A 576716-nucleotide genomic window follows, 5' to 3' on the forward strand; every position below is an offset into this window, starting at 1 on the left:
TGTCATGTACTGTGTGAAAAGACCACTGTGATGTTGGTGGTAATCACCTACGTCCAAAAGGAGTAGGAGTGAGAAAGAAGCGTAGCTCACAATGCACAAATAGCCGGACTATACTCACTGACATCTCTCACAAAATGATGAAAGGAAAGAAGTTATTCCTTGTTGCAATTTCACTCTTCATGCACTAAAACTGCTGCAGCAGGCATGACCTTTTAATTTATTACTTCTTTACTACTTACCCTATTAGTATAATATTTTGCAGACAGTATTCACAATTGTCACTGAGTGAAATGTAGTTCACGAGATATGACTTCACAACTGAGCTGCATGAAAAACTGCCACATCATGCATGTTTTAATTTATTACTGCTTTACTACTAACTTTACTTGCAAAACATTTTGCATACAGTATTCACATGTACCTGTATGTACCTGCAAAAGTATATATCAATGTATGACACATAGTTGAGGAGGTATGACGTCATAAACATTTAGCTTCAGGCTGAATTTTCCTTAGATAAAGGTAAAACAGGTGTACAGATGTGTGTGAAATATATGTGATGGACATACCTGGGCAAAGCTGCAGGTAAAAAGCTCCTCTTATACCCCTGCATTGATTTCGGCCAAAGTTGGTACAGACAGGTGATTCACGAAGATATACAAATATTTTAATATGTTATTCTGCAAGTAAAACTAAGGAAAACAGTTCATACAAACAAAGGTCCACAAATGTTTAGTTACGGAGTTATGGCTAATAAAAGATTTTGCCTGAAATTTTGTAATTTCGCTAATATGAAGCCATTGCAAAATTGTACGAGGTTAAAGTAAAGTAAGATTTCCATTTATTTTGTTGTTATTGGTCTGGTGAAACTAATAAAACATGTCCCAGACATGTAACTTCCTTAACACTGAGCTTTGTTTTTTCCGGTTTAACATGAATTCACATGTACTACGGTATTACTAAAAGCAGATTATCTGACACATTCTTATAGTTTCAGTTAACGTTATTACCATCATTTTTCCAACATTAAATTCTCTACAACTTCTGTTGAAAACTTTGTGCAATTGTCTGGAATGTAAAAAACAAATTGGGCCAAGTAAGTTAATAAATTAAAAATTTTACAAAATTTAGATTCACTAGATCAATAACATCAAAATAAATGGAAATCGTGCTTTGCTTTAACCTCATACAGTTTTGCGATGGTTTCATGTTAGCGAAGTTTCTAACTTTCAGGCAAAATCTTTTATTAGCCGTAACTCTGTAACTAAACATTTGCAAACCTATGCTTATGTGAACTTTTTTCTTTAGTTTTACTTTTAGAATAACATATTGAAATATTTGAATATCTTCATGAATCACCCTATATATTACTTGCTATCTGGAAAGAAATACTGTGGGGGTAAGAACCATAAGAACCAGCAGTGTCGTATTAGTTTGGGGATAATAATGTGGAGAGGAAAGGGGGAGGATGAGATGGACAGATAGACGGGAGGGGGGGGGGGGGGGGGGGGGGAGAAGATGGCCTAATAGAAGTGGAAAATAAATTCATACCTGGTCAATGCTGGATACTCAGCTCATGAAGAAAATAGTAAAAATCTACAATGAGATATCAGCTATATACGGAATCTGCTGTTGCAAAGTTAGCCTGAAAGTTTTATTTGATGTATTTCTGTAGTCTGGATAGCAGAGTGTGGTACATCATAGCACATAGTCCCTAATAACCCTAATAACAGAATTGCCTAAGTGTTCTGTATTACACCAGAATGACTGCATCCTGTCTTAATGAAATAATTATATGTCAATATGCTTAGTGATTTTTTCAGCAGACGTGATCATAAAATTTAGTAGTCTTCTAGCTCCTTTTGACCAGAATGGGTTTTGAGCTGGCATCATATTCCCTCTCTCTTCATTCTGTTCATTTCCATATTCATGCAGAAATCAATATGACACTGCAGTTGACATGCACAATGTAGAGTCAGTTATATCCTATGTCTAGAGAGTCAAATGTAACATCCAAACTGTGACCTGACTCAGACATGGGTTATATTAGGAGGAATAGGTAAAGTCATTCAAAACTAACTCACGCCAATCAGACCACACCTTGTGCGTATCTGTATGCTCTGAAGGAGACCAGTTCATAAGCTGGGCTGCCATGTTCCAGGTTTTATTTGTGTGTGTATCTATGATACAATGCCTTCTCTGTGTTACAGTTAACCATTATCTTGACTCGTTACACTATTTGTATCCCAATCAGAATTTGACAATGTTGTGTTTTTGCTTAAAAATTTATCTGTCTGTAAACCAGTTCAAAAGGTACAAGATACAGCCCAGGAACTTCCTTATTTAAAAAAATCATAAATAAGAAAGTATTAGAGACATCAATTTTTTTTCTTTACAAAGAGTAACATCTAAAATTTTGTTTCATTAAGTTTTGAAAATTATATCTTCAAGGTGGCCTCCGTTCTGCTCAATGCATTAGGAGAGTCAAAATCGGAAGTTTCAGTCCACTTTTTCCTACATGTCTCTGTCGATGTTGGCAACAGTAACACTAATATTGTTCCGTAGCTCACCCAGGGTCTGCGGACAATTGGTATACCCCAAGGATTTGAGATAGCCCCCTAAGAAAAAGTTGCAAGGCGCTAAACCTGGCAAGCATGCTGGCCACTGGAGTTCGCCCCTTAAAGAGATGGAATGATTGGAAGTGTTCACGCAACATGGTCATCGATGTTCCTGTCGAGTTAGCTGTGGCACCATCTTGTTGGAACCAGACATTACCCACATCTATTTCTTCAGGTTCTGGAAGAAAATACTGTTCAATCATCTGAACATAATGCTCAGAAGTGAATTTCACTGCCTTATTGTTCTCTTCAAAAAACCGTGGGCCAATAATGCCAACTTTTGATAGTGCACACCAAACAGTCACACGTTCAGTGTGCAGGGGCTGTTCATGAAGTTCTCAGGTGCTTGTGCCACTTGAATACCGCATTTTTTTTTTTTTTTTTTTTTTTTTTTTTAAATTAGGCCATAACGGTGAACGCGCGCTCCTCTCCTGCCCACTGCATGATTGCTACTAAACCAACATTTATAAAAATGTTAAATCTCACACTTTTGATTGCACTGAAACCCAAGCAACAATGAGTAATAGCCCCTGTGTGCCACGCATTTCACATAAGGAAGTTCCCGCACCGGACACTGTATAATATCACTGATGACAACATTTTCAGGAATTGCATCAAAATGGCAAATCACATCTGGAAGACTGCTTAGCTCAACATTATGGGATTGCTACCATGTTACACAATGCATGCAAACAGAATTTCAGGCTAAATCCTCACTACAACCAAACACCAAAGAAGGAACCCTCAAGACTAGTTAAGAACTGAATAAATTTTCAGCACATTAAGAAGGTAAAAATGACAATACACTGTGTGGAAAAATACTGTTGTATAGCAATAATTCTGCTCAGGTTTTTATTGTGCTTATTTAGTAGCAGGTCCAAGTAACCTTGTGGTCCATCTCTAGTTAGACAATGACCTACACCTTTACTTCATTCCAGTCCAATATGCATATACCTTTCGTTGAGTTATGTGAAAATCTTTACCATTCATACCTTGTGCTTGCACTGCGGCTTGGCTGAGGTGATGAGTTGTATTGGCTGGCTGCACCCATCCACTTCTCATGATGGCTTTAGTAAAAGCATTCTGTTATAGTAGTCAATAAACATTTTGCACGCCTGCCTTTTTAACAACCAACCAACCAATTGTGTACCATTACATCCTTTCCTTAACAGTTCAAGGACTGGACAGCTAGGGTATAGTCCAGTTGCTTGAGACTGTGTTTTTTCATAGCTTTTCTGAACTTTATATTCCTAGCACCTTTTACTGCCTGGAAATTAAGTCAATTTATTGCATTTGAAAGAAGGCTATTTTTTCCGTGAAGTGCTGCAAAGAAACAAAGCCTTACATTGATGACCATTTTTTTATATTGAAATGGAAATGTGTTGTTTTAACATCAATAAAGATTTTTTTGTCTTTCTTTTTCTAAATGGAAATAGACTTGGAAGCTGCTGGTTACTTATTGTATATACCTGTTACTATATTGCTCCATGCCCTAGGCAGATATTGTGGGATGCTACCTCTCCAGTACAACATAAGTAAACAGCTCATGTCAGCATAACTTACTAAGCTGTTTATAAGCCTACCCTCACACTGCTCAGGTGTCACACCTTGCCAGATGTCATCACCAGCATTGCCATCATTGAGCTGCACCTCCACATGCACCGACACCCAACATCCTGGAAGCATCATTGTCCCACCAGCAGTTATTGTCATCGAGCTACACCTCTGTCACCTATCAATGACGGATGTCCTGGAAGCAATGTCGTCTCACTGGCCACTATTATTAGTGAGCCGTCGCTTCCAACATCTGCAGATACTCAGTGTCCCTGAAGACCATTCTCCTTGAGGGCACACTCTGAGTGCGATGTTGGATACCACTGATTATCCTCAGCCCCTTCTCCTCTGCTGCATACTACAACTTGTGGACTTCATCATGTAGGCACATTTCAGGCAATGTCTAGGAGTGACTTTTATGTTTGTATTTACAGTGTGTGGACATTCTGTCCATGGACACTGTATTTTAGTTCTGTTTCTTGTATTCATAATAAACAGGTGTTGTGGCACTCAGCATTTTATTGCTAGTCCATAGCACTCTTCGGCCACAGAGACAAAAGTAGTAAAAATAAAACTGTTTGAAAATGAATTTTTTTTACTGAAAAATTTTTAGTTACATTTGCTTTAGTATATAAATTTTGAAGCATTCAGGAATAATAAATGATGCATCACATTCTTCACAATAGTGTATAAAAGTATATAATATTATTTCTTGCCACTTTCCCAAATCTTGCTTTGCTTCATTCTGGACACACCTTAGATCTCCTCTGATTTCTGTAGGTAGAATGAATTTAGAAAACTGTATTCCACTTAGACAGTTTACGGGTGGACTACTTTTGGTAGGAGGTGATTCACTCAGGCCTTCTTTGTTCTTTAAAGCCACTTCACATTCAGTGATGAATTCCACAATATGTTTGCTAGTAGGCCTCAACTTTTTATATAAAAATATACAAATTTACAATAATAATCGAAATATGTGAGAAAAAGCTTTCTTCCTCCACTTTGTTTTGCTTGTTCTCAAAAGGGTAGTAGCCCATTAGTTGATCACTACGGCCCATACAAGCCTTGTTTTTATCATAATCCAAAATAAAAGGCAGATTTCATCTTCTTGATCTTTACTAATTTTTTCTGACATTGACATTATTCTGAAAATTCATATATTTATGTATTAATTTTATGTACATAATGTGCCTTCAGGAGCCTTCATACAAATAGTATTTTGTCTATAAAGTAAAGCAAGAAAAGCTTTTCTTAAAAAAGTATAACATTGTAACACAAATTATACCCAAATGCATAATTAAATGTCTTTATTCAGCAATATGATAACTTCACTCTATGGCAAAACAAATTAAAAGTTGAATATAATGTAATGGCCTCTTTGCTAACAAAATACAACTCAGTCTTCTAATATAAGTATCACTATTGCAGAGCAGAAGAATCTTAACATTGGATTAAATGAATAATAAAATTAAATGCTTTCAAATCTCTTTTGACAATAGCTGTTTTTCTCATACTACAATCTTCTTCTTAAATTTACAACTTATCTGAAACCATATCAGAATTTCTTCAGCACATCAAAAGCATCTCAAGTTCCCCTATTCAGACTCAAATTTTATTCTCTACTTTTCATTTCATTAAAATGCTTCACTTTGCTTGACTGATCAAGAATTTCTTTTAAATTATTATTTCAACAGTCAAATTGAAACTTCAGCAACCAAGATTATTTACAATATAAAACAGAATGCACAGATACCACGAGCTACAGGTCTGGGATCTTTGACTCACATGCTAATTTCAGCTAGATTCTAATGTATGCGTTGCCATAAATCAGTTTGTATTCATCCATGATAATGTGGTTATACTGTCTTCCTGTACGATGTACATCATACACTCGCATAAAAAGTACTGCAAATTCCACATTATTTCCTCGAAGGAACTGTCTGACATCTTCAGGTGGTTGAACCTTGCTGGTGGCTAGGTACAACTGATGGTATCTGCAGGTTGACGGTCCTGTATATACGAGGGCTATCCACAAAGTACATTACGTTTTGGAACTAAAAATAAATAAAGTATTGGAAATTTTTTTTATTATATACAGATGAAAGCCGCACTTAAATACTACTTTTCTACATAGTTGCCATTGAAATTAAGGCACTTATCGTAGCGATGGACGAGCTTGGAAATTCCTTCGTCGTAAAATTCGGCCACCTGCGCCTTCAACCACGTGGTTCCCTCTTCTTCAAGCTGTGCGTCGTCATCTAAACGCTGCATAGCCAACCACTTCTTCATTGCTGGGAATAAGTGGAAGTCGCTCGGTGCCAGGTTGGGACTGTACGGCGGATGAGGAAACAACTCCCACTTAAAAGATTCGAGAACTTCACGAGTGGCATTTGCCGTGTGGGCCCGGGCATTGTCGTGAATCAGCAAGATCTTTGAGCCCAACTTTCCCCTGCGCTTGTTTTGTATTGCTCGTCTGAGGTTGTGCAGAGTTTGGCAATACCTTTGAGAGTTTATTGTAGTGCCTTTTTCCAGGAAATCCACAAAAATCACACCTTTTCTGTCCCAAAAGAAGAGGTAACCATGTGGTTGAAGGCGCAGGCGGCCGAATTTTACGACTAAGGAATTTCCAAGCTCGTCCATCGCTACGATAAGTGCCTTAATTTAAATGGCAACTATGTTGAACAGTAGTATTTAAGTGTGGCTTTCATCTGTATATAATAAAATATTTTCCAGTACTTTATTTATTTTTAATCCCAAAACATAATGTACTTTGTGGATAGCCCTCGTAGAACACGCACGTGAAGAATGCACGGGCGCAGGAATTGTGCATGTGCAATGATATGCAGATAGATGCTGCCACACTCAAATGCCCTCTGCTGAAAATCACAGACTGGCCCTCGTGTGTGTGTGTGTGTGTGTGTGTGTGTGTGTGTGTGTGTGTGTGTGTGTGTGCTGTACGCTCTGTTACCAACAAAGTGGCCGAATTCACTAACTAAAAAACAACACTAGATCAATGTTGTGACGGATGTGTTATTGAAATTTCTTTTCATCATGATTAAATAGCAGCCAATGTAGGATTCCAGGCGGTGTACACTTGAAGTCCTGCATCCCTGTTGATGAAATTATCAGCTTTATGGGTATGCATTGCTTCCTTAATGACGCAACCCCAGAAAGATGGTGCCGGCAGTACAACTTCTGTCTTTTCATAAATCATGTGATGTCCTGTATTCAGACAGTGTTCCGCAACTGCCCACTTTTCTGGTTGGCATAGGTGGATATGATGCTGATGTTCATTGCAGCATTCTTGTACTGTGCAACATGTCAGGCCTGTATATGCTGCCCCTCATTAACAAGGAATTTTATACACACCATATTTCCTCAGGCCAAGATCATCCTTAACCAAACTCAACAGGTTCCTCAGTTTGCAGATGGTCAGAAAACACACTTAATGTCTTATCTTCTGGGGACTTTTCCAATTCTTGATGACATGGCACCAAAATATGGCAAAAAGGCCAAAGTAGTGGCTGTCTTTGTATCTTCATTCTGCCCCATAGATTGAACTTGCTTGGCACTGAATACATTACGTTCCTGTCTCTCAGAATAACTGTTTTGTTGGAACTCTGTCTTCAAATGCTGTATTTCACTTGACAGGCTTTTGTGATCAGACACCACATGCACTCTGTGAACTAACATACTTAAAACCACTGCATTGTGCAGGGTGATGGCAGCTTGTGGCCTACAAATATAGATCTGTATGTGTGGGCTTGCAGTAGACGCTGCATCCCAAGGTTCCAGTTTGCTTTCCTTCATATCAAAACATCAAGAAAAGATAAAGTATCTTCTTTTTCCACTTCCATTGTGAAGTTTATATTTGGATTGAGTGAATTTAAATGCTGAAGAAACATAGGTAGAGTATTAAACGCATGTGGCCACACCACAAATGTATCATCTACATACCACAGAAAACAAGAGGGTTTGAGAGTGGCTGACTGTAGTTCTTTTTCTTCAGAGTCCTCCATAAAATAATTGGCTACCACAGGAGACAGAGGGCTTCCCCTGGTGACACCATCCAATCAAAATATTGTTCATAAATAAGAAGTATGTTGAAGTAAGCACGTGTTTAAATAATGCTACTATGTCCTCCTCAAACTTGTTTATAATGAGCTCCAAAGAGTCCTGGAAGGGCACCTTTGTAAATACACAACATCAAAACTTACTAAAAGATCTGACAATTTCAGTCTAAGAGTTTTCAGGCAACCTATGAAATCATCAGAGTTTTGAATATGATGGTCACACTTGCCTATGAGAGGTCCCAATAGTGATGTTAGATATTTGTCAGCAAAATAAGTAGGTGCTCCTATGTTATGTGCAATGTGACATAGAGGCATCCACCCTTATGGATTGTGGATAGGCCATAGAGTCTAGGAGGAACTGCAGCCTGTTGACGCAAATCCTTGGTGACTTGTGCTGGAATCGAATGCTTCCTAATGAGTTCCAAAGTCTTTCTCTGGACCCTACCTGCCGGATGATTTTTAATTTACTGTATGCAGGATCATTGAGCAGTTTGAATATCTTGCTATTGTATTCTGTGCATGAGAGAAGCACAGTAGAATTTCCTTTGTCAGCAGGTAAGATAACAGTGTCTTGGTCTCCTCTCGTTTCTCATAGAGCGTTTCTTTCAGCTGAGGTGATGTTAAAGTTGGACTTCTTAGGTGTAGCTTGAGTCAAGATACTGCATGTCTCATGCCTAATCTCTTCGGCAGCATCCTTAGGAAGTTCTGTTTCACTAGTCACATCTTGAATGGGATTGGTCCCCACTGTAGGTGCAAAATTCAGACCCTTCTCTAGCATGGAAACTACAGTGTAGTCCAAAGTCTTCTCTGTGAGATTAAACATGGTACTTCTTCTTGGCATGTCTTCCTGCATTTGGTTCAAGTCAATTGTATTTTGCCATTTTAGGAACCTTAGCTTGTCCATCAGTCCAATCAGCCAGCACCCAAGTGGCACCATCTACACAGTTCCAGGATACCACTGAAATCTTCAGATGGAGTTATAGTAATTGTATACTAAATGTATAACACACCCTTTCTCCCACAAGTGCTGCACTCACCTGTCACTTAATTCTAATGGCAGCCACACAGTTTATATAATGTTTGATAAATTTAAACTTAGGAATGGTCTGCTTGTCATGGCATCTCAGGAAGAACGCAAGGATGCTTAACAATCTAGCTCACTTGAGACATAACTTGTCAAACTCGCATACGTTCTTGGCCACGTTCTCCCAGTAAAGGTACCAGATGTGATTCTTCAAGCTTTCCCAATGGATATGTCCTAAATAGTCTTCTCAAGTTTGCTGCCAGATTAGGCTGTGCAAATTCCACAACATTTCCTCGAAGCAACTGCCTGACATCTTCAAGTGGTTGAACCCTGCTGGTGGCTAGGAATGACTGACTGTATTCACACATCGATGTCCATGTATATAGACCACGCAAGCAAAGAATGCACAGGTGCAGTAATCATGCGTGCACAATGATTTGCAGATAGATGATGCCATACTCAAACACCATGTGCCAAAAATCACAGAGTGGGCCTCCTGCACACGTGTGCTGATGCTGTATTTACTAACTGTGCGGCCAGACATCAATCAGTGAAAAACCATGCTAGAACAATGTCATAACGGGCGTATTATCGGAAAAAATCTCAATTTACTCGTTGTGTTTTAATGGAAGCCAATGCTGGGTTCCAGTCTGTGCACAGTCGAAATCCCACATCCCTGTTGAAGAGATTATCAGCTGTACGGGTGTGTATTGCTTTCTTAATGACACAACAACAGAAAGATGACACCAGTGATAAAACTTCTGTCTCTTCATAAATCTATGACATATATTCAGATAGTGTTCTGCAATTTTCTGATTGGTATAGACATGTATGATGTCGATGTTCATTTTATCGTTCTTGTACTGTGCAACGTGTCTGGCCTATACATACCACTCCATATTGACCAGGATCTTGTACACACACCATGTTTCCTCAGGCCAAGATCATCTTTAACCAAAGCCAACGGGTTCCTTGGTTTTCAGATAGTCAAAAAACACATTTAATGTCATATCTTCCAGGGACTCCTCTGATACTTGATGACATGACACCAAAATACAGCAAAAAAGGCCAAAGTTGTGGGTGTCTTTGTGTATTCATTCTGCTCCATAGATTGAACTCACTTAGGCCTCAATGCATTACATATCTGTCTCTCAGAATAACTGTTTTTGTCAGAACACTGCCTTCAAATGTTGTGTTTCACTCAGCAGGCTTTCAGGATCAGTTACCACACACAAACACACTCTATGAACTGATGTGTGTAATGCACTACCGCATTCTGCAGGATGAGTGTAGTGCATTGTGCAGGATGATGGCAGCTTGTGGTCTGCAAATACGGATCTGTATGCATGGGCTTGCGGTATACGCTGTGTCGCATGGTTCCATCTCCTTTCCTTCATACCAAAACATCAAGAAAAGTAAAATGCCATCTTTTTCCACTTCCACTGTGAATTCCATATTCAGAGGAGTGAATTTAAATACTGAAGAAACGTAGGTAGAGTATCAGGTACATGTTGCAACACCACAAATGTATCATCTACATACAGCAGAAAACAAGAGGGTTTGAGAGTGGCTGACTGTAGTGTTTTTTTCTTCAAAGTCCTCCATAAAATAATTGGTCACTACTGGAGACAGAGAGCTTCCCATGGTGACACATCCACTTTTTCAAAATATTGGTCATGAAATAAGAAGTATGTTGAAGTACATGTTTAAATAATGCCACCATGCCCTCCTCGAACCTGTTGCTAATGAGCTCTAAAGATTCCTGGAACGGCACCTTCGTAAATAACAACATCAAACCTCGCTAAAAGATCCAATTATTGCAATCTAAGAGTTTTCAGGTGACCTCTGAAATCTTCATAGTTTCGAATATGATTGTCACACTTGCCTGTGAGAGGTCCCAATAGTGAAGTCAGATATTTGGCAGCAAAATAAGTAGGTGCTCCTATGTTACTTACAATGGGATGGAGAGGTACCCCTTTCTTATGGAACTTTTCGTGTTATTTTGGTATGAAGGAAAGCAAAATGTAACCTTGGAACACAATGGCTACAGCAAGCTCACACATACAGATCTATATTTGCAGGCCACAAACTGCCATCATCTAGCACAATGTAGTAGTGCATTACATACGAGGGACATTTGAAAAGTCCGTGCAAAAATAAAAACTACTTACGTGTTTGGGGTAAACCTTTTTTATTTTTCGACATAGTCTCCTTTTAGACTTACATAATTTGTCCAATGATGTTCTAATTTTTTGATCCCTTCTGAATAATACGAATTGTCTGAGTCTGCAAAATGGCTATTATTTGCTGCAATCACCTCCTTGTTTGGGGAAAAAAAAAAAAAAAAAAATAGTAATCCGAGGGAGCCAAGTCTGGAGAATAGGGGGGGATGTGAAACGAGTTGGAATCCTATTTCCAATAATTTTGCGACCACAACTGCTGAGGTGTGTGCTGGTGCACTGGGGTAATGGAAAAGGACATTTTTGTGGTCCAGTTGCCGGTGTTTTTCTTGCAGCTCGGTTTTCAAACGGCCCAATAATGATGAATAATATGCACCTGTAACCCTTTTACAGATAGTCGATGAGGATTATCCCTTGCGAATCCCAACAGACAGTCATCATAACCTTTCCGGCCAAAGGAATGGTCTTCGCCTTTTTTGGTGCAGATTCTCCCTTGGTAACCCACTGTTTAGATTGTTGTTTGGTCTCAGGAGTATAGTAATGTATCCATGTTTCATCCACAGTGACGAAACAATGCTTAAAGTCCTGCGGATTCTTCCTGGACAGCTGCAAACCATCCCTGAAACACTTCACACAATTCCGTTTTTGGTCAAGCGTGAGCAATCGCAGAACCCATCTTGCGGATAGCTTTCTCATGTCCAAATGTTTATGCAAAATATTATGTACCCATTCATTCAAGATGCCCACAGCACTAGAAATCTCACACATTTCAACTCTTCTGTCATCCATCACCATATCATGGATTTTATCAATGATTTCTGGAGTCGTAACCTCCACAGGGCGTCCAGAACGTTCAGCATCACTTGTGCCCATATGGCCACACTGAAAATTTTGAAACCACTTATAAACTGTTCTAATAGAAGGTGCAGAGTCACCGTAATATTTATCAAGCTTCTCTTTAGTCTCCTGAGGCGTTTTGCCCTTCATAAAATAATGCTTAATCACCACACGAAATTATTTTTCCTCCATTTTTTGACAATCACTCGACTTCCTTGATTCACACAAATGTCAAACATGAAATAGACCAATATGCTGAAACTTGGTGTGCATTTTTTACAAGGATGCTACTAACTAAACATGACATCGATATGCGTTGGTGGTCCCATCTCTCGGACTAGCACGGACTTTTCAAACGCCCCTCGTACGTTAGTTCATACAGCACATGTGGTTTCTGATCCCGAAAGCCTGTCGAGTGAAATACAATATTTGAAGACAGTGTTCCAACAAAAACAGTTATTCTGAGAGACAGATATGTAATGCATTCAGGCCCAAGTAAGTTTAATCTATAGAGCAGAACGAAGACACGAAGACTTCCACCACTTTGGCCTCTTTGCCATTATTTGGTGTCATGTAGTCAAGAACCAGAAGAATCCCTGGAAGATATGACATTAAGTGTGTCTTACGACCATCTGCAAAACTGAGGAGCCTGTTGGTTTCGGTTAAGGATGATCTTGGCCTGAGGAAACGTGGTGTGTGCAAGATTCCTTGTTAATCAGGGGCAGCATATATAGGCCCGATATGTCGCACAGTACAAGAATGCTGTGATGAACATCAGTGTCACGCATGCCTATGCCAAGCAGAAAAGTCTGCAATTGCAGAATGCTGTTGAATACAGGACACTGCATGATTTATGAAAATACGGCAATTTTATCCCCGGCATTGTCCTTCTGGGATTGCATCATTAAGAAAGCAATACATATTCGTACAGCTGGTAATCTCAACAGGGACGCAGGATTTCAACTGAGCACAGCCTGGAACCCTGCATTGGCTGCTATTAAATCACGATGAGAAAAATCAAGATTTTTTTCAATAACAGGCCCATCACAACATTGGTGTAGTGTGGTTTTTTAGTGAGTGACATCTGACCGCACTGTTAGTAAACATAGCATACAGCACACTTGTAGGATAACCACTCTGCTATTTTCGGCACAGGGTGTTTGAGTATGGCACCATCCATCTGCAAATCATTGCGCAAGCGTGATTCCCGCGCCTGTGCATTCTTTGTGCGCGTTCTATATACAGGGACTGAGATGTGCAGACAACGTCAGTCATACCTAGTCACCAGCAAGATTCAACTACCTGAAGATGTCGGACAGTTGCTCTGAGGAAATATTCTGGAATTTGCACATCATCATCCAGCGGCAAACATGTGAAGACTATTTGCAACATATCCACTGGGAAAGCTCAAAGAGTCACAACATAGCTTGTTGTTTATATGATGCTTTTTTACAAATAGGCCTATGTTAGAGCTCTGATGGTTGAAGTCACTGTTCCAAGGATGTCATGAGTAAGGCATTTCACAGTAAAACATCATTCTTGTAGTAAAACTGAAGACATGATGATACATCGTCATTCCACAAGAGATGTTTGGCTCACCTTATGCAGCTGTTTTCATTTAAGCAGAGGGTCTACATCTTTAAGGAACTGGAATCTGTCTGGATAGCAAGGAATCCGGAAGGAATTGACTATGGTTTATTGTAAGGGACCAACCCCCGAAAAAGCAGAGGGTCTACATCTTTAAGGAACTGGAATCTGTCAGGATAACAAGGAATTTGGAAGGAATTGACTGTGGTTTATAGTAAGGGACCAACCCCCGAAAATGGGACCATAGAGAACCATTTACAAGGTTGCCGGCAGATGCATTCGAACCACTTTGCCTCCTGAATCCATGGATTGATAGCTCAGCATCTCAAGGCGCAGAGCTGCCCTAGTCAGTGGAGAATTTGGACAAACTGGTTGTTGTATGTCATTTTCAAATAAAATGGTTCACCACAAAAGATAGAATCCTGATATTGCATGTTTTTTCTTTATTGTGCTTTTTTCATCATTTGACAGTGCATGCATTAATAGGGCAAGGAATTCATGGCTTCTGTTATTATAGTATTACAAGAGCATGGATAGATTTTTGACGAAAAGGGGGGGGGGGGGGCAGCCCGTTGAAAAAATATTTGTGAAATGAACGGGCTATAGAATGAGCTATCATTACATGCCCCCCCCCCCCTCTCTCTCTCTCTCCACAAACTCTTTTGCATCATTCTGTAGCAGAAACAGTTTTCATAATTTGAGTGCCACATTGGTGATCAGACTGGGCAATATTTTAACACTTGGACTAATAATAATAGAATATTGAGCAAATTTTTTAAAGAAAGGTAAGAGTCACCATTTTTACAATATTTTGTTGATCAGTAAGGATTCTGGCAACACTGTCAAATCTAAGTGTGTTTTTACTGATTTTAATGATGTTTGTAATGTTGTTTACCGCACCAGTGCCTTGTAAAATATTTTAATACTGCACCACAAAAATCTATCAGTCTTCAAATAATGACTCCAGTGATAACATTAAACTGTTATAGATAGGCAATTAAGCTATTGTATAGTACAGCAAACAAACTTCTAACTTACCATAATGGGTGTGGACGAATCAATATCAGTTGGCCTCTTCTTTCTTGTTACAAACTTACCCAAAGTGAGAAACTATCAGAACAGCACATAACACAAAAACAGTAAACAGCAATAGTTAAATTAAATTCAACTACAAGTAAGAATTGATTAATAAAACAACAACCAAACTCAAGTAAGGCTAACAATGTACAATATTTGGTCTTGGCTTAAGGTGGGATAGGCGACAGTCGATAGTGCTCTTCATGTATCAATTGTTTAAATGTATCGATGGCCTTGTTGACTATTAATAGTGGGTATCCCTTTTTCATTGTATGATCAAAAACAAATTATCAGGAGCGATAAAAAGTTTCCATTCAAAGGGCGTACAGTCCAGAAAAGGTGTGCTACTCAGGCAAAATCATGTTGGCAATGAAGCAATGATCCCATCGACACACCACATTGACTTTACCTGTTTGATAAAACACTGTGTCCTGCTGCGTGAAGAGGTCTGTAACTGCCTGCAACATATCATCATCTGACAGGAATCATGAACCCATCAAGGCCTTTTTTAAGGGACCAAAGGCATATTGCAACAGCACCCTCAAACAGAAACTTTCTGATCGCACCTTACATCTTTCAATTTCAATATGTGCCAATTAGTTTTTTTTTTTTTTTTTTTTTTTTTTTTTTTTTTTTTTTTTTTTTTTTTTTTTTTTTTGAGGGGGGGGGGAGGAGGGGGAGGATGTCTGGACCTTACTCTGTGGTTTCACTGATATAGTGCTCATTCTCTCGCTGTTAATGTTCTTCAGACTTCAGATCTATTAATATTTTACCATTATGACATTTCTGGTCACCTCATGTGCTTAGTGTAAGCGAGGAAGTTTTTTCATGTGAGCTAGGAGGCACAACAATGTTGTCGCAGGGAACCTCCTATGAAACAGGCCATTTGCCACCTAATGCATCAGAGTGACTCACATAAAAGGGGCTTCCAAGGCACAGTATGAGGATCCATTATACCAGAGATTGATATAATTGCCTAATATGTTAATAACTAGTTAACAAAATGATTCTAATAAACTAAAAGTACCGAGGAGAAAGATTAGCTAAAGCTTGTTAAACTTGTACACTTCTGAAATGACTGACCTTCAAATTGGTATCTGAAAGTATTTGAAGATTTCCAAACTTTTACAACCAGACATTTGCCTTCCTGAAGGTCCCTAGAGCAATTCCAGTTGAGTAGGTACTTCAGATAGAACTGTTCGTGTTGGTGGCACTTGAAATGTTACTGTCAAGTCAGGTTGAGTTCACATTTACATGTTGTGGGGTGACAAGAACTTGCAATTACGTTTCTTGAACAGTGTTCCTGAAACCTAACTTCACTGATCAATGAGACCCACTGCATAACAATTATTCACCTATTGCTTCTCACTTTTTTCACTGCACTTCCAGTTGTAGCGGAAGGGGGAAGACGTTAAGTATGGAGACACCTATAACTTGTCCAGTGCCAGGTTGTGGGTAACGCATATGGTGTGTGTTAGCCAACTAGCGACACCTGTGGTATGAATCTGCATGTGGGTGCTTATGCTATAAGCAATGTAAGCACTGCCAACTGGTATTTACAATTGTTCTGTATAGGACCAAACACATGGAGGTAGATAACACCATCACCTATCTGGAAACTATTGGGTGCAAGATTTCCAGATACAATATTTGTTTACAAAGTTTGACAGTGTACATGTGATGTGTTACGACATCAAAAGGAACCTGTGACCACTGGAGACAGTGCCACAAGTTCCTCCAAAAAATCGTAACACAAAACACACACAAATGTCATACTAACAAATGTAAATCCACATGATGATGGAGGTTCAAACCTTCAAAACGCGTCGTGGAGATAAATAAACAGTGACTGGTAACAGTAAACTTGTTATTTCATTTAATGTCAATAACAGTCACGGCTCCTAAAGCCTAACCTAAAATGTTCGCATTTAAAGGCATTTTTCATTGCAACAGGATCTTCTCATGAAATTTCAATCAACCGTTTTCTCCTGCGATTGCCAAAACATTCTGTTGGCACCCACCTACATAGGGAGAAATGATCATCACGATAAAATAAGAGAAGTCAAGGCATGCACAGAAAAATTTAAGCACTTGTTTTTCCTGCATGCTGTTTGAGAGTGGAACGGTAGAGAGAGAGAGAGCGTGAAGGTAGTTCATTGAACCCTCTGCCACGCACTTTATTGTGAATAGCAGAGTAATCCCATACATGTAGATGTAGAGATGTTTTCCAAGGAGAGGCCCAAAATTATTCTGTAAGCACTTCGGAAGCGATGCCGAAGGGTCTTAGGGAACTGAAACGCTGTTGTCAGTTCTCCTCGCGCCAACCAGCCAAAAGCAATCTGCCTCAGATCCGCGCTGCAGCGGCATGAACTCAAAGCAGCTAGCAGCCGACACAGGCACGCTATTCTTCACAGTATCGAAAAGTGTGATTAGAGTACGTAGTACTGTTCAAATTTCATTGACCAGGTGCTTCCACGAAGGCATGATAACGATAGAATACTGATTGTGTTCTCGAAACTGTCATAAGTGTCACATTATGTCATTTTATTCTCACCCGAAATATGAGTTAGGAATGGAGTGTAGTACCATATTGTATAAATACACCTACAGAAACGCGCACGCGCGTGCTGTAATTTTATCATCATGATCTTCTCATATGACAGTGATACCTGAAAGTTTTCTACTTGGGTGTCAAGAGCTATTATGTGTCATCTTATGAGAATATAACAACAAAAATAAACAGTGGAAAATCCGGGATGGAATGTAACAGTATTATGCGAAGGAAAGTCACTACTCATCATATAGCGGAGATGCTGGGTCGCAGATAAGCACAACAAAAAAGAGTTTCACACTTAAAGCTTTCGGCCAATGGCCTTTGTCAACACTGTTCTGCACACTTATGTCACACATTCTCCGACAGCCAATGAAAGTTTAGTAGTATTCTGAGCACTCTAGTGTGAAGTCCATAGACAGTGCAAGCTTTAAACATGATCATTGCAAACTATTTAGTGAATTTTTATCTATATGTTGTGAGTTGTCATCATTGATAATGGCGATGACAATTTGCTGGATACATGCTGTCTTCAAGTAAAAAGCACATGTCAACTGGAATGAACAACACTGCAACCCCACCTGTGACAACCTGCACGAACTGCCTAATAATACTGAGGTGGTATACCTTTGTTTTTCTGTACTGATTGCATTACTTGTTCTTCCTCTGCTGCTTGCGACATTTTTCCATCAAATTTCTACTATCTTACCTTCAGCCATTGATAAAAAGGCAAAAATATCTTAAATCTTTAACTTTGTTGCGCTGTGACATAACACTCCACGCATTTCTGTCTTCTAAGATATTTCTGTGCACTAATCTCACACATGTGTGCATGGCACACCATTATTTGATCTCACTGGTCTTCCAATTCTCTATTGCGATATTTGCAACAGCAGTAACATTTGAGGTTAACTCTCCATATTCCCAAAGAAGAATTTGGAATTATCTAAAAGTTGAGTCACTACAGATTTTCATGTTATATTTTCATGACTTCATGGAACCCGTTTCACATAATAAGAATCAATTACTTGTAAATTGGCACTTTCTACTACAAGTAACATGATTGCTTAAAACCTGTATATACCACCATTACATGAAACGTCCACACCTCACGCTACACGTCACATTCTCTACTCTTCATATATAATACAACTGTCTTCAAATCTCATTTGGAAGGAATTTGTTGCATTAATGTGTACCTTCTTTGTTACAGTTATTAATTACATGTATCATATGTTTGGATTCAAATTAATGTACAAGTTTTTCATCATTAAGAAATAACTGCAATTTCAATGAAAAAAAGCATATATTTTATTGATAAAATCCAACATAAGCTATTGTAGAGTATAAAATGTAAGAAATACATCATTAACGTATCAAAAATATATAGTTAAAAAGTTAATACTCAACGATTTAGAACAACAACATATCAAAATATTAGTACATACTCTGTATCACAAAATGCACCTGGGATGTTTTTGAAAGGCTTGTCTTTGGTGTACTCATACCCAACACCAACTTATGTTTTACCTTAAGTAGAAAAGGAGTGTGAGGGACTTTCTTTATTTCTATCAAGACACTACCACAAAGAATTTTTATAATTACAAGATCTTGAAAAATAACTATCGAAACACTCAAACTCTCCCTTGCACATGCTGCTTAAATTTCCAGAAAACATCACATGCATTGAAACAGCCATGAGTATTTCAGTTCATGGGAATCTCTGCAGCAAATGCTGATTCCTACAAGAAGACATATTATTTTTGGAGACATAAAAAAATGCACAGAACATCCCACTGTTAATTTGAAATTGTAGCTGGCATTTTGATGAGGAAGGATGAGGCATTGAAAACCTCATGTTTTGGACAAACAGAAGGTTCCAGGAAACTACAGAAAACATAATGGTATGGCTGTTATTTCTTCCTTTATATAATTTACTTTGAATTGGAATTCTCAATGACCTACCCTTTTTCCTCCCTCTGTTTCATTTCACATCCCCTCTTCCCTGCCTTTTGTGCTACAAAGGCAAGAATTTCTGGTTTTTAGTAGAGGAATATTTTGGGTTATATGCCGCACTGTTTTTGATGCTATCAACAGTTTTGTGTTTACTATACTGCACAGATTTAATTTCTTATTTACGAAGGATGAAAGTAAGAGAACATTTTAAAAATTATTTTAGGAGCTATCTTGAGCAGGATACTAAGCACTACAGTGAAGGGAGAGTTTAACAATGTTTCTGCTGTGACAATGTTTTACTTTCTTTTGTTGTTCCAACAGTAAACCACAGATGCAAGGTCTGAGCAAAATCAGAATATATAGCAATACAACTAACACATCTTTAATAAAATGGGAGCTATAAATTTGTATACTACACAATATAAGGAAACTTAACAAATGAAACTGAAGAGCCTGTGGCAGTGCACAATATCATGTAATTAATGAAATGCCAACAGACATGACTGCTTGAGATCACTTATTGAGGCTAATGTTTTTGAGATCACACTGTACCTTTAAATATGAGATCTCTGTCATATAATGAAGCAAGACTAAACTATAAAAGCATTATCTTTTCTTCTTATTACGTGTCTCATGCAAAACTATTCCTGTAGGACAGTTCTCTCGGGTGATTCTTGAAAAACATGTTCAGAAAGAAGTTAGATTACAAGAAGCAAATGGCAGACTTCATGGCATGTAACAGACTGTCATCATGAGCATCATCTACAGGAATATTTGCAAACATGGATAGGCATACTAAATAAATTGCTATTAATATACAAAATGTAACTAGTATACAACATAAAAGAAAAGAGTATTATATTTCTGTACAAGAATATTAAAAAAAGATCTAAAACATATTGTTTAAAGGATAAAATGCAAAAGCAGCAAGTACAAACAAATGTTTAAAAGATTGCTTACACACTAGCTGCACTGTATTCATCTGAGAATGCATTACACTAACATCATTGGTGCTCAATATTAAAACATAACAAATACGTGCCTTCTATGTGCTCATCTGTTTCAATGTTTTGCATATTGTTTCTGCTGAAAACTGTAGCTATTACAATATTGCGTACTTTATAAAATCCAGGTATCAACTGGTTTAATATATGAGTAACATTATGGTAGCTGGGAATCTGGAAGACAGTTATCATAAATAAAATTACAACAGTAGCACTGGCATTACAAAATATCTATTACATCTGAAATGAAATTATCTATTAATGTGCAGGATAAATTTTTATAATGTCACAAGAAGAAGCACTTCTCCATTTAGAAGAACACACTCGTGCTGATACTGAAGAAGGAGTACATATTTCCTCCATTAGCAATATCTTTCAATACATTATTCTCTTTTCTTGTCCCTACTGAAGTGGGTAGGATAGACTGTTGTACAACTCTTTGTTCTTCTCAACCAAATACCAGCAAACTGAGTGGTAGAAAAGACTTCCCAACTGTAAATATTTGGCTGGAGACTGCCTTTTGCCTGATAAGCAAGGGAAACTCCAACCACTTTGGGGAATGGAACCCAGATAAACTAGCCTGCCACTTCAGTTGATTTGAGTGAATAACTTCACTCATGCTCTGCCCTAACATTCTAACTAGATTATCTGCCCAGAGTCTGTTCAGTTTCTCATAACAGGAAACATTGGATTTGCTCATAGCATGCACAGGGAACTTACCAGGTAACATGTCAACAAATTTAGGCATTCTCCATTATTTCACGAAGCAGGTTTGCAAAATTACATACTCAGATCATCACAAAGTTCTCCAATTGGAATGGTATCATAAAATGTTTACATGATTTAATAAAGGGAATGTTCCCTGATAGTGTGATAATTTGTCTGAAGATGAAATGCAGACTATTAGAATAACGTATAGAATTTCAGTTATTAGTTTCAGTCTTTTGTGATGACAATTAACCTCTTAAAATGTAGAGGGGGAAGAAAGTTTTAATGGTACTTGGCTGAATAATCACAGAAACTTAACAATGTAGGAAAACACAGATTGCTACTTACCATAAACAAGACAAGAACACCACATGCACACACGACCGCCAACTCCAGCATCTCAGTCCGGAACACCAGCCCAAGATGCTGAAGTTGGTGGTCGTGTGTGTGTGTGTGTGTGTGTGTGTGTGTGTGTGTGTGTGTGTGTGTTTCATTTACTGACTAAGGCTGTGCCAAAAGCTATGTGCATGTCTTAATTGTGCCTGTGTGTGTATCTTCTTTACAGTAAGTAGCAACCTGTCTTTTCCTTCATAGCTGATATTCCTACCTGGAGCTTCCATTGTTTCATTTAATCACAGAAACTTTTTTTCTTACCATTATGGCAACACCTCAGTACAAACAGCATATGATCACTCTGAACTTCACACAGTAAATTCTTGTATAGATGCTCCCCCACTTTACCACTCAGACCTGACCTCCATTTTCTCTGTGTAGAAAGAGTTACTTTTCACTGCTGAATATTGTTGTAGCAAATGATGAAAAACTTAAAATTTTAATAAAAAGCTGTCCAGATTGCAATAAATTATTTGTAATTCTGGTTATTGTCTTTCAGACCATCATCGTGAAATATATAAAATTTACAAGTGGTCATGTATGACATATGCTTAATAACCTTGAAAACTAATGTTAAAAGCAACATCAGTTATGATGTAAAATCATTGGTGTTGCCCAGATGACATGAGGAGCCAGTGCACAGAGTCAGTATATGGAACTGATTGGTACCTGTCACTAACTGCTAACTAACTAGCAAAGCCTAGGGTAACTCCACTCATCATTCCTCACAAGACCCCTAGTAAAAATGATCAAAATTCACAAAACAGCACGTATTTAACAAGAAAAGGCTAGTATTGTACAAAAAATGTAATAGAATATTGCTTATAATCTACTAATACATTTTGAAGGTAGATAGCAACAGCTAGAGTATTAAAAACTGCCCACTGTCACGCATTTGACTGAGCTGTTTGATTGTCTATCCCATGCCATGGTAGTTAGCACAGATCTTTTCAGCTAAACAAACGTGGTGATGTGCAAGATGCAGATGGTTACCACAGACACACCACTCAGCTTGTACTGCCACCCAAAGTTTAGCTCTGTGTACTCGTGGGTCAGTGTAGTGATGTGTTCCACCCAATACTCAAGTGTTATGCAGTGTCTATTCAAAACCTGTTCACCTGCTTACATACACAGTTTGCTTATTAAACCAACTGAATACACATTTCAATAAAATATAATAACGGCACCAACAAAACACTGCAATCTGTCACATAGTTAACTGAACTATTAGGCTGTGTTTAGGCTCTCATGGTAACTGACACAGAAAGCCCTTTCTGTTGAGCAATGAATATGTTAAGCAGTCTTCTAACAGATGCCATGGAGATGCAGATAAACTAGTGTTATTGTCATAAGTGTAGCTTCTCTGACTGATAGGCCTATGCAGTGTTGTCCAATGTCCAGTACTCTGTGTTCGGAGACGTCTTGCCACTGTAATGTTTAACCACAACCTTTCTACTCGTTTTCAAGGACAGTTAGCTACATTAATATTATCTAAACTCATTTAAAACATACTACGATAAAATATAATATCTTACTAATCAAATCATTCAAATACAGTGTGTTGATCACAAACAATTACAAGTGTTATATTATTTGCTTATATCTATTTCCTACAAATCTAATAAAACAGAAACTCATTATAAATCCTGACTATTGTGCGTACCCATCTGTCATTTAGAATCTATTTAAAAACTGTGTTGCTTTTAAGTATGCCATATTATTTGCATTACAAAAGATGTTAAAAATGTAAAAACAGAAGAGCAGTTTGGCGAATTACAACAGTTCATTTAGTAAGCCATAGAAATGTTTTTCCTTGAGGTGAACTCTTGTGGTGGCTGTAAATTTATATTTCTTCTAGTGCATCTAATAATTAACTTTTCAGAGCATTATGAAACATTTTTACACTGTCATGTAGGTACTCGCTACTTAAAAGTGCTGTCCAAATACAAATTTACTGCTTGCTACTCCTGTGGTACATTATTTAAATCAGCCTGTTTGTCCTCCATATTGTTTTTCACAGACATTACATTTAATTCTGTAAACACTGGACTGGTAAAATCTGTTACAGTGGTTATCTACAGTGTGTTTCGGTTTCATCTTTAAAAATATTCCTGGTGGTATGTCTATTTTGAAATAAATGACCTATCTTGTCTGAAATACTGCCCATATATGTCATACTGACAAAACTGGGTATTTCTATAGTTGACATTTTTAAAGTCTCTGTTTTAGCTCACGTAGAATGGCATCCACTTCAGTACTGCAGTTATTTTATCTCATTATTTTCTTCAAAATTAGGATCTCCCTTTCGATTTCTACAGGATCCACAGGTAACTTAAAAATTTTATGAACAATAAATGTAAGAATGCTTTATGTATTTAAAGGGTAACATGATTTTGCATTGATAACCACATCTATAGGTGTAGATTTTCTAAAAATGCTGAACTGATGGTAACATTTATCATCTATAATTGACAAGTCCAGGAAATTAGCTAATTACTACTTATTTGTGCTCGACCATGAACTGCATCTTAGGATGCATACGGTCTAGTGTAATGTTATTGATTTCCTCTTTAGTGCCTTTATAAAGTACTCTAGTATCATTAATGTATCTTTTATAGCAAATAGTTTTGGCTCTAATTTACAGGGTTTCTTCAAAAAATTTACATTCAATACAGTTAACAAATAGATCCGCTACACTAGCTTATTTGCATCTTCGTTGTATCCGTAGCTAAAAGGCAAATGCTATAAACAATACTGAAAGTAAAGACAAAACTTTGGTGATGCCAAAGAATGCTCCGAAGGCCAGACACGTTTGGCCAGAGGGATGCAACGTGAAGCCCTCTGACATATTATCATGTCAGGGACATGTGAGGTCAAGGGAGAATGCAAAATAAAACTCATGGACCTGGCATACAGAGGAGAAATATCAGTGGGCAAAATTCAGCAGAAGTCAAAAGTTACAGGCTGCAAGGCTCTGTTGAGCTAAGATTGACACGAGACTTTCAGTTAGCAGATGGAACAGCAAGTCTCCCTCCCACTCAGGTCAACTGACCAAATTCCCTTGAACATAAACTGCTGTTTCTCAATCTCTAGCAAAACCCATTCTTGGGATGCAGCATTGTGGCAATCTTTTGTGTTCTTCTTAATGTATTTGTTGCTCAATAGAAAGGACTTTCTGTGCCAGTCACCTAGGCAACATAATAGTTCAGTTAACTATGTGACAGATAGCAATGTTTCACCCAAGCTCTTATTATATTTTATTGCAGTATGTTTTCAATTGTTTTTGGTAATTTTAACAAGCAGGTTGCCTATGTATGTAAATGGACAGATTGTGACTGGATACTATATAAAGCTACATTTGCGCACCAGTGGGAGAAGCTACAACTAGGCTGGCAGCACAAGCTACTGACATCTCCATGGCAAATGATGGTGTTCTACACAATATAGCCTTTGCTTAGTACAGAAAATCATTGCGTAGTAAAGAAGATATGTGCTGGTCACCATGGCAACATTAACACTATCTAATAGCCACAGTCTAAAGTCATGACACTCCCACTCATTTTTGTTATAAATTGCAACTTCAGCACTCCTAGTGGACAGAAAGCTACACTTTTGAAAACGTTACTGGATGAGTCAGAAATAATATTGTTTATAATGATTTGGAACACTGTTTTTATAACATCAGTTCTAACTAACAAATGACACCACATTTGTCATTCTTTAGTTTCTTAAGGACCCTGGGATGTATGAAACAGTACATTACATGACAGTTTCACTGCCCCATATTCCCCCACCCCACCCGCTCATATTGGGCTAAATTTTTCTGCCTGACTGATGTAGTACTGTCACCGGCAGTGTCCCTGCCCTGTGGACAAATTTACTGCCTCACCAACCTTACAGATGGCTTTTTTCCACTTGTGGCACTAGTGTCATTACAACTGACATACAGTAACAATTTTCTAACAATTTTCAAGGCAGTGAGTATGCTAATAGCTCAGTCAAGTACATGACAGAGTGCAGTTATTGAATATTATGGCTGTTGCTGTCAGCCTTTTAAACATTTTTCAAATGTGTTAGTAGATTCTAAGCAATATTCTGTTACATTTTCATGTACTGTATGAGAGTTTCCTCTTTACACACATGCAATTTGTGGATTTTAATTTTTTTTTTTTTTAGGGATCACTTGAGGAATGGTGGCTGTGGCTACATTATCATGACCCCTAGCCTCTGCTTCATAATTAGCAGTTAGCGAAGGTTCTGGTAGTTCTACACTGCAGCTACATGTACTGGCTCCTCTCATCATCATCATCTTGCATCATAACTAATGTTGCTAAGCGTATGTCATACACGACCCATTGTAAATTTTATATATTTCACAGAGTTTCGTCTGAGGACGATTTTAAAGACCAAAAGTGGTAACCAGAATGACAGATAAAAACTTATTGTGCTTTGGACTGCTTTTAATTAAATTTTTAAGAATGATCAGTGTGTTCCATAATGATGTCAAAAATTATTAGAAAAATTTAAAGCTGTAGGCAAAAATATATGACAGCAGTGCGCCTACAAAATTTTACTCCTATAGATGGAAATATGCACTGCTGTGAAGAGTGTTGTACAAATATGAAAAGGTAGGTGTTTCATTATATTTAATATATACCCAGTGAGTAAACATGTTCTGAGTAACTCATATTAAGAAAATGCACAGTTCTGAAACTGCTCTCAAATTATCATTTTGTACTAATAAGTTTCCTGAAATAAAGATGAATCTTGGGTACAATATTTGTGAAAATTTTTCAGGAACAGAACTTTGGACCAATTATGAACTGCAATGGTTGTGCGGGTAATGGCACAAAATACAGTGGTCTGTGGTTGACACTGCTTATTCACAGTTTTTTCTTTTTTTTTTTTTTTCCAAACAGTTGACATGACTTTCGGGGCTCTTAATTAATAATGTACGTGAGAAAATCCAGCAACAACACGGTGTGAATTCTGAGTCAACTGTAGGTACTGCTATAAATACCTACAATTTACAAAGGGAACATGCCTTGTAAAGCAGTAACAAGGTCAAACCAACCTCCAGATTGATGACATATTTATTACAGTAAATTCTTAAGTGCTTTACCTCCCTGTTTTTCCAGCTATCATAAAGCTACTACACAGAAAGCTTTACATGAATAATTTTTCAGATATTGCATTGCAACAAAACAGATAATGCAGACAAAGACTGCAAAAATAACAAAATGCTAGTTTGACACGCACAATTTGCACAGAGAGCACAATAACAGCCAAGGAGAAGTCTTCTCTCTCAAGAGTATTATTTCTTTAGTTATGACAACTTCATTTTCCACATTGTTAGTATTTACAATACTACACTACGTATTAGTGAAGACAATTTTTTGTATGAAAGACACGGCTTACATTAGTTTACGAGATCAGTCCTTGCCCCGGACAAGTGAGATCTTGTGTTCTGACCAAACAGGTCAGCGCCAAGTATTCTTTTATTTGTACATCTTAGACTCCATCCTTTCGCCACATTATAAAAGAAAATTATTTTGCTTAGTGGGTTTCAGCTACATAAACGGTTACAGGGAAACCACAAAAACAGTAAACTGGTAGGGTAGCAGCTACGCAATATATAAGCTTCTAACTAAACCAGCAAGTTAAATAACCACTGATTATCATACTTCGTAAGTTTTTTTAAAATCCTTAAAGTATTATGAAAACAATAAAATTCAAACCCTTGTCAACAATTTGGCAGATATAAAAAATCCTATGATCTGATAATCAACAAGGACAAACAGAATCACAAAAACTTAAGTGCAGTTATGCACCCTTCCTTTTTTACCACATGCATAGTTACATTTACACATTCACAATTCATGTACCTTTGGCTAATTATTCACAGAAATTTCCAAGTCTATTATTACAAAATCATTAATAAATGTCCAGTACTTAAAACCCCTCAACTAGGAATGACATTTTTATTAAATGACATAAAAAACTAAGTAAAAAAAAAAGAAAAATGCAACACTGTTACAGACACAATAACAATGCCTAAAACTAATGATCTGTGAAAATTATAAAATTAAGGTCTCCTGAATTTGATCAGTTACAATGACAATAAATTCATTTTTGAGGTCTGATTTCCAAAAGTACATTCTTGTACCTTCAAAAATATGAAGGAAAAATGAGACATCAATGTAAAGTCAGTTTCATTTGGAGGTATTGTAACATCTTTGTCACATAAATTAAAAATGTTGTAAATAAAAAGGCATAGTATCCAGTTTCCAACTCAGTTTTGAAGGATGATAACTAAGTTGATAAATTTGAATTTTTTTTCCTAAAAGCACATTCTGAAAAGCATTGCTTGAGAATAATCGGGCCTTAAGCAGACATAATACCAGAATCTATAAGTTAACTAGCATTCACACAGTGTTTCATTTACTTCATATTTAATTCCACAAGGTAAGTAAGATCTTAGGCATATAACAGTATGATTGTTGATAATTTAAAATAACTTTCAATGAATTGATTTTTTTAATATTTAAAAGTAAAAAAATTGACAGGTGTGTTAAATTACCATATACTCTCAATCTGAATACTAGTTGCAACAGGAAGACATTACAGTATGTTCCGAGAACATTTGCAGCAGCAAATAGTTGCTATCAGCTTACACATTTCTAATGCTGGAGGTACTTCAGCAAAACCTTTGTCATGGAATAATATACTCAAACTAATTCATTCCTTCAAAATGGAATGGCTACATCAGTTTAGCTGTTTCCACTGAGAAGCTATACAGAATTTAAAAATGGGGGAAAGTATTTTAAAATCCTCAACATAAACCCTTTCAAGCACTGTTCGAAAAAATGAAATCACAATGAGAGTTGAGACATTCTGATAGCCAACACAGCTAACAATATAATGTAAATGGATAGATAAAAAATCTACTCACTAAACGGCAGCAGGGGAGCCCTGCTGCCATTTGGTGAGTAGATTTTTTTATCTATCCATTTACATTATATAGTCAATAATTGATTATTTTCATTTTTATAACAGCTCGCTAACAGTGTCAAGTATTTACCTAACAAGTATATAACATTGCAATGTCTGCTGAACAGCTGTGAATGATTACTCAGGGAACTGAAGGAAGAGATAGGAAACAGGAAAGAAATGTGTAGTTCCCTCGGAGAAAAAAGCAACAAAGACATGTATCTCACAAAACTTTGAGACAATTGCATAAATTTACTCTGGCAGCTTCAGCACATGTAAAATTTTTAAATAATAGTCTTCTTTCTTGGTATGCTATCATTGTGAGTAATGCCAAGTTATCTCAAGGGCATACTATATGTCTTCTCATCAGCTCACATGTTCGGTGCTTCTATTTCGACTGGAATTAAGTTATTCATTTTAGTGCAATACAAGTTCCTCATAGCACTGGAGCACACCTCATCGCAAGTTCTCAGTTAATCTATACATGCTGTGAAAATAAATTGAGCTGAGTCAATTCCCTTCTTCAAAAATTTTAACAGTAAAAGCCACGTGCAGTCCTCGTATTATTAAGATAGTTATTGGCCACAGGTCAGCACAGTATTCCAAGAAGTGCCCAATGAAATATGACTTCCATAATTTTTTTCTTTCACTATAAGAATGGCACTGTGAATGCAATTTATTCTCTTGGTTATTACCTCTAACCTGTCTACCAATACTTCTAGAACTAAAGATCATGCTTATCATGCAATCAAGTGCCATTTCAAAGAACCTGTACGCTTTCTTAGATTATATCTCATTTACAAAATGATATTAAATTTGTTTTAGATGATAATGTTTGTTCCAGTAAGTTGAGTTTTATTGACTAGAAAGAACTGAATCACCAAAATGAAAGCAAAGGTAGAAAACAATGGCTTTCCTTAACATTCTTACTGGTTTCCTTATATAATCCTTAAATGGTACCACTGCTAGACTTTACTCCTTTTTTCCAAGATGGGAGTTTTGCACAGTCTTTGTAGTCACCTAATTTGGTTTCAATGTCCAGTGGGCCGACTGATATATTTTTTCCATCACCACCACCTCACCAATGCAGTTCATTATTTTTAGCATTTGACAACTGAATGTTTCACAGTGTCTACATGTACTTCCCACTAGCTGCAATATTTGTCCTTAGTTCCCTTTAATCTTTCCCAACAATTACGGCTACTGTTTATTACAACATAAATACAATGGTGATAGCTCAAAACCTAGTATCATTTTCTGATCTGTCAATGTGGTTATATGGCAATCATTATACATATGCAAGTGAGGGTTTTCCTTTTCTTCATATATTGATTGTTATATCATAAGAGTGATTCCTGATGACTGTAACATTCACACAAGAAATATACCTATAATCCAATGGTGAATAAATAATAATGTTTCTGGGATGATTATTTTATATATACCATGTTATCATTTCTGGTGGAATATATATATGAGCCTTTTACTAGTATCCTTAGACAAGTTCCTAGTTTAGAGATTTATGGTCCAGTGTTCAACTGATATTAACAGTGGCGGTAATCTTACCTAAAAATAAATGTAGAATGTAGTAGGAACTCCATCATGCGTATATTCGTTTGCTGTCCAGCACACTGGATTTTGTCGTACTTGAATGTCTCACTGAGCAATACATTACGTTAACCACTTTTACAGGAAGAATAAAAAATTAGTGCAGTTTGCGAAATGTATTTCAAGTAGGGTCTGTTACAAAATTTACTGACAGCTTTACATCTTGTCAATTACAAGTTTCTTAATTTATAGTTAACTTTTATTTGTCTGCAAATGAGAATATTATTAATTTTTGTAATTTTTACACCAGGAATAAAATAATTTTGGGTCAGATAAATAAGCATATGTGTCTACAGTACAGTGCCACATGGACTAATATGTCAAAAGATATAATAACATATTAAGATATTGATTCCTTGTAACTTGAGTTTTGTTTTGTGTGCCAGGACATCCCATTTCCCAACCATATTTTTCCTCCTCCCTGAAGAAAAATGCGATACTTTGAAATCAAGGAGTGCTGTGATTAATTTTTTATTGTTCTCTTGTAACACTGGAAACTGCACCTCCTGGAGGCAAATTCTGGTGAAACTCCATTTGACTTATTAGTATGTGCACTGTGTTTTTGTGACAACACAGGTAACAGTCTGAAGAAGACAGTCTGTAGTTTGTATCTTGATGACTTAATTATGAAACTGATGAGTATTTGCTAAAAGGTGCCACAGTTTTAAAATAGTTACCATCATTTTCATGTCTCTTTAAATTTGTTTCATCTTTCCATCAGCTTCACCTTACCTCTTCCGTGTGCAGTTGTCTTACCTACTAATGTCTTCTTTCATTCCTTAAAACATTACCGTGTTCTCATTTCCTATTCAGTTTTCTTTCTTTACGCCTCCTTCCACCAATGTTATGAATGAATTCATTCTTTCTGGATCTGTTCATCATTATTTGATCTTCTTAAAAAGAATATTACTTTGTAGACTATCACTGATTTAAATTTTTAACTTTCAGGTGTCTTTCTGTCCTCCTCCCCATGTAGATGAACTTATGCAAATAAATTTACAATATTTGCTGAACAGGACTATAAAGTGCAAAAAATGCCTAAGTGCTTACCAATAATAATCTTGTAATGATTTGCACACATTTGGGAAAAAATGTCATCGACATTTAATATGTAGGATACAGAGTCATCAGGTCTGATGAAGTAGCTGAGGATATTCCATTCAGTTTCCTTGTTTTCAAGAATCTATTGTTCTATGTAAGTCATTCAGAATATTTATGTTACCTGCAAAGATTCTGACGTCATTTCATTTTTTTGATAATTTGTTTAACTGCTGACAAAGATGAAAAGTTTGTTTTTAACTATAACAGCATTCCAGCAGACACTTCTTTTCTTAAAAATATTATTGCTTTATTAAAATTTGAGAGGCTGCATCAAGGGTAACTTGCATCACACCACACTCACTGTCTCGTATGTTATGTCATGACAGAAAATATCGAACAGCATAATGCCCACAGAAAACTGATATAGCCAACCATTCCTTCAACCATTCCTTCATGGGGTGCTTCAAGTTTTTAAATGCACAAGTAAATAAATGCAAATGTACATACTTTATTGAACATCGCTAACTGGTGGAATGAGACCGCTTACGCTTCCAACAATCAGGGTGGCGCCTCTTCTGCTCCTGGGCCAGGAGTCGTGCTTCCTCCACAAACTTCTGACGCTCCTCAGCAGGCATGCTACGCCATGCCTCTCCCAAAAGTACACTGATTGCCCTGCAAAGAGAGGGTAAAGACACTTGTACAGAGTCATGTTAAGGTGGCGACCACACATAACTGCAAGCTCGGCTACAGTCTGTTAGACGAGTGATTGGTATTAACAGTTGAGGCAGTGTTGCCGAACTTGTCTTATGGCACTCCACGCCTGGTTGCTGCTACACACATTTTTTTAGCAGAAGAATCAAAAGTGTTGAAAGCATGCAGGTCATATTTGTACGTGTGAATTTATTTACAGCTGCTACTTGTAATATATAATTCAAAACAATTGAAAAGAACTATTTAGTACCTAATATCCTGAAATATCATAAAGTCAATTGTCAAACTTCACAACAGAAATCAAGACTGTTTTTACAAACTGTTGGAACATTCACCATTTTTGTTTCCATTGTTAAATATTTACAATATTAATTAGTTCTACAATAAGTGACAGAATAATTTATCAGTATATTAACAGTTATAGTCTGAAGGTGCTACTCACAATATGATGATAGGTTAATGGTATGCTTGCTCCTTACATTCCTGAGTGTGTTGTAGTTATGCCAAACAGAAAACATAACCTACATTACTGTCAGATTTAGGACAGTCTTCTTCAGTACTGCTCGAACTATCACTGCTCCCTCTAAGATATATAATTAAATTTATGATGCATGCCTTTGTGTTTGGCTGCCTCTCTGATGACACCTGTGCTGCTAATCACAATTTTTGTCCATGTCTCACTTGTCACTAGATTGACAGCTGCTACAGCGAGATCTTCAGATTCAGAGATTGTGAACTTTTTATTTTTTTCCAGCAATGTAATTTTTTATTTGTAATAATACCCCTCCAAAGGCATTGAGGTGACAGTGGTATGAAGGAAGCCAAAAACTTTTATGACCATGCTGTTTACCAACCTTCTCAATTACGTATATCAGAAATTGTAATGTGTTTCATGCTAGAAATTCGAAAAATTCCACCTTCTTCAAATCTTCTCTGAAATCCATTTTTCATCATTTCTGCCACTGAATTATATTACCTTCATTATAGCCAAAGTTGGTGTCTTATCATGAACAAAGGAATGATAAGGCACATTGTCCATAATGATCACTGATAGATTTGTTAGATTTATCGTAGTTGATGTTCCGAAAATCCACACAGTTCATCTGTGATAATCATGTGTCTTTTTTGAATGAAACATTAACAAGTAGCTTGGCACAAAACTGTCTGCTGTAGCTGCATGTAAAACAGTAATATTTCCTCCTTTTCCAACAGGCGCTGCCATGGTTCTCTGGGGCGTTATCTCACTCAGGCCTCTATATAATGAATGGCTGGTATTAACCCAAGTTTTGTCTATCCTCACTATATTTTCAAATCTCACACCCGTGATCCTGTCCAGAAATCTGCACCACCATGCAACTACATCTGTCCTTTGCATTAATATTTTGCATATGTTAAACACTGAATACCTGAAGCTTATGTCTTTCCGCACTGTAGGTAATGAAAAATTTTCTTCCATTATGACTCATCACCACCCAGCCCAAACCACTATGGACAGAAACTTGAAATTTGCAGAGGGTGTTGATCTTACACCGAACAGTTGTCATTTAAGAAGGGATTTTGAAAATTCCACTACTAAAGGGGTGAAAAATGTTACTGTTAAGGCAGTTTTGAAGTTAAACCTACGAAAATTGGTATCTGGTCTCTCGGTCAGAAATAAAGAAATACATGTTCCAGCATTTTTATTTTATTTTTAAATTTAACCCCTATGGAGGTGAAACAATGAGTGAAATCGTTTTTGATAATAAATCATCATTAAAGAACTACCAAAGTAGTTTTAAAGCTACATCTATGAACACTGGTATTTTGCTTCTTGGTTACAAATAAAAGAATATGTATTTCAGTGTTTTTGAAAATTCAAACCTGAAGGAGGGAACTAAGGAATGAAATGTTTCATGAAAAAATTTCATTATGAAAGCATTTTTAAAGCTAAATCTTTGAAAACTGGTATTTGGCTTCTCAATCAGATATGGAAAAATACGTGTTTCACTGTATTTGGAAATCAAACCCTTAAGGGAGTGAAATAAGGCCACACTGAGTCACTGACTCATCATCACTCAGCTCAAACTACTAAGGATAGAAACTTGAAATTTCCTGAGGATGTTGATCTTATACTATAGGCATGTCTAAAAAGAAATTCTTCGAGATTCCACTCCTAAGGGGCTGAAATAGTGGATGAAAGCCTTTTTGAAAATATGTTGCTATTAAGACAATTTTCAAGCTAGAACTATGAAAACTGGTATTTGGTTTCTCAGTCAGAAATAAAAAAGTATGCATTCCAGCATTTTTGGAAATATGACAAAGAAGTGGTTAAAATAGTGGGGGAAAGATTTTTTGAAAATACATCATTATTAAAGAACTAAAGCGCATCTGTAAAATTTGGTATCTGACTTCTCGGTTGGAAACTAAAAAAATATGTTTCCGTGTTTTTGGTAATTCAGCCCCATGGAGTAAAACAGGGGATGACAAGTTTTATGAAATTATTTCATTATGAAAGCACTTTCAAAGCTAAATATACAGAAATTTGTCTTTGGCTTCTCTGTTACAAACAAGAAAATATGTGCTTCACAGTTTTTGGAAATTCAACACCTATGGGGGTGAAATAGGAGATGAAAATTTTTACAGCTAAGTCTATGAAAGCTTGTATTTCACTTCTCAGTTAGATATAAAAAATATTTGTTAGGGGATGAAAGTTCCCATGGAAATACCTCCACAGGAACACAAAAGGCATGATTAACAAAAACCTTGGACACTAGCTACTAGAATAGCTTTTCGGTCAGAAGTGCATCTGGAAAAAGCCATTCTTCTATTTTAGAGGGTGTTGCAATTTATAAACATAAAACTTCAATTAAAAAAATAAAATAAAATAAAATAAAATAAAATAAACAAAAAAATCTGTACGAGCACAAAGTATACACAAGCGAAACAGCAGGCGCTAAGCTAGAAGCTTTATGTATAACGACGAATAGTGTCTTTCTCAAAATTGTCCAAAGCAGTCACCTGCTTCTTTTTCAGCCGCTTCTTTCCTGGTATGTGCAGCCTTGTTGTGCTGCTCTCACCATGGTGCAGTCTATACTGTACTGCTCTTTTCCTATCGTTAAAACAGTGTTCTTGCTTATTTTCAATGCTGTTGCAGCTCTCTTGAAAACCTGATCAACAGGAAATAAGGGCTCAGCTTTTCTCTTTTCTTTCTCCAAAGTAGTCCCTCACCGAACAAATGAATTTGTGGGCATGGCTGTGTAGAACACTTTTCTTTCTCAATTTCACTTCACATATTGAGCTGGCACTATTTGCCATACTGGACACTGTTGAAAATGAAACAGAAGCAAATGCACTCTGGAAACAACAAACACAAAATAATCTACAAACTGGAATATTAACAGAAACAATGAAACAATAGCACCAGTTGCACATGAGACACTGGCTGGTTCATTTCAGATGAGAGCATCAGGTTTGCAGATCAGCAGTGTGGCCTGCTTGAATCTGCTGTTGGCTGGCTACCTACAGCCGCTTGGCAACACAATGACACTAATGAGCTGTCAGTACTAAAGATTCATCTCTCAGCCAACTGTAGTATGCATGTGCAAGTTTCCTTCACTATCAGTGGGAAAAATTTGCACAAGTATTGAGGCTCGAACGATTTTTCATAATTCAAGCGTTTATGCTCGTGCAAGCAAAGATCAGTTCCTAATTGTTTCTTAGCCGCAGCATGTTAAGCAGTCTCAAACACATTAATAGTGATCTGCTTGACTACTTTATTTGAGCATTTCCTTTGGTGAATAAATTGGAAGTAGTATCATCAAAAGAGTAATCATGACACAGCCGATAATAGCTTGCTTTCTAAACATAATGCAATCAATCTGACTGCCAACAAAAAAGGTTACTCAGGGAGAAATGTCGATTTTATTTGAACCCTCTCCCTTTTTAACACTTTGCAGCAATGCCTATGATAATATGGGCACATCTGGCCTGCCTGAATATCTACCACACGTAAGCCTACAGTCAAGCTTACTCAATGTTTCTCTTTGTTCTTTGGTTTCCTATGCGACTAAGATTCTCAGTACAAACAGTAGTTGGATAAATTTGTTTACTTCTTTTCTTGTGTGTCTCTGGACTGGAGTGTTTCAGTCCTTGTGCACATAGGTGCATCAACATGACAACACACGGTTAGGCCAATGATGAAATTGTTCGTGAGTTATTTTATGACTCCGAGGACAGTGAAGTCGTCGTTTTCGGAAGATGACATTGCGAATGAGTACAAGAATGATGCAGATTATGTCCAAGCAGAAATTTCACAATTTTTGTGATGAAATTCTCAGTATTTTCATTCAACTCTCAGCTGTAAGTATTTCCGTATGAAATTCCATAGTGGTTTTATTTTCAAATATGACTTTCTGTGATAGACTCATAAGAGAAGAGCAGTCATCAAGTCACTTCAAGAACAAGCATTAATGTTATTCTGCTGAATATCATATTTGAAGAGTGTGGAAGACCAAGTGCAAGGACGAGAATTTTGCACTGTATGGACTCTGAGTAAAGCTGGATGACTGCCGGTTGTGTGACTGATACGGCTGTATTTTCAAGACTATCATCTACTGAAAATTCAATGTCAGTATCCTCATAATAGCAAGATAAATTAAGCAATTACACTAACGGTCAAACTATTACAGGCTATCCATTTGTGACTGAGATGGGGAGGTGTGAGATGTGTGTAGAAGCAAGAAGTTGACTAAAAATGTGGTGCAAAGGTAAAAATTAACAGTGTAGTAAGCGCAAAGTCACACAGAAATTTAACATGCTTCAAAGTGTACAAAACAGAAAATTATATAATGAAAACTTGCCACCTATGATTACTGTATATACAAGAAGCTTCGTTATTAAATATTTTTATGCAAAATAATCAAGCTGCTTTCTGAAAAATTTTCATTTACCCTTGACAATTTTTTTCTGTTTTCAAAAACAATGGTTTTTAAAAATTCACAACATATCAATCCACGAAAAATGTAGTGCACAAGTTTTTAAATTTGAAATGTACATTTTCCATTAATGTAAAGGGCACTATTATACTAAAATCTTTCAAGAAGTTACGACTGCTTAGAATATGGCAAACATGGTCTTGTTTTTCAGCATGGGCTTTTGTGTTATACCTCAGAATTCGAAGTGTTGATGATACTTTGGGAAGAAATAGGAAGCAAACAATGGATATAAAATTTCATAAAGTATATGAAAGACCAAACTAATTAAAATCGGTGATCACTAAGGGACAGTTAACAATTCATTGTGATGTTGTTAAAATCCAATTACAGAGCTGAAACACTCAACTGATGATAACAGTACTACTCCCAAAGATGGGGATGACATTCATAATTACAGCTTCCACAATTGTACAACCCTGTGCTTATGAATGGTTTTCACATTGAAAGACAATGTACTCCTGCTGTAAGTCAAAATTCTTATCATATGTTGACAGTACTCTTTTCTAACCGGACACACTGAAAGCTTAGGTTTGTAAACCCTATTTAGTCAACCAAATGCACGTTTATTGTTTTCAGTTGTTTGTCTTATGAAATTTTCATCGCATCTTCACAAATATTACTGACATGATTTCCAAATAGTTTTATTTAATTCAGGACATTATATCATGCTCTGATAATTCAACATACTTAGCTTACCCACTACAGAATTGTTCTTCAGCTTTTTCAGTAAAATCACCATCATCATCTTATTGTAGGATTTGCTGTCATTTAACAGCTTCTGTAACTCTACCTTCTCATTAAAGAGTGCAGTCTATTGTGACTAAATAAAAGGTAATAGAATCATTAGGGTTTTAGGCCCTAAAATAAATATTGTAGAAGCAATCATGTTTCTAAGTTCCTTGTTCTTATTTATTTATCAAACTTTGTGCAAAAAGGTGCATAGAAAAAGAAGCTATGTATGTCTCATTATTGGAGTTCCTTCAATTCAGTTCTCCCCAAATATTCTCCGGGATCAGAATACCAAAGTCCCAGAGGAACTTGCACATGTTGGTAGGTCCTCCAACAACCCTCGCCACAGTATACCAGCTATCCAGGCCTGAAGAGTTTGGGAAGGCTAAACTTTAGCAGAGCTATGTCAAAACCATTTTCACCTGAAACCTGAGTTCTTCTGAAAGTCAAATCCTGGGAAAAATATGAGCAGTTCACAGCTGAAAACATGCCACCAGGTACCTCAAGTCTGTAGTCAATGTCATAATTTGGCAATCAGCAAGTATTTGTATCATCAGTAACATATTTAATCTCTAGTTTGTAGTATACCGTCTTTACATCAGTCACAAAGAAGTGGGTGTAATGAGATAATTTTCAAGGGATACAAAGGTTAGTAAGTTATTTAGAAATATAAAGGGTAGCAAGTAAAAAAAGTGGATGTAATGAGATAAATTTCAAGAGATACAAAGATTAATAAGTTATTTAGAAATATAAAAGATAGCAAGTAACAAACAAGTAATACAGACAAAATTAAGATGGAGAGACACAATCAAACGGTAGATACATAAGATGACAAAGCATTTATCTGGTTGTATTGCGTAACAATTTAAAGCTTTGATAGTCAAAAGAGAGAGTAGAGAACCTGATAGATCTCATGCATGGCAAATACAATGAGCATGTTTCACTAAAATTACATTATTGTAGGAGGAATATCTGTCGAGCCCAACTATTGATGTATGATATACACTGGAAAAAAATCACTGTTACATTTGTGGTTGGTTAAAGGCACAATTTAAGGTAAATCTACTCTGTCACCACTGAATGGAACAAAGTAGTTACACTGCAGAGCTAGAAATAATTTCATTGCGAAACTGATTTAAAGGTGAAATTATGTAAAACATGGTATATCATAAAAAGAGCAATGGAACCCAGTAAAACAGATTATTCCTCAACTTACTGAACTTAATAAGTCTTTACAAAATTGGGGGGGGGGGGGGGAAGGAGGGGGGGGGTCATGCCTTTAAGTACACCGATTTCTTATTGAATTAGATTTTTCTGTAAAGATGTTATGTTCAGAAAAGAAAAAGAAAAACAGTATGGTTATAATTTAATGCCCAATTTCTTGATATGGAAAATATCTAAATAATTTACAGCAAAAGTTGAAAAATGGTGATGACATAATACCTATTGTAGCAAAGCAAAATTCAACTGAGAAAACTGAAAACTAACAAATTATGAGACAGAATTGTTGGCCAGTATTTACTATTAGCAGGCGAAGTGTGTAGTACTGCCAATACATACACTTAAAAGTAAGTGTAGTGGCACCAATGTGGAAGTCGACTAGATGGTGCAACATTACCACTGACCACTGTGGCCCACTACTCTGATTGTGCTTATCACAAGAGACCACTCTCCAATGGATCTTTCATATATGCTGCCCCAAGGCTGGCCACTGCCAGTAGAAATTCAACAGCTGGTGGTCTAGACACTGGGTTGATGATCAACAGCCAGACACTGGGTTGATGATCAACAGCCGCATTCAAATAAGAACAAACTCACAAATTGTGATTGAGGTTTGCATCAGCTGTAGAATATTTCAGAAGAAATGAAAACTTGTGACAGACTGGGACTTGAACCCAGATTTCTCATTTGTCACCAGCAGCCGCCTTAGCCATTTTGGTTATCTGAGCATATGTCCAGGAGCGGTCCAAATCTCCATTTGTCCTGCAGTGCCTTATACAGAGCACTGCAGTATTTCATGTCATTACAAGGCAATTATGAGAGAAAACAATTTCTCACCTTGCCCGGAAATCATGATGATACAGAGCGTGCAGGAGGGAAAGTAAACACCAGGGCACATGCAGATTTGGGGCAATTGTTCATGACAAGCGGAAAATTTGGGCTTGAGTCCCAGTCTGGCACAAATTTTCATTTGTTTTGAAATATTCTACAGCTGATGCGAAACCATAACCGCAATATGCGAGGCAATTTCTATATAGCAGAAATGCATGACTGTGGACTCTGTTAATAACTGGCTTTACTTTACGCTGTATGGATTGCTCACTTATAACAGTTTGCACTGCTCTGAGGAGCGTGGTGTAACATACCTGACAAACAAAATGAAGTGAGTCTCCTTTAGTTTTGTGTGTAGATTGCCTTTACAAAAATGAGACACTCCCTAGCTTTCAGAATTAATAATTTCTTCCTCAAGAAGGAGATAGGAATTAGCTGGGGAAAGTCATACTCCAGTTAAAATAACTTTTTGATAGTGATTTCAGTGGTCAAATGCTGGCGGCCAGCCCCCAGCCAATGGTAGTTTTTTCTCAAGTGCCACATGTTCACTGTGCTGCCTTTTCTGTAGGTACATACAGAGCCTTGTGAAGCATGGCTGGCTGTACACTGGTCACACTGCTCCACAACACTGCAATCCGTCATTCACAAAGTTATTTTATTCCAGCTATAAAAGGTAGGGCAGGTCACTCAGACACCAGGGTGAATGGGATCCACTTGAACCTTTGCTGATCTATCCTTCTAACCACTCTGAGGAAGGAACTATTATGTCTGAAACCAGGGAAGTGTCCCACTTTCACTTTTATGTGTTTCTTATCAGCAGTACTACACATTTCTCATTCTGAAGACAAGTCCTGGCCAGCCGTTCTGTCTCCTAATTATTAATATAATTCCTACACTCTCATCACTACTGGCACAAATGGTTCAAATGGCTCTAAGCACTATGGGACTTAACATCTGAGGTCATCAGTCCCCACTAATGGCACAAAGAAGTACTTAACACATTCTTGCATCAGCATTTGTAAGGACAGTCTTTAACTGCAGTAAGAATTATGTCCCACGTGTAAATGCTACACCATCACTAAAATTTCTAAGTCACTCCAATGTCAAATTAATCAAACTATGGAAACTCCAGGTAGGAATATGAACAATGTAAGAAATGATAGATTGCTACTTACTGTAAAGAAAACACGTTTAGTTGTATACAGCCACAATTAAAAGACACTCACATACAGCTTTTGGGCACAGCCTTCCCCAGCAAACACACACACACACACACACACACACACACACACACACACACACACATGCCACCACCACCACCACCACCACCACCACCAACTCCAGCATCTCAGGTGGAAATGTGACATTACTTGGGATACAATCAGCAATCTGGAGTGGGTGGGGAAGGGATAGTAGTGCACCGGTGGGAAGAGAGATGAACACTGTCTGGTGGCGTGTGCAGGGGCTATACTGCCAACATGCGCAGCGTCAGGAGATTGTGGGGCGGGGAGGTGGGAAAGAAAGGAACAAGAAAAGGAGGAAAGATGGGCATCGGCAGAGGGCTGCAAGTAAACAGGGTGGGGGATGAGAATGGGGAGGAGATGATATGACAATGGGGGTGGAAACTGTTGGATGGAGGGTATGGGGACAGTATGTTACTGTAGGTTGAGGCCAGGATAATTACAGGAGCAGATAATGGGTTGTAAGGATAACTCCCATCGGCTCAGTTCAGAAAAGCTGGTGGTGGAGGGAAGTATCCAGATGGCTCGCGTAGTGAAGCAGCCATTGAAATCAAGTGTGTTATGTTCAGCTACATGTTGTGCCACACGATGGTCTACTTTGCTCTTGGCCACAGTTTGGCAGTGGCCGTCCATCCTGGTGGGCAGCTGGTTGGTAGTCATACCCATATAAAAAGCTGTGCAATGATTGCAGCAGAGCTTGTAAATGACATGGCTGCTTACACAGTTTTATCCTACCCCATCAGGGGCGAGGCCATCTGTGAAAGCAGCCATGGCATTTACCAGCGCTGCTGCAATCATTGCACAGCTTTTTATATTGGTGTGACTACCAACTAGCTGTCCACCATGATGAATGGCCACAGCTAAACTGTGACCAAGAGCGAAGTAGACCATCCTGTTGCACAACATGCAGTTGAACATAACACATTTGATTTCAATGGGAGCTTCACTACCCGAGCCATCTAGACTCTTCCCTCCACCACCAGCTTTTCTGAACTGCGCAGACAGAAGTTGTTATCCTTACAACACATTCCTGCTCCTGTTATTATCCTGGCCCCACACCCTCCCACCCAACAGTTTCCAACCCCCCTGTCATATTATCTCCTCCCCATTCTCGTCTACCGCCCTGTTTACTTGCAGCCTTCTGTCAACGCATCCACCCATCTTGCACTGCTCCTCTCCTTTTCTTGATCCTTTTTTTCCCAACTCCCTGCCCCATAATCTACTGACGCTATGCCTATTGGCAGTATAGACCTGCACACTGCACCAGACAGCATTCATCCCTCTGTTGGGCGGCTCTGCAAGCTTAGTGATCTTATTCTGTTTACAATTCCACGGAATGAACAATCTGGCTGGTACTGACAGGTTCATTTGTATCTGTAATGGAAGGAGTACAGGCAACTACTTACCATATAGTTGAGGCATGGAACAGTCTATGCACACATACACATGTTTGAAAACATTGCTAAGTCAATGAGTAATATTGTTCTTCAGATCAAATACAGAAAAAACACACAAGTGCGCATACGTGCACACATGCACGTGTGTGTGCTGAACGCGTGCATGCCCCAACACACACGCACGCATGCACACACGCAAACACACACACACACACACACACACACACACACACACACACACACACACACACACACTCGCTCGCTCACTCACTCACTCACTCTGTCCTGGCTACTAGTTATGTGTAGTCTGTATCTGTTATCTCTGGAAAAGGACACTGTCCGAAAACTTAGCAATGTTTTCAGTATTGCCTACGGATCACTCTCACCTATACAGTGAGAAGTTACCTTTACAGCTTCTACTATTTGTATTCCACCTAGGGATTCCTATTTACTCATTTTTACATATCTAAAACAAGTGTGACCTGTTAATAGAACCATAAATAAATTGTTATTAAATACTGTAATTGTGTCACACTTATCACCAATGGCAAGAATAATCACATTTTCATTGCATTCAATTACAGGTGGAACTTCAGTCCTCCTCCATCTGTTAGGTGATACACAAAGTTCCAGTCACATTACTCACCTATTGTCCTTGCCTGGGTGTGACTGTATAAGTTCAAGTCTGTAACGCTTGGCAAACAGCATAAATGCATTCATAGGACGTTTTGCCCGCTCTGTTTCTGGCCCAGCTGCAGGGGAGGGCACTGGAGATGAAATTTCCACTGCTATGGAAGGTACTGGCACTGGCTTTGGAGACACTAGTTTGTGCCTACTTGTTGGTAACTCCTCAGGAGGAAAACTAAACCTGTAGAATTTAAATGCAGTTGTGTCCTGGAGCTGACTTTAAACTATTTTTAATCTAAATGTCTCAAACACAAAGCATTATTTTGTAAGAGAAACACAGATCTGTGATAACACCATACAATCAAAACTTACCAAGACTGCAGAGGATTGCGATCAATAATATAGTGATTAATTACATTAATGAAACAATGAATTTTGGAATTTTTAGTTCATTATTCATAGAATATGGCTGAAAAATCAAGATATGTATGTACTGTTATGTTGAACACCTTCCTTTGCATTGCACATCTAGCTCATGGGACAAAGGTGAGAGGGAGTTGCCATCACTAGTTAATAAGAAATGGGAAAAGGCACCGAGTCACTTCTGACTTCAAGAATGGTCATTAAACAGATGCATATATAATTAAAGGCCAATATTACTAATACTGATCTGTTGTTGAATAACAGAAGGCATTTTATGTAATGTATTACGACTGTTTCTGAGAATAAAAATTTCTTTCAGGATAAAACTGAATTTTGAAAGCAGATATAATCCGAAACTCTGTTTACTCAATTTAGTCATGATATTCAGAAAACAGAAGATGTGGTTCACTGATTTATGTCATATCCCTTGCTATCTGGAAGATATTTAACACAATTCCACAGTGTTGTCTACTGTACAAAGTAGGACATTACGAATTGGACCAGCTTTGTAATTGTATTAGACTTCTTAGAATATATAACACAGTACTTTGTTTTTAATGGGAGGAAACTGTGATGTGTGAAAGTAACTTTCAACCTATCTTAAGGTAGTGTTATAGGACTGTTACTGTTCATCATAAATGACCTGTTGGATAATGTCAGAAGTTCCATGAGGCCATCTGCAGATGATGGTGTTGTTGACATGGATTGACATGGTACAGAAACTGGCAGCTGAATCTTGTCATGAACAAATCTAGCACACTATGCATAACTAGCCTCACAGATCTATTACGTAAATGGTGATCAACCACTGGAACTATGGAATACATCTTACAAAAATGAAATGTATTTACAAAGGAGGTAGTAACACATTTCTATTTACATCAATAAACACTTCTGTTGACTGCATTTTGAATGTTGTAGTTTCCCTGTGTAAATTTACTATTCATTCAGCTACCATTTTTCTGGCTTTAAAATTGGGAAATGTGGAGGCTAAACTCGGCATAAGCGTGTGTTTGTAAATGATGGACTCTGTAACTCAATACTATTTTGTAGAGCTTCAATATAATTATGAATGTTATCATACCTGCGAAAACTGTCACATATATCTGGAGATTTCACTGTTACCGCTGGCCAGCTACTGCCAACAGATGCGGAGCTGTTTCTTGGAGGTGGTAAACATATATCTCCTGGTTCTAATAGGTGACACGATACACTGTATGCATGCAATACTTCATCTGGGCATACAGCACACCAACCTAGTCAGAAATGTTTTTTATGTTTACAAGCACAATAATATCAGTTAAAATTATAATCCTTATTGCATACTGAATGAGGTTTCCTGTTAAAGAAAAACAACACCTTTTTTCCTTAATTGATGTGGCTGTGTTTTGGTTACCACCACCATTTAGTCAAATATTTATGTACCTTTATTACTAACCAACTCAAAGAACAACAATATGGTACTTAGATTTTAGTGTGTGAATCAACCAGCAAATGTAAGTTTAATACTCAGAAAAACGTGTTTTAAGTGAATGCTGGTAAATGTGAAACCAGCCCTCAATATGTAGGTATTCACAATCCATATGATATTTTAAGTAACCTCCAAGGACTGTAGTGAGCTGCTTGCCTTTAATGACTGACACTGTACATACACCACCCATCCAAAAAGTTCCGAGTCTGATTTTATTCCCAGTGTGTAAACAACATCAGCACAGTAACTACCATGGTAGCTTAACTAACCATTGTAAACAAGAGATACGTATTCGACAAATCAGTTGTGAGTAGGCCATGTTAAGTAGTGGATGGGCAACCGTAGTGTGTCGATGTTGGGTCACAAATCACAATGGAGCAACATCTCTGAATCACACATTCAAGGGATTCTCCAGAATGTTTTGAAAAAGAGAAAGGTGGGTGCAAAATCTGTCCCACAAATCTCGACTGTTGAACAAAACAATGGCAAGTGGAAAAAACGGTCACATTACAGGATTTGACATCAATAAGAAAATACCACAAGATGACACAGGACATAAATTCACATGAAGTGTCAATACTTTGACAACAAAACTCACATTCAAGCCAATGTGACATGCTAGTTGAACAACATCCAAAAGAAATACTTTTCTGACAGCTTCACAAGGTAGTACGAATGTTCTGTTTGTTGTACTCAAGTGAGGAAAGACTACGTAGAACACATGAAACATTAAAATCTCCATCTTAACATTTATCTATTTTTTTATTAATCCTGCCTTGAAACATTTTGGACTGGGTAAAGTATAAAAGTGTATTTTTTTCACTAACAGCTTCATAGTGCCAAAAAGCTGTACATTTCTCTTGCAAAGTATTATTAGAAATAGTATTGTAAGAATGATAAATATAATATTAATTTATACTAAGCAAATATCTTATTATGAAAGAGAAATAGGAGAGAAACAGTAAACCTCTACATTAAATTATGTGGTGTTCATCACAAGAATAAACCTGATGTAAACATTACACAATGTATTCTACCATGTTCACTGGTATCTCATGGAATTTTTGTTTCACATGGAGCAGAAGCCAAGCTGCCTCGACTACAGTCAAGTGTGATAATAAGGATGCGTTTTATGCTGTGCACAGGACAACAGCTTTAATGGCACATTTAACTTGGACAGCACTAACCTGCAGCATTCCAATTCCTTAACATCATAGTTACTCTTTACTACATTCCAATTCCTTTACATCATAGTTACTCTTTACTACATTCCAATTCCTTTACATCATAGTTACTCTCACTCTCTACTACATTCTAATTCCTTTACATCATAGGTACACTTATCAGCTAACAATTTGTGCAGCTGCTTCTTGAAGGCATCACCTTGTAGGTCTTTCAGTGATTGTGGTAACTTGTTATATAATTTTAATCCTGTTTGCTTAAAGCTACTTTGGACCTTAGATAGCCTAGTAAAGTCTACATCAAGATTGTTTTTATATCTGGTATCCTGTGAATGAACAACTGTTATGGAAGGTAAGGTATGCATTTGTTTTTTTATGGAAAGAAGACACGTTTTTATATACAGAGAAGGTAATGTTAGGATGTTAAGTTCCTTAAAGTGCTTTCAACATGATTCTTGGCTTTTAATACCTGTAATTGCCCTAATTGCTTTCTTCTGCCACATGAACACTGTCCGAGCACCAGTTGAGTTGCCCCATAATTTTATTCCGTACTGTAAGTGAGATTCAAAGAAGGCATAATAAGAAGATAAAAGTTGTTTTCTGCTAACTAATGTTTTTAGTTTCCTTAACAAAAAGACTACTCTAGATAGTCTGGTACATAACAGTTCCGTGTGGGTGTTCCATGTTAATTTCAGGTCCAGGTGGATTCCTAGAAGTCTTACAGAGTCAGACTCATTTAATTTTTCCTGTCGATTGTGCAAGAAGAAATACATAGTTTCAGTCTTGCTACTGTTGAGTATCAGCTTGTTACTGTGGAGCCATATGGCAGACTTTTCAAGCATTACTTTTGTTTGTTTCTTCACTTCCTCCAATTTGTTATCTGAGGTAATCAGGGTTGTGTCGTCAGTATATATTATTGACTTGTGAAGCATGAAAGTAGGCAAGTCATTCATGTATACAAGGAAGAGAAAAGGTCCAAGCACTGAGCCTTGTGGCACGCCTCTTACAACTGGTAGGGCATTTGATTGCTGGCTATTTACTATAGCTACCTGAGTTCTGTTTGTCAGGTATGATCTGATTAATGCCAGTTAGTTATTTTTGACACCATAGCGCTCTAGTTTATTTATTAGTATTTCATGGGATACAGTATCAAATGCTTTACTCAGATCTAGTAGTACAGCACAAGTGATGGAATTGTTCTCGAAGCCATCAAGTATGTCTGTCACAAGAGTTTCTACTGCATTTATTGTAGACAATCCTGGCCTAAAACCAAAGAGCGAGGAAAAAAGATTTTGTTCAGCAAAGTAGTTGCAAAGTTGTGTTTTAATGCAGCATTCTATTATCTTGGATAATATAGGTATGAGGGATATTGGACGGTAACTTTCAGGTTTGTTTTTTTCTCCTTTTTTATAGATTGGGATAACAATAGTAGCCTTCAGGACCTCAGGAAATTTTCCAGCTGTAAAAGTACTATTGATGAGAAAGGTAAGAAGGGCAACAATAATGTCAATTATTTGTTTCAAGATGGTGTTAGAGATGCCATAGAGATCTTCACTGTATGAGCCACGTAGGTTTGTGACGACTTTGTATACAGTTTAGCAGGTCACCTGTTTCCATTTAAAGGGTAAGTTATTTAGGTCAGGAATGTTGTAGGTAAAACTTTTAGAAGTTGCATCATCTGGTGCAGAGGTAGCAGTAGCTTCGAACTGTTAACAAACTGTTAACAAAAAATTAATTTAATTTTTCTAGCACTATTGGAATTTCTTGTCTGTTTTTATGCTTCCCTGCTATTTTGTTTATTACCTGCCAGGCTGCTTTGCATTTGTTGCTGGAGTTTTCAATGAAAGCATCATTGGCTCTCTGCATTGCTGTCTATATTTCAGTTCTATAACTCTTCCTGGCTTCTTTATACCTCTGCTTCGATTCTAGGTTACCAGTTTTACCATTTTATGTAGGGCAATAAGTGTGTTTCTCAGGTCATGCAGTTCAGGAGTGAACCAGTTGTACTTCTTTTTTCTATTTGGTGCACCATCTATTTTCATCTTTTTTATTATTTGTGGGCAGCAGTTTTGAACTAAGCTTGTTAGTATGTTCATGAATAAGTTAAAAGCATTATCATTGTTATTACAATTATATACTCTGTCCCACTCAACTTCTGATAATTTTTGCCTTAACTTTGTAATGTTGTCAGGATATAATAATCTGATTTTCTTAATGTGTTCAGGTTGCTGAGTAGGATAGTTTTCACAGTTGACCATTAGCCATAGGCTGTCATGGTCAGATAGAACTGGATTTATCACTCCGTACTGACACTCGTCTTTTGTCAAATTGGAGATTATGTTATCTAGGCAGGCATCTAATCTGGTTGGCTTGTTATTCATACAGTACAAGTTGTTAGACCTTAACATGTTTTGAAAGTGGGTGACAGTTGGTGTTTTTAGTCGTATGTCTATATTAATGTCACCAATGTATGCTATCTTGTGGTGTCTGTATTTTACCAGCAGGTACTTATTTAAAGTCTCCATTTGGTCAATAAACTGATGAATATCAGAGCTACGAGTGCGATAAATAGAGATGATCACTAATTTAAGTTTGGGAAGCAATAATGCAGCAATTTCAAGAAGTTGCTCTTTGCAAAAATGATCGACTTTTTGTGCTACTTATTCAATGTTAGAGTTTCTCTTTATAAAAATAGCGACTCCTCCATGACTAGTTTTGGTTCTACAATATGAGCTTGCTAATTCAAATCCTTATAGGGTATACAGGGCAATTTCAGCTGGTGTGAGCCAGTGTTCATTTACACAGAAAACATGACATGGGTTTGAACTTAGGAACACATCAATTTCATCTATTTTGTTTTTAATTGATTGTACATTTAGGTGCATAATTAAAGTTCTGTTTTTGAGAAGGATAGGCAAGGAATTAGGAGCTTCTATATTTACAGTTTTTGTGGCACTGGCTGGAGGATGACAGTCCATAAAAAATCTTCACTGCAGCTACTCACATTCTTACTGCTGGTAGATAAGCAAGTGGCAGCTCTATCGTTCCTCGTGGCTGTTGATGTGGCTGTATCCGCAGTTCTAGCTGGTGCACTGCTGTTGTCCTCTGTTGAAGTGGCTGCTGTTGTTGATCTCACACAAGGTTCATACCACCCTGGTTCTCTGACTGTCTTTTGGGACTTACTTTTAATTAGTTCACTTATCAGTTTTCCTAATTTGCACTTCCCTTTACGATTCAAGTGAAGTCCATGTCTGGTGAAGTATGTTCTGTCAAGTGAGCTGATATCTATTAGTTCCACATTACTGAACATCTTACACGTGCTCTTGAGTTTATCATTTATTCTACGAATTTCTTTGTTTATGGGTGAGTATTCAGGCAGGTCATATCTGTGGCTGAAGTTCACGAGTATATATTCGTGTTTGTTAGGAGTAATAGAAGTCTCACAAGCTGTTTAAACATGTACATAGCTCTGTTTTTGTATATGTCATTAGCTCCAGCACAGATAATTACACTGTCTTGTCCAGTATAGTTGTTTTTCACGATGTTTTTTGTCGCTTCCTTGAAATCGGCGCCTGGCTTGATCATAGCTGTTACTGCCAATGACTTACTGATGCTTTTAAGGTCTTGAGAGAGTCCCTTGGCGTGGCTGTCCCCATATAAATCTATTTTTGATTCGCACTTTTTCACAGAGCGTACTTCATTTTTGTTTACACTTTTTAAGGGTCTTTTTGGGTCATTTTTCGTATATAGATTTATACTAACGGCATTGTTTGTACTTATTATTGGTCTTTTTGGCTGATTTTTCGTCACGAGAACTGTAGTAATGGTATCGTGAGTTTGTTGTGTGTTCACATCTAGGGGTGGGAAAGCATTTTTGTCATTGTTCATTGCCCTGCGTTTTTCCTGACACTCGAGAGCATCGAATTTGTTTGTAACACTTAATATGTTCGCACTTTTAATTTTGTTTCGCACAACATTCCATGGCGCACTGTTTGTAGGTTGGCACCATGTGTCTTTGTTTACATCCGAAATGCTCACAAGGCTGCTGGTTTTCGGACACATTTGCGTCTCTAGATTCGCACATTTTTCACTCAGCGCGTTATATTTCGCTTTTAAAGTGTCTAGTTCACTTTGGAGTGCTTTTATTAATGCGTCTTTGTCCCGTAAAAATATCTCGTTGGCATGTTTCCGTAATGCACTCCTGATGTGTCCACACGAAATCATTTGTTACAAATTTTGCAGATACCTTTGAGCACTTCTCATGGAACCAAAAGTTACACATTGAGCACCAAATGCCTTTCACTACTCTTTTTATGCACAGTTGACACTTGTTACCAGTATTAAATTCATTTTTCTCACGATCTTTCTCAGTTACAACTTCAACGTGCGCGATCTTGACCACCATCCCGGCATTTGCCTGGAGCGATTTTAGGTAAATCACAGAAAACCTAAATCAGGATGGCTAGACGCGGGATTGAAGCAGGTAGCAGTGTCAGCCGTTTTGGCAATGTGTATTAACAGTTCGATAATCAGAGCACAATAGTACAGAGACTGGGACTGTACACGATTTTTAAAACAAAAACCTCATAACTAAAACATGATTACGGAAAACATTGATAGCTATTAATACATTAGAATATAATTTACCATTAAAGTTTCATTTATTGTAACTTAGTAATGAGATATCTAATACACCAGTAAGGCCTACATCCACGAGTATAACAACATTAGCATATCTATGGTACGGATTCTTGTCTTTGTTTACATCAGGTTTATTCATATGATGATGAAAGTATAGCCAAAGTCATTAAAACTAAAAATTTCTCTGCATCTTTAATTTAAGATACAAAATTTAGTGATTTAATTCCTTATATCAATATTAGAATGTAAGGTAACTGCTTAGAGGAGAAGGCAGAGGGAGTACATAGGTACATCTTTGTTATGCAAAAAGAGTAAAGTCTGTAAGCACTTTTATATGTACAATATGAGAAATGTCAGATCAACAAAAAAGTTATATTATATAGGATACTTTTAACTTTTTATTCCTACAATAGCAGCCTATACTTTAAAAGGATAATGAACTAATGGAAAATAAATAGTGGGATGCAAAAAATGGAATAAGTGAATTATAGCTCAGGGTTCCTAATCGCATGCTTCTTTAGTGTACACAGATTTGTTCACTTGTGTGTGTTAGAAAACTGCTGTGGAAGCTAAGGGAACTTCACAGCAAACATAAACATAGCCAAAGCCTTGCAGACAAACAAAAATTACGCGAAGCGAAATGTAGTGCGAGGAGGGCTATGCGAGAGGCGTTCAATGAATTCGAAAGTAAAGTTCTATGTACTGACTTGGCAGAAAATCCTAAGAAATTTTGGTCTTATGTCAAAGCGTTGGTGGATCAAAACAAAATGTCCAGACACTCTGTGATCAAAATGGTACTGAAACAGAGGATGACAGACTAAAGGCCGAAATACTAAATGTCTTTTTCCAAAGCTGTTTCACAGAGGAAGACTGCACTGTAGTTCCTTCTCTAGATTGTCGCACAGATGACAAAATGGTAGATATCGAAATAGATGACAGAGGGATAGAGAAACAACTAAAATCGCACAAAAGAGGAAAGGCTGCTGGACCTGATGGGATACCAGTTCGATTTTACACAGAGTATGCGAAGGAACTTGCCCCCCTTCTTGCAGCGGTGTACCGTAGGTCTCTAGAAGAGTGTAGCGTTCCAAAGGATTGGAAAAGGGCACAGGTCATCCCCGTTTTCAAGAAGGGACGTTGAACAGATGTGCAGAACTATAGACCAATATCTCTAACATCGATCAGTTGTAGAATTTTGGAACACGTATTATGTTCGAGTATAATGCCTTTTCTGGAGACTAGAAATCTACTCTGTAGGAATCAGCATGGGTCTTGAAAAAGACGGTCGTGTGAAACCCAGCTCGCGCTATTCGTCCACGAGACTCAGAGGGCCATAGACACGGGTTCACAGGTAGATGCCGTGTTTCTTGACTTCCACAAGGCGTTCGATACAGTTCCCCACAGTCGTTTAATGAACAAAGTAAGAGCATATGGACTATCAGACCAATTGTGTGATTGGATTGAGGAGTTCCTAGATAACAGAACGCAGCATGTCATTCTCAATGGAGAGAAGTCTTCCGAAGTAAGAGTGATTTCAGGTGTGCCGCAGGGGAGTGTCATAGGACCGTTGCTATTCACAATATACATAAATGACCTGGTGGATGACATCAGAAGTTCACTGTGGCTTCTTGCAGCTGATGCTGTGGTGTATCGCGATACGAGACTGGAATAGAAGGGAGAACCGATAGAGGTACTCAGGGTACCCTCCGCCACACACCGTCAGGTGGCTTGCGGAGTATGGATGTAGATGTAGGTGTGTGTGTGTGTGTGTGTGTGTGTCTGTGTGTGTGTGTGTGAGAGAGAGAGAGAGAGAGAGAGAGAGAGAGAGAGAGAGAGAGAGAGAGAGAGCACATGCACATAAAACATACAGAGAAAAAATGGAGATGGACAGAAAACAACATCACTGTTGTAATAGTCTACTTCTTACAATATCCTTAAATAGATCAACATTTTAGACAATACAATTCAACCAACCTTTATGATGTGTGTAAAATGTCTGTAAACGAGAACATCGAGCAGTCAGATCACCTCGTTCCCAGCGGAATGCAAGTACAGTAGACACACCATCTTGTGTCCGTTCTTGTTCAGCTGCCATTTCTAGGCGTAGCCACTCACAGCGATAGCCCGAAATTTCCTCAGCCCGTCGCCATGTTGTATCACCACTAAAACGCACTAGTGTTCCTAGGACAACAAACTAGTATCATGTACAATCTATATAATGTGTCAAAATTTAGCACTGTTCAGTGCAAACATCTGCAACAGCTAGATGCAGATTTTTGAAACTCCATTCCATACGTTATGCTTGAGTGCTCCTTGTTTACTTATATACACTGCACTAAACAAAAAATCTTTGATCACAAAAATAGTAATACAGGAGAAAAAGAATACAATTCAAACTATTATCTGCAGCAGGCCAACCCCCCCCCCCCCTTCCACCCACCCCCAAACCCCTCCAAAGAAGAAAATATAAAACAAAAGGGTCATGTGAAAGTTGTGACTGCTATCCTACAAAGTGCAGTTCACTGGAGTCAGAGTTATTCCTAGCTGATTGTTGCCTACAAAAATATCAAAGCCGACATGAAGAAACATTCAAGGAGTTCTGCTTTTCCCTTCCAGTCACCCACACCAAAGTACAATGATTTGACAGTCAGAACTAAGAACTCAGTTCAGTAAATGGACAATCTTATGGTTCACTCAATAAAACACTGTACCTGAGGAATGTTGTTACTAACACATTCCATGTAACTCTTTACAACATATACACTGACTAAATTACTGTTAAAATGTCAACACCGTAAAATGTTGTTGTTAACATGTGTTATGAACACAAAAGTACTAAGAAACACTCTGAAAATTTTATTAAAAGCTACCAAATTAATAATATAAAACTCCTTTGATTATTATTGTTAATTTTTATATGCTTTTATTTTCTAACAGATTAAGTTGCAGACAGGCACAATTAAAAAAACACTTACACATTAGCTTACGCATACAGCCTTCGTCAGAAAAAGAAACACGCCATTCATTTACACAAGTAGGCACACCTAGTGGACACATGAGCGCCATCTCTAGCAGCTTGGAGCAGAATACCAGAGGTGGTGGTCATGCGTGTGTAAGATGAGCTTACTTGTGCGAATGAATGTTGTGTGTTTCCCTATCTTTTTCTGATGAAGGTTGAGGCCAAAAGCTAATGGGTAGTTGCCTTAATTCTGCCATTCTGCTACTTGTATTATCTTTACAGTAAGCATTAATCTATCTTTTTCTTACATACTTGACATTGCAATGAGGAGTTATGATAGGTTTTATTTTTTATTTTTTAACGAGTGTATGTGTGTACGTATGATCTATCTCCTCATCAACCACTACACCAAAGTTAACCAAACTTTGTACATGTAACACTTCTTGTCTGTAAAAAGGCACTATGAGGGTAAGAACCACTTAGCTCCCGTTTAGGTGGAAGTGACAGAGAGAGGGGCTATGAGGAGATGGACTGAGAGAGGGGAAATAGAGAGACAGAGGTGGAGGACATAAGAGATGATGGGGAGAGAGGGGAGGAGGAGATGGACAGAGAGCTGTGGGTAGGAGGAGATGGACAGAGTGAGTCATGGGAAGATGGAAACAGACAGAGAGAGGAGAGAGGAGGAAATGGACAGAGATATGTGGGGAGGAGACTGACAGAGAGACACGGGGAGGAGGAGACTGACAGAGAGAGGAGGGAGGAGGATATGGACAGATAGTAGTTAGTAGGAGGAGATGGACAGAGAGATGTTAGGAGGAGGAGATGGACAGAGAGATGTTAGGAGGAGGAGATGGACAGATAGTAGTTAGGAGGAGGAGATGGACAGAGAGATGTTAGGAGGAGGAGGAGATGGACAGAGAGATGTTAGGAGGAGGAGGAGATGGACAGAGAGATGTTAGGAGGAGGAGGAGATGGACAGAGAGATGTTAGGAGGAGGAGGAGATGGACAGAGAGATGTTAGGAGGAGGAGATGGACAGAGAGATGTTAGGAGGAGGAGGAGATGGACAGAGAGATGTTAGGAGGAGGAGGAGATGAACATAGGGAGGAGGGAGTCGGATACAGACAGAGAGGGCAGAGAAGGAGATGGACAGAGAGAGGAGAAGGTGGACAGAGAGATGTGGGGAGGAGATTGACACAGAGACACGGGGAGGAGGAGATGGACAGAGTGACGTTAGGAGAAGGAGATGGACAGAGATAGGAGGGGGGCAGATACAGACAATACAGACAGAGAGGACCAAGGAGGAGACAGACAGAAAGGGCAGAGGAGGAGATGGTCAGAGGGGTCGGGCGAGGAGGATACGGTCAGAGCAGGGGAGGAGGAGACGGTCAATGCAGAGAGAGGAGGATATGGGAAGAGAGAGTGGAGAAGGAGACGGACAGAGAGGGGGTGGAGGAGGAGACGGACAGAGAGGGGGTGGAGGAGGAGACAGACAGAGAGGGGGTGGAGGAGGAGACAGACAGAGAGGGGGTGGAGGAGGAGACACACAGAGAGGGGGTGGAGGAGGAGACACACAGAGAGGGGGTGGAGGAGGAGACACACAGAGAGGGGGTGGAGGAGGAGACACACAGAGGGGGGTGGAGGAGGAGACACACAGAGGGGGGGTGGAGGAGGAGACACACAGAGGGGGGGTGGAGGAGGAGACACACAGAGAGGGGGTGGAGGAGGAGACACACAGAGAGGGGGTGGAGGAGGAGACAGACAGAGAGGGGGTGGAGGAGGAGACACACAGAGAGGGGGTGGAGGAGGAGACAGACAGAGAGGGGGTGGAGGAGGAGACAGACAGAGAGGGGGTGGAGGAGGAGACAGACAGAGAGGGGGTGGAGGAGGAGACAGACAGAGAGGGGGTGGAGGAGGAGACAGACAGAGAGGGGGTGGAGGAGGAGACAGACAGAGAGGGGGTGGAGGAGGAGACAGACAGAGAGGGGGTGGAGGAGGAGACAGACAGAGAGGGGGTGGAGGAGGAGACAGACAGAGAGGGGGTGGAGGAGGAGACAGACAGAGAGGGGGTGGAGGAGGAGACAGACAGAGAGGGGGTGGAGGAGGAGACAGACAGAGAGGGGGTGGAGGAGGAGACAGACAGAGAGGGGGTGGAGGAGGAGACAGACAGAGAGGGGGTGGAGGAGGAGACAGACAGAGAGGGGGTGGAGGAGGAGACAGACAGAGAGGGGGTGGAGGAGGAGACAGACAGAGAGGGGGTGGAGGAGGAGACAGACAGAGAGGGGGTGGAGGAGGAGACAGACAGAGAGGGGGTGGAGGAGGAGACAGACAGAGAGGGGGTGGAGGAGGAGACAGACAGAGAGGGGGTGGAGGAGGAGACAGACAGAGAGGGGGTGGAGGAGGAGACAGACAGAGAGGGGGTGGAGGAGACAGACAGAGAGGGGGTGGAGGAGACAGACAGAGAGGGGGTGGAGGAGGAGACATATCACATTCTCTGCCAGAGTTTCGGCTACCTCTCGTCGTGCTCTGAAATGAGGAATGTCCTATCCATTATCCTCTCCACCCCTCCCACAGTGGTATTCTGCCACCTACCAAACCTACACAATATCCTCGTCCATCCCTACTTGTACCACACAGCCAAATAAACTCAAAGTCTACCTGAACAGGTCCAATGGTACCAACTGACTACTTTGTCAACCTCAGACAATAGGTGTCACTGGATGTGAATATGTAAGGGCATGTGGTCAGCAAATCGCCTCTTGGCTACTGTCAGTTTTTGTGACCAGAGCCACTACTTTTCAATCAAGTCTCTCCTCTACTGGCCTCACAAGGGCTCAGTGCACCCCTACTGCCAACAGTGCCTGGCAGATCTGAGACCTGGACAGCCACACACCCAACTGCTAGCCAAGCCCGGCAGTGCTTAGCTTCGGTGACCTCGTGGGAACTGATGTTATCATTGTGGAAAGGCCACTGGCCCGCACGGTTGAATACCACAGATAACTATAATGTCCTTTCTGGAGTTCTATGGAACAACAAAACCGGGAAACAGACATACATGTGTGCAATAAGAGTGACATACGAGCATGGGGGTCCGCAGAAATTTATCTAAGAGGGGACAAGAATCAAAAAGTGCCTTTACTTATACAGCTTTGTTGACTTGCAGAACCTGTTGTGACCCAAGAAATAAATTTGACAGGAAGTCACAAAATTACTGTATCTTAAATGGTTGAAGGCTACCTAGTCAATATTTTTTTGAAGATAGATTACAAAAGTCTGATTCATTAGTATATGCAAAGTATACATTTTTATATCATTATAATAAATGTGAATGGCGGAACTCTTTCAAAACGAGCATCAAATTAGTCAGTAGAAATAACTCTTCACAACTCAGGACTGAACCGTAATCTTACAACACATTATTGTGTAGCCACTGCAACTGGACTGCATAACTCGTACCTCTAAGGCTGCATGTCATGATGGATTGTGCACCATTAGTTTAAGTAGATTCCAACACTTTTTCAACAATGATATACAATTTTTTCATCTTCTCGCAAAGAAAATGGTAGTTATTCTCCATCTGGGATCATAGATGAAGTATAGGAGAATGCTCCTACAGCCTTCTCTCTACTCTACTACAGTCGCACTGCTTTCTATAACTGAATGCAGTCACTTCGTGCAAGACAAACACTAGCCTGGAGTCGAGATTAAATTGAGCAGCAAGCAAATAGGTTATCTTGTGGGAATTGAGGACCGATGCCCAGCAGGTATACTGCAGCTGTGTTTGTAATGTGCTGAGTGTTAGAACAGCCTCTTTCCGTACTTTGCCAAGTTCTATACAAGGAAATGACAGAGAAAAGTTCTGTAAAAGTTCATATCTGCCAAGATTGTGAAACAGTGCCAAGACAGTCGCCACAGCAGCCTGCCACCCAATGCCAGGGTATTTTTCCTTGGACTTTTAAAGTTAACTCTGTTGTTTAGTAGAAACACAGTGCCTCTCTTGCCCCCCTTGTGGATGCCTAAGCATATGGTTTTAGGTGGGTGAAGCCACAGGTAAAAAGCTAGTTCTAAATAAAATTCACATTTAATCTCAAATCACACAGGTCAAGAGTGAATGGTTACAAAACTATTTCAGAGGTTGCTACAAAAAATAGATGTTGAAGTTTCACATGATACCTCTCCAAAACTACAATATTTTGATTTTCTGATGATTCATTAAAATGCTACAGACCTCTCTAAATGAGAGTAATTGTGAAAATGTCATAACAAAAGGGAAAATGTAAAAACTGTAATAAAGAAACAAAATGTGATAGAGATCTGACTTTATTTTCAATTAATACTTTGTTCCTAATATTAAGAGACATGATTAATATATAAACACTGCTCTCCCCTTCTTTTTTCCTTTTTTTTGGAAAAATAAACTGTAAAAACTTGTAAGTTTTTCAAATTTATGTTTTGAAAATATGAATAGTCACAGGGTGTTAACTGTCTTGAGAAATGATAAAGTGGAATGACTGCTAACTGTCAGCTATGACATTACTGGATGAAATTCTTAAATTGTCAAAACTATTTATACATAAAATAGAAAGGATCTGAAATTTTTTGTTTATTTAGAAATTATTTTCTCCAAAACCCCCTATCCTAAATGTTCCCAAGACTTCATGGTATGTTAGTTGGTCATTTTGCTAGTAAGAGAGGGCAATACTTGAATCTACAGAATGTGGGAAATTTTTAGGTACACTAGCTCTACTCTGAAGGTCAAAACACCATGGAAACTTAAATATTTAAATTGATCACTGATTTTAAGTAAATGTAATGCAAAACTGGTATTTCTTAATCAAAATAATTACATTACTACATTATAAGTAAGTGGGAAAACAATTCATAATTTTGTTCGGAAGCATTTTATAACAAAAATGAGATACAGAATATTTATACTCTTTCTTTTTATGATATTATTCACAAATTGTTATTGTCTTTTGTCATGATTTTACTTCTTCACAACTTTCCATGAATTAAAATTGCCTACAATGTAACAATCAACACTGCACAAAACAGTTCATTTGTTTGTTTCATCTGCTTCTCATTGAACTTGTATAGCCCAGCTGAATTTGCATACAGACAAGAATGATCCAACAAGAGCAGTACTTGGGAAAAGGGAGCTGCACATTGATCTTTTGATGATGGCCATTTGAAAGCATTAGCAGGACCATGATGCATCATTAAGAAGATGGTTATTTCCGGCAGCTCATGAGATACACTTATTATGTGTCCTGCCCACCACTGATTGTCATACACAAGGAATGAAGTGACTCATTATAAAGTCTTCTAATGTATACTGTGGTCTCTGCATTTAACACACAGTAACAGGCTGCATTTTGTGGAGAATTGTTTTTGCAATGTACATGCCAGTTCGGGATGCAACCCAGTAGTGACTTGATTGAATTCTTACCACAGCCTTCATAGCAGATCACTCTTCTCTCTTTTTTTAAATGGAATTCCCTTAAAGTACTTTCATTTCTCTTATAGCAACAAAGGCTTCATGCTAAAGATTAAATCTTGTTGTAAGATGTTTACAGAGAGACCTCCTACACCATCACATGCACTTTTTCCATGATTTGTTGCTGAAAATATCCATTTTTTTGTCTTAATTCCTGTACTACAGCATTGAATAAGCTCTTAAAGCTGAAATCAGTTTTTAAAAAGAGATGCTGCACCATCTGTCACATGTTTAGGAAATGCATGGCCTCTGGATGCTATGTCATCAATTATCATGCTGATTGCTTAGAATGCAAGTGCACTGCCATGAATTTGATCATCACTGACAATAGGTAAACAGTGTGATGGTCCAAGGAAGTGAGCAACACATGTGAATATTGGTACCTGTGATGTGTGCCAGTGGTAACTTAGAATTTTGTTCTTCAAAGCAACAGATCAGTTCTCAGCAAACTCTAAATGAAGAACTAATGTATCAGTGTTCTGGGATGTGGCTGATTTTACTTCTACTATGGCCTGTCTCTGAATCCTCCAGATATGATGGTGAGCTATTCCTTTCATGACTCAATGCCTAACCTCTGTAACAAACTTCTCTGGCTCTACTGTCTTCTTCATCAACTCTCCTCTCTCCCACAATGCATAGGTTACGTCTTTGTCAGTATCCTGTAGGTGTAACGCTTCAACAGTCACCACTTCAGCACCAGGACACATCGCACACTCCTGCAACCACCATTTATCTTGTGGCTCTTGACATACACACAAAAGCACCAGGTCCATCTGTTACTTCTTTCCTGTGATACTTCTTATGGCAAAACAAACAAGTTTCAAATTAGTGCTGTAAATACATGTGCATACTTCATGCACTGGTTGGTATTTTAACCATTTTGGTCATAAGAAGTAGAATTTTGTGAGACCAATTTTTAAATTTGTGTTCTCCTCTTTCATGAGGAGATATGCTTCTCTTATTGATGTACTCATATATCTTTTTACCTTTTTCACAATTCTCACTAACAGAGATAACATCACCCTGGTTAGGACTTTGCCTGCTGCAATCTTTGTCACCACATAGGTAATATTCCAGAGCAACAGTAAGCGTATCATCTTGCAATAGATGCCCACAATAAGAAGCTGGGCATGCCCAAACACCATTTAGTGTCAGTAGCTGTACCTTCTCAGTATAGGTGGCTGCTGACGTAGTAGTATTTAGGTTTTGAAACCACCCATCAAATATCATGCACATATCACTATATTCAGGTTCTGCACCAAGTGCATCTACATTATACACTTCAGAGAGTTTTGAAGATGTTGCTTGTGTAAAACTTGTTTCAATTTCTTTCAGTTTTCTATTTACATACTTCTTACCTTTCCTGGACATTTAAGGGGGGATATAGTAGGGGCTACAGCAGAAATGCTAACATGCAATGCATCAATAACTTCACATCCAGGAATACAAACATCTGCAATGTCTTCTTCAGTTTCACATTCGGGTGATGGTGATTGTTCAGCTGTGTTGTCACTACATTTCGTCTTGTAGTGAGAGACCCACACTTCTGGGTGACTTTCCTGAAATCCACCCCTTTTCCTAGACTTCTTCGATCCTTTTCCTTCAACCTTCTTCCTTCCCCTTCAACTCTTCTCCCTGCTGAAAAAGGAGCCACTGGCTCTGAAAGCTTGCCTAATTATAACTCTCTTTTGTGTGTGTGTTCTGCCACCACTTGGTGAGTAGATCCTCAAGATGATTTGAATCATCCTTTTTCTTGTATTGCTATTCCAGAGGACAGAGTTGGGCTGTCTTATTGCTCACTTCCCTTAACGTATTTTATTATTTAAGTCAACTATGCTTCTGCTACTGAATGACAGCAATCTGCCCAAGTATCTGAAAGGATTACATCATTTGAATTTTCTCAGTTCAGTGTCTACATCTTCTACATTTCTTTTTCCTAACACTATGCATTCAGTTTTCTGCATTTTTTCTTGGAATTCCTTGAATTCTTCAGTTTTTGCAGCATGTAGCTTGCACCACCAATATCTTCAGCAACAATAACCTGACTGTCAACAAGAGAAGGATGTACAAAGTTTTATCTTCTGGGCATATTCCCATTTAGCAGCAATCTTTTCTCCATCTCTCAGGAGCTTCCTGTAAGTAGTTTGTAAATAATGTTGACAGAACAGAAACTATGATTGGCGGGGAAATTATGTTTAATCCTACAAATACAGCCTGTGTAGAATTTCTATATAGCTTTAACTTGTTTGTGCAAAATGCTTCCATTTATCATACTAGTACAAAACTTATTTTTTTTGGAAACAAACATCAGCAACACACCCTAACAAAGGAGTATCACAGGGCTTAGCTGTAGCTGAACTCAGCTACATATAGTGGCACAGGAGCAACAATAGCACACAGTCTGGGTGGAGTCCAGGCAGCAAGTACACACAACATCCCAACTCACATGGAAACAACACACAAATGAACACCCAGAAGGACGCCATTAACATATGAAGTCATTGAATGCGTGTAAAATTTTCCTCTTTATTGCTAGTTACTGTGCATCGCCGTGCCTTCACTGGTGGAATGTGCAGTCTACCAGATGAAAATTGGTTTTATTTTTCTTCACACTTTTATTGTTTCAATTGTTCCTCTTGTACATTGATATATTCTCTTGGAGACATGTCTAGACAGTTTTCTTTAGTTCATCATATTTCATAATGTGATTATTTTCATTTATTCAAGATATCATCTTCTCTTTAATCGGCAAACCAGACAAAAAATTTGTCAGGCCAAGAAGACATCAACCAATACAATTTATAACAGTCTCTAGTCTTCATAATTGGCTCAGTTCAACAAGGAAGAGGGCCCACAAATTTCTTTAGGTATGCCATACCCATCTGAAGCCACTCAGTCATAATTAGATCCCAAATAGCTACGAATTGCCACAGGACTTTCTTCGTGTTGTCTCTGTATTTATAAACTGATCAATATTATGAGAACAATTAGTACAACACAAACCATGTCATGACAATTAATTAAAATATAGGCTACCTGTTACATGAATGATGGTATGGTGCAATCTAGGAACAAAATTTAAGAGTAAATTGAGTTCTACCTGGCTGGAAGCAGTGCCACACTGGAGCAGGCCATGGACAAGAATGGAGATCCTCACGACTACTGGTGAGAGATGCTGGGCTCATGAGAACTGAGCTCTGTGCCTGCTGTGTACTTGGACTTGCAGGCGGCTCCACTTTTACTGTGGTGGCAGTAATAATGGCTTGTGCCGGCTGCTGTGGTGGAGTAGGTGGTGGGGTGACATCTGAATTCCATGAAAAGCTGTATGCCCTACAAAATAATTGTAAAAAATCTTCACAATAAAATCTGTAAATAAAAAAATCTCTAAAATTTGTATCATTTCAGTGGCTTGCGTTATCAATCACAATACAAGATTAATGTTTTGAGGTTATACTACACTGATGGAAAAAAATTTTAACACCAAGAAATAATTAATGTTATTTTGAGAATACTTTCATCTAGGTAACATATTTAAGTGATTAACAATGCAAGATGATAGGCCAATGTAAGCATGACATAAATCAGTGAAAATGTGAAATGCTAGTACATTAATAACTGGTGTAACTGCCAGAATACTGAATGCAAGGAAACAAACGTGGATGCATTGTGTTGTACAGGTGCCAGATATCATTTTGTCGGGTGAAGTTCCATGCCTGTTGCACTTGTTTGGTCAATACAGGGATAGTTAATGTTGTTTGTGGATGACGCTGGAGCTGTTGCCTGATATGCTTGATTGGAGACAGATCTGGTAATTGAGCAGGCCAAGCCAACATGTCGACACACTGTCAGTCACATTGGGTTAAAACAGCGGTATGTGGATGAGCCTTATCCTGTTGGAAAACACCCCCCAGAATGTTGTTCATAAATGACAGCACAACAGGTTGAATCACTAGATGGATGTACAAATTTGCTGTCATACAAAATCGCACTACAGACAATAACTCCAAGTGTAGGTCCAGTGTGTGTAGTATGCAGACTGGTTGGTTGCAGGCCTTCAACTGGCCTCCTCCTATCCAACACACGGCCATCAATGGCACTGAGGCATAACCAGTTTTCATGAGAAAACACAACAGAGCGCCACCCTGTCCTCCAAAGAGCTCTCGTTTGACACCACTGAAGCTACAAATGGCAGTGGTTTGGTATACATGCTACAAGCTTTAATTTGTGATTAAGTAACCAATTTGTAACAGTTGTGTCACTGTGGTACCAACTGCTGCTGCAGATGCAGTACGATGTGCCAGGACCTCACACTGAACATTATGGTTGTTCCTCTCGGTAGTGCCATGTAGCCAACCAGAGCCTGGCCTTCTTATGATCGTCCATTCTTGTGACCACTGCTGCCAGCAATCATATACAGTGGCTACGTTCCTGCAAAATCTGTCTGCAATATTACAGAAAGAACATCCAGCTTCTCGTAGCCTTATTACATGACCTTGTTCAAACTCAGATGGCTACTGATAATGGCATTTTTATCACCTTAAAGGCATTCTTGACTAATATCAACTCACTACATCCAGTCTCAAAGATAACTAGTGCTCATGATTGTTACAGCATGTATTTAATGCAAACTCAATTTGCACCCTCATAGGGGTACTACTAGTGCTATAAATGGGTCAAAAAGTAGGTTGCATTACCAATTAAATGTTGTAAAAAATATTTAAGTGGTTTACTAGAGGACGAATCAGAGGCGGGAAGTGTAATTTTTCATAATAGTTCGTTAGAAGTTAGATATAACCTTAACAGAAATTCATTTATGAAGGGAAAAAATACGTCCTGCAGTACATCAGCAACACATTATGCTACAATTCAAGTAAAAACAGAGATTATATGATAAAATTGTAATATATCTTTCATTCTGCATTTTAGTAAGCACACCTTGCCAGCCGCATTAAAAATAAATCTCCGTGGTGATGAGAGGAAAGTTAGAGTGTGAAACAAGGTGACAACACATAATCTCTTCCTCTCAAATATCACCAAGGAGGTCACCAAGAATTATGTCCCCTTTGACAAACAAACCACCATCAACAGTTTCACATGCTCCCATTCTGTGAGACATTGTGAAGGGGTTTGTAATTTAATCCATAATAATAGCACAGATAATCATAAAGATTACATCTCTCCACCCTTTTGCCAGCCAAATACTGGAACTGCATTTTTTTTTTTGTCTCCAGAACATACACTGATGAGCCAAAGAAACAGGTACACCTGCCTAATATTGTGTAGGGCCCCCGCAAGCATGCCGAATTGCTGCAACACGACATGGCATGGACTCATCTAATGGCTGAAGTAGTGCTGGAGGGAAATGACACCATGAATCCTACAAGTCTGTCCACATATCTGTAAGAACATGAGGATGTGAAGATCTCTTCTGAACAGCATGTTGCAAGGCATCCCAGACATGCTCAATAATGTTTATGTCTGGGGAGTTTGGTGGCCAGCGGAAGTGTTAAAACTTAAAAGATTTTCCTGTAGCCACTCTGAAGCAATTCTGGATGTGTGGGGTATTGCATTGTCCAGCTGGAATTGCTCAAGTCCTTTGGAATGCACAATGGATGTGAATGGTTGCAGGTGATGAGGCAGGGTGCTTACGTACATGTCACCGGACAGAGTCATATCTAGACATATCGGAGATGCCATATCACTCCAACTGCACACGCCCCACACCATCACAAAGCCTGCACCAGCTTGAACATGACCCTGCTGACACACAGGGTCCATGGATTGATGAGGTTTTCTCCATACCTGTACACGTCCATCCGCTCGATGCAATTTGAAAGCAGAATCATCTGACCAGGCAACATGTTTCCAGCCATCAACAGTCCAATGTTGGTTTTAGTGGGCCCAGGCGAGGCGCAAAAGCTCCGTGTCATGCAGTCATCGTGGGTACACACGTGGGCCTTCGGCTCTGAAAGCCCATATCGATGATGTTTCATTGAATGGTTTGCATGCTGACACTTGTTGGTGGACCAGCACTGAAATTTGCAGCAATTTGCGGAAAGGTTGCACTTCTGTCGTAACACTGAATGGTTCTCTTCAGTCATTGTTGGTCCTGTTCTTGCAGGATCTTATTCCAGCCACACGATGTTGGAGATTTGATGTTTTACTGGATTCCTGATGTTCACAGTGCACTCATGAAATAGTTGTATGGGTAAATCCACTCTTCATCGCTACCTCGGAGATGCTGTATCCCATCACTATAATCCCACATTCAAACTCGCTTAAATCTTCATAACCTGCCATTGTGGCAGCAGTAACCAATCTAACAACTGCATCAGACACTTGTTGTCTTGTACAAGCGTTGACTATCGTAGTGCCATATTCTGCCTGCCTTTTAATATGCCCGCCTATACTAGTTTCTTTGGCACTTCAGTTTATAATGATTGCCCCAAAATTGAATGTCTTTGTAGAAGCAGGTGGTAACAGCATTGGTTATGAATGTTAACAGAAAATGAAGTTATTACCAAGTACAGAACAAAGAATCTTGGAACTAGCAATCAACACAAATACAGAGATTTTCATAGCCTTCTATCATCCAACAATAGAAAGGAAAACATGAAATAAATTAGAAGTATTCAAGAATCAGGCATTAAAGTCATTGAGATGCTCAATCAATGAAAATACAGCAGAATAGGATGAAAAAGTAATCAATACATTTGTCTACTGTCATCTAGTATGAGATCAGTCTTTCTATCATGACTGACAGGAATAGTTACATATGAGAACATAAGCCTTTGTGGCAACATTCTTGGATAAACTATCACAGATTTCATGTCACATCAGATTTACATGTGATCTCAAGCTTTTGATGACTTCCTCTGTTGTCATTGTTGGGTCTTACCTGTTACAACATGCAGTACTTTATTTAGTTCACTAAATTATGACATGGAGACTTCACAAAGTCGCAAAACTTCTATATGCTACGAGAAATAATGTTTTTCTTTTATGACTGAGGAATGTTAAGAGTGATGCCAATTTCTTTGGATAGTCGATAACTCAGTTTATTTATCTGCAGACTTTCAGCATTAACCACGTGTCTTCATGCTGCCGCATTCATAAGGGATTTTAATTCCAGAAAAATGAGACTACGACTGTCATTTACTGGATGCAACATTTTTTCAATTTTCTTTGTTGGTCATAAAATATAGTGAATGTTGTCTGACCAGGCCTCTACCTATTTTGTTTGTTGTAGTTCTGAAGAAAGGAAATAGTGTTATAGACTGATCTTCCAGTGATGATTGAGTACATCTGTGTTTTTGTTTCGTAGAGATGGTTGACTTAATATCTCTTTCTCTGTAGCCAGATCTCTGAGTTCAGTTGGTTTTTGAGCGAAACAGTTTTTTAGCTTTATCAGCATTTTTAAAACTGCTCTCTTTTAGGTTGGATGATGAAAGCTTTGCGCACTAAGATATAGGTCAGTGAGTGTTGCCTTCTAGTACACAGAGTTGCTAAGCTACCCACCTGATTTTCCTTCAAGGAAAACACCTAAAAATTGCAATTATTCTCTCCCTCCACCTCTGCAGAGAACTTGAATGTAGTGTGCATATTCTTTACGTGAACAGGTGAAAGCTTCAATACAATGTGTCCAGATCACAAAGGTGGTGTTAATATAAAGAAAGATGCAAGATGGATGAAGAAGACCTCAAAGTCATGAAACGTTTATCCAGGAAAATTACATGTAAATACAGAACCAAAATCTGACACAAGCATACTTCACTTCATTAGACAGAGAAGGGGAAAAAAATACTGAAAACAAGTAATTTAATATTCTGGGGAAGTGACTCAGTTCACTGGCCTTAATAAGCTGACTGAAGTCAGATGAGAAACTGAATAAAAAGAACCAGCAGCAGAGACACAAAAATCGAAAGCCACATAGCCTTAAAAAAGTAGTCATTACAAAAGAACTAGTGTGCTATGAAAGTAATAAGAAATTTTGTCTGACAGAAGGTAGTGTGATTCAAATCAGGCACTGAACCTGTGGAGGTGCTGCTGGTCAAGCCCAAACAAATAGTTATCAAACTATAGAAAAATATGTACCTGACACAAAATTAATGACAGTGATATCCCTCTTGGTATAGTCACAATACCACAAAATGTCTTAAGTAACAGAGCCTACAATACAATATGTACAATAAATAAATAAGTAAGTAAATAAATTCACAGACAGACAAATGTTAAGTGAAAAAAATCTCATCATTGAAAATCCGGGGTGGAATAATGACAATATTACAAAAAAGAAAAACTGCTACTCATCATACAGTGAAGATGATGGGTCGCAGACAGGCACTACAAAAGGACTGCTAAAAAAGTAAACTTTCGGCCAAAAGTCCTTCAACAGACACACACATTCATGCAAGCAGAATTCACGCACACATGACCATTGTCTCTAGCTACTGAGGCCAGACTCTGAGCAACAGGGTATGATGAGAGAAGCAAATGGTGGTGTGGGTAAGGACGGGGCTGGTGCAGGGAGGGGGAGGGAGAGAGGTAGGGGACAGTAAAATGCTGCTACAGGTATGTAGGATATACTGCAGGGAGAGTTCCCACCTTCGCAATTTGGAAAAGTTCACTGAAGCAGTCACTGAAATGAGGAATGTTGTATTGGGCTGTGTGCTCAGCAACAGGGTGGTCCAGCTGTTTCCTGTCAATGGCCATTCATGCAGATAGACAGTTTGTGAAACTTCCTGGTAGATTAAAACTGTGTGCCGAACCGAGACTTGAACTCGGGACCTTTGTCTTTCGTGGGCAAGTGCTCTACCAACTGAGCTACCCAAGCACGAGTCACGCCCCGTCCTCACAGCTTTACTTCTGCCAGTACCTCGTCTCCTACCTTCCAAACTTAACAGAAGCTCTCCTGCGAACCTGCACTCCTGAAAGAAAGGATACTGCGGAGACATGGCTTAGCCACAGCCTGGGGGATGTTTCCAGAATGAGATTTTCACTCTGCAGCGGAGTGTGCGCTGATATGAAAATTCCTGGCAGATTAAAACTGTGTGCCGGACTGAGACTCGAACTCTGGACCTATGCCTTTCGCGGGCACGTGCTCTACCAACTGAGCTACCCAAGCACAACTCACGCCCCGTCCTCACAGCTTTACTTCTGCCAGTACCTCATCTCCTACCTTCCAAACTTAACAGAAGCTCAGTTGGTAGAGCACTTGCCCACGAAAGGCAAAGGTCCTGAGTTTGAGTCTCGGTCCGGCACACAGTTTTAATCTGCCAGGAAGTTTCATATCAGCGCACACTCCGCTGCAGAGTGAAAATCTCGTTCTGGAGACAGTTTGTGAGTTGTCATGCTCAAGCAGAATGCAGCACAGTGGCTGCAGCTTAGCTTGTAAATCACGTGACTGCTTTCATCTACATCTACATGATTACTCCGCAATTCACATTTAAGTGCTTGGCAGAGGGTTCATCGAACCACAATCATACTACCTCTCTACCATTCCACTCCCGAACAGCGCGCGGGAAAAACGAACACCTAAACCTTTCTGTTCGAGTTCTGATTTCTCTTATTTTATTTTGATGATCATTCCTACCTATGTAGGTTGGGCTCAACAAAATATTTTTGCATTCGGAAGAGAAAGTTGGTGACTGAAATTTCGTAAATAGATCTCGCCGCGACGAAAAACGTCTTTGCTTTAATGACTTCCATCCCAACTCGCGTATCATATCTGCCACACTCTCTCCCCTATTACGTGATAATACAAAACGAGCTGCCCTTTTTTTGCACCCTTTCGATGTCCTCCGTCAATCCCCCCTGGTAAGGATCCCACACCGCGCAGCAATATTCCAACAGAGGACGAATAAGTGTAGTGTAAGGTGTCTCTTTAGTGGACTTGTTGCATCTTCTAAGTGTCCTGCCAATGAAATGCAACCTTTGGCTCGCCTTCCCCACAATATTATCTATATGGTCTTTCCAACTGAAGTTGTTCGTAATTTTAACACCTAGGTACTTAGTTGAATTGACAGCCTTGAGAATTTTACTGTTTATCGAGTAATCAAATTCCAATGAATTTCTTTTGGAACTCAAGTGGATCACCTCACACTCTTCGTTATTTAGCGTCAACGGCCACCTGCCACACCATACAGCAATCTTTTCTAAATCGCTTTGCAACTGATACTGGTCTTTGGATGACCTTACTAAACGGTAAATTACAGCATCATCTACGAACAACCTAAGAGAACTGCTCACATTGTCACCCAGGTCATTTATATAGATCAGGAACAGCAGAGGTCCCAGGACGCTTCCCTGGGGAACACCTGATATCACCTAAGTTTTACTCGATGATTTGCCATCTATTACTACTAACTGCGACCTTCCTGACAGGAAATCACAAATCCAGTCGCACAACTGAGACGATACCCCATAGGCCCGCAGCCTGATTAGAAGTCGCTTGTGAGGAACGGTGTCAAAAGCTTTCCGGAAATCTAGAAATACGGAATCAACTTGAGATCCCCTGTCGGTAGCGGCCATAAAGAGCTAGCTGCGTTGCACAAGAACGATGTTTTCTGAAACCATGCTGATTACGTATCAATAGATCGTTCCCTTCGAGGTGATTCATAATGTTTGAACACAGTATATGCTCCAAAACCCTACTGCAAACCGACGACAATGATATAGGTCTGTAGTTCGATGGATTACTCCTACTACCCTTCTTAAACACTGGTGCGATCTGCGCAATTTTCCAATCTGTAGGTACAGATCTATCGGTGAGCGTGCGGTTGTATATGATTGCTAAGTAGGGAGCTATTGTATCAGCATAATCTGAAAGGAACCTAATCGGTATACAATTTGGACCTGAAAACTTGCCCGTGTCAAGCGATTTGAGTTGCTTCGCAACCCCTAAGGCATCTACATCTAAGAAACTCATGCTAGCAGCTTTTCGTGTTTCAAATTCTGGAATATTCCATTTGTCTTCCCTGGTGAAGGAATTTCGGAAAACTGCATTTAATAACTCCGCTTTAGCGGCACAGTAGTCGGTAACAGTACCATCAACATTGCACAGCGAAGGTATTGACTGCGTCTTGCCGCTTGTGTACTTTACATACGACCAGAATTTCTTCGGATTTTCTACCAAATTTCGAGATAATGTTTCATTGTGGAACCTATTAAAGGCATCTCGCATTGAAGTCTGTGTCAAATTTCGCGCATCTGTAAACTTTAGCCAATCTTCTGGATTTCGCGTTCTTCTGAACTTCAAATGCTTTTTCCGTTGCCTCTGCAACAGCGTTCGGACCTGTTGTGTGTACCATGAGGGATCAGTTCCATCTCTTACCAATTTATGAGGTATGAATCTCTCAATTGCTGTTGCTACTATATCTCTGAATTTGAGCCACATCTCGTCTACATTTGCATAGTCAGTTTGGAAGGAATGGAGATTGTTTCTTAGGAAGGCTTCTAGTGACACTTTATCCGCTTTTTTAAATAAAATTATTTTGCGTATGTTTCTGGTGGATTTGGAAGAAACGGTATTGAGCCTAGCTACAACGACCTTATCATCACTAATCCCTGTATCAGTCATGATGCTCTCTATTAGCTCTGGATTGTTTGTGGCTAAGAGGTCAAGTGTGTTTTCGCAACCATTTACAATTCGCATGGGTTCGTAGACTAACTGCTCGAAATAATTATCGGAGAAAGCATTTAGGACAATCTTGTAAGATGTTTTCGCATACCACCGGTTTTGAACAAGTATTTTTGCCAACATATTGAGGGAAGGTTGAAGTCCCCACCAACTATAACCATATGAGTGGGGTATTTATTTGTTACGAGACTCAAATTTTCTCTGAACTGTTCAGCAACTATATCATCGGAGTCTGGGGGCTCGTAGAAGGAGCCAATTATTAACTTAGTTCGGCTGTTAAGTATAGCCTCCACCCATACCAATTCACACGGAGTATCTACTTCGACTTCACTACAAGATAAACCACTACTGACAGACACAAACACTCCACCACCAATTCTACCTAATCTATCTTTCCTGAACACCATCTGAGACTTCGTAAAAATTTCTGCAGAACTTATTTCAGGCTTTAACCAGCTTTCTGTACCTATAACGATTTCTGCTTCTGTGCTTTCTATTAGCGCTTGAAGCTCAGGGACTTTCCCAGCACAACTACAACAATTTACAACTACAATTCTGACTGTTCCTTGATCCAAGCACGTCCTGTATCTGCCATGCACCCTTTGAGAGTGCAGCCCACCCCGTACTTTCCCCAGGGCCTTCTAACCTAAAAAACCGCCCAGTCCACGCCACACAGCCTCCGCTACCCGTGTAGCGGCCAGCTGAGTGTAGTGACCTCCTGACCTATTCAGCGGAACCCGAAACCCCACCACCCTATGGCGCAAGTCAAAGAATCTGCAGCCAACACGGTCGCAAAACCGTCTGAGCCTCTGATTCAGACCCTCCACCCGGCTCTGCACCAAAGGTCCGCAGTTGGTTCTGTCAACGATGCTGAAGACGGTGAGCTCTGCCTTCATCTCGTAAGCAAGACCCGCAGCCTTCACCAAAGCAGATAGCCGCTGGAATCCAGAGAGAATTTCCTTACATCCAAAGCGACACACATCATTAGTGGCGACATGTGCCACCACCTGCAGCTGGCTGCACCCTGTGCTCTTCATGGCATCCGGAAGGACCCTTTCCACATCAGGAATGACTCCACCCGGAATGCACACGGAGTGCACACTGGATTTCTTTCCCTCCTTAGCCGTCATATCCCTAAGGGGCCCCATTACGCGCCTAACACTGGAGCTCCTAACTACCAATAAGCCCACCCTCTGCGATTGCCCGGACCTTGAAGGCTGAGAATCATCCTCTGAAACAGGGCAGGCAGCTGCATCTGGCTCAGCCAGAGACAGTACCTGAAACCTGTTTGTCAGACGCACCGGGGAGGCTTTCTGATCAGCCTCCAGGGACGTCTTTCGCTGCCTGCCACGCCTTGGAACGACCTCCCAATCAACGACAGGTGAGGGCTCAGCCCCACTGCGGGCAGCAACCAGGGCAACCACAGCGGCAGATCGATCTGGAGACAGATGGGACGAGGTTTACATCCCCATGATACCTAAGTCCGGCTCCCCACAGTGGTGCCCATTGGCAACAGCCTCAAGCTGCGTGACTGAAGTCAGTGCTGCCTGCAGCTGTGAGCGAAGGGATGCCAATTCAGCCCTCATCCAAACACAGCAATCACAGTCCCTGTCCATTCTAATCAATGTTGAACAACAGTTACTGAAACATGAGTCCGTGCCTAGATAACGCAAGGGAAACACGCAAAGAATGTATGAACTAACCTGTACAAATGCCTAACGACTGCGCTACAATCTGCCTGAATTTATGATTACAGTAACTAAAACTCGAAATTAAACCTCCTATACGAAACTCACACGCAATTTAAGTAAGGATCTACAAAGTAAACACAGAAAAGAAGCTATATACGTATCTTTCTGCGCTGTTGATGTGCACCAACTGGGAGCTCAGTCCACACCGGTCTCAGAGAGCCTACTAGACAGACAAGTGCTACTGATGTTCCAAAACAAAACAAATGCCTAACGACTGCGCTATAATCTGCCTGAATTTACGATTACAGTAACTAAAACTCGAAATTACACCTCCTATACGAAACTCACACGCAATGTAAGTAAGAATCAAAGGAGTAAACACAGAAAAGAAGCTATATACGTATCTTTCTGCGCTGACGATGTGCACCAACTGGGAGCTCAGACCACACTGGTCTCTGGGAGCCTTTCACAGGTAGTCCTGCTTTTGATGAGGTAAGTGATGTTCATGACCGGACTGGAGTAGGTGGTGGTGGGAGGATGTATGGCCAGGTTTTGCATCTAGGTATGTCACAGGGATGTGAGCCTTGAGGCAAGGGGTTGGGAGATGGGGTTGAGTAGGGATGGACGAGGATATTGTGTAGGTTTGGAAGGTGGCAGAAAACCACAGTGGGAGGGATGGGGAGGATAGTGGATAGAACATTCCTCATTTCAGAGCACAACGAGAGGTAGTCGAAACCCTTGCAGAGAATGTGACTCAGTTGCTACAATCCTTGCTGGTACTGAGACACAAGGGAAATGCTCCTCTGTGGCTAGACAGAAGAATTTCGTGAGGTGGTGGGAGACTGGAAAGGTATGGCATGGGAGACCTGTTTCTGTACAAGGTTGTGGATGGACAGGGGGAAGGGAGGGGGGGTAATTACTGTCTCTGAAGGCCTCAGTGAGAGCCATAGGGTATTATGAGAGGGACTGGTCGTCACTACAGATGTGATGCCCACAGGTGGCTAGGCTGTATGGAAGGGACTTCTTGGTTTGGCAGCTTTCAAAGTGAAGGTATTGCTGATGGTTGGTAGGTTTGATATGTACAGAGGTACTGATGTAGCCATCTTGAGGTGGAGGTCAACATTGAGGAAAGTGGGTTGTTGGGTTGAGGAGGATGAGGTGAAGCAAAAGGGGGAGAAGATGTTCAGGTTCTGGAGGAATGTGAATAGTGTGTCATCACCCTTGATTCAGACTACGAAGACGTCATCAATGAGCCCGAATCAGGTAAGAGGCTTCAGATTCTGTGCGGTTAAGGATTCCTCTAGATGGCTCATGGGTAGGTTGGCACTTGATGGTGCCAAGTGGGTGTCTATAGCCGTACCATGTGTTTGTTTGCATGTGATGCCTTCAAAGGAAAAGTAACTGTGGGTGAAAATACAGTTGGTCATGGTGACCAGGAAGGAGGTTGTAGGTTTGCAATCCTTTGGGACTTGGTAAAGATAATGTAGCAATGCCATTGACATTATGGAAGTTAGATTAAACTGAGGTGACATCAACAATAATGAGCACGGCACCATGTGGAGAGTTGGGGGAGGAAATGGTTGGTATCTTTTATACTGGAGGGTAGGTTGCGGGTAACAGACTGAAGGTGTTGGTCTACGAGAGGAGAGATTTCTCAGTGGGGGCACAGTAAGCTACCACAATGGAGTCCTGGGTGGTTGGGTCTATGAACTTTAGGAAGTATGTAGACGGCAGCAGTGTAGGGAATGCTAGGGTGAGGAGAGAGATGGACTCTGGGAAGAGGTTCTGGGGTGAGCCTAAGGACTTAAGGAGCGATTGGAGATCCTGTTGGATTTCTGGAATGGGGTCACTGTGGTAGGTTCATAGGTGTGCGCATCTGACAACTGGTGAAGTCCTTCCACCAGGTAATCCTTGCAGCCCAAAACAACAATGGTGGAGCCTTTGTCAGCAAATAAGATTACAAGGTTGGGACCAGTTTTTAGGTATGGACTGCAGTTCTTTCTGTGAATGTGTACGGTTAGTTTGTGTATTGAGGGATTTGGCGAATGACGGGGAGGCAAGAACAGAGCTAAATAAATTATGGAAAGTTAACGGGGGGTGATTTGGGAGCAGTGTGGATGGGTAATAGTTGGAAGGAGGATCGAACTGATTCAGGTGGGGCTCAATGCTGGTCTTGAGTCTGATTGGTAGGGTTAAAGACGAAAAAGTGTTTCCACTGTTGGGACCAGGAGAAAGAGAGAAGGTCTTTAACAAATCCGAAAACGAGCTGAAATCAACGTGAAAAAACAATGGGATCAAAGATAAAAATAAATAAAAAGATTATAATGTGGATTGCAGATAGGTGGGCGGATATGTATGAAGAAGGGGGACACAGCATATTTGATTAGATTAGGTGAGGCTAGTAAGTGTGAACTGGGATAAGAGGAGAATCTCCTGTCATGTGCTGCTGCTTGCACTCTGGCATCAGCAGTGAGAGACCGTGGTCATGTGTATATGAGTTGTAAATGTGTGTGTGTGTGTGTGTGTGTGTGTGTGTGTGTGTGTGTGTGTGTGTTTTAAGAAGGCCTTTTGACCAAAAGCTTCCTTACAGGTTGTGAAACCTTCAATAGCTACCATAGCAAAATTTTATCGCAAGACCTGTCCAAAACTCCACAAAACACATGTACAGGTCTGCGCAGATGAGAGAAATGAGACCTGTAGCCTCACTGCACCCACAAGTCCCCTATATGTAAGTCTTTTATATGCATTAATGGATATTAAAGGTTTGTAAACCATTTTAAGGATTTGGTATGCTGCAGCTCTGATGGCAGGATTGCTCTGGCCTAAATTTTAGTCTGCCAACGTAGGATCTCATAATTTATATTGCACTGACTAAGAACTTAGATGTCGATTAAGTTCACATTTTAATACAGCATAACTCATCATATTCGTTACACATTCTGTAAGTTACTACTTTCTGTCATATTAATGAAAGGGATTTTGTAAAATATTTTGTGGAGCATTTCCACAACATAGGGAAGCCAAATGAAGTGATGTTACAAGTTGTCATCACATATTTCATACTGTTTAACATGTCACATAGTTCATCTATCAAATGTAGGTTATTTCAACATAAAGCAAACAATGGAAAGTATCGGATGGTATAACAATAATATGTAAAAGGACAGACTGATACTCATCGCCTAGAGAAGGCATTAGGTTGGAGACAGGCGCAATGTAAAAGACTGTTAAAATATTAAGGTTACAGGCAAAGTATCTCTTTTGTAATATAAAATACACACACATTCACAGAAGGAAAACTCACACGCACTTGGCTAGGGCTTGGAGACACAGGCCATTTGTGTGTGATTTGCACTTATGTGAGTGGATGTGTGTTTTCTATTTTCCAAGAAGGAGTTCATCTGAAAGATTAATATTTTAGCAGTCTTTTTCATTGTGCCTGTTTGCGACTCAATGTTTCCTCTATGTGGTGAGCAGCACTTAATTCAACCTACTGTTGAATCATATTAATGTGCTATGTTTCTCAGCATAATAAACATTGCATTGTGTAGTTGTAAATACACTCAGGTAATTCAAAAAGTAGCAGCAAACTATCAGTATTAAATGCAATTAACACGTCAGGCATCTGAAACTTCCGGAAAGTGAAGATGAGTGCTTTGAGAAAGTTCCAGAATATGTCAACAGAGGACGTCACAAGCTAAATAGAAAAGGCATTTTAAACAAAATGGCAGTGCCCTACCTTTGTGCACCGTAGAAGAACAGTGTGCAGTAATACAATTTTTGTGGTTAGAAGGTGTAAAACCTCAACAAAGCCACTGAAGGATGTTGGACAGGTATGGAGATAGCTGCATTAATGAGAGAAGAGTGTAAGAGTGGGCAGATGCATTTAGACATGAATGTACGTCAGTCACAGATGATCAAGGCTCTGGTCGTCCCAGCATAGCCATTATTGACGAGAATGTGGGATTTGCTGATGACATTATTTATGAGAACCGCTGTATTTCTGTAGAAGCTTTAGCCAGGAAACAGAGTATCAGTGGTAGATCCACTCATACCAATATTAGTGAGGCTATCAAGTACCATTTTGTGTGTGCATGATGGGTGCTTAGGATGCTCACTGATGAACACAAGATAGGCTGCCACATCATACCTGGCATGATATAATGCTGAAGGACAACACTTTGTAACACGTATTGTCACAGGAGATGAAACCTGTGTGCATCACTATGAATCAGAAAGCAAAAGACAATCTTTGGAATGGTGAAACATATCTTGTTCAGATAAGAAGAAATTCAAGTTTACACCCTCTGTTGGAAAAGTCCTTTTCATCCTATTCTGGGATATGAATGAGCTGATTTTAGAGCACTATTAGCAAAGGGGTGAAACAGTGAACAGTGTCCAGCACAGCGCCATACTGGGGAATAAGCTAAAGCCAGCAATACAAAGCTGTCACAGAGAACTTCTGTCTAGAGGTGGTGTTCTCTGTCTCCCACACCGCCACTGTAACTCTTACTGCTATTCAAAGATTGAGATTTTAGGTTGTACTGCATCCCCCTTGCAGCTCTGATCTCGCTCCTTTAGATTATAAGTGTTTGGACCACTGATGGATGCTCTCAGAGGATGACGATTTGAAAGTGTTGATGAGGTTAAAGAAGTGGTGCACTCTTGGTTGTGGGCACTACCGAAAGCCTTTAATTCGAATGGAATAGAAAAGTTGGTGCAATGGTATGAGAAGCGTATTGAAAAGAAAAGTGGTTATGTTGAAAAATGACATCTTGTCATATCTGTAAAAAACAGTTTGCTATTACTTTTTGGATCATCCTTGTATTAGAGAAGAACACTGGTAGAGCCACTTATTACTTGCGTCATATGTGATACACAAACAGGAATTAGATCGCGAAGTGAAGATTCCAATGGAAGGAGTACCCTAGAAGGACCTTGTGGCATCTTTCGGTCATTGCACAAGTGACCTCTGTTACTCCAAACAAAACAGGAATGAGTAATTATGCAGAAAACTAACAAGAAGAGCTTATAGCCATCTTGAACCCCTTTGGATATTAACAATCCATCTACTCTTTCCAAGATATTTCACATCCAAGCCAATGTCGCGGCATTCAGTGCCAAATGGAAAACAACAGTGACTTATTATTATTATCATTATTATTATTTCTTTCTTTCCTCAGACATTATGTCTGGTCAAAAATGGAAAGTGACGCGGACCTTGATCAAGCGCGACTTCCTTTTAATTGTACAGTATATGTTATATTGCATTTAGGAACTTTCGGGTAATTGAACATGTATCAATAATTACGGATTTCTGTAGTTGTATATATAAGTTTGGATGTAGCTGTATTGCATTGATGTACTGGTGGATATTGTGTGGTATGACTCCTGTAGTTGATAGTATAATTGGTATAATGTCAACTTTATCCTGATGCCCCATGTCCTTGAGTTCCTCAGCCAGTTGGATGTATTTTTCAATTTTTTCTCCTGTTTTCTTTTGTATATTTGTTGTACTGGGAATGGCTATTTCGATTAGTTGTGTTAATTTCTTCTTTTTATTGGTGAGTATGATGTCAGGTTTGTTATGTGGTGTTGTTTTATCTGTTATAATGGTTCTGTTCCAGTATAATTTGTATTCATCATTCTCCAGTACATTTTGTGGTGCATACTTGTATGTGGGAACGTGTTGTTTTATAAGTTTATGTTGTAAGGCAAGCTGTTGATGTATTATTTTTACTACATTGTCATGTCTTCTGGGGTATTCTGTATTTGCTAGTATTGTACAGCCGCTTGTGATGTGATCTACTGTTTCTATTTGTTGTTTGCAAAGTCTGCATTTATCTGTTGTGGTATTGGGATCTTTAATAATATGCTTGCTGTAATATCTGGTGTTTATTGTTTGATCCTGTATTGCAGTCATGAATCCTTCTGTCTCACTGTATATATTGCCTTTTCTTAGCCATGTGTTGGATGCATCTTGGTCGATGTGTGGCTGTGTTAGATGATACGGGTGCTTGCCATGTAGTATTTTTTTTTTCCAATTTACTTTCTTCGTATCTGTTGATGTTATGTGATCTAAAGGGTTGTAGAAGTGGTTATGAAATTGCAGTGGTGTAGTCGATGTATTTATATGAGTGATTGCTCTGTGTATTTTGCTAGTTTCTGCTCGTTCTAGAAAGAATTTTCTTAAATTGTCTACCTGTACATAACGTAGGTTTTTTATGTCGATAAATCCCCTTCCTCCTTCCTTTCTGCTTAATGTGAACCTTTCTGTTGCTGAATGTATGTGATGTACTCTATATTTGTGGCATTGTGATCGTGTAAGTGTATTGAGTCCTTCTAGGTCTGTGTTACTCCATTTCACTACTTCAAATGAGTAGGTCAATATTGGTATAGCATAAGTATTTATAGCTTTTGTCTTGTTTCTTGCTGTCAATTCTGTTTTCAGTATTTTTGTTAGTCTTTGTCTACATTTTTCTTTTAGTTCTTCTTTATTATTATTATAATCCCCTCATGAACCATGGGCCCCCCATGAACCATGGACCTTGCTGTTGGTGGGGAGGCTTGCGCGCCTCAGCGATACAGATGGCCGTACTGTACGTGCAACCACAACGGAGGGGTATCTGCTGAGAGGCCAGACAAACGTGTGGCTCCTGAAGAGAGGCAGCAGCCTTTTCAGTAGTTGCAGGGGCAACAGTCTGCATGATTGACTGATCTGGCCTTTTAACACTAACCAAAACGGCCTTGCTGTGCTGGTACTGTGAACGGCTGAAAGCAATGGGAAACTATAGCTGTAATTTTTCCCGAGGGCATGCAGCTTTACTGTATGATTAAATGATCATGGCGTCCTCTTGGGTAAAATATTCCGGAGGTAAAATAGTCCCCCATTCGGATCTCTGGGAGGGGACTACTCAAGAGGACGTCGTTATTAGGAGAAAGAAAGCTGGAGTTCTACGGATCGGAGCATGGAATGTCAGATCCCTTAATCGGGCAGGTAGGTTAGAAAATGTAAAAAGGAAAATGGACAGGTTAAAGTTAGATATAGTGGGAATTAGTAAAGTTCGGTGGCAGGAGGAACAAGACTTTTGGTCAGGTGAATACAAAGTTATAAATACAAAATCAAATAGGGGTAATGCAGAAGTAGGTTTAATAATGAATAAAAAAAATAGGAGTGTGGGTAAGCTCCTACAAACAGCATAGTGAACGCATTATTGTGGCCAAGATAGACATGAAGACCATGCCTACTACAGTAGTACAAGTTTATATGCCAACTAGCTCTGCAGATGAAGAAATTGATGAAATGTATGATGAAATAAAAGAAATTATTCAGTTAGTGAAGGGAGACGAAAATTTAATAGTCATGGGTGATTGGAATTCAAGAGTAGGAAAAGGGAGAGAAGGAAACATAGTAGGTGAATATGGATTGGGGCTAAGAAATGAAAGAGGAAGCCATCTGGTAGAATTTTGCACAGAGCATAACTTAATCATAGCTAACACTTGGTTCAAGAATCATAAAAGAAGGTTGTATACATGGAAGAATCCTGGAGATACTAGAAGCTATCAGATAGATTATATAATGGTAAGACAGAGATTTAGGAACCAGGTTTTAAATTGTAAGACATTTCCAGGGGCAGATGTGGACTCTGACCACTATCTATTGGTTACAAACTGTAGATTAAAACTGAAGAAACTGCAAAAGGGTGGGAATTTGAGGAGATGGGACCTGGATAAACTGACTAAACCAGAGGTCGAACAGAGTTTCAGGGAGGGCATAAGGGAATGATTGACAGGAATGGGGGAAAGAAATACAGTAGAAGAAGAATGGGTGGCTATGAGGAATGAAGTAGTGAAGGCAGCAGAGGATCAAGTCAGTAAAAAGACGGGGGCTAGTAGAAATCCTTGGGTAACAGAAGAGATATTGAATTTAATTGATGAAAGGAGAAAATATAAAAATGCAGCAGGCAAAAAGGAATACAAACATCTCAAAAATGAGATTGGCAGGAAGTCCAAAATGGCTAAGCAGGGATGGCTAGAGGGCAAATGTAAGGATGTAGAGGCTTATCTCTCTAGGGGAAAGATAGATACTGCCTACAGGAAAATTAAAGATACGTTTGGAGAAAAAGAGAGCCACTTGTATGAATATCAAGAGCTCAGATGGAAACCCAGTTCTAAGCATAGAAGGGAAAGCAGGAAAGGTGGAAGGAGTATACAGAGGGTCTATACAAGGGCGATGTACTTGAGGACAATATTATGGAAATGGAAGAGGATGTAGATGAAGATGAAATGGGAGATATGATACTGCGTGAAGAGTTTGACAGAGCACTGAAAGACCTGAGTTGAAACAAGGCCCCGGGGTAGACAACATTCCATTAGAACTACTGACAGCCTTGGGAGAGCCTAACAAAACTACCATCTGGTGAGAAAGATTTATGAGACAGGTGAAATACCCTCAGACTTCAAGAAGAATATAATAATTCCAATCCCAAAGAAAGCAGGTGTTGAAAGATGTGAAAATTACCGAACTATCAGTTTAATAAGCCATGGCTGCAAAATACTAACACGAATTCTTTACAGACGAATGGAAAAACTGGTAGAAGCCGATCTTGGGGAAGATCAGTTTGGATTCTGTAGAAATGTTGGAACACGTGAGGCAATACTGACCTTATGACTTATCTTAGAAGCAAGATTAAGGAAAGGCAAACCTACGTTTCTAGCGTTTGTAGACTTAGAGAAAGCTTTTGACAATGTTGACTTGAATACTCTCTTTCAAATTCTAAAGGTGGCAGGGGTAAAATGGCTATTTACAATTCATACAGAAACCAGATGGCAGTTATAAGAGTCGAGGGGCATGAAAGGGAAGCAGTGGTTGGGAAGGGAGTGACACAGGGTTGTAGCCTCTCCCCGATGTTATTCAATCTTTATATTGAGCAAGCAGTAAAGGAAACAAATGAAAAATTTGGAGTAGGTATTAAAATCCATGGAGAATTCTGTCAGAGACAGCAAAGGACTTGGAAGAGCAGTTGAACAGAATGGACAGTGTCTTGAAAGGAGGATGTAAGATGAACATCAACAAAAGCAAAACGAGGATAATGGAATGTAGTCAAATGAAGTCGGGTGATGCTGAGGGAATTAGATTAGGAAATGAGACACTTCAAGTAGTAAAGGAGTTTTGCTATTTCGGGAGCAAAATAACTGATGATGGTCGAAGTAGAGAGGATATCGAATGTAGACTGGCAATGGCAAGGAAAGCGTTTCTGAAGAAGAGAAATTTGTTATCATAGAGTATAGATGTGTCAGGAAGTCGTTTCTGAAAGTATTTGTATGGAGTGTAGCCATGTATGGAAGTGAAACATGGTGACTATAAGAAGGGATCGGTTGGTAGGACATGTTCTGAGGCATCAAGGGATCACAAATTTAGCATTGGAGGGCAGCGTGGAGGGTAAAAATCGTAGAGGGAGACCAAGAGATGAATACACTAAACAGATTCAGAAGGATGTAGGTTGCAGTAAGTACTGGGAGATGAAGAAGCTTGCACAGGATAGAGTAGCATGGAGAGCTGCATTAAACCAGTCTCAGGACTGAAGACCATAACAACCACAACAACAACATTATTATTATTTCTGATATGCCTTACATGACTTGCTAGATATTTCAGAGCTTTCTACTCAGGCTTTCAGCCAGCTCTCAGTCCCAAAAATAATTTGAGTGCAACAAATTTCCTGGAGGGCAGCAAATTTGGAAACTTTGTTACGAATACACTGGTGGGATAGACTAACAGCAGGTGGGCCTATTGGACCAGATTCATGCCCTCTTATGTTACACATACAAACATTCGCTGATTCTCGGTTGAGGCATACGGTCGCATAGGCTGCGACCCCGCTCCCTCACTGCCTACAACTGAGCTGTTTACCCACCCCCATACATCTCCGCCTGGCTGCATGTAGAGTGGAAATCAAGCTGGCAGAATCTGAGATGGATATTGAAAAAATAACAGCCTGGTGTGAAGACTGGGAACTGAAACTTAGAAAGATGTAGAGAAATATGAAGCAGCGCACTGTAAAGTACGGTGCCCTTTGACAACAGGACTAACAAGCTACAGTTAGAGTGAATGCTGTCACTCAAATATGTGAGAGTAACGGTGATTAGAGATATCAAGTGCAATGAGCATACAGGCTCAGTTGCAGGTTTCAATACACTGATAGGCTATCAGCAAACTGCAGTTTGTCTACACATAAACTGCCTACAAGATACTTGCATAACCCATATTGTAATACCGGTAAAGTGTGTGGGCAGTACCAGATTGTGGGATGCCATGGATATACAAAGAAGGCTTATGTGAATTGTAACAGGTTTGTTTTCCTGGTGAGAGAATGGAAAAGAAATGAAACATCTTAAATAGCAGGTACTAGAAGAAAGATAATAAATTCTCATGAGAAACTAAGGAGATAACTTAAAGAATTAGCTTTGACTGGCCGAACTTAAGCTATGACTATTCTTCAGCCCCCTTTGTATCGATTCTGTAGAGATGCTGCAGCCAAATTTAGGCTAAAAACTTCTGGAGTTGAGTACTAGAAAGTCATTCTGTGTGTGGTTGTGTGTTTTACCATAACTCATCAAACTATGATTCCAAAAGTCAGCAAGTTTTCTTTCTTTTTTGTGTGCCTAGTGACAACTCAATGCACACGCTTTTCAGTGAGTGGTTTCCTTTCATCCAAAAGCATTCTCAATGTTATTATTTCTTATTCCATTTCATGTTCCACAAGACCATCTACATGACTGATTTAAACTTTCTTTCTTAGGTGCTAGCCCTAAAGCTAAGATGAGCTCCTTGGTGGAGCCTGAAAGGTATGGGGTGACCCAAGTGATAAGTTAACACTTTGAGTCGATCCATGTGAACTGCAATGTGTAACACACTGTTCATGAAAGGTGGAGATCTACATTAGATTCCTTGTATGGCATACATCAGAGAAGGATTTTCCAACACATATATTTGTAGTTCACATGGGGCAAGGTGGATGGGGTTTAACCTTAGATAACCCCTACATGTGTTTCTCGCCAGCCTCATATTAGTGACGCTCTAGAACTGACTAATATCTTATAGAAGGTATTTCTTTATTGAAGCTACTAACACTGCTGCCTCACTGTGGCTCATCCATATTTCTTATATTCTTCATTGTACTATAGTTCTGTGCACATATTTTATGACCCAATTTATTCTTTTTTAACAAAAACTTGTCTGAAGATGACTGTGTGATTAAAACCAGTTATCAATACAAATAAACAATGATTTGGACTACTTTAAGATTAGCTTTAATAATAATCAATTGCTACTGCTACTTGGACACTACATAAAACAATGGAAAGTTATGTGACTCAAGGGAGCAGGCACCTTGGCTTACCAAGTGGATCACATGGATGAGGCAAACCTCTTCAAAATTAATAAAACAGTAAATAAATAAAAACTTTATGCATCAAGGTGTTATGTGCACCAACAAAGTCACTGGCTGTCACGGACAAACAGTTATATAAGGCTTAAGCAAGCAAATGGGGCTTTGTATGGTTTTCTTTATCACCTACTGGTGCCAAAGTAACATCTATTAATATTAAAATAAATACACATTCTAGGTGGTCTTTCAATTCATCTTGACAAAGGCAGAAGTGATTTTAATTGAGAAGTGTGAAAAAGACATGGTTGAGAAGGTAGTACAATTTAAAATAAAGAAAATTATTATATTTGATTACAGGAACACACAAAATGATTATCAGTTAGAGAAAAGACACTCCTTATAAAAACAGCTAATTACTGTCATATCACAAAATGATTACAGGCCAAATGTCTTAGCGAATGTTCAGCTGTGAGAGGTATGCGTAACACACTAGATTTATCAAAGGATTGTAAAGTGAAAGATTATAGTATTGATGGAAACAACCAATCAAAATAAAACGTCTTTAGTATCACTAATGTTCTGTAGAAAGTGGCACCATTTTTGGTAACGTTCAACACTCCAGTTGTTTAGTAAATCAGCACTGCTGGCTTTTTACATTTCCTAAGGTAATGCCCTACAGAGCAAATCTTGTACCCTACTTCAAATGTCAGCATTTTAGCTATACCATGCTGGCACAAAGGTCTATGCAATGGATAGTTAAAGTAGTCAGGCTGTCCATGAGGTGCCAATACCATGCTTGTCTTTTAAAATTTGTGTCAGATGTAGTGGACCCTCAATGGAACAGACAGTGGTCTGTTATTTAGAACAATAAAAAAATTAGGATTAAAAAGTGTCGATGTTTATGTTATAGTCATAAGTGTGATGGGAGTACAAATTATTACCACATTTATGATTGTCTTTGAAACAGCAATTTAAAAAATAAAAAATAAATAAAAATAAAATGGACAGAGAACAATAGCACAGCAACAACTACAAATAAGTGATGCAAGCAATACCATTAGCTGCAAATGTCACTGCAAAGCCAAACCATTCTCAAAGCCGATGATCCCTGTCAAATACTCTTCTGCAGTGTTACTGTACAATGTGTTTCATATCAATGTCTCTTCTTGTAAGATCAACAAAGGTAAGGATAGCAGTACATTCTACAATACAATTAAAGCAGTGAATACAATCAATTAAGAGACAAAAAATTTTAATTTGATAGATAAAAAAATCTACTCACCAAGTGGCGAGAGAACACACACACAAAAGACGGATGTAATTGGCAAGCTTTTGGAGCCAATGGTTCCTTCTCCAAGCAGAAGGGTTGATGGGGAAGGAAGATGGGCGAAGGAAAAGGACTGGAGAGGTCTAGGAAAAGGTGTAGATTTCGTGAAAGTCACCCAGAACTGTGGATCAGAGGAGACTTACCGTACAGAGTATCCCCTGATCCGTGGTTCTGGGTGACTTTCACGAAATCTAGGATGGTGAAAAAGTCCCTTTACCTGCACCCAAAGAAGAGTTAGACAATATGGTATTCTGCCAGTTAGTCATACAGCAAGCCCCTTGTGTGGAGAATACAAGGTATTCTTTTATGTGGTATCAAACCAAGGAACTACCAGTCAGTACTCACGTGAAGTAAAAGAAGCAGTAAAGAAAAAGAAGAATATAATAAAATACCTTTCAGTTAACTGAAGACATGTACAATAAGAGATCTACTCTCACACAAAAATTACAGCTCTATGTTATAGTAATAAAACTGGCACATGTATGAGAAGCTAAACACCTGAATTTAACGAAGACTGCAGAAACAGAAAATGTTGAAAAGAAAGAGAGGACCATCCTAAGAAAAATATTGAGGCAATAAAACACAACGGTAGACACACGAAGAAAGTAATGAGGATATGTACAAGAAAACCAAACAACTAAAAGTAATGATAATAAAACATGGACAGATGTTCTACAGCCACCAGGTTTCGATCAATCAAAACAGAATATGGATGACAAATTTTGAACATGTAACTGGAAAAAATCTCCCTGGTGCAAGTGGCTCCAAAAAATCGGAAGGTGTTATGAAGATTGAAGAACATGAAATTCTGGATGGATGTCCATTTCAAAAGAATATTTCTTATTTCCAGAGAAAAATCAGGACAGAAAACTGAAGCAAAGTTGTCAGAATTTCAGAAATAACAGCAACCAACTCCGCCATTGCTGGTCCCAAGTCCGGGGCCCCATCTCGCAAGTCATAGGGAAGGAGGAGGGGGAGGAGCAACAACCTCATAAAAAAACCTGGGTCCATCTGGCTCCGGATGGTAGCACCCAGTTAGGGCCCCTACCTACATCTACATCTACATTTATATTCCACAAGCCACCCAACGGTGTGTGGCGGAGGGCACTTTACGTGCCACTGTCATTACCTCCCTTTTCTGTTCCAGTCGCGTATGGTTTGCTCTTTTCTAATCATTTGGAACCTTCCGTTCCTCTAGAGACTTGCGGTACACAGCTGTTAGAAGGGGGGTAACCTAAGGTTACAGGCGGAGCCCGGCCAACGGTCTCGAAGGCGGAAGAGGAACGTCACTTCCCAACGGCAAAGAGAGCGGAAGAGCCACTGAAACATATCAGGTAGCGGCGGTATTCCATGTTAGGGGTGGCTACTAAAGGCGTCTGTGTCCCCATGTCAGGGGCGGCCTGAACACATCTTCTAGGGCTAACAACTTCAGTCGTATAACTGGACGGACATGAGCCGTCCCATCAAAAAATTTTTTAGCTCATGGAATGGATCGCACTATGGAATCGAGATTACCCCAGGGGGACAATCCCTCGTTGACCAAGGTCGACGCAAGCAGGCATTCGGATTCTGGGGGACCTGCCAAAAAGTGCATAAGGGAAGAGTTGGAGCTCCCAAGAACCTCAAAGAAGATTAAAACTAAAAATACTTTCAAAATTGGAACCATAAATGTACAGACAATGATTAAGACTGGTAAACTTAAACAGGTAGTAGATGAGATGAAAGAGAGAAGCATTGGAATATTAGCGATGCAAGAAACAAGATACACTGACGAAGACACAGTGGAGTCAAAAGGCTTCATAATACTGAAGGGGAAACCAGGAGTTAAAGTGGGAAAGGAAAGACATGTACCTAGATGCTTTGGTACAGGGTTCATAGTAGACAAGAGATACGAGGATGGCATAACTGAAATGAAGAGTAGGTCAGAAAGGATATCTACACTGACTTTTCAAGCAGGGAACAAAAAGTATACAATAATAAATGGACATGCACCTACAAATGACAAGAACAGGAAAGACAAGAAAGTTGCTGATAGTTTCTGGGAAGAGCTAGATGATACCCTGAAAAACATACCATATAGACATGTAAAGATACTAGTAGGAGGTTATAATGCACAGATTGGAAGAGAAAAGCAACATAAAGGAGTAGTGGGTGAGTACCCTGCACACCAGTGGACAAACAAAAATGGAGAAAGGCTAACTGAACTGTGTCGAGAATACAAAATGAGATTGATGACAACACACTTCGGGGCCAAACCGTGTAAGAGAAAGACATGGGCAAACCCATGCACCCGCTTTGGGGAATTCCAAATTGACCACATAGCAATCAGCTGGACAAATGCTAAAGAGATCATGAACACAAAGGTCAGGAAGAACACAAGAATAGAATCGGATCACTATCTTACAGAAGTTAAGTGCCTATGGATTCCAAACAGGGACAGACTGCCACAGACGAACAGAGACAAATTAAGACACAATTGATCCAGATATGAGGAAGGAATTGAATCATTCAATGAATGGGATGACATGAGGCGAAATATGGCGATACAGGCTGAACTATGGGGAAAGGAAGAAAAGAAACGGAAGCACTGGTGGTGGAACAAGGAATGTGAGGAACTGGTAGAGACTCGCAAGAAAGCCTGGAGCAGCAAGAAGGACCCGGAAAAATGAGAAGATTTCTTAAGAGCCAGAAAGGAAGCAGCCCGAACAATAAGATGGACCAGAAGACAGAAGATGAAGCAGGAACTGGACAAGATTGAGACCAACTTCAGGAAAAACAACAGCAGACACTTTTTCGGGAAATTCAAAAAGAGTCTGATTGGATACAAGGATAGAGAACTGTTTATAAGAGATAAGAAAGGGGAGCTGGCTGTCAGTGCGAAGGAGGACTGTTGGATTTTTGCAGAGCTCTTTCACCCGAACAATAAGATGGACCAGAAGACAGAAGATGAAGCAGGAACTGGACAAGATTGAGACCAACTTCAGGAAAAACAACAGCAGACACTTTTTCGGGAAATTCAAAAAGAGTCTGATTGGATACAAGGATAGAGAACTGTTTATAAGAGATAAGAAAGGGGAGCTGGCTGTCAGTGCGAAGGAGGACTGTCGGATTTTTGCAGAGCTCTTTCACGACCTGCTGAACTGTGAACCACCTGAAGAAGAGCTGGAACTGGGGACTGACACAGAAGAGAGAGAGCCACGCCCTCCAACCAGGGCTGAAGTCGCACATGCCATAAGCGATCTGAAGAATAATAAGAAGACTGGAGAAGATGGTATAGCAGCCGAGATGATAAAGTGGGGAGGCAACAAAGCAATAGACAACATGACCAACATAATTCACCAGATCTGGAGAACAAAGAAGTTGCCAGAAGGATGGAAGAATGCAATTGTAGTAACAATACACAAGAAGGGGGACAAGAGAGATGCAAACAACTACGAGGAATATCGCTACTAGAGGTCGGATACAAGGTGCTGTCAAAACTATTGCTCAAGAGTAGAAGAACAGGTAGAAAGTACAGTTGGCGACTACCAAGCGGGATTCAGGAAGGGAAAAGGTTGTGTAGAACAGATATTTATCCTAAAGCAACTGATAGAACATAGGGCCTTATAAAACAAAGAGACAGTAATAACCTTCGTGGACTTCACAAAGGCATATGACTCCATCGACAGACAGACTCTCGTTAGGATCCTGAAGAATAGAGGACTTGATGGAACTACACAAGAACTCATAAAAGAAATTCTGACAGACACAAAAGCAAGGGTGAGATTCAGAGCAGCACTGTCAGAAGAATTTGAGATCAAGACTGGTGTTAAACAAGGAGATGGATTGTCACCATTGTTGTTCAATATAGCACTGGACGAAGTGATCAGCAGTGGAGAGCAATAAACGAGGAAATGGGAATACCAAAGACCCATGTGAGGGACAAAAAGGACAACAGGACTCAAGTGGACTGCCTAGCCTTTGCAGATGACATAGTAATACTAAGTGAGAGGGAAGAAGACGCAAAGACACAACTCGACAACTTAAGTAAGGTAGACAGAAAGGTGGGACTGAGGATAGCCTATAACAAGACAGACACTAAACACCACTGCAAACTGGGAAACATCGGAAGGCATTGTGCAAATGGTGCACAAATTTAAATACCTGGGAGAATTTATAATAGGAAGGAACAGGAGCAAGGAGGGAATAACATAGAGAATAAAGAAGACGAGGTCAGCCTTCTGCATGACGAGAGATATATACAGTAAAAAGAATATATCCACAGAGGCATTATATGCTGCTGAGACGATGACACTAGGAAGAAATGGGGCAGAACAACTAGAGAAAGAAGAGAGAAAAATACTGAGAAAAACACTAGGTCCCAAAAGAGGTGGAGAGAGGAGGATGCGAAGTCCTAGGGAAGAATTGTACCAGAACATGAGAACAATATCCGGAGAAATCAGACTCAAAAGGGCAAGGTTTGCTGGGTATGTAGTTAGAATGAGTATGGACAGAATGACGAAGAGAGTGTGGGAAACAACAGGGAGGACAAGGGGAAAGACAGGAACCAAGTAGATTGTTGAACTTTGGAAGGACTGGTTGGAATTTTGGGATCAACGTCGAAGGAAAGGAAAATTAGAGGAACAAATATACACCAAGAAATATGTCAGAGATCAATGACAGAGAAGAATACAGGAGAAGAGAAGATTAGTGTTTAACGTCCCGTCGACAACGAGGTCATTAGAGATGGAGCGCAAGCTCGGGTGAGGGAAGGAAATCGGCCGTGCCCTTTCAGTGGAACCATCCCGGCATTTGCCTGAAGTGATTTAGGGAAATCACGGAAAACCTAAATCAGGATGGCCGGAGACGGGATTGAACCGTCGTCCTCCCGAATGCGAGTCCAGTGTGCTAACCACTACGCCACCTCGCTCGGTAATAATACAGGAGAAGATTAGAATGTCACCAGTGGAGCCGCCAGGAGAAATGGAAACTGAAGATCTCGGAAGAAGAGTGGGAGAGGAGAAGAGAAAGAATGAAGAGGTTCTGGGAGGAGAAGAGGAAAATGCAGTCCACGAAGGGGCTACCCGTGGTCCTACAGAGGCCATAACGCAAAAAGAAGAAGAAGAAATAACAGCAACCGTCCCTATATGCTCCCACAAGCAACACTATACTGTCTGCCACCCCTAGCCTGCTATCTCTCCCCCTCCCTTCCCCAGCCTCCTCCTTACCCCCACCATCCAGATTGCTTCTCTCATCATGCACAGCTGCCCACAGTCTGGCCTAGGCAGCCAGAGACAGTGGTCATATATGTGTGAGTTGCATTTGTGTGTGTGTTTTGTCTAATTCAGAAAAAAACTTTTCAGCTGAAAGCTTACTTGTTTGACAGTTATTTACTGTGCATAGCTGCACCTCAACATCTCCACTATACAGTGAGTATCCTTTTTAAGATATTGTCACTATTCCATACTGGATTTGCTATGTGCAGTGTAATTACTTTTGCCAGTAGAGCTACCATGGTGAATTTGGTTGTATTTTGTGTTTGGACTTGCTATTCTGTTATTGCATGCAGACTAGTTTGTAAAACACTGATTGTGGCTGTGGTTGCACTTTGTTCAGTACAGATGTTCAGCGTTAATGTATAAAAATTACCGCAAACTTCAACATCAGAAGTAATTTCCTAGTTTCATCACCAACTTCAACTGGATTACATCAAATAAAATATATCAGTGGGAAAATTCACAGAAGAGCAGGTCACTCAGATACGGATGAATGAAGTCCAGCTGTTTTGAGTGTATGGGGAGACAAAGCTGAAAAAGGGGGGGGGGGGGGGGTCATATAGAGAATAGGTCAAATATGGCACAATGGCAAGCCCTGAAACAGCTTTGGCCCACCAGTGATGAAGGCAGAATGAAAAGTTAATGGATTAAGAGGCAGAGAAATAAAAAGGCAATTAAGAATAAGGGGAAAATGAGGTGTATGAGGAGAATGAAGACGAAAAAGTAAAAATAAAAGAAACAGCAAGAAGCAATAAAAATAATATACGTAAAATATAATATAATGAAAAGATGATGATAATGAAAAATGAGGGGGTTGGGGATATGTTACCCAAATTTAGGTCCAGGAGCGTGTTGGGATGTAAGGATGTATTGGAGGGCCTCCGCAAGTCCAGAGCCAGTACCACCCTGACCTGGAATGCCAGACTGTATATCAATTACATTCCTTTCAGAGTATGCTGATGCAATAGCTCCATAACATGCAGCCGCTTACTCGATGAAAGATCCATATGCAAAGACTGGAAACTTGCACAGGTCACATCAATATTCAAGAAAGGCAATAGTAGTAATCCACTAAATTACAGGATTATATCATTAATGCCAATATGCAGCAGGAGGTGGAACATATATTGTGTTCGGCCATTATAAATTACCTTGAAGAGAACAGTCTATTGACACGCAATCAACATAGATTTAGACAACATCATTCTTATGCGACACAACTCTTTACTCACATGAAGTGTTGAGTGCTATTGACAAAAGATTTCAAACTGATTCCATATTTCTAGATTTCCAAAAGGCTCTTTACAAAGTATCACACAAGTGGCTTGTAATCAAATTGCTTGATTATGGAATATTGTCTCAGTTATGTGACTGGATTCATGATTTCCTGTCAGAGGGGTCACAGCTCATAGAAACTGATCGAAAGACATTGAGTAAAACAGAAATTATTTCTGGCGTTCCCCAAGGTATTGCTCTGCAGTGTGGGATCCTTACCAGATAGGGTTAAAGGTGTGTTGTGTCCTTGCCAGTGGACGCAACCAGAGCTGGCACAATAAGACAAGTTTTGGATTGATACCATAGGTGGTGCTTTGAAGTTTGCCATCAACCACAAGTGCGGTCCAACCAGCAATCTCCGCACTGCCGCCAATGAGATGGACTTGTGTGATGTGATAAGCGGCAGTCACAGGCAGCAATGGACAGTCTGCATTTAGCATTTGTGTGTGACAGTTCTAGTACTGAGTACCAGGATTGCTGTTCGTAGCTACAGTTTGTAGTGGAGATCAGTCTGCGAGTCTTAGTCTACAAGCGGAGTCAGCTGTAGCCTTCGCATAGGGTCAAGTGTTTTCTACAGTGAATGACAATGTAGCGCCCTGAATGGAAATAGTCTTGTTGACATTTTATTCCACTTAGTTGTATTTGTCCGCAAGCACATCCAACTAACTGTTGTACAATTTAAGTTAAGTATTGCAGAGTAATAAAGTGTACAATTATGTGTCACTAATTTATTTGCACTGTCACAGTTCCTCCATACACCTCAAGATGACATGTACGAGCTATTCTACCCAGACAACCAGTACACATCATGGAGTACATTGAGAAAATCCAAAGAAGGGCATCACGTTTTTTATTATTGAGAAATAGAGAAGAGAGTCTCGTGGGCATGATACAGGACCCACGGTGGACATCATTAAAACAAAGGCATTTCTCATTGCAGCGGGATCTTCTCACAAAATTTCAGCCACCAACTTTCTCCTCTGAAGGCAAAAATATTTTTTGATGCCAACCTAAGTAGGGGGAAATGATCATCTTAATAAATTAAGGGAAGTCAAAGGTCCCATGGAAAGATTTAGGTGTTCATTTTTTCCCGGTGCCATTTGAGTGTGAATAACGGAGCATTATTGAGAAGACTGTTTGATGAACCATCTGCCAGCCATGAAAGTTTGATTTGCAAAGCAGCGATGTAGATGTAGAAGAAACATAGGACTATAACACGGCTTTGACTTTCTCAAGCCCAGCCCTGACATTAGATCATCTCCTTCTGACATCCCCCTCACACCAACCACTGTGATGCACTTACTGGGGAAGACAGCCTGGTCTGCTGGCCATGGATTTCTAGGGCAATTTACATCTCTTCTGCTACTTGAATTATACTGCACGATGGAGTTTGGTATTCTGCAGCTCTCTTGTATTTATCAACAATTAATTATTGGCTGTTTAAAAAAAAAAAAAAAAAGAGAGCTTTGTGTTCTGGCCCTGATGGACCAATCAGGAATTATCAATTGCCATGTCATCATTGGATGCTGTATGAAGGAGTATGAGTAGCAGCACAGCACTCTCCCAGCCATTGTAATCTGTTTTGAGGTTGGAGGTGTTACTTCTTACTCAAGTAGTTCCTTAGCTGGCATCACAAGGCCGAGTGCACCCTGTTTCAGTCCTCCCACCAAGGAAAAAAAATCCTTGGCAGTATCTGAAATCGAACCTGCATCCCCCGTATGGCAGCCATGGCCTCATTTCCAATGTGATCTTGTCGTCAGCAGCAGGTCTTAACTGATCTCAGGATTACAATTTGGGTTATCAGAATGCTGCTTCATCTGTTCTTCAAATTATACAAGTATATCAGGACAGAAATTATCTCTTTACTCTGCTTCAGTATAGTCTTAACAAATTTTGTTTTTAATTTTTATAGATATGGACAGTTAATTTTGTCACGTGCATCATTATTCCAATTATATATAACAACAGAGTATACAACATTACACCTCCTCAACTACAAATATGTCAATCATTACCGTAGTTTTTACTGGGTGTTTTCTTGCAAATGTCAAGTGTCTATATCCACATCCATATCCAAGTTTTGTCGGGTGATATTTTAAAGGCGTGTTCAGTACACTGAATATGTAGGTGATAAGACAGCTCTCTAGGGGTCATTTTCTGTTTCTTGTAATATAACAGGATGGACGCAAATAGTAATGCTGAAGGGGTGAAACTTTACGAGGAGCCATCCACATTCTCCCTTCATCTACTTTGAGTGGTCAGGGAAGTTATGATGGTGGAACTGGTGATTAGTATAGACAATGATGTAACAATGTTTTCGTTTCACTCACAGGAGAAAGTAGTATAGTTATAGTTATAGTAGTAATTATTGGTTGGTTTTTCCATCTCTGCATAGCTACTGCAACATATATACTTATAAACTTGTTTACTGTAGCAAAATCACACTCTACAAGATAGTTTGTAGAACGAATCTTTCACTCTGCAGTGCACATTAATACTCTGGCTACGTACACAGGACAGCTTTTGTAAGCCTGAAAAATAGAATAGAGGCCCTGGAAGAAGTAAGGCTGTGAGGGTGGTTTGAGAGTTGTATGTGGATAGTTCTCTCAGTAAGAGTATCGCACACAAATGGCAAGTTTCTTGGTTCAAGTCCTGCTCCAGCTTTTAATTTTAAAAGGAAAGGTAGGTCACTTGAAAGCCAGAATGACAGACACACACCTGTAGAGGAGATGATGAGTATAGACAAACAAAAGGGGAGATAAGTCAGAGATTGTACACTGGTAAGCATTGTGCCAGCTTAACAGAGATTAAGTCCAGGAGGGTGTCAGAACATGAATATGTGTGGAGGTGCCAAGTTCATATCTCTGGAGTTCAGGGTAACTAGTATCACGTGATAGTCTAAACAGCCTTTCGGTAGGGTTAATGGTTTTGGAATGGCATAAGTTTTGAGCAGATGTTACGGAGGTTTGGAGATCAGGCAGAGAGACTCTCGTACAAGTCATTTTGTAAAGCACATTCAGCAACTAGCAATGGATATCCCTGAGACGGACAATACTTCTGTGCCCATTCCTGTGCTCAGTCAGTTTAGTGCTGGTCATATGTAAAAAAAGGCCATGCAGTGTGAACAAGTTGGTTATAAACAACCTGTACTGTTTCGCAAGTTGTTCAGCCTTTCATAGTGTAGAATTTACTGCATGGTACAGGTTTTACAGTGGGAACATTGTGTGGGTAGGAACCTTGAGCAGGGATAATGGGTTATGAATGTGAAATGGTTTAACTAGGGTACTGTGGAGGGCAATAGTAACTGGTTTGGGGAGGAGATCATGGAGAAAAGATCTCATTTCAAGGCTCAATTTGAGAAGGTCATAGCCTTGACAGGGTAAAGAGTTGAGGCATTCATGCCCTGGATGGCACTGAGTCAAAAGGAGGAAGGGCAAGGGAGGGATCTGGAGGGGGTGGGGAGGGGAGGGGGGGGGGAATTCGGAGTTTTCTTGGAAGTGAAAATTGGATTAATCAATGGGCGAGAGGAAGATACTGACTGCGAAGTTTCTTTTTTGAATAAGATCTGTGGGTAATTTTTGACAGGAAAGCTTGCGAGATGTTGTTGGTGTACAGTGTAAGGTCAGACCTGCACAGCGTGGCTCTGTGGTGTCAGCACACAGCAGGTGCAGCAAGAATTCTTCGTAGCCAAACATATGAGATTATGTGCAATATGACTTAAACTTGTTTCACAAGAGTGTTTGTGTATATACTTCAGTTGTTGAGCAGCATTTTTCCTATCATATGGTAGACATCCACAATGGAACTGCTGCTGCTTTATGCAGATAATGGACAAGTCATATCAGGTGCACTTTGCGTGACTTTAAACTGAACTTTGCACACCAGACAAAGAAATAGATCACTGGTCTAGCCTACAATAAAGTTTTTGTATAGAAATCCAGAACCAGCTAAAATGAGGAAATAGAATTTTATTGATGGTGATGACACACAACTTTAGAACATACCACAGCTAGATGAAACATTTAAGGATGCACTTTGTTAGCAAGCACTGACACAGGGTATTATTCCAGTTGGAAGTTCTATGATGCCTTCGTAAAAGAAATGGTTTAACATTCCATGAACAAAGTCATTTTGGCTTATAACCATTGCGCCCCCCCCCCCCCCCGGTCCCCGAACCGTCCAAATACTGCATAGATACATAATTGCAAGAAGTACAAAACTGGTCTGCCGAAAGTAAATTTTATGAAACTTTTAGACAGGTATATGACTGCAACAAGTGAAACATGTAATGTAAACTCTACCTAAGCATTAAATAATCAGAATATTGTGAATGTTGCAAGAACTATTTGTGCTTGTACTAATCACCATAGAGCAAGTTTTCCTAAACATGACATCAAATTTACAGGGTCTCTAACGTTGTATGATTTCCTTTTTCTCCGCTAAGTCATACTGAAAACTTGTAATAGCAGTTGACACCGCCTGATTACAGAAGACAAAAATTACTTTAATGTGGGTAATGAATACTGTCCTGCATTTGTTAATGGCGAAGTTTCTTAAAACATTTCTCTAAAGATAATCATGCTGTTTATTTACTGAGCAACGTCTACTGTTAACAATATGTACATTTCGTTACTTAAAATAGAGTTAATTTAAAAAATTTGGCGTAAATTGACAAAAAGTACCTTTTACGAAATGGTAAACTCTTCTGCATCAGTGGGCTTTTTGGACTCGTTGCAATTATAGCAAACTCCTTCAGCGCATTGGGTGGATGACCAGCCAGATCGAGAGGCGGTGGTATGGGCCGCAGTTTCTTGGACGGACACTTCAGACTCAGATCTGTAGGCTGCACAGGGGAGGTACAGCGCACGCATTTTCCTACCTCCCCGCTATTCCCACAAGTGCAGTTGTCACTCATCATCTAAATGGAATTACAGAACATCAGCAACACTGCTGCCTGCTACAGGAGGATACATTATGAGTCACGTAAATTGCAACTTAAATTTAGTCACTGACACAAACAAAAGGAAGCTTTTGTTACGACGTATTTACCGTTTTGTACAGGTATTTAAAGTTTACCCTTATTTTTTCTAGCCCATTGGTGCTCGACTTATCGTAAGCGTTGTCTTCACAACATTTTTGGTGGCTTCGTTTCCATGAATCTGTTTTTATTTTGTTTACGTTACTAACAAAACACTGAAAACCCCTTTGCTTACAGCGATCACGTTTCTGCAAAATCTTTCTCCTGTCATCTTGAGTGAGCTGGTGGAATATCTGTGACAATTAGCTTTGGAAAGTGCGGTGATATTTCCATACAACAGTGGACTTTGCCGAGAAGTGGGAACAAGACTGAAGTAATTAGGTTATGTATCATACAGAATGACTACAACAATGGATATTCATGATGAATATATCTTGTATGTTTTTTAGCGACAAGTTTTATTTTCAGCGTTTCCTGTACCCCAGTTTTTTATCTTTTCAGTGAAAACTACACATTTCTTTTCACAGGTATATAACACCAGAAAAGTTTTACATCGAAGCAACTAACAGCAATGAACTGCTTGTCATCGACAGGGTCAGCCAAGATATGCTTCTGCAAGGTGAGACAATCGTCTTCGGAAAACGATGTCCGCTGGTGACCATCTGTGCTCTAAACGTGTTTTGCAATGACTTGCAAAGACTGATCAATTCTACGTGTCTTTGAGGCTGCTTAGGGGGAACGCTTAGTACAACTCAAGTTAAAATAGCAGAAATACTGTTGTTGTCCGAAAATTGCACGAAAACGTACGCACTGTCAAGCAGTCGCAGATCCTCTGATAAAGCTTTCATTTCTCGTTTCCAAGCATTACCCACTAGCTGCTATTCTCGGTTTTGTGTCGATACTGACAGTATTGTTCCAGTGTCGGTGTAAGTTAATGATTTTGCTGTAAAATCAGAATGTGATTGCTTAATACGACAAAGGTAAAGCTATCAACAACCTGATGGTTGGCTGGGAGACCACAGTGCTTTACAAGTCATGAACCTGTTGAAGGTGGTATGCCTTTGCATTCCTCCTACTTTAGTTATAATATGTGACTGGATAAATAAATATTTGCAGAAAGTGCTTTAGCCTAGCATTGTTGGCTGTCTGCTGTCATGATTCTGATGTTTTATCCGAGTTCTCATCAGCAAACCACCATGTTGTGGTTTAATACTGCCAGAACTACATCACTAGATATAAAGAACAATGTTTACTTTGATGAGGGCAGGTGATGCATCATACAGTTAATCAAATGTATTTGTTAGAGTCGACACAGGTGAATAAGTAATTGAGTAAAACACATTTAGTGCCAGTAACTATATTTGCACTTCCAGGTAAAATACATTGAACACAACAACCAAGGAACATTTCATTACATACATAAAACTCAGAGCATACACTAGCACTAGATAGGTCTATTATATTCCACTATTAACTTGGGTTCTATTTCACATATTAATGTTCTTAGCCACAATGCTTCCTGTGTGGTGTAAGACAGCGCCATATACTCGTCCTCTACAGTACTCAATGCAACAGTTTTTCGCCTTTGACAGGACCATGAAATGAGGCCTCTCTTTAATTTAAAGCAGCAGCCAGCAGTGGAGTGCCTATCTCCCAATTCACTGCCCCAATCTGCATCACTGTAGCCTTCTAGTTTTGCATTACCTTCCCTATGGTACCTTAATTTGTAGTATGAAGTTCCTCTTAGGTATTGGAATATCCTTTTCACGCCTTTCCAGTGCTTTTCCTTTGGATCTCTGCAATACCTGCTCACTGCATTAGCGGCAAAAGCAATGTCGGGTCATGACGTCTGAGACAAATATAACAGACTCCCTAATGCTTCTAAATATGAAACATTCTTATCACATTCCACATCTGTCTCATTTATATTTAACTTCACTCCTACTTCCATTGGATTAGTTATGGGTTTACAGTCAATCATGCCAAATTTTTTTAAGATTTTTTTCTGTATATGATGATTGATTTATTCTCAATTCTTGTCTCTCTTCATCCTTAGTAATCTGCATACCTAAATAATGTTTAACTTCTCCCAAATCGTGTGCCTTAAACTTTGTTTGCAGCTGTTTCTTAAAAATTGACTTTCATTTTCATCCAGGATAAAGAAGTCGTCCACACGTATTGCCATTATTATTATCCCTTCTCTTTCACTTTTATAGTATATACTGGGATCTGCCTTAGATTGCTTCATATTCAGATATGTTAGAGTTTTATGTAGACATCGATTCCAGCAATGTCCACTCCGTTTAAGTCCATAAATACTTTTTTGCCAATGCCAAATCTTTTCCCTTTCCAATCTGGTTTTCATAGCTTCTCTTGTTGGAATGGCATATATCTTCTCCTCCAATTTCCCATTTAAATAAGCTGTTGTTACATCCATGTGATGAATTGCTAAATTTCATTCTGATGCCAAGGCTAAAAGATATCGCAATGACGCATACTTGACTACGGGTGAAAAAGTTTCTTTGTAACCTATCCCCTGTTTTTGTGAATATCCTTTTATTATAAGTCGTGGTTTATATCTTGGTGATGAATTTTCGGAGCTGTTCATAGTGAATACCCCTCTTTCCTGTAATGACTTCTTATCTGCTGGCATATTTACCCATTCAAAGGTTTTGTTCTGAGATAAAGATTCCAATTCTCTCTCCATCACTTCTTTCCATTCTGTAGAGTTCGGTCCGCTCATTGCTTCTTCACCTCTTGCTGGCTCATCATTAAAAGACTGGGCTGCATACATTTGAAAATCCGGATATTCTTTCAGTTTTGGTACACGAGAAGAATGCCTTACATTGTTCTCTTCATATTGTTTGTCCTCAAACTCATTGTCCTCATAAATAGTCTCCATTTGCCTTTGACTGTCCTCTTCCTGTTCTTCACTTTCTCTTTCTTCACATAAAGTTTCATTCTTGGAACCAGGCACAGTTAACTTAGTAGTCTTACCCTCTTCAGAGTCGCTTCCATTTTCAAAGAATACTACATTTCTGCTTATAACAATCCTTTTATTCAATGTACTCATTAATTGGTAGCCCTTTGAATTCTCACAATAGCCTACAAAAATATACATTTTAGCTTTCAGGCCCCATTTTTCTCTTAGGTGTTTTGGAATGTGCACCATTGCATCACACCCAAAAACCCATATATTCTTCGGTCAGGTTTCCTTCCTACCTGTATCTCACAGGGGGTTTTATTCCTTAATGCTTTTGTAGGTGATTTATTGTTCGAATATACAGCCGTAGATACCGCCTCTGCCCAAAAATCTTTTGATAATCCAGGATCAGTTATGCTCCTTGCTTTTTCGACAATGGTCCTGTTAGCCCTCTCAGCAACCCCATTTTGAAATGGGCTGTACCTTATGGTAGTTTGATGCCAATCCCCATTTTTGCCGGAAATGTCTTCAATTTCTGGTTAATATTGCCATGTAGAACGAAGGTTTATTCAGCATGTGCACATACAAGAGCACGGTGTGAACTGTCTCCTGCCAGAACACATACAGTATAAATAAAGCTACAGAACATTCCAGTACAATGATACTTGACATTTGTGGATACTTCTAGAATGTACTCGAACGGAATATAGAAATTAAAATTGTACAGTCCAGGCAAGTTTTGAACTCACAACCCTTCATGCAACAGTTTAGTATCATAACCACTATACCATGGTGCTACTCAGCTTCTTCTGTGACATTGCTCCCTCCTTAAGAGAACAGCATCTCGGTGTTACGTCGTCCTAGTCTGGGAATGCGTCATCGGTCCTGCATACTCTGACTCCCGATGATCGATTCTCGCCCTGGCAGTGATCTTCTTAGAACTTCTTTTGCTGCTACGCTCGTCGTCACCTTTCCACTTGTTGCCTGTCGCTGCTGCTTCGAATTTACCCTGGGTGGCAAGATCCTTATAGGGCTTCATTCGAAGGACGTGGACCGTATCTCTGATCTTTCATCGTCTTGTGTCGGGGTCAAAATCTTCAACTTCAGAAGTAACATCAAACAACCGTCTTACAGCCTTATAAGGCCCAAGTAACAACTGAGGAGCTTTTCAGATAGACCAACCTTCTGAACAGGAGTGAAGATCCAGACGAGGTCACCAGGCTGGTAGACAACAGGGCGGTGGCTTGCATCATATCTTCGGCGATCATTTTCTTGAGCCTGCAGCGTGCGGAGTCGAGCTAACTGCCAAGCTTCCTCAGCTCTGGTTAACACTTGGCTGAAGTAGTCGTCGTCCACGTCATCAGCATGTAACAGAAACACAGTGTCCATCATCGTAGTCTGCTCACGCCCATGCATCAGGAAAAATGGCGAAAATCCTGTGGTGTCTTGTTTGGCACTGTCGTAGGCAAACATCATGAAAGGTAGCACCTCATCTCAGTTGCTCTGCTCAACACTGACGAACATAGATAGCATGTCAGCCAAGGTCTTCTTAAGGTGTTTTCAGTCAGCCCGTTAGTTTGCGGATGGTAGGCAGTCGTCGTGTGATGAGTAATGTTGCACCAATGGTTTATCTCTGTCACAAGATGCGATTGAAAAACTTTCCCTCAAGCCATAATTAATGACCTTGGGGCACCGTGTTTTAATACAATGTCTTCCACGATGAATTTGGCTGCCTCGCATGCTTTGGCTGTTTTCACAGCTTTTGTAATGGCATAGCGTGCCGGATAATGAGTGCAAACAATAATCCATCTATTGTCACTAGCAGACGTTGGAAATTGTCCGAGGAGGTCAATCCCAACATGCTGGAATGGCGTTTCGGCTAGTGGAATTGGTACGAGTCAGCCAGGTGGTTCCTCCGGATCTGCCTGCTCCGTGACATTTGTCAGTTTCCCAAGGATGGTACCCCTTCACTTGTTTATCATCGGGCATTTTCTGCTCTATGTGCACAAATGACAGAAGCCACATTTATTTACACTGATGGCTCAAAAACATCGTTTGGTGTAGGGAGTGCCTATATTGTTGGCGACACCCCAAATCAATTTCGGCTTCCTTCCCGACCTGTGTTCGGTGTATACTGCAGAGCTTTACGCTGTTCTTCAGGCTGTCCACTACATCCACTGCCATCAGCGGATACAGTATGTTATCTGCTCAGATTCTCTCAGCTCTCTCCTCAGTCTCCAAGCTCTTTACCCTGTCCACCCTCTGGTCCACCGGATTCAGGACTGTCTGCGCTTGCTCCACCTGGGGGGCATCTCGGTGGCGTTCCTCTGGCTCCCGGGACACGTTGGTATATGTGGAAATGAGGCGGCCGATATGGCGGCCAAGGCTGCAGTCTCTCTTCTTCGGCCAGCTATTCAATCGATTCCCTTCGCCGATCTACGGAGCGTTTTATGTCGTCGTGTTGTTCTTTTATGGCACGCACATTGGTCGACACTTCCCCATAATAAATTGTGGGACATGAAGCTCTTCCTTGTGCTTGGACCTCTTCCTCCCGAACGAGTTGTAATTTTAACTCGACTCCAGATAGGGCACTGTCTTTTTAGCCATCGACATCTTTTAAGTGGCGATCCTCCCCCACTGCTCTCAGCTGTGGACGGTAAGACACCTTTTAATTGAGTGCCCCTATTTTACTCCGTTACGTGCCCGTCTACAGCTGTCGCCTGATATATCATCAATTTTAGCAGATGACACGCGCTCGGCCGATCGCGTTCTCGAGTTTATTAGTGCCAGTGAAATCAGTCATTTGAAGCTTTTTTTGGGACAACCAACACCTTTCTGTTGTGGATTTTTAAGCCTTCCTTCTGCTTTTAGTTTCTCCAATTTTTTGAGTTTCATTCCCATTGCTGCTGGTTTCCATTTTCGGTTTTTTACTGTTTCCTAAGTCACGGACCGGGCACTAATGACCATAGCAGTTTTGCGCCCAAAAAAAAAAAAAAAAGGGGGGGGGGGCAGGTGGTTTCTGAGGAACTGCCTTTCTCCTCTGGCATTCTCGACAGTGCGACACACTGACGGACACTCCTAAATAAACCTGGCCAGAAAAATTTCTTGTGGATTCTATCGTATGTCTTAATAAATCCTAAATGCCCGGCCTCAGGTGCGTCATAGAATTTCTGTAGAACATGTAAGTGCATGTGTTAAGGAATCACTGGTAGCCACCTCTCCAAACAGATCAAAATTTTTCTTGCAAAGTAATACATTAACTACCTTAAATTGTCCTTTCACATCCTCTGACCAATTTAAGCCAAGCATAATTTGAGATATCTTGGCATCCTCCTCCTGCTCAGCAGAGAGATCCTGGAGTGCAGCGAGACAATCACTATCTTCATCAAAGTCTTGATGGTCTTGCAGAGGATTTCTTGAGAGACAGTCGGCATCTTGGTCTTTCTTCCACTTTTGTACACTATGGTAATGTCATACTCATGAAGACAGTGCCCACCTGGCACACCGTCCTGTTGGATCCTTAAGACCTGTCAACCAACAAAGTGAATGATGGTCTGTAACAACTGTGAATGGCCTTCCATAGAGATACTGTCGAAATTTGCACTTGGCCTAGATCACAGCAAGACATTCTCTTTCTGTAATTGAGTAGTTTCTCTTGGCTCTTGTAAGTATTCCTAGAAGCATAGGCTATAACCTTCTCTTTTCCACCCGAAATTTGTACCAGAACAGCACCGATCCCATACCCGCTGGCATCTGTGTGTAGTTCTGTAGGTGCTCTCTTATCATACAGACCAAGTACAGGGTCAGTTGTCAGAGCTTTTCACAGCACATCGAAAGAATCTTGTTGAGCACCACTCCAGATAAATGTACATCAGCTTTTAACAACTCTTAGAGTGGCCTGGCTTTGATACAAAAGTCTTTGACAAAACGACGGTAATAAGAACATAATCCGAGGAAGCTTCTCACATCTCTAATACTTTTAGGAATAGGAAATTCCGTTATAGATCTCACCTTTTTAGTGTTTGGCCACACACCTCTGTTTGACACAAGGTGTCCAAGTATTTTGATTTCGTTTGCTCCAAAGAGACACTTTCTTGGATTAAGTTTCAGTCCGCCTTGTTGGAGACGCTTAAGAACGGCCCTCCGTCTTTTTATATGTTCATCAAATGTCTCTGAGAACACTATAATGTCCTCTAAATAACAAAGGCACATCGTCCACTTAAGGTGACTTAGAAGATTATCCATCATCTGTTCAAAAGTTGCTGGTGCATTCCACAAAGCAAACGGCATTACCTTAAACTCATATAGGCCCTCAGGGGTGATGAATGCAGTTTTCTCACGATCAGCCTCCTCTACTTCAATTTGCCAGAATCTCGAGTACATGTCCATGGCTGAGAAAAACTTAGCCCCCTTCAGACAATCTAGTATATCGTCAATTCGTGGAAGAGGGTAAACATCCTTTTTAGTTATCTTATTAAGCTTCCTGTAATCAACACAAAAGCGCCAACTGCCATCCTCCTTCCTGAAGAGGACCCCTTGTGATGACCATGGGCTCTGCAAAGACTGGTTGGTGTCATTCTTCATCATTTTCTCTACCTTGTCGCGAATCATTCGACATTCCATTGCTCTCTGGTTTATTGGTTGATGGTCTCCAGTGCTAATCCGGTGCTTCACCGTCGATTTGTCTAATTTGCTCTTCACCTGTGGATTGAAGCATTCAGAGAACTCTTGAAGAATGGCAAGTAGCTTCTTCTGTTGTTCCTTAATGAGATCTGGTGATAGTCGAGCTAGAAGATCTTGTTTCGTAGTGGTAGTGCTAATTTCACCCACAGCCCCGGCATTGGATGTTTCTCTGACGCTCAGCTGTTCTTCAATTAACGGCTCAGCATTTGCTACGCACATGCATCAGTTAACTGTCCACAATTCACCGAATCTGTTCTTAAATGAGACGAAAGAGAGTGGGATGACCAAGTTATTCTTCAGTGGTATGCTTCTCTTACCTTCCACTACAAGATCCACGGGTTGATACCCTGTCCACAGTATCTCATCTCATCTAGCATAATCTTCGAGCGACCACAATCTACAATTCCCTGAGAAGCTTTCAAAAAGTCCCATCCAAAAATGACGTCAGGACTACACTCTTGTTAAGACAATGAATTGCAATGGCTGTGTATGGCCACTTCTACCCACACAATGGTACATCTTCCTGTAGGTTTTACATATTTCCCGTCAGCCACTTTCGGCAGAGATGTTTTGTTGTCGACAAATATGGTTTTCTGCAACTGGCGACGGTACTTCTCCGAAATGACTGAATATGATGCTCCAGAGTCCACAAGAGCTTGGGCTGGTTGGCCATCCATGAGGATATCAACGTAGTTTCCTATCATTTTTGTAGTGATTGACGGCGGAGGATTTTTCTCTTCGGCGGCATCATCTCCAGGGAAGGTTGCACCCTTTAGTCTTCCAGGTTGCTAAGTGATCAGCTGGAGCTTCTAAATGGTGATGGAGACCTTGATCAGCATGTGGGGGAGCATCCTCTCCAGCAGCTAGCTTGCGGCGATGGTGACCTACGTCGTGTTGCACCCACATCATCTTGTTCATCTTCGTCGTCCCGGAGTTGGCGTCGGCTAAGATCGGTCTGCTGTCTTCTGGCATGGGCGTCATTAAATATCCGCCGCCTTTCTTGACAATAGCGTACCACATGTCCCAGTCGTCCACATTGGAAACATACTGGTTGATTATCCTGGGTCCTTCAGATGTCAGTCTTCCTTGGTGCCCAAATAGGTTCCTCTTTGCTGTATTGTAGGAATGTAACTCCGCCTGGGTCTCGACTTTTTCACCATTTTAAAGGGAAATTAAGGACGAGAGATTGGCCATTCCCTCCCTTATGACCTCTTGAAGCATCTCGGTTTTTTGCTCGCTGTGCAATCAAAGTGCCTTCTGAACTTCCTCTCTCACTATCTGATGAAGAACACTTGTGAAATCAGTTGCTTCCTCCATCACAGACATCAAAACAACGTTTGGAAGCCGTTCAAACTTCTTGCGTGTAATTCTTTTTTGATTCATTGTCTCAATATACTGGCACCATTTTATGAAGTCGTCTGCTGTCGAAACCTCCTTCGGGAGTAGGGCTTGATACATGTCCTCAGCAACACCCTTCATGAGATGTGCAATCTTATCTTCCTCCTTCATTCTAGGATCCACTATTTTACACAGCTCCAAGACGTCTTGAATGTAGGATGCTGTTGTTTCTCCTGGACGCTGTGCCCTGCGCTTTAATTTATCTTTACTCTTGCACTTCTGTCATTGTGTGTCACCAAAATACTTGTGCAGTTCCGCCTGGAATACTTCCCAGCTTGTGAACTTCTCCTCATTGTTCTCGTACCATCGCTTGGCAGTGCCCTGCAAGTAGAAAAATACGTTAGCCAAACACATGGTGTCATCCCATTTGTTAAATTTGGCTATACGCTCATATACCTTCAGCCACTTGTGTGGATCTCGGCCATCATCACCAGAGAACCTGGAAGGATATCTCATGTGGTGACACACAGTTGCTGTCATCATAACGTCCTCTTCTTCTTCTTCTTCTTCTTCTTCTGTCTCCAACAGATTGTGATCTGTTGAATATGGCTCGAACTCGGGTTTCTTGCCACGTACATGGCGGCTCTATCGTGGCCTGATGGGAGCAACTGTGTCATCGATAATGTGCGCTATCACAAGTTCCAATACCCAGCGCCTCCACCAGAATAATGTAACCTAGAAGAAGGTGTAGTTAGATGAGTAACGAACACTAACTTCACTTAACGAAGGTTTATTCAGCACTTCCACATACAAGAATTCGGAGCCAACTGCCTCCGGCCAGAACACATACAGTATATATACAGCTACAGAACATTCCAGTACAATGATTCTTGAGATTTGTGGATACTTCTAGGATGTACTCAAACGGAATATAGAAATTAAAATTTTTCAGTCCAGGAGAGTTTTGAACTCACGACCCACCATGCAGCAGTTTAATATCATAACCACTACACCACGGTGCTACTCAGCTTCTTTTGCGACAATGTATTCTCTCCTGTTATCAGACCTGATGACCTTAATCTTCTTTCCTGTCCACCTTTCGACCATATTACAATATTCCTGAAAAATGTTGCTCACTTGGTCTTTGGAACTAAGAAAATAAACATGAGTATATCGTGAATAATCATCAATAAACGTAAGAAAATAATTTCTCCCACCTATGGATTCGCACTCCATCGGGCCACATACATCTATATGGATTAACTGTAAGACATCTGTAGATTTACTTTTACTAGTCTTAAAAGGTAGTCTCGCTTGTTTTCCTTTTATGCAAATTTCACAAGGGTCCTTGGTTACATTATAATTCTGTATTACCTCTACCGTATCCCTCTTTAGACATACTCTTTCTATTTAGGTGTCCAAATCTGTGGCGCCATAAAAAACCTTCCACTGGGTATACTGAATGACTAACATTTCTGCGTTTACTTGTCAATGGTATCCAATTTTAAAATACCCCTTTCGTTTTTTGCTGTAGTTATAATTCACCATTTTCATTGATCACTCTTGCTCCATGCATGTCAAAAATGACTGTATTTCCCTTCTTGACAATTTTCCCTACAGATGGTAGGTTAGTCTTAACATTTTTTACATAATGTACATCATGGGCTGTAACCATATCGGGTTCACCATTTACACTTACATGTAGGTCTAGTTTCCCAGCCAAATGACACTGAAGCTTGCTGCCATCAACAGTAGATTTCCCATATGAGTTTTATCTTTAACATCATAAAGAAGGGATTTGTCATTAACAATATGCACAGATGCACCTAGTCTAAAATCCTTTCCAGTTGACAATTACCCACCTCTCCAAATGAGAGTGCCTTACCTTTATTATTGATCCCTTTCTCTGGATTATCAGCAACATACCTCTTTTGCTGCGTGTCTGACCTCGTGTTTACTTTTTCTCTGCACTGAGATGCAATATGCACCTTCTTCTGCCATCTATAGCACCTCACTGATTTCTTCTTTTTGTTTTTTGAATAAAGAGCAGATGCAGTTTCTTTCTCCAATACATGATAGCTTAAAGTACTCTTTAGATCTTGTAGGATTTTCACTTTAACACAGTCACCCATAATTGGTATAGCTGAGCTTTCCAGCCCCATAATCATAGGCACATACCTTTTGGGCAGTCCCAGCAACAATAGTGCCCCTATCCATTCGTCAGTGATCTCAAACCCAATGTTTCTCAGTTGGTTCAATGTGGCTATTATTTTGTTGATGTATTCGTCTACACTCTTGCATTTGTCCAGATGAGTGGTAATTAACTCACGTAATAATCCTACTTTCCTTGTAAGACCTCCATCCTCAAATGCGCTTCGTAATTTGTCCCATCGCAGCTTTTTCAACATGAACATAATTCACTGGGTCAACTAGTAATATCAGCTTTGATTTTGCTTTCCTATCCGTACTTGAATAATTCTGATCGATGGATTTCATTGTCCCATCCACCACATTCCATAGGTCGTCTAAACACAAATACATTTCTACTGCAAATTTCCATGTTGCATAGTTTTCGTGACCCATAAGTCTTTCAGTCTGCGGAATTTGTACCGCACTCATTTTAATGGTAACTTTGATCTTTCTTGATGAAAAGAATAACACTGAAGAATAATACAAAAGAGTTGCGTTCGTCTTGTAAGTATAACTTGTATTGCATGCAGTTGCACTACTTGGAACTTTTCCAATACTTTCTCACTATTATATTATATATATACTTATTCCAAATGCATCACTGGGCCCATAACCTGTTAGTTGACACAGATGAATAAGTAATAGTGATTAAAACACATTTAGTGACAGTAACTATATTTGCACTTCCATGTAAAATACATTGAACACAACAACCAAGAAGCAATTAATTACATACGTAAAACTCAGAGTGTACAGTAGCACCAGATAGGTCTGTTATATTCTATATGATGCACTTTGCCGCCGTTTCACATGAAATATATTTTTCACACAATTCCAACAGTATTAACAGTTGCTTTAAGAGATTTGAGGAATGCATTAATGCGGGATCAATTTACAGTGGAAAAAAACATTAGTTCAGACTGCGGTCATTAGGTGCTGTACACTGTTTGTATGATGTATGACTTCCACAATGCCATTTGACAAACCATAACATGAGTGTACAGTAAGGGTATCGAGAGAAGAGACCATGCTCTTTATGTGAACAGCAGAAATTACAGTGATGCATTGAGAGAGTATCACTGACTGACAGGTCTGAGGAGAAGCCCGTTGCCATTAACTGGGTTAAAGAATATGATGATGATATTTGAAAACATAGGTGAGCTTGGTGTGGCACCTGGAAGAGGAAGGCGTCCTACCTCAGTGGAAGCTATTGACAAGGCTTTGGTTGCTGTAACTGACCATGCAGCAAGTCCCTGGGTAGTGCTGCTTTTGTTGTCTTATTTCTCACAGGTAGCCATACAAGATCCAGATGGTGCAGCACATGAAACTTCATGATCCACATCAACTTTCTGAATTTGCTCTTTGGTTTTTGGCATGATTCAAAGTTGATAACATGTGGCAGGGCAATATTCTTTGGAGTGACGAGGCACATTTCACACTCCAGGGTGCACTGAATACACAAAACTGCCAAATTTGGGGTACTGTTAAATTGCATGTTGTGCTCGAGGAGCGATTATACTCACTGTGTGTGACTGCGCGATATGAATTCACAAGCACCTTCATTTTTTGTCTGTTCGTCTTTGGCATCTGCACATTATCAGGACCCACCTTGTAGAGCATGTAATTCCTATGTTTTACAGCATGTGATTCTATGTTGGACCAGGTTAGCTGTGTGGAAACTGCTGTTTTCATGCGGGGGAGGGGGGGGGGGGGGCGGCAACACCTTTTGTTGCCCTTTCATGGGCTTAATGTAATCTTCCACGAGTGTTTTATCTCCAGAATTTTTCTAGTTACATGGTCTGCATGATTACCTGATCCAAATGCATGCGACTTTTGGCTCTGAGAATATCTGAAAGGACCCGTTTACCAGGAACATGTTCAGTCTCTTAACTGATCTGAAGGCCAGTATACATGAACACATTGCTCAGATTCCACCACAGTTGCTCAGGAAACTGTTGATTATGTCATTTTATGGATGCAGCGTCTTGTCGACGTCTCTGGCACTCATGCTGAACAAATTGTGAATGTGGTGGTTAAGAATAAATTCAAAATTATGCCTTTCTCACTTGTTTGAGCTTTTCTGCCCACGTCGCATTCCTAATCTATTACATGTGGAAACATTTCTGCAAGCCTTCCTTGCATTCACACTGCCAGATTTGCACCTGGTGGCTAAAACTATAACTAATTTTTATTCCTGCGTAAATCATTTCCTCATTATTGCATTAGAAAATCTGCCCAGTTTCCTGCCATACAATAATTACAGCCCACATTGTACCTCTGTGAGTAGCTGCGCTTTAATTGTAACCACCCGGTATTATTAGTTCTATTTTTGCTACTTGCATTTCAGTTCTGTAGCTTTTTGCTCTAAATCTGTGTTTCATAATGAGATAACCAAGTTTAGTAATGGCGTCTCTTAGTACATTCAAATAAGTCTGCCATTTAATTTAGAATTTATGATTATGCCAAAGAGGAGATTAAAATTTTACCTTTAATGTGAAAATTGAGTACAAGTTCTGAGGTATAGATACAGAAGTGAGCTGATCCATAAGTAGTGACAAAGTTAATCTAAGAGGCCAATTATAGACTAGAAATCTTGGTCATCTTCAAGGATGAGGCCTTTCCATCTGCTGTAAAATTCAGACTGCATGTTGTGCTGATCCTTCCATTTGGTCTTCAGACAACAACCTCCGCAAAAGCCTCTAGGCTGTTATTTATATCCTGTCTCTTCATTCGTGTGTACTATCTGTTGGAAGACACTATTGATTTGCTGTACTGGAAACATGACTAAACCTTTTATTCTTATTTTTATCATCATCATCATCATCATCATCACACTAGAAGCTTGTGTGTGTGTGTGTGTGAGAGAGAGAGAGAGAGAGAGAGAGAGAGAGAGAGAGAGAGAGAGAGAGAGAGAGAGAGAGATTGATTTTTAATCTTAAGGTTCTTATGTGTGACTTGTAGTTCATGTAATACCACCACCACCACCACCACCACCAATAACAACACCACACACACACACACACACACACACACACACACACACACACTGAAGGGCCAAAGAGACTGGTACACCTACCTAATATCATGTAGGACCCCCACGAGTGCGCAGAAGTGCCACAATACAATGTGGCATGGACTCAGCTAATGTCTGAAGTAGTGCTGGAGGGAATTGGCATTATGAAACTTGCAGGGCTGTCCATAAATCTGTAAGCGTATGAGGGGGTGGAGATCTCTTCTGAACATCACCTTGCAAGGCATCCCAATTATGTTGAATAATGTTCATGTCTGGGCACTTTGGTGGCCAACAGAAGTGTTTAAAGTCAGAAGACTGTTCCTGGAGACACTCTGTATCAATTCTAGATATGTGGGGTGTTGCACTGTCTTGCTGGAATTGCTCAAGTCCGTCAAAATGCTCAATGGACATGAATGGATCCAGGCGATCAGACAGGATGCTTATGTATGTGTCACTGACAGTCATATCTAGACTTATCAGGGGGTCCCATGTCACTCCAACTGCACATGCCCCACACCATCACAGAGCCTTCACCAGCTGGAATAGTCCTCTGCTGACACGCAGGGTCCATGGATTCATGAGGTTGACTCCATACCTGCACATGTCCATCCGCTCAATACAATTTGATAGGAGAATCATCTGACCAGGCAACATGTTTCCAGCCATCAACAGTCCAATGCTGGTGTTTATGGGCTCAGGTGAAGTGTAAAGCTTCATGTAGTGCAGTCATGAAGTGGGCCTTTGGCTCCGAAAGCCTATATCGATGATGTTTCATTGAGTGGTTCGCACACTGACACTTGTTGATGGCCTAACATTGAAATCTGCAGCAATTTGCAGAAGGTTGCACTTGTCATGTTGAACAATTCACTTTAGCTTTGTCCCATTCTTGCATGATCTTTTTCTGGCCGTATTGACGTTGGAAATTTGATGTTTTACCGGATTCCTGATATTCACGATACACTCGTGAAAGGGTTGTTTGGGAAAATCCCCACCTCATCACTACCTCGAAGATGCTGTGTCCCATCACTCATGCATGGACTATAACACCACATTCAAGCTCATTTAAATCTTGCTAACCTGCCATTGTACCAGCAGTAACCAATCTAACAACTGCACCAGACACTTGTCATCTTATATAGACGTTGCTGATCACAGTGCTGTATTCTGCCCATGTACTTATCTCTGTATTTGAATATGCATTCCTATACCAGTTTCTTTTGGTGCTTCGGTATATATATAGTAGGTGTAATTTTATGATGAATTATTATTATTTAAGATTATTTCCTTTGCAATAGGACAATCCAAAACAAACAAATCTGTATTTTTTTCCAGGAAAACATGTTCAGATCCCGCAATCATCTAGTAGCAAACCAATTTGTGGTATCGTTGGTATAATCCGTCTAATAGCAGGTCCTTACCTGATTGTAGTGACACGGAAATGGAAAGTTGGTACTATCAATAACCAAGACATATGGCGTATTGATGAATGTGAAGTCATTCCATTTTCACGCACTCTTCTGCATTTGACTGAAAAACAGGTAAACAGACAAAATTCGCAGTTATTATAAAACTCTTTAAATAGAGTTGAATATTTTTTCTTTAATAACACTAGAAAAAATGATTATTAAGTCACAGTATTTGGTTGCTTTTTTCCAGATTTCACCATGTTTAGTCTTTTATTTGGCTTGTATGTTGGTGTTTTCTACTGGAGTGTTTAGTGATGTGGCAAATTGTTTCAGACAGCAGAGAATCAGCAATATGTCTCGATGGTGGATCATGTTCTCAAAACACCACATCTGTACTTCTCATACTCATACGACCTTACACACACACTCCAAAGGTTACACAACACAACACCAGAATTTCTTCAGGTAAGTTTTAATAATATGCGTACATATCTTTAAAAATGGCAAAATGAACTGAAACATCAGGTTTCACTGTCTACTTCAGTACTACATTTATTTAATTCATAAATTAAAAATAATAATGTGAAACTTTTTTTTCTAGTTAAGATAGGTGTTACTTCCTACAACATACATTTTATGTAATCAACATATTGTAGTATTGACAGTCTTCCTTCCATGGTTGGGGGCAGGGAAGAGTAATGACAGGCTACACTGTATACCCTCCACCACACACTGTACAGTTTCATGCAGATTGAACTAGTACAGTATACTCATTCGGACTACTTTATCCCCTGTAAATTCTGCTATCACTGAGGTCCTGACTTTGCTGTCAACTGAGCGTAGTTCTCAGTAAATTTGAAAAATTATCCAGTATGTATTCTGTAATTATTATATTATGTATTTTATTGCATATTTTTGTGTCCTTTCCTTCAGATTTGTAAATAAGAGAAACGTCTGTCACTTCCCTTAAAAGTATCAAGAAAAGTTGTGTTAATAAAAGTGAAACTGCTGCAAATATACTGAGTTTCCATATATAATTTTGGGTACTTTTTCCTAGACTTTCATTTCAACATTAATTTGAGCGTGATATGATTCATTTTACAAAATTATGTATATCTTAGTTGCTCCTATTTGTTATTGTGCCAACTGTGAGTTTGTTGTTTGTTTAGCTTTAGACCTAGGTGGATATGTGAGAACTGGTTTAAATTTCTGCAGGATTGTGCTTTGTATACTTGGGGATCTTAATAGTGTTTCTCTCATTGTCTATCCATATGATATTTCTTCTCATCCCATCTAGTAGTCTCCCTTGACCTGGGATTCTGGGTGACATTTCCGAAGTCTCTCTATTTCCTAAGCCTCACCAGCCATTTTGCTTCACCCCTCCTTCTTCTCTTTCAACCCTTTTGCCAGGAGGAGGAGCCACTGGCTCTGAAAGCTTGCAGATTTAAATATCCCTGTCTGTGTGTTCTACTGCCACTGCTTGGTAAGTAGATTTTTTATCTGTCCAATTACACTGCATGATGTTATGTCTTATTTACAATGTGCCACTACTTGGTGAGTAGATTTTTTTATGTGTGTAATTACATCACATGGTATGTTGTCTTATTTAGAGGTTGTGTGGGAATTAACCTCCTATATACATTTGTTTATAACTTTTATTAATAAGAAACCAATTTTCTTGAAACAAAATCATTTTGTTCCATACAAGTTGTTATGCATTGCTAAAATTCCACTCAAACATGACCATTACCAATCAGTTTCTGCAAGTGATTGGGGATGTCTGCAATGGACTTTTGCAGATAATACAGATGAATGTCTCCCAGAACTTAATGAATTCACGCCTCCAGTTCATTAAGAGCATTTGGTGTTACGCGATAAACTTCTTCATCCACCTCCAGAAGCAGAAGACGACACAGTATTTTAGGTCAGGACTCCTTGCTGGCTCTTCAAGGCAGCCCCTATATCCTAACCAGCATCCAGGAAACTGAGTGTGGAGCCACATGTGTATAGGCTTTGCAAAGTGAGATGGTGTCCCATCTTGCATAAAGATTAGGTAATTTTAATTGGGCTATTGGATACAATACTATGAACATGGACTTCAAGCAGGTACCATGCAATGTTTATTGTCCAGATTGAAATATCAATCCATAACTTCTGTGGATATCATGCCATGCCACACTGTGATGTTTGGGCGATTTTGCCTTATTCTAACAACCACTTCTGGATCCTCTTTTGCCCAGTACTAACAGTTGTGCTGTTTGACAAACCCCCAACAGCTTTACCTGACGACAGGATGTTATCTAATATATTGGACAAGTCTTCATACGAAGCAAGCACCATCTTCCCTATATTCCAGCCGATGAAACACAGTCTTCTCGCAATAATTTCTGGAAGTGGTATGATTTCCATGGACAAAAATTGAACTCATTCTTCAGAACAGTTGAAACTGAATGTCAGGTTAAACTGTGGTTATGTAATGCCTGTATTTGTGACTTCTGAGGAGTTGAGTGTACATTTCCTGAAGCATTTGTAAGTTTTCCTCCATCCTGGGTGTTATGGGGTGACTGCACCTCCTCAAATCTGATACAGAGGCTGTATCCATTAGCTTCAATTGTCAATTCTTTACAGGCTTTGCATCTAACAAGGCCTGAGGTCCTTTAACACTTCACTGCCATTTGTATATTTGTACTATGGACTGCCTTAGTTGATACTGAAGTGCCAACTGAGCCCATTCCCACAGTGTTAGATGTTGTCATGCTTTCTGCCACTGATAGCTGCAGTGACATAAATGGGCAATTATGTAATAAATTCTGTCATTTTAAGCAACAAAAATTTTTGTTCCATGAAAACTGCTGAGGTATTAATAAAACTATAAACAGTTTTCAGTGTGGAGTTAATTCCCACCCATTTTGTCATTTTAAACACACAACATTGCAATATATTCTTTCTCAATTTTCACTCTGTGTTGCCATTGTGTTTGTATTGTAGTGTGGTATTTTGAAGTGGGGGTCACATTTTGAATATATATGAGCATCAGTTAATGTGATTTTCTGCTGGTAAGTATCCGTACTCTGAAAAACCACATAACTGCATGCCCATGAAAGTCCTTATTATCAGCAAAGTGAAGACATAATGTTCAGAAATGTACCTGAATCATAGTATTATTGTTAGTGTGATGTGGTTTCAGTAACCAGTTGAGTTGCACGCATGGATAATTCCTTAAACAATGCCATGAGTGATTTCCTTTTCCAGTAATCTCCATTACAAGATTGTATACCATTTCCAACTTTGGCAACATAGACAAGACATTAAACTGTGTTCTGCGCAGCTCCTATCCTCTGCTACACACAGCTTTTTCAGTTTTCCTCATCATTCATAATCTTATTGTTACATCAACCCTTTACTTCACCAAGCCAGCTCTCTGCATCTCGTGGTCTAGTGCCTAGCATTGCTACCTCTAGATCACGGGGTTCTGGGTTCGATTCCTGACCGGGTTTGGGATTTTCTCCACCTGCGGACTAGGTGTTTGTGTTGTCCTCATCATTTCATCATCATTCATGGAAGTAGTGAGATTGGACTGAGTCAATATTGGGAATTTGTATGGGCGCTGATAACCGCATAGTTGAACACCCCACAAACCAATCATCATCATCACAATCATCCATGTTTTTCTCTCATTAATAGTCGCTATGTCTCACATAAATCTCCTACTTCCCACTTCATCTGCTACTCACACTTTTTCACCTACTTTGTAGAAGAGAATGTATGTGTGTGGGGGGGAGGGTAGGGGGGGGGGGGGGAAGAGAGAATGGGAGGTATAGTCTCAGCACTTCAAACAACACTTGGGCTGATGTTAAAAAAATGCTCACTTTGTTAATCAAGTTCATGCGCTCACTTCCTCAGCATCCATAATAGAAATAGTAATTTAACAAGACTGTAATTCAGTTAGTTTGTAACATAACTTTGTTAATTATGTTGCAGATGCCACTTCATGAGCGTGCTGATCCTAGGTTTGTCTGGAACAGCAACCTTTTACGAGAAATGGCAACACGTCAAGAACTACATCGCTTTTGCTTGCCAATAGTTCATGGCTGTATCCTTTGACAGAAGTTATTTGATCCACAGTACCTTGCGTTATTATACCTATGCATTTCAAAACCTGCAATTTTAGTGCAGATGCATTTAGTCTCAGGAAATGAGGAAATTCCTACCTACAATTCTTCACATGCCTCCCAAAGAGGTACTGCATTACACACCCAGACTACAAAATATTCTGATCCATCCTTATGCCATACCAAATCTCAATCGTTACCATGTAGGTGAGATCCCTACGAAGTTCCCAGATGCAAGTCATGTCCTTTGCCCTGACATAGTACATCAGATTTCAGTCCTGTCACAGGCCTATCCTACCTCATCAGAGGCAGCTTTCATAACAACTCTGCTGTAATTTCTGCACATCCTTTCATGAGCATGACCAACAAACAGTTGTCCACCTGAAAGAAAGATCTGGCCAAGAGTGTAGTTGGCCAGCCAGTGGCAAAACATATTTCTGTGGCTGCTTCACAACCTGTGCCATTTGACTTTATCCCCCCGACCATACCAGCTTCTCTGAATGGCATTGATGAGAATCATCCTTACAACACTTGTTTCCATCTCACAAGCCTGCTGGCCTAATCTCTGCTAGCCCCTGTCCTACACCCACCTCTACCCCTGTCCCCATCTCTCACTCATCCCCCTCCCTCTCCCCCCCCCCCCAATATATCTCTCTCTCTCTCACACACACACACACACACACACACACTCTCTCTCTCTCTCTCACACACACACACACACACACACACACACACACACACACACACATTCTTTATTCTAACTCCCTCTCTGTACTACCCTCCCCCCCCCCCCTCATCTCTCTCTCTCTCTCTCTCTCTCTCTCTCTCTCTCTCTCTTCCTGCCCAGAGCAAACCTTCTAGTGCCATATTCTTACCCCATATTCTTGCTGCTTTTCTCTGCCAGCCATCAGCCATCTTCCTTCAACCTTCCCCCCTCATTTCGATCCTTGTGCATTCCACTGGATAGAACCACCATCCCAAGTCTGGCTGTAGTGTCAGTATAACACAGTTGGATGGTGTGCATCATAGTCAGTCTTATTTAGGTGCTGTCAACCATATAATGATCCAGCTATACGGTGAGCTGTTACCTTTGACCTCTTCCATTATTTAAATCTCAAATAAATTTAAGTGTCTTGGTTTATAATATAATACATGTTACTACTTGCATAACTTGTATGTCTTTTGATGATTCAGTGTCACGTGTTGGAGACTTCTTTTGATAGTTTCTATAGTATATGATTCATGTAGTGTAATGAAAACATAAAAGGCTCATCATCAATGACTTTATCATTTATCTTTCAGAGGAAAATGATGAATACTTTGGTATTCATTGACAAAATTACCATAGTTGAAAAACAGGAATCGGAAAAAAATGTTGTCTGTGGAGTAACAATGGCAAAGACATCTGAAGCCTCTATTAAAAAGAAATAAAATCTGATTGGTCACTCCTGGTGCTACATTTTTGCTGTTGGAGATATTCATCCATTTAATGAACCATTAGTTGTCCAATTTTGTCATCTTAATTGATTATTCTGCCACTGATAGGTAGAACAACTTTGTAATCCTAAATGAAGAGCACGCAAATAGTGGTTCTGCTGTAAAACAGTCACACATCTGTGCCTTCCATTTATTAATAGTATGTACTGGACATAAGTATTAACACTGTCATTTTCACTTATTTTCCTATAGAAAGAAGAATGTATGTGGGGGCAGGAGTGGGGGGCCAGCCAGTGATCTTGGTTGACCTCTCTAGAAGCCAAACTTTTATCTTCATAAGAATGAATGTTTAGCCATCTGGCTACCTGTTTCTCACTATTTGTCTGCCTCCAACTTACCATTGGCTCTACACTGACAGCATTCACCAAGTTTTTCTCACCCAGCTAGCTTCTCTCATACACATGACACGTATCACTGTTTTGTTTTTTGATACTGAGTTCTCTGTTATGCATTGATTGAATAAGCATATTCCTGTGGCACTTATTTGCATATGGTTGTTTTTGTGGATCTCTACTGTAGTAACAATGTACTCAATTTGTCAACTGCTTTATATTTTCCAAAGTACTCACTGGTTTGTGATTTTTCTGTAACTTATGTAACCAGGGTACTATTTTTAATGTGTCAAAAGATGACTCAGTGGCAAGTTAGGAGGCATTTTCATGTTTGTTGGGTTGTATCCTGTTTTATTATAGTGGATCAGGATCATCTTAAAAAGTGGTGTCGGCACTTCCTCATTAGCATTCTGAACTGTATTTAACACAAATTGAAACAGCTGATCTAAGAAAAATAACTATAAAGTAAAATTGTAGCCTTCAAAGTTGTACTTCCTTTACCTTTTGTCAGTCATTTCCGTCAACCATTGTTCTCTGAATGGCAAACCATTTCTGTGGACCTTAGTGTCTCGCCGCAGTTGCTATCGTGCGGGGACACGGCTCTTCACACGTGGAGTTGATTTCCAGGGCAGTGTTGCAAATTTTGTTGAGACAGAGCAGATAATTGAATATGGAGGTGACCGTAGTTCCTTTGTACAGGTATGTGAAAGTATTTATCTTTTATAGTGTATGAATGTACTGACTGTGATATGTGGTCTCGAGTTATTTAGATGCTAATGTATGTACGAATATTATCGAAAGATGAACATGGGTGAGTATTTTGCATTTACACGTAAGTTTGTTTATATTTATTTATTTATTTCATGTTCCACAGACCAAGGCACCAAGTAAATTGCAAGGATATGAAATTTGTCAAATGTACATATTTCAGGTATAACTTACATAAATACAAGGCGTGTTTTTTAAGTAAGGTCCATTTTGAACCGAAGTACACAACGAAAAGTTACTTCAAAAAAGTAATTTTATTTTCAGAAAGTACATACTTCACTCTATTTTTTGACATAGCTGCCAAGTTTGTAGAAACACATATCATACCTCTGAACCAATTTTAAAATATCCTCTTCATAAAAGCTCGCCACCTGCTCTGACCACCAAGAGTTCACTGTTGTTTTCACGTCGTCATTGTAACGGTTGCCACTGAGGTGTTGTTTCAGGTGGAGGAACAGATGGTAATCACTCGGCCAAGGTCTGGACTGCAGGGTGGGTGGTCTCAAACTTCCCAGCCAAAACTGTCCAATAAATTGCAGGTCTGACCTGCAGTGTGAGGTCTTGCATTGTCATGGAGAAGGACAATTCTCTTTGTCAGCACTCCGCGTCTTTTGTTTTGAATCGCTCTGCGTAGGTTTCTCAGTGTTTGACAGTATGCTTCTGCATTGATAGTGGTTCTTTGTTGCGTGAAGTCAACCAACAAAACACCATGCCTATCCCAAAACACCAACGCCATGATTTTGTGCTGGGACATAGTCTGTTTGGACTTCACCTTTACAGGCTAGTGTGTGTGTGTGTGGGTGGGTGAGTGCGTGGGTGCGTGCGCGTGCGCGTGCGTGTCTCCATTTGATGCTCTGTTGCTTCAGTTCGGGTGTGATATGCAAAATCCATGTTTCGTCTCCAGTTATGATCTGACTCAAGAAGCTGTCACCTTCTTCGTGATAACAAGTCAAGAACTTCATCACACACTCAAATCTTTGGTTTTTGTGGTCCTCTGTTAGGAGTTTTGGGACCCAACAGGAGCACTTTTCCTAAACTTTAGGTGTTCAGAAACAATGTTGTAAAGCACTGATCTTGACACATCAGGAAATTCCTTTGAGTGACCTGTTATTGTGAAGCGCCTGTTCTCAAGAACTCTCACTCCAACTGAAGCCACCAAATCGTCTGTAATCAAAGAAGGGCTACCGGAGTGGTCCTCATCATGGACGTTGCCATAGCCATCTTTGAATTCTCATACCCATTTACGCACTTTGCTTTCACTCATAACAGTATCACCATACACTTTGCAAATCTGTCGATGAATTTCTGCAGTAGACAGGTTACTTGCTGACAAAAACTGTGTCACTGAGCGAATCTCACATGTGGCAGGCGAGTTGATAGTCTTAAACATTTTGAAAGCACAGAACAGAACTGTACAGGTTAGCTACAGAGCTGAAACTGAGCACAGTTGTTCCCGAGGCATGCCGGTACATGACGCATGTGCTCGTTGCAATATGCACGCGAACTACTAGTGTTTACAACAAAACAGACCTTACTTAAAAAACACGCTTCGTACTGTAAAGGTTACAATGTAAATAAGGTGTCAAATGAGGATCATATATCCAGTTAATAAAATATTGTGGTGCACTGATGCAGGATCAGATACAGGCTAATTTACATAAATACAGTAAAAGATACAATGTAGATAAAATATCAACTAAAGAACCTATATCCAATTAACAGAATATTGAGTTACACTTAAAAAGATCTGTAATATACAGAGGAAGCAGAAGTAAGCTAAATAGTATAATGAATACATACTTGAATACAGAAAACCAAATTATTATGAATCTATGATAGCGAGATTAAAAGTATTTTTAAAACAATTGTGAATTTACTGGTGGTTATTAATTTTCTCTCATCAATTCACTGGCCATATAACAAGATTTCTCTCTCTTTCAGGAGTTGGTTGAATTTTGTTAACTGTTTATGCAGACATTTGATATACGGTGGGAGTGCATTAATCAGGTTAATGCTGGAGTAATACGCTCCTTTTTGCTCCAGATTTAGACTTTTCAATTCAGTGTGTAGACTATTTTATTTAGAGAGAAGTTTTTACAAAGTTCAACAAGGAAAAAATATACTGTGGGTGGGTGGGGGGTAAGGATCCCCATCTTTCGAAACAATTTCCTAAGTCTACAATGGACACCACTCATTATTCTGATGACTTTTTTTGAGCAGTGAAAATATTTTGCAGAGGCTGGTTCCCCCAGAATATAATAGTATAAGACATTGTTGAATGAAAGTAAGCAAAGTAGGAAGCCTTAACAGTATCCAGTTCAGTCAAAGAAGCAATAATTCATAGCGTATATATCGCTGAGCTAAGTCTTTTATAAAGATGAATGAAAGTAAGCAAAGTAGGAAGCCTTAACAGTATCCACTCCAGTCAAAGAAGCAATAATTCGTAGCATATGTATTTCTGAGCTAAGTCTTTTATAAAGATGAAGGATGTGGGTACATCAGTTACATTTGCTGTCTATGTATGCACCCAGAAATTTTGTATCCTCAACTTCTTGTGTTGATCTCTACACTGTGTGTTAATTTCTAAAAGATATTTTTGTGGCGTGTGGAACATCATATAATGGATTTGATCTGCGTTGAGTGAGAGATTATTTGCAGAAGACCAATTTAAAACTTCAGAGAAAACTTTGTTTGTAGTTTGTTCAAGACTGTTGTCAGACAGTTCATCAACGAGAATTGATATATCATATGCAAAAAGAGTAAAATTACTCATTGTATTGGAGCAAATAGGGAGAACATAAATGGAAAAAAAGAAACAAGAGCGAACCTAAAATCAGGCCTTCTGGCTCACCACAACCTAAGATACCCCACCCCGATGAGGAAGGTTCTCTGGAAGTGCCATTCAGCATTACCATCTGATTTTGGTCCATTAGGTAGGACTGAATCCACAAACCACACAAAATAACGCTATCACGTTGACCATAATATTCTGCCTTTTTAAAAAGAATTTTGTGATTTACACAATTGAAGGCTTTCGAGAGATTACAGAGGATACGTACTAGAGACATTTATTTGTTAATGGCTTCCAAAACTTTATTGTTAAAGGAAAATATAGTTTGTACATTTCAAAAACCAGCACAAAACCCATATTGACTATTGTTGAGGATATTGTGGAAGTTGAGATGGTTGATGATCAATCTGTGCACAAGTTTTTCGAGAATTTTTGAAAAGATAGTTAAAAGGGAAATTGGATGATAGTGACACTGTTTTTGTCACCTTTTTTAAAGAGAGGTATCACTACAGCCAGTTTTAGTCTCCCAGGGACAATTCCTTCTTGCAATGATGCATTATCCATTGAATGTGTTGCATAAGATTGAACTTCTATATTTTTAACAATATTTCAATATTTTATTAGAAATATTGTCCACACCAGCAGACATTTTATTTTATAATGACTTGATTATACTTTCAGTATCATTTAATGTAAGCAGAAGTAAGGATATCTGTGAGGTTCTGTTGCAGATAGCTTTCTGTAGAAGAGCCATTGCTCCATCCATAGATCCTTTGCAGCCTACCTTGTCTGCTATTGACAGAAAATGTTTTTTTCAATATTTCTGCAACTATTTCAGGTTTCTTTATAATATTGTCACCTTGTTTAATGTCTGTCTGTATCCTGTTCCCTGTTTTTCTGCCAGTTTATCTCTGTCACATTTCAAATTGTTTTTATTTTGTTTTCTGATGTCACAATTTCAGTTTTTATGCGTGTACTCTTAGATTTATTTATAAACCTCTTTAGACTGCTGCAGTAGTCTGTAGTGTTGCTGTTTCTTTTGGGTCATTACTAGTTTTGAGAGAACTATAAAGCATCCTTTTTGTTCTGCAGATTGTTTTTATTCCTGCAGTGAGCCACATGTTCATGTCAGTGGCTACATGGTTATTTCTAATTATTTTTTTCTAGGAAAGCTAGCTTCAAAGTGAGACATAAATTCATTTAAAAATGTATTATACTTTTTATTCTCATCTGTTTTACTGAAAACTGGACTCCAATCTACCTCCTGGAGGCTACATTTGAAATTTGTAAGGGATCGTAAAAGATTTCCAAGAATGGTCAGACATGTTGCACAGATTGATGTTGGTGACTGTAAGCAGTTGACAATCATGGTCAGAAAGGTCATTACAAATGCCGGGATGGTTCCTTTCAAAGGGCACGGCCGCCTTCCTTCCCCGTCCTTCCCTAATCCGATGAGACCGATGGCCTTGCTGTTTGGTCTCCTTCCTCAAAAAACCAACCAGCCAGAAAGGTCATTAACAATAGGACATGTATTGGTATTGTTGCGCCCTGACTCATCTACAAATATATTGTCAATCAGAGTTTGACGGTTATTGGAAATCCTAGTTGGAAAATCTCCTACTGTCATCAGGTTAAAAGACTCTACTAGGTGTTATAAATCTTCTTTACTGTTGCTCTCATTTAGAAAATTGTTATTAAAATTGCCTTCAGTTATTGAAGTCTTGAACTTTGAACACAGCTGGTTTAAGAGAGACTCTAGCTGCTACAGGAACACATTCATGTTCCCCGTAGAGGCTCTGTAAAGCGCTAACGCAACTGGCAGGTCATGTGTAGTAGGTCCCATTTCTACTCCAAATATTTCAATATCTTATTCTGTACAGTGACACGTTAAATCCAATGATCTGTAAGATATGTTTTTTTTTACCTTAATTACACCACCACCTTTTTCCAGTGTAGATCTGGATTAACATGTTGCTATACAGTAAACACTCAACTGCAACATTTCAACATCTCTTGTATGATATTCACTAAAACATAATATATTAGCATATTTTTCCTTGCACATCCTCTAGGAGAAAAGAAATGTCATTTGCTTTACTTGGTGAAAAACTGTTATTGTTTTTTATTGAAACTGCATACTTTCACCCAAAGAAGTATCTGAGGGAATTAAAATAACTGTTTCTTCTGCCTTGCTCATGTTACTTTTGTCGCTGTTGTCAGCAGGACATATAGGAAGCTGTTTTATTTCTTGAAAGTTGATCTTTAATTATTTCATTGATGTGATCACACTCAAATAGTTTCCCTTCATAGTTCAAGTGCCTTCCATGTTTGGCGTGTTTCAATGCACTTTACTTATGTCTAGTACTTCGCATTGATCATATTCTGAACACAGTTCCTTTATTGTAATGTTTGTTTTCTGGACTCCATTGTTTACACATGAGCTGTAAAGCAAATCATACTTTTAGCTGCATAGTTCGAACTATCAGTTTAATAAGTCACAGCTGTAAAATACTAACGCGAATTCTTTACAGACGATTGGAAAAACTGGTAGAAGCGGACCTCGGGGAAGATCAGTTTGGATTCCGTAGAAATGTTGGAACACGTGAGGCAATACTAACCTTACGACTTATCTTAGAAGAAAGATTAAGAAAAGGCAAACTTACGTTTCTAGTATTTGTAGACTTAGAGAAAGCTTTTGACAACGTTAACTGGAATACTCTCTTTCAAATTCTGAAGGTGGCAGGGGTGAAATACAGGGAGCGAAAGGCTATTTACAATTTTTACAGAAACCAGATGGCAGTTATAAGAGTCGAGGGGCATGAAAGGGAAGCAGTGGTTAGGAAAGGAGTGAGACAGGGTTGTAGCCTCTCCCCGATGTTATTCAATCTTGTATATTGAGCAAGCAGTAAAGGAAACAAAAGAAAAATTCGGAGTAGGTATTAAAATTCATGGAGAAGAAGTAAAAACTTTGAGGTTCGCCGATGACATTGTAATTCTGTCAGAGACAGCAAAGGACTTGGAAGAGCAGTTGAACGGAATGGACAGTGTCTTGAAAGGAGGATATAAGATGAACATCAACAAAAGCAAAACGAGGATAATGGAATGTAGTCAAATTAAATCGGGTGATGCTGAGGGGATTAGATTAGGAAATGAGACACTTAAAGTAGTAAAGGAGTTTTACTATTTGGGGAGCAAACTAACTGATGATGGTCGAAGTAGAGAGGATATAAAATGTAGACTGGCAATGGCAAGGAAATCGTTTCTGAAGAAGAGAAATTTGTTAACATCGAGTATAGATTTAAGTGTCAGGAAGTCGTTTCTGAAAGTATTTGTATGGAGTGTAGCCATGTATGGAAGTGAAACATGGACGATAACCAGTTTGGACAAGAAGAGAATAGAAGCTTTCGAAATGTGGTGCTACAGAAGAATGCTGAAGATAAGGTGGGTAGATCATGTAACTAATGAGGAGGTATTGAATAGGATTGGGGAGAAGAGAAGTTTGTGGCACAACTTGACTAGAAGAAGGGATCGGTTGGTAGGACATGTTTTGAGGCATCAAGGGATCACAAATTTAGCATTGGAGGGCAGCGTGGAGGGTAAAAATCGTAGAGGGAGACCAAGAGATGAATACACTAAGCAGATTCAGAAGGATGTAGGTTGCAGTAGGTACTGGGAGATGAAGCAGCTTGCACAGGATAGAGTAGCATGGAGAGCTGCATCAAACCAGTCTCAGGACTGAAGACCACAACAACAACAGTTCGATCCCATTATGCAAACGATAAATTGATGCAGGTGTGAAAGGTAGTTTCTTCTGATTTGCTTTCTAGAAACATACAGTTGAGAAAATTGTACAGCAGTTATAAGCACATTTGCTGACTGGTATTCTAAAACCTACAAACTAACCAAATAGATGTGATGGTGGATTGAGCAACTGACTGCAGCATGTCCTTTCGTCAGTATTTCCATATGACGTCCAATGTTTTCAAGAGTTTGTATCCCCTCGCTACTCCCAGTACGGTCAGAATAATGCATTTCCTCAGTGTGATAACTCAACAATTTTTTTTGTTCTTGAGAATGGGGCTGTAATTGTGTAACACAAGGGACACCATGCAGAAAACAAACATTTAAGTGACTCAATGTGTTGTTTTGCCTTTGGCTGTGTTCTTTCCCATGATAAATATCAGATCTATCTTTAACTGTAGAAATTTGAAAGAACTGTGCCGACTCTACCCTAAACATTTTTTTAATTGGATGTAATGGGTTTATGCTAAATATAGCACAGTGTGTCACAAGCATTATTTTTTGCTTTAGGAAATACTTTTGGATTAAAAGTAGTGTAAATACTTTTCAATTAAAGGAAATAACTCATTGCAGAAATGTTGATTTGTTGCTAGACACATACAAACGTGCGTGCCTATCGACAACTCGATGTTTCTCCTTTTCAGTGAGTGGTCTCCTTTAATACACAAGTATTTAAACACTATTATTACTATTATTATTATTATTATTATTATTATTATTATTATTATTAATGCTGAACTAATCTGGAGTGTTACGTGGTGATATACCATCAGTTTTCCAAAAATCTGTACTGAGAGACAATGTTGTTACGTTTTTGCAGATAAGGGGGAGCATTCCCCTCTTCTGGACTCAGTTACCAAACTTAAAATATAAACCAAGGCCTCGACTTGTGCCCACTGAGAACCATGCAGAAGCCTTTGCGCGCCATATCGAGACTCAGGTGTTCAATTATGGCCGTATTGTCCTTGTCAATCTGGTTAGTATTCTTGTGCTTCACTCAGTTAAGAGTAATTTATCACTGAGTGCTGTAGTTTGTCAAGGGTATTCAACCACTATAACTTTTGTGTATGATATGAAGTAATTTAACGTACAGCATGTGTAGGTTACTATTTTAACCACATATTTTTTCAGCACACCAAAAAAATCATTTGTGTTATACTTGCAGTTCTCTGTGCATATTTTAATTTGTAATATGTGAAAAGTCTTCAGAGAATAATAACACAAGAATCAGAAACTGCAGAGATGTTGATACTTTAATGCTAATTAGAACCTTTGTGTCTGTAATAGTCTGGGGGATTAAAATTGTTTCTTAGGCTACAGTCACAACATTGCTCTCCGAAAGTTTTATGTGATCCTATCAATAGATAAAGCAGTCATCCTGCAAACTCTAATTGCATATTCCACCTGAGTCTTCCAGCATTGAATATTATAAAATCCGATCATCTTAAAAATAGTAATTTCATTCTATTAACAATATAACTGGAGATCCCCTTTCATTACTGAGTTTTCTTAAAGCATTGAATACTGTTCTTAATGTGTTTAGTCAATAAATAAAGTGGTATTATTCCACTCTAGTGTAACCCTCCCTGTATTACTAGTACAAGCCACAAGAATAAAATAACAAGCTTAATGTAGAATTACATTTCTAATTACAGTGCACTCAGAATCTGTTTTTTTTTTTTTTTTTACATACGTAAGTCCATTTTGATCCACCTAATCCTTACTACCGCACCAACTCCCACCATCCATTTATAATTGCTACTCACTCCCAAAAAGGACATAAAACAGAACACACACAAAATTAATGCATGATATTACAAAATTGCTGTGAAATGCCATTACTGGTTGAAACGAAAGTATTTCATTCATCAAATTCATCATTTTACAAACAAAAGTGTTCATCCACAAGCATTCTAACAAAACATTTTAATCACATTGTAGCATTCTGTTTCCTCTGCTCCTCAAAATGATTTTAAAAAGACTGTAGCAGCTGCTGGTGGCACTGACCAGTATGTTGAAATACATTCAATCCAAAGACCTTATTTAATATCCTCAAATCAGTTTATCGTTAAAAATTGTAGTTAGTGAAGCATACAGGAACAGTTTGCTGTAGTTGCTTCTCACTCCCAGATATTGTCATCATCTTGAGACTGTGGAGAAGAGAGTGAGTATACTATGTGTGATGTGGGAACCATGGGGACAGGGGTGGATGTTAGTGTGGGGTAGAGACTAGAGAAAACTGAGGCCAGAAAGATTGTGGGAACGAAAAGTGTGCAAAAGTTACAGCAGAGGTGGTATGTGATGTGACTGCTTTCACAGGTGACCTTGCCTCCAGTAGGACGGTGGGACAAGATATGCAAGTAACAGGACTGGAATGGTGTGTATGGGTGAATGCATAGGGTAGGGCTTGCACTTGAGTCTTCCACGGGAGTGTGACACATATCACAGAGTGTGTGGGGTCATACCCTTGTGGAAAAGACGGGTTCAAGTCCTGTTCTATCCACTCATGTTGCACACGCTATATCTGTTCTGTCACTAACATATCCTACCCTACCAGATGCAGAACCACCTGTGAAAGCAGTCAGTGTGATTCTACATAGAGTATGTGAAAGAAGTTGCCCTCTTCTAGCAACAATGTACCATAGGTCTTTGGACAAGCGAACTGTTCCTGATAATTGGAGAAAAGCACAGATCATTTCCATTTTCTAGAATGGTTGTAGAACAGATACATAAAACTGTAGGCCTGTATCTCAGGTCGGACAGTTGCAGACTTTTGGAAAATGTTTTATGCTTGCATATTTTGACATTTCTGGAGACCAAATATCTCCTCAGTAGGAATCAACATGGGTTCAGGAAATGATCATCGTATGAAACCCAGCTCGCTCTGTATATGAGACACAGGAGGCCAGACACATGCAGTGTTCCTTGACTTATAAAAGCATTTGATACAATTCCACATTGCCGCCTAACAAACAAAATACGAGTGTACAGAATGTCACACTAACTGTGAAATTGGATTAGAGAGTTTGTCCCATACAGGATACAGCATGTCATTCTTGTTGTGTCCTGCGGTCAGCAGCAAAGAACTAATGATCAAGTTTGAACACACTTCATTCAACTAAAATGCCATCTTGGCATGCACTAATTGCCAAACTCAAGAACAATGAGAAACACAATAATTCTTGTGGTGGCCAAAGCCAAGATAAATGTAACAAGACAATGAAAAGAAATAATAGCAACCAAAATAGTATGCTACATAATTCCAAAGTGGCATTACGCCCAGCAAGATACAAATTTCTACAGAGAGACTACTTTGAGTGTCCACTGGGCCAGAGCCAGCATAGGTATCAGCCGGAGCTGTCCTAGCTGTAGGTACACACTGCTGGTCTGACTCAGCAGGCATGCTTATAACACCAGTTCTGTGGAGTCCTACACTTAATCACATTATTTCCAATTGGTGGATCTCTATCACATGGCTTTCACAAAGTAATGCTGTGTTTATGCAGAAAGTTTGTTGATGTTTACATTCACTGGCAATGTTTTGACATGAGCTCTTGAAGGGAGGTCAGCAGCCCACCATGCTTGTCTGTAGTGCGGGCCGCCTAACTAGTAAGGAGCCGCTACGACATTTCTCCTCCTGGAAAAAGAGGGCACAGCACCACAAATGTCCATAGAAGAGGGGGCGTTGTGGTCGATGTCCATTGGTTCGTGGACGTCTTGGTCTATGTCCATAGGTTCATGACCATCAGGGACTGTAGGCGGTGACACAGCAGGGGCAGCTGGTGACAGAGGCAGTGGCTGAGATAGAGGCGGAATCAGAGTTTCCATCACAGGGCGGCCATTGACAGGCACTGGCAGCTCCCCAGGGGTGTCTTGCTTCACCATACGGGGGCAGAGCTGGTTGAGGTGCTGGCGAGTGGTGGAGCCATTGACCTACTGGAGAGATGCCATCACCTGGCTGCAGAGATTGGTGATGATGGCAAGTGCCCAGCGCATCTGTGGATGTGAAAAGATATGCAGGAGGAGGGCACCAGAGTGCTGGCGGGAGGGTAATAAGTCTCAGGAACAAGGATAGATAAGGGAGAGCAGAATGCTCCACTGTGAAGTATCTCCACTGGACTCTTACCAGCATGTTATGTAACCAAAAAAAGCAGCATGACGGCTCAGTAGTTTATCAAGTTGGGTCTTGAATATCTGCACAAAATGGTCTGCCTGGCCGTTTGACGCAGGGTGAAACTGGGACTGTGTGGATGAGGGAAATCCCATTGGCAGCACAAAGTTGCTTAAACGTGGTCACAATAAACTGGGGACCATAATCTGTAATGATTGTTTTGGGGGGTCCCTCGACAGCAAAGAGATACCAGAGAATTTTGATAGTTTCAGCAGAAGTGGTGTTCATCATGCAGAAGACGTAAGGGTATCCCGACCCGGACTCAATCAGGATGAACCATTGGGATCCATGAAGTGGAGACGTTCCCATGGAGCAGCTGCATCTGGCTATGAAAAATACTGGCACGGGGATGCTGCCTGATGTGTCTGACACGTGGTGCAGGCTGACACGAGGGAGGCAATGTCTTTATCCAATCCACACCAATAAAGGTGTCAGTGGGCCAGCTGTTTGGTGAAGATGGTTTCCCAATGGCCAGCGTGGAGGAGATCGAGGACGTGCCAACACAATGCGTGCAGTATCACCACCCGGGGAACATCCGAATCACTATGCAAAAGGATGACCCGCACTGCAGAAAAAGAGACTGTGCTGATGATCCCAAAAAATGCTGGACTTCTGCATCGTGGACGCTATGACGTCTGTTCAGCCAACCTGCAGTGATTTGGCGGTGGATGTCTGATCGTGAGTGGTGACTCGCCGGACTGCATTGCCATCTAATGGAAGTGCATCTAGAGCTGCATCCACATTCGGTTTCACATAAAAAAAACCAAGGAGGAAGTGTCAAACTCATGGTCCACTTTGCAGGCAGTCTGGAAAGGAAACCAGTGTTTGCATGCCTTCCAGAGGTGCGATAGACAATATCAAAGTCGAACGGCGCCAGGAAGAGTGCCCAACATTGGCGTTGGCGCACTGTCTGGGTGGACACTGCGGCACCCTTGTGAAACAAAGAAACCAAAGGTTTGTGGTCAGTCTGCAGAGTGAAATGATGACGATAATTGAAATCGTAGAATTTTGTTAGGGCAGAAACCAACGACAAAGCTTCCTTTTCAATTTGACTGTATTTGGTTTGAGCATCAGTCAGTTTTTAGAATTCGAAGGCCACTGGCCTCTCGACGCCGTTTACCACTTGTGAGACGACTGCACCCAGACCCTAGTCCAATGCAGTGATGAGGGGCAGGAAAAGGTCGGAAGCGGCCAGACACGGAGGTCAGGAGAGAGCCGACTTGAGACTTGTGAAAGCCTGCTCATGTGCCGCGTCCCAAACCCAATGCACACCTTTGTGCAACAAACTGGTCAAGAGTGCCAAAATCTCGGTGGCTTGGGGTATAAAACGCTGATAATAGTTAATTTGACCTAGGACGGATTGCAGTTGCTTCATGTAGGTGGGAGGAGGCAAGTTTTGAACACCTCAACATACTCCTTAGAGGCGTGTAGACCGCGGGCATCAATCTTGAACCCAAGATAACTGACCTCGCGTGCAGAAAAGTCATTCTTTTCTTTCTGGCAGCACAGGTTAGCCTCGGAATAAACTGAAACAGCCTGTCCAGCTTGTCCGCGAAGTCCACCGTGGACGAGCCACTGACAATGACATTGTCCAGATAATTTGCCACACCTGGCACCTGTGTTGTGAGATGTTTGAATTTACATTGGAAAATGGCGAGGGCACTGGCTGTGCCAAATTGTAGGCGGTTGTACCGGAAAAGGCCACACGGGGATTTGATGACTAGGATCTGCTGCGATTCCACATCTAACAGCAGCTGCAAATATCATCGCGCAAATCAATTTTGGCGAAAATGGTTGATCCCACAAGATGTGAGAGTATGTCATCCACCAATGGGACAGGATAGGCATCAATGATGGACTGAGAAGTTACTGTGACCTTAAAATTGCCACAGATGCATAAAGCACCATTTGACTTGTAAGTGTTGAAGCTCCACTTGGAGCCTGTCTTGGAGAGCAAAGGGGACTGGGCGAGCCTTAAAAAATGTAGTGAAACCCTTCACCCTTGGGGTGGAGGATGAGAACAACATTTTGTATTTGCTCAGCAACGGGGCGAGGAGGGTATCCGAGGAGGGGATCGAAACCGCCTGTACCTCATCCTGCACTGACAAACTGAGACAACCAAAAATGTCCAAACCCAGATGGTTAGTGCCACCAGGGGAGCCGACCACCAAAAACTGAGTGGTGAAGGAACGACCGTTGCAGGAGATTTGTGTTAAAAACGCCATCGACTGATATATGGTGATTGCTGAAAATACGCAATTCGCAAGTGTACGGAGACAAAGCTGGCGAGAACAAGCATCGGTATGTGGCACCATCCACAATAGAAATGGAAGATGCCATGCCAATTTGGAAAGCCACAGGAATATGCACGACTTCCAAGGTAAGGAGGAAACGGACTCTCGACTGGTGAATGATGGAGAATACTTCTCTGTCAATGGAATGTCTTCCAGGTCCTACAGTGACAATTTGTGACAAGCCTGTGCGTCTGCAGGAAGTGTGACATCTAAGCGATGTTTCTGCGAAGTCTGACACTCAAAGGAAATATGGCCCGTTCGGCTGCAAACCATGCACCTCGCTTGCTGGTGAGGCACTCCAACTGTCATTGAGTCCATAAACAGTCCGGACATGATGGAAAATGAGCAAAAGACTTTCTGTCACAAAATGTATCGACGGACTGATGAGACTCACGCTCGGTGCCAGGCAGCTGGTGAGCTACGAAAACAGCAGCATCAAGATGCGGCGGTTGTAGCCGGTGAGACTGTTCAAATGCAAGAATGATTGGCTGACAGGTCTCGAGGGACAAGTCCTGTAACTTCAAAATATCAGCCAGAAGACCTCCGTCCGGTGCGTGAAACACCACCATATCGTGAATCAATGAAGAGGTATAAGACTGCTTGCAGACATCGTCAGTGCACCAGAATTTGCAATCGCAGGAAAGACCCTGGAGCATCGTAATCCATTCCCAATATGTCTGACCTGGGGACTTTCGACAAGAAAGGACAGTCTGACGGGTGGAGGTAACGTGTATTTGTGCGTCAAAGTACTGAAAAAAGCAGTCCTTAATATGGGTAAACGAGAGATCTTGAGGTGACTGCTCAGGGTTCAGTTGTTGAATTTGTGGACCAACTGTTGCTAGAAAAAAAGCCCAACCTCGATTTTTGCTGTGGATCCCATGTGCTAGTAAATGTTGTTCTAACCTTTTGACATAATTTGACCATGGTTTGATAGACCTATCGAAAGCCAGAAACATCGGTGGGGCCACATGCAAAGTGTGCAATTTACCCGTGATGGAATAAACTCTGTGAACTACAGCTTGCAATGCCGGGGAGTGAGAGCAATGTTCTGACTTTTTGAGTGCTGCCTGAATCTGTCAAGGACTGAAGAAATTCCTCTAAGGTAGCCATTTTGACCGAAAATGAAAATCCCTCCCTTGTCGCTGATAACTGTTGTGTCCTGCGGTCAGCAGGAAAAACTAACGATGAAGTTTGAACACACTTTATTTAACTAAAATGCCTATTTGGCATGCACTAATTGCCGAACTCGAGAACAACAAGAAACGCAATAATTCTTGTGGTCGAAAAAGCCAGACAACAGTTACAAGACAATAAAAAGAAATAACAGCAACCAAAATGCTACGCTACACAATGCCAAAGTAACATTATGCCCAATGAGATACAAATTTCTACTGAAAGACTACAGCAAGTGTCTACTAGGCTAGAGCCAGCGTATTTATTGGCCGGAGCTGTCCTAGCTGTAGGTACACACTGCCAGTCTCTCTCTGCTGGCATGCTTATAACACCGATTCTGCGGAGCGCTACACTTAGTCAAATTAGTTCAAATTGGTGGATCTCTGTCTCATGGCTTTCCACAAAGTAGTGCCGTGTTTATGCAGAAAGTTTCTTGATGTTTACATTCACTGGCGACATTTTGATATGAGCTCTTGAAGGGAGGTCGGCAGCCCACCTTGCTTGTCTGTTGTGTGTGCCCTCTTACTGATAAGGGGCCACTCCGACAATTCTCAATGGCGAGACTATCACTAGAAGTAGTTGCTTCCATAAAATATCTAGGCGTATGCATACAGAATTAGTTGAAGTGGAACAACAACATAAAACTGAATGCTGGAAAGGCATATGCCAGACTGAGATTCATTGGAAGAATCCTCAGAAATGTGGACCATCAGCAAAGGATATAGGTTAAAAAACTCTTATTCAACTAATACTTGAATATTGCTCATCAGTGTGGGATCCATACCAGATAAAATTGTTAGAGGAAATAGAGAAGGTACAAAGAAGAGAGATAGTCAATCAACTACAGTGGCAGATGCTACAAGGGAAGTGTTCTGCAGTGCGATGTGGTTTCCTGTTAAAAGTTCTGAGAAGTGTATTCTTAGAAGAGTCTACAATATATTACTTCCTCATACTTGTACCTCAAGAAAAGACCATGGAGATAAACTTGGAGAGATTGGAGCCCACACAAAGGATTGTCAGGAGCCGTTATTCTTGCAACTATTCACGAATGGAACAGGAAAAGTGGGAAGTGACTGTGGTTCACAAAGTGCCCTCTGCCACAGATCATACAGAGTATAGATTTAGCTGTAGATGGAGATTGTATGTCAGCTCTGCTGTTACTTTCTCAGTGTTTTATATGGGCATGTCCACCAGCTGGCTGTCCATCTGAATGGTTAGCCACTGACAAGAGTAGAGTTAACCTCCCAGTGGCAGAACATGCTGCTTGCAGTACAGTGGCTACTTCCTGCTTCACAACTCATGCCATATGAATATACCCATCCCAAACCCATTTCCACCCAAGTCCCCATGCACGTACTTCAGTCATTCTACATTCACATCCTTCTCCATGCAGTGAGCTCTTCATCTATTCCATCTCCCCCTCCCAGTCCACACCCACACGTCATTGTGGATGATAAACAACTTTCACTGCCTGCCCAGAGTTAGCTCACTGGCACCACATTCCTATCTGTATGCTTGCTGTCTCTCCTTCCCAGCCATCTGTTACTCCTCCCTCCAAAAGTCTCTCCCTGTCCCTGCATCCTTTCTCCAGTCTCAGTTGACTCAGTACAATCCCCAACTGAGTTGTCATGCAGTGTGAGGACAATGTATCCGGCTAGGACAGTGTGGCTGCAGGAAGCTTGTCAAAATGTTGCGACAAGATGACACCATGACTCTGCTGATAACCCAAGACTTTTTCAATTTTTCTATGTGCCTATTGATAATTCAACAGCTCAACTATATGGTGAATTCTTCTCTTTACTGCTTCCACTAGGAATTAAATCTTTGATATAGCAATGCTACATGATGGACTTGAACCCAAAACATAGGTGATGTAAAATAAAAAGTATGAGATTATATTCGACAAATTATCATGCCCACCAACTTCCATTACTTTCAGTGTGTCGGTTGCAGCTACTGAAAATCGTATGTAACCAGTCAAACTATAACCCAACATCCACGTTGCTTCAGAGTAGAAAAACACACACTTGATAATACAGGGTGTACATAAAGTCTGGGAACACTTTCAATTATTTATTGCACAGGTACCAAACATTGTACAGATATCATACATTAGTCATTTTGAAGAGAAACCCTGAAAGTTTTTCCAAGTATACCGCCACAGCGTAGTTTGGTAATTTGCTGACAGTCAGCGCTAGTCGCAAACACACCGAAGGATCAACTGTGCTACAGAAGCGGACAGCTGTTTCTTGAAATGGCCTCCCTGATTACCAGATCTCACTTTGTGTGACTTTTTTCTGTGGGGACACATTAAAGATCTGGTGTATGTACCGCCTCTACCATGTGATGTAGCAGAACTCCAGGAAAGAATACTGAAAGCGACTGCCACAGTCGACGATGCCATGCTGCCACAGTCGACGATGCCATGCTGGGACAGGTATGGTAAGAATTCAATTATCGTATTGACATCTGCAGGGTCACTCATGATCCGCATATCGGGGGGGGGGAGGGGGGGGGGGCTTTCAGAGTTTCTCTTCAAAATGCAGTATGTATGACACATGTACAATGTTTAGGTCTTGTGCAATAAATAATTGAAAGTGTCCCCGGACTTTATGTACACCCTGTACATTTACCCTGGTGTCCTCCATGCTTAAATGCATTCTGTGTTGGGATAGTGTGTGAAAATAGATCCATTAAACAGTATTACATTTTTCCATTGGGCATAAATCCAGGTCTTATGCTTATACCAGTTCTTGCAGCTCACCTAGGCTACGAAATGTTTGGCAGTGGCTGCTATTCCATGAATGTTTTGTTCTCGATTTTCCTCTAACATCTTTTACTTATTGGGATTGTCTTGTCTAAATTAAGATCAGCTATTGCATTTGTGGCCATGGTGATTTTAGTAGAGGTGTAACATATCTTTTCCAAATTATTCAGGCTGGGTTATCAGAGGAATAACCATTTAATGACAATTTCAGTCCATAGAGCAATTTTACATGCAGTGTGGCAGACTGTCATAGACACTGAGAAGACCATAAACTTTCCTGAGATTCCTGCTTCTGGCCTGCACTGCACTTTTTCAGCATCCTTAAAGAAAAGAGAAACTTCCTTCCAAATTCAAATGTTATGGTAATTTTTCTGGTTGTTGGTTTGCCAAATTCAGTTTAGAATTATCTCTGTGACACAGCAGCACTAAATAAAAGGCTGTTATTAGCTGTAGAGATGACTGCACAAATGAGAGCCGATAGCTGAGGAACAAGCCAATCAATCCGCTTCACACTGGCTATTAGTCCAAATGTTAAACATGTTTCAGAAATTGCTCAGAACTCACAAAATCAGGGAACTGACAATGGAATGTCAGGGTTGGTGGAAGGTCGTCTACTGAGGTCAGGTTGCAGTTTATCAGCAGTTCAGAGTTTTGATAAGTTTATTAAATAAAAAATGTTTTTACAGTGATCCTTTTAATCCCTAGATCACAATTTTCCTATCACAATTAAGAGATGGTAACTAGTCTCAGTTGCTGTCTGCAACAATCTTCATATCTGTAACACATGGAGGAAACAGCATAAGAAAATTATGTATAATCAAGTAGAATACAAAAACACTATACAAAAGCTGAACAAAGAAGCCAATTCTAAAAGTAAAAGTTAACATTTGACAGACCCATTAACAGTGTAGTACAAAATATGTTAACTCTTATAAGATAGCATACCGTTCGAAATGCGTAAAAGTGGTGAACATGCATTGGAAATCATCATTGGCTGTAGTCATGCAATAAGATGCATTCATACGTACAAAGACAATAACAGTATATGTTCTAAAAACATCACCATCAGCAAGCCAATTTGTAGACATGCCGAAAGAATTTTATACCAGAATCTTCCAAAAACTTCTCTCTACATCCAAATGAATTTTAAAATTATAAAGATAACAGTGGCATAAAGTAAAAGTTACGAGGCAGAGATCTGTAGTACATCATTAACTGGCAACATGCCATTTTTAGGAGGGAAATCGCATCAGTTCAGGAATAAAATCCAAGAAAGTTGTACCCAAGTCCAGCTTTTTTAAAAACTATAAAATAACTGGGGAATGAAGTTAAAAACTACAAGACAGGAAAGCTCCCTTATATAGCTAACTAGCAATGTGCCATATTTAAAAGGCAGATCAAGCATGAGAATCAAATGACAAAAACATCAAAGTACAGTGTAGTGCTAGAAATGTGAATAACATACTGTAAACTCACAGGATGATGGTAATATAGGTAACTGTTGAGTTGCATGGGTGAAAGGTGCATCAGAAAGTCATTATTTGCAATAGTACAGCAGGTATTATCATGAGAACAGTATATGATGCGGTTCCAAAAATTCTCAGTGTTCTGTAGCTGTAAACATACAAGCAAAACAGTCCATAATAATTTTATAATAAAGCTATGCGATCAACAGTCATAAAATAAGAAGGAAATACCATACCCTGGCATGATCCTGCATGACATATGTAGTAGTCATCTTTAGAAAATGTGCATACGTTGAAGAATGAAAAATGCTGCAAGCCCACCAGCCTGACAAGATACATCAAAAGCAACAATATTATGAAAAGGAAAGTTGCTACTCACCATATAGCAGAGATGCTGAGTTGCAGATAGGCACAACAAAAAGACTGTCACAAATAAAGCTTTCGGCCATTAAGGCCTTTGTCAGTAATAAATCACACACACACACACACACACACACACACACACACACACACACACACACAATTGCAGGCTCAGGCAACTGAAATCACACTGCGAGCAACTGTACCAGTGCATGATGAGATTAGCGATTTGGTGGGGGTAAGGAGCAGCCTGGGGCAGAGAGGGGGAGGCAGGAAGTGAAATGCTGCAGGCTAGACGGTGGGCAGGGGAGCGGTGCAGGTGGGGGGGTTGCAGGATAGGAGAGAAATAAAAAGACTGGGTGTGATGGTGGACTGACAGCTGTGTAGTGCTGGAGCGGGAACAGGGAAAGGGCTGGATGGGTGAGGACAGTCACTCTTGGAGGTTGAGGCCAGGAGGGTTACAGGAATGTAGGATATATTGCAGGGAAAGTTCCCACCTGCGCAATTCAGAAAAGCTGGTGTTGGCGGGTAGGATCCATATGGCATAGGCTGTGTAGCAGTCATTGAAATGAAGGGTGTGCCATATGGAGCCTGTGCCATACGAATCCTTCCCACTAACACCAGATTTTCTGAATTGCACAGGTGGGAACTTTCCCTGCAATACATCCTATGTTCCCATAACCCTCCTGGCCTCAACCTCACCCATCCAGCCCCACTTCAGCACTACACAGTTGTCAGTCCACCATCACATCCAGTCTTTTTATTTCTCTCCTTTCTCATTACTTCCCTCTCCCCACCTCTCCTCATCCTTCTGGCCAATCTGCAGCACTTCACTGTCTACCACCCCTACCATACTGTCCCCCTCCCTGCCCCAGCCTCCTCCTTACCCCCACACAGTTGCCTCTCCCGTCGTCCACTGGTGCTGCCACTCGCAGTGTGTATCCCATTCCATCCTGGATTTTACATCAAAACAAACTGTTTTAGGCAAGGGCTTGTACTGGTAAGTTATTGTGGCCATTTGGCAAGGATTTTTACCCAGTGATAGCTGACTGACAGTTGGAAGTTTTGAAGTTGTGTGTATGGTGATATAGCCAAAGAGGGTGGTGTTGTTTTGTGGTAGTTTTGTATTAGATCAGGAAGCTGATACTCAGGTCGAGGGAATGTTGGATGAAGAAAGAGACTTAACCAGATGTATTAAAATCTGAATAAACCACATTGTTTCCATGGAACAATTTCATTTTGTTGTGACAGTATCTTTGAACCATTTTATTGAATTCATTTTTTGTTGGTGCTTCTGGGCTAGAACTGTCTGCAGATTCACCATTCCTAGGGAACATTCAAGTGTCATAATTTTAACTCCTTTTGGGGAGGCTCTTTCCAATGTTCTGCAAAGGTTTCCAAAACTCTGATCAATGGGGCTGGTGCTTCAAGAACCACATAGTATGGAATGCAATCTGTGTGAATACAAACCTAAAACTATGTAGTATCCATCACACAGAAATAAACAACATTGAGATCATTTCCCTAAAGCCCAGCAACAATATAGTCATAACTCCTTATTTCTAACTTTGTCTAACAGTTCAAGTTGCAGTAAAGTTGAGAATCATTGAAGTTACAGAAACACATCTAGTGGAGCATAGGAAGGAGAAATGAAATATTCATCACAATATTACAAAGAAGACAGAATATAAACTTTGAAAGTAAGGTATTTTTGTCTAATTGTTCATATTATTTTGTCCATCTCATATTCCCTAGATTGTCCCACATTTCTGAAGCTTCCTGTTTGTACTGAGATCTGTGAGATACTATGTGAGCATGGGTGGTGATATGAATGAGTGGCTGAATAAATTTATATTTGAAGGGAATATAATTTTGCTGTAAGACAGGGAAGTAAAAGCACAGCATAACAATGGCAGACAATTCTCTCTAGAACACTCATGAAAATATGGGAAGGAAATGCTGTGCTCAAATTGTAAAAGATAGTTCTGGATCCATATTAATGTAATGCATACGTATAAAATGAGAGGTGTTGCTGGCGATAATCAGGAAAACCCTAGTATTACATTTTTGTCTTCAAAACAGTTAATTATGATGAGCAAATAGTACAGTTAGTACGTCTCAATGTTTTAGATCGACCATAGAGGAGCAGAGGATGTTTTGGAGAAAGCATTTCGTGAACATGTCACAAGACTTGGAAATTCAAATGTTAGGTAAGCATTTATCCAATTTGTTTCTCTTAGACTATGTTAATATCTGTTAATAATGTTTATGCATTATAATCACAAAAATTTCATTTCATTAGGCACACTTATTTTTCTGATGATTTCATATTTTCCTTGAGAGTATATGAAGAAGTGGTATATGAATGAATAGTATTCAGCAGAAAAACATGAATAGGTAGCCAGTAAGTGTGTCAGCAAAAGAAAATACTAATTTTCAACTTGTGGTTTCATCTTCATTAACCCTGCTGTTCTTTTCAGATCTATATAACCTGAAATGGTTATAAATTTTGTTTCTTATTATTTAAATGTCAAAATAACTTGATGAAATTTGGTGACTTTGTCTGGAAATCCAAGGGCAGCATGTGGTAAAAAAAATTTAAAATATTTTAAGTCATCTGGTCTTAAACCTTAAGGGTTACGTACATGATCTTCAGGTCAATGTGACCCAACATTTATAGCATTAGAGTCTAAGGTCACATACTTTCTGGTCGTCTCATATTTTATAGTAGTAATGACTTTTATTGTTCGTACTTACTCTCAGTATTCAACAGGTCAACAAAGTCGCTGCATTTACAACAATGAACTTATCATTATGACTTGTCAAGCTGAGTTGAAATAATTAGTAAATAGCTCAATAGATGAAGGATCACTTTCTGAGTTTGAAGATCATGTCAGTAATGCACCTGAAAGTGAGTGTTCAGATAACATTGACAACAGTCCACAGACTGTTCAAAGTAGTGTACAAACTTTGTTTCTAAGAACAGGGACATAGAATGGTAGTTGCAACCACCATCACAACACACCCGCCTAATTGCTTCGAAAGTCATCAGGAGTACCCCAGGAGTTACCAGGTATGCAAGCAGTAGAATAAGTGATGTAAAAAGTTCATTTGAAGTATTACTTTCTACAGCACTCCATAATGAAATAATAGGGATGTCAAATATTGAGGGGCAATGAGTTTATGGTACACAATGGACAAACATTAGAGTCTCATTTTCACACATACTTAGGACTTCTATTCCTGGTGAGTGTATATCGTTCACATCTCTACAAAAAGTTCGTGGGATGAGGATGCTGGGCGGAACATATTTCGAACAACTATGTACAATATCGCATCTTGCAATGTGATAAATCCACAAGAGAGAAAAGACAATATACCAATAAACTCACCGCAGTTCACAGTATCTTGGAGACGTGGTTAGAAGTTAGTCCTAAACTGTGTAACCCAGGGGAAAATGTGACCATCGACAAGCAGCTAGTAGCATTTAGAGGCCACTGTCCATTCAAAAAGTACCGGCAAAATATGGGTTCAAGATATGGACTCTGTGTGACAGCAAATCTTCATATGTACTGAACATATGACAACTTTTTTATGTCGTACAATTTAGGACAGCTGCTCCTGAAAAGGAACCGTGCGTAAAAATAAGCCAGAGTTTCCACAAAGTATGACCAACAAGGAAGTACATAGCCTTCATTTTACTTCACAAATGACACGACACTGGCCAATTATATTGCTAAGAGAAATAAGAATGTTTTCTAATTAGCCCTAGTGACAGGGCTGATAAGAAACCAAAAATGATTTTATATCATAATTCAACCAAAGGGGCTGTAGACACACTTGATCAGCTAACAGGTATATATACATGCAAACCAAAAACCAACAGATGGCTCATGATAATTTTCTACAAAATTCTTGATGTTGCTGCTTATAATGCATATATCGTGTGGACTTTGGTTCACCATAACTGGAATACAACGAAATTGACTAGAAGGCTTATATTTTTGGAGGAATTTGGAAAGTCAGTGGGTGCAGGGCACATTGCATCAAGGAAGCATTTTCCAAGAACAGAAGATTTTTTGAGAATTGAATTGGCAGGAGCATCGAAAGCATCCACGACCCTGAAGGAGCGGCAGTTGTGGCTAAATCAGTAACAACAAGTGTGGCTAAATCAGTAACAACAAGAAACTGTACTACATGTCCATGCTGTAAGTTCTGTCCTTCAAGCAATGACAATAAAACAAACATGTTGTGTGGAAAGTGTAATAAACGTGTATGCAGAACACAGGTAACCACCTTGTGTCCAAACTGCAGTGAGTAAGAAGAAAAGAAAATTATATGGGCAGACGGACAGATGATTGTTGAGAAAGACTTTTTTGTGGAAATATCTGTTGTTCCTAATATACCGTGCTTCAATATTAAAACAATATATTTTCTTTGGCGCAGTTCAGTGTATTATTATTATTATTATTATTATTATTATTATTATTGTCACTGTGATCATTAACAACATACTGTAATGTAGTAACAACAGTGTCGATGGCCTACAAATGTACAAAAAATATGTGTGAGTGGAAGTGTTCCTCCCCCCCCCCCCCTAGTATTTTATTATGTTGGGTAATATTGACCCAAACAGTACATTTGTATAGTTAAAGTGAACAGAGCAGCAGGGTTAAGGAATGAAGACAGAGAAGTGTAACAGAAGGGAAAAGTTACTCATTGTTAAGTAAAAAATTTTAGTCCGACGAGAAGAGAAAACAAACAGTGCAGGCAACAGATATGGCATCAAGTCTTTCATAAGAGAAGACACTTGACATGTCATAGCAGACCAATAAAAGAAAGTACTGGGAAATTAACAGACTGCAAAAGACTATTAAGGAAGGTACCAATGAGTAAGAGAGGAAAAAAGTAAGAAAAGTGTTTGCATAGTAAAGTTATGGATGGTTATGGACTCGAATCATATACCCTAGATCAGTTTTGCATTTGTGAAGTTCTGACATCTGTGTTGGAGAGTATGTCAAGTTGGTAATAATCTTGCTGTTACATCTTTTAATATGTTGCAGTTGTATACTGGTTCATGTGTCCACACAGTGTTACAAAAAGATTGATGAGGTTTGTCCCACTGTTTATCTATCTGTATTGAGATGCTACACATTGAAACAGACAACCAGTACAGTTGGTAATTGTTTAAAAGGAAATTCACTTGTCACTAAAATCACAAGCAGGCAGAACGGCTAGCCAGTACTTAAAGAGTCAAAATTCCAGTACTTACCACAAAATCTATTTTCAGAACACTATAATGGTCTAATGACAGCTTGGTTCATCACTTGAGTCACTTAATAGTCCATTACCACCTGAGTACCTCAGAACTTCTTTGGTGGAAACTTTCCATATGTGATCATCTTAACTCTCATTAGATTCATGGACTTAATTTTTACTTTTCTCATGTCTTATACTTCCGTTCCTTCTATTCTCAGTATCCAATTCTTTCTTTTACTTTTCTCTTTTTTCCCTACATCCCCCCCCCCCCCCCCCCATCCTCCTTGTTCTCTTATTTATACCCATTCTTACTGCTTTTCTGAGTTTGTGATTCTCGCCCCATTAATTCTCGTACTTATTGATTGCATTCTTTTCAGCATATATCTTCGCAATACCTCAGGTAGTGTCTGCTGCCTACATTGTAGGATTTTCATTTATGTAGTCTGAAATCTCTCTCTTAATTCTAGATGTGCTCTTTTCTCAAACTATTTGTGTGTTACTATTCCTTTCATTTTTGTCCCATCATCTGTTGATCTATGAAACTGAAAACTTAACTCTAATTTTCGCACTTTTTCTCATTTTTAATTCTTATGTTCCTTACCCTTTCAAATATTGATTGATTGGTTGATTAATGAGAAGGAGTAGATTCCAGAGTCATACTCCTATTTTAAATTAGCAACACTATTAATTGTGTTTTTAATGGATGATATTAAGATAGACTATATGGGTTACATTGTCAGTTCTTTGTTCACTTCCTCTTATGGTTAGGTACGAAGCATTCGACTTCCATGCAGAGTGCCGTGCACTTCGCTGGGACCGTCTCAGCATTCTGCTGGATCGACTGTCTCATGAACAAGATGAATTTGGAGTTTTTCTCCTGACTCGTGATGGAACCTTGGTGTCACAACAGGATGGTGTTTTTCGCACTAACTGTGTTGACTGCCTGGACAGAACAAATGTAGTGCAGAGCATGCTTGCACGTCGCTCACTTACACAAGTATTGCAGGTCAGTATTACAACACTCAGAAAATTAATTTTCACAAGCTACGTATAAATAGCATTCTGTAATTTTTTTGGATATCACATGTTGTGTGTAGGCTGTGTTGGATTGTAATTACTGCATGGATCAATCGTGTACACTTCTCTGTACAAACAACTGTCATGAAGAACCTTGTTATGATAGCCATATTTTTTATTTCTGGCAATGTGTGCTTCTCAGTGAACTGCTAGGGCAAAATTGGCCAAATGCAAGTGTAATTATGTTTAAATAATGCCTATGCAAGAAACAATTCTCTTGTTTACTCTGGCTATGCAGTCAAATCCGGCATGGCTTTCCATACTTCAGCCCCTATATTTTATAGTGGGCCAAGAGTCTTGTCATCTCTGTATTCATTATTCATTTATTGGGTTTCATAAAGCCCATGTAGATGTAGAACATTCAGAGATGTAGGCTGAGTCTGGGCATACATCAGTGAAATAGAAGCAACTAAATCTGTGTCAAAAGAAGAATTCATTTGAGGAAACTATAAAACTGAGGCGGAATGAGCGATCAATACTTAGCACCTTCAAGAGGAAAATTCTTATTATTGCCAGTGGACACACACAAAAGTACAATAAACTTTTCCTCCTAGTTCTAAATTGATGTATACATTTTATCTCTCTCCCTCTTAAACCATCTGTCATATCGTCTCTGGACTCAGGCTGGCACAGTGCTTGCCACCGATCTTTGGCCTGCACTCTCACAACAGGTGGATTCGTGTCTTCCTGGGGTCAGTGATCTGTGTCTCCTCTCAAATTTTCTCTAACCTATCCCTCTTGCCTCGTCAAGAAAGGAAGTAATATTTCCAGAACCTAGAATAGTCTCCGTATTTTTGTGTGTCTACTAGCAGTACTAAGAGTTTCACCTCCTGCATGTAAGTACCTCCCAGTCATTCTGTCATGTAATCACAAATTAAATATTTGCACTGTATTAACAATACACCATCAGATTATTGCTTTATACAATTTGTCCTTATGGTAATAAAATGCTGCTGCATCCTTATTTGCATTAAATTAAACAGCTGTTATTTATCTCCTATAGGTAACTTAATATTTACAAGATTGATTTGACTTGAACAAGGAGATACAAAAAACATTGCCCCCTCCCACTGCAGCCCACATAAAAACAGGGTTTATTGTGCAGATTCACTACCTGAGTCTAAAGCCAACCAGTACTCTTGAAGAATAGTAGGAGGTCCTTTACTAGTCCCTTATTAGACACAATTTCTTCAGGATTTAATGACCCAAATGTTCTGTCTTTTGATCTCCTTTCACATTGGAAGACGAGGTGTGTGCGATTTCATCATCATCATCATCATCATCATCATCATCACACAGACTACACCTAGGATCTTCTTTCTCTTTACCTGCCAAGTGTAGGTGTGTCTTAAAGTTTCAACAGCCTGTCAGTGCCCTACCAAGAGGTCAGTCTGTCTCCTATTTAAGCCAAAGATTACAGAACTTCTCTTAAAACATGGCTTTGTCATCGTTAGTGTGCCATGTTTTAGTTGTTGGATCATAGTCCAATATTCTACATGCTGCCTTCCAATCCAGTTTCATAGTTTTAAGTTTACCACTGACTTAGTGATGGTGAGGATGGGTTCCAGTCCAGTAAATGGAATTGTCAAACCTGTCCTGGACAGTCTATCAGCTTGTTCAACTTCACTGATTCCTGAGTGACCAGGCACCCACAGCAGGTTTATTCTGTTGCTTTCACCTATTTTCACAAGGGCTTTGCGGCATTCTGCGACAATCTTTGATCTCACTGCTGGGGCTGATGGAGGTTTCAGAGCTGCTTGGCTGTCATAAAGTGTAGGTGCTACAATCCTCGTAGTACCTATGCAAATTCTCCTCCATTGGCACTCTGATAGCGGATATTTCTGCTTTGAATACTGTCACCAGCTTCCCTAGAGAGATTGCACTCTCTAGTCTAGGGTGAATCCCATACACTGTGGCTCCAGTCTTTGTCTGTTTTTGACCACACTGACTTCTGCATGATGTCATGGTTCATTCTTCCACTGCCCTCTACTTCCAACTGTTATGTTGGAAGGTTTATTGAAGCAGCTGGTAGTTATTGTATGTCAGTGAGCATTACTCTGATCATTCCTGTACTTCTCTCATGCCCTATTTTGCTGTGGAATTTGGGATATTCTAAAGATGTCCAATTAATTTCAGTTTTTAGCATTTACGCTCCTGACGCTGCCTCCATTTTGACCCACTGGATGTAATGGGAGCATGGCCAGCAGTAGGGGTTCTGCTTATTTCATCTGTAATTGCATTACATGAATATATTGGTATTTTTCAAACAAATAGTTACCTTCATACATAACAACCTAATTCTGTTCTCAATACACTACTAACTGTCATGCCGCTTTACAATAAACAGTGTACTTGCCATGTAGCTAATAGGAATTTCCTGATCTTGAAGCTAAATGATTAATTAATTTGTAGAAATAGTGGATAATGAGGTATATTTTTAAATATCATTTTGAATATAATAGAGGGAAACATTCCACGTCGGAAAAATATATCTAAAAACAAAGATGATGTGACTTATCAAACGAAAGCGCCGGCAGGTTGATAGACACACAAACAAACACACAAAATTCAAGCTTTCGCAACCAACAGTTTTTTCATCAGGAAAGAGGGAAGGAGAGGAAAAAACGAAAGGATGTGGGTTTTAAGGGAGAGGGTAAGGAGTCATTCCAATCCCGGGAGCGGAAAGACTTACCTCAGGGAGAAAAAAGGACAGGTATACACTCACGCACACACACACATATCCATCCGCACATACACAGACACAAGCAGACATTAGTAAAGGCAAAGAGTTTGGGCAGAGATGTCAGTCGAGGTGGAAGTAGTGGCAAAGATGTTGTTGAAAGACAGGTGAGGTATGAGCGGCGGCAACTTGAAATTAGCGGAGGTTGAGGCCTGGCAGATAACGAGAAGAGAGGATATACTGAAGAGCAAGTTACCATCTCCGGAGTTCTGACAGGTTGGTGTTAGTGGGAAGTATCCAGATAACCCAGACGGTGTAACACTGTGCCAAGATGTGCTGGCCGTGCACCAAGGCATGTTTAGCCACAGGGTGATCTTCATTACCAACAAATACTGTCTGCCTGTGTCCATTCATGCGAATGGACAGTTTGTTGCTGGTCATTCCCACATAGAAAGCTTCACAGTGTAGGCAGGTCAGTTGGTAAATCACATGGGCGCTTCACACTTGGCTCTGCCTTTGATCGTGTACACCTTCTGGGTTACAGGACTTGAGTAGGTGGTGGTGGGAGGGTGCATGGGACAAGTTTTACACCGGGGGCACTTACAAGGGTAGGAGCCAGAGGGTAGGGAAGGTGGTTTGGAGATTTCATAGGGATGAACTAAGAGGTTACGGAGGTTAGGTGGACGGCGGAAAGACACTCTTGGTGGAGTGGGGAGGATTTCATGAAGGATGGATCTCATTTCAGGGCAGGATTTGAGGAAGTCGTATCCCTGCTGGAGAGCCACATTCAGAGTCTGATCCAGTCCCGGAAAGTATCCAGTCACAAGTGGGGCACTTTTGGGGTTCTTCTGTGGGAGGTTCTGGGTTTGAGGGGATGAGGAAGTGGCTCTGGTTATTTGCTTCTGTACCAGGTCGGGAGGGTAGTTGCGGGATGCGAAAGCTGTTTTCAGGTTGTTGGTGTAATCGTTCATGGATTCCGGACTGGAGCAGATTCGTTTGCCACGAAGACCTAGGCTGTAAGAAAGGGACCGTTTGATGTGAAATGGATGGCAGCTGTCATAATGGAGGTACTGTTGCTTGTTGGTGGGTTTGATGTGGACGGACGTGTGAAGCTGGCCATTGGACAGATGGAGGTCAACGTCAAGGTAAGTGGCATGGGATTTGGAGTAGGACCAGGTGAATCTGATGGAACCAAAGGAGTTGAGGTTGGGGAGGAAATTCTGGAGTTCTTCTTCACTGTGAGTCCAGATAATGAAGATGTCATCAATAAATCTGTACCAAACTTTGGGTTGGCAGGCCTGGGTAACCAAGAAGGCTTCCTCTAAGCGACCCATGAATAGGTTGGCATACGAGGGGACCATCCAGGTACCCATGACTGTTCCCTTTAATTGTTGGTATGTCTGGCCTTCGAAAGTGAAGAAGTTGTGGGTCAGGATGAAGCTGGCTAAGGTAATCAGGAAAGAGGTTTTAGGTAGGGTGGCAGGTGATCGGCGCGAAAGGAAGTGCTCCATCGCTGCGAGGCCCTGGACGTGCGGAATATTTGTGTATAAGGAAGTGGCATCAATGGTTACAAGGATGGTTTCCGGGGGTAACAGATTGGGTAAGGATTCCAGGCATTCGAGAAAGTGGTTGGTGTCTTTGATGAAGGATGGGAGACTGCATGTAATGGGTTGAAGGTGTTGATCTACGTAGGCAGAGATAGGTTCTGTGGGGGCTTGGTAACCAGCTACAATGGGGCAGCCGGGATGATTGGGTTTGTGAATTTTAGGAAGAAGGTAGAAGGTAGGGGTGCGGGGTGTCGGTGGGGTCAGGAGGTTGATGGAGTCAGGTGAAAGGTTTTGTAGGGGGCCTAAGGTTCTGAGGATTCCTTGAAGCTCTGCTTGGACATCAGGAATGGGATTAACTTGGCAAACTTTGTATGTAGTGTTGTCTGAAAGCTGACGCAGTCCTTCAGCCACATACTCCCGACAATCAAGTACCACGGTCGTGGAACCCTTGTCCGCCGGAAGAATGACGATGGATCGGTCAGCCTTCAGATCACAGATAGCCTGGGCTTCAGCAGTGGTAATGTTGGGAGTAGGATTAAGGTTTTTTAAGAAGGATTGAGAGGCAAGGCTGGAAGTCAGAAATTCCTGGAAGGTTTGAGAGGGTGATTTTGAGGAAGAGGAGGTGGGTCCCGCTGTGACGGAGGACGGAACTGTTCCAGGTAGGGTTCAATTTGGATAGAGTCTTGGGGAGTTGGATCATTAGGAGTAGGATTAGGATCATTTTTCTTCATGGCAAAGTGATATTTCCAGCAGAGATTACGAGTGTAGGACAGTAAATCTTTGACGAGGGCTGTTTGGTTGAATCTGGGAGTGGGGCTGAAGGTGAGGCCTTTGGATAGGACAGAGGTTTTGGATTGGGAGACATGTTTGGAGGAAAGGTTAACTACTGAATTAGGGTGTTGTGGTTCCAGATTGTGTTGATTGGAATTTTGAGGTTTTGGGAGGAGTGGAGCTGGAAGTGGGAGATTGAGTAGATGGGAGAGACCGGGTCTGTGTGCAATGAGAGGAGGTTGAGGTTTGCTGGAAAGGTTGTGAAGGGTGAGTGAGTTGCCTTTCCGGGGGCGGAAACCAGGAGATTGGATAGTTTCTTGAGGTGGAGGGTGGCATGCTGTTCTAATTTGCAGTTGGCATGTAGGAGGATGCTCTGAACAGCCGGTGTGGATGTGGGAGAGGAAAGATTGAGGACTTTTATTAAGGATAGGAGTTGACGGTGGTGTTCATTGGCTGAGTTGATGTGGAGGTGAAGGATTAGGTGGGTGAAAGCAATGGATTGTTCAGTTTGGAGCAGGTATAGGGACTGATGGAAAGAAGGGTTGCAGCCAGAGTGTGAGGCCTTTGGGGGTAATGCCAAATGTCAGACAAACCTGAGAAAATAAAATATGGGAGCGTAATCTGGCTAGCATGAAGGCACGTTTGCGGAGGGAATGTAAATAAAACTTAATGGGGTCGTTGTGTGGGTGTGGTGAAGGTGACATGGTATTAGAAGATGGAAAGTGCTGGCCGTGCACCAAGGCATGTTTAGCCACAGGGTGATCCTCAACCACCTAACCTTGGTGCACATCGTTGTCTACCAACCTAAGTTCACCACAGGATCAACATAGCCCAGCTTTAACCAACACTTTTTCGCCTTTTTTCACACCAGATCTCCAGTTGCTTTCTAGTTCACCTTTATCTCTCCCCATATATTTTCATTTTCATTTCAGCCTCATGTTACACTTTCCACTTTCTAATACCATGTCACCCTCACAACACCCCCCACAATGACACCATTAAGTTTTATTTACGTTCCCTCTGCAAACATGCCTTCGCGCTAACCAGATTACGCTCCCATATTTTATTTTCTCAGGCTTGTCTGACATTTGGCATTACCCCCCAAAGGCCTCACACTTGAAGTTCCCATCTCTGGCTGCAACCCTTCTTTCCATCAGTCCCTATACCAGTTCCAAACTGAACAATCCATTGCTCTCACCCACCTAATCCTTCTCCTCCACATCAACTCAGCCAATGAACACCCCCGTCAACTCCTATCCTTAATAAAAGTCCTCAATCTTTCCTCTCCCATATCCACACCAGCTGTTCAGAGCATCCTCCTACAGGCCAACCGCAAATTAGAACAGCATGCCACCCTTCACCTCAAAAAACTATCCAATCTCCTGGTTTCCCACCTCCGGAAAGGCAACTCACTCACCCTTCACAACCTTTCCAGGAAACCTCAACCTCCTCTCATTGCACACAAACCCGGTCTCTCCCATCTACTCAATCTCCCACTTCCAGCTCCACTCCTCCCAAAGCCTCAAAATTCCAATCAACACAATCTGGAACCACAACACCCTAATTCAGTAGTTAACCTTTCCTCCAAACATCTCTCCCAATCTGAAACCTCTGTCCTATCCAAAGGCCTCACCTTCAGCCCCACTCCCAGATTCAACCAAACAGCCCTTGTCAAAGATTTACTGTCCTACACTCGTACTCTCTGCTGGAAATATCACTTTGCCACGAAGAAAAATGATCCTAATCCTACTCCTAATGATCCAACTCCCCAATACACTATCCAAATTGAACCCTGCCTGGAACAGTTCCATCCTCTGTCACAGCGGGACCCACCTCCTCTTCCTCAAAATCACCCTCTCCAAACCTTCCAGGAATTTCTGACTTCCAGCCTTGCCTCTCAATCCTTCTTACAAAACCTTAATCCTACTCCCAACATCACCACTGCTGAAACCCAGGCTATCTGTGATCTGAAGGCTGACCGATCCATCGTCATTCTTCCGGCGGACAAGGGTTCCACGACCGTGGTACTTGATCGTCAGGAGTATGTGGCTGAGGGACTGCGTCAGCTTTCAGACAACACTACATACAAAGTTTGCCAAGGTAATCCCATTCCTGATGTCCAAGCAGAGCTTCAAGGAATCCTCAGAACCTTAGGTCCCCTACAAAACCCTTCACCTTACTCCATCAACCTCCTGACCCCACCGACACCCCGCACCCCTACCTTCTACCTTCTTCCTAAAATTCACAAACCCAATCATCCCGGCCACCCCATTGTAGCTGGTTACCAAGCCCCCACAGAACCTATCTCTGCCTACGTAGATCAACTCCTTCAACCCATTACATGCAGTCTCCCATCCTTCATCAAAGACACCAACCACTTTCTCGAACGCCTGGAATCCTTACCCAATCTGTTACCCCCGGAAACCATCCTTGTAACCGCTGATGCCACTTCCTTATACACAAATATTCCGCACGTCCAGGGCCTCGCTGTGATGGAGCACTTCCTTTCACGCCGATCACCTGCCACCGTACCTAAAACCTCTTTCCTCATTACCTTAGCCAGCTTCATCCTGACCCACAACTTCTTCACTTTCGAAGGCCAGACATACCAACACTTAAAGGGAACAGCCATGGGTACCAGGATGGCCCCCTCGTACGCCAACCTATTCATGGGTCGCTTAGAGGAAGCCTTCTTGGTTACCTAGGTCTGCCAACCCAAAGTTTGGTACAGATTTATTGATGACATCTTCATGATCTGGACTCATAGTGAAGAAGAACTCCAGAATTTCCTCTCCAACCTCAACTCCTTTGGTTCCATCATATTCACCTGGTCCTACTCCAAATCCCATGCCGCTTTCCTTGATGTTGACCTCCATCTGTCCAATGGCCAGCTTCACACGTCCGTCCACATCAAACCCACCAACAAGCAACAGTACCTCCATTATGACAGCTGCCATCCATTCCACATCAAACGGTCCCTTTATTACAGCCTAGGTCTTCGTGGCAAACGAATCTGCTCCTGTCCGGAATCCATGAACCATTACACCAACAACCTGAAAACAGCTTTCGCATCCCGCAACTACACTCCCGACCTGGTACAGAAGCAAATAACCAGAGCAACTTCCTCATCCCCTCAAACCCAGAAACTCCCACAGAAGAACCCCAAAAGTGTCCCACTTGTGACTGGATACTTTCTGGGACCGGATCAGACTCTGAATGTGGCTCCCCAGCAGGGATACGACTTCCTCAAATCCTGCCCTGAAATGGGATCCATCCTTCATGAAATCCCCCCCACTCCATCAAGAGTGTCTTTCCGCCGTCCACCTAACCTTCGTAACCTCTTAGTTCATCCCTATGAAATCCCCAAATCACCTTCCCTACCCTCTGGCTCCTACCCTTATAAGCGCCCCCTGTGTAGAACCTGTTCCATCCACCCTCCTACCACCACCTACTCCAATCCTGTAACCCGGAAGGTGTACACGATCAAAGGCAGAGCCACGTGTGAAAGCACCCACGTGATTTACCAACTGACCTGCCTACACTGTGAAGCTTTCTATGTGGGAATAACCAGAAACAAACTGTCCATTCACATGAATGGACACAGGCAGACAGTGTTTGTTGGTAATGAGGATCACCCTGTGGCTAAACATGCCTTGGTGCACGGCCAGCACATCTTTGCACAGTGTTACACCGTCCGCGTTATCTGGATACTTCCCACTAACACCAACCTGTCAGAACTCCAGAGATGGGAACTTGCCCTGCAGTATATCCTCTCTTCTCGTTATCCGCCAGGCCTCAACCTCCGCTAATTTCAAGTTGCCGCCGCTCATACCTCACCTGTCTTTCAACAACATCTTTGCCTCTCTACTTCCGACTCGACTGACATCTCTGCCCAAACTCTTTGCCTTTACAAATGTCTGCTTGTGTCTGTGTATGTGCAGATGGATATGTGTGTGTGTGTGCTAGTGTATACCTGTCCTTTTTTCCCCCTAAGGTAAGTCTTTCCGCTCCCGGAATTGGAATGACTCCTTACCCTCTCCCTTAAAACCCACATCCTTTCGTCTTTCCCTCTCCTTCCCTCTTTCCTGATGAAGCAACCATTGGTTGTGGAAGCTTGAATTTTGTGTGTATGTTTGTGTTTGTTTGTGTGTCTATCGACCTGCTGGCGCTTTCGTATGGTAGGTCACATCATCTTTGTTTTTAGATATAAATATTATTTTGAGTTGATATAGATTATTTATAAGAATAAAAATACCGATCAGAGCTTCCTAATTAATTTTCGACATGTTGGTTCTATTTTATCTTGATACCTAGGAGGAAGTGTAGGTATTTTACATACAGTGTTGCATTTAGTGTCTGACTATTAATGTCTAGCAAGTCATGGTTGCTTATTTCAAATTGCATAATATGAGTATCTGTGAGATTAAGACAAACTGTTTGCTGTGAACTAGTTGTAGGCCTTTTCAGCTGTCACTTAGGCTGTGTTAAATGACATTCAGTTTGTGCTCTTGTCGCTATCAAATATAAGTCATTGGAGAAAATTCTGGCCATTTGTTCAGGCAGCAAAGTAAGTGTCCAGGCACTCAGAAACCGAAATTAAGGGTAACAGAGAAAAACCAGAAATGTTGAACTCCATTTTCAAATGTTCCTTTACTAAAGAAGGTTCAAGAATACAGCCCCATTCTATTCTCACACCACAGCAGAGATGACTAATATACATATTAAACAATGGAAAATCAAGGATGGAATAATGTAATATCATGAAACAGATGGATTGTTACTCACCATATAGTGGAAATGCTGACTTGCGACAGGCGCAACATGTGTGCAAAAAGGTAAGATTTCAACCAAAAGGTCATCTTTTATGTATGTCTGCAATCTAATTCAGAAGGAGGTCTTTTGAATGGAAGCTAATTTTTTGAGTAGTCTTTTTGTTGTGCCTGTTTGAGACTCAGCAACACCACTATACGGTAATACAGATATTAGTGTCAGCTGGACTGAAAAACAGCTGAAATCATTAAAATTGAAAAAGCCTGTAGAATCTGATGGAATCCCTCAATTTTGTAAGGTCCATTGGAATATCTTGGGACCAGTGGCTAACTGGGCCTTGTTTCTTTCTTCCACAAAACGTATGAGGCTACTATCAATTCAGGCAGTTGGCAGTGCTGAAAGATGATGGAATCACTCTTCAACAAGCAGTCTAATGATTATAATTGTTGTGATTTACTTGAAACAATTATGTAGTGCAAAATTTTCATAGAAATATGATGACATATTGAGCTCATGAACTAATTACAGGTTCACTGCAAATATTAAGAAAATTACTGTTACCATAGCATAAATTAGAAACATAATGGAACCTGGAAATGTTACTGCCAGCATGTGTCTCTTTTTTAGGCTATAAGCTTTGATGGGTGGCCCAGTTACCCTATAAAGCTTTCAAAAATGGGGTAAATGGGCCATGTGCTTGGGTTATCTGAGCCCAGCTTGCATATCAAGAACCAAATATCATTGTGTGGAAGTGATGGGAATAATGATTTAATGAGACATTCTGAAGGCTGAAATTCATAAAAAGGTGAAGAAGTAATTATCGAAGTATTGCAGTTTGTAAGAGCATCATGCCTGTCAAATTGTGATGATGGGTTGTTTCTCAAAAGTGGTATTGTTGACATATTTACAGTGAATGGACATTAAATAATGTTTTTTATGTTTTAAATCAAAAAAATTGCTATGATGGTGACCTGTGTTTCTTAGATATATTTTGCAATTTTTCATTAATTTATTATTTTTCGTCATTTGCTGTACAGAAGCTCGGCCTCCTACAACAAAGTCAGGCTGTTCAACAGCAACCACTCCTCGAGTACCTCTTCAAGCAGGTGTGGGCCGACAATGCAGATGTCCTCAGTATACAGTACTCGGGGACTGGTGCTCTGAAGACTGATTTCACACGTACTGGAAAAAGGACTCGCATTGGTCTTCTGCGAGATCTTGTCAATTCTCTAACCCGCTACTGCAAGAACAATTTTGCTGATGGTTTCAGGCAGGTTAGGAATCCCATTATGCTCATCTCTCTCTCTCTCTCTCTCTCTCTCTCTCTCTCTCTCTCTCTCTGTGTCTGTTGCTGTGTGTGTGTGTGTGTGTGTGTGTGTGTGTGTGTGTGTGTGTGTGTGTGTGCGTGCGTGTGCGCGTGCGCGCGCGCACCGGCCGGAGTGGCCGAGCAGTTCTAGGCGCTACAGTCTAGAACCGCGCGACCGCTGCGGTCGCAGGTTCGAATCCTGCCTCAGACATGGATGTGTGTGATGTCCTCAGGTTAGTTAGGTTTAAGTAGTTATAAGTTCTAGGGGACTGAAGTCCCATAGTACTCAGAGCCATTTGAACCATTTGTGTGTGTGTGTGTGTGTGTGTGTGTGTGTGTGTGTGTGAGAAATGTAATTCGTAGAAGAGAAACATTTTATTCATTCTTCTTCTACTGGCTGACCTTCCTGCCTCTATTTAATTTTTTGTCATGAAAGCCCCTAGCCCACCAAGCCTCTTCATTCCTCTCCCCCACCCCCCACCCCCACCCCACCCTTCTAGAACACCTCCTTTCACTATCCCTAGTGATCGGTCCCCTATCCCCACTGCTTGAACCCACCTCCTCCACAATCACTTCACAGACCCCTCCCCCTCTTAACAGAATGGAACTTTAACTTATGTAGATAACAATGCGGTAGGTTAGTGTAGGAGTTTGTAAATGTAAGATTCTGAGTGGATAGGGATACTGTGATTACATGTGACGATAAAATGCATGACATAGGAGAAAGAAAGTGGCAACTGGCTGGACAAATCAGTTGTAACATGAAGCAGCTACTTTTATGTAGAATACTCTATTTTGCGCATGGGAGATAAAGTGAAATTAGCAAAATGATGTAATTCCAAACTTAAAAGAGGCAGTGGTTTCTGTTTCACTGTGTGAGAAAAGTCTTATAAAACTGAGCTGGGAGATGTCTGAAAATATTGTGCGATGATATCAGTTGTATTGCTGCTGGTTACCTTTATCCCATCCATTATCAGTATTTAGTTAATTAGTTTATATGCTGATTTGTAAGTTGGAGCTGGGTACCTAACATACTGAGACACGCTCATAGTGGATTCCTTACTTTACAGGATGCCATTGACTTGTTTTTGGGTCGCTATCAAGTACAGGATGGTGAGGGTGCTGCTCAGCCATGTCCTCTGGAGACTGAAAAGGGATGGAAATACATCACTGTGAGTACTGTTCATTTACTCTGTGTAATTGTTGATAATTTCTTGTTGTAATTAATGGTTTTCTCCTTTGTGACTGTTGCTTTGCAGTCTGAAAGGACTAGGATGGGTCTTTCCAATTGTGTATTCCCTAGACCATCTCCTATATTTGTTTATTGCTTGAGATAAGTGAATACAAGAGTAGTATGTAGAACAAAATTATGGATTACAAGCAGATGACAAGAGAGCTAAATACAAGCTCCACAAATATGTTTTCTTAGTACGTAGAAAGATAATGCTGCTACAGTTAACAATAATAGGCTATTACATTTTCTGCATCTTTTTCATTGTAGTTAATTGAGCATTTCACACTGACTAATGCTTGAACTTTTTAACACTTTCCTCTTTCCATGAAAGTTCTATTAAAGGCAAGTGCACACACTATACACATTTAAATAAAAAAGAAATAAACTGATACACGTGCCTGCCAGTTCCTTCTGTTTGTTTACACAACTTGTATTGCACTCAGTTGCAATCATCAACATTTGTCTTTCCCTTTTTGTTATTATTTATTTTCATTATATATTACAGTAGCTTATGCAAATGGAAGATCCTAAATGACCTTGTAGTGCCTCAAGAATTTTGGTGAAAATTCTAGAAACACTCGGCCTTCAACCATCTCGAACAACCGATATTTTAGGTACGAGTGCGGGAGAGTGAGAACGTTTCTAACGATCCACCTGTTTCTATGTGCAGGTCGGAAGTTTGTTATTAGAAGACTGTAAGAGGGGTGAGTCACTGACGATGACAAGTGTTTGCCGCCAGCGCCACAGAAGACATGAGGAGAACTCAACAAATAATTATGTCGCATTCTTTGACGTGTTAGTGTCTGTGGTGATTGCAAAACAGACTATTGAACAGTTGAAGATAGATTGCTATGCACATTCATGTATTGGACTCACTTAAGACTATGAACAAAACGAGACACATGTATGCTATTTGAATGTGTTAAATGAGCCTAATGTGTAAGGAGTAAGTTAGCTTGCAGAAGTTATTATCTGTGAAAGTTGAAAATATAAAATGATGGAACTGAAAAGTATTATATGAGTACCAAAATTATTTCAAGGATAGAGAAGTATTTTAATAAATTTCCTTAACCAGCTATAGCCTTCAGAGAAGAAGCTTGTAGGAAATCGACATAGCTGATTACCCAGAGAAGAGGATCGGCTACACCCAACGTACAAGTTAACTGAATTGAGAGATGTGTGTGCCTTGCAACCCAATACCACACTGTCTCTTGTTGTCCGAAAATGTTAGAACCTATAGACACACATTATGCTATTTTATGCATACATGCAATGCTAACTTTGTCTCCATTTTATTTGTTCATTTGGACAACTCGCACCCCATTGTGCAGTGATTTTCTCTGTTAACTGATTAAAAAATGTGTGCCATATTTTGTTGACTTAACAGTATTTTCAAATGGGCTACTAAGTGTGCTACTGAAGTAGTTGAGTATCCGAACTGATGTTTTCTGTGGTGTGTCATTTATCTGTTATACAATGTCAAAGAAGGAAGGGCCAAAATACTCCATATGAGATTAACGTACTCTGGTTGAATTATGAGATCAGAACACTCACTAGAAAAAGCTGGACTGCTTGGAAGAACAGAAGTTAAAGATATAGAAGAAAATCGAGGAGAAAGTGAATAGAGGGTGCCAAAGAAAGCATTGGAATGTCTCTGGAAAAACTGATGGCCAAAACAACATCCAGGCGTGCCTGGAGGGAGATCTTTCATCATATCACCAGGATTCGAAGATGATGGAACGTAACAGCAGCAGCGGCTAACTCTTGGACTGTAGTTTTAGTAGAGCACCAACACAGCCTGGCGATGACAGTAGGGCAAAAGAGTGGCTGAGAGAGACATTGAAGGGATTGAGATTGTTTGTATAGCCAGGACCGACATTATTTGCGGCATAGTCCAGTTATTTTCAAGTGACAGGTAGCAGCAAGAGGGTCATCTTTCAATATTGGGAGTAACTATGTGATATGGCTCATACTGTTCATTTGCAGGGACAGGAAAATTTCACAAAAATGACAGGAAGTTGGCAGTTTTGGTGAAATAATGCAGAATCAGTGGTTTTTACAAAATACCATAATATTGTTGCTTTTTAAGAAATATTGCAGAGTTTGCTGTTTCCCATACAAAGAAATGTGTTTGCAACTTATTGATTTTAAAAAAAAACAAATTTGATGAAAAATACACTGAATTTGAAGACAAACACTAACTTCAAATTTGGCATGAAAGTAACTTCAAATTTGGCATGAAAGTAACTTCAAATTTGGAATGAAAGTAACTTCAAATTTGGAATGAAAGTAACTTCAAATTTGGCATGAAAGTAACTTCAAATTTGGCATGAAAGTAACTTCAAATTTCAGATTTATCAGGGAAATAACCCAGAATTTGGCAAAAACAGTTATTCCAGTTTCAGATAAATGAGTAACTCCAAATTCAGCTAGAAGAGTAGCCCTGAATTTCAAGAAAATAACACCAAATTTGGCAATAAATGTTGTTGAGCTCTCCAATGAATATTGGTGAGCTTGGCAAAAAATATTGCCAAGCTTCACAAAAATACTGGTGAGCTTGGCAAAAAATAGCACTGAAATTGACCTCAAAATAAAACAATTTTCCCAATCCTTATTTGTAGGTCACTTAGCTATATATGTCGTGTAATGCTATCTTCATTACCCTGTGGATGTGAAGCACCCCTGCAGTGACTAACCAGATGTCTTCATTTTCCCCCTCACTCTGGGCAGCATGCCACTATTGTAGTGGGCTTATCAACCTGAATAGTATAGGAGTGCTAATGTTCATTTGTTCCGAACACAGTTTTCTTAACTCATCTGAAGTCTCTACTGGTCTTCAGTGCATCATTTCTGCAGAAAATTTATGATTCATAAGGAGAGTGTTAATTTTGCTTTTGTTCTCAGCATCAGTAATTCTAAGTTCGACTACTTCAAGATCTTGCAGAATTTCTTTGACTCGCCGTCCTCCTGTATTATTTCCGAGACTTCTCATAACTAGCTGTTTTAAAATCCTGCTGTCGGCCAATTGTAAGATGTGATAGAAATATGAGATTCTTTTCTTCTTCATTGTGCTGGTGATTGGGTCAACTCACAGTTCACAGTAGATAGTTTCATTAGGGAGGATTCTCCAGACTCCATCAACCTGGTATTTTTTATTGATGCATGTTCTGATAATTCTTCATACAGTCTTGAGGAGTTGATCGGTTCTTCTTTCATTTTCAATTTGAAACAAAGTTTCACAGACATAAGTTGCTTCTGGGAGAGTTACAGTTTTGTAATGTTGGATTTTAGTGTCTGTTGACAGGCATGTATTATTATATGTTGACCAGGTTAGAAATTGTGCTTTTTTTTCATTTTGTTGATTCTATTTATCCCTGTTGCTTTTTCACCCAAGTTGTGCAAAATAATTTCTCCAAGATATTCAAATTGTAGAACTATGTTAATTGCTTGAGCATTTATGAAGATTTTATCTGTGCAAAGAGGCTTCATAAGCATGATTTCATTTTTCTCAAAGGATATTTGTAATTGTATTTTTGAAGCAATTTTTTGAAGACTTGTAATCTGAGCATGAACTACTTCCATGTCAAGGTCCAAGAGAGCTAAATCGTCAGCAAACCCAAGGCAGTTTACTCTTATTGCTGGTTTTCCTCAAATTTTGATTGATTTTACATAGATTTTCTTTTTGCCAGATTGTCATGATGTAATCGAGGACCACATTGACAAGCAAAAGGGACAATCCTCGCCTTGTCTGAGACCTGTTTTTATTGTGAAAGCTTTTGACATTTCTTCTCTAAACTTGACCTTTGAATTTGTGTTAGTTAAAGTTAGCTGAATGAGTCTTACCAATTTGGGATGGAAGCCATATGCTCTAAGGATTTTTAGAAGTGTGGTTCTATGAACATTATCTCCTTTTTTGAATGAGATGAATAACTGTTGTTTCTATACTTGTAATACTCCATTATTAGTTTCAGGCTAAGAATTTGGCCTGAGCAGCTTCTGTATCGTCGAAATCCTCCTTGATACTCTCCAAGTTGTGGTTCCATAATGTTTTGATCCTATTGTAAATTATGCAGGAGAAAATTTTGTATATGCAGTCCAGAAGGGCTATTCCTCTGTAATTATCTCAGTTGGTTTTACCTCCTTTTTTAAATAATGGGTGTATTATTCCTGATATCCAGTGCTCTGGAATTTTCTCTGTGATACACATTTCAATTATATGTTGGTGGAGATTTATGACTGCAGGTTTTCCAGCATTCTTCCAGATTTCTGCAAATTCATGGTCTTCACCTCATGACTTACAATTTTTTAGTTCCTGAATTGCGACCTCTACCTCATTGATAGTTGGAGGATATATAAGGTCTGGGGTGGTTAAAATAGATGCTTCAGTGTCTACTTGAAATGTTTCCAGTGGGTCATCACAATTTAAAAGTTTGTTGAAAGTCTCTGCAAGGATCCCTGCATTTTCTTGATTACTATGCGCCAACTTTCCTGACTTCTCTCTCAGCATTAATGTTGGGGACTCATACTTTTTAAGATATCTCCCAAAGGTTGTGTAATAATGTCTTGACTGTTTCTTCTGGAAGTTCTCTTCTATCTTTTCTAGGGTATTTTTAAGATGTTTGCATTTCGTGTGTCTGATGGATTGACTTTCTTTGCTTAATTAGTTCTAGATGTGATTCTTCAGACTTTTGGGCTTGATGCTTTATCCAAGGTTGGTGTCTCCTTTCTAATGCCTGGTCACATTCTTCATTCCACCACTCATGTTTCTTCCTGGGATTTATTGGAGCCAATTCTTCTGCTATGGATTTTTATTTGGTGGTTAATTCTTCTGGCGTATTATATTTGATAGACCCTTCACCTGATTTTCCTAGTGTATTCATCATTTTTTGATAAGATGGTTGGGTCAAATTTTCTTCTAGTTTTTTCTGAGATCTTTTCTTTACCATTGGTGTTAATTTTTCTTTGATCTTCACAACATAGTGGTCTGACCCTGAGTCTTCACCCCTCAAAACTTTGACGTTGTAGATTTCACGATGGAGAAATTTATCCATGCATACATGTTTCAGTTGCCATTCATCCTTTCGTAAATCAGGGTGTTTCCAGGTTTTTAATTTGTGAGGTTTCCTTGTAAAACATGTTGATTTTGTGACCAGGTTATGGTTTCTACACGTTCCAATTAACCTTGTTGGTCCATTTGTGTGCTGGCCATTTTCCAATGATATCTCTATATCTTTTTTCTTGCCCCAGTTGAGCATTGAAGTCAGCAAGGAGAATTTTTATGTTTGTTGGAGGAATGTTGATTAAGACTTGATCCAGGAGATCGCAAAATTTCTGTGTTTCTTCTTTGCCCTTCAGAGTATTATTTTTTATGATTGGTGGGAGCTGTGCATTGATAATTGTGTATGTCTTATTTGCAGATTTCAAAGATAGACTTGCAAGTCTGGGGGACTGAGATTTGGGTTCTATGATAGAGTCGATAATTTTGTAGGGTCTTGATCACTGTTTCTGATTTCTTGAAGAGCTATGATTACTATTTTGTGTTTCTTCATGATATCAGTGACGATTTTTAATTTTCCAGAATTCCCATCTCGCCATCCAAATTTATGGTTTTCATGGTTGACTGAAAATCAGTTCCACTGAATACCAGATTGTTTCCTTTTTTCCTTTCGTACCCATGTCTGGTCCAGAATTAAGCTCTATACAATGAATTCAACATTGATTGGAAGCAAAACTCTGACTTTTCCTATTAATGCTATTGTAGTCATCATTTTTCTCTATTGTGTTAATTTTTGCTTTCCTTCGTCAGTTTTATTTTTTAAACTTATTGAGCTCTCCTCTTCCTGGTTCATGTTTTTTTTCCCCCAAATACTGATGAAAGTAAGGGTAGCTGTAACTTAATTTTTCTTAGTACTTTGTTCTTGAAGAAAGTGACTGATTACAATGGTGTCAGCATTAAGATGCTGAACTTGCTTTTGGGAGGAGTGGGTCTAAAATCTACAACTGTCTCCTAGATTTACATTTTTCATGGTTTCTCACGTGTGATATAGGTGAATGGAAAAGTGGTTCCTTTGAAAAGGGCATGATCGATTTCTAGAATGTTTTTAAACTTGTCATCAACAGTGTTAAACTCTAAGCAACCTTTTGTGTTCCTTTGAAATATAATTCTCTCTATATCATTCTTAAAAACTGTAATGGAAAATATTTTATAAATAATGGAAGGAGCAAAGATAACAACTCACCCTTTAGCTGAGGCATCAAGTGGTAAATAAACAAAAGGAATACCGGAAACGTTACTAAGCTTGCTGATGATGCCGTCCTTCAGGGCTGACTAGTATAAAATATAAATACACTTGATCAGCTACATTGCTCAGGTCAACAATATTGTATCAGCACTGCACCTCAACCCAATGTAGTTGACCAGGACAGTGTAGCCATGCAGGTGTGTGTGTGTGTGTGTGTGTGTGTGTGTGTGTGTGTGTGTGTGTGTGTGTGTGTGTGTGTCTTTCTTGGTGTTTGTTTGTGTGTTTTCCACACTACTTAGCTCTGTGGATGGACATCAGTGAAAAGCTTAGCACTGTTTAAAGACTTATTTATGTGCCTCCTGACCATTCAATGTCTCAACTGTACGCTGAGTTTTGCCTTCTCTTCTTCCTTTATTTGTATTATAAGAGCATGTACGCATAAAGTTTGTCATTGAAATCAAAATAATTGCAGCTTATAAAAGTTTTACTTTTATTACCACCACTGTCGTGTATTCTGGTAAGAAATGGTTGTTCATTCTTACATTACATTCTATGTTGTTGTGTATGGGAAGCTATTGCTACATATATTACTCATGTAAGGTTGTAATAGTGCTACTATGTTTGGAACATTTACTGGTTGTATTGATTCACCAGCTGTATTGTGTTTTAAATATGTCATGTTTCATTTTTTACTGCAATGTGAGCACTTTCTGTTCTTACTATGAAGTATGTACAGAAAACTCATGCTTTTATAATTTGTGATCTACTGTGCCCCTAACTTGTACTTTGAAATGAAGAGGAGAGAAATAAATGAAGAAATGTTATACAATGGATATGTTTATTTGAATAACTCAGAATAGAGAAAGTGGGAAGTAGCACTATTAAAATTTTCCCTTCCTTTCCCATCCCTCTTCTTACCAACTCCCTCCTCTCCCCTCCCCCCCCCCCCCTCCCTCCCCCTTTCCACCTCGTCTTCCCTCTTCCTCATCCTCCCCATTGCTAGTCAACTTTTCTTTCTACAGACTGCATTCTGATAGATAATTCTTGTAAGAAGTATGTTGTTAAAAACTGTGCTACCTATTTCTTTCAACAAGTATATGTTCTAGTTCTTGTTGTGTAACTGAACTGCATGTATCTTCTGTTACAGTTCCCAGTAGTACTGATGGTGGCAATAGCAATGTTCTTTGCGAACATTATAACGCCAACGGGTGAGTAACCTACACTGCCTGGACTGTCATTGTACATTATTAAGTGATTAACTTTTTTCCTTCAATAATTGCATCATCTATCGTCAAAAAGAAGGCAAATCTGAGACAGGAGTTCATATATTCAATATTAGTTCACACATTGCAGAAGGGGAACAATAGAGGGATGTAAAAGCCTTGACTCAGTATTTGATGTGTGCCAGGTGTTAAAATATTAACTTTGATTTTGCAAGTCCTTTTAACAGATTATATCTTGAATTAATGTTTCGTCTTTTTTTTAAATGCACAAAAAGATATTTTTTCTCTCTCTCTCTTTCTTTTTTTTCTTTCTCTCATAAGCTATCAGGCCTACTAACAGCATCTTTCAAAACTCCACTAACTTGCAACTCATACCATAAATTGCACAACATGCCTGCTATCTCACATGTGGAAAAATCAGTTGTTCACATTTACTTTCCACAATGAATTTTCGTTCTACAGCAGAAAGTGGAATGATTTGAGGCTTCCTGGGATATTAAAACTATATCTATAAAAACATTCAAAATTACTGCTTTTCATCTCATTCTCCATTTGAATCTTAGTTATAAGCTTCCTCTGCGGGAAACTGACTATTTACAAATCTGAGTTTGCCTTCAGGTGCTCATATGAGAGTAGACTCCATCTTAGTACACTGAGGCTGTGATTAGGTCAAACTCTTCACTATATCCATTCTCCAAAAGTGTGGTAGTCCTACAGCATTTTGGGAGAATATTCGTGAAGTTTAGAAGGTATTGAGAGGAACTAGAGACAAGTTAAAGCTTTTGGTCTGAGAGGCTTGTTCAGACAGGCTAGTAGATACCACTACGCAAACAAAAGACTGAGATCTACATTTTGTGTCCCAGTGTGATAAACAATTTTGTCTTGGATCAAATGTTCAGTATAGTATGCACTCTGCCAAAGAGAAAATATAAGTTACCTAATAGAAAATAAACGAAGAAACTCATTAAATAGAAATTAGCATGTTATTACTTGGTGAAACGAACTGCAGACCACTGTTGTGGGAACTAAATTGATCAGGTTTGGTTTTCAAAGTTACCAGTCACCATATACATGAACAAGATAGCATCATTTAAAAAAAAAAGGCATACTATGTTAAATTTTTTATGAAAAAGTGAATTATCAGGACTAATTTGACAAGTTGTTTACTCATATGAAACATGGATTCATACACATGACGCCGTGAATATAAGATGTCAAGAGTATATGAAGAGTACTGTTGAACAAAAGTGCCACTGAATGTTTAATTGTTGTTGTATTCTAGTCATTGGCTTATAGATGTGTGGCATTGACATGTTGTATAAATCTCCCCATCCCCACTTGTTCATATATCTTGAGTGTAAATTTGAGTTTGCTGGCACCCTGGCTTCAGTGAGTAATACAATTTATTTTCAGTGTAGCTATCATGTATCACATATAGTGCACTCAGTCAGTGTAAGGCATTTTTGGCTATTTACACACTTTAAAGTACATTTGCTTTTTTGAGGCTCAGCTGTCAGTTTTTGTACAAGGCACTGATAGTTCAGAAGCAGCTCAGTGTCTTGCAATATTATTACACTGGCACCAACTTTTTGGATATAATTTTCTCTTCCATGAAAACTCTTATAGAGTTATGGAAATCATTTGTGTGTGTGTGTGTGTGTGTGTGTGTGTGTGTGTGTGTGTGTGTCATGTATACTACAGTTCCTGTTGCACCTCATGAAGATATGCCTGATGCTGCTTTTCACCTCCAAGAATGAAGAGTAGTATTGTAGACTCCGTGGTCTTTCATTTCCAACAATGTCTTCTTGAAGGTGACATATTGGGATCTCTCTTTCAGTGAGTCCTCAAGCCAGCTGTATATTTGTTCCAACAACTAGCAACATATTTAGTTTACTAACATGGTACTGTGTCAAAAGTTTTTCAGAATTTTATAAATTTGATACCAACCTAAGAATCACTGTCTTCAGCTTTCTAAATATTGTGAACAGCAGCACAAAGATGCTCCTGTGGGAGAACAAAAAAAGCAAATATACTCCTGTTTAAAAGAAAAGTGGGTACCAGGCTGCCTCATTTACCTTCCTCAGCTTGTTTAAAATTTTCCCAGAAGTTTTTGTTTGTGAAGATATTCATGCTCTTTTTACATGCAGCTCACCTCTCACCCCCACAAGCTCCCCCAACTGTAACACATGCACACTCACTAGTCCATCACTGTAAGTCACTCATATCCATCCTCTCCTACTTGTCTATCCTCTCTCTAGCTCATTGAGCCAAGCTCATTGTCATTATCTCATTGTCTTTGTCACACACTCCTGCCTTATAGCAATTTTCCATTGTTTGTCCTACTATTATTGTCACTGACTGCCTCTTGTTCGCTGATACTGCTACTGTCATTCATTCCTTCCCACTGCTGGCATCTCTTCTGTCATTATCTCTCTTTTCCTTGTTATCATTGTCATAGAGTCTATCTCTTATCATCACTGGCTCTTACCCACTTTCACATTTTCCTTCTCTTTATTCCTCTCCCATTGGCACTATCTCCTTCACTCTTTACCTTGCATTGTTCTGTTACTTACAACTATATTTTACTGCCACTATGTACCTCTCTTTCTCTCACACTGCAACTGTCTTCTTCACTCTTTCTCCGTGACAACCACTATCTGCTATCTTCTGGTATTTATTACTTTTCATCTATTTTCTACTGCCACTGCCTCCTTCTCCATCAACATAAAGAATCATCAATATATTCACATGCCAAAAATTTTGAAAAGGTGCTGATGAAGGTAGACAGGCAGCTGGTACCCCACTTTCCAGTCAGTCTTTTTAACAGTACCATAATCACCTTTTTTGTGCTGCAATAGGAGCATGTTTTCATTGGTTCCTTTCTTTCCATGATACAGCAGGGCATGACACTCAATTAAAAGAACATTATGGGTCAGTAAAATTTTGGTAGTCTACTTATGTGAAACTGAAATAATGCAAAACTAACTTTACACCTCAGACTAAATTTTACATGCACAATAATTTTGCATGTGCTTCAATACAACTACTTTGGGTTCCCAAAATTCTTCTGACGATAATGGAGACACTTTACAGCATATTTCTACGTCACTTTGTTTTTACCTCACACCAGTTTTTACGTGTGTATGTTGTGTGTACAAGTGGGGTAACTTTGAAGCTCTGTCTCAGAATGGATAAAGGTGTCAAATAAATTGTGTAGGTTATTTGAGATCAGGATCTTACGAATACATCATAAAAATTTCAGCCATTTGCTGTACATAGCCGTCTTGAAATCCATGGCTCGGTTTTTGTGCACAAAAACCATGTTTCTGAGGTGTTTCTTGACAACAGATTAAGATTTCTGAAAAGGGGAAGATGATACTTCTAGATAAATTCCTAAAGAATATACCACTAAAATTTACGCAATTTGCGGCTATTGGTTATTTCGATGTCCACTGCTGTCAAGGAAAAAGGTGAAAAACACTTTTTTTTTTTCACTTTTTCTCAGGAACCGCCCATGAACTAAGTGGCACCTCCATAAGCCCATTAAGGTGGAATGAAGACTACACCTAAGGAAGGAAAAAAAAGACTAACCAATTTTCTCCATATGCCTAAAGCTGGGGAGGATGTGTGTGATATTCCAACTTTGACCCTGTACTATAGGATAGTTCTGTTGGGTATACAAATGGTTCCTAGCCCAAGGGCTATCCAAAACATTTGACCCTATCTTTCTGTCATGAATAGAACCCAAGGTATGAGCCCCGAAAAATCCCATTTTTGTGCCTACTGTTTTGGAACACATTGATAGCACATGCTGCTGCATGCATACCGATATAGGATCAGTTGAGTTTTTACTATTATAGCTTTGAAAATTCCACAAAGCAATTGTTCAGTTAAAAAAACTAATGTGACCATACAAAATATGTCCGTGATTGAAAAGAAGATTGATGTCAGCAATGTGTGTATACAATTATTCTTATTCATCTAGTGGTGTTCCGTATAAATTGGAGCAGCCGTTCTCTCTCACATAATGGTCCATTTTTCCATCAATTTACAATAAACAGTTGCTAGAAGAATAGATTAATAATGTGCTTCTGGGTGTTCTGCTGAATTGTTGTTTCCATTTTATGCAGACAGCACAGATGTTCCTGTTCTGTAATCGAGATAGAATAGCTATTTTTTACTTAGATATAGTGGTTTTGAATTTGAATTATCAGTGAGTTTATTTGCTGTTAAGTCACACAGTCACATCTCTATGGGTCACAATTCTTATTTGAAATATTTTAGGAAGATGATCTAAAATTAATACTTTCATTTTACAGTGTGTTTCTCTAGTTCCAAAAATGCTAGGCTAGGACTATATTAGATCAATTCCAATTATAATTACTTCTATTGTTTACATTTCCTCCCTCATCCTTACATATTTTTGTGTTTTATTTTCCACACCTACCCATGCCACACAGACTTGTGCCTGGCAGTCTTCTTATGCCTCCATCTAGTCCTTGCATGCCCCACCTGACAGCGCTCTTCGGTCACCCCACCCATACCTCCTGCTATCCCTCCTCCTTCCCTGCCCCACTCCAGACTGCCACTTAATGTGATTGTTGCTTTCTGGCCAGAGCTGCCAGACATGGCTGTCATGAGTGAGTGAGGTGCTTGTGTGAATGTGAAGGAGGCTTGGCTGAAAGGTAATTATGTAACACTGGGCCTGTTTGTAATCAACATGTCATCTTTAGTGGGTAACAACCTATCCTTTTCCTAATATTGATATCTCTGTTAATTTATATGGACAGAAACTTTAGTTTATTAAAACATGGTAATTCAGTGCTCAGTTTGCTTAAAAGTCATCTCAAATTGTGTAAGTCTGATTCATAATGGAACACTGTTGCCAACAAAGAGAAAACAGTTGTTGCCATAAAAGATGGTGTGTGGCTTGTTCAGTTCAAGTTTGCTCACTGCCTGGACTCCAACCAACCAAGATCTTCACTTGATCCATCTGTTGAAATATCAAGGAAGCTGATAACATAAACTCAGTTACAATCACAAAAATTTGGAGATTACAAAGAAATTACCATGCTCACATAAGTCTTGTGAAATTTGGACTACTTATATACTGGCAAATGTTTTCACGATATTCAGAACATAACAGAAATGAGAAAGCATTACATTAATCATTGAAATAATTGCAGGAATATCTTGAGCGTGTCATCCAGCATGCCAGGACAGTAGAAATAAAGAAGACACACAATGTAGATTGACAATACCAAGAAACGTTCTGGCAAAATAAATGTATGTGCTGGACTAGTACTCGAACCTGAGATCTTTACCTTTCATGGGCAAGTGCTCTACCAGCTGAGCTACCCAAACATGACTTGTGACACATTCTTACAGCTCCATGCCAGTACCCCTCTCCTGCCTTGTAGAGTTCTTTTTTCCAGGAGTGCTAGTCCCACAAGGTAAGCAAGAGAGTCCAAGAAGTTTGGAAAGTAGGTGATGAGTTACTGGTGCAAATGAAGCTGTGAAGGTGGGCCCGGAGTTGGCTTGGATAGCGCAGCTGGTAGAGCTCTTCCTAATAAAAGACAGTATTTCCAGTTCTGGTCCAATGCACAATTTTAATCTGCCAGGAATTCTCATATCAGTGCTCACTCTGCTGTGGAGTAAAAATTCATTCTGCAAATAGCAAGAAAATTTTTGCTGAAAAAGAAAAATATTTTGACAATGGATATAAGCTTAAGTGCTAAGAAGTCTTTCTCTGGAAATATTTTCTCACGCCTTATATGGAAGTGAAACATAGACAATAAGTGGTAGAGCTAAGAAGAAAAAGGAAACGTTTGATATATTGCACCACAATAGAAAGTTGGAGGTTAAATGGCTAGATTGAGTAACTGTTGAGAAAAGAAAAGTGCTTTATAGCACAATTTGAGTAAAGTAAATGATTGGTTGATAGGCCGCAGTCTGGGATATGTATATTGTGGAGTAGTAAATTTGGTTATGGAGCCGTGAAATATTTGGGTTTAAAGAGAGATTGTACAGGGAGAGAGGTTGGAAGACAAAAAGCAGGTTGAAATAGAGATAGTTATGCATGCAGAGAGGGAGGGGGAGGGGGGGGGGGGGGAGGAGAGAGAGAGAGAGAGAGAGAGAGAGAGAGAGAGAGAGAAGCTGTGCATCTGTAACAAACCCAAGCAGTAGCCCTCTTACGTTTTAATGGTGCCCCATAAGCATAAAATGCCCTCTAGATACACTCATCAGTAATTTTTGCTATCCACAATATTTTAAGCATTCACTGGTATCAACTACCTCAAAAGCATCCTTTCTCTCACCATTGCAATTGTCTGTTTCACACCTATAAAGGAAAACTCTCCAGACAAAGATCTATATTTCAAATTTTTTGTTGATGTTTGTGGTTCTTTTTGTTTAAAGTTTTCCTTACCAGATTTACTCTGCACATTAGGCATTTCAGATTGCACCTATCTGCTGATATGTTAGTTCTGAAAAAGGCAGAATTGTCCACATTGTGTAGCTGTTATCTGTCCGACCACATCTACTTAAAATCCTCTGGCAGTACATTGGTTTCATAACTTTTTACACAAGTCAGTGTAGTGCCTCCAATAACATTGACCCCAGAAAAGTGCCTTAAGTGTTTCTTTTGGGAATCTTCAACGCCAAGTGATTTTTTATTCTCCATGGTCCTAGCAGTCTCCAAACTTATGTTCTCAGAATATCATCTCTGAGATCTGGACCCACCAACAATTAATCTTTTAACACTTGTGCCATGTAGCCACATTCTTGTGCTTGTATTGCCTTCAGTTATCAAGTAAGAAATGTGGTGCAGAGGTAACACACTGGACTTACATACCATGTATTAATGCTCTGTGTGGCCATCCAGATTTAGGTTTCCTGTTATTCTCTAATTCACTTAAGGCAATGGTTGGGTGGTTCCTCTGAAAAGGGTGCTGGTGATTTCTGCTGCTCTGTCACTATCCAGTCAGAGCTATTGTTCCATTTTTAATGACCTCATCATCAACTGGATGTTGAACCCTTTCCGTCCTTCAGTTATCGGTTCATTGCAAACATTCTTTCATGCCTGAAAAACTATTATACTTAACTGCAAGGTGTTTCTAGATTATGTGATGTAATTAGTTCAATTATTTTTCATTTTCTGTGTATAAATTTTTCATTTGCTGTTTTTTATTTCTTGTTAATTAAGTATCTTTTGTGGGATCTTTCTGAACTACCCCTCTCATTAAGTTCTTTAGCCCTGGTCTGTGCTTACTTAAGAGAATTAGTCCATGTTTAAGTTTCGTTTATTTTCCACATCTGTTATTTGCTTTGTTATATTTGTCATTTATTTTTTCTCCACATTTTTTTCCAGTCCATTTAACTTCATCTAAAGCTTTCACTTGCTTATTATTGTAGTATTTTCCGTATCAATACTATGATTTCAATATCACTATTTCAGTATTTAAAGGTGATTTCTAAATATGTTCCTATTAAAATATAGTCTCTCTCATGGATTATTTACATGGATAACCCAAAAAGAATATACATATTCTTGATATCACTGTGTCATGACTTAACAAGCCAAAGCCTTTTTATTTTTATTTGTTATCATCATTTGTTGTTGCAAAAATTTGATCCCATGAATTCTGTTTTTCTTAGACAAAGAAAATCAACTGAGCTAGAATGTATGAAAGTATTTGTATTTAACAAAAATACTTTTCATAAAAACAAAGGTTATTCAGTTCTGATCTCATTTTGTACACATTCTCAGAGATTTTTAGAACTATAAACAGCATTCTAAAAAGTTACTTGTATCAAAGGGATAGATGGCTATTCACCGTATAGGAGATGTTAAGTCACGAACAGACACAACAAAAGACAGCTATACATTTATTCTTTCGGCCAAAAAGCCTTCTTCTAAAGTCAAGTCCACACACACACACACACACACACACACACACACACACACACACAAAAGATTCACTCGGGCACAATTCACATATACTTGATATACTTGACTACTGTCTCTGGCCCCTGAGACCAGACTGTGAGCAACTGTGCCTGATGGTAGAGGCAGTGTGTAGATACTGGGGATAAGGAGGAGGCAGGAGCAGGGAGGGGGAGGATGCAGTCCGTTTTTGGGAGCATGCAGGGATGTGGCGGGGCTGCTGGGTATAATTGGGAAATTTTAGGAGGGGGTGGGCAGAAAAGGTGAGAAGTAGAGGCAGCGGCAAGAGATTAGTGGGTGTGCTGGTAGAATAGAAGACTGTTTAATGCTGGAATGGAAGCAGGGAAGGGGCCAGGTGGGTGGAAGACGACGACTACTGAAAGTTGAGACCAGAAGGGTTACAGGAACATAGGATATATGGCCAGAAAAGTTCACACCTGTGCAGTTCAGAAAACAGGTGTTGGTAGGTAGTGTATAGATGGTGCAAGCTGTTAAGCAGTCACTGAAGTGAAGCAATGGTGTTGGGCACCATGTTCAGCAACTGGGTGATCCAGCTCTCTTTTGGTCACAGTTTGTCGGTGGCCTTTGACGTGGACAGACAACTTATTGGTTGTCATGCCCACAGAAAGCAGTGTAGTGGTTGTAACTTAGTTAGTAAATCATACTACTGCTTTCACAGATAGCCCTGCCTTTGATAGGATTGATGATACCTGTGACTGAACTGGAGTAGGGGGATGGTGGTGGTGGTGGTGGTGGTGGTGGTGGTGGTGGTGGTGGTAGGATGTGTGGGACAGGTCATGCATCTAGATCTACTGTGAGGATATGAGCAATGAAGCAAGAAGAAGGGAGCAGAAGTGGAGGAGGAGGAGATTAGTGTTTTAACGTTCCCTTGACAGTAAGGTCATTAGAGATGGAGCACAAACTTGGATTAGGGAAGGATGGGGAAGGAAATCAGCCATGCCCATTCAAGGGAACCATCCCAGCAGTTACCTGAAGTGGTTCAGGGAAATCATGGAAAACCTAAATCAGGACGTCCGGAAGCAGGTTCAAATCATCGTCCTCCCGAATGCGAGTCCAGTGTGCTAACCACAGACATGGGTAATACATAGGTTCTGTGAGCAGCGGAACACCACTATGGGAGGAGTGGGAAGGATACTGTGTAGGACATTCCTCATTCCATGGAACGATGAGAGGTATTAAAAATCCTGGCGTAGAAAGTGATTCACTTGATCCAGACATGGGTAGTACTGAGTCGTGAGGGGACTGCTTCTTTGTGGCCAGATGGTGAGAATGTGAAATGTAGTGGGTGGTAAGTGATTGGTAGAGACAAGCATAGTAGATCTGTATTCTTACAAGACTGAGATTCACTTAATATATTTGAAGAGAGACTGCTCATCAGTACAAATGTGACGACTATGGGTAACTAGACTGTCTTGGTATGGAATAGGTAGCAGCTGTTGAAGTGGAGGTACTGCTGGTGGTTGGTAGGTTTGATATGGACGGAGGTACTGATGTCGCCATCTTAGAGGGGGACATCAACATGCAGCTCGTTGGGTTGAGGAAGACCAGGTGAAGTGAATGGAGGAGAAGGTGTAGAGGTTCTTCTGCAGGAATGTGGATAAGGTTGCCCTCAGCCTCAGTCATGAAGATGTCATCAGTGAATCTGAACAATTATTCCAGCCTGGATTTTCCATTGTTTGATGATTTTACTTTTATCAAAGGCAGAACAATAACATTTTGGAAAAAAATCATGTTACACTGGCTTTTTTTTTCATGTACAGTTTCTGACTTCAGTATTTAAGAATAAACAATATTAAAGTTGTACTTTGATTTATCTACCTTACTGTTGCCAGTATTAATAAAAAAATGTTCTTTTTTCTTGTTTCAGAATATAACACAGAGAGTCTTCTGTACTTACTGTTCTGGGCTTCAATGGTATCTGTGACCTCAATGATAATTATGATATATGGCACTGAGTTTGTGGATTATCCAAAGCTGTGTGAACTCAGAGGATCCTCAGCGCTTTCTTTAGAATAGCAGTAGATAATTCTATTGCTAATTCCAGTTATTCTTGTCACTCCTAAGTACCATTTCCATAACAGTGATAGATTCTAGTAAACATATTTTTTGTTGTACATGGAGCAGCATAATTTTACCTTGCCACTTCAAGCACTACTACATGAATGTATCTACATTCAGTCTAACATATCTTCTGAAAAGCATGGTAGTAAACAAAAGAACAGAACTACATGTTTCTGTTTAAGCAGATTATAGATAGACTGTGAAGAGGCAGTCCACATAACCTTTTAGTCTTTTAACTAAATAGAAAGATTTACTTTTAAGAAATGAGGTTAGCATTCATTTCAGGAAATATAGTCTGTGGTTTCCTGTAGTCTTTCGTTTAGGTGATATGAATAAGAGATCTGCAGAAATATTTTTCTGCAGTCTCATTTTGTTCAAAAAATGAATAATATTCCATATTCTTGTACTAAGTAAAATTTTAATGCATAACCTCTTTAATTATACATTAGGTACTATTTCCTGTTAAAACCAAACCAAAATTTTTATGACTTAACTTTTGGTACTGAGCAAATTAGAAAGTAGAATTTGTTTCATTTTGCAGTTAGAATCTTGGTCACTCACATTTTTTAGTTATTTTGCCAGATTTGATTCTGGCAGTTCACAGATAGTCTGTGTGCATTTGTTATACAATATATTGCTTTTTGTCATACAATATATTGCTTGTTGCATCAATTGTTAGGGTTGTATCCAACTGCCAGTTTTCTGTTCACCTCTTTCTGTGTTTATCACAGGTAATCATGAAGCTCCTTCTGTATATACATGTACATATGTCCAGAGGTTAAGATAGTGTAGTAGTAGAGGATATACCAACCAGCCCCCCCCCCCCTCTCTCTCTCTCTCTCTCTCTCTCTCTCTCTCTCTCTCTCTCTCTGTCACACACACACACACACACACACACACACACACACACACACACACACACACAGAGAGAGAGAGAGAGAGAGAGAGAGAGAGAGAGAGAGAGAGAGAGATTCAGTTCATTTTGAAGCTAAATAGGAAAGGAGAATAATGAATATGTATTGTAAGATCCCAAAGTGAAGAGAAGAAAAGTTTCTCTAAATGACTTGTTATTCAAGAATGGGAAAATAAAGGCCAGTTGTTCCACACATTATCATGTCACTGCCTGCACTTGCATTTACTTTTATGTTGCTATCTGTTGCTCCTTGGTTCTGCATAACTTTTCATCCTGTCATTTTTTACAGATCCTTGAGGAAAAAACTTTGATTTTGAAAGTTTCTTCTTTTGGAAGCATCCATTAACCATGCCATGAATTTCATTTCTTTAATACAGATTCCATCCTTGTTTGCAGCTTTAATATTTATGTTCTCTAATTCCTCTCCATCCCTGCCCCTTTAGTTCAAGAAATATCCAACTCGAAGTAGCTGCCTGTGGTTATAGCTCTGCCATCCTTCACAAAGGGACTGTTACACTACAGGAGATGAGGAGTAGAAGCAGGTTAAAAAAAATACTGTTGCAGTACTGTTGTGGTCAGCAAGTGAATCACAATTGACAACTGCCCAAATATATTATATCAGACACATTAGCAACTGTGAAAAGATTTGATCATTGTAGATGAAAATATTTTATGAATGGCGAGCTTTCGGATGTGGTTCTTGTCAGAGAAAAGGTTGCACCAGAATATCAAATAACTGTGGTAATTGAAAAGATAGAATGTAAAAAGCTAAAGAAGCAGAGTAAGGAGAGTTGTCATCCATCAACTTACTGGCCAGCAAGCTAGATTCACAGGGTGATTTTAAATTTTGTTATTGCCCTGTGAAATTATTAAGAGTGCCAATTTATGCAGCTGTTGACAACATGGATGTGCATGGCAGTGTGATAAACGGTTGCATATCATTTGTTGTATGCTTTCTAATGGAAAGTTATCTCTGCACATGAGACCAAGCCACGAATTTCATTTCTGCCTAATCATTCTTCCATCAAGTTCACTTAATATATGTTTCTTAATCCATCCACTAATCAGGCCTGTCCCAAAAGCTATGGCCAGAAATGCTTTGTTTAACATTTAGTGACTTTCTTTTATTGGTAATAGCCTTTTACTTTTCATTTACTAACAGTTTTGGCTTTCATTCTTTCAAACATATTTTTTTCCTTCTCTCTACAGCTTTTAAATTGTGATAGTGCCACCACTCCCTGCTTTTTGTTTTGTGTGTTGAAAGCTTCACACATCTTAATTCTGTTCATACATCCACTGAGAATATTTTCTTCCATATCCATTTCAGTGATTCCTATATGAAGTGAATGAGGTGCATACCTTTGTTTATAATAGTGTACTTTTTTGTATATATGTACATACTGAGAATTGTAAATCTTCCATAATATTGTACAAACAATGCTCAGGAGGCACAAATAAAGTGTCATGCTAAGCAAAAATATAATGTAATTTAACAAGATATATCATGGTGATATATTTATATTCTTCCAATTCGTGTGTTGGAAGAATTCGAATTTTGTTCTGTGAAACAAAAAAGGGAAGATGCAAATATTTTGCATCTCTGATATCATATTTTTAAGTTTCAACTATTAAAGTAATTTAATTGGATGGATAATTTAGAGGTTCCATTGTTTAATCCTTGTATTATAACCGTATTAATTCTAAGTCCTACCTGGCAAAGCAGGAAGAAATTAGCCTATCATTTTATAGGGCGAGCCATTATTATCTGCACTTTTTTGTGATACTAGTTATTGGCTTTTTTTTTTTATTGCTGTGTCATAATCTCAAATTTCTCTGCAAAATTATACAATTCTTATACAGGTTCTTTATTATCATAGTGTATTTTTAAATATTAGACTCTGTAAATAATCTTGCTGTACCTGATAGTTAGTATGATTTTCTGGCAAATGTGGCATTTTCAAATAAACATTATTATTCATTCACGTGGGCTTATGTATTATATTATGACAAGTGTTAAACAATTGTCATGTAAATAATAGTGAATGAATTAACTGTAGTTTGTATTTCTATGGGTGCTGCAGAAGAGGGAAAATAGTGCGTTATCAGAAGGCATGTATTTAGTAAGCAGTCATTTAATTCAGCAGTAGTAAGAAATCAGAAATTGATTACATTTTTGTAATGTGCGATTACAGTAGGTACACATACTTCCGACATTGAGGTGCAGATGTTGATGACTTCAAGCAGTTTTCATACTCGCACTTTAATGTGTGTGAATACTGTTTTACACATTTTGAAGGCCCTTTAAAAACATTACAGACAGAGAGTGAATAGCTAAAAGGCAAAATTCACTCATTCAGTTTTAGAGCTGCACTTGCATTGCACTTTCCCAGGTGATGATCCACACAAACAATAAACTTTAATGACTTTCTATTAAGTTAAAATGTGATAAAAACTGAGATATGGCAGCAGCCGAGTTTTATAGTAGCGTTAGGCAATAAAAATGTTATTCTTTTTGCATGTAAGTGAAACTTACTTGAAAAATGATGTTTGATATCTTTGTGATAGAACATCATGTACCAGTGATTCTGTCCATGACTAAACATTCCATTAACTTAATTATATAGTACAGATTTATTTCACTCATTTGTAAGCAGCAGTTCCTTCTGTGGTGCTGCTGCTTCTCACATGCATATACTCATTTTGCAGGCATAATTTAATGTGCAATGGTAAGTTTAAATTTTTTTTCTGCTCAAATGTAGAATTAAAATGTGGTTTATCCACTTCATTTCTGCACAAATTAGTGGATAGAATTGTAATCCATACAACTTAAAAAATACATCGAAATATGATCTTCGGATTAAAACAACAATTATCAGAGATCACAGTGAAATGTAATGCATGTATCTGCAAATACCTACAGCATCTGATTAACCATCAGTGGTGTTGCCCTTGAGACTATTGACAACACACCTGTCACCAAGTTTCTTCATAATTGCTGAACTGAAACTGCCCCAAGAGGTAAATATTTCAGACAAAGGCAGCCTTGTTAATTTCCAGGTCACTGCATTCAATTAATTTACACATTTATAATTTTGTACAGGTAACATATTGTTGCACATTACATCACTTGCTTGGAAATTTCCAGTATCTTAATTGTTCAGTAATTTGGCTTTTCTTTCACATTGCATCACTTTCTTTCTCTCACCTGTTTAGAGAAGAATACAACAGTATTTGCTAAGACTATGATCTTCCATTTGTAGCAGGAGTGTAGGTAAACTAGTCCAAGTTCTTGATTCTTAGTAGTTTGTGTCATTTTGTTCTATCACAAATGACTGTTAAAGTTTTTTAAAATGTATATGTTGTAAGTTATTTAGAAACAGTATATTTTTGTATTTGCGAGTGTACAGTTTTGGTGCTTTTTTAATGAAGCTGGTGTAAATCTTTCCTCAGATGACATTATTCAAAGTAACAGTATATATTAGCTATTGTATACCAAAAATAATGTAGTAACTTTGAAACAGAATAAAATATTTTCAAGAAAGTATAATTTGCAGTGTGTTTTTGTACTAGAGCTTTGGTTCTATCACACATGCTTTGCCCAAGACATTTTCTTTTCATTTTTAGGTGAGTAATGCTTGCTATGCCCATGGCATTCAATAAGCCACAAGATTTAGGTCCTTGGGGGAACTCTGTCTTTACAGGGTATGGGTCTGTGAAACCTGAATTACCTGAGACAGCTCAGCACTGCCAATCCTCTATAACCGTAAGCTCTTTGCTTGCTTCAGCAACCACCATACGATGTCGCTGTGGAACATTGTGTGTCACACGGTGCAAGAACCTTAGCTTAACCTTAGGTATCAAAGAAGATAGTAAAACCCATCAACCTCTCTGTTAACTATGTGTGTGTGTGTATGAGGTGAATGGTGAGCAATCTCTGATGCAACTCGTGAATCCTAGTTAAATAGTGTTTATCCTTGCAAATAGGATCTATCTGAGGGGATCCTTATTTACTTAGCTGTTTGTGAGATGCCAATGGATCCTATATCATTTACGAATGCTCTCTCTGGTTTGGGTGGCCACTGAATGTTGTTAACACCCAGACAGAAGAGAGACCTCACATGGCTAGTATGTCTACGAAGCCTGTTAACAGTTGAGAAAAGTACTGCAAGTAATGGACCATTGTGACTTAACTATTGGTAAATAATAATATATTGTTGTAATGATGTTAGCTCGGCGAATCACGTCTAAAATAATGAGAGCAAAGTTTGTAATATTTCTGGCTCTGTTTAGAGGCCAGTGGAAGCTAGTCATTGTATTCATATTTTCTTTATACCTTTACAATATATTTCTAAAAACAATGTCAGTGGATATGATAGTATTTCCCAATTGACAAACATTAGTTACTCCTGAACTTGGTCATTCATTGCTTGTTCTACCTTATCCAATGTTTTGCATATGCAAAAAAGTCAAGTTAGTTCATGATTTGGATTCCAAAACTTTGGGGCCTTTTATAATTGGCTGGATAAGTCTGTTTGTAAGCCTGGGGAATGTAAGTATGTACTACCTATTATATGATGATTTGTGGTAAAGTACTGTGATGTTCCACCTAACTTTGGGTTAAGGAAAGCTCCACTGAAGCTGGCTTCCTTTTCCCTTCTCTCTTCTGTCCACATCACCTCCAATCAGATCATGCACTGTTTTCTCTCACCGCTCTTCTTCCCTCACTGCCCCCATGATGTGACCATTCTCTCCTGTCCCCCTCCATTTCTTCCTCTACATTTCTCTCTCTCCATCTCCCCTCCCCCCCCCCCAAACTCTTTTTGCTATTTCCTCTGTACTCTGTCCCACTGCCCCTCTCGCAGTGTCCTTCCCTGCCCCCAACCCACCTCCATCAGGTCAGGCAACTGCTTTTAATAATCAAGCATCAATAATCACTCTTGCTGTGACTGCAGGGGTGTCCGTTTGGAGGTCTGTGTGATTGTGTTTGTGAAAGTGTGTGCTTTTACTAGAAAAAGAGCTATTGCTCAAAAGCTATTGGGAATGCTGTTTTCTGTTACACGTTTCTGAGCCCCACGCATCAATCCACTATAGGTGAGTGGTTGTGTTTCATTACTTTACGGACACTACTGGCCATTAAAATTGCTACACCAAGAAGAAATGCAGATGATAAACGGGTATTCATTGGACAAATATACTAGAACTGACATGTGCTTACATTTTCACGCAATTTGTGTGCATACATCCTGAGAAATCAGTACCCAGAACAACCACCTCTTGCTGTAATAATGGCCTCGATATACCTGGGCATTGAGTCAAACAGAGCTTGGATGGCGTGTACAGGTACAGTTAGCTGCCCATGCAGCTTCAACACGATACCACAGTTCATCAAGAGTAGTGACTGGCGTATTGTGACGAGCCGGTTGCTAGGCCACCATTGACCAGACGTTTTCAATTGGTGAGAGATCTGGAGAATGTGCTGGCCATGGCAGCAGTCGAACATTTTCTGTATCCAGAAAGGCCCGTACAGTACCTGCAACATGCTGTTGTGCATTATCCTGCTGAAATGAAGGGTTTCGCAGGGATTGAACGAAGGGTAGAGCCACGGGTCGTAACACATCTGAAATGTAACGTCCACTGTTCAAAGTGCCATCAATTCGAACAAGAGGTGACCGAGACGTGTAACCAATGGCACCCCACACCATGACGCCAGATGATATACCAGTATGGCGATGATGAATACACGCTTCCAATGTGCGTTCACCGCATTGTCGCCAAACATGGATGCGACCATCATGATGCTGTAAACAGAACCTGGATTCATCCGAAAAAATGACGTTTTGCCATTCATGCACCCAGGTTCATCGTTGAGTACACCATCGCAGGCGCTCCTGTCTGTGATGCAGCGTCAAGGGTAACCGGAGCCATGATCTCCGAGCTGATAGTCCATGCTGCTGCAAACGTCGTCGAACTGTTCGTGCAGATGGTTGTCGTCTTGCAAACGTCCCCATCCTCTGACTCAGGGATCGAGATGTGGCTGCACGATCCGTTACAGCCATTCGGATAAGATGCCTGTCTTCTCGACTGCTAGTGATACGAGGCTGTTGGTATCCAGCACGGCGTTCCATATTACCCTCCTGAACCCACCAATTCTATATTGTGCTAACAGTCATTGGATCTCGACCAACGCGAGCAGCAATGTCGTGATATGATAAACCGCAATCGCGATAGGCTACAATCCGACCTTTATCAAAGTCGGAAACGTGATGGTAGGCATTTTCCTCCTTACACAAGGTATCACAACAACGTTTCGCCAGGCAACGCTGGTGAACTGCTGTTCGTGTATGAGAAATCGGTTGGAAACTTTCCTCATGTCAGCACGTTGTAGGTGTCGCCACCGGCACCAACCTTGTGTGAATGCTCTGAAAAGCTAATCAGCTGCATATCACAGCATCTTCTTCCTGTCGGTTAAATTTCTTGTCTGTAGCATGTCATCTTCGTGGTGTAGCAATTTTAATGGCCAGTAGTGTATTTATACAGTCAGGAACTTTTATGGAGCCACTGGAGATGTGAAAGTCAATGTCCCAGAAAACAGCATGCCGATATGATGAGGAGAAATGGACAGAAAACAAGGTGTTAAAGGTATGGTGGCATGACTTAGCCCTGGGTCCAGATCCTGAACCAATTAAACAATTTATCGTCATTTCTGTGTGCTTGTTTGTTATTATGTCCCTCTTCTGTTTAGTGAGTATGAGCTATCCTCACATACGTAAATAAATAAATTTGATTTTTGCAGTCATATACAAAAAATGCTCATATTTAAAGAAATGAATTAGGTAAACAGTGTGTCATAAATCATACATGTCACATTGAGGGCAGTGATGTAGCCAAGATTTTTTTACCTTTCTGCAGTAAATAAAAGATTTTTTCCTGAGGAGGTTTATTTGACTTTGTAAAATTTTACAGAAAATAGGAATTGATGCCATCAGCAAAATTTGAAACACCACAGTACAGTCTTATATAAAACCACATTAAAAATATCTTTTACACGACTGTGGCATCCTTATGGTAATGTATAATCAGTCTCTTTCCCAACAAATTACAGTACTTAATTCCACTATAAGAAAATCCAAATAACAAATATTTTATGTTGTATTTATACAGAAAATACCAAACGAGATCATAGATGTCATGTTATTTTCCATTATTTCAATATGTCATGTCATAAAAACACTCATTTGATACTTAACACCTGTGTAATTGGAGACTTTAGTCTTATAAATGTAAACTTGTTATTCTTAAAGTATAAAAGCAAGGAATCAATCATTTTTCAGACCAAGCAAATAGTGCGGTGTAGTACTATTGTTCTTAATGAGAACGATCAGCAAGCAAAGCATAAAAAATGCAATATACACAGACACATAGTGCCAACATAGCTCCAACCATGATGCTCACCTCCTGAAACACATTAATTATCAGCAAGTTATTACAAGAAACAAAGAAATATGAGTAGCATTAAATGAACGTGAACTCTTTTTGTTTCATAAATGTTAAGGCAATATGATTACAAAACGTTCTATCAAACACAATAAATATACCAAGAAAAACAAGATACTGGGTACACAAGAGCAATAACTGCTTTATTTTCTGAATAGAATTTTACAAATTTACACCAACATTTGTGAAAATTACAACACCCAGGAAGAATCACCCAAATTAATCTTAATTTTGTGGCTGTGTAAAAGAGTGCACCAGAAATCGAGCGATTCGGGTTGCATCTTCTCTTGTGTGACTAGAAAGGTGCTACACAAAGCTCATTACATGAAAAACTTTCTACTTGGGTGCAAACATGAATCAGTGTGTACACACGGCAGACAAGGGAAAAAAAAATTTATCGAAGTCAAGTGACTATACTTTCCGTCAGAACCATAAAACTTACCAATCCTTTGAATGGTTATGGTTTTATAGACCAGTGTAGAACTTCCCCGGAACTTTAGGAAACAAAAATCAGAAAGATTTTTGATGTACCTTGCATGCTTTCGAATTAAGAAAGTATAAATTCGAATTCCACTCAAAACAGCATGTCAGTTTCCTAAGCATTGAAATCGAGATTGTGACACGCTTTTGTAAGCCAATCATGGCTCATGTCACCTGATCTCGCCAGGCATGACAGCAAAAATTCCAAGGATACGACATGTGATGTGTCGCTGTTAAGTAGTGCGAATGCACAAATAGGAAAAGTTAATGAAACTTTCTGGTAGATTAAAACTGTGTACCGGACCGAGACTCGAACTCGGGACCTTTGCCATTTGTCGGCAAATGCTCAACCACCTGAGCTACCCAAGCAAAAGTCCCGAGTCCGAGTCTCGGTCCAGCATACAGTTTTAAGCAGTCAAGAAATTTCAGATCAGCGCACACTCCATTGCAGAGTGAAAATTTCATTCAGGAAAAGTTAATGGTTTAAATTAATATACATGGCATAGATACAAGAGAACCTAAGCTTTCACATATATTATTGCTCTTTTTGGCGCGTGTTACACTTTAAGATACATCACACAAAGGTGCCAGTAAAATTTTTACTAATGACATACGTGTCTATAATTTGTTCATCATAAGAATAAACCAGATGTAAACCTTGCACTATGTATTATTTCATGTTTGCTGGAACCTTATCGGATTTCCATTTCAGATAGGACTGCAGCCAAGCTGTATCAAGTGCAATAATAAGGGTACGTTTTATGTTGTGGGTTACACGCACATCGACTTAGCGATAATGCGGGACAACAGCTTTACCGGCACATTTAACTTGGACAGCACTGGCCGGTCAGCTGGTACAGCTAGCTTGCAGTGACGTGGCCAGCTGCAGTTCACATGTAAAAAGAGTCAATAAAACGATGGACATAGTCCACAAAATGAGGATTTGGTTTTTCATTTTTGTCTTATAACATTAAATTGTTATGTTTTCTTAATTTAAGCAACTCATATGAACAGTCTTTTATAAAACATCGATAATTAAGAATTTGTATTTGGAATGGAAACAGGAATTTCGCATCCAATATGTAATTAGAAACACGAAGATGTAAACGTGTGTTATTCATAAAAAATGATGAGTTTTATAATTACAAGACATAGATATTTCAAACTGAACGAGATAACAAAATACTATTTCACTACTGACTGCACTACACATTCGATGTTAGCTTTTATATCTATTACGTTACACACAGCGCTGAAAAGACTTTAATGCTGACTATCTCTGTAAATGTATGAAAAACATCAATAACAGCCTATGTCTTGCCAGTTTTTAACAGTGGTCCACGCACGTGTTTCACTACGGAGCAGAAAGCAGCAACAGCCATTTTCATACTGTGCTTTAACAGTGCGACAGTCAGAGCACAACGCTGCAGAGGCCGTGACTGTAACCGATTTTTGAAATAAAAACTAGGTAGCTAAAGCATGATTAAGAAAAATGTTGATGGCTGTTAATACCTTTGAATATCTTATAGTTTCGTTTAAGTAACCTAGTAATATGATATCTAATACATAAGGAGGACCTACTTCCAAGTGTGTAACAACACCAGTGTACTGTAGTGGCAACTTCTGCCACTGAATGTATCAGGATGACCAAATGTAGCGGGAAAAGGTTGAAGGAACATTATTAAAACTCGGTGAGAACTTTCCAAGTGTCCTCGTTCCTCTTGATCTGCATCACAGGGCCCCGCAATGCTGAGGAAGCACCCCAGCGGCCCGTGCAACACAATGCTGTGTCGTGCTGGCCTTGGACAGCCGCGGAATTGTGACGGCGTCAGGATGCGCCGACAGCTGGCTCAGTGGTCTGCATTCCTGCAGACTCAGCGCTGCTCAGTGTGAGCCGCAGGCGGCCAGCTGCTGCTTCTGCTCGCCTGCGTGGCTGAGGTCACAGCGCCGACAAGCGCCCATGATCTGGCATCCGAATCTGCGACCCTCACCTCGGGATGCCTCCAGCGTGTGTTGGAAGCCTGGACGACTGCCTGCGGTAGTGAGCCGTGGAGTGGCCCCCCTGGCTGGCTGGATACGGACCCCTTCGTATTTGCCTTTTGTACTTGTTTCCAAACATCCTGAATTGTTCTCGCGAATTGACGTACCGATTCACTGGTCCTTCCTTTCTGTAGCTTCACCAAATCAAATGGTGATGGCATTTTTTGCCCATACACTACCTCATACGGAGACAAACCAGTATCTGATGGACTTTTGCATTGTACGCACATACAATAAGCTTAAAATACTTGTCCCACTGATGGTGACGAGAATCCATATAAAAACTCAGCATCTTCCCGATTGTTCTGTGTACCCGTTCTGCCACCGTTGGCCTGTGGATGCAATGTGGTCATCCTCAACTTCTTTACGTTCAACAATTTACACAGCTCCTTCATTAAATCCAACGTGAACTTCATTCCTTGGTCAGTAATTATTGTCTCTGGTACACCAAACTTCAAAATCCAGTTGTGCAACCATTGCTGCCTGTTGATTTGGCATAGCCACCATCTTCACATACCTCGAAAAATGGTCTATTATTGTCAGGACGAATCTATTCCCCGATGGTGTTAACCTGAAAGGTCCTCAGACATCGATCCCCAGCAAAGAGAATGGACATGTTGCTTCCAGTAATCGTTGTAGCTGTATCTGTTTCTGACTCAAATCTGCTCTCTGTGCACGTGGTATACAATTCTTAATATACTGATCCACATCTACTTTCCTACCTCTCCACCAACACCTCTCCGCCACTCTCCTATTCGTCGCTCTACACCCTCCATGACCAGATAATACGTGATCATGTGCTTCCTATAAAACCTCATCCCTCAACTTCACTGGCACTACTACCCTTGGCCCTAACTTTGTTTCCCTGCACAGAAGACCATCGTACATATTAAATTTTGGCTGTGTCCGATACAATTTACAATTGTTATCAGCATCCTGTAATTCTTGCCATACCGCTACCGCTATGACGTCTACTTTTGCCACCTTCCTTTGCATCTGCATTACTGTGCTTCTTCCCAGGCTTGTGCACCACCTCGTAGTTGAATTCACTAAGCCTCACAGCACATCTAGCGAGTCTAGTGGACAGATCCTTCAACCCTGTCACTACCCAAAATCTTCTCCCATATAAATAACATTTGAAATATGTGATTCCATAGATTATGCTAAGCATCTCCCTCTCTATTGTTGATTAATTTTCTCTGCTACTGCCTAGACGCATAGGCTACAGGATGTTCTTTCCCATCAATTTCTTGACTGAGAACACATCCTAATGTTTGAGTCGATGCCACGCATGCTAGTATAAACTCTGGAAACATAAGAACCGGACTTGATGTTAACACTTATTTCAGTCTGTCAAACGCTTTCTCACACTCTGTCCCCTCAAATTTCACATCCTTCCGTAACAATTGCGTCAACAGCTGTGCTAAATCTGCAAAACCCTTCACGAACTTTCGATAGAAATCGCAAATTCTGATGAATGACTGCACTTCCTTAACTGTTTTTGGTTCCCAAAAATCCCTTACAGCTTGTACCAACCTCGGATCTGTTCGCATCCGTCCTTAACTGATAATATGACCCAATTATTTTACTTCTTCTAATGCAAAATGACACTTCTCCAGGCTCAACGTCAAACGAGCTGCTCTTAACCCCATGAAGACTTCCCTTAACTGCTGTCTATGTTGCTCCATACTACTTGAAAACACTATAATGTCATCCAAATAACCCAGACACTGCCGTCGTTTGAACCCCCTCAAGACACTGTCTAGCAACCTCTGAAACGTTGCCGGAGTGTTTTTCAAATCGAATGGCATTCTAATGTACTGTTAATGGCCTCCAGGTGTAGAGAAAGCAGCTTTTGGACGATCCTCTGGGGCCACCTCTAACTGATGATAACCACTTGTCAAATCTATTGTAGAAAAGTACTGGTACTGTCCTAAGTGATCCAAAGTCTCCGATATGTTTGGAATGGGGTATGCTTCCATTACTGTCTTATTACTGAGGTATCAGTAATTTGCAACAAACCTGTATTTCTTAGTTCCATCCGTAGATTTTTTAGGCACAACGACAATGTCTGCTCCCCAGTAACTATTACTATGCTCTATAATACCATCTGCAAGCTGCTGATCAATGAAATCCTCCACAATCGGCTGCAAATGCCTCAGTATTCTGTATGGTTTATGGTAAACAGGTGCTTCATTCCCTGTCGGTATCCTATGTTGAACTAATGGAGTTGCTGGTAACGGCCCTTGTGGAAAAAACAAATCCTTAAATTCCCACAATAGTTCTGCCATCTGCTCTCTTTCTCCTCCTTTAAATGATTAATTTTGTCACGCAATGCAGTTCTATCGGCAGTTAGTGGTTAATTGCTTCACCTCCCTCTCAAACACCAGCCTTTGTCATCTGACACATTCAAATTTGCTACTAAAACACCTTTCCTCAAATCTGCATCTACAACGCTAAAATTATCCACGTTCACGGGAACTACTTGCCTGTCGTTCCCCTCCTGTACGCGTACAACACTATGTTTCACAAAACAACCCAGTGAACCCAAAACTTCATTATCCTCCAATGGTTCAATAACACATACTGTACCCACAGGCAGATTTGACTCCACACTTACCCAAAGCAACTTCCCGGTGCCACTAGACACACACTCATGTGAATTAAGCCTTAATGCTAATGTACGCGGTTCCATTGGTTTGTTCATTACATTGAACGCCCCTCGCGACAGCTCTGCATTGACAACAGTTTCCCCTAGTGGAAATAATATTCCACCAAGTTCCACAGTTCGTTGTCCAAGGTCAATTTTGGCATGATGTTGATGCAAGAAATCTACTCCTAGGATCATGACGTAGCCCTCACTTACCCATGGTACTACCCCCATGCATGCATGCATTAAACTGGACTTTCCCTATGCGAAAGTCAACTGTCATCGACCCCAAAGGTGCGGCGATCTTATCCCCCACTCCATGCAACCTATAACGTGGTGGGTCTAACTTCCTTCGTCCCATTATATTCTTAGTAGCCACTGACACTTGTGCCCCAGTGTCTAACAAAATCTTAAACTTCTTAGTTCCTATGGATCCTACCACTGAACATTCCACCTCTGCATATGTATTTATAGCATTGAAGTTAACGGGAGCTCCCTTACGTGGGTCTTTGGCCCCTCTCCCATTTAACGTTTGTCCACCTCTCCTATCTCCACTTCTCCATCCTCAATGCTGCTGATTTCTACCCCTTTCTCTATTCCTTGGTGACTGAGTACATTGCCTCTGCACATGTCCCATACGACCACACTTATAACATTTCATACCCACGGTAAACACTGTTTGCCTCTCGCGTACCCCTGTTGGCACGTCTATTTCCTCATATTTAATTGCCAGCTGAATGGCTGAATACAAATCTTTCGGAGTCTCTTTACGCACTTTCCGTGACATATGCGCCTCTAACCCTCTCAAAAAAGCATCAAGTGTCCTTTGCTTGGCCTCCTGCAACAGAACACTATTTGCTTCATTGTTCTGACCCAACTCATAGGTATAGTCATTAATTTCCCTCATCCTGTCTGCAAATTTCTCCATCGTCTCCCTGTCTCTTTTTCATCATACTTAACCTCTCTCTAAAGTACCGAGCGCTATTCTAATATTTTGTACCTTTGTAAAAGCCCTTCCTTTAACTGCTTAAACTGTCCTGCCTTCCTTGAGGCCACCTTACATATGTTTTCGCATCACCCGTTACCCTAATCTTGGCTATATGTAACAACTGCTCATCAGACCAACCATTCATCCCCGCTGAAGTCTCCAAGACATCCACAAACGAACGCACATCCTCAGATGCCTTGGCAGAAAATGGAATAGCTAATCAAACTCGCAGCAGCTGGATCAATCTCCTGTTGCGGCTTCCTAGTCAACAACTGATCCAATGCGGTTTCCTGCTCACTACTAGATGTTAATTCACTTCTCAACTGTGTGTTGTCTGCTGTCAATTGTGCTACTTTTTCCAACAAAATCTGAACCACTTCTGGTTCCGATACACCTCGCATCACTGACTTTGCCATTGTGTTGCTTTCATTCCCAGTTAGTCCCGAAACAAAACATTTAAGTTCAAGAATAACCTGACTCCCAACACCTCAAAATCATCATACTCAGTAACATCAAATACATACCAATACAAAAGTAATTAAATGCCACGAAAAAAAAATCTTACTGCCCCAAATACACTAACACTTTCTCTGACAACAAAAAATATTATGTCCACGCAAAATACCTAAAATGTGGCTTGCTAGGAGCCATAATAGAAAAAACAAACAAACGAAAAAAGGGCAAGAAAACGGCCAATACGCAAAAGAAAACTGGTCAAAACTCACCACATCTTGTGACCGTAATGCAGGCAGTGGACTCGAACGTTGTACTGTACAGACGACATCTGCTATTCTGACACCAAATGTAGTGGGATGAGGTAGAAGGCACCATATTAAAACTAGGCGAGAACTTTCCAAGTGATTTATTATTTCCAAGTACAGTGCCCTCGTTCCTCTTGGTCTGCATCACAGGGGCCCGCAATGCTGAGGAAGCATCCCAGCGGCCCGTGCAACACAATGCTGTGTCATGCCGGCCTTGGACAGCCACGGAATTGTGACGGCATCAGGATGGGCCGACAGTTGGCTTAGTGGTCTGCGTCCCTGCCAAATCAGCGCCGCTCAGAGTGAACTGCACGGGGCCAGCTGCTGCTTCTTCTCGCCGGCGTGGCAGAGATCAAGGCAACGACAAACGCCCGTGATCCGGCATCCGAATCTGCGGCCTTCGCCTCGGGATGCCTCCGGTTTGTGTTGAAAGCCAGGACTGCCCGCGGCAGCGAGCCGTGGAGTGGCCTGCCGCTGGCTGGCTACGGACCCCACGTTGGTCTCGGGGTCGAACTAACAACCCACCGTGGACTGGAGCACTGGTGCCCCATCTGCTGCTGTGTGTAGCCGGTGGTGTGACACGCCCCGCGTCCAGGAGAGCTGCCACACTTGAATTAATCTCGTTAAATTACGGCACCTATTTATACTCGGCAGTGCGCCTCTGTTTTGTCATGCGCGCCGCTTCGCGTCACGTACTCATAACACACTAGGTTGCCCAGTGGGACTCTTCTGCCTGTGACTTGCAATATGCAAAACAGCTAGGTATACTTTTTCAGCAATTTGACGGCCATGTGGCCTCTACTCTACTTCGCAACTGTTGGTATGTGTAACTCATTGCAACCTGGCCCGCACCTGGCTGTAACTTGTGCTCAGAATATTGCACAAAACTAACTTTCCCTATCCTAAATGGTGGTGCCGCTGCAGTAAGTATGCTACAGCTTCTGACCAATCATCGAGTTTGTGTTTGTTTACATCAGGTTTACTCTTATAATAAACCGATTATAGTCATCTGGGCTCGAAATGCTTCTAAGTGCCTGGTCATCACGCTATTAAGTTTTAAATGAAAGTCGAACGCTCTGCGATTTAAGAAATTAATCGCACATGCTCACACGTAAGATAACTCATCTTGCGTAAAAAGAAATTCACTTTGAAAGAAACGACTTTAAAACTACCACCCGCAATATTTTCTCGTGACCTGTTAGAAATAGTATCGTTTCAGCGGTCGTCAGTGAGCGCCAGAAAACAAGCGTTACTGCATGTGCGCAGCTACGATAACGAAGCAAGCACGTATGTTCGAACATATGAAGCATTAAAACCTTACAATACGTCATAAATGAAACTAGACATCAGAGGATACTCCAAGAGAATTGGAATTTTGTAAACAAATGCCTAGTTCGGTTTAAATTGCACATTCGTGTGTCTATAATCCGTTCATCATATGAGTAAACCTAATGAAAACAATCACGAACACGATGATCGGTCAGAAGCCGCAGCACACGTACACTAGTGTTATTACGCTATTGGAAGTAGATCCCACTCATGTATTAGATATCTTATTACTAAGCTATGTTAAATGAAACTATAAGATATTCAAATGTATTAACAGACATCGAAGTTTAACTTACTCACGCTTTAGCTACGTAGTTTTTATTTCAAAAATCGTGTACAGTCACAGTCTCTGTAACGTTGTGGTCTGATTGTCGCGCTGTTAATGCGCAGTACGAAATGGCTGAGGCTGAGCGTGGAACACGGTTAAAAATTGCCGAGAAATGGGCTGTTCTTAATGTTTTTTTTCATAAATTTACGGAGGTAGTCGGCTCTGAAGTTTTCCCAGTGGTGTATAAACAGCACGTGGTTGATTTTCTCATTGAACGTGTAGCGCAGTCGGTAGCGTAAATGAATGTGAAAACAATGTGGTTATACGAGCGTAGGTTTAAATCTCCCTAATATCGTTTTTCTTTTTCTCGTTCAATTTTGAAATACCTACATCTCGTAATTATAAAACTCATCATCATTTTTTACGACTAATGCACGTCTTTTTGTTTCTAATTACATATTGGACGCGAAATTCTTGTTTCCATTTCAAATACAAATTCTTAGTTATCGATGTTTTATGAAAGACTGCTCGTAAAAGTTTTTTAAATTAAGAAAACATAAGTTTAATTTTTAAGGCAAAAATGAAAAACCAAATCCTCTTTATTTGGGCTATGTCTATCGTTTGTATCACAGAGGTAGATAAGTATCGTAGAAACGTGAAAAACAATCATTTTCACAGCATCGAGCACATCATACAAATGCTGCGTTTTTACATTTGCTACTGTAACATTACAATATGATGTGGAACAAAGCTGCGGGATGTGGCCCGAAAAGTAACAAGGATTAAGCTGCCAGACGTACTGGAACTAACGCACTCAGCTTTTACACACGCCACTGCCGAACGCTAGCGGGATATAAAACGGCTCGTCATGAAAGAAGAAAAAATGCTACGCCTGTTGGCTTCGTGGATTCTGTTGTTGACAGGATCGTCATCAACGTAGCAGGTGGCACTTCCAGAACTGAAATGTATTTCTCGCATTCAGATAAGGAAGGTGCTATGAGATTACCGGATTGATTGTAATATTTCAGTGGCTTCAATATCATATACGGTGAAATCCTTCAATAATTTCTTACGTTAAACAAAGCTTATGAAAAAATATTACCCTGCAGTTAAGTCATGAATTTTCATCATTCTTGTTTTTAATTACAATAGTAAGTTAGCTAAAAACGATAAAGTGTTGCGGTTTTCGTCTAGTACTGTATTATGTCATTCTGCTTAAAAATTAAATGACATTCGAAGCTGTGTTGCTCCTCTGCTCGTCCTTTTTACATGTGAACTGCAGCTGTCCACGTCACAATGAAGTAGGCACCAACCTGATATTGAGCTTTTCGGGACGTAAATTTTCTTTGAGTGCCAGTACTGTATTATCTCATGTTTGCTTCTTTATCATGGCATAATGACATACGTGCCACAAGATGAAAACTTGCATTTGAAATTCAGGGAACAGTTGAAACTGGCCCATAGTGTGGAACAAACACTTCTTTTCAAATAAATTGCGTGCCTCTGCGAAAAAGTTTATAAAAGCCAAATTTCTTTAGCACACAGACAAAAATAACTTCATTGTTCTGAAAGGCGACTCATATCTAACTCCCAAAAACGCGGAAATAAAATAAAATCAGAAAACTGAAATTAATAACATACTTTCGCCTTCTGTAATTATGTGAATAAATTTTAAGTCACTTGGTAATTCCCGGCCACAGAAATCCGTTTTGTTTTCATTTGACATGAGACCTGTAATCTTAGAGGACAACAAAATCACTGGACTTAAACACGTACCGTATCACGTGGCGCGCCAGTAAAAAGATTTCCGGGTAGCATCTAACTGCCTGTTGCTAATGCCCATACGTCTAACAATAGCCAGAAGCGCGAAAAGGTACTGTTCAAACGCGACTCAACTGCTAAAACGAACCTCATGTAAAGTTATAACGCCACGCTCATTGGAAGCAGTCTGTACTTATCAAGTATTGCATAGTCTTCGTCCTAAAGCCTTTCACACATTTTGCAGTTGGCAGACGTTTGTGTGTGCACTGCGTTTTATTGTAAATGGCGAATTTCCTTTGCAACTTAACTTTTATTTTTTTCTCTCGTGTGTTTTATTGCTGCGATATTATTCTGCAGTAGCAGGATACAATTACTGGTATATTCTTTGTTATATTATAAGTTCTTACCAGAGAAAATTACAAAAATTTAACTAATAACTACAACACTAAAAAATTCCTGTGTTTTTTTCCGATTTTCTCCTGGATGAAAAAAATCCCGGGCCTTTACCAGTTGGCCGGCCGGGGTGGCCGAGCGGTTCTAGGCGCTACAGTCTGGAACGTGACCGCTGGTTCGAATCCTGCCTCGGGCATGGGTGTGTGTGACGTCCTTAGGTTAGTTAGGTTTAAGTAGTTCTAAGTTCTAGGGGACTGATGACCTTCAGAAGTTAAGTCCCATAGTGCTCAGAGCCATTTGAACCTTCACCGGTTGTCCCGGGACAATAACACCCAGGATTAATGCAAGTGTCACTATTCAATGTCAGTATCAAACAGTGCAATATCAACATACGAATGAATTTGAATGGGGTCAGAATGAAGATTCTTCAAGCTGTGTCAGATCCTAATATTTGAGCTTAAAAAAGTAGGTTGCTACAATATGTACAACTTTGCTTCTGCCATTTTTTACCCAACATCTGAGGCTTTCAAAATGGTTCAAATGGCTCTGAGCACTATGCGACTTAACTTCTGAGGTCATTAGTCGCCTAGAACTCAGAACTAATTAAGCCTAACTAACCTAAGGACATCACACACATCCATGCCGAGGCAGGATTCAAACCTGCGACCGTAGCGGTCGCTCGGCTCCAGACTGTAGCGCCTAGAACCGCACTGCCACTCCGGCTGGCTGAGGCTTTAATGAAACAAATTGGTTACACGTGTATCATTCAAAGTATTTTCCATCGCTGGTCACAACTTTCTCCCATCTTTCGGGCAGCGTACGAATCACATGTCGAAAAAATTGTTCATCTTTTGAAGCGATCCACGAATCGATCCAATTTGTGACTTCTTCATGAGATTGGAAGTGTTGGCCAACCAGGCCATGCACCTTTGATCTACACAGGTGATAATCAGGGTGAACAACGTCTGGAGAATACGGTGGGTGGGGTAAGACTACCCATTTTAACATTTCCAAGAACATTTTGACCTCTTTTGCAACATGGGTTTGAGTGCTGTCGTGCTGCAAAATCACTTTATCGTGCCTCTCGCTGTATTGTGACCGTTTGTCTTTTAATGTTCTGCTCAGACGCATTAATTGCATTCAATAACGAGCACCTGCGATTGTTTCACTTGGTTTTAACACCTCATAGTACACGACGCTGAGCTGGTCCCACCAAATGCAGAGCATGATCTTGGAGCCGTTTATATTCGGCTTGGCTGTCGATGTGGAAGCATGGCCCTATAATATTTTGCATTTAGGGTTATGGTAATGAACCCATTTTTCATCCCCAGTCACAATGCGGTGCACAAAGCCCTTCCATTTTTGCCCCTGAAGCAACTGTTCACAAACACACAAACACCATTCAATGTCTCTTGGTTTCAGCCTTCTTTCTTAATCATGCTCATAGCCTTGAGACGTTTTGAAATGGCTTGCTGTGTCACTCCCACTAATTGTACCAATTCTTCTTAACTTTGACGTGAGTCTTCACACAGCAAAGTTTCCAATTCTGCATCTTCGAAAACATTCTCTCTTCCACCACCATGCCGGTCTACGACGTTAAAATCGCCGTTCTTGAAGCGTTGAAACCACTCATGACACATTCTTTCACTAATTGCGTCCTTACCATACGTATTTGAGAGCATTTGATGAGACTCAGACACTGTTTTCTTCATACTGAAACATAACAGTAACACCTCCCGCAAATGACGAGAATTAGGCTCATAAATTGACATTTTCAATAAAGAACAACTTTATGATGCAGTCACAAATCGACTAATGTTTGAATGAGGTTATGTTGACCGATGTCAAAGCTAATTGCCTAACGTCTGCAATCTGTTTCTTTCGACCGCTACTTACCGTTGTTACCACTTATCGGCAAACGGCGGAAGCAAAGTTGTACACCTTGTACAACAGAAAGTCCACGAGGAATCAGCAGCAATGTAGAAAGGATAGGCTGCTACTCACCATATAGGTACAGCATTGAGCCACACACAGGCACAATGAAATGGACTGCTGAAATATTAAAACCTTTTGGACAAAGTTCTTCTGCAGCAGAAAACACGCATTCACACAAGCACAGCTCGCACACACTTGGCCACAATCTCATAACCTAGAGCCTGCTGTGTATGCTCTGCTGTGTGAAACTCTGCTGCAGAGTGAAACTTTCTTTGTGAAACATCCCCCAGGCAATGGCTAAGCTATGTCTCTGAAAATCCTTTCTTTCATGAGTGCTAGTCCTGCAAATTTTGCAAAAGAGCTTCTGAAACTTTTGGAAGGCAGGAGGTGAAGTACCTCCAGAAGTGAAGCTGTGAGGATGTATCATGAGTTACGCTTGGGTAGCTCAGTTGATAGGGGGCACTTGCCCACGAAAGGCAAAGGTCTTGAGTTCGAATCTCATTGTGGTACACAGTTTTAATCTGCCACGAAGTTTCATATCAGTGCACATTCCACCGCAGAGTGAAAATTTCATTCTGGAAACATCTTACCTATAAGCTGAATAAATGTGTCCAGTGCATGTTGAACTTATTGGTAACAATCACAAATATTTTTCAAATGAAAAAAAAAGATTGTGTACAAACTTAATAATATGGGTGTCTGTCAGGGACCTGTCTGAAGAATCTGCAGACAAACCATTAGTTGCGATTGTTTAATGAGCAAAATCAAAAGAGTATTCAGATGATGAGAAATGCATAATGGTCGTTTTGAAGTCCAAACGACTTAGGAAGTGACATCGCAAGCCACAGTAGGTTTGCTGTGGATAAACTGCCAGCATAACCATACAGTGCCAACGAGCAGCAGTAACAGTCCACACCGCATCGCGAGAAACCCTGCAAATGGTAGCATCGACTGCGTGGTGGTGACAGCAGCTCACCGGCTCCACCATAAATCTTTTGGGAAGCAGCAGGACTTCAACAGATGAGTGTAAATGATGCACAATGAACTGCCTTAGATAGAAGTGTGTTTCGTGTCTTGTGTTGTGTTTAGTGAGAATTTAAAAACAAATAAACAGGGGAAGATTGTGTTAATGAAGTTGTCATTGTCTGTAAATTTTCAGATACTGAAATCCCTGAAGGTGCACTAAATAGTTCTGAAACGAATATGGATCCTGTAAATCTAATTCTGCAAGCTTTGGTGAAAATGAATGGTCAATTAAATGAAATTAAACTGAATATAAAAGATCAAGAAACTGAAGTTCAGAAGAACATCCAATCAATGGGAAGTACTTTGTGTGTGGTAGGAAGTGACGAAAACAAGCTGAAGTCAGAGAGAGAAAGTAACTCAAGCAAATGCATAAGATTGAATGGCAAGATAGGGTTAAGATAAAAGAGGACAGCTAGCAAGTTAAGTTCCATGTTAGAGTAAGGTAAAGATGCATATTTGCAGCAGCCAAGTAATTTGAATGTATGCTTGAGAGTGAAAGTATCAGGGATTAATGCACATACTTAATGGTAAAGTTGACAGCGATTCATGTGAAGATGTAGCAGATTTTTTTTTTCTTTAATAATGTAGAAAATGATGAAATCTTTCCTAGTGAAATCAGATGCAACAATTGGGAACAGTGAGGATGGTGTGAAACCAGGAGATTTAGATCAACTGCCGTCTAACTACATCTAATGAAAGACAGTCAACAAGTAAAAATAACAATACACTGTAATATTACATGCAACTGAGGAAGAAAGGACTACAAAAGCTGAAGATGTTACTACTTATAATATCACTTTATTTCTTGTTTCAACATTACTTATATTATGGGCAGCACCCATCTGTTAAAATACTGCTATTCATTTTATTCACATCAAAATTTCAGGATGGGGGGGATTAACAGTGACAGAAAAAGTCAGAGCCATCATTAAAACACAGTTCAGTATATGGTCAGAAATACATTGAGGTGACAAAAGTCACGGAATAGCGATATGCACATATACAGATGACAGTTGTATCAAACAATGTAAAATCCAAGATGAAATGTAACAATATAATGAAAAGGATAGTTGCTACTCACCACGTAGCATAGCAGAGATGCTGAGTCACAGAAAGGCACAACAACAGGATTGCCAGAAAGTTAGATTTCGGCCAACAAGGTCTTCGCCAAAAGTAGACAACCCCCCCCCCCCCCCCCGCACCCCCACACACACACATACACACAGACAGACTTCAGTCGTGTGTGTGTGTGTGTGTGTGTGTGTGTGTGTGTGTGTGTGTGTGTGTGCGTGTGTGTCCGTTGTCTACTTTTGACAAAGGCCTTGTGGGCCGAAAGCTAAATTTCTGATAGTCTTATTGTTGTGCCTTTCTGCGACTCAGCATCTCCACTATATGATGGCAGTAGTATCACGCACACAAGGTACAAAAGGGCAGTGCATAGGCAGGCAGTTATTTGTACTCAGGTGATTCAGGTGAAAACACTTCTGATGTGATTATGGCCGCACGACGGGAGTTAACAGACTCTGAATGTGAAATGGCAGTTGGCGCTAGACACATTTCCATTTCGGAAATCGTTAGTGAATTCTATATTCTGAGATCCACAGTGTCAAGAGTGTGCCAAGAATACCAAATTTTCAAGCATTACCTCTTACCACAGGCAATGCAGTGACTGACAGCCTTCAGTTAGCGATCGAGAGCAGCGGTGTTTGTGTACATGTGTCAGTGGTAACAGACAAGCAACACTGCATGAAATACCCACTGAAATCAACTTGTGATGTACAAGGAATGTATGTGTTGGGACAGTGCAACAAAATTTGGCATCAGTGGGCTATGGCATCAGACAACTCATACAAGTGCCTTTCCTAACAGTACAAGACCACCTGCAGCACCTCCCCTGAACTCATATCAGTTGGACCCTTGTTGTTGTTGTTGTGGTCTTCAGTCCTGAGACTGGTTTGATGCAGCTCTCCATGCTACTCTATCCTGTGCAAGCTTTTTCATCTCCCAGTACCTACTGCAACCTACATCCTTCTGAATCTGCTTAGTGTATTCATCTCTTGGTCTCCCTCTACGATTTTTACCCTCCACGCTGCCCTCCAATACTAAATTTGTGATCCCTTGATGCCTCAGAACATGTCCTACCAACCGATCCCTTCTTCTGGTCAAGTTGTGCCACAAACTTCTCTTCTCCCCAATCCTATTCAATACTTCCTCATTAGTTATGTGATCTACCCATCTAATCTTCAGCATTCTTCTGTAGCACCACATTTCGAAAGCTTCTATTCTCTTCTTGTCTAAACTATTTATCGTCCATGTTTCACTTCCATACATGGCTACACTCCATACGAATACTTTCAGAAATGACTTCCTGACACTTAAATCAATACTGGATGTTAACAAATTTCTCTTCTTCAGAAACGCTTTCCTTGCCATTGCCAGCCTACATTTTATATCCTCTCTACTTCGACCATCATCAGTTATTTTGCTCCCCAAATAGCAAAACTCCTTTACTACTTTAAGTGCCTCATTTCCTAATCTAATTCCCTCAGCATCACCCGACTTAACCCTAAACACCTGCAAAACTGTGGCCTGTTCAAACAACTCCCGATTTCAGTTGGTAAGTGCTGGTGATAGGGTTTGAGTGTGGCACAGGCCCCATGAAGCCACAGACCCAAGTTGTCAACAAAGAACTGAAAGCTGGCAGTGGCTCCATAATGGTGCAGGCTGTGTTTCCATGGAAAGGACTGGGTTCTGGTTATGTTCAGCTACTTGGAGACAATTTGCAGCCATTCATGGACTTCATGTTCCCACAAAGATGGACTTTTCATGGATGACAATATGCCACGTCACCAGGCACAATTACTCGCAGTTGGTTTGAAGAACATTCTGGACAATTCAAGCGAATGATTTGATTTGGTTTCCCATGTCACCCAATATGAATCCCATCAAACATAATCGAGATCAGTTCATGCATAAAATCCTGCATGGGCAACACTTTTATTATTATGGACAGCTATAGAGGCAGCATCACTCAATATTTCCCTGCAGGGGCTTCCAGTGACTTGTTGAGTCCATGCCGAGTCAAGTTACTGCACCACACCAAGCAAAAAGAGGTCCGACACACTATTACAAAGTATCCCATTACTTTTGTCACCTCAATGTATATTTTATTGTATATGGTGTAGAGAACACACCCCCAGGTACCTGGTAGATGTGAACTAAGGCAGGGAGTTAGGAAGGGGCTTCAAGAGCAAGTAGTGTTCACTTTGTGTTTGGCTGCCATAAGGGCAACATCTGTTCTACAAGATCATACCTATGAGTTACATAGATGAGTACAAGTTAAATGCATATGGAACATTTATTTCATCCAATCAATGTACAACAGCTGTGATGCAATGGAGTGCATCGTTGGCTGTAGTGTTCTTAGAGCTCGTTTAGTTATTATACTGCTGCCGTGGACATACCAACTGTTGTGGTGCAGTTGTTTACTCTGCCTGCCGATTCCATCTGTTGTTTATCTCATGTCCCTGACTGCCGGCATTTCTTGTTCAACTTGCAATCTGTCGCACCTAATCCAGATCACATTAGTCATCTGGTAGGTGACTAGTTTTGTGCATTTTGATGCAGCTGGACTGAAATGCTTGTAGTATCAGAAAATATTATTAATGTTGTCCCCATATCATCAGTAATCTTGGTGGTATAGGACTGCATTGTGTTGAGATCATAGCTGTTCGCTATGTTCTCCCCATGCTGCTGCGCTCGAAGATATCTGGCCAGCATCTCAACTGCAGTGCATGAATTCCGGATCTCTTTGGAAAAGCTTGGTGGGTGGTGGGGCATGATGGCTGCACAGTCCAGTGTCGTCTCTTCGGGTGAGTTCAGCTTCACCTAGTGGGGTCAGCTGGCACATCATCTGCCAAAAATGTCATAGCAACTTTTACTAGCAACTCTAATTTTGTGTATATTCTATTGGCCAGTCTTAGAAATGTGTCTGTTGATGAATCACCAGGCACTACCAATGCTATTTTCAATTGTTACGGCAGCTACTATGCTACAGCAAATTGTCCAAAACTGTAATTGTGTCTATCGTACCTTGTAGCTGCCATCAAAATCCAGAATGGTTTTTGTCACTGGTTTTTTTTTTTTTTTTTAATAAACCACTTCTCTGAACCTTTGGTCTGACAGTTTGGTGCAGCAAGAAATTAATTCAATTTCTAACCATGGTAAACTTGATGATATGGTGAGTGCACAATAGTGTTTGACACCAATGCTGTTGCCTGCTGATTTAAATTGCTGGTCACTAGCATAAATTGTTCATGACTGGTTTTTGAAAATATTTCCCGTGATCACAAACCAGATTCATGGATGGTCAAGCATAACCAGTGGGGTCATAACTGCAAATGTGGTACAGAAGAACTGACTGACAGGCAGATTATTGATCATGAGGGCAGTCACAACCCGGAAGAAAACACAGGAATAATCAATATTTTCAGATCTGGCTTAACATCACTTCTTGGCATAGTGAAAAGATCAAACACATGGTGGTGCACATTGGCACTGTTCCCTGCATTCACAGAATTGATGTGGGGTCAAGATCTGTTTTAGGATTCAGCTCTTTGCACCGGAGTGCATTCACTTTTTTCCCACTGCAGGAACGAAGAGCTCAAAAACCTGGATTTTGTTGCAAATATCTCCAGTCTCATCATTAATGATGCACAACTTCTTGTGAGTATCTGTTATTGTTGCAGTGATCTATTTAACTACCCACAAAATAAACTGTTCACACTTATACTTGTTTCTCTATTGTCAGGGTCACATACTGTATGCATAATGCATACATTCCACATAAAACAATGTTCACAAAACTAAAGTGTACAGAATTACTTTTTATTTTTAGTAATGGAACTACACATTCATAAACAAACACAGATAACTCATGACTGAGAGTAATCCAAAGATAAACCTAGTACCCGAGGTAACATGACCACAGTCAGTTGCTGTACTGACAGATATATAATCACCATATTCCTAGGGTTTTAGCCCTTACATCTAGAGTGCTGAGTGAATGTGATCTGCAGTTGTATTAATATCCATTAAAAAAAAATACAGAATTAAACTGGATTTAAGCAGTTTTCTACTGTTTGATAATGATGATGATGAAACTTCCTGGCAGATTAAAACTGTGTGCTCGACCGAGACTCGAACTCGGGACCTTTGCCTTTCGCGGGCAAGTGCTCTACCATCTGAGCTACCGAAGCACGACTCACGCCCGGTCCTCACAGCTTTACTTCTGCCAGTATCTCGTCTCCTACCTTCCAAACTTTACAGAAGTTCTCCTGCGAACCTTGCAGAACTAGCACTCCTGAAAGAAAGGATATTGCAGAGACATGGCTTAGCCACAGCCTGGGGGATGTTTCCAGAATGAGATTTTCACTCTGCAGTGGAGTGTGCGCTGATATGAAACTTCCTGGCAGATTAAAACTGCCAGGAAGTTTCATATCAGCGCACACTCCGCTGCAGAGTGAAAATCTCATTCTGGAAACATCCCCCAGGCTGTGGCTAAGCCATGTCTCTGCAATATCCTTTCTTTCAGGAGTGCTAGTTCTGCAAGGTTCGCAGGAGAACTTCTGTAAAGTTTGGAAGGTAGGAGACGAGATACTGGCAGAAGTAAAGCTGTGAGGACCGGGCGTGAGTCGTGCTTCGGTAGCTCAGATGGTAGAGCACTTGCCCGCGAAAGGCAAAGGTCCCGAGTTCGAGTCTCGGTCGGGCACACAGTTTTAATCTGCCAGGAAGTTTCATATCAGCGCACACTCCGCTGCAGAGTGAAAATCTCATTCTGGAAATGATGATGATGACTATTACAATGATGGAGGAGGATAGATAGACCAGCAACTTAGAATATTTCTTTTTGAATTGAGAATAAAGGCTGAGATTTGTACAACTCTGACTTTAGGAAACATCCTGCTCCTATGTATAAACACTGATGGCTCTCTTACCTTATACTGTGCAGGAGCATTTTCCTTCTTTTCCGCCCTGTGCTTTGTCTCTCTCATTATCTCCTTGCTCTTTTTGGAGTCTTGTCTTGCTGAAAAGCAAAGTATTGTACTATAGTTGTGCATCTGCTGTATTAATGGCGATTGTAGCCCAAAGTTATCTATTCTCACAAGTAAAGCTCCGTAACTAATAGACACATTCTGGTGTAACCACACCACTACTATCTAAAATGCTGTATTTTATTGTCTCAACCCCAATGAAATCTTTAAATGTTAGATCTCTACATGATATCACTTCTGCACTCATTTGTAACAGTAAGCTTGTCTAATTATAATGGATTTTCTGTTATCTGACCCTAATATAAATCCAAGAAACTAATATACTGCTAATGACATCACACTTTACTCAGCTAATAACATGGAGTGAGGCAACACAGGGGTACGACACTGGACCTGTACTCAGGAGGATGATTATTCACACCCCTGAGTGACCACACATATTTAGATTTTCTGTGGTTTCCTTAAATTGCTTAAGGAAATCACAGAATAGTTCCTTTGAAAAAAAAACACAGCCAGTATATTTCCCCAATCCAAACTTGTGCTCCATCTCTAATGATCTTATCATTGGGACAAAAATCCTAATTGTCCTACCTTCTTTAACTAATAATACTCTATCATGTTTCTACTTTGCTTATGGGATGAAAGTGTAAAACTGTAGCCATAAAAACTTGTTAACAAGTATGCGTCATTGGAGAATGTAGGGTCCCGCATACCCCACATGAGAACCCTGGTACTAGTGTTTGGAAATCATAGGTGGAAACATCAATGACAACAAAACTTTGAGTTAGAACTGGCAGCATTTTAGGTAGTCTCAGGTGACTACTTATGAGAAGCAGGAAATCTAGGCTCCATTTCTGGTTTAGCATAAATTTTCAATTATCATTACATATTTATATTCTCGACACTGCAGGTTCAGCGTATCTGTGTGTTTTGTACCGATATTATTTCATGTTATTGGATTTTCATTGATTTCATCCCAATTTATTCTTTCATTTGATTTCAGAGCATTTTATTGGTATCATATAACTGACATGATTGTTTACAAATTCTGCAAAAAGTTAGCACAGTAGTAGAATCATTCAAGACCAGCAGGTGTACAAGACAATGTACAGAAAAACATAGGAAAAGAGGAAGGGATAAAGTGACAGGGAGTAAGATTTCTTAGCAGTAATATCAAACTCACACCTCATAAAATCCAACACTAGTGCCCAAAATATACCCCAGCCACAAATGAAATGATCATATACCATCATTGGTCGGGAGACCCCATATGGGAATGTTCAGCTGCCTTGTGTACGGTAAGTCTTTCTATTTGACTCCACTTTGATGACTTGCTCACCTTTATGGAGAGAATGCAATGAAATCATTAGGACAACACAATACCCAGACCCTGAATGAAGAAAATCTTCAACCCGGCCAGGAATCAAATCTGGAAACCCGTTATCTTCAGCCAGCAATGCTAACCTGTTAACTATGAGCTGTGGACGCCCAATCACAAGTCAAATAGTGATATTTTATGACTACTAATCAAACACTCCTGGGAACTATTCATCTGCAACCACAGTGAAAGACTTCTGGTATTCCTCATTCTGCCAACAGAGATTCGGGGCATGCTCAAGCTTTGGATTGGGAAACTGCCACTAAGGATGGAAGAATCAGTTATGATCAGCAGCAACAGCATAAATAAGGCAATGGAAACTACTATTTAAAAACACACAATATGTAGCCACATGAATTATGGTCTTTAAGTGAAACAGTGTCATACTCTTTAAATTCGCAAAAGATTCCAGGATATATTCCCCCTTTTCAATCTACGGGAGGGGCTGAAAAGGGGTATGGCATGGGGAGGGGGCTGCTTGAAGCCAGGAGTCTGAATGTGGTACAGCAGTTAGAACATCTGAAAAGGGAAATGCAAATGCTCAATCTAAACAGTAGGAGTCTGTGAAGTAGGTGTAATAAAAGCCAGAAATTTTTTATTATTTACTTTATTTGTTTTATTTCTTTCCTGTCTCTTACCTGACTGCAGTAGTTCCATTTCTATTTCTATTACGAGGTAAGGGAAATGAATTTGGGCATGTACGCTGATACTAAAAGGTATCAGATTAGATTATATAATGGTAAGACAGTGATTTAGGAACCAGGTTTTAAACTGTAGGACATTTCCAGGGGCAGATGTGGACTCTGACCACAATCTGTTGGTTATGAACTGTAGATTAAAACCGAAGAAATTGCAAAAAGGTGGGAATTTAAGGAGATGGGACCTGGATAAACTGAAAGAACCAGAGGTTGTACAGAGTTTCAGGGAGAGCATATGGGAACAATTGACAGGAATCGGGGAAAGAAATACAGTAGAAGACGAATGGGTAGCTCTGAGGGATGAAGTAGTGAAGGCAGCAGAGGATCAAGTAGGTAAAAAGACGAGGGCTAGTAGAAATCCTTGGGTAACAGAAGAAATATTGAATTTAATTGATGAAAGGAGAAAATATAAAAATGCAGTAAATGAAGCAGGCAAAAAGGAATACAAACGTCTCAAAAATGAGATCGACAGGAAGTGCAAAATGGCTAAGCAGGCATGGCTACAGGACAAATGTAAGGATGTGGAGGCTTATCTCACTAGGGGTACGATAGATACAGCCTACAGGAAAATTAAAGAGACCTTTGGAGAAAAGAGAGCCACTTGTATGAATATCAAGAGCTCAGATGGAAACCCACTTCTGAGCAAAGAGGGGAAAGCAGAAAGGTGGAAGGAGTATATAGAGGGTCTATACAAGGGCGATGTACTTGAGGACAATATTATGGAAATGGAAGAGGATGTAGATGAAGCGATAGCAAACCGACACTATAGTTCAGGTATGCAAATTGACATCGCGAGTAGAACACAAAGAGATAGAGAAAGTATATTAAGATACTGAACATGTAATTTAGTATGCGAAAGGAGATGATAATCTAATTATGATCTGGAATGCAGTTGTAGGGGAAGGAGTAGAAGAAGCAGTTACAGGAGAATATGGGCTTGTTAACAGAAATGAGTGAGGAGAAACACTGAGTTGTGCTATAGATTTCAGCTAGTCATAACGAATTATCTGTTCAAGAATCACAAGAGGAGAGGTGTACTTGGAAAAGCCCCGAAAATACTGCAACATTCGAGCTGTATTACATCATGGTCGGACAAAGATATCGGTATCAGATATTGGACTGAAAAGCGTACCCAGGAGACGATACATCCTCATATCAGATATGATACTGCATGAAGAGTTTGACAGAGCACTGAAAGACCTGAGTTGAAACAAGGCCCCTGGAGTATACAACATTCCATTAGAACTACTGACGGCCTTGGGAGAGCCAGTCCTGATAAAACTCTACCATCTGGTGAGCAAGATGTACGAGACAGGCGAAATACCCTCAGACTTCAAGAAGAATATAATAATTCCAATCCCAAAGAAAGCAGGTGTTGACAGATGTGAAAATTACCGAACTATCAGTTTAATAAGTCACAGCTGCAAAATACTAACACAAATTATTTACAGACGAATGCAAAAACTGGTAGAAGCCGACCTCAGGAAAGATCCGTTTGGATTCCGTAGAAATGTTGGAACACGTGAGGCACTACTGACCTTACGACTTATCTTAGAAGAAAGATTAAGGAAAGGGAAACCTACGTTTCTAGCATTTGTAGACTTAGAGAAAGCTTTTGAAAATGTTGACTGGAATACTCTCTTTCAAATTCTAAAGGTGGCAGGGGTAAAATACAGGGAGCGAAAAGCTATTTACAATTTGTACAGAAACCAGATGGCAGTTATAAGAGTCAAAGGGGCAAGAAAGGGAAGCAGTGGTTGGGAAGGGAGTGAGACAGGCTTGTAGCCTCTCCCAGACGTTATTGAATCTGTATATTGAGCAAGCAGTAAAGGAAATAAAAGAAAAATTTGGAGTAGGTATTAAAATGCAGGGAGAAGAAATAAAAACTTTGAGGTTCGCCGATGACACTGTAATTCTGTCAGAGACAGCAAAGGACTTGGAAGTGCAGTTGAATGGAATGTACAGTGTCTTGAAAGGAGGATGTAAGATGAACATCAACAAAAGCAAAACAAGGATAATGGAATGTAGTCGAATTAAGTCGGGTGATGCTGAAGGAATTAGATTAGGAAATGAGACACTTAAAGTAGTAAAGGAGTTTTGCTATCTGGGGAGCAAAATAACGTGATGGTCGAAGTAGAGAGGATATAAAATGTAGACTGGCAATGGCAAGGAAAGCGTTTCTGAAGAAGAGAAATTTGTTAACATCGAGTATAGATTTAAGTGTCAGGAAGTCGTTTCTGAAAGTATTTGTATGGAGTGTAGCCATGTATGGAAGTGAAACATGGACAATAAATAGTTCGGACAAGAACAGAATAGAAGCTTTGAAAATGTGGTGCTACAGAAGAATGCAGAAGATTAGATGGGTAGATCACGTAACTAATGAGGAGGTACTGAATAGGATTGGGGAGAAGAGAAGTTTGTGGCACAACTTGACTAGAAGAAGGGATCGGTTGGTAGGACATGTCCTGAGGCATCAAGGGATCACAAATTTAGCATTGGAGGGCAGTGTGGAGGGTAAAAATCGTAGAGGGAGACCAAGAGATGAATACACTAAGCATATTCAGAAGGGTGTAGGTTGCAGTAGGTACTAGGAGATGAAGGAGCTTGCACAGGATAGATTAGCATGGAGAGCTGCATCAAACCAGTCTCAGGACTGAAGACCACAACAACAACACGCTGATTCAGTATGTACAAATCAGTTGCATAAGATCTTAAATCCCCAGTTCTGTTTTATATATCTCTACCTTTGTAATTGTGATTCTTTTATCCAGAAGTTCTCTCCTAACTGCTGTGTTTCAGAACCATGCAGGAACATGAATATCGATGTAACCTGCACTTATTATTATGTATACTGAAGAGCCAAAGACACTGGTACACCTGCCTAATATCGTGTAGGACACCCACGAGCATGCAGAAGTGCCGCAACATGACATGGCATGGACTCGACTAATGTCTGAAGTAGTGCTGGAGGGAATTGACACCATGAATCCTGTGCAGGGCTGTCCATAAATCCATAAGAGTACGAGGGGAGTGGAGATTTCTTCTGAACAGCACATTGTACGGCATCCCAGATATGCTCAGTAATGTTCATGTCTGGGGGTTTGGTGCCAGCAGAAGTGTTTAAACTAAGAAGACTGTTCCTGGAGCCACTATGCAGCAATTCAGGATATCTGGGCTTCCACATTGCCCTGCTGGAATTGGCCAAGTCAGTCAGAATGCACAATGGACATGAATGGATGCAGGTGATCAGAGAGGATGCTTACGTACAGTTCACCTGTCAGAGTCATATCTAGACGTATCAGAGGTCCGATATCACTTCAACTTCACATGCCCCACAACATTGCAGAGCTTCCACCAGCTTGAACAGTCCCTGCTGACATGCAGGGTCCATGGACTCATGAGGTTTTTTTCATCCCCATACACATCCACTCGATACAATCTGAAGCAAGAATCGTCTCGCCAGGCAATATGTTTCCAGTAATCAACAGTCCAATGTCAGGGTTGACGGGCCCAGACAAGGCATAAAGCTTTGTGTCATGCAGTCATCAGGGTACGTGAGTGGGCCTTCGGCTCCGAAAGCCCGTATTGAAGATGTTCCATTGAATGGTTCGCACGCTGACACTTGTTGATGGCCCAGCATTGAAATCTGCAGCAATTTATGAAATGGCTGTATGGGAAAATTCCCACTTCTCCACCACCTCAGAGATGCTGTGTCATTCATGTGCTGACAATAACACACATTCAAACTCACTTAAATCTTGATAACCTACCACTGTAGCAACAGTAACCAATCTAACAACTGCACTAGACACTTGTTGTCTTATATAGGTGTTGCCAACCGCAGCACTGTATTCTGCCTGTTTACTTATCTCTGTATTTGAATACACAGCCTATACCAGTGTCTCTGGCACTTCAGTGTACAATGTCAAACTCAAATGTCATGAAAACAATGTCATGTGTAGATAAGTTTTCTATCATTTTATGCTAATGTCATTTTATGTTGATGTTCCTAATGTCTCTGTTTTATGAAGGAAGTTGGCAATCTTTACAGTGTCTTATTTCATTTTATTGTTGCAAACTGCACGTAATAATTATCACAAAAATGATATTACTGGAACAACTTATATCTCAATAGTATCAGTTTTAATCCTTGTACACAAAATAAGATAAAATTCATATTAATATCTTAAATTTTTACATCAGCTCCCGATACAAATGTGTATCTGTAAACAATGCCAAGTTCATTATAAATGGTACTCGGAAGGAACACCAATAATGATATCTACAAACTCAACAGTCCACAACGGGTTAGGTATACATAAAGTAGCTATGTGTGAAAGATAGTTTACTAATAAAAAGTACTATTTATGATTGAGTCATTGCTGCTTTCTCATCCCATTGCTGTGAGCAGCTGAGCCCATGCAACACAACTCTTGCAGTGGAGATATTAAATAGATAACATGGACCACACATAGAATGTACCTGGTAACACATGTTTATCTTTGACTTGTTTGCAACAATGTGCCACTGTCCACAGTTCGGTGCTTCCTCCCACTAGTAAATGGCTTGGCTGTGTGCCACTGTTTGTACTGAACTAAATATCATGGCTACTGCTCTCAAGCCTGGTAATGTGGTAAACCATTTTATTACACAACATTTTCATCTACTGCCTACTTACAATTTTTAACTGTACTTCATAGTGTTTAATTTTTATCGTATATCAAACCAGCTATGGACTGTCCATGGAATTATAGGATGTCAACCAGAACATACGTAGTTAGTGGGTTAAACACTGCAAGTTCTCTTTTATTCTTTGGCCTGATTTTGTTCTGGTGACTAATCCAATAGTTGTCATATACTTTGTATTCTAATTATGTTATTTTTTTCTGATAGGCACACTGTTGCTTGGGAATAGCTACACAACTAAAATGTCACAGTAAACAAAATAAAAATAAAATGGGAATGGTGAACAGCTGACACAGGAAATTTATTTCTTTCAAGAAATTCATTATGCCTGTGGAACATGTGTGAACCAAATTATCGCACTGCATATAGACAGACTACATAAACACGTGGTTTCTGAAATCACAGAACAAAACTACATCCCTGAACTCATCGGCTACTAGTTCTTTATTAGATAAAACGCCAAAACTGTTTCTGTAAAGCATCAACTGGCAATTTTCCACATGTTTATTAGAAGCCATGTATGGAAGTGAAAAATGGACGATAACTAGTTTAGACAAGAAGAGAATACAAGCTTTCAAGATGTGGTGCTACAGAAGAATGCTGAAGATTAGATGGGTAGATCATGTAACTAATGAGGAGGTACTGAATAGAACAGGGGAGAAGAGGAATTTGTGGTGCAAATTGACTAGAAGAAAGGATCAGTTGGTAGGACATATTCTGAGGCATCAAGGGATCACCAGTTTAGTACAGGAGGGCAGCATGGAAGATAAAAACCATAGAGGGAGACCAAGCGATGAATACACTAAGCAGACTCAGAAGGATGTAGGTTGCAGTAGTTACTTGGAGATAAAGAAGCTTGCACAGGATAGAGTAGTATGGAGAGCTGCATCAAACTAATCTCTGGACTGAAGACCACAACAACAACATATTACAATTCCGTGTAACAGGCTAAATGAACCCACAATCAATGTGCACAACTGTGGGAGCATCTTTTCTGCTCTGGAATGGAAAGACTTTTAATACCAGATTACAATCTGACATCATCATACTGCAGAAAACAAGGGGAATGAGATGGTTTTGCAATTTTTCATAAGAACTGTGCCAAGTGTAAGGCAACTGATGTACACGATTTTTGTCTAGAGCAACATTTTGAAGCATGTGCCACTGAACTTACTGTAAATAATTCTACCTTTTTAACTGTAGATATATATAGAGAGCCTTTGGAAAATCTGCCTCTTTTTGAAGCAGCTTGCATCAGTTCTACTGCACCTATTTAAATGCAAAACAGGTGTCAAAGTACTTGGGGATTTCAATGTAAATTTCCTAACACAGTGGTGGGGAGATAGATCTGGAATAACTGATGTACAACTACAATTTTGCTTCACTAGTCAATTTTCCCATTAGAGTAACTCCACACTCAAGCAGCCTAATCCACAACATTTTCAGAAAACAGAGGGAAGGTGGGCAATAACATTATTAGTAAAATATTGAATTGTCTCTCTGACCATGGTGGTCAGATTTACTATTCATAATTCGAATATTTGCCAGAATAAAACTGAGCACCAATGGAAAGTAGTCAGACCAATAAATGAAGAAACAATGAGGGCCTTTAAAACATGCCTGAGCACAGATCACAAAGGGACTAAAAATATCTTGTAAATGAAAATGAAAACTGTCAGTGGTAATGGAGTGGTGACAGGAAGGGAACCATGCCACACCCATTCCTAACCACACTGGTCCTGTGCTGATGTGGGACAGAGGCACAAGCAAAAGAAGAAGATTATGACATATTAAGCAAAGTAATCACACAACAACAAAAAATTACATTTTAGCTCCAATATCAACCAATCCTGTAATAAAACCAAAAGCAATCCGGCATATATTAAGGAGTGAGACATGTGCAAACTCTGCCACTAAAACCAAAGACATTATTGTAAATACTGATAATAAACATATAAGCAACTGAGAACTAATTGCAAAAATCTCCAGTGCCTATTTTTTAAGTACTGCTCAGCAAATAGGCTGCAGTCGCCTCTTACAAAGTGCACTGAAAATACTTATGTGAGATAAGCCTATTCCTCAAATTAGAAATGAAGTAAAGAAAACCACTGTCACTTCTACAAGCTTGCTCAGATCAATTATGGAAAGTTGTGGCCCCACATTTATAATGCTTCTATGAATCAGAGTGTCTTCTTGCTCATACTGATGCTTGCTGTAATGAAGCCTCTCCACAAAAGGGAGAGAGAAGTCACAAACTATTGCCCCATCTCTCAATTGACCATGCTCATGAAAATTCTCAAGAAAGAACTGTATTCTAGAATTATGAGGTACCTTGAAAACTTTGACAACATTTTGGATGAGAGCTGCAGAGCAGTGAGGTGGTGGAGTCCGACTGCAGCACTGTACCCCACGGAGTCCATCAGGTATCTGTCTTTGGTCTGCTGGTGTTTATCATGTCTAACAATGACTTAGCTTTGTTACACAAAACAAACAAGCTTATGATTTTTGCTCACTTTACTAGTGTTGTGATAAATAACAGATCTCCCAATCTGGTTCAAAGTAAATTCACTGTCAATAAACCTGAGCAAAACTTATACTACCAATTTCAGCTCCGATTACAATTTCTTGCAAGAGACAGCTACCGTACACAACAGTCAGGAAATACAAAGGGTATACTATGCAAAATTCTTAGGCCTTAGGGTTCACTGTGAACATCATGTCCTCTACACCATAAAGAAGTTGTTCTTCATTAGGACAGCCTCACATAATGGAGACATCAGTTTTAAAAGTCTACTTACTTTAGGTACATCCACTCTATCACGTGCTCTGGAATTGTCTTCTGGAGCAATTCACAAATAAAAGAAAATTCTTTACACAGAAAACTGTTGTCTGAATTATGTGCAGAATTCCTCCAGTAACCTTAACTGTAATTTTTTCTAAAAAACTTGGGATACTTACTATAACTTACCAATACATTTATTTTATTATGAGTTTCATTGTTAACAATCCTATGCAATGCACTATGAAACCAATGAAATATACTATGATCACAATATAAAAAGGAAGGCTGACTCCCATTGTGATTTCAAAAATTTAACTTGGATGTAGAAAGGTGTATAGTATTCTAAAATTGAAACATTTAATTCACTGCCAAATAACATCAAATGTCTACATAGTAACAACAAATTGTTTAAGAATAAAATAAAGACCTTTTATGCATACATTTTCATTGTTTTTTGTTATGTATTGCTGTACAACATGTGATAAGTCGTGTACAGGATGCACAAAACAGAACTGACCCAGAAAATGTTTATAAGACAGAAATGGAATTGACCCTTGTTAATGAACAGGAGAACTGCCTGTCACAGAAAATGCTGGAAACCCTGATTATGATGCACATCTCCCATATGCTCTGTTCTGAATACTTCACCCCGTCATTACATTTTAGTTAGTGAGAGGAGCAGAAGTGTTTAGTGACTAGTTGATTGTGACACAAAATGGTTTTCATGATAAAACACCATTCATTCACTGTCGAGTGCTATGGGAAGTACAATTCATGGAAAACATGTAGAGAGCTTTTTGCACAAGAATTCAAGACTAAATCTCCAGTAAACTCTGCAACGCAAAAGTTAGTGACGAAGTGGCATGAAAGACGCTCTGCAGAGAATGAAAACAATAATTATCCAAAAAAAGTTTGAACACCAGAAAAGGTTGCGCCAATGAAGGAAAGGCTGGAACAAAGTGCAATGACATTGTAGTGGCATTTGTCTGTGCAAGAGGGAATTAAAGAGATCATGGTGTCAAGACATTATCAATCTCTTTCCTTGCAAATTTACTGTTGCGCATGAGCTACAGTGTCCAGACAAAATTTTAGTTGTTGAATTCTGCTGGCGGTGTCTGAGTGAAGTGGAATCATGACTTTCAGATCCTGTTCTTCATTTCTTCAGATGAGATCTGATTCAGAATCAGATCACAGAACATGTGCCATTATGCGCCACCAGAGGCAGTGCAAACTCCTAGCCATCTCAATCATTTGATCTCTCTCCCTCTGATTTTTACCTGTGTGACAAACTGAAGAATCAGATGTACACAAATAATCTTTTCACAATGGAACAGCTACAGTAGAGCATCGAAAAAGATATTGCTGCTATCCCGCAGGCAGTTTGATAAATTGGCCTCGGCACTACAATCAGTGTCAATGGTGGAAATTTCCAGCATCTTCTGTGACATGCCTTAACAAAGGTGAATCCTGCAGCAGTCACATTGTAAATATTTTCTGGGCTAGTTTTATTTTGTCTTTTTAAATCTGATATAGCTTTTTTTTTAGTTTCGTGTTTTTACTTTCCCTGCAACCGTTTTGGTAAATTAACTGTACTTTCCATTGTCAAATGTTCTTGTACTTTACATTTACATATTCTGTGTCTTGTTCCACATCCTGATGTCTCACATGCATTAAAGGATCAGTGAAGCATGTGTATAAATAAATAAAATAAAAACTGCTAACAGTTCCAAGATATGATTAGTCACATTATAATCAACAGTACATCATGCCCAACAACAACTGTTCACACATACATGCCTATTTTAGACGCAGAAGATCAAGAGAAAGAGAGAAAACGCAAAAGTTGCCTTTTCAGTTTTTACAAATGACCTCTAGCTGGTGCTGTGGTGAGATGTGACATTACTACTGTTTTAAAAGTTATCATCTGTGACTGTTAAAATAATACAAGCTCAAAAATTGGCTGTTTAGTTTGCATTTAAGCATTCACAGAAACAGTGTCACAAAAAATGAAAAGCTTTTGTTGCATGACTTTTTATAGTTCTTGTGATGGCCTAACACAACTCGAAAGTCTCAAACTGTTTTTTCAATTACAGTATCTATTGCCTTCAGAAAAAAGACTATGTACAATTTGGTTCCAGAATTACACCACGGTCGGGCTCCCCTTAGTGATGAATTTTGTGAATGTCGACCAAAATCAGTTGTTAGTAAAAAAGAGTGGGGTGGGTGTGGGAGGGGAGGGGAGGGGAGGGGAGGGGAGGGGAGGGAAGGGGAGGAGAGAGAGAGAGAGAGAGAGAGAGAGAGAGAGAGAGAGAGAGAGAGAGAGAGAGAGATTGATGTCGTGCATAAGACAATTGAAAAGAACTGGCAAGTGACAAGTGACATAATTTGAGACAGAACTGCTCTCGACATAGGGAAGACTGCAGTGCATTTGCTTTTGCATGAATACTAAGCTGTGTAATAATGAGTTCCCTATGGATTCTGCATAACTTTACTTAATCTCAAAAACAGATGTGCATTAACTGGTTTGTGACAAAGCAAATGGATTATTTTTCATCTGTTTTTTTTTCTCCCCCTCTCCTCCCCTTTTTGTCATTGTCTTCTATATTGCCCTTTATATAGCTTGTCGACAGTACCTAAAGACCTCAAATATGAACCTAGGACTCCTTTTGGTTATTCTAAATTGATTGGTATAATTAGTTTAACTAATAACCGTACCAATTATGAAATATCAGTAATTTAAAGTTATGTTGTCATTGTTCATATGTAAACATGGACAAGATTAATGACTTCTTGATAAAATAGATGAAAAGACTATACATATGTCTAAAGTGTTGAAACAATCAGTGACAAAATATGTTAGCAATGCATACCCTCATTTAATTTTGAAGTAATTAAGATATTTAGTTAAAACATTGCTACTGAAATAGAATCACATATTTAGGCAAACTAACTAGCATAATTCAACACAAATTATTACTCTGAAAATTCATGTTCCAACAACTGTTCATCTGCTATTCAGTTATTCAGAAATGTTAATCTTTAACTGTAAGTGGTGAACATCTAGTAAACAATAATAGATAAATTCAGTTTTAAATATTATAAACTTATATAAGGAGCAGGATGGAAGCCTTATTAGTTCAGCTGAAAGTCATGCTGCAGTGATTTTGACTAGAGCAACATCTTTGTCTACCAGTATGAGGAAATGTACTATGGTCGATTGTAGTACAGATTACAAGTGGGAAAATTACCATGTTTTATCTACATTTTGCATTCTGGCGCTGGTTCAACAATTTAGCGACTGTTTTAAGAGATTAATTGGACCATGAATGTGTAATTATTCTAATAGGCTGCATTAAACTTTAATAATGGTTATAACTGACTGTGACAGACCAGGAACAGTGTTATTTTCAAAATTGATACCTACTGTGTGCATTTTATTCATTCTGAAATGATTATCTGTTTGAAAGGACTGTAATGAGTGACTTGTGCACTGACTGTGTTAATTATTTACTTGCCATATGTGAATAATTGTGCTTAATTACAATATTATTAGGTTACATCTACATCAGCATTTATACTCCGCAAGCCACCCAACAGTGTGTGGCGGAGGGCACTTTACATGCCACTGTCGTCACCTCCCTTTCCTGTTCCAGTCGCGTATGGTTCGCGGGAAGAATGACTGCTGGAAAGCCTCCGTGTGCGCTTGAATCTCTCTAATCTTACATTCATCACCTCCTCGGGAGGTATAAGTAGGGGGAAGCAATATATTCGATACCTTATCCAGAAACACACCCTCTCGAAACCTGGACAGCAAGCTGCACCATGATGCAGAATGCCTCTCTTGCAGAGTCTGACACTTGAAATTGCTAAACATCTCCGTAATGCTAATCACGCTTACCAAATAAACCTGTGATGAAACGTGCCGCTCTTGTTTGAATCTTCTCTATCTCCTCTGTCAACCCGACTGCATTTGAACAATATTGCTGGACATCAACTGCGTGTAGTATATAGTTACATGTTTATCTGTACATAATTAAAATAGACAAGCTTTGAACTGGTCATAAACAGTAGTTAATTCATCATCCAATTGTAATTAAAGCATATGAACTCCAATTTTTGATGTGGAATACATTATTGGCAGAAAACTGTTCTCATCATCAATATTTCAGCCAGTTTCAATAGAGGCACTGCTACCAACATTAACTGTGCAGATAAAAAAGCATAATATATAGTGTTAGGAAATGCTGAATGTAAAAAGATATGTTATATCTGTGTAGAATATTCTAAAAGGATGAGGAGCAAGATGAATTAAAAGCAACAACACTGTGTTTGTTCAAGAAGCACTTCCAAGAAAACAATTGCCTGTTTCTTTGGTTACCTTGGACATGTCATAAGTTGTTTAAGAGGATCAAAGAACAGTTAATGCTGATTGTGTTGTATCATACTTTTTGCCACAAATGATCAACAACACAAGAAAACATGACCGAAAACAACAATGCCAGCTGTGACACAGCATGCCAGAGACTTGATTATTTGATGGAGAAAAACATCAAATGAGCATTGCTGTATTTACCTGATTTATTACCTAATAACTTCATATTATGTCAATCAGAAAATGTGTGGATGGTAATTTTCATCATCTTGGGAAGATGTAGACTCCTTGTAAAACCATGTTTTTGAGATACCAACATAACACTGAAGACAGTGATTTCAGAACTGGTTTGAAGGCATGCAAAAATGTATAAATTTTCAAAATGAATGTTTCCCGTCTATGAACCACAGACATAACTGTGGTGAGGTGTCTTGTGTGCCTCATAGATACAGACAGCCATACAGTAGCTGCAACTCAATCAGGGGGATACTGCGGAGAGGCAAACTAATGCATGGTTTCTGAAAAGGGGCAGCAGCTTCTTCAGTGGTTGCAGGGCCTACAGTCTGTATGACTGACTGATGTGGCCTTGTATCATTAGCCAATCCAGCATTACTATGTTGGTACAGGAGAAGTCTCAAAGCAAGATGAAACCGAAGCTCTTATATTTCCCAAATACATGCAGCTCTGCTGCATGACTAAACAATGATGATATCATTTTGGATAAAATATTTCGGAGATAAAATAGTCCTCATTTGGATCTCCAGGAGGCAACACTGCACAAAGATTTTGTTGTCAGGAAAAACAAAACAGACTTCCTAGAGGTCAGAGCATGGAATGCTACAGCCCTTAATTAGGTGGGTAGGTTAGATAATTAAAATACAGAAAGTGTAATGTTGAAGTTAGATATAGTAGGAATTACTTAAGTGTAGTGATAGGAAGAACTGGTCTTCAGGTCAGGTGAGAGCAGGGTTCAAATACACAATATAATATGGGTGCAGATGTAAGTCTAACAATGAATAACAAAATTAGAATGCAAGTAAGCTACCATGAACTGCATAGTGAACATGTCATCATAGCCAAGACGGACACGAATCCAACACCCATCACAATAGTACAGGTTTATATGCTTACTAGCTCCATACACGATGGAGAGATCACAACAATATGTGATGAGATACACAATCTTGAATATGGCTGTCAATAGCAACTTTGAATACCTTCAGTTGATAAAATAAATAGCCAACTGGCTGCCAGAAGTTTGTGTATTTAAACTTGACCTAGATTTTGATACTACTAAGAGTATCTTCTTCACAGGTATACGCTGTTATATTGTTTACATTAAAACACATTACACGAATCGTGCGCTAAGTATGCATAACTAGAATTAAAATGTCCATTGAAAATGGAAAGCTGAGACAGGTATGGCTGTTGAATAGAGCCAAACATTCATGTTATTTGGGTCTTACACTAATACTTCCAGGTCCCCTACAGCTATCATTATCTGGACTGGATGGAGAGGCCAGTTAAAGAAAGAATCTTAGGTGCATCTCACACAAAGTAAGCTACCTGGGTAGCAGACTTTGATACATAGTGCATCTCTGACCCATTTAGGAGGACTGTGCAGTTCTCAACCCTATGGCACAACTCTAGGAAGTCACAACCTCCTTTGTCACAGAACATTTGAAGTCACTGGTTCAGGACTTATTCTCAGCTCAGAACTAGGTAGCCTGCAGACTATGCTGCAGAAAGTGAGCTTTTCTGATACATCATTGATCCAAATATGACCTCGGAACAGAAATCTTTGAGCCCCCCCCCCACCATCAAGTTGTGTAACAATTTACAACTGGTTGCATCCTATTCCCTCAATATCTGCTGCAACAGCCTCTCACATCCTCTGATTTTGACAAAGCTTTGGAACGCTTATGATGAAACAAGGCAGAAGGAACAGGAAACATTCATTTAGAAATTACACAATCACTGAGGAAAGTGGCAGCCATTCAATTCTTTATGTTAATGTGTAGAATATATGTGTTTGGTGACATACCACTGAACTTTTGGAAATAATCATCTATGCAATCCTATAGATAGCCAAAGCAAATTAATGCGAGAACTATCACACTATAAATTTTTAACAACTCATGCAACAAGTCTCTGACAAAAAGAATATACAAAGAAGTGAATAAGAAAATAGAGAAATAAGAGAAATAATTTGTCTTTAGGAAGAGTAAAGATACCAGAGAGGCATTTATGACATTGTGCTTGACAATGTAGGCAAAATTTAAGAAAAAAACAAGATACTTCATGCCATTTATTGGCCTAAAAAAAGCCACTCAGCAATGTAAAATGCCATATGTTTTAAATTCGCAGAAAATTAGTTATAAGCTATAGGGAAAGATGAATAATACACAATATTTACAAGAGAGGACAATAAGGATGAACGACCAGGAGAAATGGAAATGAGCGTTTGGTGTCATTGGCCGGGAGGCCCCTTGCGGGGCAGGTCCAGCCATCTTGGTGCACATCTTATTACATTTGACGCCACACTGGGCAACCTGCATGCCGGATGGGGACAAAATGACGATGGAGACAACACAACATCCAGTCCCTGAGCGGAGACAATCTCTGACCCAGCCGGGAATCGAACCCAAGCCTGGAGGACAGATGTCGGGGGGTGGCAGACAACGACCAGGAGGAAAGAAGTGCTCAGATTAAAATGCAGCCAAAGGGAGCATGCAGTCTTTCTCCTCTGCTGTTCAACCTGAAAGTGAGGAGGAACTACATTACCTGTAGAATGGGATGAATGGCCTAATGAACACAGAATATGCATTGAGAGTGAACCAAAGAAACACAAAAGCAATAAGTAGCAAATATGAGATTACAATAAACTTACGATGAAAATTGTGACTAACCAGTAGACAAAGCCAAGGAATTCTGGTGCCTTGGAAGCAAAATAATGTACATTGGAGAAAGCAAGGAGGACACAACAATCAGTCTACAACATCGATATAAAGCATTCATCGCTACGAGAAGTTTACTAACATCAAATATAGGACTTACCTGGAGGAAGATTTTTCTGAGAATGTACACTTGTGTCCAAAATTAAAGCAACAAACCTCTATTTCCCTGTATTGTGTCTAATTCATGATATAATCATAAAAAATGTCAACAGATGGCTGTGCCACTCTGTTCTGCACAGAAGATGGCATTCCAGTTAATGGACAACAATGTCAACGATGACGTCAGAGCACCTATCAAACGGGGTAATGTTTGTCGGGTAGTCCCACATCCACAATTGCTGTGTATGCATCCACGGACAGTGCAGTATGGCACAAAGAAGTTTCCTACCAGACTCTCTGCCTCTAGAGGGCCATAAGAAGAGTGTAAGCAGGGAAGTCACAAACTGATGTAGTCCAAAGGCTTAATGAGAATCGTTCTGTTGTTTCTCGGGCGTGGCAAGAATTTATGGAGACCAAAACAGTATCTCAAAGACCAGAACAGGGCCAACTGCATGTGACATCAAAAAGAGAGGACCGTTACTTGATTCTAAGGGCACGACAGTACCATCTTAGTACTGCACAGCAACTAGCATCTGCCCTCACAGACTTCACTTGACATGTTGTATCGAGACAAATGGTGTACAGAAGCTTCAGCAGAGTAGCCTTTATTGCCAGAGACCTAATTAACAGTATAATCATACAAAATGTCAACAGATGATTGTACGGTCATGTTCTGCACAGAAGATAGCATTCCAGTTAATGTGTCTTCACAGGACGAAACATCTAGATTGGAGTTATCAAAATGCCACCTGGATAGTCAAACAGCGGGCCAATGTTCTATTCACAGCTGAGTCCCGATTTAGTCTGGAGAGTAATTCTCAACACATTCACAGCTGGAGCGAATGTGGAACACGATTTCAGATTCCAAATATTGTGGAAAGAGACAAATATCGAGCAGGATCCTAAATAGCATGGTCAGGGGTTATGTTGAGTACTCGAACATCTCTCCATGCAATTGTACGGGTGAATGGAAAAGGTTTAACTATTGTCATGTATCACGGCGAGATCTTGGGACCTCATGAGCAGCTGTCACAAGGTGGTGTGAGCCCAGAATTTGTAGCGATGGACAATAACGCTCGACCTCATACAGTACGGGGTGGTTGATGTTTTCTTGGAATGGAAGATACTGCATGCATTGCATGACCTGCTGGCTCTCCCAATTTTAATCCCCTTGAGCATGTCTGAAATACACTAGGGATACAGTTTGCATCACTTCAGCATCCACCAGCATCCACCAACCATTCTCCAAGACTTGCGAGCAGCTCTGCTGGAAGAATGGGCATTATTGTCTCAACATGAGATTGATGACATCACTCACGGCATGCCCTCTCATTGTCAGACCTGTATTGCTGCCAGAGGTGATCACGCCCCATGCTGAGCACATCAACCAGTTGCCGCAATGTGTGTGTGTAAATCTGTTAAACTGGAAAAAAAGAAGAACATTATGCAAGTTGCAGTTGTTTAAGTTCTGTGTTATTTACATTGTTTCTACTTTACTATCACATGTTTATGCTGTTTTGTGGCAACCTTACACAATTTCTGCTTGTTGCTTTAATTTTGGGCACCAGTGTATGTTTGGGGCACAGCAGCATATGGGAGTGGATCATGGGCTTTGGGATTAATGGCAAAGATGCAAGTTCAAGCAACGAGATGTGGTGGAGGAGAAAGATGCTGAAAAGTAAGTGGTCCGATAAGACAAAAAAATTGGGAGTTTCTCCACAGAATTAATGAGGAATGAAAAATGTGGAAAAGACCTGACTTATAGAAGGGACAGAACAAAACTATAGAGGGGGAAAAAGCTGTGGGGGAAGGCTGAGATTGGAATATATTCAATAAATATGGAACTGACCCTAAATTATGAAAAGTGTGATGTCATCCACATGAATTCATTAAATTTCAGTCATGTCAATTCAACTAAATACCTAGGAATGACAATTACAAATTACTTAAATTGTAACAGTCACACAGATATTGTTGTGAGCAAGGCAACCAAAGACTGCATTTTATTGGCAGAACACTTAGAAAATGCAATAAATCCACTGAAGAGACCGACTACAATACAAAATAGCAGAAATCAGAGCTCACACGAAGAGATTTAAGTGTTTGTTTCTCCTGCATGCTGTTCAAGAGTGGAGTGGTAGAGAAACAGTCCGTCCTCTGCTAGAGTATTGCTGTGCAGCATGGGATTCTTACAATATAAGATTGATAGAGGACATCAAAAAAATACAAAGAAAGGCAGCTTGTTTTGTCCTATCGTGAAATAGGGGACAGAGTGTTATGAGTATGATACACGAGCTGGGGTGGCAATCATTAAAACAAAGGTATTTTTCAATGTGGCAAGATCTTTCCACAAAATTTAGATCACCAACTTATAAATGTGAAAATATTTTGTTGATGCCAACCTACATATGAGAAATAATCGCTGTAATAAAATAGGAGCAATCAGAGCTCTCAGGGGAGATTTAAGTATTTGTTTCTCCAGCATGCTGTTTGAGAGTGGATAGCGGAGAAATAGTGAGAAAGTGGTTTGATGAACCCTCTGCCAGGCTCTTAAGTGTGAATTGCATACCAGTCATGTGGGTGAAGATTAACTGAGGATGTCATGTGAAACTAGTCATCTGTGTTGAAGAGACTGGTACAGGAGAGGAAGTCATAGTAGGCTCCAACAAACTAGTCAGAAAAAAAAGTATCGCACCCTTGGCTCACATGCAAAGTACATTGAAATGTTTCAAGGAATCAGCTTCGATTTCATCTTTACACGTAAAAATTCAGCCTGTGTATGTTTGTGCTCGCAAAACTCAAAGAATAGTTGGTTGATGGCTTTGAAATTTTGGCCTAACATTGCATGTGAATAAACACATATTTTATGGGCTTATTTTGGAAATATATGTGCTTTATAAATAGAGAAGGAGTTTATGATGTATACTCAAGTCACACACATTTTAGAAATGTTTGCTTTCTCTTTTCTTCCTTTTCCATTTAACCACACTAAGCCGCAGCAATGCGTGGCTGGGTACAGCTACTGGATGCATAAAAAACTAGGGTTTTAGAAAATGTACAATACCATTTATAAAATTTAAGACTAAACTAATACTCTGACTGAAGATCAGATGAATATGGCAGTGAGAACTTCATAGGTGTTCAGTAATTTATAAGTGATAGACAAATATTCAACAACAAAACTGATGTGTGCAACAATATAAGGACCAGATAGATTGATACTTACCATAAAGATAACATAATATGTTGCAGACAGGCATAATGAGAAGACTCTTAAACATTAGCTTTTGGCCAAAGTTCTCATCAGGAAACACACACACACACACACACACACACACACACACACACACACACACACACACACACACACACACACACATTCATTCACACACGCAAACACATCTCACACACATGATTGCCATCTGCAGGAGCTCGGACGACAATATAACTGTCACACTGAATGGCAGCAACAGTCTGGAGGGGGCAGAGAAGGGGAAGGGATAGCAGGGTATGGGGGCGGGAGGGGGAGGAGAGAAGAGCATAGCATTCTAGTCCGAGCTGCCAGAGATGGCAGTCATGTGTGTGTGTGTGTGTGTGTGTGTGTGTGTGTGTGTGTGTGTGTGTGTGCACGCGCGCGTGTGTGTTTTTTCATTTATGATGAATGCTTTGGTCGAAAGCTAATGCGCACGTCTTTTTGTTGTGCCTGTCTGCAAGTTAACAGGTCATCTTTACAGAAAATAGCAATCTATCTTTTCCTTATATTGTTTGTTGATATTCAGACCTGGAGATTCCATTGTTTGAAAACTGGTGTGTTCTATTGATGACCTGTAGTCCTCAAATTGGTCAGTTATGCAGCATGAATTCTGAATATATTGTGCATGTCCTTGACAACTATATGACTTACCTATCTGCTTACGGTACTGTTCCACAGGTGTGGACCCAGTACTATCATGTCTCGAGCGTGCCATGGATATGGTACCTGCAACACTACAAAAAATATTATTGTGTAGTGTAGAATATGAGTGTAGAAGTTATGCAGTGAAATTTAACAAGAACAAGCCTTCCTTCTCCCAACCTCTCCCTCTCTCTTTCATTCATTCTTTCACTTATTAATCACTTTACATAGACCTTATCAGGAAAAAAAACCTTCAAGGATGTGGAAAAAATCAGATTAGATATTAGCAATTGGAAAGTACATAGTTAACTACCCACATGCATTTACTCAGGCAAAATTTAATACAATTAAATTGGAAGGTACACCACTACCCGGTAGTTCCAAAAATTATTATAACATCAACTTTGACATCTCCTCCTACTCCTAACATTATATATGTATGTGCATGAATGTCTGTGTGTGTGTGTGTGTGTGTGTGTGTGTGTGTGTGTGTGTGTGTGTTTTAGAGAGAGAGAGAGAGAGAGAGAGAGAGAGAGAGAGAGGGGGGGGGGGGGGGTGAGGGGACATGTGACCATATGTAATTAAATTAAGTATAAATCATTATGTGTAAGAAAGATTAATGAGAAAACAATCATGTACATGGTCAGCATGATGCCATTGGTTTCCTGATATGTTGTATTATAACTGACAAGTAACTAATTCATATATAAATTACACATACTGCCTGCGGAGAACACAGTAACTGTCACATAAACAAAATTCTTTTATGGTTTTTCCAGGATTGAGTCACACAAATGGTAACATGACCAGTTTTGAGATCTTAGAAAGTCATCATCAAATGATATGAATACTGATTCACTCCACATTATAGTGAGAGAGCACAATTATAATCCATGGAATATGCAAATAAATCAACAGTATGTTTTCCAGCCTCTCAGTAATTTCCAGTGTGCATCTGTCCACGGTTCACTGTGCAACCCTGAGGGTTTGAAAGGCTTTCTTATTAAAAGTTTATGTCTCACTGCCGTAAGTTAAAATTGGCAATGCACACTGATAATAATCTTCCTCTTTCAGATACATTGGAAGTTTTGTTTTGAAAACCTTACACAGTTTACAAAAACATTCCAGACCATTTTTACTCTTCTGTTTATTTATTTTGCTGGCCATAAGGTCACTGTTTTCAATTGTTTTAAGTGCAGAAACACGCCAACTAACAAAATATGAACTATTTTCTATTTGATATACTAGTCAAGCATTATTTGACTCTTACTACAATTGATTTCCAGGCCCCTTTCTACCTTTAGTTGTAATTCATTTTTGAAGGACATGTACACTAAAAGCAAACATATATCATAATTCGGGTGAGCCAGATATGTTCAGGTGCCACAAAACTTCATCATTTTCCCAGTTTAAGGAACTGAAAATTTCTTCTGCACAGTTTTGGTGATGATATATCTCCTTTCCTGGCTCCTCTTTCAAGTTTGACTTTTGCACTACCATTGTGGAATCTAATACAAGTTGTATATGTTCTTCAGTGTAGGTATGCACATGTCCGCAGCTCGTGGTCTTGCGGTAGCGTTCTCGCTTCCCGCGCATGGGATCCCGGGTTTGATTCCCGGCAGGGTCAGGGATTTTCCCTGCCTCGAGATGACTGGGTGTTGTATCGTCTTCATCATCATCATCATTCATCCTCATTATGGTTGGAGGAAGGCAATAGCAAAACACCTCCACTAGGACCTTGCCTAGTAGGGCAGTGCGGTTCTCCCACATCGTCCCCTACGCACCTCGGAGTATGGGACCTCATCATAGGTATGCACATATGCTGAATAAGTGACTTATTTCTAAAACATAGTTGGGACATACGAGGTGGAATCCAAAATTTTAGGGACTGGTGCTGCCATCTGGAAAGTAGGAGTAGTAGATCTTTGCAACGCTAGGTGGTGAAAGCTGCATATCTGATGAGTCAAGGTGCGGAGTGGCATTCAGCTGGGAGGACGTGTTGTGTGTCCACAGTGATTTCTGTAATACTCTGTGTTTGGTGTGTGGTGATTTTACGATGGATCCACGAACAGAACAGCGCGTGTGTATCAAATTCTGTGCAAATCTCAGGAAAAGTGCTATGGAGACCCTGGCAATGATTCAACAAGTGTTTGAGAGACACAGCATGAGCCACACACGTATGTTTGAGTGGCATGCTCGGTTCAGGGCCAGCCATACAGACGTCGAAGATGATGCTCACACTGGAAGACCCATTAGCCGCACAACGCCATACATTGTTTCCAAAGTTCAATAATTGGTTTGTGTGGATCAACGTCGAACCATTCAAGACCTAGCGGATGAAGTGGGTATTGGTTATGGGAAATGTCAATGAATGTTGATTGATGAATTGGGTATGCATCGTGTCGCCACAAAATTTGTGCCAAGGACCTTGATTGCTGATCAGAAGGCACAGCATGTTGAAGTGTGCACGGACATTCGTTAACCGCATCTGATGATCCAACCTTCTTGTCAGGGGTTATCACCAGCAACGAGAGCTAGATTTATGATTATGACCCAGAGACAAAGCAACAATCGTCCCAGTGGAAGAGCCCGGGCTCTCCAAGACCCAAAAAAGAGTGACAGGTGAAGAGCAAAGTGACGAGCATGATCATCGTTTTCTTTGATACCAAGGGAATTGTGCACAAAGAATTTGTCCCACCCAACCAAACAATGAATTCCACGTACTACTGTGACATTTCGCGATGGCTCTGTGAAAACCTGCGGTGACAATGGCCCGCATCAAGGGAACTGGCTGCTGCATCAGGACAACGTGCCCCGTCACACGTCCTTGGCCACCAGGATCTTTTTGGCAAAAAACAACATGGCATTTGTACCCCACCCACTGTACTCGCCAGATTTGGCACCTTGTGACTTCGCGCTATTCCCAAAACTGAAACTCAAATTGAAAGGCCGTCAGTTTGACTCTCTAGAGAGGATTCAAGAAGCATCGCTGGTAGTGCTAAACACCCTCAAAGAACAGGACTTCCAAAAAACGTTCGACCAGTGGCAGAAGCATTGGGACCGGTATGCGCATGTGGATGGGAACTACTTCGAGGGTGATGGTGACCATTAGTCCAAAGGCAAGGTTTTCAACAGGTGGCAGCACCAGTCCTGAAAATTTTGGATAGCACCTTGTATTTTGTTGAAACTATGTTGAAAGCTATGAATTCCAGGAAATACGTACTGTTCTGTTCCATAAATTTGTTCCTGACTTGAAAATGGTTCATTATGTTACATCTACTACTAAAGCCAGCCTGTTCTTTTGCTCTGCTAAAGTCTAATGTTTTTTTATACAGGGTGAGTGAATATCCTATGTTTCACAAAGAGGAGGGTGAAAAGTCTATAGTTTTGTTTGTCTAGTCTGTCACCATTCTTGTGAAGCAGAATAGTTACAGCATTACTTTAATTATGAGGAACATTCTTTCACAAGCATTCTGAGAATAATTTTGCACATTTCAAATTATTTCTACTGAAATACCATCACATCCTGGCACCTTCACTTTCTTCCTACCTCAAAGGGCTTCATATAACTTATCTGCCACTACTATGTCGTTGTTTCATTGTTTTGACTGTTAACTATCATGCGTTTCCGATCCATTTCTTGAACTACACAAACCTTTAAAGAAATGTTGGTATCATAATACAACTTTCTGTTGTTTGTTACTGCAGCATCTGTCATCTTAACTTACAGAATTTGGTATTACCCAATGCATGTTATTGTTCTGTTTTCTTTGTACTCTTCTTTCAATTGATGCACCTGTAAATTTTTGTTGCAATCTTCTCACATTCTCTTGAAAATATTTCCAAATAGTATTTAATTCAACTTTTGCTATCATGTTTCTATTATTATTTGCCTGAAACTCTCTTTTTTCTTTTTCTTATAGTTGCATCATTCCATTTGAGATTTTCCTTTCTTTTACTTTCTTCAGCATAAGTAACTTTGTTAAGTATTTCATCCTTTTGTCCATGTTTTGGTTATTCACCCAGGTTCACTTTCATGTTCTCTAGTAGGCTTCCAAAGTCATCAGGGCAGGTTACCAGATCCCGTCCACCTGAGATGGGTGAATATGACCAGAAACGACCTGGAAAATGTTTTAGAAAGTGGGCAGCTGGCACAGATGGTGGGCAGGCACTTCAGCCCACTGGTTGGTGTGAGGAACTATGGACGTCCAGCAGTATGCTGAGATATGGCAATGTGGGCATTGTTTGTTAGTTGTGGCAGCGGAGGCTGTGTTCAGAGACCTATCTTCATGTCTGTGTGCAATGAAACTATCACTGGTTTTTGTGGGCAAAGTTATATTGGTGAGGATGTGGGTTTTTTAGTTCTGGTCATATGATAGTACAACTGATGGTGGTGCAGTTGGTAGGCATGGGCAGAGTTGGTTTGTATGATATCACTCCAACCTCTTCAGAGAGTCAATTGCAGTAATACACTGCCCACACATGGTAACCGCTGTTGCTGGAGTCCATGTGGCTTTCACTCTGTATGAATATGTGCACACTGCTGTGACTCGTTGGCATCATTCTGAATGCTGGATCCAGGATTCCCAGAGATCGCAGAGTGCCCACAGTTATCTTACATGGAGGAGCTCTGCTAAGCTTCTGCCTTGAACAGAAGTGATCCAGTATGTGTTCAGGAATACTGCAAGCACTGCTGTTGTGGTGGACATTCCCACTGCTTTCAACATTTTCCACTTACACATCTACACTATAAGCTTCACTTTGTCATTGGAAAATGGGTCAAATGGTGGAGTAAAAAGATGTTTTATGCCATCTGATGGTAGAACTGTTAGAAAACCATGCCCATGAATTGGGGCCCACTGTCAAGTCTGATAATTCAGGGAAGCCCTTCGATGTCCAGAGTCTGAGCTAGCACATTTGTGTGACTTCTGTTGCTGTGTGCACCATACTTCTCACATACAGGTATTCTGAGCAGGCATCCATAACTACTAGCCACATAGAGCCCAGAAATGGGCCTGCAAAGTCCAAATGAATGCTGTGGTCAGTGTGTGTGTGTGGGGGGGGGGGGGGGGGCAGCAAAGGATTTGGGTGGTGCTGCCTGGTGCCGGAGATTAGCTGAACTGCTGCACAACATGGCTTCCACGTATTTGTGTAAGCCTGACCAGAAAGTGTGTCACCTCACTAGAGCTTGCATCCACAATATTCTCCAGTACTCACGATAGTGGCTTGGTAAAACCTGAGGCTGTAGGGTGGCCAGGATGACAAAACGACGTGTGTCTGCCTCAGTATCTATGAGAAGGATGTCATCCATGACTGACATTGTGCCCTTACTTTGCTTGCATTGATCGTGAAACTCTTGCCCAGCACATAGTCCCAAGCGATTGGAAAAAAGTGCAGGTATCTCCTGTACATAAGAAGGGTAAAAGAACAGACCAATATCCTTAACACCGGTTTGCTGCAGAATTCTTGAATATATTCTCAGTTCAAATATAATAAATTTCCTTGAGACTGAGAAGCTTATTTCCACGAATCAGCATGGTTTTGGAAAGAACTGCTTGTGTGGAACTCAGTTTTCTCTTATCTCACATGGTATACTGTAAGGCAACAGGCAGATTCCATATTTCTAGATTTCCAAAAAGCATTTGACATGGTGCCCCAATGCAGACTGTTAATGAAGGTTCAAGCATATGGAACAGGTTCCTAGATATGAGAATAGCTCAAGGGCTTCCTAAGTAATAGAACCCAGTATGTTTTCCTCGATGGCGAGTGCTCTTCAGAGACAAGTGTATCATAAGGAGTTCCCCAGTAAGTGTGATAGAACTGCTATTGTTTTCTATATACATAAATGATATGGTGGGCAGCAATCTGTGTCTGTTTGCTGATGATGCTGTGGTGTACAGGAGGAGTGTCAAAGTTTAGTGACTGTAGGAAGATACAAGTTGACTTAGGAAAAATTTCAGCTACTGTGATAAATGGCAGCTACCTCTAAATGTATGTTAATGTTGGCACTTTATCCCTGCATCAAACAATGACATAATTAGAGTACAAAAGTTTCAGAGATTCTTGTTGTGTAGCACCTGCGACGATTAAGTCATCAAAGAAGGTTAATGTAAGCAGGTATGGACATGAATAACTGTTCATGGTATCTTTGAAAGATTATAGGAGCAGAAGAGATCCCCAAAACCTAAGTGCCTGTATTTATATGAGTGGAAGACAAATGTTGATAAGCACAATGTTTTGTGACTCCTCATACAAGAATATTTCCAAATATGCATCGGCAAGGTCAATCTTAGGAAAATATTCGATTTCAAACCGCATGCAATACAGGATGTTTCCTCTTTTGCCTGGGCATTGATTTAAAATTGCCACATGTTTGGAGGGAGCCATTTACCAACATACAGGTGGGTGAGCTAATTCTGGTGAATCTAGATGAGCCTACGTTTAGAGGTTTACAAAGGATGGTTGCTTTTGTGTCCACCTAGAGACAAACGTCTGTGGTTGGAGCTGTGAGGTTTATAAATAACTTAATAGCAAAGAGAAAACCCTGGCCAGCTATTACTTCATGCACTGTTCTTTGATGCACGCAGGGAACTGGATACAACTGTGCAGATAGTTTATGGCAAACTGTTCAGAGATGTCCAACTTTACCACACTGGGTGCAATGTGTCCAGCAATCCAGATATACCCTACAAAACATGTGCCGTGAAGCAGTCCGGACATGACAGAAGGCCCTGTAGCACATGCCACTAGGGTTTGACAGGCTGTTCAGAGGCCATTGACACATCTATCAGATACCTAAAGAGGAATCATGATACCACTATCTTGGACATGATTTGTAGGTATCTTCCTAATGATTGGATCATTGCTACTTGCGGCTGGGTCATGAGGTGCTCATTTGTTGCCTGCACAATTTCCAAAGAGTGCACAATTGTCAAAATATCTCCCACTAGTGGACTGACTGGTTTAAGGGGCAACATGTGGACTTCCGGATTGGGAACCAATTGGACCAGTATGTCCTTAATTAAAGAGGCTGCTTATGAGATTTTTCATGATGGATTCGCACAAGTAAATGTAAATGTCACGTGACTAGGGCCTCCCATCAGGTAGATCGTTCGCCAGGTGCAAGTCTTTTGATTTGATGCCACTTCGGCAACTTGCACATCTATGAAACTGCATCACTGACTTAATCCTTGAAAATCAGTCATCCAGGAGCGATCTGACCGGCCACAATTTTTATAGTATTGATGAAATTTGAGTAATGATGTGACTCACGGAATCAGTATGAATAATAATTTCAAAGTAACATGCACATCTCCTCAAAAGCAAGGGTGATTGAGAGAGAGGAGCCATTTTCTTAAACAATAAAAAAGTTCCCAGGCACCTTTGGTGACTGTCTTCAGTGATCTGAAAGGAAGTGAAGCACTCTTTCAGATGCTATAAATGTGTGTCCCAATCCACTTTGGCATCATTAAATGGCAGAAATGCAGGTTGGCAGCTCTCCACTCAGGAAGTGACTGCTGCTGTAGTGGATGAATACCCTGTACCAGCAGCTGATCCTTCAGAGGATGGAATTTCTTGATGGAGCAACACATTTTGCTGCTGCTGTTGTAGTTGGTGCTGTTGAAACTGGGAACTATTGTTGCAATTGCTACTGCAATAGCAGCAGTTGTTGTTGTTGTGGGCTGACTGGCCGGTGGCAACCAACAGCAGACCACTGAGTGTGAGAAGAAAGGGAAACAATGAGGAAGATGAACAAATAAACAAAGTTCAACAAGTAACCTGGAGGGAGAAAACCTGAAATGTAGCAAACAACAGAGACCAAGAACAAACAGTGTGTTATGAAAAGGAGACTATAGTGAAGCGAGTATATCAGCGAGTTCAGTGTCACTGCGCAGTGGAACTAATGAGCAGCTGCAAGCTCTGACTGACTGACAGAATGATGTGTGGTGCTGTGTCAGCTATGTGAGTGCTCACAGGTAGAACAGCTCCTGCCAATGGCCGAGGTGTAGTTCCAGACACTCTAGCCAGCTTTCAAAGTCACCAGGCCAGGATACCAGAGTTTCCTTTACTGCTTGCTCAATGTACAGACTAAATAAGATAAGGGCAGCCTATAAGAGTGTCTCTCATCCTTCTCAGCTACTGCCTTCCTTTATGTCCTTCTACTTTTATAACTGCAGTTCGGCTTCTCTGCTCTTTTACTACTAGCTTAATGTGCAGACTGGATAACACTGAAAAGATGCTATAAGTGTGTCTCACATCCTTCTCAGCTACTGTCTCCTTTCATGTCCTTCTGCTCATACAACTGCAGTTTGGTTTCTCTACAAGTTACAGATAACTTTTTGCTCTCTGTATTTTACCCATGCAATCTAAAAAATTTCAGAGTGTATTCATGTCAACATTATCAAAAACTTTCACTAAATCTACAAGTGCTGTAAATGTAGGTATGCCTTTCAGAATTCTGTCTCCTAGAATATGTAGGGTCAGTACTGTATCACGTGTTCCAAACTTTCTCTGGAGCCCAAATCAATTTCCCTGAGGTTGGTTTCTACCAGTCTTTCTATTGTTCTGTAAAAAAATTGTGCCAATATTTCACAACTACAATTTATTAAACAGATGGTTCTGCAATATTCACACCTGTCATTACCTGCCTTCTTTGGACCTGTATGTAGACATGAGCACATACCAAATGACCACCCAAATGAATGTTCATCAGTGTATGGTGGCAATGAGCAGAGTTGACCACCCAGTGGTAGAACACACTGCTGAACACAATGTACTCAGTTTCAGTGGCAGCTTCAGAATCCATGCCATCTGGGTTGTTTCCCCCAGCACCAGCTTTTCTAAACTACATAGATGGGTGTTCAGACCACATCCTTAATTTCCTTAATCCTCCTGGCCTAAATCTCCCCTAACTTCCCCCACCAAACTCCACACTGCCACAGGACCTTAACTTCACTAATCCTGCATCCATACCTTGTTCGCCACAGTCTCTCCTTCTTCTGTTGTGTCAGTCTCTCCCAGTCCCTTATTTCATTAATTTATAGATCAACATACTACACATTGATCTTATCAAAAGCCGAGAAGCGATTCTTCTTGGTGTTTTAGCTCTCTGGGGCACTCTGGGATGCTCTCTGGGGTACTCTAGGATGCTCTCTGTGGCACTCTGGGATGCTCTGTTGTTTTCCTTTGAAGATCCCATTCTTATATACACTTGTTTATTCTTAATTGTTTATAGTTTTAGATTACCATCTATTTTATTCTTAGACTTACATTTGCGAAGCATTCTTATCTATCTCGTGTCTGCCCCCGGTAGCTGAGTGGTCAGTGCGACAGACTGTCAATCCAAAGGGCCCGGGTTCGATTCCCGGCTGGGTCGGAGATTTTCTCCGCTCAGGGACTGGGTGTTGTGTTGTCCTAATCATCATCATTTCATCCCCATCGACGCGCAAGTCGCCGAAGTGGCGTCAAATCGAAAGACTTGCACCAGGCGAACGGTCTACCCGACAGGAGGCCCTCGTCACACGACATTTCATTTCATCTATCTCGTGAGATTTTTTTTTTTTTTTAACTAAAATATTGATTATTTATAAATTAATTTATTATGAATTCACCGGCACCAGTCTTTTGCATTCCTATCCCATGCAGATTCTGCCTCTCCCTTCACTATTCTTATTCTATGAACTTGCTGTCTCCCTCTGAGCTATTAGGCACCCTCCACCAACCCTCCCTCTCCTCATCTCCTTTCTCCCCTCACCAACTTCACCTGACACAATCCCTTATCCCAGTCTACAAGCAGAACACTGTGTGTGCATGCAGGGGGGGAGGGGGGAGGGGGGGCACACACGCACTTGCATGCGTGTTACAATCTCAGATTCAAAACTGCAGAATGCTGCAACAATTGCAGAGATCTTGGAGAGGTCTTTTATGGCAACACTGGCTGTGAACTAACTGATCAAGTACAAGATATGGAAGAAGATGAAGAAAGAGAAGATAAGCAAAGAAGGAAGAAATAGGTGATCAGGGATACATAGGAAATGAATAAAGAAACAAGGGAAATGAATAAAGGAACAGGAGAGAACAAATCAAAGGGAAAGAAGAATTAATGTGCAGATGAGAGGAAGGATGAAACAGATGAGAAGAAAAGAGAAAGAAAACAGGGAGTTACAGAAGAAGTGAATAAGTGGGCAGAATATAAAACCAAATGAAGAGACAACATCACACACATCTGCAGCATATGATTTTTCAAATTATGCACAATGTAGTATTGAGAATAACAGAAATTACAGAGAAATATGTCTTTAGCATGTAAATCCTGTAACAAATCCATAAAGAGGCCACTTTAAATTCCACTGACAGGCTTTGTTGTCAATCCAAAATAATATCCATACCAACCTCTGACTGGATTATCTTACCAATGTAACAAAGCGATGAAAAACACTTTCAGATGCACTGGGTCAATGAAACTATTTTAACAGTGATTTTCTCAAAATCTTCAGCAACAATGGTGCTCAGATTTCTATCTGAGCTGTTGTTCTAGGCTATCTGTTCTAAAATTTTTTGATTCTAAGAAAGCCACACTTTTTTCTGAACATTTTTCCTCCAAAGTTGTGCTGTTTCCCAGTTTATTGATCTTTCTTATCGCTTGTTATACTGAATATGTCATCTTATGATTAGCATGCTAATTTGCAATATGAATTGGACATGATTTAATAATGGGCACATATTATGATCTGGTAAATAGCCGAATTTATGAGTACAGCATAATGATACATAGAGTTACAACCGACAAAAATAATCAAGTGATTGTACGGGACAGTGTCTTCCCAAAAAGCAGTTTAAACAGCGCTACACGTCGTTTCTTGGTAATAGGGGAGTGGGAAAAAAAAGACAAGACAAAACCTCGAACTGTGCTGTGCAGTTCCTGAGCGTTGTTATGACACATTTTACTGTCGTAAAGAGTTCGTAATCGCAAAATAAATGTTATACGAATTACATAAATAAAGAGCTACGTGGTGCTTTTTAGCAACTTGATCACATAACAACATACAAAAATAACCAAAGGCTCAAACACACAACTAAAGAAATTAAAATGTGTTTAATACACGATTACCGTAACTTCGTCCTCGAGTATACCTTGAATTCAAAACAGTTTGTTATTCCAGCGCTCCTTTGAAAATAGTGGTTAAAGCCTGAAGAAAGGAATAACTTTTTTTTATTCAACTTTCATTCAGGACTGCGCCCCAATACTAACAACGTATAATCAAACTCGATGTATGTTTCACGAAAAAATAATTACTTTATGTAACAAACACCAAATTCAGTGACCGTATACGGCACTACACATTTCTCTCGCTGTAGACGTCAGATTCCGCTTTTTGCACTTTCTGGTATCAAACTATCATTGCTGTCATAGCACTGTTTACAAAACAGCCATGCTGTGAAAGCTTGCAAAAACAACAGGCTGTTATCTTCTGAAGATGTGATGTAATAATTTGTGTACTGACTACTTGAATCGTGAAGTTTTCGGTTTCCATTAGCCCTTCTGTGATAGCAGCATGCATCGGCTTTCAATAGTTAGCCCTGATATCACGGCCACACAGCTGTCCCAGCTTAAAAAAAGCATTTTATTGGTTGGCAGTTGTGGCAACGCCTACTCAAATAACAACAGCACTGATTGTTAGAACGGCAGTTTTCGTGTGTCGATGCGTTACTTCGAGTGGATACATTCCCGGCAGGGTAATGTTAATCGCATTACGATTTCGATAACGAACAGCAGCACTTAAGTGCTAACGTAACTCGCGATAAGTAGACCACTTTTGGTAGCCCATCACGAATTCTATAGGTACCGGTAGATTCCTTCACCTCAAGGTTAGCAGCTATTTTCGTTTTCTTTGCATTTCTGTAATCGAATTTAGTTATTAAGAAAATATTGCTCTTGCAAAAGACGCAATGCACCTTAGAATTTACAAAGTATTGTAATTTCAAAACAAAGCTAGCAAAAGTCGAGTTAAAAATTCCTTGTATTTAGCTGTAGAGCATGTGATGCCACGCATAAAATGAGCGTACATGATTTTAGCATTAAAAATGTGCACACACTCTTGTATACGTTTAGTAAAATGCAGAAAACTGGTATAGTCAACGTAGCAAGTTATTTGAAACTTCATGTACAGTTACGTACACTGGCCTTCAATGATTATACGAACTAGTTCACCTTGTTAACAATGTAAAGTGTAAACAATTGTTGTTCGTAAATACTGCACTTTCGCTATTTCGTTGTGTTGTGGTTCATACACATCTAAAACTACGCGTATCATATGCTAGTAAAAGAATACTGCATGAACTAGATCCCAAGCCGTTTTATGTAACCTGTCGAGGTTTGGTAGTATGTATTTGTTCAGTACACGTTTGTATGTGGTTCTAATTTATGTGGGCTGAATGTCAGTTACACTGTAAGCGATTATTTAATTGAATTTTAAATCTTGAACACCGTGCATATCGATGTGTAATGCAGTGAAATATACCGTTGTTAAATCCCCAACACCACTCCTATAAGAAAGGTGATAAAAGAGATGGCAATAACTATTGACCTCTTTCAATGCTGACATTATTTTCCAAAATGTAGTAATGAAGTAATATTTCATCAGAAGAGTTGCTCTACTGAGAATGCCATTTACACTTTCACTCACCAAATCTTACATCCATTAAATAACAAAATAGATCTAATTGGTAGTTTCTGTGACCTATTGAAGGCATTTGACTATGTGAATCACAATATGCTTCTAGATAAACTGCGGTTTTCATGGTATTGATGGTGTAGCCAACCAAGGAATAATGTCATACCCACCAGAAGGATGCAGAAAGTTTTACTATATCATTCAGCCTGACAGGTTGTTCCCCAAGGCTCACTCTTAATCCTTTGGGTAACAGTTGTTTCTGCCTGAAACCACCACTTTAATTTTTCTGCAGTTAAAGCCTCACTAAGTAAAAATAGCGAGTTAATGTTGGTATCTGTGGCATTGCAAAAGAACTACGAGAAATTTGAGAGTTAATATAATACCCTGCCCAGGTGTGCTACACTTTATTGCTGAGAACATATGTTAGAACTATGACTTAGTATCTTCTAGACAATCCATTGCATGGCATGATTCAGCGAAAGTAAGAAAACTGGAGAAGTATTGAATGCATTGGCTGAATAACTTCCGTATGGAGTCACACATTGGTTGCCAGTCAGCTAGCTTTTTCAAGGCCCATGTGCAACAATATTTTTGCCGAGGAAACACTGTACCAATTTTTAACATTAGTTCTATATGAGTGTCTAAAAATTTGATGAAGTGGCTGGGAAGTTAGCTGATGCAAAGAAAAGTGAAGACAGTGCTGATACTGGGATAGTCGGGTGAAGGGGGAAATGCCGATTCAGAGTGTCTTCACAATAAAGTAAAGCAGAGATGTACTGGACCTGCTTAGTTGTATGCGACTTATCTGAGGTGATCATACAGTTACATATAAGCAAAAGAAAATGGAAGACTACACGTTGTCAACATGATCAAAAAGATGGATCTGCCAGAAGAAACTGAAATACATATGCACAGAATAAGTAATCCAATAACTGTTTACTGGATGGAAAAGAAAATTATCAAAAGTGTCATTTAGAACTTTAAGATGTTTCACTTTCAAAGAATAAATAATGTACATAGATCCAGTCCCCATCTTCTACCAAAATCAAAAGTTATTTGACTATTACAGTTACAGATGGAAGGGGGCAAGAAAAGGACATTGAAACAAGCAAATAGTCTTAGTAAACATAGATCACCAAGCCAATAATTTCCCTGACACAACTTGCTGGTTGTATGATTTATTTATTTACATGTCAAGTTCCTTAGGACCAAATTGAGGAGCAAATCTCCAAGGGCATGGAACATGTCAGTACATGAAGTTATATCATAAAAGTAATATCAGATAAAAATAAAATGTTTATGGACCCAAATATGTAAAGCCATATGTTTAAGTAAATGCAATCAACAATATAACATAAGAATCAACTTAAGTTTTCAAGGAACTCCTCAACAGAATAGGAGGAGTGACCCATGAGGGAACTCTTCAGCTTTGATTTGAAAGTGCAAGGATTACTGCTAAGATTTTTGAATTCTTGTGGTAGCTATTGAAAATGGTTGCAGCAGTATACTGCACACCTTTCTGCACAAGAGTTAAGGAAGTCCGATCCAAATGCAGGTTGGATTTCTGCTGAGTATTAACTAAGTGAAAGGTGCATATCTTGGGAATAAGCTGATATTTTTAACAAGGAACGACAGTAAAGAATCTATATATATTGAGAGGCCAGTGTCAAAACACCCATACTAGTGAACAGAGGTAGACACGAGGTTCGCGAACTTATTGCCACTTATTGCTCGAACTGCCTGTTTCTGAGCCAAAAATATCTTTTTAGAATGGAAATAGTTACCCCAAAATATAATACCATGTAACATCAGCGAATGAAAACAAGCAAAGTAGACTAATTTTTGTGTAAAACGATCACTTACTTCAGATACTATTTGAATAGTAAAAATGCTAGCCTTAAGTCTCTGAACAAGAACCTGAACGTGGGCTTTCCACGACAGTTTACTATCTATCAGAACACCTAGAAATTTGAACTGATCAGTTTCACTAATCATATTCCCATTCTGTGAAATTAAAACATCAGGTTTTGTTGAATTGTATGTTATAAACTGTAAAAACTGAGTCTTACTGTGGTTTAGCATTAGTTTATTTTCTACAAGCTATGAACTTATGTCATGAACTGCAGTATTTGAAATCGAGCCAGCGTTGCCTCCTTTACCTTTGTGTGTACCTTCATTTCCTGTGAAATAAGGTAATCGACTTGTTGGATGATATTTATTATGGTGAAGGAACATGCATGTGGTATGATGGTGCATTGGCATGTGGCAGTTCGGAAATACGTAGCACGAATCTTCAACAAGAAGTCAATTGGTTGTGGCTTGTCAACACCATGGATGACCTCCCAGGTTCTCTGATTTGAACAGTTGGTTTTTTTTTAACTATTTGAAAGCTTTGATGGTGTCAATGAACTCTGTGAACACATTGCGGATAGTTATTAATGCATTCAGACCACACCACGAATTTGCTTGTTTTGTTGTCCTTTACACGTCCCTGTTGTTTGAACCGCTAAGTGTCAGAGACCCTGCAGAGACTTACCGTAACACCTGCTTTCAGTATCTTGTTATGAAATAATTTGACACCATTGTATTAAAAAAATAAACAAAATACAACATGACTCCTACACTTAATAGATGAATACAAATTAAAACCTGTAAATAGTTTTGTAATAGCTGTTATATAAGATGTGTGCCTGTATGTAAAATTAGTCCAAACAGTACTTCTGTCAGTCATATTATAATAGCTGTTTAAGATTAGTATTTGCTATAGTATATTTAAATGAATATGCAAATGGGTGTTGACTGTAATATTAGAGAAATCAGTAACATTAATCAGTATCACTAACATAGTACTGCACGAAAAAAACAAATGGAATATATGGATAAAATTTACACAAGCTGGTAAATTAAAACAAGATAGATTCTAGCATCCAGATCCAGTCAGACTATGTGATTGTGTGTAACATTTGCAGTCTGTATGTGTGACGTGTGTTTTGGTAATGACACATATGAAAAGGGGAAGATAGTGTAAGTATTAACAAAGTTTAAAAATACTAAATTCTACAAAGAAGGGTGGGCAGCGTTCTGCGGTTGTTCGCTGGTGATGCTGTGTTGTACAGGAAGGTGTTAAAGATAAGTGAATGTGGGTTAATATAGGATCATGGAGACAAAATTCCTAGTTGGTGTGATGAATGGCAGCTGGCTCTTAATATAGAAAAATCTAAGTTTAATGCGGATAGAGTAGGAAAAACAGAACCATAATATTTGGATACAGCATTGGTAGTGTCCTGCTTGAATGGTCACATTGTTTAAATTTCTGGGAGTAATGTTGCGAAGCAATATGAAATGGAATGAGCATGTGAGGATTGTTGGAGGGGAGGCAAATGGTAGACTTCAGTTTATTGGGAGCATTTTAGGAGAAAGTGTGGTTCATCTGTAAAGAGACTGCATATAGAATGTTAGTGTGACCTGTTATTGAGTATTGCTCAAGTGTTTGGGATCAGCACCAGGTCAGATTGACCGAAGACATGGGAATCCCTGGAGGGACAAAGACATTCATTTTTAAGAATGGTACTGAGAAACTTTAGAGAACTGGCATTTGAAGCTAACTGTAGAATGATGCTACTGCTGCCAACGTACATTTCGTGTAGGGACCACAAAGATAAGATACCAGAAACTAGGACTTATACAGAGGCACATGGACAGTCATTTTTCCCTAACTCTACCTTTGAGTGGAACAGGAAAGGAAATGACTAGTTGTGGTAGAGGGTACACTCTGCCACACACCGTACGGTGGCTTGCAGAGTATCTGTGTAGGTGTAGAACAAAAACTGTGCACATTTACGGGAAAGGATAGTAAAATACACACATCAACAAAAATTTTGCTTCACCCCAATGTGTCATACAAGCATATTGCTATTTTAAGTGTTCCTGTACAGATCGGAAGGTCAAGTCTTGACGATGCTCGAAACATATGCATAGTTATCATGAGCGCTGCTGCACGTGGGTTGGATTGCAGCATTTCAGTTGAAGGTAAAGCACCACTAGGGCGCATTAGACACACCTGTGGAACAGTGAACATCCATTATGTCACAAAGGACAGTCATGACCAGTGATTGAGTCTGTATCATCACGTTACACGCAGAAGGCTTATCAACAAAGGAAGTTGCTTGATGTGTGCACTGGAGCCAAAACGACATACTGCGAACATGTACGCCTTTCCAAATGGCAGGTGGTGTTTAGGACTTGCACCACGTAGCCCATCTAAATTTGACAGGTGCAAAGAATGATCAATATCTATGACTTTTGAGCCAAAGGATCTATTGTGTGCTTCAGAACTGGATTTGGCATTCAAAGAGACTGGAGGACATCATGTACCACATCAAACTGTTGAGACAGTTGCATGATGTGAGTCTCTATTCCTGATAATCATGGGGAGAACCATGTCGTACACAACAACAACACAGGCTCAGTTACAGACGGGCAAGAAATCGTGCAGAATGGGCTCTCAGGATGGGCGTCAGGTGTTGTTTACGGATGAAACTTGTATCTGTTTGTACCCCAATAATTGCAGACAATGTGTTTGAAGACAAACTCATCCCACCTTCTGTCCACATGTGCAACAACATAATGTGTTCTGGAATGGCATTGCATTGGACCACCATACATCTCTAATAGTTGTTGAAGGCACTCTCAATGCTCTATGGTACAGGGTGACAAAAATAATGGGAATGGAACTTTCTAATAACGGGAATGTTTGAAGTGATAAGATGATTAGTGGCAGCCATGGGCTGGTGGCAGCACTGCAGATTCATGACAGCGGATAAACAGTCCGCCATTTCAGTAATCATGGATCAGGGGAATAGACAACAGTGGCGTAGCCATAAAAATGTTTTATAAAAACGATGGTTGTTTGGTAGAGGCGCAGAGGGAGTTTTGACATTTTTATAATTTAGGACCTCATGATGCTGTTCCGTCGAAACACGTGATAACTTTGAAGAGACTGGATCTGCCCTCAAGAAGAAACCAACAGAATGACCAAGAAGTGTGCATTCTCTAGCGAACATTGATGTTGTATGCGAGTCTGTCTTACAGAGTCCACAGCGTTCAATTCGTAAGCAAGCAGCAGTCGTTGGAATGTCCCAGAAGAGAGTTTGCAGAATTCTTCATCTTGATTTAAAATTTCATCTGTACAAACTACAAATAGTGCAACAATTGAAGGACAACGATTACCACTTACGATTAGGATTTTGTCAACAAATGATTTCAAAAATAAACAACGACGATGAATTTCTAAACAAGTTGTGGATGTCAGATGAGGCGCATTTTCATCTTGCAGGTTATGTGAATAAACAGAACTACCATTACTGGGCAAACACAAAACCTAATGACGTTCGTGAGCACCCTTTACACGATAGTAAAGTGACAATATGGTGTGGTGTTTCATCACGTGGAAGTATCTAACCGTATTTTTTCGCAAATGAACAGGGAAACATATGGAGATGTTACGAACTTTCGTTACACCTGCATTGAACAATTTTCCAAATGTTCAAGAAGCCTGGTTTCAACAAGATGGAGCAACATCAAGCTCTGCATGATAATCAATGGCATATATGTGAGAATTGTTTGGCAACTGTATGATCTCAGGATTTGGTAACATTCCCTGGCCCCCTATATCGCCAGATTTATCCGTTTGTAATTTTTTCTTTTGGGGCAAGTCTACATGACTTGACCAAGAACCCTGGACGAGTTAAAACAGAGAATTCGGGATGCAATTCACAGTATCCCAGCCAAGATGCTGCAACAGTCAATGAGGAATCTCAACAGCAGATTTCATGAATGTTTTTGTACAGGAGGATGCCATCTAAAGGACGTAATTTTTTTAAAAAAATGATAAATGCCATCAATGTTTCATAAATGGCAAAGTTGTAAGGTTTCAATTACTATGAATGCAATTTCTTTCCTTCACCACTTCTAGTTTTATCGGGTTGCGGAAATGTTCCCGTTTTTCTGTGTCACTCTGTACAGAGACATGATTCTACAACCAATAGTGGAACAGTATCTCCAATATTTTGGCGACAATTTTATCTTAACGGATGATAACTCACACTCATCATAATGTTCTCATAAACGGGTTCCTTTTGCATGCTTGGATCACCAGAATGGAGTGGCCTACCTGTTCGCGGACCTGAACCCTATCAAACATGAGTGCTACTGATAGAAACGAGCTGGCTTTAGACATCAATAATGACCATGTACTCCGCTTGACTTACGCAGAATTGCCCAAACAACCACAAACGTACACACAAAATTCAAGCTTTCGCAACAAACTGTTGCCTCATCAGGAAAGAGGGAAAGACGAGAGGAAGTGGGTTTTAAGGGAGAGGGTAAGGAGTCATTCCAATCCCGGGAGCGGAAAGACTTACCTTAGGGGGAAAAAAAGGACGGGTATACACTCGCACACACACACATATATCCATCCACACATACAGACACAAGCAGACATATTTAAAGACAAAGAGTTTGGGCAGAGATGTCATTCGAGGCAGAAGTGCAGAGGCAAAGATGATGTTGAATGACAGGTGAGGTATGAGTGGCGGCAACTTGAAATTAGCGGAGATTGAGGCCTGGCGGATGACGAGAAGAGAGGATATACTGAAGGGCAAGTTCCCATCTCCGGAGTTCGGATAGGTTGGTGTTGGTGGGAAGTATCCAGATAACCCGGACGGTGTAACACTGTGCCAAGATGTGCTGGCTGTGCACCAAGGCATGTTTAGCCACAGGGTGATCCTCATTACCAACAAACACTGTCTGCCTGTGTCCATTCATGCGAATGGACAGTTTGTTGCTGGTCATTCCCACATAGAATGCATCACAGTGTAGGCAGGTCAGTTGGTAAATCACGTGGGTGCTTTCACACGTGGCTCTACCTTTGATCGTGTACACCTTCCGGGTTACAGGACTGGAGTAGGTGGTGGTGGGAGGGTGCATGGGACAGGTTTTGCATCGGGGGCGGTTACAAGGATAGGAGCCAGAGGGTAGGGAAGGTGGTTTGGGGATTTCATAGGGATGAACTAACAGGTTACGAAGGTTAGGTGGACGGCGTAAAGACACTCTTGGCGGAGTGGGGAGGATTTCATGAAGGATGGATCTCATTTCAGGGCAGGATTTGAGGAAGTCGTATCCCTGCTGGAGAGCCACATTCAGAGTCTGGTCCAGTCCCGGAAAGTATCCTGTCACAAGTGGGGCACTTTTGTGGTTCTTCTGTGGGGATTCTGGGTTTGAGGGGACGAGGAAGTGGCTCTGGTTATTTGCTTCTGTACCAGGTCGGGAGGGTAGTTGCGGGATGCGAAAGCTGTTTTCAGGTTGTTGGTGTAATGATTCAGGGATTCCGGACTGGAGCAGATTCGTTTGCCACAAAGACCTAGGCTGTAGGGAAGGGACCGTTTGATGTGGAATGGGTGGCAGCTGTCATAATGGAGGTACTGTTGCTTGTTGGTGGGTTTGATGTGGACGGACGTGTGAAGTTGGCCATTGGACAAGTGGAGGTCAACGTCAAGGAAAGTGGCATGGGATTTGGAGTAGGACCAGGTGAATCTGATGGAACCAAAGGAGTTGAGGTTGGAGAGGAAATTCTGGAGTTCTTCTTCACTGTGAGTCCAGATCATGAAGATGTCATCAATAAATATGTACCAAACTTTGGCTTGGCAGACTTGGGTAACCAAGAAGGCTTCCTCTAAGCGACCCATGAATAGGTTGGTGTATGAGGGGGCCATCCTGGTACCCATGGCTGTTCCCTTTAATTGTTGGTATATATATATACACACACACACACACACACACACACACACACACACACACACACACACACACACACACACACACTTGTCTCAGAGTCAATTGTTGTTTTCTGTGCCATAAATTTTGAAATGGTTGGGTGATGCAAAACTTTGTTGATGTGTGTGCATTTGATAACAAAGGCATTGGTTGCTGCAATTCTGTCCCCATGAAGTTATGACACAGACATTTTTCATTAACACTTTATGGAAAAAAATAACCCTTTTGGTGAAAGTGATACCGTGGCAGGAAAGCTGTGTTGATGCAGATGCTGGTGCATTTGGAATATATCTGACCTGCAGTGGAGTGCTGCATCTCTGCATCATTGTGATGCTTAACAAATTGCTTGGTTATAGAAGTGTGCTGTTTGTGCTTATCTCATAATGGCCCGTGTGTCTGAAAATCACAAGTGCTGAGTAGCTATTAAGTCAGCTGTATTAAAAACCAGACTATGTCAAGGCAGCTGAGTTGCAATTTCTGTCGACCAACTTAACATTGTTTAAACTTTCATCTTTATCTCATGTGTTACTTTCGTCTATGGAACTTTATGACCTTTCGTCAAATTTCTATTGTGTTATCATTCATTTTTTGTGCAAAACCATCATCTCGTGGTATTTGATTTATGACAAATTATAGTTCTTAAGGTTATGATTTATTTATTGTGGCCCCTGTTCTTAAATAAGTCCTCACCAAATTTAGATTTACTGCTCTCCGGAAAATATTTTTCATTCTGTTTAATCGATCTACACCTTTCTGGAGTGTTCACTAACTTCACTGTTGGTTTTGAATAGGGTGTATAATGTTATTTCCATGGTTACAATATTGAGTCAAATTTATAAAGAACTCGGCAATAAGAGCCAACTTACCAGTAAGACGTTGCAACCATTCTGGCCTGGATATTGCACCAGACTGGTTTGGGAATGTATCATACAGCAGTTGTATCCTCTTCTGAGGCAAGCTGTACTATGACCATTATAACTGATTCTCAGCATCTTGGACACTGGCACTGTGATGGAGTTAACATAAGAGCGGGTCCCACACATGCTCTGTAGGGGACAAGTCTTGGGATCTTGCTGGCCACGCAAAAGGTTCAGAGATATGCTTGCCGTGTGTGAACAAGCAGTGTCCTGTTGCAAATTAGCACCAAAATACTGTCACATTAGAAGCAACACATGAGGATGTAATATGTGTGTGACATACCACTGTGTCATCACAGTTCCCTTAGTTACTTAACAGGAATGAACTGAATTTGTACTCGATGGCTCCCCATACTATGACCCAGGAGTAACACTGCTGTGGCTCTCCAAAACACTGGAAGAATGAGACGTCTCCCCATGTCACCACTGTACCCTCCAATTAATGTCATCCGGCATAGTACTAAACCTCTGTTCATCGCTGAACACAATGCAGTGTCATTCGTCAGCAGTCCATGCTTCACAATCACAGCACCAGTTCAGACACAGCTGTTTGTATTGTTGTGTTAATGACAGCATATGCATGGGATGGTAATTCCCTGGTTCAGCTGCTGCTAGTATCCAGCCAATGGTGCTGGATGACACAGAACGTTGTGAGAAGTCCATTACTTGTTCTTGAATGCAGGGCCAGATGTGAAAGAGCTACAATGTTAATTAAATGAAACAACAAGTTTACTGTTACCAGTCACCGTGACTGGTAACAGTAAACTTGTTGTTTCATTTAATGTCAGTAACAGTCACGGTAAAGCCTAACCTAAAAAATGTTCGCATTTAGAGCTACAATGTTCTTGATGCATGGTATGGTGATCTTCCCTTGTGATTGTCAGACATGTTTTACTGAAACCATGACTATGAGCACACCTGCTGTCACATTGTCAAGTGGTCTAACATCAGATCTGAATGCCGCACAAATTGGGATATTGCCTGACTGGCCAGCTAGCAAAATTGAAACCCACAATGAGGCCCCTTTCAAACATTGTCAGTTGCTGATAACATTGTCTCACATGATTTGGAATGTCTTTGTGTAACTCATGTTGCTCACTCAACATTTGACATTGCTCATGCCCCTTATATACCCTTGTCTGAGGAAAGAGAAACAGCTATATGAATATCGAGCTTAGATGGAAAACCAGTTCCAAGCAAAAAAGGGAAAGCTGAAAGGTGGAAGCAGTATATAGAGGATGTATACAAGGGAAATGAACTTGAAAGCAATATTACAGAAATGGAAGAGGACATTCATGAAGATGAGATTGGGGATATTGTATTGTGGGAAGAATTGGACAGAACGCTAGAAGACATAAGTCAAAATAAGGCCCAGGGGGTAGACGACATTCTGTCAGAAATGCTGATAGCCTTGGGAAAGCCAGCCATGACAGAATTCTGCCATCTGGTATGCAACATTATGAGACTGGCAAAATACCCTCAGACTTCAGGTGAATGTAATAATTTCAATTGCAAAGAAAACAGTTGCTGATAGGTTTGAGAATTAGTGAACTTTCAATTTAATAAGTCATGGTTTCAAAATGCTAACATGAATTCCTTACAGAAGAGTGGAAAAACTGCTATAAGCTGCCCTTAGGGAATATCAGTTTGGATTCCGGAAAAGTGTAGGAACACTTGAGGCACTGCTGACCCTATGACTTCTCTTAGAAGGTAGGTTAAGGAAAGTCAAACCTACATTTATAGCATTTACAGAATTGAGAAAACTTTTGACAATTTTAACAGAAACACTCTGTTTCAAATTGTGAAGGTAGCAGGAGTAAAATACAGGGAACAAAAGGATGTTTACAACTTGCACAGAAACCAGATGGCAGTATTGTGAGTCGAAGGGTATGAAAGGTAGGTTGTTGAGAAGGAAGTGAGACAAGGCTATAGCCTATCCCTGATGTTATTCAATCTGTACATTGAGCAAGCAGTGAAGGAAACCAAAGAAAAATTTGGAGTAGGAGTTAAAGTTCAGGTAGAAAAAATAACTTTGAAGTTTGCTGATTACATTCTGTTAGGCAGCAAAGGACTTACAAGAGCAGTTGAACTGAGTGGACAGTGTCTTGAAAGCAGGAAATAAAATGAATAACAACTAAAACAAAACAAGGATAATGGAAAGTAGTCAAATTAAATCACATGATGCTGAGGGAATTAGATTAGGAAAAGAGATACATAAAAGTAGTAGATGAGTTTTGTTATTTGGGCAGTAAAATAACTGATGACGGTTGATATAGAGTGAATATAACACGTAGGCTGGCAGGGCCAAGAAAAGTGTTTCTGAAGAAGAGAAATTTGTTAACATCAAATATAGACTTAACTGCTGGGAGTCTTTTCTGAAGGTATTTGTCTGGAGAGTAGCCACATATGGAAATGAAACATGGACAATAAGCAGTTTAGACAAGAAGAGAATAGAAACTTTTGCAATGTAATGCTACAGAAGAATGCTGAAGGTTGTATGAGTAGGTGCGCAACTAATGAGTAGGTCCTGAGTAAAATTGGAGAGACTAGAAATTTATGGCACAACTTGATTAAAAGAAAGGATTGGTTGATAGGTCATATTCCGAGACATAAAGGAGATCAATTTATTGTTGGAGGGATGAGAGAGAGAGAGAGAGAGAGAGAGAGAGAGAGAGAGAGAGAGAGAGAGAGAGAGGGAGAGGAGGAGGGGGGGGGGGATTAAAAATCATAGATAGAGACCAAGAGATGAATAAAGTAAGCGGATTCATAAGGATGTAGGTTGCAGTGGTTATTCGAAGATGAAGTGGCTCGCACAGGATAGAGTAGTATGAAGAGCTGCATCAAACCAGTCTTCGAACTGAAGACCACAACAACAACAACAACATGTATCCTATCAGGCCTGATAACAACACTAAACACAAAGAACACTAATACACCCTGGTGGGGCATTCTACCTGTCACAAAGAATTTAAGCTCTGAATGATTCCGATATCTGCCAATGGTGTGTACTTTTACAAAGTTACATTGACTGACATTCAATCGTAGTGCTCCACACTTTTTTGTCAGGCATAGAGAGAGAGAGAGAGGGAGGGAGTACAGTATCTTAGAGTGTTTGAATGAATTTGTTTTATACTTTTTGGAGAGCATCCATGTAGCGAGATGCCCCAATAATTGTCATTGTGTGGTTGCACGTTGTTTCCACACAATCTGCCAAATGACTACTGGAAGTTAGATGACACTGCAGCATACCCTGGATAACTGTCACCATTGCAAATATCAACATCTACTATTGTAGTTGCAGTAGTAATTAAAAAGACAGGTGAGTTAGGAAGGAGATTTGACTTGATGCCAAAGAAGCCTTTTTAGCCTTTATATCTGGATAGACTATAAAAGTTTCTCTTGTGTAAAAAAAATAATAAAAGAGAATGAATAGATTTAAATTTGTTTTGAACACAGTATGTATATATAGTTATGAGGAAGCAAGACATTGTAATTAAAACATTTGAAATTACAAAGAGACAGAATGTCTGTCCAGTACTTACCTTCAAGAGACAAATTTCCAAGTACTGTGAATAAACACTTAAATAAGTTAAAAAAACTGTACCTAACTTTCAGAACTATTTGTCACTTATTCAGGGAGGGAAACGGATATGTTGGACAAGGTTAAGGAGAGTTTTGGTTACGTAGACCTCAAGCTGTGGGAGTCCCACATGTTTGAGGATGAGGGAAGAACTGCAAGTAAATTAGTTCAGTAGATAACTTTTGCCACAGTAGTGAATGACATTTGGAATGGATGTGTGTATAGTTCAGATATTATGTGCATCACTTTATAGACCATAGATCAGAAAAGCTCAGATTCTTATACATTGACTTAAACAAACCATTTTGTTTTATTTCAAAAGTTTTGTGGCCATTTCTTCACCTGAACTATACAAAATTGATTATCATGCCCAACTTTTTGTAGTGCTTGTGAACAGTCATTTGTGGCATGAACAGTTTCAAAAATTGTATCAATGACAGTAGCCCCTTAATAGTCTCAAATGAAAATATTGAACATGTGTGTGTTCATGCACTGCTGCTTTAGAGAATTCTTGTCACTGTAAAGGTAAATATTGAAAGTTTATCAGTGTGCTTTATGTTGCAGGATGTCTGTTTTACTGCGACAGTCATTGTCCCGCTTAACTCCATTGTCAGCTGTGAGCTGTACGCACCTTCAGCAGCTGCACTCTCAGCAGCCAAGTGTGGACCTGTGCACACTAACTAAAACCTCTGCAGAACAGCAAGGTCGTCTTCCAGTGGTACCTGTTTTCAGGCAAGCACTGTCTTTCCCTGCTGAATCAATCGCTCTGAGGGATGCCTACGGAGAGTACACATACCGTGGATTATTCCTCAGTAGCCGACAGTTAGCTGACCAGCTTACAGACTCATTTGCCGGAAGACGTGGTGAACGAGTTGCATTCCTGGCTGGCAATGAAGCAACTTATCTGATTATTCAGTGGGCATGTTGGATGAGTGGTCAAACAGGTGTGTACAGTACATATTTTCACAGAGCTAGTGGTACTCAATACTGGAAACAGCTCATGTTTAATTTACGATTTTCCATGGTTTGTTGTTTTGCATCTGTTTGTTTTCTGTGTTAATCAAGTTTACTTAATCTTATTATGGTGCTCAAAAGATTCACTCCTACCCATTTAATAAGCAATACACTGACAGTGATGTTACTCATGATACTGGGCTTCATATATTTTGCGTAAAATTTGTATATGATAATCCTGTATTTAATGATTGTGTAGATTTTGTAGCATATTTTGCGTAAAATTTGTATATGATAATCCTGTATTTAATGATTGTTTCGATTTTGTAGCATCATCACCATCTCATGCTTCTCCTCCTCCACATCCCAACAGTTGGTGGTCTCTTTCTTACTCTCTCTCTTTCGAAACTGTTCCCTTGATGCTCTTGTATTTTCTGCCAGCTTTAATCCCATCCATGCATTCCTGTCATCATCCTCATCCTTCCCCTGTTCCCTCAGTCAACTGCAAATCAGTATGGGGGAGGAGTTACCCAGATTTTCAAATCTGGATTGAAGGGCTTCTGTGTGGCACATTCCTTTTACTCTGTGCAGCAGTTTCTCACAGTAACTTAGTGTGTTTTGTCTCAATGTTACTTATTTGCATGGGTTACCTCAAACTTTGTTTTGTATTCGTAGGTTTTATTTTTTGTTGGAGTCACTGCCCCTCCCCCTACCCCCAGTAAGAATAATTCTGGCTCACCTGTCCTCCCAGAAATATTAGGGGAAGGTTTTTGTTTTGCCTAGCAGTGGATGTTCAGGTTAGGTTTCTTGTTTCTCCTGCTCTACACAGCTCCTCAATCCTGCCTTTTTTATTGGGGGGGGGGGGGGGGGTCATGTCTTCTGACTGTCCATGACAGCTTTAATATTTGTATCCAGTGTCTCATTTCAAAAGCATACTAACTTTTCTTTTTCACCTTTCTGACTCAAGTTTATAGTCAATACATGCACATATTTAATATACAAATCTTTAAGAACTGTTTCTTACAACTTACTGGGAGTAATATTTGATGTCAGTGGTGGTATATTTCTGGAATTTATTCTTGTGCCCTGACTAATGTTGCTTTCACGTCCATTGTATTTCTGCTATCCAGTTTTGTGTGCTTCTAAATTATCTGAAGGCGTTCCTACTTCTCCCCACCAGCTTGCACACCTAAATGAATTTTCTTTTATGTGTTTTGATTTCTGTCCCTCACTTTTTGATTAGAATTTTATTCACGTGATGGATTGTGTTCCCAGTGGCTGATCTTATTTTATGTTAAGCCAGCTCTGAAGAGCTTCATTTTGAAGTGTTTGCCACAAATGGTTATACCATACCTGCTGATTTAAGCAGTCCATACTTTTAATATGTGTAACATAAATTGTTGACTTGATGTAAACGTTACACATACCTTTTCATAGCTTGATATGTGGATAAGTTGAAGTAGTTTGTAAGAGGCAGGTTAGCATCTGTGATGCATGAATGATCGTAAATTATTGCTATACCTCGCAGACCGCTGCAGGACCTTTTCGATAGACCTTCATCACCACTTGCATGTCAGTGTCATTGCTTGTATGTTTTAACAGCTTTCCAGTTGGCACTGTGAGGCCCAATATTCCTGGTTACAAACTTTTACACATGAGAAAAATTTGAGGGTATCACTGGAAACAATCATATCACTAGTAAGGGAGTCTAACCACAAAACTACACAGGCAGTCATGCAAAAGAATTATTATTATTATTATTATTATTATTGACAGCTACTACTACTTTCCAGAAATCATCTGTGTCTCCGTTGTTCCACAGATAATGTGGAGTGAGTTCTAGAAATAGCAAAATAATACTTTCATGTAATTAGTCAGTTAATAAATAACATTAACCAGCCACACACAAAAAATATTTTGATTAAGTGAGTGGGTGGCCTGATGACCAAATGCCACAAACATGCTTCGCTAAGTCCACTCAGTATGTATATAAACAATGGTTTGGAATGAGACAGTGGTGAGCACAAGATTTCATATTAGTTTCAGATCAGTTGCTAAATAAAAGTTATAATGCCAATAGATCAGGCTCATCTGAAAAGAAAACAATATTAGCCTTTGGCAATACTACAATTTACACAGCCTCAAATCAATCCGCTTAGGTTATCTTCACTTCCTTGCTCTACCATATCATTTAGATGAATAAGGACGTAAATTCTCCAGTAACATCAATAAAATGTTAACCTTATTATACAAGGTACTCTTTACAGAGGTGCATATCCCTAATAAAAAGTTCAGTTTAGAACCCAGCGCTCCATTTAAAATCTCTTAACTGAAACATGTAGAACAATCACTTGTATTAATTCAGTAAATACTGTTCTCAAGAAATAACTCAGCTGCATCCAGGGAAACCAGTAAATATTAAAAACATTAACAGGACAAAAACTTACAAATTTAGAATTGTACTTCCACTTGTTGCATAAAGGCAATGTATAACAGCTTACAGTACTGTCACTGACCCCAAGAACGGGCCGGATATTCAAACAGCAAACGTAATGGACAGTAACGTTACTAACATAATTGTGCAAATTATACGTACCCACGGAATCGCCATATTACCAAGTGCTGCCACAGTGACGCTCAGATACTACAGAGTTCATTCAGTTTCTATTTAGTAAACTTAGCACTAGAATCATTAATTGAAGTCAGTGTCTCAGAGTTAAACAATATTATTCTAGTGAAGTGAGCTGCACCAGTTCAAACATAACAACAAGAATTAATATGGAACATCGATCTTAAAAAGTGCTACTCTCCACGCCCAGTCTAGTTTTATCCACATCGCTTTTAGTTAGCAGAAATGACATACCATCAATTCTATCTTGGATAGAGTATCTTTTAAGTATGCCTAATTATTGGTCCTCCTGGCAGATCAGCATTCAGACTTGATTTCCTTGCATTGCCCACAAATGTCATTGATTCAGACTGGGCTTTAATGCAAATTCTGGTGCCACCATGAAACAGAACACCGAGCAAAGTTGATCTCGAGCTACTGCATAAATCAGTTGGACAGTAAAATCAGCACCAGGTAAGAGTAATCATTCCCTCGTGTAGTACTTGTTCACATGCCCACAACCAACTGACTGCCTTACCTGCTCAGGGCCCAGAATTACGAAACTACTCGGGTGGCCATTCAAATGCACATTATGTATCCCTCGAACTATTCTTCTTCTGAAAGATGAGCAACAAGGAAATGAGAAGCTTATCCTCTTGTCATTTACCTGTTACTCTAGTATCAGAGTTCACTATATTTGTGAGATTATATGAGTTTAATATATGTGTTATTTTCAAATAGGTTATACTACAGTAGTTTGCATCAATACTTAAATCTCCAACTATGCTGAGGTCAGTTGGGCCTGTTTTACTAATTGTCCTGTTAAGTATATCAAGGTTGTACACCACATTTATTTATTTGAGATACATATTCCATGGATCCAGTATGGCGTGATTATGCATGGATGTGGAACGAGTCAAAGCAGACACAATATAGATATCATACAATACAATACATACCGGTACTGGTATATTACACATGGTAGATGAATGATTCAAAACTGGTACAATACAATAATATAATCAAGATAATAAACAATACAATACCAAAATACAATAGTGATAAAAAATAATACAAATAACAATGACAAAGGAAATAATCTGAATTACTACTCAAATTATTTATCTCTGTTGAAGAATTCATCTAAAGAGTAAAAACATTTTTCCAGTAGGAATTCCTATAGCCTTTTTTTTAATAGCATTTTATTTTCTTTTAGACACTTTATATTACTTGGGAGTGCATTAAAGATTTTTGTGCTTGTGTTCTTTACCCCTTTTTGTACCAGAGAGAGATTTTTCCATTCACAGTGCATATCACTTTTCCGTCTTGTGTTATAATGATGGTATGCCTCATTTGTTTCATATTCAGAGGAATTGAGAAGAGTGAAAGCCGTGAGTAAGAGGAGATATTGTAAGGTAGTGGTTAATATACCTAACTGTTTAAAAAGATTTCGACATGAGGTTCTTGGAGGGACACTCACTACATATAACTCGGACTACTTTTTTCTGGCTTACAAAAATTTTTTTTGAAAGTGGTGAGTTGCCCCAAAAGACTATTCCATAGCACATCACTGAATGAAAGTAGCCAAAATATGCAGACTTTGATACGTTTGCAGAATTGTTCAACAAATGAGATTTTCTTAAAGGTTCTGTAATTACTAACAGGTGTGGTGAATTCTCATCCACAAATACTTGCAGCAAATTGAGTTTATTCCTATGATACTCCACATTTAGATGCATTATTCTAAAGGGTACTGATATTTTACAACACTTTGTTACATGGTATTTGAATCAGTTGAATTATTACACAGGTCTTTAACAATGCTCTGTAATGACAGTGGATGGTGGCCTCATACATAGATTAATCCTTGTTCCATAGATCATGAATATGACATTTCGTAATGATGTGGAACATGTCACATTAACATAAGTTTTCTTTACACAAAATAATTAATCAAATAATTAATTTTTTATTTTTATTTATTTATTTATTACAGTTACTACTTCATATCTAAGAATTCATCTATTGAGAAGAAGGAGTTGTCGTTCAGAAATTCTTTTAATTTGCTTTTAAATGTTGGTTGGCTATCTATCAGACTTATAATACTATTTGGCAAATGACCAAAGATTTTTGTAGCAGCATAATTCACCCCTTTCTGTGCCAAAGTGAGATTTAATCCAGAGTAGTGAATAGCATCCTCATAAAAATTAACAGATAATTTTAGCAGCACTCCCGATTTCTTAGCAGTAATATTCACTAAAATTGTGATTATTTACAGCACAGTATCATTGAACTAATTAAATCTCATCAGTATTGAAAGTCTGAAAATCTATGCAAGTCCTCTTGTTAACCATACCTCTAAGTTCACAAAATTGAAGTCCAAAATTTGTTGAATTTGCGGGACACACGTGGGTCAAACGACAACCTACCAAGACAAGGACCAAAGACCACGTGCTCTGCTGAGCATGCTTACTTATAAAGTTGGTCACATGACCATCATTGGAGTAAATGTAGCTGCTTTACTTCTGACCATCATCCAAGTTTTATACTGCAATTTTCATACAAATTTATAATCATTTCTGAGTTCGTCTAATTACTTTACAATAAAATATAATTTAAAGAAACTTTTTCAGTATTTCACATTTTAGGAAGTACTTGTAGCATCACAATACAAATACAGGACTATTTAGACACATCACATAACCTATATGTTGATTTACAACCTATTGATTACAATTACATTTTACTGTCATGCTGCGAAACATGCAATAATGATAAGTATTATTTGCACAAAACATATTGACATCAATCATTGGTCTGTGTATGTCAAGTTGAATGGTGACTTCCTTCTTGTCTCCCAGTCTCCCCCACAATTTTTTTTTAATATAAATAAGAGATAGAAGTGAAACATATTGGCTACAAAAGGTAGCAGGGAGTATGCTGTCATCCTGACCAAAGTGTTATTACAACAAAATGTCTGATCCATAGCTTCCATGAGACTCCGAACAGTATCTTTCAGAATAATAAGATTGTGTCGCTAGGCCCATTATTCTATGTTGTAGATCTAATTTATAAGTCATTTAAAGCACAATAATCAACAAGGAAGTGAATGTTACAAATATCAGTTTTTTTTTAATTGGTTTACTTCTATCTTTTCAGACCCCAGCAGATAGTGGCTTGCACCATGATCATAAATTTTGTTCTAAAAAGCACATCTAGGAATTTTTAAGTGATTTTTAATGAGAAATTAGTGGTTTTTAGTCTGCCACTTGAAATTTTCCAGTATTTTATCTAACATTCTCATGAGAGTACGAGGGTGTGCTGAAAAGTAATGTCTCCAAATTTTTAAGTGAAAAATCTTAAATCCTTTTAAATAGAACAAATTTTATTAACATTGTACTTCTTAATGCATCACGTCCACATATTTGCAGCCCTCTGCTTCTAAAGAGCTCCAAATTGTAGCATTTAACATGGCAGTTTGTAAAATAACTATATTGGTGGATGGGAAACAGCTTGCTTTAGTCAAGTTTTGTATTCGAAGAGTTTGTTCATGCATGGAGCATCCTCTCCTTCATCATGACAATGCCAGACCACACATGAGCACTGTGACATCTACAACAGTCTGATGCCTTAGGCTAAATGTCATCAGTTATCGTCCATACAATCCTGACTTGGCTGCAGCCAACTTTCATCTATTTCCAAAACTTAAACAACACCTTCAAAGATTTCATTTTAATAGTGATGAAACAGTGCAAGCAAATGTGAGTTGCATAACTGTTAGCGAAAGTCAGACACTCAACAGTGATGGTATCAGTAAACTGGTCTCTCGTTGGGAGGAATGTGTTTGGCATCAGGGTGACTATGTTGAGGAATAAATAAAATCAATCAATGGAAAATCCAGGATAAAAAGTGACGGTATTATAAAGGACAGATTGCAACTCACCATATAGTGGAGATATTGGTCACAGACAGGCACAACAAAAAGACTGCTAAACAAGTAAGCTTTCAGCCAAAAAGCCTTCTTCTGAATTAGACAAAACACACACACACACACACACACACACACACACACACATGACCACTGTCTGTGGCTGCCAAGAAATAAATATGTAGACATGAAGAATAAAGGTATAGACTGTTAATAACACTTATTTTATTTTAAAAGTGTTAAGAGTTTTCACATAAAATTGGAGGCATTACTTTTCAGCACACCCTCTTAAACTCTTGATGTCTCCCGTTAATTTCATAGTATTTTAACCCCGCACATGGAAGTCTTATTTTAATATGGTGTGCAAGCAGTCTTTTTGCGGATAAAAAAATAAAAAATATTAAAAATAAATTTTTCTGTATCCTTCCAATGAATTAAAGCTTGCCGTTTGTATTACCTGCGAGTGAGCTTGCTCTGTTTCTCCATGAGAGAATGATGCACGCTCTACCAGTTGACCCTGAACGTAAATATGTGTAATGTATTATGCATACATGGGAAAACAAATGTACTACTGTAGAAGTACACTATTGATGATAAACTGTGGGAACAGTATGTACTGTAAAATATGTACAGTAGGTGTAACTATCGAGAGCAACCTTAGGCGGAATGGTCACATAAAACAAACAGTAAGAAAAGCAGACACGAGACAGATTCATAGGAAAATCTTAAGAAATGTAACACATCCACATAGAAAGTAGCTTATGTGATGCTGCTGCTTGTTTGACTGATTCTTGAATATTGTTCAGCAGTAAGGGATCCTTACCAAGTAGAACTGAGCTAAAAGATCCAATGAGGAGTGGCGTGTTTCATCTCAAAATTGCTTGGTTGGTATGAGAGTGTTACCAAGATGCTCAATAACTACATTGGAAGTTGTTAAAAGATAGACATTATGTATCACAGAGAGGTTTACTTTTGAAACTTCGACAGAGCACTCTGCAAGAGTCAGAAAACATATTGCTTCCTGCCACGACAGTGAGAAAATTTGATAAATTATAACCAATAGAGAGGTTTGCTGACAATCATCCTTCACACAGCCCTTTCGCGAATGGAACAGGGAAGGGTAAATCAGTTAGTAGTACCGGAAGTGCCCTCTACCACACACCATTAGGTGACTGCGGAGTATGATGTAGATGTAGGTAGATGAGTTGATGTGATGATTACAATTAATGTCACCTCTTGTTTTCACAACTAGATATTTATATGACATAATTCATTGTATTAACATCTGTTACATTTTTAAGTTTAATGAACTGGAAAATTTCTCATTGTAAAGATCTGGTTGCCTGTATTTGCTCTTGATTCATTTTAAGTCAGTATCACTAGTTAATGCTAAACTTTTCTATCATTAATACTTTCTCTTAGATAATAGTCTCACCTTCAAAGAGTATGAAATAATATCCAATACCATCAGTTGTCATTAATGTACTGTATAACCCGAACAGCTAGCTCTGTTGCATTTTCCTTGGGTATGCCAGAAATTACGTCTCTGTCCGTCGAGGACATTCAGTCCAGTGTACTGTGCTGTGTTCTGCACATTAGCAAGCTATCAGCACAGTTGCGACATTCCCTTTACCTGTATTGCAACTGGATATCAAGTGCCTTTAAGTCTCATATCTTGATTTTATGAAGTAATAAGCTGAGTATAGCACTGACTTTAGAAAGGTTAGTGCCTAGTAATGTGCTTTAGACAGCAATTAAATTTGAGTAGTCTTTCCCACTTTATTTGCACTTTACAGTTTTTGATGGCCCGTTCCAGTCTTACAGTACACAGTTCCTATAGTTAAAAGAATCAAACCTCTCCTTCCATGAACTTGTCCACAATATAGTAACTTGGCTACAGTGCACTGACACACTACTTGTTGAACACCACAGGGGCATAATATGCAGAGTTAGAAATATGAAATTAATAGTACACATTATAGTTTTCAATAAATTTACCAAAATAGATCACTGCATCCAGTGTGTAACATTTCTGTAACATTATCATTTAATGCCAGCATGTATGTTAACCGGGTGTGATATTTTACTGGCAAAGTTGTACAGTTATTAGCTTGTACGAGACTTTGTCATACCAACAGACATAGTTGTTTCGTGTTTAATTTCCAGCTGCAGATTTTCACAGTTAAGTTAAACACAGATGTTATGCGATTTACATCCGGAGCCAGATTGACACTAAATACCATAAAGATGTTAGCATCATGCTAGCTAGGTACATACTTTGACACGAGGTATTAACGTTACAAGTGGACCCTGCAGATTTGCGATTCCTGGGTGGGGTGGGCTATTTAACAAATATCTGTACGCTAGTCTTTAATCTCGGAAACTACGGAATATTTTGAAAATCGGCTGGATTAGATTTCACTGTTCTAAATGGACTATAAGACTTAACTGCTTCCTGGTTTACGAAAAACATTGAAGGTTAATAAGTTATAATTGTATGTAGAACCATCTTATGCTTCCTCGTTGGAAATACCTACTTAAGAGTTGGGCAACCATCTTGAAATTATTTTACCTTATGCAAGATTGTCATTAGTGGCTTAATCAATTAAATGAGAGGTATCGTCTGATTTAGAAAAAGTATGTTCTCAGAAAGAGAGGGATGACTGTTTTTGAATGAACACTAACAGTACTTCAGATTCCGCCGATTAGTGTGGAAGGTTTTCCCCATTATGTGTTGTAAAACTTTCAGTTAGTCATAACATTCAATTAATCAAACAGCTAGTAAAACTAATTGCATCACTGAAATGAGAATGTTCAATATAACCAACTGGATAATAAATTTAAATGGAACTTTGCCTAAATAACACTTTGAAATATTTATGAACATATTACATATTTTATGTGCAACTGTGTTAAAAATTGAATGAAAAATCAGGAAAAAATTTGGTTATCGATGACCATAGAAGGCATACCAGATGGAGGGTTTCCAACATGCTACATCTCATAGTCTATAACATTTACAAGTCTACCCAGAACTGTGTGTCCAACCTAGCATCTGAACGTGTGATGGCACTACTTGTGTAGTAAATGTTATGGTTCACTGGCAGTTTTATTATTGATCGGTCTTTACGCAACCCTAATACACTACTACCAGTGTTCACAGGCATCTTGCCTTCTTCTAATATCACTGTCCCTTTTGCATAGAGTCCATTGCAGCTTCTTCACTACTTAGAATGCAGAGTGCTTGGGATGAAGCTATGGTGTGGCGTAGTCGAAGTTACAAATATTAGTAAACAATGTGCTTTTTATTGTTCTACATTGAGGAAAAAAGAACAAAAATGTAATATTGTGAAGGTAATTAATTTTGTCATATAGGTACTTAAAGTTTGAATAAGTGCCATAGAAAACTGGATTACAACACTCTGCACTAGATTGAGAGCTACATATGTGTTACCTCACTGTCAGTTTGCATAAAGTCTAAAATTAAATATCTAACTTTATTTGAAGAGCAGTGATTGTTCCCAGCTGTTCCTCTGAGCAGTGTGCACCCTCCACAACTGTTGGAATACTTCATCTCTGACAGTGATGCAGGAGTAGTTGTTGCAACAACTGAACATGCTGATACTCTACGGAAAGCCGCTGGAGACAAGCGCAAATTTATTGTCCTTGACTCGACACTACGCACTCTTTCATCCAGGAAAGCAGATCAGGTACGTGCACCATGAACTCGTAGTAGGATTATATGGTACAACTTTTTGTTAAGAATATTTATCAGGACAGATTATAATTTTCAAATATGAATTAAATTAAAATTAGATTTATATTATTTTCTCTCGCTGCATTATACATGAAGCAAGTTTCACACTACTTCGTAGGCGATCAGTTCATTGCACTCATTGCAACATTACATAAACTGTCAGGAAATCTTGTTTTACTGTTAGGGAAAAGAAAAATAATTCCAATCCAATTGTACTATACCCACTGAGTTTATGCCATTCTTTGAGACTTCACAGAGCTGTTTCAAAACTTATCATTGACATCAAACTCTGGAGTAATTAGTTCTGAAAACCATACTTATGATCATAACATTCCAAGTTTGGATTGAAAATGTGGTTTGTTCTAAGTTTTGCAACTATTAGCAATGATTTTTCAATAGGTTTGTGGTTTGGCATTCTGACAACAGTTCAGCTGCAAAGTTGGCCAACTCCTGTAGTAAGAAAGCTACATAACAATAATACTTTCCTTCTCTTTACTGGTTCACTTACATGCCTACTTCACTGATTACTACTTAGCTTCTTGTGCTATGTATAAAACTATATTCATACCCTGCAAATCACTGTGAAGTGCATGGCAGAGGGTACTTCCCATTGTACCCATAATTAGGTTCCCTTCATGTATGGAATGCTGGAAGAACAATTGTCTGAACACCTCTGTGCAGACCGTAACAAGTCTAATCTTGTTTTCATGCGAGATTGCTCAGTTTGCTATAGTTTGGCGGTGGCCATTCACATGTGTAGTCAGCTGGTTCAATGTCATACCCGTATAGAATTCCACACAGTAATTGGAGCATGTATGATATATAACATGGTTGCTTTCACATGTAGCCCTGCCCTTTATAGGGTAGGAAGTTCCTGTGACTGGATTTCGGTATGAAGTGGTGGGTAGGTATATTGGGCAGGTCTTCCACCTCAGTTGGCCACAAGGAAATGATCCACGGGGTGCCGAATTGGAGTAGGGATGAGCAAGGATATTCTGTATGTTGTGTGAGTGGCTGAATACTACTTTGGGTGACATGAGTAGGATTTTTTGTAGGATATTCCTCATCATCAAGAGGTAGTCAGAGCCCTGGTGAAGGAAGTTGTTGAGCTTTTCAAGGCCAGGGTGATATGGATGATCAGAGGACTGCTCGTCAGTGGATGGTTAACAGGTTTACTGGTGCAAATGGAGGAGATCACATGGGATACCGAGCGAGGTGGCGCAGTGGTTAGCACACTGGACTCGCATTTGGGAGGACGACGGTTCAATCCCGTATCCAGCCGTCCTGATTTAGGTTTTCCGTGATTTCCCTAAATCGTTTCAGGCAAATGCCGGGATGGTTCCTTTGAAAGGGCACGGCTGGTTTCCTTCCCAATCCTTCCCTAACACGAGCTTGCGCTTCATCTCTAATGACCTTGTTGTCGACGGGACGTTAAACACTAACCACCACCACATGGGATATTTGTAGGTGAGTTGGTTAGCATACTGCTGTGAATAAAGGCTCTGGAAAGGTTATTGGTATATTTCAACAGTGCCGGCTTACCACTGCAGATGTGATTTATGGGTAGTGAGGCTTTAAGGAAGGGACTTTTTGGCATAGAACGGGTGACAGCTGTCAAAATGGAGGTACAGTTGGTGACTGATACACTTGATAAGAACAGTTGTATTTATGTAGCCATTTGAGAGGTGGAATTCAAAATCTAGAAAGGTGACTCATTGAGTTGAGAAGGTGAAGAAGATTTGGAATTAAGTGTTGAAGTTATGGAGGAAACAGCAAAGGTTGTCCCTACAATGAGTCCAGATCATGAAAACATTGTCAGTGAATCTAAACCAGACAAGGGGTTTTAATATATGACTGTATAGGAAGGATTACATCAGATGCACCATAAATAATTTTACATGGGATGATGCTATGTGAGTACTGAGATGCTGTACCCTTGTACTAGAAACTTTAAAAACAGACTACAGCTGAGGGCGTGGAGAGGACTAACCAAGCAGAGCTCTGCAGCTACTCAGGTCTCATGGTGTCATAGTAGATGGCAGCACACTTTGAGCCTGTGCAATCGGCGGATGCCCTGAATGTGAGAATTACCAAAACCACAGGTCAGGTAAACGCATACTCTAGCCACGAGGTTGGGGAAACCCACGTCCGTCCATTTACGTGAAACATGGAGGGGTAGCTGCCATGGCTGAATTGAGTGTCCAGAACAAATAGCAAATAAGACTAAATCTAATAAAAGCCTAAACCCAAATAGTTACAGAGAAACAAGTAACATGGTTTCAAAGACAAAATTAAGATAAATGAGTGGGTGGAAATGCGCCCACAATTCGAAGTGTAACTTTTAAGCTATTCCATGTTAAATATTTTATGTGTTAAATGAACTTTAAAAATTAATATCTTGACAATGCCTTAAACGATTTTTCATTAACGAAGTGTCTATGGACAGGTCTCATTGAGCACTATCAGACCACCACAGCAGATTTTTTTGTAAACATTACCTATTTTGAATTACATGCCAGAATGTACATTCTGCATGTAAAAACACTAGATTTACATAAATAATGAATGAAACATTAAAAGTAGTGGCAGCATTATGAAGTAGACATAGATAAAGAAGTATGAATTATTTAGTGTTAATTGTTTATATTTATTAGCAACAGAACAATGCATAGTAGTGTATACCCAAACAAAATCATTATTTATGTACAATCTACTTTAAGTTAGAGAAAAACTGATAACAGCACTAGAAAGATGATGAAATGTATATCTAATTGGTGTATGATACTTATGTATAGTTTTTAAATATGTTGTGGAAATCAAAAATGTGTTTGCTTGACCCTCATCATGGTGAGGGCTTAAATAAGCAGCAGCCATCTTTCAAAGGCGTAATGTGTCAAAATTATTTTGAGTGTTGAGTCGTAGGCTTGTGAGATTCGTGTTTGTTGCTAATGAATACTGTGAAACACATTCAAGTTGGAGACTTTAAAATATGTTTTGTTAGGCAATCTAATCTGAACTCTAAAGCTTTACTGCGGTAATGTTTTGGACTTTAGTTAGTTTGTAAGTGTGGAGCTTTAAACTCTGGCTAAAGTGACTTTGATTATTTTCCAGAAATTTATGTGAACATGAGATACTCTTTCATTTCATTTAATCCCTCACTCAGATATTAATTAATTCAGTGTGAAACTAATATTAACACAGCAACATTGGAAAATATAGATTGTTTCTTACTATGAATATGATATGTTAAGTTGCAGACAGGGTTAAAAGATGCTTACACATAATCTTTCAGCCACAGCCTTCATCAGAAAAAGAAAGAGATACACATACCATTCATTCACACAAGCAAGCACACCTCATCCACACATTACTGCCAAGTCCGGCGGTTCAGACCAGAATGCAACTATCACGAGGAATGGAAGCAGCAGTCTGGAGGGGGTGGGTAAGCGATAACAGTGTATAGATGGAGAGAGAGGAGTGCTGTCTGATGGGATGTGCAGGCACTAGACTACCGACAGGTGCAGTATCCGGAGCTTCTGGGGCAGGAAGATGGGGAAAACAGAGTGAAAAAGGAGAGGGCAGCAAAGAGGGTGGGAGACAGTGGGGAAGAGGTGATATGACGGAAGGGGTGGAAACTGTTGGGTGGAGGGTGTGGGGGCAGCGTGTTACCCTAGGTTGAGGCAGGGATAATTGTGGGAGCAGAGAATGTGTTGTAATGATAACTGTGATCTGCACATTTCAGAAAATCTGGTGGTGGGTGGGAGGATCCAGATGACTCGGGAAGGGAAGCAGCCATTGAAATCAAGTGTGTTATGTTCAGCTGCATGTTGCGCCACAAGGTGCTCTACTTTGCTATTGGCCACAGTCTTGTAGTGGCCATTCATCCTTGGTGGACAGCTACCTGGTGGTCATGCCAACGTAAAAAGCTGTGCAGTGATGGCAGTAGAGCTGGTATATGACATGGCTGCTTTGACAGGTTGCCCAGCTCCTGATGTTGGGGCTGGTTAAACCTGTGATCCTATGTTCCTGTAACCCACCTGGCCTCACTCTTAGTGACTGTCTTTCATCCACCCATCCTCTTGCCTGTTCCCATTCCAGCACTACGCAGAGCCTTCTATTCCGCCAACGCACCCACAGTCTTTTTACTTTCCCCTTTTCTGCTCTCGCTGCCCTCCGTCTATCCCTCCCCCTCCCTGACCCAGCCTTCTCATTACCCCACCACCAGACTGCTTCCCCCATTGTATGCTGTTGCATGCAGTCTGGCCTCAGCAGCCTGAAGCAGTGGTCAGGTGGTGGGTGAGTTGCAATTGTGTGGATGTGTGTGTTTGTTAGTTCAGAAGAAGGCCTTTCGGCTAGAAGCTTACTTGTCTTGCAGTCCTTTTGGTGTACTTGTCTGCGACTCACTATCTCCACTATATGATAAGTAGAAATCTATTCTTTACATAATACCATATTGGCATTATTCCATCCTGGATTTTCCATTGTTTAAACTAATATTAACTTGTAGTAAATGTGACAGTGAAGGAATAAACTGAGTTTCGTTAAAATTTAAAATGCTGTGAGTAGTGGGTGTTATTATTCGCCACAAATGCGTACTTCCTTTTATTTGAATTTTGTGACTGGATTTTTTTATTTTATTATATTTTTTTAAGGGTTAATGTTACGGGTGGGTTGGTTGGCTCCTAGACTGTTTTGTAGCCAACACTTAAAAATCCAGTCATACATTCAGAGGCACTATAAACAGTGACTTTCTAATTTACAATTTATTTTTTGTGCAGATGCACTTGGGGACTCATGAGCTAGAAGTTTATTGAATAGTATTTTGTGGAATTGACAAGAAGGCCACTGCTTTAGCATCACTCATTTATTGTCTGTTACGTTGCAGTACTCATGGCAGTACAATGGATTTGTTTATAGTTTTGATCTTTGAAAGTGAAATATTTGTGGGTGAGGATGTGATTGGCTAGGAAAGGTATCAGGACGATATTGAGAAAAGTAGGGTTCTGTGGCTGCAAGATCATGGGCAATGGGGGATGTTGGTGTGTAATGATGTCATATCAACAGTGACCAAAAAGGAGTCTGGAGTTAACAGGACAGGGACTGCGGAAAGACGATGAAGGAAATGAGCGTGTCTTGTGAATGTTGGTGGAAGGTTACGGACAATAAAAGTTTGTTTGGTAGCATGTGTCCTACAACAGAAAATAATTGACGTACTTAATGAACATTTCAATTATCATCTTCATATTCTAATAGCAAAGTTTCAAAGATGCAAGGACCATGTGGGCATATTCCTCTCTCCCTCCCTCCCCCCCCCCCCCCCTCCCCTTCCTGGCTCAGTCCCCAAGGAATAATTTAGTAAGTTAGGTGGTTGACAAAGCACTCACATTAAGAAACAGGGAACATTATTAAGTATTGATGTAAGATAAAGGACACTTAAAATAACGAAAGAAATTGGACTAGGTTGCACCTTCACCATACTCCCTCAAAACGTAAACCAGTTTTGCTATGGATGGGACATCACTTCAGAAGACAAAAAAAAAAATGCACTTGACAAATTAAAAAACAGGTAATCCTTGCTAAATGTGCATTCTGTTCCTAGACAAATCTTTGATAAGTAAGTCCAAGAACAGGAAGATGTGGAATGTGTGTTTTGAAGCTTTTGTCTGGTGTGTGACGCTTAATGGATGTGAATGCTGAACAGTGGAAGGAGTCTCAGCAAGATTGACCCAGAGAAGAACAAATTTGAAAGTCATGAACGAAATCAATGAATTAAAAAACTCAAGAATAGAAAGAGCAAATATAAATTTGAGAGCTGTATACCGGGGCATAACATGCCATGAAAGTGTTTTTAAGGTATAAGCCAGGATGAAAGTGACAGAGGTGAACGCAAGAAACATTTCACCAAAGACCCAAACAGAACACTAGAATAACAAAACTGCCAAGGTATGAACAATGAGAAAGTGGTTGCATCTTTGAAACTTTGCTATTAGAATATGAAGATGATCATTGAAATGTTCATTAGGTATGTCAATTATTTTCTGTTGTAGGGCACATGCTACCAAACAAACTTTTATCCTCTATATTTTTATAATAATAATGATGATGATGATGATGATGATGATGATCATGATCATGATCAATCATTCTTTCCCAGTTGCTACTTCAGTTATGTTTATCAGTCAGGCAACCACATGATAAACATAATTTTATCCACTACTTTCACCATTCTCTGTTATTGTCATGCCTTCACTAAAAGTAAAGCCTTGTTTATATATGTATGATGGAGCAGTCTACAAGTTTCTACCATTTGAAAACATTCTGTGATCCTGTGCATTACTATAATTTCCTTCAAAAAACCTCAACTGCATTTTGAAGTTTCTAGTTCTGTGATAAATGGCTCATTGGTTTGCACATAAAAGGAGCTGCTGTTTTTAAATCCGTTCAAGGAAAACAGCATTCACATTAGATAGCGATCCCTAGCTCTTTTTCTAAATGTAGTACACAGACTCTCACACACAACCACACATACACTGAAACAGACATTCCCCTGGCCATGGCAGATTAATTATTGATACTTGATTATTGAAAGCTGATGAAGGTGGGTAGGGGGTAGGGAAGAACACAAGGACCGGGTAGAGGGAAAGAGGCAAGTCTTTGGACAGATGACTTTGCAACTGCACAATAAGATGAATAGAGTACGGAGGTTACAACAAAAATAGATGTAAGAAGAGGGAGAGGGGGGAGCTGAGAGGGAAAATGAACAGGGTGAATGAGAAGAAAAAGGTGAACGTGAAGATGAAGTGGGTGAAAGTGAGGGGTGGAAGAAGGGTGAGGGGTTGAAAAAGGGGGAGAGGAAAGAAGAGAGAGGGCAGAGGGTGAGGGAGAGTGCCCACATTGGGTGGCAGGGGGGGGGGAAGAGTGGTGGAAGAAGGCAGTGCATAATCTGGACAGAGGAGGGGTGGTGTGGATGGCCACAAAGTCATCAGTCCAAAGACCTGCTTAGTTTCCACTACCCCATCCTTGCATCCTTTGCTGTCTCCTCCCCACTTCCATCAGCACAGGCAGCTGCTTTCAGTTATCAAGTATCAAATAATTAGTCTTGCTGTGGTCTCAGGAGTATGTGTTTCAGTGTTTGTCTAGTTTTGTGTGTAATATTGCTAGGAAAGATCTGGTGCTTGAAAGTTAGCGTGAATGCTGTTTTTTTTTTTTTTTTTTTCTTGTGTGTTTCTGTGCGCCACACATTGATCCACTATAGGTGAGTGGTTGCCTCTCCCTTATTTAGCATATTGCTCCATTCAGGAATTTCCATTATTGTTAAAGATACTAATTATATTTTTTAATTTCTGAGCATATGAAAATGAAATAAGTGGTACAATATAGTGTACAAAAGGTGTCATAATTTATCTACATTTAAGCTTACAATATAACTAAACAGTCTTCTTGGAGAATCTTTGTGTGCCAAACACAACACCGGAGGAGAAATCACGTTTAAATGACCTTGTTCATTTAGTGGTACAGGAATTGTTCCAATACAAGATCATCTCAGAATATAACTAAACAGTCTTTCACACTCAGTTGAAAAGGATGTTGGAGGAAATGTATAATAAAGGAATTTATCATTTCTCAAACTGTAGTCATGAACAAAAAATGAAAAATCATCCTCACTTATTCTTCTGACATGGATATGAAAACCATGTCTGTGGCTCTGACAGTTGCTAGATGAGGCATAATGAACTTGTGGCACAATTACAGTTGATACAATAATGCTTAATGAAAATGTATGCTTGTCTGTCATTCATGTTATGAAAACAAAAGTTGCTTTGTATGTGTGGTATTGAAATGAATTTGGTTTTTCTTTTGTAGTTGGGAAGTGAGAATGTAACCCTACCTGAGGAAGCCCATGAACTTAAAGGAGGTGGACAAGAACCAGAGTTTTATGATGACAATGATGCACTTTTCATCTACACGTCTGGAACAACAGGACCTCCAAAAGGTAATTGGGAAAAACATACTTCAGAACAAAATAATATAAAACTGCTAACATTGAATGGCATAAACATAGGTAGTGTACATAACAAAATAAATGTAGCTTGTTTGTACTAGGGTTTGGCAAAGTAATATGAACACCTGCATAATTTGATATACCCAAATAAGTCTAAATGGATTGATGATCTTCAAACTCAGTAGTTATAGAACACCAAAGACATTTTATTTCATCCTCTTGCACGTCAACCCAGTGTTGGAATATTTTCAGATGAGTGGGTGGGGTCAGGCACTACCTCCTCAGAAGAGATGATCTTGTATTGGGAACAATTCCTGTACGACTAAATGAACAAGGCCATTTAAACATGATTTCTCCTCCGGTGTTGTGTTTGGCACACAAAGATTCTCCAAGAATTCTATAGGTTGTCTTGACACGAGGTATAGTGTAGCTGTGGATACTTCTAATAAGCTGATGACTGTTATCATGTATTACAGTGTTTGTGTCTTTGATAGGTACACAAACAAAAGATACAGAGATTTGCAAGCTTCTGGAAATGCACCTTCTTTTTGGGGGGCAGGAAGTTACCTTTGGTTTAGGCCAGGAAGGTTGCGGGAGAGAAGGACGTACTGTAAGGATAGCTCCCATCTCTCCAGCTCAGAAAAGCTGGTGGCGGTGGGGAGGATCCAGATGACATGGTTTGTGAAGCAGCTATTGAAAACTCACATGTTGTGCTCTGCTGCATGTTATGCCATTGGTTGGTCCACCTTGTTTTTGACAACTGTTTGGCTGTGGCCATTCATTCTTCGTTGACAGCAAGTTGTTTGTCATACCAATGTAAAATACTGTGCAGAAGTTGCAGCAGAGCTAGTATATAACAATGATCCAGCCTCTGATGGGGTAGAATAAACCTGTGACAGGACCGAAGTAGCTGTTGCTTAATGGGTGGATTGGGCAGTTCTTACATCTGATTCTTGCACAGGGATATTATCCCTGTGGCAGAGGATTGGGGATGAGAATGGCATAGGGATGGACTATGATGTTGTGGAGGTTGTGTGGGTGGCGGAACACCACCCTGGGAGGTGTTGGAAGTATCTTGGGTAGATTGTCCCTCATTTCAGAGCATGATGATAAATAATCAAAGCCCTTAAATGAAACAACAAGTTCACTGTTACCAGTCACCATTTTATTTATTTCCACGACGCATTTCAAAGGTTTAAACCTCAATCATCGGGTGTATTTACATTAGTAAGTATTACATTTGTGTGTGTGTTGTGTTACGATTTTTGGAGGAACTTGTGGCACTGCCTAGTGGAGAAACAAGACACTATTTCAGAATACGGTTTAGGATTACTTTTGACAAAAAATTAAACTGATATCTAATGGTAAACAGTAAGTAAGTAAACGAGAGTACCTTCAGTGCTCACAGGTTCCTTCTACTGTCGTAACACATCACACTTTTACTGCCACATTTGTAAACAAATATGGCGTCTGGAACCAGCTGGGTGCCAGGTTCGTATAGCAGAAGAGAAGACATGATCGCAAAGTGCAAAGAATATACATTGTAACAACAGAAGTGAACATTATTGCAGAATAATTGTTTTAAGCATTTGGTGGTGTTTGTTTTGAGGTGTCAAATATATGTGTGTGTACTTCAGGTGGTATATAAATCCAATTCTGACAAGTTAAAACAGCTAAACATTCGTACTCGTTTATACAATCAGGTGAAATGTTAAAATTGCTTAAACTTCATACTTGTTGATAACAATTAGGTGAAATGTTACAGACTTTAATTACAAGGATCATATTGGCTACAACAGTAAAATCATACATACATTACACTCTTTGATTGGGATTAATAAACAGATGTGAAGTGAGGGGCTGGAGGCAGAAGGAGAGGTAGAGAGAGGGAAAAAAAGGGTGTGTGTGTGTGTGTGTGTGTGTGTGTGTGTGTGTGTGTGTGTGTAAGAGAGAGAGAGAGAGAGGGAAGAGTGATTATATGAGAGCAAACATTTACATGGCAAGGGGTCTTTAAGATTGCATGTTGCATATATTAGCTGCCTAAAGGTTGGGGTAATACATTGGTCAGTGCTATAAAATATGCAGATAGATATACATTTGTGCCAGTAGTTGATGTACATACAGTTTCAAGCTGACAAGGGGTACAAGGTGTTGGTGTGATGAATTATCTGTGAATGAGGTCAATCTCTTGTACTCTTTGCAGCTGTCAATATTTATGATAAATGTTAGGTTTGTGTGTGTGTGTGTGTGTGTGTGTGTGTGTGTGTGTGTGCATTTTTAAGAGTGTAGGCAGTTGTTGAAAGCGGAGATGATACTATTGTAAATATTGTCATTTTTGTCATTTAAGATGGACTCTGGTTGTTTCATTTGATGTTTGTATATTTGGAGTGTTTCAAGGATGTCTAGTTTTCTGCCTTTTGCTTGGATGTGTAGGATGCTAATACTTGTGTTGTTAACATGGTGTTTTGTTTCATGCAGGTGGGTAGCTATTGCTGATGTGTGATATTTTTTTGTTTTTTAGTGCTGCCATGTGTTCCTTGAACCCGATCTCAAATGATCTGCCTGTCTGGCCTATGTAGAAGCAGCCACAGTCCAAACATTCAATTTTGTACACACCTGTGTGACGAAGTGGGTTTCGTGTGCCGATGTTGTGGGGTAACTTCTGTCCAATCCTGTTGTCAGTTGTAAAGGATATGCTTATGCCTTTTCGTTTGAAGACATTGGCAATCTGGTATGAAATGTTACCCAGAAAGGGGATTGTATGGAAGATGTTATTTTCTTTTTGTTTTTTGTGTTGTGATTCCTTTGCCATTATTGAGTGTTTTAGGGTGTCCACTGTTTGTTTTATTCTAATGGTAAAGTCTAGGAAATTTATACTGTCATCTTTTTGGTGTTCAACTGTGAATTTTATGTTTTCATGGGAGTTGTTGAAAAACTGATTCAACTCACTGATGTCATCTTTAGTGCCTTTGATTAAAATGATGGTATCATCTACATATCTGTAGTAGTAGATGATATTTTTGAGGAGGTGGTGATTGGAATTCAGGATTTTGTCTTCTAGGTTACTTATAAATATTTCTGCTAGCAATACCACAATTCACAACTCCTCTTGCCACCCCGCAGCACACAAAATGGCAGCATTCCGGTACATGATTAATAGAGCTATCCAACTTTGAAGATAAATGTGACCAAGAAATTGAAATAATAAAACAAACAGCTATTGAAAATGGTTATAACAGCTCCATAGTGGACACCCTAAAACACTCAATAATGGCAAAGGAATCACAACACAAAAAACAAAAAGAAAATAACATCTTCCATACAATCCCCTTTCTGGGTAACATTTCATACCAGATTGCCAATGTCTTCAAACGAAAAGGCATAAGCATATCCTTTACAACTGACAACAGGATTGGACAGAAGTTACCCCACAACATCGGCACACGAAACCCACTTCATCACACAGGTGTGTACAAAATTGAATGTTTGGACTGTGACTGCTTCTACATAGGCCAGACAGGCAGATCATTTGAGATCAGGTTCAAGGAACACATGGCAGCACTAAAAAACAAAAAAATATCACACATCAGCAATAGCTACCCACCGGCATGAAACAAAACACCATGTTAACAACACAAGTATTAGCATCCTACACATCCAAGCAAAAGGCAGAAAACTAGACATCCTTGAAACACTCCAAATATACAAACATCAAATGAAACAACCAGAGTCCATCTTAAATGACAAAAATGACAATATTTACAATAGTATCATCTCCGTTTTCAACAACTGCCTACACTCTTAAAAATGCGCGCGCGCACACACACACACACACACACACACACACACACACACACACAAACCTAACATTTATCATAAATATTGGCAGCTGCAAAGAGTACAAGAGATTGACCTCATTCACAGATAATTCCTCACACCAACACCTTGTACCCCTTGTCAGCTTGAAACTGTATGTACATCAACTACTGGCACAAATGTATATCTATCTGCATATTTTATAGCACTGACCAATGTATTACTCCAACCTTTAGGCAGCTAATATATGCAACATGCAATCTTAAAGACCCCTTGCTGTGTAAATGTTTGCTCTCATATAATCACTTCCCCCCCCCCCCCCCCCTTCTCTCTCTCTCTCTCTCTCTCTTACACACACACACACACACACACACACACACACACACACACACACACACCACACCCTTTTTTTCCCTCTCTCTACCTCTCCTTCTGCCTCCAGCCCCTCACTTCACATCTGTTTATTAATCCCAATCAAAGAGTGTAATGTATGTATGATTTTACTGTTGTAGCCAATATGATCCTTGTAATTAAAGTCTGTAACATTTCACCTAATTGTTATCAACAAGTATGAAGTTTAAGCCATTTTATCATTTCACCTGATCGTATAAACGAGTACGAATGTTTAGCTGTTTTAACTTGTCAGAATTGGATTTATTATACCACCTGAAGTACACACACATATACTTGACACCTCAAAACAAACACCACCAAATGCTTAAAACAATTATTCTGCAATAATGTTGTTACAACGTTCACATCTGTTGTTACAATGTATATTCTTTGCACTTTGCGGTCATGTCTTCTCTTCTGCTATATGAACCTTGCACCCAGCTGGTTCCAGACGCCATATTTGTTTACAAATGTGGCAGTAAAAGTGTGATGTGTTACGACAGCAGAAAGAACCTGTGACCACTGAAGGTACTCTCGTTTACTTACTTACTGTTTACCATTAGATATCAGTTTAATTTTTTGTCAAAAGTAATCCTAAACCATATTCTGAATTAGTGTCTTGTTTCTCCTCTAGGCAGTGCCACAAGTTCCTCCAAAAATCGTAACACAATACACACACAAATGTAATACTTACTAATGTAAATACACTCGATGATGGAGGTTTAAACCTTCGAAACGCGTCGTGGAAATAAATAAAACCGTGACTGGTAACAGTGAACTTGTTGTTTCATTTAATGTCAGTAACAGTCACGGTAAAGCCTAACCTAAAAATGTTCGCATTTAAAGTAAAATCAAAGCCCTGATGGATGACGTGGTTCAGTCATTTCAGTCTGGACTGGTATTGGGTGACAAGAGGGCACTTCCTTGTGATTGGTTCTTGGGATGCCCTGCAGCTTCCAAACCCACCACTTCATTCCCTGTACACCTAACCAACTACATCCTAGCACACAACTACTTCACCTTAGAAGGAAAGATATACCAACAAATTTGCAGCACAGCTATGAGCACTTTCATGGCACCTTCCTGTGCCTACCTCTTCGTGGGCCACCTAGAGGAAACATTACTAGCTACCCCAATCCTCAAACCCCTGGTCTGGTTCAGGTTTACTGATCACATATCTATAATCTGGACCCAAGACCAGGACACCTTGTCCTCATTCCTCCACAACCTCAATACCTCCCCACCCAACCACTTCACCTGGTCCTTTCCACCCATCTTGACAACTTCCTAGATGTTGATCTTCTCCTCTCAGATGGCTCCATCCATGGTCCACATCAAACCTACCAATCACAAACTGTACCTGCACTTTGACAGCTGCCACCCTTTCCTCACCAAAATATCCCTCCCATACAGCCTGGTCACCCACATTAGATGCGTTTGCAGTGATGAGAATTCCCTCGCCCAGTATGCTGAAGGCCTCAGAAAGGCCTTCACAGACACGTAATACCCTCCAGACCCAATTCACAAACAGATCTTCCATACCATATCCTCACAGACGTGTGATCCTCACATCCATTCCAAGAACCAACCACAAAGAAGCATACCGCCCCCCTCCCCCCCCCCCCCCCTCCCTTGCTACCCAATACCACCCTGGGCTGAAATGACTGAACCATGTCCTTCATCAGGGCTTTGATTATCTATCATCATGCCCTGAAATGATGGTCATCCTACCAAAGTCACTTCCAATCCCTCGCAGAGTGGTGTTCTGCCGCCCATCCAACCTCCACAACACCCTAGTCCATCCCTATGCCACTCCCATCCCCAATCCCCTGCCACACAGATCATGCATCTACATCTTCATAAATAATCAGCAAGCCACCGTATGGTGCATTGCAGAGGGTGTATTGTATCCTCAACTTGTCATTTCCTTTCCTGTTCCACTAACAGATAGAGCGAGGGAAAAAACGACTGTCTGCGAGCCTCCATATGAGCCCTAATTTCTCGTATCTTATCTTCATGGTCCTTACGTGCAGTATATGTTGGCAGCTGTAGGATCATTCAGTAGTCAGCTTCAAATACCTTCTCAAAATTTTCTCAATAGTGTTTCTCGAAAAGAATGTCACCCTCAAGGATTCCCATTAGAGTTCCTGAAGCATCTATGTAACACTTATGTGTTGTTCGAACTAATCGGTAACAAATCTAGCAGCCTGTCTCCGAATTGTTTCAATGTATTCCTTCAATCCTACCTGGTACAGATCCCAAACCCTAGAGCAGTACTCAAGAATGGGTCTCACCAGCATCCTACATGCAGACTCCTTTACAGATGAACTATTCTTTTTTTTAATTCTCCCAATAAACCAAAGTCGACCATTCACCTTCCCTACTGCATTTGTCACATGCTTGATCCACCTCATATCACTTTGCAACGTTATGCCCAGATATTTAAATGACTTAACTGTGTCAAGCAGGACACTGGCAATACTATATCCGATCATTACAGGTTTGATCTTTCTACTCATCTGAAGTAACTTTCCACATTTAGGGCTACCTGCCATTCATTACACCAACTGGGAATCTTGTCTAAGTCATCTTGTATCTTCCTACAGTCACTCAACTTAGACACCTTACAATACACCATAGCATCATCAGCAAACAAATGCAGATTGCAGCCCATCCTGCATGCCATATCATGTATTTATACAGAGAGCAACAGCAGTCTTATTACACTTCCCTGAGGACTTCTGGCGATACACTTGACTCTGATGAACATTCTTCATTGAGGGCAACATACTGAATTCCATTACCTAAGAAGTCTTCAGGCCACTCACATATCTGTGAATTCACTCCATACTGTCGTACTTTTGTTAACAGCCTACAGTAGGGCACTGTGTCAAATGCTTTCTGGAAATCTAGAAATACAGCACCTGCCTGTTGCCCTTCATCCATAGTTCTCAGTATATCATGTGAGAAAAGGGCAAGCTGAGTTTCGCACGATCGATACTTTCTGAAACCATACTGATTCGTGCACATAAGCTTCTCAGTCTCATCGAAGTTTATTATATTCAAACTCAAGGACTCTGAAGCAAACTGAAGTTAGGGATATTGGTCTGTAATTTTGCGGGTTCATTCTTTTACCTTTCTTATACATGGGAGTCACCCCCACTTTTTTTCCTGGTACTTGGGATTTTGTGTTGGGCGAAAGATTCGTGATAAATGCAAGCTAGGTAAGGGGCTAAAGCCATAGAGTACTCTTTGTAAAATTGAACTGGGATTCCATCCGGACCTGGTGACTTATTTGCTTTCAAATATTTCAGTTGTTTCTCTACAGCAGGTATGCTTATTACTATGTCGTCCATACGGGAGTCTGTCCAACAGTCAAATGATGGTATGTTTGTACAATTCTCCTGTGTGAACGGTTTCTTGAACATGAAATTCAAAACTCCAGCTTTCATTTTGCTGTCTTCAACTTTCACACCAGACTGGCCAACAAGGGACTGAATGGAAGCCTTAGACGCGCTAAATGATTTCACATATGACCACAATTTTCTCGTTCTCTCTGCCAGTTCTTTTGCTAAGGTGTGACACTAGTAGTTGTTGTAAGCTTCATGCATAGATTTTTTCACAGAAGCACAAGTTTCTATCTAACTTTCGCTTGTAATCATTTTTATTTTCCCATTTGAAACGAGAGTGCAATAGCCTCTGCTTCTTCAGCATCCACCGAATTTTGTTACTGCCCAGACCACGATTTACCATCTTGCTGGAGCTAAGTGATGTGTGTTCACTGTCTGAGTGAGATGCTAATAACTGCTTATCAACTCTCTCTAGCAGAAACGCTCTCCTAGCCTTCTTGACTGATTCATTAACATCACCCCTCCCCCATGAACCGTGGACCTTGCAGTTGGAGAGGAGGCTTGCGTGCCTCAGCATTACAGGTAATTGTATCGTAGGTGCAACCACAACAGATGGGTATCTGTTGAGAGGCTAGATAAACACGTGATTCCTGAAGAGGGGCAGCAGCCTTATCAGTAGTTGCAAGGGCAACAGTCTGGATGATTGACTGATCTGGCCTTGTAAAATTAACCAAAATGGCCTTGCTGTGCTGGTACTATGAACGGTTGAAAGCAAGGGGAAACTACAGCCATAATTTTTCCTGAGGGCATGCAGCTTTACTGTATGGTTAAATAATGATGGCGTCCTCTTTGGTAAAATATTCTGGAGGTAAAATAGTCTCCCATTCGGATCTCCAGGCAGGGACTACTCAGGAGAATGTCGTTATCAGGAGAAAGAAAACTGACGTTCTACGGATCGGAGTGTGGAATGTCAAATCCCTTAATCGGGCAGGTAGGTTAGAAAATTTAAAAAGGGAAAAGGATAGGTTAAAGCTAGATATAGTGGGAATTAGTGAAGTTTGGTGGCAGGAGGAACAAGACTTCTGGCCAGGTGAATACTGGGTTATAAATACAAAATCAAATAGGGGTAATGCAGTAGTAGGTTTAATAATGAGTTTAAAAAATAGGAATGCGGGTAAGCTACTACGAACAGCATAGTGAATGCATAATTGTAGCCAAGATAGACACGAAGCCCACACCTACTATAGTAGTGCAAGTTTATATGCCAACTAGCCCCACAGATGATGAAGAGATTGATGAAGTGTATGATGGGATAAAAGAGATTATTCAGATAGTGAAGGGAGATGAAAATTTAATAGTCATGGGGGACTGGAATTCGATAGTAGGAAAAGGAAGAGAATGAAAAGTGGTAGGTGAATATGAAATGGGGGTAAGGGATGAAAGAGGAAGCCACCTGGTAGAATTTTGCACAGAGCATAACTTAATCATAGCTAACAATTGGTTCAAGAACCATGAAAGAAGGCGGTATATGTGGAAGAGGCCTGGAGACACTGGAAGGTTTCAGGTAGATTATATGATGGTAAGACAGAGATTTAGGTACCACATTTATATTGTAAGACATTTCTAGGGACAGATTTGGACTCTGACCACACTCTATTGGTTATGAACTGTAGATTAAAACTGAAGAAATTGCAAAAAGTTGGGAATTTAAGGAGATGGTAAAACTGAAGAACCCGCAAAAAGGTGGGAATTTAAGGAGATGGGACATGGATAAACTGGAAGAACCAGACATAGTAGAGTTTCAGAGAGAGCATTAGGGAATGATTGACAAAAATGGGGGAAAGAAATACCGTAGAAGAAGAATGGGTAGCTTTGATAGATCAAATAGTGAAGGCAGCAGAGGATCATGTAGGTAAAAAGGAGAGGGCTAGTAGAAATCCTTGGGTAACATAAGAAATACTGAATTTAATTGATGAAAGGAGAAAATATAAAAATGCAGTAAATGAAACAGGCAAAAAGGAATACAAACGTCTCAAAAATGACATATATAGGAAGTGCAATATGGCTAAGCAGGGATGGGTAGAGGACAAATGTAAGAATGTAGAGGCATATATCACTAGAGTAAGATAGATACGCCTATAGGAAAATTAAAGAGACCTTTGGAGAAAAGAGAACCACTTGTGTGAATATCAAGAGCTCAGATGGAAAACCAGTTCTGAGCAAAGAAGGTAAAGGAGAAAGGTGGAAGGGGTATACAGAGGGTCTATACAAGGGCGATGTACTTGAGAACAATATTATGGAAATGGAAGAGGATGTAGATGAAGATGAAATGGGAGATATGATACTGCAGAAGAGTTTGACAGAGCACTGAAAGACCTGAGTCGAAACAAGGCCCCGGGGTAGACAACATTCCATTAGAACTACTGACAGCCTTGGGAGAGCCTAACAAAACTCTACCATCTGGTGAGAAAGATGTACGAGACAGGCGAAATACCCTCAGACTTCAAGAAGAATATAATAATTCCAATCCCAAATAAAGCAGATGTTGACATGTTTAAAAATCACCGAACTATCAATTTTATAAGTCACAGCTGCAAAATACTAACACGAATTCTTTACAGATGACTGGAAAAACTAGTAGAAGCCGACCTCAAGTAAGATCAGTTTGGATTCCTTAGAAATGTTGGAACACATGAGGCAATACTGACAGTACGACTTACCTTAGAAGATAGATTAAGGAAAGGCAAATCTAATTTTCTAGAATTTGTAGACTTGGAGAAAGCTTTTGTCAGTGTTGACTGGAATACTCTCTTTCAAATTCTGAAGGTGTCAGGGGTAAGATACAGGGGGTGAAAGGCTATTTACAATTTGTACAAAAAGCAGATGGCAGTTATAAGAGTCGAGGGGCATGAAAGGGAAGCAGTGGTTGGGAAGGGAGTGAGACAGGGTTGTAGCCTATCCCCGATGTTATTCAATCTGTATATTGAGCAACCGGTATAGGAAACAAAAGAAAAATTCTGAGTAGGAATTAAAATCCATGGAAAAAAAATAAAAACTTTGAGGTTTGCTGATGACATTGTAATTCTGTCAGAGACAGCAAAGGATCTGGAAGAGCAGTTGAATGGAATGGACAGTATCTTGAAAGGAGGATATAAGATGGACATCAGCAAAAGCAAAATGAGGATAATGGAATGTAGTCAGCTAAATGAGGTGATGCTGAGGGAATTAGATTAGGAAATTATACGCTTAAAGTAGTAGATGAGCTTTGATATTTGGGGAGCAAAATAACTGATGATGGTCGAAGTAGAGAGGATATAAAATGCAGACTGGCAATGGCAAGGAAAGCATTTCTGAAGAAGAGAAATTTGTTAACATTGAGTATAGATTTAAGTTCAGGAAGTCGTTTCTGAAAGTATTTGCATGGAGTGTAGCCATGTATTGAAGTGAAACATGGTGACTATAAGAAGGGATCAGTTGGTAGGACATGTTCTGAGGCATCAAGGGGTCACCAATTTAGTATTGGAGGGTAAAAATCATAGAGCGAGACCAAGTGATGAATACACTAAGCAGATTCAGAAGGATGTAAACTGCAGTAGGTACTTGGAGATGAAGAAGCTTGCAGAGAATAGAGCAGCATGTAGAGCTGCATCAAACCAGTCTCTGGGCTGAATACCACAACAGCAATCGTCATAGTTGCTATAATGACATCATGATTGCTAATCCCTGTTTGTATACTGAAATCGTCGATAAGATCCGACCTATTTGTAGCTACAAGGTCTAATGTGTTTCTGTGGCACGTGGGCTGCTGTGCTAGATGCTCAAGACAATTTTCAGAAAACGTGTTCAGAAGTATTTCGCATCACTGTCTGTCCGTACCCCCCTTTCCCCCACAGTTAATCCATAGACATCCCAGTCTGTACTCAGCAAGTTAAAGTCGCCTCCAACAAGTATTGCATGATCTGGGTGTTTACGCGTTATTCTGCATAGACTTCCTTTGAAAGACTCTAGAACTGTCACAGCAGAATTGGATGGCTGGTTAAAACATCCAGCAATTAACTTGGTTTCACCTACACCTGTTACAAGTGACCAGATGACTTTACTGTCACACTTACTTAACTTCGACCCCATTAGAGGCAATATTTCGTCAACTGCAATGAACACTTCTCCTCCTATGGCCTCTAATCTGTCTTTCCGATATATGTTCCATGACTCACTAAATATTTCAGAGCTTTTCCACTTTAGGTTTCAGCCAGCTCTCAGCCCCAAGAATAATTTGAGCATGAGAACTTTCCTGTAGGGCAGTTAATTTGGGAACTTTATTATGAATACTTCGACAGTTTACTGATAAAATTGCGAACGTCAAAGTGTCTTTATTCTGAGTGCCGTTTGACTTCCCTTGCTGCGTATTAATTGGCGAGGGTGCATTAGAGCATCTAAAACTCCAGCCTAGCTGGAACAATCCTCATGTGCATTCCACAAGAACTCTACTACCAGAGTAGCTGCTTCCTTTGTGTAGGGCACCGCTAACCTATCAAGGGCAGTCCTACAAATCTCCACATGGTAACATAGGACTAGAAATCTGCAGCCGAGACTGGGACAGAATTGACGAAGGCTTTGGTTGAGACACTCCACTAGGCTCCAAACCAAAGGATCCTGGTCAACTGGGAACAGTACTGCAAATTGCGAGCTGTACTTGTACCCCGCACTTGAGGCCAGCTGTCTTCAACAGCTCCACCAGTCACCTGTACAAGCTGAGGATTGCCGCAGAACCCACGCCCCGCAGGCATCGTTGGTGCTAACATGAGACACGTCATCCAGATGAATGCACTCCGCATGCTCGATAGTCACAGGCAAGGCCACCTCCACATGTCAGATGAGGACCTCAGGTAGACATACTGAGTCCACGTTGACTTTCTTTCCAGCCTTGAACGCTATCTGCCTAAGGGGATCCATAACACGCCTAACATTGGAGCTCTCAATAACTAGTAAACCCCTCCCCTCTTGTGCCTGCTCGAACCTTGCTGAAGGAGTGGCCACCTATCTACTCTTAGGGTGAATGGGCGAGGCCAGGTGACCACTCCACATTGGCCCTCCACCTTGAGCAACGCGAGTGCGTTACCGCCCAGCACCCACCCTGCTGTGAGGGCAGATCCACCGCATTAGGTGCACTAGAAGGTGCCTCAAAGGCAGAGCCTGTAGGCAAACCAGTGACACATGAGGTGTCCCATGCGATGTGCCAGTCTCGTCCACTGTTACACTCCGAGGCAGCAGGCTGAAGGTGACTGACTGTAGCCAAAAACACATCCAGCTGTTCGCCAACTGTGGCAAGCTCCTCCTGCATGCGCACACGGTATGCACACATCATAGCCGTCCTAACAAGACCAACTGAAGAATTGAACTATAAAAGCAGACAATCTTAGATATGCAACTTGCTAACCTCCTGATGTGTCATGTGTTAATGAGCTACGTAGCTGGCTGTTCAGTGAGCAACTATTACACTACAGAATGAGTGAATTTACACTTACAAAAACACAAGATTAAAGCTCTTAAACAAAGAAACACATATATACAAAATTTAATAAATATATTACGTGGAAAACACAGAAAAAGATAAACACTTAACATGCTGCTCTGTAGATGTATGTCAGCTGAGAGCTGGAGTCTTTGGAAGACCCATATGCAAGACCTGTCCAATCCATCCACCCAGCACCACCTACTCCAGTCCCATCACAGGCTTATCATACCCCATCAGAGGCAGCCATGTTATATACTAGGTCTGCTGCAATCACTGCACATCATTTTACACTGGTATGACAACCAGCCAGCTGTCAACTAGAATGAATGGCCATCACCAAACAGTTTGCCAAAAACAAGGTGGATCACCCTGTGGCACAACATGCAGCAGAGCACAACATGCAAGATTTCAATGGTTGCATCACAACCCATGTCATCTGGATCCTCCCCACCGCCACCAGCTTTTCTGAGCTACACAGATGGGAGCTATCTTACAGCACATCCTTCTCTCCCGCAACCTTTCTGGTCTAAACCTAAGGTACCTGTATCCCCGTTGAATCTGTGTCCCCACATCAGCAAGTCGTGTGTTGTTATGTCATTTCCTAGTCTATGAAATTGCTTGCCCAGCCATCTGCCACCTGCCCCCTCTACCTGCAGGCCTAGTATAGCATCGCTTCTTGAAAAAAGTAATGTAAATCACTTTATCGATATGTGACTTCAATGGAGCTGCTAAACATGCTCAGAGAATTTTAATTACTATTATCTCTGTATTGTAGTATATAAGAAAAGATTTCTTCTTTGTCTTCTGTGCCTGGTTGGTTCTGATGTCACATTTAGATTATGATCTGTAAAGAATTATTTCTACTGTATGTAGTGTATTTAGAATTTCTGCTAAATATATATGTCAGTATTTAATGCAGTATGTGTTTTTGTTAGTAGCAAGAAAGTACCTTTTCTGTCCCCTTTATTTAATTAATTATGTAACAGTTAAATGTTACACTGGCCATTTGTAATTGCATTGTTGAAGCGATGCCATTGCTGCTAAAATTTGTAAAAATTTCTTCATAGCTATTTAATTCTGAAAGTATTGAAAGGATTTAATCCCAGTAAATGTAAAACGGCGTCTCATAATTTCCATTTAATTTTAGGCCAGAGGTACAGTTATATTGAAAGGAATTATTTTTATTGCCTACACTGCCATTGCAATTAGGCATCTATACTGGAGCCTCGAGCCTCACAGAGAAAAATAATTGTTTGAATGTTATATTAAATTTGCTTATCGCGTAAGTAGTGAAAGATAATTTTTTTATCCATTGTGGGTAAGACTGGTGTCTTCTCATTGGAGTATGCATGATATTTCTGGCCATAGCGCCCTGAGAAAATTTAGCTGTGGGTTTAATGAACGTAAAAGAGATTTTCTTTAATCAAACATTTTCATTCCAAATTAATGGAACATTTTTTTTCTCTTATCAAAAAAGCAAGTTACGCGATACTAGCTAGCCCACAGACGGCACCTCACTCTTGTACGAAGTGCTAGATGCTCCCCCTCCCCTAACCCCCTCCCTCCCTCCTGCCTCTCCATCCCTCACCTCACCTCACCTCATCCTGCCCCACTCTCACTCCTCACCCCAGTACTCTCACTGTGGGGCAGGAGTGAGGTGGCAGTCGACTGAGCACAATGTAGGGAAACAGGTGTGTGTGTGTGTGTGTGTGTGTGTGTGTGTGTGTGTGTGTGTGGTGTTTTGCCTACAAACTTAAAAAAGGAATTGCATTCCAAAAGCTATCAAAGCTCTGTACCTTTTGTTTGTGCATCAGTCGACAACGCGATGCTTCTGCCTATTGGTGAGTCGTCTCCTTATTCCTAAATAATTCATAAGTCTCAATCAGAACTTTCCAGGGCTTTCCGTACATTGTTAAAATCTTTGTCTTAGAGAAAGCTCAAAAAGCAGTCACAGAATTAAGTTCATTGTGTTTATTTTGTCCAACTCTTGCGTCTGTTTCAACCATTCTGTTAAGATTTCCGTGCTTGTGCAATTTTACATGGTATGCCTTTTAATTTATGACAAACTGAAACTTTATCTTTAAAAACAAATATGTTTTACCAAACCAGAATTATATGTAATTTCACAAGATAGGCAGTATATTCATACTACACATACATGACGAGCTGCTATAACAGAATTGCATAAAATGTTTTTTTAACATGTGTGAGAAATTTTACTGTCAGTCTTGCCTCCACACTTTCCACTCTTGCATTTATAACTGCAGAGTGTGAGTGACTAAAAACCATGAGTTCAGATGCTTTACATCAAGCTATGGTGTGCATACAACTGGAAGAAACCAGAAGAATCTTTCTTTTGTGTCACATAAGATCATCATCATCTATCATTATTTCATTGTTTGTGATTAAAGTTGGATTTTTCATTCTGTTTTCAGGAGTTGTGTTGACTTACCGCAACCTGGATGCACAGGCACAGTCACTAATAAAGGCATGGGAGTGGTCATCTAAAGACAGCATTCTGCATACACTACCTTTACATCACATTCATGGTGTTGTCAATGCCCTGCTTTGCCCACTCCTCGTTGGTGCCAGGTATCTTAACCTCAGACAATCTCAATGCAAATCTATAACTTAGTTCGAAGAAAAAAGTTGAAGCATAGTTACTTATTTATCCAGATTTTGCTGAAATCATACACAAATATGTTATCAATATTGTCAGTGTTGCTATTGGCATCACTGTAATTTTTTCCCCATCTTCATTTCTCATCCTGTCTCCTTCCTCTTTCCACCCTTTTGCTTTTAATATTTTTAAGAAACATAATATATATAAAAACTGGTGACAGGTATTTGCATATTAATTTCAGAGTTGTTATGCTACCAAAATTTGATGCTCCAACTGTATGGGCGAAGCTTCTGGCATTAAATACAGTGGCTGCAGAAAGAGTCAACATTTTCATGGGTGTGCCAACTATGTATGTCAAGCTAATTCAGGAGTATGACCATGCATTTGGCAATAATGAACGCATGAAAGAGTACATTCATTCTGTTTGCTCCCAAAAGATAAGGTAATTATTTTTCTGTGTATTAAATTTCAGCAAAAAGTATTATTTATGGATTAATATTTCATAATAAATTAGCTTCATTGCTTGCTTTAGGTTACTGAAACTTACGATGTGAATTATAGATCTTCCAATTAGGGTACTCCCAATACTTGCAACATTACAGTTAACTCTCAAAATTCAACAAATTGCATTTCAATATATTTGCTGCAATATATTAAATTTTGTTTTTTTCCAAACTCTGAAGAAATTTCATTGTGTCCATGCTTAATCTCTTGATGGCTGAAAATTATGCAGTGCTGCAGTTGTGAGAAAGTTCATAGGTCTCTCAGGAAGTATAAAGCTTTTTATCATAACAGTGGTACATCATGAGGTCTTAATTACATACAGAAGTTCATGTTTCCGAGGAACAAGTTGGCCTATTACGTGGACAGAGTAATGTGTTTCAGATGCACATGGTAAGTTTTCCTGACTTGCCAAGTTTCTTGGGGCATATTCTAAACTGGAACATAACAATCCTTGACAAAAATAAGCTTGTTTCAAAGAACAGAAAATTCAGAAAACAGTGCGTGCTCTTTTAAAGCATGATAGGTCGACTTTGGTATGGGAACTAGTGTGAAAGTGCAAGCTATATTTAGTAGCTCAGTACAGTGATAAAACATTTAAAAAAATGAGCATTGCTCCATGATTGTTGCTGCGTGGGGTAGCCGCTACCCCCCTCCCCGTCGGAGGTTCGAGTCCTCCCATGGGCATGGGTCTGTATGTTGTCCTTAGTCTAAGTTAGATTTAGTAGTGCGTAAGCATAGGGACCGATGACCTCAGCAGTTTGGTTGGTCTCATATGAACTTACCACAAATTTCCAAAATTTTCCATGGATGTTTCAGAATAACATTTTCACAGTCACATTTGGCTTATACTGCCAGTGTAGTACTACTTGTGTTTATTGTTGTCTAACACTGTAAGAACAAGTGCCATTCCCTTGCTGATACATTGTTTGGTAGTTTAGTGATGCATGGTTGTACTATACCATGTCATTATATGCTGTGAGTAGAGAACAGTTTTAGGGTTTTGTGGTGACTGCCGTACTCACTGCCAAAATTATTATTTTACTAAGCAATAAAAAGTTACATTCAGCACTAACATTGTTCACTCACAGGTAGCACAATTATCACTGCTGTGACATTTGCTTGTTAAACACAGAAGAATGGTCCTCATTCTTTTTAAAGCATTGGCAGAGTAACAGAATCAGCTTGTAGGCCTCTACAAACCCAGTATTTGATTATGTACTTGCACGCTCACTTGCTTTTGTATCACGGTATTCTTGCAAATGATATGATTCCGTACCTTACTTGCATTATGTTACTAAAACTTTGTGTCATAAAGTCATTTGTGCTGCAGCTGTTTTGTTGATATTTGTGCTACAGCTGTACAACTAGACTTCAGTTGAGTGTAGTTAATTGTTACATATAATAAAGAATTATTTCTCTCACCTTCCTGTTCTTGCATTGTAAATATTGTTATAATGAAACCATCATACAGTGAGAGTGATATTCTTTCTTAGGTTAATGGTGAGTGGTTCAGCACCATTGCCAGCACCTATAATGGAACGTTGGGAAGAAATAACTGGCCATCGTCTTCTGGAACGATATGGAATGAGTGAGACAGGCATGATCCTATCAAACCCCCTTCATGGAGAAAGAAAGCCTGGTTTGTGTGTATAGAAATATTTATCTTATGTTGCCTGTAGAGTAGTTCTGGTGACATTTCTTCTCTTTCTGTGTGTTGTTGATGTAAGCACACGTGAAACTGCATTTCTAACTCTGACATAGGGAATAGTATCAAAAGACGTTAGAAACCTGACAACTTAAAATATGATGTATGGATTAAGTCCTGTATATTTTGTAAGAAGTTTTGGAGATAACTCTATAATATGTGTGTAAATTAATGGCACGAATGGAAGGATGAAGCAGAGGTAACATTACTCATATTTTGATCTTACATTGACCTTTCAGTTAGAAGCCATACAAATGCTTTCCTGCTGGTAGATAGAAGGGCATAGTTTTTTCACAGTTGTATCTTAACTTTTTATTCCATTTATATAAAAAGTAAAATTCACTTGAGAAAACCATAATATTAAAAAGCCATTACTTACCTTGAAGAGGGTCTTACCTTCAAGAGGGGAAATTGCAGTGCTACTAATAAAAACTTAAAAAAATTTACAAAAATTGTGTAGCTTTCAGAAGTATTAGTTCCGTCTTCACGGAGGAAAGAGTGATGGACTGGGGACAGTGAGAAGGGTGGATCAGGTTACTCGGACCTCGGGATGTGAGGGACCCATCACAGTGGAACAGTGAAATTGTCCCTAGCAATTGTCAAGTCATGATGTTCATTGAACACAACTGGTAGTAATTTTAATGTACATTAAAAATGCAGAGTATGCATGAAATTATTTAATAGTGAGATGCTTAAAGACAGTAACATAACTGGTAATCTGATTCCCAAATCCCAATACAGGCAGGAATTGGCAGAGGGGTTGCACTTGGACTTCAGTACCAGTAACACTTAGAGTATATCTTTTCCCTTTGGATGGGGGCGTTAAAGTATATACCATCTGTCCAGAAAGTTCCAAAACTGATTTTATTCCTTGCATATAAGCAACATCAGCACAGTAACTATGGTAGCTGCTTGAACTAACAGTTGTAAACTACAGATGTTCATTCAACTAGGCAGTTGTCAGGGGGAGGGGGGGTGTGTGTTAGTATTGGACATGTGGCTGTGGTGTGTCAGATAGTTGTAGCACAAATCACAATTCAACATCTCAAAAATATGTTCCAAACATTCTGGAGAATGTTTTGAAGAGAAGGAAGGTACATGCAAAGTTTGTTGTGCGCACCTTGTCTCTTGAACAAAAACAATGGTATGTGGATATTGTCTTTGACTTGACTGAAATGCAAAATGTGGACAATTCCGGTCTGGAAAAATTCGTCACGGATGATGAGACTTGGTGTTACCAGTCTGAACAATAACAAAGTGCAGAAATTAGTGTCCAGGGCCAGTGCTTCAGTGGCATCAAGCATGACAGTCGAGTGGAACAATATCCCAAAGGAGGACTTTCTGACAGTTTCACGTGGTTGTGTGAAAGTTCTGTACATTGTACTCAAATGGGGAGGAAGTCCGCCCCATTAACTGAGTGGTCAGTGTCTCTGAGTGCCATGCAGTGGGCCTGGCCAAGTCAGAGATTTTCTCCGCCCAGGGACTGGCTGTTGTACTCTCTTCCTCATCATTTCATCATCATTAGCTCACCCAATGTGGCGTCAACTGAAAAGACTTGTAACTTGGCGGCCAAACTTCCCCCGGCAGAGACTCCCACAGCCAGCAGTACCATACGATCGTATTGTTGGGGGGAGGGGGGGGGGCGCTCAGTTGTTTTATATTAATCCAGTCTCAAAACTTTTTGGGTTATTGTGAGTACTTTATATGTGCCTCTCAGCAGTACAAAATTAGAGGCAGAAAGTACACCACAATATGTTGCACAATCTAACTGTGATCTGAGGGAAAATATTCTGATTCCTCGAGACAAGCAATACTGATCCCCTTCCTCAAAATAGGAAAGATTGAACAGACCAAAGTAATTATTGCAGTAGAACAAATAATCAATAAATAACATGTAATTATGAAGACCAAAATAAAGAAAACTTGTCTGTAACATTTATTGTGATTTCATAAGTTATCACTATACACTACATTACTTGATTCTCATTCATATAATAGTATATAGGATTTTTTGTGCAGGCAACACTTAGCAGGATTATTTGATACCTAATAGGCCTATGACACCACATTTCAATCTTGTCCAACTATGTGAAATCTCTCTTAAAGGGTTTGTCTTCCACTATACAAAATTTTTTCTGTTTGAATAACGGTAACAGGTGGACTGCTGCCCCTCCTAATGAACTCCACACTATCAAGCAATTACTGCTGTAACGTGTGCCTCCTCCTGTTCCTTCCAGAAGGAATCCACCATCCTGTGTCACTACTTGCATCATAACCCTCACACCAACAAGAGATATCTGGGGATGTGGAGGAATAACATCCAGATAACTATTGCAGTAAACCGATGGTGAATAAAAACGAGTCACTGAAATGTACGTTTTGAGCCATGAATGATTTGATATGGACACTTGGAACTGATAATAATACCTTGATTGCAATTAGCTTCATCACAATGCATACTCTGAGTGTTTATTAATGGGAACAGTTACGTGTAATAGTAGGAACTGTTATATTATTCAGTTGCACATCATACATGCATTAACAGGAAGTTGGTTTCAGATGTATTTGATCAAAGGTAGTTACCTGACTAATATTGCTTGTCACTTTATAACTAGATTAGCATGTAGAACTGTGAAATGTAAACTGATTTTAGGATAAGGAATAGACATAGGAGCAGAATTGATTCACTGGTTTAAGAATATGTCATGGCAGTTGCACTTTTTACGTAAATGATTATTGATTAGTATCACACATGCATGCTTTCCAACTCAAAACTACCTAACTATAAATAGTAACATCTGTTGATAACTTTCACCGTTCAACACTACACTTGTTCTAAAAATCCTCAAGTCAGATTATCTAGTTATCTTGTAGTCTCACGACTCTACAACCTCCCAGCCACTGCTGTAACTTCAACATGTAGTACCGTCCAGTAGTTGTGATTCCAGACGAGTCCTTGCTTGTTTTGTGCTGTCAACTGTTACCCATAACAAGCCAACCTGTAGTGTCCGTTTCAGCATTGTAGGGCAACTTAGCCATTGTTATACATAGTGATGGCTTAATTCTGCAGCATTTTAGGCAGTACCAAAGAAGCATTTTCACTTGACAGTGTATCAGAGGCTGCCTCCACGAATTATCTCCATGAATGTTTGCCACAAACTAAAAAAGAATTAAGGCAAGCCATCAACATGCTTCGTATCTTTGGGGATTCCCCTAACTGTTATACATATTTGGTCTCCCTACCCAACTATCAGCACTGCTCCCTGTCTAAAATACATGTAGTAATCTTTACAATAACATTTGATTCCACTATACATACTACTAAATACTAAATAATCTCACAGCTAATAAATATGGTTTTAAGCACAACGGTCAGTGTGAAATGACATTAAATTCACCATTTACACGTAGAAATGAGATCGGGATTTAATAAACTACAGCAATCATCTATGATTGACACCAGTTCACAAGAGCTCATGCCTTGTGTGCTTCCCAGCTGAATTAGTTAATGTGACTGTTCATAGATTGTGTGAGCTTCCTTAATTCTGACGTTCACACACAGCATCTGGCTTGTGACATAGTAACTTGCTGATTCAGCATGTTAAAAACAAAAAGTAAATTTGAGTTGTTGTTAAGGTGGTAATAAGTGTCTTGTTATAGTGTGTCTCACTGCATGCTGGGTCTGGGGGACCCTCATCCATCACGTCTTTGCCAGGCGCCTTGGTCGTCCCTCTGTTACTATGTACCAACTATTTTTATGTGTGGCTAGCCCTATTTTCTGTTTTAGGGGTAGCACTCTGACGAACAGTGAGAGCTGTTCCCTTCTCTATTCGTGGACTATAATGGATTGGAGGTGGGACAGCTGTGGGAGGGTCGCCCCTGTTGCATGCAGAGTCCCAGGAACCACTTTTCTGGTCCCACCCACATGCTGATCTGATTATCTCTCTCTCTCTCTCTCTCTCTCTCTCTCTCTCCTTATTTTATTGTTGTCAGTCCAGCTAATATCCACTACATTTTTAGCCTTCTCACTTTCACTCTTACAAATCTCCCGGCTAGAAAGCATTCTTCAGTCTGTTACTGTTTTTGCTCTCAATCTGGTTGGCAGATCAGATGCAGGCGAGGTTTCTCTCACCACAGATAAGTCCTGGCAGACCCCTCGTCTGCTATGACCCAAGTACTGGCCCAAGAAATCACAGAGTATAGGTGTAAATTTAATCTCATGTGAAATAAAAGTTAGACAGTGAATATAAAACCCAAGTTTTTCAGAGTTTGCATTGCTAATCAATGCAGTGAGATTTATTTTCTGTAACAAGTTTCGTTAAAAACTTCACTGCTACCTGTGCCACTCAAGGCACTCACTGTTCAAGTAATATTAGGAAAAGAACATGTTCTACTGCAAGATAATAGTGTATCTGATTGTTAAGTTTTGTGTTCATGTAACCAGTTTCTTAACAACTTCAACATCTCTTGTGAATTACATTGTCTTGGAGATTTGAATGGTAATTTCCACTCCTAATTAATCACGTAGTGAGAGTTGACCTGTTAGACCATGTTGCAGCTTTTATGTATATGCACTCCACAGTAATTTTTATGAAACTACCACAGCTGCTTTGTTTTAAATTTATTAATCTTGTTAGTTCATATGTTAGTAAACTATCTATGTTTTCAAATATGTGTTTCAGGATCTGTTGGACACCCACTTCCTGGTGTCACTGTACGGCTAAGTGATAGTGGTGAAGTGCAGGTGAAAGGGGACAATGTTTTTTCCAGATACTGGAACAGACCACAAGCCACAGCAAAAGAATTCACAGAGGATGGATGGTTCAAGACAGGTCTGTAGACTTTCTGTGAGGAATGATTTTAACTTCAAGATATCTCCTCTTATCTTCTCTTTCCCAAAACTTTCTTAGCATAAGTTCATACGTAACACACACCTTTACAATGAACACCATTACTCCGAGACCTGATTCCCTCTTGGCCTATACAATGTTAAAATAACTCATGGGACTGCAGCCAGGTTGTGTCGACAACTGCTGATATTTTGACTGGAGCACACCCTGCCATTTTCAAGGCACAGCAATTCAGTCCAGTGTAAGGGAATTTAAAACCTCGGTTTTCAGAGAAATTCCAAAAAGATAAAACACAAGCACCATCATCAACTAAAGAAGACCGATGTCAAGGGTTATCGATAGTGAAAGTAAACTAAAAGTGGGCAAAAGAGCATTAACTCTGATCCTCTGTTTTTTGACAAAGGGGAAAGCAGGATTCCATGCAGATTTTAAACAAAAACTGCCATCTCTATTTATAAGGTTACTTGCTAACTTGAATTCAAGAGCTTCCTTAATAACACCATCCCAGTAGCTGGAAGTGCATGCCATAACCTCTGTGTTGCTATATTCCAAAGGATGACCAGTGCCAAGGCAGTGCTCTGCAATGGCGGATTAGTTTGGCTGTTGTAAGCCTGTGTGATACTTATGCTCAGTACACTGCTCCTTCACAGTCCCTCAGCTGCATCGGGCTTTGCAAACCGAAATCATCCTTTATGGAACCTAAAAGGTTGGTGGTTGAAAAACACGCTTCATATCACATATCCACAAAATACGATCAATCCTCTTTGAAATATTCTCTCCGTAAGGCAAAAAGGCTGTAGACTTTGGTGCCATAATGATAGTATCACCACTTAAGTGGTGCATAGCTAGTCAATAGTGCAATGCACAGCTAATTTGCCTTTCACTATAACCATTCCAACAGAAGGTGAGTTGGAGATTGGTTGGTTGGTTGGCTGTTTGGTGTGTGGGGATTGAAGGGACCAGAGGAGGTGGGTGAACTTGACTGACAAACTCTCAGGGTTCAAGATGACATTGACCCTGTGAACCAGGACACAAAGTTCCCTTTCACAATAGGCCAGATGGTGACAACTATTAGCCTGCAGATGCAATTAAGTCTGATCAGGCTTCCTATAAACAGCTTTTACCAATTTACCATCAACCTTCGCTTATGTCATCTTGATTTCAAATTCCCTTGCACTGTGCTGACCTGCTGCAGTTATGCCTTGAAAATGGCAGGATGTGCTGCTGTCAAAATATTGGCGGTTGTCAATGAAGTGACCTGGCTGCATTCCCGTAAGTTATATGATCAACAATGTTGCTAACCATGCAGCTAACAGAACTTTTCACACCTTGAATCTGCATATTCAGAGAATTTGTAGAAATAATAGGAAATGAAAAATGTTTTTTAATTTTCTTTTTAATTGGTTGGCATTCCTAAATTTTATATTGTGTTGATGAGAGGTGTCAAATACATTTACATCCCAGTACATACCACACCTATGAACCCTCAACAGAAGATAAAGTCAACATTAAACTTATTTCTTTGTCTAGTGTTACAGTATACAGCTCAGATGAAACTAATTTTTATTGTCAGAAACAGATAACATTAACAAGGAACTGCAGAATCAGTCAAATTGGCTGTTTTGAAAATTTGCCTATCTGTTATGACAATATTTTTGTTTGTGGAACTTTGATATTTTGTTGCTTAATTCTTATCAACAACAACTGCACTTTAGGAATTGTAGACATGTAGCTGTACTCATTGCTTTTAATTCTCACTATATACCTAGAACAACACCAGCAGCCATATTGTTTGCTTTACATATTTTTATCCACCTAGATTGCCCAAGAGTACTACAAATGTTCCCTTGACCTTTTTTGCCTATGGTTGACATGATGCTACAAGGCGAACTGAAGCTACTGACCTGACTATTCCATCTCATTACACCTAAAGAGCTTGTTCGTGTGTAAATCATAATATGGTTATTGAAACTAGCTCATAAGTTGTTGGACAAGGGTGTTATGGAACTCTGAGAAAAGAGGAAGAGGTAAGCATCAGTTACCTTTAGCACTTTTTATGGTGTGTTCAAACATTGGAAAAAGAAGTAGCAGAATGGAACATTTTAGATCATACCTTGAAAGCATCTGGAAGACTACCACAGCAAAATGTTGTACACCAGATTGCAACACAAATGCCGCTTGTAGTGAGAAATAAAAAGTCACAGTGCCACTTCTTAGATGATGATCTTAACTCACACTATGCACAGAGGCAGAAGCTCACAGGCAACTTGGAAATAACAGTTGCTGCATTCCTCTTTCTGAGTTGTGTCCACTGGTTATTTTCTTTTTGTCATTGGAGATGGAGCACGAGCACAAATTGCGAAATGATGGGTAAGGCAAATGGCCATACCTTGTGAGCTTCAGACTGAGGGGCAATTGTGTAAAGCGGCTGATCTTAAGATGAGCGCAAAAAATGAACTTTGATCAAGCTTCGCTTAAATATTAAGCTACAGCTAAGAGATAACCAGCAGCTGTGCATCAGATGCTGTGCTCATAACCATATAACTTCCCAGATGTATGATTACAATGATTTCTTTAAATGTTTTTACATGAATTCCAGGATGTTGACTTATTACTTTAAAAAAGTAATATACAATTTTCCACCCCACCTTTATCCAACTGAGTTGATGATCCATCTCAAGTAACCTTGATATATACAGGACATTGAAATGTGATCTTCCCTCCTCCCTTTTCCGTGCTCGCAATATGTACAAGGCCCATAAACATTAATATTTAATGTGAGTCAGTGTACCCACTGCAGCTTTTGTCCCCTGATCAATAATGTAAAGAAATCTTTGCAATTACGTACTTAACATGTCTCAAATGATAGGGAACTTCATGCATTTTCAGGTGACACAGCTGTTATAGAGGATGGTTACTACAGACTGCTCGGTAGGACATCAGTTGATGTCATTAAGACTGGTGGATATAAGGTGGGTGCGGTTGACATAGAAGCCAAGCTGTTGGCGCATCCAGCATTGGCAGATGTTGCTGTACTTGGTGTTGAGGACCCCACCTGGGGACAAAGGGTAAGTGTTATTATCTAGTGGGTTCCTGTGAGTCACTACAGCCTAAATTCCTTAATGAGTTCATGGAATTTGTGGTCAGAAGTTGTAAGATATTATCTAATGATAACCCAAATGAACACATCCACAGCCTCATTGACACTGATTGCTCATCAGTGGCTGCTGAAGCCAAACCAGTGTTGTTGCTTCACCGCTTCAGCCATTGAGCACTGTTATTGAAATACATGATACTATTTTCTAGATTAAAACAGAAATAAACTGAAATTTATGCATATCACAACTATATTAAGTCCGTATTAGTGAGCCATGTGCTGAACAGTGACCTTTTTGTGGCCTTTATAGGCGTATGAAAAAGGGATGGACCAAAAACTTGTGCATAACACTATGTTGTCCCATATTATTGTGCATATGAAGCTGACAGTTGCATGCAGTATCACTTATAAGGTTTGAGACGGTGCAGTATTTATCCTGGCTGCAGCAACAAATCTTAGTTGGCATATTGTTACTTCACCCTTTCAGAAATTGAGCGCTGTTATTTAAATACGCTGTATTGCTTTCTAGATTAAAACAAAGGTAAACTAAAATATATGCATATTATAACTATATTGAGTGCCTATTTCTACCACGGATCATTCTCCCTCACGTAATGAAACCGTAGTTGTTTTTACGTGTGCCAAATAGTATTGTTATGCAGAATTTTTTCTGAAATCCTTATGACCTGTGTAGAGATAGACATTTCTTGCTGCAGGCATGTCTCACCCTTAAGCATGTGGTGTGTTCTGGACAATTGGCAGGCATCATGATGCAAACCCCAAATATCTGAGACATTGACTAAACAAATGAGGATGATCACAGGATTGATCTGCCAATCTTGTCAGAGAGATTTATAAAATCTTTTATTTTATCTGTCCTATTTTTTACCACTGTTAAGGAGATGATGTTACTTTTGCTTCGGTCCTTTTTAGAATAGAGATCTGCACTACTTCAGTGACTCAGAGAGATTAAAATTAATGACAGAAGTGAAATGCTGACTACTTAAACAGAAAACAGACATCATCTGGTTTATTCCATCATGTCACAAAGTATAAAATAATAATAATAATAATAGTAAATAATGATTGTAGCATCTTATCAGTATAAATTAAAGAAATCAGTCATGCCCCCATCCACACATTCCTTCTGCTCATACAAGTGAATAAATTTTCGTCTCTCCTTTCACATTTTTGTGTTGTGGTAACATCTGAATGTTATGCCAACAGCCAAATGAATACTTCAAATGAGATCATGTTGTTGTTTTTTTTGTTGTTGTTGTTGATGATGATTGGGGTGGTGGGCTTTCATCTGAAGACTGATGTGATACAGCATTCCATGTTTGTCTGTCCTGTGAAAATCTCTTCAGCTCTGTTTTCAGTGCTGCCACCTCTAGCCATCTGAACCTGCTTGTTGTAGTCAAGCCTTCAATTTTTACATCCCACACTTTGTTGCATTTCCAAACTGGCAATTCCTTAATGCCTCAGGATGTTTCCTATAAACATACCCATCTTCTTATCAAGTTGTGCCATATATTTCCTGTCTATCCAGTTCTATCATTACCTCCTTGTTAGTATTCCACCCATCTGATCTTCAGCATTCTTCTGTTGTACCCTATTTTGAAAGTTTCTATTCTCTTCTTGTCTGAACTGTTTGTTGTCCACATTTCACTTCCATTTAACGCTATATTCCGAACAAATACCTTGAGAAATAATGCTGTGAGAATGGTTGTGAGTCATACTTGGGTAGCTCAGTTGGTAGACCATTTCCCCACAAAAGACTAAGGTCCCAAGTTTGAGTCTCGGTCCGGCACAGAGTTTCAATCTGGCAGGAAGTTTCATATCAGTGCACACTCTGCTGCAGAGAGAAAAATTTGTTCTGGACCTTGAGAAAATAATTCCTAACATTCTACCTGACAGGAGGCCCCAGTCACACGCCATTATTATTAACTTATATTTGTTCCCAAAAAATTTCTCTTTTACAGATGTTTTCCTTGCTGTTGCCAATCTGCAATTTACATCCTCTCAACTTTAGACTTCATCATTATTTTGTTTTTCAAATAGCAAAACTTATCAGCTACTTTAGTGTCTTATTTCCTAATCTAAGAGTGCGCACACAAAGAAAGCAGGTTACGTGCATATCAGGGGCCAGCTTGAGGCTGCTTGAAGTAGTGTTAAGAAAATCACAATTTTATCTAATGGTACAGGTGGGTGGCAGCACTGACTGCTGCGAACGCGCACTGACTGCTGCGAACTCGCATTGTCTGCCTAGTCTGGATGAATGAAACAGTCATTGCCTAAGTTGTAGACAGGCACAATTAAGACACTTCTACATAAAATTTCTGTCATAGCCCTTGTCAGATGAAAGCTGTGGCTGAAAGCTTATGTTAAGTCTTTTAATTGTGCCTGTCTCTAACTTAACATGAGCAAACTATATTTTCCTGCTCTGTTAACATACTGAAATTTTCTTTAGACTTGGGAGGAGACCTGTATCTGCCTGCAGACCCATGAAAATTGGATTGTACATAGTGTGTGTGTGCACTTTGCTAGAGAAAGAGCAAGAGCTTGAAAGCTAATGTGAATTCTGTTTCCTAATGCATGTTTCTGTTTGCCACACATCAATCCCCTATAGGTGAATGGTTGCCTTTCCCTAATTGTACGTACTATTTCTTTGGATTTGTAGGTGTTGTAATTCTTTGGTGAGCCTCTCCTTGTGTGAAAGTGTTTGAGCTCTATGGCCAGAGAGGTTTTTTTTTGTGTGACATATGTTGCTGGCTTGAGGTGTGGAGACACAGAAGTCAGTGTGCGTTCACTATGACCCAGCTATCCATCCATTCTTCCCTTAACTAACACATCCTCTTTTTAGAGTTACATCATGAATTTCATGTTACGATGACTAGTCTTTAAACATTTCAGGACTCTTCAAATTTTTCTGCTCCATGTGACCACACTACAGATGGGGTCACCCAAGTAATGATAGAAACACTCTGGTATCAATGTAGCAGATTCTAGTGCCTTTGGTTAGCACACTGGACTCGCATTCAGGAGGACGACGGTTCAGTCCCGCGTCCGGTCATCCTGAATTCAGTTTTCTGTGATTTCCCTGAATCGCTCCAGGCAAATGCCGGGATTGTTCCTTTGAAGGGGCACGGCCGACTTCCTTCCCTAATCCAATGAGACTGATGACCTCACTGTTTGGTCTCTTCCCCCAAACAACTCAACCCCTAGTGCCTTTGCTTCAAAGTGTTCCATGTATAGAGAACCGGTGAGAACAGGCTAGCCATTGCCAAACCTTCAGTTTGTTCATAAAATTTTCCATCAAACAGAAAATTTCCATCAAACATGCTTAAATGGTCTGTGAAATAATTGTTGAACTTTCCCGAGGAGTCAGAAAGTGGGATTCTTGTAAAGAGGGAGACTACATCAAAACTGACCATAATATCTATTTCCCAGAGTCACAGTTGACTGAGATGGTACTCATAGTCAACAGAGTTACGGTTATGGTGTTCACGCTTCCCCACGTATTTGCTGAGAATGCGTTTCAGAAATTTTGTCGGCTGGTATGTAGGTGCACCAGTATTTCTAACTAAGAGTATTAGAAGAATTATGCGTGACTTAAGGCTGAAATACACAGTTAAAAAAAGAAAAATGTTCTTCTTTTCTGTGGCCACATGGACTTTAATGAAGTAGGAATTGCTACTCAAGCAGGTGAAGCTGGACTTGCTGGCCATGTGTTGTTATTGGTGGAAATGCCTCAAACCTATTAATCACATGTAGGCAAGTAGCTTTTGCTGTTTCCCACAAAGTACTTGTTCTGTGAAAACTGTTATAGATTTGTGCATGAACTGCAAGCTACAGTCAGTTGACCAGTTGCTGTCAAGTTGAGAAACTGGCATCCATGCCACATATTGGCAACAATAGAAGACTGTAGAATGAGATTTTCACTCTGTAGCGGAGTGTGCGCTGATATGAAACTTCCTGGCAGATTAAAACTGTGTGCCAGACCGAGACTCGAACTCGGGACCTTTGCCTTTCGCGGGCAAGTGCTCTACCATCTGAGCTACCCTAGCACGACTCACACCCCGTCCTCACAGCTTTACTTCCGCCAGTATCTCATCTCCTACCTTCCAAACTTTACAGAAGGTAGGAGACGAGATACTGGCAGAAGTAAAGCTGTGAGGATGGGGTGTTAGTTGTGCTTGGGTAACTCAGATGGTAGAGCACTTGCCCGCAAAAGGCAAAGGTCCCAAGTTTGAGTCTCGGTCTGACACACAGTTTTAATCTGTCAGGAAGTTTTAATAGAAGACTGTGTTCCTCTTGTACTGCTGATAAAGTACACAATGGCCATATGGAGCTGGTTGATAGTTGCCATGCAAACGGTAGACCTCTCCTCCGTACAGATCATGCAGTAACCACAGCCCTAGTTGTATATACCTTCTTAATTATGATTACAGCAATGAATAGTGACTAACATATTGACTAGTAAGAATATAATGTTTTCACTTCTGTCAAATTTGCCTTTAGATTGCTTCTCAAATTTCTAAATAAGTGTGGTTCATGTGAGGTTCAATGAATAGATTGTAGAATATTGTGAATATACTCACATGAAATGGGTATTATTATTAATTGCAAACAGTCAATTACATTTCAGCAGTAATAATATGAATATCGTTGTTTCCAGCAGTAAGTTCAAATTATTAAATTAATGTGTCTCCAATGAGTTTCCCTCCCTGCGGGTCCGGGGGTAAGAATAGGCCTGCGGTATTCCTGCCTGTTGTAAGAGACGTCTAAAAGGAGTGTTGTAAGAGGTGACTTAAAGGAGTCTCCCACGTTTCGGCTTTTATGTGATTGTCCCCTGTAGGGTTTGACCTCCGTATTTCCAAATTTTCCCAAAGAGTGAGCCAATTGGGGAAGGGCTTACATGGTGCGTCGTGTCCATTGTGCATGGAGATCTTTAGCCCACTCTCTCATCGTCGCATTGCTGTCCCACTCACTCTCCATCTCTTGGGCGAGGATACATTCCGGTGTGCAGTTTCTGCCATGCACTATGCAGTGTCGCTTTCTGCGCCGACGACGACCATGGACTTCTTTGCACCTGATATCCAGCACGGTAGCCAGTCCGTTGTGGTTGAGCCGCCGTGTACCCTGTCGGGTGTAGGCCCCTGACAACACAGGGATCGCTTTGCTGATGCCTGCGCCATTAACTCCCCACGTATGCCAAGGAGTAGATGCCTATCTCCCTGGGGCATCAGGACTCCTGGCAATGACCATCCTGCCAGGTGGCCCTTGCTGCAGCTGGGTGGCCCTTGCTGCAGCTGGGTGGCGCCTGTGGGGAGGGCCCTTGGTCGGAGTGAGTGGCATCAGGGCGGACAACATGCAATGAAGCATGGCACATCTCTTGCTGGTGGCCAGCTGCCAGCAGTCCCTAAGGGTTCCAGGGCTCAATTTAATCCAGACATTTATGACCCCAAATTGTTTCCCTCCCTGGCCACACCATGGGAGGAACGAAAGGCTAAGGATGGCAGCAAAGCTTATTCGCCTCGGTACCTAGTATGTAAGAGAGCTGATTGGGAATCCTTTGTGTCTATGAAGCCTCCGTTCTTTGTAGAGCATTTAGAGGACAAGTTTGGGCAGGTGGAGGGCTTGTCCAAAATGCGGTCTGGATCAGTCTTGATAAAAATAGCATTCTGTGCCGAGTCACAGATGTTACTCCCTTGTGACAAGCTGGAAGATGCTTCTGTTACTATCACACCCCATAAAAGCTTAAATATGGTCCAGGGTATTATCTTTTACAGGGATCTTCTTTTACAGTCTGATGACGAGCTGCGCGCCAACTTAGAGCGATGAGGTGTCCATTTAGTCTGGTGCATCCACCAGGGTCCGAGGAATAATCAGGTTGCCATCGGTGCCTTCATCTTGGCCTTCGAGGGTGACACATTAACCGAGAAGGTGAAGGTGATGGTCTACCGCTGTGATGTCAAGCCATATATCCCTCCCCCGACGCGGTGCTTTAAGTGTTGGAAGTTCGGCCATATGTCTTCCCACTGTGCTTCCAGCCTCGTATGTCGAGATTGTGGTCGTTCATCCCATCCCAATACTCCATTTTCCCCGCCTCCCATCTGTGTCAGTTGCGGAGAGCACCATTCCCCTTGCTCGCCGGACTGTAGGATTCTATAGAAGGAAAGGAAAATAAGCGCATGACAACATCTTACACTTCCACTGTCACTACTGTTACTGCCCCATCCATTGCCCCAATTCACGTCAGCTCTCAGAGCCGTAAGAATACACCTGCCCCCTTGCTCCTGCACCACCTACCTTGGGAGCAGCACCCCTCCAACCATCGCTGAAGAAGCCACAGGCAGCTGGTCGTAGAGCTTTGCGGTTCTCCTCTGTCCTGGAGACTGAATCAAAGAAGCCCTCCCAGTTAGAGCACCCCAAGGAACAGCGCGAGAAATTGAAACCGAAGACCCCTAAGAGCGAGGAAATTGTGGTTGGACCCACACCACCGCTACCTACAAGCTCTGCGTCTGAGTATGAGGTGGAGATTTTGGTGTCTGCTGTGGACCTAAATCTCGCTGGACCCTCAGACACAATGGGTGTCGCTCCCACAGGTACTCAGTCGGTGGCAGCAGGTGACCCAGTGGCGCAATCTGCCTCCTCGGTCCCTTCACGCCTTTTTCGGCCGCGGACAATGTCATTCTCCAGTGGAACTGTAGCAGTTTTTTCCACCATCTTGCTGAGCTCCACCAACTTATCAGCCTTCACCCTTCCTTCTGCATTGCTCACCAGGTTCCGGCGATGCGAACCCCCGCCCTCCATGGCTATCGGGGTGGTTATAAGGATTGGGCATCTTATGCGAGGATATCTGGCGGAGTTTGCGTCTACATCCTTGACTCTCTTTACAGCAAGTGTGTACCTCTTCAAATACCTTTAGGGGTTGTCGCTGTTTGGGTGTGGACGCCTCAGGCTGTTACTGTCTGCAGTATCTACCTTCCACTGGATGGTAATGCCCCACAGCATGTATTGGCTGCACTGATAGCCCAACTGCCACCCCCTTTTCTATTACTGGGCAACTTTAATGCCCATAACCCTTTGTGGGGTGTATTGGTGGCAACAGGCTGAGCACTGTTGTTGAGCAAGTCTTGGCACAGCTCAATCTTTCCCTCTTAAATAATGATGCCCCCACACATTTCAGTGTGGCGCATGGCACGTACTCAGCCATCGACCTTTCGGTCTGCAGCCCTAGCCTTCTACCATCTGTCCAATGGAACATTCATGACGACTTGTGCGGTAGTGACCACTTTCCGATCTTTCTGTCACTGCCGTAACGTCACTCATCTGGGCGCCTCCCCAGATGGGATTTGAATAAGGCTGACTGGGACTCGTTCACCTCCATTGCCATTATTGAGCCTCTTTCTCATGACACCATTGATATGGTGGTTTAAACGATCACCACCGGCATCGTTTCTGCAGCGGAATCTGCAATTCCTGTTCTTCCGGGTCCCCTTGGCAGAGGAATGTGCCGTGGTGGTCACCGGAGATTGCTCAGGCAATTAGAGATTGCAGGCGGGTCCTCCAACATTATAAGTGGCACCCGTCAGTGGAACACCTCATTACCTTTAAGCGGATCCGTGCCTGAGCCCGACGCTGTATTTGCCAATGGAAGCGGGAGTGCTGGGAACGGTATGTTGGCATCCATACCTCTCCATCACAGGTTTGGAGCAAGATTAGGCGACTCTATGGGTATCAGACACCCATCAGCGTGCCTGGGCTTTCCCTGAATGGAGCAGTCTGTACTGAATCAGACATGATTGCAGAACTCTTAGCAGAGCATTATGCTCAGAGTTCCACCTCTATGAATTACCCACTGGCCTTCCACTCCCTGATAGAGCAGTTGGAACATCGGAGCCTTTCAATCCATATGCGCCACCTCGAATCGTACAATGCTCCATTCAGTGAGTGGGAATTCCAAAGTGCCCAAGCCGCTTGCCCTGATATGGCTCCCAGGCCAGATCACATCCACTATCAGATGTTCAAACAACTCTTGGTGGACTGCCAGCGACACCTCCTCGACCTTTTCAACCGTATCTGGGTTGAGGGTGAGTTCCCATCCCAGTGCCGGGAGAGCATTGTCATCCCCATGTTGAAACCTGGCAACAACCCACTGTAAGTGGACAGCTACTGCCCCATTAGCTTCACCAATGTTCCCTGGAAGTTGCTCGACCGCACGGTGAGCCGGAGGTTGAGTTGGCTACATGAGTCTCGGGGCCTTCTGGCTCCGTCCCAGGATGGGTTCTGTAAGGGCCGCTCTGCTACCGATAATGTGGTCTGCCTGGAGTCTGCCATCTGAACGGCATTTGCCTGCCATCAGCATCTGGTTGCCGTCTTTTTTGACATGCGGAAGGCGTACGATACAACGTGGTGACATCACATCCTCGCCATGCTTCATGGGTGGGGTCTTAGGGGCCTGCTCCCGATTTTTATTCAGAATTTTCCGTCCCTTCATTCCTTCCGCGTGCAAGTTGGTTCCTCCCATTGTTCCTCCCAAGTCCAGGAGAATGGGGTCCCGCAAGGCTCTGTCTTGAGTGTCTGTCTCTTTTTAGTTGCTATCAATAGGCTAGCTGCAGCTTTGGGAACGTCCTAATTGGCTTCTTTGTATACTGAAGACTTTTGCCTGTACTATAGCTCCCCTGCCATTGCGGTTGCTGAATGGTGGCTACAGGGCGCAGTCTTGGGCCATCGCGCACGTCTTCCAGTTCTCAGCCGCCAAGACCTGTGTTATACATTTCTGCTGGCGTTGCACTGTTCACCCTGAGCCATGGCTTTCTCTTGATGGCGAACCTCTTACTGTGGTGGAGACACACTGGTTTTTGGGCTTGCTTTTTGGTACCCGGTTGACTTGGCTCCCTCATATTCGGCAGCTTAAACAAACATGCTGGCACCATCTTAAAGCTCTTCGTTGCTTGAGTCACACCAGCTGAAAGTTAGCCAGAGCAAGAGGGGTAGCCGCAGCGCATGGTCCAAGCCGACCGCGTGGCTGGGGATTCCATGTTGACGCTGTGTCGAGGACTGTGCTTTGTGTTGATGAAGGAGATTTGTATGCCGGAAGTGCCAAAGATGGCGGACTTTGTGAAACCATAATGGCAGACATTTCACAGCTCATGTAGAAATTAGTAGGAGCCAGAGCAATCATGATACCTTAGAAAGAAACATGTATATTACCATTATTTGCACAATGATTCCGATGGTGTAATCAGATTTTCAATATCTTTATTAGTTTAAAGTTTAGTATCTGGCTGTAAATTATACAAGTAACACCCAGCAACGACTTTCCAAAATCTAAACGGTTCATCTGATTTTGTCGATTGACATGTCTTTAGAAAGTGTAAACCTAAATTGGTATGAATTACAGGCATGTAACTTGCATAGTACATGAGTTATTGGAGGTCAAAGTGGCAGATTACTATTAATCACATCAGGCCATAAGTACTCCACAGTTACACGAAAAAACAGTAGCAGCATGCTTACAAATATATTTATTCATCTATGTCTTTGTTTATATCTGGTATATACTATTCATGAAGAAATTGGTCGAATATTTACTGTGTTTTAGAATGCACAGAGGCATTAGGCTACTGACCTGCTTTTGTTTCTGTTCCTTTGATATATGTTTATTTGATTTGTATATGTATTTAATAATGTGTGTTAGAGCGTGTTTATGGTCCAGCCGTAGGAATATTTATTTAATTTCAAGTTGTTTAAATGTAAATCCAGTATTTCTTATGTGTTTCAATATGTTTGTGATTGTGTGTTGGCTTGGAGAAATGGCGGGAGCGCTCTAGCCAATCACAGCACTCGTTAATGGGGAGACTGTATGGAAGTGGGGGAGGAGCATCAGGTTGCACTGGACATGAGGAGTGCTGGATGTGGAGGCGTGACGGGTGGTCACAGGAAATACTTGGAGAGTGCAGCAGTTTGCGGGAGATAGAAATATTTCGTAGTGCCGACTCGTGCACTTGAGAGATTTCCATGGCTTCTGCGTTTGGAAGTGAATATCTCACGAGCTGTGTTGTTGTTCATAATTAATTACGTGAAGTAGGAATCTATTGTTTCCCTGTTGTTCAACTTATATTTTATGTAGTTGCTGGACCATCGACACCAATAAGTGTTTTGCAGTAATAAACGGCATTCTTAAAAGTACTCCTACTATCGAGCTCATCATTTAAAGTCTTTAAAATAGTACCTGCAGATTTTATTTAATTACAATCTTTCATTTATAAATTTCTGTGTTCCATTCAAAATTCGCAATTACCGAGTGATAGGAACCTTCGACCATTCGATTCATGTGTGTATTCATGTTGTTTACTGAAGACTCAACATATTTAGCTTGTAATGCGGCAGTTACATATCCCAGCCCCTAGACAGTGAAACCAGCCAAAACTTTTAATATTTCAACTCTGAGTCTGAGGGTACGTAGCTGATGGCCACACCATCATTTTTTTTTTTTTTTTTTTTTTTTTTTATTTTTTTTTTTTTTTTTTTTTTTTTTTTTTTTTTTTTTTTTTTTTTTTTTTTTTGAAAGCCCGCACCTTCTAGCAGCAATTAGCTCTTCTCTTTTTCATGAAACCAAATTAAAAAGATATTCATGTTCTAAAATGAGACTTACTATTGATAATCATAATTATGGCAGATAAAACTTATGAGTGAAAATAATCAATTTTTGATAATATCCCATCTGGTAAGTCTCCCCTGATCCGGGCTTCTGGGTGACTTTTACAAACTCTACCCCTTTTTTTATACCTCACCAGTCCTTTTCCTTCACTCCTCTTCCTTCCACTTCAATCCTTGTGCCAGAAGAAGAAGCCACTTGCTCCAGAAGGTTGCAAACTGTAATACCTTTAATATGTGTGTTCTCCTGCCGCTGCTTGGTAGGTAAGCAAAACTTGTAACATAGTATTGGTTAAAACACTAAAGTTGGCTGTCTTCATAAACAGAGAACCGTAGACATGAAATCTACAGTTTGTTGCCAACAAGGAAGTCATTTGGTTTAGGGATGTCTTGAGTGAGAAAGAGTGCGGATATTGCCATCGTGTTACAGAGCATCTTGAGGAGGAATGTTTACATCTGACATCATGTCATACCAAACTAAGACTGCACGCCTAGTACATATTAGTGTATTTCATGCAGAAATAACAAGAAGTCATGAAAGCCATTATAGAGATGGCCATCCTCAAAAGTTATGTTTGTTTATATAAATGACTGTGAAATTAAATTGAAGCTATTGTAATACAACAGAATGAGCAGAAGGAAGGTTGCTACTAGAGTCACTATTGTCAGATCCCGATTATCATTAAGGCAGTGACTCGGCATACTTTCACACCCTTCCAAACACCACGCACCCGTAATACATGCAGCCGTGACCCAACACTCTGACAATGAAGATCTTTGTTAACGTGCTAATGCTACATTACGTGACCAATAACACACATAGTGTGCTCTTTCTGCTTTGTTCCAAAGCTGACTTTTAGCAGGAATACATTGCCCTCCTTGCAGAAATATGTTTAAAATTGATATCAAAGTTTGTGATAACGTTAAAGAAAACGTAAGATGCAGGAAATGTTGTAACATGAAATCATTGATAATGGGAAAGCATTGTATTGAGCGAATATTTCTACTGTAATTCTAATAGTTTATCATTCAGCTGTTCCAAAATTTCAAATATTATCCACATAACTCGGGTATTATTACATTTGTTACAGGTTGTTGCTGTAGTGGTCCCAGAAGAAAATAAGACTGTACCAACATTAGCAGAGCTACGTGAGTGGGCAAAAGGACATATGGCACCTTATGCTATTCCTACCCAATTAAAAGTGATAGAACAGCTGCCACGCAATGCCATGGGCAAGGTCAATAAGAAAGATCTTATCAAGCAGCTGTTTCCTTCCAAAAGTACTGGAACAGCAGCGGCTGCTAAATAGGTAAGAACTGTACTTTAATTAATTATAAAGCAGGTTTTGTCTATCTTCCACATACACTAACACTAAATTTAGTGTCAACAGAAGGAAAATTTGTTGTGTGTACATAGTGTTGTGTGTATCGCCAAGTAGTAATTAATAATTCAAACCTGAGTGTGGCAACATTCACGGCCAGGATTGTGAAAATATCTTTAGTTCTGACACAGGTTTCAAAGTTGAGAAGTCGCCCTTAGTCTGTTGACAGTGGATTCCTGTAAAAATATGCCAGAGGTAGAGTAAACTTTCAGTCCACATTACAATTCATTTTTAATAAGATTCTTATTCCCTTTTTTATGTTAGAGACAACCTTAAACAGGGGTTTTTCTTGAATAGGGGTTTTGTCAGAGTACATTTAAGGAGTGACCCTGAAGCATCATTCAAATGTGTTTGCCTTCTGCACAACTGCTACTCTATACAATGTATGTTATGTCCAGATCCAGAGGCTGCAGATGTTTTTTGTTGTGTGGAGGTACAATCTTGACTTTTTTATTCCTCAGAAATTGTTTCCTTGGGATTTATGGGGCTCTGTCAGTAATAAGTACAAATTCCCATCCTTCTGTACCCTTCTTGGCAGCTAAATGCTTGATAAAAATCGCATAAAGATTTCTGACATTGTCCAAGCACTGCTGTATACTCGAATTAGCGTGTGTGTGTATGTGTGTGTGTGTGTGTGTGTGTGTGTGTGTGTGTGTCCAAACAGCTGGGACTTTTAAATTTTTATATTATTTGTGGAGGCAGTTTTTTGCTTCCATCACTATTTCTTTACTTTTTGTACCTCCTTAACATACTCTTCCGTTAACGGAATATGATATTGCTGGAAGTAAATGATAGAAGGCGCCAGTTTCATTGACGTTGAAAATGTCTCTGGGCTGATAATGCATCAGTCATGGCAGTGTAATGTTCTGCCAACAGTTTACACTTTCTATGACCACAGCCACACTTTGCACTTTCACCGCTTACGTTTTGAAATTACAGATTGACTTTTTTCAAAATTGTAAAATTGATAACTTTAGCACGTCAGTGAACAAGCTACACTTTCCACCCTTCATACACTCTGTGACTGTGATGGCAGATCACATGACGTACATCGCATATTAAGGCCCCCATACACGATCACAAATTTTACTCTGTTTGCCAAATATCTGATTGTTTGTGGTGCTGATTGATGTATTTGTCAAACATAGTGTGTTAGACAGAAAACTTGAAGGAATGCCTGACATTGTTGTGTTTTGTTGTTTCACTGCATATGTTTAGTGGAAAATGGTTTTATTACCATTTATTTAACTGTTTTGTGAATCCACAGAATTATGCAGACTACTTTTTAAGGGTAAAAACAAAATAGCTCTGGCAATTACCAAAGTGGTAGATATATCACATCTTTCCCTGCCGTATATCATACAGGAAGAGATAAAGAAGAAAATCAGTATTCCACGTACAACGTACAAGCGGGAGTGCAGTTCTCCAGTTCTTCCATGGATGCTGTAATCCGTATAACCAGCAATAAATAAACCAACAACTAGATTTTCCTTTCTTGATTCATTCAGAAGGCTGTGACTGTGAGCTTGAAATCCGTCGATTGGAACCTTGCTCTGAAATCTATGTTCCCTCATAATAATCAGTTACTCTTGGAATAATTACAAAAAAATGCATTTCTCACAAACAAGACATTTATTAAACAGATAGTGAGATTTAACCTAGCCTTTATAATAGTCTGATTATATGCTTGCTACTCAAAAACTGATCAATGACCACCCTTGCTTCTTCAGAGATCCCATTCATGGAAAGCCCAATACCACAAAAGTTCCCACAGGAGGAACTCCATGACACAGCAGTCGATGCAACAGACTTAGACATATAATTCCAGTGACGTAAGCACGTTGGGTGGAAGTTTCACATCGCCGCACGACATCCTTGGAGCACTATGCAGAATAGTATTCAGTACCTAACTAATTTAACAAATCCTGCATGTCACTGAGAACAATTACTCAGTTATTTTAAAATATCAGTAGAACAGATGTTCTACCTGTCCATTTCAAAATTATAAAATAATGCCCTACCATTACATCTGCTGCCTCCTATAATTGAGTTATCGTGTCGGTGTTCATTATGCTTTTACTTTCTGAAACCCCCTTACAACAGCAAAATCATAAGTTGTTTCTTATTCTACACTGAGTCTTAATAATACAATATATATTCTGAAAGTGTTACATATACCTTATACAAATTGTTCTTCATCATCGCTTTGCCCTGACTAACACTAGTAACCTCCCTGTACTAGTAGGTTGCGTATGCTTCATCTGAGCTATGATATCCTTATTCTTATATGGTCCCTTGTGCTTTTGTAGCCAAAACTTAGCTTCTAATCAAAATATTATCCACCTCTACAGCTAACAAATACTCAAAACATCACTCTTTGAGTACAGAAGCTACTCAGCTGTTATTACTCCATATTGTGAAACTGCTTGTTATCCTGCCTCAGACACTTCACTAGTCACACAGCTACAATGTATAGAGTTGTGTCAGTTTAAATAACTATGGATACGTAAGATCCAGTGGTTCATCATTACCAAATAATAGTACTTTAGCTCTAGGTAATTCACAGTTTACAAAATGCTTCATCTAACTGCAACTGTAATCAAGGAGGATTCAGAAGACGGTAGTCTCTGATACAAACATTGTGACACTACTACTGACATATTTCACTCATTGTTTTTTAGCGGACAGTGTCAGCTTAACATTCTCCGAAAATTTGTCCAAACATACACAAGCGCAGCCATTGCATGTCTTTGTAGTGCATTGATTACATTGTTTCACAGCAAATATTTTTGAATGGCAGAACGCATACGCTCGCAGCTACAGTACCAACAATACAGTCTGCCAAGTTGTGATTGTTGATTTTCAGTTTGGTTGAGCGCAGTGCCTAGCACGTTCATAGTGTGCATGCGTGGAAGTTTTTTTGCATGTTCTTCAATGACTCTGTCATGGATGTCTTCTTCTGTGAAGACTGGCCCAATTCAAAGGCGGTTATCTGGTGCCCAGAGAAACCACTAGAACAGGAAGTGTGGCTAAACATGAGCCGCCGCCAGAGTCCCCTCTCGCTCTCGGACAGCAGCCCCATCTCCCTTACCATTCAGTCAACATGCCCATCCATAAAAACTCAGCCCTTGTGTTTCATTTTCCAAACTGCATTAACTAAATGTATGTTAGTAGTTGGCAGTCATCATTCATGGGTCCTAAGTACCCTGTTTTTCACGTCAGTTTTAATAAAGTGATACATTGTTACTTACAGTACCCACAGAAAAACATAAACTACTAATATTTATGCAAGGGAACATAAGTAATATTTTGCTGTCCATCCTCAAAAATATGGTTTTAGTTTCTTAACTGTGAAGAAAGCATACTCTCTCACCAGCAGCAATCGTTTGTATTCTAGATAATATCATGTCGGAATACTTTTCTCTCTAACTAGCTCTGTCTGTCAAGGTAATTAGTGTTTGTCACACCCCTGCATCTACTTCGCCTATATCGGTCGATAATCCGCTCAAAGCTGGATTATGGGAGCTACGTATACTCCTCTGCACGGCCGTCCATCTTACGCCGCCTCAACCCTATACAACATCGGGGTTTACGTTTTGCGATCGGAGTGTTCTATACTAGTCCTGTCGAGAGTCTTCATGCTGAAGCCGGTGAATTGCCACTAACCTACCAGCGCGATATACTGCTTTGTCGGTATGCCTGTTGGCTATTGTCAATGCCCGACCACCCGTGTTATCGTTCCTTTTTTGACGACTCCCTCAACCGTCAATACGGGTTGTATGTCTCTGCCCTGCTACTCCCTGGAGTTCGCTTTCGTCGCCTCCTTCAGCACCTTGATTTTTCACTCCCTGCAACCTTTCGAGTGGGCGAGAGCCAAACGCCACCTTGGCTCCAGGCTCAGGTTCGCATTCACTTTGACCTCAGCTCGCTCCCAAAGGAGGTTACCTCAGCTTCGGTATACCGAAGTTCATCAGTAAGATCTTCATTTATACTGATGGCTGTAAGACCACTGACGGTGCCGGGTGTTCTTTTACTGTCGGGGCACACAGTTTCAAATACCGGCTCCATGGCCATTGTTCGGTCTTCGCAGCTGAGCTATTTGCCCTCTACCAGGCTGTTCTTTACATCTGCCACCACTGACATTCTGCTTATGTCATCTGCTCTGATTCCCTGAGTGCCATCCAGAGCCTCAGTGATCCGTATCCGGTTCACCCTTTTGTGCACCAGATCCAACACTCTCTTCAGCAGCTGGCGGACGACGGTTTTCCGGTTACCTTTATGTGGGTTCCTGGCCATGTTGGTATCCCTGGGAACGAAGCTGCAGATGCCGTGGCCAAGGCTGCAGTCCTTCAGCCTCGGACAGCTTCTTGTTGTGTCCCTTCATCAGATTGTAGCAGGGTCATTTGTTAGCGCATTTTATCGCTGTGGCATGTCGATTGGGCTGCACTTACGGACAACAAGCTTCGGGCCTTGAAACCTCTTCCCACGGCTTGGACGACCTCTTCACGCCCTTCTCGGCGGGAGGAGGTCGTTTTGGCCCGGTTACGAATTGGACACTGCCAGTTCAGCCATCGCCATCTGCTGATGGCTGCGCCAGCGCTGTTCTGCCCATGTGGGCAATTGCTGACAGTATGCCACATTTTAACGTCCTGTCCGAATTTTAATACACTGCGCGTTGATCTTGGCCTGCCATGTACTCTGGATGCCATTTTAGCGGATGACCCAGGAGCAGCTGCTCGCATTCTTCGTTTTATCCACTTGACAAACCTGTCTAAGGACATTTGATTATGCTGTTTTTTTAATCCTATGCCTGTCAATATGTCTTTTATAGTGTTGTCCCTTTTAGTTGCTGTTTTAACCTTGTGCCTCGCGGTGCAATTATAACTTAGTCTGTGCGCTAATGACCATTGTAGTTGTGGGAAAAAAAAAAAAAACCTGCATTCCTTGGAATCTGAGTGAGTAAATTTACCCATACATTTTTCTCTTCCTTCCTGAGCATTAACTTGATTCGAGCACAAATTGCTGATGTTTGTTGAAGGTTAGTCATAATCTCTTGAAATGATTCACATAATTGATCCACGTCATTTGCTTGTTATGACAGTACACCCTTAAGAAATTATTTAACTCCCTGAACATCTGTTCAACAAGGTTTGCTTCTGCATTGTACTTTGGTGTTGCAGAAAAGTTCTCCAGTGACAGCTAGTGAAATGTGTGACACTATCAGGGAGCAAAGCAAGTGGCTTTCCTACTTTTGGGATATAATTGTCCACTAGCTTCTTTGTTATATGTGAACTTGTAACATTTTCTGTGGAATACAGTCTTAGATATTTTGTTAACAAATTTTTAAAAAAGGTACTTAGCATATGAACCTGCTCTGGGAATTAGGTCACAAGACATCCATTGGTACTGTCTGCAACGGTTGACAGCACCTTTTCGATGGTTTTGTCTTTTGGCAAATGTGCAGGTTCTCAGTAATTTTTGCATTTTCCTATGCATGTACAGAAAATGACAATCAGTCCCGATTTTGCTGGCACATTTTATATCATCAAAGTGTTCCCACACACAGTGAGTATATCAGATCAGTTTTTTCCCTCCTCCTCAATCTGTAGGGATGCAAACACACCACTGATCGGATTCTGGGTTATGGCAGTAGAGAAAAACTACATTTTTTATTGTATAATGCTTGGTAAGTATTTAATTCTGGTTTTACAGCAGTTATTGTTTTACATGGTCCCACTGGGATCTGCATTTTTTAGCCTTGCCATATTTCTGCATAAATCTGAGTAATATTTCCTATGAACTTCATCCATCATTAGTAATACCCTAAAATATGAAGACTGCTTCTGCATATTGTAGTTTTCATGCAAACATTAAGGCTCCGGCATTGGCCATTATATTGTCCTTACTATACTCCTGGAGTATTAGAGACCATCTAGTTAGGCATGCATGCAATAATTTGCAATTTAGTAGGAAGCATAGTGCCTGGTGATCTCAGTAAACTTTTGTGTGGGCTACAGCTAGGTAATCATGGAGCTTTCTAAATAATCATATAACTGCGAGCGTCTCTAAGTTAGTGGTTGATTATGCGGTCTCACAGATAGACAGGATCTGATCCATGAAAGCGGTAATACAGAATGTAGGCACTCTATCTACACCCCTGACTTGGAAGAGACAAGCCCACAAGTGGCACATAAAGCATCAGTCAACAATAATAAAAAAAAAAAGAAACAACTTACATGTCTGGGTGTCTTGGAGCTAACAGGCGCTTGTTTGATGTTTTCAAATGCCATTTGGCAATCATATGACCAATGCCACTGTACTTTTTTCCTCAATAAGTTTAAAAGTTTTCTGAATTTAGCTAATGGTAGTATGATCCGAGACCAATGAAGCCTTTCAATTGCTTCCTTGTATGAGGGGTGAGGCTGTTGCACCTAGTTTTGCACTGTCAGTCAATATACTATTGGATGTAATTAGATAATCCAGAAACTTAATTTGCTCCTGTCTGAACTTTCATTTCTGCAGGTTGACAGTTACTCTAGCCTGCTAGAATTTAACATTTTCTCTGTCTGAGCAATTTGATCTGATTCCATTTGTGTTGCTATTAGCAAATCATCCACAAACTGTCACCTAGTCTAGGATCTCAGGTTCTAGGGCAGAGTCAATTGCTGCTATGAATGCACATGAATTCACATAAAGACAAAAAAGCAATGTGTTAAATTGGTCTCTTTCTCTGCATGTATAAACAATGTACAGCTACCACATGGAACTCATCTATGTTATTTGGTCTCACAATAATCAATATCAGGCACAATAACCAGATTAATAACTCTTGCATCTAATCTAATCTAACATGTCCACCAGGTCTCACTGTCGCAAGAAGCAAGCTAAGTATGGACTGTCTTAGGGTTCTGTTGTGTACAATTCAAGCACTTTCTTAATCTCTGTGTACAGCACATCTTTTCGACCATGGAACGGAATATAAACTGTGTCAGAATGCTGTGTTTGGCACGACATTTAGGCAGTGCTGGTAGAGGGATTGCTCCAGACTTCTCCTCAAACACATACGTGTACCTAAGTAACATCTCCAATAGCTAAGAGCACTAGTTTCCAGTTAAAGAGATTGACTGTGTAACTTTTGATTCAGTGTGCTCCTTTGCGCAAGGAACGGCAGTAGCTTCAAGCTGTTATCTATGTATTTCGTGTGTCTCATTACTGATCCACTTTACCCTGATATCCTGGCAGTGTTTCCAATGGGCATCGTTAAGTAAATTCTCTAAAATCTGAATGCTGTCTAACATAAATAGCACTTTCCTAAAGGGAAGTTGAGCTTTGCATCCTTTTATGTAAGGAACTTTGTGCTGATACTGTAGTATACAGTAAGACTGTCCACCAATAGGAATGTGCATTCTACTGTTGCATTACCTAGCATAACATTGAGGTTGGTCTGTACTTTCAGATTCTTAGTTCTGGTACTAACTGCTCCCGGAAGATATCTCATTGGTAAAGATGGAACTGTTATTTGTTCACAGATTCTTTTGTGTAAGTTGGTAGACATCACATACACTGCCTAGCCTGTGTCTGATGTTATTGGGACAGTTAAATTCGTTATCCACATGTTGGTTGCAGATTGGTCAAATACACTGAACTCGCGTTCAGGAGGGCGACGGTTCAAACCCGCGTCCAGCCATCCTGATAAAGGTTTTCTGTTATTTCCCTAAATCACTTCAGGAAAATGCCAGGATGGTTCCTTTGAAAGGGCACGACTGACTTCCTTCCCCATTCTTCCCTTATCCAATGAGACTGATGACTTCACTGTTTGATCCCCTCCCCCAAATCAACCGACCAACTGGTCGAACAGTCAGTACTACTGTTGTTGATATCAGTGTATAGCTCCTGCATAATGTTTGCACCATTGTTATAATAAAGAAAATTAATCCTTCCATCACAGACTCCCGGCCACAACTGACATGTCAGAGCTAGAAGTGGTCATGTCCAGTTTTGCTGTTACTTGTTTGCTGGACAACTATTTTTTGTTGTTGTAACCATTGTTACATTGCTCACAGTGAGCACTCTGTTTATGCTCGTGTCGGGCCACATGCTAGCCTCCCAGTGTGTTATGCCAGCGACTGTTGCCAGTGATAGCAACAGCCAGTTAATTTACTGATTTACCTGCCCAAGCCGTAGTATCCTCAGGTGTTAGATCTGTGGATCCGAGAACCAACATAAATTCCTCTAAGTTTTCCATAGATACATGGATCAACTTCTCTTGAACATCATAAGTAGTTTTGTCTTTATGATTCGCAGAATATCACGATGTCACATTGACCCATCTCAGTGTCTTGTCTTATTAATATACTTGTCAAAGCAACGTCTTAGGCTACCCTACCAGGAGTTGAATGGTTCCAGGGTGAGCACTTCGTTCCTGAGTTGTTCTGTATGTCATTTGACCAATAATTGGAAAGAAGTGATCATTCAAATTCGTCTTAAGTAGAACAGTACTCTGCTACCTCCATAGTCCAGAGTCTAGCATCACTGTTTTGTTAGTATGCATAGACAAAACCTATTTTGTGGATATCATTTCACAAACGAGGCTCATCTCAGCAACATGTCTTATTAATGTATTACTGCATTTAAAGACACAGATTTTGTTCTCATGAAATCTTGTCTTCTACAGATTTTAATCATTTTCTTGATGTGGAGAAAAAAGAAGAAAGGTTATCTTAGTAGAAAAAAGAAGCAAGATTCACTTAGTAGAAGAGAAATTTAACACTAGAGGACAATATAAAGAAGTCATGAGAAGTTGCTGTAATCACTTGGAAGTTAGAAGAAAAGAAAGCAGTGTTATGAAGGACTACTTTATCTCATTATGTAAGAAAGAAGCACAACATTAAACAAAACACACGAGAAAGAAAGTAGAGTAATTGTTTATGAAATAAATAAACGAAGTAGAAAAAGTGGAGTAGTTATTATAAATTTGGAAAAAAATTATGAAGTAAGATTTGGTAATGTAGAAAGATGAAACTAATCTTTTGCCAAAAGACTGCTAAATATAAGGAAAAGAGATAACAAGCTGAATCATAAATTGAAAGCTATTATAAAAGGAGGAGGAATTGTCCAGCAACAGGATAGAAAAGAAAAAAAAGTGTATCATCATTGTAGGAAAAGATAGATTGCTGCTTACCATAAAGATTAAAGGGTAAGTTGCAGACAGGTGCAATTAAGTCACTTATACATAAAGCTTTCAGGCACAGCCTTCATCAGAAAAAGAGAAACACACACCATTCATCCACACAAAAGGAATCACACCTCACGCACACATGACTGCCAACTCTGGCAGCTCAGGCCAGAATGCACCTATCATGTGGGATGGAAACAGCAATTTGGAGAGATAGGGAAGGAGAAGGGATAGTAGTGTACGGGGGGGGGGGGGGGGGGGGGCACTGTCTGGCGGAGTGTGCAAGGACTAGAATGCCGACAAATACACTGTAAGGAAGTTGTGAGCCAGGGAGGTAGGGAAAATGGAACGAAAAAGAGAGGAGTGGGAAAAGGTGGGCAGGTGCATTGGCAGAGGGCAGAAAACAAAGAGGATAGGAGAAGATAGAGGTGGTGATAGGCCAGAGGGGGTGTAAACTGTTGGGTGGAGAATGTGGGACAGTGTGTTATCATTGGTTGAGGCCAGGATAATTATGAGAGTGGGGGATGTGTTGTAAGGATACAGGAATGGAGAATGTGTTGTAAGGATTATTCCCATCTTCGCAGTTCAGAAAAGCTGGTGGTGAAGAGATACAGGAATGGAGAATGTGTTGTAAGGATTATTCCCATCTGCGCAGTTCAGAAAAGCTGGTGGTGAAGAGGAGGATCCAGATGGCGCAGATAGCGAAGCAAATGTTGAAATCAAACTTATATTCAGCTGTATGTTGTGCCACAGATTACTTTGCTCTTGGCTGCAGTTTGATGATGGCCTGTCAGACTTGTAGACAGCTGGTTGGTAGTCATGCCAGTGTAAAATGCTGTGCAGTGCTTGCAACAGAGCTGGTAAATGATGTGGCTGCTTTCACAGGTGGCCCTCCCCCTGATGGGATAGGATAAACCTGGACAGCCCCCTGATGGGATAGGATAAACCTGGACAGTCACAGGTGGCCCTCCCCCTGATGGGATAGGATAAACCTGGACAGAACTGGACTAGGAAGTGCTGGGTGCATGGTTTGGACAGGTCTTGCATGTGGGTCTTTCACAGTTATATTCTCCTTGTGGCCAGGGGTTGGGAGTGGTAGTGCCATAGGAGTGGACTAAGATGTTGTGGAAATTGGGTAGTCGATGGAATACCACTTTAGGAGAGTTGGGAAGCATTTCAGGTAGGATGTCCCTCATTTTCGGGCAAGATGATAGGTAATCAACACCCTGGCAAAGGATGTGGTTCAATTGTTCCACTCCGTGGTGGTACTGGTTGGCAAAGGGAACACTTCTTTGTGGCTGTTTCTTGGGAGTGGTGGGAGGATTGGCAGTGGGGAAATGGCACAGGAGATCTGTTTGGGGACTAGGTCTGGGGGATAGTATCTGTCTGTGAAAGTCTTGGTGACATCCTCAGCATACTGGGCATGGGAGTTCTTGTCACTGCAGATAGGCATACTGTCCCCATACCCTCCACGCGACAGTTTCCACCCTGTCTGCCCTATCACCTCCTCCCCATTCTCATCTCCCACCCTCTTTATTTGCTGCACTTAACCAATGCACCTGCCCATCTTCACCCACTCCTCTCCTTCTTCTCGCTGCTTTCCCCATCTTCTTGGCCCACAACCTCCTGACGCTGCACCTGCTGGCATTCTAGTCCGTGCAAACTCTGCTGGACAGTTCTCCTTCCTCCTCCACCTGTACACTGCTATCCCTTTGCTTTCTCCGCCCTCTGTAGATTGCTGCTTCCATCCCACATGATAGGTGCATTCTGGCCTGAGCTGCTAGAGTTGGCAGTCGTGTGTGTGAGGAGTGCTTGCTTATGTTGATGAATGGTGCGTGTTTCTCTTTTTCTGATGGAGGCTGTGTCCAAAAGCTTTAAGTCCAAGTGTTTTGTTAACTTGTCTTATCTACAACTTCACATGTAATGTTTATGGTAAGTAGCAACCTGTCTTTTCGTACATTGTTGATATTTGTACCTGGAGTTTCCATTGTTTGAAAAAAAGTATCTTAGAAAAAGAGTGAGAGAGACTGTGTCATGGTAGAAATAGGGAGTGATATCTGAATATGACACAGCATCAAAAGATTTAGGTTCCAACAAGACTTGGCAATTTTTTGACAGTACCAGGTGTCACTTTGAGATGTTTGGATGTAATGTTTTGCTTATTATTTCATGACACACCGATCTCTTATTAAAATTGTATGCCAGACTGATACACAAACAAGGATCCTCAGCTTACTATAATTGCTGCTTATTCTATTGCGCCATCTCAACTTACCTTTTAGCTTCAGTTTGTTACTGCATAGTTTCTACAAATTGACCTAGTTATAACAACCACCTTCATTAGAAAGTATAGAATAAAAAATGGCTTCAATGCAGTCTTATTATTATGTAGATATGAACTTTAGTGACCGCTTCAACTTTGTACTGCCTTAACCACTATTCTCACTTCTCTCTGGTAGTTTTTGTCCAGTTGAGACGTCTGATTAAGTGAAGTAGCTGAATAGTCACATCATCAACTAATTTCTGGTGGCTTGAGAGGTTTAAAAGAAACTTACGTATGTAGGCCAAAGAAAGGTAAATCAAAACAGCATTTTGGCCCTTAAAAAAGAAAGCCACCGTCAACAGAAAAAAGCTGCGTGTGTCAGTTATGGATGTAGGTCTTAGAAATTTATGCTCTACAAATGTACAAGTGTGTAACAGAGAAGAAGAATCTAGATATAATTGGAATACACAAGTAGAGTAGGAAATAAACCAGTACTAGGGTGCCATATATAAGAAAAGACCTCATACCTAGAGGGAAGCCTGATAGGGCATGTTAGGATTTTAAGAGTAAAAAAATGGAAACTTATGTATGTATCACTGGTAACTTTTATACAATTACCTAAAATAACTATTTCAAAATTGCAGTATCTCTCTGCAGTTTCATAGATTTTTTAATTTTAAGTGAGCATATATTGTATTGATATATGGTGAACATAAAATTAATTTGTATGCTGTGGAATGCAGAATTTTGTTAATTTTTTTCTGTTTGCAGGAATATATGACAGTAAAAAGTATTGTCTGCTGAAACAATGCACACAGAAGACTGAAATGTTGAAGAAGTACATAGGAATTACAAATTGGAAAAAAAGTGTTTTTGGGAAGAATAAAAAAGTGTATAGTAGTCTTTAAATAAAACCTTTGAAGTAAGAAAATCGAAATATTTTGAAGGAAGCTTATATATGATAGTGACTAAAACACATGGAGTTAAAAAGTTTACTAAAGATGCATTTCATCATATTGGTGTGCCTTTCAGAAAATTATTTTTATGAGCTGTCGGAAGACATACAAATCTTATATAGACCATAATGCCAGTTTGTTGAGAAATTCAAATTACATCATTGTTACACAGGTACAGATAGGTTGTAATCAAAAAATTAGAGATTATGATACTGTCATTTTGCGGATTTATTTATTCGTACATGTGCTTCCAGAAAGTCTTGTTTATGGTGAAATTTGATCAGTTTTGTTGGTAACTGATTAATTGTATGTTTTTATGCAGTTTGCTAGGGCCAAATTATCAGTGATGTACAAGACGAATGAAGCTATGCTGCACATAACTTTAACAAGATTCAAAATTTTGCTGTACTGAAGGAACTTAACATAAATTAATACTGCTCAGGGAAAGTAGAGATTAAAGTAGAAAAGTAGGTTGTTGTTACTTTGAGATTGCTTTAACAACTTTCTAATGTTTATTTATTATGGTACCATGATTTACTATGTCACTATAGTCTTAATTAATGGCTTTAAAAATGTTATAATTCCATATTTTAAAGACTGAAAATATGTAAGCATTGGATGTGAGATGTGAATACGTAAGCTTGAAGGAAACGTTGTCTCATAGTGATTTTTATGGAACATCATTGTATATGTTTTGTGGTGTGGCTAATGTCCTAATGTAGCATTTTTTCCCCAATGTTAAACTTCCTTTTTCTTTTCTTTCTACTTTTTTCCTTCAACATTCATTAATTGTTGGTCATATTAGTGCAAGTAATACAGTATGTGGGGGATATTATTACTTACTATAGGTGGTATTCATTTGTTCCAGTTCATTACTATTAATATTAGTCCTTTAGTTATGATAAATGGAAGCCATTAGTGGGATATAAATTATGTTTTAGAGAGCAGACTAAAACATACCTATAAGATGAAAGTTTTGAGAAGTAGAGAGAAATGTGTAGGATGAATACATATGAGATGTAAAGAGGAACATGTGTAGGATGAAACACACACACACACACACACACACACACACACACACACACACACACATACACACATTTTTGTGGAACAATCTAACACTTGGTACTTCACCTTAAAGGTGTGTTTATTAATTGTTAATTATCCAATTATCTATTATTTACATCCCTCTACTGCCCATTTTAATGTGCTTTACATATTTTATTGTGTTAAAAATCATTTATGTTAACTTATTCTGCCAAAATAAATATTGCACTTTTGAAAAATGCTCCAATGTAGCAGACAGTTTTTCCATGTGTGTTCTGTTTTCTTTCATATCACAACTTACATTGGATTTTAAATTATGAGCTTCAGATGTCTTATAAAGACATATGTAGTGTGCTCTGTGTACATAGGTTTTTGCACAGTACTCTGACACAAAACAGAGAGAAAGCAACTGTCCACATTTTGGTGAGAGTGGATTCTTGTTGACTTTTTCCAGTGTAAAGCACTAATAAGAAAATTAAAAGTCAACATTCCGTTCTGGTTAGAGTAATTTGTTTGTGTGCAGTTTCTTATTTGTCTCTTCTATCAAGTTGTCTCCATGACATCTATGTCTTCCCATGACTTTTCTCAGAACTTGAAAGGTATTTCTCATTTGCTGTTTTTTGGTGCTCTAAATTAGAATGAGAGTTCCCTTTGTAGATGTCGAGCACCTTTGAAAATTCTTGTTTATATACATTATGTCATCTTAACATCCAGAAGCTTCCATAAAATATATCAGAACCTTAAAAGTAATTTTATCTATATTGCAAGAACTTTTAGGCTGAAAACTGACTCTTGAGTAGGGCTTGTCCCCCTCCCCCCATAAAAGATTTCTTTTTTATGAAAATGATAAGGAGCATTATTCAAAACATTGTATGTAACTCCTCAAGTAATGATTGTCTGTATTCTTGGTTCCTGCATGTCCTGTCACATTTTGGATCCTACAGGTCTGATACATTGTTTGTATTGTTCCAATATTTTTAATACTTTTCTTCTTATTCCCCAGATGTTTCTGAGACATTGGTCTGAACCACTCGTCATTAAAAAATAAAAAAAAACATTGAACTTTCCTATGTTGAAGCTAGTTGAATCATGTTGTCAGTGGAACAGTGACCAATACGATACTGAAAAAATGTATGTTTTAGTCTAAAGGCACAATTTATTTATTTTGCCTAGTGACTAACAGTTTTGGTTCACAGTACCATTCTCAGGCCATCCTCTAAGACGCAGTCGTCACATTCACTTCCCAAGTGGGTGTGTCAGTTACTTATTTGACACACCTAACTGGAAAGCGAGCATGATGATTGCATGTCAGGGGCTGGCCTGAGGATGGTACTGTGTACTGAAATGGGTTGCCAGCAGGCAAAATAAATAAATAATTTGTCATTATAGACTAAAACATATTTTCATTTTAGTACATCCTTTATCTATCAACACATTTTATTTCAATATTGTAAAAGCAGTATTGTAATGTCCTGCCACAGAGAAAAGTATGCATTTATTTGTTTGTATGCAAGTAATGTGTACACACAGCCTCTAAGAGTGGAATTAACAAACTGGTCAAAATAATTTACCAACAGATATGTTTGATGCATTCTGTGCAATAGTCATACATAATTGTTAAATTTAAACGTAACTCAGAGTGATAACAACCAACTGAATTAAATCACCACAAAACTTTATTTCCTGTGGAATATGGTCACAATTTCTATGTGTGACTTAAAATTTTTGTTGAGATAAATTGTACTTAAGAAAAATAACTCCTGCCTCTGCGAGCAAAATACATTTGGAACCATGGAGACAGATTGTTTGTAAATAGTTCGTCTACAAAGTCTATATCCTCTCATTTTATGGAATTGTAGATGTATATTATATTGAGTATACTAAAACAAATCGGGCCTCTTAGATACTGATTTCTTTTTGCAATGGCAAAAAGAGAAATTGATTGTTGTCAAGACCGGACAACTGACGTGCAATAAGTTGCAATTCAAGTGTGAACCAATGTGTTTACATAAGCATGCTAGTTTGATATTTTGTTCTGGCTTGTTCTGTGCTGCGATATGTTAAGTAACAGGGGGGGAAAAGGAATTATCAGAATGGATGCTAATACTTCTGCCCTACATTTGTTCTAGCAGCTATGTACAGAGTTGCTCGTAATAGTGTTGCCAAAGGAAATGGGTATGCCTTAGCAAACATTAATGATTGTTCAGCCTTATGGGCCGTGTGTACACACAATTCATAGTTGCTGAAGTATTGCTGCCTATGAACTTATGGCAGTTGACTGAATCCAGAAGGCAACTATGGCTTTAGTTCCCTCCAATACTGACTCCATGTGACATGAGTTATAGATAATTATTCATATTTCTTGATTCACCTTTACTGAGACTTTATTTTATATAATAAAAATATGATTTCTGAATGTTGCTTGAAAATCCATTGGGTAATTCAGTATGAAAGTTCTATAATATTTTATGCATAAAAAAGACACTAATTCAGATGTTGGTAATCAAAATCTGCAGTAAATTTGACAGAATTTTGATTTGATGTTGAATGGAATAAAATTGAAATGTACTGTATGTTTTTAGAAATAAACTGGCACCTGTTCAAAGTTTTACTACGTGTCACTTACTCCCAGTGTTGTATCACTGTGTGTGTAAAACGTGCTGTGTTTAGATTCTTGAGAAGATGTTGTTAGTAACTGTATAAAAATTGAAGAACTGATTTGAAAAGTTTGTTATAATTAAAGAGAAATGAAAAGTTGGTCGTGACTTACCTACAGGAGGCACAATTCACTGTGATCTTGATAGAAACATTTAAATTAGCAAGATACAATATAATTGGGCAGATAATAAAATCTACTCACTAAGCAGCAACAGGAGAAAATATGTATAAAAGTTAAGGAAATGTGCAAGCTTTCGGAGCCAGTGGCTCCTCCTCCTGGCAGAAGGGCCAAAGGGGAAGGAAGAGGGACAAAGGAAAAGGACTGGTGAGGTTTAGGAAATGAGGAGAGTTATGGAAATGTCACCGAGAATCCTGGGTCAGAAGAGACTTTCCAAACAGGATAAGAAGGAAAGACTTTTGGGTACTGCACCAGACAAGATTTGAAAGCCTGAAAGCTTAATTGTAGAAAGCTTGCTCATTTTCGTAACTTTCATATATGTTTCCGCCTGAAAATATTTCGTTCATTGTCACACTAGCTAATTTCAACTTTACGTATAGCTTTTTCATTGTTTTGGACCAGCCCTAAAAACAAATCAGGTTATAGGAAGCAGAATGCCCCTGTGGTAAGTCAGCCTTTTAATGGGCCTTGTGGGAGAGCTATTCCTCAACTTCTAAAACCACAATTACTTTGTGGTCTGGACTCCTCCATTTACAAAGGGCATTCGAAAAGTTTTGCGCAGTCGTCTATAATTTTTTTGTTTTTTGCAGGGGGAGAACGAAATCTTTTGTAACATACTTGGAACATTTTGCTATATATTGAGCCTACTCAGTGTAGCCTCCATCAGCTGTGATGCATCTGGCCCAACATTCTTTCCATGATGTAAATACAGTTTGGTAAAATTCTGAGGATTGACTTTTACACCATTGCTGGACACAGGAAATAAGGCTTTCTCACTATCAAAAGTTTTACCGCGCAGATAGGCCTTCAGATGAGTAAAGAGGTAAAAATCAGACGGAGCCAATTCCGGACTATTGGGAGGATGAAGAACTATTTTCCAACCCATTTTCCTGATTTTCTACTATGTCATAAGGACTGTGTGGGGCTTGTCATTGTCATGGTGTAGTCTGATGAGCTGATCCTGAAGCTGTGGTCTGTGGGTCTTGGTGGCATGTTACAGCTTGTCCAATGGCAAACAGTAACAGTCCCTGTTAATTGTGGAGCCGTGTTCCAAAAAGTCAATGAAAATGACACCACACTGGTCCCAGAAGAGGGAGGCCATCACCTTTTGGTCTGCTGTTTGTGAAAGTCTTGGTTTCTTCTTCTGAGGTGATCCCGGATGACGCCACTCCATGGATATGATTTTGCTATCAGGTTCCATCTTGGGCAATGACGCCATCAAAACACTGTTTCCACTCTTCAGTAAAGGTCTTCATGAGACCCTTGCACACATTCTTCCCCATCGTTTTCGTTTCTCTTGTCAATAATCTAGGCATCCAATGTGCACAGATTTTTTTGTGCTGTAGTGACTGTACCACTGATACCACACTATCCAATGACAAATGAGTCATTTCAGCAATCTGTCATGTCATCACAAATCTGTCATTTTGGATTATTTGATCAATGGTCTCCTTATTCACATCGCTCATTGCCATCAATGGTCTGCCACATTGTGGATTGTCCAGTAGAGAGAAATCACCTTCTTTAAACCTCTGCAACCACTGCTGGATACTGCTGCAATCCACTGTGTCCTCCCCATAACCAGGGAGCAACTTCCTGTGAATCAGTGTGGCAGAGTCATCGCCAGTTTTGAAGAGGAACTCCATCATCAACCATTGTCACAACCTGACATCTACTTCATGGTCCATTATGGCTCACCTGTAAATAAAAGAAAATACTTTTATATACTAATTTACAGCTAAATGTCGTAAGGATGTTCACAAAAAATTTCACTCTCCTCCTGCAAAAAATAAAAAAATTAGAGATGGTTGTGCAAACATTTTTGGACGGCCTTTGTACTGCATCATGTTAACTCCTTTTCCAATGGAAATTCCCCTGGTTATTCTCGAAACCTAAAACCTCCTCCCAAGATGTTGTCCACTTCATTAGGCTTCCCTCCAAATTTCAGTCCACATCAAACAATTGGGGGAAGGGGGACAGCAGCCACTATCTGTCCTGTGGCCTAGATATCAGTGAGAAGCATATTGGTCTAATATTGATTATCTCATAACTATACCAGTAACCTATTACAGGCTTTTTCCTCATGTAACTACCACACTGACCTTGTCTACAGATAAATGTCCCTGGCAGTCTTCTCCTCCGTCCAGCTGATCAATATAGCTTCTGCTTCCAAATAAGTTAGCAGCACATTAATCACCTAATACCATCCAGTGTCTGGATAGATTACTTTACCATGGCCTTGATTATCCCAAGTCATGCCCTACCATGAGATCTACTCCATCCAATATTCTCCACTATTGCTCATGACAACTTTTCTATCATGAAAAAGGATGTATTGTTTCCAGATGAAGAACTTCACATGTAAATAGCATGAAGCTTCGAAACTGTGACAATATCTAATTTTGTTTAAAGATGTCTGGCAGTACCAACAACAAAGAACTTCTAATAACAACTGCAACATTAAAAATTGTATCGCAAAAGACGTTTGAAATATCAGCTTTCCACCAAAGCCTTCATCAGAGAAGGAAACACACACACATTTATTCACAAAAACACTCGCACCACATGCACACTTTGACCAGCACCTCAGATTGGAAATCCGAGCTGCTGGAGATGGCAATCGCGCGCGCGCGATTGTGTGTGTGTGTGTGTGTGTGTGTGTGCAAGCAACTTAATGTGTCATCTTTATGGTAAGTAGCAATCTAGCTTTCCCTTATGTTGTTAATCGTCACCGTTTTTTGCATTAGTGGGCTTTTGTGTCCTACAGCAGAAAATGAGAGAAAAATAATAGTACATAAGGAAAATAAAAAAAGTGCACATTATAAAAAAAAGAAACACATTACAAAAAGCACAGTAATAAATGGAAGTCAGTCAGTCAAAACAGAGGTGATATCTGCTGTAGATCATAGCCAATCGTTGCCAGTCTCTAGCGTCATCTTCTGTGGTATCGATAACAACGATGCCATGGCGTATTAAAGTTATTAGGTTGGCATTACGACAGACACCGACGACAGTGCCCTCTAGTTGGTGCTGTGCAGATCTACGAGCTCCGCTCCAGATTCTCCCATTTCATCAAGAGCAGGCGGCCGAGACACTTCGCACCTCATTGCAAAGTTATGTATTCTTCTTGCTAGAGTAAAGGTGATTTAAATTCATACTGCAGTACCAACGTGTTTTACCTCACCTGCTCCTACTCACTTCCTTCATTCGGCCAACCTTTCAGTTTTCAGGAGCAGACCCACGCGCCGCCTTCCAGGCGGGGTACAAAATCTTCCACTGCTGTCGTATCCATTTGTTAGTACTCAATGCTTCCATTACATCCCTGGACATCACCATGGGCATTTTCCAGCAGGTTGAGAATGAAGGACTGTTAGGCAGGGATCCACCAGCACAAAAAATGTGGCCAAGTCACTATAGCCTCTTCTGTCCTAATATTTGTTCTGTGTATGGCTTTCCAAACTGCTGGTACAGGCCTTCCTTCATTCTTCACTCTTATTTACCTACCATAGTAATGTAGACAGGACCATAGGTGTTTCAAAGTACCATACTCTCAAAGGCACAGATTGCTTCTGCAGTTGTTGCTGATGTTACCCAGGCTTCATGGTAATACAAAAACACCAGCCATAATAGTGTCATGTACAGCTGCATCTTATTCTTCTGTGATATTAGATATGACAATACATTGTTCTGAATAAGGAAAATGGAATTAGCATTTATCATCTGTTGATGCATTTCTTTTACCAGCTAACAGCTCACTTTTATTAGTCAGTATGGATCCCAGGTACTCAAATTATAAACATTGTTCAAAGGTGTGCCTGTCAATGATGGAAGGAAGGAAAGCTTGATAGCATGATACAATAATATATTTTGTTTTATCATCTTTCATCACCTCCCCACTTTTCTTCACATTGTGGAGAAATCGGGAAGTATCAGCACATACTTGCTCTAGATTGTCGCCAATGAATCACACCACCATCAGCAAATGCCAGGATTGTGTCTGCTCACATCATCTCCATTCCTGTGATCTGAGAAGTGGCACAGGTTGCTTTTTCCAAAGCCAAGTTGAATAGTATTGGTGCCAGTGAATCTGCTTGTCTCAGTCCATTTTCAATACTGAATGGTGGCAATAGTTGGTTGTCGAAGCATGCTTGACAAGTTGATTGATAGATGTTTGTTGTTGACGTCTCCAGTCCAAAGACTGATTTGATGCAGCTCCCCATGCTACTCTATCCTGTGCAAGGTCTTCATCTCCGAATAACTTCTGCAACTTACATCCTTCTGAATCTACTTATTGTATTCATCTCTTGGTCTGCCTCTATAATTTTACTTTCCACACTTCCCTCCAATACCAAGTTGGCGATCTCTTGGTGCCTCAGAATGTGTCCTATCAACTGATCCCTTCTTCTGGTCTGGTTGCACCACAAATTTTTCTCCCCAATTGTATTCAATACCTCCTCATTAGCTAAATGCTCTACCCATCTAATCTTCAGCATTCTTCAGTAGTACCACATTTCAAAAGCTTCTATTCCCTTCTTCTCTAAACTGTTCATCGCCCGCATTTTGTTTCCATATGTGGCTCCACTCTATACAAATACTTTCAGAAAAGACTTCCTAACACTGAAAGCTGTATTCGCCATTAAAAAATTTCTCTTCTTCAGAAATGCTTTTCTTGCAGTTGCCAGTCTACATTTTATATCCTCTGTATTTTGGCCATTGTCCATTATTTTGCAAACCAATATCAAAACTCATCTAATACTTTTAAGTGTCTATTTTCTTAATCTAATTCCCTCAGCTTCATCTGATTTAAGTTGACTGCATTCCATTATCCTTGTTTTGCTGCTGTTATGTTAATCTTATAAGCATCTTCAAGACACTGTCCATTCCATTTAAATGCTGTTCCAAGTCTGAACTCTAATTATTCTTCAAATTTTTCTTTGGATTTCTTCACTGCTTGCTCACTGTCCAGACTGAATAATGATAGGGATTGGCTAAAATCCTGTCTCACTCCCTTCTCAATCACTGCTTCCTTTTCATGCCACTCAACTCTTATAACTGCTGTCTGGTTTCTGTATAAGCTGTAAATAGTCTTTTACTCCCTGTATTTTACCCCTGCTACCTTCAGAATTGCAAAAAGAATATATGTTCCAATGAACATTGTCAGAAGCTTTCTCTAAGTCTACAAATGTTATAAATGTGGGCTTGTCTTTCCTTAACCTATGTTCTAAAATAAGTGTAATGTCAGTATTACTTTGTGAGCACCTGCATTTCTCTGTATTCCAAACTGATCTTCCCCAAGGTCAGGTTCCACTATTATTTCCATTCTTTTGTAAACAATTCGTATTAGTATGTTGCAACTGAGATATATTAAACTGATAGTTTGTTAATATTCACACTTGTCAGTGCCAGCTTTCTTTGATAGTAGCAAGCTGCAATTATTTGGGTGTATTTCGATGGGATGTTCAATTTCTCCGGCATGGAGTGGCCAATGTTGTCATAAGCTTGTTGAAATTCAATGAAAGTGAGATGTAATTCTCATTCAAACTAGTAAAATTTTTCTGTTGGCTGGCTCGAGGTAAATATGTGATGAAGAGTCGACCATCCAGGGACAAGGCTACATTGGAGGGGCCTAGATTTCCTTCAGCCAGTGGTTTTGTGCTGTTTAGGAACAGCGTTGTGAAGACTTTGTAGACATTCAGATAATGAAATCCTTCGGTAGTATGACACTTATGAAGCATCATCCTTTTTGAAGATGAGACGTAAAGTCTAGTAGCACTTGACCAGTCGCATTCTTTATAACAATGTAAGTTGTCAGTAGATAAGCCTGGCAAATCTTGAGGCCTGGAAAAAGGAGTTTGAGGACTTTGATTTTTCATCTGCTGTCAACAGACTTTTATGATGTCCCTCTTTCTTCTTCCTTGTGAGCTGATCTGTGTTAAGCCTCGCCTTGTAATAATCAGAAAGTTTTTCTAGCCATTTTAGCCTCTTTGCTGATCTGGTCTCTAGTGATTCTTGACATTCTTCTTCGAGCCAGGGTTTACTTCTGCACTTTTGGGTGGAAAAAAACCCCTACATTTGCTGTTGTAATGCATAATAAAACTGGAAACTGGGGGTACATTGCTAAAAATGTCAGTCAAAGGGAAAGAAAAATTAGGAGAGACAGAATACACACAGATGCACAGCAAACTAAAACAAGGTAGCTATGAGTCACAGTGTATCTCCAAATATACAGAGCATATTTGCAAGCAAATGAATGAAACTACATGGTTCTAGAGGCCTTTCCAAGTCTAAAGCATGTATCATGTATGTATGCAGACTTAAGCGATTAATGAAAATTTGTACTAAGGCCAGGATTTGAACCTGGATCTCCTGCTCACTAGGTAGATACTCAACCACTACACCACCCTCCTCAGTCACCATGCCAGGGTGGCGTAGTGGTTAGCACATCTGTCTAGTGAGCAGGAGACTCAGGTTCAAATCCCGGCCTTTGTACAAATTTTCATTTGTTGCTGCGGTTTGCATATATACGTCATAGATGTCTGAGACTTGAAAAGGTCTCTGAGACCATATAGTTTCATTTGATAAAGCACATATGCTTGGGTTTCAGGCAGGGTGCCCCATTTTGTTTGTTGCTGAGATGCTGTTTCAATACATTAAGAGAGGCTCTGCAATGCTATTCAGGTTTAAGGGGAACACTAAGTGGGCTGATGTGAATGTGAATTTGAACTGAGGAGGGAGGTGAGTTGGGGTGATCCATGTAATTGTGCAAAGCCACTGTGCCAGGTGGCATAATGGTTAATGCATCTACCTAGAGAACAGGAGATGAATCCTGGCCTCGGTACAAATTTTCATTCATTGCTTTAGTCTGCATATTTGCAAAATGGAATTCTAGTGAAAAATTAATAAGAAAATTTAGGGAGGAGCCCATGACAAGTTAATGCTTCATGTTGATGCCTGAGGTTTGCTTTTATGATGTAATTTGTAGAGTACTGCTTGTGGTGGCAGGGATATGGGCTTGAATCACTGGCCACATAATTTTGCCACATAGTGGTAACAGAATAAAGTACTGTCCAATATCCTTGACATCCATTTGTTATAGAATTTTGAGGATAAATGTAAGAACGTATCTCACGCATGATGATCACCTCCATACCAGCCAGCATGGATTCTGAAAACATGGATCATGTGAAATGCAACTCACACTTTTCTCACGTGACATCCTGAAAGCCATGTATCGAGGCAGTCAGGTAGCATTTGACTCAGTACAACACCTACACTTATTATCAAATGTATGAATATATGGGGCATCAAGCAAAATTTGTGACTGGATTGAGGATTCCTTGGTAAGAAGGTTGCAGCATGTTATCTTGGATGAAGAGTTGTTGACTGATGTGGACATAACTTCAGTTGTAGCCCAAGGAAACATGTTGGGACCCATGCTCACATTGTATATTAATGACGTTGCAGGCAGTATTAAGACAAATTTCTGATTGTAACAATTTGTAGAGATGTGAAACCACATACGCGTAGTTGTAGGTAAATTAAGTGGCACAGTTCAGTTTGTTGGCAGAATATCAGAGAAATGCAATCAGCTGACAAAGGAGATTGCTTACAAAACATGCATGCAACATGTCTTGGAATATTGCTCACTTGTGGGACTAACGGAAGTTATTGAGTGTATACAGAGAAGGGCATCACAAATGGTTACAGATATGATTGACCCAGGGGAGAAAGAGAACTAAAACTGAACAGGCAGACATTCGAAGATACAGTGGATGTATGCTATTCCAAGAAAGCCTCTTTACAGACTTTCAAGGATTGGCTTCAAAGGCTGAATCTAGAAATAGAGAGTGAGTCAAAAATCACAGTACACCTTGTTATGTCAAAAACCCTGCAGAATTGGAGAAATCTGAATATTACAGTAAGGTATGACTGAGGTGGTGTATCTTTTATGGTATGTACCAAAGATGGTACCATCTTGAAATTGGCCATTTATGAAAGAGCAGCCATGTGATATATCAAGCAACATCAGCATTTTCTGACAAGTTCATTACCTGTAAAAACGTGCGAAGTAGCTGTTATGGTTCAAAAGTTATAACTCCTTTTTTGTTACTGCTAACTGAAGACAGCTTTGACCAAGGATGAGAGAATTGACATCATTTTGATGGTTGTAGAATGGAATTTCCATGTCAAAACAGCAGATTTTAACAACTGGCATCCTGAAACACCTCCAGTTTCACACGACACTGTCAGGTGCTTCATTTCCAAATACCGAGAAACTGGGACTGTGGCTGACAAGGCATGTAGTAGCTATCCGAAAAGTGCTATTGATGAGGCGACTTCAATAATGGTTTTGTCATTCCACACTGCAGCACACGAAATTTGTCAGCAGAAAGTGGAATCAGCCAGTCATTGATTTTATACATGCTTATCAGTGGCATCTGTTCAAGATTCAGCTACTACAGCACCTAGCAGAGGATGGCCCAGACAGACATGCAGTTTTGCATTTGGACCCTAGAGCAAGTTCAACAAGATCCCTCTTTTGCACAAAGCATTTTGTTCCGCGATGAGGCAAACTTTTTTTGTCAGTGGTAATGTCATCCATCACAACCACAGATACTGGAGTTGCCAGACACTGGATGGAACCTTCCAAGGTAGTTGGTGATCTAATAGTAATGGCGTGGTCTGGAACTGGGGTACCCATGTAATTGGACTCATTTTCATTGACCAGAACCTAAATGCTCAACACTACCTGGAAATGCTGCAAGAAGTGGTGTTTCTCTTAGTTCTGACCAAAGATGGCATATTTCCACTTACTTTCAATAGGATGGAGCTCCACCACACTACGGAGCAGTATTCGTCAGTAGTTAAATGGTCAATTTCCTGGTCATTGGATTGCCCAACGTGGTTTCGTGTAATTGCCACCCAGATCATCTGACCTCATACCACATGACTTTCATCTGTGGGATCATTTAAAGTAACTCATATATGCAGAAAAAAATAATAAACACCCATCAAGCAACACATTGAAGAAGTGCAAGAGGGACACCATATCGAGAACAGTCTAGCCTGTAATTCTAACCAAAATGTGTTTTAACTTCTGAACCATAACTGCTACTTCAAATCTATTTACAAGAATGAACATTTGAGAAAATGCTGATGTTATTTGATACATCACATGATCCCCTTCCCATTTAAGATAACTGACTTAGACTCCAGATGGCGAATTTCAAGATGGCACCTATGTTTGGCCCATACCACAAAAGATAGACCACCTCAGCCATACCTTACCGGAATTTTCAGGTTTCCCCATTCCTGCAGGGTTTTTGACATAACAGGTGACTCTCCCTGTATACTGCGGCCCCCTACATCGTACTCCCATAGGGATCATGATGACAAGATTAGACTAATTACAGCGCGCACAGAAGTGTTTATACAGTCATTCTTCCAGTGCTCCATGCATGAGTGGAACAGGAAGATTAACTGTGCCATGCGTTTTACAGTGGTTTTTATTTTCAATTTTTTTCCTTTTGAGAACAGAAATTGTAATACTTGAAATACATCGCCAATACCATGAATAATTTTAATATTTACCATCTACATGACTTAACTTAAAAGTCCAATTTAGACTGTGTGTCTTTTTTTCCCAAAATTTAGTTTCAATTCTCATGTACTTCCAAGCTCCTTGTTTTGTCTAAATAGCAAGCCCACCACCTGAGGTTGCTAAAGTAAATATAATTACATTGTCACCAGTGAGCTTGATCTTGTACTATAGTACAAAATTTAGATAGGTGTACCTGTATTTGTTGTCATGTACAACAATTAAATTTGGGAAGTAATTTATTCTTAGGCTATTCTTAAACATGGCTGCAAAAGCTTGTGCTGTAGAATTTTGTACAAATGAAAAATTTATCGACCAGTACTACCTTCATGAGGCAAAATTCTTAGTACTGCCATATGCTTACTGCTTAGTATTCATATTGAAGTATTAGAAACTATTTTAGCTTTTGGCACTATCAGTTCCTTCCTCAGGGAGGAAAGGGGGTTTGGGAAATTTAGAAAGGAAGGGTTAGGTCAATCTGATCACAGGACAAGGGGGACAAGAATAAAGTGGGAGCCACCAGAGAAAGTAGGAGGTCAACAATAGTATATTGGCAAGATTATGCTGACCTTGAGGCAGCTAAGAGAGGCCACTCATATACTGTATAAATCCAGAATAAATACATATACTGAAGTACAGTTTTTGATAAATTATAGTAGTGTACAGATGGGCACAAAAAATTAAGTTATCTATTTTCAAATTGTTTACAAAACAACCTTATCCCTTCAAAATACTCTCCATTACAACTAATACATTTGCCCCATTGGTGCTTCCACAGTTCGAAATATTTATTGTAGTCTTCTTTAGAAATGGCTGACAGCTCCTCCTCCATTTTTTTTCTTGATTTCTTCAATGTTGTCAAATTTGTGTCCTTTCATGCCTCTTTTCATGTGTGAAAATAAGAAAAAAACACATGAAGCCAGGTCAGCTAAGTAAGGTGTGTGGAGCAGTGGAACCACACCATTTTTAGCAAAAAACTGTCTAACAGAGATGGCTGTGTGTGCAGCTGTGTTGTCTTGGTGGAAGAACCAGTCTCCTGTCTGCCACAAATCAGGATTGAACTGAGCTCCAAGATAACCCACTAATCTCTGGCAGTTGATCAATTGTCTGTCGACAGTCTTTGAGCACCAGCTTTCAGATTTTTTCAGTATTTTTGTCAATATGGGCAGCTGATGGACATCAGTTGACATTTTGCCATTTTTAAATCAAGCAAACGACTCGTCCACTTGAGTTTTCCCCATAGTGTCATATCGGTAAGCTGTTTTCAACATTAAAACAGTTTCAGCAACATTTTTACCAAGTAAAAAACAAAATTTCACAGCTGCGTATTGTTCACTTAAACTTGCCATCATAAAAAACGAAACAAGAACAAAATAATGCTAGTAAAAACAGTCACTGCAGTGGAAGAGAACAAGCCAGGTCGACAACACAGGCAGCACTGAACTGGAAATGAGTTGTGCTATACACACCTAGTAGCAAATTGTGTACTACACAAGCTCTGCCCACGACAATGTTATTCCAGTTTCTTTTGGGTACCCTTCGTAACTAATTTTCTGTCACATTCAAGTACTTTTTATGTTTATAGTTGCCGAACTATGATACTGACTTTTTTTAAAGGAAACTACATACTTTTTTCAGTGTCAATGGAAAGAGCCTCTGAAGGTAGCTTAAGCAATGTAACAAATGTGGAACTTGATCAAATAGCAATGAGATAACAGTGATGCAACCCATTGGCCTGCCTTCAGGAGAAGAGGTTCCATAGTCATCTATTCACCCAGATGCAAGCAAATATGTAAGTGAGGTACAGTTTGTGTTTTTCTAATAATTATTGTCATGTTTGAGCATATATTGTCATATATGCTCAAAGTGTTGACTCAGGGCACTGACACACACTATAAACTGATTCCGGCCAAAAAATATTGCATGTTGATTTCATATGGACATATTGCAACACAGTCCATGTTATATGACATGTCGTCAGGAACTGTCATTCTTTTCTTGCAGTCCTCTTGTTTCAATTTTCCCCACATATAAAAGTCCAGAGGTGTGTGAGAATGAAGACAATTTTCTGTTTCCCGAATGACATCCATCATGTTGGTATCACAAGGTTGTCTTATGTCTTCCAATAACTGCAACCTTACATCTATTAAGAACTATAAGTAGGTGCCTTTGACTATTTAGAGTTCCATTAGTAAAACTGGAACCAATGATCCGATTCTCAAAAAGCTCACACCTTGCATTGGCAGTCCGAGGGCATTGTTAATTCATTTCTGTTGACCAGAGTGGATTTTCATCTAATCAGTAAAACATATAGTGAAGATTGATTTCCCCATGGTGCAGTTTTTGTATACACTGTTTGGAAAACTGAAACCGATTTTGAAACTCATTGCCAAGAAATTTTTGATGGAGCAAAGTGTGGAAAGCATGAATACATTGGAATGTAGTATTCATAGTACTCTCCTTGGCCTGATACCTGCACATTCAAGCTGCCTCTTAGTGACTTGTGGATTGTGTGTTACCACTGCTAAAATGTTGGTTTCATTTTCCTCAATTACTTTTCTTTTTCATTGCCGTATTTTATTCCTTACATTTTGAATTTTTGAAACATTTTCATAATGTTTGAAAAGATAACTTGTGAGGACTTACCACTATCAATATACCTTTCAGCATACAACACACCATTATTCTAAGAGTTTGGTGACATTCTACATCTACATTTATACTCCGCAAGCCACCCAATGGTGTGTGGCGGAGGGCACTTTACGTGCCACTGTCATTACCTCCCTTTCCTGTTCCAGTCGCGTATGGTTCGCGGGAAGAACGACTGTCTGAAAGCCTCCGTGCGCGCTCTAATCTCTATAATTTTACATTCGTGATCTCCTCGGGAGGTATAAGTAGGGGGAAGCAATATATTCGATACCTCATCCAGAAACGCACCCTCTCGAAACCTGGCGAGCAAGCTACACCGCGATGCAGAGTGCCTCTCTTGCAGAGTCTGCCACTTGAGTTTATTAAACATCTCCGTAACGCTATCACGGTTACCAAATAACCCAGTGACGAAACTCGCCGCTCTTCTTTGGATCTTCTCTATCTCCTCTGTCAGACCGATCTGGTACGGATCCCACACTGATGAGCAATACTCAAGTATAGGTCGAACGAGTGTTTTCTAAGCCACCTCCTTTGTTGATGGACTACATTTTCTAAGCACTCTCCCAATGAATCTCAACCTGGTACCCGCCTTACCAACAATTAATTTTATATGATCATTCCACTTCAAATCGTTCCGCACGCATACTCCCAGATATTTTACAGAAGTAACTGCTACCAGTGTTTGTTCCGCTATCATATAATCGTACAATAAAGGATCCTTCTTTCTATGTATTCGCAATACATTACATTTGTCTATGTTAAGGGTCAGTTGCCATTCCCTGCACCAAGCGCCTATCCGCTGCAGATCTTCCTGCATTTCGCTACAATTTTCTAATGCTGCAACTTCTCTGTATACTACAGCATCATCTGCGAAAAGCCGCATGGAACTTCCGACACTATCTACTAGATCATTTATATATATTGTGAAAAGCAATGGTCCCATAACACTCCCCTGTGGCACGCCAGAGGTTACTTTAGCGTCTGTAGACGTCTCTCCATTGATAACAACATGCTGTGTTCTGTTTGCTAAAAACTCTTCAATCCAGCCACACAGCTGGTCTGATATTCCGTAGGCTCTTACTTTGTTTATCAGGCGACAGTGCGGAACTGTATCGAACGCCTTCCGGAAGTCAAGAAAAATAGCATCTACCTGGGAGCCTGTATCTAATATTTTCTGGGTCTCATGAACAAATAAAGCGAGTTGGGTCTCACACGATCGCTGTTTCCGGAATCCAAAACGACATGATACTCGAGCAAAATACATGTTCTAAAATTCTACAACAGATCGACGTCAGAGATATAGGTCTATAGTTTTGCGCATCTGCTCGACGACCCTTCTTGAAGACTGGGACTATCTGTGCTCTTTTCCAATCATTTGGAACCCTCCGTTCCTTAAGAGATTTGCGGTACACGGCTGTTAGAAGGGGGGCAAGTTCTTTCGCGTACTCTGTGTGAATCGAATTGGTATCCCGTCAGGTCAAGTGGACTTTCCTCTATTGAGTGATTCCAGTTGCTTTTCTATTCCTTGGACACTTATTTCGATGTCAGCCATTTTTTCGTTTGTGCAAGGATTTAGAGAAGGAACTGCAGTGCGGTCTTCCTCTGTGAAACAGCCTTGGAAAAAGGTGTTTAGTATTTCAGCTTTACGCGTGTCATCCTCTGTTTCAATGCCATCATCATCCCGTAGTGTCTGGATATGCTGTTTCGAGCCACTTACTGATTTAACGTAAGACCAGAACTTCCTAGGATTTTCTGTCAAGTCGGTACATAGAATTTTACTTTCAAATTCACTGAACGCTTCACGCATAGCCCTCCTTACGCTAACTTTGACATCATTTAGCTTCTGTTTGTCTGAGAGGTTTTGGCTGCGTTTAAACTTGGAGTGGAGCTCTCTTTGCTTTCGCAGTAGTTTCCTAACTTTGTTGTTGTACCACGGTGGGTTTTTCCCGTCCCTCACAGTTTTACTCAGCACGTACCTGTCTTCACACACAACAAATGAAGACCATATCCACTTTTTTGACTATTTATACTGCACCAGTGAGAGCTCAAACCAATGGGCTTCACATGCACAGTACACACACACACAGTACTTGAGTTACATGTTTAATTGCATTTGCTACATTAGAGCAAATGTTTATGGGAGCTCTTGACTCACTTGATGGCAGGACTGTGGTTTGTGGCACTGTTATCAAGTTCCATACTTGTTATTTCATTGAAGTCCTATTCAAAGGCCCTTTTAAAAATATTGCCCAGTCTGGATATACACTGCTGAAAAAAAAAGAACCAAAAAAATCCAGACCAAACAAAACACATGTTAGGGTCAAGGGAGCACAAACAGTCACTTCAATATACCGTACACAGCCTTCTGATGCCAATGCAAGCGCAAATTCTCACATCATGCAAACAACCATAAATGTCCAGAATGAGATTTTCACTCTGCAGCGGAGTGTGCGCTAATATGAAGTCATTAAGCGGCAGCTTGAATGTGCAGGAGAGCTTCTGTAAAGTTTGGAAGGTAGGAGACGAGATACTGGCAGAAGTAAAGCTATGAGGACCAGGCGTGAGTCGTGCTTCGGTAGCTCAGATGGTAGAGCACCCCGCGAAAGGCAAAGGTCCCAAGTTCGAGTCTCGGTCGGGCACACAGTTTTAATCTGCCAGGAAGTTTCCATCATAAAGCTGCTGAATGGCATCCTGTGATAGACTGTCCCAATCACCATGCACCTTTTGTTGCAATTTGGCAATGGTTCTTGCAGGCTCTGGAGAATGAGTAATTTCCAGATTCATCATGTTCCACACTGGCAAGAGATCTGGTGATCTGACTGGCCAGGGCAATTGTACACCATGAAGAGCACACTGTGTCAGAGCAGCCACATGTGGACATGGATTGTTCTGCTGAAAAAGCACATCACTTTGTTGTAAAAATTGCAGTAACACAGAAGTAACAACCTGTGCAATTAGAGGGCTCTGGATACTTTACCTTGCAGAAACATCACATGTGACCACGAGATGTAACTTACGGTCCCCCACGCCATGGGGTTGGACCTGTGTGGCATGACTGAGTGAACTCTGCCGCTCATCAGGTCTACACTGTACACATGTACATCCATCACTCACATACAATTAGAATATACTCTCATCACTGAAGATAGCAAAATGCCTTTGCACTCTCCAGTTGATACTTTGAGGGCACCAGAGTAGCTGCATTTGGCAGTTTCATAGTGTCAGTAGTAACCTGGCGAAAGGAACACATGATCTTAACTGCAAGCAGACATTCCCAGTGTTCCTTAGTGACACATCAGGCTCAATATGGGCCCAGATTTCTTCCCTGCCACTGCTGTTATCGCAATGTGTTGATCTCAATGTACAGCTGTACTACGCAGATGTCTACGGATGTGAGAATGTTCCACAGGCCACTATTGAAAGCAGTGACGCAGCACCAATACACTGTGCACAACATGTGCAGCTACTTGTCGATACATCCATCCAGCTTCCCGCAGCCCAACAATGCGACTCTGTTCAAATGACTGAAGATGTTCCACAGAAGTATACATTCATCGCTGGGGCATGGTTGTACCCTAGAATGAATATTGCACACACTGTTCACCTCTAAACACAGCATAGCTACCGCCTGCTGAGCCAAAACAGAGGGCATGCAAACAGACCTCCTCAGTGTCACCTGATCAGTAATGACTGTGACAAATAAATCAGTGATTCATACTGCGCCATTGAACACAGTCCTTGGGGATGCTGAATTTTTTTTCTGGTAGCGTATTTGAGCATGGGGGCTAGCTTAGCTGCCTTACCCTGTGTGTGTGTGTTCTGCATCTAAATACATTTTTGAATGTGGAAATATTCAGTAAGCAGTAAGAATAAGATAGCTAACGGCTGTAGATAACCAAACATTTTGCTGAGGATTCTTGAAAGATCTTGGAGTTCTTGCACTATTTTATCCTGTACATTTACACAATCATAATAAAAGCAGGATGAGTATTTCCCTGCAATCTTAGCTGTTTTTGTAGGATTCTGAATGAGGTTGATGCAAAAAAATTTTAATCTGCTCCCGTCTGATCGAAGAAAGAAATTGTGACTCATTATTAATTCAAATAGAAAACTTCTTATTTAATCACTGCTTCTGCAAAGTATTTCATTATTTACACAGGAATTGAAGGTTCCTTTTGGCTGTATGGCAAGTATGAATACTCTCTACAAAAGGCTCTATCTTAAAAAACAGACAGATAATTATTGTCCTATCATAAATGTCAGTGTCGTCGTGCTGATTTTAAGTTATCAGTGGGAGATAACAGCATCTGTTTAATGTAAGTAAAGAAGCAGCAATTTCTTTTTCTAAGTAACAGCTTTCTTATTGTAAAGTTAGCTAGAGTAAGCAGTAATAGTTTATAGGAATTTAATAACAATTAATCATCAGGCCAGTTTTTAACAGCTGATTAAATTTGTTAAGCTTAACTTATTCGATATTCCTGAGGGTCGTCCTTCATCATGGTATCCATGCAAAGTGAATGAGTGTTAAATAAAATGAAAAAAAGACAACATCAAGAAAATAATATGCAAGATGGCTAGCAGAACTGACTACGTCTATACAAAAAGTTAATATATGACAGTTCATGTAGAATCTCTGTTTTACCTTTCTCTTCTATTGACAGCATAGGGCATATTATACTGACATATAAGACTGAACAGTAGTTTGTATCATCTTATATATATTACTCAAATCATTTTATGGGCAAATCTGCCTTTGATGTGGTAGCCCATGACATTGATATAGTGCAATAATATATGATAGAAGTTCTCAGATGACATGTTTTGCAGCTGGAACACCTTAAAGAAAATTAATCATACTGCAGGTAAAATGATATAAGGAAAAGCATAGCTTCCGATTGATATGTTGTTTAATTTGAAAAGGTGAAAATAGCTTCTCTGGAAGTCCTGAGAATAAAAATAGACACACTACTGATGGATTCAGTGACCATACAGTTGCAATTTCTTCTTTCTTTGTTCATGTCTGTGACAGCTTTCAATCTGTAAGTAGAAGTTATTTACCCTCATTTGATTGTGGACTAGTTTTTGAAATATTTTGTTTGTAGTTCATCTAATGATTCATCAAAGAATGTGCATTCACATATGGCACATGTATGTGTGTGTGAGAGAGATATTAATGTATCACCATAAATATGATGACATAAATAATTAACAAGAAACCTGTAGCTAGATGTATATTAGCTACAATACCGTGAATGTAAAGAGAACTTCTTAAGGCATTGTACCAAAATGCAAGAAACATATACTTTTAGTAACACAGATAATTAATAAGTTATGAATTCTGAATACTAATATGCCACAGTTGTCTCAAGTTAAAGAGCAAAAAGTGACAAATGAGTATGTAGCAGTCTTTGAATCCTGCATCTTCCAAATTATTCCACTGAGTTTATTCAGTAACATTTCATGCCAAAACATAAGTAAGTATATTTATAGTTTTAAGCATCACTTCACTCCTTAACAGGTGTAATAGCAAACTTTGTCAAGAAAATGTGTGGTCTCTAGATGGTGCTGCCTCTAGTGGCTTGATCTAAAGTTACCCACTCTTTGATAGCTGTGGCTGCTCCCTCAGCTGTCAGTGTGAAGGTGTGCGTGGTTGTGCTTCAATCATAGTGACATGGGCTGTTTAAAGTGTTGTTTGGCCCTACTATTTGTTGTGTTAGCTTGTGTCTTTGCATCAAGTAAGTAATAAAAATATGTTATTTTTTCTTAAATGATAGTCTATAATTTCACAAACAAATTATGTTGTATAGTTGTACATAATAATATTTTTGAGCAATGTGCCTAGTCTATAATATACTGTACACAAATTGCAGAGAAGATTTGAAAATCAAATTGGCAACAGTTTTTGACCCAAACATTTTAGTGGAGTTAATTTAGCAACAGCTTTCATTTCTTTTTGCAGTACTTTTTAGCTCCATTAGTGCAAAGTAGTTCAGGATGCTCTCAACATAAATGTATTTGAGGACTTTTATAATGAACAATGAACCTTCCAGTCATAAAGTTTTCATCTACTTCAAAATATACAGAATAGGAAAGAAAGCTGGATAAGAGCAGTGTAGAGATAAGAAATACTTTTAAAACAAATTGTTAAAAGCCTTTGTTTACTCAGTGATAAAGTTAGATTGATTCCTTCTTGTAAGAGATCAGAATAATAGATGTCATACTATTTGAAGAAAACGTATCAAAATATGAAAAAATCAAACAATGGAAAATCCAGGATGGAGTGTAACAATACTGAGAAGGAACGTTGCCACTCACCATATAGCAGAGATGCTGAGTTGCAGATAGGCACAATAAAATTACAAAATATGAAAAAAATTATATAGCTGTGTAGTTGTGTACAAGAGGACACTTACAGCTAACTAATAGTTGCAACACATCTTGCGACTGCCAACAGTCAGTAAAAAATGAAGGTTGCCCTATTTTGTTGATAATATTTTTTCTTTCTTCATATTGCCCCTTGCGTTATTGTTCTGAAGTAATTGCTGAGGCAACCTGGATTTTCTCTCAAAAGCACTGTTGTATATGAAATTTAATTCAAACATTTTATTGTCATCAATACATTAAACTTCTTTCTTCAAATCTATGGACTCTCCTGTCTATGTATTGTGTTGTTCAAATTTTGCAAGCAAGATTTCATATATGTGGTTACTTGCATTTTATTTTTTCTATTTTTAAGGAGAGAAATACCAAAGTAGTCTGTTGACTGAAGAAAATACTCAGATATCACTATATAAAACTACAACCTAACATATGGCATCAGATGCACATAAAAATAGGAAGTGAAAACTGTTAGTTCTTAGAACCAGAGGTTCTGGTAACAGAAGAAAGGATTTGGAGGAAAAGGGGCTGTGTAGGGATTAAGGAAGCAATTTGGTCAGGAGTATGAGACAGTGAACTCATATTAAAACAGGTTAGAAAGTCAAATGTCAGAGAGATGCCAGCAGTAAGTGGTATAAGGATGCAAGTGAAATTACAAATACATTTTGCTGAGTGTGTGTCTCATAATGTCTGATAAGCATCGTTTTTTCTGTTCCACTTTGGTTGAGGTTGTGTTTAGCTCATCTATTTCCTTAAGCTTAGCATTTGAAAAATAACTCACACTTTGTCCAGAAGAAAAAATCATTCTGAACAGAATAGTGTCACATAACTTTAGAGCTAAGAATGTGTAAAAAAGTATTTGCCTTAAAGGACTTTTACTTCAGTGTACAACTACTGAGCCATCAATGACATTTCTAGCAAATCTTTCAGTGAATTAAAGAATGATCTCATGAATATGAAAATAGATACTCGAATAGCATCTACTTAACCATGTTATAAGAAGTGAATGGGAGTAAATAGAAAAAGAGTAGAAAACTTGAATCTAATCTTCACAGGCTTAGAATACTAGAAGCAATAGATTATTTTTGATTCTTGTCAAATTTTTTGCCAGTACCACTCACTTTATTTCTTTGAACAACACATACTGACAATGAAATAAACTTATCACTAATAATATACTTAATAACTGGCTTGTTAGTCATTACTAAAGATGGTAACACACAATATTATTAGAAATAAACAGATTTTCATATTAACAGTTAATTTTTCCATTTTTTGTTGATAAGATGGGCGATTTTTACTTTTCTTATAATTACTTAGAAATCTTTAATGTGATTATGTAAAAAAGGTGATAGACATTGCTTTTACAAGAAAAATATGAGCTTTTTAATTAACTGTAGCTAGCCATCTCCTGAACCAACATTTGTTTGTACACCTTTCATCAATAGTATAAAATGTCTTTCTTTAGCCAATTTTGTTTGACATTCTTAAAAATGTTTAATGATACAGTGTGTGCCTGTGAAGGTATTGCACTGAGAAGTTCAAAGCCTAGGTGTTTGTAGCTATTCTGTTTTGCTAAATCTTGCTAGTGGGTTGGTCACTTGTGGCATGTGTTATGTTGATGAACTGGCTGTCTTAGTTTGTAGTTCATTTATTTGATTTTCTGAGTGGTAGGTAACTCAGTATAATTAACAAGAGAACTGTCCTAATACTTCGTTTCTTTCACAAATTGGCCTCCAGACTTCACTGCTTTCTGAGACACCAGTAACACATCTGACAACCTTCTTTTGCCATAGCAGTATGCATTATACTATATGGGTATGAAAATATGCGTAGTAAGTGTTGCAGCCAAGCTTCAGTTTCTCTTGCAGTGTAGTGCAAAGTTGCGTCATGTGCATGCGAATGTATGCATTTCGTTACAGTGCAGCTGTCAATCAGCTTTCTGTGTTAGTTGTCAGAGGCACTGATATCAATAGTGAATTTTTCTGAGCTGTCAGAGAGTTTTATAATTTTTATGTGTTCTTGTGTTTCTCTTATCTTAGTAACAAGAAATTTTTTTTAGTTCATACACATTTCATCTGTACAAAGACTGTGCATTGTCAAACCATGAACTTTCTATTTCTTTGTGGAGCATTCAACTCCTTAGGTAAATGTAATAACGAGACAATTCATATACAATAATAAATCATTTCATGCACCTACAGGTTGGATGATGAATTGGTTGACAAATCTAACAATACATCTATAGTGGTGACCCTGATATGATCTAAGACTGCAACAACAGGAGGTACGACTACTCCGGATCTGTTATGAGGGATTCATCGGAGCTGACGATTCTGTCAGTTTCACAGCTTGTAGTGCCCTTGCCCCCTTGTGGCTACACAACCCAGCATTATGGTTTATGCAAGTGGGATCTAGTTTCCTCTATGTTATGGCTGACTCCATTAAATTCATGTTGGCCATTAGTCAGCTAGGGCACCATTGAATATGTGATCACTACACCAATTGGAAGCAGCGCATATGAAAAGATGAAATTGGAGTTGATACCACATGTTTCCACATCACAAGAGAAACACCTCTGGCTAGAGTTAACCTAAGAGAATGTAGGGGACTGAGAAACTTCCTAATATTTACTTCATTTCCACAACAGGGTGGACACTGGAATTGTGCTGGGCAACCTGCTGCGCACATTGTAGAGCAGACGTTATCACCACAGGCAGATGGCGGTTCCTTTGGACATGGTGGCCTTGGCTGACAGGATAGCGGACACTATACTTACTGCATTGATTGGTGCATCAGTTGCTGTGCACAACAGCATGCTGACGGCATCGAATAATCCAGTACTGTTGACAATGTTCTCTGCCTCAACTGGTGCACCCGCTGTGATGTGTCATGGCCTAGCATCAACAAGGGTCACATGGGCAGATTACAAAAATCTGGCAGCTAAGGTCCAGGTCCCTACCAAGTGAATTGATGAATAACTATTCCAGTGTGACATCAGTGGTGATAGAAATCAGTACTGCAGTAGGTCTAGAAGTTGTTCCTCAGCTACCTCATCACCATACAGATAAGAAAGGTCCCCAGTCTGCTGGTGTCTTATCTTATCTTACCGTACCTCAGAGGATCAGGGAACCAGGCACATACATGAAAATCTCTATGCACATACCAAAATGCCGGCAGCCATCAGACATAAACGGTGCCTCTGATTGCCAAGCGTTGTCCAAGCCCCTTTTTATCAGTGATCGGAAGTCAAGCTACAAGTATCTAGTGGATACCAGGTCAGACTTGTGTATCTTTCCCTGGAGATTGCTATGCTGTTGTAGACCAGGAACCTTGTCTGGTGCAAACAACTCTTCAATACCAACCTACGTCACCTAGTGTATGAAATTAGACCTGGGGCTGCACTGAGCACTCGTGAGATTTTACAATCACGAATGTCACTGAGTCCTGCATCAGCACTGATCTGTTGGTGCATTACCACCTGCTACAAGACCTGGCGAATGCACATGGATGGTGTAACTGGCCTGGCAACTTCAAGCTTCTGTCACTGTGCAGTGGTGCTCTCAGCCAAAGTTGTGCAGGCAGATGCTGGGGAGTATGCATGCTTATTACAATGGTTTCCAACCTTGACATGACCCCCAGGAGCACCAAAAGAGGTGTCTCATGATATTGTTCACTGTATCAAGACCACAGACGGCCTGCCATTTTCCTGTTGACTATGATGTCTGGCCCCAGAGCGGTTCCTGATTGCAAAGGCAGAATTTCATGCTATGCAGAGAGAAAGGATTATACATCCAGTCAGTTGTCTGTGGTCCTTTCCCTTTCATCTGGTACCAAAGAAAGATGTTGCACAGTGCTGTGCAGGGATCACCATTCCTCTAACACAAGATTACAACTATAAATATGTGACATGACAATTTTCAGTCTACAAGAATGTGCTAAGGTGTATATACAGATACCTGTAATGGAAGAAGACATTCTGCACCCTCTTTGGATAGTTCGAGAGTCTGTATATATTGATCAGACGTTCGACTTGTGAAACGCCTCACAAACATGGTGGCAGTTTATTGATGTGGTACTACAAGGACTGTTCTTCTGTTTTGCATACTTAGACAAGATTCTCATCAACCACAGCACAACATGAGCAATACCTGATACAAGTCTTGAAAAGACTAAATAAATGTAGCATGGTTCAGATGACAGCCAAGAGTGTTTTTTGGACAGCCACATATTGATTTTTTAGGGTATCAGATTTTGTCCAAGGACTCAGTTCCTCTGCCTGAAAAGATGGAAGCCATTTTTCAGATCGCGTGCCCATGCATGAAGTTTTCTCAGCATGATGAGCTTCATCACCAACATCTGTCACACTCAGTGGCATTACAAGAACCTCGTACCAAGCACTCACTGGTCCATAAATCAAGCAGATTTGTCTGACACAGTGGACTGATGCTATGAGTTTGGCCTCTGAAGCAGAGGAGTGTAGCACAGCAGATGAGCGCTTCTCGCTCATCGAGAATCAGTAGTACCTGTTGCACTGGTAGTTGACACGAGTCAAGTATCATAGATGACCACAGGTTTGTTTGACACACGGGAGAGCATCACAGAAATATTTAAAAAAACTGTGTTGTCAGATGCCTGAAGATAGACCACAATTATTAAGAAAAATACTACTTATAATGAGTTCTTCGTGAATCAGTATTAAGTGAGGAATTTAGGCATGAACTACAGCTCCCTGCACATTGTTCCTGTAGAGGCCAATAACACAAGACTGGACTAATTGCAGTTCATACACACAGGTATTTATGCACTTAACTGTAATGTATGGTACTGTGGGAAATACCCTCAGCTATGCACTTAACAGTGGTTTTCAGAGTACAGTATGGATGTAACTGTAAAAAGAACCATAGGGAACACCTCTTGAAAAACTGTGAAATCCTAAGCTGTTGTTGAAGTTTACCCTTTATTTCCTACTTACTAAGATAGGATTCCAAAGCTGAAAATCAAAATCTTGAATGGCATTAAACCACAGATCATCTATTAGAATTTGACGACCCATAGAATCAGACAATTTGCTCTCCATGGTCCTTGTGAATAACAATAATTGATCTATGATGAAAATATATGGCATCTGCAGTATTACACATTTGAAAATACATTTATTTGTTTATTTATTTATCCAGGGATCATATTACAGTTGTATAATATTTGGCTTCACAATACAATGAAAATAGATACCTCCAGTACATATAAACACATGATACATAAGTATGCTTTATGAGGGTAGGACTGTGGATGGCTGTAGCCTTGCTGAAGGAACCATCCTCACATTTGCCTGAAACGATTCAGGAAAATCTAACAATATTATGAAAAGGAAAGTTGCTCTCACCATATAGCAGAGATGCTGACTTGCAGATAGGCACAACAAAAAGTCTGTCACAATATAAGCTTTCGGCCATCAAAGGCCTTTGTCAAAAACAGACCACACACACACACACACACACACACACACACACACACACACACACACACACACAACTACAGTAGCTGAAGCCACACTGTTGTTGCTTGCAGAGTGTGTGTGTGTGTGCGTGTGCGTGTGTGTGTGTGTGTGTGTGTGTGTGTGTGTGTGTGTGTGTGTGTGTGTCTCCTGGATTTCAGGAAAACCTAAGTCAGATGGCCAGACAGAGCAAACTATGTCCACCCAACCATGAAGTCAATGTCTTTTACAACTGTACTGCCTCATTGGTCTCTAGCCTGCACCACTTGACACACTGGACTCCTGCTGATGACTCCAGGACCACAAACATGCAGATTTCCATGTCCTCCCTTCAGTCCCTCTTAAAAACTGATTCACCATCCTCCTTGAGGGAGTGAGATGATGAACTCAAGACGATGACAAAATATTTCTGTCGTGTCAGCTATACGAGTGCCTTTGCTCGTAAAGGATCACATTGTGACTGCATATTGTATATGACAGGGTGATGTAGTTGACACCTGTTATTTCTAACCTACACTCTGAGCCATTTACGTAATCATGGACTGTGTAGAAGGAAGGAAGATTGGGTTTAATGTCCCATTGACATTGAGGTCATTAGAGATGGATCACAACCTCAGATTGAGTCAGATGGCGAAGGAAATTGGCCATAATCTTTCAAAGGAACCATTCTGGCATTTCCCAGGAACAATTTAGGCAAACAATGGAAAACCAAAATTTGCATGGGTGGCCACGGGTTTGAACTGTTGTCCTCCCAAACGCAAGTCCAGTGAGCTAACCACTGTGTCACCTCACTCGGTTTAACTGTACGTGTAGCTTGGTTTTGTAAGTGGAAGTATTTTAATCATCTTTTTCATCTAATTGGGCAATTTATTATATAATATTATTCCCTAATGGAAAATGCTGTTTCGAGGCCTTTCTTTGTAGATGAAGGATACCCTGATTTTTAATCAGTTCTTAACAATGAGCATGACTACTACTTTTAGTTATTTATTCTTATGGCCCTTTTCTCCAGTCTAAAAGCTGTGTTTCTGTTTTGTGCTTTTGGTTCCCAAACAAGAAAGCCACAGCTAAGTGTACATAGGAATAGGATGTCACCATGAGACATTAATTGTTACAAGCTGACACTAGAATCTAAGAGTATAAAATGCTGATGACATTCTTTTTGTTGGTATGTTTGTGTGTTCATACCATGTTAACTGACAATCAACATTTATCCATAAAAACATTGAGTTTGTCACACAGATGCGCTTGGTAATCAAATACATTCCTACAGTGCATCTTCTCAATTTTATGCATATATTGAGGACTTTTTGATTGGAAGAGCTCAAAACAAAATGTTGGAAAGTTCACTTTAGACACACAGACAAATTATGTACCAAAGTTTAATACAAGAGGAAATACTAAGTTAGCATTGTTTCTCTTCAGCTACCAGAAAAAAGAATATGTCATTAAAAATGAAGAGACCATCTGTCATAACCATATAACAACAATTGTAATTTGGTGCTGATTGGACAGAAGTTGGCACGATATCCCTCAGGAGGACATCCAACAACTCTACCCACCAATCAATTAATGCCGAGCCTAATAACTATTTGCTTAAGGGCCAACAGTGGATCAACGCGTTATTGACTTATGCATTTTGTGAAGCTCTTTCTCTTGAATAAACCACACAATTTTTCTAAAATTATAATCATATCATTTGTTTGTCTGTACATCACATGCACCAGTTTCTGTATGATTCAGGTAATTCCCTCATGGTGTTTTTTTGTCTTAGAGTGCGTATTATCTCACCACCCCCCCCCCCCTTACACACACACACACACACACACACACACACACACACACACACACAAAAGCACCATCACTCTCTCTTGAAAGACTAGTAGGCAGGTCACTGTGCAATTTTAAGTATTGTCAAACACTGTACATAATTTACATTATAAGTGACCCAATTACACAAGAAAATTCAATACAACAATGGAAAATCCAGGATGGAATGTTGGAATGTAACAGTATTATGGAAAGGATAGTTGCTACTCACCATATAGCGGAGATCCTGAGTCGCAGATAGGCACAACAAGTGTGTGTGTGGCTTCAGCAACCAGAAACTGCAGTCGTGTGTGTGAATTGCATTTGCGCAAGTCTGTGTGTGTATGTTCTATCTCAGATGAAGGCCTTGTTGGCCAAAAACTCATTTCCTAATGGTCTTTGTTTGGCCTATCTGTGACTCAGCATCTTCGCTATATGATGAGTGGCAACTGTTCATAATATTGTTACAAGCAAACTCAATGTAATTTATGTTCCATTTTGAGTAGTTGAGGGGTAATTGATACAGTAGACCTAAAGAAAGGAACGGATATTGGAGGTAAATGTCCTGTCGACAACAAGGTCATTAGAGAGGTAGCACAAGCTTGGATCAAGGAAGGCTGGGGAAGGAAATCGGCTGTGTCATTTCGAAGGAACCATACTGTTATTTGCCTTAAGTGATTTAGCAAAACCATAGAAAACCTAAAATCTTGATGGTCAGATGGGGATTTGAAGCATCAACCTCTTGAATCCACATCCAGTGTGCTAACCACTGTGCCATCTCATTCGACAGAAGACCTAAAACAGCATAGGCATCTTCGTTTAGAAACAAACTTGTGTCAATAAGCATACAAAAATATGAAATTGGCACATATAATCACAGAGCTCAAACATGTCCACAGTAGAAATTTAAGAAAAAAATATTGAAATAAATTCACTGATTTTTGACTTAATGTTTTTCTTCATTGTTTTTCTATTTTGAAATGAATGTGATGTATTTTCTCAATATTTCTTATCTATAAAGCACAACATTTTATGGTTCTTTTACAACTAATGCCCATAATCCTACATACTACTGCTGTCTGATTAATTTAGTCATCAGGAATATTTACTGGAGGCTATTGACTTAACTTTCATGCACGCTGGACTATTGAATTATACGTACTATCTCCCATGTTGAAGAGCTAGTATTCCCACCAGTATTCCTAATTCAATCAGTAGTTGACAGAGATAGCATGTGAGGTGCAGTACTACAAGAAATGGCTTCTTGCTATGTTGCACATAAACCATAATTATGAGTTAATACCTGTGTGTACCATGTCTCACATGGCACATGCATTTATGAGTAACTGAATTAGCAGCAGTAGAAATGGGTGCAAGAACACAGCCTATGAAAGTTCAATGTACATAAGAACACAGAGCATGGTAGTTGACAGGTTACAGTCCTGGCTATTGATAATATCCTTGTGTGTGTAATGTTTGTTTCCAAAGCATAAAATGGAACTAGTGATTTGTCTTCCAGCATCCCTCATAGGACAACAAACAGGCAGACCTGGTGAACCTAAACCACCACTTGAAGCTTTAAATTAGTGTCCCCAACAAAGAAAATTAACCACTTGATTGCTCTAATATCAGGGTGATCTAATGAACAGCCTCGGCAGTGAGGAGCATTGGCTGCTTCTGCCTGGCACATTCAACCAACCTATGTCCTATTTAGCACATCTGGGATGCTGTTGAGAGTCATGGACTTGATTTAGAAGTTAGTATTACAAATCTACATGAGTTGCTGGCAGCTACTGGAAGAGGGTGTGTGGTCCCTAGCAGTTTCAGATTCCATGTTGCAATGAATTGGTATCATAATGAAGGCAAAAAAATACAGCTAATTCAAGCCCTTTGTTATTTAACACGCATCTTGTGCAGTTATTTAAATAGTGAAACAATGCTAGGAGTTCACTCTCCAAAATGACACTGAAAAATGAACTGACAAAATCATATTCAATTATATAATGTAGCTGGTACTTCTTTCTCAATATGATCACCTCTTTTTCACTTTATACTGGACATCTGTCTTCCAGTAAGAGTGCATGAGGACCATTCTGATAATAACAGGCAGCGCAGTCTCAAAATAGATTATTGAGAATGTATCTGACTTGTCCATATCTTGATATTACAGCAGAGAAGCTCTAATGGTCTATATTCAAAATTGTATCTACAAGGGACATTCTGAATAATAGTGTTGTCATTGTTTTTGAAAGAGAAGATGGTACATAAGGTGGCGCAAACAAATGCCATACGAGTCCACAACCACCGTTGGTTAACAATGGAAGAGTTGTCATAGGAGAAGTAATGACACATGCATATAGTGCTGAAGAAGAGAGAGAAGCAGCAGACCATTGTACCCAAAGTTATTTGAGTACGCATCATGATGGCACATGGATTTGTACTGACAATATAGTCACCAATAAAAGTACAAGCTGACCTTTTTGGCAGATTAAAACTGTGTGCTGGACCGAGACTCGAACTCGGGACCTTTGCCTTTCACGGGCAAGTGCTCGTCTCCTACCCTCCAAACTTCACAGAAGCTCTCCTGCGCACCTAGCAGAACTAGCACTCCTGGAAGAAAGGATATTGAGGAGACATGGCTTAGCCACAGCCTGGGGGTTGTTTCTAGAATGGAATTTTCACTCTACAGCGAAGTGTGCGCTGATATGAAACTTCCTGGCAGATTAAAACTGTGTGCCGGACTGAGACTCAAACTCGGGACCTTTGCCTTTCGCGAGCAAGTGCTCTACCAACTGAGCTACCCAAGCACGACTCATGCCCCGTCCTTACAGCTTTAATTCCGCCAGTACTTCATCTCCTGCCCTCCAAACTTCACAGAAGCTCTCCTGCGAACCTAGCAGAACTAGCACTCCTGGAAGAAAGGATATTGCAAAGACATGGCTTAGCCACAGCCTGGGGGTTGTTTCATGAATGAAATTTTCACTCTACAGCGGAGTCTCAGACCGGCACACAGTTTTAATCTGCCAGGAAGTTTCATATCAGCGCACACTCCACTGTAGGGTAAGTCACCCATACTTGAATACTTTTTCTGCCATTATCAACACTTGATGGCCCTTCATTCATTAGAGAAGCAATGTCATAAGACTGACTGTGGTGGTTCTTAATATCCAAATCATTCTCTCTTGTACACTTGCTCAAGTCTTGAAACATATCTTAGCTTTGTGGCCCTGGTTAGGCATAAATGATTCAAATCTTTCAATAGGCATGTGTTCCTCTAAATACCTGATTATTAAAGCAAGCTGTTTAATGCAACTACATTTGGAATTGAGTCTAATGATATGGAGTGGTATTTTGTCTGTTTGATGAGAGAGATAACTTCACTGAGAGCTCATTTGGTAAATAGTTACACAACTAACTAATTGTTGATGAAAAGTAGTTTATATGACTGCTTCCACAATTTGCATAGTTTTTAATTTGATATTTAGAAAAGTCATCATACTCTGCTTTGAACTGTAGTAGTCTCAGGGTTGTATTTAGACTGCTTAACACATTGGAAATTTGATCACGTAACTTGCCTGCACTGATGAGTCATGTTCCTTATTTAACACACAGCTTCCACAAGACCTACACTTTGTCGATTGGACGTGTGACCTGCCATATACCCACTGGTCACCGCGACTTGTCACAGTAACACAGCCATGTTTGATCCTTTCACTTTCACTTGTGATGATCTAGCAGTGCAGCTGGAGAGGATGAGTATAAAAAATGCCGCTCACCAAGTTGTGATGCATTAATTGTTTGTTGGCACTTTATGAATTTTGAATAATGTGCTTTCTCAGTATAGTTTTAAAGATTTTGGTGGTGTTCTTTCATGCTACAAAAATGACGTTTGGTGTCACACTAAAACAGTCAATTAACTGAGTTTGATCAGTGAAGCACCTTCTGTACATATGGACTATCTTTGTCCTGTATTGTTTTTTGAGTGTTTACATTGTGTATTTTGTCTGTGATAAAAAAGAGTGGTCTTAAGTACACCTGAAATTAGTGTACATGTTTTGTATGTAGTTGATGATAGCCTTACATCATTGGTGACCTTGAAGAAGAATTAGCTTTATTGTGGACAGGTTATTTTCTGCGATTCCCGTATATTGTGATTTTGTCATGGAGGATGTGGGTAACCTACTGCACACCATTGGTGATAAAATCCAGCACACCCATCAGGAAATCAAGATTTTGGAGCTGTCCTCACTTGTGGAACAATGCTGTGTCATACAGAAATATGACATTGAAAATATGCTGCATCCACACTGAGTGATCACTTGACACTTAGAGCTATTTATACAAGACAATATTTCATATTATTATGGATCAAGGGTCTTAAAACCAGAACCAACGCTGGAGGAAGTGATACAAGCTATCAAAACCTTAAAAACAATAAGGCACCTGGAGAAGATCAGACCCAGGCAGAACTTCTCAAATGTGGTGGGGAAACACTGTGGAAAACAATATATGAAGTAGTATGAGCATCTGGCAGGAGGAGAGCGTGCCAATGGAGTGGAAAATGGGTATTATGTGCCCCTACATAAAAAAGGAGATAAATGAAACTGCCAGAACTATCAAGGAATCTCCCTGCAAAATACTACATATAAAGTGTTCTCCAAGATCCTAACTAGTAGGCTTACTCCCTATGTGGACGAGAGAATTGGAGACTATCACAGTGGCTTTAGAAGGAATAGATCAACAAGTGACCAAATAGTTATGTTATGCGTACTACTTGAAAAATGTTATGAACATCATATAAACATACACCAGCTTTATATTGATTTTAAACAAGCCTTACTATGATGACCCTCTGCCAAGTCAGATGGAGTGAAATAGAGGAGGAACCAGTTTTAATCGTTCACTGCAGTACCTAGTCTACACAGACGGTGTGTCATTACTCGCATAAAACCCTGCTGTGCTGGCCAATGCTTATCAACAACTGCAGAGAATACAAGGGAACTTGGCCTGGTAGTCAATGTTGAAACAACCAAATATATCACAGTGACCAGCCAGCAAAATCTATCAAATCTCAGTTTACCTGACAAGACTTCAGTACCTTAGATCAACTATCAGAGAGACAAATTACATCAGCTGCGAGGTGAAAGCTAGAATAGCAGCAGGCAACAGATGCTACTTTGCTGTACTACCAATGCTTAGGAGCTCACTTCTATCACAAAAATCTAAAATCCTCATTTACAAAACAATTATAAGACCAGTTCTTGTTTATGGTGCCAAGACATTGACCATGACTGCAAATGAGGAAAGGATCCTTAGCATTTGGGAAAGAAAGGTCCTGCATAAAATATGGCTCAATATACAATCAAGAAGGTTGGCACATCCATACGAATGCAGAATTAGAACAACTTTTTGAAGAACCTGACATTTTCACTACCATTAAAATAAGATGACTGTGGTGAGTAGAACTATAGTAAGAATGGAGGAAGAGAGAACATGTAATAAGATTTTTGATGGCAAGACTGGAACCAGATGACGGAAGGGACATCCCAGAAAGAGATGGGTGGACAGAATTGAAGAGAACATGAAAAATCTGGGTGTCAGAGGATCGAGATGGAAAGCCATGGACCAGATAGAACGGCAGGACCCTTCAAGGGCTGTAGAGCTGAGAAGTAAGTAAGTAATATTTCATACATCCCCACTATGGCAGGATGGGACATTAAGAGTAATATAGATATGTTGCTTGCTCCATTGTTTTCATCCGCATCGGAACTGCATTCCAGAGCAATAGATTTTCCATCCATTAACTCTGTTAGTTCTACCACACCCTGTTTACATTTACAGACTTCACTGTTTGTGCCTGCTCATCCAGAACTATGGTTTGCAATTGTGGAAAAGTTTGCCAATCAGCGCATTATGAAGACCATGAACAATTTACAATGGTTATCAGTACCCAGCACCAGCAAGCAGTGTCATTAGTGTCAGACATTATTCTACACCCACCACAGCAAACAAGCCTACCTCACCCTCAAGATGGCTCTCATTTCTTGTTGCACAACACTGCCAGACCAGAAGGTCATGCAAGTGTTAGATCATGAAAAGTGGGGCGACAAAACTCTGTTGGAGTTCTGGTGACATTGGCACACCAGGCAACAACAAATACTTCCTCAGGTACGAGTGGCTTTAATCGTACACAAGAGGCGTCTATTACACAAGTTGCTCCAGGTGGCTGACAGAATGCACACCACACTCGAGTCAACCACCATGGTGGCTGCAACATCAACCATCAATTCAGCTGAGGATGGCTGACAGCCACTGAATCTGCCTGATGATGCAATGTCTCACTGTGCCACCACTACATCCCACAACTTATCAACTGTCTCTGATGAGGTATGAAATCTCTGAGCTGTAGTTGAGAAGATGAGTAGACAGCTACAGATGTTACAACCACAAACTAATCTTGATGACTACACTCACCCACAATGAATTTGGCTCTGCAGTCCCACAATTACAAACTACCCAAAGCTACCACAACAGGCATTTGTTGGTTTCATTGATGCTTTGGAGTTAAAGCTACAAAGTGCATGAAGCCCTGTTCCTACACAAACAGCAACCATGATCTGCAATAGGCATGACAGATCATCACAACTACCAACAGCACCACCTAACAGAGGTTCATCGCCACAGAACGGAGGACAGGTTACAAAACACCATCAGTTTTATAATGACACTGTGCTCCTTTACTATGTGCGTCTTTTCAGGGAAGCATTTGGCCCTGACTTCATTTTTATAGATGACAATGAGTGACCACATTGAGCTGCGCAGGTGCAGGAACTCTTGGAATGACAGGATATTCAGTTAATTGACTGGCCTGCCCTTTCTCCTACTCAAAACCCATCGAGCATATATGGCATGAGTGGGGGAGATGTGGTGCAGCATGCCCAGATGTGCCACCGACCATCCAGCTGTTGACAACTGCACTAATGGAGGAATGGAATGCTCTGCTGCAAGAACTTCTTACCAACCTTGTAGTTAGCGTGGGAGCACGTTCGGAGTATGCTTTGCTGACAAACACCTTATTAAGAACCATGTGCCGCATTTTGTAATGTGGGGGGACCATCATAAATCGTGGTGACTGTGGTGTAACTTTTGTCTTTGAATAAAAGTGTCATTTCAGTCCTTCTCCTTGCATTTTTTTCAGTTCCTTCTCTAGTATACAGTAGCAGTTCTTTCTACGTATGGTCCAAGTTTCATCGAGCTATGTTACTTGGAAGTGACACAACATGTGTAAGTTACTTTTGTCCTTGCCTTTTACACACCAGTGAACTTTCCCATTCAGAGAAGAAATTTGGTGGTTGAAATACCATGAAACGATCTCGCAGCAATGAGAATCACCTTTGTTTCCAAGCCACTCCAATTCACATATCATATATGCCACTGCACTCTCTCCTCTATTTGATAATACAAAACAAGCTACTCTTCTTTGAACTTTTTCAATGTTCTTTGTCAATCCCATCTGGTAAGAATCCCATACCACACAGCAAAATTCCAGGAGAAGACAGACAAGTGTAGTGTAGGCAGTCTCTCTAGTAGATATTGACATCAATTTGTTGTAGACTGTTAGAACATAATGTGAGGTATATTGCACAGAGCGGCCTCCTCCATGCCAACCAGGATGGATTCCCTAAACATCGATCACGTGAAGCGCAAGTCGCACTTTTGTCACATGACATACTGAAAACTTTGGATCAAGGCAGTCAAGTAGATGCAGCATTTCTCAATTTCTGTTTGTCTCAATACCACATGTATACTTATTATCAAGAGCATTAACATATGGGATACCAAGCAAATTTGTGACTCGATTGAGGATTTTTCAGTTGGAAGAACACAGCAAATTATTTCGGGTGGAAAGTCATTGACAGATGTAGGAGGAACTTTGGGTGTGCCCGAGGGTAGGGCGCTGGATCTTTCCTGTTCATGTTGTACAAGGTGTCCACAATTTACGTTCCAGATCCAAAATGCTGTTGAAACAGAACCACTGCTCAGAATGACGCAGGGGGGAATGTAACGGGCCAAAAATATTAACAAAAATTTCACCAATATATGGCTCTGTAGGCGTCGTAATGTAAATGGAAGTGGCCATACAATGGCTCTGGTTTGAGTTGCACATTACACTTTCTGTACTCTTCAAAGTGCATGATTGCATAAGTTCAGCAGCCAACAGTTGTAGTGCTGTTAGTTAGGTAAGCCCATCCACCACAGGAATGTCGTACCACATCGGAAGTGAAAAATCGATTTGTAACTGTTCTGAGGGGGAAAACCGCATAAAAAGCAAAATGACATTGGTTCCTAATTGTCGTCAGATTGACGCAAGATGTGTTCAATATGCTGTCCACCGTTTCCTGTCACAAGTCATAATCAGCAAACAGAATGTTCCCCAACATATCAAAGTGTGGCGGGGGTCACATTCAGAATGCATTGCACAATGTGTGCCTTCAGTTCAGCTGTTCGTCACTGGAGCACTGAACACATATTGCAGATAACCACACAGCCAGTAATCACACAGATTAAGATCAGACTATGTGCACAGCCATGCTGTAGTGAAATGACGGCTGATAATTCTAGTATTTCCGAAATGCCTCTGCAGCAGCCGCTTCAGTGGCTGTGCAATGTGCAGAAGAGCACCATCTTGCGTAAAAATGATCCTACACATACACCCACACTGTTGAAGCAAGTTCCGTTGATCCTGATAGCAATGGAGTTACAAGGATATGGAACGAGTCAGTATTTTTACAATGTTAACAATACAGCAGCACACAATATGGTTAATTCATGACAAGACTCATAGTAACAACAAGGCACACTAGAAGAAATAAAAACATATTACATACTTCAGAATTAACACTTATGTGTACAAATCCAGATTAACAATATCAAAGTATTTGAGCAACAATATAACATTACAGCAACAAATAGTTTACATTTATGCTTACACTGCATGGCTAACTCGGTTGTATAATAAAAACTTGCTCCTACGCACTAAAAAATTCACTAATTGAATAGAATGACTTTTGTATGAGGTATTCCTTCAGTTTGCTCTTGAACTTTGGTGTTTCAGGAGCAAGACTTTTGATGACACTGGTTAGAGCATTGTAAATTTAGATGCCTCTATAATTTACTCCTTTCTGTGTAAGGGTATAGTTTGACTGGTTACTATGAAACTGCTGTTTTGACCTGGTGTTGTGACCATGATATTCACTATTGGTTTTGAAGAGAGAATGGTTTTTATTAATGAAACATCCAAGGGAGTATATGTATTGAGATATAACTGTAAATACCTGTAGTTCTCTAAACAGACTCCTGCGTGAGTGTCTTGGTTGAACAAATCAAACAATGGAAAATCCAGGATGGAATGTAACAATATGAGAGAAGGAAAGTTGCTACTCATCATATAGCGGAGGTGCTGAGTCCCGATAGGCATAGCGGAGGTGATGAGTCGCGATAGGCATGTATGTGTGTCTACTGCTGACAAAGGCTTCAATAGCTGAAAGCTGTGATTGTGTGATTCTTTTTATTGTGCCTATTGCGACTCGACACCTCTTGTATTGTCTTGGTTGCACACCATTCATGATACGTATAGATCTCTTCTGAGCAATAAAAACATTTTTTGCCAAGGGCTGGTTGCCCCAAAAGATGATTCCATAAGGCAAAAGTGCATGGAAATATCCAAAATAAGCAGCTAATATTACCTCCTTATGTGTGGTTGATGCAAGGCAAATGCTGCAGAATGAAGCCTTTTTTCTAGATCTAGGATATGATTGGACCAATTTAGTTTGCAGTCTATGTACACACACCGGAACTTAGCCGAGTTGACTTGCTTTACTTGTTGTCCATTACATTTTATATTTATATTCCCCAGTTCTTTATGTGCCATGTGAAACTGAACATAATGAGTTTTTTTTTATATTCGGAGAGAGTCCATTACAGTTCAACCATTTCAGAATGCCATCAAATGCATTGTTTGCAGATGTTTCCCAGTTGTTCCCTGTTGCTTTATCAACTAGAAGAGAAGTATCGTCAGTGAATAGGGTGAACTTGCTTACTGACATGGTGCAGTGTGGGAGGTCATTCATAAATATAAAAGCAGTAAGGGTCCCAGTACAGAGCCTTGAGGCACTCCAGTGTTGATTGTGCCCCACTTGGATAAAGCTGGGATTCCATTACTGTCAGTAATTATTACCCTTTGTTTCCTATCTGTAAGGTAGGATTCAATCCATGTCCTCATTATTCCACTTAATCCATAGTAGTCTCCATTATTTAGCACAATTTCTTGGTTGACACAGTCAAAAGCTTTGGACGAATCACATAGGATTCCAATTGGTGCCAATTTTCTTTTAAGAGATTCGAGAATTTGATCGGCAAAAGAGAAAATACCATCATCAATTGATAGGCCTTTCCAAAATCAAACTGACATTGACTGAGTATGTTATGTTTGTTCCGATGATTAACAATTCTCCTGTGTACCAGTTTGTCAAGGACCTTTGAAAAACTTGTTAGCTGGGATATCGGGCGGTAGTTTGTTACATCAGTTTTTTCACCTTTCTTGAAAAGTGGTCTCACACAGGCATATTTTAATCTAAGTTGAACAATACCTTGTTTTAGGGACTCATTAAAAATGTGACACAAGACTGTAATTATGGCAGTCCTTGAGTATCTTAACTGAAATATTATCAACCTCACAAGTGTTTTTTGACTTCATCTCTCTGATTGTCTTATTGATTTCACTAATTGTTATGGGGGTTATCTGAATCTGATAAACTCTGGCTTTGTTAGCTTTATGCAGAAAGGTTATCGCATCATCCACTGAGCCTTCACAGCTAATTTTTTCTGCAGCTGTTAAAAGACTCTCGTAGCATTTACCAGTGACAGTACAGGTACCGAATATGCAGGACTCATCTCCTCAAAAAAAATACAGGCCTACAATAAACGATGCTGTCAGCCCGCAGCTCATAGTCACCTTTGCAGAATGAAGTGGTACCAGTTGATGGGCATGCTGATTTTCTGTTGTCTATATTGTGCAGTTCTGCGTGTTGACACATCTTTAGAAATGGAAATGAGCTTCGTACATCCACCGAGGACTTCCAAGAGGACAAGAAATTCCAGAGTAACGTTTGCCTTGTAAGTCAGCAGGAAGCAACTCATGAATAAGGGTGATTTTATATGGATAGTAATGCAGGACATTTAGTAGGATTTTACGCAATGCACTCGCAGGCATGTCCAATGTTCCCACGCTCTGCACGGTTGCATAGACCACTCAATCTCTCGAGCAATGCTGTGGCCACATCATCAACAGACATCAGGTCGACTGCTTTCCTCCCTCTGCCATATTCCAATTCATAAAAGACTGTCTTTTCACATTTTGCAATCATTTTCTCCAGACTCTTAGCAGAAATCAGATCAATGCCTTTACTCATATCCCTTCTGCAGGACTACTGGCGCCCAGCCACCATGAAAGAGCTTTTACCAGCAGTGCGCGATTCGTGATGGAAACAGTTATATTAGGCACCTCGGCCACAAACTGAGGTACAGCTGTGTGCTGCACATCTATTTGTATAATGTTCAAATTTGACTTTATTTTGAGCAGAGGTTCTCTTTCTACAGCATTTTGAGATCGGAACTTTAATTATGAACTCCCTGTATATTAACAACCTTACGGATGATATTAATAATAACCTCAGACTTTTTGCAGATGATACAGTTATCTATAATGAAGCATTGACTGGAAGAAGCTGCATAAATATTGTCAGATCTTGATAAAATTTCAACATGGTGCAGAAATTGGCAAATTGCAGTAAATGTTAAGAAATGTACAAATTTGCACTACACAAAACGATAAAATGTAGTATCCTATGACTATAATGCCAATTAGTCACTGCTGGAATCAGCCGACTCATACAAATGCTTGGGTGAAACACTGTAGGGCTATGTAATGGAATGATCACATAGGTTCAGTCATGAGTGAAGCTGGTGGCAGACATCAGTTTATTGGTAGTACATGGGGGAAACACCATCAGTCTACAAAGGAGAAAGCTTACAAACCTCCGTGTTACCCAATCTAGAATATTGCTCAAGTGTGTAGGACCCATCCAAATAGGACTAATGGGGGATATTGAACGTATTCAGAGAAGGGCACAAGTTTATTTGATTTGTGAGAGAGGGTCATAAAGATGCTGCAGAAACTGAACTGACAATCCTATGTAGATAAATGTAAACTATCTAGAGAAATCCTACTTATCAGGTTTTGAGAACCAGCTTAAATGATGATTCTAGGAACATATTACAACCCACTATATGTCAGTCCCAGAATGATCTTGAGGAGTAGATTAAATACAGCACAGAGGCATTTAAATGATCAGTGTTCCCACACTTCATACGTGAATGGAATGGGAAAACGTCCTAATAACAAGTATGATGGGAGATGTACTGTGTGCCATGCACTTGAAAGATGTTTGCGTTTCCAATTTCTTTCTTTTGAGAAAGGAAATCTTATTGCCAGAAATTCTAAAAATTTAGTACCAATATCATGAATATTTATAACAGTTACCATCTACATGATTGGGCCCATCCACATGTTGCCAGAGTTGTACACTGCAGGAGTTTCACTGAGAAGTCCTTACACATCCTCCAGTCCCAATCTCACCGAGTCAGCCGGCACAGTGCTTAGCACACTGGACTCTCATTTGGGAGGACAATGGTTCAAATCCGTGATTTCCCTAAATTGCTTCAAGCAAATGCTGGGATGATTCTTTTGGAAAGGGCACAGCCAACTACCTTCCCAGTCCTTCCCTAATCCAGTGGGACTGATGACTGTGCTGTTTGGTCTCTTCTCACAAATCAACCAACCAGTCCCAATCTCTCCCTGTGCGATTATGCCTGTGTACACTCATGGTTCCATCATGTAACGGAATGTCCTCCTCTAGCATTACTTTTCCTCTACAGTAGTTGTCAATAGCAGTATTATTTTTTGAATTTTGGACAGGTTGATATTATCTCAGTTGCTTATCTGAAAACTTTCACATTATTTTATACACGGTATGTTATACACTATGTGATCAAAAGTACTCAGACACCTGGCTGAAAACGACTTACAAGTTCGTGGCGCCGTCCATCAGTAATACTGGAATTCAGTAGGGTGTTGGCCCACCCTTAGTGTTGATGACACCTTCCATTCTTGGAGGCATATGTTCAGTCAGGTGCTGGGAGGTTTCTTGGGGAGTCACAGCCCATTCTTCACAGAGTGCTGCACTGAAGAGAGATATCGATTTTGGTCGATGAGGCCTGGCATGAAGTCAATGTTCCAAAACATGCCAAAGGCGTTCTATAGGATTCAGGTCAGGACTCTGAGCAGGCCAGTCCATTAGAGGGACGTTATTGTCATCTAACCACTTCTCCATAGCCCATGCACTATGCACAGGTGCTCGATTGTGTTGAAAGATGCAGTCGCCATCCCCGAATTTCTCTTCAACAGTGGGAAGCAAGAAGGTGCTGTGATATTGGCATGCAAAACAATAAAGGATGCAAGCCCCCTCCGCAAAAAAACACGACCACACAATAACACCACAGCCTCCAAATTTTACTGTTGGTACTACACAAGCTGTCAGATGACGTTCACCAGGCATTCGCCATACCCACACCGTGCCATTGGATCGACACATTGTGTATCTTGATTCATCACTCCACACAACGTTTTTCCACTGTTCAATCGTCCTATGTTTACTCTTCTTACACCAAGCAAGGTGTCGTTTGGTATATACTGGCGCGATGTGTGGCTTATGAGCAGCTGCTCGACCATGAAATGCAAGTTTTCTCACCTCCCGCCTAACTGTCAGAGTACTTGCAGCGGACCCTGACGCATTTTCGAATTCCTGTGTGATGATCTGAACAGCTGTCTGCCTATTACACATCACAACCCTCTTCAACTATTGGTGGTCTCTGTCAGTCAGCAGACGAGGTTGGCCTGTACACTTTTGTGCTGTACGTGTCCCTTCACATTTTTACTTCACTATCACATCGGAAACAGTGGACCTAGGGCCGTTTAGGAGTGTGGAAATCTCATGTACAGACGTATGACACAAGTGACAGCCAATCATCTGACCATGTTCGAAGACCGTGAGTTCCACAGGGTGCCCCATTCTGTTCTCTCACGATTTCTAATGACTACTGAGTTCGCTGGTATGGAGTACATGGCAGTAGGTGGCAGCACAATGCACCTAATATGAAAAACCTTATGTTTCGTGGGGCATCCGAATACTTTTGATCACATAGGGTATTTCAAGCTAAAATTTATGAAAAGGAATTATTTTATAAAATATTTTAGTCTCAATGTTATAATCATTAAGTACTAGTTCTGAATGTGCAGTTTTATTTTTTTTAGAAACATTTGAAATCAGGAATTATTTGCACACTTTAAATTTCTATTATTAATTATGCAATCCGGTACTGTTTACTACGTTTATTTCTGGATTCATTTATGAAATAATAATCGAAATTAATAATGTAATGAAAACCAGTATGAATTCATTTGTTAAGAAAAATTGTAATCCCTCTGGAATGTTATTTCCACAGAGTGTGGGAGTCGTAAACTTGCCTCTGATGTGATCAGACTTATTTTTGTATAATAGGTGAGAACAATGTAATTTCGGCTTTGTTAATGTGAAAAATAAAAATACTGTATGATACACTAAAATGTGAAAAAAATCTGTGGAAAATATTTTTACATGAAAACTTCTACAACAAGAATCTACCAGTCTATTTAGTTCAAACCAATTGTGAGGACCTGATGTTAGATTTTCAGCTTCAAGAATCAGATCCCTAGACAAGAAGAACTGGAGCCATCTCAACATGACAAGCTAAGTAAACTAGGAAGTTTACTGTAATCTTTGCTACTCTCAAATCTTCATAAAAGACTTTGCTTATTAATTACTTGGACTGGGCATATTTAATGTGGACAATAGATGGAAGGAGGTGGAAGATTACAATAGGCAACAACAAGTATTTTTGCAAGTAAACACTGATCACCTTGTCTCACACTGGGATAAATGTTTTGACAATAACAACGATTGTTTTTGAAATAATTAACAGTCTACTTACTTTTTTTCCATGTGGCTCGTTTATATTTAACTGCCCCATATACACCCATCAAAAAAAATTCTGCATCACCCCAATTCCCAGAACTCCTGAAGATAGACATTGACTGTGGATATTGTATCACTGACACAGTCCCTTTGACTGTTCAGAGATGTCACTAAACCCGCCTAATGATGTAAACAACCATGCATGAGCAGCGCATGTTAGACGGAGGGAGTTTGGCAGCCTATCAGTTCCAGTCATTCCACCAGGAAAGAGATACAAGGCTCATTTTGTCTATAGTTCAACCATGCCTAGACGGCCAACAGCGCGGTTCGATCGCAACTACATTGTTACTTTGTGCCAGGAAGGGCTCTCAGCAAGGGAAGTGTCCAGGCGCCTCGGAGTGAACCAAATCAATGTTGTTTGGACATGGAGGAGATACAGAGAGACAGGGACTGTCAATGACATGCCTCGCTCAGGCTGCCCAAGTGCTACTACTGCAGTGGATGACCACTACCTACGGATTATGGCTCAGAGGAACCCTGACAGCAATGTCACCATGTTGAATAATGCTTTTTGTGCAGCCACAGGACGTTGTGTTATGACTCAAACTGTGCGCAACAGGCTGCATGATGCGCAGCTTCACTCCTGACGTCCATGACGAGGTCCATCTTTGCAAACACAACACCATGCAGCGTGGTACAGATGGGCCCAACAATATGCCGAATGGACCGCTCAGAATTGGCATCATGTTCTCCTCACCAATGAGTGTCACATTTGCCTTCAACCAGACAACCGTTGAAGACGTGTTTGAAGGCAACTCAGTAGGCTGAATGCCTTAGACACATTGTCGAGCGAGTGCAGCAAGGTGGAGGTTCCTGTTGTTTTGGGGTGGCATTATGTGGGGCTGACATATCCCGCTGGTAGTCATGGAAGGTGCTGTAATGGCTGTACGATACGTGAATGCCATCCTCTGACCGATAGTGCAACCATATTGGCAGCATATTGGTGAGGCATTCGTCTTCATGGACGACAATTCGCGCGCCCATCGCACACATCTTGTGAATGACTGCCTTCAGGATAACGACATCGCTCGACTAGAGTGGCCAGCATGTTCCGCAGACATGAACCCCATCGAACATGCCTGGGATGGATTGAAAAGGGCTGTTTATCGACAATGTGACCCACCAACCACTCTGAGGGATCTACGCCGAATCGCCGTTGAGGAATGGGACAATCTGGACCAACAATGCTTTGATGAACTTGTGGATAGTATGCCATGACGAATACAGGCATGCATCAATCCAAAAGGAAGGACGTGCTACTAGGTATTAGAGGTACCGGTGTGTGCAGCAGTCTGGACCACCACTTCTGAGGGTCTCGCTGTATGATGGTACAACATGCAATGTGTGGTTTTCATAAGCAATAAAAAGGGCGGAAATGATGTTTATGTTGATCTCTGTTCCGATTTTCAGTGCAGGTTCCGGAACTCTCGAAACCGAGGTGATGCAAAACGTTTTTGTTGTATGTGGATACGAATGTAGATGTAGGTAAGTGTTCTAGCAATGAAAGGCAATCTTTGCTTCACCTTCCCCAAAACGTTCTCTTTGTGCAGTTCCAATTTAAGTTCTTCGTAATTGTAAAGCCTAGGTATTTAGTTGAATTGACAGCTTTTATATTCGTGTGATTTATCGAGTAACCGAAATTTAACCTATTCCTTTTGCTACTCATGTAGGCGGCCTCACACTTATTTATAGTCAATTACCATTTTTCGTGGCATACATACACCTTGTATAAATCATTTTGCAATTGGTTTTCGTCATCTGATGACTTTACTAGACAGTAAACGACAGTATTAGCTGCATACATTCTAAGAGGGCTGCTCAGATTATCTTTTAAGTCACGTATATAGATCAGGAACAACGGGAGACCTATAACACTTCCTTGGGGAATGTCAGATATCACTTTCGTTAGGTTACTACGAATTTTGAAGTTTCTGACAGGAGATCACGAACGCAGTCGCACAACTGAGACTATAGTTTATAGTCACGTAGTTTGACTAGAAGTCCCTTATGAGGAACGGTGTCAAAAGCCTTCTGGGAATCTAGAAATATGGAATGAATTTGCGATCCCCTGTTGACAGCATTCATTACTTCGCGTGAATAAAGAGCTAGTGGTGTTTTACAATAAAGATATTCTCTGGAGCAGTGCCGACTGTTTGACATTAGATCGTTTTATTAGAAGTAATTCATAACATTCGAACACAATGTATGTTCCAAAATCTTACAGCAGATCGACGTTAGTGCTATGGGTCTGTAATTAGGCAGGTTCCTCCCATTTCCTTTCTGGAATACTGGTGTGTCCTGTACGACCTTCCAGTTTTCAGGTACGGATATTTCGTCGATCGAGCTGTTATGTATGATTGCTAAATACGGAGCTATTATGTTAGCATAGCCCACCCGGTTATCTGTGCGGTCTAACGCACGGCTTTGCGGATAGGGAAGGAGCGCCTGGTCCCCGGCACGAATCCGCCCGGCTAACTTGTATCCAGGTCTGGTGAGCCGCCCAGTCTGTAGATGGTTTTGAGGCGGTTTTTCATCTGCGTCGGCGAATGTGGGCTGGTTCCGCTTATTCCGCCTCAGCTACACTATGTCGGCAGTTGCTGTGCAAACAAGTTCTCCACATACGTGTACACCACCATTACTCTACCACACAAACATAGGGGTTACACTCGGCTGGTGTGAGAAGTTCCCTGGGAAGGCCGAACCGCACAATAACCCTGAGTGGTTCGGTGTGAGGCGGCGGAGGGGATGAAGTGGACTGCGGTAGTCGTCATGGGATTGTGAACCACTGCGGCGGGGACGGGGCCTCTCCGTCGTTTCTAGTCCCCTGGTTAACAGACAATACAATACAATGTTAGCATACTCTCAATGGAGCCTAATTGGTATACGAGTACAATGAGGACCGGAAGACTTGCCTTTATTAAGTGATTAAAGTTGCTTCGCCGCGCCGTGTAGCCGCGTAGTCTTAGGCGCCTTGCCACGGGTCGCGCTGCTCCCCCCCGTCAGAGGTTCGAATCCTCCCTCGGGCATGTGTGTGTGTTGTCCTTAGCGTAAGTTAGGTTACGTTACATTAAGTAGTGTGTAAGCCTAGGGATCGATGACCTCATCAGTTTGGTCACATAGGAACTTACCACAAATTTAAAGTTGCTTCGCTGCACCAAGGATATCTACTTCTAAATTATTCACGTTGGTAGCTGTGCTTGATTCGAATTTGTTATGTTTACTTCGTCCTCTTTGGTGAAGGAATTTCGGAAAACCATATTTGGTAACTCCGCTCAGTGACACTGTCATCAGTAACATTACCATACCTAGCAGTGGGCCTTGCAAGTGGAGACTTTACATACGACCAGAATCTCTTTAGATTTACTGCCACATTTCCAGACAGAGTTTCGTTGTGGAAACGATAAAAAAACCTTTCGCAAACGCTTAATTTCGATCTTCTGTAAAACATCACCTGTCTCGAAGATTTTGCATTCTTTTAAATGTAGCATGCATTTTTTGTTGCTTCTGTAACAGTATTCTAACCTGGTTTGTGTGCCATGGACGATCATTTCCGTCTCGCATTAGTTCATGAGGTGTAAATCTCTCAGCTGCCACCGACACTATTTCTTTGAATTTAAGTCACATCTTGTCTACGCTTATATAGTTAGTTCGGAAAGAATGGAGTCTGTCTCTTAGCAAAGCGTCAAGCGAGTTTTGTGTTTATTTTTGGTGGATTTGAATTTTACAGTATTTATTCCCACTACAACGATCTTATGGTCACTAATCCGTGTATCCATCGATACGCTTCCTATTGCGCGATATTATTTGTTGCTATATGATCAGGTGCCCTTGTGAGGCAAACTGAGGAGCTATTTGACAGATAAGTAGCGGCCCCGGTCTCGTAAACTGACATACGGCCGGGAGAGCGGTGTGCTGACCACATGCCCCTCCATATTGTAATGTAATAAAAAATTATTATTACTAAATATTATTGAATATTCATATGATTGCACATTTTTGAAGGATATTATACGATTGCATTATTAGAAATGTTCTGTGCATATTTGAATTTTTCTTGGCTATCGGACTTCGCTTACATTGCAATTGTAGTTGCAGGCAGCGGTCTCCGAGAACACCGGCGCTTATCATAATCAAGAAAATCCTCCGTATATGGTTTTCAACACACCTCAATAAATAAAAAATACTTGATATTGTTGTTCAATACATTATTATTCATGCACACATATGATACATAGAACTCGTAACACTTTATATTTACAATCGCACATCTTCATCGTCCTTCTACGTACGAGAAAGTGTGTAAAAACAAAAAGACTACAAATAACTGAATGAATGTTTTTGCGTTTGTCTGCGCCTTACCGCGCATTCATAACTAACGTCTTTGGCAGCTCTTCTGGTCGATCGGTGTTTCATTTTTTTTGTTTTTTAATAAATATTAACATTACGATATCCTGGGAGTCTTTCATCATGTATCTATACAATATCCGCATCCAATGACGCCTGTGGGTTGAGGATGACACGTCGACCAATCGCTACCGTTGAGCCTTCATTCTCTGTTATGGCGGAGTTTAGTTTTTTTTTTATGTGGTCAAGCATGTTTTCGCAACCATTTAAAGTTCGCATGCTCTCCTGAACTAATTGCACAAAATTATTTTCGGAGCAAGGATTTTATACAATTTCGGACGATGTTTTATGCATACCAACGACTTCAAACATCTAATTTCGCCAGGACATAAAACTGGTAATACATTGAAATAAATCTGATCTAAACATGTTGAATTGTAAACATGTAAACGTTGATCTGACGTCGCCCAGACAGAAAAGCCATAATTGTTACCCTCTGTATTTGTAACACTACAAATTATCAATCAGAACAACAGCGGTGCTTCAGACTTCGAGGCACACACTACGGTCCATTTGTAAATGTCGATGACGTGTAGTCTGTATTCCCATTTGGAAGGTCTGTTTTTAAAGGCAATCTGCAAGCGCTGCATGCAGGGAAGCTTAAAAAAGTGGGAAGACAGAACAGAACCCACAATATATATGTTTTTTAAGTGGTCAGTATCTGTCAGCAGTGCCAAACGTAGACAACAACATAGTTCAGTTGCACATAGCACTTCAGACTGACTTTTTCGACTGCGAAATGTGTGTGAATTAGACTTGGCCACTGTTTCTATGTTTCGATACAGTGTATCGATACGTGGAACTGTTTCAGTGTTTCGGAACGGCTGTGGTTCACTGTTTCGAAACAGCGGTGTTTCATTCCGCCCTTGTCTCGATGTCGAGCCAGACACAGAAACTGTATCGTTGTTTCAAAATAAGGCTGTTTCAGTCCACCTGTGCTTGGAACGGACTGATTGTATCGAAACAATGATGTTTCATTCCGCTCTGTGTCGGACGAGATTCGGGCTCGGCACAGGTACTGAAACACAACATACCACTTCGTGAAACACTTTCAAGAGTGTCGAAATCTTTTTGACAAGCAATAGCATGAAGCTTAAGATGTCCGAAAATAAAGCTTCGTTTCTAGCTGACTGTCCTATTCCGAAATGGCGTAACATCTGCTTTATAAACACTAACCAAACAATAAAACAACGCATACTATTCACATTCAAAATAATAAATATGTGAAAATCATTCAGTTAAATTACACTTTTTTATAATATATTCTTCTCTGTTCATGTACTGTAATCATATTAAGAAACGCAAGTAAGCCTACAACATTTTGAATAAAAAAGGCGTAGAGTAACAGTTATTAGACATATACATAAATTTGATGTAGGTATAATTGCAAGCATCTGTTTGACTGATAGTGTAATGGTGAACGGGAAGGACTAGGATGCATGGTGAATGTATAGTAACGGTTCGAAACACCTTGAAAGACAAAAATTTTTTGTTATATTTTGTTATTTATTCGAATTATTTGGCGTTATTTGTGAGTCTATAGTGACTGTGCCTATTATCCTCAATGATTCCCTTTGTGTGCATGGAAATAAGCAGGATGGGTATATTACCCATACTAACGGAATGTGGGAATCCCAGTAGCATATCCGTTGTTTCTGCAGTTTGCTCCCACCTCCAGTTCCGTTCGTGGTGGTTCTTCTGTCTTCAGCTATGGCTGTCCTCAGCCAATTGAAAAGTATGAAAGTCACACGACACGAAAGCAGTGCATTTGCTGCAGGAAATACGAAACTGCCAAGACGCCTAAGTGATAGTTTCATACTTTCTGCGAGATGATTAGCACTCTCGCACCTCATTTGTGTTTATGTGGACATACTTATACAGTAGACAGTCAAGATGATAAAATGTGTAGGTTTATTAGATTACAAAACACAAATTGTTTCACTGTTTCGAAACAGCGTATCGAAACATTACATTGTACTGTTTCATTTGTTTCGAAACAGTTGCGTGTTTCAGTTTGCCCATCTCTAGTGTGAATGAACACCCCACGAGAGGATGTGACTTCACTAACGTCGTTTATGCGATCCGCTGATGCCTTTTCGTGTCGATTCGTAACGGCAGTGTGCCTGAAATGTTACCCTCGACCACGCATGAGAGCGCATCATTTTAACGCTGAATGTTGTGTGTGATTCTGACGTCTTTTGCAGAGGCATCAAGAGAATAGGTAAGACGTCTGATATACCTAGGGTGACCAGATGCAATTGTTTAGAAAGGAGGACAAACAGCTTCAAAAAGGAGGACAAAATAAGAAAAAAGAGGATACCACCCAACAGTTTTGGACAAGTCACGTGACTGCCGGGAAACACCGGTAAAACTAGTAGTTAATGGTTACTGATGATCAGGTGGTGGTTAACTGAGCAATATACAAAAAATTAAAAACATTGATTGTGGTGACATTGTGGCGTCAATTGTTTTGTTATGTCAACAACACGAAATTGTTTACAAAGCGGAAAACGTGAGACCATTCACCTCCCTTCATTCGATGCACCGCTACCAACATCTACAATTCAAGCAGCAGCTGACGACATGTAAACTACACTTTAACCTTCCGAATACAAATAAATTGAATGACTACGGAACAATGAAATAAAACCATGACAGTTAATCTGTCGAGTTATTTCTTACCTTTATTGGCCACTGAGACGTACGTTCCAACTCCACATATCTTACATTCCGCTTCAAATTCATTTCTCCCTTTCTTAAAGCCGGCTGTTTGCAGGAAAGGACATCAGAAAATGTACACTTTCATTTAGGCATAGCCAAATACTGTACGTAACTCACTCGGTTAAAAATTACACTCACAAATCACACGTGCACTACAGGAAGGCAAGCCAACACAAAGTGAAGATACGAAACGAAAATTTTTAAACAATCGATATTTGCATTCGCTTATAAGTAGATCAACAATAACATCGACAATCCTAGTGCCACCTACTAACACCGCCTTCGTGCTTGTTTATCGCGAAGGATGTGCCAATAGTTAAAGTATTTAAGAAATGAGCAATAGAACAGGACGAATTGTAAATTTAACTGTGTTACGCTCAACTTTGCGAAAAAGCCGGACACTGTAAAAATCCGCCCGGACCCCGGACAAAGAGCTGAAAAGGAGGACATGTCCGGATTAATCCGGACGTCTGGTCACCCTAGATATACCGCTCCTAATATTTGTGAGCGCTGCTGTCGCCGCCTCAGCCCTAGATGTGAGCCATGCTTCACGCATCAACTTATCGGTGCACGTAGCCAGGGGCCTGGACCGCAGCCATGTTCCGTCGGGGACTACTTCAGCAGTGGTCAACAGTTGGAATTACTTCATCGAGAGTGTCTGATGGATTTGCACTTCTCGTGTTTAGTGCTGATCTGAACACAGAAAACTTTTAGACTACGAACACTGTTAGCGCTTATTTTAAATATATAATGAGTTTACAAACCACTATATTCGCTATTTCAGATTTGCCTAGCAGCTGTGAAGATTACTCACCAGTCTGCTACTTAGTTCGTGAAAAAGTTGAATAAAATGTTACATTTAAACTTAAAAACTTACAATTGGCGAACATTACTCAGCATACTCCGCCTATTTATAAAAAACGATTATTTCTCCTGATGCATACGTCATGGACAAATGATTATTTTTATTTATTATAGCGTCAGGTATGATAACAGCATCCCTTTTGACGACGACGACGACAGAGCCATTTTTCTGTTAACAGAACCTAACCTTCGAGACGTATACTCTATTGTTAGCTGCTACCAGCCTACCTGGTGGGCCAGCCCGAACGCGTTCGCATTTGATTACATTTGAAAAGTGTGTAGAGATTACCTTATTTATTTAGAAATCGCTGCCATAGTTGATGGCATCATCAGATAACCGAATTTAGGTCGCTGTTTTAATTATGGAACTGCTGAAGATCTATTGAAATACTACTTGCTGTAATTTGTTTCATGGTTCAGAGATATGCAGTTCTCTTCAACTACGTCTTAGTTAGCTGTATATAATATCACTGGTGTTTAAACCAGCAGTTCATAATGATTCGGAAGCTCCGTCCTGTATATTCCATATCAACTCACAGTACTCCATTGTTTCACTTGCTTTTCGTACCTCTTTATCGCCTCGATATATGAGGGTGGACGAAACACTCGTTTTACTTCCCACTTCCGCGTTATGCTTGCTGTTTTTAACCAGATACTGACCACATAAAAAAACCTATACTGTGGGTTTTGTTGTGTCTTCCAACTTTTTTAAAGCTTCCCTGCATGCAGTGCTTGCAGATTGGCTTTAAAAAGAGACCTTAAAAATGGGAATACAGGCTAAAGGTCATCGACATTTACAAATGGACCGTGGTTTGTGCCTCGAAGTCTGAAGCACCGCCGTTGTTCTGATGGATAATGTTTAGTGTTACAAATACTAAGGGTAACAATTATGGCTATAAAGTATCGTCTCAGTTGTGCGACTGCGTTCGTGATCTCCTGTCACAAACTTCAAAATTCTTAGTAACTGAACGAAAGTGATATCTGACATTCCCGAAGGAAGTGTTATAGGCCCTCCGCTGTTCCTGATGTATATTGACGACTTAAAAGACAATCTGAGCAGCCCTCTTAGAATCTATGTAGATGATACTGTCGTTTACCGTCTAGTAAAGTCATCAGAAGATCAAAACCAATTGCAAAAGATTTATACAAGGTGTCTGTATGGCGCCAAAAGTGGTAACTGACTGTAAATAACGAAAAGTGTGAGGCCATCTTCATGAGTAGTAAAAGGAATAAGATAAATTTCGGTTACACGCTAAATCATAGAAATATAAAGGCAGTCAATATAACCAAATATCTACGCTTTATAATTACGAAGAACTTAAATTAGACGATCACATAGATAATGTTGTGGGGTAGGCGAACAAAGGACTGCGTTTTATAGGTAGAACAGTTACCTACATCTACATCCACATCTATAAGGGGTAGTCAAATAAAAATGAGACACACGGAAAAAGTAAGTAAACTGTTTATTATTTCAGAAGCAGTCGCCATAACTATCAACACATTTAATCCAGTATGAGTCAAGGTGGTCAATGCTTTCTTGGAACAATGTTTGTGGTTGCCTGCGAAAACGTGATTGTACCCAGGCGTATTCACATGGGGAGAGATCGGGACTGTATGGAGGACTTGTAACGATTTCTCAGCGGAACTCCTTCAATGTACAACCCTGGAAACATATGGATGGGCCCAGTCATGTAGATATTGGCACTGAAATTTTAGAATTTCTCGTATTCCGATTTCTGTTTTCAAAAGGAAAGAAATTGAAAACGCAAAACCCTGTCAGGTGCATGGCACACAGTAGTAGTTGTTGCGGTGTTTTCCCATTCCATTCACGTATGGAGCGTGGAAAGATTGATTGTTTAAATGCCTCTGTGCTGTAATTAATCTTCTCCTCAAGATCCTTATGGGAGCGGCACGTAAGGGGTTGTAGTATATTCCTAGAGTCATCATTTAAAGCTGGTTTTTGAAACTTCCTGGCAGATTAAAACTGTGTGCCGGACCCAGACTCGAACTCGGGACCTTTCCCTTTCGCGGGCAAGTGCTCTAAGCTACCCAAGCACGACTCACGCCCCGTCCTCGCAGCTTTACTTCTGCCAGTACCTCGTCTCCTGCCTTCCAAACTTTACAGTAGCTCTCCTGCGAATCTTGCAGAACTAGCACTCCTGAAAGAAAGGATATTGCGGAGACATGGCTTAGCCACGGTCTGGTGGATGTTTCCAGAATGAGAATTGCCCGCGAAAGGCAAAAGTCGCGAGTTCGAGTCTCGGTGCGGGACACTCTTTTAATCTGCCAGGAAGTTTCATCTCAGCGCACACTCCGCTGATGAGTGAAAATCTCATTCTGGAAACATTCCCCAGGCGGTGGCTAAGCCATGTCTCCCAAATACCCTTTCTTTCAGGAGTGCTAGTTCTGCAAGGTTCGCAGGAGAGCTTTCGTAAAGTTTGGAAGGTAGGAGACGAGGTACTGGCAGAAGTAAAGCTGTGAGGACGGGTAGCTCGGTTGGTAGAGCACTTGCCCGCGAAAGGCAAAGGTCCCGAGTTCGCGTCTCGGTCCGGCACACAGTTTTAATCTGCCAGGAAGTTTCATATCAGCGCACACTCCGCTGCAGAGTGAAAATCTCATCCCGGTTCTTGAAACTTGATAAGTAGGCTTTCTCTAGATAGTTTACATTTATCTTCATGAATTTTCAGTTCAGTTTCTTCAGCATCCCTATGACACTCTCTCATGGATCAAACAAACTTGTTCCCTTCTCTGAATACGTTCAATTTCCCCCGTTGGTCCTATTTGGTATGGGTCCTACACACTTGAGCAATATTCTGGATTAGGTAACACGAGAGATTTGTATGCTTTTTCCTTTGTAGACTGAAGGCATTTCCACAATATTATACCAATAAACCGATGTGTACCCCCCCATGAACCATGGACCTTGCCGTTGGTGGGGAGGCTTGCGTGCCTCAGCGATACAGATAGCCGTACCGTAGGTGCAACCACAACGGAGGGGTATCTGTTGAGAGGCCAGACAAACGTGTGGTTCCTGAAGAGGGGCAGCAGCCTTTTCAGTAGTTGCAAGGGCAACAGTCTGGATGATTGACTGATCTGGCCTTGTAACAATAACCAAAACGGCCTTGCTGTGCTGGTACTGCGAACGGCTGAAAGCAAGGGGAAACTACAGCCGTAATTTTTCCCGAGGGCATGCAGCTTTACTGTATGATTACATGATGATGGCGTCCTCTTGGGTAAAATATTCCGGAGGTAAAATAGTCCCCCATTCGGATCTCCGGGCGGGGACTACTCAAGAGGATGTCGTTATCAGGAGAAAGAAAACTGGCGTTCTACGGATCGGAGCGTGGAATGTCAGATCCCTTAATCGGGCAGGTAGGTTAGAAAATTTAAAAAGGGAAATGGATAGGTTGAAGTTAGATATAGTGGGAATTAGTGAAGTTCGGTGGCAGGAGGAACAAGACTTCTGGTCAGGTGACTACAGGGTTATAAACACAAAATCAAATAGGGGTAATGCAGGAGTAGGTTTAATAATGAATAGGAAAATAGGAATGCGGGTAAGCTACTACAAACAGCACAGTGAACGCATTATTGTGGCCAAGATAGATACGAAGCCCACACCTACTACAGTAGTACAAGTTTATATGCCAACTAGCTCTGCAGATGACGAAGAAATTGAAGAAATGTATGATGAAATAAAAGAAATTATTCAGATTGTGAAGGGAGACGAAAATTTAATAGTCATGGGTGACTGGAATTCGAGTGTAGGAAAAGGGAGAGAAGGAAACATAGTAGGTGAATATGGATTGGGGGACAGAAATGAAAGAGGAAGCCGGCTGGTAGAATTTTGCACAGAGCACAACATAATCATAACTAACACTTGGTTTAAGAATCATGAAAGAAGGTTGTATACATGGAAGAACCCTGGAGATACTAAAAGGTATCAGATAGATTATATAATGGTAAGACAGAGATTTAGGAACCAGGTTTTAAATTGTAAGACATTTCCAGGGGCAGATGTGGACTCTGACCACAATCTATTGGTTATGACCTGTAGATTAAAACTGAAGAAACTGCAAAAAGGTGGGAATTTAAGGAGATGGGACCTGGATAAACTAAAAGAACCAGAGGTTGTACAGAGATTCAGGGAGAGCATAAGGGAGCAATTGACAGGAATGAGGGAAATAAATACAGTAGAAGAAGAATGGGTAGCTTTGAGGGATGAAGTAGTGAGGGCAGCAGAGGATCAAGTAGGTAAAAAGATGAGGGCTAGTAGAAATCCTTGGGTAACAGAAGAAATATTGAATTTAATTGATGAAAGGAGAAAATATAAAAATGCAGTAAGTGAAACAGGCAAAAAGGAATACAAACGTCTCAAAAATGAGATCGACAGGAAGTGCAAAATGGCTAAGCAGGGATGGCTAGAGGACAAATGTAAGGATGTAGAGGCTTGTCTCACTAGGGGTAAGATAGATACTGCCTACAGGAAAATTAAAGAGACCTTTGGAGATAAGAGAACGACTTGTATGAATATCAAGAGCTCGGATGGAAACCCAGTTCTAAGCAAAGAAGGGAAAGCAGAGAGGTGGAAGGAGTATATAGAGGGTCTATACAAGGGCGATGTACTTGAGGACAATATTATGGAAATGGAAGAGGATGTAGATGAAGATGAAATGGGAGATACGATACTGCGTGAAGAGTTTGACAGAGCACTGAAAGACCTGAGTCAAAACAAGGCCCCCGGAGTAGACAATATTCCATTGGAACTACTGACGGCCGTGGGAGAGCCAGTCCTGACAAAATTCTACCATCTGGTGAGCAAGATGTATGAAACAGGCGAAATACCCTCAGACTTCAAGAAGAATATAATAATTCCAATCCCAAAGAAAGCAGGTGTTGACAGATGTGAAAATTACCGAACTATCAGCTTAATAAGTCACAGCTGCAAAATACTAACACGAATTCTCTACAGACGAATGGAAAAACTAGTAGAAGCCAACCTCGGGGAAGATCAGTTTGGATTCCGTAGAAACACTGGAACACGTGAGGCAATACTGACCTTACGACTTATCTTAGAAGAAAGATTAAGGAAAGGCAAACCTACGTTTCTAGCATTTGTAGACTTAGAGAAAGCTTTTGACAATGTTGACTGGAATACTCTCTTTCAAATTCTAAAGGTGGCAGGGGTAAAATACAGGGAGCGAAAGGCTATTTACAATTTGTACAGAAACCAGATGGCAGTTATAAGAGTCGAGGGACATGAAAGGGAAGCAGTGGTTGGGAAGGGAGTAAGACAGGGTTGTAGCCTCTCCTCGATGTTGTTCAATCTGTATATTGAGCAAGCAGTAAAGGAAACAAAAGAAAAATTTGGAGTAGGTATTAAAATTCATGGAGAAGAAATAAAAACTTTGAGGTTCGCTGATGACGTTGTAATTCTGTCAGAGACAGCAAAGGACTTGGAAGAGCAGTTGAATGGAATGGACAGTGTCTTGAAAGGAGGATATAAGATGAACGTCAACAAAAGCAAAACAAGGATAATGGAATGTAGTCTAATTAAGTCGGGTGATGCTGAGGGAATTAGATTAGGAAATGAGGCACTTAAAGTAGTTAAGGAGTTTTGCTATTTGGGGAGCAAAATAACTGATGATGGTCGAAGTAGAGAGGATATAAAATGTAGGCTGGCAATGGCAAGGAAAGCGTTCCTGAAGAAGAGAAATTTGTTAACATCCAGTATTGATTTAAGTGTCAGGAAGTCATTTCTGAAAGTATTCGTATGGAGTGTAGCCATGTATGGAAGTGAAACATGGACGATAAATAGTTTGGACAAGAAGAGAATAGAAGCTTTCGAAATGTGGTGCTATAGAAGAATGCTGAAGATTAGATGGGTAGATCACATAACTAATGAGGAAGTATTGAATAGGATTGGGGAGAAGAGAAGTTTGTGGCACAACTTGACCAGAAGAAGGGATCGGTTGGTAGGACATGTTCTGAGGCATCAAGGGATCACCAATTTAGTATTGGAGGGCAGCGTGGAGGGTAAAAATCGTAGAGGGAGACCAAGAGATGAATACACCAAGCAGATTCAGAAGGATGTAGGTTGCAGTAGGTACTGGGAGATGAAGAAGCTTGCACAGGATAGAGTAGCATGGAGAGCTGCATCAAACCAGTCTCAGGACTGAAGACCACAACAACAACAACCACCTACTTTACCACTAACTGAAACGATGTGATCATTCCATTACATACGTAGCTCTGCAAAATGTTACACCCAAGCATTTGTATGAATTGGCTGATTCCAGCAGTGACTCATTGATATTATAGTCATATGATACTATGTTTTATCGTTCTAGTGAAAGGCAAAATTGTACATTTCTGAGCATTTACAGCAAGCTGCCTATCTCTGCACCACTTGTTATCATCATCTGTCTGTATATTTATGCATCTTCTTTCAGACAGTGCTCCATTACAGATAACTGCATCATCAATTCCTCATTCTAGGCGCTACAGTCTGGAACTGCGTGACCGCTACGGTCGCAGGTTCGAATCCTGCCTCGGGCATGGATGTGTGTGATGTCCTTAGGTTAGTTATGTTTAATTAGTTCTAAATTCTAGGGGACTGATGACGTTAGAAGCTAAGTCGCATAGTGCTCAGAACCATTTTTTAACCTCATTACTTAACTTAAAGGGTCGTTCATATTCAGAGATTTCCTCGATCACAAATATAAAGATAACGACACTTTCTCTGCTCGGCACTCCCATGCTTTCTATGTTTGCTGCTGGCACCAGTTCACTCGTTTGTCCCTTGAGAGAATTTTCTTTCTTGACAGTTTGAATATTTCATTTTGAACTCCATAAAGCTCACACTTGAGCTGACTCAATGAACCTTTATTGTTTCCTGTTCTCAGTGCCATCGATATTTGTTCTTTAAATAGTCTCGCGATTCCGAACACATCCCACCTCCAGAACTTAGTATTCCTACAAAGTATTGCACACACCGCCTGTATTGGCCTCACCTTCTACAGTTTCGTGCGCTCTCTTCTTTATTTAGCGGCGACCCCCATCAAAGTTACCTCTTCCTACTTCTTTCCCAAAGTCGCTCACGTGGCCTGCTGACCGCATCAGCACACTGGCTGCTGGGCCTACTACCCACACCCAAGGCTGAGCCTAGGGGTCGAAATTGCGTGCGGCCTATGCTGGCTGAACTGTGAAAACTCGCTCTCCGTACGATTCCTTGCCGAATTCTCGTTACATAATACACTGAAGAGCCAAATAAACTGGTACACCTAAAATTGTGAAGGCCCCCCGTGAGCTCGCAGAATTGCCGCAACACGTCACGGCATCGACTTGACTAATGTCTGAAGGACTGCTGGTAGGAGCTGACACCATGAATCCTGCAGAGCTGTCCAAAATTCGTAAGAGTACGAGGCGGTGCAGATCTCTTCTGAACAGCACATGGCAAGGCGTCCCGGATATGCTCAATAATGTTCACGTCTGGGGAGTTTGGTAGCCGGCAGAAGTGTTTAAACTCAAAAGAGTGTTCCTGGAGCCACTCTGTGGCAATTCTGGACGTGTGGGGTGTCGCATTGTCCTGCTGAAATTGCCCAAGCCCATGGGAATACATAATGGACATGAATGGATGCAGATGATCAGACAGGATGATTACATACGTGTCATCTGTCAGAGTCGTGTGTAGACGTATCAGGGGTCTCATATCTCTCCAACTGCACACGCCTCACACTATTACAGAGCCTCCTCCAGCTTGAACAGTCCCGTGCTGGCATGGAGCGTCCATGGATTCATGAGATTGTCTCCATTCCCGTACCCGTCCATCTGCTTGATACAATTTGAAACGTGACTTGTCCGACCAGGCAACATGTTTCCAGTCATCAACAGACCAATGTTGGTGTTAATAGGCCCAGGTGACGCGTAAAGGTTTGTGTCGTACAGTCATAAAGGGTACACGATTGAGCCCTCGGCTCCGAAAGCCCATGTCAATGATGATTCGTTGACACTTGTTGATGGCCCAGCATTGAAATCTGCAGCACTTTACGGAAGGGTTGCACTTCTGTCACGTTGAACGATTCTCTTCAGTTGTCGTTGATCCTGTTCTTGTAGGATTTTTTCCAGCTTCAGCGATGTCGGAGATTTGATGTTTTACCACATTCCTGCCATTCACGGTACGCTCGTGAAATGATCGTACGGGAAAATCCCCACATCATCACTACCTCAGAGATGCTGTACCCCTTCACTCGTGTGCCGACTATAACACCACATTCAAACTCACTTAAATCTTGATAGCCTGCTATTGTAGCAGCAGTAACTGATCTAACAACGGCGCCAGACACTTGTCTTATATAGGGCGCCAGACACTTGTCTTATATAGGCGTTGTCGACCGCAGCGCCGTTTTCTGCCTGTTTACATATCTCTGTATTTGAAAATGCATGCCTATACCAGATTCTTTGGCGCTTAGTTTAGTACCTCAGAATGCTTTGCTTCTAAGCGATTCCACACTGAGACACTGCTTATTTTAATGGGTGATCAGAAATAGATTGATTGCCATATTTGACCCTTACTCACAAGGTATCATATTCTGTCAGCCTTATGTGCATAATGTGAATACCTGCTGCTGTGCATAAGCTGTACCAGCATCACGTCTTCTTGTAGTGGTGACGTGTTTTGCTACCTGCTGTCTTAGACATGCATGCGTTCCACCTGTTCAAGGAAACTGACATACCTCTTACAACTGTCCCTTGGTGCTGCTACCAATTTCCTACGGACATAGAATGGCAACATATTTTATTCGCTTCCACCAATATTCGTAGAGTTCCTTCATGGTCCCATGCTATGCTAGATATTTGCTACCACTCCAGAAACCCTCTGACAACTCTCTTTGAATTTCTGCAGATCAATATCCTTTTAAAATCTTGTCCTTAAATTCTGATAGATTGGTATAGGTACGGCAGACCTAGTTAGCTCATCTAATGGCGTCCCCTCATAAAAGTCTTACTATGAAAGAAACTTGTTCTTGCTCCAACCAAGGATGAGGGGGAACAGCATCTAAATGTGCTTAGAATCCTGCACCTCGGTTCAAGGATATGGTCATCTGTCAGTGACAGTGACAGAACCTCACACTTCGTCTGATGATGATAGGCAGGAAACTTGCTGAAACGTTGACACATGCCGACGCCATGACTTGGCTGAGAAAGTCAAAATTCGCACTATACCATGTTTTTTAACACCTCAGTGTATTTGCATTACAATGTGTGTTTTTTTCTATGAGAAGAGGCAAATTTTGTTCAGTTTGTATCTCAACATTCTCACCTACACTCATGTGAAAGCTGTAATGTTGCTTTAAAAGAATGGTTAGATTGTATCTAAATGCTATTCTGCGAAAAGCATTGACTAGGACAACAACATACTTCCTTAAATTATAGGTATGGGTGGTGCAATGTGTTCTCAGCCAGGCTGTGAAAGCCGCTAGTGGCACACAGCGCTGGTATGGGCTGCCGCTGGTTGGACATGTGAATAATCTGTTTGGAACATTCAATTTGTTTCACAAAATTTCGACCTACAGTCATATGGGGATGGATGAATTGTGAAAGCTTTGGCACTGCTTAAAGCGGATGATTACATTGTATCTAAACGCTATTGTGTATCTCACAATCAGAAAGCCTTGTCTAGAACAACAACATGTCTCTGTAGCTGACGGGAGCTGGCGATGTGCTCAGAGGTCTGCAGCAGTTGGCATCATGCATGCAGCTAGTGTCTATCGTCCTCTGACTGGAGGCAGCAGTGGCCCATCGACTGCCGCTATTATCTTTGGAATCTGGTTACAGAGGCCTCACACTATTGTAGAGCTGGCTCGGAGGACCACTCTCGCCCAAATAGTTAAAATATACTTCTTATCTGACAGGAAGCATCTGGGTCTTGCACCTAGCACTGTCGAATAGTTTTCGTGTTGAAATGATGCGCGTAAGAAGGGTGTGGATAACTACCTGGCATAAAAGATCATTCTTTTCTCATCAACTGTGTTTGCCACACTTTTTAATGATCGTTATTCATTTGGTCATTTCACATAACGTACTCATTTCTCAAATGTGGTGTCCACATGAGGGTGTGTGTAAGGCTAATCCATGTTGACAGAACGGGGGCTTTGAAAAAGGTATGTTACTACTAGTTTTATAGCTTTCTTCCTTCTCTCACATTAATTTTCCATGGGAATTCTACAAGTATAGCACCTTAGTGTTTTTTTTTTTGCTTCTGAGCCACTGCAAATGTTCTCCAAGAGGACGATTTTGCATATCCTGATTTTTTGAAAATTCTCTGCAGAATGTATGTGTGGGTTATCGTTCATTTTGAATTTCCTATCATTTTTCAATATGGGTTAAAAAGTAAGGGTGCTTTTTGCATTTTCCCAACATTTTAACTGTGGTAATATGTGCTGCGACTGCAACGCTATCATCAGCATACTAGCAGTAGGAACTGGAACTTCTGTGCCCCACATCGCATTAGGCTATTGAACCAGCAGTGTGTGGTGGCCCTGGGTGCTGAAATGTCACTGGTCACTAATGGTGTGACTCCTGACTACTTGGCTGATGTCATGCCAGACTCATATGTCTGTTGTGAGCTATGATGTGGTTGTGGTAGTGGTAGTGGAGCAGGGTCTTGCTGGGTGTGCTCTCTGACAGCTAATGGTGGTGCAGCTCAGTCTGGTGGTGATGATGTATGCGGATCTTCCTGGCAGCAGTATGGGTGAGTCAGCTGCACTTAGCGTGATTCGAGTCCTGGTGCACTCTCTGGTGCAATGATGTTTGAATAAAGACCTAAAAACTCCTATTCTACACCAGTAGTGGTGGCAGTTGATTCAGCACAGTACAAATGAACTGTAATATCACAGATACCAATGATTTTTTGAGTTTCCCGTCATTTTGTACTGATGAAAGAACATGGAATGTGGCATTCGTGCAGCCTCCTCTATTATCCCAGGGTTAGCCATGTTGGATTCTGACATCATACGGGCTGGCCCAGTATGCCCAGGTCGTCGTCTTGGTTTGCAACATCATATAGGCTGTCCTCATATGCCAAGGTCGCCATTTTGGATGGTAATATAGCACAGGCCGGCAAGTATGCAAAAGTCACTCTCTTGAATCGTCATCTTGGATTCTGATGTCACACAGGTTGGCCCAATATCCCAGGGTCCACTATATTAGATTCGGATGTCATACAGGCTGGCCCAGTATCCCTTGCTCACCACCTTGTGACGCCATCTTGGACTGGGGCAACTTGCAGCTGGGCCAATATCTTCAGATATGCCATTTTGGATCCCAGTCTTGAGTTCTGACATCATAGGACTGCAACAGTATAACAGGCTGAGCTATTGTGGATCGGTATCTTGATCTTTTTTGATTTCACACCAGCAGGATAATTAACCATCTCGGATTTTTTAATTTCCCGACATTTTACACTCAGGTAGCCGCTCTACCTTCATAGTGACGTCACAGGAAGGGATAAACACTGACTATTTTGAATTTTCTATCTTTTTTATGCATAATGCAACTGGCATATATCAGAGTGTTGGAGGAAAGGAAGATATCTGATAACAATGCATGGTGTCATTGAGGTTTGGGTTACCATTCATTTCGAATTTCCTACCATTTTTCAGTAATCATTAAAGTATAGGTTTGCTTCTTGCATTTTCCAACTTCCTTGCCATTTTAACTTAGGTGACATAGGTAGTGATTCCAGCCTCATCACAACAGCTTGCTAGTAGTGGGAATCAGAACTTCTGTCCTCCAACTTTTGTTAGACTATTGAATCGATAGTATGTGTGCAGTCACTGTGAGTGACGAGCTGTCATCAGCCGACAGTGGTGTGACTTCCAGCTACTTGGCTGGTGCTGTGTCGGACTTGTATGTCTGCTCTGAGCTGTGATGTGGTAGCAGTAGTGGTTAGTGGTACAGGAGCCTCATTGGCAGCTCTCTCCGACTGCTAGTGGTGGTGTAGTCCGTTCTACTGGCAACGGCACATGTGGACCTTACCAGCAACAGTAAGGGTGAGTAGGATGCACTTTATTCAAGAGCTGGGGGCAGTGCATGATGACATACACATTCCTAGTCTATACCAGCAGTGCTTGCAGTCATTTAAGCGTGCCACAAGTGGACTTAAACTTAGGGCAACTGAACAATATCATCGTAGGAGTGTGGACTACCAAAATTTTTTGAGGCCCTTCCATTTTATACTTAGGAAGGGATTCTAGACATAGAACACGCGCTGTCTGGCGACCAGGCAGGTTACACCAGTATCCTGAGGTCATTATTTAAATAATGATGAATTGCACTAGTTACATATTTTTTCATGCTCTGCAGCCTGCATGCCAAGCATGAAAAAGTATGTAACTGGTGCATTTTTTCATTATTGATATAATGAAAGACAGAGTTGCAGGATTTCCAAAAACATCTTGTATGATGAACGAAATTAAGATCACTGGATCCACCGTCTTGGACCCTGTGATCATACAGGCTAGCCCAGTATGCCCAGGCCGCCATCTTGAATCACCATCTTGGATTATGACGCCAAATGCAGTACACAAAGATCGCCATTTGGATTGTGACGTCATAGGGCTGCCCTAATATCCCCAGGTACGCCATCTTGGATGATCATCTTGAATTCTGAGGTCATAGGATGCACAATCGTTTATTTGTTTATATACTATTATCTGTTAGTCTGTCTTCTAGCTACATTAACATTTCAAATGTTGCACATGAATCGACATGAACGTGACACATAATATTTTAACATAATTTGAAATGTGTTAGTATAACACAGACGAATGGAAAAACTAGTAGAAGCTGACCTCAAGGAAGATCAGTTTGGATTCCGTAGAAATATAGGAACACGTGAGGCAATATTGACCCTCCGACTTATCTTAGAAGCTAGATTAAGGAAAGGCAAACCTACGTTTCTAGCATTTGTAGACTTAGAGAAAGCTTTTGACAATGTTGACTGGAATACTCTCTTTCAAATTCTGAAGGTGGCAGGGGTAGAATACAGGGAGCGAAAGGCCATTTACAACTTGTACAGAAACCAGATGGCAGTTATAAGAGTCGAGGGACATGAAAGGGAAGTAGTGATTGGGAAGGGAGTGAGACAGGGTTGTAGCCTCTCCCCGATGTTATTCAATCTGTATATTGAGCAAGCAGTGAAGGAAACAAAAGAAAAATTCGGAGTAGGTATTAAAATCCACGGAGAAGAAATAAAAACTTTGAGGTTTGCCGATGACATTGTAATTCTGTCAGAGACAGCAAAGGACTTGGAAGAGCAGTTGAACGGAATGGATAGTGTCCTGAAAGGAGGATATAAGATGAACATCAACAAAAGTAAAACGAGGATAATGGAATGTAGTCGAATTAAGTCGGGTGATGCTGAGGGAATTAGATTAGGAAATGAGACGCTTAAAGTAGTAAAGGAGTTTTGCTATTTGGGGAGCAAAATAACTGATGATGGTCGAAGTAGAGAGGATATAAAATGTAGACTGGCAATGGGAAGGAAAGCGTTTCTGAAGAGGAGAAATTTGTTAACATTTATTTATTTATTTATTTATTTATTTATTTATTATCATCCCAATGATTACATTTGTGATATAGGATTTGTCAGGGTACATTTTAACAACTATATAATATCTTTACAAAATTTGTATCTGTGCTGAATTCATATTAATCTATCTTATGTTTAATACAATATACAACTAATAAGTCTTTTTATAACATAATTTATTATGCACTGATGTAATTTCATTTGTCACATTAACTTAAACATATATTTTATACAGTTGCGCAGAGATATTCACTTATGCTGTAATAGCATTTGTCAAGCATGTGGTTCTTTAGAACAGTTTTAAATTTATCCTCATTTTCCAGCTCTTTCATATGTTTTGGTAGTGCATTAAAAAGTTTGATGCCTTGATTACATACATGTTTCTGGCTTCAGGTCCTTGTTACAGCTTGTATGTGGAGATCTTTACATTGCCGTGTATCGTAATTATGGAAGTCTGTATTGGTTTTCATTTTGTCCTGATTTCTTTTGATCACCAACAGACATTTCAGAATGTATAATGATGGAATTGTTAAAATTTTCAATGCTTTAAAAAGGGGCCTACAATGTGTTTGAGGTGGGCTGTGGGTCATTATCCGAATAGCACGTTTTTGCAATTTGAAAATCTCATTTAGACGACAATTTGTTTTTCCCCAGAATACTATCCCGTAGGATGCAATGGACTGAAAATAGCCAAAATATACTAATCTGGTACAGTCATTACCACAAACTCTTGAAATTATTCTAAGCACAAAACATGCTGAATTTAGTTTTAGTGCTAAGTTCACCACATGGTCCTTCCAATTAATCTTCTCATCAATGTGCATACCCAGGAATTTTGCACACTGTACTCTTTCAAGTTGTTTGCCTTCCATGGTGGGATTTAGGTCGTCCTGTTCACTTATTTTTCCATATTGCTCATAATTAGTTTTTTTTTGCATTCAGTGTTAGCTTGTTAGCACTAAACCATTTTTGTATATCTTGTAGGACATGGTCCACAGTACTGTGCAATGACTGCTTCATATCACTAACTATTAAACTAGTATCATCAGCAAATAACATGATTCTAGCTTTTCTCTCTGACACCTGAATATCATTAATGTAAATGAGGAACAGCAAGGGGCCTAATACACTTCCTTGGGGTACTCCTACTGTGACCTCCCTTGGATCTGATCTTAGTTTAATTTTTTGATTAATATTTGGTGCTGTAATTTCAACCACCTGCATCCTCTTTTCCAGATAAGACTCAAACCACTTTTTTACCGGTCCTCTGATACCTATAGCTTCAAGCTTTTTCAAAAGTATGCTGTGGTCAACAGTGTCAAAGGCTTTTGACAAATCTAGATTTATCCCAACTACACTATTTCCCTCTTCCAATTTAGTGATTATTTCTTTTGTGTATTCTAGTACAGCTGTTTCAGTACTTCTCCCAGCTTGAAATCCATGCTGATTACTGTTTATCAGATTGTGCATATTAAGATAATGTGTGACTCTATATTTCATTAGTATCTCTAAAACTTTAGAGAAAGTTGGGAGGAGTGAGACAGGTCTGTAGTTTTCTATTTTAAGTTTATCACTCTTTTTCAACAGGGGAATGACTTTGGAAATTTTCAGTTTTTGTGGAAACACGCCCTCAGCCATTGATAAGTTTGCTATGTGCGCCAATGGTTTCACTATCTGATTAGCTGTTTTCTTTACTAATATTATTGGCACCTCATCTACTCCAGCTGACATCTTGGACTTCAGACTTTTAATCACTTTTAAAACTTCCTTTTCGTTTGTTGGAACTGCCATCATACTGCTGGCTGCCTTGGGTGCTTCCATCTTAATCTGCTCCCCAAGATTCCTGCTTAATGTCTGGGGTACATTTAAAAAGTAATTATTTATATAATTAGGCATGGCATATTTATCTACCATTTTATTCTCCTCATATTTTAGAATAATTTCCTTGTCTTTGGTAGGTATCCCGGTTTCTTTTCTCACAATTTCCCATGCTATTTTAGTTTTATTTCTGGACTGTTTTATTTCCATATTATTACTTAATAACTTTGCATTTGCAATTACTCTGCGGTATATTTTCCTATACCTCTTTACATATTCTATAAAATCAATATTTGTACACTTCCTCAACTCTGAATTCAGTTTTTTCATGTTTTCACATGATTTCTTAATTCCAAGAGTCATCCAAGAACTTGACTTTATGTATCCAGTAGACTTGACTCTGGTCAGTTTCTTTGGAAAACACATCTCAAAGTTCATCATATAAATCGACGCAAATACACTATATGCCTCATCTGTACATGACTGTTTCATAACATCTAACCAACTTTCATTTTCTAAGATACTTATGAACTGATGACAGCTGTCCACAGAGAAGTTTCTTTTGTAAATATTATTTACACCTTTATCTTCGTTTCACCATAAAGGGATTTCAATGGCGAGAGCATTGTGGTCATACAATCCTAAATCTATGTTTGTTACCTCTATGTCAGTTTCTGACATATTTGAGAAAATGTTATCTATGAGGCTATTGGAGGTGTTTGTTATTGTAGTTGAATTGTTTATGTGTGGTGACATGTTGAAACTCTTTAATATGTCCAAAAATTGCCTTTTTTGTTGACTTTCAACTAGAAGATTAATATTGAAATCACCACAAAGAATAATCACAGTTTCTTTTTTGTAAATAGTATTTAGCAACAATTCAAATTTATCAAAGAAGACTTCTATGTTTCCACATGGTGACCTATACACTGTTATGAGTATGACTTTTTCCATCAGGCCCTATAGCTGGACAGCACCTGCTTCAAAAAACTTTTCAATACTTAAGTTCTCTGCTTCACATCTCTTTTTAAATTCTAACTCTTGTCTAAGGTAAATACCAACTCCACCACCTTTTGCAATTTTCCTACTATAATTATTTGCCAGTTAAACATCGAGTATAGATTTAAATGTCAGGAAGTCGTTTCTGAAAGTATTTGTATGGAGTGTAGCCATGTATGGAAGTGAAACATGGACGATAAATAGTTTGGACAAGAAGAGAATAGAGGCTTTTGAAATGTGGTGCTACAGAAGAATGCTGAAGATTAGATGGGTACATCACAAAACTAATGAGGAGATATTGAATAGGATTGGGGAGAGGAGAAATTTGTGGCACAACTTGACTAGAAGAAGGGATCGGTTGGTAGGACATGTTCTGAGGTATCAAGGGATCACCAATCTAGTATTGGAGGGCAGCATGGAGGGTAAAAATCGTAGAGGGAGACCAAGAGATGAATACACTAAGCAGATTCAGAAGGATTTAGGTTGCAGTTGTTACTGGGAGATGAAGCAGCTTGCATAGGATAGAGTACCATGGAGAGCTGCACCAAATCAGTCTCAGGACTGAAGACCACAACAACAACAGTATAACTAAGCATCTTGGTGTCAAAGGATCAAAAATCTTCTTAAAATATCTACATAAAAATGATAAATTACTGAAAATACTATATACTACACTTTGGCCATCTGGCACACAGATGTGTGTTAATCCAGAATGCAGTAAGGGCATGCTAGTGATCTAATGTACTATGTTGCACTGCTGTAAGACAGATTATGTGATCTGTAATTCTGGACTAACTACTATATAACAATACACTATTCAGCACTACACAACTGTACTTGGTATCAGAACCAAGCTAGATTTTCTCATTTGTCTGAATAGTTAGCCCCTGTCAGGCTGAGGCACAACTAAGTATTCACAGGAGCTTTGTTGCTGTACTGTCCAAGGTATAGACACCTTAGAAATGGCTGTCAGCGTCTCAGGAAATCTTTCCTGTTCCTCCCTGTGATTCATCTCCTCATTGCTTCCGAAGACTGTTGTAGGTGGATATTCTGCCATGGTGCATTGTCAAGAGGTATGACCTCTTCTTGGTTGTCTCTTGGCCATGTAGGTTTGCAGTTCATAAGGTGACATTTTGGCTGTATCCAGAATGCAGAGTGTGCGCGGATATGAAACTTCCTGGCAGATTAAAACTGTGTGCTGGACCGAGACCCGAACTCGGACCTTTTCCTTTCGCGACAAGTGCTCTACCATCTGAACTACCCAAGCACGACTCACGCCCCGTCCTCACAGCTTTACTTCTGCCAGTATCTCCTCTCCTGAATGACATTTTCACTCTGCAGCGGAGTGTGCACTGATATGAAACTTCCTGGCAGATTAAAACTGTGCGCCGGGCCGAGACTCGAACTCGGGACCTTTGCCATTTGCAGGCAAGTGCTCTACCATCTGAGCTACCCAAGCACGACTCACGCCCCCTCCTCACAGCTTTACTTCTGCCAGTATCTCGTCTCCTGCCTTCCAAACTTCACGCAAGCTCTCCTGCGAACCTGCCCGTGAAAGGAAAAGGTCCCGATTTCGAGTCTCGCTCCGGCAAACAGTTTTAATCTGCCAGGAAGTTTCATTTTGGCTGTAGTTCAGTTTGTGCCACAGTTCCTTGTTCCTTATGTTGTGGACTATTGTACTGCCAAAGAGAGTACTGTCCTGGTCTGTAACATCTTGTCCAATGGTTCACTCCCCAGATAATACGACCAGGGGTGCCGAATGATCCACATTCACAAGTGTGTGTTTTGCCTTGTCATATTTTAGGTAAGTAGCTAGGATACGATCCATGTCCTGACAAGCAGTGTACAGCTCCCTTGGTCAGAAGGATGTATGACATCTGGATCTTTCTTTTATGTTAGGAAGGAACTCGCGTGTTCTTGTTTCTGCCCTGTCCCAGATTTTTGTCACTCTCTATCATTGAATGCCTTGATTTCCTTATTTGAAGTGGCTCTAGTGCGCAATATCTCCTTATCTTATCATATTCGCCCTTTTTGAGCCATATTATTCACCTCTATTTGTTATGTTTAGATCCAGAGGTTGAAAGCCTTGTATCACCAGCAGCACCTCATTTGTTTCGTTCTATGCGCGGCTGTCAGGTGCAGGAGTACACTCCTGTGTGCTCGCTGCAGTGCCTATGCAGTCCTTATCTTTCTGGGTCTATGAGCCCAAACATTCTACCTGTAGCCGCCAATAGCGTTTCAGACTGCATTGTGGTTCATTCTTATTGCACTTACAGGCAGCTGAAAGCTTCTCTGGCCAATTGTTACTATTTTGTTGATAATTTTACTGCCTCTCTTGCAGATGGCTTCTCTGGGTGCATGAAAGTTTTTCTTTCCGTCGAGTTTATATCAAGGTGCCTGTATAGTTCTTTTCTTTTCACAGGTTAATCATTTATTCTGATTATGGGTTTCCTGGATCTTGATAATGTTCGTTTTAGTAATATATAAACTGTTTTGTGTGCTACTATCGTTACTTTTCTATACAAAACAACTTAAACTTTCAAGAGTTTCGATACTATTTTCCTCTAATTTAGCCCTTGTGTTGGCAGTAACTATAATTAACAGATCGTCTGCATAGGTAGCGCAACGCATAGTATTTATTACACTCTTAAGCTGGTTCAGTAATGGCTATATGCCAACGTCCCAAAACTCTGGACCGCAAACAGAACTCTGCAGGCAGTCTTTGGTGACGTTTTTTTACAATTTTCTTCCTGGGACAATCCAGTAACACCTGCCTGTCTTTGAAATAATCTCGTTGGCTACTATAGACACACCTATGGTAATCCATCTGCTTCAGTCTTTTGAAGGCCACCGTAAATTATTAAACGCCCCAGACATGTCAACCATTATGCCTATAATGTACCTGTCATTGGAGGTGTCCACAATATGCATTGGGTGGTTTATCACATTCTCGGTGGATTTCCCTTTGCTTAATAGGTACTGTAGGGACCACATGCCTATTACCTGCCTGTGATCCCTCAGGCGGCTTTTTCTGTACTTTGTACAGAGTATTTACCAAAAAAATCGACCTGCCAGATTTCGGTTATCTTGGGTCTCCGTCTCCCCTTTTTCTTAGTATAATGATATTCGAGTTTTTTTCAAGTCCTGGGCATGTGTCCCTGCAAAAGACATTTTTTTCATAATACTGTTACATACAGTACAATTTGGTTCATTAGTTGAGGCAACGCTTCTCCATAATTCTTTCAGACCCTGGTGCTTTTCTTTAACTTCATTATTGCCAGCCTAACTTCCTCCTGGGCAAATGGAATCATAATACTATTATTTACATGCTGCTCAAGCAAGTCAGACCGGAGATACTGATGTCATCTGTCATCATATCATCTGGCAACAGGATTCTGGGTAGGGAGTGCACTGATGTCTCCCATCTCTCGTCATAGTGTCATTGGATTGTCTCAAGGCCAATAATACAGTGGGTGATCGAAACATGTTTGTTGCAAGTTGGTATGGAAAGCCCCAAATATCTGTTAACATTTGTTCCTTCTTTTATTCTTGTTTGGTCTAATATTTCTTTATATTGTTTCTTTATATTGTTGTTCGACTGTTCGATAGAAACACAGCCTTCTTTGTCATTTTGCTTCCCCAAAGGATCTCTGATAGTATCTTCTCATCTGCCTTGTTCTCCGTCTTAAGGACTGTAGGGCGGCGCTTCAGGTAATTTTAATCCCTTTTGACTTGTAACAAATATTGGGATTGTCTTTTGTTGTGTCATCTGCAATGCTCACCAATTCATCAGCTTTGCCTTCAAAATCAAATTCACTTCCTTAGAGTGGCTGTACGTGAATTCTGCCATTAAAAGATCCCAACTTGCTCTGAGTAGATTGCACAAAATATATAACTAAGTCATTATCTGTGTCTGTAATTGTGAAGTCAGTGAGATTATGGTCATTTGTTCTAAGTCCGTCAGAGACCTTCCAGTATTCCCAGGTTTGCCATCTTGGATCGCCATCTTCAATTCAGATATCATTTTACAAGTCAGCCATCATGGACTGCCATTGCGTGTTTTTGAAGTTCGCATCAACATGACATTATCGCACCTTGTAGTTTTGAATTTACCATCATTTTACACTTAGGATAAGTGCCCTACATCCACTGTGACATCATAGTAGAGGGAAAACCCTTACTATTTGGAATTTCCTGGCTTTTTTTAATTTCCCGGCGTTACATAGGGAAATTAACCTATGTCTGAGTGGCGGGGAGGGGAAGCAATCTAGCAACAATGCATGACGTAATTTTTGACATCACAAGGAGGTGAGGGGGAAATCTGGCCTCAGTGAAAATATCATTCTTTGGGGTGTTTTTCAATTCGCTTGTCAGATTAGCTTGTGCATCGGTAATGGTGCCAAAATATTTATCTTTCAAGTGAATTTCTGCATTTTGTCGCTTTTTGGCCGGATCATATTGATAACAGCAACTTTTGTCACCAATGACGATTTTTTTTTCTAGAAAAGAATTACATACACTTCACATTTCAATTAAGTCATGACTGGTGTTCATGTGACATTGTCTTTGTGCAGGACTGAAGGTGTGCAGGACAAACTCTGTGCGCACTTTTCTCTTCTTCAAAACGTTCTGGAGACCAATGACGATTTTTTTTTTCTGGAAAAGAATTCCATACACTTCGCATTTCAATTAAGTCATGACTGGTGTTCATGTGACATTGTCTTTGTGCAAGATTGAAGGTGTGCAGGACAAACTCTGTGCACACTTTTCTCTTCATCCCATTTACAGATGTTCATTTCGTTGTTCCACTGCAACTCCTGAGACAAAAACCTTGATACACTATGGCCACACGTCTGCTACTTAACATCCACTATGTTTACATGGGGCTCCCAAAATTGCGCTTTGTAAACCAATTTCCCAGTACTGCTTCTGGTTGGTTATAAGTTTTGTGTGTTTATTCATTAGTGATAAAGCCTGTTTACCATGCGATTGGCTTCATCGAAATACATTTTACATATTCGTAAAAGTATAGTTCAAATGGCTCTGAGCACTATGGGACTCAACATCTGTGGTCATCAGTCCCCTAGAACTTAGAACGACTTAAACCTAACTAACCTAAGGACATCACACACATCCATGCCCGAGGCAGGATTCAAACCTGCGACCGTAGCGGTCATGCGGTTCCAGACTGACGCGCCTAGAACCACATGGCCACACCGGCCGGCCAAGTATAGTTGTTACTAATATTTACATTATGTATTTTACATTACGCATACATATACATACATCTTTTTAGTAGTTAGTAATTTGTACATTTTACACACATCATCATTTTGCATATATATAAATACATAAACTTCTTACTAATCAGAATATTTCAGTAGTAATCATTATAAAATTTACATTCAAGATTTGATTATACAGTTTTACACATTTAGTTAATGATAGTTACATTATTTCATTGTTTATTTCATTCAAGAATTAATTATACAGTTTTACACATTTAGTTAGTGATAGTTACATTATTTCATTTTTATACATCCCTTCCGAATTACTTCCAAGATGTTCTTCAATTGTGAGGGTCATTATGTTTAATAGGCTGAAGTGCTCCTTAAAAGTTTCTTTGGACACAATCCTTGTGTATATCTAATAGCATTTTTTTTGCCATTTGAATACACAGTTTGTGCCTGTTGAATTACCCCATAACGGAATCCTGTATTGTAGCTGTGACTGAAGGAATGCATAGTAGCAAAGCATCAATAAACTTTTACTGACAGAATATCTTAGTTTATCAGCAGGAATATCACATGTGCAAGTTTGCCTGTCAGATAGGTTGTATGATCATCCCATAAGAGTCTTTGGTCTATTTTTAGTCCTAATAGTTTGACACTGTGGTTCTCTTCTTTCCATACCTCCAGATTAAAATAAATTTCTTCCATTTTTGTGTTGTTTATACATAACTGGTTAGCAATGCAACACACCCTACATTTTTCAAAAAGTTCGTTATTTTTGTTTACCACCTCTTGCATACTCTCACCTGTGGAGATCATGGTCTTATCATCAGCATATAAAACATTTTTGCAGGCTATATAGTTTGAGAAGTCATTAGCATAGATAATTAACTGGAAGGGTCCAAGAACAGAGCCCTGTGGAATTCCTCTCTTAATTTTCAGTAGTTCTGATCTTTCATTGCTCACATACACTAACTGTTGCCTGTTATATAGGTATGACTTAATCAAATTAAGTGGTTTGTCTACAATACCATTAATTCTAATTTTTTAACAATTATCTCATGTGATACTGAATCAAATGCATTGCTTGAGTCTATGAGTGTTGCACAGGTGTTCAGTTTCCTTTCAAAAGCGTTGTGGATTTCAGCTATCAGGCTTTCAATAGCTTTTATGGTTGAGTGATTAGTTCTAAATCCAAACTGGCTATCATTCAGTAATTTATTGCTCTCAAAATACATGTAAATCTGTTGTATGAGCAGCTCTCTATGATTTTGGCCAGTATGGGGACAACTGATATCGGTCTATAGTTATCTGGCATTTCCCTATCACCCTTTTTGTGTATGGGGAGTGTAATCATAATTTTAAGACAATCAGGGAAAATGCCATCATCAAGGATTTTATTTGTAAGGTAGAGTAAAGGAGTTTTAATTTCCTTAATTATAGCCTTTATTACAAAGTTACTAAATCCATAGTAGTCTTCTGTTCTAGAGTTGTTGAGCTTGTTTGCAGAGAAGAGAAACAGCCATTGTGCTGACTTAATACCTGTAGCAGTCAAAACACTTCAATTCTGATTCTAAAACTGCGGTTCTAGCATGTGGATTTCCAATTCCACTACCGATTTTCGCTCACCATGTAAGCACGCAACCATTTTTGAAACTTCCTTTGGTTCTCAGAATATGAAGTCTTTCCTTTTTAAACTTTCCGCTTATCTGGGCAGAGAAGTGTTTTTGCAGTGATGGAGAAGCAGAAATATTAGACTGCGCACGAATTTGTGAACTGCTAATATTTAATAGAAGAGAAACAGCCATTGTGCTGACTTAATCAGAAAACCGAAAGCTGATTTTCAGACACAACATTTGAATCGGGGTAGCAAAGTCACTCAGTACTTAACAGGACAGCAAAAGATGGGGTTTCCAAAATTTGGTATTATTCTCCCAGAAGTTGCATCACGCGTAAACATGATTGTCTATAAATGAGGCTGCTTACAGCTGACTGGTTGAATGCACATCTGTTATTTGCGGTTATTAGTTCAAGTTCCCCCGTGCGGTAACTACTGCACTGATGTCACTTATATGCAAGGCATAAAATCAATTTTGGAACTTTTCTGAACAGACGGTGTCTTGTTCCCTCATACATATATCACACGAAAAGACCATGAAGGTACAATTAGAAAGATTTGAGCTCACACCGGAGCTTACCAACAATTCCGCAATTGCAGTTCCCTCGGATCATTTGTGAACAAGAAAACGGGCAGGAGGTGGGCGACTGACAGTGGCAGACATAGTTCCTTCCTCCACACACAATAAGATGGCTTGCGAGTACAGTAGAACACCTCTAATCCGACCTTGGATGGTCCGACACTCCGATTAGTCCGACCACGCTCAGGCTCGCGAGCCTCTGCCGACTTTTCACCGACTGGACGCCTGCCGTCCATTGTTGCGGTGTCTATCGCTGTGTATATTGTTATACTGTACGTTATTGTGCAGTTTTATCCTTTGTTGGGATTAAAAAACGTCGTTGTTTGCTTTATTCCGTGTTCGCTACAATACTTATTACTGTAGATTCATTGTGTGTACAGTTGTCTGTTATTCAACATGTCTGGATTCAAACGTAAACACGCAACTCTTTCACCAAATGAAAAATTAGCAGTGCTACAAAGACTGGACGAAGGAGAATCGCTCCAAAAAATTGCAAAGGAACTGAATGTAGGTGTTACGACAATTAACGATTGGAGGAAGAATCGGAAAGACATTGAATCCTATTCAGTTACGATTGATGGTGAAAACACTCTGAAGAATCGCAAAACATTAAAAAAGCCTAGACTTGAACTGCTTGGTAACGCATTGTGGATGTGGTTTTGTCAAGAAAGAAGGATAGGAACTCCCATATCTTGGCAAATTTTCAAAGAAAAAACGATAGTTTTGCTCATAAACTGGAAGCCGAAAGTAAATTTGCTGCCAGTGAAGGCTGGATTGATCGTTGGAAAACTCGTCATGGTGTCCGATTTGTTTCTATTTCCGGTGAAAAACTATCTGCCGACGTCGCAACTGCTAAGGAGTTACATGTTAATTTTCAATAAATTGTAGAATAAAATGAACTGTTCTAAGTGTATAACATCGATGAGACAGGGCTGAACTTTAAAATATTGCCAACAAAAACGCTCGAACTTTCAAATGAATCCATGGTAGGAACGAAACTTATAAAAGATAGAATAACAGTCATTCCTTGTAGCACGCAGATGGTACCCACAAGCTCCCCTTGTTCGTCATTGGCAAATCTAAGAAGCCACGGGCATTCAAAAATATAAACTTATCTTCATTGCCGGTTTATTACCGCAATCAAAAATCTGCTTGGATGGACTGCAACCTTTTTAAATCCTGGTTTTTCGACGAGTTTGTGCCATCGGTCGAAAAAGACTTGAAGCAAAAAAATCTGCCTGTTCGTGCTCTAGTGCTGTTGGATAACACACCATCACATCAATCTAAGGAAGATTTGGTGAAAGGGGACATAAAAGCTCTCTTTCTGCCTCCCAGTGTGACCTCACTCATCCAACCAATGGATCAGGGCGTTATCGAATGGTTAAAAAGGCGATATCGCAGAAAGTATATCAGCTCAATCTTGGAAAAATCTGAAGGAGGTCATAACTTATTTGAGGCAATGAAATCCCAGAACATCAAAGATGCTATCTACACAATCGCTGCAGCACGGGATGAACTGAAACCTTAGATGGGTAGATCACATAACTAATGATGAAGTATTGAATAGAATTGGGGAGAAGAGGAGTATGTGGCACAACTTGACAAAAAGAAGGGACCGGTTAGTAGGACATGTTCTGAGGCATCAAGGGATCACAAATTTAGCATTGGAGGGCAGCGTGGAGGGTAAAATCGTAGAGGGAGACCAAGAGATGAATACACTAAGCAGATTCAGAAGGAGGTGGGTTGCAGTAAGTACTGGGAGATGAAGAAGTTTGCACAGGATAGGGTAGCATGGAGAGCTGCATCAAACCAGTCTCAGGACTGAAGACCACAACAACAACAACATTAAAAGCAGTTTTTCACGGGTTTACTGTTTTATTTAATAAGAAGTGCTGTATGTTGTCTCGAGTCCTCGTTTCTTAACACTAGTATGACATGCCCGCCCCCCCCCCCAGTTCAGATCCTGGGTACGCCCTTGGCGTAAGCTTTGGCCACAAGTTATGACTGAAAATGAGCATACCGAAGAAGATCAAAACAACGACACACTGGAAACCGTTAAAGATCTACAAACTGTGAAGCCAAACGTCCCTGCCAATGAAGTTGAAGAGTGGATCAACGAATGTAACAAAGACTGTGACACTTTTGAAGAGCTCAAAGGCGACCAGATTGTTGCCGCTATTAGCCAGGAAACTGTGAATGAGTACTCGGACGGCGAAGACGAACCCCCCACACGGATTTCACACAAAGATGCAAAAAACGCTTTTGACATCGCCCTTCAATACATCGAGCAGAATCCAACTTCAGCTCCAATGGACGTTTTGTGGATAAAAAAAATGGAGGGACACAACAGCTAAATCTAGAATAACATCTGCTAAACAAAAATGTATCACTGTCTTTTTCCCAAGTAATTTGTTATCGTTTTTAATGTAAAAACAATGCATACAGTATAATCATTTCTTGGTCTATACATACATTTTTTAGTTTACAGTATATATCGTTTGTATGTTATTAAGTACAATACAGTACTGTACTTTGTCGTTTTTCCTTTTAAAACCAATACATATTATACTGTGTGTAGACGTTTTTCAGTTAATATATTGTTTAACACTGTGTGAAAAACATCTATTTATGTTACTGCAGACGTCTGTTAGTTCTTATTTTAAATCTTTTAATTTTTGTGCTACATGCCTTTTTATATTTTTTGCAATAAATATTAAATTTTTCAGATAATCTGACCTTTTTTTCGTTCCGACCATGATCCCGGTCCCGAAGGTGACGCATTAGAGGGGTTCTACTGTACAAATGTTGTTGTGGATGTGCAACACTGTGACAAAATGGCCTTGCGTCATTACTGACGTCAGTAACTAAACCTTCATTTTAAAGATTTCAGTTCTAACTAACGGGTCAATGTTCATCTTTTTTCAGATAACAATGTACAGTCAATAAGGCATTTTTCGCACGCATCTCGTATCCGAGCGATGTAACGACCTGCATGTGAAAGTAAATCATAAACATGTTCATATCGATTCTCAGTAATATACATGGTGATTAGAATTGAAGTTAAACTTTCAAACCGCTGTAGAAATAACACCACTGGTCAGAATGGCGTCAAATTGCAACGGAATATTATCGGAGAAGGGGAAAACGTATGGCAGAAGAAAACTAAATAGTTACAAAATGTAACAATAGATGGCGCTGTAAATATTATAATTTAATAGTGGTCGACTGCAAATGACAAATGAATCATAAATCAATGTCTCAGGTGTACATTTGACATTAAACAAACTGTACTACTCAGTGTGCATTGGTGCACAGGTGTGATAGTGTTAGTTACGTAAGCCCATCCACCACGGCAAGGTCGTATCACATCGGATGTGAAAAATCGGCTTTTGTCTTCAAGCCAAAAACCGCATAAAAAGTATAAATCACATCCGTTTTTATTGTCCTGGGGCCAAAAACTGCATTAAAAAGCATCAATCACGTCGATTTTTAATTTTCCTGAGGTCAAAAACCTCATAAAATGTATCAAGCAAAATCAAATCGGATTATTAATTTCTGTGTGACTGGCGCAAAACATGTTCAATATGCTGTCCACCGTTTTCTGCAACAAGTTGAAACCGAGAAACAGCATGTTCTACAACTGATCGAAGTGTTTCCAGGGCAAGTTCAGAATGTGTTGCGCAATGCGTGCCTTCAATGCAGCTAAGTTTGCAGTCGAAACACTGAACACAACATCTTTCACATAGCCCCAGAGCCGTAAGTCACGGCTCGGGTCGGCTAGGCTGTAGGGAAATGGCGGCTGATAATTCTAGCACTTCCGAAATAGCACTTCAGCAGCTGCGTAAGTGGATTTGCAATGTGCGGAGGTGCACCATCTTGCATCAGAATGAACCCCTCCACACATGCAGGCGCAGGGGTACACCGAAATTGGCGATCCACCCACGAAGGAATACGGTAGCGCAAGTTTCAGCGATTAAATTAATTATTGGGAATATTCAGGTCTGCGCGTGTAGCGATCTGTAGCTGTGAGACAGTAAGTGTATTCTTCCGACGGCGGAAGAGGTACTATGAGATCTATAAGGACATGTTCAAATTGTAGATACAGAGGATGAAGCTTCTCAGCGGTTCCCTGACATGCCTGCTAATTTTATTGCGCTGACAAGCCATGCATTGTAGTAAAAATTGCTTACAATCCCTGTCCCTACGCGGTCAGACGAACGCTTGCTTCACTATGTTTGTTGTGGTTCTAATCCCTGGATGCGACGTGTTGTGCAACGAGGGGATTGCCTGTTGGCGGAACCAGGCAGTCATGAATGGTCATGGTCTGGTACTGGCAACGTCACAATATAGCTGGACAGCTGACGGTGGCAGCACACGATATGGCGAACTTGCATGCCCGACGGTTGCGTCAACAAATCATGTAATTCATTGTCCGATTGTTGCGACTCCATGAGAGAGTCATAGTCAATTGCTTCACAAATAGATTCTGTGCGTGAGAGCTGGAACATTCAGTTCGCCTTCAACATGGATGACGCTGGCAGTAAACTGACCGATGAACTCAAGATGTCGAAGTTGTTGTGGTGAAGTTTTCCTGGGCGCTGTCGGAAAGTGTACATTATCGGAGTGTCCCTCGAACATTCGTTGATGAATACACAGGCAGCATATAACCACAGTTGTATGTTGACCAATTTTGCTGTGTAGGTGATAACATTTTGCTGATGAAGGTTAGTGGTTGCCAGCGTATATCTGTGCATTGTTGTGGAGCGGCACTGATTGCAGAGGCAGATGCATCAACCATCAGTGCAAGTTGAGCCCGTGGTACTGGGTGCGTCAAGGGTGCTGCTTCAGTAATGGCAGTCTTCAGATCAGAATATGCCATTGCAGCTTCTGGATTCCGCTGGAGTTTATCCTTTGGTCTTGGTTTGCCTTGTATGAATTTGTTCATAATGCAACTAGGCGGATGAAACCACGATAAAAATTCCTGGCACTGAGAAAGCATTGTAGATCCTTGATATTGTTGGTCATGGAAAACCATGTGTTACCTCTGCTTTCTCTTTTGACCGCTGAATTTCTTGAGCATTAATGGTATAGCCAAGAAAACGAACATCTCTTGCCCCAAAGACACATGTGAACAGACGAATAATGAGGCCATTCTCACATAGACAAGTAAAGAGCTGTCGTAGGTGTGTCAGACGCTCAGCTACTGAGCGCGACATGACTAAAACATCGTCTGTATATACATAGCAATAACCCAAGTCGCATATAACCTCGTTCATGAATGTTTGGATCGTCTGAGGATCATTGCATAGCCTGAAAGGCATATGTCTGAACTCGACCAACTCGAAAGGCGTGTATACACCTGTCTTGGGTTCAAATTCAAATGACTCTGAGCGCTATGGAACTTAACTGCTGAGGTCATCAGTTCCCGAGAACTTAGAACTACTTAAACCTAACTAACCTATGGACATCACACACATCCATGCCCGAGGCAGCATTCGAACCTGCGACCGCAGCGGTAGCGCGGTTCCAGACTGTAGCGCCTAGAACCGCACGGCCACTTCGGCCGGCACCTGTCTTGGAAAAGCCCTCTGGTGCCACAGGTATCTGATAATAATCTTTAACGATATCCAGCATAGAGTATACGCTTTTATCATAAACGATGCATGTGAAATCCTCGATGCGTTATACAGGATACTGCTCTGGCATCGTTCTTGGGTTTAGCTGTTGATAGCCACCACAAGGACGTCACCTGTTGTACTTTCGCGGCACCACATGGGGCGGGGGGAGGGGGGGGGGGGAGGGGAGACGTAGGTCGCCTGTGCGAGCATGAATATGAATTCCTGTTTAACCACTTTCAGTTTCTGTGGCGTTAAATGACGTGGTCGAGCATGAAGAGATGGCCTGGGTGTGATAACGAAGTAGTGCACTGTGGAGTGCTGCAAGAGAGCTCACCTGGGAGCTTGACACGAGATCTCGAGGAAATGTTTCAAAAGTTCAATAAATGGAGAATCTCCAGTTATCATCCGGACACCAGCGTCTCCCACATGACATACTAGTCCTGTGCTAGCCAAGTCAGTACTTGTGTCCAGTAGGTGTCGATGCCCAGGCGCAAGCCCATGAAATAATAGAAAATCTGCTCCCAGTACAGGACATGTGATGCCTGCCGTGACAAACTACCACTCAAGCCTGCGTCGTAGTCCTAGGTTTAACACTAACGTGGTACACATATATGTAGCTATTGTAGAGCGATTGGCTGCAAATAGGTGGTAACACTTTTAAACTCTCGTCGCCCATTCTGTAAAGGCCTCGTCGCTACTTCTGGAGACCGATTTGCCACTGTTGTTACGGTAGGCCGAGTTTGTGAGTTCTTGGAAGGGCTGCTGCAGCAGTACACCACTAAGACAATTTCTCTCTGCCATTGATACACAGCTTTGCCTCACGGTGAGGTAATAGGATAGGAGATCGAAGGTTCTACAACACTCCCACTAATTAGTAACAAAGTCACACAAATGAGTTAAAGAGGTTTACTTATCTTTGTGACTTGAATAGTGAAGTATGGAACACTGCATGTAATATAGCACAAAAAACGCCCTCCATGGCTAAGTGCAAATATTCGTAAGTAAACTTCACAGTACACAGCAAATGCAATTTACAACAACTGTCTGTTCACTTCCAAGAATTCACTAAATGGCGTTCCCTGTCTAAGTCAGCCCTGGACAATGATCTACAGGGTGTTAACAAAAACGTACGGCCAAACTTTCATGAAACATTCCTCACACACAAATAAAGAAAAGATGTTATGTGGACATGTGTCCGGAAACGCTTAATTTCCATGTTAGAGCTCATTTTAGTTTCGTCAGTATGTACTGCACTTCCTCGATTCACCGCCAGTTGGCCCAATTGAAGGAAGGTAATGTTGACTTCGGTGCTTGTGTTGACATGCGACTCATTGCTATACAGTACTAGCATCAAGCGCATCAATACGAACCATCAACAGGTTAGTGTTCATCACGAACGTCGTTTTGCAGTCAGTGCAATGTTTACAAATGCGGAGTTTGCAGATGCCCATTTTATGTATGGATTAGCACGGGGTAATAGCCGTGGCGCGGTACGTTTGTATCGAGACAGATTTCCAGAACGAAGGTGTCCCGACAGGAAGACGTTCGAAGCAATTGATCGGCGTCTTAGGGAGCACGGAACATTCCAGCCTATGACTCGCGACTGGGGAAGACCTAGAACGACGAGGACACCTGCAATGGACGAGGCAATTCTTCGTGCAGTTGACGATAACCCTAATGTCAGCGTCAGAGAAGTTGCTGCTGTACAAGGTAACGTTGACCACGTCACTGTATGGAGAGTGCTACGGGAGAACCAGTTGTTTCCGTACCATGTACAGCGTGTGCAGGCACTATCAGCAGCTGATTAGCCTCCACGGGTACACTTCTGCGAATGATTCATCCAACAATGTGTCAATCCTCATTTCAGTGCAAATGTTCTCTTTACGGATGAGGCTTCATTCCAACGTGATCAAATTGTAAATTTTCACAATCGACATGTGAGGGCTGACGAGAATCCGCACGCAGTTGTGCAATCACGTCATCAACACAGATTTTCTGTGAACGTTTGGGCAGGCATTGTTGGTGATGTCTCGATTGGGCCCCATGTTCTTCCACCTACGCTCAATGGAGCACGTTATCATGATTTCATACGGGATACTCTACCTGTGCTGCTAGAACATGTGCCTTTACAAGTACGACATAACATGTGGTTCATGCACGATGGAGCTCCTGCACATTTCAGTCGAAGTGTTCGTACGCTTCTCAACAACAGATTCGGTGACCGATGGATTGGTAGAGGCGCACCAATTCCATGGCCTCCACGCTCTCCTGACCTCAACCCTCTCGACTTTCATTTATGGGGGCATTTGAAAGCTCTTGTCTACGAAACCCCGGTACCAAATGTTGAGACTCTTCGTGCTTGTATTGTGGACGGCTGTATACAATACGCCATTCTCCAGGGCTGCATCAGCGCACCAGGGATTCCATGCGACGGAGGATGGATGCATGTATCCTCGCTAACGGAGGACATTTTGAACATTTCCTGTATCAAAGTGTTTGAAGTCACGCTGGTACGTTCTGTTGCTGTGTGTTTCCATTCCATGATTAATGTGATTTGAAGAGAAGTAATAAAATGAGCTCTAACATGGAAAGTAAGCGTTTCCGGACACTTGTCCACATAACATATTTTCTTTCTTTGTGTGTGAGGAATATTTCCTGAAAGTTTGGCCGTACCTTTTTGTAACACCCTGTATAACCAAGTAGGCGAGAGCTGCTCTTCTATCTTCCGAATCGGCTTCTGTCCATTGTCTGGTCGTTGGCGGAGTGTACTGGGCCGGCAACTGGCCGAAGCGAAGTCGATATCTTCATCCTCAGAGCCGCCCGTGGCACTGGTGGAACAAGCGCAAGCAGCGAGTCTCGCCGGCACTGGAACCAGCTCGCATCTTTGCGCCTGTGGTGCTTTTGGCCTGGCTGTGTCTTGTTTAGACAACACAGCAGTAACTATCACCGCTTCCCGCGCCCGAGTTCGATTCCCGGCGGGGTCAGGGATTTTCTCTGCCTCGTGATGACTGGGTGTTGTGTGATGTCCTTAGGTTAGGTTTAAGTAGTTCTAAGTTCTAGGGGACTCATGACCATAGATGTTAAGTCCCATATAGTGCTCAGAGCCATTTGAACCAGTAACTATCACGGCTACGAGGTGGTAGACGGGCAGATGGGTAGAGTGATACATCTGCACCTGCGTCTATTAAAAACTGTACCTTAGTCTGTGACAAAGCCGTTCGGAGCGTCAGTAGCTGTCATCACTGAGCTCCTATGGTGTTTCCTTGCTCACAAGGTTGGCAACACTTTCGTGCCTTGGACCCAAATCGGCGGTGGTACCAACATACTTTGGTAGCCGAAGGTGAGTGGCTGCATTTCCCAGGTGAGCGTTAGTGGCGAGATTGGCGACAGTTCTGAGTTCGCAGCGCAGCGACGTGTGTGGTTAAGATGGCGATCTGAGCTTGTGGCGCAGCAAAGTTGCCGGCTGTCTGCGGCTGTGGACTAATTTCTGCAACACACTGCAACACATAGATGGATGTTGTTGTTGTTGTTGTGGTGTTCAGTCCAAAGACTGGTTTGATCCAGCTCTCCATGATACTCTATCCTGTACAAGCCTCTTCTTCTCCGAGTAACTACTGCAAACTACATCCTTCTGAATCTGCCTATTGTGTTCATCTCTTGGTCTCCCATCACATTTCCCTCCAGTATTAAACTGGTGAACCCTTGACGTCTCAGAATGTGTCCTACCAACCGATCATTTCTTCCAGTCACGTTGTATCACAAGTTTCTCTTGTCTCCAATTCTATTCAGTACCGCATCATTAGTTATGTGATCAAATCTCCAACATTATTTTGTAGCATCAGATTTCAAAATCTTCTGTCCTCCTCATGTCTTAACTGTTATCATCCATGTTTCACTTCCATACATGGCTACACTCCACATAAACACTTTCAGAAAAGACTTCCTGACGCATAAACCTATACTCGGCGTTAACAAATTTCTCTTCTTCAGAAACGGTTTTCTTGCCTTTGCCAGTCTGCATTTTGCATCCTCTCTATTTCGACAATCATCAGTTATTTTACTGCCCAAATAGCAAAATTCATCTACTACTTTAAGTTTCTCATTTACTAATCCAATTCCGTCAGCATCGCGTGATTTAATTCGACTACATTCCATTATCCTCGTTTTGCTTTTCTTGGTGTTAATCTTATATCCTCCTTTCAAGACACGGTCCATTCCGTTCAGCTGCTCTTCCAAGTCCGTTGCTATCTCTGAGAGAATTACAATGTCATCGGCAAACCTCAAAGTTTTTATTTCTTCGCTCTGGACTATGATCTGCACTCCAATTTCTTTCTTTCTCCAATTTCTTTCTTTTGTTTGCGTTACTGCTTGCTCAATAACATCAGCGATAGGCTAAAACTGCTTCCCTTTTGTGCCCTTCGACTCTTTCACACCTGTCAGTGCCTACTTCCTTTGGAATTTGAATTGTTATATTCGTCTTGATGTCTGAGGTTATTTCGCCTGTCTGATATATCTTGCTTGCCAGAAAGGGGAGTTTGTCATCTCTGGCTCTCCAAAGGCTATCAGTGATTCTAACGGAATGTTGCCTACTCCCGGGGCCTTGTCTCGACTCAGGTCTTTCACTACTCTGTCAAATTCTTCATGCAATATCATATATCCCGTCTCATCTTCATCTGCGTCCTCTTGCATTTCCTTAATATTGCCCTCAAGCACGTCTCACTTGTGCAGACTCTCTACATACTCCTTTCACCTTTCTGCTTTCCCTTCTTTGCTTAGGACTGGTTTTCCATCTGAGCTCTTGACATTCATACAGGTGTTTCTTTTTTCTCCAATGGTCTCTTTAATTTTCCTGTAGGCGGCATCTATTTTACCCCTAGTGATAAATGCTTCTAGATCCTTACATTTATCCTCTAGCCATTCTTGCTTAGCCATTTTGCACTTCCTGTCAATCTCATTTTTTAGACGTGTGTATTCCCTTTCGGCTACCGCATTTGCTGCGTTTTTACACTTTCTCCTTTCATCAGTTAAATTCAATAACTCTTGTGTTATACAAAGATTTCTATTAGACCTCGTCTTTTTACCTACCTGATCCCCTGGCACCTTCACTACTTTATCTCTCAAAGTAACCCAATCTTCTTCTACTGTATTCTTTTCTCCTGTTCTCTCTAATGTTCCTTCTGAAATTGTCTACAACATCTAGTTCTTTCAGTTTATCCAGGTCCCACCTCTTTAATTTCCTGCCTTTTTGCAGTTCTTCAGTTTTAATCTTCAGTTCATAACCAATAAATTGTGGTCAGAGTCCACATCTGCTCCTGGAAATGTCTTACAACTTAAAACCTGGTTCTGAAATCTCTGTCTCACCATCACATACTCAATCTGAAACCTTCCGGTGTCTCTAGGTCTCTTCATCTCCCTTAACTATGTCAATAATTTCTTTTATCTCATCATACATTTCTTCAACATCTTCCTCATCTATTGCGGAGCTAGTTGGCATATAAACGTGCACTACTGCAGTGGATGTGGGCTTTGTGTCTACCTTGGCTACAATAATGCTTTCATTAAAAAGTTACCCATAGTTCATAGTACCTTACCACATTCCTATTTTTAATTCATTATTAAACATATCCCAGCATTACACCTATTTGATTTTGTACTTATAACTCTATATTCACCTCACCAGAAGTCCTGTTCCTCCTGCCAAAGAACTTCACTAATTCCCGTCTTACTCCAGCCATTCTCCTTTTTTACATTTTCCAACTACCTACCCGATTAAGTGATCTGACATTTCACTCTTCGGTCCGTAGAATGCCAGTTTTGTTTCTCCTGATAACGACGTGCTCCTGATTAGTCCCCACCCAGAGAGCAGAATGGGGTATTATTTTACCTCAGGAATATTTTACCCAAGAGGATGCCATCGTCATTTAACCATACAGTAGAGCTGTAAGCCCTTTAGAAAAGTTATGGCTGTAGTTTTCCCTTGCTTTTAGCCGTTCACAATCCCTGCACAGCAAGGCCGTTTTGCTTGTGTTACATAGCCAGATCAGTTAATCATCCAGACTATTGCCCCTGCAAATACTGAAAAGGCTGCTGCTCCTCTTCAGGAATCATACGTATGTCTGGACCCTCAACAGATATCCCTCCGCTGTGGTTGCATCTACAGTAAGGCTGTCTGTATCGCTGAGGCACGCAAGCCTTGCCACCATCGGCAAGGTCCATGTTTCATGCTGGTGAGGGTGGGAGGGGGGGGGGGGGTTTGGAGCACAGACGGATGCATTTCAAATATTCTATGGACAGTTCGCGCTACATCTACATCTACATGGATTATCTGCAAATCACATTTAAGTGCCTGGCAGAGGGTTCATCAAATCACTTTCACAATTCTCTATTATTCCAATCTCGTAGAGCGCGCGGAAAGAACAAACACCTATACCTTTTCGTACGAGCTCTGATTTCCCTTATTTTATCGTGATGATCGTTTTTCCCTATGTAGGTCGGTGTCAACAAAATATTTTCGCATTCGCAGTAGAAAGTTGGTGGTTGAAATTTCGTGAGAAAATTCCGTCGCAACGAAAAACGCCTTTCTGTTAATGATGTCCAGCCCAAATCCTGTATCATTTCAGTGACACACTCTCCCATATTTCGCGATAATACAGAACGCGCTACCCTTCTTTGAAATTTTTCAATGTACTCCGTCAGTCCTGTCTGGTAAGGATCCCACACCGCGCAGCAGTATTCTAAAAGAGGACGGACAAGCGTAGTGTAGGCAGTCTGCTTGTAGATCTGTTACATTTTCTAAGTGTTCTGCCAATAAAACGCAGTCTTAGATTAGCGTTCCCCACAACATTTTCTATGTGTTCCTTCCAATTTACTTTGTTCAAAAATGGTTCAAATGGCTCTGAGCACTATGGAACTTACCTTATAAGGTCATCAGTCCCCTAGAACTTAGAACTACTTAAACCTAACAAACCGAACGACATCACACACATCCATGCCCGAGGCAGGATTCGAACCTGCGACCGATTTACGTTGTCCGTAATAGTAATTCCTAGGTATTTAATTGTATTTACGGCCTTTATATTTGATTGATTTATCGTGTAACCGAAGATTAACGGATTCCTTTTAGCACTTATGTGGATGACCTCACACTTTTCTTTATTTAGGATCAACTACCAATTTTCGCACCATTCAGATATCTTTTTTAAATCGTTTTGCAATTTGTTTTGATCTTCTGATGACTGTATTAGTCGATAAAAGACAGCGTCATCGGCAAACAACCTAAAACGGCTGCTCAGATTGTCTCTCATATTGTTTATATAGATAAGGAACAGCAAAGGGCCTATAACACTACCTTAGGGAACGCCATAAATCACTTCTGTTTTCCTCGATGACTTTCCGTCAATTACTACGAACTGTGACCTCTCTGACCACGAATCCAACACATAACTGAGACGATGTTCCATTAGCACGCAATTTCATTACAAGCCGCTTGTGTGGTATACAGTGTCAAAAGCCTTCTGGAAATCCAGAAATACGTAATCGGCCTGAAATCCCTTGTCAATAGCACTCAGCACTTCATGTGAATAAAGAGCTAGTTGAGTTTCACAAGAACGATATTTTCTAAACCCATGTTGACAGTGTGTCAATAGACCGTTTTCTTCGAGGTAACTCATGATTTTCGAACACAATATATGTTCCAGAGTCCTGGTGCATATCGACGTTAATGATATGGGCCTGTAATTAAGTGGATTACTCCTACTACCTTTCTTGAATATTGGTGTGACCTGTGCTACTTTCCAGTCTTTTGGTACGGATCTTTCGTCGAGCGAACGGTTGTATATGATTGTTAAGTACGGAGCTAATGCATCAGCATACGCTGAAAGGAACCTAATTGGTATACAGTCTGGACCAGAGTACTTGCTTTTATTAAGTGATTTAAGTTGCTTCACTACTCCGAGGATATTTACTTCTACGTTACTCATGTTGGCAGCTATTCTTGATTCGAGCTCTGGAATGTTTACTTCGTCATCTTTTGTGAAGGCATTTCAGAAGGCTGTGTTTCGTAATTCCGCTTCGGCAGCACTGTCTTCGATAGTATCGCCATTGCTATCGCGGAGAGAAGGCATTGTTTGTTTCTTGCAGCTAACATACTTCACATACGACCAGATTTTAACCAGGTTTCGAAACAAAGTTTCGTTGTGGAAACTGTTATAAGCATCTCGCATTGAAGTCCGCGATAAATATCGAGCTTCTGTAAAAGATCGCCAGTCTCCGGGATTTTGCGTCTGTTTAAATTAGGCATGTTTGTTTCGTTGTTTCTGCAACAGTGTTCTGACTCGTTTTGTGTACCAAGGAGGATCAGCTCCATTCTTTGTTAATTTATTTGGTATAAATCTCTCAATTGCTGCCGATACTATTTCTTTGAATTCAAGCCACATCTGATCTACGCTTAAATCATTCATTTGGAAGGAGTGGAGATTTTCTCTCAGGAAGGCATCAAGTGAATTTTTATCTTCTTTTTTGAGCAGGTATAATTTTCGTTTATTTTTGGAGGATTTGGGGGTTACAATATTCATTCTCGTTACGACAACCCTGTGTTCACTAATCCCTGTATCCGTTTTGATGCACGTTATTATCTCAGGATTATTTGTTGCTAAGAGGTCAAGTGTGTTTTCACAAACGTTTACTATTCGCGTGGGCTCATGAACTAACTGCTCGAAATAATTTTCAGAGAAATGTAGATCGCCGGCGTACACAGTAGGAAATCTCTTGCGTATCAGACTGTAGGCGTAATAGCCAAATGCTTCGCAGAATGACGTCGCTTACAGCGTTGCTTGATAACGTACGGAATCAGCGGAGCAGCTGCTGTGGCGTGTGGTGGCCCACTCTTCGGTACGAAATAGTTTTTCGCAATCTGACTGTGAAAGTTGAGTGATTAGGAGGGTTCTTAATCGCCAGATGTCGGTCTATATTCGACGGTGACGATAGAACCTGCCGCACTTTCAGTGCCATTTCTTCGCTGAGCGCTGCAACAACATAACTATATTTTGTATGGTGCGCGGTGACTTGTGCTAGCACAAATTGGCCATCCAACTGCGCAAGCCATACCGGAAGACGCGCGACGCGATTGTACTTTGTGCGACGCAACATGGTACAGGGCGGAAACGTGAGTCGAATTTAACGCCTGTGAACATTGTATATCACGTCGGAGTCACTTACTGTTGCGGGTTAGCATAACTCACTTTATTGGCTTTAAAACAAGCCGTAACACAAAATGCCATTCAAGTGAGTGGACAAAACTACATAATAAAATACCAGGAAACCAAAAAGCATACGCAGGTCACAGACTGAGCGAAAGATGATCTTGCACGGGACCTTCACTTGTGTGTAGTATTACATCATACACACACACACTGGACACTAGCTTGCACACACGTCAGATCTGTTGCACAGATGTGATGTGCGCTGACAAATCATTGCATGTGGGCGAGTCTTTAAACAATTCAGCTACTTGCTCCCTGAGAAATCTGTGTTTCGGCGTAGAAAGTTGCGACGAATGTCGATGAACGCATCTCGACTATTCTGCCGGCAGTTTGAGCGAGAGTGTTTAGGTCACCAGCGCAAACTGTATTTTCTGTGCATACACAGATAAGCGCAGCTGCCAAATATTCCGTAGAATATCGTCGTTAACCGCATTGCTTGCCTGCTTGCGAAGACGGCGAAGTAGTTTAGATGGTGTGCGGTCGGAGAGTTCTTCAATGCGGAGCTATGTTTCAACTCGTTTAGCTCCTGCCTGAGACGAGCGCGTTACAGTAAATGCTTGATACAAGCGTATTTGTCAATGCTGGGCGGTGAAGCTTGGGTGTCTTGCACTTCCGTAGCATGTTAAATGCAGTCACCACGTAACTGTATTTAGTTTCGTCATAGGTGACGTGGGCCAAGTTAAATTGCTTCTCAAGTTGGGCGAATCACATTACTGCATTATGCGCCAAAAAGGGCGGGGATTTCACGGCAGTCGGACTAAGGATCACTTTTGTCGCTTTAAGTCAGTAATTGCCATTGTGGGCGTGGCGCAGTTGTTCACGAGAGATTTTGCGGGGCGCAGTTGACGCGAAAGCTTTACGTAGATGGGTTTTATTGTTGCAGCGCGCGACTCAGATTTGCCGGAATGCGATGAGATCGTTCCAGCGCGTGATTCGGCAACTCGGGATCATCAAATGTCGTGTGTGTGAAAATATAACTTATTGAAGCACTCAACATAACGGTTAATTCCGAGGCATAATGGCAGTCGTAAGACTCCTAAGAGCATCTATATCAATACCGTGTTTTTAGCTAAGAGGCGGCTAGGAGAATCAGTTTTCACTGCACACATGAACTATGTAGCTGACTAGTGCGCCCATACGCGATGGCAAGGGGAGGGGGGCGCCTCCACCCCCACCCTTCCGCCATGCTCTCAGGGCAAAGAGAGAATATAGTGTAATCAGGCATTTTTCTTTAAAGAAAATTATTTAAAAGATCTGGAACTTTTTATGGCTACTTACAAGTCGCCATTCGTCTTCCAAAATATTAAAAATACTCCAAACCCCTCGTCTAGCCAACCCCCGACCCCCTAAATCTATGGTATGGGTGCCCTTGGTAGCAGACGATTTACTGTTGACATCACATCCATTCAAACGTCCTTATGCAAATCCCAAGTACAGCCGTTGTCATTGTTGCTAGAAATAAGGCAGGAAGGAAGGAAGACAGTGTAACATCCCGTCGACGACGAGGTCCTTAAGGACGGAACATAAGCTCGGATTACGAAAAGATGGGAAAGAAAATCAGCGGCGCCCTTGTCAAAGGAACCATCCCGGATTTACCTCGACCGATTTAGGTAAATCGCTCCGAACCTAAAACTGGTTGGGCAGGGCAGTATTTTGAACCGTCATCCTCCCGAATGTGAGTCCAGAATGCTAACTACTACGCAGTGTTGCCAACTCATTTTGGACCATGTCCGTACACGACTTGCGAAAAGTCCCTACGTTCACCTTGAGAGTACGAACGCAAAAAATTCTAGACTGACGACCAAAAATTACATATTGGGTAGTAACACTTCGCCTTTATTAACAATTTTGCACACCGAGTGGTCACTGTTTTCAAACACAATATTTACCACGTTATTCGTGAATCTTGCAGCTTTTAGCCTCTATACCATGTGCGACAGTAATCATTCTATGCTTCCTACTAAAGGCACCAACAGCCTCAGTGAAATGGAGTCTTTCTTTTGGAAATTACTGGAAATGATGCTCTATTTCCAGTTATTCTCCATTGGAAGTGTCTGAAAAGAAAAAGCTCCTTTTTAATTCCAAGTTCCGATTTTCTTTTTTTGGATTTTTCGAATTTTATTGTCTGTTCCCTTTATCTAAGGCCGTCGGCCATTGGGTACTTGGCAAGCAGAGGGATGCTGATAGATGTAGGCGAGGAATAGATGTTCCGCATTATACTAAGAAAGAGAGTTAGCTTCCAGAAGCAAATTTTTATTTCTTCGAATGATTTCGTGGTTTCACAAAGTTTCAATCTACAGGTTATTGTGAAACCTCGTTTTGTCCCTGATGTAGGCGCTTATTTGTCAACTTTCCATATGCAATGACGACAAATGTGTACAATGTTTAAAATTTATGGTGTACGGCAACTTTTTCTTTTTTAATTTGTTATTTTGTAATTTTTCTTTCTTGGACAAAAAGTCTCTAAATTTTATAGAGCGATTACAAATGAGTCCCTATGTCGCTCGATGCTGCCGGATATGACAGCTCTGTGTACCAAATTTCCCATCTTGTGCAGGCCTTTACTCAAGTCACCTTCGAATTTAATCGTATATTCTTCCTACTGTAGTGTATATGCACAGTGGATACAATTTTGTTATTTACTATCCTCCTTGATGTTTCTATTTTAATGGCCAAGGATGTAAGAGTTTTGTTTCATGACAAATACAGGGTGTTTCAAAATGAATATATCCGGGAGTTAGCGCTTTGTGACATTTATTACATTTAACTTACTAAGTACCATTTATAATTCACTCAAATGAAAGGGCGTACCTGTGCCCATGCACTGTTTCCTGCGTATTCTGTAGGAAAGCGCTAGTAGCAAAGTGAACGAGTGAGAGAACTTTCCACACGTAGCCCCGAGAGATCGGTTCGGAAGGCTAGTCGTGAATCAGCAATTCTAGTGACATCTGTGAGGATGCTTACAACTACGTTCTTGTCGTTTGAAGTTGTTACAAACTCTAAAGCCTACATAATACTATTTCCATGCCAACTTTGCAAACGAAATATTGCTTCTTGACGATTACGATTTTCTGCATTGTGTTATCTTCAGCGATGAAATGACGTTTCACCTAATAGGAAATGTGAACACATATAACGCGCGCGCCTTGGGTCAGCAGATCTCCAAGAGATGGTTCAATATCAACGAAAGACCCTAAATTGAATGTTTCTTGTGCCATATCTGGGCGGAAAGTTAAGGGCGTCCTTTTCAGTGAAGCAACTGTAACTGGTGTGTCTCATTTCGGTGCTCTAGAACCATGGCTCTTTCCTCAACTGGAAAAAGGTGGACCGCTGAACTTTATTTGGCACCAAGATGGAGCGTCGCCACACTGGGATAACACAATAGGCGATTGGTGAAACGATTGCGTATCCGACTGCTGGATTCGCCCTAAGGTGTGGGAGGATAGAGGTTGCTTCGCATGACCTCTACGTTTACCCGGTCTGACGCCATGCGACTTTTACCTTTGGGGATTCATAAAGGAGGGTGCACAAAACACGAGTTCGTAATCAACACCGACAAGACGAAAATGATGGTATTCAGACCAGGCGAGCAAATCCCAAAAACGATAAGAATTGCACCACAAGGAAAGCAAATATCTATCTCAAAAGATTACAAATATCTAGGGCTAACACTCCAGCCGTCCGCAAAGTGCTTCACTAAACACACAACAGAGAAAGTTACACAGGCCATCAGAGCGATAAACGAAATACGTTCCATCAGAACACTAAATCTAGACACAGCTATGGCACTCTTCCAATCAAAAATAATACCGATACTGGCTTATGGGATAGAAATCATATGGATACCCCTAAATGAAAAGAACTTAGAAACATTGGAAAGAGTTAAAGGCAACCTATATCAAAAGAGCATTAGGGGTAGCAAAAACCACAAGATCAAGATTAGTCTACCTTCTCGCCCGAGAATCTTTCCTCATGGAGGATCTAAGGACAAGGTTCTTACTTCCCAACACATCAGCTTCGGAGAACCTACTAAGAGCACTACTCAAGAAAAGAGAGGAAGTACCAACAGAATTCTATGGATCCGTGATCGACCGCACTTGGACAGCAGCAAATTTTGAGATGAGACACGTACTTACAAGACTCGCAGTACACGGATTCCACCATGAAATTTGTGCAAATACAACATACCACGAACCGTCAAACCTTTGCAAGAGTACACTATGTGGACAGTCTTGTGAGAGATACCACATAGAAATATGCAACAAGAGGACCAGATCAATTAGAGACTATGCAATAAATGGTTCAAATGATAACCTGTTATAATATCTGCACTGAATGGAATCTACAACTAAGAATTATGCAGACACTCAATACATCCTTGTAATTCACTCTCAAATGATTGTAATCTAATGTATAACTATAATGGCTATTTTGCTGCAATAAATCGTTTATAAAGGATCGTGTGATGTGCCTCCGGTGCTAGCTGATCTACCTGACTTTGTAAGTATAATTGTTGCAACAATTAGCCCAGACACACTCATCAAGGTTTGGGAAGAACTCGCCTGTGACTCCAAGTGTACCGTGTGACGAAAGGTACTCGCACTAAACACTTGTAAGAAAAAGTGTATGAGTTGCCCTTTCATTTGATGTATTATTTATAATTGTAAGTTGAATGTAATCGATGATACAAAGCATTAAAACCCGGATATTCATTTAGAAACACCCTGTACATATAAGCCTACGCTGAGTTTGTCTGTGCGTTTTATGATGCTTCTCACACAAATAAATAAATAAATACGTCGAATGATGCTTCTCACAAAAATAAACAAACAACGTAAATGCTATAAAACATTAACTGACAGACACTCGAAGAGAAAAGCAAACTACTAAAAAAGGTTCAAGAACCAAGATTAAGTACGGATTCTTATGAATATACTGCACCTACCAATCTGTCGCTCTCGTAGGGACCATTAAGTCCAGACTAGGCTAATTACAATGCATACAGAGTCATTTAAGCAATCATACCTCCCGCGTTCCATTCGGAAATGAAACGGGGAGGAAATGTAATACGTTTTGTGGTGCAGTCGTAAATACCCTCTGCCTTACACTTTGCAATGGTTTGCAGAGTGTAGGCATAGGTGATGGGAAAATAGTTTTCATTAGAATAAAATGCAGGCGAAGAATTAACCAAGCTCCAAAACTGAAATATACATAAATTTTAATGAAGAATATTTGTAAGGCACTTCGAATTTTTTAATGGACAGAAAACAGCAATCGACAATTAAATACAAGTAGGCCTATCTGTTACTCTTAACATGATTATTTTCTTGAGTCGCAGTTAATCATACTTGATCAGTGTAGGTACTTTTGTTTTATTCTGCAAGAGAGAAGTTTTGTTATTCCCATGATAGAACTTTGGTAGGGTAATACCTAAGCTGTAAGGCTACTGCGTGAGTTTCGTGCACTACAGCTATTCTCTTTACCATGTGCTATCATTTTAAATTTTGGGGATGGATCGGCCAAGTATTTTCTTTTTTTGTTTAATGATCTTCTGTACACCGTACTGGAAAGGAAATCTTCTCATTGTCTCGAAAGTTCTTGTCATTCATGTTGCAGCAATGCATACTGCCGGAAGTCACAGAGATTTCCGTGCTCCAGACATCAGCCGTATCCTAACAAGCATGGTAACGTAACAGCCCTGCAAGCTTGGTACGGTGAGATAGGGCGGGGGGCGCCGTGTTGTCAGCTCAATGAGATAATAATGCAGGAAGCTGCAATCAGCCCTGCTGTTCGGGCGAGAACCAACCTCGGCCGCTGGCGCAGCAGCAAGCATCATCGGTCGCGTAAGACTTATAACATTTACCTACGAATCCAGATCCGCTGATTGTTCCTTTGATAAGCAATGCAATTAAAAATGTACAAAGAACCAGGGAATGTGAGAGCTTTTATTCGCTGCCGTTTTATTCAGTAATTCTTTAATATTAATTATAACTAGAATGCTGTTTATAGGTACCACCATTATTTATTTTATCATCTGATGATGTTAATCTCTCACCTCGTACAAAGTGATGTAAACACATCTGTCCGTCTTACAAGGGAACCTCCCTATCGCACCCCCCTCAGATTTAGTTATAAGTTGGCACAGTGGATAGGGCTTGAAAAACTGAACACAGATCAATCGAGAAAACGGGAAGAAGTTGTGTGAAACTATGAAAAAATAAGCAAAAAATACAAACTGAGTAGCCCATGCGAAGATAGGCAACATCAAGGATAATGCAAGCACATGAGCGCCGTGGTCCCGTGGTTAGCGTGAGCAGCTATGGAACAAGAGGTCCTTGGTTCAAGTCTTCCCTCGAGTGAAAAGTTTTTCTTTATTTTCGCAAAGTTATGATCTGTCCGTTCGTTCATTGACGTCTCTGTTCACTGCAATAAGTTTAGTGTCTGTGTTTTGCGACCGCACCGCAAAACCGTGCGCTTAGTAGACGAAAGGCGTCTCCAATGGGAACCGAAAACATTTGATCGCAAGGTCATAGGTCAACCATCCCACAGGAAAACACGTCTGATATATTCTATACGACACTGGTGACGGCATGTGCGTCACATGACAGGAATATGTTGTCGACCCACCTAACTTGTACACTTGGCGAATGGGTAAAAAGATTCTTCTACCTTGCCCGATTTAGGTCTTCTTGTGGATGTGATAATCACTCCCAAAAAAGTGATGAAAACATAAGAGTTTGTCACATAAACTGCAATAAATGAATGCAACAGTTTCACGGTCGCACAGTTTTCGCTGTGCCCTGTCAAAACATATGTTTTTAACGTTTCCAAATTTTTCCGTGTATAGACCGTCAAATCCTGCATATGTCCAAGCAAATCTGAACATGTCCTGGAATTTTGGAGAGCGAAGTTGATTATGAGTGAGTGCCTGAACTTTGATAATTGTATGAAAATTGTTCCGCAGCTGCTCACGTTACCCACGGCACCACGGCACTCCTGAGCTCACATTATCCTTGATGTTGCCTATGTTGCGCATGTACTACTCAGTTTGTATATTTTGCTTATTTTTTTCATAGTTCCACACAACTTCTTCCTGTTTTCTTGATTGATCTGTGTTCAGTTTTGCAAGGCCTATTGACTGTGCCAACTTATAACTAAATCTGAGGGGGGTGCGATGGGGAGGTTCCCTTGTTAGTATCGGGTATTAAAATCCTCGAAGCCTGTCGAGACTTTCGATAAAATTTAAAATTAATCTGTACGTTAAATTCTGCTTTCTTTAGCGTGAATGATTAATTTGACAGACAAAATTGACGATTTAGGTGGTGAAACTAGTGTTCAGGCATTCCTCTACATCAATAATTCATCCGAATTGGTTAACCATTAGATGTGTTACCCTTGTTCCCGATACCAATCCTCAAACTAACGCATGCCACGGTTTAAATAATGTACCTAAATAACGAAATAATAAATCTGGTGCAGTGCTTTATTATTTAAATCGTGAATGACAGCTGAAGGCTTTCCAGAAACATCGTTTATGATGAATGAAGTTAAAATGCCAAGGTAAGATGTAGTTAACCAATCACAACCATCACATTAAATTACAATGTTCCATGATTCTGCAACATACATTGCTATACCCAAGTATACACATATTCATTGATCAATTATGTTATTTTAATCCAACGCTTCACAGGGATTGTCTTCTGGGTTACTGTAGTATCTCGTGGCAGCCTTAAGAACTTCATCAATGACTAATGACAAGACCCGGCTTCGCAGGGGTTGCATTAAATATCTACGGCCAGTCTGGCGTAGGGTATTTTGTTTGGGGGCCACGAATAAAATTCAGAGAACAACGTTAAATAACTGAACATCATCACTTTATAAAACTTACGCAATGTAAGCAGCGAACGCACCAGGAAAGTTGTCTACAGACATGACTTACGTCTTCCATATTGAATTGGCATTTGAAGTGACGTCTCGTGGCAAGATGGGAGCACATCGTGATGTAAGTAATGTGTTTGTAAATATCGTATACAAATCGTGAGTGTATTTGCGTCAGTATGTAGGTATCGGAGGCTAACTGAGGAGGCACAAATAAAAGAAAAAAATAACAAAAAACACGCAGGGCCTACATGTTCAGCTCATTTTAACAGCGCACATCTTGTGAAACTTGTGATGCATTGTTGAGACTCATTGCCGCAATTGTTGATCGTGAGCTCTTTACGGCTGACTTCTTGCCGTGGCACGCAGAGAATCGTGAACACTATCCACATCTAGGTTCGTTTCTGTGAAAGCAGAAAGCTGAACGATAAGTCATCTGGTGCGCTGCTGAAAGGACATAGGCTATTGTATGCAAACGAAGCAAAGTTGCTGAAGTGTTTCTTCGGAAAATGTTTTACTTGAAGCATAAAAAATAAAACACCAAATTTTTGGATTCAGATGTTTTTGCAATGCAGATGTTCTCAAACGATTGCAGAGAAACTACTGATAAAATATTTGATTATTTCCAATTGTAAGTCTCATATCGCAACCTGATATGAGGCGGTTCTCTTTCGTTATGGTCATACATATTACGATTCTTCAAAGTTGAGTAACTCATTGCCCGTTGTTCGAAGAATTTGCAATGAATTAAGAATGCGAATTACGACTGGTAATGAGGGAACCAGGAATCGGGAGTGTGAAATCGTCGTCATATTTCGAAACGCCGTCCCACAACTATCTGTAAAAGTATATCGAAAACTTGTGTCTTCATCCACAAGCAATTTCTAAATCCCATTCAGTACGATAGTGCCCATATGTTTATGATGTTTGAAAGGCCTAAATCTCTTTCTCACCAATAGAGATTCGTTTACTAGTCTTCCGTATAGTTTGAAAGTATCTAAACAATATCCTTTGCCCACCATGAAGAGAATCGTACTGGCATCTGTGTTTGATTCAAGGAAAGCAGAAGTCGTCTGTTGTGCTGCTGCGAAATTTTCTAAACTAAGTAAATCTGCATCCCATACCATGTTTTTTCGCTATGCAGTTGTTCTGAAACGACTGCAATCAATTGGACGTCACTCACTACGTTTACCGGTAAATGCGTCACTTCTTCCGAATGGCGAAAGCCGAATTTCGGAAACTATTTTTCGTTGTCACGTTTACATGTTAACGTCTGAAGCGGACTTGCTAGAAACCGGCAACTAGAAGCGGATTTCAAAATCGATTCTTAGGTGTTTACACATGACCAACCAAAAACGATATTGAAAAATCGATTTACAAAATAAGGTTTTGGGGATTCATGTCAACGGGGTGACTTGGGAGATATGCGACTTGCAAGTTATCCAACTGGGAAGGGGGAGGTACAGTTTATCATGGAATCCAAGCCACGTTTTGTGTGAATCGATTCTGCATATTACTGAGAGGTGAATGATAGGGGAAAAAAGGGGTCAGAGCTACTCCTGCTTGGTACCGCCACTTTTATCCATAATAAAAAATGAACTGTTCGTCTTCAGGCACCCAATTATTCCCAAAAATTCTTCCATGGCGACAGGATCCACAGCTATAATTTTTTATTTATTGTTGTAATTTTTTAAAATTACGTGATTATGATTAGTAAATATGTACAAATAAAAATCCTGTAAAACATAATGTTACAAAAAATATAATTCAAAGGCTAAACGAAAATAATCTAAAAGAATCTTTCCTCAAGAAATGGTGCAACCAGACTTTTCTTGTCCACTGCTACTGACGTTTTCTGTCTTCAATAATGCCGTTTTAAAATATGTACAACAGACACAGTCTTCTTTGCCTTTCCAGGAATCAGCCAATCTCTTTCCTTCCTCACTGTTTACCATTCAGAACATTCTGTCATCAATATAATGCTGTGCAAAACATCCACACCGCAAGTGAATTTTGTTACAGTTTCTGCTGTCTAAAGATACTGATGCTCTCTTGAGCTACGACAGCTGTTTGCTAGGTAGCACAGATATTATTTTTAACTATAATTCATAATAATTCAGACAAATTGAATGAAATATTATAAATTATACACAAAAACCTTCCTCATGAATCAGTGTATCTGTTAGTGGAAACCAGATCAAAATCCCAACTGCAGTTCGTGATATAAGCCTGCACATACAGACGGATGTGAGGAGACAACTTGATTTTATATGCAGGATGAATCACCTAAAACTTGCGTAGCAAATATTGTGGAAATGGAAAGTGCTATTGATGTGTGGTTTTCACAGATGGATTGGTAGTCATGGGCTCCCGCTGTCAGCCAATAAACAGATTATAACAATACTGAGAGAGTGTATTTTTTGTGCAAACATACTCTTTTTGAAATGGAACAATGCCTATTGACATTAACAGACTAAAAGTAGGGTAAATTGGGATGTCAGTGGTGTTTGTTGCAGGAGTCGAGTGCGAGTTGTTTACGAGATATTATATTTTGAAAAGTTCCCACACTGACACTTGTACAATACCTGTGGTAGAACACACAAAAGAATAACACAAGTGCATGTGCTGGTTATGTTATTTCTGACCAGCAATGAGATAATCGACCATCATATGTTGTGTTCAAAATGACCACTGCTAGCAGCAATTCATGTTTCCAGTCTGGTATGGAACAAGTGCTGCACACGTGGAAGCATTTCAGCAGAGATGTCCGAGCAGGCTGCAGTAATCTGTTGTTGCATGTCATCGTGTGTAGTTAGTATGCCCTTGTGGACAGCATCTTTCAGTTTGCCCCACAGAAAAGATTGTACAGGCGTCAGATCCAAGGAATGGCCAGCCAAAGTATAGGTCCTCTGTGTTCAGTCCATTATTTAAAAACAGTTTAAGAAGATATGCTGTTGTACTTTGTGCGCTATGGGCTCAACAGTCGTCATGTTGGTACTAAAGGTTCCTACTAGTCTGCAGTGGAACATCTTCTAGCACCCATGGAAGATGGCCTGTTAGGAGGCTGTGATACTTGTGCACGTTCAGTGTTCCATTTATGAAAAATGGGTCCATGACCTGGTGGTTCACTATACCACTCACATGTTTACACTCCATTGATGCTGAAGTTCCCCAGTGGGGATTGCTAACAGACCAATAGTGCATGTTTTGATGGTTTACCAGGCCATGACTGGTAAATGTGGCTTCATCACTCAAAAAGATACGTCTGGAGTATCCTGTCATAAAGCCCATGTACAGGAGTTAACACAATTATTATATTTGTTTCCATCCAGCTCTTGATGGAGAGAGATGTGGTAGGTATGGAACCTATGTGAATGGAGAATGTGTAGATCACTTGTCTGACACATGCCACTTCCTCGTGCAGCTGTGCAGGACTAACATGTGGATCACTGCAACAACAGGAAGAATATTAATTTGCCCCTCTTCTGTCATTGCTTGTTTCCCTCAGTTACATTGTGTTACACTAGCACTTTCACATAACTAGTTGAAGAGGTTGACAAATAAGTGTTGAGATGGTTTACATCTATTGGGATATCGTGCCACATACATCGTACAAGAATAAGCTGCATTCTTCCTACACTCTCCATACGCCTTGAGCAAGTTGGCTTTTTCTGCATTGGTAAAGCCCATCGTCCACTCGTGACCCTTTGCTTCGACTGTCACACATTAACTGACTAGCAATTTGCAATGCACTCAAGGAGCACACAAGCAAACTGTAAGGGAACATAAAACATCATACATAGCAACTATGCAGGTTAAATGGCACAAACAAGTGTCAGTGTGGAAACTTTTACAAATAAAATATCTTGTAAATGACTTACACTAGAATCCCACAGCAAACACCATTTACATTCCAATTCACCCTACTTTTGTTAATGTCACTAGGCATTGTTCCATTTCAGAAACTTCATGTTTGCACAAAAATACACTTTCTAAATGTTATTACAGTCTGCTTATTGGCTAACAATATGAACCCCTGACTACCAAACCTCTCTGTGAAAACCACATTACAGTAGCATTTTCCATTTCCACATTATTTGCAGTGCAGGTTTTAGGTGATTCACCTGTATATAGCGAGGCTTCACTGTGTTCCTCATTTACGTAGGAAGGAAAATTGTTCTGTGATATGGCATGTTAATTGTATTGGAACTGTCTAGCCTCTGGCATCGAGACACAGATCAAAGAGGGGGGAGGGGGGGCAGGGGGGGGGGGGCGGCAGGTAGGTGTCATGGGCACCCCCTTGTCCAAAGCAACATTCTATTAAAAGTGTTTGTATTTTTGTATACATTTTACATACATTAAATCCCAAAATTTTCAGCTAGCATTCAGAGAATTAGTTCCGTAAGAACCAAGTGTCTCACAAACTTTTCAGTTACTTCCTTGTGGATTATTGACTTGTGGCCTGACTGGTTGTTGAAAACATTTCAGCAAGGAAAAAAATACTATCAACAACAGTTCTGACATGGTGTGAGAGTCAACTGGTGGAAGCGACAAACCACAAAAAATTGAGTGAAGGCAAGACTGAAGTATCCCTCATAGGGACAACAGTGATAAGTCCCAACAAGTTTATTGACAGCAAAAATCTGTCTGTTTTGACAGTAAGAGCAAAAAGTTCAGAAATATAGCAGAGGCTTGACAGTGCTAATCATAACATGTAAGCTTTCACGGCCGGCGTCTTCATTAATTAAAACTTCCGGACTGAATTGCTGTGGTCCATATATAAAACTGCTTCTCCTTCCTGACGTTTCGTTGCCTACTGTGGGCAACATCTTCTGAAGCTCCCACTTATATAGAGCGCTTAGATGGTGCCACCACTCATGACGTGCTTTCGACTTTAAAACTATCTCTGGCTAGTGCCATCTCTCTCAATTATAGGTAATCGATAGTCACTTCGTTGGTAGCCTACAGAGTCAACCGCCATATCTTGTCTAGTTTTAATCCTTCTTCTTTTTCATTAAAATTATTTTTGTGCTTGTAGATCTCTATAGCTTCTCTATACATGCGGGTATAATAATGTGAGGTCCAAGCTATCACGTTTGTCTCACTAAATTTTATTTCGTGATCACTGTCTTTGAAAACGTGTTCCGCTACAGCTCATTTGTCAATTTGTCCCAATCTACAGTACCTTTTGTGTTCCGTTAGGTGGGTATTAACACTCCTTTTAGTAGTTCCAATATAAACCATGCCACAAGTACACGGAATTCTATATACACCTGGAGTAGCCAAGGGTTGTTGTACGTCTTTCATCGATCTTAAACTTTCACTAAGTTTCTTGGTAGGTCGAAAGATTGTCTCCACTTGAAACTTGGCCAAAACGTTTCCAATATGGTCTGTGATGTTATGAATAAATGGAAGAAAAACTTTTCCAGCCGACGGTTGTTGTTGTCGTGTATTTTTAGACACTTTTCTTCTAGAGTGGAGTGCTCGATCTATTTCGTTGTCAGTGTACCCATTTCTCTTGAAAGCCATTCACAAATGGCTTAATTCATCTTGCAAATAAATTAGCTCACAGATGTTATTAGCCCTGTCCACTAAAGTTTTTATGACTCCTCTCTTCTGCCTAGGATGATGATTCGAATCCTTATGTAGGTAACGATCGGTGTGTGTGTCTTTCCTATATACCTTGTGCCCCAAAGTCCCATCTGCCCGTTTAGTAACCAATACACCCAAAAAATTTAGTTGTTCATTACTCTCTTTCTCCATGGTGAATTGTATCTTTGGCTTGAAACTGTTTATGTGCACCAAAAAATCACTCAGTTCCTCTTCAGCATGATTCCAAATTTAGTTGTCCATTACTCTCTTTCTCCATGGTGAATTGTATCTTTGGCTCGAAACTGTTTATGTGCACCAAAAAATCACTCAGTTCCCCTTCAGCATGATTCCATATCACAAAGGTGTCATCTGGACCTCAGCCTATGAATGACAGGCTGATTATAGAAGTGGCTGTCCAGCGAATGCTGGGGCTGCAGCATCATGGGGGCATTGTGGTTCAGTCACTTTCTCGAACATGTCAGTCGACTTGCCTGGTATGAATAAATAATGCACCAGTACCCATTTGTTTGGCTGTCTGAATAGAGTATACAACCCATATAATAGATGAATAAAAGCATATCTGTGTGGGACTACTGCCATGCAGTATACACCTTCTATAACCCCTCAGAATATTTGGACTTAGGGATGAAAATTCCACTTGCCACTAATGTTCCTATTAAATAGGATTTTAATTTTTCCAGTACATAGACAGCTTTAGTAGTCTCTGAACATTACATAAGTGTTTAGTGTGAAGTTGTAGACAGAAACAGAAGCTGAGTTGTGTAATTGGAGAAGCAGTGGCTGTCCTTCTCAAAGTAGTCGCTTTTCTCCTGATATAATTGTATAAGTACAGCAGACAACAAATTTGTCATCTTAGGAGACATCAAGCTAATACCATGTAACATGATCTTTAGCCATAATAATGGTCTCAGTTCAGCAACAAAGAGAGTTCACAAGTTTCTTCAAGAGTGCTACATCCAGATGAATCACTCACTAATGATTAGGTTCCACAGAGCTACCAGATTGTGAGGATATTGATTCCTGTGTTTCACGCAGTGTTCCAGACAGTCCCAGAAATTTTCTGAGGGATTCAGTTTGGATGATTTAGCAGACCAGTTGAGGTGTGATAGTGCACCTGAATGTTTATTAATCCAGAAAGCTATGTGTGCAACCCCATGAATATGGCTGTAGTTATCTTGAGAAACAGGAGTGTCCACAGCATAGTTATCATGAAGATATAGAAGATAGGGCAAGCCTTGGTCACCAGTTATATTGAATTAAACATCCTCATTCATGTTAATAGTGTCCTAAATGAGAGTGCCTAGAAACACCACCCAAAACATCGCAGAACGGTCTCCAGACTGAACTATCCTCCACACACTGCGTGTTAAATGTCTCATTGCATACTTGATTTCATGCATTGTTTGGAAAGAGGTAAAATCAATACTCCATAGACCTCACCACGTCTCCAGTCAGCTACCGTATAATTCCTGTGTGGTTTGGCCTACGGAAGATGTGCAGTTCTATGTACCATGGTGAAAGATGGTCTTCTGCAAGGCACCTGATTCAAAACATGTGTGTGCAGTTCACTTTGCAGTGCTTGCTTAGGAACTGGTTGAGATGAACCTGCATCCACTGACAGCAGCAGGATTGAAACCAGTTGTAATTGACAAGTGTGACTTTCATGTCTGGTTCCTACCTGTTGGGATTTTTTTTATGGCCACTGTTCTCATACTGTGTTACATGGTTGTGGTGATACATCGTTCCTTGTAGACACACTGAACAGTTCACGCTGATACTCCAAGTCCATAATCACAGTTGCAGTGTGAACATAGCATGTCCATATATGATGCCCCATTCTGTGTCTCTGCCATGTCTCTATGTTCGCATCTTTCACAGTGCTGATTTCATACCACTTCACTGCTCTGCATCTTTGGTGGATGGTTGCATGCCCTGTTAGTACCAGTTTTATACCATCTACAGCACTCCACAGCAACCAGTCTGTTCCTTTAAGGGAGTGACTAATAATTTGTATTGTGTGCTTATACATTTGCCAGCTCCATGTTCTGTCCCTGATGGACTATTCAGTGCTGACCAGTCACCATGCTACCCTCTAAGAATGTCACCATTCAGAGGTGGTACAGAGTGTGTGGGCCGGCACAATGCTCTCCTGGTCATTGTCAGCTTTGTAGATCTTGGGCCACTACTTCTCACTTAAGCAGCTTCTCAGTTGACGTTAGGGGGTTGAGTGCACCCTGGCAATGCCAGAAGCTGAACATGAGATCTAGAAGTAATTCCTGTGATTGTCCGTGTGAGTAGACTAGTGCTAGTCATAGTTTGTTGTTAGTAAGCTTTACAAAAGTAGCTTGCAGTGGTGCTTTTGTCTTTTCCCTGGCGGTTTTTTAAAGTTTGAGTGACTCCAGAAAATTTTCACATTTTCAGCTGTTATAGCATTTTAGATTTACCTCACATGAAAGCAGGCCATTTTCTCTTGCTTGCAACCTACTCCTGTTACAAATCTTCTCTTATCTCTAACTCTGACAAGAAAATGTTTGACAAAATGATGTTTTGGCCAGTGTATGCTTGCAGAGTTAAACAGCTTACCATCTGACACTTTGGCATGTTTTTCAACAGTGTTTTCATCTAGTGTTTTCATCCATAATGCTAATAGGATCCACAAAACACAACAATATGACTGCTCAAACCATTGAATAATTTCCACCATACTTTAAGATTGGAACAAAACAACCTTCATTTTAGACTTTTGCTAGTATTCGCTATAGTTCGACAAATCCTGCAGCACTAAACAGTGTTAAGAACTACACTTATCAGACCACATCATATATTTTCATTCACCAGGAGTCTAGTTTGTGTACTTCTTATGCTACAGAGCCACTGCTTTTCTATAGGATACTTAGCAGCAGCAGCTTTAGCAAGAATTCCTCTGTTTAGCAGAAGAGGTTTTGACAAGATGTGTGAGGAATACTCATAAAGTTTTTATTATCATGTCAAAAAAGTTATGTAATTAATTTTTTATTTGTTTGCAGATATTTGTCTTTAGACATGGTACACATTGTAATTCCCCCACTCAGTACCATAGCACAAAGCTATAGCTGCCAAAACAAAATGGTGCAGCCCACTGACAAAGTGGAATATCATGTGGTAATTTGTTTTCTGCATTGAAGGGGAATACTACCACAGTAATTCATAGTGAATTGGTGGAAGTGTATGGCAACAATACTCCATCATATGAGGCAGTGCTTAGAAGGCACAGACACTCCCAGAATGATGGAGACTGAAGTGCACGATCGTCTCTCCCTGACAAATCAGGTATCACAGTAGAAGAGGAGGCCCTGGTGCTTTAAGACTAAGGTATTAAAACTCAGCTGATAGTCAAGAAAGTGAAAGTACGGGGACTGGACAAAAATGTGGAAATATTAAAAACACAATGCATGACGATGCCTAATACGGTGTAGGAAAACTGTTGACATTCAAACCAGCATCCAGTCATCACGGAATGGATACATATGGGTCCTGTAAGGTTTTCAAGGGAATTTAATATCATTCTTGCTGCAAAATAGTGGCAAGTTCAGGAAAGATGCTGGATGTGGATAAAGATTGAGCACCTTTCTCTCCAAAAGTAGATGAAAAAGGCTCAATAATATTGAGATCTGATGATTGTAGTGGCCAGGGGAGATGCAAAAATTCATTCTCGTGCTGACAGAATGAGTCCTAGACAATGCAAGCTGTGTTAAGATGGGTCCTGTCATCTTGAAACATAGCATCACGATTGGAGAACAAACATTGTTCCACCAGATGGATATGATCAGCCAATATGGTCACATAATCCTTGGCAGCAATGCAACCTTGCACAGTAACCAAGGTACGCATGGAATACCATGACATGAGTGCCCAAATCATCACTAAACCCCCATCACATTTCACTCGTGGCAGCAAGCAGTCTGCATTGTAGGCTTGGGCAGCATACACCAGACATAAACTTGGCCAGAAGTTGGAGACAGTGTGGAACCGGACTCATCCTACCAAATGACTTTCTTCCATTGCTCCATAGCCCATGTTTAATGCCTTTGACATTATATCTTCCTGTTACAGACATCAGCATCACTGATGTGTTGTTTTGGAATCCCAGGTCATCCTGAATTCCCAGATTATGTAGCTCTCTTCATGTTGTTTTTATGCTGACAGGATTCATGAGTGTAACATTCAGTTCTACAGTGACCGTTGCAGCTGACATCCTCTTATTCTTCATCACAGTCATCTTCAATAACTGTTGTCACTATAACTCAACACACACTTTCACCTGTGTTGTGGCTAAGCAGATGACGTTTCTCTGCTTTGCCTTTATGCGGTATAAATCTTTGATACAGGGCCTCTTGAAAAACCAAAAGCTTCAGCTACATTGCTTACGGAAGTGTCCACCATATGAATGCCAACAATTCACTCACTTTTAAATTCAGTTAGCTCTGACATAATCCAGTCACAACTACACAGAACATTGTTTTGACTGTGATTGACACTTGCAACACATTGGGGGCATTGCGCAGGTGCCATTCATGTTCAGAAACAACACTGCCAGATGCAGGCTTGGCTAGCGTCTTCATTTGTGTCCAGTTTTTTTTAAATTATATATAGATGCATCGGCCAAGGAAGCACTGGCAATTTTACCTGGTTGGAAGTCTGTGAGGCCTGACTTGTTGATTGGTTAACACAACACCACAATTTCAGACATACTCATACCTAGGAACACTTCCAGAAATGTTACTATATAAGGGAGAAATCACAGACAATGGATAAGTAAGGAAACACATTCCAAACAATGGTGGTTTACATCTGACCATAGTATTTTCAGAATGGCTATAGATAATGTAGGGTAAAAGCTAATTAATTATTGTAGAGCACAGTTATTTGAATTGCGAATGTGTTATTATTGTTGTCACTGTAGATATAGATCTGCGAAAATTAAAGAAAGATGCAAGTAACCACTCACAAAATAAGTAAGAAAACAGAATAGACTACAAATTACAAAGTGAAAATAAATACTACAATTATTGCAGTTTATTCGGCAGTGTTTTAACATCTTCCAGTCTGGCATTACATTTAGTGATATAAATGTATTAAAGTTTGTTAACTAAGACACCTTCTAACTTTTTACAGGCAGTCCAGAGATACCAAATACTGATGATACCAAACCACTATGGAATGCCACCTGGACAGATAAGCTGAAGCGTAAGCTTTTAACACATTATGACAAGTTCTCGAGACCTGCACAGCACACTAATGCAACTGTTGTCAAGATGGTATTAACTTTCCGACATATTGAACTTGTAAGTACAGTACATTGCAACTGCCATACAAACTATGTAGCAGGAATGGCAAACATCAAAATTACACAATTTCATTTAAGAAATTCAAAAGGGTACAACATAAACTGGATATAAATGGCTGCAATATGTAAATTTATAAGGTATTTCTTGACATTCAAAAGGTTTTTGTCTCAGTAGAACACCAACACTTATTCATAAAACTAAGATAATATGATAAAATGAAATTTATGACTGGGTTGAGGATTTAGTGGAAGAGAGCACACTGCATGTTATAATGGATGAAGCATCAATGATGAGTGTTAGTTAGTTAGACAGTTATTAACATTTTTCATGGATAATAAATGTGACTCATTGCTATAGGCCCTACTGTGGAACGAGTCAGTTTTATAATTACAGTACATCTCATTAGTTGAAAATATGTGCAATATTTTTAAACAAACACACACACACACACACACACACACACACACACACACACACACAAAGCCATACTACTACAAAGTCAGAAATTCTTTTATGGAGTAGAAGGAGCTGTCAAGCAGATATGTTTTAAGTTTGTGTTTGAAGTTACTTTTATTAACTCTTTGTGCACCAGGAATATGGTTAAAGATTTTTATGGCTGAATATTTCATTCTTTTCTGTGCCACACAAAGGCTGAGTGCTGGATTATGTAAATTGTTTATCCTTTTATTATTATATTAAACAGAAGTAACTTGAGGGATGCCCCATGGCAGTGCTTTCCACCCAGTATATTAAAGACCTGTCAGACAACTTTAATAGTTGCCTCAGACTTTCAGAGATCATACGGTAATCTATAATGAAGTACTATCTAAAAGAAGAATTGCCTAAATATCCAATCAAATCGTCATAAGTTTCCAAACCCATGAAAATATTGACAGTTTACTTTACAGGTTCAGAAATTTAAAATTTTGCTCTTCACAAAATGAAAAAAAGATACCTTATGACTAAAGTATCAGTGAGACTGTCATACAAATATCTAGGTGTAATAATCTTTGGGAATATGAAATGGAATGATCAGATAGGCTCATTCATAGGTAAAGCAGCTCACTTAGGTTTATTGGTAGGATACTCAGAAAATGCAGTCTACGGAGATTGCTTGCAAAACACGAAAGTGTGCACTTAAAGGCTGAGCAAAATTTTGTGAAAAGTCATTCCTTATGCTAAATGGGTCTTCAGTAGTCATCAATCATCAGACAAAATCATATGTACCTGAGGAGTTGCAGCCAGTTCTATTTATTTTATTTATCTGTCTGTAGTCAATAAATATTGTATGGATGTTGTAAAAATGTGCATGTTAATTTATGTGAAACCATTTTAAGAACATACACTGAGGTGACAAAATTCATGGGATAGCTCCTAATATCATCTTGGACCTCCTTTTGCCTGGTGAAGTGCAGCAACTCAATGTGGCACAGACTCAACAAGTTGTTGGAAGTCCCCTACAGAAATATTGAGTCATGCTGCCTCTATATACAACTGTAATTGTGAAAGTGTTGCCGGTGCAGGATTTTGTCATGAACTGACCTCTTGATTATGTTGTATAAATGTTCAGTGGGATTCATGTCAGGTGGTCTGGGTGACCCAATCATTTGCTTGAACTGTCCATAATATTCTTCAAACCAGTCATGAGCAATTGTTGTCCACTGATATAGTGCAGTGTCATCAATAAAAATTCCATCATTTTTTGGGAACATGAAGTCCATGAATGGCTGCAAATGATCTCTAAGGACCCCAACATAACCATTTCCAGTCAATGATTGGTTCAATTGGGTCAGAGGACCCAGTCCATTCCATGTAAACACAGCCCGTACCATTATGGAGCACAACTTGGATCCATAGCTTTGTGAAATCTGTGTCACACTCAAACCCTATCATCAGCTCTTACCAACTGAAATCAGGTCTCATCTTAACAGGCCACAGTCTTCCAGTCATCTGGAATCCAACTGATAAGGTCATGAGCCCAGGAGAGGTGCTGCACGCAATTTTGTACTGTTAGCAAAGGCACTCGTGTTGGCCGTCTGATGCCGTAGCCCATTAATGCCATATTTCACCACAGGGTCCTAACAGATACATTAGCTGTATGCCCCACATCAATTTCTGCTATTATCTCATGCAGTGTTGCCTTTCTGTAAGCACTGACAACTATATGCAAACACTGCTGCTCTCAGTCATTAAGTAAAGGCCAGTGTGTTGCCCTTGGTGAGAAGTAATGCCTGAAATTTGGTACTCTCAGCACACTCTTGACATTATGGGTCTCGGAATACTGAATTCCCTAACAATTTCCAAAATCGAACATCTCATGCACCTTGCTCCAACTACTATTCCTCATTCAAAGTCTGTTGGTTACCATCATGTGGCCATAACATGTCAGATTGGTTGTTTGATTTGGGAGAGGGAACCAAACAGCGAGGTCATCAGTCCCTAATCATGTCAGAAATCTTTTCACATGAATCACGTGAGCACGAATGACAGCTCCACCAGTACACTGCCCTTTAATACTCTGTGTACGCGATACTACTGCCATTTGTATATGTGCATATTACTATCCCATGACTTTTGTCAGCTGAGCATATGAATATATACATAAAGTAGGACAAACAAAATAATACATCATCACACATTACATATTAATACAACCTTACATTGACTTATCAGCCAGAACATTATGGCCACCTACTTAATATCTGGTATTTCCACCTTTGACACAGATAACAGTGTGATGCATCATGGCATCGAAGCAATGAGGCCTTCGTAGATCACTGGAGGGAGTTGGCACCACATCTGTGCACACAAATCATCTAATTCTCATAAATTCCTTGGAAGGGGGCAAAACGTTCTGATGGCACAGTCCATCACATCACAGATGTGTTTGATTTGGTTCTGATGTGGCAAGCAGGGAGGCCAGCACAGCACTGTGTTCCTCAAACTCCTGGCCTTGTGACATGGTGCATTATCTTGTTGAAATATGCCACTGCTGTCAGGAAGCATGAGTGTCATGGAGAGGTGTATGTGGTCTGCAACTAGTGTGTGGGCAGTCATGGTGGCTTTCATTAGCTCCACTGGACTCTTGGTTTCCCACGTGAATGTTCCCCAGAGTATAATGGAGCTGCCACCAGCTTGACTCTGTCCCACAGTCAAGGTGCTGTTCCCCTGGAAGATGATGGATTCACACCCTCCTATTGGCATGATGAAGAAGGTATTGGGATTCATCAAACCATGCAACACTTGGCCACTGCTCCAATGTCCAGTGCCAATGGTCACATGCTCATTTCAGCTGTAGTCGTCAAGGTCATGGTGTTAACGTTGGCAGATGCATGGGTCTTTGGCTGCAGAGGCTCATCGTTAGGAGTATTCAGTGCACTGTATGTTTGGACATACTTACATTCTGCTCAGCATTAAAGACTGATGTTAATTCTGCCACAGTTCACTACCTGTTCTGTTTTACTAGTCTACCCAGCCTACGAAGTCCAACATCTGCAATGAGAGGTTGTTGTCCAGCACCACAACATCTCAGTTTGATTTCATCTTGGTTTTGACACATGCTGAAGACCCTCACCACAGCACTCCTTGAACATCCAACAAGTTGTGTAATTTCCTCCAGGCCATCACAATCCGCCCTCAGTGAGACTCAGGTAGATCGCATGCCTACCCCATTCTACACACAGACAGCAATGTGCATGTGTCCGTCTAACAGTCATTCCTTGCCATGTGACACTGATATGAGCCAGATGGGTTTATATCAATAGTATGTCAGGGGTCATAAAGTTCTTGCTGATCAGTGTACATGTACAGTTCTGTTATTAAAATTTGTAGTCTTCATTTTCTCATTGATCTTACTTTTGTGCTCATAAACAAGTCCATATAAATCCTTCAATGATTCAATAAGGATTTTATGTCAGACAACAGCTATTCATTAGATATGCTAATATAATGAAAAATTTAGGGACAGTGTTTTCAATTTTGCCTTAATGCAAACATTATCAGAAAAATGTTATTGGGCAGCGTAGTCACTAACTGGATAAAAACATTGTTTCAGTAGAAATTTTATAAGTTCTGCTTTAAGTGGTGGCTGACCAACCTCAACAAAGAAGCAGGTATTGAGGATGTTTCTGTAGACAACTGTAGGAAGTCGGATCTGTACAATGTAGACAGTGTTGAGGATTGTTAGATGTTTAGATCTTACATTCAGGCAGTAATTTTTCACACAGTGTGTTGTAACAGTCCCATTATGAACGAAAGACATCACAATTATGGAATGAGTCATGTTACACACTTTAGGCAGAAACATCTACTGCAGACTACTTCTGCAAACTATACTAACATCAAACTGTAAATACTGTTACTCTATGCACAATGATAAGTATGGGAATTACTTAAAAATTACTTTGTATATGTTTATGTATATTATGAGAAAACAGCTACTTTGAAGAAAAGTGTATAATATGTAAGCAAAAGAACCATGTAGGATGATAACATTGATAGACTGAACAGCTGATTAGCACACATATCATGGTTTGCTAACGATTGAATTTCCTATGATACTTTTGCTACTGACTTCTACTCTTATTCTGGTGCCACATGACAATGCAAAAAATATAAACAGAAGTATATGAATAAACATTAATGTTACTGAAGCAAGGTGAAAATTAAAATTATTCCATTGTACAGTGCTGAATGATAGAGAAAACTGCAAGCTACAAGAAGCCTTCAAAATTTGTAATGGTTGCTATAAAGATTTATTAACACAGACCAGGAGCAACTATGTTACGAGCAAGCTTCAAGGTTCGCACAATGTTACTGTTTCTGTCTGTTCAAAGATAGACAGTTTTAGAGCCTGCCAACAGAAATCCAATATAGACTATATTATTAACCACAATATGATGTACATAGAAGACCAACTTGAAATTTCCAGCATGTTCAATGAATACTTTTTTTAGCAGGGAAAGCCATAAACATAAAAACCTATGCAATATAATTTTACAGGTAATCCATTTTAGCATAGCATATATCTAGCCCCTCAAACCTGAAAATAAATAATTAACATCATCAGTTCTTTACAATCCTCAAGTTCTGCATTGAATGATGGCCTCAGTATTAATGTGCTAACAGTGTTAGGTGCACAATACCCTCTACAATACTGACTGTACATCTACAATTGAAGAAGAGGAACCCTCTGTGTGTATTTTTATATTTGCTGCAAAGCTGATGTGTCAGTTTATTTTTGTGGCTGCCTTATGTGAACGTGTGTATTTCAGTATTGAGTAATAAGGTTTGTAAAGTGTTATTATTTCATTCAGTTTGCAAAAGTCCCTTTTCATGGTTTTATCTCCTAATCCAGAAACCTAATTTTGGGCAGGCCACTTCTTCGAGACCTGACTTATGAATTTATGTGTGTAGAATTTGAGGTGGATAACATGGTACTAGGCTCTAGGTGTAGATCCTGAAGAGGGGATTTGAATAATAAATGTCATGTTTCTGGAAGGTATATTATAAAAACAATCTGTTGTCTAAACACTCAATTTTATTACAGTAAATGTTGATTATGTTCACTCATGAAAAGAGACATTGAAACAATTGACAAATGCTATCAGTGTGAACTTACTCGTATTAGAATATTATGAACAGCAGTGCTACTTGACTATGTAATAAAGGTTAACTGAAATCCCAATGTGAGACTCAAATTTAATCCCAAAAAATCCTAATGGAAAAACAGCGATAGCAAGCTTGATGACTGGTTAATCAGATCATACATTCAACATATGAATGTTAAACCTGAGATGGGCAGGCTTATGAAATTCCGCAAGTGCAAAACAAAATTACATAGTTTGCCAGTGCCACTTTTAATGCTCACCTTAAAATTTCTTTTGCACTGAGATGTAGGTGGCTGCTGTGGAGGTGGCTACCCAAGGAACACAAGAGCGTACTGTGATATCAGCAACACTGTCCCCCGGTTGTCTCTAAAGATCTGCTCCTCTCCACTCCCAACCAAAGTCCACGACCAAAATCAAAACTGGACCACTCTTGACCATGGACCCTGTCCATATCTCAAGTATTTGCCTTTCCTGTATGTCCCTGCTCTATTTTTTTTCCATGGGACAGTGTCTGTTGCCAATAATAAAATTAGAAAACACTGTGGCCCAATAGTGAGGTTTCTTTCCAGAATGCAGAGTCCTGGCAAAACAGTGGGTTGCTTTCAGATGCCAATCCTATCTCAAAACTCTCCCCTACTACTAAAAAGCATCTGTGCCAGTTCTGTGCTCATGATGTCAGACTTTAGCAAATCCCCCATGTCTTCCCTTTAAGGTGCTAGCCTCACATCAGAGAACCACAAAAATTAGGAAATACTGTTCATGAGGTTAGCCCATTATTTTGTCCATCTCATGTTTTGGAAAATGGGTGACAGTTGTCTATAAATCCAGTCTGCAAAACATGAGAAAACTGCTCTCACTCATAGGCCATGGCACCTCTCCACTCCCTGGCGTCTCACTAGGCAGCACGGTGTTGTAAATCGGACAATGACTTATCGGCCCACTGGGGTAACCTCAGCAGTCCAGTTCCATGAACTCAATGCATGGGCCTCTGCACAAAGTGCCATTTCTCCATAACGTTTCTGCTCACCCCATCTCAGCTCCAGTGCTGTGTCTTCCCACATGCGAAAAGCATTCAAAACCAGAGAGACTCCTTCACAATGTTAAAGAAGAAAAAATACATGTGGCACCATGCTATCAGTCAGTGTAATCCAAAATCTTTTTGATAAATATTCTCAATGATATCCCCTAATGAATTTATGACTCCCAGTCTCTGAATTATTAAACAAATATCAACTTTAATGAAAAGGTGTCCAAAATTGCTTGATGCTTTTCAAGTTATGTGTGAGCATAAGTCTGTAAACCCATTTACATGGATTATTCCACAAGTGTCTAGATAAAGTGTCTCCTTACCTCTGTCTGTAGCGGTAAATAATATAACAGAATCGGGCACCTTCCCAGACATATTAAAAGTAGCCCAGAGACTACTAACAAATACAAAATTGAAAATTGCATGCCAAACTCAATACTCCCTGTTTTCTTCAAAATAATTGAAAACAAATTTTCCCAACAATTAAAATCTAATGTTTGCATATCAAAATAAATTCATAAAATGCAAATCAACAAGCATAGTAGCTGTTCAGTTAATTGATGAGGTGATAAGGGGAATCGAGAACAAGGAACGTATTGCCATACATTCTAAGACCTTGTAAAAACTCTTGACTGTGAATGTTGCTACCTTTAGATTAACTATGGGACATCAGGATAAGAGGCTCTCGTAATGACCAAACTAATTCCTACTTGACTAACTGAAAATGGTTTGTACTTCTTCAAACTGAAAATAGTGATCACAATTATAAAATTACTAATTTAAAATAAGGTGTGGCAGTATTGAGCCTTCTTCTGTTTTTGATTTATGGGAATGACATTCACTATTGCTCTATAAGCTGCAACATACTTCTTTTTGCATATATTTATAATGTATAAAAAAAGTCTCACTTAATGAATTAGAGACTCTCTGCAGTATTGTGACAAAGGAAATTGTTCAATACTTCAGTGAAAGCCGTGTTAATATAAGCGCCAGTAAGACATATCTCATGGAGTTCAACAATAGTAAATAGTGATGAAATTAGACTGTACATATGTAGTGAAACCATAAAAAAAGAGTTTAGTGTAAAATTCTTTGGTTTAACCATTCAATGCAATCTGAAGTGAGAAATGCATGTTGAATCTTTAGCATGTAAGTTATCTAACAGCCTATTTGTAATCAATATCATTAGCAAGTTTTGCAAAAATGCTGTTGTCCAAAGGACTGTTTGCCTTGCAGTGTATATTACGTCAGATTTGTAAACTAGAATTTGAATAAAATCTGAAGGAATAATGTCATCAAGGGAAAAACTGTATTATAGTTGTAATAGATAATAACTTGCAGTTATTATTTTGTGGGGAAGTTCCAGTGGAATGTAAATACTTTGGAGTAAAGGAAACCACTCACTGAAAAGCAGAAGCATTGAGTTGTTGAGTCATCAACAGCCACACTTAAATAGCAAAGAAAACTTGCTAGCTTCTGAAGCAATCCTTTTTTGACCTAGAGTACAAATATACCTGTGCCCATAAATGGCACTGGCTGGCGACAATATGCCTGTGCTGGAGTGGAGGTTGCATTGGTTGGGATAGCCAGTTTTCCAGCTAGGAATGTTGTAGAAAAGGATGACAGGTGCACAGGCTAGGCATGCGATGTACGATTGTTGGAGCCAATGAGGAGCGGCACATACTGAAGGTGACATGGGGTGTGAACTGGGAAGAAGTGACAAGATGGAGGAAGGGGAAACTGATAGGTGGAGGGTGTGGTGCAATGGTTTACTGGAAATTGAAGGCAAGACGATTACGGGAGTGAAAGATGTTATGCGAGATAACTCCCATCTGCATAGTTCAGAGGAACTGGTGGTGAAGAGAAGGATCCAGATGACATAGGTTGTGAAGCAGTCATTGAAATTCAGCAAGGTATGATCAGTAGCTTATTGTGCCATCAGGTGGTCAACTTTGTTCTAGGTAACAGTTTGGCAGTGGCCATTCATCCTGGCAGACAGCTGGTTTGTAGTCATACTGACATGAGAAGCTGTCAGTGTTTACAGCAGAGTTGGAATATCACATGGCTGCTTACACTGGAGGTCCGGCCTCTGATGCAGTAGGATAAGCCTGTGAAAGGACTGGAGTAGGAAGTGCAGGATGTGTGGATTGGGCAGGTCTTGCACCTTCGTCTCCCATAGGGAGAGTGGGTGGGAGTGGCTTAGGGGTGGACTAGGGTGTTGAGTAGGCTGGGTGGGTGATGGAACACCAATTTAAGAGGGATGGGAAGAATCTTGGTTATGATGTCCCTCGTTTCAGGTCATTTTGAGAGATAATTGAAGCCCTTATGAAGGATATTGTTCAGTGGATGATCCAGTCCAGGGCAGGGTAATATTGAATGGTGAGGGGGAACACCATTTTATCTGATCCTTGGGGAGAAGTGGAGGTGTGTGGGGATATGGCATTGGAGATCCTTTTGCAGACTAGGTCTTGGGATGGGGTGGGGGTAGGGGGTAGTTCTTGTCTGTGAAGATCTTCATCAGGCATTCAGCATACTGGGCAAAACAGTTCTCATCACTGCAGATACCTCATCCACTATGGCCAGAATGTGTGGGAGGATTTTTTTGATGTGGAAGGGATTGTAGCTGTCGAAATACAGGTTCTGTTGCTAGTTAGTTGGTGTAATGTAGACATAAGTGTGGATGCAGCCATCTGAGAGGTGAAATCAACATTCAGGAAGGTAGTAAGCTGGGTTGAGAAGGATCAGGTGAAGTAGATGGGAAAGAAGATGTTTAGTTTGTCAACAAATGAGGATAGGGTGTCTTGGTTCCGTGTCCAGATCATGAAGATATCATCAATGAATCTGAACCAGACTAGGGATTGGGAGTTTTGAGAGGCCGAGAAGGTTTCCTGTATATGGCCCATAAACAGATTGGCATAGTAGGATACCATGCAGGTGCCCGCAGCTGTGCCACAGCTTTGTTTGAAAATCTTCACTTCAAAGGAAAAGTAGCTGTGTGTCAAGGTATAGTCAATAAAGTGTAAAAGGAATGAGACTATGGGTTTGGAGTCTGAAGGATGTTGAGAGAGGCATTGTTCATTAGTGGGAAGGCCATAGGCATCAGGGTTGTTGGTGTATTTGGAGGCACCATCAACAGTGACGGGTAGGGATCCAGGAGGGAAAGGAGTGGGGAAGGTGGAGAGTCGTTGAAGGACAGGATTACTATCATTAATATGGTATGCTATGTTTCGGGTAATTGGTTGGTGGTGTTAGTTAACAAGAATGGAAATTCTGTCAGTGGGAGTTCAGTAACCAGCTGCAGTGGGTCAGCCAGGATTGTTGGGTTTGTGGATTTTGGGGAGCATGTAGATGATGAGTGTTGGGGGTGTCATTGGGGTCAGAAGGAAAATGAACTTGGGTATGAGCTTCTGGGAAGGGCCTGCAGATTTCAGCATGGATTACTGTGAAAGCTACTAAGTTTTCTTTCTTTTTTGCATGTGCATTTTGACTACTCAATGCTTCTGCTTTTTGGTGCATGGTCTCCATTATTACAATTTTTATTGTCATTGTTATTTCTTGTTTAGGTCAGTTGTATAGGGGAACTGGTTAATGGTACCTTGGGTTACAACAACTAGCTAAAGTAGGCTTTTCTGTTTCAGGATGAGTTAAAATCAGTGATGACAGTGTATGGCTGGATGAGAATGGTATGTATGATTAAAATCTGTCATGCTTAATGAACCAGATTTGACAAGCTGAACTGATTTCCTCACTTCTAATATTTACAATATATGACAGATGTGATTGATAAGATTGTAAAGATGAAACAATGAAAATATTTCAGCCTACGAGAGATACGCTTAGTATCTGATTTATATGGATCGTCATTAATATAATAAATGATACTTGACGTTACTGATAATCATGAGATATATTTAGTATCTGATTTATGAATGTTCACTTCCATTGTTGTAATAAATAATTTCTGCAGCATTGATCATCATGAGAGATGCTTTATGTTTTATTAATGAATGTTCTTCTCTGTTATTACTGTTGTTTCCTGTTGGGATGGCATTGGGTTCTGGGGCAGAAATGTAGATTGAAAAAAAAAAAACATACACCAGTTAGATGTTTAATATAACTATGTACTTAACTTGGTACAGTGATTTCACTGAATGTCCTGTTATAAATCCAGATAGTAGCCTGGAGTATATATAGGAAAATGCCACTAACAAGTCCTATTTGAACTTTAATCACTGTCTGGTAACAATCAGAGACCTGAGTCAGTTACCCTTGTACTCACATCTATATATCGACTAAGCTTTTGATTAAACTGAAGACTGAAAATTCTGGAGACTCAGATATTGAAACCAGAATTCTGGGTCCCAAAAGCTGGAGCCCAAACAGTAGAGACTGGAAGTTCCCTGGGGAGGACCTCTTATTTGTGTGATGCTTTGAGCTGACAGTGTCAATCCAAGAGGATGTGACCCTCATGCAGCTGGTAGTTGGAGGAAGCAGATGCTAATGGTTGCCTCTCATGGTAACCTCCATGATTACTATTGCCAACTCTGTATAGTGGAATGATGCAGCCTGTGTGGCTCTGATTGCTGATGATATCACATCCCACCCCCCCGCCCCCACCCCCCTCCCCCGACAATGCCTGGAAATAATGGACGAGCAACCAGATGTAGGGTGCACACTTATGGACAGCAACTGAGGCTCTTCCATGCCTGATGAAGCATCAGCAGCTGGTGAGTGCTCAGTGTCAGGTAGAAAGGCAGACCGGCAAAGAGGGCTGAACCTCAATGTCATGTGCTGTTTGGGTACCATGGTGACATCAGTGGCACCATGTTGACCACCAGTGTTTTCTCGTCTGGCACCAGTGATGCTGGATGGCTGGGAGGGTGAAGGCAGCTGAGGTGGTGAGATCTGTTGTGGGCTATATCTGGAACTGAGAAACTTCAGGCAGGATTATGTCAGCAACAAGCACATATTTGATTTTGATGCTGCTTATCACACCAGAGGGAACCCGAGTCATGTAGAGTGAGCAACCAAAAACTTTAACAATGATGCCTCAGTTTCAGCATCTGCAACTACCAAACAACCTTAAAAGAACAGTCTCATTAGCATTAAATTTAGTGCACTGCAGAACCATAGCTGACACAGCAGATGCAGAAGATGCAGTAATGTTCTGTGATAGCATCTCTGCAGGAATTTTCCCAAGTGATGTGCCATTATTTTACTGAGAAAGGTAGGCTGCCAAAAAGGTCAATAATACCTGCTACTGTGGGAGGCACGTAGTCTGTTCATTTGTTGCTTAAATGTACAGACATAGCATTCTACTTCTCTGTTCAGCTGCATATGGAATGGTACATTAGTAAGAAATTGAATTCTGTTAGCATCACAAAACTTTTTAAACTTGCCAGAGGTAAATTGGGGTCCATTGTCAAGGAGAATCACTTCCAGTTGGCCTCCTATACAAAAAAATGGAGTTGAGAGACTTGATGGTGTGCGATGATATTGTGCACTGTGTTGAGAACACAAAAGAGAATTTGCTGAAAGAGTCAACAACCATCAACCAGCGAATATTCCAAAATGGACTTGCAAAGTTTATATGAAATCTCTGCCATTGGGTGTTCAGTTTGAACCACTCAAAAAACTTTTGGTGTGCTCCACATATACCTGACAATTAGCAGTCATTTGTTCTATTTGTGAAGCCATCCTGACCCTGTACTGTGGTGTCAGGAGAGTTGCTTGGTTCACTCCATGCCTCAATGACCTTCATCCAGCAGTTGGAGAATTTCTCTCTGTAATGATTGTGGAATTAGCACATGTGAATGATTGGACTCTGTGTGGATCAAGATGACACCCTGTTGAAACAACAGATCATGGCAGTGTGCAAAATAATGACAAACCAGAGAGCTGCAAATTGCCTTGACGAGGTGGTGGCCATCCAGTGTGAATGTCCTGTAATAAGACTTGTAGGTAATGATCTGCAGCTGTTGCTTGGGCAGTTCACTGATGCATAATGCAGAATCCTTGCAGAATTTTGAATCCTGTGTCTCCACACAAAAAACTAGAATTCGAATAATCATTCCTGACAGACGAACAAGAAAAGGTGTCCATATTTGGAGTGCTTGGTGGATGGTCTGTATATGATCTTGTACTGATAGTTCGACAGAATTAAAGAAATTAAAGACTAACATTGCAATTTCTGCACATGGTGGGAATGGGTAGTATGGGCTGAATAATGATGTTGATGGCTTGTGGTCTGTTACTAGATAGTTTTCACTCATACAGGTACTTGTGAAACTTATTCACTCAATAAATAATTGCACTCTTTCAAATTCTAAAGATGGCAGGGGTAAAATACTGGGAGGGAAAGGCTATTTACAATTTGTACAGAAACCAGATGGCAGTTATAAGAGTCGAGGGGCATGAAAGGGAAGCAGTGGTTGGGAAGGGAGTGAGGCAGGGTTGTAGCCTCTCCCCGATGTTATTCAATCTGTATATTGAGCAAGCAGTAAAGGAAACAAAAGGAAAATTTGGAGTAGGTATTAAAATCCATGGAGAAGAAATAAAAACTTTGAGGTTCGCCGATGACATTGTAATTCTGTCAGAGACAGCAAAGGACTTGGAAGAGCAGTTGAACGGAATGGACAGTGTCCTGAAAGGAGGATATAAGATGAACGTCAACAAAAGCAAAACAAGGATAATGGAATGTAGTCGAATTAAGTCTGGTGGTGCTGAGGGAATTAGATTAGGAAATGAGACACTTTTGCTATTTGGGGAGCAAAATAACTGATGATGGTTGAAGTAGAGAGGATATAAAATGTAGACTGGCAATGGCAGGGAAAGCGTTTCTGAAGAAGAGAAATTTGTTACAATCGAGTATTGATTTAAGTGTCAGGAAGTCGCTTCTGAAAGTATTTGTAAGGAGTGTAGCCATGTATGGAAGTGAAACATGGACGATAAATAGTTTGGACAAGAAGAGAAACGAAGCTTTCGAAATGTGGTGCTACAGAAGAATGCTGACGATTAGATGGGTACATCACATAACTAATGAGGAGGTATTGAATAGAATTGGGGAGAAGAGAAATTTGTGGCACAACTTGGCTAAAAGAAGGGATCGGTTGGTAGGACATGTTGTGAGTCATCAAGGGATCACCAATTTAGTATTGGAGGGCAGTGTGGAGGGTAAAAATCGTAGAGGGAGACCAAGAGATGAATACATTAAACAGATTCAGAAGGATGTAGGTTGCAGCAAGCACTGGGAGATGAAGAAGCTTGCACAGGATAGAGTAGCATGGAGAGCTGCATCAAACCAGTCTCAGGACTGAGGACCACAACAACAACAAAAAATAATTGCAAGTGATTCTTTCTCCAGCTGTGAATAATTGCGCTGAGCCTTATTTGATAGCTTGGATGCAAATGTGGTAGTGTTCTCTGAAGCTTCCATCTTGTGTGAAAGAACTGTTCTGATTCCATATGAGGAAATGTCATTTGCTAAGATGACAGGCTTACTGGGATCAAACTGCTTCAAACAAGTGTCACTTAATAGTGATTTCTTTAATTTTCAAAAGGCAGACTGATGCTGCTCTGACAATTTGAATGGGACAGTCTTCCAATAAAGTTGGTGGAATGGTCGTGCAATTTAGGCCACATTTGGGACAAACCCAATATAATAAATGAGCTTCCCTAACACTGTTTGCAATTTGCTCATATTACAGGTCTCTGGGAGCTGATGAATTGCTTTGAGATGAACTTGTGTTGGGTGAACAGCCTGAGCAATGGTCATCTGTCCTAAGTACTTGATTTCCATTTTAAAAAGCCACACTTGTCCTTGTTGCATTTCCATCTGACAGCAGAAAGTGCTTGAAGGAGACTCATCAATTGTTCTAAATGCTCATCTGGAGAGTGACCAAAAACCTCAATTTCATCTAAATAATTAGAAGATAAGGGTACACAAGCAGTCAGCTGTTCCAGGTAACTTTGGAATATGGTGAGTGCTGAAGCACTAGCAAAGGACAGATGCAGAAACTTGAACAAGTCCAGATGGTTGTTGATGACAAAGAAACAATGTGACTGCTCATCGAAAGGAATTTGGAGACAGGCATCTGGCAAATAAGTTGTAGAAAAGAAGTAACCAGCTCCTACTCTATCAATTAGGTCTTCTGACTGTGGCCAATGATAAGAATCAAGTATCTGAGAGTTAACCCAGTCTTAAAGTCAGCACACAACCACAGTTTGCCAGAAGATTTGGTGTCACCAATGGAGATGGCCACTGATTAGGTGGCATGATGGCAATGATGCCTTGGTCCTGCCATTTTGTCAACCCTCGAGCAACTTTTTGCCTAATAGCTTGAGAGACGGGCCATGCGCAAAATAATCTAGGTTGCGTATTGTCATCAGTATGACACGCACCTCAAAATGTGATGCTTTGTCTAAATTGTCCTCAAACAGATTGCTAAACTCATCATGTAATGTGAAAACACAGTCTTAAGGAACAAAACAATTTTTTTGAACACAAGATAGTAAAAGAGACCCTCTCTTAGTAATGTTCCAGAATGTGGCAGGCAAACTACAGACTCCAAGATCTGGGATGTCCTGTCCATAGTCCACAGGAACAACTGCTTCAACTTATGGAGTTTGGGCTGACCCAGCTGCTCATAAGTACATCTGTTCAGAATCATAACTGATGCTCCAATGTCTAATTGCATGCACGAGTCTTGTCTGAGAATCTTCAATGTAACAAACAACTTATTCACTTCCCTTCAGCTAGGTGAAGAATTCTGAGAGTGTGACATGGATTTTAACTGAGTATGGATTTCCTTGTGAATGTGAACTGTCTTGGGCAGTACAACATTGCCATTCATTCTATGATATCACATCTTTGGCACCACATCTTTGTTTTATCTATTCTTTTGTAAGTAGACAGACTGAATGCAGCCATGCTTACCACAATGGAAACACTGCACATCACAGCAGGGACATGCTTGCCACTTGCTGCCTTGAAACACTGGGGACATGACTTTGCACCTCACACCTGCCACTTGACATATTGCTGTTGGTTACTAGTGCAATGCGGCATTGACTATGCCGTATGGTGGTAGCACACATGACCTGAACATGCAAGCTGTTTACTGTCACTTCTCACATGCACTGAAAAAATATGTGGGGACTCAAAATCAACCACAGCACTGTCCAGAGTGTCTTGCGACTCCACTGAATCTAGCTCTTGTTTTAATGTTGGATCTGAAAACTTCAAAACTTGAGCCCTAGTGAAGAGTCTGAGATGTTCTGAGTAACTGCATCACACAACTTAGCGTCACTGTAATATTTCCCACAGTCACAATGATATTTGCACTGTCTAGTTAGGCCCTGTGTGTTTCTTACTTAATGTTTATTGGTTTGGTTAGGCTCCATAAGTTGTCTGAAAAATTTGTATGAGCAGCCGCCATACTCAGTTGCTCATCAAAATATTTGTATAAAGTAGCAAGTAATTCCCTGTACTGAACACTTTCAGGGAGGGTGGTGGAAAACAATTTACATGCAAGCCAGTACCCTGTGACACCTACTGCCAACAAATAAATATGGATATCTGTCCATACTTTGAATCCGATGAGCTGAGAAGCGGATATCAAACTGCGTCCTGTATTCAGACCATTCTTCTTGCTGAGCACTGAACGGTCAGGGCTGTGGCACAAAGGCAGTCGTTGCTTGTTGTGGCAGTGTTTGGGCAGCAGAGAATTCTGCCTTCATATTACTGTGGAACTGCAGTAACTTATTCATGCATTCCATAAGCTGGGCATTCAACTGAATGATTTGATTTAGGGACATGTCCGGTGATGCAGTAGCCATGATTTACAACACAGTAGCAAGTGAAAAAAATGTGATGCAGACCAAAATGAAAAAAAGTCACAAATGGCAAAAATAAATTGGCCTCTGAAAAAATTTGAAAAGCACACACTTTAATATGCAACTGGTGGTGGTAAGCACAGTGTCTGAAAGAGCTCATGGTGCTAATCCAATGAGGCATGTCCCTCAGGTAGCTGATGGTTGCAGTTAGCGATTCCTCGTGGCTGCCTGTCACAGTAAACTGCATAAACATCGTTGCCAACTTCATACAGTGGAATGATCCCCCCTGCATGGTATCAGTTGCTTATGATACCACAGTTATAATAAAAGATAGTATTGTACATCAACTTAACACCTATTGAAACTATGAAAGTATTACCCACTTATATTACACAGAATCACATTTAACAAGCAGAACCTTTTCTAACACAGTATAATAGTGAATCAGACCAGTTCTCAGACCATAATGTAAGCATTTTAAAGGAAATTCTGTGCAGCTGAGATATCTAAATGTGGTTTGCAGACTATTTCACAATTTCAGTTCATACTGCGCTTCTTAGAGAAGTGGATGACAAGAGCTTGGCTATGGAAAATTGATTTGCCATTAAGTCTACATCAGTGTCTCTTCTCTGTAAATCACTATAATTTAGGCAGTTGAGGATAATTTTTATTATTGTATGCTTTAAGCCTTCTTCTAATTTTACTGAAGGATAGAATATATGAGGGCATGCTGAGCAGTAATGCCTCTGAATTTCTTTTGTGAAAATTCTTAAAGCTTTTTAAATAAAACTAACTATTTTTAACATTCTGCGTCATTATACTTCTTGTCTGCATATTTATTTCTCAACACAGCCACCTTGCAATGAACACATTTCTCCTAATGTGAGACTAGTATGTTTTACCGTCACTATAGAATATTGGACTTAGTTGATGAAGCCACAACCTCAGCTCTGCTTGCACCGCTCCATCACTATCAAAGTTAAGTTCTCAAAGGTGATAGTGTAAGAAACAAATGAAAATTGGCTGGGGCCAAGTCAGAACTGTAAGGAGGATGATCCATGGCAGTGAACTCAAGATTGTTACAGATGTTGCAGCACTCGTTTGTGGTCTGGCATTGCCATGCTACAGGAGAGGGTGCTCTATATGTGTATGAACTCTTGATTCAAACTGCCAGTTTTTCACGAGTCTTTCAGCCAGTTTTTTGGGAGTCTTTCAGTACGTTGCAGAGTTTATGGTGGTGCCTTGAGGCACAAATTCCAAATGCACAACACCCTGGACATTCCAGAACACTGTGAGCATCACTTTGCCTGCTCAAAACGTTATCTTGAACTTTTTTGGTGTTAGTGGTCCTTTCTGGTGAAACTCCGTTTATGCTGTCTTGCTTTCAGGTTCAAAATGGGGAACCCATCCTTCATCACCTGTCACAATGTTGTCAAGCAACCTATCACATTCACGCACAAAGTGAGAATTCAAGGCATGCACTGAGAACACAGTTTTCTGTATCACAGTTCTGCAATGCTATCTTTACATGCTCTCATGATATGCCCCACTAATTTGAGGGCTGTGTCTGTTTTATCTGGCAATTTTCTCTGATGAGTTCATCAACCTGATTCTGATGAGGTTCATCAGTTGCCAGTCATGGCCTCATGAAAACAATTACGACTTATATGTTCCGGTGTCACCTGGTATTAGTGTGTTTATATTCATAGTTCCTATAGAAGTGATGTTCATGAGGCTGAAGAATAAATTATAGATTTTTACTTAAAAAACTAAAAGAAAAAATTACTGGGTTTAGTTAAGTAGGTTCTCATGTAAAATTACATTGATATTTCACACTTTATTGGTGAAAAAATTAATCTTACAAATGTGAGTTTGCAGATGAATTAATATTATCATTGTATGTAGACTTTCCTGGGGTACACTGCAAGAAATCTTCTCAGCCTTCTATCTGGGTGGCTGCATTGAAATTCAGTGAAATGTTGATGAGAGTCGCTGTTGTGACTGTAGGGAGTAAAAGGTTTTAATTGAATTTGCCTGGTAGCAAAAGGCAATAGCACTTTTCTTGAAGTCTAATAAAAATAATGCAATAACACAGTTAATTTGGACAGGAGCCCACACTACTTGGTTCAAGAACTTTTTGGTTAGTGAATTGTTCAAAGTTCCAACAACTAAATGAGCTAAGTTCGCTTTAAGTCCTAGTATCAGAAGACTGGTCTGATATCACTGAATGTCTGATTCAAGATGAGAGTTAATCGATTTCATTGAATACTGGAATGTTCTTTCTGAGACAAAGTCTAACCAGAGACAGGAGAGTTACTGGACATGAATGCTGAGTCCCTGGAGGCAGTGGTCAGTGTTGAGTGGAGCTGCACACAGCAATGGCTTGTCTGCTCAACGACTGCATAGAGTAGATGCAGGTAAGGCTGTGCAAATGGAACTGGCTTGCTAGCAAATGGCATCTGCTTAAGTAAAAGCCAGACTGATGATTACCTACTCCATCCCCTGGTGGACATGTGGTCAACAGAGGTAAAACAGTTCCAAAACTGTAGCACCACTAGTGGCAATGCAGGCACTGCATGTGGCAGTGCCAGCACCACGAGTTTCTGTGGAGCTATCTGCAGGCTAGCCTGTAAAACGTTTACCATGTTGACAGATGTACAATGACCACTATACTTTTTTACAAGCGGTGTATGCCAGCCAGTGTTGTGATGTTGACAGTGGAAACCTTTTGCTAGATAAAGTGGTCCACCTTGTTTTATTGCTGTGTAATAGCCATCCTAGGAGAAGCATGGGGATACAGCACCTCACTACCCCCAGTGGGAGAGATGGCGAAGCCATGGCAATGGTGTAGAGACTGGCGTCGACAGTGGTGTCCTCATGCATGAATCACCTTGGGTCACTGTAGTTGACACCCATGAGTGTGGGTGCCTTTGATGGCTGTCTCCCAGTCCCTGTAGCTGAGGTCATCAAGAGCCCTTTAGTGATGCTGAAGCCATCCTGGATGAGGACACGAATGCTGTGGTTGGTCCAGATGGGTACCATTCAGAGTGAATCTGAAGAAAGAACAGCTACAAAATCTGTCTCATTGAAGATTGAACCTTGTCCCAGATGCTGTGGATGGAGGTGCTTCCTGATGTGGGCCTGTATTTGTGTTTGAATTTCTAAGAGCAAATAATCAAAGAACTGGGAAGTTCTGCCAGTGGCCTTTGTAGTGTATCCAAACAAGCAATATTAGTAAACCTGTAGCAATGGGTTCTTGTGGTCAACCACGTTGATACAAACCTGAGGAGTCTTGAGAGGTTGACAGTGTAGGTGTGTTCCAAGGCATGGGCCGTTGGATGGGTTCTGTGTTGTGCCAATTCTACTCCCTGAAAACATTGCAAGTCATGAGACATGTATCTGTGATGGCAAGAGACACTTTTGAAAATGTCAGACTCAGATGTCCATCATAATTACTGAGAGCGATGATTGTGATTGTGATACCTTGAATGGGAATGTGGGCAGAACACTGCTCACAGACAGGAGTGATGGAATTACCAAGAGTGTTATTCTTGCAGTCGAAAACCTTTGGGGAAAAAGGTCAATGATATGTGACAGATGGTCAGCTGATTATTCAGATAGTGGAATAATGTTGGCAGTCAACAGATTTGAGGATTCCATGGAGTTTGTGTGTGCATCAGGCATGCATTCATTGACAATCCCAAGTGATACTGCAGGCAAATTGTTAACTGCTGTAGAAAATGAATCATTACAGTTCTCAGGTAAAACTTCCTGTAAGTAATTGGTTCCATGAAATGTTGCCAAAATGGAAAAGTAATGTTCTAGACATGACGTGCCTGACCATATGTTATTGAGAACCTTTAGATTGATTGTGCCCAAAGGGTAGGAGTGGATACTGGCCTTGTGGCACAATTGCTTCAGGCTTTGAGTTTGTTTACAGGTCTGAAGGACTGGCAGAGAGTCCTGTAACATTGCGGATGGTGTCATGGGTTGTTTATTGTGCACAGTAGTACTGAAAACATTAAGCAAAGCATAGTAGACATTTAGCTAGTTCTTCAACAGAGTGTATATTAGTTTACTTGGGCCCAGACCTGGATTAAACAGCTGAATAAGTTGCTCCAGAATAAGCAATTAGAAAAGCTTGACTTCATGTGTTACCTTGAATGTTGGAGGCTACAAAATGCTGTTCTAATCATGTGATTAGGCTGGCTGTGGTTCCAATTCCTCACTGAAATCAGAAAATGGTGTGGAAGGGGGGGGGGGGGTCACCCTCATGAGGGGGAGGGCAATGTCTGGGTAGTATACCATTTTCAAACAAGTTCCTTTTCTTGTTGTTGAATTATCTGAAAGTAAAGCAGTAACTGTGCTATCACATCCAAGGTTTGCATCACCGTACTGAAATGAAAGAGTGCAAAATCAGTATAACTGTATAATTAAATTTTATTGCCAAAACCTCAGAGAGGTCTGAAAGTGACTTTGTATGAGGTAACTACACTGGGAATGTATGCAAACTCAAAAGTTACAACACCCTTGTCACCTTTAAATGTTGGGACAAAACTTCTATTCAAATTCTCCTCATCTCCCTTATATGTTGTGACCATAGCTCTAGCAAACTGAAATAATTCACAGTTCACCAAGCTACAATATAAATTTTTGCTTTTCCCATCTTGTCATAATACAGTCTGGGTAATGACTGACATTTTGTGACCTGTGTGTGGATGATTGTTTTCAAGTGTACTCAACTTCAACTACAGGAGAGTAATGCCAGTGATGTAGTACAATGCTGACATCTGGAATTAGAAAAGTTTCTTCAGTCTGTATGCAAGAACTGTAAGATATTTATTTCTTTTTAGGGAGAAAACTGGGTCCCTTCGTTCTTATTACCATGTACAGACCTCAGCATTGGGTACCTAATTTACACGATCTACCTCATTGTATGCTCTCAGCAAACAATAGAACCATATCATCAAAACAGAATTACTTTGGATTCTGTATTTATCATAATGCTTCTTGTTCATTATCTTTCAGTGTGTATTCTGTTCTCTCACACATTGGTGCATCTCTTGCATCCACTCTTTCAGTTCTCCCATATAATCATTAAAATTACAATAAGCCTCACCAGATCCTTCTATAGTATCGCTGGAATGTTGTATGCACTAAAAAGAACAATTCTCTTTAATTGGATACATAAAAAATATACTCACCAAGCAGCAGGAGAACACACACAAAAAGACTGATGTGACTGGTAAGCTTTCGGAGCCAGTAGCTCCTTCTTCAGGCAGAAGGGTTGGAGGGGAAGGAAAAGGACTTGGCAGGTCTAGAAAAAGGGGTACATTTTGGGAAAGTCACCCAGAACTGCGACTCAGGGGAGACTTACTGTACGGGATGAGAAGGAAAGACATTCTCAGAAGGAAAGACTGATTCTTGTCCTGTGCGGTAAGTCTTCACTGACCTGCAGTTTGGGTGACTTTCCCAAAACCTACCCCTTTTCCTAGACCTCTCAAGTCCTTTTCCTTCACCCTTCTTCCTTCCCCTTCAACCCTTCTGCCTAAGAAGGAGCCCCTGGCTCCAAAAACGTGCCAGTTACAACAGTCTTTTATGTGCATGTTATGCCGCTGCTTGCTGAGTAGATTTTTTATCTATCCAATTAAATAACTTTGTCAATAATTGTTTGTTTTCACTGTTATAAATAGAATAATTTATACAGAATATATCCTGCTGTGCTGTGTGGTGTTGTATTGTACACAAAATCGACATACAGAAGCTACCTGTCCCAGTCTGTTTGCAATCTATTTACGTAATGCTGAAGCATTTCTGTTGACATGGATTTAACCTTTCTCATGCTCTGTTTATTTGAGGATGATAGCTGGCACACTGTATTTCCTCAATATGCAACAATTTGCACACTCTTTTCATGATTTCACTTATAAAATTGCTTCCTATCTCACTCACAATTACTGATGGTATTCTGTACCTACCAAATCAATATGACACTTCTCGAATATGTGTTTGGGAATCTCAATGATCTCTAGAGGCATCTTTGTGTATATCCTAGTGACTTTGCTCTTTTGGCAGCTTTCACATTTCTGGATACAATCTTCTATATCCTTTTAATACTGATCCATAGTCAGTACTTTTTTGTTCATTCATTAATTATTCCTATATCTTGGTGTCCTCCTACTGGAGAATCATGATTGTGTTGTAGTATTGCAGCTTTTTTTGTCCCCACTTATTTCTTCCACTGTCTTGGCTTAGCCACTTTGTGGTCTGTGTACTTGGAGGATGTATCTTCCGTCTGCTCTTGTATGTCAACCATCTTGCTGTCTTCACGTGCCTGTGAGTCCCTCACTTATGCTTTGGCTTCCTCTTCTGCCACCTCACGACCTAGGCTACTGTTACTTTCCAGTCAAGTGCCAGCCACACTGACCTCTCTCACTCATGAGACTTCATCAGCAACTTGATTTTGTTTGCTGCTTTTATGTGTTATCTGGTAATCATATTGCTCCAGCTTTAATCTAAACATCATTAATCTGGATGATGGGTCTGATATGCCACCTACACATGTGAGGGGTTTATGGTCAGTACATATCAGAAACTTTCTGTCAAATACATATGGCCTAAAGTATCTGGCTAACATCTCCCTCTCAGTAGTACTGTACCCCTTTCTGCTTTATTCAGTGTCCTCAAGACATACGCAATAAGTAGGTCACTTCTGATCTTTCCCTGACTTAAGATGACCCCAACAGAAATCTGGCTAACATCTTTTGGTGGTTTTGAAGTCCTTTTTCAGTGTCTGGGTACTGCAGTATCAGTGGACTGATCAGATTCTCTTTCAAATGCTGAAAAACATTTTCTTGTTCTACAACAAAGGTGTAAGGGAACTTATTTCTTAAATAATTCAAGTAACGCTTTACAATTGTACTGAAGTTACTTATAAAATGCCTATAATATATGACAATACGTAGATAACTCTTCAGTTGCTTTCTTGCTTTAGGCTGTTGATACTCTTTTATCACTTTGACCTTCTGTGGTGTCTGGCCTCAATCCCTTGACTGACAGGATATGACTCAATTGGATCACTTCTTTTTGCAAAAATTCAGATTTTTCCACCTGTAGCTTTAGAATGTGGAGTCTAAGCCTATCAAACAATTCTACAGGGTGTACATAAAGTCCAGCAACACTTTCAATTATTTATTGCACAAGCACCAAACATTGTACATATATCATGGATATGTCATTTTGAAGAGAAACCCTGAAAGTTTTTTTTTCATGTATACTGCCACATTGTAGTTTGGTAATTTGCCTATAGTCTGCACTAGTTGCAAACATGGTGAGTTCAGGTGCAGAGTAAGCTTTCTGTGTCGGCGAAAACAAGTGTGCTACAGCTACTCAATGGACTTGTCGAATCTGGGGTACAAAGCATCCACATAAATGCATTAAATTTGAGCATGATTCCCCGAAGGTAAACGTTTTTTGTGCCTTGTCATGTTGAAAACTGTACGGGCCATTCTTCTTTGTCAAGAGCACTGTCACTGGATATTCCTACTGGGACATGTTGCAGCAATGGCTGATGCCTCAAATGCAATTGGACTCTCTGTTCATCTTTCAGCAGGATGGGGCTCCACCCCATTTTCATCATGAAGTTCGTGGGTACCTGAATATGGAGCTGCTGCATCGAAGGATCGGCCATGCTACAGAAGGGGACAGCTGTTTCATGAAGTGGCCTCCCCGAGCACCAGATCTCGCTCCATGTGACTTTTTTCTGTGGGAACACATTAAAGATCTGGTGGATGTACCGCCTCTACCATGTGACATAGCAGACCTCTGGGAGAGAATACGCGAAGTGACTGCCACACTCGACGATGCCATGCTGGGACGGGTATGGCAAGAATTTGATTACCATATTGACATCTGCCGGGTCACTCATGGTTCGCATATCGATGTTTGGAAAAAAAACTTCAGAGTTTCTCTTAAAAATGCAATATGTATGACATGTGTACATTGTTTAGTTCTTGTGCATTAAATAATTGAAAGTTTTCCCGGACTTTATGTACACCCTGTATTAGCTTCACATTATGTTCCTTTAACGAAGAGCCAAAAATCACCATGTCATCCTAGGAGATAAATAATTTGTCACTTTGTACCCCTGTCAAAATATAATTCATCAATTTCTCAAATGTACTTGGAGCTCTTTTAAGGCCCAAGGACATTTGTTTGTATTTATAATGCTCATATGCCATAATGGAAGCTGTCTTTTACCAACCCTCTTCATCTAATAAGACCTACTAATAGTCTTTTGGTAAGTCAAAGATCAAAAAGTATTTTGCCTTTCCTAGACCACCAAGACTTTCACTTATCCTCAGCAATGGATAAACTGAATTTAGGGAGATTTCATTCAGTTGCATGTAGTCAGCGACTACATCCCATTTTGACTTTCCATTGGCATTTATCATTTTTGGAAGTATTATCAACAGAAATTTTCAATCACTTATGCTTGGTACTATGATGTCATGTTCTAACATTTTTTAAATCTCTTGCTGCAGCATCTCTTTTTGTGCTTGCAGTATCCTGTAGGGTCATGAACAAATCACTCTACCTTCAACCTCCAGTAGTAGTTTGATTTTGCACCTGATGCTATCTGTATATAACTTGTCTCCTGGCAGATGAAAAACATTGCTGTACATGTTGCATAGCTCAATAACTTTTTCTTCCACATCCATACGACTCACACAGATATTCTCTTTTAGCATACTTATTTGAGCTTCCAACTGTGGTTTATCTTTATTAAAGTGACTTACTCTGAACAAGTCCCACTCTGGTCTGTTTCCACTATCAGCAGTGGGAATTCTAATGACACACTCTCACCTGTAGTGTTCAGCACACTCATTACACATTCTCCTGAGTCCACTTTTCCCAATGCCTCAGGTAAATAAATGCCCTTGGTGATCTCCTATTTTGAAATGATAGTCTCTCTTATTCTGTTTGCCTCAGTTTTTAACCTGAATACCTGTTCCTCTCAAGAGCCTATTTTTAGCCTTCTTTCAAATAGCTTGTGTACCTTTAACTTCTTTCTGGCATCCCAGTTTCCTTTTCCTGCTACAGGTTGACAGTTTGGCTCCTGTCACTACTGATCTTCACCATTGTACATACCTTTGCTCCACAACTAATCCTGTTACAAAAGAGCCTTCTCTTTTCTATGCATGCACTGTGCAGAGGTCAGTATCTTGCTCCAATTTTATTAATCTATGTGCCTATCTCTCTGCATCTCAGCCTGTTTTGAAAGAGTCTTATCTTTCTCTTATGAACACTGTGTGGAGCTCTCACTCTTGCTCCATCTTTGTTTTGATCCCTTCCGAATGGATGCACTGGCCCTGGTGGTATAATTAATTACGAAACCATTTTCCTTAAATAAGTCTCTACCCAACAGCCAGTCAAATGGAAGATCTACATCTTTCCTGATTATGTGGAAGCAATGCCTCACTTACATTCTGCTTCTCATCTGCAATCTGAAAGTCTTTGCAACCATATTAACAATTTCCTGACTCCTAATTCCTTCAATGATTTATACCTCCCAACATCCTTTAAGCTGCTTCTTCAACCCAGGCTTATTTGCACCGTCCCCCTCCCCCTCTCCTATCCATGAGAAATCTCATGCCATTCTCCATGCCTTTCTGGCGCTCTAGTTCTATAAAATTTCATTTCTGACTGTTAATATCCTTCCAGGCAAGGTATAAGGCAACTGCTTTCTTACACCCTTACTCGGTTTCTCTGCCTTTCATTTTTCCTCTGAGCTTGCCATTCACACTCTGTACAGTCTCTTGTGTAGTGACCAGTTTGTCTGCATGTAAAACATGTTAAAGACTTAAACCGGGGGCATGGGTCACTGTGCCTGGGTAAGTTATGCTGTGAACGTCTTACTGCACATATTCCTTCTGTTTCCCTGCAATTTCCAAGGAACATGGTGTGACCAATGTTGTCCATCTTCACTGGCACTTTTGTACTCTCTCCTCCATTTCCTGGTACAACCTGCCCTACCATTCTTACTCTTTTTATCAGCATGAAGGTCTCTTGCAATGTGCACTGATTTACCACATGCAAAATATTACATTACTTTCTTTTTGTTTCTTGATGCCACACTGCCACTTTGGGTGCTTATTTTCTTTCTGGCTAAGACTATAGTGCCCTTTCTTCCATCAGAGTGACCTCTATAGCCTCTGCTAATGCTTTTTGTTCACCATGCGCTTGCACTATGGTCTTAATCCTATTGTTGAAAACCCCTTGGATGAACAACACTCTGCTTAACTTCCAGATGAGTGTCAGCCTACCTTCTAACTCTGACTTTCACATGATATCTCTAAAGCTTCCCTAAAGAAGTGCTACATTGCATCCAACTGCAAGCCTCACTATGCTTTGCTTTCCCATGTTCTTGGGAACCCTTGCATGCCTAGTAATCAAGTGTTCTTTTGCTGGCATAGTTTTCTACAACAATAGCATGTACATCTCACAAAGAGCAACTTGAATCTCTTACTAACATGTTCCATGTGCTGAGCCAACTATTTTAGCAGAATGTCATGCTGCTCTGTATTTATGAGTTCAAATGCAATATTTTAGTTGTCAAGGGACTCATTCAGAGTATTCTTAGTGTCATCAAATGATTTCAGTATTAATTTGAGTGCTTCTGACACACTAACAAACTGCCTACTGAGTGTCTCTTGTGCTCCAGTGCCATTGCATGAAACTCTATCCCCATCTTGTGGTGTGGCAGCTAAGGTGTTCCTCTCATCACCTGAAATCTTACTGCTACTGCTGTTGCTGCCTTGTGTCATCATTTACAGAGCTTCCTCTGTGTCCTCGTGCTGCTGCTGGTTCCTGCCTCTGCACATCATCTGTGTTCTTGCACTGCCATCCACCACTGCTGCAGCTCCACCCCCAGCCAGCTTTTGGGATGATTGCCTTGACCCTCAGGCACTGCCCATCTCCACCTGCTCACTCTGGCCTCATCTTCTATTCTCTCCAGGTGCTGCCCTGCCATCCATCTGTCTTGCTCTCTAGGCTCTCTTGCCCTCCTGGCTCTGCCATTGACCTGCATATTTGTTGATGCAAAGATTCTCTAAACTGTGCCATCTTTTTGTTTGATGCTGGGTTGAATAGATTTGATGTTTCAAAGAAGGGTGACCTATCCCAATAATTTGTAGCATATAGTTATTGTTTCTTCAAACAGCAGACAACCCTTGCTAATCTGTGACCAATGCCACACACCTGGTACCATAAAATAAAGTATATGTCACATCCAGCAAGCAGCCTAGGCATCTTCACCAAAATAAATGAAGCAAATACCCAGAACCAAGAACAACTGCCGACTTGAGTAACTTAGAAATACATATACTCGGTGTAGCAAAGCAGCTTAAATCACTTAAGGCAAGGTCTCGGGTCCTGATTTTAGACCAGTCAGGTTCCTCTCGGAGTATGTTCATGCAATAAAGCATATTTAGCAATCATATACAACCAATTGCTCATCGAAAGGTCCATACCTAAAGACTGGAAGGTTGCACAAGCTACACCCATATCCATGAAAGGAAATAGGAGTAATCTGCTGAATTATAGACCTGTATCTCTAACATTGATATGCAGTAGGGTTTTGAAACATATGCTGTATTAACACTATGAGTTCTCTTAAAGAAAACAATCTATTGATAAACAGCCAAAACAGATTCAGAAAATATTATTCTTGTGAAACATTGCTAGTTCTTTATTCTCACAAAGTAATGAGTGCTATTGACAGGGGATGTCAAATTGATTTCATATTTTTGGATTTCCAGAAGGCTTTTGACTCCATAGCTCACAAACGACTTCTAACCAAATTGTGTGCCCATGGTGTACTGTCTCAGTTGTGTGACTGGATTTGTGATTTCTAGTCAGAATGGTCAAAGTTCATAGTAATTGGCAGAACTCACTGAGTAAAAGAGAAGTAATATCTAGCATTCCCCAAGGAAATGTTCCTAATCTACATAAACAATTTAAGAGACAATCTCAGCAGCACTCTTATATTGTTTTTAGATGATGCCTTCATGTACCATCATATAAATTATCAGATGATCGATATAAATTCTAAAACAAGCTAGACAAGACATCTGCATGGTGTGAAAAGTGGCAATTGACTCTAACTAATTAAAAGTGTGAAGTCATCCATAAGAGTACCAAAAGGAATCTGCTAAATTTTGATTACACAATAAATCACACAAATCTAAAGACTATAAATTCAACTAGGGACTACAATTACAAATAACAGAATTTGAAATAATCACATAGATAGTGTTGTTGGTAAAGCAAGCCAAAGACTGTGATTTATTGGCTGAATACTGAGAAAATGCAACAGATCTACGAAAGAGACTGCCTATACTATGCTTGTATGTCCTCTTCTCGAGTATTGCTGTGCAGTGTGGTACCCACATAAGACAGGATCAATGGAGGACATTCACTGAATGGCAGCTTGTTTCATACTGTCACAAAACAGGGGAGAGATCATCATGAATATGATATGTGAGTTGGGGTGGTAGTCATTTATAGAAAGGTGTTTTTCGTTGTGGCCAAATCTCATGAAATTTCAATCATTAACTTTCACCTCAGAGTGTGAAAATATTTTGTTGTTGCCCACGTACATAGGGAGGAATGATCATCATAAAAAGGCAAAAGCAATTAGAGCTCACACAGAAAGATTTAAGTGCTTGTTTTCCCCATACACTGTCCGAGAGTGGAACAGCAGAGAAATGTCTTGAAGATAGTTTAATGAACCCTCTGCCATGCACTTGACAGTGAATTGCAGAATCACCATGTAGATGTAGATATAATGAGGGAGGTCTGATCAGTTAGCTATTTATGATGTTGGCTAACCAGATGTTTTCAGGTATTTTGGTACTTGGTTGGGAACAACAACAACAATCTTTACTGCTTGTCTGAATAAACCGAATGAATGCGAGTATACTACTTCTATCTGTGCTAACTGTGGAGTTCACCTGAATTCTAACTGCTTAACTGACTCATAGGCAGTGTACTTTGCCTCATATTTTCTCATGGGGGCCACACCTTTCTGCCCAGCCATTGCCAGTGGCATCACCTCAAATGAGCTTACTTATGATCATATGTTGTCAGGTTCCACACAACCAGTGCCCTGCCGTGCCCTGTGGTATCCTCATTTGAGTCCACGTGAGTTCCACATTGACAACCAACAGTGCCCCAGGCAACACATTTCCTGTGGTATCTTCTTCGTATTCTCATGCAATGTTGTTTGTCCTGTCTTCTGCTCATTTACCTTTTAGGCACTTCATTGTTCATCTCCAGAACACCCCTATCAATCCCTTTGGTATGTCTGTAGCGATTATTGCCCTTTCTGAAGGTGCTGTTTGTTCCCTGGATTTTTAATTAAAACACTGGATCTTCTTATTTAGGTAGCATGAAGAACAGTTACCAGCAAGCTCTTTGATACTACAATTTTTTATTGTGTTGTTATATTGCAGGTTATGTTCCAGTGGAAAACTCCTCTAACATAGTATTGTGACAGTATATGTCTTAGCTTTCCTGCAAAGATGTTTGTATGCTACAACTTTACAGACCTAGTTGTAGTTTCTACACAGGTTGATCAGTTGCTCATCATTCCTGTTGGTTCTCTTATGAGCTGGGTACTTTCTGACACTACTTTTGAACCTTGTCTCCATCCCACCTGGGCAATGAGGTCCACACTTGTGGATAATTTTATGATGTTTAGTAAATGTATCCAGTTTTTCTTTTCATTCATTCCAGAGATTTCCTAGTTTTCCAAAATCCTTGCCATTTATGTAATAGGTGGGGGCATGGAAGTTAACAATTTTATAAGCTTTGCATAATGTCATCAAGGGTGCTCATACCTATGGGCAAAGCATATTCTTGTGTATGTTAATGGCAGCTCACAGAGCAGTGTAGTTTTCAGTTTTACTGTACTTTTGAACTGCATACTTAAACAATTAGTCTTTTTACAAATATTTGATAGTTACTGTGGAATTCTTATTTCCACAGCCTTGGAATACTAAATTGCAATATTACCACTGTTCTGTCTCCTAATGGTGCTTTTTACAGTCTCATGGTCAGAGTGAGAATGCTTTTAATTCTGTGATATATTATTAGCAGTCATTAAATGTTTACCCCTTTTGTTTAGCGGCTGCATTATTTTAAAAAGCACAATGTCTACTGTTCAAAGTTTTGTCACATTTATTCCTAGAAAATATTTTTTTGCAGGCTGTGTGGTAATTCCAGTTAATTTTATCTTCATGCTGATGTATGAAATTGTGCACATAAAATTCTCAGATTCTTAACACACTAGCTGTGTAATCCAAAATTTAATGCCAACAACAGAAAATTTTTTGAGCTTAATATATATGGATTCAAAGAAAGAATAATTAAGTGTAAAGGTTCTATGAACATTAATGCAGGCATGTTCTTCATACTTTCAATAACTGCATACTAATGACCATGAAAACAACTGTTGGTGCATTCTTGTCAACTAGTGACTAAACATTAATTTTTCAGCAATAATATAACACTATTCTTAAGTTATTATACAGAAATACAACTGTTGCAGATATGGACAGATGAGAAACTGAAGTGGAATAAAACAGAATGGGGTGGACTCCATGAGCTACATTTAGCTGATCATGAAATTTGGCAGCCAGATATTATCCTTTACAACAGGTAAATAGAAATGATAATGAAATAAAAAAAGAACAGTTCACATAGCTTTCCAATAAAAAGTTCATGGAAGAAGAAATTTTGTAATTTCTGCCATATCATAGCTCTCATAACAGCATTAAGCACTCACATATTTATTTTGAAACTATCTGATTTCATCTAGTTTGCAAACATATAAGAAATTATGTGAAATTTTCCTTTAATTTGTTCATTTTTAAGCATTTTCATGCAACTGACATTATTATACACTGAAGTGCCAAAGAGACTGGTATAGGCATGCATATTCAAATACAGAGATACGTAAAGAGGTAGATTATGGCACTGCAGTTGTCAATGCCTATATAATGCAGCAAGTGTCTGGTGCAGTTGTTAGATTGGGTACTGCTGCTACAGTGGCAGGCTATCAATATTTAAGTTAGTTTGAATGTGGTGTTATAGTTGGCACACGAGCAATGGGACACAGCGTCTCTGAGGTAGTGTGAAGTGGGGATTTTCCCATATGACCATTTCATGAGTGTGCTATATCAGGAATTCGGTAAAACATGAAATCTCCAACATTGCTGCAGCTGGGAAAAGATCCTGCAAGAACATGACCAACGACAACTGAGGAGAATTGTTCCACATGCCAGAAGTGCAACTCTTCCGCAAATTGCTGCAGATTTCATTGCTGGACTTTCAACAAGTTTCAGTGTGCTAACCACTCAACGAAACATCATCAATATGGGCTTTTGGAGCCAAAGGCCCACTCGTGTATCCTTGGTGACTGCACAACACAAAGATTTATGCCTTGCCTGGGCCCATCACCACTAAAATTGGACTGTTGATGATTGGAAACATGTTGCCTGGTCAGACGAGTATTGTTTCAAATTGTATCAAGCAGATGGATGTGTACTGATGTGGAGACAACCTTATGAATCCAAGGACCCGTCATGTCAGCAGAGAACTGTTCAAGCTGGTGGTGGCTCTCTAATGGTGTGGGGCATGTGCAGTTGGAGTGATATGGGACCCCTGATACACCTAGATATGACCCTGATGGATGACACGTATGTATGCATCCTGTCTGATCACCTGTATCCATTCATCTCCGTTGTGGATTCCGACAGACTTGGGAAACTCCAGCAGGGCAATACGACAGAGTGGCTCCAGGAGCACTGTTCTGAGTTTAAACACTTCCGCCAGCCACCATACTCCCCAGATAAGAACATTATTAAGCATATCTGGGCTGCGTTGCAGTATGCTGTTCAGAAGAGATCTCCAGCCCCTTATACTCTTACGGATTTATGGATAGCCCTGCAGGATTCATGGTGCCAATTCCCTCCAGGACTACTTCAAACATTAGTCAAGTCCATGTCATGTCTTGTTGCGGCACTTCTGCATGCTCGTAGGAGCCCTTCACAATATTAGGCAAGTGTACCAGTTTCTTTGGCTCTTCATTGTATATGCATCTGTGTACAAGGCACTGTTCCAACTAGGGACACAAGGAAACACAATGCCATAAAAGAAATACAAATTTATCAGGTCACAGAGTGACAACAACAAGAGTACAATGCCAACAGAGTCACAGAGAGACAATAACAAGAATACAGAGCAGATAGTGACACATCTCTGAACTATTAACAACTGAGAGGCCGGATACTCCTGTACAGCCTTATAAATATGTTGTCTCCATCTGGTATCACTAGCTTTGTGCTGCATTTGCATGGGAACCCAGATGACAGTGGTCACTGATGGTGTGGCCCCTGGTCAGCATGCACTATGCTTGCCATAGTGGCCTGACTTGTGTCTAAGGTAGGTGTAGTAGTAGGTGGCAGGTTACTACACTCCTCTTTCCTTGTGGGGAAAGGGCCATGTGTCACTGTTCACAATACTGTTACTGCAGAGACATACGTTGTGTCTTTGGAGGTGTCAGGGGTGGCAGCCAAATGTGTGAGAAGTTCCCCATCCTCCTGGGCATCACATATTGGATGAAAGTGATTGGGACAAGAGCATTCCTGTGGGCTCCTGGGTGACTGGTGGACAGGACCGATGACAGGGGGAAGAAACCATCTGGACTTAAGAGTCCATGATGAGGGGCATCACCCAAGGCTGACAATTGCTGAATGAAGAGAAGGGGCTCTGATGAAGGGGAACTGGCTTCCATTCCTGCTGATGGCGGCAACTGCTCCGTGCAGTGGGTGGAGCACTAGTCACGGGAAGCAAACCCACTGGTGGTGTTGATGGAGCATCGATTACCAGGCAAGGTGGGCATAATGAGGCCTACCCAACCCCAAGAGCAGCAAGGGCCAATGAAGAACAAAGCATTGGGCCCATCACCCAAGGAGGGGGCCCTGCATCCATACAACTGGTTCTAGTGGCATGCCTTGAGTTAATCTGCAGTGCAAAGCATGAAGACAAAATGAGCACACTGGCTTTGGATGGCAGCTGGAATTGAGTGAGGATGTTGTCCAAAATCCATGGCCCAGACAGCCATGCTGGACAGAAATGTTGACAAAATTGGTACCACTGGGGACGTCCTTTTGGGGCAGCAGGAGGTTGAGCAGTATCCGTGGCTGATGGCTGTGCAGGAGCTTGGTGAGACTCGTGGTCCCTACGAATGCCATTATTTATGATCCAAAAAAAGTGAGAGCATCCTGAGTTGAGAAAATCTTCAGCTTATTTGTGCATCGGTGTCTTAAATATTTGGACAAAGCGTTCTGTCTCACCATTTGACTGTGGATGAAGGAAGGCACCAAGATGTGGTGAATGCCATTGTATGTACAAAAGTTCTTGAAAGACTATACCATGAACTGATGACTACTGTCCAAAATCAGGGTGCAAGGCAAGCCTTCTAAAGAGAAAATCTTTGACAGGGCCTTGACAGCTGTTGGAGATGGACAATGAATGACTTAAGGAAAATGAAGAAAAGTATCAGTTGCTAATAACCAGAAGGTGTCTAAAAAGGGACCAGAGAAATCGTGTGGACTCTTTCCCAATGCTATGTAGGGGCCTGGGAATGGCAAAAAAACATTGTGCGGTGCTGCCTGGTGACCTGAACACTTGCGGCAACCCATGACAGAGTGTTACACTTCCCAATCATTGCCCAGCCAAAACACGACAGCATGCCAGGAGTTTTGTGTGAGAGGCCCCCAGTGACTGATACGATTAGCAGATGACTTCCCACTGCAGTCACTGGAACCATGATGCTGGGAGTGAACCCTTCCAGTGACAAGAGAATAATGCTATCCAAGAGGGAGAGGTGATGGTGGAATACGTAATAATTCTGAAGCAAGTTCAACACCCCACCCAGCAGACAGTCTGCCCACCCATGTTGTATCATGTGTGTGACTTGATGGAGAGCCAGATCCTCTGCCACAGCAGGAGCAACATGGGAACTGATTATGGGAAAGCTATCCATGCTGGCTCCATCTGGTGTCATTGACTTCATGCTGTATGAATGTGGCAGTCCGGGTGACAGTGGTTGGTGACAGTGCTGCTCTTGGGAGCTGCCTTGGGTATCTGTGGATGCCCCATTTGAATGTCAGTGCATATTATGCTTGTCACAAGCACTATGCTTGTCATAGTAGCCTGACTTGCATCACAGTAGGTGTAGTAGCCAGCAGGTTACTACAGACACCTGTGCATGATAAGGCAGCCATGTTTACAACATATATTGATGTTAAATAGTTATTCGCAACATTTGGAATAAACGTTAAGTATAAATGCATAATGCAGATGGTAAAGTACATTGCTAGAAAATACACAATATGCATATCCAAAAACAAACAGTACAATGCAAGACAAGACTATATATTATTTATGGTTGTGTCTGTCTGTGACTCTTGTGGTGCACAGCAATCTATCCTGTGCATATTAATTAGAATTTTACCTACAGCTTCTTATAGAGGATGCCACTTTTGTCACATGATCTAGACAGCTGGTGTAAGAGAAAGCACTACCTTTCTCAAATTTAGCATCCTCAGTTTTATTTTCTCCTATCTGTTTATTTTTTCATATCCTTTTACAAACTTCTTAAATGATGGTCATAAAATTACATAGATGATAATGTCTCCAAGCTACTTTGCTTTTCTTTACTATAAACTTATCTCTTTATGTTAAACTTACTTACAATACCTTCTATACTGGATTTGATTTGGACTTTCCATGGAAAGGCCTGCTTGCATCCATTACATTTTCATATACTTGTCTCATCACCACAATGTGATGAATTAAAAACAAGATGATAAAAGATAAAACTACATTTAATTATCGTAACAAAAAATAATGAAATGACAGCACCATTGCTATGGTAAGATCAACCGTAATTAATTTTATCTTGCAGAGTCAATATGGAAAATTAAGCACCAAGCTCCAGTACACTGTGGCATTTACAGTACTACTACATGTATTCTGTAACAATGAAAATAATCAGTTTTAGAAAACATAATGTAGGCTAATTGGATAGATAAAAAAAAATCTACTCACCAAGTGATAGCAGGAGAACACACACATAAAAAGAGGTTTTACTTATGCAGCCTTTTGGAGCCAGTGACTCCTTCTTCTGGCAGAAGGGTTGAAGGAGACGGAATAGGAGTGAAGGGAAAGGACTGGAGACGTTTAGGAAAGGAGCAGGGTTAGGGAAAGTCACACAGAATCCTGAGCCAGGGGAGACTTAGTGAATGGGATGAGATGGAAAGACTTTTCTGAACGCTACCCCTTTTCCTAAACCTGTCCAGTCCTTTTCCTTCATCCCTCTTTCTTCCCCTGCAACTCTTCAGCTAGGAAAAGGAGACACTGACACTGAAAGCTTACATAAGTAAAACCTTTTTTATGTGTGTTTTCTCCTATCATTGTTTGGTGAGTAGATTTTTAATATGTAATCTGTGTATCACCGTGAGACAGAATAGTTGTCCAGCACTTACCCTCTGGAGTCGAAATTATTAGTACTGCCAATATACACATACAAAAGTACACCAAATTATCCTGACTTTCAGAACTAGGTTGGTCATGCATGATTGCATAGTACATATTGATACAGGGAAAGACACTTGTCAACTATACATATGGTACAGGGATAAAATTTAGTTGTATTATTCATAGTTGCTAATCACACAAACTCTTAATATTAATAAGGACAGAAGCTGTTTGTTTACCACTGAATTAATATCAAAGACTACTTACTTTCCAGTAACACATGTGTTTAACTTACTGATGAAGAGCTATAAAAGGTGTAATAGCCATAAGAAAATTTTGCATCAACTTTAAAGTTAAAAATAACACAAAATCTGTGATTTTTGGCAACATAAAGTGAAATCAATGGTTCTCCCACAATGTCATGAAATTTAGCACTTTTCCACATTCCTGTGTAAAAATGTTGTAAATATGAGGGCAACAATTTACTAATATTGATAACTGATAGTTGCTGAATGCTGAAATTGGGTTTTGAGTTTTTTCTCCACTCTGAGTGTCTTTGTTGTTGTGTTGGTGTTGGTGGCGGTGGTCTTCAGTATGAAGGCTGGTTTGATGAAAGTCTTTGAGCAACCCTATCCTGCACCAGCCTCATCATCTCCAAATAACTACTGAAACCTACATTCATTTTCATTTGAATCTGCTTGCTTTAATCATCCATTTGTATCTCTCTCTACAATTTTCACTCTCTCCCCCTCACTTTGCTATCCCTCCTCCCCTTCCCCTCCCCCCTCCCCTCCACACATACATGCTTTCCTCCATTACCAAACAGATGATTCTTTCATGCCTCAGTGTGTGTTCTGTCAATCAATCAATCCCACCTTTTAGTCAAGTTGTGCCACATTTTTTCTACAATTTGATCCTGCACCTTCTAATTAGTTACTCAATCTAGCCACCTAATCTTCAGCAATCTTCTGTAGCACAACATTTCAAAAGCCTCTATTCACTTCTTGCCTGAACTGCATATCATCCACATTTTACTTGTGTACAATACCACATTCCAGACAAATACCTTCAGAAAAGATCTCCTGACACTTAAATTTACCTTAGATGTTAACAATGTCCACTTTCTAAAACAGCATTTCGTGCTATAGACAGTCTACATGTTACATTTTCTTTAATACGATCATTGTCAGTTTTTTTCTGCCAAGATAGCAAACTTTTAGTGTCCAACAACAATAGAAATTCATGGCAGAAGCAGTATATAAAATAAGCGAAAGGCAACCACTCACCTATAGCAGATTGATGTGTGGAGCACAGAAGCACACAACAAAAAACAATATTCACCCCTGTGAATGCTGTTTTCTGCTATGGGTTTCTGTGCTCCATGCATTGATCCACTGTAGTTGAATGGTTGTCTTTCCCTTATTTTATGTAAACTTTTATTGTCTCATTTCCTAATCTAATTCCTTCTGTGTCACTTGATTTAATTCAACTGCAGTGTGTTTTTCTTGTTTTACTTTTGTTGACATTCATCTGACAACCTCTTATGGAGATGCCATTCATTCCCGTCAATCGCTCTTTCAAGACCTTTGTTGTCTCTGACAGTATTACAATTTCTTTGGCAAACATCAATTTTTTTTGTTTTATCTCCTTGAACTTTAATTCCCTCACGAGCCAACGCACAGATGTAACATCAATGGGGATAGCTACAACCCCATCTCGCCCTTTTCAACCACTGTCCCCTTTCATGTCCTCGAATCTTATAATTGCAGTCTGGTTTCTGCCTGCTACTTTCAGAATTTACAAGTATGTGTTCCAGTCAACAGTGTGGAAAGCTTCTCTAAACCTACAGTAGCTATAGACATAGGTTTGACTTTCTTCAGTCTCTCTTCTAAGATAAATTGTAGGGTCAGTGTTGCCTAGTGTGTTCCTTCCTTTCTCTGGAACTCAAACTTACCTTCTGAGAGATCACCTTCTATCATTTCTTCAATTCTTCTGTAAATAATTTGTGTCACTATATAACAAGCATGACTTATGAATTTGATAGTTTGGTAATGTTGATGCCTGTCAGCACCTCTCTTCTTTGGAAATGGGTTTATTATATTCTTCCTGAAATGTGAGGGTATTTTGTCTGTCTCATATATCTTACATACCGTTTTGTCATGGCTGGCTCTCCCAAGGACCTCAGTAATTCTGAGAAAATGTCATCTACTCCAGAGGCATTGTTTCAACTTACGTCTTTCAGTGCTCTGTCAAATTCTTCTTGCAGTATCATATCTTCCACCTCATTTCATCTACTTCATTTTCTTTTTCTATAGTATTGCCTTCAAGTTTTTTCCCCTTATATAGCCATTCTAAATATTCCTTCCACTTTTCAGCTTTTCCTTCTTTGCATAGTACTGTTTTGCCATATGAGCTCCTGATATTCATACAACTTGTTCTCTTTGCTCCACAGTTTTCTTTAATTTTCCTATAGGCAGCATCTGTCTTTTCCCTAGTTATGCATGTTTCTACATCATTGCATTTCTCATTTTGCACTTCCTGTCAATCTCATTTTTAGATGTCTATATTCCTTTTTGCCTCTTGCTGCATTTTTATATTTTCTTCTTTGTCAGTTAGATTCAATATTTCATGTGTTATCCAAGTATTTCTTCTGAGCTTTGTCTTTTTGCCTATTTGATCCTCTACTGTCTTCAATATTTCATATTTCAAAGCTACCCATTCATCTTCTATTGCATTCACTTCCCTAGTTCCATTCAACCATTGTCTAATGCACCTTCTGAAACTCTCAGCTGCTTCTCATTCTTTCAATTTGTCCAGTTATCATCTCCTCAATTTCCTACCTTTTTGCAATGTCTTGATTTTTAATCTGCATTTCAATAGCAATAAATTGCAATCAGAGTCCACATCTACCCCTAGAAACGTTTTGAAATTTAGAATCTGTTTGTCAAAACCTCTGTCTTCACATTATGCCATCAATATAAAAAGTTCAAAATAAGACATGACGTCTTTATTAGGTCAGCAGCTATAATCATGCATAGACACACAAAATTTTTATGTCTTGGTCAGTGTTTGTGTAATATGAAACCATCCATTGTCTGCAGATGTCTTCCATGTATACAACATGCAGACAATGATTTTTAAAGCCAAGTGTTCACAATGAGTAAATTATACTCAGTGCAGAATTCTACTAGGTGACTTCCTCATTCATCCCTTTCCCCCAGACCTTATTGTCCGACTATTTTTCCTTCTGTTGTCCCCCTATAAATTTCCAGTCCCCATCACATTTAAATTTTCATATCCCATAGTGATCTGGATAACTTGTTTTAACTTGTCTTATATTGTTTCAATATTTTCATCATTTTTGGTGCTGATTGGCATATAAACATATACTATTGTGGTGGACATTGGTTTTGTGTTGGTCTTGGCTACAATAATGCATTAACTATGCAGTTCATTGTAGCTCACTAGTGTTCCTGTTTTCTTATTCACATAAGACCTTCTCTTGCATTATCCTTGTTGGATTTTGTATTTATAAACCTGTACTCATCTGACCAGAAGTTGTGTTTTTCCTACCATTGCACTTAATTAAATCCTCCTATATCTAACTTCAGTGTGTCCATTTCCCCTTTTAAATTCTTTAGCCTCCCTACCCAATTAAGAGTTCTAGTATTCCATTTCCATACTGTAGAATATCAGTCTTGGTTTCCCTAATGGCCACAACCTCCTGAGTAGTCCTCGCATGGAGATCTGAACAGGGGACAATTATACCTCTGGAATATTTTACACAGGAGGATGCCATCATCAGTAGCCATGCAGTAGAGTGACATGTCCTTACGAGAAATAATGGCTGCTTACTTTCAGTTATTCAAGCACCATCTTAGCAAGATTATCACAGTGTTAAGTGACAAACTCATTTACCGAAAAATAATAATGCTCCCATACACTGTTGAAACTGTTTCAAAAGAAAGCACTGTGAAAACTTTAAAGTTCTCTTTTGCGACATTATGACACCAGTATGACACTGCTTCACTATACTGTGAAAACAGCAGTCCACAGTCTAAATTTGAACATGGAATACAAACTTCCTTTAGTGCGACACCAGGCATTTGACAAAGACAAACTCCCTTTAGGGCAACACCAGACATTTGACAAAGTGCACATATCTTGTTAATGCTACTCTATCCTGTGCAAGTCTCTTCATTTATCATAACTACTGAAACCTACATCTTGAACATACTTACTGTATTTATCCTGTGGTCTACAATTTTTCACCCCCCCCCCCCTCACACACACACACACACACACACACACACACACACACACACACACACACACACACACACACACACACACTCCCCTCTGGCATCTTATTGACAATTCCTGGATGACTCAGAATGTGTCCTATCAATTGATCCCTTATTTTAGTCACGTTGGACATAAATTTCATTTCTATCCAGCTCATATTGGTTATCTAATTTAATATCTAATTTAGAGTGCATGATGCAGGGTACTTTTCATAGCACCACATATTACGGTTTCTTCCCATTCCAATCAGATATGGAGAGCAGAGACGATGGTTGAGACATGAAATTGACAGCAGTGAGATTTATGGGAAAAATTTAAGTGTATATCAAAAGAATAGGCTAATGGCAAATGGAGGTGGTGTATTTGTCATAGTAGACAAGAAACTCAAATTGAAGCTACATGCAAGATAATTGGGCAAATCTCAGTAGCAGGGGTGGGCATAAAATGGTAACTGGATCCTTCTTTTCCCACCAGACTCATCTTCTGATGTAACTGAAAACCTTAGAGAAAACTCAGTTCACTTGTACATAAGTTCCCCAACTATATTGTAATCATTGGTGGAGACTTTAATCATACAACAATCAGTTGGGACAATCATAGTTACTGGTAAGTGTGACGAAACATCCAGTGAAATATTACTAAATGTCTTCTATGAAAACTACCTAGAACAGGTAATTCAGAATCCCACTCATGATTGAAATGTATTGGGTTTAATGGCAACAAATAGACCTGACCTCTTTGAGAATGTCCAAATCAAAACTGGTGTCAGTGCCTGTGATGTGGTTGGGGCAACAGTGATTACAGAAGTATAAAGGGCAACTGGGACATGTATAAAGATATATACATATATGCTCAGTAGAGTAGATAAAACAGTAGTAGTGTCATATCTGAACAAGAAATTTGAAACATTCAGCACAGGGCAGGAGAATGTAGACAAACTATGGCCCATATTTAAAACAGTAGTTCACCATGCTTTGGATAGATATGTACCTAGTAGAACAGTTCATAATGGGAAGGGCCGCTCCATAATATACAGTCACTGTAAAGAAACTTCTAAAGAGATAGAAACTAATGCATAATAGGTATAAACAAAGCATAGGACTATAGATAGAGATATACTGAATTAAATGTGTTTGGCTGTGAGCAATGCGAGAAGCCTTCAATGACTACTATTTCAGAATGTTGTCAAATGATCTTTCACAAAACCCAAAGAAAATCTGCTCATATGTAAAGGCTGTTAGTGGCACCAGAGTTAGTGTTCAGTCCCAAGCGAATGAGACAGGAAGTGAAACTGAGAGTATCAAAGCAAATGCTGAAATGTTTAACTCCATTTACAGATGTTCCTTTACAAAGAAAACCCCAGGAGAAATGCCCCAGTTTAATCCTCATGCCACTGAAAAGGTGAGTGAAATAGATGTTAGTGTCAGTCGTGTTGAGGAACAGCTGAAAACAATTAAACTAGGTTCCATGGCCCAATAAAATCCCTATCAGGTTCTATACTGAATTTGCAATTGAGTTAACCCCTCTGTTGACTGAAATCTATCACAGATCTCTTGAACAAAAAAACTGTTCCCAGTAGTTGGAGAGAAGTGCACATCACACCCATAATGAAAGGGGTAGCAGAAGTGATCCAAGAAACTACAATCTAGTATCCTTGCCTTTTATGTGTTATAGAATCTTATAACATATTCTAAGCTAAAATATACTGAGGTATCTCAAATAGAATTACCTCCTCCATGCCAACCAGTATGGATTCTGAAAACATCTGTCATGTGAAATCCAATTCACTCTTATCTCTCATGACACAATGAAAGCTTTGGATCAAGGCAGTCGGGTAGATCACTAATTCTTTATTTCTGAATGGCATTTAATTCACTACCACATCTATGTTTATTGTCAAAAGTATGGACATAAGGTGTATCAAGTGAAATTTGTGACTAGACTGAGAATTTTTTGGTAGGGAGGATGCAGCAGGTTATCTTGGATGGAGAGTCATCGTCACATGTAGAATAACTTTGGGTGCACCACAGGGAAATTTGTTGGGACCCTTGCTCTACATATTGTATATTAAATGACCTTGTGATCATATTAATAGTAAACTCTGACTTTTCGCAGATGATACGGCTATTTACAATTTAGTACAGTCTGCAAAATATTCAGTCAGATTTTGATAAGATACTAAAATGGTGCACAGATTCTTAACTTGCTTTAAATGTCCAAAAATTTAAAATTGTGCACATCACAAAATGAAAAGACATACTGTCCTGTGACTATAATATCAATGCACTGCAACTGGAATCAGTTCAAAATGGTTCAAATGGCTCTGAGCACTACGGGACTCAACTGCTGTGGTCATCAGTCCCCTAGAACTTAGAACTACTTAAACCTAACTAACCTAAGGACATCACACACATCCATGCCCGAGACAGGATTCGAACCTGCGACCGAAGCAGTCGCACGGTTCCGGACTGCGCGCCTAGAACCGCGAGACCACCGCGGCCGGCCTGGAATCAGTAAAGTCATACAAATATGTGGGTGCAACACTTTCTAGGGACACAAAATGGAACGGTCACATACCTGAAATCATTTAAATTGAACAAAGCTTCAGGGCCTGATGGAATCCCTATCAGATTCTATTCTGAATTTACTGAATTTGCAGCTGAGTTAGCCCCTCTTCTAACTGTAATCTACTGTAGATCCCTTGAACAGAAAAGCATGTCCAGTAGTTGGAAGAAAACACAGGTCAAACCCTCTTTACAAGAAGGGTAGTATAAGTGATCGACAAAACTACCTCCCACTATCCTTGACATCAATTTATTGTAGAGTCTTAGCACATATTCTGAGCTCAAACATAATGAGGTATCTCAAACAGAATGACCTCCTCTGTATCAACCAACATGAATTCTGGAAACATCAATCATACAAAACCCAACTTACATTTTTCTCACTTGACGTAACGAAAGCTTTGGATCAAGGCAGTTGAGTAGATCAGTAATTATTAATTTCTGAAAAGTGTTCGACTCACTACCACACCTATGTTTATTGTCAAAAGTGTGGCCATAAGGTGTATCAAGTGAAATTTGTGACTGGACTGAGAATTTTTTGATTGGGAGGATGCAGCAGGTTATCTTGGATGGAGAGTCATTGTTAGATGTAGAAGTAACCATAGGTGTGCCACAGGAATTTTGTTGGGGCCCTTGCTGTGCATGCTGTATTTAATGACCTTGCAGACAACACTAATATTAACCTCAGATCTTTTTTCAGATGATGGAGTTATCTTTAATCAAATACTGTGAAAGCAGCCATATAAATGTTCAGACAGATCCTGATAAGATTTCAAAGTGGAGCAAAGGTCTGCAACTTTCTACAGATGTTCATAAATTTAAACTTGTGCACTTCACAAAATTAAAAAACAAACATAGTGTCTTATGACTGTAATATCGATGAGTCACAGCTGGAATCGGCCAACTCATACAAATACCTGGTGTAACTTTTGGACCCATTCTAAAATATTGCTCAAGTGTATGGGACCAATAGCTGATATTGAACATATGCAGAGAAGGGCAGCATGAATGGTCACTAATAGGAAACTGTCACAGAGCTGCTGAAGAAATTGAACTGGCAGACTTTTGAAGACAGGCATAAACTACCCTGAGCCTGCTTACAAAGTTTCAACAACCAGCTTTAATTGATGACTCTAGGAATATACTGCAACCCCCTACATATCATTTGCATAGGGATTGTTAGGATGAGATTAGATTAATTACAGCACACACACAATTATTCTTCCCTCACTCCATATGTGAATGGAACAGCAAGAAACCCTAAAAACTGGTACAGTGGGATATATCATCTGCCATGCAATTCACACTGGTTTGCAGAATGTAGATGTATATATAGCTATAGCTGTAGATGATTCTTTAAAAGCCTCTGGGCACACTTGAATTAGGTGAATCTTGTCTTTGCAGTCTCTCTGGAGGCATTATATATAGGGTTGTAGTATTATTCTAGCTTCCATTATTCTAGCTTCCTCACTTAATACTATTTATCAAAATTCAGTAAGTGGATTTTCACTGGATGGTTGGCGTCTTATCATCACGTGTGTGCCTGTTCTGTCTCTACCATGGGTCAGTCAAACCTGTGAGCGTTTATCCTGCCATCCTTTGCATACTTTTAAATATCCCATGTACGTCCAGTTTGGCATGAATATCACTGATGTGAGCAATATTCTAGGACTGGTCATATGAGTGTTTTGTTAGTAATCTCCTTTACGGACAGACTGCATTTTCCCAGTGTCCTACCTATTGATCTATGTTTTCACCCCGCATTATCCACAACTAAATATATCTGATCTTTCAATTTCACATCCCTAGAAGTGGTACACGTAGGTATTTGTATGAGTTGACAAGTTCAAATTGTTATTCATTGATCCTGTAGTCACAGTCATTTTTAATATAGCTTGAGAAGATTGCTACTCACCAAACAGAGGAGGCACAGGATGGCAGACAGACACATTTAATTATTTCACCCTCAGTTTTCCTTTATTTGACACTAGATTTTTGTGTTTTATGAAGTCACAGTTTTACATTTCCGAAATTTTGAAGCAAATTGCCAGTCTTTGCATCATTTTGAAACCTTATTAAGTTCTCACTGAAAATATGTGCAATTTCTCTGCCAGATCATTAATATACAAAATGAATAGGAAAAGCCCCAACACACTTCCCTGGGGCACACCTAAGCTACTTCTAAATCTGTGAGAGACTCTCCATTCAAGACAGTATACTGCGTCCTCCCTGCCAAGGAATCCTCAATCTAGTCATATCATTGTACTTTCATTTATAGGTATTGGTACAGTACCAAATAAACTGGGCATCCAGATTTAGGTTTTCCTTGATTTCCCTGCATCGCTCCAGGCAAGTGCTGCGATGGTTGCTTTGAAAGAGCACAGCTGATTCCCTTCCCCATCCTTGACACAATCAGAGCTTGTGCACCATCTCTGATGACCTCGATGTCAATGGGACGTTAAACCCAATCTTCCTCCCTATCTTTAATAAAGAAACACTGAATATATTCTAAGATTCTACAACAGATGAATGTCAGTGATAATGAATGGTTTATGGGCCACTTGTGCTAGCCATCTTATAGTGGGCTGTGATGTGTGGGTTTCTCCCAACTGCGGAGCTCAGTTTTTTGTCCTATGGATTTTTAGTACATTATGGTTAAAATAGAGGCTAACTCAGTTGCAAGTTCTATAGAATCTGCCAGGCATTGGAGCTTTATTCAGTTTTAATAATTCTGACTGCTTCTCAATGCCACTGCCACTAATATTCATCTCATTAATGTAGGAATGAAATCATGAACACCTTAAGTGTCTGTTTAATTTATTGTACAGCATGTGACTGGTTTCAGTCAAAGAGCATTATCCAATGCAGATTTTTTTAATAGCAAGAGTTAAATATGTATATTGAAAAAATATAAAGTCAAAAACATAATATTTACAAATGCTATGAAAAGGATACATTGCTACTCATCACATAGAGGAGGCATTGGGTCACAGACAGAGAGAATGAAAAAGAATGTTAGAAATATTTTATCTCTTACACAAAGTCCTTCTTCAGAAGCATTAAACACACATATTCACACAAGCATAACTCACATACACATGGCCACTGTCTTTGCCCACTAAGGTTCAACTTTAGCATTCTTTTTCATTGTGCCTCTCTGTGACTCAATGCCTTATCTGTGTGCTGTAGTGTTTAGGTGTTTAGTCATGTAGAGGTAAATTCATGGAGTTTCCATTGCTGGAGATCTATATCATCTGCAAAAATTCTTAAGCTACAATTTATATTGTCTGCCACATCATTAATATACAACACACACAGCAAAAGGCCCCAACAGTCTGAAGTTACTTTGGCATCTGTCAGAAATATTGAAATGACATCATGTAACACCTTAAGCTGCCCTGTAATTTATTCTTTATTGTGCAATTTGTTTTGGAAAAAGACTATTACCCAATACAGATGTTATTAGTGAGATATACATAAAAAATTGTCTGAAACTGACTCCCCACACATCTCACATCTACCTCTGCATGACTAAACATTATTTATAAATACATTTTATCAAAGAAGTGGAATGCAATCAACAAAAAATATTTGATATCATTCATCTTTGCAGTGGTGTGACTAAGTATGGCAGTATGTACTTTCAGATTTTCCTTTGTAAAGGTACATTTGACATGGTGTTCAACATTTCTATTTTTGCTTTGCTACCCTTAATTTCAGTTCATGTGTCATTCATGAGTGTCTGGATTAGAACTTTGGTGTCACCTACAGCCTTTTCATAAGGCCAAAATTTCTTTGGGTTTTGTGAGATATCTTGTAACAAGATTTTACTGTGGCAGTTAGTGAAGACTTCATACATGGCCTTGTGTATAGCCAAACTTTTTCATTAAGCATATCTCTATTAACACTCCTATTCTTTGTTTTACATCCTATTGCACAGTAATCACTATTTCTTTAGGTAGTTTCATTAGAGAGACTGTATACCATGCAGTGTCTCTCTTAGCATGGACTGTTCTAGTAGGTACTTACTTATTAAGTGCTTCCACATCTACATACATACTCTTAAGCTTCTGTGAAACAGATGGCTTAGGGTACTTTGTGTTGTACTACATGTTACAGTTTCTCACCATCCCAATCATGTAAGCAGTGTGAAAAGAATGACTTTAAAATGTCTCTGTGCACATTGTATTTAGACTAACTGCGTCTTCAGGGTCCTTATGGGGGTGATACGTAAAGGGCTGAAGTATATTTCTGGGGTGAAGTTGATGTTCTTCTAAATTTGAGCCTCAGGTCTCCTCCATGCTCCTGGCCATAACAATATTTTTATAAGTCCTCATTGAAATATGACATTATAGCCTCTTTATCTATTTTACTGAACATGCAAACCTTTCTACTTGTTTTAGGTGCCCTTTGTAATTTGGTCATCAGTATTGCCACAACCACCTCACTGATACCGGTTTCAATGTGGACATCTTCAAAAAGGTCAGGTGTATTTTTTGCCATTAAATCTAACATAGTTCTACCATGAATGGGCTTCCAAAGTCTTTGCTAGGCAGTTTTTAGATGAGGCGTCTAGTAATATGTTGCAGGATGTCTTTCATAGCTAGTACTTACAAAACTCTAATTATCCCAAATGATTGTTGAATGATTGAAGTCTTCAGTGATGATTTTATGCACTGTCATTGAAAAGAGGTGGGTGTGGGTCTGGTGGTTAGTAGAAAGATCCTGTAATAAATTTATGCACACCCTTGGTACTGAGTTATGCCCAAATAACCTCAGATGCAACTACAGTTTCTATCTTGGAGAATTTGAGTTTCTTGTATACTCTGATGAATACACAACCTCCATTTGTCATTAGCATGACTGATTTACAAGGACATTGCAGTTCACAACCCAATGATGGAAGTCTAAGACGTCATATCCCAGACTTGAGATTGGATTCCTTTAGGAAGTGTGTGCACCATGACCACACAACAAGTATTTTAAACAAGGGATCACCAGTATTGGTCATATAAATTTGAAACTGTTTTTATTATTATTACATATTGGTTTCAATCATGGAGTGATCATCTCCAGTGCAAGACCAAGTCCTGTGGACTCACATAATCATTCACAAAATGTAACTTCAAACATAGGTGTTTATTATGAAGCACATGCCAACTAGCAAGTAAGATTCAAACTGAGCCAGCTGAGCTTCATTCAGCTGGCTCAGTTTGAATCTTACCTGCTAGTTGGTATGTTCTTCACAATAAACACCTATGTTTGGAGTTATATTTTGTGCATGATTATATGAGTCCACAGGACTTAGTCTTGCACTGCAGATGGTCGCTCTGTGGTTGAAACCAATATGCAATAATAAAAAAATGGTTTCAAATTTATACAACCAATGCTGGAGTTTCCCTTGTTTACAATATCCTAGTCTGTCACATAATCTTTGAAGTCTCTGGTTCAGGCCTTCTACATGACTTAAAACTGGGGAATGGGAAGGTGTGGAGGCAATATTAGTTCTAGAGACAATGCTACAAATTTATGTTCTTCATTGAAAATCCATTAGAAAGGCTGGCTTCACAATTTTTTCTGCCAGTTGCTGGATGATCAAAGTATAACTTCCGATTGCAGATGACAGACATCATGCATTTTTAAGTGTGTCACATTCTTCAGTTGGTTGCACTCTGCTCACTCACTGGTTGCCACAACAGCCTCTTCCACATGTTGAATAAAGGTGACAGTACTTGAAGTACCTGTGGTATCTGTGGTATCGATTTCTCAGTAGCCTGCTGTCACACCCATTTACAGAAACTTTCAATCGCTTGACAGCAGTGAGGGTGGCTGGTTCAAATGGCTCTGAGCACTATGGGACTCAACTTCTGAGGTCATCAGTCACCTAGAACTTAGAACTAATTAAACCTAACCAACCTAAGGACATCACACACATCCAAGCCCGAGGCAGGATTCGAACCTGCGACCGTAGCAGTCGCTTGGTTCCAGACTGTAGCGCCTAGAACCGCACGGCCACTTCGGCCGGCAGTGAGGGTGGTTTCCAGTTGTTCAGGAATAGTGTCTAACTCACCCCATGCCTTGGAACTTTGATTCTAGAATTTTCTTTGGGAGAGGAGATATGCTCACTAAAAAACCCAGATGACAGATTCAAAATTAGCAGAAATTTATGACAAAAGCAGGCACTCTGCACTGCCATTGAAAGGGAAATGTTATAGAATGTGAGATAACAGTTGGAATATGCACAGAATACACTATCACAACACAACAGTTGACTTTGTAAAAACAGATTTAGTATCTATTTTGAGTGCATTAATTTTTTTAGTGACTGGTTTTGGTTCAACATGAACCATCCTCACATCTGATTATATAAATATGTACATCATGATTGAGGGGAAACAATTTTTCAAACCATATATTGCTGCGGAATTGGTAGAATGTGCATTTGCAACATGCTACCTTTGATTTAGCACAAAATATATTATGCATGACACTAGCAAACTTCCAAAAATTATCAAATAAATATAACTTTATCCATACAGATATATACTAAAATTAGTGGTAATGATTGCTGACCAATGATACTGCAGCAAAAATTGCATAAAGCACAAACATAGATTATATCTGATAATATAGTATGAAATATGTTTTTTGCATTACTCAGAGTTTGAAAATTTCACAAAACAGGCACATGTTTTGATACAAACAGCATGAAAAGTATGTTGAAATCTTTTGTTTAATGTTATGATTTGGATCTTTGAAGAGAATTCATGTGACAAAGGTGCTCTCACTTGTACACAAAGAAAATACTGGAAGTTGGTTTACGTATACAGGGTGTAACAAAAAGGTATGGCCAAACTTTCAGGAAACATTCCTCACACACAGAGGAAGAAAATATGTTCTGTGCACATGGATCTGGAAAAGTTTTATTTTCATGCTAGAACTCATTTTATACTTTTCTTAATAACAATAATAGTTATGGGAAACATGCTGAAACAGAACATACCAGCATTACATGAAATGTTTTCTTATATATGCCCCCTGTAGTACATGCACCAACATGCCGTTGCATTGAATCCCTGATGCCCTGATGTATCTTTGGAGAATCACATCATCAGTAACATTTGGGCCAGCATCATTGGTTACTGTTTGTTTGGGCATCATGTTCCTCCACCCCGGCTCAACAAGGAAACTTACCAAGCTTTATTAGAGAATACTCTACCTGTTCTGCTAGAACATGTGCCTTTATGAGTGCGACAAAACATGTACTTCATGCACACTGAAGCTCCTCCTCATTTCATTGTTAATGTTCATAGGCTTCTAAATAGCAGCTTTTTTGTGGGAGTTTTTGAAAGCTCTTATGTGTGAAACCCCAGCACAAGATGTACAGAGTCTTCATGCCTGTCTTACAGAGGGCTGTGAAACAATACACAATTATCCATGGGTACATCAATGCTTCAGGGATTCAATGAGGTGGCAGGTTGATGCATCTATCCTTGCTAACAGAGGGCATTTTGAACATTTAATGCCTGAAAGTGTTTTATACTATAATGTAATACATGTATGTTCTGCTTCTGTGTGTTTCCCATGATTAATGTGATTGTGAAGAGAAGTAGGAACATGGAAGTAAAGCTTTTCTGGAACCATGTCCGTATAACATATTTCCTTCTTCTACATGTGAGGAATGTTTTCAGGAAGTCTGGTCATACCGTCTTGTTACATTCCACATTAAAAAAAAAAAAAAAAAAAAAAAAAAACCACTTGAAATGCACTAATTTTCATGTAGCTGATTTTGTGACACCTCACACATTAGTGAACTCTTTCACTTTCTAATTTTCTAATATAATTTCTTCAGCATCACCTGAGTTGATTCAACTACATTCAGCCACTGGTCTCCTTGATGCAAGCACCTCTGACAGTCTTGAGGTGGAAACCAGGCTCCTACATCTGCAGTTTCAAGATGATCAACTGCTACTGAACTATGCAACTATTATCCACCAGTGGCTTAGCCATCTAAATTATCTGATACTTTTTTCATCTCAGGATGACAGGTCCCCCTGAAAACTGCCCTAGAGCAAGCTTACAAATTTAAATATGTTAGGAAGTTGTTCATAGGGTCCTCCATTCACTGGGTGGCACCACATGCTCTACTCAGAGGTGTACCCAGACCACAAGTCCTGTAAGATATATTCCAAGGACCTCTGGGAATAGTGAGGTGCTGAAATCATTTATACTGCTGGCTCTAAAGATACAGTAGTCTTCATGGCAGAACTAGTGGTTGTTGTTACAGTCCTCTGTCTCATCAAGAAGGAAACTTACAATGGTTTTTTTGTATACGGTGAGCAATAGGGAGGCTATTGACCAATGCCATTATCATTAAACAGTAATGTCCACCATCCGTGACCTTCTTTAAGATCTGCATGTTCAGTCATTTTCCTTTGGATCCCAAGTTATCTGGAAATCCCAGGGAAATAGGTAGCAGACAGTGCCAAGGAAGTGACTAAACAGTCAAAACTGGTAATGGGCATAGGAAGCACGGAACTGTGAACATATATATCAGTCTTTCAATCTATCCCACATGGAGCAGGCAATGGGCTACTGCTCCCTCCAGCAAATTGGGCACCACAGTATTGTGTAGTGTTCCTCCTTCTTGTTGTTCTTGAAGAAGTTTCCTGCTTTATGGTTGTGTCATATTGGGCATATCCATCAGACTGGCCGCAAGTTTTGCACAAATCTTCCATATCACCAAGTCACCTGAGACAATCTCATGAACAGCTGTTGTCAACAAGTCCAATATTTCTGACATCAAGCGAATCATTTGATGGTCTGAATTCAGTAACTGGTGCACATGAGTAACATGGTCATCTGTTCACGATGTTGATGGCATCCCGTGCGTAGCTCCTTGGCGGCCTCCTCCCAACCTTCTCTAAACAAATTGTGCCAACTGTCTGACTGTGATCTGGAAAGGCAATCACCCCCAAAGGATTTCTTAAGCATCCCAAAAGTTTATAGTGGCTTCTTGTTGAGCTTCACGCAAAACTACATTGCACAGCATTGCTCTAAAGATTTCTTCATTGTAAGTTTGACACACCCACTACGTAGAGGTTCAGAGAAGCTATCCTCACCCTCCAAGAGCATGGAGGAAATTGAGCAACCTACTGCTGAAAAGCTGAGATCGCCCATTTTCCCTGACCTGTCCAATCACTCTGTGACAAATATCATAGACATGCCACAAAAAATTGTGACACATTTACCTTCCAGACACAACCTGTACTCGACCATCTTTACCAGCCACTGGCAGACTAGCTCCCCAGTTTCAACAGTGGCGGACCATGACAGACCTTGCACCATTCATACTTCTGTTGCAAAGGAGTGAGTACTGCAATGAGTGGAAATATACCATGGAATTAATGTATTTAGAATTTCATCTTCTATTGGGGTTAGTCATCCTGTAGGATGCGGGGTCCTGCATGAACAGTTGATGTATTGATATCATATATAGTGTATCCAAGCACCTCAACACACTATTGGCCAGCCAGAATGTCTTTCTTCCAATGACTGTTGCAAATATGTGGTAAAAATCCACTTTTCACAACCCAGATACTGTTCACAGATGAGGCTGATTTCACATGAAATGGAATCTTTAATTTTTGTAACCAAAAGTTGTGGGCTAATGCAAACCCACACACAGTTGAAGAAGAAGGCATTAACGCTGATTTTCAATCATTGTATGGGCAGGACCTCACATACTATCAAACACATTGACTGGTTGTTGCCAATTCCTATCAAATGACTTGCCTATTCTACTAGAGGCTGTACCATTCCAACGACAGCTGGAGATGTGGTTCATGGATGATGGAGCACCAGCGCATTTTCTCCTACATGTTCAAGAACACCACTCACAGACATTTAATGGCCAATGGATTGGTCAAGGAGATCCATTTCATTGGCCAGCTTGTTTGCCTAATCTTAACCCCTTGTATTTTTGGTTGTAGGGACACTTGAAATCTTAACCGTATGCAAGCACCATTAATGATGTACAAATGCTACAAGAACATGTCATCAATCCCTGCCAGTGCATCTGTAACCAACCTGAAGTTTTTCAGAGAGTGTGTGATTCTCTAAGATGTTGGACAGAAGCATGCCTAACTATGAATGGTCGCCATATTCAGCACATCTTTTAGTGATGGCTTACAAGTGCAGGTCATATGCAGTAGTAAGCAGATTACATTAGAAGCTCTGCTGTTTCACAGTATCAGAATAATGTGTTCTCCTTTTGTTTACTGTATTCTGTAGATCATTTGAATAGCATAGAGCTTACATTAGAAAAAGATGTGTTTAACACTAGCAAAGATGAACAACATTGTTGTTAAGGCATGTGCTTTAGAGCCTATGTGTATTGGATATTTTTTCATGTTCTGGTCCATACTACCACTACTCAAAATATGGAATACTTCTTTTTAACACCTTGCGCACACACACACAAATATGTAAATATGTGTCAAAGTTCAACAGTGGCATGATAATGATCTACCAAGGTATAGTTTATTTTTCTGTGTTATTGCTGCTTGCATTGTTTGTGCTCCCATGTCTATCATGCTAATATGAAATCAATGGGTTCTGGAGGGCCATACTCAATGTCATGCAGGATCTCAGTGGTGCCATTTGATTATTGGCCAAGAGGACAGACATATTGTTCACTCAATGGTGCAGAATCATACAGTAATGTCATACACTTTGATTCAGGAATGCAGCAGTACTTTGTTTGGAGCAAGAGAAATATCCACACAGACAATGAAACAATAGCTAGAGCACCACAGACTGTCAGCATGGTGATCATTTTTGTGGCTTTCCTTGAAGCAACAACAGTAAGGCATGCACTGACAGTCATGTGTCAAAATTCAGTAATGTAGAGAAACTTGATACTTTGGTAGTTTACAGTGAATGTGAGTGAGAGAGAGGAAAAAATGAAAGAAAATAGATAAATAAATAAATAATCCTCATTGGTGGCTTCTATAACTGAAAACAAAACAAGAATTTGTAAAATATCAGATGGATTGTGATGATTGGCATGACAATATAAAATGCTTAGTACTTTCTTCTTAATATTTTTATCTTTTTCACTTTATTTTCTGTACTGTATGTGTTTAATTACGCTAGTAACAAATGAGTTGTGTATAAATTGTACATATTTGGTACACAATTAATTTTAACCTTATTTTAACTCATTTTAATTTTCCCAACAGTGCGTCAGGATCAAGTATCGATCATTACGGAAATTCTCATTGTGTTGTGTTTCCAACTGGAGAAGTCATCTGGGTACCCCCTGCACAGTTTCTTGTTTTCTGTGATCTTGACCTTCGTCTGTGGCCATATGATACACAGATCTGTCATTTAACACTTGGATCTTGGACTTATGATGGAGATCAAGTGGATCTGCAACTTGGTGTACCATTTGATGGTTTTGAGGTAAAATATATCATTTTAATATGCTGCTTTATACTCGGAGTTTGATTTAACTTTTGAGGAATGATAACATAATAATTTTTCTGGTAAAAAATATGTGATTTACCACCACAATGTCTCAGAAATCTAGCTTTGAAGGAAACAACATTTACATAATGGCTTGTTGCATATTGAAATACGAGTACAGTACAGAATGAAGACAAAACTATAAGGAAATTTCATGTTATCACAGATATGCAACAGCTTTCATACAAGAATAAGTAAAAAAGTATCTACATAACATTTTTACTAATTTATAACATTACACTATTTACAGTGACATCATTTTTCAACAGTCACCCTGCTTTTCAGTACAATTCATCTGTTGTTGCACAAGCACCTTTTCTGTTGAGCAGGAAGTCACATATGTACCACATTCATCACCTTTGATAGACTTGTATGCATAATGCCCCAGCATTTCAAAATATGTTCTGAAGAGTTTTAACACTTTGGACAACAATATGTAGATGTGTGTTGTCATGCAAAAAATAAATGCTGTTTGACAGTAGATATTGACATTTGTTTCAGATTTCAGGCATCAACACATTGCAAAGGATATCAATGAAACATTGGCTGTTTACTCTTCACCCCAAAGCTATTAGCATCACTATACTTGCAGATGGTTGGCTCTTGAATTTCTTTTTGGCTGGATTTCTGGGTGGTTTCATTCCATGCTCTGGAATTTGCTTTATGATTCAAAGTGTTGAGTCCACATTTCATCTACAGTGATGATTCATTTCAAAAGCATTTCACCTTCATTATCTGCTGACAGATTACCATGTAATGCTATTTGCACTTATCACTGGTTGTTTTGCACAGACTTTATGAAAGATGAACTTTTTATGGGCAATGTCATTGCAAAATCTTGATAGTGTGTATTTGGTTTGCCACTTCATCAACAGTCATGTGTCGGTTATTCCAAATCAGGTCACACATTCAATGCTGTGATCAGTTGTGGATGTGATTCAACACACCACCCTTTCCTCTCCCTTCACACCTCTTTGGCTGCTTTTGAATTGTTCAGTTTACTGATAAACACTTCACCATGGTAAAGCATTGCCCCACATTGTGCTGAAGTTCTTTACATATTTCAACTTCTGTTAGATCTTTAGACCACAAAAAACTTGATTACAGAATGCTATTCTTCATTGGGGCAAATGGAGAGCGACACAGCCATGATTACTTCGCAAGAGCACATAACAAACTGATGTGACATTGCTAAAATCTGTCACAAAGAAAGAGAGCAGTTTTATGGGAATTTGTTCCGTATTGAACACAACATGCAGATACAATAGTATTACTAGGTGAACAGGGTAAAAGGGAACGGTAAATCGAGGAAACATGTCTTGAAAGAACATTCAGATTTGAACATTTCCTTTACTGGAACATTAACAAGGCATAATCAATAGCACAAACTTACAAAAATGTCTATGAGCAAAGGAACCTAGGGCCAGTTGGTATACCAGTGCAAGCCACAAGCATACACCATCCATTGGAAAGATCAGTTAACATAGTCTCTTTAGACAACATGAAAGGACATTGTTGATATTTTTACATACAGCAGACTTAATCAGTCTTTCCTTCTCATCCCGTCCAGTAAATCTCCCCTGACTTGTGGTTCTGGATGATTTTTCTGAAGTCCACCCCTTTTCCTAGACCTCTCCAGTCCTTTTCCTTCACCCCTCTTCCTTCTCCTTCAATCCTTCTGCTGGAAGAAGGATCCACTGACTCAGAAAGCTTGTCTAATTATAACCTTATTTTATGTGAGTGTTCTGCCACCACTATCAATTAGTAGGGGCAATTATGAATAAGTAAATCAGATTGTTGGTTAGCTATTATGAATGGCCTAGTAAATGCATTATTGTAACCATGATGTACATGAAGCCAACAAGTTTATACACTTATTAACTCCACAGTGAAGGAAGAGACTGAAAGGATGTATGTTGAGATAAAGAAATTTACAGATAATTAAGGAAGATGAAAATTTAATTGTGTTGGGGGACTGTAATTCGACAGTGAGGAAAAGGAAGAGAAGAAAATATAGTGAGAGAAGGAATGAAAGGGGAAGTTGCCAGATAGAATTTTGCACAGAGCATAATTTAGTCGTTGCTTACACTTGGTTCAGTAATTGTGAAAGGAGGTTGTACAGATGAGAGACCTGGAGACACCTGAAGGTTTCAGATAGATTGTATCATTATCATACAGAGTTTCTAAAAGCATATTTTAAACAGCAAAACATTTGCAGGGACAGCAGTGGATTGTGATCATAATTTACTGGTTACAAACTGCAAATTAAAATTGAAAAAAAAAATCAAGAAATGTAGGAAACAAAGGAGATGAGGCCTGAATAAACTGAATGAACCACAGGTTCATGAGAGTTTTAAAAGCAGGCGTAGGCAAAGCCTGACTGAAACAAGAGGAATAGATGTAATCTATGGATGCACCAGCAGAGACCTGTTTCATGTGCTGGTGGCAACAAGACTGAGGACATCGCATCATGTTCTGGCAACACACTTTCCCCACCACTGTGCCAGGTGTGTGTGCAGATATGGCTTGCTATATGTTGCCAGAGGGAAGAGGATATAAAGACAGCACCCAGCAGATGACAGTCAGTCATCAGGAATGCCTGAAAACAGCAAGAAGTCAGCTTGCTGAAATATCGCACCTTCTTGATGCCGCAGCCTGGCTGAATACCTGAGAAATATTCAAAGTCTTGCTATCCTGGGAAAATCTAAAATCACACATCACGTACTTCCATGGTGAGGAGATGTACAGCAAAATTAAGAAGCTCCATAAGGTTCTGAACAGGAAAGGACAACTTCTGGAGTCTCTTGTCATTCAGCTGAGATGCTGAGCGGACCATAACATACTGTCTTTTGTGACGGTCATTTATCACACCAGAACTCCACACAGCAACCGATCACCAGAAGAGACAGCAGGGGCCTAGTTAGGGAGAGGATCTGCTACATTTGACACAGACTTGACAAGACCTCAAGAGAACTCTTCACAGTCCACCTGCAGTTGTTGTCAACATTTCCCCCTGACTTGTGGGAGTAGATATACTCAGTTAGATGGTCTCAAGCCAACAGAGCATGGCTGTTGGTCACTTTCAGACAATCTGCTCAATACAAATGTCTTACAGCTAAACCACCAGAGGAAATCCTTGGAGAACTGTAATCAACTGTACAGAGAACATAATGATGACGTTACCTTATCTGTACTAGGAAAGGGACTAAATTTTGCACTGACACCGATGACCCTACCAACAGAAGAATTTATCAGTGTGGTCAAACAGGTTGCTCTTGCACTTCCATGTAACATCATGGAGGAAACACAATGTGAAATGTGCCATGCACGTACCAGGGCTGTTCCACCAAAACCAAACATCTCCAAGGAAGAGAGGAAAGAACAAAAGTGTCCCTGAGAAGATGCTGAGAAAGTCATTCTCCCAGCAGATAAAGAAAATTCTACAGACCTGTTATGATGTCAATATTCAAGCAAAAAATGCTTGACCTTTTAGAAGACAATACCTACAGATGGGTAGACAATAATCATACCAACTGATTGAAGAGGAAGACCATTGAGCTTCTCCAACACACTTTCCAAGACAAGAAGTTGGGAAAGAGACTTCATCCAAGAGCAGCTGCTCTACCAATACTTGGTAGACTACCTAAAGTCCCCAAGGAAGTAATACCACTTGAACCAGTTGTTAGCAACATTGTTGCACGAACATATGAATTAGCAAACCACTTGACAGTGATGTTCAGCCCCTTTGTGGGCAATTGCACCACACACAGAATTCGGCAGATTTCATCCAGCAGCTCCAGAACTTCTGGTTGGGCCAAGAAGAGCTTCAACATGGTGTCTCTCTTTGCAATAATACCTTTAAGAGACTCCTTAAGCCTCACACGAGATAAGTTTGGACCAGCACTAACAACATTGTTTGAGTTCATGCTTATGTCAACCCACTTTTTATCTGATGGAAATTATATGAACAACAGATGGAATGGTAATGAGTTGTCCTCTACCACTAGTGGTGGCCAATATGTTTAAGGAAGCATTTGTAGAAGAAGCGTTGGTGTCAGCTGTTTGCAAGCCCTTGTGTTTTTTTCTTTTTTTTATGGAGATGATATGCTTGTAATCTAGCCAAATGGACAACATCACCTACATTCTGTAACACCTGAATTTGCAGCACTGAAACATCAAATTATGATGTTCAGTGTATGCATTCGCCATGACAGGCAATAATGGAATATACACTGCCACACCATCAGTTTACTCATAATACAAGAATCATTCCATAAGTCATGGCAACAATGGTACATTGCACACACATGCAGCATTACCATAATTGCAGTAAATACATTCAAAAGCCCACAGCAAACAATACCAAAATCCACCAACAAATCATGACCACATGCGGGTATGGTTCAGTGCCAGTGCCTGAAACATTCAGTGTGAACTTGGCCATGCTACAAGGTGGTTGTAAGCTCAGCTGAAGACTGAGCATACATGAAAATCCCTTTTTCACTGGCAAAAGTGCTACTCAATGTCATGCAGGACTATGAGCAGCTATTGGTGACAGGGCATTGTCCTATCGAACAGTTGCATGTTGTGTGGAGGCTTTCAGACATCGACGTGCAGCAACGACAGACTCGCCATGAAGTGAGCGGCCCACTTCAATCCTTACTGACAGGTCCGTGGCTCTTATTGAACGATGTTTAACAGAGGACCAATATTGGACTGTGCAGGGATTAACAGCATGGATGGGTATGTCACTCAGAGCACTGTCCCACATTTTATGCCAGGACTTGGTGCGCAACAGGTGTCCAAAATGGGTACTACATCAATGAACAGAAGTGCAGAAGTGGACATGATATGAGTCTAGTTGTATCAATCTGGACTGAACTGAGCTGGAAGGCAATTGCACTTGATGAAACCTGGGCATGAGTATATGAATTAGAATTGAAGACCCAATCAGCAAAATGGTGTTATCCAGCTTCATCATGACGACACTAGGTGTGACAGAATCCATCATCCACCGTTTGTTCATCCTGGACTATGCCAGCCACGGTATTCTGGAGTGTCACTCTGTTAGGGACAACCACACCATCAATGCCCAATACTACTGCAACTTCTCCTGTGCCGTCAGTGACATACACCGCGCTATTCCTTATGGTATTTCGGCAACATGTGGTACACATTGATGGCAATACCAATGGCATTGAATGCCTTTCCCATCATTGGTGATGCTGCGTGGATGGACTTGGTAACTATTTTGAAGGATAGTAGTTGATTTTGATTCATTTTTGTTCCATTTGTATTTGTGCACAATAAATTTGCACAGAGTTTCAAGGCATGTATTTCATTTCACCCTTTTGCTGTATACTGGAATACTGTTTTACATGTACTGGAACCCTGTTTTACGTTGTAATTCAGATACACATTGCCTTTCTGGTTCAATGCACATCATGTGATTCCCATGTTGCTGCATTATCACAAGCCAGTAAGTTGCCATAACTTATGAAATGATCCTTGATTGTACCATCAAACAAGAAATAACTTGACATCAGTATGTGCCAAGAAAAGAACAGCACAACAGCTATCAAACTTTTGCACAATCAGTTCCAAGAATTCAGTGAGTCTACCGTGAAGAGGGAGACTGCATTGACACTGATCACAATAACTGTATCCTGGAGCTGCAATTGCCTGAGATGGTGTACAAATGAATCGGTGTTGCATATTCACTGAGAATGTGTTTCGGATAGTCTGCCAGCTGGTATGTAGGTGTGCGAATATTACCAACATACAAGGGTACTACAGAAATGAGAAAGCATTTAAATAATTTAGTTCATACAAATGTACTCATTGTGAATATCGCACATTATGATGATTTAACACCCTGGTCACATGTGAACAGCAAAATTAATGCTGCAAACAAGTTTATCACTGAAGTAAGAACTCACTTTAACAATGCTTATCTTGTAGGTGTAAGCAGGTTGGAACTAAGGTTCTATACAGTCCATGGACTTCATTTAAATTCCCAGAAAGGAATTACTAGCCAAACAATATGTACTTTCATTTTGAGAAAGAGAAAAGGAAAAAGGGTAAGTGGCAAACGAACAGAGATTATGAAGTGTTTTAGACAAGTTACAAACAATGTTGTCATCGACCAAATGCAAATTACCTACTGGTTTAAACCAAATAGGCCAGAAGCAAACAAGCAAGTTGTCAGTTAAACTCAAATTATGAAATGGTTTAAACTGAAGAGTATAGAGGTGAGTGAGGCAAAACTTATAGAAGCTCCAGAAGTTAATGAACCTATTGATAGCTACCAGCAAGCAGAATCCATATATAAGAAAGACACTGACAACTTTGTAGAGTTAGTCCTGTATTAGAAATGCTATTAGATAAAGAACTAGAAATCATTGCAACTAAAGTTCCTAAATGCACAGACATTGCCACATTATGGTGTAATGTTCAGCACTCGTGAATAAGATTACCATGTTGGAAGCACTACACCAGTATACACTAAATGTAGACATAATTTGCATTACTAATTGGCTACAAAAGACAAAGTAAAATTAACGTGAATCTCAGGATATGCATTAGCAAGTCATTTTAGCCGAGGGTCCTCCAAACATGATGGCTCTGATATCTTTCTGAAAGAGCAGATATATTTTTGTGATATCAATAAAAGTTACATTGATCCAACTAAAAAGACTTTGAACTTCCATTACTAAGCTGCCAGAGCCTAATTTCATCATTATTAACATATATAGAGCACCTAGTGGAAATCTGCCAGACTTCATGATCAACCTAGAGGTTCTGATGAACAGGACCAGTGCATTAAATATGAAGACAATATTTGTGGTGATTTCAACATTGATTTTTCAAATGACAGCAGTACCAGAGATGCTTTGATAAATATGACCAACACATTCAATATGATCTCCATAGTGCACTGCCCAATGAGATTAACAGAATATGCAAACTCCATCATTGACCAAATATTCATCTCAGACACTTGTGACAAATTCAGAAGTAGCCTACTGAGCATGGGTTATAGTGAGCATGAGGCACAACTGCTATGTTTAGAAATACCCAAGAGGTAGTAGCTGTTGCAAAAAAGTAACTAAAAAAGAAATTTTCTGGAGATAATATTAGAATTTTTAATTTCTTACTGGGTAAGGAAGATTGGAAAAGCATCTGCTTTCAGAACAATGTGATTGCGTGTACATGAGTTATCCTTTTTTACTATTTTAATGCAGCTGCATTTCCAAAAGAAGTAAAACTGGTAAACTGTAACAACAATAAGCAATGGGTAATTAAAGGCATAAAAATTGCCAGTGAGGGAAACAGATTTCTGCAGTATTGTTACAAGAAGTGTAGATTTACACCAGAATTTGCAGATTATTCTAAAGCCTACAAAAGAATCTTTGATGGATTAGTCAGAGAGGCAAAAATTATGTAAATGACAATTTGATGAGAAACTCATCTTACAATATGACATCCAAGTGGAGAGCTGTAAAGAAAGAAACTTGAAGCCCAGTACAAAAGAAAGGAAGTGTCATTAAAACTAGAAGGCTCAAAAGTCACAGACCCAAAATCAGTCAAGACAAAATTCAGTGAATACTTCACTTCATTTCACTAGCCGAAGACCTCATTCAAGTAAACTATAAAGAACCAATCCCAAGTTCCTTCAGCAAACTGGTGATCTTGGGTGCCTCTATGTGTGTTTGTGAAACAAATCTTGTTGAATTTATAAGTAAAATTAAATCATTAAGCAATAAAATGTCAAGTGGCTTTGATGAAGTACCTGTTTCATTTTAAAAGCATGTGTTCACCAATGGTGAAAATTTTCAAGCTCTCTCTAGAAATTGATGTCTTTCCAGATATTCTCAAAATAGTAAAAGTTTCACTGCTGCTAAAAATGGTTCTACTGATAAAAAATAGAACCACTGACCTGAGTCACAATTGGGTTCCTTCTCAAAAATTCTATAAAAACTCTTTTATGACAGGCTTTTAAATTTTATAAATAAACATTCTCTTCTTGCTGTACACAACATGATTTTAGAAAGTCTAAATCCACACAGACAGTGATTTTTGAATTCTTAGATAATGCTTTAAATTCCCTTGGTCAACATAAATTCAATGTAGGTATTTTTCTAGATGTATCAAAATCCTTCACTGTCTTGGACCATAATATTCTGCTCGAAAAATTAGAAAGACAAGGGGTAGCATATAGCTGGTTGTTTCTTACTTAAAAACCCACAGGCAGAAGGTATCACTTCAGCATGAATTCAACACTAAGAATAAGATGAGAAACAACAGCTTTCTTTCTAGCAATTTACCAATAAAATATGGCGTACCGCAGAGCTCAATATTAGGTCCACTACTTGACTTGATTCATGTGGATGACTTTGTTGAATATACGAGTCCCCAAACCTTTATGCTATTTGCTGATGACACCAGCATATTGCTTGCTGAATCCAGCCCAGAGACCTTGCATTCAACAGCATTCAACAGTAGAAAGTCCTATGAAAAGACTTTCTGAGTGGTTCAACAAAAACAAACTCATTGAAAATCTGAAGAAAATTATGTGTGTCAACTTTCATTTATTTCCTCTCTCTAATCAAACATCTATTCAAGTACGTCACCTAGAAAATGTAATGTCACAACATTTTGGATTTGTTAGTTCAGCAAGACTTCAAGTGGCACACACATATAAATAAATTGTTTAGGAAACTCTCATCCATGTGCTATGGTCTAAGAATATTAAAGTCTACAACAAGCAAAACAACAGTACTGTAGCCATACTATGCGCAATTCTGCTCACTGTTTTGGTATGGGGTCATTTTCTGGGGACAATCACAGTGCAAAGGTTTTTAGAACGCAAAAAAGAGCTCTAAGGATAATCTGTGGCCTTACAAGAATGGAGACTTGTATCTGTTTTTACTGAACTTGTGTTCTGAATGTTCCAAGCTTATTCATTTATAAAACTAGCTTGTTCACTAGAGACTATTTGTTGAATACAGGCAAACTACTACAGAACAAAACTGTGCACAACTATTGTACCAGAGGAAAATTAAATATACATCAAAAATAACACAGAATCACAGCCTTTCAGAGGAACATAATTAATACTGGTGTAATACTATACAATAAGATGCCACAGGAAATAAAAATTGCTATGTATACCATATTTAAAATTAAACTAAAGACATTTCTAATAAAGCACTGTTTCTACTCTGTAAAAGAATTTCTGAATATATAACCAAAAAGTTACTTAAAAATTAAATTGTAAGAAACTAATATTAATTTGCCTACTATTTGCTATGTATTATTCCAACTTTTTTTTTTCTGTCCAATATCAGTTGTACAATTTGTGCGGAATGCTAAAACTGTACTAATAAAAAAATAATCAATCACTCAACTATGAGTCTGAGAGGAATGCCTTCCTTGTTTACCTTAAGAAGGTCATAGAGTTGTGAAAGCACAACTAGGTCAAGTTATCAAGTTATAAGAGCCTTATCGATGTTACAGGCAAGCCTGACTCTTTGAGAGGAGTAATCATCTTCCTCTCAATATTATTCATAGGATCTCCATCTATCTGTCTGCAGGCAGTGTCATTCAAAAGATGAAAAGTCTTCTTTGCAATGTCAAGGATGATCTACATAATCTAAAGATCAGTGTGTACCAAATTCCATGTGAAAGTGGCATGTTTTACATGGGACACACTATGAAAATAGTTGAGGATAGATGGCAAGAACATCAGCAAAGCACCCAACTAAAACAACCGTGCAAATAAGCTGTCATTGAACACTGTTGCAAATATAATGCTGAAATGAAATACAAGGAGGCAAGTATTGTGTTGAAACATCAAACATTAAGTTTCTGAAATAGCACAATTAAGGAATCTATCACAATAAGGATGTCAGAAAATCTAATAAACAGGGATGGGGGATTCAATTTAAACAGGGCTTGGGGTTCAGCAATTAATTTATTATGATCTCACTGGCCACCACATCAACCAGAGCTGTAAAATGCTAAGAGAATGCATTTTTGAGGAATCCCAGTATGAGCTCTGAAAAACAAAAGGGCATAGTGGGTGTTGAAAGTCAAACTCACTGTCAGCTGAACAGTGGCGTGGGACCAGCAATAGTTCACAGTCGAGTTGGAGTCAAAGCTGTAAGTACATTTGACAGTGCAACTCGCAGCACCTGAGGAAGAGGACTGGTTGGTTGTCAAAATATTGTGCAAAAAATGGGAACGATTAAGGTATTTGAATGTTTTACCACAACTGTGGATCAGAAAATACTCAAACTTGCAATATTGAATGTTCCCATGTTACCAACAGGAAGCATTGGAAGTTTCATAAAGTAGCTATAAACAGTTTTAATAGGAAACTTCCTGGCAGATTAAAACTATGTGCCGGACCGAGACTCGAACTCGGGACCTTTGCCTGTTTTAATAGGGTTATGTAGACTTAACTGGAGAATCATTGATTGTGGAGACTTTAATATTGTTTTTCTTTCAGGTAGTATTGATTGAGGTCCAGATTTAGGTTATTATCAATAGTAAAATTCCCTACAATGACTGAAGGATAAAGTGCAACAAACATTGCAACTTGTTTTTAGACTCAGCAATCTGCAGTAATGTAGCTGTGAAACCAGTAGTTAATGGTGAACGTGTGTATGATTGTCAAATGTTAACAATGAAATATGCTGATCAGTTAGTTTTATATCATAGAAAACAAGTAGTGTATTGCAGAATCAGAAAAATGAGTTGCTCAGGTCGTTTAATGGAAGGAATGCTGGGGAGAAATTTACAAAACAGACAATGTAGATGGAAAATTTAGCTCTTTCTTAATCAATATTCCAGGAGACTTCAAGTTTTGTTTCTCCCCAAACAAATAATGGTGTAATCGAACAGAAGCAAAGATAAGGGATGGACTGTTACTGAGATTAAAGTACCTTGTGCTAGACAGAGAGGGCTCACCTAATTCAGAGGACAAAGTGGAATAAAAACTTGAAACTCTGCTACAACTAATATTGTATACTCCTCCAGTTTGTTATTTAAAAAAGTGGGACTCATACAATATACTCAGAATACGAAACTCTCCAAGAATAACATAAAAAATTTGGAACATTATTAAACAAAAAAAAAAAAAGAGCCAAATGAAAATGAGCCTCCAGAAAATACTTCTGGCAGAAATAGCGGCACCTTCAAATCACCGAGCACCACATTCAGTGATAAGTTCCTCACACTGGCAGAGAAAATTGCATCCACTAATAAACAACCAAATACAGGTGCATTAGAGTTACTTGCGCAGACACACTGTGCATGACAAATAAACATTAGTTTTCAAAATACAGCCTTCAAGGACACTTACAAAATTCAACATGTCACTAAAATGTTGTAATCCTTGTGGGTGGCTACAATGGTGTTTCTAGCAGAATATCACAACCTTGTACCATCTAGATAATATGACACTTAAGATTTCTTTGAAACCAGTTGATGACTTTGAGCATATTTCTTGAAAGATTTAAATGTGTTGAGTAGCACACTTTTCTAATTTGTAGATATGCAAACCACCTCTAATTACATACTATTTCATTCCTACCACTCTTTTGAAAAGTGTTTGAGAAAATGGTGTGTGATAAAATATTGAGTTATTTAACTGAGCAGAACTTGTTAACTTGCTCTCTGTTTGGCCCTCATAAAGGATTCTTCATGGAGAAAGCATTATAAGACCACACAAATAAAGTTTTGATGGTGCTAAACAAGAAAAAAATATCTTATTTGGTGATCTTCTTGCATGGATGGTGTCCTATTTCTGTAACAGAAAGCAGAGGGTCTCATTGACAGACTGCTGCAGAAGCATGAAACTAATCTCAGGCTAACGGAACATTACAAGTATAGTGTCAGAATGTTGGTACTGGGCCCGTTCTTTTTCTTACTTACATTAATAATCTTCCAGTGACTTTAAAGGTCAATTTAAAAACTGTAGTGTTTACTGATTACAAAAGCAAACTCATCAAAAGTTCAAACTCAATGTTAGGAGGCATAGCTGAGATGAAACAAACCTACAAGTGGTTCACAGTTAACAATTTAAATCTTAATCTCACAAAGACATATCACATGATTTCAAACAAGCAAAAATGACCTGTTGTCTTTGGACAATATCAAACAATGCTAAATGCAGGATGGAATAATGACAGTATTATGAAAAGGATAGATTACTACTCACTATATAGCGGAGATGCTGTTTTCTTAAAAAGCAGACATTAATGACCTTACACTAAAAGAAAAATCCTATGTAAAATTCCTTGTGGTTCGTTTGGATAAAATACATGGATAAAATAACCAAGAAGCTCATTTCAGCATAAAAGACAAATTAAAACAACTATCTATGTCTGAATTGATATTCCAGCCTGGAGTTTCCATTGTTTAACTGTCTACATCAGTCACATTTATTTTGTCCCACAGTGTATTTCAAGGACCTACACACTAATCTCAGGTGGATCAGTGGTTTACTTTACAGTTTTGGTTGCAGGATATACTCACTATATAGCGGAGATGCTGTTTTCTTCAGAAGCAGACATTAATGACCTTACACTAAAAGAAAAATCCTATGTAGAATTCCTTGTGGTTTGTTTGGATAAAAAGTTCAAATGGAATCAACACATGGCTAAAATAACCTAAAAGCTCATTTCAGCATAAAAGACAAATTAAAACAACTATCTATGTCTGAATTGATATTCCAACCTGGAGTTTCCATTGTTTAACTATCTACATCAGTCACATTTATTTTGTCCCTCAGTGTATTTCGAGGGCTTACACACTAATCTCAGGTGGATCAGTGGTTTACTTTACAGTTTTGGTTGCAGGATATAGCCAGTTGTCTGTTTTGAACTTCATTTCACTGTTATTTCTAGTTTAATGAATTACAAAACAGACAACTGGCTACATCCATCAAACAAAACAGTTATGTAAACCACTAATCCACCTGAAGGTGAGAGTATTAGCCTTTCAAATATGTACTGGGAGAAAATAAGTATGACTGACATGGCTGATTATATACATATAAGAGATAAACAGGAGCTATTTAGTGTAAATGAGATACAGCAGCTTTTTACAAAGTAGCAGTTTTCCCTCTAATTTACTTGATTAAATTTAGCAGGCAAACACATGAATATAATTAATTAGTATAGTTAAAAAATTTGATCACTGAGCAGTGGCAGAACACACACTTAAAAGACTATTTTAATTGGAAAGCTTTTGGAGCCTGGTAAAATTGCAAAGATGGAACCCGCATAATTTCCAATTCTGACATTTTCATGTACAGTAGTCTTACATTTTATGTAATACATCAGGAAGTCCAGTTAGGCATTGTGAAGTCGAGAATATAATTTCAAAGAGATTTTTACTGTGTGCTGAAAGTTAGGTGACAACTAATTTTAACCGAGCTAGATGTTTCAGCTATTAAATGTATATACATTTGGAAACATTTTTAACTACTACTTCATTCTTTCAATGTGGAAATGTTGTTTGTCATTACATGAGTTGCAGATGGACCTGTGGAATACAAATTCTGAATGGCAGATAGTGGATGTAAAAGGAAATCGAGCTGAACAGTATTACTCATGTTGTACAGAACCATACATTGACATCACATACAACATCACTCTCCGTCGACAATCTCCTGCTTACTCTGCCATTGTGATCACACCAGCTGCAGGTATGCATCATGGAGCACTGATTAACTTAAAATTAAATATGATTCAAAGTAATAGTCAGATATGAACATTACCAATATTTTAAACAAAAGAGGTTGGTCTGCTGTACAGCCAAATACTATCAACTAGCAAACATATAGGGAAACTTTTTTTTTAATGAACCTAAGAATTATAATCTTTTGGCACATGTACCATAAATAACTCATTGACACAGAGAAATGGAATGATGGGAAATATGAGGAAAGAGTGCGCTTTGTTGATCTGGGAAGAAGAATAAGTTGCTGCAGGAAACAGTTATTGATTTATTGGATCTCTCCCATTGTTTCCCCTTAGCCCCACTGTCTTTTTTCATTTTTACATTTTTTTTTATTTGCAGGTAGGATTTAACTCATGGCTGGAATGTATTTGTTCCTTCAGTAGCAGTTAACAGTGAATTCAAAGTGCTGAATTACTAGTAGTTCCACTGTACAAGCAGTGCCAGCATTCCAACATAGAAACCATAACACATTTACATCCATGTTAATTCCTACAGAGATTTTCAGTCTCCAGAAGCATTAAACATGTTCCAAAATTCTACAACAGACTGATGTCAGCAATATGAGTCTAAAGTTATGTGCACGTTTGACAGTCCTCCTTTAAAATATGAATGCAGATTTTTTCCAGTCACTACAAAAGCTTCATTCCTCCAGCAACTTATCTTAGGTTGCTGCTACAAGGGAAGCAAATTCTTGCATATGCTGTGTAGAATCAAATAGGTACCGCATCTGTATTTTTCTGTTGAGCAGTATTATTTGACTCTTTATTTCAATATGGTAGTTCGATCTTCCCCAATGAAACAAATTTGTTTACAGATGTACTAGTTGTATTATATTTCAATAATTATGATGAAGGTCATGATTTGATAATGGACTTCATGTCCTAAACTAGTCACCACAAATATAGGATATTTGTCATTACAACTTTGATAGAATTACAAATAGTAGTTTTAGTAACTTACATGATGTATGTATTTCATAAAATACTTAACAGCTATTGGTAACTGCAATCAAGAAATGTATGCAGGAGTGCTATGAGGAACTATGCTGGGCAAAAGCATTGCAACGAAAGACAGGGTTTCAGATTCAGGGATATTGTTTTAACCTGGTAGAAATTTCAAAATGGTACACACTGCTGAGTAAATGATTTGTCTGTTGTCAATTCAAAATTGTTTGGTACTGTATGGTACATAAACTTTACAGTGTGCAACATGAAAGGATTAAATGCCAGTTAGAGTAGCTGTTTGCACTGATCTCTTCTCAGTCACTTACAGTTCTGTAATCATTTTACTCAGTGAACGATACTTCTCGTTAATGTGAAGGTCCAGATTTTTTGATCCTGACAGATGACACAGTGGTAAGACATTGGACTCCTATTCAGGAAGGCAACACTTAAAATCCCCATCAGCCTACCTTATGTAACATGCAGGGGTACAAACTTTTGGTATCATATTCATAAATGAATGATACCAGGTGTCATATCAAATCCTATTAGTAACTGACTTTCAAAGTTGGTATACTGATCTACTGGTAATTTTCAGAGTCTCCTCAGCAGTATGGCACAGCCATGTACTGTGCATGACTGAAGCCTAAGTACAATGGTGTGACATGTCCACTGGCCATCGTTCAAGAACGTGGAAGGAGTCTCTGAAAATGACCATGTAATGTGCATTACTTGTCTTTTTTAGTAATGTCATAAACCATTTTTCTTATATAATTTTGTGTGTTCTTGTAATAAAAATTGCCAATCATTAAAGAAGGTTCAGGATGAGCATTTCTGTATCATGTATATTTATATAGATAAATGATTTAACTGAAGTTGAAAACGTTGATGGACTTTATATAAAGAAAAAGTATCTTTCAAATAGACAAAGAGCATTATTGATGCCAGGTACCAGTGTTTTAGTGGATATGAAGATTTGAATCAAGGATGAAGACTGGGGTCTAAATAAGACTGATGGTCATAAAATAAACTGAATAGAAGAAAAAATTCTGATTCCTCCAAATATTTTCCATAATTTCTCTATGTCACTTAAGGAATTGGTTTATCCCTTTAAAAGGGCACAGTTGAATGTGTATTTCATGGCTAATGACCTCATCATCAGTGGGATGTTAAACTCTAATGTTCCTTTCTTCCTAAGTTCTTTTGAATGATTGTGCATGCGAAGCAATAAAATAATTTTTGTTTTATAGTATTCATTTATGTTTTTTTTTAATATTTCAGCAATTGTTCTGATGACACTGGCAGGATTTTGGTTACCTCCAAATGCAGGAGAAAAGATTTTGCTCAACGGTTGTACAGCAATAATTATATGCCTGTTCCTGCTGTATTTTTCTCAGAAGTTACCTGCAATGGCAGGAAACACACCATTAGTAGGTATGATTGTGTCCTCCGTTTGATTATTTTCTTTGCTTTCAGATGAAAACTTAGTTCAAAGAAAAGTAATCAATTAATCTGTCAAAAAAGCAACTTGATGAAATTAGAAATTAGAAATATCTGGAAATAATTTTCTATAGAAGCTCAAGGCTCTGTGAAAGCCTGAAAGATATTACGTGAAGAAATTAAAGCTCAAATACTATAGTAATAAAATAAATTTGTAAATCAAATATTTCTTGTAGCAGTAGTGCAGTAACGTTCAAATAATTCTGTCATTTATGTATTTTAAAAAGAAATGGTTTTATAACAAAGCTGTCTGTTCTTTAACAGTACCTGGTTCTAAGCAACCAAATACTCTGATAATGCTGATGTTTCTCACAAAATCTTTTTAACACATCACAATTCGTTTTACATATCTAATTTTACAATACATGGTATTAAAGGCAATGGATATTTCCTTTGTGAAATATAAAATATATAATTTTCAGTATATTAAGTAAGGCATTTTTGGAAACTATTCATGCCATTGTAATACATGTTTTGAAACTGATTTCATCAAGGACATGAACTGACAAACAAATACCCTGCTCATTCCAGTTTTAATCATAACATATGATTTTGCAGTTATAATTACTCAAAGTCTTTGTTGAAAGGATTATATCATTATATCATTATAACAGAACATAATATATCTTGTTATGTACATAAGTATTCAACTATTACTATTACACCACAAATGGGTAAAGCTATTAATTAGCAGATACCACCCTAATAAACAGGGTAACCTGCAATCAAGTGCAGTGTTGATCTCAGAGATTGCTAGGTTCTTAGGGATGCAGCAGATCCAGTATGAAAACAGTGCATTGTGTGGTTACAACTAGGCACCACTAACATTATGTTCAGTTGGAGGACTGTCATCAACCACACAACTCTCAATAGTTCCAATTTGAGGAATACTCAATCAAAATCCCATAGAGTTTGAACAATGTGATGTGGCTGTAGCCTCAATAATATTTTAGCACATCATTACGTATTGTCACAGATTAAAATATTTTGTAATATGTATGAAGTCTGGAACCACTAACTGAACAGTCACTTGGCAAACTGGAGAACTTTCCTGCTGACAACTCTACTTCCCATTGTGTGTGCATACGCTACTAGGAGAGGATATGACACAGAGAGAGCACTGATGTCAGCAAGAATCAGATATCCTATATTTGGGAGGATGGTGGTTCAGATCCATTCAGTTTTAGGCCTCCCATGGTTCTCTTCAATCACTTAAGGGAAATTTTGGGCAGGTTGATTTGAAAAGACATCGACAACTCCCTTCTCTGTCCTCCAGTTCATGCTTTTGTTCTGTTTCTAATGACTTCATCATTGAGAATGTAAAATCATAATCTCCCTTCTTTTGCCATGTTGGTGCATGAGTCAAGTGTCAACTTAATCTCCAAAACACCTTTTTGTATATAGCTTTTACAGCAGGTCTGCTGTGTGTATTTTGTTCAATTGAATAAACTGCAATACCACGAATTATCAGAATTCTTTGTTTCGGATGGTTTAATGTCAAAAGTGTTGTAGACAACACTAAATATTTATTTTAACCTAAAACTCAACACAAATACCTGAAATAAATGTGGCACCACAAATTGCGAAAAAGAGTAGTTCATCAGAGACAAGTCATGAACAAAATTCCTATCACAGTCCAAGACTAAGCATGAATACATCAAAATCTTTGAGTGCTTGGTGCTCCACAGCTTTTAGATGTTTGTTGAAAGACATCTTCTAAACATCATGAACTGCACTTGAAATGTTTATTAGCCAAACAGGTTTTCAGGTGTATAACCAATCTGAAGTTGCATGTAATGTATGTCTATATCAACAACACTGTGCATGATGGGCGTCCAGAAAGCTGTCATATTGATGTCTAGAACACAATTACAATCATGTCTATGTTTAATAAGATAGGATATGAAATTGATCCTGTCTCACAGTGCACAGGTTATCGTGTATGTTATTACTGCTGTCATACCTTGGGCAATGTCATTTTGTGATCATGTCTGACACATCAGTTATGCCAGACTTGATCAAGAATTGTCACTTCACAAGATATGACAGCAGTAACATACGTGACAACCCATGTTCTGTGAGACAGGAGTGATTTCATATCCTATCGTTTTCACATAGACATAGTTGTAATTGGATTCTATGTATCCAAATGGTTGTTTGCTTTATGGATGCACATCAAGCTGAATATCACATATAATCCATGTCACTGATATTGAGATACATAATATGCCGCAGACAATGGGTTATATGCCCAAATACTGATTTGGCTAATAAACATTTCAAGTGTAGTGCATGGTGCTTAGACGATGTCCTTTAACATGAGTACAGCAGGAGCAGACACAGACAAAGTCAGAATCACAAAACAAACACAGTCATAACAATTTGGTATAAAGGTAAACAGTGAAGTGGCTTGTGGCAGGCCAGAGTCAGCCTTTTATCAGCAATGGTTGGTGGCTCATGGGGTAAGCTGCCACAAACATCAGGCCTGATGGCTCACAGTGTCACATAATAGTGACATAATAGTGACTGAATTCGATGATGTAGTTTGCATATCCACTTATGACAGGGGTAATAAATAAATAAATTCATCCGTAGTTTGTAAGGTTTATAGTGAATCTGCTCCTTCACTTTCAAAAGTTAAAAATTGAATTACTAAATTTAAAAGTAATTGTAATTCTGTTAAACACAAACCATGAGTAAAATTTGCAAATGATAATTGATGATAGTAATTAACACTGTATGAAATAGCTGATGAGATAAGCATGTCAGAAGAACAAGGAGGAACATTTTACTTGAAGAATTATGTAACCTCTGTGCAAGAAAGGTGATACCTTTGTTGAAAGCTGACCAAAAGCAATTTTAAAAACAAACTTCTCCCTGATCTTTGGTCCACTTTAAAGAAGAATCCAACTGGTTGTAAGCACTAATTTATTAGTAAGAGAGAGACGTGGGTCCACAAATTCATGCCAGAAAGAAAACAGCTCCCCCTTTACACACACACACACACACACACACACACACACACACACACACACACACACACACAACACACACACACACACAGTGCAGAAGAGATTTCTGCAGACCTTTCAGAAGCACGCTACATGGATAGGATCTGCAGGGGGAAAACCAAAGGATGAAGTACATTTATTTGAAAGAGAAATATAATATAAAAATAAGTTTACTTTTGTCCATTGCCAGAATGAGAGGTTTTTACCTTTTCTCTATTCATTAAACTTCTGTCTTCTTATGCAAAGAGAAATAAAATCTTAGTTTTTTCCTGTGTTAAAACTTCTCACTGCATTTGATATGCTAAATGAAGTCATAGAGAAATGGGAGATAATCATTTCAAGTGTTTCCATTTACTCTGGACTCAATCATTTCCAACTACCTCTAACAAACATTTTTGTTTGTTTTTCAGTGCTCTTTTACAGTAGCTCACTGCACCTTGTGATTTTGTCACTGGTGGTGACTGTTGTTGTCCTAAACCTATCACGCAATTGCTACAGCATTCCAGTTCCATGGGTGTTGCAATCACTGCTCCTTGGTTGGCCAGGCAGAATGTTAGGGCTACATCACATTGTCTTGCTGGTGAGTGTCACAGATTTATGAATGCTACTTGAGTAAATATGATGAAAAATTAGTATTGATAATTCTTATCAGAATTGCTACATGTTGTTTCTGAATTTATTAGTGAGCGTATGGTACAGTGACAAACATGATTGCTTCAGGGATAAATAAAAATGAGAAAGCACTTGTTGATATTATTATATGAACAATTCATTTGGTATGTATATGACAACTTCTATCTGACACTTTTACAGTATTCAAAAGTCCTGCCAAATAATGTACATCAGTGCCAGAGATAAATCTCTCAGAAACTTTATACGAACATTTTCTCAGCATAGATTTTATTTAGAACACAGTTTGAAGTTATGTAGCTTATTGAGAAAGGGAGCCAAGCTACATCTCTACACAGAAACAACCTTAAATTAATGGCTTATGAATACCATCTTGCATTAATACATTGACAATCCCCTGACAAACAAAGAACAGCCAATGGAGATTAAAAGAAAACTAGGAAAGTGTAGTCTGACATGGATTGTGAAAGGGGAAGACACAAGACCTCAGTGAAACTGATACACAGTTACCTATCATTCAGTAAGTGACAGTTTCGCTACAGTTCTTGTAGTAGTGTAATGAAATCTACCTTACTCACATAATTTGACAGGACTGTAAAGCTAGGCACATTAAGTCATTGTCCAGAAAATGTATGACTCACAGCATTTCTAAGCATGATGGAAAATGTTCTTGAGATAGTGCACATGCAGCAGGAATTTAATCTAGCTACTGAGCAACATCGCTCGGTGGTTAAAGCATGTTGATGCTGCATTCAGTTTCCTTCCTCAGTCTTCTCTTATGGAAGTTTGTGCTCTATCTTTAAGGAACCCATTTTTGATGTGATGTAAATTTTTAATCTTATTTTCTTCTTTCTTTAAGTGAACTAAAATTGTTGCAAATAAATCGTGTGTACCATATGTGGTGGGGGATAACATTTATAGCACCATATTCCACGTTATATGCACCTAATAAACACATACATAAGGAGATATAGACTACATTATGTTTTTAAAAAGATGAGTGGATTAGAAATAATAAAATTTTTTGAAGACTTTCTCACAGTCATAGGACAGATACAAATCAAACTTGAAAAATACTTTTGTTGCATAAGTAGGTGTGTACCCATGCAAACACAGTTAGAAATCGGAAACTAACGGAGTCTGAACTCAAGTTTCTTTTTTATTTCTTTCACATATAAGAGGTTGCCAAGTATGAGAATACATAAAAGAGAATCAACAACAAAGAGTAAAAAGGTAGGTATGAGAATCACAGTCGACGGCTCTCTTCTCTGTGACTCCCGTGCGAACTGTAGAGAATAATCTCTGTGATAGGCGCGAATTTTACGCGTCGGCTGCGATCGACGTGTGCAGCGGAGCTCGGATGTTCCTCTCTGTAGCGGGCAGGGAAGTGCACTTGTCTGCCAGAACGCGTGGTGCATCAAGGCTGCTGCTTTATTGACTCCGGAGGTAGCGGTGTGCGGTTCTGCATCGTTGTCTTGTGCTGATCGCTGCACGACACTGGCATTGTCGGAGTGTCTTGAAGTATATAAGCAGGTTTCACTCTACTTAGCAATATGGTGGCTTGTTTCCCGTTCAATACTATGTCTAGGGTGTGTGCATCTCTGCGTATCACACGATGAGGTCCAGTGTATGGCGGTTGTAGTGGTGGTTTGACGCCATCTGTGCGTAACAACACATGTGTGCAAGTTTTTAAATCGTTGTGCATGAATGTTACCGGGGCTCAATGTCTGGATGCTATCACAGGTTTGATTTTCTTGACCGTTTCTCTCAATCCTTTTAAATATACTGACTGGTCATCTGCGTTCGGTACCCCTGAGTCGTCAGCGAATTCTCCGAGCAGACGTATTGTTTCTCTGTAGACCAACTCCACCAGGGAGGCGTCCACATCAGGCTTAAAGATCGTCCTAAGACCTAACAGTACAATGGGTAATGCTTCCATCCATTTAGTACCGTGGCACATGAGGGCTGCTTTTAAGGTACGGTGCCATCTTTCTACCATTCCGTTGCTTGCTGGATGGTAGGCGGTGGTGCGGTGATGGCAGTATCCGCAGAATCTTGCTAACTGAGTGAATAGTTCTGATTCGAACTGTCGTCCTCTATCAGTTGTTATATGGAGTGGGCAGCTGAACCTCGATATCCAAGTTGACATGAATGCTGTTGCCAGAGTTTCCGCCGAGATGTTATCGGTAGGTATTGCTTCCGGCCAGCGTGTATACCTGTTGATGATTGTTAGCAGGTAGCAATTACCATCTGATGGTGGAAGAGGTCCTACGACGTCCAAATGAATGTGCGAGAAGCGTGCCTTGACATCCAGGAATTGTCCGATTGGAGGGCGTACGTGTCTGCTCACTTTGCATAGCTGACAGTGTGGGCAAGATCTAGTCCACTTATGGCAATCGCGGTCTATTCCTGGCCATACAAATCTTTTGGACACCAGTCTGGTTGTTGCTCGAACACCGGGGTGACGTAGGCCATGGAGACAATCAAACACTCTTCTGCAATGTGTGATTGGAACGTAAGGGCGTGATCGATCAAGTTGTACGTCACAATGTAGTTGTACGTCTTCCCCGGGCACGTCAACTAGCTGTAACTTCAACACCGTGTTGTCGTCACTCAACACAGTATTTAGATCATCATCTTCCTGCTGGGCTTGTGCTAGTTCTGCCATAGTTAAGGGCTGTGTTATACTGGATTCTCGTGACAAACAATCAGCTACCATGTTAGTTAAACCTGAGATGTGGCGTAAGTCTGTGGTGAATTGGCTTATGAACTCCAATTGAGAATACTGCCTTGGAGAGCATTTCTCACTGTTCTTGTTGAATGAGTAAGTCAAGGGCTTGCGAAATCACGAGCTTCGACTTGTGGTCTGAAGTGTTTGATTGCTAAATATATAGCCAAAAGTTCTCTATCATAAGCACTCCAGCGTTGTTGTGCTGGTGACAACTTGTGCGAATAGTGTGCCAGAGGTTGCCATGCGCCATCCACCAATTGTAGCAGGGCTGCACCAACACCAAACTGGCTAGCATCCACCACCAGGGCCAAAGGTGCTTCTAGTTTAGGGTGTGCCAGCAGTGCAGCTTGAGCCAGGCTCTGACGTGTCACTTCGAATGCTGCATCAGATTCCTCATTCCATTGTATGGTTGCATTGATGCGAACCTTTGGGCCGGCATATAACACGTTTAACGGTACCTGCTGTTCAGCTGTCCGTGGTAGATGCCTTCTGTAAAAATTTAACATGCCTAGGTATCTTCTTAATTCTTTGACCATAGTAGGCTTGGGCATGTGTAGAATAGCCTCAACTTTTCTGGGTAAGGGTGCTGAACCTGTAGCGGATATGCGATGACCTAGAAATTCCACTTCAGGTTGGCCAAACAGGCATTTCGCTGTATTTAACACTATCCCAAACTTCTCTAAGTGTTGGAGTACTTCTTTTAAATACTGCTTGTGCTGTTCATTGTTTGCGGAATATATGAGAACGTCATCCAGGTAGGCAAAACAGAAGGGCAATCCTCGTAATACAGAATCCAGAAAATGTTGCCATGTCTGTGCGGCGTTTCACAGACCAAACATCATGAAATTACTTTCAAACAATCCAAAGGGTGTTATTATGGCGGTCTTTGGTACGTCTTCTGGCACTACAGCAATTTGTGTATAGGCCTTTGTGCAATCTAGCACACTAAAGACTGTGGCGCCATGCAGCGCGTGATTGTAGTCCCTTAACAAAGGTACAGAATAACGATCCGGAATAGTTCTGGCGTTCAGTGCTCTGTAGTCACCACACGGACGCCAGGCTCCACCTTTTTTTTGGTACGAGGTGTAAGGCTGACGCCCATGGACTGTATGACGGGCATATAATTCCTTGTTTAAGCATTAGCTCGAATTCCGCTTTATGTAGTGTACTGTATCATGCAACACTTTCTGTGGTGCTCCTGGTGGTTTCATTAATTCAGGAAGATCAGCTAGGATTGCGCAGTACTCTCCATCTGCAATTTGAATTAACTTAATACTGGTACAATCTGTGTCACGATAATAACAAGCCGTTGATAGGTTGGTGAGACTGTCTATCAGGCGAGCATTGGCCAAGTCTGGCAAAAGTCTGATGTGTGATAAGAAATCAGCTCCTAGTGTTGCTTCTGTGACATCTGCTACTGTGAAATTCCTATGGTGGTTAGTGCATCGTGATCCGCCCGAGACACCGTAGTAGATGCAGCTGCTACGTTGACAGGTATGTCTACAACACTGACCTGTGTGTTCAGCATGATCGCTTCCAGTATGCGGTCGGCGAGTTCTGCTACCGCGTCCAGTAACGTCTCGTTCTGCGTGGCGATAACTGCTTTTACCTGCAGTGGCAGGCGGGAACTCCACAGGGTACGCAGAAAGCTGTCTGGAATCGTACTGGGGTCCAACTTGCTGTGGAGATGGCGCAGGAACTGCGAAGGTTTCCAGTCACCAATTTCTTCTTGCGTCAATACTTGCTGGATTCTATCTTCTTGAGAAATGGCTAAGCGTCGTATCAGTTAAGTCTTTAACCGTTCATATGCATTCTCTGTCGGAGGAGCTGTTATGATATCCTGAACTTCACTTGTGTAACAATGATCGAGTTGGCTTACTACAATGGAAAACATAGTTGTTTCTGCAGTTATTCCCGCTTAAGTGAATCTCACTTCTACCTGTGCGAACCACAGCGTTGAGTTGTGTGGCCAAAAGAGTGGTAAGCGAACCACTAGTCTTGATACTGCTGGTGTGTCCATTTCTGTATCTGCTGTTTGTTTTGCAGTCAGGGTCACCAATGTTGCGTAAGTAGGTGTGTACCCAAGCAAACACAGTTAGAAATCGGAAACTAACGGAGTCTGAACTCAAGTTTCTTTTTTATTTCTTTCACATATAACAGGTTGCCAAGTAAGAGAATACATAAAAGAGAATCAACAACAAAGAGTAAACAGGTAGGTATGAGAATCACAGTCGACGGCTCTCTTCTCTGTGACTCCCATGCGAACTGTGGAGAATAATCTCTGTGCTTGGCGCGAATTTTATGTATCGGCTGCGATTGACGTGTGCGATAGTCACCACGCTTTCATTTGAGAAGAATACTGTCAGGTATATTCTCTCCATTATAAAATCACACTTCATCCCTCAGTCTATTAACTGTTAACAGTAGTAGTCCACATTGTACAACTGCCAGAACTTTCCTATAATACTTCTTCTAGTTACTTTTGAATTCCCTCTTGTGTAACTATTATTCCCATCAAAAAGACTGTCACAAAATAAGCTTTCAGCCAACAAGGCCTTTGTCAGAACAAGATACTTTCAGTCTTGGGGTACATAGCTAAATATTTTCCATAGATCAGTATTTTATGATTATATAAATGTAATAAACATACAAGGTAATTGGAAAACCAGTAGTAAAGCAGTAGTATTTTTTTCTGAAGTAGGTGCTCTTATACTAACTAATATGTTTATTAGCAGTCTTTTAAATATATATAGATTATCATTAATGGTATTTGGAGCAACACCAACCCCACCTGATGTGGGAAGAGGCTGAGAAGATGATGATGATGATGATGATGATGATGATGATCATTTATGGTATTTGGTGTTAGTCGTTAATATAGCACTGCTCCAGAACTGATTCAGACTCTCTGGTTCTGAGCCAAGTAGAAGGCTTGATCCAGAGAATTCAAGGATCCTGTGACTCACACCATAGGGTTTTGAATATTTTTTGTTTTTTATCCTTAGTTTACATGACTCTCCATCCATTTATATTGGTACTAACCTAGTTGTAGCCTCTTCTTCTCAGTAATACCACAAGATTGTCACCTCAAAACTGAAAACTTTATGGGTATTGAATGGTGTTAAACAATAATGGACACTACACCATTGTTTTTAGTTTCACTTGTTCAAACATTTACTAAATTTAAATTGATTTTCTGAACTGTGACCAGCCTCTTAACTCTTCTCTTCATAAATCACAAAAATCAGTGCAGTCCATACAATCAGTGACAATACATATCATAGACCTCATTCTTCCACAAACCATAGTTCATATAAACATAGTCACTATAAAAAAAATTGTGGCACAGGGCGGTAACAAAATTACAAAATGCAAACTAATAAAACATAGTTCTTGTCTGTCTCAATCAAAGAAGTTCACAAAGATACTGAAGGACACATAGATGTGAACTGAAACAGTCCTGATGGCAGACTGACTTTAATACATTTCACTATATAACATGATATGAGTGGCTACAAACTCTCACAGATAAATTAAACTGATGGCTGCTAAGTACAAACTTTGATACACTTTGCATAATCCGAGCCATGAACTTTCATTGAGATGTTATCCAGGTGGTTACTTCACAGACTGACACAGAGACATGAACAAATTACAACACATGGTACTAAATGATGTTGCCACCACAATTTCCAAGCCAAAACTGCAGGTTTTCTGGGAGGGGGTGAATATTTGTCGATAGGTGAAATGATGTATTATGGCTTCAGTATATACAAATTAATTTATAAAAGTGTAAGGTAAGAATTTACTTTTGCATATGAGATATATGTTCCAAAAATAACTTAGTTTACATAATATATGGTTAGTTACAAAGTAAAAAAATTACAGAACTATTTTCCATGCCTCTGCTGTGAATTATCTATCTACAAGTACAGTTTCCATGTTTGAAACTATGTAACTTTATACTAATTCTTCACTAATGACTTAACTGAATACTGAAGCATATAGCAAATATAATTGCTCAAAAGCAAAAATAAATTTGGGTATGTCCAAACTTTAATTACAATTATAAGTTAGTTAGTTTTTGGACACACAAAGATAGTTACTGGAAAACATGGATTGAGGACTTCTACTGAGTGAACTAGTCCTCTCAAAACTAATGATATGCTCATTCGAATATCTCCAGTAAATGCTGTTATAGTAATTTCAGTTATGCATTACTTTTATTGAACACAGCTTTAAACAGAACTAAATATATCACCGAAACCAGCAGGTTGAAAATTATCAACTGTAAAAAAATTAATGAGAGATATTCATGTACAGTATTGTGGCTGTTCTGAATATATGTAATATACACACAGCATGATCCATCAGACACAGTAGAAATATAAAAGGGAAAATATAATTATCAATAGGGGTACAACAATATGGGTGGAATGTAACAATATGAGAGAAGGAAAGTTGCTACTCACCATATAGCGGAGATGCTGAGCTGCGATAGGTGCAATAAAAAGATTCACACAATCATAGCTTTCTCCTATTAAAGCTTTTGTCAGCAGTACACACACACACACACACACACACACACACACACACACACACACACACACACACACACGCACGCACACACACACACATGCACAAGCGCAACTTGCACACACATCTGCAGTCTCAGAGAGCTGAAACTACACTCACAGGTGGAGTGGTCCAAACTTGCTACGTTTCACATTCCAGATAAGAAGAGCTGTAGGAACCCTGAAACATTTAAAGAAATGGCCCTCACAGATGAAATGATGAAAATCCTAGTGATCAATTCCTGAAGCTTTTGCAACAAAGCCACAGAGTCTGAAACAGTCCTATAAAGCAGTGGAACTCATAATACCACTTACAGAAAGCTGGCTAAAACCTGTAATCGACAGCAGTCAAATTTTTGTGGTAAATAGAAATACACTGATTGGATATGCCTACGGGAAATGGAGATGCTGTGGTATTCACAGGACATGAGAAAATTAAATCCACCAAAACAGAAACTGAAACCACAAGCAAAATTATTTATGCAAGACTTTCTCTCCCCTGGCAGACTCAGTCCCAACACAACTGAAAACTTTAAAGAAAACCTCAATTCACTATATAAATATCCCTTAGTAATGCTCTCAGAGACTTTAATCATCCAACAATCAATTGGGATAATTAATTCCATCGGTGGTGGGCGTGATAAGACAATCTGCAAAAATTCCTAAATCTTCTCTGAAAACTACCTAGAATAAATAGTTACACCCACATGATCAAAATATATTGGACCTAATGGCAACAAACCGACCTGACCTCTTCAAGGATGACAATAGTGAAACTGCTGTCAGTGGTCATGTTATATCACCAATGATTAAACTACAAGGGGCAGCTAAAACCAGAAGACAGATTTATATGTTTAGAAGATTAAATGTTCTAAACAGACCCCACTCTCCCTCATGAATCATGGACCTTGATGAGGTGGGATAGCTGGTGTACCCCAACAACTCAGATAGCTGAAACTGCAGCCACTGTGGAGAGGCCACACTAACTTATAATTCCTGAAGAGGAGCAGTAAGATTTCAGTAGTATCAGGCACAACAGTCCAGATGATTGATTGATCTAGTCTTGTAACATTATCCAACATGGGCTTGCTGCACTAAATCTGTGAATAGCTAAAAGCAAGGGGAAACTACAGCCATTATTTTTCCTGGGAGCATGCATGCTCTACAGCACACTTAAATGATGATGGCATCTTCGAGGGTAATGTAAGACAGAGACAAAATACTTCTCCATTCAGATCTCTGGGCAGGGAATACTCAGAATGATGCTGGAATGTTACATTGTTTGGTTGGATAAATGGGCTAGAGAATTTAAAAACATACCTGGAATGGTGTAATAAGGATATAGCAGGAATTAATGAAGTGCATTGGCAGGGAGAACAGGACTTCTGGTCAGATGAATACAAGATAGGAATTGTGGTAAGCTTCTATGCACAGCATAGTAGAAGCATTACTGTAGCCAAGGCAGACACAAAGCTGACACTCATCACAGTAGTACAAATTTATATGCCATCTAGCTCCACAGTAGATAAAGAGATTGAAAGAACTTACATAATGTTAAGACCCAGATCTTGAAAGATTTTAAACTGTAGACCGTATCCAGGAGCAGATGTGGATTCTGACCATAATTTATTGGTTATGAACTGAAAATTTAAACTGAAGAAACTCCAGGAAGGTATGAAATTAAGGACATGGGTCCTGGATAAGTTAAAAGAATCAAATATTTCTCAGACTTTCAAAGGGAGCATTAGGTAATGATTGACTCAAAAAAGTATAATGAATACAACAGAAGACCAAGTGGTCATCTTGAGAGATGAAATAGTGAAGACAGAAGAAGATCAAATAGACAAAAAGACAAAGCCCAATAGAAATCCTTGGATAATTCAAGAGATATTGAGTCTAACTAATGAAAGAAAATCATATAGAAATGCAGCAACTGAAGAAGACTAAAGGGAACATGAGCTCCTTGTCCAGACGAGGAAGGCTCAAGGGACATTGACTGGCCACTGTCTCATCTTCTGCCTTGTGCCATCATTCTGATACAGTATGGAGTTTTGCCAACTTTCCAGGCTGTAGAGCCGCTACCTCTCATTCAAGTAGCTCCTCAGTTGTCATCATGAGGTTGAGTGTACATTGCACCAGTCTTTCCACCAAGAAAAAAATTGTTGGCAACACCAAGAATCGAACCCCAGTCCTCTGCAAGGCAGCCACCTATGCTGATCGCTCAACTAAGGAAGGCAGACTAGTGGGGAATACAGATGTCTGAAAACTGAGATTGATGAGTACTGCAAAATGGCAAAACAGGAATGGCAAGGCAACAACTGCAAAACTGTAGAAACATGCATGTCTAAGGGTAAAATAAATGCCATCTACAGGAAAATTAAGGAGACATTCAGAGAAAAGGGAAGCAGCTGTACAAAAATCAAGAGTTCAAATGACAAACCAGTACTAAACAAAGTACAGAAAGCTGAAAAGGGAAGTGATACTTAAAAGATTTATATAAGTGTTACAAATGTGAGGACAGTTTTATAGAAAGAGAAGAGGAAATAGGTGAAGATGAGATGGGAGGTATGATACTGCAAGAAGAATTTGTCCGAGCATTTAAAGATCTAACAAAAACAAGGCCCATGGAATAAACAACACACCCACGGAATTGTTGAGATCCTTGGGGAAGCCTGCTAAGACAAAATTATTTCAACAGGCATGCAAGACATATACAAGACCTGCAAGATACCCTCAGATTTCAGGAAGAATATAATAATTCCAATTCCAAAGAAGGCACATGCCAACAAGTGTTAATACTACCAGACCATCAGTGTAATAAGTCACGTTTGCAAAATATTGTTATGAATTGTTTCAAGAAGATTGAATAAAAACTGGTAGAAGATGAGCCAGGGCAGAACAGTTTGGGTCCCAGGGAAGTGTAGCAACACATAAGGTCATACTGATCTTATGTCTTATCTTAGACAGTAAGATGAATGAAGACAAACCTACATTTGTAACATTTCTCGATTTAAAGAAAGCTTTTGACAATGTTCTCTGGAATAAACTCTCCTAAATTCTGAAGGTAGCAGCAATAAAATACAGGGAGTAAAAGTTTATTAGAACTTGTGCAGAAGCCAGAATAGTTATAAGAGGCAAAGGACATGAAAGGGAGTGAGGCAAGGTTGTAGACTTTCCCCAATATTTTTTGTCTGTGTATTCAGCAAGCATACAGAAGACCAATGAGAAATTTGGAAAGCTAATCAATTTTCAGGAAAAGTAAATAAAATTCTTAAGGTTTGCCAGCAACATTATATCTCTATCAGAGACAGTAAATGACTTGAAAGATTTGTTGAACAGAGAGGATAGTGTTTTGAAAAAACATTGTAAGATGAACAAAAGTATAACTAGGGTAAGATAATGTTGTTGAATTAAATTAGGCAATGAATTAGATTACAAAATTAGCCATTAAAGGCACTTGATGAGTTTTGCTGTTTGGCCAGCAAAATAAATAATGATGGTCAAAGTAGAGACTGGCTTCAGCACAAAACATATTTATGGAAAAGAGGAATTTATTAACACCTCACATAAATTTAGATGTTAGGAATGTAGCCTTGTACAGAAGCGAAAAGTGGATGATAGGCAGTTTAGACAAGAAGAGAACAGAAGCTTTTGAAATATGGTGCTACAGAAGAATGCTGAAGATTAAGTGGGTAGATCAAGTAGGTACTCAGTCGAATTGGGGAATAAGAAATTTTTGGCACAACTTGACTAGAAGAAAGGCTTGATTAATAGGGTATACCCAGAGACAGAAAGCAATCACTAATTTGTAGAGGGAGACAAAAGGATGCATACATAAGCAGGTTCAAATGGTTGTACATGTCAGTGATTTGGAGATGAAGAGGCTTGCACAGGATGGAGTGGCTTGGAGAGCTGCAACGAATCAGTCTTCAGACTGAAGACGAGAAAGTATTCAATCAGATAAAGAGGCAGTTGTGTTACATCTCAGAGAGGAACACAAAACACTTACGTCTGTGCAAGATTCTATAGAACAACAATAGCTCAAGTGTAGAAGAACAGTTGACCATGCATATACTCTTGTAAGGAACTGAAAAGTGGATGGTAATCAGTTCAGCTAAGACCAGGATAGAAGTTTTTGAAATACAGTGCCACAGTAGAATGCTGAAAATTAGCTGGGTGGACTGAGTAAATAATAAAAAGGTAAGGCTGCACTCCAGACAAATACAACCAGAAAACACTTTCTGACACTTAAATTTATATTAAGCAATGAAAAATCCAGGATGAAATAAGTCAATGTTATGAAAAGGGTCTTTGCTTTTCACCATATAGTGGAGATGCTGAGTCACAGATGGGTACAACAAAAAGACTGTTGGCAAGTAAGCTTTCGGCCAAAAAGGCATTCATTGGAAATAGACAACACACACACACACACACACACACACACACACACACACACACACACACACACACACGGTCACAGGCACAGGAGCAAAACACACACACACACACACACACAGATTTGCATCTTGTATCATCTCTACTTTGGGCATAATCAGTTATTTTGCTGCCCAGATAACAATGTTCAGCTAGTGTTTTTAGTGAGTGTCTCATTTCCCAGTGTACTTCCCTCCACATCACCTAATCTGTCTACATTCCATTACCCCTGTTTTACTTTTTTTGATCTTCATCTTATAACCTCCTTTCAAGACATTATCTATTCCATTCAACTGCTCTTCCAAGTCATTTGCTGTCTTTGGTAGAATTACAATGTCATTGGAAAACCTCAAATTTCTCATTGGTTTCCTGTAATGCTTGCTTAATGCACAGATTGAATAACAGTTGGGATTGTCTACTATCCTGTTTCAGTTCCTTCCAAGGGCATCCATGCCTGGGAGCAAGGGGGATCGAGACCCTCCAACCCCTAGCTCTTAAGGAAGGAAAAAAAAATATATAATGTAGTCAGGCATTTTTCTTTCAAAAAGATATTATTTAAATGTCAGCATTACTTAGGTCGCAACTGGAACCTTTTTATTGCTTCTTATATTTTTATAGCTCCTTACAAGTTGCCATTTATCTTCTGAAGTATTAAAACCACTCCATACCCTATACCCCCAGGTTTCCCCCTGCTCCTCCCCTTACAAACTATCCTGTGAGTGCTCTTGCTCCTTTGCAACCATTGCTTTCCTTTTATTTCCTTTAACGCTTATAGCTGCAGCCTGATTTCTGCACAATGCCTAAACAAACTGTCATTCAATGTATTTTACCCCTGCTATATTCAGAAATTTTAAAGAGTGTATTCCAGCTATCCCTGAATCTACAAATGCTGTAAACTCAAGTTTGTCTTTCTTCAAGCTGTCTTCTAATTGTGTAATGTTATTCAGATGTAGCTTTAAGGCTTGAATGAACTGTTAAAAAAAACTTGCTTCATCTGCGTTTCTGAAAATGTGTGTGCACTTAAATTATAAAAAAATAGCTATACTATGAAATAAGAATAAAATAAACACCAACATAAAAAATAGACTGTTTAAATGTGCCCATCTTTGCATATCTGTGAACTCAAAATATACTGTTGGTGACTGCATAGTTCAGATATGCATTGGTATGTGACCTCCTCCTAACGCTTCTATGATGATCATTAGGGATCAGACAAATTCTGCATTTGCTAATGTAGGTATCCCAATGCTGTTGATTTACATTCCATTCTGTGTGTTATCTTGTCCACCTGATTTGAACACCCTGATGCTGGAAAGTTTGTACAGTATTGTTGTTCATAATGGATACCTAGAGGGCAAATTTACTGTGTAGAGGCAGTGATGTACTGTCAGGGTCAAAAGAGCCTTCCTAGCTGCCTTCAAAAAGGCAGCACACAATTCTGTTGCAGTCTCCTTGGAATACCTATGAACCATAATTTGTAAAACTCATAATAGGAAGAAATGCCTACCTGAGAAAGAGAAATATGTTAACATCAATTGTGTGTTTGAGGGGTGGGAAGTCTTTTCTAAGAAGTATTTGTCTGAAGTGTAGCCTTATACGAAAGGTAAATGTGAAAGTAAACAGTACAGACATGAAGAATAGAAGCTTCTGCAATGTTCTGCTAAGAAGAATGGTGGGTAGACTGAGTAACCTGTGAAGAGGCACTGAATCAATCTGGAAGGAAAGGCCTTTATGGCACAACTTGATTAAAGGAAGTAATAGATCGCTAGGACACACAGTGAGGTATCAAGGGAAGTTTAATTTTGTGACTGTGGGAAGAGTGCGGTGCAAAAATTGTAGCCCCAGGCCATAGAAGATGCAGCAAATATTGTTGAATTTGAATGAAGATCTGCTGCCAACATTGATAACTTGGGAATAGATACCCTTCTGTGCAGCAAAGCAACTTAAATCACAAAATGGAAAATCCATGATGGAATGTAACAATATTATGAAAAGGATGGTTGCTAGTCATCATATAGCAAATGTGGCATCTAGGAAGCCTGCATACTCAGATGACTAGACAAAAAATTAAACAAGTAATATTAATGAGTTTTGTTACAAAAAGAAATTTAAAATACTTAACTTTGGCAATTACAGAGGTATGTCACATGCAAAAGGCAACATACAAAATAAGCAGTCTTCTTCAGTATGGACAACCCCAAATTTGTGCTACATAGAGAGTTCAAGCGAAGTGACTATCGTTATTGCTGCTATTGAAGTTTCTAAATCTTGAAGCTGCAATTGAACTGGCTGTCACCAGTTGGTTGCGACACTTATGTCCTCTTCACACAGGGGCCACTTCTGTTGCATTGTCGTCCTGGAGAGAGATCCCATTAGTGTGCGATTGGCTGACTTCTTCTTACAGCCTTCTCATCCCTGTCATTCCTGATTGGCATGCTGGTGCTTGACTTTATGCCATAACATTCCTCCTCCCCAAAGTGACAGACCATCATCATAGATGGAGCTTGACAACAGGAGCAGAGGCAGGAGTGTGGAGGCTCTGATGGACTGGAAGCTGTGACTGCAGGGGACGTCAGATTTCCAGTCATACCCTGCCATCCAGCCTTCGCTCTGGTGGAAATGTCCCCATAAAATGCCTAGAAGGGTGCGCGTCCACCTCCTGAGGACCATACTCATATGTAGAAGGTGTCAGTTGCTGCGGCATGGGCGGGTCCAGCTCCATCGGTAGGATGAGAGGAGGCGGAGGAGTTGAAGGCTCCGTCTCCATGGGGTCATCCTGCAGTGGCATGATGTCACCCTCTGGTGGTTGCTGTGGCCGGACTGTCCTCAGGCTCCATGAATCTGGGGGAAGAGATACAGAAGGATCACCATGCACATGACAGTGGCAAATTTTTTTGTGATTTCGGCACTGCAATCTGTCTGGGCCTGAAATGAGATACATGCGTGCGCCAAGTCAACAAAGAATCTCGCCTCACGCCAACCATCTGCTGTCACTAAAAACCCTGAAAATCACAACACCATGCGGCACGAAGTGATACTTGCAGTCTTCCTTCAGCACCGTATGCTAAGGAGGTTGGGGCAAGTGAAGCGGTGTCCGATGGCATCGGCCATGAAGCAGTTCCACCGGCAATGGTCCATCTCATGGATGCGAACAACAGGAGGTGAGAAACAGTTGCAATGCTTGATCCCTGGTGTATGTGGTGAAGTTTGGTCATCTTCTGTTTGAAGGTTCTGACAAAACATTCTACTTTGCTGCCTTGTGATGAGAATTATGTGAGTGGGCAGAATTCTTATGTTTGTTCCACTGCAAACATACAAATTGCACTAGTTAGATGCTGTATGCCATTGTGTTCACAAAATGTTTCAGATTCATGTGATGTGAACTGAAGACCGTTGTCCGACACTGTGACTTCATGCAAACCATTGAGGCAAAAAAACAAGACAACACCTGAACTGTGCTACATGACATTGTCGAATTAACTGACACAGCAAAAGGAAACTTGCTATAAGAGTCTACCACAATCAACCAACAAGTGTTCCAAAAAGATCTCACAAAGTCTATGTGCACACGTTGCCATTGTGATTCCGACTTAGGCCAAGCAGAGAATTTTAGTGGTGGATCAGACTGATTTTCCACACATGTGTGCGACTGTGATGTCATCTGTTCTGTTTGGGTGTCTATACCCTGCCAAGTACAGTGTTGACACGCTAATTGTTTCATATGAACAATCCCCCAGCATCCATGGTGAAATAATTGCAACACTTCGTTTTGCAAAGCTTTGGGGACCAACACACCTGACTGTCCACTGTTATTTTGAACAAGAATCAAACCTTGCTGTATAGTGAGGCTATGCTGACATGCAAAGCATCGGTGCACTACTGATTTCTTTATGCTATGTGATGAGCGAGGCCAATATGTGTGAATGTATTGTAGCAAAATGTTCAAATCTCAACTAGCTTCCGTGGCCTGTGCAATTTTCCTATAGTTTAGAGGAAGAGATTGAAGCAATTCAGAACCCTGAGCATCAGTGTAACAACACGATGCAGCAGAAGCATCATAGTCTGAATCAGTGTCAATCGGAAGATGTGAAAGTGCGTCCACATTACCATGTTGAGCTGTCAGATGATACACAATCTTGTACTTGTATTGAGACAACAGCAAAGCCCATCTTTGCAATTTTTGGGTAATTCGTACAGGAACCCTCCTCATTGGATGAAACAAGGATTTAACTAAGTAGAATTTTCTGCCACACATATAGTGGTGGAATTTGGTGACACCATACATAGTAGCCAATGCCTCTTTCTCTATTTGTGAATAGTTACAATGAGCTCTGGACAACACTTTTGATGTGAAAACAACAGGCCTGTCTTTATCACCAAATCTGTGTGAAAGCACTGCACTGATTCAAAAGCGGAAGTGTCAACTTGCACCATAACTGGTCTCTCAGGATCAAAGTGGACCAAGCATTGATCACTGAGAAATGCATCTTTAAGTTTTTGAAAAGCTTCTTGGTACTCATTTGTCCAAACAAAGGGGAAATTCTTCTGACACAAGCTGCAATTTGTGCAGCTTTCAATATGAACCGAATATAATAGTTCACTTTCCCCGTAAGACTGGCTGCAATACTGTGACATTGCAAGGAACTGGCAGATCACATATGGCTAACAAATGTGACTGAAGGACCCGAATGAGTGTTGACAACACACATTTTGAGATTCTTCATCTAATGGTATTTGAAGATATGCATCGCACAAATCAATTTTTGAAAAGCAGTGTCCAGTGCCTAATCTGTCTGCTGTCCTCTGTGGGTGGCATTGGATAAGTATCAATCACAGTTTGTGTGTTGAATCTAGACTTAAAGTCAACACAGAGGTGAATGCGACCTGAAGGTTTGGGGAGCAAAACCAGTGGACTTGCTCTTTGACTAGCTTGTATGGGTGCAATAGCTCCGCTATCTTGCAACAGGCACCTTGTCCCATAATGCTATGGGAACAGTTCTGGCCTTGCAAAATTTCAGCTGAGCATTGTCTTTCATAGTAATATGTGCAACAAAATTGTTAGCCTTGACTAAACCTTCAGAACAGAGTTCAAGGAATTCTTTCAGCAAGCTACACTGTCATTTGCATTGAATGCAGACACTGACAACACATTGTCCTGAATTTGAAAGCCAAATAAATCGAATGAATCAAGGCCAAATATGGTCTCACAGTCACAGAATTGTAGCACAGTGAAAGTCACAGATCGCATATGCGAGTAATACATGACAGGCAAAGTACATTTTCTGAGAACGAAAATGTCTTGTCCATTATAAGCCGTCAGGTGTGTGCTACTTTTAGGCAGGCATGGAGAGCCTAACAGTTAATATGTGTTATGATTCAGAAATTTAACAGAGGTGCTCATGTCCAACTGAAATTTCACATTTTCCCACTAATATACAAATGAACAAAAAGTTTGTTGGAGTGTCATAGCACTGAAGAAACTGACTGCTTGTAAGTTTTGCTAATGCCTGCAGAAGGCTTTGAATACACTGCATTGATTACATGGGCCTTGTGACGAGAATTATGTGAGTGGGCAGAATTCTTATGTTTGTTCCACTGCAAACATACAAATTGTGACATTTAATGCCACAAGATTAACACTGTACTTGTCTGGACAGGAAATCTTGATGTTCATGCCATGAATACCACCAAGGGCATGACTTAATTCTGTTCGCCTGTTTATAGAATGGTTTAAGCAGCTTGGTGCACATTGTCTGAAGTGTGGCCTTATAAGAAAGGTAAATGTGAAAGTAAACTTAACTTCGGCAAGCACACAGATGAGTTGCAAGCAAAGGATGACATGCAAAATGATCAATCTTCTTCAGTATAGACAATCCCAAGTCTGTGCTATGTAAAGAGTACAAGTGAAGTGACTATTGTTTACGCTGCTATTGAAGTCGCTAATCTTGAAGCTGCTATTGAACTGGCTTTCACCAGTTGGTCGTGCCATTTATGTCCTCTTCACATGCATCAGTGTAACAACACGATGCAGCAGAAGCATCATAGTCTGAATCAGTGTCAATCGGAAGATGTGAAAGTGCGTCCACATTACCATGTTGAGCTGTCAGATGATACACAATCTTGTACTTGAGACAACAGCAAAGCCCATCTTTGCAATTTTTGGGTAATTCGTACAGGAACCCTCCTCATTGGATGAAACAAGGACTTAACTAAGTAGAATTTTCTGCCACACATATAGTGGTGGAATTTGGTGACACCATACATAGTAGCCAATGCCTCTTTCTCTATTTGTGAATAGTTACAATGAGCTCTGGACAACACTTTTGATGTGAAAACAACAGGCCTGTCTTTATCACCAAATCTGTGTGAAAGCACTGCACTGATTCAAAAGCGGAAGTGTCAACTTGCACCATAACTGGTCTCTCAGGATCAAAGTGAACCAAGCATTGATCACTGAGAAATGCATCTTTAAGTTTTTGAAAAGCTTCTTGGTACTCATTTGTCCAAACAAAGGGGAAATTCTTCTGACACAAGCTGCAATTTGTGCAGCTTTCAATATGAACCGAATATAATAGTTCACTTTCCCCGTAAGACTGGCTGCAATACTGTGACATTGCAAGGAACTGGCAGATCACATATGGCTAACAAATGTGACTGAAGGACCCAAATGAGTGTTGACAACACACATTTTGAGATTCTTCATCTAATGGTATTTGAAGATATGCATCGCACAAATCAATTTTTGAAAAGCAGTGTCCAGTGCCTAATCTGTCTGCTGTCCTCTGTGGGTGGCATTGGATAAGTATCAATCACAGTTTGTGTGTTGACTCTAGACTTAAAGTCAACACAGAGGTGAATGCGACCTGAAGGTTTGGGGAGCAAAACCAGTGGACTTGCTCTTTGACTAGCTTGTATGGGTGCAATAGCTCTGCTATCTTGCAACAGGCACCTTGTCCCATAATGCTATGGGAACAGTTCTGGCCTTGCAAAATTTCAGCTGAGCATTGTCTTTCATAGTAATATGTGCAACAAAATTGTTAGCCTTGACTAAACCTTCAGAACAGAGTTCAAGGAATTCTTTCAGCAAGCTACACTGTCATTTGCATTGAATGCAGACACTGACAACACATTGTCCTGAATTTGAAAGCCAAATAAATCGAATGAATCAAGGCCAAATATGGTCTCACAGTCACAGAATTGTAGCACAGTGAAAGTCACAGATCGCATATGCGAGTATACATGACAGGCAAAGTACATTTTCTGAGAACGAAAATGTCTTGTCCATTATAAGCCGTCAGGTGTGTGCTACTTTTAGGCAGGCATGAAGAGCCTAACAGTTAATATGTGTTATGATTCAGAAATTTAACAGAGGTGCTCATGTCCAACTGAAATTTCACATTTTCCCACTAATATACAAATGAACAAAAAGTTTGTTGGAGTGTCATAGCACTGAAGAAACTGACTGCTTGTAAGTTTTGCTAATGCCTGCAGAAGGCTTTGAATACACTGCATTGATTACATGGGCCTTGTGACGAGAATTATGTGAGTGGGCAGAATTCTTATGTTTGTTCCACTGCAAACATACAAATTGTGACATTTAATGCCACAAGATTAACACTGTGCTTGTCTCGACAGGAAATCTTGATGTTCATGCCATGAATACCACCAAGGGCATGACTTAATTCTGTTCGCCTGTTTATAGAATGGTTTAAGCAGCTTGGTGCACATTGTCTGAAGTGTGGCCTTATAAGAAAGGTAAATGTGAAAGTAAACTTAACTTCGGCAAGCACACAGATGAGTTGCAAGCAAAGGATGACATGCAAAATGATCAATCTTCTTCAGTATAGACAATCCCAAGTCTGTGCTATGTAAAGAGTACAAGTGAAGTGACTATTGTTTACGCTGCTATTGAAGTCGCTAATCTTGAAGCTGCTATTGAACTGGCTTTCACCAGTTGGTCGCGCCATTTATGTCCTCTTCACATGGTGGCCACTGCTATCATGTTGTCGTTCTGGAGGAAGGTCCAGTCAGCATGTGATTGACTGACTTCTTCTCACAGACTTCTCTTCCCTGTCATTCCCAACTGGTGTGCCAGCACTTGACTTTGCGCCATAACAGCAAAGATGCTGAGTCATAGAAGGGCACAACTCATACAAACATGACTGCAGTCTCTGACTGCTGAAGCCACAGCAACCAGAGATTGTGGTTTTTTTTTTTTGTGTGTGTGTGTGTGTGTGTGTGTGTGTGTGTGTGTGTGTGTAAGGCCGTGTTGGCCAAAAGCTCACTTTCTGGCAGTCTTTTTGTTGTGCCTATCTGCGACACAGCATCTCTGCTATATGGTGAGTAGCAACTATCCTTTTCATAATGTTGTTAAGTCACACAATAAAGACAAGATTGCACACCATTAAATTCCTTTTGGTGTGTGTCCATGAAATATCTCAATTTTTGGCAATCATATAAACTGCTCACTTGAAAAGAAGATCCTTACCTAAAGATTAGAATGTTGCACAGGCCACAACAACAGACTAGAAATGACATAGTAGTAATTTGCTGAACTATAGACCCATAACACTCACATCAATTTTCAATGAAACTCTGGAGCATATATTGTGTTCTAACATTATGAAATACCCAGAAGAAATAATCTGTTGACTCGTAGCCAGCATGAATTTAGAAAATATCATTCATGTTAAACACAAGTGGCTCTTTATTCACCAGAAGTAATGAGAGTTATTGACAGGGTACTCAAGTTGATTGCATAGTTCTAGATTTCCAGAAGACATTAACAGTGTTCCTCACAAGTGGCTTATAATCTAATTGCATGCCTATAGAGTGTTGCCTCAGTTTGGTAACTGAATTCGTGATTTGCTGACAGCTGGTAGTGATCAATGGCAAGTCACTGACTGAAATACAACTGACATTTGGTGCTCCTCAAGGGAAGTGTTATAGGATCTCTGCTGTTCCTGATCTATATAAATGATTTAAGAGAGAATCTGAGCAGTCCTCTTAGATTGTTTGCAGTTCATAGTGTTGTTTACTGCCTACTAAAGTCATCTGATGAGCAAAAAAAACTGCAAAATAATTTACAAAAGATATTTGAATGGTGCAGAAGTGGCAATTGACCCCAAACAATAAAAAGTGTGAAGTCCTCCAGTTGAGTACTAAAAAGTACCTGTTGAATCTCAGGTTTCACAACAAACCATAATAATTTAAAGTTTGTCAATTCAACTAAATACTTGAGGACAACAACTACAAAGCACTTATATTGGAACCATAACATAGGAAATGTTGTGGGGAAGGCAAACCAAAATCTGCATTTTATCAGCATAAATCTTAGAAGATGGAACGAATCTATTAAAGAGACTGCCTGCACTATGCTTATCCATCCTCTTCTGGAATACGGATGCACAGTACAGTCTTCTTACTATATAGGGTTGATGGAGGACATCAAAAAAGTTTAGAGAAAGGCTGCTCAGTTTGTATTAACGTGAAACAAGGGACAGAGTTTCATCAATATGATACATGAGTTGAGGTGTTAATCATTAAAACAAAGACGTTTCACATTGCGGCAAGATTTTTTCATGATATTTCAATCACCTACATTGGGAAAAATGACCTTCGTAATAAAATACTAGAATTCAGAGCTTGCATGGAAAGATTTAGATGTTAATTCTTCTCACGTGGGACTGGACAGTGGAATGCTCAAGCAACAGTCTGAAAGTCGTTCGGTGAACCTTCCGTCTAGCGTTTAAGCGTAAAGTGCGGAGTAGTCACGTAAATGTAGTTGTTTGAATACAGTAAGGCATTCAAAAGGATGTAGGGTGCAGTAATTATGGAGATATGAAAAGACTTGTATAATATAGGTTAGAATAGAGAGTTAGACCAAACCAGTCTTCAGAATGACAACAACAACTTGCATAAAATAGGCTAGAATAGAGAGTTAAACCAAATCAGTCTTGAGACTGACAACAACATCTGGTAAACACTAATGTGTACAAAATGAGTAATTGCATAAATATACTAATAGTTGTATAAACTAAAAACCAAAACTTAGGTTTTTTAGGAAGTCTGTTGAGAAGTTTTTAATCACTGCAATACACATTTTCCCCTAAGGACAGATACAAAAATTTTAATTTAGTTAATCTGAGCAACATGCCAATTATAAGTTGCTCTTCAACAATTGTTGGTGAGCACTGGACAAACAAAATGTATATATTACAGCTATTGTTGAAGACTTCTTGTAAACAAGCCAAATTATAGGAAAGGGCGTCAGTCATGCAAGGAGCACAAAACCTGGAATAATAGCTAATGAAGACATTTAAGGAATAAGGAGTTTAGAAAACATTATAAACGAGGCTGGAGGTTTCAATTCTAGCATTTATTTTGTAAGTTATTTGTCTGTTTCCACAATATTTACTCATGTTAGTCACAGTATTATACACATTATGTGTTTCAACTGATCACACTCACATCAGGAAAAACTTGTCTGTGAATCTTACAGACTTCCATGAGGCCATTTCTCGAAACTCCCCATAGGTATAATAATGTTATTAGCATTGGTGAACATTGTGAATGAAGCTGACAAACAACTATCAAAATCTTGATACAGCCACAACTTAACATCCAGTAAAAATTGATAAAATTAAGAATTTCTTGTGATATCCTGCATGAAATTTATTAAGACCTTGCTGGTCACCTCATTTGCTGAAATATAAAATGCTGTAAGGATTTGCAAGGCTGGCAAAGTCATAGAACAAAATTGCACATTGAAAGTAAAACAGCTATAAATAATAGCACAGCTTCAACAATACTTCACAATAATTATGCAGAAATCACACAAAAGACCAGAGTTGACAACATCTTAACAAAATGATAACATCAGTTGGCAAGTCCACTGGAAAAACTAAAGCATATCATCAGTCAAAAGATTTACTCTTAAGACAGCAATTGTTGACGTGGATTTTTCATACCTAGTTTTATGTGCAAGATATAGTGTGTTCATTCAGTTGAGTCACCGTTATTCTGTGACCTTCTATTACCACAACATTAAGTTTTTCAGTGCTTTCCTATTCAGTGATATCATGTGAGCAGTCAAGTGCACGTCATCTTTTGTGCTTCTTTAAACATGTTTCAATTAATTAATCAAAAAGCAAAGATTCTTTTAATGTTGTCTGAGGCACAAGAATTTTATTCAATTCAGTTTTATTCTAGACAGCTGCCTAGCCCCTCATATGAAAATGCCAAACAGGCAACTTCGTATGAGAAATTTACCATTTATCAAACCACTCTTGCAAATACATTTCCTCACTAATAACTTTTAAGTGGTTTCTTTGCCACTAACCTTTCATCCTACAGTATAGTGCCAGGCTAGAATACTAGTCTATTGAGTGGAACCCCTACCAGATACAACTATCAGGGGATACTGGACACTTACAAAGAAGAGCAGTATGAATGGTCACAGGATCGTTTGGCTCAAGAGAGAGCATTAAAAATATGCTGAAAAACCACAACTGAAAGATGCTTGAAGTGAGACATCAACTGCATTGAAAAATCATATTTAGAAACTTTCAAGGAGAAATATTAATAGAGGCAGTGCTCTAGCAACATTCTGCAGCCTCCTATGTACTTCTCCCGTAATGACTACACAGACAGTATTGGACTAATTGCAGTATGCACTGTGGTATTTAAGCACCCATTCTTCTTGTGCTCCATATGAAAATGGAACTGGAAAGAGGCTAAATACAGGGGATAGGCAAAATAATGTGAACAGTGGTACTAATGAGATGGTTGTGTTTGACGGTCTACAACACAGGTAAGGCACATGTCATGCTGGACCGTGCATGTTTAGTATGGACTAGACATCAGCGCAGGTTGTTTACGAGTAGTGCACACTTTGTACTTGCATTCAGAGGCTGAGAACAACATGCAATGAAAGACCTAACAGAGTTGTAGGGGCCTGATTAGCTGGAGCATAAGTAACCAAGACAGCTAACTTACTGAATGTCTCAAGAGCAACTGTTTCAACAGTCATGACAGCCTACATAAAGCATCATTGTGTAAACGTAATAGTTGGCACCAATCAAAACTAAAAGACAGAGATTGTAATATGCAAACTCAAATTGTGTCAAAACAACACAAAACTACATTTTAAGAAGGAAAGTTGTTACTGACCACATAGCAGAGATACTGAGTCACAGATAGGCACAACAAAAAGACTTTCACAGTTAAAGATTTCAGCCATTGTTTGATCAACACAAAACTACAGCAGTAAAAGTGACTTCAGGGCTCAATAGCCATCTTTGAGACCCCTTATATATTGACACTGTCTGCCGAGAACTCCATAAAGCAAATATTCATGGATGAGCTGCTATACCAAAACCATTAGTGATGACAACCAACACAAAGAAGTGTAAAACATGTAGTCAGGAGTATAAATCCTGGATGGCTGATAAATGGAAACACATCATATAGTCTGACGAGACAACATTCTCGTTATTTCCAATAATGGGCAAGTTTATGGATGGAGAACAAGAAAAGAAGCCTACAATCCTGATTGCTTGATTCCAACAGTTAAGCATGGAGGTGCAAGTGTGATGGTGTGGGCAGCCCTATCCTGGTATTCTGCTGGTCCCATCATTACTCTTAAAGGCCATGTTACAACCAATGATTACGTGAACATTTTAGGTAAAGTGCACACCATAATTCAAATGTTGTACCCCAACAGTGATGCCACATTTCAGGACGATAATGCACCCATTCACACAGCTAGGACAGCACAATTGTGGTATGAGGAACAAGCAACTGAACTGCAGCATCTTGCCTGGCCAGCACCATACCCTGACTCGAACATTATCGACCCCTTGTGGGCGGTATTGGAGTGCAGACCAAGAGGTTCTGATTGAAGAATGGCATAACATTCCTCTGGAGACTATACATTCACTATATGCCAGTATTCCAAGAAAAATCGCAGTTGTATTATGGGCAAATTGGGGTCCAACCTCTTATTAAAAAAACTATTCCCATGTAAGTATAGGTGTTTGCATTGTTTTGCCTATCCCTGTATGTGCAAAAAAGAGAATTACTTTCTGCCATGCACTTCACAGTGGATTTCAGAGTATGGAATTAGCTGCAGATATAGAGCAGCAATCCATGTCATTTCGTATGAAATATGATTGTGGTCATTGCAAAAGAGCAACTTCCCCACTAATTATAATGATTAGTAGTGGTCCATCACATGCCTGACATACTGATTCTACTGTTCTTTGTTGACAGCACTGCAAGCAGAACAAATCTCTCATTTAATGAACTTTTTCAATAAAATTACTTGGCTGTATAATTTTGTTATGGTAAGTTAAAACTACCAATGTTTTGGCTTCTTTGCAGACAGTCCTCATCTATGTGGTCTGATATGAAAACTTATGAACATGTAAGATAACAAACTTGTTTTGTTGTTCATCCATTATGTTGTACTAAATTCCATTAAGTAATTGATATAATGTCTAAGCAAAATACAGGTAAGAGAATCTAGTTAGTAACTAACATTTCATACCCAACTGTACATCCACAGGTACCATCAGCAGAAGACCGCCATGAGAGCTGTTCAGGAATGGAAGACAGCAGTATTGAAGCCTCAAGTAGCGGGGGCAATGTGAGCATTGGTGATGACAGCCGACGTGTTCTGACACGTACATCCTCACATCGACGCCATCAAGTTAACTGGATTCTTCTAGCAATAGCTATTGATCGCTTGTGCTTTCTGCTCTACTGTCTACTGTTCATCATACTTGCAACAGTGTACTCTGTGTAGTGTGGAATCTTCACATCGGTAATGTGACTATTTTGTCATGCAGTGGACAGTGTCAGCTATGGGAAAATGAGTTCTCACAAACAGTTTACCCAGTACAAATCTAAACTGTGTGTTTACAGAGATAGTGTGTCTCAAACATTTTGAATTTCATTCTCAAATTCATAATTATTCACTTGTATCTATGAGCACCTGCCTTCAAACACCCTTTGAATATATTTCACTGCTAATAGTGGTACTTGTTTGTTGCATTAACTTAACAAATTCTGAAATTCAGTGTTGTGTATTATTGTGACTGTTTCATTCAATATATAGAAACAGAATGTTGAAAACATCTTTGACCAAAATAGTTCATTATGAAGCATTTAGAACATATTACAAGATGGATGGTAGGGCATGAAAGAAAGATTACACACTTTCATTCACATCTGTGCTTGGATGCAGGTAATTCTGCTCATCCAGATACTGCAACTTTCATGCCATTCATGCAACAGTAAATTCAGGAGAAATCAAACTTGTGGCTGCTGCACTACTGAACAGTTGGCATTCTGGTCCGAGCTGGCGGAGATGGCAGTCACGCGCATGAAGTGTGCTTGCTTGTGTGAATGAAATTTGCGTGTATGTTTGTGTGTGTGTGTGTGTGTGTGTGTGTGTGTGTGTGTGTGCATGTGTGTGTGCGCGCACTTCTTTTTCTGATAAAGTAAATCGCACATAGCAAAAGAAGTGTGAATCTGAAGTAGATGGGCCATATTTTTCAAATTTTTTGTAAAGGTTAAATGTGTATTACTCACTTGCAGAGCCAGTTCTAACATAGGAAAAGCTGTACATCTCAGTCCTAAACGTCACGCAACTTATTGAGGATGGCTTTTAAAACCAGAGAATTACAGGAGTAGCTTTTATCGATCTTTTGGCTACTTATGACACTCTCAGTCATTGTACATTTTCTACATGATAATCAAAGATTAAGTTTTCAACAAACTTATTCAACGTTTATTTCAAAGCAGGAGATTTTATGGCAACTTCCAAGATCAGCTTAGTCACTGGAGATGTCAAAGAAATGGTTCACCACAAGGAAGTGTTCTTCCACCAATATTATTTAACTCCTATAAAACGACCAATTCCCTCCAGTAAACACAAGGAGTTCCATTTGTGCTGATGATACGGCATTAGTGAGTCAAGGAAAATCTTTTGAGGGTGTTGAAGCTTATCTGGCTGACTGCAAACCAACATCACATGGTAAGAGATTCAGTTAGTAAATACCCCCCATCCTGAACATCTGGGAGTCACTCTGGATGGTATTCTGATGAACAAGCAGCATTGTGAGAATATGATAATGGAGGAAGAAACCAGAAATAATACCCTTTGCAAGATCACTGGTAGTACATGGAGATCTTGACCACAAACCCTGGGAACTCCGGCAACTTCTTACAGTGCTGCAAGGTATGTGCACCCAGTCTGGTGCAAATCTATCCATGCACACATAGTTGACAAGTACAAAACAGAACATATAGACTTGTTACAAGCTGTTTGAAACCAATACTATTTGTACAACTCTTCCAGCCTGCAGGCACAGCACCACCAGATACTCATCACACAGCAGCTGCCAGCATGGAGAGAAAAAATCAAGGTCATCAGGAAAACCATTCATTACATAGGAAAGTTCAAGCAGCCACAAGGTTGAGGTCCAGAAGAAGTTTCCTCAAGTCCACTTCAGTCTTTCAAACAACAGCAGCTACAGCAAGAAAACAATTGTGGATTTCTTGGCTTGAGAACAACTCTATCTCCCATCTCCCTTCATGTTAAGGTCACTCAAGAGCTTTTGTTCTGGAGTTGGAAGATCAGCAGTAATCTCCAGGAATGGCACTCACCTGTGAACACCAGCAACTATGATAGAGGCGAAGCAAAGACCACAAAACACATACTGGAGTGTTAACTGTGCCTTGTGTCTCATACAGAAGATCTGCTTGCAACTCCAAGTACGATTGAAGTAGCAAGATTTTGGTCACAAGTAATGCAGCTTGATAATTCTTTCTTTCATTTGCTTTTAATGGTAATAACCACATATTCTATTCATTTCTGATTCAAATAAATATAAGTACTATTTTAGACAGCTGGAAGAAGATCATGAAATGGAGTTCCATGGAGCACTATCTGACGCTCATTCAGGGAAAGGTGTACAAGCAAACTATTTTCCAATTTTTTTCACACTCAGCATGTATTTTTTCATTCCCGAATCACTGAGTTTTAACAAATAAAATCTGAAAATATTTTCTGTAGAGAAGGTATTAAAACACATAAATGATGTGGTCTTCAGTCCAAAGAACAGTGCGGAGCAAGTCTCCACAGTAGTCTATTCCACGCAAGCCTCTTCATCTCTGCAGGACTACTGCAATCTACATCCCTTAGAACCAGCTTACTGTAGCCATACCTTAGTCTCCCTCTACAGTGGAACCCATGCACTTCCCTCCATTATCTAATTGATGATCCCCTGATGCCTCAGTATCTCTTATCAACCAGTCCCTTCTTTTAGTCAAGTGGTGCCATAAATTTCTTTTTTCCTCAGTTCTGTTCAGCACCAACTTAACAATTACCCAAGTTAGCCATTTAATCTTCAGCTTTCTTCTGTACCACCACATTTCAAAAGCTTCTGTTTTCTTGCCTGAACTGTTTATCATACACTTCTCACTTGTGTACGAGAGCACTCTCATCTCATTTCTGCACAAGAGTACTCTCACAACAAATACCTTGAGAAAAGCTTCCTAACATTTAAATTTATATTTCACATTAATAAATTAGTCTTTTTCAGAAATGCTTGTTCTGTTGTTATCAGTGTGCATATTATACTCTCTCTACTTTGGCCATTATCAGTTATTCTGCAGCGAAAACAACAAAACTCATCTACTACTTTTAGTACCTCATTTACTAATATGAGCTGTGATCTAAAAGTAATAGGAGTTTTTGTTTTTCTTAAATAATCTTTATTTATTCATCAACATCAACATTCTCTCCTTCAAAGTAACTGCCTCAGATGGTATATAAGCTGCTAAAATTATGCAGACGGTACATCTTGGTGTGCTTTACAAGAAAGTCTAATAAAATGTCATTCTTTATTTTTGCATTTCTAAAAGATAGATATCTGTAGGTTTGATAGTAGATGTATTTCTGTTTAGTTGTCATCTGACGGCACATGACCTTGCTTGTGTATTGCCGACATCGGTGCAGTGGTCAGAGAAAGGTAACGGAAGAACCAGACCATATAAACATTGGATGTGTACAGCGATACCAAAACAAACATTGTTAACAGTCACTGTGTTGTCAAGACTGTGTAATTCATTTTATGCAAACAATGAATTAAGTACAACCAGACGTTTTCTCTTTTACAACATTACAATAATGAAGGTCGTTGTAATAAAGAAAAGCTAACATCAAATGAAACGTGTTCCCCTTAGTAGAAAATCAACCAGTTACCACATAATTTGTTATGCACTAATTACCATCAACTTCTTCCTCTTTTTACAACACTAGCATAACGAAAATTAAATTCAGATTATTTTCCTTTTCTACAACAGTACTGTAATGAAAATGAAACCCACAGTACTTTGTTCCCTGTTACACCAATACTCTAATAAGTGTTCAAAATACCCACTATTTGATTCAACATATGCTTTGTTATGGGGAAACCAGTTTTGTTGCACTCTTCACACACACACACACACACACACACACACACACACACACACACATTTGCCTTTATGGTTTTGGCAGCCTAGAAAATCATCTGCGTAAGTTTTCCCACATTAATTATATGCTAAGCATAGATAAGTTCTTTCATATGGCCCCAAAAATATAAATCCAGTGGACTTAAATCAGGACTGTGTGCTGGCCATCAACATGGACCAAAATTTCCTATCCATCATCCTGGAAATTGTCTATTCAAATATCTCCATACTCTGCAACCTTTGTCAGGTGGACAACCATCATGGAGGAACTACATGTTATGACATACAGCTAATGGAGTATTTTGTAATAAACTTTGGTAGCAATGTTTCCTCTAGAAAGGCTCAGTAATAGTTACCAGTTACCTGTGCATGTAAAACGCAAGACCCAATATTGTAATCATCGATTATACTGGCCCATATATTTATGGAAAAGCGATGCTGAAAATGTGTTGCTACCACTTGGCATGGATTGTGTGCACTCCACATGTGCATGTTATGGAAATAGGTTGTTCCGTCGTGAATGAAACACGCTTCATCTGTGACAACTATTTTGTTTCCAAATCATGCTCCACATTTTGTAACAGAAACCATTCTGAGAATTCTCGTCTCGGAGAGAAATCTTTCTCTTCCAATGCTTGTCTGCACTGAATATGGTAAGGTGGCAGATGCTTCTCTTTCAAAGTGCAGTGAATGACGTGTGCAATACAACCACTTAGTGTGTATTCTTCTTGTAGTCTGAATAGGATCTTCATGGATACTGTCCAGAATTTGTTCCTCAGCTTCCAACATACACTCATGCATTGTGGGCCTCTGCCTTCTGCATGGGGTAGTAAAGAGCCAGTATCTCTCAATCTATCCAAATTAAATATGTACTCCAAGTGTATTCTGTCATGATTTACTTAATAATAAAATGAAAGCATATCAAAAAAGACAATACGTTTCACATACAGAATTAAAGATAAAGAAAACTATTGTAGTTTGCTATGAATGAATTACAAAATAATTAAGTAAAAGTAGAGAATTATGATGATACAAACCTTTGGTGAAGAACAACAAATGATGATAGTGCAGGAAGTCTTCGTTGTGGGGAGCATTCTCGATAAATTCTTACAGCTGTCCTTGTAACACCTTTTGCCTGACCCTAAAGTAAATGAATATCGCATAGTTCAGTGATAGTAAATCTCCCTTCCATCCTAACATTTAACAGAGTTGCAATAACATTTGCACAGGTAACTCAATGACTGCCGATAATCGGCGTATTACGCTAGGCGCAAATTAAGATGCGTATAATGCCTGTGGTGCGGCGTAGCGCAGCGCAGCACAGTACGCATTGTGACTTCACAGCTTCAAATGGGACTGCGCAAATTGGGACATGATGTAACGGGGATGCGAAATGCGCCTGCATCAGGTCACGAGGCATTGTGGTTGCAGCACAGTTTCTCATGCCACACACCACTTGATCACTGCAGGAGGGGTGAGGCGAGGAGCAGGTAGGCAGTCCTGCCATATGCTCAGTTTGGCATGGCGCATATGGGCAGTGGAAATATCACTCATCTGAAAAATACAGCCTAACAGTATACTGAATTTTATTTTCACAGAGTAGTGTTTCATTTTTTGCCGTTTAAGCACTCCATCTCTTTATGTTAGTACATAATAGCCCTCAGTTACATATGTCTGTATAGTCTTTTGTTTTGTTCATTCTTTTGTCAAGAACAATGCACAGTTCAATAATTGGTGAGCCATTAGCCACTGGGATTATATCTTCTGCCTCCACAATGTTTTCAGATCATAACAAGGGACAGATGATTGATTCATCATGAGGGTAGTGAATAAGGAAGTAAGGGATGTTACAAAATCATGTGATCTAGAAGCGAGACAGGAAAGTAAAACGAAGTTATCTACTTGCTTCCTGCTATGCTGGCATTTCTCTATGATCTGTAACAAAAAGTCAAAAAAGGATAATTTCCACAGGTATGATCCCTTTGTGCTCCTGGTAAAAAGCGTCCAAGATCTGAAGTATGTAAGTTTCACTGTCATTACTTGGATGTGTATGTAATAAGAGACATTATACTACATACATGTGGACATCACATTTCCACTGCAAGCTAGAAACATTTGAGAAGCCCTCACGAATAATAAGTGTTAACTGGCTCGTAGTGACAAGAAAAAGTACTTCAGTCATTGCTTACACATTGTCAGCATTAATAAATTAATTATATGACAGACTACACCAATGGAGAAGTGGTCAACATTATTCTGAAAGTATAAGTATCCTGAAAGAGTGCTGAAATGTATCGCTGACAAAGGCAGATCTACTTGCATGACAATGTTTTTCGAAAAACGTAAACTCTTTCTCTCATAAGGTACACTTGGGTAGCTTGTGCATTCCTGTCATACACATTATTCTCAGCTGCTGAAGATACACTGACCATTATGTTGTGTGATGAATCAATTGTTTACTTTTCTCAATAACAGCTATTTTATTTGCGAATCACACATTGTCAGTTTGGCAGGCTGTGAGTGAGTAACCAGCATTTGGAATGTGCGAGTCATTCCTCCTAAATGGTATGCTCATCATTGTTTTAATACTGCTCAGATAATGGAAAGGAATAAAACCCTATAGTGAGTTCCCATTCCAGTCATTCAGTGTCAAAAATACAATAGGTAACAGGGAATCAACAAAAAATCCAACAGAATTGGTGATTTATTTTTGTGTGAATTGCTCATTTGAAGAAGCATCACCATTTATCAGTAATGATCACATTTCTCTTGTTGACAGGTTTAACTGTCCTTTTGCCAAAACACAGTATAATTTGTGCAAACTCACCTTGCAGCAGCTATTGCTACAGAACTCTGAAACAGAGTATCCCATTGAACTGGTAACTGGCAACCAGAGAGTTCAATAGGCTACAAAAATACCTCATTGTGTCAGTTTGCAGTAACATAAGAGAAGAAAGTTCATGATTATTTTCATACTAGGGAACTCTTGTTTCACTAGCTGTCGGTAACCCTTAAAAAATTACAGTCCCTGGATTGAAAAAGAATAAAACAGAAAGTATAACTTCATTTTTCGGCATAATGAAAAGTGCCAACACGAAGATGAAGAACGCAAGAGCAGAGAAGGCTGTGAGATATTATCAGCCAATAGCCTGCTGACTAGGACTACACCATGACAGGAACGCCCCGTATACAAAGAGAATATAAGCGCCGCTCCTGCCAGACTCGGCAGGACAGTTAGAAGATGGACACTAGCAGAGGCACTACCAGAGAGGCCTGGAAGAGCAGTGATATTAATGATAGCAATGACTTATGGGCAAGTGTGACTGCTTTCATGGACATTGTATATATTGAAGGACACTGCTTGTTTGCATGTCACCCATTGCTTGCAACAACTCGCAAATCCAAAGTTAAGTATTGTCAATCTTCTTTATTGTAATAAAAACTATTAATATGATTTGCTTGAATTGTTGTATAGCTATCCGAGAAGGCAGCATCCTTTAGGCACCCTGTTAGAGATGAGTGGGCAGGACCCCACACTTTTTATATATCACCAGAGGTAAAAAAGTTCCATGTGTTTATGAATTGGCAAAATACTCTCCTCCCTGGGTGCTATCATTCACCAAAATCTCGTTTCAATGTCTCAAGCAGTTTAGGAAGTATGAGGGATGTTGTGAATATTTCACTCGCATGGACGTGAGATCGGGAGTGAACATGCTGCACAGAATCCATTTTCTCGAAATCGGAGACAGATAGAGACCTCCTCTCAAGTCTAAAGAAAAATTCAGTATGTTAGATAAATTTCATATGTTGCAAAATATGGTGTAATATCCACCAATTGCAAAATCATAGCAACCCCTACTTTTCATTGCAAACATTTCAAATTTTTCACAGTATCTTGCTAAAATGTGTGTATCACAATAAGAATGACCATTAGCGAGATGGGCACTTTGCCACAAAGCTGACATATAATGCTACAAAAAAGGCAAAAATAAAATATTTTCACTGAATAGTTTCTGTAAAACTGTTTGAGAAAATTCCAGAGCACATGCACTTCAATTCAGTTAGAGCAGAGCATCACCAACTGATGCACGCAAAGCACGTGTATGTACCTCAATATGACGCACTGGACCAGTGTGGCATGTGCAGAAGATGCATGTCGCTCTGTAGTATCGTGTCATGTCCCGCATGCTATACACATCTCAATTTGTGCTTAGCCTTCCAGTGACTCAACCTCAATGGCCATTTTGGCCTACATGTTTGTGACTCACACTCATGATGTCAATACCCGTAGCAGTAATGTCCACTTTTCCAAAAACATGGTCCCGTGATGAACTACTTTTTCTGGGACAACTGTAGGAAATGGGCACACATGTTTCTAGACATTTTAAATCAGTTACTTGTGTTCTACTAAAAGGATTTTTTGTGTCAGCCTATACAATTTATAGCCTGTATACTTGTGGCACTGCTTTTTCCAATCTTGGAAGCATTTCTAAAACTCACTTTTTGCTATGATTTTCTGCTCCACCAGCAATTCTGTTTTCATTTCAGGTGGCAAAATGACATCCTTTCATGGTTCTAATTGTTTTGTAAATAAAACTGCCTTTTCTTGCTGAAACTTAATTTATTTTTGCCAGATGCATTTTGCCTTTTTCTTACTCTAAGGCATCTTCAGTGGGATCTATAACAATACAGTTTTGTTATTTTGAGATTATCTGTATGATTCTGGATCTCACTAAAGATGCCTTAGAGTGAAACATGTCTAGGAAAAATGAATTAAGTTGCTGCAAGAAAAAGGCAGTTTTATTTACAAAACAAGTATTTCTGTGCTTGCTTTGGAGGATGGCCACGCAAACAAACTTGTTGTTTCATGGTTCTCTTCAGCCTTGGAAACAGAAAGAAGTTGCAGGGGACTGTGTATGGTGTATATGGTGGCTGAGGCAACATAATGGTTTTGTTTTTTGTCATAAAATCATGAACAAGCATTGAGGTGCGAGTGGAAGCATTATCATAATAAAGTTTCCACACATGGTTTTGCCACAGTTCAGGTCATTCTCTTCAGACTGCTTCCTGCAAATGGCACTTAATTTCCAGGTAATATTCCTTACTGACTGTATGACCATAAGGCAGGAGCTTGTGATGCACTATCCCATTGTAAACAAAGAAAACCTTGAGAACAACCTTCACAAATGCTTGATCTTTTTGAATTTTTTCCAGTCTTGGCTCTTCAGGCAGTTTCCATTGGGACAATTGGCCCTTGGTTTCGCGGAGTCATACCTGTTCCTCCTATCACCATATTTCACTAATTCCCATTATATCTAACTTAAAGTTATTAATCTCTTTCTTTACCATGGATGAAGTACTAATAAAAGCATCAACAAAAAAAGTAAAACTTAAAATACAAATCTGAGAGTTGCCATTCTTCTGAATAAAATGGTCTGAGAGAAGATAATACCAACATGGTCTCTAAGATATTGTCATAAAGGAAGGATTGCAGTAAAATTGGAAGTAATCCATGGAATACTCAGTTGGGGAGCTGACAGATGTTATTGTACTTCCAAGCAGTGTCACCGGCCTTCTCTATGTCAAAAAATATTCCTTTTATGTTTTGTTCATGAAGGAGGGACTTCTGTATAGCTACCTCCAGTTGGGTAAGATTATACACAATATGAGCATACATTCTGAAATCACACTGGAAGTAATTCAAAAGACTCCTTTCCACCAGGATCCACGTATTGTGACTTCTGACTATCCTTGTAAGAATATTTCTCACACAGCTGTTAAGAGCAATACTGTGATAACCACATGGGACTGTGCAATCCTTTCCTGGTTTCAGGAGAGTAACCAGCATAGTTCTTTCCAGTAGCAGGGATACTGAGCTTCCAATCACATCTTGTTTAAAAAAATTCCATGGTGATCACTTTTGGTTAGGGATCCAGTTGCACATCAGAATGCCACAACAAATTCTGTCAAAGCCATGAGCAATGTTCTTCTCTACAGACAAAGAACATTGAGACTTTCACCAAGGAAGAGGTGGTTGTTTGTTTCTATACTGGCAAACCCAAAATCTAATGTTCTTTTCTGTACGACTTTCCAGTGTTGTTTGAAGGTGAATTCTTGACTCACACGACCGTTCTACTGTAAAAACATTCCACCACTGACTGTGCAATAGTGTGTGTAATTTGAAAGAGAACTGTTTAGTTACACTCTTGTAGCCACAGTCTAAAAGTCTGAGGAACTCAGAAATTCTTGCCATGGTCTCTTATACTTTCTTTGTTTGCCAAGCCGTGACAATCATGATCCAGAAGGTGTTAGGTTCATCCATGATAGTATGGACCTGAACTTTCCCAGTGCTGCTTGTCTTTCCCTGTTATGTGATGCACAAAGAGTGTAATATAACTTTTACACATATTTGTTTATTGCCATGAAAAGGCACAGATGACATTTTCGCATGAAAGACACACAATTGTGCTGATAGTTGCATTGTTTTAATAGTTTCTTACATTTTATAAAGGGCCTACGATGATTTGGCTGTGAGGATGCAGTGGAATATCTATGGCTTTTGTGCACCTCTGCCATCAGCAAAGAAACAAGTAAAAGAAAGCAGTGAGTTTATTGTGTGCATTGTTATATTATTATCTTTAGGTATCTAGAGTTGAGAGAGAAGGAACATATGCTTTTGGAGGATTCTGCCTCTTGCTGAGGCAGCCTTTGACGCTGATAAAGTTAATTAAAATATTTTATGGCTCTAGATGTGAAAAATAGCAGTTATTATCTTTTGAAAATAGCTGTACAAATATAGTTAATACAGCTGATGAAGTGAAAAGACAATGAACTTCTTATTTATCATGAATTGAGTTTCATAGGATTGTGAACACTGACTTAGGACTTTCAGAAAATGAATATTGGAGGTTTCCTGTTGTTCTGCAACCACAGTCACTGTGTCAGGAAGAATAATAGCTCCTGATTTTATTTGAATATTGCCTTGACACCAGTTGGACATACACAATTAATTTTTCACAAATTGCATTGCACTTGAGCAATTCCCATGAGTTCCAACTGTGAAATAACACCACATTTTTAAGATTTTAGGTGACTATATATTCTTCCTACATGCTTTGCAGCTGGATGACAAGAATGTCCACACCACCACTGCAGCCTCTAATCATTTCCAGGTTTTATCTCACATTAATCCATGAATAATAGCTAAATAACATCATCAATACTAATTTATTTACTTATTTTATTTTTCATGTCTTGAACACCATACGTTAAGATTTAGTATAATTCAACTGTAATAAAATTTTAACTTTAAATATGTTTTGTCCAATAATCAGCTACACAGTTCACATCATCATCATCTAGCTATAAATCTAATGGGGTACAGATTGTGCTGAGGTTCTGATACATCAGTAGGTGGTCATCTGTTTGGACATTCCCACACTAACATAGTACTTCCCCATCGAAGTGGCCCCAACGAGCAAGGTTATTCTTGCAATTTGAGACCATAGTCTTCAGCCTGTTGAGAGCCTTCCAGGTTGTGAAGGATCTGTTACTTCCAGCTGCAAGTTCTTCCTTCAGCTCCAGGATAAGATCTGTTGTTGCCTCCTTCCATAGCTAAAGTCTCCTTTCCTCAATGGTGACACTGATTGGCTCTGATGTCTAAAGCAAGCTCTTTCTTGAACAAAGTTGCCTGGGCTGTTGCTGATGCCTGTGTAGAGGGTGACAATTATGTCCTCTGTTTCTCCCTCTCTGCCTCCTCAGCGTCTTGCCACTGCATACTGGTGGAAGCTATCTCCATGAGATGGTAGATCCTCTCTGTCACTGTCCATGTGGGCCTCAGACATTCTGATATGATGTGAGACAACTCATTTATGGCCACACAAATGTGTTTCATGTGGGTCGAATTCTTTAACACAGGTGTGGCATATTCAGCTGCCAAAAACTGAATACAACAGCTGTTGTTCAAAGCACTTGTGGATCAGCACCTTAGTTTATGTTGGTCAGTTTACAGACAATATTATTCCTAGCGTTGACCTTCTGCTTAGCGCCCAAACAGTGCACTTTAATTGACAGAGTTCTGCCCAACTTTTCAACTCAGTATTTGGGAGTGTAGCAGTGCTCCAGTTCTTGCCCTTTCCAACCACATGGTGTGTCTTTTTGCCTCCCTTATTCCTCAGGTGAAACTGCAATCCTGCATCTTTGCTATTTTTATTTTATTTTATTTAAATAGGTTTGGTTTTAGGTGGTTTCGTTGATTCCTCCAGTATTTCAAGGCTGCTAGTTAATTTCTCTTGTTTTCTTGAAGATTCTTTCTGGAGCAGCCACGGCCATATCGTCAGCATATATAAATGCCTGCCACAGGGATGCGTTGCCTGGTTGTTGGAGTATACACTAAACATCAACGGAGCTAATACATGTGCTGAGTGAGACCGTTCTTTTGGTTTCTCCACTCACTATTTTTCCCCTGCATGGTAACAAAGAAGCACCTATTCTGTAGTAAACACTGCACAAATTTTGAAAATCCAAAATCCTTAGTCAACTGACAAACTTTATACATCAGTCTACTGAGGTTTAATATTACCATAGGTTTCACTCAGATAATGAAAAACACTCCAGTAACCTACTTTCTTTCATATCTGTCTACAATGTGCTGGGTTAAATTCAAAATCTGCCCAGTGCATGAGCGTCCTGGTCTAAAGCCAGCTTGTTCAGGCCTTACAACCTCATCTACAGGTCTGGATATTCTATTCAGAACCATTCTCTCAAGGGCCTCAAACAGCTGGCACAGCAAAGATATTGGATAAAAGTTATTTACACCTGTTGAATCCTTCCCTGGTTTTAACAGGGGTACTCCTCTTGCTTTTCTTCAGATTGTGGAGATCTGCATGGTGTTGATGCAATTGTTCATCAGGTCTATTAGCCACATAAGAGTTTTTGTGCCAAATTGTTTAATTTGTTCAATCCTTAAATTGTCTTGGCTGGCTGTCTTATTGTTTTTCATTTCATCTGTTACCATCTGCTGCTCTTCGACTGTGAAAGGTGCCTCAAATGAATAGTATTCATTTTCCAGGTCTCTTATGATAGAAAGCCAGGGTAATCTGTGGGTGGTTTTCCCATTGAGCAGAAACTGGTGGGCGATTTGGTTTGCCAAAACACTACAGGTTGTATACACACTGGGACAATCCGAAAATCTTGGAAAAACTTGGAAATATTTTCATTCTGGTTAAAAAAAAAAAAAAAAAAAAAAAAAAAAAAAAAAAAAAAAAAAAAAAAAACACCTAGGAATGTTTTAGAACTACCCCATGTGGCCTTATGCTCTGAATATCTCCTGTAATTGGCTGGCAAGATCACATGATGTGAGCTATGACTGACTGACAAAAGCACAATGCAATCCAAGTTTCAGTGCTTCAGAAGCTACCATTCTGTGTTTGGTGGAATTCATATTTATACTTTTGTAATGTGATAATATGCATTGTACTGTTGCCGCGCATCAAAGATCTTTTCAAAACACATTCTTTCCTGCTGAATTTCATTTCCTAAAGTGCTGAGAAGTCGTACATTGGCATATAAAACCTTGCTCTTCAAAGGATCGATAATCTTTACAGCTACGAGGAAAAGTGTACTATCACTTAACAGGGAAGAAGTGTACTTTCACTTGGGAAAAATTATATTTTCATCCAGGAAAAAGTGAATTTTTAACTGGAAAATCAGGAATTTTTTTGTCTTGTCCACCTGTACACCCTGCAACAGTCTGAAGTGTTTTGGAGCTTGTTGGGTCATTCCTGAGATTTCTGAGTAGATTCCAGGCTTTCTGCTGTTCTGTTTTGTACCCAGTTCCATGGATAAGTCACATCACTTCTCCCTTCTTGGAACAGCTCCTCCCAGTCTCTAAAGCATCTTCAGAGAATAGACCAGTACTGTACAGCCGCTTATACATTTCAAGGGTTATTTGTATGTTGTCATGAAGCCCAGCTGGGTATTCCGTCTGGCAGCCTCTAGGGATGTGTTTCCAAAATATTTGTCTGGTGAGCTGTATAATTGTCATAAGAGTTAGCAACTGGAGGTATCTCATCAATCTCTGGGTCCATTTTTTCTGTGAAAAATCTCCAATGTGCCTTCTTGAAGTTGAACCTCCTTTTAAATGTGTTGATATGTGGGCAAAATACAGCTTGTATGGTCAGTGTGATGGGTCTATGTTGAGTTCCTGGTAGTGCGTCTTCTATCAGCTTAACTGATTGCTGAGTTAGCCAATGTGTTCCAAATATAGTGTCATGGTTGTATCCACTGTTGAAAGAAGCTAGTAATTTGGGATTGTGTATAAGCTTCAGTCCAGATCTCTCTGCCCATCTCTTGACTTCTTCTCCATTGAAATCTGTCTCTTGGTAGCCTCATGTTGCACTGTGACTACTGAAAGCTCCAATTGTGAACTTGATTGACTTGGTTTTGAAAGTTCTTGGCTCTCTGAACCTGAAAACCGCTCCTGGGAGCTTGCAGATGGAGGTGTCACTGTGCTTGTCTTCAACTCAACTATTAACATTTATATTTTATCTATATGCATCATTGCAGCTGATTGATCCATAAGGCCGGGCTTTGTGAACATTAAGCTCCCATATTGTTCATGGGATTTTTCTGAAGCTAATATGATGCTTCTGATTTTTGTTCCATGGCTAGTAGGTCCTCTATGGGTTTCCTGCAAGATTAAAATATCACATTTGCATTTGCTGCACATGTCGGAGAGTAAAAGTTCTGTAATTGCGGATAAACCTTCCATTTTAACTGAAGTCATTTTAAGGCTTGTTCTGAAAAGGACCATTTGTTCACATTCATGTTTCTCTTTGGTGTACTGGGTTTTGCAGGATTAACCAGCTGCATGCCAAGGATGCCCTATCTTCACTCTACCTTCTAGGAGGTACCTTCCATGTCCCCAGTGATACTAAAATATATAAATAAGACTTAATTCCTGTCACTAATAATTGCAGTTAGTGTCATCTGATATCTTAGTATTTCAATGACATAACTCAATAGCAACTGCAACTGTTTGCAAGGAAGTGGTGACAGTGGTAAGACTGGAGTGGTACACCTCACTGATACACACAGCCATATGATGTTTCGCTTCTTTAACACTAAGGTACACCCTTCATCTTGCCAAAATAGCATCAGAATCTTTGGAGTACACTTCTTGTAAACATGAGCCTAGTGGTCTTTCCTGCAGTAGAAATAAAAATTTCAACTCTTCTTCGTGGGTTATGAATCCTGAAGGTTGAAAGCCAATTGACAGTGAGTGTATTTTGCCCCTCATTCTCTTTGTCATGGCAAATTGCATCAACTAAAAAGGGGAGTGGTAGGGGATCTTTTTGTTTCACCCACATAAATATTTTCTCTGTTTGTGGATAAGTATGTTCTATGAGCTGATGGCTTTAAGTATGCTGCCTTTGCTTTTCAGTGAACCTTCTTGCTGAGTTTCCAGTAGTTATACAAGGTGTTGCTGGCATGGACATGGGATGCTTTTGCATTATAGTTTTCCATTGTTACAGTGAGATCTCTTCCTTCTGCACAACTGTCGATTTGGGAACAATTATGGACAGTATAATACGTTTTTCCTTGCAATTCCGTTTGTAGATACAGGTACTTGAACCAGTATTGGCAGTTTGACAGTTTGCATCTGTACAGTAGCATTAGCTTTACATACAGGTTTCCCTGGTACTGTGACCAAGGAGGCTGTAAAACTTGGAGGCTCCACAGACTTGAATGCTTGTTTTCCTTCATCCTAAAAGATTTGTTGAATTTCTTTAAGATTCTATACTTTCCATTCTGTAGTGCATACATTGCATTCCTGCTACACACGGGATGTTCACTTTTATAGTTGTGCACTTGCTGATTTTTCACGTCTACAGCCAGAAGGTTTCAGCTTATCTTGTACTGTAGTGCACCAAGCCTCAGGCACTTGAAATACCTCACTGGATTTGTCATAATGTATATGTTGTTAGATATTCTGGTAATGCAAGTGTGTTGAAAGTAAAACTGAATGCTGACATTTTCTCTACTTTCTTTATTTTATATTTCACTTCTGTTAGCCCAACTTCTCATCATTCTTCCTGTAACCTTTTTAGTTCAATGTCCATCATGTCATGGCATGTCACAACATCTTTGGTAAAGTTAACTGTGCTGTGGAGTTCACAAGCTTTCTCATTCTCAGTATTATTATTATTTGTTGGACACTGACCTCTCTTACTGGATGATGCCATAATGCAGCTTGTACACAACTTTCTAGGTACCTGGTAGCTTCAGAACGCTATATGAGTGTAAGAGGTGGAGATCACCTCAAATCTGCCACCACCTCAAACCTACCTCCTCCTCCCTTAATGAGATCAAACTGATTATGGCACAATGGTGCTCTGTCGCTTTCTTTAATTTGAGCATAGATTTGGAGGACTTCCCTTTTCAGCTCTCTCAGTTGGACGGGTCTTGATAATCACTGGTAGTCCATCCAAGCTACTGAGAGGTTAGAACATTGGTGTAGTAGTAGCAGTAGTAGTAGTAGTAGTAGTAGTGGTAGTGGTAGTGGTAGTAGTAGTAGTACTAACAGCAATGGTAGTTTCATTCATCCATGGATCACTTTTCTAAGAATGTCACACATGTCACGGTATTATATTTTAAGAACATAGAACATAATTTATGTATGGAGGCATTTACATAAGTACAAGTCTATTTTCACAAGGATATGGCAGGTAATCAGCAGTGGCCTCACAGTAGCAGGCATCCTGTCATTTATCTGAAGTGATACAGGGAAACAACAGAGAACCTAAATCAGGATAGTCAGATACAGATTAGAGCTTGCATCCTTTTGAATACAAGGCCTGTCTTGAAAAACAGCACAACCTCATTTGGTTGATGCTTAATGTACAATACTGTTTTGTTCATACAGTCTGCAAAGATGTTATTTAATTGTGTAAAAACCTATTGTCACTCTATTCAACCATTTTTTAATGCCAGTCACTGCACAGGCCATGCACGTAATGAACACATTATTTCATAAAGCTAGCACTATGCTACTGATTCATTTCTCAACATCAAACAGTTCACATGCTATCATGTGGTTGCAACATCAATTTTTGTTTGCCTGAAAAATTTTAATGAGTGAGATGTTGCACTAAAAAAGATGATCAGATGTCAGTATGATAAACTGCACAGCCTTAGTGTGAGATTTTCCAGGAGACTAAATTAGTGTGAAAATGTCCTGTTAAATGATGCATGTGTTTTATTGTTATGAGACAGAACTGTTGACCGGTACTTACTTTAAGGAGGTAAGACGTTTATACAGCTGATAGTCATGAGGGAATATGGAATAGTTGTAGGTAAACAACTAGGATTCACTCAGATACAGATTTACTCACACTTAGCTTCTTCACAGATACAAGTCCGGAGACTAACTGCCGTTAGCGTCCAACATCCTGCCCAAAGCCCTCTCCTCAAAGATAGCACACTTACGCACAGAACAAATATCGATATTTATGGCGCTCTACACCACATCGCCCCCCCCCCCCCCCCCCCCCCCCCCCCCCCGCACAGTATGGAGTACGTCATTGTGAATGGGGGGGGGGGCGGGTGAGAAGTTAGGAAGGTAACACACAGTTCTTCTGCGTCAGGCGGAAGTGGTCAACTGGTAGGAGACCGGGGGGGGGCGGGGGATGAAACCCGGTACGTCGACGGTGAAGTCAGCAAGCGACGCCAGCTGCTGAAGACGACGTCCCGTCCTGGAGTGGAGGTGTAGCACTTCGTCAGCCGGCAGGTGGAGAATCACCTTGCCAGAAGGCCTAACAAAGGCACACAAATTGCCACACGCAGCACTTCTGCTCAATTTAAAGCGGCGCACCACACGAGATTCTGCACTTCCTCCCTCAATATTGTCACACGCGAGTACCACACACACCGTATCACCATCTACGACAACAGATAATTTATGTATGTCATCAGGGTGCACATGTGATGTGAATTCTTGGATGGCACCTGTACGAGCAAAGGTAGGGAGGCAAGGAGTTGTGGGAAAGCCATGGCAGGGGGAAGCATCTGCTAAGAGGGGGGTCGCAAGTGCACTGGACTGCGCAGGATACAACCTCGGGCGATCAGCTGACAGACGAGGGAGCGTGACCGATGGCAACGAGGAACGAGGAGCCAGCGTGGATTGAACGGCGTGACAAAGAGCTGTCACATGAAGATGGTAACACAATGGTAGAATCCGAGTGATTGGCAGTCCGACTGCGAGGGCTGTGAGGAGTGAAGCCCCGAAAAGATTGGCCACTTGAATTAGATGAACGCGGAGAAGGAGCAGTGCTCGGCAGAGAAGCACGCTGTGGAAAATCAATACCCGAATGCATGGTGTGGGAAGATGGATGGCCGCTCAAAGCAGGAGTGGGAGAAATAGGGGCAGAATCAGTGAGGTTCACCTGAGGCTCAATGAAAGCTGGTTTCACTCGGTTGAGTGAGACCGTGATTACAGAGTCTTTTATGAGGAGATCCATGTTATTCTCAGAGCGTTTGACAACCTTGTAAGGACCTGTGTAGGGCGACTGAAGCGGGGCTTTGACTGAGTCGTCTCTGAGAAACACGTACTCACAAGAGTCTCGCGTGCGTGGTACGTACACGCGCGGAGGTGTATGAGCAGTCGGAGGTGGCGGCTGAATTTTGCTGCAGTGCAAGTGCACCCGCTCGAGGAGTGAAGGGAGTTCAGAGGGCCGTGGAAGTGGGGTCGGAGTGACTAATTCTCCAGGCAAAACTGGAGGTTGGCCATACACAAACTCGGCTACGGAACCCTTGAGGTCTTCCTTGAAAGTTGCACGAAGGCCAAGAAGCACGAAGGGCAGTGCCTCTGTCCATAGTGAGTCATGGCAATGCAGGGCGGACTTTAAGGTGCGATGACATCACTCGACAAGCCCATTGCTTTGGGGGTGGTATGCAGAAGTATGAATTTTGACGATACCACACATTTTACATAAGTCAGAGAAAACTGAAGACTCGAATTGTCGCCCCGGGTCAGTGGTGAGGTAAACAGGTGAGCCAAATCTAGAGATCCACGAATCTAAGAATCCTCGACTTACTGTCTCGGAGGTAATGTTTGGAATAGGCACAGCCTCAGCCCACCGAGTCATCCTGTCAATAGCTGTAAACAAGTAACGGAAACCCTCCGAGGGGGGCAAAGGGCCTACGAGGTCGACATGAACATGGTGAAACCGGCCTGGCAGTTGGGCAAAACAGCCAAGGGGTGGAGAAGTGTGCCTGGAAACTTTGTTCTGTTGACACACCATGCATGCCCTTGCCCAAGACTGACAGTCACGGCGCATGTCTCTCCAGACAAACCGTTCAGCTACCAGACGGGTGGAAGCTTTGACACTGGGGTGTGCTAATGTGTGTAGTTTGTCAAAGACCTGGCGTTGAAGGGGCTTAGGAATGAAAGGCCGCACCAGTTGATTCATCACATCACACTAAGTCAGATATGCCAGGGAAAGTAGAGCATACCGGTTGGAGAGAGGAGCTGTGGTCTGAAATTAACTGCATGGTATCGGGGTCTGCCGATTGCAGCCGAGGTAGGTCCGTTAAGTCACTTATGGTTGTGACAGCACCAACACGCGAGAGAAAATCAGCGACTACATTGTCCGCTCCTCAGATGTAGCGAATGTCATTTGTAAATTGCAAGATGTAATCGATGTGACGAAAGCGTCGTGGGGGCGGATCAGCCGCAGGATTTTTTATGGCAGGAACCAACGGCTTGTGATCAGTGAGCACATAGAAATCTCGTCCCTCAACATCAGTTCTGAAGTGTCTTATGGCCTCGTAAACTGCAAGTAATTCTCTGTCGAATGCTGAGTATTTCTTCTGCGCGTTGTTTAGCTTTTTTGAGAAAAACTGCAGGGGGGTCGTAACATTGTTGTATGTCTGACTCAGTACTGCGCCGATAGCATTGTCACTAGCGTCAGTAGTGATAAACATTGTGGCGTCCGCCCGTGGGTGAGCAATAGTGACATCGGAGGCCAACAGCTGTTTGAGTTCATTAAATGCCTTGTCCATGTCTGGTGTCCATGGTACCTGGCGGGTGCCAGAAGTTTGCGGGCCAGCGAGAGCATCTGTGAGAGGAGCCTGCACCGCAGAAGCGGCTGGCAAATGTTTCCGGTAATAATTAACTGTTCCGATGAACCTGCGTAATTCCCTATAGGTCTGAGGGCGTAGCATCTCGAGAACAGGCTTGATCTTGTCCTGTGGTGGTGTCAGACCATCTGATGACACAACATAACTTAAGAATGTGACGGATGACTGGTGCGATTGAGTCTTTTTATTGTTCAGTTCAATACCAGCGGCTGCTAAAATATCTGTCACGACTTGAACACGCTCCTCACTCTGTTCCAAAGTAGAAGCAAAAACCAATATGTCGTCCATGTATACGAAACAAAAGTCTAGATGGGATAAAGTTTGATTGATGAAACGCTGCCACGTTTGGGGGGCGTTTTTCAACCCAAACAGCATAAATTTGTATTGGAACAGCCCGAAGGCAGTGGTTATGGCAGTCTTTTCAATATCCTCCGGAGCCATAGGAATCTGATGAAATGCATGCTTACAGTCCAAAACAGAGAAGTACTTTGCACCTGCGGGCGCATGATTGAAGTCTGCAATGTGTGGGACCGGATATTTATCAATGATGGTGCGGGCATTTAAACGCCTATAGTCTCCGACCATACGCCAAGTACCGTCTTTCTTTTGGTCAAACAGGATAGGACTAGCCCAGCAACCGGAAGAAGGTTCAATTATTCCCTTTTGTAACAGATTGCCCAATTGTTCTTTTGCTATTTTCATAAACTCCGGCTTGAGGCAGCATGAGCGTTGCGATATGGGCGGCCCATTGGTTAGACGTAGCCGATGAACTGTGCCATTAGTGACTACTGCAATACGTGGCGCGGCACGACAGTCAGGTGTCCGTGAAGCGGAGCAGGCAGTGGCGGATGGGCCAATCTGTGGCGCTGAGGGCATGGAAGTACAGGTGTGCCACCCACTCGTAGGCTGCGTAAAGGCCGCACACGTGTTAACATGGGCGAGGTTGGTACACTGGTTCTTGGTAGCAGGCCGTGCTGCTACGAGCGCTGTAGGCACGAGTGGGCATGGCCGAACAGCAGATGGGCGTAGTTCATTGCCACGAGCTTGGCAAGTTAATTGTCCATTCGGAACGCAAGGAGCATGAGCACTCGGGCATACCCTATCATTACAAAAGGGGGTGCTGACACAGTTTACAGAGTTCACAACATTGTCGTTAACGTGCGCGGGCACGGGAACATCAGATTGGCATGGACTGACCTTGTCTGTAGCCGACAAGTCGTCTGCTTGTAGTGCCGCGAGGCGTTGTTGTGTGGAGGCCAACTCGTGGTGTATGTCGCGGAGATGCAGCAGCATTTCCGTACGTTCCAACCGCAACTTTGAAGACTTGGCGCCCTCCACTAGCCACTTGTTTGTCCAAGATTGCAGCGCCAAGGATAGGTTTACACACTTCTTAGCACAGCACACATGTTTGGTGTTAGCCGAACTGTCACTCGGCGAAGTGAAAGGAATATGTTTGTTGGGGGGGGGTAAAATACAGTATTTTGCACAAAATCTAGTGACAACTGATTGTGCTTGAGGAAATCAATTCCGAGAATAGGTTCTTCAATTGTTGACACTAGAAACGTCCACTCCAGCTTGCACTCGGGCGAAAGTTTCACTGTATACAAAGTGGAGCCCGAACACTGTAGGGTAGACAAGTTCACTGCACGAAGTACTGTTTTGTGTGGTTGCACTTTATTGGTTGCTAGGCAAACAGGCAGCAAAGAGACGTCTTCGCCAGTGTCTACCAGAAAACATACACCTGATCGTAAATCGCGAACATAGACTCGACCACACTTACTGTTATTGTCCAAAACGGAGTGCAACGTAGGATGGTGCCCGTTTTTTACATTGCAGGAGGTGGCACCGTAGCCTACCTGCGGTTGGAGTTTGGGTAAGAACACAGTGACTGGCATTTGCGAGCTTGCTCCCCGAATCTCGCGTAGAAGAAACATTAAGGTTGGGCGGGCCTGTGCTCCTGTGGGTAGTTGCTAAGTGACGGAGTATGTGCCCCAGAGTCTTCCACAGAGGCCGATGCACTGTCGTTGTGGGGAGTTGAAGGTGCAGGCAGGGCGGCTAGTTTAACAAACTTGTTATTAGCAGCACCAGACAAGGGCATGGCGTCAGAAAGCGTCTTAGTGTGGTCACGTCCAGAATGCAGTGCACAGAGCTCACGTTGCCTGGCGGAGTATGCTCTGTCGGCGGCGCGTAAACGTTCATTTACTGGCCTATCTTCGTACGCAGAGATTGCAGTCTGGACAGGCAAAGGCAGCTTTTCAGTCCAGATTTCTGCGAGCGTGTCATCAGGCATAACTTGCTCATCGACGAGAAGGCGGATGCACCGCCACAGCTGGGACGGAGACCTGTCGCCGAGACGCTCTTCGTAGATGAGCTGTCGCACATTTTCTCTCCTGGTTTTAGAGACGCGCTCCAGTATTGTCTGTTACGCCACAGCATACTTCCCTGCTAGGGGGGGTGCTTTGACCAGATCGTAAATTAAATTGACGCGGTCATGAAGATGGTTCATGAGGCAGGCAAAGCGTGCGTCGTCATCCAAAGCACAGACATTGAATGTTTGCTCAACCAGGTTAAACCAGAACTCTGGGTAAGCGGGTTTGAAGTCTGGTAATTTTGGCAGATTCGGCACTGCAGTCACTGAGGAGGTGCGCCTATTACTTCGGATGGAAGTAGAGCATGCAGAAGATTGCGAGTCCGAATTATTGGCGTCCCGTAATGCGGGAATCGCGAAATTCACTTGACGCCGGGGGGGGCGGCTGAGAAGCGACGGACGCTCGAACGGTGTGAGGATCGTAGTCAAAATGTGCATTCTCATTGACGTGGTAGCTCGGAGAGAAGCCACAAGTGCTTAAGTACGCCGGTGAATGTCCGTTATGCACACAGTATTCACTCGACCGTGAGTGGTGGTGCTGGTTGCAGATGTCGGAGTAATTACTGTCCAGCACAGAATTGTTGATTTGATTAGAAGCAACACAAGGATCCCACACACGTCCACTAGGATGCACACTCAGTGTGATATTTGCTGTTTGGCGAGGATTGAACACCTGTTGACTAGCCGGCGCAGAAGGATACACACGTGGCGGGAACTGATTCGAGTTTGAATTTACTACTGGATTTTCCAAAGTAGCAAAACCTCGCTCGACGCCATGAACTGTATTGAATTGTGTGTTCGACACAGGAGTAGGAATGTTCTGACCAACGCTCTGTGGAGAACACGTGGGAAGGTCCAGGCTAACAAAGCCAGAGTCCACGACCGTTGGCGGTTGGAAGAAACTGATGCCACTCGATGAATTCCACTGCATGTTCTGGCTGAAGGATTCCGAAGATTCTTGCGGCATGTCCACTACGACGGCAGGAGTGCTGGAGAGATGTTGCTGGAATTTGGGTGCTGGTGAATGCTGAAAGGCCATTGTCTGTAGCTGAACAAAGGCCCTCGCGATCGTGGAGAAACCCGACGCGGTAGGCGCGTAAATAACCTTCGGGCGGTAACTCGGACGCGTTTTACACAAAAACGGGGTCACCAGCTAGGGAATATGGAATAGTTGTAGGTAAACAACTAGAATTCACTCAGGTACAGATTTATTCACACTTAGCTTCTTCACAGATACAAGTCCGGAGGCTAACTGCCGTTAGCGTCCAACATACTGCCCAAAGCCCTCTCCTCAAAGATAGCACACTAACGCACAGAACAAATATCGATATTTATGGCGCTCTATGCCACAGTCACACATAAAAGTACATGATACTATCCTAGCTTTATAACAGTAACTGAATTTTGCATCAGGTGCTTGGCAGAACATGATAATAATATTATAAAGGAAAAACACTTCCTCATATTCTGCAAAATTATATTTGTTTGGTCTCAAACTGGCTTTTGGCTTCTCAATTCATCTTCAGTTGACAGCTCAGTATCAAAACACACATAAACATGAAGTGTGACTTACATAGGTATTATCTGCACAAAAGATACAAAAATGACAGCGTGTTTACATAGGAAAATATTACAATAATGACACTGACTAAAAAAGGTGCAAACAAAGTTTTTATATAGAGATACATTCACAAAATGATCAGAAATAAAATAAATTTGAATCTAGTTCTTGTAACAAAAATTTAATTTAACAAAGGGGAAAATGGAAATGGAGTCTGATCATTTAATACTAGACAGCACTGTGTGTCATGAGTTTGTTGATTTCCATTAGGATCATCTTTCTGCTATTCTTGACAAAATGTAAAACTTTACATTCTATGTCATATGAATGGTTTTCTTCTAAATAATGACTGGCAAAGATTGAATCGTTCTTTCCTTAACCACCATTTTCTCTCATGTTCTTGTAGCCCAGGGCCAGCCAGAAATTCTGCACGCGTGCGGTGCTCCTGCACATGTGCAACTTCCGAGTCACAGCATGCATGCCGCAGCCGTCAGCGTTCATGTAGTGCATGTTTCTACCCACAGATGTCGCTTTATCCACTTGCTGGGATACTCTGTACCTGCGCTTTCTAGTGCTCTTTCCACAGCTTGCAAGCCAACCCATGGGAAGGTATTTCGCGTATTAAATATTTAAAATACTGTCGCAGTCTACTCATTCAGACGTCTACTTTTATGTTAACAGTTTAACCCAGTAAGACAAGTTATACAGTTAACACCCGTGAGTTTTTATTAAGGCAGCTTGACTGACGGCACGTAAATACGCGTAATGTTTTTGATCTAGTATTTAAGAAAGAGAGCACTGAGCGACTTCCAACGAACCTTATTCATGATTTCAAATAACATTAAACTAATGCAAGGTTTCCTATAACTAATTCTCGGTGCCCTAAATTACACACACATAATTTCTGTTTCACTGACCTCTGAACAGTATGATAACCGCAGACCTCTCGATGATCACCTGTTATTTCAATACCATTATTGCTGTATCTTTCATTAGTTCCGTCTGAAATCTGCATAATAACCGACAATTAGATGAATGTTATGTTTTATAGATTTCAGCTGAGCGTAGCCCTTCACACATTAAAAAAAACCCTAAATGTAAGTATACATTGGAACAATCGGTTTAACGACCAATTTTCCTGATAATAATGTAACATGAAGCAGAATGAGGCAATAATGCTCAGTTAGTAAACAATAATTTTTAATTATGAAAGGAATAAATCCAAACACGTTTATCACTGTTCAAATGACTCAGATGGCTCTGAGGACTATGGGACTTAACTTATCAGGTCATCAGCCCCCTATAACTTAGAATTACTTAATCCTAATTAACCTAAGGACATCACACACATCCATGCCCGAAGCAGGATTTGAACCTGCGACCGTAGCGGTCGCGCGGCTCCAGACTATAGTATCACTGTTCATGAGAAATGATATAGTTAATATCGGGCACAAAAGCACGGATCATTGACAAACGCAAGCAGTTGCGAAGATTTTCATCACTTATGCTTGATTGAAGCCTCGATTTATTCATTTTCATCACCGAGAAAAATCTTTCACAAACATATGTTGACCCGAACATGGACATAACTCTCGCGGCTTCTCGGTGCAGGCGTGGAAATTCTTGTTATGAAAAATTTTCATAGAATTCTTTTTTACTTCGCACTGCAAAGAACTTGTCCTTCAGTCTTTTATTGCACTGTAGGTCGATCAGTTCCATCTGCAGATCAGTCGGAGCATCTTCAACTGATGATGAGAACGGTCGAGCAAAGAGGCGAATGACAGGAGACAAACTCGTAACATCTACAAATCGTGCTCAAAACTGTTCCTTAAATTTTACAATTATTGACACATATTCTTGAAATCTAGCACTTTCATGGACCAGTCCAAGAGTCGGGAAATGTGCAATGTTTTCTGTCAATAGCTGGCTCTCCCAAAACGCAAGCTTCCTTTCAAAGGCATTTACTTTTTCCACCATGTCAAAAATTAAATTATTTTCACCTCGCAAACTGACATTCAGGCTGTTCATGTGAGACGTAATGTCCACGAGAAATGCAACGTCTGATATCCAACAAGGGTCTTCTAACATAGGTTCACTTTTTCCCTTCTCATGTAAGAATGTTACTATGACCAAACGTAAATAAAAAAATATTTTCAGCATTTTACCTCGACTGAGCCAGCGTACTCCGCTCCTAATTCCTCCAAGAATCACTGAAACTGGCGATGCGTAAGCCCATGTGTCTTCAGATAGTTTACAGTAAGCACAACAATTTGCATAACGTTTGCTAACGTTACTAATTTTGCACAAAGCGCCTCTCGATGTAGAATGCAGTGAATTTCATACAACGTCTCGTCTGCGCATCCGTGATATGAGTTCTCTCTGATGGCCTTGCATTGATGGTGCTCCATCTGTGGTCACTGAGACTAACCGATTCCAGTCCATACCGACACCATCAATAGCTTGCTCGACAGCTTAGAGTAAGTCCGCACCTGTAGTAGTCCCTTACAAAGGTATTAAGTCCAAAATGTCCTCTGTTACACAAAGTGCGTTATCGACACCTCGTATGTATATCACAACCTGGGCTGTATCTATAAGATCTGTTGCTTCATCGAGCGCAACAGAGAAAGCAACAAATAGTCCAGTCAAATAGTAGATATATCTTGCAAAAGGTGGGGTAGAAGAGTTTATTTTTCAACTCGTTCATATGGTTGGAAAGATTACAAAATCGAGTTTTGCCAACAAAATTTCGCTTGGGAAAACTTTCTGCAGTCAAAAAACTTCGAAAATTTCGGACTTTTTTCAGTTTTTTCAAAATGTCTCAGTTTCATTTGCTCCTATCGCTTTAACGTCTATTTTCTTTTTTAAAGAGCACAAAATTCTCTACAAATTTGATTCTTGCCAATTATTTTCTACTCCCAATATCTAAGGCGCTACAGCGCCTCAAAAAATACCAATTTTTCAAATTTTGAGCATAGTGGGAAGATACCTTATTTTTGAACACTATTTTTTCAGTTTCTGTTTGTGTAGTAAAATACATTATACATCATGTTATAAGTTGGAATTTACCACCTCACTTTCAGGTATTCAATTTCTCTGAATGCAACATGAGGATTGCTGGACACCCAACTATTGTGATTCTTAAATCACTACCTGAAGTTCACTATGGGCCACCTCAGCCCTGGTATTTGTAAAACTATAAATATAAATCATTAAGAGACATAAACACACACACACACACACACACTCACACACACACACACACACACACGCACACACAAAATAAATTGTCTCAAGAAACTGAACTATTATTAGCTGCAATAGGCAACCTAATTAGGTAGGTAATTATTCTTGTGTATAAAAACCACACAGTTGACATTAAAAATAAGTAGCTTTATTACAGTTAAAATGCATTGTCAGTTACTAAAAAATGTTGACAGTTCTGGGTGTGTAATACTTGTAATATTGCACTTAAGCGCACTTGACACAGATATGAGCATCACTTCCAACGTTTTGATGGGCCAGGTTCCTCAGTGTCACAAGAAATACCTTGAGTTACGGATTCAGGGTCTGTACATTGAGTTGATCCCAGATTGACCTCTTCTTTAAACAGCGAGTCAGCCTCAGCAAGTTCGTTGGTTCCGTCAGCGGTTTCCTCAACATCCTCCATAACATCTTCTTCACTGTCTTCATATAAAATTTTTGGCACGTTTTCACAGTTGACCCCAATACATTTCTTGCAAATTGAAGAACATTTCAAACCCACTTTTCTGCAGGAGCATGCTCCGCCACAGTTTAGCTTGCATGAGCATGAAACAATATGAAGAAGTGCTTCAGGTGCTGGATCTTGGCTCATTATAACGGGTATTGGACCGTGGTCACTGTGATTCCAGCCCCATTTCTCAAGAGGTTCCCAGTTTCCTATCCAACTTTGGACTTGTTGGTAAGTCCGCAACGAATGATGTTGTGCAGCATCTTGTGTAGGTGGCAACCGTGCAAGATTCAGTTTGCTTTTTGTGACAGACTTGGCGAATAGCTGGTACCGCAAATGGTCTAGTGTGTGGGAACTGCTGACACCTCCACTATACAATGCGATAGTAACCTGTTCTCCTGCAGTTATTATTTCTTCACGGGTAGCATGTGGTTTATTGAACGTGCAAAGCGATGAGGTTAGGTGTTCATTTTTAGCAACAGTATAGCAGCACTTAATTTTTCCTTGACCAAAAAAAGCTGATGTTGTATCACACCCGCTAAAGGCATGAGTGAACAGAATATATTCACTGTCTAACTTGTAAGATGCAGTGGAAAACCACTTGCCTTCTGCATTTCCTCTTCCTGGCTTTAAGAAAAATAAGTTTTCAATGCCTTGCACCAAACCGGTTATGAACACAAGCAGGACAACATCTTCTCCTACAATGACAACACTTCCAAAATCTTTGGTTCTTGAAATGGCAGATGTTACAGTTATAACGTCAGCATCTTCTTGTGCCTGGTGCACTTCAATGCTACACTCCAGAAATTCCATTTTAAGAAGTGTGATCAAACGCATCTTGTTTCGTTCGTTGTACAAGAACTTGTCCTGAGGGACTTGGTTCACCATCTCTGATTCAACCACAACGTCAACCGAAGAATGTTGTTTGGACCTACGAATCCTCTCAGCACTCTTTGTGCTGCATTTCTCTCCCTCACATGGATACCCATCAAATACAATAGCAAATTGAGATCCAAAATGACACTGCAGGTAATAAACATGGCTTTGGGCTATTGACTTGAAGCAAACATTTCGAGTCCAATTCACTTTGTGGATAAGGTACCCTCCATCAATGACAAAAAATTTACTCGGTCCACCTGACTTCACATCTTCCACTGTAATGAAGCCATTGTAGAATGAAGATTTCGTTCCTTTTCGCATGCCTTTTTCTGAGAATAGGGACATTGGGTAAGGAGCAAGTTCATATTTCAGAAAGGCTTTTAACTCTTCTTCACTTTGTTTCATTAAACAAATCCTTTGGAAAAGAGTGAAAGGATCAACAGGAGTAATTTTAGTGCTCCCAGCTTTTACAGAATTGAACACAGAAAGGAGAGTCACAACTTTATCTTTTCTACGGAACTTTACATTGTGGAAATTGTCACCAACTATTCTTTGCTCAAAATTTGAAAAATTGGTATTTTTTGACGCGCTGTAGCGCCTTAGATACTGGGAGTAGAAAAAAATGGTAAGAATCAAATTTGTAGAGAATTTTGTGCTCTTTAAAAAATAAAATAGACGTCAAAGCGATAGGAGCAAACGAAACTAAGATATTTTGAAAAAACTGAAAAAAGTCCGAAATTTTCGAAGTTTTTTGACTGCAGAAAGTTTTCCCAAGAGAAATTTTGTTGGCAAAACTTGGTTTTCTAACCTTTCCAACAATATGTACGAGTTAAAAAAATTAAATCTTCTACCCCACCTTTTGCAAGGTACAGGCTTTTTTTCTGACAGTGTCACTGCACTAAAGGTCTTTAGCCTTATTTATTAGCTGCCTGTGCACATCGCAGGCCATAGCACTGATACGTCTTGTCACTGTTTGTTTGGATAGACTGATTTCTTGAAACCTGCTAACGTTCGTGGGACACAAGTTCTGCAGCATCAATCAGACACCCTTTCACTAACTCCCCTTCGGAAAAGGGTTTCCTAGATTGTGCAATTCTTAATGCGATTTTAAAACTTGCTCGCAGTGAAGATTTAGTGTGGTTATCATTCTGAAAAATTGAAAACATTACATTGTACAGCGTACAGTAAAATAGACATAAATTTAACACAAGAAACTAAGAGTTGAAGAAGTATCAGTTACTTTGACGTACAGTAAAATCGAGTTGATGTGTCTCATCAATTTTCTTAAGGACATTTAATTTTGCTTGCCGTTCTTCACTGTTGAGTACACTACACTTGTCTTTGTGATATGTATTTTAGTGTCTTTCAATTGAAAACTTAAGCTGGCCGCCTATTATTCAGTGGCACAGCAAACACTGTGAGTTTTCATCAATGGCTACAAAAAAGAATTGCAGTTCCCAGTCATTTTTAAATGACTGGGATCATAGATCTCCCGTCCATTGCTTTTTCACAGTACTTGCCATTTCTCAGTACTTCTCTGTTAAGGTTACTGTCATCAGGGGTAAACGAGAATGGGTATGTTGCGCTCTTGCTTGTACCACATAAACAGGGAAGTGGAACCGCCACTGTTCGTTTAGGACATATGTCTAATAACAGATGTCACTGTCGCACACGTGCGCACATGTGCAGCACTTCCGCACGTCTGCACACTGTGCAGCGTTTGGCCGGCCCTGTTGTAGCCTAACTGCGACAGCTCTGCCTGACTGACCAACATGCATTTTTTCACACTGCTTACAAGTGATTTTATATACATCACTTTTTGCCATGGGTTGCAATTTGTTTTTTACTACTGAATAAAAGTTCTGATATTTTAGTGGTATTATAAAATGCAAGTCTGTAGTTGTGAGACTAATACTATTGCAAGATTGTCTGAAATGTTACAAATATATAGAATTTTACACCACACTTTGTAACTGTTGAGTGACTGCTGTTGGCCAGCATATAGAAGTAATGTTATTTTATTTATTTTCTTTTTTGGTAGAATATTATCAGTCAGGGCAGAGCTATAGCTATTGCTCAAAGTGATTTATTTGATGATCTGTAGTTATGTTTGTAAGGCTGAATTGGATAATGGAAAACACATGAGGTGATGCGCCACTGAATGGAAAGATCCATATTTTTAGATGCTAGGAACTTGCAGAGATTAGCTATGTTTTTCTGTAAATGCTGCATATGTGTTTACTTGTACTAATATTTGTGTTAAGGTCCAAAAAATTTATAGAAAAATTTCCCAGCTCCAGTAGAATTACACAACATAATTGATGCTACTCAGACATGTGTAAAAGGAGCCACTGAATAATAAAATTAAGTACTGATTCAGATATGTTGATGATAGGCTGTGTTTGTGAACTAGTACCACTAGATAATTAGGTACATTTCCACACCATTTAAAATCACAACATATTCAGTCTACAACTGAGCTGCGAGGCTATTCTATAAATAACTTGGACCTTAATACAGATTTTAGTACAAGAAAACACAAATTTACCATTTACAGAGAAAAAAACGTAGCTACTGATACAGAAAAACCTCCAAGTTCCCAGCATCCACACAGACACCACAAAAATGGAGTATTCCATACAATGGTACGTGTGACGAAGTAAGGTGGGATATTTTTACTTCCCTTATTGTTTTGCCATTTGCCACCTTAAAATTCATTTTTTTCAATTTTAACTAATTACCATTAACATATGTGAATATAATCTGCATTTCCATAAAAGAGAAAGCTTGGCCCTCAGTTTTAAAGAATATAACACCAGATCTAATTTTGTGCTTAGTTTTATGTATGTAATTGATTTTCTAGTTTATTTTGACTATTATTAGTTAGTATCTTTCATCATAGGGTGAAATCGGTGATTGTTTCTTAATTTTCTATTGTTGATGTATAAACAAATATAAATTCTGTAATAATTGTAAACATTTGGAAGAGGAAATACTAGTAACCTTAAAGTATGTATTTGGCTATATTCGAAAACATGTTAGCAAAGCCAGCCCTTAATTAATTCCAAAGTAATTAACAGTTTTGTCAAAAGTATTGCTTGCATAACTATATTTGTTAATTTCATGATTTAAACAAATAATTCAGCCAAACTCTTGTAGTTGAAGAAATTGTTAAAAAGAATCAATTTTTCAATGTATTCGGTTAATTTAATGAGTTACGTTTTAATTTGTGGGTTTTCTGGCTGTAGTGACTGACCACACACAGAAAACCCCAACCATTTACGATCAGACACTTTATTAAATTCGTGTAATTATACAAAACACAAGAAAAACACTACAGAAATTCACAACATGCACATTGCAATCGAAGTCGACAAGACCAAAACCAAAGAACCTCGAGTCCCCAGAGACCATTTACTCTGGACTTGGTAGGTGGCAGTTACTCGAGGTTGATGGTCACCACAGAGGCCTCCCCCCCCCCCCCTCCCCCTCTGCCCCACCTCTCTGGGAGTGTGGAGCACTGGGGGAATGACATGGGCATCTTCCTGTGTAATGATGTGGGATGCTCGCTGGTTGATAGAGGCCTGCGTGAAGAGTCCATGTTGTCTGTGCAGGGTGGACTATCGCTGGTATAGTTCGTCATCCAGTGGTGGGGACAGACTGGTCATCCTGCACCTGTGAATGTGAACTGGACTGGCACAGAAAATGTTGGTGTTGCAGTACAGGGCGGAGAGGGGGATGCGAATCTTGAGCATCCCGACGGTGCTGAAAATTGCAGCTATGCCAGCCGTATCCACCCCGTTTGAGATGGAGACTGTGTGCAGGATGGCGATATGTGACTTAGGGGTAGACTTGCGTGAAGTGTCCCCCATGCAGAGGACAAAGGTGGATCCCTTGTGGAGCTGCAAGGAAAGCTCGTCACATGGGAACTCAGAGGCATTGATTGAGACGCAGATTTCATCAACAGTGGACGTAGGGGGCACTAGGGAAGGCAGTGGTGAAAAATAATGTAGTTCAGGAGAAACACTGGAACACGCTGTGGGGGCATTGGGTGCCAACACATACAATGGGGTAATGTCACACACAACATGTGGTTGTGCCTGAGGTTGTGGACTGTCACACGCAGTGCCTGAGTGAAACAAGGGTAGAGTATTGTCACACGCAACAACTGAGCTGTCCACAGGTGTAGGCTCGATGCACATATGATCATGGTGGGGCACAGGGGAGTGGGCAGTCTGTGTGAGATCACAGTCATCACCTGATGGAGGAACACTCGACTCAAGAGGGTGTGGTACAGATTCCACGATTGACCAGGCTAGTTTCATGCATTGAAGGGAAACTGTCTGCTGATGACCACTGACAAGAATGTCCATAGTATTGAGCCACAACTCAATGTGGGCCAGAGTAAGGTGACTGTAATGCTGGTTTGACTGTGTCAACCCATAAAATAATTAACGCGAAAGAGTCCAGAATGCAGAAAGACCTGAGGACAGGTGTGTGGTCATGGAGGGGGTGTGTGGATCGCAGCTACATGTGTCCGGACACACTCGACAAGAGCAGGAGGTTGGACAGGTTGATGATTGCTTTGTCATTGATGAACTCTGTGGGGAGAAGTAGGGTCTCACCATACAGGACCTCCGCAAGTGAAGCCTGAAGGTCTGTCTTGTAAGCTGTGTGTATTCCTAACACAACCCAAGGAAGGGCGTCGGACCACTCACCGCCATGGCACATAAGGGCTGCTTTCAGAGTCCTGTGCCACAACTCAACCAGTCCGTTGCTCTGTGGGTGGTAAGCCGTGGTGCGGAATCTACCCACCCCACAGAGTACACAGAGTTTGTTAAAAAGCAGGGATTCAAACTGCCTCCCCTGGTTGGTGGTGATGGTTGTAGGGCAGCCGAATCAAGCTATCCAGGAGGATAAGAACGCGCATGCTACGGAACCTGCTGTGATGTCCTGCAGGGGCACTGCCTCCACCCAACATGTAATGTGGTCAATGACAGACAGGATATACCTGAAACCATCAGCCACAGGTAATGGTCCTATGAAGTCCCGATGCACATGTCGGAAGCGGCCTTTCAGGATGTTGAATTTACCTAGACAGGGTTGTGTGTGCCTGCTGACTTTGCTGCGCTGGCACTGTAAACAAGATCAAGCCCAAGTATGACAATCCCTCTTCACACCCGGTCACACAAAGCGTTCTGTAACAAGGTGCATAGTAGCCTTAGCATCCTGATGTGAGAGGTTATGTAGTGTAGTGACTACTTGGTGATGCAGCAGAGGGGAACAATGGGCCAGGTGGTGCCCATGGACATATCACACCACAGGGGCCTGACAGAGCCCCGTAGGTTGCGGGAAACTATCTGAAGGGAAGCATCTGGATCCTGTCTGAGGTTGTGCAATTCAGTACCATTGTCCTGTAAGCGGGCCAATTCGTCGAAATTAATGGGGGACAAAACTGCGGTGGTATGTGATAGATAGTCGGCCACCATATTTTCTGAACCTCAGATGTATCAGATGTCTGTTGTGTATTGGAAAATTAAGTCCATCTGCTGAAACCTAGGTGGGGAAGGTCAACAGTGGGGTTACAGATAGTCTCTGCCAGGGGGCGATGGTCTGTGAAAATTGCTATGTTCCTTCCTTCAATGTCTGTGCAGAAATATCTTACAGCTTCGTAAACCACAAGCAATTCTCTATCAAATGCTGACCATTTACATTGAGCCATAGATAGTTTTTTGAAAAACAAATGGAGTGGTTGTGTCGTGTCACTGACGTGCTATTGGAGGACTGCACCGGTTGCACAATCACTTGCATCTGCTGTGATAGAGATGCAGGCTTCTGGCAAAGGGTGAGCGAGAGTGACACCACATGCTAACGCTGACTTACAGTCTTCAAAAGCTCTCACCATATTGTCAGACCACTGTACTCAGCAATTGCCCGAGGTTTGTTTGCCAGCCAATGTGTCAGTCAGAGTGGCTTGGATTGCTGCCACCATCGGCAGGTTATGATGGTAGAAACTGATAGTTCCTAAAACCTGGTGTAATTCATGAAACAACACTAGGAGAGTTAGATCGCGAATGCAGCCAACCCACTCCTGAGGGGAGTGTATACCCTCTGAGGAGGCGGCGTACCCCAGAAAAGTGACAACGGTGCAGCGGACTTCTGACTTGTCGATATATACCTCGACTCCGTTACGTATCAATAAGTCTTGTATCATGGCCAGGTGGAGTTCATGTTCTCTGTCAGAGGGGGAAAATATGAGTATGTCGTCGAGGTATGCGTAACAATATGTGCAGTTAAACAGAAGGGAGACTATAAAACGTTGCCAAGTTTGGGCCGCATTTTTGAGACCATAAGGCATGTAACAAAATTTGTAGAGGCCGAAAGGTGCGATCAGTGCAGTCTTTGGTATGTCACTCTGTTCCATGGGTATCTGTAAATATGCCTTGCAGCAGTCCAAGACACTGAAGATGCGTGCTCCACCAAGTGCTTGTGCAAAGTCTTGTGTATGAGGTATTGGTTAATTGTTTAATGCAGTCCACGCGTTGAGGCGGCAACAGTCACTGCAAAGGTGCATTGTGCCATCCTATTTGGGAACTAAATGTATGGGCGAAGACCAGTTACTGTCCTACGGATGAACAATACCTGCCCACAGAAGTTCCTCCATTGTGGCCTTAGTGAGGCGTAGTTTATGTAGCGGCAGTCAGCACGCTTTATGACACACTGGTGGCCAACCTGTTGTGACAATTTTGTGTGTTGTGCCATTTGTGACAGCGTTCAGCTGGGCTGGCAAACTTGCTCGGGGACCATTGCGAATGGAAATCGGTAGCACACGAGAGTCACTAAGCTGATGTGCCAGGTAAGCTGTCCACACTGGCAGTGACGAACTTCCACAAGGTGCGTCTCCGGTGCAGGGGGCAGTGGCATCAAGGTCCTGCGTGGTGCGTTGCTGGTGTCAGAGAGTGGTGGTGTTAACAGGCATTGTCTGAGGCATCATGTCTCGGTGAGGGCTTGCGTAGCCGACAATATGGTGTGGTTCAGTTCGGCATTGTGAGTACGGAGATCATCGACTGCAGAGCGCTCGGACTGAAGCTGGGCAATGGAAATTGTGAGGCTGTTTGCCAGTGAAGAGCACTCAATGAGATCCATGTTGAGGTTTTTGGGAACAGGCAGCGCGTGATCGTGTCCACTTCTAAAGACATGTGGCAAACATGGCTGGAATTAAATCTCCTGTGCTTGAACAAAGACACAGACAAAGGATCCGGATAAAGCTACGTGCTATCTAAGTAGGAGTTAGATAGAAAGAAAAAAAAGAAAGAAAAACACAGAATGAGAGGTAAAAAATTCATTTATTTTCATTAATCCAACTCAAAAGTAATTTTACATTTTCATAAGCAGACACAACACTATTTTTGCACATCTTCTTCTTCTTCTTCTTGAGCTTATGGATTGCAGGGCACCTGAAGAATTCCAGGTCTTGAATAGATTAGATGCAAACTTGAAGATTCACTGCATCCATGTGATCTTCTCCTCGCCTTTGTCGTAGATGATGGTCTCAGGATGATCGAATATTCAAAGTGATGTCATTATTTCTTTGTAAGGCATACCAGAATCATCCCAGTGGAGTCCATGAAAGAAACATGTTAGCAACTTTGCACTTCTCCTTGTTTTAATGCACTTCACATCCTTGAAAGGTTTCAGCGATGCAGTGCTTGCTGTGAATGTTTCTATTATTCCATCACTTTGTGTGAAGGCTACTATTGCACAGTCTTTAAATATGAATCACTTGCGTTCGTTGTAATAGAACTCTTGAACGTCAGTTATGAGCCTTACAATCTGGGGTAACTTCGTGAACTGTGCTGGAACTAGCAGAGCACCTATTAGCTTATACAGCTCGCTGCACAACACCTGTGAGTGGACGGTAGTTATCAACACAATCATGCAGAATTAGAGCATACACTGCAGTGTGGTCTGGGAAGTTTGTTGAAGATTCAGATTCAATCCATACATCTACCGGTCCTGATTTAATTATCTCATTCTGTTTTGAGCAGTCAATCACAATTATTGGTGCCAGCTTCTTGAAATTCTGTTTACTGAGAAGACATCCTTCATTTTCAAGTTCTTCATAGTCAGATGCACAGAATCTTGCACACATGTCAAATGCTGTATACATTGCTGTCCCACTGTAGATGTAAATTCTCATTTGGATAGTATTCCGAGTTGCCGTAGACTCTGGCGTTAGTTAACTTGCAGTGGTCAAATTCACTTGAGTCTTTTGATACATTCCCTCGTCTTTGAGTTTAAGTGCAAGTATGATGAATCGAGGTGCCTCCAATTGAATTGATGTTTTAATAGCCCACATATGTGTTGATGCTATAGGTAACACAGGGTATTCAAAAAGCTCCCATGGTCGGAAAGTTAGCAGCAGATAAGTGCCGGCATTCAGAACTTTTAAAAATTTCAAGTGCTCCTCATCAGCAACACTGATGTGGGGCATTTTCCATACTACACTATTAATCTTGATTTCGACTTCCTCCACGTCTGCTTGAGTGTATGAATTGGCATCACTTGCACTCCACACCAAAATAAGTTCCTGTTTGGCGTTCATAATAATTCACTGCATGTCCTCAAAGTAACCCATAAGCATTTCTAGAGGGATGCAAGCAGTCAATCGTGTGTATCCAACACCTGGCGCATCTATGAACTGCATTTTCCGAGCTGTTGGAATCGGAAGCTGAGGCTGAAATGTACATCTTAAGTGTTGGTGCTAGCCCAACATTATGTGTATGGTTGATTTCTATTCCATTAAGTTTGTAACGGAAGTCTTGAAACAGGAATGCTAGAGCATTACGTGTCAGCTTCGAGAGTTACCTCAGTGCCATCAGGTTTCTTAAATGTGCAGTCCAGATATAAGAAGCTCTTGCAAGGTAGTGTTAAAGCATCCTGGTGCTGAATAACAATCCTAATTTCATCATTTTTGTTAAATGTGGTTGAAGCGTAGGGCTTATGTGAGTGGAATTCATGACGTATAATTCGATCATCATACTCCACTGACTGTGTTACGTTGAGTGACGTCATGGCACAGCTTGAGACCAATTGAAAAAAGGTACTCATAATTAAGGCGTGTTACCACCTTGGACTTCTGTGGCACACTGACTGACTGTGAGCTCTGCGTGCTAGCCTCATACCTTACCCCCATCTTGTCTTAGATGCTGACGTACAATGGTTTAATCATCCCCAAAGTCGAAAAGTCAATTGTTCTGATCCACGATACGTATCTCCAGATAGTTCAATGTCTGAACTGACACTGGGAGGTATATTGCATTTGTGGGGGGTCTGAACTATCTTCCAACTGTAGGGAAGAATCCATAAGGAGAGTGAATCAACTTATTGTTGAGATATGAGTTTGTAGCCATATTACACTCAACATGGATTGCGCTGACTGGTAATATGTCTGCAGCCTGATCTGATGCATAAAATTTACTGGAATCCTTCACCAAAACACAGTCTTTTGCAAAACCTAGCAGTGAACCTATTGAATCTTTCTGCCTAAAGTTGATCATCACATTCTGTGTTTGTATTTCAGATTTAAGCATACTGATGTTTGCACGTAGTTCAATTCCTTTTCCGGAGTGCTTTAAGACTTCATTTACATCATCAATGTCGTAGGCACCAGGTTGTATTTCTATAATCTCCTTCTGATCATCAGTTTCCAGATACAGTTCATTGTTGGCCTTTGTGATATTTGGGATGCTGTTATACGTCTCCAGAGCAATCAGCGTAATACTCCAATCACCACAACTTAAATCAATTGGTGGAAAGCAATTTGCACGTAATACAGACACTCATTCTTTTAACGTCAGAGTGTATGGTATTGCATCCAAACCTCAGCTGATGGGCAGGGGAGGGTTGCACTTTTCTTGACATTTGAGACCCAATGGGTTCCTGGACATCCTGCAACATCTAAATTCACAACTCCGCATTCATTAGTTTGCCACATTGTCTTCGGTAATGTATCTTGCATAAAGACACCACGGAATCCTGGAATGTGTTCTTTTTTTAACAACCTTAAGCAGATCTTTATTTGTGAATGCTCGATCAGGTAGAATAGCTAACAGGCTTTTTTTAATTTTTTTTTATTTATGAAGAAGCCCAGTCCTTTCTTGTATGGTTTCAAATATAGACCCTTTTCAATGGCTGCAGTTTCCATGACACAATTATGCCTTCTTGCCTCCTCTAGCTGTGCTTGGGTGTTTTGAGCATTCTTGACTGTTTTCGCTACAGCTGTAGCCCCTCCTGTGAGTGAGCCTACTGCTGATAGAGCCACAAGGGCTGGAATGCAGAATGGAATTATTGCACCTGATGTCTTGGGTAAAGGTAGAATGCGAGGTGGTTTAAATGTACCCTTCTTCTTGTTATTGTTCTTCTTCTTACTCATCATTGCATGCTTAGCTGCACACATTAAGGTGAGAATGCAGCTTTTCAGGCAGCCTGATTTCTTCTTCTTCTTCTTCTTCCCCAAAGAAGACTGCACTGCTTTCATAATTCATTTGAAATTCATCACTCCTAAGCCTAACTTAACTTTTCCACACAAGGTTTTATCAACAACGAATGCAGCCACACATTGACCTATACCAATATCTTTTCTTTGTTTTATTTCCTTGGCTCTGTTAGCCAAAATTCCATCTGTGACGTGACATGCTGAGAGATCTTATTTGCAGCGTAGGTTTGGTCGTGCTCTAGACAGGCTTTATCACCATGTGCCAAGCGTTTCTGGCCCACAGAAGTTATATCCCAGAATGCGTAATGCAACTGGTAATTTGATGAGAATACCAGCTCCACCTCTTATTATGGTGTGTCTCCTATCATGCATTGTACGCTACTGAGAAGATTGAGGTCCACGCATCCTGTTATATACTAATTCATCATTATCAATCAAGCTGTTTTCTGATGAAGGAAATCCCAACAATTTAACTAGCACTCTATTGCCACAACATCTTATTACACATTCAGTGAGGAATACATCTGGTACAGAGCTCTTCTGCAATTCCTCTGTGAAAAAGCATCCTCCAGTTTCTTCACCCTTGCTATCCTTTAAGATACATGTTTGGGGGTTCATTCTCTGCACTTTGGATACTGTGAATATTTCAGCTGACCAGTTTCATAAGTACAATGTCTCAAATGCAGCCTTATGGTTTGAAACACATACTAAGTCACCTACATTAAACCTTTGTTTGTGTGGATCCAGCATTTTAATGTGGAAATATGCCAATTCCATGAGTGAATTGTCACTAACATCAACCGGTCTCTTTTTTATTGTACTGTTTGGTTCAATTATGCCTTGCTATTATTTGCAGTAGGATATCCATCCACTTGTATGACCCACGAAGATTAAATCATTTCCATATTTGAGCTTTCACTGTTCTGTTCAGATGCTCAACAATACTCGCTTTCACGTGAGTAAACGTTGAGTAGTGGTGTATTCCGTACCACTCTATCACAGTCTTGAAATGTTCATTGTAAAACTCTCCACCATGATTGGTTTGAAGGTTGTCTGGCCATCGATTCATTCCTGTCTGCAGCAAATGCTCAAACATCGCAGCAACATCTCTCCCTGTCTTTGTTTTCACAGGTAATGCCTATGCGAATTTAGAATATGTATCAATGACCATTAAAATACACTTGAAACCTTTATTCCATGGTTGTACAGACCCATACCCACAAGATCCAACTGGTCATAAGTCATTTAATCATCACATGTCTGTGAGAGTATGTTCTGCATGCTAGTTTGTGCACATCCTGAACTACTATTTCCATACTTCCTCTTTCTGTAAGTTCTGAAATTATTCAGACAACCTTATTCGAATGTGCTGTATTACCTGCTGCAGCTGAAGCCAGCAACAGCTGAAGTCTATCTATTAGTTCATCTGCCTCATCGTAATATATATACTGGGGAGGGGGGGTTGACTGCTCACTCGTTTATGTTGAATGTCAGGACCTTCACTAATGCTTTCGGGTTGCTCATTCAGTAAAGGTTGTATAATGCTAATGTATTTAGAGTTTTGTGGGCTTTTCAGTGTTCTGTCTGCATTCTTATATACTTCAGTCAACTGTAGTATTTCTCCATACGCCCTGCAATCACTGGTGGAGTGTTTTAAGTTTTTTGAGACTCTTAGGAAGATGAGTTTCATTAAGCCAGGTGTTCTTTTAAACTCTTTATCCCCGATCCATATGTGCTATCGGTTAATCTTATAAACTGAGAGCCGAGCATGTGCGGTCTCTTCTTGCTGACACTAAATGTTCTATCTATCCTAGTCATGTACTGGTTAGTGAACTTAGCAACTGGATTCTTCTCAACATTGTCATCATCTCGTGATGCTAGCTTTCTGATATATTCGGTAATGGGTTTAAATGTCTCTCCAAGTGTTTGCTCCCACTCCATATGCCCCAAATTACAAATGTAATTTCTCTCAAACAGCTTTACACACCTTAATAACTTCTTCTTCTTCTTTCCCAAATGCTCCTCCTCTTCAATAATAAAAACCTCAGCTTCTATTTTCCCTTCCATCGCGCTAATTCTTTTCTCTAGCCAGTGTTGGTCAAGTGCAAAAACTTCCTGATTGTCATTTAATTCCCTTACAACCTTACCGAGTATGCTGAGTCTTCCCTCAAGAGTTTCAAATTTCATATCAGTACACATGCAAGCATTTTGTATATGTAAACCTAACCTCTCAGACTGAGCGCCCAACAAGCATGTGAACTAGTCCATGGTGTAGTGTACTGATGCATTCATCTATTTTGTATGATTATATACGGAGAAACTCCTGGAAGTTCCGACTGTACCTACCATCATTCAGTTTTCGAGTTTATCAATAACAAGAAACCGTACTGTGAATGATTCCAGCAATATCCACATATCTTTACAAATTCATTGTATGGCACGTCAGTCCCTATATGAGCCTGGTAAATATGTTTTAAATTGAGATTGTCTTGTTTGAATGTTATAATGAGGTTGGTGTTATCCCTCACCACCTGGAATATGTTTGACTCAGGTATGATGACGAAAGCAGAAATATCTACAGATATGGTCCTGCTTTTCAACAGCTACATCGTCAAATATGAAGACCATGTTTGGCTTTACTTCTTCAGGTGGAGGGATGTCTTTGCTTTCATTGAATGCCCTGTACCTTACACCATCTATGCCATCTAATATTCTCCTCAGTAACTGATACTTGGGTTGAAATAGTGTTTTGGAGAATATGTAGGAATGCTTGAAGCAGACTCCATCAATGTCTGTTAGCAGAGCCATGAGAACATTTGCCTTGCCACAGTTGGAGGGACCTACAATTGTAGCTCATATGCTGTTGGGAAGGAGCACTCTATTCTTCTTAGTCTTCTTCTCCAGATCTCCATTGTTGCAGGACCAGTCATCTACAACAAAGTCCTTGTGGTGAGGGTGCTTCACCCAGCTGCCATGTACCTACTGTGTTAGGTCCTGGTGTGCAATAGGCTTTTATATAAAAATAAAATGTGCTTAACCACATGTGACATTATATGCAGGGTCATTTTGTATAGAGAAATAACACAAATGCATATTTGAGATAACAAATATATTTGTTTATTTTCCATTGACAATTATACATGGCATTATCACCATCAAAATAATCACTTGCTTCTTTCGTTTTAATCGGTGCAGCAGCAGTGCAGTATTAGGAAAATAGCTGCTTCTTATATCTCTCAAATTCTGCATGTATTCCCACATTGTAATAGCCTGATATTCCATCAGTAAATTTAATTTCAACATTTTCCACACCTATTCGACGAATAGCGTGAGACTTCGGCACAGCACTTACACGGGTACTAAAACAGTGATCTATATCTTCTATGTGAATGCTGCATGTGCGAAGCCAGTTCAAGATATCAATGTATACAGCTTGAACATAATGGAGCCATCTGGTTTGTCTTTCCATTATAGTAGTTATCGCTGAGTGCAGATTGAACAAGTAATCAACTGTTGAGTGCTGCATGTAAATATTCTGCCCATCTGCACTTTTAACTCTTAGAGTAGCATCATCATACAGTGATAATATACTCACAGTTAGGCCTCCACAGTATATATCCTGGTAGGATTGCGCCGGAACATACTCCGTAGTCATATGCCTCCTGATGTAAGCTTTTGTGCGACAGAGTTCAACTCACTCATAGTCCGGAAAATGCACTTTAATATTTTTTGGCACATTTTCAAGCACTAACACGGCTGAAATGTCACTGTCTCTTGAAACTTCAATTCCTAGATGAAGACGTTTGAACCACTAGTTGTTAAGGTATAGCATGAGGCGAATAGTAAAGGTGGCTCTGTAATGGGGATGGGTAGCTTCTCATCCACAGCATCCACACCAGCGCAGTTAGCCATCTGTTCTTGCACTGATGCTGGAATGTCTCTCGCTTGGCTCAATGGACGGTGTGTATGGTGGAGCACAGTACGATGTTGCACTCTCGACAGTATTGAGCAGCACTGACAATAGTCTCATTAACCTGATCCAGCATGCTGAGAAGCTGCATTAGAGGATCTTCCATGACTGAGACTGAACCACCGATGCCTGGGTGCAGATCCCTGTGGGTTGGAACCTGCGAACCCTGACAGGCTGGAGCTTGCCGCCGCCACTGTGTGTGTGGGACCCAATGGGATGGATCTTGCTGGTCCCAGCAGGTCGGATCTTGCCAGCGCCATGGGTGTGGTTCCCGACGGGCTGGAACTTGGCGGTGCTGACAGGTTGGATCTAGGCGACATGTGTGCTGATTGCAACAAGCTGGAGGGGGACTCTGTGGATACATCTGGTGGAAAGAGAAGAATAATCATCAGCATAATATGTTGCTGCTACAGAAATCATAATAATAATAGAACAAAGTAGATACTTACTTTTCTGCTGCTTCCCCATCCTGTTCTGCAGAGCTGACTGCCGCTTCATCATGCTGGCTGAATGACTGACTGACTAAAGGTGACAGATTTTGAGCAGCTAGTGGGCTCTCCTTATATACACCATGTCTACATCATCATGATACTGGGCTCCTATTGGATGAACTGCACGATCATATGACCTATCGCGGCACCCTCTAGAGGTGAACTCGCGAACTAGCTCAGTTCTTTGGTCTGCTGGATCAGAGCCAGTTGTCTCTTCTGGGGTGGGAGCTTATATGTAGGTTTTAGGAATGATAGACAGTGACAAACGTTTCATGCATTCTGTAATGCATCTTTAATGCATCTCGATGCAAAGCATTTATTTGCAGCACCGTATTCTTCATCTTCATACGTTCAAGCATTAATGCTCGCTTCCATTCTTCATGTAGGAGGCTATGGGGGCAGTCCTCAGCTGTATGCTTACAGGCAACATGGCTGTTAAACTCCGACCAGTCAGACACCAATAATTCTTCGATAGATCACATTCCACATAGTCACAAGAATGGGTTGGTTGAGGGGAACTAGAAGGGGATGAGCAGTTGCTCTTCAATGGTGTATATCGTGTATACGAATATGTTTCCACTGAAGCGAATTGACATAAACTGCCCTCCTCTTCCATTTTGAGAGAGTGGCTACTTCACGTGGAACATTTTGGCCGCATTCCTCTGCCTTGTCGCAATTTGCTGAACTGAATTCTTCTGCTTCTTTCTCCAACACTCTTCCATTATCATAGTCTTCCATACCTGATGTAGTGAACTGTGGCTCCAGTCCTCCCTCGAATGCATACATGTAATGCAGCTATTGAAACCTGCTCCATCCTCCACATTCACCTCGATGGTCGAACACGTCACGATGGTTGCACAATGACAGCTCAGCAAAGACTGAATGTGTGCCACCAAGTCAGGTCACGTGAGTGGAGGAAAAAAAAATCCCTCCAAAATTCGAAGAGGACGAGATACCATCATGCAAAAAAGTCGGAAAGGGGCGGCGGGGCACGTGCAGAAGCACATAATTCAATTTTTCGCCAAATTTCAAACTTTCCACCACGGAGGCGACGCACTTTCCTGCCAAAAGCCTCCATCTTGGGTAATGGTACTTGCGTCATTAGCTGACGTCATGGCCGCCATCTTGGATTACGTCATGCTCTGTTGCCAAGTCTACAGGCCGCCATCTTGGATACATCTGGCAACAATGCAGAGTGAGGCCATACATACTTTGTTCTACTACTGCCAACACTCATAACATGCATTGCTAGTCAGTTGAATATCCATGTCGGAAAAGAGCCTCTTTATTGGTTTGGCTCTTAAAGTGACAGTGTCTAACATATATGTACTTATTTGAAGACTTTTCACTGGACATCAAACAGTCCATGCATAACTACACAACAGATGTCCTGCCCATTCCATACAGAAAATTACAGGCATTTTTAAGATCCGTCTAAAGAGAACTCCTGAAGCCCAGAACAAACCAGTAGTTTTCTTTACGCACATTATTTGGCTTCAGACTAAGTCCTCTGAGAAACAGGACATTCAGCCGGCCACTGTGGCCAAGCGGTTCTAGGCACTTCGGTCCAGAACCGTGCTGCTGCTACAGTTGCAGGTTCAAATCCTGCCTCTGGCATTGATGTGTGTGATGTCCTTAGGTTAGTTAGGTTTAAGTAGTTCTAAGTCTAGGGGACTGATGACCTCAGATGTTAACTCCCATAGTGCTTAGAGCCATTTGAACCATTTTGAAACTGGACGTTCACTTCACAGGTACTTTGAATAAGAGGAGTATTTATTATGAAAAGAATCAACTTTGTCCAGACCCAAATATAACTCAGCTTTGTGCTTTTTATCTTAAACAAAGCCAGGCACCGCCTACACTATGTGTATCAAGGTATAGAGTACAACTGTTTGCTTCACTGTATCGTAAATATTTATGTGTTGTACTTGGTCGCAGAATTTCCATGTCACAAAGCTAAAAGTGGAAGCTGTGAATAACATCCCAAGGAAGATAACAGGCATTACATGGGGCTCACACATACGAATTTTCAGTTCAGCACTAGCATTTGCCAACTGTTCTGTGGCAGAATACGAATGCCTCATTTGTCAAATGTCTGTCCACCCCAAAGAAGCCAACTAGAAGGCACTAAATGAAACGTTCGCTTTTATTATAGGACATCTGAGGCCTACGTCTCTACTAACCAAGAGCATCATCTGGCACACATTGTTCACCTAGACATTCCTCATGAGGTTACTACCAGTGTGGAAAGAACAAATCTGGTCACCATGTAATGTTTACATAAGATATCGATTCTGTAATATCTGTAACCATGAACTTCATTGACTTAAAGATGAATATGAAAATTTTTCTCACTTTTCTAAGTTTCTGCATTGTATTCTTCTGCAAAGGTCATTTTAAATTCTGTCCCTATGCAGAATATGCACTGATCATCCAGAACATTATGATCACCTCCCTAATAGTCGGTATGTCCACCTTTGGCACAAATAACCATGGGGACACATCATGGCATGAAAGCAAGGAGGCCTTGGTAGGTTGCTGGAGAGAGTTGGCACGTCATCTGCACACACAAGTCATGTAATTCTCGTAAATTCTGGGGAGGGGGCGATGAGCTCTAATGCCACATTCAGCCACATCCCAGATGTGTTCGATCAGCTTCAGATCTGGGAAATTGGGAAGCCAGCACATCAATTGGAGCTCACCATTGTGTTCCTCGAACCACTTCATCACACTCCTGGCCCAGTCACATGGCGCATTATCTTTCTGAAAAAAGCCACTGCTATCAGGAAACATGATTGTTATGAAGTGCTGGACATGTCTGCAACCAGTGTATAATATTCTTTGGCCATAATGGTTCCTTGCATGAGCTCCACTGGACATATGGATGCCCACATGAATCTTCCCCACAGCATTATTGACCCACCGCTGCCATGTTTCCATCCTGCAGTACAGGTGTCAAGGAGCTGTTCACCTGGAAGACGACAGATTCGTGCCCTCTCATCGGTATGATGAAGAAAGTATCGGGATTCATCAGGCATGAGACATTCTGTCACTCTGCCAAGTTCAGTCACGTGCCCATTTCAATTGTAGTTGGCGCTGTCGTGGTGTTAACATTGGCACACGCACGGGTTGATTGCTTTGGAGGTCCGTCGTTGGGAGTGTTCGGTGCACTGTATATTCAGACACACTTTTACTCTGCCCAGCATTAAAGTCTGATGATAGTTTTGCCACAACCCACTGCCTGTACTGTTTTACCAGTCAGCCCAGCATACGACGTCTGACATCTGTAACGAGGGGTGGCCCCCCTAACCCGTGACATCTGAACGTGGTTTCACCTTGGTTCCACCACGTGTTGAAGACACTCACTACAGCACTCCTTTAACACCTGACAAGTCGTGCAGTTCTCGAAATTCTCGTGCAGAGCCTCTGGGACATCACAATCTACCCTCCGTGAAACTCAGATAGATGGTGTGCCTTCCCAGTTCAACATATGGGCAGCACGCTCACTGATACTAAGTACATGCACCGTGCGTGCTTCTGATTAGCAGGCCAGACATTCCTCGCCAGTTGTCGCAGCTATCGAATGGACGATTTTATATCGATAGTAGGTCGGTGATCATAATGTTCTGGCATATCAGTGGATGTGTCAGTTGTTAACTAATCTAGCTGGCATATCTGTAAGAGCTATAGTACCATAATTAGTAGAAAAGACAGAGGGAAGTCCCTCCAAAATGGGAAGATTCCCGGTAAGGCACGAAAGGAAAAGGTGGAGAAGAAGTTAGCCTACCTCTGATTCTGTTGACACGAATCTGTGATTAGCCTTTAAAGCGTGAAAATCTCAAATTTTCAGTTAGACTAAAGTAATTATAAAAGTGGATTAAAATGCCTCGGATGGAAATGGCTGTTAGCATCAGCAAGATGGCCTCTATAAGTTTTCTCTAGATGTATGATGATGATGTTAAAAAGAAAAGTATAGAGCACATTACATCAAGAGCTATGATTGAGCCATACCGCGGTACATGATCAATACAGAAGATTGCCTCCGCTCACACCATCAGGCAAAGTACTGTTTTAGTTTTGTTCTTCCAGACATTTGCTGAACTTTCTGTAGTATAGTTGTTAAAGTGCAGCTTTCCATTGTATACCTTTCTTGGTCCAGAGTCACTACCATTGTTACGCATCTATTCCGATCCCATGAATAGTCTAAGCATTGAAACAAAGTGGAAGTGTTGAAATAACTGATTAAAAAGTTTTAAAAGACTATGTTAAAGTAACTGGAACCATTTGTTTGTAAGTGCACCATGTGCACCATTGTTGAAACTGCTTTTGTCCATTCTAGGCTGGCGCAAGAGACTGCTCAACCTTTGGCTCAGGTTCGATCCTTACTATTACCCATGCCCATTTTTTTTTTATTGCTTTCTAGTTCGGTTTTAGAAAACCAAACGAAGAACACGTCACACTTAATGTAGTCGGAAATGGGAAAAGTTATCAAATTTGTTTCTTAAGAGTTATTTCTCAGCACAGACTCCTCTGCAACACCTTTACCACCCTTACGTCTGCATCTACAAGGATATTCTGCAAATCACATTTAAGTGCCTGGGAGAGGGTTTATGAATCACCTTCACATTAATACTATTATTCCAAACTCGTACAGCGCTCGCAAAAACCAACACCAATGTATTTCCGTGCAAGGTCTGATTACCCTTATGTTATTATGATGATCATTTCTCTCTGTGTAGCTAGATGTCAACTAAATATTTTCGCATTCGGGCCCAAATCCATTTCAGTGTCACTCTCTCCCCTATGTCGCAAAACGTGCTGATGATCTTTAGACTTTCTCGATGTACTCCGTCAGTACTGTCTGGTAAGGATCCCACATGACGCAGCAGTATTTTAAAAGAGGACAGAAAAGTGTAGTGTAGGCAGTCCCTTTAGTAGACCTTTTACATTCCCTAAGTGTCCTGCCAATAAAACGTAGTCTTTCGTTAGCCTCTCCCTCAACATTTTATATGTGTACCTTCCAATTTAAGTTGTTCATAATTGTAATTCCTGGGTATTTAGTTGAATTTACGGCCTTTAGATTTGACTGATTTATCGTGTAATCGAAGTTTAACGGATTCCTTTCACCTCTAATGTGGATGACATCACACTTTTCCTTACTTAGGGTCAATTGCCAATTTTTGCCCCTGTTTTCTAAATCGTTTCGCAATTTGTTTTGATCTTCTGATGACTTTACTAGTCGATAAACGACAGCAACCCCTGCAAACAGCCTAAGACGACTGCTCAGATTGTCTCCTAAATCGTTTATATAGATAAAGAACAGTAAAGGGCCTATAACACTACCTTGGGGAACGCCTGAAATCACTTGTTTTACTCAATGACTAATAGTCAGTTATCGCGAACTGTGACCACTCTGACAGGAAATCACGAATCCAGTCATATAGCTGAGACGTTATTCCATAAGCAAGCAATTTCACTACAAGCCGCTTGCGTGCTACAGTGTCAAAAGCCTTCTGCAAATCTAGAAATACGGAATCAATTTGAAATCCCTTGTCAAAAGCACTCAACACTTCGTGTGAGTAAAGAACTAGTTAAGTTTCACAAGAATGCTGT

At 40.1% G+C, this 576716-nt stretch overlaps 5 protein-coding genes across 10 annotated transcripts; 3 read left to right on the top strand and 2 right to left on the bottom strand.

The window, feature by feature from the left end:
• Nucleotides 1–30423: 30423 nt before the first annotated feature.
• Nucleotides 30424–96851, bottom strand: LOC124802981 (HMG box-containing protein 1-like). The gene is made up of 7 exons (XM_047264081.1): nt 96755–96851; nt 96361–96596; nt 62203–62432; nt 52622–52828; nt 44439–44610; nt 42951–43172; nt 30424–31873 (listed from the first exon to the last, which is right to left on the bottom strand). Exons 2-7 carry the CDS (start codon nt 96594–96596, stop codon nt 31723–31725), a joined length of 1218 nt encoding a protein of 405 aa, XP_047120037.1. The 5' UTR covers nt 96755–96851; the 3' UTR covers nt 30424–31722.
• Nucleotides 96852–96973: 122 nt separating this feature from the next.
• LOC124802794 (phosphatidylinositol-3-phosphatase SAC1) lies at nt 96974–174745 on the top strand. The gene is made up of 13 exons (XM_047263796.1): nt 96974–97092; nt 97184–97275; nt 112136–112341; nt 112543–112674; nt 116191–116302; nt 118662–118849; nt 126331–126486; nt 139872–139951; nt 143769–144006; nt 154883–155119; nt 156222–156323; nt 163775–163835; nt 173684–174745. The coding sequence occupies exons 1-13, from the start codon at nt 97055–97057 to the stop codon at nt 173830–173832; spliced, it is 1791 nt and encodes a 596-aa protein (XP_047119752.1). The 5' UTR covers nt 96974–97054; the 3' UTR covers nt 173833–174745.
• A 6976-nt stretch (nt 174746–181721) lies between these two features.
• LOC124802993 (triple QxxK/R motif-containing protein-like) lies at nt 181722–233282 on the bottom strand. Its single transcript, XM_047264093.1, has 4 exons — nt 233248–233282; nt 222845–222927; nt 201912–202000; nt 181722–182245 (listed from the first exon to the last, which is right to left on the bottom strand). Exons 2-4 carry the CDS (start codon nt 222906–222908, stop codon nt 182156–182158), a joined length of 243 nt encoding a protein of 80 aa, XP_047120049.1. The 5' UTR covers nt 222909–222927; nt 233248–233282; the 3' UTR covers nt 181722–182155.
• A 1083-nt stretch (nt 233283–234365) lies between these two features.
• LOC124802992 (malonate--CoA ligase ACSF3, mitochondrial) lies at nt 234366–321040 on the top strand. Of its 2 annotated transcripts, none has more exons than XM_047264092.1 (11): nt 234366–234571; nt 248404–248783; nt 258855–259039; nt 266950–267079; nt 282598–282754; nt 283027–283227; nt 284783–284928; nt 289677–289826; nt 292734–292912; nt 304698–304916; nt 317198–321040. In XM_047264092.1, the coding sequence occupies exons 2-10, from the start codon at nt 248405–248407 to the stop codon at nt 304914–304916; spliced, it is 1746 nt and encodes a 581-aa protein (XP_047120048.1). In that variant the 5' UTR covers nt 234366–234571; nt 248404; the 3' UTR covers nt 317198–321040. The 2 variants fall into 2 exon arrangements, with proteins under 2 accessions (XP_047120048.1, XP_047120047.1); XM_047264091.1 differs by having other exon boundaries at nt 234367–234703.
• Nucleotides 321041–339131: 18091 nt separating this feature from the next.
• LOC124802738 (acetylcholine receptor subunit alpha-L1-like) lies at nt 339132–528100 on the top strand. Of its 5 annotated transcripts, none has more exons than XM_047263718.1 (10): nt 339132–339247; nt 427743–427912; nt 438190–438234; nt 451995–452264; nt 458997–459106; nt 482106–482328; nt 495931–496108; nt 498366–498518; nt 502006–502175; nt 527532–528100. In XM_047263718.1, the coding sequence occupies exons 1-10, from the start codon at nt 339184–339186 to the stop codon at nt 527769–527771; spliced, it is 1623 nt and encodes a 540-aa protein (XP_047119674.1). In that variant the 5' UTR covers nt 339132–339183; the 3' UTR covers nt 527772–528100. The 5 variants fall into 5 exon arrangements, with proteins under 5 accessions (XP_047119674.1, XP_047119675.1, XP_047119677.1 ...); XM_047263719.1 differs by having other exon boundaries at nt 495940–496108; XM_047263720.1 differs by lacking the exon at nt 339132–339247 and adding an exon at nt 425669–425939.
• The last annotated feature ends 48616 nt before the right edge of the window (nt 528101–576716 follow it).

Source organism: Schistocerca piceifrons, chromosome 6 (genome assembly GCF_021461385.2).
Source record: "Schistocerca piceifrons isolate TAMUIC-IGC-003096 chromosome 6, iqSchPice1.1, whole genome shotgun sequence".
Classification (NCBI taxonomy): Eukaryota; Metazoa; Arthropoda; class Insecta; order Orthoptera; family Acrididae; genus Schistocerca; species Schistocerca piceifrons.

Excerpts from the sequence above, each read along its gene's own strand:
- LOC124802981 (XM_047264081.1), bottom strand. The coding sequence starts at position 96,596 with ATGATGAGTGACAACTGCACTTGTGGGAATAGCGGGGAGGTAGGAAAA. Across the intron at positions 44,611-52,621 it reads ATTTTACACACATCATAAAG|GTTGGTGTGCTGTATGCCCA; the intron begins GTTGGTTGAATT and ends ATTTCTGACTAG. Across the intron at positions 43,173-44,438 it reads ATATGTGACAGTTTTCGCAG|GTTTAGTTTTCCTCCTGAGG; the intron begins GTATGATAACAT and ends TAAATTCTACAG.
- LOC124802794 (XM_047263796.1), top strand. The coding sequence starts at position 97,055 with ATGACTACAACAATGGATATTCATGATGAATATATCTT. Across the intron at positions 139,952-143,768 it reads CTTGGAAATTCAAATGTTAG|GTACGAAGCATTCGACTTCC; the intron begins GTAAGCATTTAT and ends TCTTATGGTTAG. Across the intron at positions 156,324-163,774 it reads AGGGATGGAAATACATCACT|TTCCCAGTAGTACTGATGGT; the intron begins GTGAGTACTGTT and ends CTTCTGTTACAG.
- LOC124802993 (XM_047264093.1), bottom strand. The coding sequence starts at position 222,908 with ATGGCACGCTCGAGACATGATAGTACTGGGTCCACACCTGTGGAACAG. Across the intron at positions 202,001-222,844 it reads ACAGTACCGTAAGCAGATAG|CAAGACAAGACTCCAAAAAG; the intron begins GTAAGTCATATA and ends TTTGCTTTTCAG. Across the intron at positions 182,246-201,911 it reads ATGCTCCTGCACAGTATAAG|GAGGTGAGCATCATGGTTGG; the intron begins GTAAGAGAGCCA and ends AATGTGTTTCAG.
- LOC124802992 (XM_047264092.1), top strand. The coding sequence starts at position 248,405 with ATGTCTGTTTTACTGCGACAGTCATTGTCCCGCTTAACTCCATTGTCA. Across the intron at positions 289,827-292,733 it reads GGATGGATGGTTCAAGACAG|GTGACACAGCTGTTATAGAG; the intron begins GTCTGTAGACTT and ends ATGCATTTTCAG. Across the intron at positions 292,913-304,697 it reads ACCCCACCTGGGGACAAAGG|GTTGTTGCTGTAGTGGTCCC; the intron begins GTAAGTGTTATT and ends CATTTGTTACAG.
- LOC124802738 (XM_047263718.1), top strand. The coding sequence starts at position 339,184 with ATGGGCTGTTTAAAGTGTTGTTTGGCCCTACTATTTGTTGTGTTAGCT. Across the intron at positions 459,107-482,105 it reads GATATTATCCTTTACAACAG|TGCGTCAGGATCAAGTATCG; the intron begins GTAAATAGAAAT and ends TTTTCCCAACAG. Across the intron at positions 482,329-495,930 it reads TACCATTTGATGGTTTTGAG|GAGTTGCAGATGGACCTGTG; the intron begins GTAAAATATATC and ends TTGTCATTACAT.